The sequence below is a fragment of the Bufo bufo genome, chromosome 2 (assembly GCF_905171765.1).
Source record: "Bufo bufo chromosome 2, aBufBuf1.1, whole genome shotgun sequence".
Classification (NCBI taxonomy): Eukaryota; Metazoa; Chordata; class Amphibia; order Anura; family Bufonidae; genus Bufo; species Bufo bufo.
The window spans coordinates 192,634,715-193,211,430 of record NC_053390.1 but is presented as its reverse complement, the minus strand read 5'-3'; the positions used below and the strand labels follow the sequence as shown (position 1 = coordinate 193,211,430).

General features: G+C 43.0%; 1 protein-coding gene across 1 annotated transcript; it reads right to left on the bottom strand.

Moving 5' to 3' along the window:
• Nucleotides 1-121,940: 121,940 nt before the first annotated feature.
• On the bottom strand, nt 121,941-489,610 carry CHSY3 (chondroitin sulfate synthase 3). The gene is made up of 3 exons (XM_040415986.1): nt 488,815-489,610; nt 442,591-442,874; nt 121,941-124,412 (listed from the first exon to the last, which is right to left on the bottom strand). The coding sequence occupies exons 1-3, from the start codon at nt 489,449-489,451 to the stop codon at nt 122,850-122,852; spliced, it is 2,484 nt and encodes an 827-aa protein (XP_040271920.1). The 5' UTR covers nt 489,452-489,610; the 3' UTR covers nt 121,941-122,849.
• Nucleotides 489,611-576,716: the final 87,106 nt, after the last annotated feature.

Genomic DNA, 576,716 nt, shown 5'->3' with positions numbered 1-576,716 from the left:
TGACGCTGAACTGACCCTCTAAAACATAAGGGGCGAGAGCTTGCTGCTGAGTTGACCCTCTAAAACATTAGGAGCGAGGGCCTGCTGGTGGGCTGATTCTACAGAAAAATAATTTGAGTTGAGGGCCTGCAGTTGAGCTGACTCTATTAAAAAATATTAGAGTGGAGGGAATATATACAATCTGGATGAGGAGGAGGAGGAGAAAACAAGATTCAACCATATACTCTTTTTTGTGGTTGAAAAGGTGCATACACTACCGTAGATTGAGTACATTATAAAAGATAGATTGAATTTGCCTTTATGTTCATCATCAGCTCAGCTGTCCTCTGGTGGAGTTGAGAAGTCAGGGGCAATCCAGGCCTTGTTCATTTTAATCTGAGTCAACCTGTCAGCATTGCCAGTGGACAAGCGGATACACTTAATCTGTTATAATGCCACCAGCAGCACTAAATACACGCTCAGACAAAACTCTGGCGGCAGGGCAGGCCCGCACCTCCAAGGTGTAGAGCGCAAGTTCGTGCCACGTGTCCAGCTTGGACACCCAGTAGTTGTAAGGCACTGAGGGATCATTTAGGAAGCTGACACGGTCTGCGATGTATTCCTTCACCATCTTCCAAAACGTTTCCCTCCTTGGCCTCGCTTCAGGGTGAGGTTGCTGGCGGGGTGTCATGAAAGTGTCTCATGCCTTAGAGAGTGTTGCCCTGCCTTTGTTGGAACTGCTGTGTGTTCCCCTTGTCTCCCTTCCTCGGTTGCCTAAGGAAGCACAGACTCTGCCGCCAGCGTTGTCAGATGGAAAATTTTGGAGCAATCTCTCAACAAGTACCTTCTGGTATTGCACCATTTTACTCATCCTCTCTACCACAGGAATGAGAGATGAGAAGTTCTCTTTGTAGCGGGGGTCGAGAAGGGTGAACACCCAGTAATCCGTGTTATCTAAAATGCGTATAACGCGAGGGTTGCTGGAAAGGTAGCTTAACATGAAGTCAGCCATGCCTGCCAGAGTACCAACAGGCAAGACGTCGATGTCGACATCAGGATGACTCTCCATCTCCTCATCCTCCTCCTTCTCCTCTTCTGCCCATCCACGCTGAACACATGGAATTAAAGTTCCATAGGTACTACCTCTGTAGCAGAGGCAACTGTCTCTAGCTCCTCTTCCTCCTCTTCATGGTCCAATTCACGCTGAGAAGACGAACTGAGGGTGAGCTGACTATCACCCTGTGTAATGTCCTCCCCCATTTCTTTGTCTGCCACATTCAGAGTGTCGTCCTTAATTATGAGCAGCGATCATTTGAGTAGACACAGCAGTGGGATGGTTACGCTGATAATAGCATTATCGCCACTAACCAACTGTGTGGATTCATCAAAGTTTTTTAAAACCTCACAGAGGTCTGACATCAATGCCCACTCCTCGCTTGTGAATAGTGGCAGTTGACTCGAAAGGCGACGACCATGTTGCAGCTGGTATTCCACAACTGCCCTCTGCTGTGGACAAAGCCTGCCCAACATGTGGAACATAGAGTTCCAGCGAGTGCTCACGTCGCACAACAGTCAGTGAGCTGGAAGCCACAAGCGCTGCTGCAGCATTGACAGACCGGTGGACGACTTGCAGAAAAGGTCATACACGCGGTGCGCCTTCACTAGTAGCTCTGGCAAATTGGGGTAGTTTTTGATAAACCGCTGAACCACTTAGTTTAAGACGTGGGCTAGGCATGGGATGTGTGTCAGGATGCCGAGCTCCAAAGCTGCCACCAAGTTACGGCCATTGTCAGACACATCCATGCCTGGTTGTAGGTTGAGTGGCGAGAGCCACAGCTCAGTTTGGTCCCTTATACCCTGCCATAGCTCTGCGGTGGTGTGCTGTTTGTCTCCTAAACACATGAACTTCAGCACGGCCTGTTGACGCTTACCCACAGCAGTGCTACACTACTTCAAGCTAGCGACTGATGGCTGACTGCTGCTGGAAGTGGTAGTGGAGGAGGAGGCGGTGGAGGATGAGTAGTGGGAATTGGAGCCAGAAATATAGCTGCTGGCGGAGACCCTGATGGATGTAGGGCCCGCAATCCTGGGCATCGGTAGCACCTGTGTTATCCCAGGGTACGACTCACTCCCGGCCTCCACAACATTAACCCAGTGTGCGGTCAGGGAAATGTAGCGTCCCTGACCACCAGCACTTGTCCATGTGTCCGTGGTTAAGTGGACCTTCCCAGTAAATGCGTTGGTCAGGGCACGGGTGATGTTCTGGGACACATGCTGGTGTAAGGCGGGCAAGGCACACTGTGAAAAATAGTGGCGGCTGGGGACTGCGTACTGAGGGACGGCGCCCAACATCAGGCTGCGGAAGGCCTCAGTGTCCACAAGCCTAAATGGCAACATTTCAAGGGCCAGTAATTTTGAAAGTTGTGCATTTAGTGCTATGGCCTGTGAGTGGGTGGGTATTTGCGCTTACGCTCAAATGACTGTGTTTTGGACATTTGGACGCTGTGCTGGGACAGGGAAGTGGAAGTTGTTGCTGATGGTTCATGTGAAGGTCCAGGGGCCGGGCAAGGGGCATCCGGGCCTGCGCCTTCGACAGGGCATTGGCCAGCAGTGCGTAACACAGGGAAGAGGAGGCAGTGGTGTGACCCGCAGACCAAGATTGTGGACCCAGGTGTTCAGCCCACTTGCTAGGGTACTTGGATGCCATGTGGCGGATCATGCTGGTGGTGGTGAGGTGCTAGTGTTCATGCCCCTGCTCATTTTGGTACTGCACAGGTTGCAAACTACCACTCTTTTGTCGTCTGCACTTTTCTCAAAAAAGTACCATACTGCGGAACACCTACCCCTTGGAAAGGGAGATTTACGCATGGGGTGCTCGGTGTAATGGTTGCGGGCCTGTTTGGTGTGGGCCGACTTCTCCCTTTTGCAACCCCACTGCCTCTTCCAGCCTGTTGCGGTGCTGCGGATCCCTCCCCCTCTGTACTGCTGTACTCTCTCGGCTTTTCACCTTCCCATATTAGGTCTGTGACCTCATCGTCAACCACTTCCTCTTCCACTTCCTCACTCTGCTCATCCTCTTGACTTTACCTAACCACAACCTCAGTGATTGGTAACTGTGTCTCATCATCATCCACCTCGTGAAGGAATGATTGCCGTTCACCACCTTCATCTTCTTGAGACTGTGAAGGCTCAATAGGTTGGGAATCAGGGCACAATATCTCAGGTCCCTCTTCAAGCATGCTGGGCGCGAGGGCCAAATGTAATAATGGTGCTCGAAAAAGCTCCTCAGAATATCCGAGTGTGGGATCACTCTTTTTGCAAGCCTCTCCATGGTGGGAGGAAGGATGATCAGAGAGAGGATTCGGTTGACCAGACTCTTGGCTACAGAGACTGGACTTGGTGGAAGAAAAGGTGGTGCTTAACCGACTGGAAGCATTATCTTCAGCAATACAACCGACCAACTGTTCTCACTGGTCCGACTTGGACAGTGTTGCCCTATGCCGCCCAGCTAAGTTGGACATGAAGCTGGGTACTGTGTTTTTTTATTTTTTTCTGGTGCACTGGCAGCAGGCACAGTTTCATTGCGCCCAGAGCCACGGCCTCTGCGTGCACCATCAGCATCATGCCCACTTCCCCATCCCTTAGTGCTCGCCTTCTTCATATTAATGGTTTTGTCACTAGATGTGGGGCTTTTTTTTTTTACAGTCCGCTAAAGACACAGTTTTCTGATGTAGGACAGTATATGTCACAGAAACACACAGAATATGGACACTATTTTAGGCCCAGATTATTGGAATCTGCTGTACAGACACTATTTTCTGATGTAGTTTATATTTATATTTTTCCCTATATCTAGGCCTGACAACCACACAATTTATTGAAGTGCAGATCACACAATTCATGGATTACACCGTTGACAGCAAAAATTTGGATAGATTATGGGAGAAAAATTGTTTTCTGTATTTTACATTTTTTCCCTATATATAGGCCTGACAACCACACAAGGTATTGAAGTTCAGATCACATAATTCACGGATTACACCGTTGACAGCAAAAATGTGGATAGATTATGGGAGAAAAATAGTTTTCTGTGTTTTACATTTTTCCCCTACATCTGGGCCTGACAACCACACAAGGTGTTGAAGCGCAGATCACACAATTCACGGATAACACAGTTGACAGCAAAAATGTGGATTATGGGAAAAAATATAATTTTCACTAATATTCTTCCTATCTCTGCCCCTGACACACAGAAGTTATTGCTGCACAGATGTCACAAGTCACTGCAGACACCTTCTATATAGCAAAATAATCGCTATTTCGAAAAATATAAAAAAATATTTGAGTACAACTTTGCACAATTAAATTGCTGCTACCACACACAATAGTCCTTAAAAGGACTTTTGGGTCTTTAAAACGTTATTCACTGAAATATATTGTGATCACACTCTTCCTACACTATCTGTCCCTTCCTAAGCGCAGCTCTCCCTGACTAGCAATGAGCCGAACCCGCGTCATCGGGTGCTATATAGCACCCGATGACGTGTTTCGGCCAGCCAATCACTGTAATGCCAGCAGCCAACATGGTTACTGGCATTACAGTGATGGCAGTACTTACCTGCACGTTTATTGGCTGCCTAGCAGCCACAAAACGTGCGGGGAGGAGACTCGAGCATGGCGCTCGAGCACATGTGGTACTTGTCCGAGTACCACCATGTGCCGAGCAAAGCGATGCTCGAGCCGAACAAGTATTCGGTCGAGCATGCTCGCTCATCACTAATTTCTAGTTTGGCGTAAACAGAATGAGAACATGTATCCATCCTCTGATGGCTACTTCCAGCAGGATAATGCACCATGTCACAAAGCTTGAATCATTTCAAATTGGTTTCTTGAACATGACAATGAGTTCACTGTAGTAAAATGGCCCCCACAGTCACCAGATCTCAACCCAATAGAGCATCTTTGGGATGTGGTGGAACGGGAGCTTCGTGCCCTGGATGTGCATCCCTCAAATCTCCATCAACTGCAAGATGCTATCCTATCAATATGGGCCAACATTTCTAAAGAATGCTATCAGCACCTTGTTGAATCAATGCCACGTAGAATTAAGGCAGTTCTGAAGGCAAAAGGGGGTCCAACACCATTTTAGTATGGTGTTCCTAATAATTCTTTAGGTGAGTGTATATATATATATATATATATGAACTGTGACCTCCACAGAACTCCACTCCCTTAACAGTGTCCTCCACAGCCCCGCTCCTTTAAATCTGACCTACAGCAGTGGAAAAAAATGGCTGGGTTGTTATGGGAAACTGATGTAAAACTGTGTGTATGTGGAGACTAATGGCCTGCAAGCTTCCATTGGCTGATAAGGGTCATGTGACCAGGCTTCTATTGGCTAATGCATTTATTTTTTTATATCTCAGGAACTGTCTGTCTGTCTGTCTGGACGTTCGTTATGAGCGACCAAACGTCTGGACGGATTTTCACCAAATTTGGCACACAGGCACATCAGGTGTCCGGGAAGGTTTTAGACCGGGTCTCAGCTCTCTAGGACGTACCCACATTAGCCAATACAAGCCTGCAAGTCTTTCTCTTCAAATCCCAAATGCCATAAACACAGTTTTACTCCAGGTTTCCATAACAACCCAGCGATTTTTCTTTACTGCTTAAAGCGGCGGGCACTGTGGAGGTCACTGTTTTTAAAGGGGTTGGCACTGTGGAGGTCACTGTTATTAAATGGGTGGGCACTGTGAAGATCACTGTGATTAAAGGGCCGGGCGCTATGGAGGTCCCTGTTAAAGGGGCGGGCACTGTGAAAGTCACTGTTAAAGGGGCGGTCACTGTGAAAGTCACTGTTAAAGGGGCGGTCACTGTGAAAGTCACTGTTAAAGGAGCGGTTACTGTTAAAGGGGCAGTCACCGTGAAAGTCACTGTTAAAGGGGCAGTCATTGTAAAAGTTACTGTTAAAGGGGCGGTCACTGTGAAAGTCACTGTTAAAGGGGCAGTAACTGTTAAAGGGGCGTTCACTGTCAAAGTCACTGTTAAAGGGGCAGTCACTGTGAAAGTCACTTTTAAAGGGGTGGTCACTGTGAAAGTCACTGTTAAAGGGGCGGTCACTGTGAAAGTCTCTGTTAAAGGAGCGGTCACTGTTAAAGGGGCAGTCACTGTGAAAGTCACTGTTAAAGGGGCGGCCACTGTGAAAGTCACTGTTAAAGGGGAGTTCACTGTGAAAGTCACTGTTAAAGGGGAGGTCACTGTGAAAGTCGCTGTTAAAGGGGATGTCACTGTGAAAGTCGCTGTTAAAAGGGGGGTCACTGGGAAAGTCACTGTTAAAGGGGCGGTAACTCTGTGAAAGTCACTGTTAAAGGGGCGGTCACTGTAAACGTCACTGTTAAAGGGGCGGTCACTGTCAAATTCATTGTTAAAGGGGCGGCCACTGTTAAAGTCATTGTTAAAGGGGCGGTCACTATTAAAGTCACTGTTAAAGGGGTGGCCACTCTAAAAGTCACTGTTAAATGGGCGGTCAATGTGAAAGTCACTGTTAAAGGGGAGGTCATTGTGAAAGTCACTGTTAAAGGGGCAGTCACTGTGAAAGTCACTGTTAAAGGGGTGGTCACTGTGAAAGTCACTGTTAAAGGGGTGGCCACTGTGAAAGTCACTGTTAAAGGGGCGGCCACTGTGAAAGTCACTGTTAAAGGGGCGGTCACTGTGAAAGTCACTGTTAAAGGAGCGGTTACTGTTAATGGGGCAGTCACCGTGAAAGTCACTGTTAAAGGGACAGTCATTGTAAAAGTTACTGTTAAAGAGGCGGTCACTGTTAAAGGGGCGGTAAATGTGAAAGTCACTGTTAAAGGGGCGGTCACTGTGAAAGTTACTGTTAAAGGGGTGGTCACTGTCAAAGTCACTGTTAAAGGGGCGGCCACTGTCAAAGTCACTGTTAAAGGGGTGGTCACTGTTAAAGGGGCGGTCAATGTGTAAGTCCCTGTTAAAAGGGAGGTCACTGTGAAAGTCACTGTTAAAGGGGCGGTCACTGTTAAAGGGGCAGTCACTGTGAAGGTCACTGTTAAAGGGGTGGGCACTGTGGAAGTCACTGTTAAAGGGGCAAGCACTGTGAAGTTCACTGTTAAAGGGGAAGCCACTATGAGGGTCACTGTTAAAGGGGCAGGCATTGTGCAGGTCACTGTTAAAGGGATGGCCACTGTGAAGGTCACTGTTAAAGGGGCAGGCCCTGTGGAGGTAATTTTTAAAGGGGCGGGTACTGTAGAGGTCAAGGTTATGGGGAAAACTGTTGATATCTTTTTACCACACAAGGAAACATAAAATTAAATAGATGAAACATACCCGTGCGAAGCCGGGTCCTTCTGCTAGTCTCTCATATATATAAAAATTAGTTTCTGTCTGTCTCTCTAGACGTCTCTCTGGACGTTCTTAAAACCCGACCAAACGACTTAACTGATCTTCACCAAATTTGGCACACAGGTACATCAGGTGTCGTGGAAGGTTTTAGACCGGATCTCAGCTCTCTAGGACAAACCGTTCCTGAGATATTTTCAAAAGATGACCTGCATTAGCCAATAGAAGCCAGCAAGCCTTTCACTTAAATCCGAACTGCCATTTACACGGTCACATGTCCCTTATTAGCCGATAGAAGCTCGCAGGTCCTATTCCAGGTTACCATAACAACTGATCACAGGTTTTAGCAGTTCGCAGGTGCTTAAATATTCAGTCATATGATGTATGACGGCACAACAACACTGCTACATGCATGGGGGGAAGGGACCACTATTAAATGAACGGGCGCTGTGGATTTCACTGTTAAAGGGGCGGGCAATGTGGAGGTCACTGTTAAAGGGGCAGGCCCTGCGGAAGTCACTGTTAAAGGGGCGGCCACTATGAAGGTCACTGTTAAAGCGGTGGTCAATGTTAAAGGGGAGGTCACTGTGGAGGTCACTGTTAAAGGGGCGGGCACTGTGAAGGTCACTGTTAAAGGGGCAGGTATTGTGGAGGTCTCTGTTAAAGGGGAAGACACTGTGGAGGTCATTATTAAAGGGGCAGGCACTGTGGAGGTCACTGTTAAGGGGACGGCCACTATGAAGGTCACTGTTAAAGAGGTGGGCAATGTTAAAGAGGCTGGCACTGTGGAGGTTATTTTTAAAGGGGCAGCACTATGAAGGTCACTGTTAAAAGAGCAGGCACTGTGGAGGTGTCTGTAAAAGGGGCAGACACTGTGGAGGTCACTGTTAAAGAGGCAGGCACTGTGGAGGTCACTGGTAAAGAGGCGTTCACTATTAAAGGGAAGGGCACTGTGGTGGTCACTGTTAAAGGGGCGGGTGCTGTGGAGGTCACTGTTAAAGGGGCAGGCACTGTGGAGTTCACTTTTAAAGGGTTGGGCACTTTGGAGGTCAATGTTAAAGGAGCGGCCACTTTGGAGGTCATTGTTAAAGGGGGCAGCCACTGTGGAAGTCACTGTTTAAGGGGTGGGCACTGTGAAGGTCACTGTTAAAGGGGCGGGCGCTGTGCAGGTCATTGTTAAAGGGGCGGGTACTGTAGAGGTCACTTTTATCGGGGAAACTGTTGATATCCTTTTACGACACCCGGCGAAGCCGGGTCCTTCTGCTAGTATTGTCTATATACTACCAACAGAATATTTGAAAAGTATGTATACTTTGCCAGATTGGTAACAGGCTAATCATCATGATACTGAGTTAAGTCATCATTTTAATAATTGCAAGCCAAAATATGACATTTGACACCACATATTTCACCTTATATTTATATACCAGGTGGATTTACTTGCTTCTTAAAGTTTTGCAAAGTAGTCTTTATTTTTAAATCAAAAGGAAAGATGGGCACTCTAATATCCGGAACCAACAGATAGTATAATATTTTTAAAGGCTGAGAGGAAATGGTGGCTCACCTGTTGTTGCAATATGAAAGGTGCTCTAGGTCTAGGCTGACTCAGCCAGTCAGTAGGAATAAAATGCAAGTGGAAGTATAGACCACTTGCAGAAATAGCAGAAATGTATTAAGGCTAAAATAGCAGAAATGTATCAAAGCTAAAATAGAGCTAAAAACGGTTTACAGCATACAGGTTACAATAAAAGGTAATAAGGTGGCAGTGTAAAACTTGCAGGAACTTATGAGAAAGAGTGGTAGCGCTGTGGCAAAAGTGGCACTGGGCTACATTGTATGGTGGCACTGGGCTACATTGTATGGTGGCACTAGGCTACCTTGTATGGGCCGATTTTGTGTACACAGATTCGGTAAAAAATGCCTTCTGATGGATATCAGTGGGCATACATCAGACCATGGTAGGCCAGAGGATATATAAAGCAAATATTCGCAATGTCGTAGGGTATAGAGGTTCGTCAATAAGCTGATTCTGGCTGTTTGACTGCGATGTCCTGTATTTGCCGAAAATAAGTCCCGGTAAGTTGGTATGCAGTACACAATTATAATTGCTTCAGACTATAGAAGGTGTTTCAGGCTATAGTGAAAAACCACAGTGCGGTAAAAAAAAAAAAATATGTAAAAGTTGCAGGCCAGTGTCTGGTGGCGTCCCACCAGATGTGTACGTACTGGCCTTTATTACCTTACTGGGTCTCCACTCTATGGCTGCTAGATATCCTGATCTTCTTTCTCTGTGTGCGTCCGTAGCGGTCGATGATGGAGTGAAGTTCCCGTGCTTGCTACTGAGTCGGACGGGCCTTCCTCTGGTCGGCGTCCTACGTGTGTAGCGCTGGATGTGCTCCGGTGTTGCGTGGGCTTCTGAAAGTGCGGGAGTGATCCAGAGAGGTCTGTTATTACTGGAAGCGCTTCCAAGACACCAATGTGTCTTTGTGTGTGTGTGCAGATTTCTTTACCCCAAACTCGTTTCGAAGTCTTGGACTGACTTCTTCATCAGTGGTAATCTGCATAGATCTCCCAGGAGTTCTATAGTCGCTCCTGGCACCATCAGTAATCTAGGGTGGATTTTGTTCTAAGTGCGTCTTTTTTTTTTTTTTTTTTAAAAAGACATTAGAATGGATAAAAAAGGACAAAAGGATATAATTTGTAGTGTTGATCTTAGAATGGGCTTATGACATCACTTCCATTCAGAGTGCGTTAGTATTGAGTTTTATTTGTAGTTCATATTTCTTGTAGTTCATTTTTTTTGTGGTTCGGTTTCCTATGGTGATCCTGCAAGAGTTAATAGTCCTGCAAAGTTCATTTTTCTAAGGTATAGTTTAATCCATGGTCTAAAAGATTAATGTCATAAAAAAATCTCATAAAAATATATACTTCATTCATGTAAAAAATAGATTTGAAAGTATGTGCCATAAAAAGTCTCCAAAGGTGTGTATGGAGATATGTGAGATGTAGAGAAAGGGATGCGAATTTCATTAGATATATCAGTGTGGGAATAGGGTTAATGGAGGAGGTGGTGCATCTCCTCATTTGTACTAGAGGTGTATATAGTTGCGTTCTTTTTATAGTTGCCAATTGGTGATTGACAATTATTGATCAAGATGAGGTAGTCCTGTCATACCAATAGGCATATACAGTCAGGTCCATAAATTTTAGGACATTGACACAATTCTAACATTTTTGGCTCTATACACCACCACAATGGATTTGAAATGAAACAAACAAGATGTGCTTTAACTGCAGAATGTCAGCTTTAATTTGAGGGTATTTACATCCAAGTCAAGTGAACGGTGTAGGAATTAGAGCAGTTTGCATATGTGCCTCCCACTTGTTAAGGGGCCAAAAGTAATAGGACAGTTGGCTTCTCAGCTGTTCCATGGCCAGGTGTGTGTTATTCCCTCATTATCCCAATTACAATGAGCATATAAAAGGTCAAGAGTTAATTTAACGTGTGCTTTTTGCATTTGGAATCTGTTGCTGTCAACTCTCAAGATGAGATTCAAAGAGCTGTCACTATCAGTGAAGCAAGCCATCATTAGGCTGAAAAAACAAAACAAACCCATCAGAGAGATAGCAAAAACATTAGGTGTGGCCAAAACAACTGTTTGGAACATTCTTAAAAAGAAGGAACACATCAGTGAGCTCAGCAACACTAAAAGACCCGGAAGACCACAGAAAACATTTGTGGTGGATGACCGAAAAATTATTTCCCTGGTGAAGAAAACACTCTTCACAACAGTTGGCCAGATAAAGAACACTCTCCAGGAGGTAGGTGTATGTGTGTCAAAGTCAACAATCAAGAGAAGACTTCACCAGAGTGAATACAAAGGATATACCACAAGATGTAAACCATTGGTGAGCCTCAAAAACAGGAAGGCCAGATTAGATTTTGCCAAACGACGTCTAAAAAAGCCTTCACAGTTCTGGAACAACATCCTATGGACAGATGAGACCAAGATCAACTTGTACCAGAGTGATGGGAAGAGAAGAGTATGGAGAAGGAAAGGAACTGCTCATGATCCTAAGCATACCACCTCATCAGTGAAGCATGGTGGTGGTAGTGTCATGGCGTGGGCATGTATGGCTGCCAATGGAACTGGTTCTCTTGTATTTATTGATGATGTGACTGTTGACAAAAGAAGCAGGATGAATTATGAAGTGTTTCGGGCAATATTATCTGCTCATATTCAGCCAAATGCTTCAGAACTCATTGGACGGCGCTTCACAGTGCAGATGGACAATGACCCAAAGCATACTGCAAAAGCAACCAAAGAGTTTTTTAAGGGAAAGAAGTGGAATGTTATGCAATGGCCAAGTCAATCACCTGACCTAAATCCGATTGAGCATGCATTTCACTTGCTGAAGACAAAACTGAAGGGAAAATGCCCCAAGAACAAGCAGGAACTGAAGACAGTTGCAGCAGAGGCCTGGCAGAGCATCACCAGGGATGAAACCCAGCATCTGGTGATGTCTATGCGTTCCAGACTTCAGTCTGTAATTGACTGCAAAGGATTTGCAACCAAGTATTAAAAAGTGAAAGTTTGATTTAGGATTATTATTCTGTACCATTACTTTTGGTTCCTTAACAAGTGGGAGGCACATATGCAAACTGTTGTAATTCCTACACTGTTCACCTGATTTGGATGTAAATACCCTCAAATTAAAGCTGACAGTCTGCAGTTAAAGCACATCTTGTTCGTTTAATTTCAAACCCATTGTGGTGGTGTATAGAGCCAAAAATGTTAGAATTGTGTCGATGTCCCAATATTTATGGACCTGACTGTATATGGGAGAAAATGTAGTTGAGTTATATAAATTAGAGACATTCGTCTGTGGGAAGAAGGTCAGAGGTTTCATGATGTAAAGGTATAGAGTAGAAGTTGGATTTCCCCATTGGGGATGTGAGACTGCATTACAGTTGTGTTTTTTTCCTTTCCTAGAGGTGCGTTACCGGTGTGTTTTGTGTGTTATTGGTGATTTATGGCCAATAGATATATTGATTGTGCCATATCTGTATTGAATAGGGTTTGTGTTCACCTATATTATGTATAGATGCAAAAAATATACAGATCTAAGTCTGTGTTGAAGAGATGTCATATACCTTTCTGTTCATAGGCGGACAAGCACTTGATTGCAAGTATATTTAATAAGGGGTCAATTAAGTTATAAAGGCTCTTGATTCGCGTGTAAATGGGGCTGGGGGCCAGAGTCCGAGGGGCTGGTAAACAGCCGGACCTCTATCCGCCATCAGTCAGGGGCACCCATCCCAGAAGGTCTATAAAAAGCCAAAGAGTTCAAATTCCGAGTTGAGGCCTCCTGGTAGAAGTGTGTTAAATTCAAATATGTATTTTGACTCCTCTCCAGTATTCTGTTACTTTTTCTATTGCCATGAATACTAGGCCCTTAGGGTCTTGATTGTGGTGGATCTTAAAGTGTTTGGAAAGTGAATGATTCATAAAACCTGTTTTGATATTGTTAATGTGTTCTGATATTCTTTTCTTTAATGTTCTTTTTGTTCTTCCTATATATTGTTTCCCACATGGGCATTGTATTAGATATACATATATGTGTGAGTATGAGTTAGTTATAGATTGGACATTCTCTGCTTTCTTTTGGAAGGTAGTAATTTTACAATTGCACCTTTGATTGCACCTATAGAAACCCTTGAGGTGCAACCAGTTTTGGACTGTTTTAGCTTGTTTTATGGGGCCTTTGTGTACACTATATGTGGATATTTGGGAATAAGTGGATTAAGTAATTTGTCCTTAAGTATAAAGTGACAATGTTTCCACACTATTTGTTAATTTTTTTTGTATTGTATATTGAATGGTAAAATGATCCAAATGTCTGTCTTTTTATCCTCGTTACTGTTGATGTTCTCTGTATTAAAGAAGGACTCTCTATCCAGGTTCCTAACTTTGGTAAGTGCTTTAACTATCTCTATACTGGGATAATTTTTATCTAGAAACTGAGTTCTCATTGCTTTCGCTTCTAGCTCAAAGTGTTCATCGTTAGTACAATTTATTTTCACCCATCTGAATTGGCCTGCTGGTATGTTCCGAAGCCAATTCGGTAGGTGACAGCTCGAGAAAAGGATGTAACTGTTTCTAGCTGAGGTTTTTTTTGTAGGTGCAGCATGTTAGTCTGTCCTGTGTGAATTTGATTTGTATGTCCAAAAAATCAATGTGGGTTTTACCGTAGTTAGATGTGAAGCATATTTTCATAGCATTCTGATAAATGTCCCATAGGAAAGTTGAAAGATCCTCCTCATTTCCCCTCCAGATGACGATGACGTCATTGATGTAACAGTACCATAGCACCAGGTCCACCCCCAGTCTGGGTGTAATATGGCCATCCTCCCATTCAGACATGAAGAGGTTGGCGTAGCTGGGGGCAAACCTGGTGCCCATGGCCGTCCCCCTGGTCTGGAGGAAAAATTCGGATTCAATGTAGAAGTAGTTGTGTGTTAGAATGTACTTTACCCCTCTAGTTAGATACTCGATTTGTACTGTTGGGTAGGGGCTATATTTTTCTAATTGTAATTTCATTGAGTTTAATCCTGTTTCATGTTCAATGATTGTGTACAATGATTGAACATCCAGCATGCCCAGTATCTACACTGATTTAAATTCAAATCGTCCATGATTTTAATGATTTGTGTGTCGTGTCCTTAATATAGGATCTCGTTTTTCTTACTATGGGTTGGAGTAATCTATCAATATATTGCGACTGGTTAGATGTTATTGAGTCAATGCCTGGGACAATAGGGCGTCCGGGTGGGTTGTGTATGTCCTTGTGATTCTTTGGTAGGCAATAAAATACGGGGAGCCTTTGTTGGGTGTTTAGAATGAATTTGGCTCCTTGTTCTGAAAGAATCTTATTGTCTAACCCTTCATTACAGAATTCTACAAGTTGATGATTGAATTCCTTGGTGGGGTCTTTTATTAATTTTTTGTATGTGGTCTGGTCTGACAGTTGTCTGAGGCATTCCTGGTTGTATTTTTCTGTCTCTAGTATGACTATGCCCCCCCCCCCCCTTATCCGCAGGTCTGATAACTATGTTGTTCTATGTCTGTAGCTGTTTGATAGCCTGTATCTCCTGACTAGAGAGGTTGTTTCTTATGTTTTTGTCTTTCAAGTCGGTTTCTACGCATTTGCGAAATGCAGCCATTTCCTGATGGCTGATCTCTTGCCTCGGAAATTTGATAGATCTTCGTTTTAAGTTCGTATGTGTACACTGCGTGCAGAATTATTAGGCAAATGAGTATTTTGACTACATCATCCTCTTTATGCATGTTGTCTTACTCCAAGCTGTATAGGCTCGAAAGCCTACTACCGATTAAGCATATTAGGTGATGTGCATCTCTGTAATGAGAAGGGGTGTGGTCTAATGACATCAACACCCTATATCAGGTGTGCATAATTATTAGGCAACTTCCTTTCCTTTGGCAAAATGGGTCAAAAGAAGGACTTGACAGGCTCAGAAAAGTCAAAAATAGTGAGATATCTTGCAGAGGGATGCAGCACTCTTAAAATTGCAAAGCTTCTGAAGCGTGATCATCGAACAATCAAGCGTTTCATTCAAAATAGTCAACAGGGTCGCAAGAAGCGTGTGGAAAAACCAAGGCGCAAAATAACTGCCCATGAACTGAGAAAAGTCAAGCGTGCAGCTGCCAAGATGCCACTTGCCACCAGTTTGGCCATATTTCAGAGCTGCAACATCACTGGAGTGCCCAAAAGCACAAGGTGTGCAATACTCAGAGACATGGCCAAGGTAAGAAAGGCTGAAAGACGACCACCACTGAACAAGACACACAAGCTGAAACGTCAAGACTGTGCCAAGAAATATCTCAAGACTGATTTTTCTAAGGTTTTATGGACTGATGAAATGAGAGTGAGTCTTGATGGGCCAGATGGATGGGCCCGTGGCTGGATTGGTAAAGGGCAGAGAGCTCCAGTCCGACTCAGACGCCAGCAAGGTGGAGGTGGAGTACTGGTTTGGGCTGGTATCATCAAAGATGAGCTTGTGGGGCCTTTTCGGGTTGAGGATGGAGTCAAGCTCAACTCCCAGTCCTACTGCCAGTTTCTGGAAGACACCTTCTTCAAGCAGTGGTACAGGAAGAAGTCTGCATCCTTCAAGAAAAACATGATTTTCATGCAGGACAATGCTCCATCACACGCGTCCAAGTACTCCACAGCGTGGCTGGCAAGAAAGGGTATAAAAGAAGAAAATCTAATGACATGGCCTCCTTGTTCACCTGATCTGAACCCCATTGAGAACCTGTGGTCCATCATCAAATGTGAGATTTACAAGGAGGGAAAACAGTACACCTCTCTGAACAGTGTCTGGGAGGCTGTGGTTGCTGCTGCACGCAATGTTGATGGTGAACAGATCAAAACACTGACAGAATCCATGGATGGCAGGCTTTTGAGTGTCCTTGCAAAGAAAGGTGGCTATATTGGTCACTGATTTGTTTTTGTTTTGTTTTTGAATGTCAGAAATGTATATTTGTGAATGTTGAGATGTTATATTGGTTTCACTGGTAAAAATAAATAATTGAAATGGGTATATATTTGTTTTTTGTTAAGTTGCCTAATAATTATGCACAGTAATAGTCACCTGCACACACAGATATCCCCCTAAAATAGCTAAAACTAAAAACAAACTAAAAACTACTTCCAAAAATATTCAGCTTTGATATTAATGAGTTTTTTGGGTTCATTGAGAACATGGTTGTTGTTCAATAATAAAATTAATCCTCAAAAATACAACTTGCCTAATAATTCTGCACTCCCTGTATATTTGTTATTGCTCTCTGTGTTTATAAGTAACGGGATTTTTCAGAAAGTATTTTTTTAGGCATAGATTTCATAGAGAATTTTTCGATCCAAATGAAAGTATCGAATTTGTTCATTTTTACAGTTGGGGCAAATTTAGGAGTTTTTTTCTGGGGTTCTGTCAGGGTGGTTGTACTCAAATTGATCACCAAATCTTCTATAGTATCTGTATATGCCTTATGTTGTAATTTCTTTGTTTTTCTCTGTCCCCTCCAAAGTTTTCTCTTCCTTTTTCTTGGGGTAGTGGTCTGTGTTGTGGTTCTGGTGAAATTTGCCGTGTGTGGTTGGTTCTGTGTTGTGTGTGTAAATTCCATGTTGGTGATCTGTGATAATAGTGATTCCTGTGTTCCCAATTCTGTTGAGTGTATCTGTTCCTCAGGTTGTAGTGATGTGGTGGTGATGGGGGTGAGTGTGATGTTCAGTTTAGTGGTGGGCGAGTTGTCTGATGTATTCGTGATTTGTGATGTGGGGGAGTCCCATCTAAAAAATGTTTCCCTATTAGGGTTTAGAATTTGTTGGATACAGGAACATTGAAATTATCTGCCTGAAGAGACGTATGAGGGAAAAATAATAAATAGTTTATTAAATATAAATTGATAAACGGGAAACTGAATATCACGTCTGTGACTGTCAGGCTTCCAGACTAGAAAACAGTGATGTAGGAGGGGTATAAGATCCTCACCACTGTAAAGGAGTCCGGACTAAAGATCCCATCCAGCTAGCACATCGGTGCTAATATAAGCTGGCAGGGGATCAAAACACGGCTCAAGGGGTTAAACCAGGTATGGGTGTGTTTATTGTGAATCTACTTGGCTGGGTGATATGAGATAGCTGGCAAGTGACTAAAACCCCTACAGGGTAAGGCACCCACCAAGGTGTATGTGGGTGCTCACTCAGCTATCTCAGTCAACCTAATAAGCCTAAGGTATAATATAGATCACAGACCCCATATACTCGAGTCAGCAGTAACGCTGCTCAATCAGAGTAACACCCTGCCTGGAGAGCCGTGTAAGAAAACCAGAGGATCACCGGCTCAACGCGTTTCGCTATGGCCGTATGAGCCACAATTCATCAGGAGCGAAGCGAGAATCTCTGTTATGATAAAATGTGCCTGTACGGCAGAATCACCTCACACTGTTGTGTGTAGAGGTATTCGGCGCTATGGTGGCCGTGCGCGGCCGTTTGAACGCCGAAAAGATATCGAGTAAACCCCGCCTACAAAGGGGGCGTGTGTAAGCGCTCGGTCAAATCAAAGAAAGGCGCGTCATCTGACATGCACCCCCGATCCGCCCAGCGCCCTCATCACATCACACACCTGCATACTAGCATAACAAATGCCCATGTAAATAGGGGGAATCGAAAGTCGCGGCCAGGAATATATCACTTACACGTCTGGCACCAAAGTTGGCTAAATCGAGAGACCGCAAGTTGGTGACATCACGGTAAGTATATGTACATGTACAAAAAAGCGAAAAAGAACTGTATACAGCAGGCATGAATAGAAGGAAACTAGCAGACATAGTGACATGAATCAAGAAGCAAGCCCCGCCTTCCTAAATCCAGTATATACATATGGAGGGCATCAAGAAGATACAGGGGGCAATTAGATGAGCAAACTGGACAAAAATTCCATTGCATATGGTCAAAATTATTTAACCACATAGATGCGCGCAAGCGACACAGCAGAAAGTATCCATATTGTGGTCCCTGAGGCTCAAATGAAGCATGAATATGAAATTGCCTTGTTTAAACCACTAGGGTGCATGGTTTGTAATCTAAAAATCCACATCGCTTCTTTTTGGAGCAGTAGAGTATCTATATCTCCACCGCGTATGGATTTTTTGGGCATCACAATGCCCTGGACCCTCAGCACGTCCGGATTCCCAGCATGTACATCCCGTACATGGCGAGACACCGTAGTGTCTCTCGAGTTCCGGATGTCTGATAGATGTTCTCCTATCCTCCGCCTCAATTCACGCTTTGTCTTTCCCACGTACTGAAGGCCACAGTTACAGGTAATAAGATATATTAGACCCACTGAGGTACATCTAATAAAAGACCGAATCTCATATCTTATTCCACTAGTGGTACTGATAAACGAGTCTCCCTTAGTGATAAATTTGCATATAATGCATGAACCACAAGGGAAATTGCCTTTGGCTGAACTTTTAAGCCAAGTTACAGTAGTGGGCCGAGTGTAGAGGCTATGCACCAATCGGTCACGTAAATTGGAACCACGTCTGTACGTGACCAATGGGCGATCAGAAAGTGACGATCCAATGTCTGGGTCCGATTGTAGAATTGACCAGTGGTTTTGGAGTATTTCCCGAACTTGTCGGTGGGCCTTATCGAAATTAGCCAGGATGCGTGGTGTCAAATCCACATTCTTCCTATTTCTAGGGGTCAATAACTGGCTATGATTGGTGTTCATGGCAACAGACGGTGAACGAGTTACTTTACCACCCCGTGGACGAGCTAACACCAATAGAAGACCTCAGGGATCACGGGGACCTAGACAGGGTGGTAGAGGTGGAAGAGGCTCACGTGGGGGTTTTTTAGACCAGACCCCACCGGTATCCGACTACCTTCTACGTTACAGGAGACCCCCAATAGACCCCAAGTAGATGCACTACAGGTTGTTAATTTGTCCAAACGGGAGTTATCCCCACTACAATTAGAGGTTCTTCAAAAAGGTTTATCGTTTGTACCCCTTCAAAAGTTTAATTTGTTTTATTGGATCAAGGATCTGCAGTTATATGCACGCAAACTTAAGTGGAAAAAATTCTTTTCATTACACAATAGACGACAGTGTCTGGAATTGGGTATCAATATGGAAGATTTGCAGGATGTAAATCTCCTGGTGGGTTTGTCAAAGGAGGGGGATAGGAATATAGGGGATGGTCCTTACACGGACTTGAAAAATCCATCCAAGCTATTTCCACCCCTCAATGACAATTCCCCGATTGATACTTTTATAAATGTGGTGATTCGGGACCTTCAGAAACTTGATAGGTTAAACCTTGGGCATGACAACTTGAAGCCTGAGGAAAGAGTGGCACTGGAATGGCTGGAAAATGACAACAGTGTTGTCATCAAGCCCTCTGATAAGGGCGGCAACATTGTTGTCATGGACCAAGAAAATTACCGTTCCATGTGCCTGAGACTTTTGGAGGACAAAAAAACTTATAACACCTTGAGTTCCGACCCCACATTGACATTCAAGGCCCAATTGGCAGGGATACTGCAGGAGGCCCTGCAAGAGAGATTAATTAGCAGGACAGAATATGAATTTCTATTACCTAAATTCCCTGTTCTTGCTACATTTTATAGCTTACCTAAGCTACATAAACAGGGTCCCTCTCTTAAGGGCAGACCGATTGTCTCGGGCATGGGCAGCCTCACTGCAAATATAAGTACCTATGTGGATACCATCCTGCGTCCATTTGTGGTGAGTCTGCCCTCGTATGCCCGTGACACTATGGACGTACTGCAGAGATTGGATGGGATATACTGTGATTCGGACATATGGTTGGCTAGTCTGGATGTCGAAGCCCTTTACACCTCTATAATACATGAATTGGGGTGTAAAGCGGTAGAGACTTTCCTCCAGCAGAGGGGGGACCAGTGTCGCCGCCTTAATGCCCTTATCATGCAATTGTTGGATTTCATCCTGACACGGAACATCTTCCTCTTCGACCAACGTATCTACCACCAGCTCAGGGGGGTGGCGATGGGTAGTCCCTGTGCCCCCACCTTCGCAAACCTTTTCCTGGGCTGGTGGGAGAAGGAGGTTGTGTTCGGGGAATCTATGGATTCATACACATCTTGTATCCAATTGTGGATTCGATATCTGGATGATATTTTGATTTTGTGGAATGGTACCAGAGAGAGTTTTCTTGAATTTGTGGAGAACCTTAACACTAACGTCATTGGCCTCTTTTTTACATCGGAGATACAGGAGTCCCAGATCACCTTTCTGGACCTCAGTATCTCAATAGGCGCTGATAGACGCATTACCACGAAGTTGTTTAGGAAACAAACTGCGACCAACAGTCTCCTACATTGGGAGAGCGGACACCCCCTAGCCCTGAGAAGAGGTATCCCTAAGGGACAGTACCTCAGGGCTAGGAGAAATTGTTCGGAGCTTGGGGAGTTCAAGGCCGCAGCCTTGGACCTGAAACACAGGTTTACCAACAGGGGATACCCAGAATACACCCTGAAAAAGGCGTACCATCATGCCATGAACACCAATCGTAGCCAGTTATTGACCCCTAGAAATAGGGAGAATGTGGATTTGACACCACGCATCCTGGCTAATTTCGATAAGGCCCACCGACAAGTTCGGGAAATACTCCAAAACCACTGGTCAATTCTACAATCGGACCCGGACATTGGATCGTCACTTTCTGATCGCCCATTGGTCACGTACAGACGTGGTTCCAATTTACGTGACCGATTGGTGCATAGCCTCTACACTCGGCCCACTACTGTAACTTGGCTTAAAAGTTCAGCCAAAGGCAATTTCCCTTGTGGTTCATGCATTATATGCAAATTTATCACTAAGGGAGACTCGTTTATCAGTACCACTAGTGGAATAAGATATGAGATTCGGTCTTTTATTAGATGTACCTCAGTGGGTCTAATATATCTTATTACCTGTAACTGTGGCCTTCAGTACGTGGGAAAGACAAAGCGTGAATTGAGGCGGAGGATAGGAGAACATCTATCAGACATCCGGAACTCGAGAGACACTACGGTGTCTCGCCATGTACGGGATGTACATGCTGGGAATCCGGACGTGCTGAGGGTCCAGGGCATTGTGATGCCCAAAAAATCCATACGCGGTGGAGATATAGATACTCTACTGCTCCAAAAAGAAGCGATGTGGATTTTTAGATTACAAACCATGCACCCTAGTGGGTTAAACGAGGCAATTTCATATTCATGCTTCATTTGAGCCTCAGGGACCACAATATGGATACTTTCTGCTGTGTCGCTTGCGCGCATCTATGTGGTTAAATAATTTTGACCATATGCAATGGAATTTTTGTCCAGTTTGCTCATCTAATTGCCCCCTGTATCTTCTTGATGCCCTCCATATGTATATACTGGATTTAGGAAGGCGAGGCTTGCTTCTTGATTCATGTCACTATGTCTGCTAGTTTCCTTCTATTCATGCCTGCTGTATACGGTTCTTTTTCGCTTTTTTGTACATGTACATATACTTACCGTGATGTCACCAACTTGCGGTCTCTCGATTTAGCCACCTTTGGTGCCAGACGTGTAAGTGATATATTCCTGGCCGCGACTTTCGATTCCCCCTATTTACATGGGCATTTGTTATGCTAGTATGGAGGTGTGTGATGTGATGAGGGCGCTGGGCGGATCGGGGGTGCATGTCAGATGACGCGCCTTTCTTTGATTTGACCGAGCGCTTACACACGCCCCCTTTGTAGGCGGGGTTTACGCGATATCTTTTCGGCGTTCAAACGGCCGCGCACGGCCACCATAGCGCCGAATACCTCTACACACAACAGTGTGAGGTGATTCTGCCGTACAGGCACATTTTATCATAACAGAGATTCTCGCTTCGCTCCTGATGAATTGTGGCTCATACGGCCATAGCGAAACGCGTTGAGCCGGTGATCCTCTGGTTTTCTTACACGGCTCTCCAGGCAGGGTGTTACTCTGATTGAGCAGCGTTACTGCTGACTCGAGTATATGGGGTCTGTGATCTATATTATACCTTAGGCTTATTAGGTTGACTGAGATAGCTGAGTGAGCACCCACATACACCTTGGTGGGTGCCTTACCCTGTAGGGGTTTTAGTCACTTGCCAGCTATCTCATATCACCCAGCCAAGTAGATTCACAATAAACACACCCATACCTGGTTTAACCCCTTGAGCCGTGTTTTGATCCCCTGCCAGCTTATATTAGCACCGATGTGCTAGCTGGATGGGATCTTTAGTCCGGACTCCTTTACAGTGGTGAGGATCTTATACCCCTCCTACATCACTGTTTTCTAGTCTGGAAGCCTGACAGTCACAGACGTGATATTCAGTTTCCCGTTTATCAATTTATATTTAATAAACTATTTATTATTTTTCCCTCATACGTCTCTTCAGGCAGATAATTTTATATATTAGTTAGACGTAAAATTTCCGTTCCAATATCTTTGTGATTTGATACAGGAACATTGAACCTAGTGTGTGTGTTGGTGTGTTCATTGGTGATTTTTTTTCTGTTTGAGACGTGTGTTTGTGTGAAACATGTTGTTTCTTTGTGTTTTTGCCAGTTTGTGTATTTTCCGTATTGTTTTTGTATTTATTATTTCTTGCTAGTCTATCTAGGCTTTTGCATAGTCTATCCTGCCAGGTATTGAACTCCTAATTTTTTGGGAATTTCTCAGTAACTTCCCGCATATGTTTTATTTTTTTTAGTTGTGTCCTCCAGGATTTCAGTGCATCTTTTGATGACCAATTGTGTCAGTCTCAAAGAGTGTGTCATCAGAAGAGATTCCCATTCTTTGTTAAATTCTTCACTCTGGAGGTCTTGTGCTGGGGTTTTTGATAGGCTTAGGCCTTTTGGAACTCTGCCTCTTTCTACATACTGTGTGAGTGATCTGATTTCCCACCTTTGATTTAACTCTTTGTGTAAGAGTGTCTCGACTTCCCGTAATGTTTCTGTCATGGTTTTGTCAGCTATAGTGTTGTCTTCAAATTTGTCAAAAGTGAATGTATCCACCTTTAATCTTTTATTTTCTGCATGATTCAAAATATCCATATTCACAAATGGGAGGGAGCACAACCAATTAGGGTAAAAACAATCAAAAAAGGCTGAGAGGAAATGGTGGCTCACCTGTTGTTGCAATATAAGATGTGCTCTAGGTCTAGGCTGACTCACCCAGTCAGTAGGAATAAAATGCAAGTGGAAGTATAGACCGGCACTCTGATATGAGGAAACAGCAGAAATGTATTAAGGCTAAAATAGCAGAAATGTATTAAAGCTAAAATAGAGCTAAAATAGAGGTAAAAATAGTTTACACCATACAGGTTACAATAAAAGGTAATAAGGTGGCAGTGGAAAACTTGCAGGAACTTATGAGAAAGGATGGTAGTGCTGTGCCAAAAGTGGCACTGGGCTACCTTGTATGGTGGCACTAGGCTGCCTTGTATGGACCGATTTCGTGTGCACAGATTCAGTAAAAAATGCCTTCTGATGGATATCAGTGGTCATACATCAGATCATGGTAGGCTGGCCTTTATTACCTTACTGGGTCTCAACTCTATGGCTGTTAGCAGCGGCGTCGCTACAGTGGGGCAAGGGGGGGCAATTGTTCCCCCAGGTCATTCCTTGCCCCCCCGGGTGCCCCCCCGCTGATTCGCTAATCGCTGCTGCCTGCTGCGCTGCTGCTGCGCCGGCCGCCCGCACCACTGACTGACTGACAGAGAACACACAGATAGATACATACAGTCAGTCCGTCGTCTGAGAGTCACATGACAGATGGGGTGGTGCCGTGGTGGGGGCGGCGTTCGGACCCAGCGGTCTCGTGCAGGGCGCAGGCTGGGAGTGTGGCAGCCGCAGAGACGAGTTGACGACTTGACGTCACGGTCGTCAACACGTAAAGCTGCGCTGCTGCGTGCCTGCCCGACCGCGCAAACGGACTTTGCAAAATTGCTGCCGCCTGCCAGTGAGTGCCTTGCCTTCTTGTTCTGAGTTCTCTCTGCTCCTGCTATTGCTAAAAAGTTTTTAAAGAAGTATGTACCCTTATACCCCCACTACCTAGTACCTCGCCTCATGGCCTGCCCTCCCTCCTGCTTGGTTTGCGCCCAGCCCCTCCTCAACCTGTCCCTGATGATACGGTTACCCCTATAACTTAGGGTATAATTGGTACATTATACAGGGGTAATATAACTAAGGACCCCTGTATAATGTCCCCTGATAGCACTGAGTCCTCCTCAGTTATATTACCCTTGTATAATGTACCCTGATACCCCTTAGTTATAATATTACCCATAATGTCCCCTTATACCCCTCAGTTATATAACTGAGGGTAATCAGGGTACATTATACAGGGGGTAATATTACCCAGGGGTATCAGGGTACATTATACAGGGGGTAATATAACTTATATTACCACCGTATAATGCCTAATAGGCCTCCTGAGTTATATTACCCTTGTATAATGTACCCTGTTACCCCTTAGTTATAATATTACCCATAATGTCCCCTGATACCCCTCAGTTATATAACTGAGGGTAATCAGGGTACAGTATACAGGGGGTAATATAACCAAGGGGTATCAGGGTACATTATACCGGGGGTAATATAACTTATATTACCACCGTATAATGCCTGATAGGCCTCCTGAGTTATATTACCCTTGTATAATTATGTACCCGGATACCCCTTAGTTATATGATCTCGGCGGGGTCATATAACTAAGGGGTATCAGGGTACATTATTATACAGGGGTAATATAACTCAGGAGGTCTCTCAGGCATTATACGGTGTTAATAAAGCTTACATTACCCCTGTATAATGTCCCATGATAGCCCTCCTCAGTTATATTACCCTTGTATAATGTACCCTGATACCCCTCAGTTATATTACCCCTGTGTAATGTACCCTGATATCCCTTAGTTATATAATATAACTAAGGGGTATCAGGGTGCATTATACAGGGGTAACATAACTAAGGAGTTCTATCCTATCAGGGACGTAATACAGGGGTAATGTAAGCTATATTACCCCTTTATAATGTCTGATAGCCCTCCTCAGTTATATTACAACCAAAGTACCCTGATACCCCTTAATTATATTACTCCGGCGCCAGGGGCGTAGCTGCAGGGGAAGCGGCTGCTTTAGTATTTTTGAGTAGTATGATTAGCTGGTGAAAATTATTAGTGCCCCCCCATTTTTGACTGTGTATCTTCTGTGCCCCCCCGTATATATTGATCCTAGAGTCGCCACTGGCTGTTAGGTATCCTGATCTTCTTTCTCTGTGTGGGTCCGTGGTGGTCGATGATGGAGAGAAGTTCCCGTGCTTGCTACTGAGTCGGACGGGCCTTCCTCTGGTCGGCGTCCCACGTGTGTAGCGCTGGATGTGCTCCGGTGTTGTGCAGGCTTCTGAAAGTGCGGGAGTGATCCAGAGAGGTCTGTTATTACTGGAAGCGCTTCCAAGACACCAATGTGTCTTTGTGTGTGTGTGCAGCTTTCTTTCTCCAAAATGCGTTTCAAAGTCTTGGACTGACTTCTTCATCAGTGGTAATCTGCATAGATCTCCCAGGATTTTTATAGTCGCTCCCGTCACCATCAGAAATCCGGGGTGGATTTTGTTCTAAGTGCGTCTTTTTTGTGTTTTTTTTAAAAGACATTAGAATAGAGAAAAGAGGACAAAAGGATACAATGTGTGGTGTTGATAATAGAATGGGCTTATGACATCACTTCCATTCAGAGTGCGTTAGTATTGTGTTTTATTTGTAGTTCATATTTCTTGTAGTTCATATTTTTTGTGGTTAGGTTTCCTATGGTGATCCCGCAAGAGTTAATAGTCCTGCAAAGTTCATTTTTCTAAGGTATAGTTTAATCCATGGTCTAAAAGATTAATGTCATAAAAAATCTCATAAAAATATATACTTCATTCATGTAAAAGATATATTCGAAAGTATGTGCCATAAAAAGTCTCCAAAGGTGTGTATGGAGATATGTGAGATGTAGAGAAAGGGATGCGAATTTCATGAGATATATCAGTGTGGGAATAGGGTTAATGGAGGAGGTGGTGCCTCTCCTCATTTGTACTAGAGGTGTATATAGTTGCGTTCTATCTATAGTTGGCAATTGGTGATTGACAATTATTGATCAAGATGAGGTAGTCCTGTCATACCAATAGGCATATATATGGGAGAAAATGTAGTTGAGTTATATAAATTAGAGACATTCGTCTGTGGGAAGAAGGTGAGAGGTTTCATGATGTAAAGGTATAGAGTAGAAATTGGATCTCCCCATTGGGGCTGAGACTGCATTACAGTTGCATTTTTTTTCTTTCCTAGAGGTGCGTTACAGGTGCTTTTTGTACGTTATTGGTGATTTATGGGCAATAGATATATTGGTTATGCCATATCTGTATGGAATGGGGTTTGTGTTCCCCTATAGTATGTATAGATGCAAAAAATATGTGTTGAAGAGATGTCATATACCTTTCCAGAATCGGCTTGACGAACCTCTATACCCTTCAACATTGCGAATATTTGCCTAATAAATCCTCTGGCCTACCATGGTCTGACATATGCCCACTGATATCCATCAGAAGGCATTTTTTACCGAATCTGTGCGCACGAAATCGGCCCATACAAGGTAGCCTAGTTCCACCATACAAGGTAGCCCAGTGCCACTTTTTCCACAGCGCTACCAGCCTTTCTCATAAGTTCCTGCAAGTTTTCCACTGCCACCTTATTACCTTTTATTGTAACCTGTATGGTGTAAACCATTTTTACCTCTATTTTAGCTTTAATAGATTTTTGCTATTTTAGCCTTAATAAATTTCAGCTGTTTCCTCATATCAGAGTCTTTATTTTTTAACAAAAAATAAAAACGGTGCCAATAAAGCTATTTTTTGTTACCTTGCCTCACAAAAAGCATAATATAGAGCAACAAAAAATCATATGTACCCTAAAATAATACCAACAAAACTGCCACCTTATCCCATAGTTTCCAAAATGGGGTCCTTTTTTGGAGTTTCTACTCTAGGGGTCTTCAAATGTGACATGGCCGTGTGCCTGTACAGCAGTTTACGATCACAAATAGGGTGTTTCTGTTATCTACAGCATCAGGGAAATAAATATAGAGTTTTGTTTGGCTGTTAACCCATGCTTTGCTACTGGAAAAAAATGTATTAAAATGGAAAATCTGGCAAAAAAGTGAAATTCTGAAATTTCATCTCCATTTTCCTTTCATTCTTGTGGAACAATAAAGGGTTCACAAAGTTTGTAAAATCAGTTTTGAATACCTTGAGGGGTGTAGTTTGTAAAATGTCATTTCTGGGTGGTTTCTATTATGTAAGCCTCACAAAGTGACTTCAGACCTGAACTGGTCCTTAAAAAGTGGGTTTTGAAAATTTTCTGAAAAATTTCAAGATTTGCTTCTAAATTCCGAAGCCTTCTAACGTCCCCAAAAAATAAAATCGCATTCGCAAAATGATCCAAACATGAAGTAGACATGAGGGGAATGTAAAGTAATAACTATTTTGGGAGGTATTACTGTCAATTATAAAAGTAGAGAAATTGAAATTTGCAAATTTGCAAATTTTTCAAAATTTTTAGTAAATTTGGGATTTTATATAAATAAAAATGAAATTTTTTTACTCAATTTTGACTTACCACGAAGTACAATATGTGACGAGAAAACAATCTCAGAATGGCCTGGATAAGTAAAAGCGTTTTAAAGTTATTATCACATAAAGTTACACATGTCAGATTTGTTAAAGATGGCCTGGTCCTGTAGGTAAAAACTAGCTTGGTCTTAAAGGGGTTAAGCTCTAGCAAGGGCTCATTCACAAGCATCAATTTGAGAAGTTAATTTGCTTTTGCCTACAAAAAAAATCTGGATAAATTCATGCATGTTCTTCCCATCCAGCATAACATATTGTTTATTGCCCCAACAGTAGGAACATTCCTTCAGACAGAGCTTACAGCTTCAAAAGACATTTTTGTAAGTTGTATCTGATGTCATTTTTAATCCTTATCAACTATATAACTATTAAAAGGGTAACTATTAGTGTTTGGCGAGCATGCTCGGCCGAACACTTTTTTACTCGAGTCTCCTCCCCGCACGCTTGTTAGCTGCTACGGAGTCAATAAACATGCGGGGAAGTACTGGCACTCACTGTAAGGGCTCATTCAGACGGTCGTATGCTGTCCGCAAAAATACTGAATGCTATCCGTTTTTTTGCGGATCCGCAAAAAAACGGATCTGCAAAAAAACGGATAGCATTCAGTATTTTTGCAGACCCATAGACTTCAATGGGGCCATGTCCTGATTTTCACGGACAAGTATAGGACATGTTTCATTTTTTTTGCGGATCCGCAAAAAAACGGATAGCATTCAGTATTTTTGCGGACAGCATACGGCCGTCTGAATGAGCCCTAATGCTGTAGCCATGTTGGTTACTGGCATTACAGTGATTGGCTGGCTGGAACGCGTCATCAGGTGCTATATAGCACCCAATGACACCTGGTTCGGCTCAGTCTTAGTCAGGGAGAGCTGCAGCAGAAGAGACAGATAGTGTAGGGAGAGGAATTGTTTTGTTTTTTTAGGCAGGGTTTACTGGTGAAAGGTGTTAGAGACCCCAAAGTCCTATTAAGGACTATTGTTTTACCTGGCTGCAATATATATTATTAGCGCAACCTACGCTAAATTGCGTACAATTTCTTGGCTGCTGCTGACAGTGACACAACCTCTGCTACATCTGTTGTGTTACATTCGCGCTGTGAAATTCAGCGCAATTGTTTGGCCGCTGGTGACAGCGACATTACCTGCGCTACATCTCCAGTATAACATTAGCGCATCCTAAATATCAGTGATATTCAGTGTCATTTTTTTGCCGCTGGTGACAGCGACATTACCTGTGCTACATCTACTGTATAACCTTTGCCCATCCTAAATATCAGTGACATTCAGTTAAATCTTTTCGCCGCTGGTGACAGTTACATTACCTGTGCTACATCTTCTCTATAATGTTTGCGCGTCCTAAATATCAGTGACATTCAGTTTAATTTTTTCGCTGCTGTTGGCAGCGACATTACCTGCGCTACATCTCCTGTATAACGTTTGCCCATCCTAAATATCACTGACATTTAGTTACATTTTTTCGCCGCTGGTGGCAGCGACATTACCTGCACTACATCTCCTGTATAATGTTTGCGCACCCTAAATATCAGTGACATTCAGTTGAATTTTTTTATACACTTGCGCTACTTTACGTGTGACATACTTTCAAGCATATGTACCATTTAATATACTCAAGGCGAGCAGTGAGAGACGGGGAAGTGGCTGTGCTGCTGATGGTGCACGCAGAGGCCGTGGCCCTGGGTGTGGTGAAACTGTGCCTGCTGCCAGAGCAGAAGAAACACACTCATACACGATATTTAGCTTCATGTCCCAGTTTGCAGGGCGGCACAGGACATCACTCTTGAAGTCACACCAGTGCGACCAGGTGGTCGGTTGGATTGCAGCAGATAATGCTTCCAGTTGGTTAAGCACCACCCTGTCTTCCACAAAGTCCAGTCTCAGTAGCCAAGAGTCTGGTCAACAGAATCCTCACCCTGATCCTTCTCCCCCCTACCATGGAGAGTCTTGGCAAATATGTAATCCCGCACTCGGATATTCCGAGGAGCTCTTTTCATTGCCATTCCTTGATTTGGCCCTCTCGCCAAGCCCGCTTGAAGAGGGACATGAGGAGAACTTGTGCACTGATTCCCAAACTGTTGAGCATCCACAGTCAGAAAAAGATGACAGTGGGGAATGGCAAATAGTGTTTCACGAGGTGGATGATGAGACACAGTTGCAAATAAGTCAACCGCAATTAATGTCTCAAGAGGTTCATCATGAAGATGAAACACAGTTGTCAATAACTGAGGTTCTTGTTAGGTCAACAAGTCAGGAGGATGAGCAGAGTGAGGAAGTGGAAGAGGAGGTGGTGGACGATAAAAACACTGACCCAACCTGGGAAGGTGGCAAGCATAGCGAGGACAGTGGTACAGAGGGGGAGGGATCCGCAGCACCGCAACAGGCTGGAAGAGGCAGTGGGGTGGCAAAAGGGAGAAGGTGGGTCACACCAAACAGGCCCACAACTGTTCCCCGATTCCCCGGAGCACCCCCTTGCGGCAATCTCCCTTGCCAATGGGGTAGGTGTTCCACAGTCTGGCGCTTTTTTGAGGAAAGTGTGGACGATAAAAGAATTATCATTTGCAACCTGTGCCATACCAAAATGAGCAGGGGCGTGAACTCTAGCAACCTCACCATCACCAGCATGATCCGCCACATGGCATCAAAGCACCCTAATAGGTGGGCCGAATGCCTGGGTCCACAATCTGGGTCTGCGGGTCACACCACTGACTATCCCTCTCCCCTGTGTTACATGCTGGCCAATCCCCTGTCCAAGACGCAGGCCCAGATGCCTCCTGCCATGCACCAGGACCTTCGCAAGCACCATCAGCTAGCACATCCATTTCTGTGTCCCAGCGCAGCGTACAGATGTCCATACCCCAGGCCTTTGAACGAAAGAGCAAATACCCAGACACCCCCCCCACAGGCCTTAGCACTAAATGCTCAACTTTCCAAATTGCTGGCCCTGGAAATGTTGCCATTTAGGCTTGTGGATACTGAAGCTTTCCGCAGCCTGATGGCGGCGGCGGTCCCTCGCTACTCAGTCAGCCGCCACTATTTTTCCCGGTGTGCCATCCCCGCCTTACACCAGCATGTGTCCCATTAAATCACCCGTGCCCTGACCAACGCAGTTATTGGGAATGTCCACTTAACAACTGACACATGGACAAGTGCTTTTGGCCAGGGACTCTATATTTCCCTGACACACACGGGGTGAGGTGAACGTTGTGGAGGCTGGGAGCGAGTCGTACCCTGGGATGGCACAGGTGCTACCGACGACAAGGATTGCAGGCCCTACTTACATCAGGATTTCCGCCACCACCTACATTAGTGGCTGCAACCCCCCCTTCTCCACCTCCACCTCCTCCTCCACTTCCACCTCTGAATTCCCATCTTGCAGCACCAGTCAGCCATCAGTCAGTAGCTGGAAGCAGTGTAGCACTGCAGTGGGGAATCGGCAACAGGCTGTTCTGAAACTAATTTGCTTAGGTGACAAACAGCTTACACTGCCGCAGAGCTGTGGTAGGGTATAAGGGACCAGATTGAGCTGTGGCTCTCACCACTCAACCTACAACCAGGCATGGCTGTGTCTGATAATGGCCGTAACTTGGTGACAGCTTTGGAGCTTGGCAAGCTCACACACATACAAAGCCTAGCCCACGTGTTCAACTTAGTAGTTCAGTGCTTTCTCAAAACCTACTCCAATTTACCTGAGCAACTGAGGTGCGCCGCGTGTGTGCCCATTTCTGAAAGTCATCTACAGCTGCTGCCAATCTGGCAATGCTGCAGCAGCGCTTGAATTTGCCAGCTCACCGACTGTTGTGCGACGTGAGCACCTGCTGGAACTCCATGTTCCAAATGTTGGCCAGGCTTTGTGAGCAGCAGACGGCAGTAGTGGAATACCAGCTGCAACATGGTCATGGCCTTTCCATTTAGCTTCTGCTCTTCAAAAGCGACGAGTGGGCATAGATGTCTGACCTCTGTGAGGTTTTACGCAACTTTGAGTGATCAACACAGATGGTGAACGGTGATGCCGCTATTATCCGCATAACCATCCCACTTCTGTGTCTACTGAAACGCTCGCTGCTCACAATAAAGGCGGACACTTTGCATGTGGGTAGTACCCATAGCAGGTTTATTCCATCTGTTCAGCGTGGATGGGCCGAAGAGAAGGAAGAGAATGAGGAGATTGAGAGTCATCCTCCTGATGAGGACAGCAAAGTCTTGTCTGTTGGGACTCTGGCACACATGGCTGACTTTATGTTATGCTGCCTTTCCCGTGACCCTTGCGTTATATGCATTTTGCCCAACACAGATTACTGGTTGTTCACCCTTCTGAACCCCCGCTACAAAGAGAACTTCTCATCTCTCATTCCTGTGGTGGAGAGGACTACCAAAATGGTGCAATACCAGAAGTTCCTTGGGGAAAAATTGCTCCAAAGATTTCCAGCTGACAACGCTGGCGGCAGAGTACATAGTTTCTTGGGCAACCGAGGAGGGGAGACAAGGGGAACACACAGCAGTTCCAACAGATGCATGGCAACACTCTCAAAGGCCTGGGACAGTTTAATTACACCCCACTAGCACCCTCTCCCTGATGCGCAGCCTACTGTCACAAGGAGGGAAACGTTTGGAAGATGGTGAAGGAGTACGCAGCAGACCATGTCAGCATCCTCAGTGATCTCTCTGTGCTTTACAACTTTTGGGTGTTCAAGCTGGACAAGTGGCACGAACTGGTGCTCTACACCTTGGAGGTGCTGGACTGCCCTGCCGCCAGCGTTTTGCTAGAGCGGGTATCAGCAGCAGACCCTAACCCCTAATTTTTTGGAGGATCACCAGCAGCGCCTTGCTCTTAATGTTTATGAGGGTCACCAGCAGGCTATCAATCATAATTTTTCAAGGGTGTGTATGATGCCCTCCTTTATGTGTAATAAAGGGTGTATTGGAGTGCTGGTTCCTTGTAATTTTTGGCAGCCTTTCACTTAGTGCATAGGCTTTATGAGTGTAGGAGTCCCACTACCTGTACAATTGTACCACAATGTGAATGAAGCCCTCCTTTATGTGATATACAGGTTCTATCGGAGTGCCTCTTACTTGTAATTTTTGCCAGCACTTGTACTTTATATACAAGTAAATATACAGGAAAGAATGTTTCCTAGCAATTTTTCCTCTAAAATCAATTTTATCTTCGGTTTGGTGCGTATTATTGTCAGTCTGTAAAAGTGGCGTACTACTCGGACAACATTGTTCCCAGCAGCGACCTGGGAGTCCAAGATGCATTCAGACATCCTCCCCATGCTGTTCCCGAACTATTTCAGTGGTGTTTCCATCAATTTCTGACCTTTTCCTATAAACCAGACACCCTCCCCTCGAGCACCAAAGTGATCGAGCAACAAAGTGCTCGGGTGCTCGAGTAGAACACCTCGGGATGCACAATGGAAGTCAATGGGAGAACCAGAGCAGGGGGTGTCTGGTTTAATGCTCTGGTTCTCCCATTGACTTTTATTGTGCATCCCAAGGTGTTTTGGTGCTCGATCAGCACTAGTAACTATCATTTTCTAAAACATTTGACATATTGACATGGCAGAAGTTTTAAAAATTTAGTGTCTGGGCACTGAGACCCCCATATCGACTGCTAAAAGGAAGAAGCAGAAGCATTCAGCTGATAACTGTAAAACTGTTTACCCTTAGGCATACATTTTCTGGTGTTTTCTTACCACATCTCACTTTTGTATGTATTTTTGTATCGCATTTATGTATGGTAAATGATGGTCTCCACTCTGAATGTGATAATAGTTATTTTAAAGTATGATTACATGTTCTAAAGTTCTATCAGAATCCAACATTTTAGTAGTTGAGGTTCAGCAGTATAATTCTGTACAATTTAGGAGGCTAATAAGCTACATGTCATTTTCCATGCTATAGATGACATATTTCAGATTTTCCACAACAGTACATTCTGATCACATTGTATGAAGGAAAACAATTATATTTCAGATATGGTTGCATAGTTCAGCCTAACAACTGCTTGTTTTTTATATACTACACTTTTGTAGTGTTTAAGCAATTAGGCAGAAGTACATGGTTCTGACATATACTTATAATTCTATTATTTCTTCTCAATGTATCTTCCTAAACACCGTAGGTTGCTGGTTGTTAGCCATAAAGCAGGGGTCATAAACTCTTGTTATAAAAGCAATAAACTTCACAATGGATTTTTCCATTAATTTGTTTCAATTCGTAACAGGTGACTATGCTGATCTCATATTGCCTTGGTCATGTATCATGTACCATTTTTTTTCTTTCTTTGGGATTTGTAGTCTTCTTCTAAATTTTAATCCAGTATTCATTAAAAAGCTTCTGGGGGCAATTGCTGATCATTCCAATCCCTGATAATCTGGTATGGGGATGGGTATTGTTTGATCACATACTGTAGGTCACCTGACCAGATTTTCCACCTGACCAGTAAACCACCAGTCTAGCTGGTATTTGCAGTGGGGTGCAGTGTCAGTATGTCATTTTTACTGGTCCACTGAGGTTCCTGTGAGTTCCCTATGCTGCTTAGGAGTCCCTGTTCTGCTCTTTGGGAAACATGTGCTTTCACTCTGGATAACTCCCTATTAGAGAACGCGAATTTCTGCAAATGTTTGCGAACGGGCGAATCGGGCGAACCGCCATAGACTTCAATAGGCAGGCGAATTTTAAAACCCCCACAGTAGTGATGGAAAAGTTGTTTCAAGGGGACTAACACCTGGACTGTGGCATGTCGGAGATGGATCCATGGCAAAACTTCCATGGAAAATTACATAGTTGACGCAGAGTTGGATTTTAATCCATAAAGGGCATAAATCACCTAACAATCCAATTTTTTTTTTAACAACGTGGTTTAAAACATCCAGTGTGTGTATACGATCAGGTATGATGTTGTATCGATCAGGTAGTGTAAGGGTTACGCCCGCTTCACAGACATTGACAGACCAAACTCCCCTTTTAATGCACCGCAAACAGTCCATTTGCCCAACCGCAAACTTTCCATTTGCACAAGGTTGGATACCAAGCTAGCCATGTCCCGTTGATGTCATTGAAGGTTTCTTCCTCCACCCAGCCACGTACAACACCAAGGGTCCCCGAAAGGAGAATTGAATTGATTTTTCGAACGGGGAGATGGTTAAAAAAACGCTGGCTCCCTCCCCTTTGTTTGAATCCACGCCACGGTCACTGAGTCTGCGCCGTGCAATTTACTGTCACACCCGTGAGTGGTATTTTCTGTAGTACTATTCTCATCAGTTTAATCCAAGTATGGTCCCCAATCTGGGGTCCATTTATTAAATAGATTTTTCGAACGGGGAGATGGTTAAAAAAACGCTGGCTCCCTCCCCTTTGTTTGAATCCACGCCACGGTGACTGCGTCTGCGCCGTGCAATTTACTCTCACACCCGATATGAGTGGTATTTTCTGTAGTTCTCTCTTCTCATCAGTTTAATCCCTGTTACGTCCCCAATCTGGGGTCCATTTATTAAATTGATTTTTCGAACGGGGAGATGGTTAAAAAAACGCTGGCTCCCTCCCCTTTGTTTGAATCCACGCCACGGTCACTGCGTCTGCGCCGTGCAATTTACTGTAATACCCGTGAGTGGTATTTTCTGTAGTACTATTAACATCAGTTTAATCCCTGTATGGTCCCCAATCTGGGATCCATTTATTAAATAGATTTTTCGAACGGGGAGATGGTTAAAAAACGCTGGCTCCCTCCCCTTTGTTTGAATCCATGCCACGGTCACTGCATCTGCGCCGTGCAATTTACTGTCACACCCGATATGAGTGGTATTTTCTGTAGTACTATTCTCATCAGTTTAATCCCTGTTACGTCCCATATCAGGGTGGGATTGCCTTTTGTGAAAAAAATTTAGGCCGGGTACCTTCGACTGCCTTCACAGTGACAGACCAAACTCTGATGCACCAAACTGAATTGATTTATAGGAACCGGGAGATGGAAAAAGCAGCTTGGTCGGTCCTCTTACTCCCAAGTTGGGGCACTGCGGGTGCACGGAGCAATGTGCTGTGACACCCTATATGAGTGGTGTCTTAACTAGTACTATTCCTATCAGTTTAATCCCTGTTACGTCCCCTATCCGGGGACGTGTGTCGAATTGATTAACCATTGTCGAATTAACGAACCATTACGACATCCTGGAATAATTTAGTTCTGAGCTTTGTACTTGCTTTGTATTGGAATTGATGGGGATTTTTGTCTGCATTATTTCTAATAAAGTATTAAGAGACTTTATTATGATATTTTTATTTTATGTATTAAAAACCCACCCATACAACTTTAAAAAAAAATAAAAAATTATGTTTTTTCTATGAAACATTATCCAGCCGATCGCTTTTGGTCTGATCATAATGAAGCAACGGCCTTATCATCTGGGGTGTGGCAACATTGCCAACATACTCATAGAGGTCGGGATCCATGTCTCATTCATCTTAATGAGGTGAGGTAATCAACACTTTTTTGACCGAGGCGACTTCTTTTGTCAGTGACAATGCCTCCTGCTGCACTGAAGGTCCTTTCTGACAGGACACTTGAACCGGAGCAGGCCAGAAGTTCTATCGCAAACTGGGATAGCTCAGGCCACAGGTCAAGCCTGCACACCCAGTTAAGGCGAGGTAGTCTGCTACCTGTCGGTCGAGTCGTTCTCTAAGGCTGGATCCCGAAGGGCTGTGGCGATGTGTAGGACTGAAAAAGCTCTGCATGTCCTCCATCAACAACACATCTGTAAAGCGTCCTGTCCTTGTCACCGTGGTCGTGGTAACAGGAGGATTACTTTCACCTCTTCCCCTGTTAGATTCCCGTTGTGCTGTGACATCACCCTTATAAGCTGTGTAAAGCATATCTTTTAGTTTTGTTTTGAACTGCTGCATCCTTTCTGACTTTCGGTAATTTGGTAACATTTCCGCCACTTTCTGCTTATACCGGGGGTCTAGTAGCGTGGCCACCCAGTACAGGTCAATCTCCTTCATCCTTTTTATACGAGGGTCCCTCAACAGACATGACAGCATGAAAGACCCCATTTGCACAAGGTTGGATGCCGAGCTACTCATTTCCCGTTCCTCGTCCTCACTGATGTCATTGACGGTCTGTTCTTCACCACAGCCACATACAACACCACGGGTCCCAGATAGGTGACAACAACGAGCACCCTGGGATGCCTGCTGTGGTTGGTCTTCCTCCTCCTCAAAGCCACATTTCTCCTCTGACTCCTCTTGCAGCGTTGCGTCAGGTTCTGGTGGTGATGGTGACCACAACTCTTCCTCTTCCTCTTCACGCTCATCTACAACCTGATCCAGCACTCTTCGCAGGGCACGCTCCGGGAAGAAAACAAATGGGATGAGGTCGCTGATGGTGCCTTCGGTGCGACTGACTAGGTTTGTCACTTCCTCAAAAGGACGCATGAGCCTACAGGCATTGCGCATGAGCGTCCAGTTACGTGGCAAAAAAATTCCCAGCTCCGCAGAGGCTGTCCTAGCACCCTGGTCATACAAATACTCGTTGACGGATTTTTCTTGTTGGAGCAGGCGGTCGAACATTAGGACTGTTGAATTCCAACGTGTCGGGCTGTCGCAAATCAAGCGCCTCACTGGCATGTTGTTTCGGCGCTGAATGTCTGAAAAGTGCGCCATGGCCGTGTAGGAACACCTGAAATGTCCACACACCTTACTGGCCTGCTTGAGGACGTCCTGTAAGCCTGGGTACTTAGACACAAAGCATTGTACGATGAGATTCAACACATGTGCCATGCACGGCACATGTGACAACTTGCCCAAATTCAATGCCGCCATTGTCACACACCACTTTGCCGATCTCCAGTTGGTGCGGGGTCAGCCACTGATCCACCTGTGCGTTCAGGGCGGACAGAAAAGCTGGTCCTGTGTGGCTCTCTGCTTTCAGGCAAGTCAACCCCAAGACAGCGTGACACTGTCGTATCCGGGATCTGGAATAGCCCCTGGGGAGCTGGAGGGATTCAGTTGATGTGCAGCCAGACGCCGCAGCAGAAGAGGACTCAGCCGAGGAGGTTATGGAAGAGGATGGAGTAGGAGGAGTACAGGAGGTGGCAGTAGGCCTGCCTGCAAGTCGTGGCGGTGTCACCAACTCCGCTGCAGAGCCACGCATTCCATGCTTGGCAGCCGTCAGCAGGTTGACCCAATGCGCAGTGTAGGTGATATACCTGCCCTGACCGTGCTTTGCAGACCAGGTATCAGTGGTCAGATGGACCCTTGCCCCAACACTGTATGACAGAGATGCCATGACTTCCTTTTCAATCACTGAGTAGAGGTTTGGGATTGCCTTTTTTGAAAAAAAAATTTGTCCGGGTACCTTTCACTGTGGTATCCCAATAGCGATTTTTTTTTTGAAGGCCTCAGACTCCACCAGCTGGTATGGTAAAAGCTGGCGGGCTAAGAGTTCCGTCAAGCCAGCTGTCAGACGCCGGGCAAAGGGGTGACTCTGTGACATTGGCTTCCTACGCTCAAACATTTCCTTTACAGACACCTGACTGTGGGCAGATGAGATGGAATGGCTGAAGGTGAGAGGCGGAGTGGCGGGTGGTTGATAGGGTGCAAGGAGGACAGCAGTGGTTGACGTAGCCGAAGATGCTGGACCAGGAGGAGGATGGTGGCTTTGAGCTTGTGTGCTGCTTCTACTCGTCATCATGTGTTGATCCCATAGGCGTTTGTGATGTGCGATCATGTGCTTTCGCAAAGCAGTTGTACCTAGGTGGGTGTTGGATTTCCCACGACTCAGTTTCTTTTGGCACAGGTGGCAAATGGCATCGCTGTTGTCAGAGGCAGACACACAAAAAAAATGCCACACTGTGAGCTTTGCAATGACGGCATTCTGGTGGTGGCAACAGCATGCGTTGATTGGCGTGCTGTCTGGCTGACCCCGGGTGCCGATACATGCTGTCTGACTGTGCCACTAGCTCCTTGCGACGATCTCTCCCTGCTTCCAACTCGTCTCCTCCTTCTCTCTGTCTCCCCTTCTGAACTTTCCCCCTCTTCTTCTTCTCTTCGAGCAGGCACCCACGTGGTATCCACAGACACATCGTCATCATCAACCACTTCACTTGTATCTGACACCTCAGCAAAGGAAGCAGCAGCGGGTACAACATCATCATCATCACATTGTACATCCATGTGTGTAATGCTGCCTGACTGAGACATATCCCTGTTATCTCCATCCTCTGGCAATAATGGTTGCGCATCACTAATTTTATCCAACTGATGTGTAAATAACTCCTCTGAGGGATCAAGTGAAGCGGCTGTGGTGGTAGTGGGGGTGGTGGCGGCGGGCGGGAGAGTGGTAACTTGAGAGCAGGTGACCAAAGCTGAGCTGGAGGAGGATGGTGCGTCAAGGTTCTTAGCGGAAGCTGTTGAAGATTGGGTGTCCTGTGTAAGCCAGTCAACTATTTTCTCCGAATTTTTTGGGTTCAGGGTACGTGGCCTCTGAACACTGGGCATTATTCCAGGGCCAGTGGAAATCACAGTACCACGACCACGACGGCCCCTGCGGGGTGGCCTGCCTCTGCCTGTCATTTTTTATTAGATAAGTGTTACTATGCGTGCAAGGTACTGTGCCACCCTATATAAATGGTGGGCAGTGGGCACAGTACAGTCTGTGTGGGCCTGACACACACTGGCTTGCAACTGTGATTATATCACAGAAAAAGATTAAATATAATTTTTTTTTATCTGCGAGGTATTTGTGAGTGAGTGACACCCTGTAACGGTATGAGTGGAGGCCTAGCCACTAGCCAGTGGCCACAATACAGTCTGTGTGGGCCTGACACACACGGGCTTGCAAATGTGATTATATCACAGAAAAATATTAAATATAATTTTTTTTATCTGAAAGGTATTTGAGTGAGTGACACCCTGTAACGGTATGAGTGGAGGCCTAGCCAGTGGCCACAATACAGTCTGTGTGGGCCTGACACACACTGGCTTGCAACTGTGATTATATCACAGAAAAATATTAAATAGAATTTTCTTTTATCTGCAAGGTATTTGTGAGTGAGTGACACCCTGTAACGGTATGAGTGGAGGCCTAGCCACTAGCCAGTGGCCACAATACAGTCTGTGTGGGCCTGACACACACGGGCTTGCAAATGTGATTACATCACAGAAAAATATTAAATATAATTATTTTTTATCTGCAAGGTATTTGTGAGTGAGTGACACCATGTAACGGTATGAGTGGTGGGCTAGCCACTAGCCAGTGGCCACAATACAGTCTGTGTGGGCCTGACACACACTGGCTTTTGTATCTGCTTTTTTATCTGCAAGGTATTTTCTGTCACACCCTGTATGAATGGTGTGCACACAGTACTGTCTGTGACTGAGCCTGCAGCCTCTCACACAAGGGTAGGCAACTGCAATATATATATATATATATATATATAGAAAAGAAAATAATGGCGGCACTGGAAAAAACACACAAGGAGGGTGCTATGTCCAGGGATGTAGCAGCTTACCCCGTCAATTAGAGATGAAAAAACGGACAGCACTCCAGGTAAAAGCTAGTGGTGTTAATTCACCCATGTGGATGGCAACGTTTCAGCTCATACAAGAGCTTGAGAAAGGCTCTTGTATGAGCTGAAACGTTGCCATCCACATGGGTGAATAAACACCACTAGCTTTTACCTGGAGTGCTGTCCGTTTTTTCATCTCTATATATATATATATATATATATATATATATATATATATATATATATATATATAAAATAAAAAAAAAGCAGACTGATGTACCAGCCCTGAAAAGGGCTTTTTGGGGTGCTGTCAGGATGCTGTCCTTACAGCAGATGAGTCTGTGGACACAGAACACTGCCCTAGCTAACGCTTTCCCTATTGAATCAGCAGCAGCAGCACTGTCCCTCCTCTCACTGAGAATGCAGCTTCCGAATGAATCTAAAATGGATGCTGTCCAGGAGGTGGGAGGGTCTGGGAGGGAGGGTCTGCTGCTGATTGGCTGGAATGTGTCTGCTGACTGTGAGGTACAGGGTCAAAGTTTACTCAATGATGATGTATAGGGGGTGGACCGAACAAGCTATGTTCGCCGGGAACTATTCGCCGGCGAACTATTCGGGCCATCTCTACTCCCTATATGGCTATGTCCATATATGGAGTCAATGTTTCTGGAAGTCCAATGTTTTCACTCTGGCTAACTCCCAATTTTATCAGCTCCTGATAGGTTCCACTATGGGATGCAATGCAGTGCCTACATTTGCCATCATGTTTATTTAATTCTTTAACCCTTAGGATACCAGTGCTGTACAAGTAGGGCGCAGAAATGCGGGACAGAAATCCCAGTGCAGGAGCTGCGCCCGCCCGATCAGAGGCAGGGCTCCGGCTGTCACTGATAGCCGGACCCCTGCTGTATGCTCTGGCATTGGTGGCACATTAACCCTTGCACGGCCGCAGTCAGCGCTGACCATGGCACGTGCGGTATCCTCACGGGTGACGGTGTCCATGGGGTCCCCACGCTGCTGTGACGGGGACCCCATGGCAGGAAAGGCAGCCCGATGCCTTTCTAAGGCATTGTGGCTGCCTTCCGGGAGAGCCTCTAATATCCAGCCCCCAGGATCTCACAGGCAAGCTCGCAAGTGTATTTTGTTTCAGGAATTAATTGTGTAAAACATACATAAATAAAACAGTATACATATTAGATATTGCCATGTCCGTAACGAACTGCTCTATAAAAATATCACATGACCTAACATCTCAGGTGAACACCATAAAAAAAAAAAAACACTTGTCAAAAAAGCTATTTTTGGTCACCTAACAGCACAAAGAGTGCAATAGCAAGCAATCAGAAAGTCATATGCATGCTAAAATAGTACCAATCAAACCGTCATCTCATCCCGCAAAAAATGAGCCCCTACATAAGACAGTCGCCCAAAAAGTTAAAAAAAATTGCTTTTAGAATTTTTTTCAAAAATGCTTTATTATGTAAAATTGAAACAGACAACCAAAAAAGTTGTCATATTTGGCATTGTCAAGTCCGTAACAACCTGCTCTATAAAAATAGCACATGATCTATCCTGTCAGATGAACACCGTAAATAGCAAAAAAAAATTAAAACAGCTATTTTTTGTTACCTTGCCTCACAAAAAGTGTAATATAGAGCAAGCAAAAATCATATGTACCCTAAAATAGTACCAAAAAAAATGCCACCTTATCCTGTAGTTACCAATATGGGGTAATTTTTTGGGAGTTTCTGTGACATGGCAGCTTTCTGTGACATGGCAGCTTAAAATTATCCCAGTGAAATCTGCTTTCCAAAAACAATATGGCATTCCTTTCCTTCTGCGCAATGTCGTCTGCCTGTACAGCAGTTTACGAATACATAAGGGGTGTTTATGTAAACTACATAATCAGGGCAATAAATATTGAGTTTTGTTTGACTGTTAACCCTTGCATTGTTAGCAGAAAAAAATGATTAAAATGAAAAATCTGCCAAAAAAGTGAAATTCTGAAATTTCATTTACAAAATTTCCCATTAGTTCTTGTGGAACACTTAAAGGGTTAACAAATTTTGTAAAATCTGTTTTAAAATACCTTGAGGGGTGTAGTTTCTAAAATGGGCTAATTTTTGGGAAGTTTCTATTATGTAAGCCTCACAAAGTGATTTCAGAACTGAACTGGTCCTTAGAAAGTGGGTTTTGTAAATTTTCAAGATTTGCTTTTAAACTTCTAAGCCTTCTAACGTCCACAAAAAATAAAATGGCATTCACAAAATTATCCAAACATGAAGTAGACATATGGTGAATGTGAAGTAGTAACTATTTTTGGAGTTATTACTATCTATTATAAAAGTAGAGAAATTGAAATTTTGAAATTTGCTAATTTTTCAAAAATTTTTGGTAAATTCTGTATTTTTTTATAAATAAAAATTATTATTTTTTACTCAATTTTACCACTGTCATGAAGTACAATATGTGATGAGAAAACAATCTCAGAATGGCCTAGATAAGTAAAAGTGTTTTGAAGTTATTACCACAAAAAATGTCAGATTTGCAAAAATCAGCCTGGGATTTAAGGTGAAAAGTGGCCCGGTAGTGAAGGAGTTAAAGTTGAATACAGTATGTCTACAAAACATTCTATTGTCTTACCATGTTAGTGCTTGAAATATTCAGACCATGGTCTTGTTACCAGTGGGGTACCTCAGGGATCTGTTCTGGGACCCATATTGTTTAATATCTTTATATAAATTGCATCAGGCCTCGATGGTAAGGTGTGTCTTTTTGCTGATGACACAAAGATTTGTAACAGGGTTGATGTTCCTGGAGGGATACACCAAATGGAAAAGTATTTAGGAAAACTAGAGGAATGGTCAAAAATCTGGCAACTAAAATTTAATGTTGATAAGTGCAAGATAATGCACCTGGGGCGTAAAAACCCAAGAGCAGAATATAAAATCAGCGATACAGTCCTAACCTCAGTATCTGAAGAAAGGGATTTAGGTGTCACTGGGTTCCGAAGGTGCACTCGGTCCCCCATTGCCCGCAGAGCTGTTGCTTAGCTTTTGGAATGAGGTTCTGTGTTTGACCTCATTCCCAGGGCGGCTTTACTAGCTGGGTGGCTCCCTGCTCCTAGTCTGCCTTGAGCGCCGAGCTGATCACTCGGTGCTCGACTGGTTGGTCTGTCGGTCATGTGACGCTGGCCACGTCACATGACCCTTACTCCCCACTATAAATACAGGCAGCCTGCTGGCTACAGGTTGCCTGTTAATTTCTAGGTTCCTGGCTATTTGTTGGACTGCTGAATACTTACCTGATCCTGTTCCCTGACCATCCTTTTGCCTGCTCCTCCTGTACTGCGCATCCGTCCTGGTATTGTGACCTCGGCTCCCACCTGACTACTCTCTTAGGACTCCTCTTGTACTTCTCTGCTCTCCTGGTATTTATGACCCCGGCTTCTCCTGACAATTCTCTGCTTGCTCCATTTGTACTTTGCAGCTTTCCTGGTATTCACTCGGTCCGTTCACGTCCTGTTGTTTGTCTGTCTGTCATCCCTGCACTTATTCCAAGTTAGGGATTGCCGTCCAGTTGTCCCCTGTCATTAGGACTCGTGAGGCAAGTAGGCAGGGCCAGGGGTAAGGGTCTAGCACAGTGGTCACTTCCCTCCCCCCTGTGTGTGTGTGTGTACGCGACCGTTACAGATTAACAGGCCCAATAACCACTGTATTATGAATCCTCTGGTGACCCTGACTGACCATGTCTCTAATCTGACGCAGAGGGTGCAGGAGTTAGGGGAAAAACTCAGTTCTTTTGAGTTAGGGCAAGGTTCTTCCACTCCTCAGGCCTCCAGTCTGCATTTTGAGCCCCAGATTAAGCTCCCAGAACCCTTTTCTGGAGACCGGAGGAAGTTTCTCTCTTTTAAGGAGAGTTGCAAACTTTACTTCCGTTTGCGCCCCGTGTCCTCTGGCCCCGAGAGTCAACGCGTGGGCATTATCATTTCCCGATTACAGGGTGATCCCCAGGACTGGGCGTTCTCTTTACCTGCTGGCACCAGTTGTTTATATTTTGTGGAGGGGTTCTTTCAGGCCTTGGGTACCCTCTATGATGAACCAGACAGGGCTCTAGTAGCCGAGACGGCTCTAAAGGCACTGGTTCAGGGCAATTTACCAGCGGAGGATTATTGCACCCAATTCAGAAGGTGGTGTGTCCCCCCAGGATGGAATGAACCAGCCCTGAAGAGTTAGTTCAGGTAAGGTCAGTCTGATAAATTAAAGGATCTTCTGGTCAGTTATCAACTTCCAGAGACCTTAGAGGAGATGATAACCCTTGTTGTCCGACTTGACCGACGGGTTAGAGAGAGACGACAGGAACAACAGTTCTCTTCCCAGATGGTGGTCCAGCCAGAGGCCTATCCCAGAGACAATGCTGAGGTCTCCACCGAGGAACCCATGCAGGTTGGCATGACCCGAGGGAATCTTCGACGCAGACGTGGAGAATGCTTTTACTGTGGAGATCCTGACCATTGGATCAACCAGTGTCCTAAGAAGGTCCTCTCTGTCAAGTCTCCTAAAGACCAGGTACACCCTGAATTTTCTAAATGTAAGCTTTCGGTACCCATTACGATTTCTCTGGGAGTAGATAAATGGCCGGGTAAGGCCTTTATTGATTCTGGCTCAGCGGCTAGCTTTATTGACTCTGAGTATGCTGTAAGATTGGGTATTCCTATGTTGGCCTTACCAACTCCTATCCATGTCATGGCTATTGATGCTACTCCTCTTATTGGTGGTACGGTGAGCTTATGTACCTCAGAGATTTCTCTAACCGTGGGTGTGTGCCACTCAGAGAGATGTTCGCTTCTAGTCCTGGAGAACCTACCTGCTGAGGTGGTACTAGGGTTGCCTTGGCTCCGACTACATAACCCCACTATAGATTGGTCCAATGGGGAGTTGGTGAGATGGGGGCCTAAGTGTGACTCGTGCTTGTCCGTGGTACAGGCTGGGGTCTCAGTAAAGTCTAATACTTTACCCTCTGTTGTTAGAGAATATTCTGATGTATTCTCATCACCAACCCCGGAGGTTCTACCCCCCATAGACCTTATGATTGTACCATAGAGCTAGTAGAGGGGGCCAAGTTTCCTAAAGGACGAATTTATAATCTTTCTATGCCCGAACGCAAGGCCATGGAAGATTATATTAAGGAGAGCCTTGGTAAAGGGCATATTAGACCTTCTGTCTCTCCCATGGGGGCGGGGTTTTTCTTTGTTAAGAAAAAAGATGGTGGTCTTAGGCCATGTATCGATTACCAGAGATTAAATAAAATCACTGTCCAGAATAGATACTCCCTCCCATTGATTCCGGATTTATTTAACCAGGTTCTGGGGGCGACCTGGTTTTCCAAAATTGACCTGAAAGGGGCATACAATCTAATCCGAATCAAGGAGGGAGACAAATGGAAGACGGCGTTCAATACTCCGGTAGGACACTTTGAATATCAAGTGATGCCTTTTGGACTCAGCAATGCCCCAGCTGTGTTCCAAAACTTCATGAATGACATTCTTAGGGAGTACTTAGGTAAATTTGTTATTGTCTATCTTGACGACATTTTGATATTCTCTCCTGACTTCGAATCCCATGTGTCTAATGTTAAACAAGTATTAGAGGTGTTGAGGGAGAATCAGCTATCCGCTAAACAAGAGAAATGTGTCTTTGGTGTACAGGAGATTCTGTTTCTAGGGCATGTTCTGACTCCTCATGCCTTCAAGATGGATCCTGGTAAGGTACTAGCAATTAAGGAATGGGTAAGACCTTCATCCTTAAAGGCCTTACAACAGTTCTTAGGTTTCGCCAATTACTATCGTAAATTTATTATGAATTTTTCCGTAATTGCTAAACCGTTGACCGACCTTACTAAGAAAGGGGCGGATTTGGAGAATTGGTCTACTGAGACCATTTCTTCATTTGAAAAATGAAAAAAGGCATTCAGTAGCGCTCCCATTCTGATCCAGCCTGATCAGGAGAAACCTTTTATTGTGGAGGTGGATGCGTCCGAGGACGGCGTAGGAGCAGTCCTTTCACAAGGTCCTGCTAGCCTCACTAATCTGAGACCATGTGCCTTCTTCTCCAGGAAATTCTCTCCCACGGAGAGAAACTACGACATAGGGAATAGGGAGCTGCTGGCCATTAAATGGGCATTTGAGGAGTGGAGGCATTTCCTGGAGGGGGCAAGACATTGTGTAACTGTTGTCACTGACCATAAAAACCTTATGTTTCTCGAGTCTGCTAAGAGGTTGAATCCCCGTCAAGCCAGATGGGCTCTGTTTTTTACTCGTTTTGATTTTTCCATCACGTTCAGGCCGGGAAGTAAAAATGTGAAGGCGGACGCATTATCTCGGAGCTTCCAGGCTTTTCAACCTACTGAGGTACCACCTGAATCCATCCTACCAGCAAAAATCTTCTTAGCAGCTCTTACCCAGGATATCTCGGCTCGCATTAGGTCTGAACAACATCTGGCACCGGTATCCACTCCAACAGATAAGTTGTTTGTTCCCGTACAATTTCGTCTCCAGCTGTTGGGTGAGTGTCACGATTCTGCCTTTTGTGGACATCCGGGTGTTGAGGGCAATAAGGATCTGGTTTCTAGATCTTATTGGTGGCCCACTCTAACTAGGGATGTCAAGTCCTACGTGTCAGCCTGTGAGGTTCCCAGTAGACTCTGGTCCCATATCTCAATGGACTTTATAACTAACCTACAGCTGGCGGAGGGTAAGACTGTGGTTTGGGTAGTGGACGATAGGTTTAGCAAGATGGTTCATTTCATTCCCCTGTCTAAACTTCCGAATGCTAAAACCCTGGCATCTATTTTTGTGAGAGAGATTGTTCGTTTACATGGCATCCCGGAAAATATTGTTCTGACAGGGGTGTGCAGTTTGTGTCCAAATTCTGGAGGGCCTTCTGTCAAAGATGTAAAATCTCATTGTCTTTTTCTTCCGCCTACCATCCTGAGAGTAATGGGCAGACTGAACGCCTTAATCAGTCTGTGGAACAATTCTTGAGGTTGTATGTTGCTGATGACCAGCAATTACGGGTCAAATTCCTTCCGTTGGCTGAATTTGCTTTGAATAACTGTGTCAATTCTTCTGCTGGGGTCTCCCCTTTCTTTGGTAACCATGCTTTTCATCCCCGTTTTCATTCTGGGTCGTCCGTCTCCTCCTCTAACCCTGAAGCAGATAAACTCTCCTCCGAACTGTGCACAGTTTGGGCCCGGGTTCAATCGAACCTAGAAAAGGCTCAATGTTCTCAAAAACTCAAGGCCGATAGGAGACGTTTAAGGGGGGTAAACTTTCAGGTTGGGGATAAAGTATGGTTGTCCTCCAAGAATCTATCTCTCAAGGTAACTTCTAAAAAATTTGCTCCTCGTTTTATCGGACCATATAAGATCACGGAAGTGATTAACCCGGTATCTTTTAGGTTGGAGCTGCCTGAGTCATTCCACATTCATAATGTGTTCCATAAATCTCTGCTTAAAAAATATTTTGAACCGGTAGTACCATCAAAAGCCTCACCTCCGCCAGTTCTTGTTAATGATGCTGTCGAGTATGTGGTGTCTAAAATAGTGGATGTCAGGAAGGTGCGTAATTCCTTGCAGTACCTGATTCACTGGAAGGGGTATGGACCTGAAGAGAGATCTTGGGTACCTGCCAGGGAGGTTCATGCTCCTAGACTTGTTCGTAAATTTCATTTAGAACACCCTGAAAAGCCATCGCCTAAAGTCTTGGGTCCGGTGGCCCCTCGTAAAAGAAGAGGTACTGTCACGGGGTTCCGAAGGTGCACTCGGTCCCCCATTGCCCGCAGACCTTTTGCTTAGCTTTTGGAATGAGGTTCTGTGTTTGACCTCATTCCCAGGGCGGCTTTACTAGCTGGGTGGCTCCCTGCTCCTAGTCTGCCTTGAGCGCCGAGCTGATCACTCGGTGCTCGACTGGTTGGTCTGTCGGTCATGTGATGCTGGCCACGTCACATGACCCTCACTCCCCACTATAAATACAGGCAGCCTGCTGGCTACAGGTTGCCTGTTAATTTTTAGGTTCCTGGCTATTTGTTGGACTGCTGAATACTTACCTGATCCTGTTCCCTGACCATCCTTTTGCCTGCTCCTCCTGTACTGCGCATCCGTCCTGGTATTGTGACCTCGGCTCCCACCTGACTACTCTCTTAGGACTCCTCTTGTACTTCTCTGCTCTCCTGGTATTTATGACCCCGGCTTCTCCTGACAATTCTCTGCTTGCTTCATTTGTACTTTGCAGCTTTCCTGGTATTGACTCGGTCCGTTCACGTCCTGTTGTTTGTCTGTCTGTCATCCCTGCACTTATTCCAAGTTAGGGATTGCCATCCAGTTGTCCCCTGTCATTAGGACTCGCAAGGCAAGTAGGCAGGGCCAGGGGTAAGGGTGGAGCGCACTGGTCACTTCCCTCCCCCCTGTGTGTGTGTGTGTATGCGACCGTTACATTAGGGGTCATTATTTCTGAAGACTTAAAGGTAGGCAGACAATGTCATAGAGCAGCAGGAAATGCTAGCAGAATGCTTGGGTGCATAGGGAGAGGCATTGCCAGTAGAAAGAGGGAGGTGCTCATGCCGCTCTACAGAGCACTAGTGAGACCTAATTTGGAGTATTGTGCTCAGTACTGGAGACCATATCTCCAGAACGATATTGATACTTTGGAGAGAGTTCAGAGAAGAGATACTAAACTAGTACATGGATTGCAGGATAAAACTTACCAGGAAAGATTAAAGGACCTTAACATGTATAGCTTGGAAGAAAGACGAGACAGAGGGGAATCGGGATATGATAGAAACTTTTAAATACATAAAGGGAATCAACAAGGTAAAAGAGGAGAGAATATTTAAAAGAAGAAAAACTGCTACAAGAGGACATAGTTTTAAATTAGAGGGGCAAAGGTTTAAAAGTAATATCAGGAAGTATTACTTTACTGAGACAGTAGTGGATGCATGGAATAGCCTTCCTGCAGAAGTGGTAGCTGCAAATACAGTGAAGGAGTTTAAGTATGCATGGGATAGGCATAAGGCCATCCTTCATATAAGATAGGGCCAGTGGCTATTCATAGTATTCAGTATATTGGGCAGACTAGATGGGCCAAATGGTTCTTATCTGCCGACACATTCTATGTTTTCTATGTTTCTATATTCATGATGCTTTTCTCAACTGGCAGGGTCCCTCCAATTTCCTCATCAAGTTCCATAATTATCTAGGTTCATGCTTTTTCATCCAGTTGCTTTGGACTCCAGTATAACTGAAGTTACATTCATTGATATATGGTACTACCCCATGGGTAATTCAACTTCCATCTTTATACCAAACCAAAAATAGCTTACCTCGGTATGACAGTTGTCATATTCCAGGTCTAAAGAGGTCACTACCCATCTCTCAATATGTGAAATTTAAAGGATAGTATTCAATGGGAATACCTATTTACAGTGACTAGATGATATGGGACAGAAGTCTTTGAATAGGGGATACCTCAGGGAGTTCTTGAGATAAGAACCCAAATAAAACCTGACTAGAACCAGACAAAACATGAAAAAAAAATCAGATGGCATGCAAATCTATGTGAAGATTGAGCATATCCTATATAAACATTTTCGGGCACCTTAAAGAGGACCTTTCACTAGTTTAAAAACTAAAAACTAACTATATCAGTGCGCAGAGCGGCGCCCAGGGGTCCCCCTGCACTTACTAGTATGTCTGGGCGCCGCTCCGTTCGCTCGGTCTAGGCTCCGGTGTCTGCAGCTCCCTCTGTTGTACTGGGCGGAGTTTTTGTATTAGGGTTGTCCCTTGTTGCAGCGCTGGCCAATCGTAGCGCACAGCACATAGCCTGGGACTATGTTTTTCATATATGTTGTTTGAAAACCATATACATATGACATGTTTAGCTCAGATCCATGAGTATCTACTTGGGTAGCTTACTCACACGACTATAGGATGCCAAGTGAACTGGTTGGATAAACCCATGAAAAACTGTATAGCTTAAAGAATAAATATATTATATTCTGTATGTCAGTAAAAGTTGATAAAAATACTACGTAATGGTGCAACTGTTATCTGTTGATGCAAATCACCGTGAGCCAGCTAACTTGGTATTACTTGTGATTAGTAAAATTACTGCAGGGTGGGCATCCCCTATATTATATATATTGGGATTTGAATTATACCACCCTAGGGGGTCAGTCTCCTGGCAATTTGCATCATATTATACTTTAAGTAAAGTAATTTTTATTGATTTAATCAAGATAGATATATGGACACATATGGCAGAAAAAAAGAGAGAGGGCCAAAGCTTTTATATTTATGAAGGACAACAAAAACATTAATCCTTCAAAGGTAAATAAAAGCACTATAATGGTTGATACATTAAAAGTATTAAAGAAATACCTATCCAAACAAATACGCCAACAATGGGAAATTAAATCCCTTAATCAGTATCTAAAATTGGGCATCACCCCACAGGGTCTGACCTTATATAAAATGCCAGCCAGTGACCTATGTGGGGATGAATTTAACTTACAGTGGGAATTTTTCTTTAAGTTACAATCCACAGCTTTGGTACACTTGGTAATTCAAAGGAGGGAACAATTATTGAAGGAGACAGAACTAAAGTGGACGAGATAAAATCAAAAATAGATACATTTGAGAAAGACGAGGAATATATGAGACTACAAAATGGATTGTTGGGGAGATTAGATAGGGTAGAACAGGAAACTATACAAAAGAAAATAAAAAAAAATTCTATTACAGTAGGAAAACAGGATCAGTTGAAAAAAGTCGCAAAAAATGGGGGAAATGAACAAGTAACACACACACAAGATATTACACACACACACTCAAGAGGTGACTCACTATAATATACCCACTAAAAATAGGTATCAAACATTTAGTAGTTCTTTTTTGGGCAAAGGCACCCACACCAAAAATAAAAAAACATACAAATAGGGACAACTCCAAGACACGACACCAGAACATTGTAATAGACACACAAGAAAAAGGGAAAGCATATAGTCCCAAAAATTCCCACACCATAGACGTTTTCCGTCATGAAAGATATGAAATAGGGAGAGAGAAAGTAGCCTTTAGGGGGGCAGTGGAGGCAGACATTAGAAAACTAAACTGTGGACAGAGAGAAGAAAAATATAACAGAGGCAGAGATCAAGGCAATTAAGGAATTACAATCCAATCATGAAATCACAATATGTCCAGCTGACAAAGGTTGTGGTTATGGACACTACAAAATATGAAGAAGAGTGCAAAAAACAACTGGCAGACACTAGGACTTACAGTGGCGGAAATAATTATTTGACCCCTCACTGATTTTGTAAGTTTGTCCAATGACAAAGAAATGAAAAGTCTCAGAACAGTATCATTTCAATGGTAGGTTTATTGTAACAGTGGCAGATAGCACATCAAAAGGAAAATCGAAAAAATAACTTTAAATAAAAGATAGCAACTGATTTGCATTTCATTGAGTGAAATAAGTATTTGAACCCCTACCAACCATTAAGAGTTCTGGCTCCCACAGAGTGGTTAGACACTTCTACTCAATTAGTCACCCTCATTAAGGACACCTGTCTTAACTAGTCACCTGTATAAAAGACACCTGTCCACAGAATCAATCAATCAAGCAGACTCCAAACTCTCCAACATGGGAAAGACCAAAGAGCTGTCCAAGGATGTCAGAGACAAAATTGTAGACCTGCACAAGGCTGGAATGGGCTACAAAACCATTAGCAAGAAGCTGGGAGAGAAGGTGACAACTGTTGGTGCGATTGTTCGAAAATGGAAGGAGCACAAAATGACCATCAATCGACCTCGCTCTGGGGCTCCACGCAAGATCTCACCTCGTGGGGTGTCAATGGTTCTGAGAAAGGTGAAAAAGCATCCTAGAACTACACGGGAGGAGTTAGTTAATGACCTCAAATTAGCAGGGACCACAGTCACCAAGAAAACCATTGGAAACACATTACACCGCAATGGATTAAAATCCTGCAGGGCTCGCAAGGTCCCCCTGCTCAGGAAGGCACATGTGCAGGCCCGTCTGAAGTTTGCCAATGAACACCTGAATGATTCAGAGAGTGACTGGGAGAAGGTGCTGTGGTCTGATGAGACCAAAATATAGCTCTTTGGCATTAACTCAACTCGCTGTGTTTGGAGGAAGAAAAATGCTGCCTATGACCCCCAAAACACCGTCCCCACCGTCAAGCATGGGGGTGGAAACATTTTGCTTTGGGGGTGTTTTTCTGCTAAGGGCACAGGACAACTTATTCGCATAAACGGGAAAATGGACGGAGCCATGTATCGTGAAATCCTGAGCGACAACCTCCTTCCCTCTGCCAGGAAACTGAAAATGGGTCGTGGATGGGTCTTCCAGCACGACAATGACCCAAAACATACAGCAAAGGCAACAAAGGAGTGGCTCAAGAAGAAGCACATTAAGGTCATGGAGTGGCCTAGTCAGTCTCCGGACCTTAATCCAATCGAAAACCTATGGAGGGAGCTCAAGCTCAGAGTTGCACAGAGACAGCCTCGAAACCTTAGGGATTTAGAGATGATCTGCAAAGAGGAGTGGACCAACATTCCTCCTAAAATGTGCGCAAACTTGGTCATCAATTACAAGAAACGTTTGACCTCTGTGCTTGCAAACAAGGGTTTTTCCACCAAGTATTAAGTCTTTTTTTGTTAGAGGGTTCAAATACTTATTTCACTCAATGAAATGCAAATCAGTTGCTTTCTTTTATTTAAAGTTATTTTTTCGATTTTCATTTTGATGTGCTATCTGCCACTGTTCCAATAAACCTACCATTGAAATAATACTGTTCTGAGACTTTTCATTTCTTTGTCATTGGACAAACTTACAAAATCAGTGAGGGGTCAAATAATTATTTCCGCCACTGTATATAAAACTACAGGGTGGGCCATTTATATGGATACACCTTAATAAAATGGGAATGGTTGGTGATATTAACTTCCTGTTTGTGGCACATTAGTATATGTGAGGGGGGAAACTTTTCAAGATGGGTGGTGACTATGGCGGCCATTTTGAATCCAACTTTTGTTTTTTCAATAGGAAGAGGGTCATGTGACACATCAAACTTATTGGGAATTTCACAAGAAAAACAATGGTGTGCTTGGTTTTAACGTAACTTTATTCTTTTATGAGTTATTTACAAGTTTCTGACCACTTATAAAATGTGTTCAATGTTCTGCCCATTAGACTTTTATCTTTGGGGTCATCTGAAGGCAATTGTTCATGCTGTGAAGATACGAGATGTGCAGCACCTGAAACTACGGATACTGGAAGCCTGTGCTAGCCTTTCTCCTGCGGTGTTGCTATCAGTGTGTGAAGAGTGGGAGAAGAGGGTTGCATTGACAATCCAACACAATGGGCAGCACATTGAACACATTTTATAAGTGGTCAGAAACTTGTAAATAACTCATGAAAGAATAACGTTACGAATAAAGTTACGTTAAAACCAAGCACACCATTGTTTTTTATTGTGAAATTCCAAATAAGTTTGATGTGTCACATGACCCTCTTCCTATTGAAAAAACTAAAGTTGGATTCAAAATGGCCGACTTCAAAATGGCCGCCATGGTCACCACCCATCTTGAAAAGTTTCCCCCCTCACATATACTAATGTGCCACAAACAGGAAGTTAATATCACCAACCATTCCCATTTTATTAAGGTGTATCCATATAAATGGCCCACCCTGTAGAAAAGGACCCAATAGTAGAGTACCAGAAAGGTCACTCGTTCAAGCCAGAAGGCTTTTGGAATAATGTTTTGTGATAGATGAAATAAAAACAGAACTTTTTGGTTTTTAATGAGAAACATGGTGGTGGTAGTATCATAGTTTGGGCCTATTTTGCTGCATTTGGGTGAGGATGGCTTGCCATCTTTGATGGAACAATGAATTTATGATTTATGATATATATAAATGTGATGGCACACTCACATCTGGTATAGAATAGAATAAAAATGAATATTTTTGATTATACTTTTTTTTATTAATGACCCATAAACAAGAAAGATCTTCTGTGCTGATAAGAGTTAAAATGTATTAAGAATGTTTTGAACGGTATGCTGTATTGTCACAGTTCAAAACATTCTTAATACATTTTAACTCTTATCAGCACAGAAGATCTTTCTTGTTTATGGGTCATTAATAAAAAAAAATTATAATCAAAAATACAAATTTTTATTCTATTCTATACTAAATGTAATTGTTCCATCACATTTTTATATATCAAATTATTTTTTACCAAACGGTCTTTGGGTGTACCGGTAATAGAGCACCTCTATCCATAATACAAAATTGGTGAGACACTGAACAATTATATTGCAATTTATGATTTATGTCTGCAAATTCTAATATCAGAACACCTGTCCATGAACTAGATCTAAGTAGCACGTGAGTCATGGAGCAAAACAACAGCCTTAAGCACACAAGTCATTTTACCACAGAATAGTTAAAAAATAATAAAATTAAAGTTTTGGAATGTCCAAGTCAAAGTATTCACCTTAATCCAGAAGCAATGTTATGAAGGACCTGAAGCAAAAAGTTTACTGGTGGAAACCCAATAACATAACAGAGATGAAGCTGTTCGATACAATAGAATGGGATAAAATTCCTCCAAGCCAATGTGCAGACCTAATCAATAATTACCAGAAACTTTTAGTTGCAGTTATTACTGCACAAAAAGAATCACATCGGATACTGAAAGCAAAGGTTGACATACTCTTGCCACTCAGAGACATGTGAATTTGGTTCATTTTCCTCAATAAATAAATGAACAAGTCTAAAATTGTGAGTCATTTGATTTGATTATCGTTATCTACTTTTAAGACTTTGCACTTTAGAGTCACATTTATGCAGAAATATAGAAAATTCTGAAGGGGTCACCAACTTTTAAGCACTACTACCGTATTTTTCACCCTAAAAGACGCACTTTTTTCCCCCCAAAAATGGGGGGGGGGGAAAGTTAGTGTGTCTTATGGGGTGAATATAGGTGAAACCTGGGGTAAAAAAAAAGCATATCCGGCGCTTATATTTGACTGTACCTGCGCTCGCAGCGCTCACATGTCCAGCGGGCAGCGGGCGGTGGGCAGTGGTGCGGGTGTCCGTTGCTGCGATCCGCTGCAGATGGTGGTATGGAGGGTCTGTTCCTGGTATGGGCCGGCCGGCCACAGTAAGTGCTGGGTTGTAGGGACCGGCCGGCACGCGCTGTTATGGAGGAGGAAATGGAGCGCAGAAGCAGGAAGACAAGGGGCGGAGCTGGCATGTGTGACAGGGAAATCTGCTCCGCCCCTCGTCTCAGTCGTCACACTGCGCTCAGAGGATCGCTCGGAGGATCCGGTATGAAATGTTCATTCAGGCAGTGTTTTGCACATTTCCTTCCCCCCACTTTTCATTTAAAATGCTGAAAGACATCCCTAAGGAATCCCAGTGTTAATAAAGTGCCACCCATAATAATAAAGTGGTGTGCCATGCCAGAAAGACATCCCTAAGGACCCCACTGTTAATAAAGTGCCCACCTCCTAATAAAGTGGGCACTTTATTAACAGTGGGGTCCTTAGGGATGTCTTTCTGGCAGGGCACACCACTTTATTATTATGGGTGGCACTTTATTAACACTGGGATTCCTTAGGGATGTCTTTCAGCATTTTAAATGTGAAGTGGGGGGAAGGAAATGTGCATAACACCAATCTTGACAGCCCTCCCTCCTAATAAAGTGCCCCCCCTCTTAATAAAGTGCCCCCCTCCTAATAAAGTGAGCTCACTCCTAATAAAGTGAGCTCACTTCTAATAAAGTGACCCCCTTATTAAGGCGTCATGCAGACATCCGTGGAGCACTGTCCATGATATCCCAGCCTGCCGTCCAGCTGAGTGCACGAAGCGCATGGCGTCATTGGTTGCTATGACGCTGTGCCCTTCGTGCACTCAGCAGGACGGGATTTCACGGACCATGCTCCAGGGATGTCTGCATGACGCCTTAAAGTTTCATTGGATCCCCCCCTTTCCCAATAAGTACGGTACCGTATGTCAGCAGCAGATCACCCCCATAACATTGTGTTAGTGGCAGATCCCCCCATAACATTGTCATCCACTGATGTTCTTAGCTACAGTACCCCCATAATTGTAGTGCTAACAGTTCTTCCATTACTGTATTCTATTGCAGAAAATTACCGTAGTCTCCTGCTACATACTCTACATTTCTGAGCGATGTCAAAGCAGAAAAGGCTTTCTTATAAAATTCCTTTTAAACTAGAGGTGATAAAGTACGCCAAAGAGCATGGAAACAGGGCAGCAAAGAGACATTTTGGGCCGCCTCCAACTGAAAAGATGATTCGTGCATGGAGGAAACAAGAGGATCGGTTGGAGAAAGCGGAGAAAAGTAAACACACTTTTCGTGGGTGTGCTGCAAAGTGGCCACAGCTAGACGTGGACATGAAAGAGTGGATCACATGTCACAGGAAAAATGGCTTCTCAGTATCTACAAAAATGATCATCTATGAAGCCAAACGTCTTTTCCTATTTTCACCCTCAAAAACCAGGTGCGTCTTAGGGACAGGTGCGTCTTATAGGGCGAAAAATACGGTATATAGAGTGGCACACAATAATAGACATTTATGTCATAATTGTCAAATAAAAAAATATATATATAAACAATATATAGTGTTCAGAACTAGTGTTGATCGAGCACCAAAGTGCTTGTGTGCTCGAGTACAACACTTTGAGATGCTCGGGTGTTCTACCGAGTATCCGAGCACAATGGAAGTCAATAGGAGAACCCCAGGCACCCCCTGCTCTGAAGAGTGGAGGGTGTCAGGACTCTAGTTCGGCTTAGGAGTCTCTGCTCTGACTCCATATATAGCTATATTCATATATGGAGTGTCACGGAACCATGAACCAGACGTACAACAAGAGATAAGAGAAAATAAGAAGGCTTTATTGAAAATAAAGCTGTAAAGCAAAAGTCCAAACGGATGGTGAAACCGAGCAGAGTCTTAGCGAAGCCAGAGGTCAGGAACCAGAAGGGTAGTCAGACGAAGCCAGGATCAGGAACCAGCAGGGTAGTCAGACGAAGCCAGGATCAGGAACCAGCAGGGTAGTCAGACGAAGCCAGGATCAGGAACCAGCAGGGTAGTCAGACGAAGCCAGGATCAGGAACCAGAAGCAGCAGCAGTCTTAGAAGCATGTGAACACAAGAGGACCAAGCAAGGAACTGAAGCCACAGACCTCCTATATATATGAGCTAGGCATCCAGCTCCTCCCAGTGGGAAGGAGGAGCCGCAGGGTGGAAGGCTACAAGAAACCCAGAAACCAAGATGGCCGCCAGCACATGTCAAACGAAGGAGAACAGCAAGAAGGTAAGACCATGACAGTACCTCCCCCTCAAGGGCCCCTCCTCCGCGGAGCACAAAACGGTTTCTGAGGGAAGCGTGCGTGGAAGGCTCGGAGCAAGGCAGGAGCATGGACATCTGCGGAGGGAACCCAGGAACGCTCCTCAGGACCATAACCACGCCAATGGACCAAAAACTGCAACCGACCGCGGACCAGGCGTGAGTCCAGGATATTGCTCACCTCATATTCCTCACGATTGCCCACTTGGACCGGACGAGGCAGAGGAACCGAGGAAGTGAAACGATTACACACCAGTGGCTTCAACAGGGAGACATGAAACACGTTGGAGATCCGCATGCCAGGAGGAAGCGCAAGGGCATAGGCTACCGGGTTTACCCTGCGAAGCACTCGGAAGGGACCAACAAAGCGAGGCGCCAGCTTGGGAGTGGGCACTCGAAGGTTGAGGTTGCGGGTGTACAACCATACACGGTCTCCGACCTGGTAGGAAGGAGCAGGCGCTCGTCTGCGATCAGCCTGGAGTCTCTGGCGCTGCGCAGAGACCTCAAGGGACTTCTGGATCTGTACCCAAGAAGCACGTAGGACGGAAAGGTGATCCTCCACAGCCGGAATATCCTGGGGAGAGAATACATTTCGGTAACACGGCAGGTTGGAACCCATAATTGGCCATGAAGGGAGACGTCCCAGAGGAAGAGTTCACCGCCGTGTTCCTGGCAAACTCAGCCCAAGGCAGGAGGTCAACCCAATTGTCTTGGTGATCGGAGACATAGCAACGAAGGAATTGCTCCAAGGCCTGATTGGATCGTTCTGCGGCCCCATTGGACTGAGGGTGGTAGGCCGAGGAGAAGGAGAGATGAATCCCCAACTGGGAGCAAAAGGCGCGCCAGAACCTGGACACAAACTGACTCCCCCGATCCGACACAATCTCCTTGGGCAAACCGTGCAACCGGAAGACCTCCCTGGCAAAAATCGTGGCCAACTCTTGTGCAGAGGGTAACTTCTTGAGAGGAACACAGTGGCACATTTTGGAAAACCGATCCACAATCATGAGAATGACCGTATGGCCTCGGGATGCAGGGAGGTCCACAATGAAATCCATCCCCAGGTGTGACCATGGGCGCTCCCCGGTGGCTATGGGTTGCAGAAGGCCCAACGGAAGGTGCCGAGGGGACTTACTCTGGGCACAAACGGAGCATGCCGCTACATATGCGGCGATGTCGGAACGTAGGGAAGGCCACCAGAACAGACGTGAAACAGCCCAGGACAGCTGATTCTTTCCAGGATGCCCCGCGGTCTTGGAGTTATGGTAGGTTCGCAACAACCGAGTGCGCAACTCCTCAGGCACAAAACATCTGCCGTTGGGTCTCCCAGAGGGAGCACCAGATTGAGCCGCCAAAATCTGCTCACCCAGGGGAGAGGTCAGGCTGGTGCGAATGGCGGCCAGGATCTGATTCGGAGGTATGACCGAAGTCGGAATCGACTCCTCCCTGGACAGCTCGGAGTACTGCCGTGATAAGGCATCCGCCCTGATGTTCTTGGAACCGGGTAGGTAGGAGACCACGTAATTAAAACGTGACAAGAACAGAGCCCATCTGGCCTGACGTGGTGTCAATCTCTTGGCCTCAGAAAGGTAGGTCAGATTCTTGTGGTCCGTCAGGATGAGAACCGGAACCACCGAACCCTCGAGCAAGTGCCTCCATTCTTTAAGGGCCTGCACGATGGCCAATAACTCCCTGTCACCAATCTGATAGTTGCACTCCGCGGAAGACAGTTTCCGGGAGTAAAACCCACAAGGAAGCAGAGGACCCTCTGGTGTTCTACGCTGAGACAGAAGGGCGCCTACTCCCGTCTCAGACGCGTCCACCTCGAGGACAAAGGGCAACCCAGGGTTGGGATGCGACAGAATCGGAGCCGACACAAAGGCGGACTTTAGGGCCTCAAAAGCTCGGATGGCCTCGAGCGGCCAGACCTGGGAATTACTGCCCCTCCTGGTCAGATCCGTGAGAGGCTTGGCCAGCATGGAAAAGTCCCTGATGAACTTCCGATAATAATTGGCGAAGCCCAAAAAGCGCTGCAGGGAACGAAGACCACTGGGCTGGGGCCACTGTAAGACAGCCGAAACCTTCTCAGGATCCATGGAGAACCCCTCAGCGGAAATGATGTAACCTAAGAAGGTTACCTGGGATCGGTGAAATTCGCATTTCTCAAGCTTACCGAACAGCTTGTTCTCTCGTAACCGTTGCAACACTCGTCTGACATCCAGAATGTGGGCCTCCATGGATTCAGAATATACCAAGATGTCATCCAAATAGACCACCACACACTGCTGCAACAGGTCACGGAAAACATCGTTGATGAATTCCTGAAAGACTGCGGGCGCATTGCACAACCCAAAGGGCATAACCAAGGATTCATAATGACCGGTCCTGGTGTTAAACGCGGTCTTCCACTCATCGCCCGCCTTGATCCTTACCAGGTTATATGCCGCCCTCAGGTCGAGTTTGGTAAAGACCGTGGCCCCTTTAAGGCGATCGAACAGCTCGGAAATCAAGGGTATCGGGTAAGCGTTCTTGATCGTGATGCGATTGAGACCCCTGTAATCGATGCAAGGCCTCAACTCACCGCCCTTCTTTTTCACAAAGAAAAATCCAGCCCCTGCCGGGGACGAAGATTTGCGAATGTGTCCGCGTGAAAGCGCCTCCCTCACGTACTCCTCCATGGCCTCATTCTCCGCTACCGACAGTGGATAGACTTTGCCACGAGGAGGAACGGCACCAGATTGTAACTCTATGGCACAATCGTATGGGCGGTGCGGAGGTAGGGCAACCGCGCGCACCTTATCGAATACATCCCGGTACTCCTCGTATTCAGGAGGCAACAGAGAGTCCGAGGAAGTACACAGCAACTTGACAGACCCATGGATGCAACTAGCCCCACACTGCGGTGACCACGAGAGGATCTCGACCGATCTCCAATCGAAAGTCGGATTATGCTTCTGGAGCCAGGGGTACCCCAAGACCACCGAGTAGTGTGGAGACGAAATAACCTGGAGGCAGACCGACTCTCTGTGAACGGCCCCAATGGCTATCCCCACTGGAAGGGTCTCATGAGTCACGTGTGGCGGCAGAAGGGGTCTGCCGTCTATCGCCTCAAGAGCCAGTGGGGAACCTCGAGCCTGCAGAGGAATGGAATTGGCGGCAGCGAACACACTATCAATGAACAAACCACCAGCACCAGAGTCCACCAACGCCTGGGTCGTCACCGAGCCCCCGACCCAGGAGAGGACAACAGTGATCAGTGGTTTGTCAACACGGGAAACCGGGGACGAGGAGACTCCACCCAAGATCTGCCCCCGACAGGATCTCAGGTACGAGCGTTTTCCCGGACGGTTCGGACATGCCAACCGAAAATGCCCACCGAGACCACAGTACATGCATCGGCCCTCGCGTCTCCGGAGTGCCCTCTCCCCCTCGGACAGGCGAGCAAACCCCAGCTGCATGGGTTCACCCCCAGACAAGTCATCCCCAGGAGGCGTGGGAGGAGAGGGAGGCACGGGTGGGACAGCAAATGTAGGCACCAATCTGTTAGAAGACCTCCGCAGGTTCTCCTTAAAGGAAGGTCTCTCCCTGAGTCTGGTGTCAATCAAAATCAGGAAAGAAATAAGAGACTCGAGCTCAACTGGTAGGTCCTTAGCTGCAACCTCATCCTTCAAGGCATCCGAGAGACCATGAGAGAAAGCAGCGACCAGAGCCTCATTATTCCAGCCCACCTCTGCTGCCAGGGTACGAAACTCAATGGCGTATTCAGCTACGGATCGTGAACCCTGTCTGATGGACATAAGGAGCTTCGCAGCAGAGGCAGCACGAGCCGGCACATCGAATACCTTCCGAAGAGAAGCAACAAAACCGGAAAACTCGGCAACCACCGGATTGTTGTTCTCCCATAAAGGGCTGGCCCAGGCCAAGGCCTTGTCCGAGAGCAGCGAGATCAAGAAGCCCACCTTTGATCTCTCAGTGGGAAAGGCATGTGGCAGCAACTCGAAATAAATGCCCACCTGGTTAAGGAAACCTCGGCACTGAGTTGGCTCTCCCCCAAAGCGCTGTGGAAGAGGGGCAGAACCGGTCATACCCCGAAACACCGCAGGCGCAACAACAGGTGTCGGGGTAGACTCTGGCGCAACAACCGGAGCGGCAGTAGGAGCGAGCCCAGGAGCGACAACCGACCCATCGGCAACGGGAGCGTAATGAGCCGTGCGTTCAAGCAGGGTTTGCAACGCCACAGCGAACCGACCCAACAGGTGATCCTGCTGATCAAGTCTGGCAACCAGCGTGGGTAGCGAGGATGGCCCTGTACCGTCAGAATTCATGGCTTGGTCCTAATGTCACGGAACCATGAACCAGACGTACAACAAGAGATAAGAGAAAATAAGAAGGCTTTATTGAAAATAAAGCTGTAAAGCAAAAGTCCAAACGGATGGTGAAACCGAGCAGAGTCTTAGCGAAGCCAGAGGTCAGGAACCAGAAGGGTAGTCAGACGAAGCCAGGATCAGGAACCAGCAGGGTAGTCAGACGAAGCCAGGATCAGGAACCAGCAGGGTAGTCAGACGAAGCCAGGATCAGGAACCAGCAGGGTAGTCAGACGAAGCCAGGATCAGGAACCAGAAGCAGCAGCAGTCTTAGAAGCATGTGAACACAAGAGGACCAAGCAAGGAACTGAAGCCACAGACCTCCTATATATATGAGCTAGGCATCCAGCTCCTCCCAGTGGGAAGGAGGAGCCGCAGGGTGGAAGGCTACAAGAAACCCAGAAACCAAGATGGCCGCCAGCACATGTCAAACGAAGGAGAACAGCAAGAAGGTAAGACCATGACATGGAGTCAGTGCTTGGGGACACCCCAGTGTATATAAATCTAATTTTTGAAAAGTTTCTGCCAGGATTTGAACTCCCAACATTGTATATTAGAGGCAAGGACCTTATCCACTCAGCTATAAAGCTGAATGCTATACTGTGTCAGAAAAACCTCATAGAAGTTTGTGATGTAGTAAGTATTCCTATTCAGCAGAAGACTTATTTTATATTTCTGTGCAGGTTAACATGTAGGTGTATAGTGTATGGTTAACGTCCTTACCTCTAATGTACAAGGTTGGGAGTTTGAATCCCTTCAGAAATATTTATATATATTTATATATATATATATATATATATATATATATGTGTGTGTGTTTTTAGCCATAATATATTTACATATATTATTATATATTTAGAATATATAATCTACTATAATATATGTAAATAAATTATGGCTAAAATCATCAGTAGCAGTTTCCCACATATTATGCATTCATATATATCAGAATTATGATTTTATTTATATATATATATATATATATATATATTTAAAAAAAAATCAGTAATCACACATTTATTTTGTGCCATACATTTTTTACAATTATAAAAAAAAAATATAAATATATAAATTTAATCTCTATTTCTGTAATGTTTCTGCCAGGATTCGAAACTTTTCAGAAATAGATACTAAATTACATTTAAATACACTGACTCGAGCATCGCGCTCAAGCACACGTGATGCTCGGCCGAACTACGCGATGTGCCGAGCATAGCGATGCTCGAGCCGAACTGGTGTTCAGCCGAGCATGCTCAATCAACACTATTCAGTACTATTTCTATATAATTGGCATAAATGTTATTTTTTTGTGACACCCTCTACCTTGACCTATATCTATTTGATATAACATAGTTACACTTTTTAATATATTTATTGTATTTTATTTGTGGATTTTTTCACATAATTAGTTCTGAGCTTTTGTATCTGTAAACTGCATCCCTTACTTGCACTGACGTTACTGTACATATTCTCTTACTTCACTTTATTATTTATAAGACACCCACAGTTATATTTAAAGACACCCACAGAAATGGTTTTTAAACATTCTGTACAATTAAAGGTCACTTTAAGCATACATAAACCTTAGCAAGGTGTGTTACTCTTTTTTTCAATTCCCTTTATTGTATTGCAACCCTTAATATTTTTTTGCAAAAAAAAAAGTCACCCCACTGTTTTGGCAGATAGCACTGTTGCCTTGCAGAACTGGGATACTGGGTTTAAATCCAAACAAGTGCAAAATCTGTATGGAGTTTGTATGTTCTCCCTATGTTTGAATTTCCTCCAGGTGCTCTGGTTTCTTTACAAAAACATATGCAGTACCTCAGAATAGGGTCACTGTAAAGGGTTAACTAGTGTAATGATATATTGCTAAGGTAAATGTTGAGATTTGTTATATTTGTGTGCCTAATAGCATTGTTTGGACAATTAACCCCTTCAGGACCCTGCCATTTTTCACCATAAGGACCAGGTCGTTTCTTGGAAATTTGACACTGTGTCACCTTATGTGGCAATAACTTGGAACGCTTTTATTTATCCAAGCCATGCTGAGATTGCTTTCTTGTGACACATTGCACTTCATGATAGTGGTAAATTTCAGTCAATATTTTACATTTCTATTTCTTAAAAATACCAAATTTACAAAAAAAAAAAAAAACAATTCAAAACTTTCCAAATTTCAATTTCTCTGCTTTTAACCGCCTCAGGACCGCCGTACGCAGGATTGCGTCCTGGCGGCGGCCCTGCTCTTCTGGGTGGACGCATATACGAGTCCATATGTTTTTTACGGATCCACGGATACATGGATCGGATCCGCAAAACACATACGGACGTCTGAATGGAGCTTTACAGGGGGGTGATCAATGACGGAGATGATCACCCCATATAGACTCCCTGATCACCCCCCTGTCATTTATCCCCCCCCTGTAAGGTTCCATTCAGACGTCCGTATGATTTTTACTGATCCACGGATACATGGATCGGATCCGCAAAACACATACGGACATCTGAATGGAGCCTTATAGGGGGGTGATCAATGACAGGGGGGTGATCACACCATATAGACTCCCTGATCACCCCCCTGTCATTGATCACCCCCTGTCATTGATCACCCCCCTGTAAGGCTCCATTCAAACGTCCGTAGGTTTTTTACGGATCCACGGATACATGGATTGGATCCGCAAAACACATACAGACTTTTCCCATTTTTTTATACAAAGTTGGCATTTGACCAAGATATTTATCTCACCCAGCATGGGTATATGTAAAATGACACCCCAAAACACATTGCCCAACTTCTCCTGAGTACGGAGATACCACATGTGTGACACTTTTTTGCAGCCTAGGTGGGCAAAGGGGCCCACATTCCAAAGAGCACCTTTCGGATTTCACCGGCCATTTTTTACAGATTTTGATTTCAAACTACTTACCACACATTAGGGCCCCTAGAATACCAGGGCAGTATAACTACCCCACAAGTGACCCCATTTTGGAAAGAAGACACCCCAAGGTATTCGCTGATGGGCATAGTGAGTTCATAGAAGTTTTTATTTTTTGTCACAAGTTAGTGGAATATGAGACTTTGTAAGAAAAAAAAAGAAAAAATCATCATTTTCCGCTAACTTGTGACAAAAAATAAAAACTTCTATGAACTCACTATGCCCATCAGCGAATACCTTAGGGTGTCTACTTTCCGAAATGGGGTCATTTGTGGGGTGTTTGTACTGTCTGGCCATTGTAGAACCTCAGGAAACATGACAGGTGCTCAGAAAGTCAGAGCTGCTTCAAAAAGCGGAAATTAACATTTTTGTACCATAGTTTGTAAACGCTATAACTTTTACCCAAACCATTTTTTTTTTACCCAAACATTTTTTTTTTACCCAAACATTTTTTTTTATTAAAGACATGTAGAACAATAAATTTAGCGAAAAATTTATATATGGATGTCGTTTTTTTTGCAAAATTTTACAACTGAAAGTGAAAAAAGTCATTTTTTTGCAAAAAAAACCGTTAAATTTAGATTAATAACAAAAAAAATAAAAATGTCAGCAGCAATGAAATACCACCAAATGAAAGCTCTATTAGTGAGAAGAAAAGGAGGTAAAATTCATTTTGTAAGTTGCATGACCGAGCAATAAACTGTGAAAGTAGTGTAGGTCAGAAGTGTAAAAAGTGGCCTGGTCATTAAGGGTGTTTAAGGTAGGGGGGCTGAAGTGGTTAAAGCAGATAGTAGTTAATCATATAATAACTAGTACATTCAATTTCCCATATGTCTACTTTTTGTTTGGATCATTTTGTGAATGCCATTTTATTTTTTGGGGATGTTAGAAGGCTTAGAAGTTTAGAAGCAAATTTTTTAATTTTTGAGAAAATTTCCAAAACCAACTTTTTAACCCCTTAAGGACTTAGGGCGTACCAGTACACCTATTTCCCGAGTCCTTAAGGACTCAGGGCGTACCGGTACGTCCTAAGTTTAAATCGTGATTGCGGCGCGGCGGGGGTTAATTGCAAAAGGATGTCCGCTGAAATCATTCAGCGGGCATCCTGTCACAACGCCGGCAGTTGCGGGCGGCGGTGCCATTGGGTCCCCATGCGGCTGTAGGGGGGACCCGATGGCATGGAAGGCAGCGCGATGTCTAAGGAAGGCATCACGCTGCCTTCCGGTGACGAGCCTGTGAGATCCAGCCCCCTGGATCTCACAGGCCGTAAGCTGTATGAGTAATACACACAGTATTACTCATACAGCCAATGCATTCCAATACAGAAGTATTGGAATGCATTGTAAAAGGGATTAGACCCCCAAAAGTTGAAGTCCCAAAGTGGGACAAAAAATAAAGTAAAAAAAGTTTAAAAAATAAAGTTTTCCCCCCCAAAAATTAAAAGTTTCAAGTAAAAATAAACAAAAACGTCATTTTAAACAAATAAAGTAAAAAAAAAAATAGGTAAAAAATAGGTAAAAAAAAAGTATACATATTAGGTATCGCCGCGTCTGTATCGACCGGCTCTATAAACATTTCACATGACCTAACCCCTCAGATGAACACCGTAAAAAATAAAAACTGTGCTAAATAAACCATTTTTTGTCACCTTACATCACAAAAAGTGATCAAAAAGTCATATCCACCCCAAAATAGTGCCAATCAAACCGTCATCTCATCCCGCAAAAAATTAGACCCTACCTAAGATAATCGCCCAAAAACTGTAAAAACTATGGCTCTCAGAATATGGAGACACTAAAACATGATTTCTTTTTTGTTTCAAAAATGATATTATTGTGTAAAACTTACATAAATAAAGAAAAAGTATACATATTAGGTATCACCGCGTCCGTATCGACCGGCTCTATAAAAATATCTTATAACCTAACCCCTCAGATGAACACCGTAAAAAATAAACAATAAAAACTGTGCTAAATAAACCATTTTTTGTCACCTTACATCACAAAAAGTGTAATAGCAAGCGATCAAAAAGTCATATGCACCCCAAAATAGTGCCAATAAAACCGTCATCTCATCCCTCAAAAATCATACCCTACCCGTGGTAATTGCCCAAAAACTGAAAAAAATTATGGCTCTCAGACTATGGAAACACTAAAACATGATTTTTTTTGCTTCAAAAATGAAATTATTGTGTAAAACTTACATATATAAAAAAAAGTATACATATTAGGTATCGCAGCGTCCGTAATAACTTGCTATATAAAAATATTACATGACCTAACCCTTCAGGTGAATACCGTAAAAAAATAAAAACTGTGTAAAAAAAGCAATTTTTTGTCACCTTACATCACAAAAAGTGTAATAGCAAGCGATCAAAAAGTCACACGCACCCCAAAATAGTGCCAATAAAACCGTCATCTCATCCCGCAAAAATCATACCCTACCCAAGGTAATCGCCCAAAAACTGAAAAAATTATGGCTCTCAGACTATGGAAACACTAAAACATGATTTATTTTGCTTAAAAAAAGAAATCATTGTGTAAAACTTACATAAATAAAAAAAAAGTATACATATTAGGTATCGCCGCATCCGTGACAACCTGGTCTATAAAAATATCACATGATCTAACCTGTCAGATGAATGTTGTAAATAACAAAAAATAAAAACGGTGCCAAAACAGCTATTTCTTGTTACCTTGCCTCACAAAAAGTGTAATTTAGAGCAACCAAAAATCATATGTACCCTAAACTAGTACCAAGAAAACTGCCACCCTATCCCGTAGTTTCTAAAATGGGGTCACTTTTTTGGAGTTTCTACTCTAGGGGTGCATCAGGGGGGCTTCAAATGGGACATGGTGTCAAAACACCAGTCCAGCAAAATCTGCCTTCCAAAAACCGTATGGCATTCCTTTCCTTCTGCGCCATGCCGTGTGCCCGTACAGCAGTTTTCCACCACATATGGGGTGTTTCTGTAAACTACAGAATCAGGGCCATAAATATTGAGTTTGGTTTGGCTGTTAACCCTTGCTTTGTAACTGGAAAAAAATTCTTAAAATGGAAAATCTGCCAAAAAAGTGAAATTTTGAAATTGTATCTCTTTTTTCCATTAATTCTTGTGGAACACCTAAAGGGTTAACGACGTTTGTAAAATCATTTTTGAATACCTTGAGGGGTGTAGTTTCTAGAATGCGTTCTTTTTGGGTGGTTTCTATTATGCAAGCCTCGCAAAGTGACTTCAGACCTGAACTAGTCCCTAAAAATTAGGTTTTTGAAAATTTCTGAAAAATTTCAAGATTTGCTTCTAAACTTATAAGCCTTGTAACATCCCCAAAAAATAAAATATCATTCCCAAAATGATCCAAACATGAAGTAGAAATATGGGGAATGTAAAGTAATAACTATTTTTGGAGGTATTACTATGTATTATAAAAGTAGAGAAATTGAAACTTGGAAATTTGCAATTTTTTTAAAATGTTTGGTAAATTTGGTATTTTTTTATAAATAAAAATGGATTTTTTTTACTTCATTTTACCAGTGTCATGAAGTACAATATGTGACGAAAAAACTATCTCAGAATGGCCTGGATAAGTCAAAGCGTTTTAAAGTTATCAGCACTTAAAGTGACACTGGTCAGATTTGCAAAAAATGGCCAAGTCCGTAAGGTGAAATAGGGCTGAGTCCTTAAAGGGGTTAACCGAGTTATGAAAAAAAAATATATAGCACTGAATATCTGCTATATAACTGAGCTAAGCAAGTTTTATGCAAAAAAAATGTCTGCCTGCTGGGAGACACTGCAGCTTGTTGTATGTGTAGGACTACAAGTACAAGCTGTATAATGACACTGCTAAGGGAGTGGATACAAGAGCTGCCCTGAGTGCTGGGAGAAAACAGCAACTTGTAAGTGTAGAACTACAAGTTCCACTTATATAATGACACTGCTAATACACACAGGATCTTCCCCATACCTGTAATGCTTTGCAGAACTTCTCTTTCAGCTCCTGTGCCCAGCATTTGTCTCCTCACTGCCTGCAGCTACACAGTAAACACTTCAGCCCTGAGTCTGTGCAGCTGAAGGGGTTAAGATTCCTAGGATAGAGCACACAGCCGGCAGTGAAGGGGGCGTGGCCAGCACAGTGACGTTTCGTTTACAGGCTTGTAAACGACCTTTATCAGAACAGGGAGAGAAGCTGACATCACAGGTCATGTGACCCTCAGTGAAATCTGAGAAACCAGCCACTGGAGATAAAGTGAGTGAATTTGAAAGCTGTTACATTTGCCCAGTTAGGAACATAGAAAGAACAGAAAAATAACTCAGATAACCCCTTTAAGGGGTTAAGGACCAGTTCAGGTCTGATGTCACTTTGTGGGGCTTACATGATAGAAACCATCCATAAATGACCCCATTTTACAAACTACACCCCTCAAGGTATTAAACACAGATTTTACTAACTTTGTTAACCCTTTAGGTGTTCCACAAAAATTGAAGTAAAATGTAGATGAAATTTCAGAATTTCACTTTTTTGGCAGATTTTCCATTTTATGATTTTTGGTTGCTCTATATTACACTTTTTGTGAGGCAAGGTAACCAAAAATAGCTGTTTTCGCATCGTTTTTTGTTTATCTACAATGTTCAGGTTAGATCAGTGGTGCCCAACCATTTTTCATCTGAGGGCCGCACTAGACTTGGTATAAATTTCGCAGGCCGGAACCAGGTAGCTTTGCCAGAAAGAAATGCAAACGCTGTGAGGGGCATGTGTGAGCTTTACTACTGTGAAGAGGGCACATATCTGGCATAACTACTGTGAGGGGGCACATATCTGGGCATAACTATTGTGAGGGGGCACATATCAGGGTATAACTACTGTGAGGAGGGCACATATCAGGGCATAACTACTGTGAGGGGGCATGTGTGAGCATTACTACTGTGAAGAGGGCACATATCTTGGCATTATTACTGTGAGGGGGCATGTGATGTATACATGTGTGTAATGTATGTAGTGCAGTATGTGATGATCACACACTGCACTACATACATTACGCACATGTATACATCACATACTGTGCTGTCACCTTCTTCTGCAGGTCTACCTTGATGTCTGGTCTTTAGGCTTCAGTCAGATCCTCCACTGCCATGCTTGCGCCGTGTGCCCGGCCCGACACCACCAGGAGCTGGCCCCTTCTCTTTTCATCTCCTGCCGGCTTCTCCTACAGCAGGGCGCTCTATCGCTCCAGTGGCCGCCCAATCTTACCAATCAGGGATGTAGCTAGAAATGACTGGGCCCCATAGCAAAAAAAATTATGGGCCCCCCCTCCCGGATCTCCCACCCCCACATACCTATCGGACCTCCCACCCATTCCAGAGCTCCCACCCAAACACCTCTCCAGGACCTCACACCCCAACATCCCCACACCCCTCCCTAGATCCCCCCGTAAGTGTCATCCACAGATCCCCCCGTAAGTGTCATCCACAGATCCCCCTGTAAGTGTCATCCACAGATCCCCCTGTAAGTGTCATCCACAGATATCCCCCGTAAGTGTCATCCACAGATATCCCCCGTAAGTGTCATCCACAGATCCAAGAAGACGGTGCATGCGCACTTCGATGCCTCTGCCAGCGCGCCTGTGCGAGATTACGGCGATTCTCTTCAATTTCACAGAGGCAAGTGCAGTGAATAAATTAGCTAGGAGGCGGCGCTGGGCGGGGAGATTGCAGGCACAGGCAGCAATGCTTTGCTGCCTGTGCCGTTCGCAGCGCGCCCTGCGCTGATAAAGTCCTGTTACTGCGCGGGCCGCATGACACGGCTTCGTGGGCCGCATTTGGCCCACGGGCTGTAGGTTGGGCATCACTGGGTTAGATCATGTGGCATTTTTATAGAGCAGGTTGTTATGGATGCAACAATACCAAATATTACAACTTTTTCTGGTTGCTTGTTTCAGTTTTACATAATAAAGCATGTTTGAAAAAAAAATAAGATCATTTTGTGTCTCTATATTCTGAAAGCCATAGTTTATTTTTGGGTGATTGTCTTAGGTGAGTCTCATTTTTTGCAGGATGAGATGACGGTTTGATTGGTACTATTTTGGGGTGCATGTGACTTTTTGATCGCTTGGTATTAGACTTTTTGTGCTGTAAGGTGACAAAAAATACCTTTTTTGACACCGTTTTTATTTTATTTATTTTTATAGTGTTCACCTGAAGGGTTAGATCAGACATCCTCAAACTGCGGCTCTCCAGCTGTTGTAAAACTACAACTCCCACAATGCCCTGCTGTAGACTGATAGCTGTAGGCTGTTCGGGCATGCTGGGAGTTGTAGTTTTGCAACAGCTGGAGGGCCGCAGTTTGAGGATGCCTGGGTTAGATCATGTGATATTTTTATACATCAGGTTGTTATGGATGTGTCGATACCTAATATGTCTACTTTTTTTTATTTATTTAAGTTATACACAATAAAAGCATTTTTGAAACCAAAAAATCATGTTTTAGTGTCTATATAGTCTGAGAGCCATAGTTTCTTTATTTTTTGGGCGATTGTTTTAGGTAGGGTCTCAATTTTTGCGGGATGAGATGACGATTTAATGGGTCCTATTTTAGGATGTTTGTCGCTTTTTATTCACTTGGTATTACACATTTTGTGATGTAAGGTGACAAAAAATTTCTTTTTTGACACAGTTTATATTTTTATATTTTTTACGTATTCACCTGAGGGGTTAGATCCTGTGATATTTCAATAGACCTGATTGTTACGGACACAGCGATACCTAATATGTCTACTTATTTTTTTCACTTTTAACACAAAAGCATTAAAAAAATAAAAAATCATGTTTTAGTATCTCCATATTCTGAGAGACATATTTTTTTTTATTTTTTGCCCGATTGTTTTATGTAGGAACTCATTTTTTGCAGGATGAGGTGAAGGTTTGATTGGTCCTATTTGGGGGGGCATATGCCTTTTTGATCGCATGGTGTTGCACTTTTTGTGATATAAGGTGACAAAAAAATGTATGTTTTAGCACAGTTTTTATTACATTTTTTCTACGGTGTTCAGGTGAGGGGGTGGATCATGTGATATTTTTCATAGCCAGTCATTATGGACACGGCAATACCCAATATGTCTGGGTTTTCTTTATTTTTTTTTTGCAATTTAGTGTTTTCTTTTGGGAATAATTTTTTTTTTTACTTTAAACTTTTTTTTTCTTTTTTTTTTACTTTTTCTTTTTGTCCCACTCTGGGACTTCAACTTCTGGGGTCTAATACCCTTTGCAATACATTACAACACCTAAAGGGTTAACAAAGTTTGTAAAATCAGTTTTGAATACCTTAAGGGGTGTAGTTTATAGAATGGGGTCACTTTTGGGTGGTTTCTATTATGTAAGCCTCACAAAGTGACTTCAGAACTGAACTGGTCCCTAAAAAGTGGGTTTTTGAAAATTTCTGAAAATTTTCAAGATTTGCATCTAAACTTCTAAGCCTTGTAACGTCCCCAAAAAATAAAATGGAATTCCCAAAATGATCCAAACATGAAGTAGACATATGGGGAATGTAAACTAATAGCTATTTTTGGAGGTATTACTATGTATTATAGAAGTAGAGAAATTGAAACTTGGAAATTTGCAAATGTTTCAAAAATTTTGGTAAATTTGGTATTTTTTTTATAAATAAAAATTAATTTTTTTTACTCCATTTTACCAGTGTTATGAAGTACAATATGTGACGAAAAAACTGTCTCAGAATGGCATGGATAAGTAAAAGCGTTTTAAAGTTATCACCACATAAAGTGACACTGGTCAGATTTGCAAAAAATGGCGAAGTCCTTAAGGTAAAATAGGGCTGAGTCCTTAAGGGGTTAAGAGTAGGCCTCAGCGGGACGTGACTTGACGCAGAGGGACAGTCTATTACGGACCAACATACACCCTGCAACCAGGCATAAACATTTGTTAACCGGGGTGCAAATGCTGCTCAGCTAAACAGGCAGCCATGTTAACTAAGGGCTGCTATTTTTCAGATTCATTACACATGTGCATTGCAGCTCCGAAGATGCAGGGTGGTGGGGGGATCGTGGGATGCTTTTGAATATGTTATGTATACCAAATTATAGTAATGTGTGCACATATTTACCCTCCCAGTGGGGGGTGTAGACCACCTCTTCCTCCTCTTCTGGAGCTGGGGGGGGCAGAATCTGATGGCTGTGAAGTTTCGATCTCCTCCTCTGTCGCCTCTGTCTCGCAAACATCTGTGGGGGAGTGGCCTTCACATTTTCTCCCTCCTCCTGCTACTTACACTCCTCCTCCTCCATGGGCACCTCCTCTAATTTTTTTTTGTTTTCTTTTGTGGTGGCGGACGGAGGGAACGGGTTGACCTGTAATAATGAAACAATGTTAAGAATTTAGACAAACAACTCAGAAATCATAACAAAAGTAAAGATAAAGAAATTCCTACATGGAGGAATCTGCATGGGATTATGAATTATACCAATAGTGGATTTGACTCATTTTGTTGGTAAAAAAAAAGTATTACAGATGGGTAGAACTAGTCTAAGTTACAAGCTAGGATGAGGTAACAAGGGATTTGGTAGGAAGGTGCCCTATAGGGTATTGAGACGGGGTAATTGAGGTTTAGTGAAAACAAACAACAGTTAGGAAATTAGATAAGGGGTTATTGGATGGTGTTATGTTGGGTATATAATTTTTTGTGGCTGCCAGCATTAGACTGTCTGCCAAGTCGCATTTTGAAGATCTGCTGCCAGCCCGCCCTCCCTCCCTGTTGATTTAGTTGTCACAGTAACTTTATAATTAGAAGGAGGCTTAAAGTCTCCCCTTTAACTGTGACTTTGATGGTGACCGCCCCTTCAACAGTGACTTTCACGGTGACCGGCTGTAACGGTCGCGTACACACACACACAGGGGGGAGGGAAGTGACCACTGCGCTCCACCCTTACCCCTGGCCCTGCCTACTTGCCTCGCGAGTCCTAATGACAGGGGACAACTGGACGGCAATCCCTAACTTGGAGTAAGTGCAGGGATGACAGACAGACAAACAACAGGACGTGAACGGACCGAGTCAATACCAGGAAAGCTGCAAAGTACAAATGGAGCAAGCAGAGAATTGTCAGGAGAAGCCGGGGTCATAAATACCAGGAGAGCAGAGAAGTACCAGAGGAGTCCTAAGAGAGTAGTCAGGTGGGAGCCGAGGTCACAATACCAGGACGGAAGCGCAGTACAGGAGCAGGCAAAAGGATGGTCAGGGAACAGGATCAGGTAAGTATTCAGCAGTCCAACAAATAGCCAGGAACCTAGAAATTAACAGGCAACCTGTAGCCAGCAGGCTGCCTGTATTTATAGTGGGGAGTGAGGGTCATGTGACGTGGCCAGCGTCACATGACCGAAAGACCAACCAGTCGAGCACCGAGTGATCAGCTCGGCGCTCAAGGCAGACTAGGAGCAGGGAGCCACCCAGCTAGTAAAGCCGCCCTGGGAATGAGGTCAAACACAGAACCTCACTCCAAAAGCTAAGCAACAGTTCTGCGGGCAATGGGGGACCGAGTGCACCTTCGGAACCCCGTGACAGTACCCCCCCTTTTACGAGGGGCCACCGGACCCAAGACTTCAGGCGATGGCTTTTCAGGGTGTTCTAAATGAAATTTACGAACAAGTCTAGAAGCATGAACCTCCCTGGCAGGTACCCAAGATCTCTCTTCAGGTCCATACCCCTTCCAGTGAATCAGGTACTGCAAGGAATTACGCACCTTCCTGACATCCACTATTTTAGACACCACATACTCGACAGCATCATTAACAAGAACCGGCGGAGGCGAGGCTTTTGATGGTACTACCGGTTCAAAGTATTTTTTAAGCAGAGATTTATGGAACACATTATGAATGTGGAATGACTCAGGCAGCTCCAACCTAAAAGATACCGGGTTAATCACTTCCGTGATATTATATGGTCCAATAAAACGAGGAGCAAATTTTTTAGAAGTTACCTTGAGAGATAGATTCTTGGAGGACAACCATACTTTATACCCAACCTGAAAGTTTACCCCCCTTGAACGTCTCCTATCGGCCTTGAGTTTTTGAGAACATTGAGCCTTTTCTAGGTTCGATTGAACCCGGGCCCAAACTGTGCACAGTTCGGAGGAGAGTTTATCCGCTTCAGGGTTAGAGGAGGAGACGGACGACCCAGAATGAAAACGGGGATGAAAACCATGGTTACAAAAGAAAGGGGAGACCCCAGCAGAAGAATTGACACGATTATTCAAAGCAAATTCAGCCAACGGAAGGAATTTGACCCATAATTGCTGGTCATCAGCAACATACAACCTCAAGAATTGTTCCACAGACTGATTAAGGCGTTCAGTCTGCCCATTACTCTCAGGATGGTAGGCGGAAGAAAAAGACAATGAAATTTTACATCTTTGACAGAAGGCCCTCCAGAATTTGGACACAAACTGTACACCCCTGTCAGAAACAATATTTTCCGGGATGCCATGTAAACGAACAATCTCTCTCACAAAAATAGACGCCAGGGTTTTAGCATTCGGAAGTTTAGACAGAGGAATGAAATGAACCATCTTGCTAAAACTATCGACCACTACCCAAACCACAGTCTTACCCTCCGCCAGCGGTAGGTCAGTTATAAAGTCCATCGAGATATGGGACCAGGGTCTACTGGGAATGGGTAGGGGTCGTAGGCTACCAGCAGGGCGAGTCCTAGGTGTCTTGGACCTGGCACAAACCTCACAGGCTGACACGTAGGACTTGACATCCCTAGTTAGAGTGGGCCACCAATAAGATCTAGAAATCAGATCCTTAGTGCCCTCAACACCCGGATGTCCACAAAAGGCAGAATCGTGACACTCACCCAACAGCTGGAGACGAAATTGTACGGGAACAAACAACTTATCTGTTGGGGTGGATACCGGTGCCAGATGTTGTTCAGACCTAATGCGAGCCGAGATATCCTGGGTAAGAGCTGCTAAGAAGATTTTTGCTGGTAGGATGGATTCAGGTGGTACCTCAGTAGGTTGAAAAGCCTGGAAGCTCCGAGATAATGCGTCCGCCTTCACATTTTTACTTCCCGGCCTGAACGTGATGGAAAAATCAAAACGAGTAAAAAACAGAGCCCATCTGGCTTGACGGGGATTCAACCTCTTAGCAGACTCGAGAAACATAAGGTTTTTATGGTCAGTGACAACAGTTACACAATGTCTTGCCCCCTCCAGGAAATGCCTCCACTCCTCAAATGCCCATTTAATGGCCAGCAGCTCCCTATTCCCTATGTCGTAGTTTCTCTCCGTGGGAGAGAATTTCCTGGAGAAGAAGGCACATGGTCTCAGATTAGTGAGGCTAGCAGGACCTTGTGAAAGGACTGCTCCTACGCCGTCCTCGGACGCATCCACCTCCACAATAAAAGGTCTCTCCTGATCAGGCTGGATCAGAATGGGAGCGCTACTAAATGCCTCTTTTAATTTTTCAAATGAAGAAATGGCCTCAGTAGACCAATTCTCCAAATCCGCCCCTTTCTTAGTAAGGTCGGTCAACGGTTTAGCAATTACGGAAAAATTCATAATAAATTTACGATAGTAATTGGCGAAACCTAAGAACCGTTGTAAGGCCTTTAAGGATGAAGGTCTTACCCATTCCTTTTAATGCTAGTACCTTACCAGGATCCATCTTGAAGGCGTGAGGAGTCAGAATATGCCCTAGAAAAAGAATCTCCTGTACACCAAAGACACATTTCTCTTGTTTAGCGGATAGCTGATTCTCCCTCAACACCTCTAATACTTGTTTAACATGAGACACATGGGATTCGAAGTCAGGAGAGAATATCAAAATGTCGTCAAGATAGACAATAACAAATTTACCTAAGTACTCCCTAAGAATGTCATTCATGAAGTTTTGGAACACAGCTGGGGCATTGCTGAGTCCAAAAGGCATCACTTGATATTCAAAGTGTCCTACCGGAGTATTGAATGCAGTCTTCCATTCGTCTCCCTCCTTGATTCGGATTAGATTGTATGCCCCTTTCAGGTCAATCTTGGAAAACCAGGTTGCCCCCAGAACCTGGTTAAATAAATCCGGAATCAATGGGAGGGAGTATCTATTCTGGACAGTGATTTTATTTAATCTCCGGTAATCGATACATGGCCTAAGACCACCATCTTTTTTCTTAACAAAGAAAAACCCCGCCCCCATAGGAGAGACAGAAGGTCTAATATGCCCTTTACCAAGGCTCTCCTTAATATAATCTTCCATGGCCTTGCGTTCGGGCATAGAAAGATTATAAATTCGTCATTTAGGAAACTTGGCCCCCTCTACTAGCTCTATGGTACAATCATAAGGTCTATGGGGGGGTAGAACCTCCGGGGTTGGTGATGAGAATACATCAGAATATTCTCTAATAACAGAGGGTAAAGTATCAGACTTTACTGAGACCCCAGCCTGTACCACGGACAATCATGAGTCACACTTAGGCCCCCATCTCACCAACTCCCCATTGGACCAATCTATAGTGGGGTTATGTAGTCGGAGCCAAGGCAACCCTAGTACCACCTCAGCAGGTAGGTTCTCCAGGACTAGAAGCGAACATCTCTCTGAGTGGCACACACCCACGGTTAGAGAAATCTCTGAGGTACATAAGCTCACCGTACCACCAATAAGAGGAGTAGCATCAATAGCCATGACATGGATAGGAGTTGGTAAGGCAAACATAGGAATACCCAATCTTACAGCAAACTCAGAGTCAATAAAGCTAGCCGCTGAGCCAGAATCAATAAAGGCCTTACCCGGCCATTTATCTACTCCCAGAGAAATCGTAATGGGTACCGAAAGCTTACATTTAGAAAATTCAGGGTGTACCTGGTCTTTAGGTTGCCTTGTCTTAGGAGACTTGACAGAGAGGACCTTCTTAGGACACTGGTTGATCCAATGGTCAGGATCTCCACAGTAAAAGCATTCTCCACGTCTGCGGCGAAGATTCCCTCGGGTCATGCCAACCTGCATGGGTTCCTCGGTGGAGACCTCAGCATTGTCTCTGGGATAGGCCTCTGGCTGGACCACCATCTGGGAAGAGAACTGTTGTTCCTGTCGTCTCTCTAAAACCCGTCGGTCAAGTCGGACAACAAGGGTCATCATCTCCTCTAAGGTCTCTGGAAGTTGATAACTGACCAGAAGATCCTTTAATTTATCAGACAGACCTGACCTGAACTGACTCTTCAGGGCTGGTTCGTTTCATCCTGAGGGGACACACCACCTTCTGAATTGGGTGCAATAATCCTCCGCTGGTAAATTGCCCTGAACCAGTGCCTTTAGAGCCGTCTCGGCTACTAGAGCCCTGTCTGGTTCATCATAGAGGGTACCCAAGGCCTGAAAGAACCCCTCCACAAAATATAAACAACTGGTGCCAGCAGGTAAAGAGAACGCCCAGTCCTGGGGATCACCCTGTAATCGGGAAATGATAATGCCCACGCGTTGACTCTCGGGGCCAGAGGACACGGGGCGCAAACGGAAGTAAAGTTTGCAACTCTCCTTAAAAGAGAGAAACTTCCTCCGGTCTCCAGAAAAGGGTTCTGGGAGCTTAATCTGGGGCTCAAAATGCGGACTGGAGGCCTGAGGAGTGGAAGAACCTTGCCCTAACTCAAAAGAACTGAGTTTTTCCCCTAACTCCTGCACCCTCTGCGTCAGATTAGAGACATGGTCAGTCAGGGTCACCAGAGGATTCATAATACAGTGGTTATTGGGCCTGTTAATCTGTAACGGTCGCGTACACACACACACAGGGGGGAGGGAAGTGACCACTGCGCTCCACCCTTACCCCTGGCCCTGCCTACTTGACTCGCGAGTCCTAATGACAGGGGACAACTGGACGGCAATCCCTAACTTGGAGTAAGTGCAGGGATGACAGACAGACAAACAACAGGACGTGAACGGACCGAGTCAATACCAGGAAAGCTGCAAAGTACAAATGGAGCAAGCAGAGAATTGTCAGGAGAAGCCGGGGTCATAAATACCAGGAGAGCAGAGAAGTACCAGAGGAGTTCTAAGAGAGTAGTCAGGTGGGAGCCGAGGTCACAATACCAGGACGGAAGCGCAGTACAGGAGCAGGCAAAAGGATGGTCAGGGAACAGGATCAGGTAAGTATTCAGCAGTCCAACAAATAGCCAGGAACCTAGAAATTAACAGGCAACCTGTAGCCAGCAGGCTGCCTGTATTTATAGTGGGGAGTGAGGGTCATGTGACGTGGCCAGCGTCACATGACCGACAGACCAACCAGTCGAGCACCAAGTGATCAGCTCGGCGCTCAAGGCAGACTAGGAGCAGGGAGCCACCCAGCTAGTAAAGCCGCCCTGGGAATGAGGTCAAACATAGAACCTCACTCCAAAAGCTAAGCAACAGTTCTGCGGGCAATAGGGGACTGAGTGCACCTTCGGAACCCCGTGACACCGGCCCTTTAACAGTGACTTTCGCGGTGACCGGCCTTTTAACAGTGACTTTCACAGTGACCAGCCCTTTAACTGTGAACTCCACAGCGCCCGTCAGTTGGCAGTTAGAATTTAAGTGAAAGGCTGGAAGGCTTGTATTGGATAATACAGGTCATTTTTTGGGAATATCTCGGGAACGGTACGCCGTGGAGAGCTGAGACCCCCGCAAGATTTCTTTCCAGGTAGTAAGGGATGTGAATACCAAGTTTTGTTTAAATCGATGGTTGCGTTTTTGCGGAACATACACACACACATACATCCTTTTTTATATGTATAGACATATATATATATATATATATATATTTTTTTTTTTTTATATATATATATATATATAATCTTGAATCCCATGCAAATTGTGTGGGGGATGTATGTAATGGTCGGGGACTTTGACCGGAATACAGAATGATGTTTGCAGTTTATGTAGATATAAACAAAAATACCTATATATATTTATGTGTGTGTGAAATGTATGAAATCATCCGGTGACATCATACATCTGTGCAGCTCTGTGTGTATAACTATATATACTGTATATACAATCTCAGCAAGGTAGAGCTTTATGATGTAACCGGAAGATTTTGTACATGTCACACCAGGTATTAAGTAATCATTTGACAAGGGATGAAATACGGATGTAGTTAACACACATGCTTTATGAGACGTGTTATGTAAACTTAATGCAATTAAATGCGTTAAGCCATTTTATAAAATGGCTTTTGTTTCAAGATTACGTGACGAGTTAAGAAATTTGAGTTAAGAGGTTGTGTGTTAACCATAGTACATCTGTACGGATTAGCAGCATAACTGAATATATACATTACTGAGTGTTGTAGAGAGAGCTCCAAAATTCATGTAAGCATTGTACCTGGGCATAATTGCTGACTATACTCCTCTACCTGATCTGGGTGTAGGTGCTTCAGGTCGCAAAACTTTTTTTGTATAGCTTTCGGATTGTGCCATATCCCACTTTTTAAGTCGGCCCGGACAGACCGTACGATGGCCTCTTTCTCCACACTTTTCCGGGTCCATGGATATCCCCGCTCCAGAAAAAGCTGAAGGATAAAGATGAAAGCATATAATCACAATTTTTTAATTATACAAATATTCCCAAAAATATCCACTACAAAAAAGCAAAAAGTATTTACGTCTTTAAAGGGGAAATATTAGATTTAATGTTACCATTATAAGATCGGATTGTGTTGCGATTATATGTGTGTGAGGACTGAGCAATCGGATATTGGCCAGCTAAGCTGCGATGTACCTGTGTAGTTAAGTGATTGTACGTTATTGGGTGTACTGCTGGTTCGCATCCCCGTGGTGCACCCTGGGTAACGCTAAATGAACCAGCAAATACCTTTCGTCCGACAAAAAAAGCTCATGGACATAAAATTAAATCTATATATATTGTGTGTATGGTATATAGTGTGTGGTATATATTGCATGGCAGGAAAATGGACGTGCTATGTGCATGTGATAGATACACTGCCTGTCCAAAAAAAATGTCGCCACCTGGATTTAACTAAGCAAATAGTTATGAGCCTCCTATTGGATAATTACTCCATGGGCGATTATCTTTTAGCTGGCAATAAGTTATTTAACCCCAACTGGTGCAATGAGTTGCTTCTCATTTCTTAAACAACCATGTGGAAAAACACATCCCGTAGTCGCGGAAAAGATGTTAGTCTGTTTGAGAAGGGTCAAATCATTGGCATGCATCAAGCAGAGAAAACATCTAAGGAGATTGCATAAACTACTAAAATTGGGTTAAGAACCGTCCAACGCATTATTAAAAACTGGAAGGATAGTGGGGACCCATCGTATTTGAGGAAGAAATGTGACCGAAAAAAAATCCTGAATGATCGTGATCGGCGATCACTTAAATGTTTAGTGAAATCAAATCGAAGAAAAACAACAGTAGAACTCAGGGCTATGTTTAATAGTGAAAGTAAGAGCATTTCCACACGCACAATGCGAAGGGAACTCAAGGGATTGGGACTGAAAAGCTGTGTAACCGTAAGAAAACCACTAATCAGTGAGGCAAACCAGAAACAAAAGGCTTCAATTTGCTAGGGAGCATAAAGATTGGACTCTGGAGCAATGGAAGAAGGTCATGTGGTCTGATGAGTCCAGATTTACCCTGTTCCAGAGTGATGGGCGCATGTCACGACCATGGTCATGGACGCGACTCCTGGACCCGCAAGCAGTTGCCTGCAGTTTGGTCTGTTGTCAACCACATGGTGAGGGCTGCTGGTTGTTAGGCAGCTTGCTGTCAAGTGCATGCGGTTACACCTGGCAACCTGTCTTTGTAGGTGTGCCTTTTGTTTGTATGCACTGTGACACCTCCCTTCACTTGCGGTTGTCCGCGGCAACGTGTGGTGTTGTCTGCATGTGGTGGCAGTGTCTCGGCCTGCTGGCTGTTCCCCAGGACATGGTTGCCACGCATGCCGTTGCCGGCAGTAACAGGTGAGTGTGTTGTTTATGTGCTTTTCCCTTTAAGTGGCTTCACTACCCTGCCTGGTGTAGGAAGGGTTAACTCCCTTCTTAGTGTGTGAACACTGGGTGTGTCTGTGTGTGGGTGTGGCTACTTGGGCTATTTAGCTTCCGCTGGATGCCTGTATCTGAGGGGTACTTCAGCCATGGTTTGCTGGAGTCATCCTCCTGGTATTATACCATCTTCCAGTGTGAGGGCCACCCTTGTGGTCATAAAACCAATGTATGATGTTTAGTTGATGTGTTATCCTTTTCGTGTTTATTACAGGTTCCGGAGTATGAGACCTCCTACCATCAGGGTCGGCTCATACAGCTAGGAGTCAGGGTCAGATTAGGGACGCGATAGGAGGTGACCTGCTCCCTAATTCTGTCGTCCTTGTCGAGCAGCGACCCAAACATCTTCTGGCAACGCACGGCTGAGGGTTTTCCCCATCCTCAGCCGTGACAGTATGACCACAATGGCTCCTTGCTTGGATCCACCTTCGGAAGAGGGTGCAGCATGCATCGCCATCGGTTTGTGGGGTGCATGCGCGTTCTCCGGAGGGAGAGCGTTATGGGGTTCACCGCTAACGGCGCAGTTGGTGGCTATTCCCGGCCACCTTGCCTTCCGTGTCCGTGATCAATTGTCCCTCTCTATGTTCCTATCTCTGATCGTCTGCTGGCAGCATTCCGTTAGTGTTCCGGCTGTGTGCTGGTTAGGAGTGTCTGTTGGCAGCGACTGGAGTGGGAACGTGGGTAGAGAGTGGACGCAGTGTCAGTGCGGTCTCCCCGGGCTGTTTCTTTGCTGGTCTCTGGTTCCTGTGTGTTGCTCCAGAGTCTGGCAGTCGGATCCATGGTTCCTGTGTGTTGCTCCAGGGTCCAGCAGCAGTCCTGCGGAGACTCGCATGTACTGGCGCTGATTCCCCCATTTTTTCCCTTCTCCCATCCCTTTTTGGGTTCCTCACTAGTTTCCCCTTTTTTTTGGTGGGGGGGCTTTGAGGGGTGGAAGTGTCACGACCATGGTCATGACTAGGGATGAGCGAACCCGAACTGTATAGTTCGGGTTCGTACCGAATTTTGGGGTGTCCGTGACACGGACGCGAACCCGAACATTTACGTAAAAGTCCGGGTTCGGGTTCGGTGTTCGGCGCTTTCTTGGCGCTTTTTGAAAGGCTGCAAAGCAGCCAATCAACAAGCGTCATACTACTTGCCCCAAGAGGCCATCACAGCCTTGCCTACTATTGGCATGGCTGTGATTGGCCAGTGCAGCATGTGACCCAGCCTCTATATAAGCTTGGGTCACGTAGCGCTGCACGTCACTCTGCTGATTCAAGCATAGGGAGAGGTTGCAGCTGCGACGTTAGGGCGAGATTAGGCAGATTAACTCCTCCAAAAGACTTCATTCTGTGATCGATCTGCAGCTGTGGATCATTGAAGTGCTAATATCGACTTGCTCACTTTTTTGAGGCTGCCCAGAGCGTTTTTAGATCACTTTTTCTGGGGTGATCGGCGGCTATTTTGTGACTTGTGGTGCGCCAGCACAAGCTATCACCAAGTGTATTTAACCATCAATAGTGTGGTTATTTTGTGCTATATCCTACATCAGCTGCAGGCTGAGCCTGTGTCACCGAAGTGCATTTAACCATCAACAGTCTGGTTATTTTTTGGCCATATACTACATCAGCTGCAGGTTGAGCCTGTGTCACCGAAGTGCATTTAACCATCAACAGTCTGGTTATGTTTTGGCCATATGCTACATCTGGTGCAGGCTGAGCCTGTGTCACCCAAGTGCATTTAACCATCAATAGTGTGGTTATTTTTTGGCCATATACTACATCAGGGGAAAGTTGAGCCTGTCACCCAGCGCCTAAAAAATAGACCTGACATTTCTATTCAACCAAATCTGTACTGTTTTAGCTGGTCAAGTTATTTGTAGTGACCGTAAAAGCACACTTTTTGTTCTGGGTTGAAAAGCTATTCCCAAATTTGCCATTCTCAAAATAACTCGTTTCTGGTATATGAGGCCTACTTGAAATCTATCCCAAAAAGGATATCTTACATTGAAGGTGCTGATAGTGTCATTCATAAAAACCTAAGACACACGCTACCGTGCAGATAGAAGTCTGATTCTGTGATTAAACCTATACCTGTCACACAGCGCAAAAAAAAAACAGGCCTGACATTTCTATTCAACCAAATCTGTACTGTTTTAGCTGGTCAAGTTATTTGTAGTGACCGTAAAAGCACACTTTTTGTTAAGGGTTGAAAAACTATTCCCAAATTTGCCATTCTCAAAATAACTAGTTTCTGGTATATGAGGCCTACTTGAAATCTATCCCAAAAAGGATATCTTACATTGAAGGTGCTGATAGTGTCATTCATAAAAACCTAAGACACACGCTACCGTGCAGATAGAAGTCTAATTCTGTGATTAAACCTATACCTGTCACACAGCGCAAAAAAAACCAGGCCTGACATTTCTATTCAACCAAATCTGTACTGTTTTAGCTGGTCAAGTTATTTGTAGTGACCGTAAAAGCACACTTTTTGTTAAGGGTTGAAAAACTATTCCCAAATTTGCCATTCTCAAAATAACTAGTTTCTGGTATATGAGGCCTACTTGAAATCTATCCCAAAAAGGATATCTTACATTGAAGGTGCTGATAGTGTCATTCATAAAAACCTAAGACACACGCTACCGTGCAGATAGAAGTCTGATTCTGTGATTAAACCTATACCTGTCACACAGCGCAAAAAAAAACCAGGCCTGACATTTCTATTCAACCAAATCTGTACTGTTTTAGCTGGTCAAGTTATTTGTAGTGACCGTAAAAGCACACTTTTTGTTCTGGGTTGAAAAGCTATTCCCAAATTTGCCATTCTGAAAATAACTAGTTTCTGGTATATGAGGCCTACTTGAAATCTATCCCAAAAAGGATATCTTACATTGAAGGTGCTGATAGTGTCATTCATAAAAACCTAAGACACACGCTACCGTGCAGATAGAAGTCTGATTCTGTGATTAAACCTATACCTGTCACACAGCGCAAAAAAAAAACAGGCCTGACATTTCTATTCAACCAAATCTGTACTGGTTTAGCTGGTCAAGTTATTTGTAGTGACCGTAAAAGCACACTTTTTGTTAAGGGTTGAAAAACTATTCCCAAATTTGCCATTCTCAAAATAACTAGTTTCTGGTATATGAGGCCTACTTGAAATCTATCCCAAAAAGGATATCTTACATTGAAGGTGCTGATAGTGTCATTCATAAAAACCTAAGACACACGCTACCGTGCAGATAGAAGTCTAATTCTGTGATTAAACCTATACCTGTCACACAGCGCAAAAAAAAACAGGCCTGACATTTCTATTCAACCAAATCTGTACTGTTTTAGCTGGTCAAGTTATTTGTAGTGACCGTAAAAGCACACTTTTTGTTAAGGGTAGAAAAACTATTCCCAAATTTGCCATTCTCAAAATAACTAGTTTCTGGTATATGAGGCCTACTTGAAATCTATCCCAAAAAGGATATCTTACATTGAAGGTGCTGATAGTGTCATTCATAAAAACCTAAGACACACGCTACCGTGCAGATAGAAGTCTGATTCTGTGATTAAACCTATACCTGTCACACAGCGCAAAAAAAAACAGGCCTGACATTTCTATTCAACCAAATCTGTACTGTTTTAGCTGGTCAAGTTATTTGTAGTGACCGTAAAAGCACACTTTTTGTTAAGGGTTGAAAAACTATTCCCAAATTTGCCATTCTCAAAATAACTAGTTTCTGGTATATGAGGCCTACTTGAAATCTATCCCAAAAAGGATATCTTACATTGAAGGTGCTGATAGTGTCATTCATAAAAACCTAAGACACACGCTACCGTGCAGATAGAAGTCTAATTCTGTGATTAAACCTATACCTGTCACACAGCGAAAAAAAAAAACAGGCCTGACATTTCTATTCAACCAAATCTGTACTGTTTTAGCTGGTCAAGTTATTTGTAGTGACCGTAAAAGCACACTTTTTCTTAAGGGTTGAAAAACTATTCCCAAATTTGCCATTCTCAAAATAACTAGTTTCTGGTATATGAGGCCTACTTGAAATCTATCCCAAAAAGGATATCTTACATTGAAGGTGCTGATAGTGTCATTCATAAAAACCTAAGACACACGCTACCGTGCAGATAGAAGTCTAATTCTGTGAATAAACCTATACCTGTCCCACAGCTTAAAAAAAAACAGGCCTGACATTTCTATTCAACCAAATCTGTACTGTTTTAGCTGGTCAAGTTATTTGTAGTGACCGTAAAAGCACACTTTTTGTTAAGGGTTGAAAAACTATTCCCAAATTTGCCATTCTCAAAATAACTAGTTTCTGGTATATGAGGCCTACTTGAAATCTATCCCAAAAAGGATATCTTACATTGAAGGTGCTGATAGTGTCATTCATAAAAACCTAAGACACACGCTACCGTGCAGATAGAAGTCTAATTCTGTGATTAAACCTATACCTGTCACACAGCGCAAAAAAAAACAGGCCTGACATTTCTATTCAACCAAATCTGTACTGTTTTAGCTGGTCAAGTTATTTGTAGTGACCGTAAAAGCACACTTTTTGTTAAGGGTTGAAAAACTATTCCCAAATTTGCCATTCTCAAAATAACTAGTTTCTGGTATATGAGGCCTACTTGAAATCTATCCCAAAAAGGATATCTTACATTGAAGGTGCTGATAGTGTCATTCATAAAAACCTAAGACACACGCTACCGTGCAGATAGAAGTCTAATTCTGTGATTAAACCTATACCTGTCACACAGCGCAAAAAAAAAAACAGGCCTGACATTTCTATTCAACCAAATCTGTACTGTTTTAGCTGGTCAAGTTATTTGTAGTGACCGTAAAAGCACACTTTTTGTTAAGGGTTGAAAAACTATTCCCAAATTTGCCATTCTCAAAATAACTAGTTTCTGGTATATGAGGCCTACTTGAAATCTATCCCAAAAAGGATATCTTACATTGAAGGTGCTGATAGTGTCATTCATAAAAACCTAAGACACACGCTACCGTGCAGATAGAAGTCTAATTCTGTGATTAAACCTATACTTGTCACACAGCGCAAAAAAAAACAGGCCTGACATTTCTATTCAACCAAATCTGTACTGTTTTAGCTGGTCAAGTTATTTGTAGTGACCGTAAAAGCACACTTTTTGTTAAGGGTTGAAAAAACTATTCCCAAATTTGCCATTCTCAAAATAACTAGTTTCTGGTATATGAGGCCTACTTGAAATCTATCCCAAAAAGGATATCTTACATTGAAGGTGCTGATAGTGTCATTCATAAAAACCTAAGACACACGCTACCGTGCAGATAGAAGTCTAATTCTGTGATTAAACCTATACCTGTCACACAGCGCAAAAAAAAACAGGCCTGACATTTCTATTCAACTAAATCTGTACTGTTTTAGCTGGTCAAGTTATTTGTAGTGACCGTAAAAGCACACTTTTTGTTAAGGGTTGAAAAACTATTCCCAAATTTGCCATTCTCAAAATAACTAGTTTCTGGTATATGAGGCCTACTTGAAATCTATCCCAAAAAGGATATCTTACATTGAAGGTGCTGATAGTGTCATTTATAAAAACCTAAGACACACGCTACCGTGCAGATAGAAGTCTAATTCTGTGAATAAACCTATACCTGTCACACAGCGCAAAAAAAAACAGGCCTGACATTTCTATTCAACCAAATCTGTACTGTTTTAGCTGGTCAAGTTATTTGTAGTGACCGTAAAAGTACACTTTTTGTTAAGGGTTGAAAAACTATTCCCAAATTTGCCATTCTCAAAATAACTAGTTTCTGGTATATGAGGCCTACTTGAAATCTATCCCAAAAAGGATATCTTACATTGAAGGTGCTGATAGTGTCATTCAGAAAAACCTAAGACACACGCTACCGTGCAGATAGAAGTCTGATTCTGTGATTAAACCTATACCTGTCACACAGCGCAAAAAAAAAACAGGCCTGACATTTCTATTCAACCAAATCTGTACTGTTTTAGCTGGTCAAGTTATTTGTAGTGACCGTAAAAGCACACTTTTTGTTCTGGGTTGAAAAACTATTCCCAAATTTGCCATTCTCAAAATTGTGGTGAACGGGAACAATGAGGAAAACATCTAAGGGACGCGGACGTGGACATGGTCGTGGTGGTGTTAGTTGACCCCCTGGTGCTGGGAGAGGACGTGGCCGTTCTGCCACAGCCACACGTCCTAGTGAACCAACTACCTCAGGTCCCAGTAGCCAGCAGAATTTACAGCAATATTTGGTGGGGTCCAATGCCGTTCTAAGGATGGTAAGACCTGAGCAGGTACAGGCATTAGTCAATTGGGTGGCCGACAGTGGATCCAGCACGTTCACATTATCTCCCACCCAGTCTTCTGCAGAAAGCGCACAGATGGCGCATGAAAACCAAGCCCATCGGTCTGTCACATCACCCCCATGCATATCAGGGAAACTGTCTGAGCCTCAAGTTATGCAGCAGTCTCTTATGCTGTTTGAATACTCTGCTGCCAGGGTTTCCCAAGGGCATCCACCTAGCCCTTCCCCAGGGGAGGAAGAGATAGAATGCACTAACGCACAACCACTTATTTTTCCTGATGATGAGGACATGGGAATACCACCTTAGCACGTCTCTGATGATGACGAAACACAGGTGCCAACTGCTGCGTCTTTCTGCAGTGTGCAGACTGAACAGGAGGTCAGGGATCAAGACTGGGTGGAAGACGATGCAGGGGACGATGAGGTCCTAGACCCAACATGGAATGAAGGTCGTGCCACTGACTTTCAGAGTTCGGAGGAAGAGGCAGTGGTGAGACCGAGCCAACAGCGTAGCAAAAGAGGGAGCAGTGGGCAAAATCAGAACACCCGCCGCCAAGAGACTCCGCCTGCTACTGACCGCCGCCATCTGGGACCGAGCACCCCAAAGGCAGCTTCAAGGAGTTCCCTGGCATGGCACTTCTTCAAACAATGTGCTGACGACAAGACCCGAGTGGTTTGCACGCTGTGCCATCAGAGCCTGAAGTGAGGCATTAACGTTCTGAACCTTAGCACAACCTGCATGACCAGGCACCTGCATGCAAAGCATGAACTGCAGTGGAGTAAACACCTTAAAAACAAGGAAGTCACTCAGGCTCCCCCTGCTACCTCTTCTGCTGCTGCCGCCTCGGCCTCTTCTGCTGCTGCCGCTACCTCGGCCTCTTCTGCTGCTGCTGCCGCCGCCTCGGCCTCTTCCTCTGCCTCTGGAGGAACGTTGGCACCTGCCGCCCAGCAAACATGGGATGTACCACCAACACCACCACCTGCGTCACCAAGCATTTCAACCATGTCACACGGCAGCGTTCAGCTCTCCATCTCACAAACATTTGAGAGAAAGCGTAAATTCCCACCTAGCCACCCTCGATCCCTGACCCTGAATTCCAGCATTTCTAAACTACTGGCCTATGAAATGCTGTCATTTAGGCTGGTGGACACACACAGCTTCAAACAGCTCATGTCACTTGCTGTGCCACAGTATGTTGTTCCCAGCCGCCACTACTTCTCCAAGAGAGCCGTGCCTTCCCTGCACAAACAAGTGTCCGATAAAATCAAGTGTGCACTGCGCAACGCCATCTGTGGCAAGGTCCACCTAACCACAGATACGTGGACCAGTAAGCACGGCCAGGGACGCTATATCTCCCTAACTGCACACTGGGTAAATGTAGTGGCGGCTGGGCCCCAGGCGGAGAGCTGTTTGGCGCACGTCCTTCTGCCGCCAAGGATCGCAAGGCAACATTCTTTGCCTCCTGTCTCCTCCTCCTCCTACTCAGCTTCCTCCTCCTCTTCTTCCACCTGCTCATCCAGTCAGCCACACACCTTCACCACCAACTTCAGCACAGCCCGGGGTAAACGTCAGCAGGCCATTCTGAAACTCATATGTTTGGGGGACAGGCCCCACACCGCACAGGAGTTGTGGCGGGGTATAGAACAACAGACCGACGAGTGGTTGCTTCCGGTGAGCCTCAAGCCCGGCCTGGTGGTGTGCGATAATGGGCGAAATCTCGTTGCAGCTCTGGGACTAGCCGGTTTGACGCACATCCCTTGCCTGGCGCATGTGCTGAATTTGGTGGTGCAGAAGGTCAGAGCTGCTGCATAAAGTGCGGGCCGTCTGTTCGCGCTTCCGCCGTTCACACCCTGCCGCTGCTCGCCTGTCTGCGCTACAGCGTAACTTCGGCCTTCCCGCTCACCGCCTCATATGCGACGTACCCAACAGGTGGAACTCCACCTTGCATATGCTGGACAGACTGTGCGAGCAGCAGCAGGCCATAGTGGAGTTTCAGCTGCAGCACGCACGGGTCAGTCGCACTGCGGATCAGACACACTTCACCACCAATGACTGGGCCTCCATGCGAGACCTGTGTGCCCTGTTGCGCTGTTTCGAGTACTCCACCAACATGGCCAGTGGCGATGACGCCGTTATCAGCGTTACAATACCACTTCTATGTCTCCTTGAGAAAACACTTAGGGCGATGATGGAAGAGGAGGTGGCCCAGGAGGAAGAGGGGTCATTTTTAGCACTTTCAGGCCAGTCTCTTCGAAGTGACTCAGAGGGAGGTTTTCTGCAACACCAGAGGCCAGGTACAAATGTGGCCAGACAGGGCCCACTACTGGAGGACGAGGAGGACGAGCAGGAGGTGGAGGAGGATGAGGATGAAGCATGTTCACAGCGGGGTGGCACCCAAAGCAGCTCGGGCCCATCACTGGTGCGTGGCTGGGGGGAAACACAGGACGATGACGATACGCCTCCCACAGAGGGCAGCTTGTCCTTACCTCTGGGCAGCCTGGCACACATGAGCGACTACATGCTGCAGTGCCTGCGCAACGACAGCAGAGTTGCCCACATTTTAACGTGTGCGGACTACTGGGTTGCCACCCTGCTGGATCCCCGGCACAAAGACAATGTGCCCACCTTACTTCCTACACTGGAGCGTGATAGGAAGATGTGCGAGTACAAGCGCACGTTGGTAGATGCGCTACTGAGAGCATTCCCAAATGTCACAGGGGAACCAGTGGAAGCCCAAGGCGAAGGCAGAGGAGGAGCAAGAGGTCGCCAACACAGCTGTGTCACGGCCAGCTCCACTGAGGGCAGGGTTAGCATGGCAGAGATGTGGAAAAGTTTTGTCAACACGCCACAGCTAACTGCACCACCACCTGATACGGAACGTGTTAGCAGGAGGCAACATTTCACTAACATGGTGGAACAGTACGTGTGCACACCCCTCCACGTACTGACTGATGGTTTGGCCCCATTCAACTTCTGGGTCTCCAAATTGTCCACGTGGCCAGAGCTAGCCTTTTATGCCTTGGAGGTGCTGGCCTGCCCGGCGACCAGCATTTTGTCTGAACGTGTATTCAGCACGGCAGGGGGCGTCATTACAGACAAACGCAGCCGCCTGTCTACAGCCAATGTGGACAAGCTGACGTTCATAAAAATGAACCAGGCATGGATCCCACAGGACCTGTCCATCCCTTGTGCAGATTAGATATTAACTACTTCCCCTTAACAATATATTATTCTACTCCAGGGCACTTCCTCATTCAATACTATTTTTAATTTCATTTTACCATTATATTGCGGGTCAATCCAAAGTTGAATGAACCTCTCCTCTGTCTGGGTGTCGGGGCCTAAATGTGTGACAGTGGCCTGTTCCAGTGGTGGGTGACGTGAAGCCTGATTCTCTGCTATGACATGAAGACTTATTCTGTGCTGACATGAAGCCAGATTCTCTGTTACGGGACCTCTCTCCTCTGCCTGGGTGCCTGGGCCTAAATATGTGACAGTGGCCTGTTCCAGTGGTGGGTGACGTGAAGCCTGATTCTCTGCTATGACATGAAGACTGATTCTGCGCTGACATAAGGCCAGATTCTCTGTTACGGGACCTCTCTCCTCTGCCTGGGTGCCTGGGCCTAAATGTGTGACAGTGGCCTGTTCCAGTGGTGGGTGACGTGAAGCCTGATTCTCTGCTATGACATGAAGACAGATTCTGTGCTGACATAAGGCCAGATTCTCTGTTACGGGACCTCTCTCCTCTGCCTGGGTGCCTGGGCCTAAATGTGTGACAGTGGCCTGTTCCAGTGGTGGGTGACGTGAAGCCTGATTCTCTGCTATGACATGAAGACTGATTCTGCGCTGACATAAGGCCAGATTCTCTGTTACGGGACCTCTCTCCTCTGCCTGGGTGCCTGGGCCTAAATGTGTGACAGTGGCCTGTTCCAGTGGTGGGTGACGTGAAGCCTGATTCTCTGCTATGACATGAAGACTGATTCTGCGCTGACATAAGGCCAGATTCTCTGTTACGGGACCTCTCTCCTCTGCCTGGGTGCCTGGGCCTAAATGTGTGACAGTGGCCTGTTCCAGTGGTGGGTGACGTGAAGCCTGATTCTCTGCTATGACATGAAGACAGATTCTGTGCTGACATAAGGCCAGATTCTCTGTTACGGGACCTCTCTCCTCTGACTGGGTGCCTAGGCCTAAATGTGTGACAGTGGCCTGTTCCAGTGGTGGGTGACGTGAAGCCTGATTCTCTGCTATGGCATGAAGAGACTGATTCTCTGCTGACATGAAGCCAGATTCTTTGCTATGGCATGAAGAGACTGATTCTCTGCTGACGTGAAGCCAGCTTCTCTGCTATGGGACCTCTGTCCAATTGATATTGGGTCATTTTTATTTTTTTTATTTTAATTCATTTCCCTATCCACATTTGTTTGCAGGGGATTTGCCTACATGTTGCTGCCTTTTGCAGCCCTCTAGCTCTTTCCTGGGCTGTTTTACAGCCTTTTTAGTGCCCAAAAGTTCGGGTCCCCATTGACTTCAATGGGGTTCGGGTTCGGGACGAAGTTCGGTTCGGGTTCGGATCCCGAACCCGAACATTTCCGGGAAGTTCGGCCGAACTTCTCGAACCCGAACATCCAGGTGTTCGCTCAACTCTAGTCATGACTACTGGACCCGCATGCAGTTGCCTGCGGTTTGGTCTGTTGTCAACCACATGGTGAGGGCTGCTGGTTTGTTGCCTCACATGTGGTTGCCGCTGGCAACATGTTTGTACTTGGCAGTATAGCAGCCTGAGCTGTTGCTAGGCAGCTTGCTGTCAAGTGCATGCGGTTACACCTGGCAACCTGTCTTTGTAGGTGTGCCTTTTGTTTGTATGGTGTGCACTTTCTATGTCTGGTGTGCACAGGGTTTATTATGTTTATATGCACTGTGACACCTCCCTTCACTTGCGGTTGTCCGCGGCAAAGTGTGGTGTTGTCTGCATGTGGTGGCAGTGTCTCGGCCTGCTGGCTGTTCCCCAGGACATGGTTGCCACACATGCCGTTGCCGGCGGTAACAGGTGAGTGTGTTGTTTATGTCCTTTTCCCTTTAAGTGGCTTCACTACCCTGCCTGGTGTAGGAAGGGTTAACTCCCTTCTTAGTGTGTGAACACTGGGTGTGTCTGTGTGTGGGTGTGGCTACTTGGGCTATTTAGCTTCCACTGGATGCCTGTATCTGAGGGGTACTTCAGCCAGGGCCGGTACAAGGCAGGGGCCGAAGGAGCGGGTGCCCTGGGCGCTACAAGGAGGGGGGCGCAGCAGGGCCGGACTGGCCTGCCGGGATACCGGGAAATTTCCCGGTGGGCCGGCAAGCCTGAGTGCCGCAAGGCCGCGGCCCTGGTGACAAGTGGGGGCGGCCGCGGCCGGCGGCAGGGCAGAGCAGGAGATGAGCGCTTCCATTGCGGAAGCGCTCATCTCCATAGTCATCTGTATTGCCGTCCTCAGGACGGCAATACAGATGCCTGCGCTGCGGCAGAGGAGGGAGAGGTGTGTCCCCTCCTGTTCCTCTGATAGGCTGCCGGCCTAGTGCTGGCAGCCTATCAGAGGCCGGTGCAGGCGGCGCGATGACGTCATCGCGTCGCCTGACTGCCGTATAGCGAGGGACACAGACGGAAGAGGCGGCCTGCATCGCATCACATTGCTGGAGGTAAGTATAAGTTTTTTTTATTTTTATTTTTATTTATATAGGTACAATACTGGGCTGGGCTGGGCTGGCACATAAGGGGGGACTACTGGGCTGGCACATGATAAGGGGGGACTACTGGGCTGGGCTGGCACATGATAAGGGGGGCTACTGGGCTGGCACATGATAAGGGGGGACTACTGGGCTGGGCTGGCACATAAGGGGGGCTACTGGGCTGGCACATGATAAGGGGGGACTACTGGGCTGGGCTGGCACATGATAAGGGGGGCTACTGGGCTGGCACATGATAAGGGGGGACTACTGGGCTGGGCTGGCACATAAGGGGGGCTACTGGGCTGGCACATGATAAGGGGGGACTACTGGGCTGGCACATGATAAGGGGGGCTACTGGCACATGATAAGGGGGGCTACTGGCACATGATAAGGGGGGCTACTGGCACATGATAAGGGGGGCTACTGGCCCATAAGGGGGCTACTGGCACATAAGGGGGGCTATTGGCACATAAGGGGGGCTACTGGCCCATAAGGGGGCTATTGGCAATAAGGGGGGCTACTGGCACATGATATGGGGGGCTACTGGCACATGATATGGGGGCACTCTGGCTACTGGCACATGATATGGGGGCACTCTGGCTACTGGCACATGATATGGGGGGGGGGCTCTGGCTACTGGCACATGATATGGGGGCACTCTGGCTACTGGCACATGATATGGGGGCACTCTGGCTACTGGCACATGATATGGGGGCACTCTGGCTACTGGCACATGATATGGGGGGAGGCTCTGGCTACTGGCACATGATATGGGGGCATCTATGGGGGCACATCTTACTGCAGATTATTTAGGGGCATCTACTGAGGCTAAAAAGAAGATATTTTATATGGGGGGCTCTGTATAGGGGCATTTTATACTGGGACACATTATGGTGGGTACTATGGGGAAGGGGGGAGCACTATGGGGGTCATCTACGGGGGCACTGAGAAGGGGTATTTTATGTTGGCACATTATGGGAACATTAGCTCAACTGGGGGCATTACAAAGGGGTATGTTTTGCATATTATAAGGAGAATTATTACTACTGGGGGGGGCATTATGGTGGGCTTTATTACTCCCCCATGGTATGACCCCCTAGTAGCAGCACCAGCCTCTCCCTGCTCTGCTATTCCTCTGCCCCTTCTCCAAATCCTTATTATGAAATCTTTCTCATTAGGATAAAGCACAACATCAGCTCCGCCGAGCCCCCGGCCAAGTGTTGAAGTGGCGTCCGAGATCCCCAAGGGCCAAGTCAAGTAACTGTAAGTTTTTATGGGGGTTCTACAAAAGAGCTATCGTGGGGCAAAGTTCATAGTCCCACAGTCCTTTGTTCTATTGCTTTAAGTATATTCTTGTTTTGAAACAACATTGATTCTTTCTTAAAAACGGGGGGGGGGGGGCGCAGTTTGCCATCTTCGCCCTGGGCACCAAATGGCCTTGTCCCAGCCCTGACTTCAGCCATGGTTTGCTGGAGTCATCCTCCTGGTATTATACCATCTTCCAGTGAGGGCCACCCTTGTGGTCATAAAACCATTGTATTATGTTTAGTTGATGTGTTATCCTTTCCGTGTTTATTACAGCTATGGATGTCCTGGTTTCCTGTGTGTTTTGTGGTGTGCTGTCTCATTGATGTTTGTGTGGACAGCAATACTGGTGCATGGGTTCCAGTCAGCAAGGCTGTGGCAGGTAGGTTTGGAACTAGTGTTGTTCACCTGCCATATCCATATGTCTGTATGTGTTTCCCTCCCTTGCAGCTTGGCCAGTGAGACTCCTGTTCCTCCGTGTCCTGGAGGAACAGGTCGTCTTACCCAGCTCCTAGTTCAGGGCCACCCTGAGGGCAATAGGGACCCCAGGTTCCGGAGTATGAGCCCTCCTACCATCAGGGTCGGCTCATATAGCTAGGAGTCAGGGTCAGATTAGGGACGCGATAGGAGGTGACCTGCTCCCTAATTCTGTCGTCCTGATCAAGCAGCGACCCAAACATCTTTTGGCATCGCACGGCTGAGGGTTTTCCCCATCCTCAGCCGTGACAGCGCATCAGGGTAAGAAGAGAGGCAGATGAAGTGATGCACCCATGATGCCTAGGGCCTACTGTACAAGCCTGTGGGGACAGTGCTACGATCTGGGGTTCTGGGGTTGCTGCAGTTGGTCAGGTCTAGCTTCAGCAACAGTATGTGCTCCAAGAATGAGGTCAGCTGACTACCTGAACATACTGAATGACTAGGTTATTCAATCAATGGATTTGTTTTTCCCTGTTGGCACGGGCATATTCCAAGATGACAATGCCAGGATTCATCGGGCTCAAATTGTGAAAGAGTGGTTCAGGGAGCATGAGACATCATTTCCACATATGGATTGGCCACCACAGAGTCCAGACCTTAAACCCATTGAGAATCATATTTTTTTTGGGTGGCGACTTTTTTTTGGGACAGTCAGTGTATTTATCTGTTGTCCATACATACATGCTACTGACATAGTGCTGCGAAGTAAGGCCGAATGCACACGGCCGTGGAACACGGATGTGAGCAGTCCGTGGTATCCCGGCCTGGCATCCTGCAGACAGCAGGAGCGCATGGCGTCATTGGTTGCTATGACGCCGTGCGCTTCATGTCGCCGCTGCACTACAGTGATACACTCGTTTATATCATAGATAAAACGATTTATAAGTACAGGGAAAGGATAGGGAAGAATCATTTCACAGCAACTTAGTGCAGGGAGAGACTTCAGAAGGCGGGATATTGATAGGAAAGTGATTTACAAGTGCAGGGAAAGATTATTTGGGGATCCAAGTAGCCATTAGACAGCTCTGTCATTCCAGCTATTTGTTATTGGGCTGCAAGTGCTATGTTGAAAGCCTTTAGTATCTTATATCAGTACTGCAAGAAAAATATATACGCATTTCACTTCTGCAGTTATTTCTGGTGAAAGCATACAGTGGTGTGTTTCAGTAAAAAAAGAAAACTATATACGTACTGCACTGTTGCAGTTATTTCTGGTCAAAGCATATAGGGTTGTGTTTTAGTACAACAACAAAAATATATTCCCAGGGCATTTTTGCAGTTAATTCTAGTGAAAGCGTATAGAGGCCTATTTCAGTCCAACAAGAAAAATATATTCTCAGTTCACGTCTGCAGTTATTTCTGTTGAAAGCATATATGGATGTATTTCAGTACTACAAGAAAAATCTATACGCACTTCACTCTTTAGGTTTTTCCTGGTCAATGCATATAGGGTCGTGTTTCAGTGCAACAAGAAAAATATATTCTCTCAGTGCATTTCTGCAGTTAATTCTGGTGAAATCGTTTACTGGCCTATTTTAGTACAAAAAGAAAAAAATATACACAGTTCACGTCGGCGGTTATATGTGTTGAAAGCGTACAGAAAGAAAAAATATACGCACTTCACTGGTGCACCTATTTGTGGCAAAATGGTTTAGTGCCCTATTTCATTATAGAAAGAAAAAAATATACGCTCTTCACTGGTGCACTTATTTGTAGCAAAAGCGTTTAGTGGCCTATTTCATAAAAAAAAGAACAATATATATGCACTGCACTGTTGCAGTTATTTCTGTTAAAAGCGTATAGGGGCGTATTACAGTAAAAAAAGATAAATATATGTACTGCACTGTTGCAGTTATTTCTGTTGAAAGCATATTTCAGTAAAAAAAGTCAAATATATACGCACTGCATTTCTGTTGAAAAAATATAGTGGCAAAAAATAAAAATATATACGCATTTCACTGGTGCACTTATTTGTGGCAAAAAAGTTCAGTGGCCTATTTCAGTACAGAAAGAAAAATATATACGCACTTCACTGGTGCATTTATTTCTGCTGAAAGCGTTTACTGGCCTATTTCAGTACAAAAAGAATAATATATTCTCAGTTCACGTCGGCGGTTATATGTGTTGAAATCATGGCTGGGAGTCAGCAGGGTGGCAGCAGTGGGAGGTCAGGAGCACCTGCTTCACAGCAGCCTACCTGCCCGGGAAGTAGTGGTGCAGGCGTTCACGGAAGTAGCGGCGGTAGCAGTCAGTCAGTGCGGCTGTTATATGTGTTTTGTATTTCTGTACAAAAAGAAAAATATATTCTCAGTTCACTTAGGCAGTTATTTGTGTTGAAAGCGTTTAGTGGCCTATTTCAGTCCAAAAAGGAAGAATATATACGCAGTTCACTTCTGCATTTATTTCTGCTAAAAGCATTTCACTTCTGCAGTTATTATTATTTCAGTACAAAAACAAAATATATTCAGCGTTCACTTTTGCAGTTATATGTGGTAAAACCTTTAGTGACATATTTCAGTCAAAAAACTAAATATATTCAGCGTTCAGCGCTGCAGTAATATTTGTGGTAAAATCTTTATTGATATATTTTGCTGGAAAAACAAATTTTAATCAGCGTTCAGCTTCTACACACTTTCAAAATTATCCTTCACTGGGGCGAATAGATGCCGGATTCCCGGGACGCACCATGACCTTCCCAGGAGACGCTGTTGGGAGCAGCGGTTCATTTCTGAGACCTCCGTATAGTGTGGGGGAATCCGAAGACTCTCTCCATCTCCGTGCTCTGTTATATGCGGTAAAATGTTTTGTGACGTATTTCGGTGGAAAAACAAATCTTATTCAGCGTCCAGCGCTGTAGTAATATGCGGTAAAATCTTTTGCGATGTATTTCGGTGGTAAAACAAATTGTAATCAGCGTTCAGCTCTGCAGTTATATGTGGTAAAATCTTTTGTGATGTATTTCGTAGGAAAAACAAATTTTATTCAGCGTTCAGCGCTGCAGTTATATGCGGTAAAATCTTTTGTGACGTATTTCGGTGGAAAAACAAATTTTATTCAGCGTTCAGTGCTGCAGTTATATGCGGTAAAATCTTTTGTGACTTATTTAGGTGGAAAACCAAATTGTAATCAGCGTTCAGCGCTGCAGTTATATGTGGTAAAATCTTTATTGAAGTATTTCGGTCAAAAAAAATATTTTATTCAGTGTTCAGCACTGTAGTTATATGCGGTTAAATCTCCATGATGTCTCCATGATAAATCTGCAGCGTGGGGGCCCCGTGTGGCTTCTACACACTTTCAAAATAATCCTTCAGCAGAGCGAATAGATGCCGGATGACCGGGAGGCTCCATGCCTTCCCAGGAGCTGCTGTCAGCAGCAGCAGTTCATTTCTGAGATGTCCGTATAGTGCGGGGAAAATCCGCAGACCCTCTCCACCCCCGTGCTCCATTATATGCGGTAAAATCTTTTGTCACTTATTTCGGTAGAAAAGCTAATTTTATTCAGCGTTCAGTCCCGCAGTTATATGCGGTTAATTTGTTTTGTGACTTATTTCGGTGGAAAAACAAATTGTATTCAGCGTTCAGTGCTGCAGTTATATGCAGTAATATCTTTTGTGACATCCCGGCATACAGATTACACTGGTGGTTTAGGTGAGTCTGACCAGGCTTTTCGCATACTATTCAGGTTCTTATTTCACGTCATGGTATTAGGTTATGTTTAAGAGCGATTAGGACTGTGTACATTTCATCCACTAAATGTTTTTTTTTGTGTGAGTATCTATGTACTATTGGCTTTCTTTGCCATTTGTTGGTCCATTTTAGTCCTATCCATGTTACTCTTTTCACTAATGCTGTGGGCTCACCTTATAATTAATGAATATGCTATGTATTTGACATAAGGATCTTTGATTATATGTATTCTACCTTTATCTCAGTGGTCTGTATTACACCGGGATGGTGTTTTTTCTCTGTCCCCTTCCCCCCCCTTTTTTAATGAAAACATATACAATATTTTTTATCATGTAACAATAAAGTATTTTTCTCAATTGGTTGTTCATGAGCTCTAGTTTTTCTAGTTTTTGTTTGTCTTCTCATTGTATGTAGCTACTAGAAGCCCCAGGTTCCCCCAGAAGTATCTTGGTCGACTGACATTGTGCCATTCTGTGGCTTCCTCATGCTGATGCCAACTTCACACTCTGTGATTGTGCCATTCTGTGGCTTCCTCATGCTGCTGCCACTTCCAGACGCTGTCATTGTGCCTCTCTGTGGCCTACTCCTGATGCTGCCGACACCTCCAGACTCGGTCATTGTGCCACTCTTTGGCCTACTTATGCTGCTGCCACCTCCAGACTCTGTTGTTGTGCCACTCTGTGGCCTACTCATGCTGCTTCCACCTCCAGACTCTGTCGTTGTGCCACTCTGTGGCCTACTCATGCTACTTCCACCTCCAGACCCTGACATTGGTCCACTCTGTGGTCTCCTCATACTGCTTCCACCTCACCACTATGTAATGCTGTTCCTACCCTTTCCCACTTCATGACTGGTCCACTATTTTGGCTGTCTGTGTAGCTGCTTTAAGGCCTGTATGATCCCATCAGAATTGGCATATGATTTGGTAGCAAAAAGCAGGAGTGGGTAGAAAACACAGAAGACATGCAAATATTCGGTTTACGTGTCATCTCTGTTCTAGATCCACTACTGTTTTTTTTGGCATTAGCAATACTGATGGATTACTGACCAAAGGCTGACCGAGTGAAGGCAAATGCTTAACAGACAGGATTCGTTTTTTGAGGAGTTATTTTTCTGACGGATCAGAGGAAGGGCAAAATAATCAGTGACGTAAACTCAAACTTACTGCTGACACCCTCTCCACGCTGTCAGGGGGGGCTCTACTTTTATAAGCGTTGGAATAGGTTCATCTATGTGGAATCAGCTGACTAGGGTCTAAAAGGAGTGCGCTTCTTCTTGACGCTAACATCTACCTGTAAGGCTGAGTTAATACTTGAGTTATTTGGTAAGTTTTGGCCCTGTGACTGCCCAAATAAGTGAAGTGTGCAGTGATTCTAAGAGCAACACCTGTCATGTGCTTGTTATATTGACTCACAGTATTGTTTCACTACCACAGCAGACTCCCTATGCATGTCACTGCAAGGCACAGTGTTCTACACCCCTATAAAGGCTCTCTGCAGCCCGGTAATAGTCATTTTTTAACGTGATTCGCCGCAAATAAATTTGGATAGAAGCAAATTTGGCTGACAAATTCGGTGAACTGGCAGAATCGAATTTTAAATAAATCTCTAGTGGTCAGAACCATGGAAAATAGCAGTGTTTAATGTGATGGAAAAATGGATCAATCCAGCAAAGGAAGCCTTGTATTAACTTTCTCTACATACTGTAATACATGATATGTGCTGAAGTGACACAGCCCCTTTAAGGACCAGGTCATTTTGAATTTCTTTGTTTTAAGGCAGATAGTGATACCTCATAAAATAGTTATTACTTTACATTTCCCATATATCTACTTTATGTTGGGATCATTTTGTAAATGTCATTTTATTTTATTTTTTGGACATTAGAAGGCTTAGAATTTTACAAGCAATTCCTAAAATTTTTAAGAAAATCTCCAAAACCCACTTGTTAAGGACCAGTTCAGTTATGAAGTCACTTTGTGGAGCTTACATAATATAAACCACCCATAAATTATCCCATTTTAGAAATTACACCCCTCAAGTTATTCATACTGATGTTACAAGCCTTGTTAACCCTTTAGGTGCTCCACAAAAACGAAAGGAAAATGGAGCTGAAATTTCCTATTTTTTTTGTCAGATTTTCCATTTTAATCCATTTTTACTGTAACACATGAAGGGTTAACAGCCAACTCAATATCTATTTCCTTAAATCTGAAATTTACAAAAACACCCCATCTGTGGTTATAAACTGCTATATGGGCACAACACAGTGCTCAGAAAGGAAAGTGCACCATATGGTTTGTTGGAGGGAGGGTTTCACTAGGATAATTTTAAGTTGCCATGTCGCATTTGAATACCCTCTGAGTCACCCCACAGTAGAAACTCCCAAAAAGTGACCCCATTTTGGAAACTAGGGGATAAGGTGTTCGTAATATTTTGAAGTACATATGATTTTTGATTGCTCTATATTAAGCTTTTTGTGAGGCAAGGTAACACAAAAATGGCTGTTCTGGCACCATTTTTATATTTAGTTTTTTACAATGTTCACCTGACAGGTTAGATCATGTGCTACTAATACAGCAAAATTTTACAGAAGCAATTATATCAAATATATATATTTCTATTTTAGTATTACATAATAAAGTATTTTTGGGGAAAAAAAATCATGTTATCGTGTCTCCATTTTCTGAAAACCATATTTTTCAAAAATTTTTGGGCGATTATATTGTATAGGTGCTCTTTTTTGGGGGCATGAGATGAAGGTTTGATTGGTACTTTTTTGGGGTACAGACAACTTTTAATTGCCTGGTATTACACTTTTTGTGATGTAAGGTGACAGAAAATGGCTTTTTTGGCACAGCTTTTATAATTCTTTTATTTACGGTGTTCACCTGAAGGGGTGGATTATGTGATATTTTTTATAGAGCTGGTCGTTATACACCTAATATGTCTGTTTTTATTTTTGACTGCAATGGGTTAATCCAATGATATTGCTGTTTACAGCAATCCCGGCAGATACAGCAGGGCCCTGATTGTCAGTCAAAGCTGGGCCCCTGCATCTATCACGCGTGTAACACTCCAGAGCCCGCCCGATCACTAATACGTCATGGGTCACCAAGGGATTGAGCAGGCTGTTTGTTAACACTGTCAACTATGCATGTACCAATAGTTACATATTTCAGTGCCATTCTGACATTATTTGCTATCGCTGTTATTGAATTCAAAACCTAAAAGCGGGAAAGGGAGAAAGAGCAAACAGTCACTTAAAATTTCAAAAAAGAGAGAACCACAATATAAAAAAATCCTTGTCCTAGGAGACCTCAGAGTGTCATATACCAATTTTCAGGTCAATTAGAAAACATTACATTTGTGTGGAATTGATTTGGCCTCAAATAAAAATGTTTGAAAAATTTGACGACTTAGAGACTAAATGGATTACAAGAAGTCCGCTCATCTCTACTCATAAGCACCGACTGTGTATAGCGATTCTGCTCCCAGGATGTCCGGCTCTGCACAGGTTCCCTTCACCAGTGGCGGCCAAACAAGCTTTCCATCAGTTTCTCTATTTAAGGACAAGTAAGAGGTCCTTTGGACCGCATCAGTTACCTTTTCTCAAGCCGTCTAACAAATTGATATATACTCCTTGGGGTGTGAACAGGAGTAGTATGCATCTGTGGCATGATTATCAGTGATAATAAGATCTGCAACAGTAATTTCATGCATGGTGATTGGTGGTGCTTGCATTTAAAGTAAGGATCACAGCATATGACATAGTTATTTTCATACATGTGACCCTGGGGAACAAGTGCTTGAGTGACTATTAATTGTGAGATCTGAATAGTGAGTTCCTTTATATACTGTAGGTGGGACCCCTGGATACATTTTATTATTATATATCCGCTATAACTATATGAGCTGGTGTCATAGGCGATTAATTATCTATTCTAGAAGCCCGTGATCAAGAATAATATTTGTACCCGGCGTTGGGTGATCTATCGAATTTTTATCCAAGACTTATATGTTACTGTATGTGTTTATCTGTCTCTTTACCCATTATCTCTCCCCTGATGAACCTTTTCTAGGGGAAACGCGTTGGGAGGTCTTAGGGTCTTTCTAGGGAGAGTTAGGGCAGGTACGGGACCACAGGCCATCTACCATCAGGGTGTTCCTGTGGGTTGAGGTGATAGTGAGGGTCCCCATAGGGATAGTGGGGTCCCTCGCATTTGTCCTCCCCGTCACTCTGTCCCTTCTCCCATTCTTTATACATGTTTGTTTGTATCATTGTTTGTCCTAAGTGAGTGGATCATTGACCATTTAAAAATAATATTAAAAGTGATGTTTTATTCATGCTTACTGTGATCCGTTTACCCTTTAAGTAACTTGCAGTCAACAAGTCACGTGCGGTGAACAAGTCTCAACAACTTATAGCATTTAGCATATTATTAACATTACTGAATGTATCTAAATTAAATATACTAATTTATTATGAGAACAACAAAAAAGAAAATGTTGATATGTCCACTTCTTCAGTGTTAAATGCCCAGATTGACCATGAATTACATTTTTCTGATGCAGTCATATTCCAGTAAAGATAGTCTATATAGGCATTGATGAACACTACCTACAATGGCATTCACATCCATGTAGTCACAAGAAAATTGCTAATGTTGGCTGAAAGACCTGGCTTACAATTACTATTTCAATTTATTTCAAATACTGGTTTCACTGGGGTCGACATAAGTACCTGCTTTCATAAGGTTAACAATTTTCATTCCCTAATATTTGTTGTCTGCACCAAACCATACAAAAGTCTCTGTAGATCATTATTTCTACTCTCCTCAACTCTCAGTTGTCAGAATGCATTCAAGGAACTCAGATTCATCTTCCAGGTTGTGAAACTCGATTAATCACTACAGAGAATTACTGTAAGTACCACGTCTCTTTGATCCAATGGTAGGTTAGTTTATCTGGCATCCAGAGATAACTGTTTAAAATATCATGTTTACAGATAAGTTGAGTGGCCTATCTTTTCATGGATGAGCTCCTTTTGCTTCCACTCTAAAATAATATAGACGGGCCAAAATTTGATACAATGATGTGTTGAAAAGGTTGCATCCTATAACTTTATTAAGGTCTACAGTAGGATCCATGCATGATTTTTTACAACGTATTTTGTTGGTGAAATAGCAGAACACACTGAGGGACATTTATGAAATGTCTTACACCAAGACTGAGGAGTACAAAAGTCACAAATTATGATGCACGGCATATTTACTCCATAATTACCTACTTCTCTCTCCACTTTTCACTTCTCTCTCCACTTTTCAAAAGAAGCTAGAAAAGAGAATGTGGCTTAGCAGGACCTCCCACAACCCAAGAGATTTACTATAATTTAACTAAATGATAGTTCCCATCTTCATTCAGAAACTGGCATAAATGATAGATCAAATCTTCACCCAGCTCATTGCTGGTAGATCTGAATTTCTAGTGCACAGACTGCATGGAGACTGGCCAAATTTATTAAGAGGCCTGTGGCTCCTACTAAACTTGGCGCATTCTGCACTAATGGACTTTATACTAAGACCGGCATTTGTATGGTTACTCTTAGTATATATCCCCCGCTAATTTGAAAGATGTTTTCACCTATTTTTTCCATATAATGTAGATTAAATTAAACAAAGTGGGGTCCCATAGCAGTAGGTTTCGTTTTCACAGTCTAAAGATTGCTTATAGGGGTTATTTTATGGGTGACTTACGCGCAGGTCAGACCTGATACTTTACACAAAATTATGTACAGTTTATGTTAGTTTTTTTACTTGAAAATACTTTGTACAATATTGCATTTATTTTAATGTGACCTGGAATAGGTGCACAGCGCATATGAAAAGGGTTTATAATATAATAGAAAAAAAATGCCCGCGAGGGTTTACAATTTAAGAATGAAGTGCTGGGGTAGCAAGTTCCTTGATTGTGCGAGCAACAGACAACAGCACACCAAAGAAGGAAGTTTTGAGGGGATTGCCTGTGGTGAGGTAGTGGGAGAGTATATCATGAGGTATGGAGGGGACAGGTTGTGGATGACCTTCTATATTGCTGTTAATATTTAATACTGCATTCTTACAAATGAGTAATGCCAGTGATTGGATTGTCAGAGGAGAGACAAGGATTAGAGATGAGCCAATTGAATTGTAAAAATCGGTTTGTCTCATCAAGCAGGACTCTGCACCAGTGACATAGTGTCCTCAAAGCTAAGAATTAACAAGGCCGGAAATCTCAGCCAGGCATGAAAATCTCGCACCTGTGCCACTGTTCCAATAAGCTCTACTACTGCTGGAGTAGTGAATGCTCATGCACGTTTACACTTACAGGTAGTTGTTGCTCCAGTAGTGAAAGCAGAGCTTCTGAGCTTGCACCACTAGTCAAAGCAACATCGCAGGCACAAGATTGTGAGAGCCAAGATGTTCAGCTCTGTCAATCAAGCTCGGGGGGACCATCCTCAACTTTGGGGATATCCTGTCGCAGGTACTGAGCCATACTTGATGAGTCGAATTGATTCTTATGGATAGATTCACTCGTCGCTATTAAGGACAAACTGAAAGTGGCGCAAAAGTGTTCAACAAAAAACTATATGGAAGGATTTTACAACCATTTAGGGTGGAGATGATGAAGGCATGCACTAGAATTTTTTGCTCTCTCAAGGTTGGGGAAAGAGTGGAATTGAGAAATGTTTTTGAGGTGAAGGTAGTAGGAGGATGTGAGGACTTGAACTTGCAGCTTGAAAGATAGGCGGATTCAGTAGTTATCCCAAAGAAAGGGACTTGTGAGAATGGAGAAAGTGTGGTGCCACTAACTGTGAATCATATACATATGATATATAGGATATAGCTGATAATTCTGGATAGCAGAGAAGGGCCAGAGAGGTAAATTGGGTATCATCAATATAGGAGTGGCACTAAAAGCCATGATGCTCTATAAGCTGTTCTGGGCCAAAGGTATAGATGGAGATGACTAGGGTTCAAGGACAGAGCCTTGAGGGACATAGAGAAAGGGCAATATTGTAGTTGAAGACTGTTCAGTTGGTGAGGCATCAGGACATTCAGGTCTGGTGATGCAAAGAAATGAGAGAGTTTGACAGGATGGAGTGGTCAACTGCATCAAAGGCATTACAAAGATTAAGCAGGAGGGGCACAGAGTAAGGTCATTTAAATTAGACAGCAGATTAATAGTGGCTTTAGTTAAGGCAGTTTATAACCATAAATGTTGAGGTTTTGAATATTTGTGCATTTTCAGCAGCAAAACAGTATTTCAAATTAAGATTATTTAGATGCAGTATATGTTATTTATGGTTTGATTTTGTGGGACACTATATGCTGTAGGTTTAATCATTATTTGTTCGATTCTTACACATTTTGGTAGAAATGTGACTCTACTCCTTTTGTAGGTGTACAATAAATTATTCATAGGATGCAATAATGAATTAGAAGACAAGGGGACTGTGTTATATTATAGGGAAATAAAGTAGATGTTAGATAACACTAATACATTCAAAGACTGGGAAAAGACTCAGCTGTCAGTCAGTCCAGCTTTAATTGATGAAAAACCAAATAGTTGCAGAGCAGCCAGCCACAAGTGGCAGGCACTGTATTGTAATCAGTGGGCATGGCCTGTACTGTGTGTTCAGCTGCACCATGGTCAAACCTTTTGGCCTTAACCTAATCTAAATACATCTCATTGGTTATCACAGCTGATTAGTGGTAGAATCACGACTTTAAATCCTTTATGTTCTTCATGCGTTCTTTAGTTTTTTTCGGAAATTAGGTGGTCATTTATCAAGCTGAAATATGCATAAACTAGTAGTACTTCAGGTGCAAATTGTGGCGAAATGGTTAGTTGCGTTGCAATCTGTGACTTCTCCCCACTCACGCCAGGTCTAAAAAAGCTGGGAAGCGGCCCATCCCATTCATCATTTTCTACACCTATTTCAGGCATAGAAAATTGTCTAAATGTAAGACAGCTAGGAAGCTGACTTACATTTAGAAGCGGCCCTGAATACACTGAAGTTATGGAGAGGCCTGCACTTCTTCATAACTCTGGCGATCCACCACCAGCTATGAAGCTTTATTAAGACTGGTGTCTTAATAAATGTGACCCTTTATCTTTAGGGCATGGTAGGGCAAACATGCTGCATCAGAATGAATGATACAATTTTCATTTTTGCAAATTACTGTACATGTATTAGATGATACTTAAAGGGGTTGGCCAGGCCACTATATCTTTAACTAGGCCCTTGTTCTTGCAACAGCACATAGGCGTTAGTAAATCTTATTAAACCATCTGAACCAACATCAAATGGCTTAAATTGCTTACCAAGGAGTTTACTGCATTTATTCTTACTTACAGCCTGTGCCCCGGACCCAAAGTGGCAGCTGATGGAGAGACATGTGACCGGTTTCATCCATCAGCGGCCTCAATTGAAATTTATGCTAGTTTCTAATACTGTGCACAGTGTAAGACAATAGAGACTGCTGATAGACAGTACTGGTTACTTGACCCTCCATCAGTAGTCATATAGGGACAGGAATCAAAGCAGTAAGCAAAGGGTACTCAATTTAAATCATCCAATGTTGGTGCCAATGGTTTACTAAGTACCTTTATGTGCTGTTCACTCCCCCTGCAGAATTAAAGTTATAGTGGACAACCCCTTTAATGCACATCATATTAAACAGGTGATAGAGGAGCAGAAAAATATCAATATAAAGGCAATCATGTACAAGTAGTGCTTAAAGGGCTTATGTCACCCCACTAAACTAATTTTTTTTTTGTGTACTTATAATCCCTATCCTGCGATATTGCTATACCTTATGTTATTAATAATTTTCGTTCAGTAGAATCTACTGAATGAAAATTATTAATAACATAAGGTATAGCAATATCGCAGGATAGGGATTATAAGTAAAAAAAAAATATATATCAGTTTAGTGGGGTGACAGAAGCCCTTTAAGCACTACTTGTACATGATTGCCTTTATATTGATATTTTTCTGCTCCTCTATCACCTGTTTAATATGATGTGCATTAAAGGGGTTGTCCACTATACCTTTAATTCTGCAGGGGAAGTGAACCATTGGCACCAACATTGGATGATTTAAATTGAGTAGCCTTTGCTTACTGCTTTGATTCCTGTCCCTATATATCAGTTTAGTGGGGTGACAGAAGCCCTTTAATATAAATGATAAGCCACCCTTCGCAATTTTCAATTTAGCAAATTTAAGCTGAGCGAATGTCATAGATATGTTTCAATAATGAGTATATGTGTGTATTCACTGTAACATTTTCACATTTTTGCCTATTTAAACATCTGAATCAATTATTTAAAAAATGTGCTCTGTAATCAAGGTATTTCATATTTAGTGCAGTGCAAAGACTCCTATATTTATTCATCATTTTTTTTGTAGCAGAACATAACGATATAATAGACAATGGAAGCTAAGCTACAGACAAATTGTGCAGATAATGCTGCATAATAACTGTAATTTTGCTGCTACTTACACTTGTTCCCTGTGCCATAAAGGAGAGGGAGGTTGTCAAAAGATGTTCTTCTTTTATTTTTAAGAGAAATGAGCTAACTGCTAAAAAAATCTGTAAAATAAAAAATAGATTTTAAATAAAGAAAATATTTTTGTATCTGATCCTCCAAATAAATATTATGCACACATGAAGCCAAATGATAATAATAAATAATTGTTCAGTAAATGCTCAAAATTGATTCCAGAATTTGTATTACTGAAGAACACAGTTCCACATCTATTAATGCTAGTGCAACTACATTTTGGTGTAAACTGCCCCAAAATGTGGCTTAATTTGGCACATCTAAGTTTAGAGAAACATAGATGAAAAAGCAGAAGAAAAAGCGTCACTCACCAAAAATTCACAAATCGCAGCTTTATTGTCGGTTAAAACACAGCTGATGCGGGTCACAGATGCAGCAATCTAACGTTGCCTTACAATGCTGCATCTGTGACCCGCACCCGCTGTGTTTTAACCGACAATAAAGCTGCGATTTGTGAATTTTCGGTGAGTGCTGCTTTTTCATCTATGTTACTTCGGACTGTTTGTTTAGCAGAGCACCACCGGCATCACTGCATGTCTTTTGGAAGGGAGTTCCGCTGATATTGTACTGCGCTGAGTAGTGCCGGCTGTGATTCTTTATATTTTGTGTAAGTTTAGAGAAAGTATCTTTGACTAGCCCGACAAGAAGGCATAGCTTAACAGGGAAAGGACATGGCTTCACGGGAAAGAGGAGTGACCTACTATGCAGTATTTTGCATTAAAATTGCACCGCAATTCTGCCATAACCACTAGTTAGTATGTAGTTAGACAAGTTTCTATTCCTGCACCACATTTACCACTCAGAATCAACCACTGTGATACATTTGGTGCATGTCTAGACAGTCTGACTAGATTTACACTATCTAATGAATTAGTAAATCTGCTAAAGTAATTTAAGGCGATATGTAGGCCCAAATTGGCTAATCGTCAACTGTTTCGCTGGTTTTGGAAAAATATCTTACCTTGGCTATAGGAAGATTTTGCTCTCTCTTTAACTTGATGATTGGCATACATGTCCCATTCTCTCCTATCTTACTCTACTAGTTAAGCATATGTAAAATATGTTGTTTGACACATACTGTATATTTAGAAAAGTGACATTTTTTAATTTCAAACATGCAGTGACCTCCGTGATCAAGGGGATCTCTGAGCTGATTTTTTTTTAGGTTTCAACTGCATTGACTTTTTTAAAATAACTTAAAAAAAAAATTCCTGTCCAAACACCCTTCAATTCAGCACTGCCGCTTTGTCTCATCTGCCAGATAGCAACAGTGACGTATTGTTTTGGATGCAGCTGTATACCACTGCAGCTAATCATTGGCCTAAGTGGTCTCATACAATATAAAATGCATTTGGAAAGACTTCAGACCCTTTCACTTTTTCACTTTTTTAATGTTGGGGCCTTTGTCTACAATAAAGTAAACAAAATAATATTTTCTTCCATCAGTAAGCACTCATTACCCCAAATAAACAAAATGAAAACAGAATTTTAGAAATGTTTGCAAATTTATTAAAAGGCAAAAGCTAAAATTTCACATAGTCATAAGCATTCAGACCCTTTCCTATGCCACTTAATCTTTAGATGTGTCGGCCTCCATTTCACTTGATCATCTTTAAGATATTTTTACACCTTGATTGGAGTCTAACTATAGTAAATTCAGTTGACTGGACATGATTTGTAAAGACACAGCCCTATCTATGTAAGGTCTGACAGATGACCATGCATATCAGAGCAAAAACCAAGCCTGAGGAGGAAAGAACTGCCTGTAGAGCTCAGACACATGATTGTGTAAAAGCATAGATACAGAGAAGGGTAAAAAAACAATTATGCTGCTCTGAAAGTTGTTAAAAGCACAGTAGCCTCCATAATTCTTAAATGGACGGAGTTTGGAGCAACTAAGGCTCTTCCTAGAGCTGTCCATCCGACCAAATAGGGGAGAGGGGCCTTGGTAAAAGAGGTGACCAAAAGACCAATGGTCACTCTGGCTGAGCTCCAGAAATCCTGTGTGCAGATGGGAGAAAAAAACATAAGGTCAATCATCTACCAATCTGGGCTTTATGGTGCAGCTTTTTTGTACCTGATGAAGGGGAGTGATTCCCCGAAACGCGTTGTATCGCTGCAATAAAAGATTTTACATCTGATCCTGGTACCTTGTTGACGGATTTTTGCGCCAAGGGACTTTTTTGCTCTTTTTATGCCAATTGTCTTTTTGGGGACTCCAGGCATCTCCATCAAGAAGATTCTTTGTGATCCCGTGGCTGCAGACCGCAATTTCCAGGCATCCAGGTCCTTCTGATAAGCTGTCAATAGTGTTGTGCCTACAGTTGAAAAACCACGCAAGGTGAGCCTTGTAATTTATTTCCGTTTACTAAATTGTTCTCACAGAATTACCCTATGATGCGCACATCTGTTTTTTTACAGTTTCAACCAAGCCTGCTATATCGAATCTGGGCTTTATGGCAGAGAGGGCAGAAAGAAGCCTCTCCTCAAGAAACAAGATTCCCTGGCCTGATGAAACAAGATTGAACTTTTTGGCCTGAAATCTAAGTGGCATGTTTGGAGGAAGTCAGGTACTGCCCATTAGCATCCTTACAGTGACATTGGAGGTGGCAAAAGCAGGCTGTTGTGGTGTTTTTCAACAGCTGGGACTGGGAGACTGGTCATAGTTGAGGAGAGGCTGAATGGAACAAAGTACCAAGATATTCTTGGTATATCCTCAATGCAAGGTTTTAGTTTTTCCTTTTCAATGAGATTTTGAACATTCTGTTTTCACTTTCTCATTATGGGGTACTGTGTCCAGAATGATAGCATAAAAACCTGAATAACAAAATGTGATGTGTTATGCTCAGAACATCGTGGAGTTCGGCCGAACACCGCGTGTGCTCGGGCGTGATGCTCGAGTCAGTGTATTTAAATCTAATTTAGCCCTATTTCTATGCAGAAGATCACTGTACAGTGTGAGTCCGCGGCTTAAGAGTCCCTGCTCTAAACTCCATATATAGCTATGTCCATATATGGAGTCAGTGCTTGGGGACACCCCAGTGTATTTAAATCTCATTTAGCCTATATTTCAGAAAAATTTCTGTCGGGATTGGAACTCACGACCTTCTGCATTAGAGGCAAGGCACTTAACCACTCAGCTATAATAGTTGCATAGCTGTTTACTTAAAAAAAAAAAATCCAAAATTGAGACTTCTACTGTACTGTACTTCTACTGAGACCTATACAGTAGAAGTCTGATATTTATTTTATTTTTTTTAAAAGGGACTGGCTATGCAGATATATAGTGTAGTGGTTCAAGTTCTGGGCTATGATGCAGAAGCTGTGCGTTCAAATCCCATTGCAAACTTTTTCAGAAATAGAGGTTAAATTAGATTTATACTTTTTTTTTGTGATTATAAAAAATGTATGGCACAAAATAAATAATAATAATAATAATAATAATAATAAAATAATAATAATAATAATAATATATATAAATTAGATTTGAATACACTGGGGTGTCCCCAAGCATTGACTCCATATATGGACATAGCTATATATGGAGTCAGTACAGGGACTCCTAAGCCGAACTAGAGTCAGGACAACCTCCCCTCTTCAGAGCAGGGGGTTCCTTGGGTTCTCCCATTGAGCTCGGGTGCTCGGTAGAACACCCGAGCATCGCAAAGTGTTCTACTTGAGCACTTTGGTGCTCAATCAATACTAGTCTTTAACCCTTAACTTTGTTCCCCTTCACATCTCTAGCCATGATGTGTTGACGTGTTCAGATGACGGTTGAGCATTTTACATAAAGACAAGCGTGGGGACCATGAGGCATAAAATTAGAACCATATAATATATAACTATTATGGAGGCTGGGATAATTTTTCTGGACTGTCCAGAAACTTACAGACAGTTGGTAAACTTGGGTCATATCAGTTTCATACTATTGCAAGAAAAAAATGCAAGAAATGAGCATTAGAACAGTATAATCATGTCCTTAAAGACTTCATTAGTGATGTATTCTGATATCTCTTTTTGAAACAACCGACCATATGAGCTAAAACTTTATTATATAGATTTATTGTGCTGAATAAATACACTAAAAACACAAAAGTGCAATGATGTTAAAGAAATGCAATATTTTATAAAATTAACAGAAAAGAAATGATCATTTTGCATAAGTTACCAGTCCAGCAAGTAACCAATATTACCTTAAATAATACATATTAAAAAAATAACAAGAATGGCTCTACAGAGACAAGCATCATGAGTCTCAATAGACAAGGTAATGAATGAACGTCTGCACATATTAAAAAAAAAAATCTAAAGTACAGTCTAGTACCTGTTCAACAATACCCCATTTTATATAAAGCTGCAGGAAAGATTCATCTATTATAATATGCATTGCTGTTTTAAAGATATTCCTTTGCTCAGCTACCGTTTTCTATCTGTAAATACAGTAAAATTATTTTAGTCTTAGTCTGAAATAGTTGTCTAGCACACATCAAAAATAATGGACAATAGAAATTTGAACGTAAGAACATGACTGTGAAGGTCTTAAAAGGAGGAAAAACAACACTGACTAAAATATGGCAAAAAATTGACGTGTGTGATTCATGTGATTCTTGTGACCAAACAGATATCTTTAAAGGAGCCCATCTGGGACGTTGATGGCATATTTCTAGGATATGCCATCTATGTCAGAGTGCGCTTAGCTTTTTTCATAAGTCCTATAGCAGTGACTGGAGAGCACACCACCCAAGTGCAGCCATCTCTCCATTCACCACTATGGGACTGCCTGAAATAGCCAAGCCAGCACTCAACTATTTTTTGGCTTATTGTCAGATAATACGCTAATTTGGCTTATTGTCAGATATTGTGGGGAAGAGAAAACTGCTTTGTGTTTGATGAAAGTTTCTTTAACATTTCATGATAGTTTTATAATGACATTCTCTGAAAATAAACATAATACATTCAGATAACCTTAAAGGGAATGGGTCATCAGAAAATGACTTATTGTTTAAATCATATTGTTAACATATTTTTTAAATCATTGATGATGTTATTTTTAATTTTCCATGTTACTATCTATATTTGAATAAAAAACCTAAATTCTGCAGTTTTCACACTGGCCACTAAGCCTAGTAATAGGTGCCACTTCTTGGTCTGTACACATCATTCTAATCCTGCCCGTAATGATATCAACTCTTTGTATAGATAAGACAGGATCCACCATTCACAATGGGTGATTGTTAAATCTTATCTCTTCTTTTCTTGTACAATGACCTCTGCACAGGTCACAGAGCATGCCCAGAAAACTCTCCCATAGAAGTCGAGGAAGTCTCCACCATACCATTGTGCCTATGGGGTTGCCGTAAAGCAATTTTTTTATGCTTTGTAAATGCTGTTAAGTACAGTTCAGGCAAGATGGCCGCCCCATAACCATGTTCAGGAAATAGAATAAAAAAAAATTACAATCAGAATATAAATTCAGATTAGAAAAAAAGGATACATATTGCTATCTTGTTTTAACTGGCAGATAAAATTTTGGATGACACATTTCCTTTAAAAATAGCAGCTATTCATTTCTGGAATAGATACATCTCCATTGGCTGAATGTCGCTTAAGTTGACCAGTTATGTGTGGCATCAGATTTAAGATGTCAGATGTTGAGGTTCAGTTACAACAATACTACCACTAGTCTTTCCTGTACAAATAAACTGATTTAAAAAAAAAAAAACATTTAAAAGCTAAATTTGCATTCACCATAACACCTGTACAATACATGTCTGTCATCTGTGGTCACACATTTGCTTGATGATCATGATAAACCTTATTAGACATTTTATCTGCTGATTGTCATTTGAAATGGGTTGTTCTTAGATATTACAGCCTTGGGCATTTTAATACACAACTATACAGTATATAAAAGTATACAGTACATTTAACATATACTAGTCCCATGTTTTTTGCTTTAATCTAATGATTTTTATAATAATTTTCACACATAGTTCTAAATAATGTCTTAAATTCTTACAATTAAGTAGAATCATAATTCTGCAACTACTTTCTTAGGCTTGGCTAACATGTAGTGGTATTGTGCGGCGTGGCAAAACTACACACAGTTTGCATAAAAAGTCATGGTTCTGCTATTTGGTTATCAGCTGTGAGTTTTTTTACTGATAAAACATGGTAAAAAAATAGGCCATGTAGCCCACTACTGCTATGTGTGACCTCAGCCTCGCAGGAACAGTGCCACACCTTTCCATGGGTTGTGTCTGAGTGAGGCTGAACTGAAATGCCACACACAATCAGTCACTGCACTAACAACACCACTTTTGTTCACTGCCTATATCTAATATTGCAGTTCAGACGTATTCAGATAAAGAATGGTGCTGTTTTTGGAAACTATGCACACTTTCATTTTTTTCTAACCAGTTGAATTATCTAAAACCACAAGAAAAAGTTTGTAATTGGATTGAAAACTTGCTGAAGGACTATGTTCAGAGAGCTGAGATCAATGATTACTATTCTAAATAGTTAGAAGTGGTGTCCCCCATGGTTCGGTGTGGGGTCCCCTATTGTTTAATTTAGTAATGATAATTAGGATGGGATTAATATCATTGTTTCTATTTTTGCAGATGACACTAAGCTATTTAGTACTGTGCAGTCTATGGAAGATGTCCATAAACTACAAGCTGACTTGGACACTCTGAGTGTTTTGGCATCAACTTGGCAAATGAGGTTCAATGTGGATAAAAGTAAAGTCATGCATCTGGGTAGTAATAATCTATGTGAAACATAGATCCTACTAAACACACTAGGGGATGGATGCTCAACCTGCGGCCCTCCAGCTGTTGCAAAACTACAACTCCCAGCATGCCCTAATAGCTGCAGGCTGTCCAGGTATGCTGGGAGTTGTAGTTTTGCAACAGCTGGAGGGCCATAGGTTGGACATCCCTGTCCTAGGCAAAGAGTCACTTGTAGAGAAGGAATTGAGTGTACTTGTACATCATAGATTAAATAACAGCATACAATATCTATAGGCTGCTTCTAAGGCTAGCAGGATATTGTCATGTATTAAAGGGCGCATGGACTCACGGGACTAGGATGTAATATTACCACTTGATAAAGCTTTAGTGCAGCATTATCTGGAATATGCAGATCAGTTCTGGGCACAAGACCATAGAAAAGGTACCCAGGAGTTGGAAAGTACAATGAAGAGCAACTAAACTGATAAGGGTCTTAGTTATACGGAAAGATTAAAAAAAAATGTAATTTAGTCTTCAAAAGAGACATCTACTGTATATAAATGGGCCATACAAAAAATATAGTGAAAAGCTGTTCCATGTATCAAAAGACAAGAGGGCACTACCTACAGTATGTCTGGAGAAGAAAAAGTTCAGTTTCCAGAGGCATAAAAGCTTCTTTACTGTAAGAACTGTAAATTTGTGGAATAGTCTACCTTAGGACTTGGTCACAACAAGGAACAGTGGACGTTTTAAAAATGGCTTACACAAAGACAAATTTTTAAAGGTAAATGACATTAATGCTTATGAAAATTTGTTGAAATCTGCGTCTCGCTCACCTTTTCTAAAATTCACCCCCCCCCCACCTATCCCTTGGTTGAATTTGATGGATTTACACTGAACAAAAATATAAACGCAACACTTTCGGTTTTGCTCCCATTTTGCATGAGCTGAACTCAAAGATCTGAAACATTTTCTACATACACAAAAGACCCATTACTCTCAAATATTGTTCACAAATCTGTCTAAATCTGTGTTAGTGAGCACTTCTCCTTTGCCGAGATAATCCATCCCACCTCATAGGTGTGGCATATCAAGGTGCTAATCAGACAGCATGAATATTGCACAGGTGTGCCCTAGACTGCCCACAATAAAAGACCACTTTGAAATTTGCAGTTTGATCAAATAGTACAATGCCACAGATGTTGCAACGTTTGAGGGAGCATGCAATTGGCATGCTGACTGCAGGAATGTCTACCAGAGCTGTTGCCCATGCAATAAATGTTCATTTCTCTACCATAAGCTGTCTCCAAAGGCGTTTCAGAGAATTTGGCAGTAGATCCAACCGGCCTCACAACCGCAGACCACATGTAACCACACCAGCCCAGGACCTCCACATCCAGCATGTTCACCTTCACCTCCATGATCGTCTGAGAGCAGCCACCCGGACAGCTACAGCAACAATCGGTTTGCATAACCAAAGAATTTCTGCACAAACTGTCGAAACCATCTCAGGTAAGCTCATTTGCATGCTCGTCGTCCTCATCGGGGTCTGGACCTGACTGCAGTTTGTCGTCGTAACCGACTTGAGTGGGCAAATGCTCACATTCGATGGCATCTGGCACGTTGGAGAGGCATTCTGTTCATGCATGAGTCCTGGTTTTCACTGTTCAGGGCAGATGGCAGACAGCGTGTGTGGCGTCGTGTGGGTGAACGGTTTGCTGACGTCAATGTTGTGGATCGAGTGGCCCATGGTGGCGGTGGGGTTATGGTATGTGCAGGCGTATGTTATGGACAACGAACACAGGTGCATTTTATTGGTGGCATTTTAAATGCACAGAGATACCGTGACGAAATCCTGAGGCCCATTGTTGTGCCATTCATCTACGACCATCCCCTCATGTTGCAGCATGATAATGCACGGCCTCATATTGCAAGGATCTGTACACAATTACTGGAAGCTGAAAACATCCCAGTTCTTGCATGGCCAGCATACTGACCGGACATGTCACCCATTGAGCATGTTTGGGATGCTCTGGATCGGCATATACGACTTTGTGTTCCAGTTCCTGCCAATATTCTGCAACTTCGCACAGCTGTTGAAGAGGAGTGGACCAACATTTCATAGGCCACAATCAACAACCTGATCAACTCTATGCGACGAGATGTGTTGCACTGCGTGAGGCAAATAATGGCTACACCAGATACTGACTGGTTTTCTGACGCCCCCCCCCTTCTAGTAGGACAAAACTGTGCACATTCCAGAGTGGCCTTTTATTGTGGGCAGTCTAGGGCACACCTGTGCAATATTCATGCTGTCTAATCAGCACCTTGATATGCCACTCCTGTGAGGTGGGATGTATTATCTCGGCAAAGGAGAAGTGCTCACTAGCACAGATTTAGACAGATTTGTGAACAATATTTAAGAGTAATGGGTCTTTTGTGTATGTAGAAAATGTTTCAGATCTTTGAGTTTAGCTTATGCAAAATGGGAGCAAAACCGAAAGTGTTGCGTTTATATTTTTGTTCAGTATAAGTACGTCTTTTTTCAACTGTATTAACTAGGTAAGAATTAATGTCTTGTATCATATGCTAGGGGAATGAGATTACACAATATGCCCATTGTTCAAATCGTTTTTATTTGTCATAATTTTAGACACCTTGTCCAAATAATAGATTAAAATGTCCTCATAGGCTCTCCTTGCCTCGTTCCTCCAGTACACACAATTGTCTTTTTTGCATCTGATATAAGCCACTGGTGCAGTAAATACCCTTCATCTTGTACTCATTCTGGGTGTTGCATGTTCATCAGTTATGGCTCTACTTGTCAAATAAATTGTTGACATAAGGTGCTGCTTTAGCCCTTTATAGCTACACACAGGAAATATGAGAACGTCTATGGAATATGGTAGATAAGTGGACATGTCTTGGATTCTTAAAAATTATATGTTAAGGTCCTTTACATGGGTCTATTTTTGAGTCAGTCATTGGAAATGTTTGCATGAATGCTCATTCTCAATCACTGGCCTGTGTAAAGTTGGTGGCGATCACCCAAAGAATCAGCATTGATGCAGCACCCAAAATCCTAGTTTCTGGAAAGCAGATCACAATGAGTAAACAGGGATCTGCTACCCAAAAACAATTATTGTCTAGGAGGACAAAATCACAGTAGTGATCACCAGTCACCATACAGATAAGAAAATCACCTCTTCTTAAGAGCAGGCAATTAATGGGAATGAGCAGTTCATTCCAGATAATTGCCTGCTCAGTCAGCCTCTGTAAAGGGGTCTTTAGATGTATTTACTAGTATAGATGACATCTTGATTCAGCCAGTGCAAACATTTTAGTCAAATTTTGATAAAATGGAAGAATAGTGGAGAACATTGGAAATAAATGATCTAGATTACGGTATATGCTTTTGAGTCATTCATAAATGGCAGCTTGTATGTTGTGACACCGCTGTCCTTTACAGAAATGGACAAAACTTTACTAAGACATGTCTACTTTACCATGACTAATATAAAAGGCATAGCCATTTACTGATTGTCCACTTAGAAGAGGGGCTATTTACTATGTTGTATACCATTGCAGGCAGACATTGCAATGAGTATGCTGATTGCACCATCCATTAAACTGTTGACAAGATTTGAAATCTGTTCCGAGTGAACTGTTATAAAGCACTAACATATGAAAATTAAATTTTTACATTCAGTCTATAGGGTTGTAGGTATATGAAACTTTACAAGCTTTAGACAGTCTCTAATATTTTCAGAAACATTTGTATATTGATTTGGAGAGCATATTGTAAACTGTTTTGGTAATTGGTAAACAGGGTAATTATATATATATATATATATATATATATATATACAGTATATATATATATATATATATATATATATATACACAGTGCAGACCAAAAGTTTGGACACACCTTCTCATTCAAAGAGTTCTCTTTATTTTCATGACTATGAAGGCATCAAAACTATGAATTAACACATGTGGAATTATATACATAACAAACAAGTGTGAAACAACTGAAAATATGTCATATTCTAGGTTCTTCAAAGTAGCCACCTTTTGCTTTGATTACTGCTTTGCACACTCTTGGCATTCTCTTGATGAGCTTCAAGAGGTAGTCCCCTGAAATGGTCTTCCAACAGTCTTGAAGGAGTTCCCAGAGATGCTTAGCACTTGTTGGCCCTTTTGCCCTCACTCTGCGGTCCAGCTCACCCCAAACCATCTCGATTGGGTTCAGGTCCGGTGACTGTGGAGGCCAGGTCATCTGGCGCAGCACCCCATCACTCTCCTTCATGGTCAAATAGCCCTTACTTTCAAAGTTTTCCCAATTTTTCGGCTGACTGACTGACCTTCATTTCTTAAAGTAATGATGGTCACTCGTTTTTCTTTACTTAGCTGCTTTTTTCTTGCCATAATACAAATTCTAACAGTCTATTCAGTAGGACTATCAGCTGTGTATCCACCTGACTTCTCCTCAACGCAACTGATGGTCCCAACCCCATTTATAAGGCAAGAAATGCCACTTATTAAACCTGACAGGGCACACCTGTGAAGTGAAAACCATTTCAGGGGACTACCTCTTGAAGCTCATCAAGAGAATGCCAAGAGTGTGCAAAGCAGTAATCAAAGTAAAAGGTGGCTACTTTGAAGTACCTAGAATATGACATATTTTCAGTTGTTTCACACTTGTTTGTTATGTATATAATTCCACATGTGTTAATTCATAGTTTTGATGCCTTCAGTGTGAATCTAATATTTTCATAGTCATGAAAATAAAGAAAACTCTTTGAATGAGAAGGTGTGTCCAAACTTGGTCTGTACTGTATATATATATTAAAGACAAAATGGGAGGCAGCATCAATCAAGATTTGAAATGGCCGGGTGCACGCTCTAGGGAATAAAGCTTACCCGAAATATAATGTGCAAAAAAGAGCAGCACTCTAATGCAGGATAAAATGAAATACAAAAAGTTTATTCACCCAAAAAGTTAATTCATTTTATCCTGCGTTGAAGTGCTGCTCTTTTTTGCACTATATATATACACTCACCTAAAGAATTATTAGGAACACCTGTTCTATTTCTCATTAATGCAATTATCTAGTCAACCAATCACATGGCAGTTGCTTCAATGCATTTAGGGGTGTGGCCCTGGTCAAGACAATCTCCTGAACTCCAAACTGAATGTCAGAATGGGAAAGAAAGGTGATTTAAGCAATTTTGAGCGTGGCACGGTTGTTGGTGCCAGACGGGCCGGTCTGAGTATTTCACAATCTGCTCAGTTACTGGGATTTTCACGCACAACCATTTCTAGGGTTTACAAAGAATGGTGTGAAAAGGGAAAAACATCCAGTATGCCGCAGTCCTGTGGGCAAAAATGCCTTGTGGATGCTAGAGGTCAGAGGAGAATGGGCCGACTGATTCAAGCTGATAGAAGAGCAACGTTGACTGAAATAACCACTCGTTACAACCGAGGTATGCAGCAAAGCATTTGTAAAGCCACAATACGCACAACCTTGAGGCGGATGGGCTACAACAGCAGAAGACCCCACCGGGTACCACTCATCTCCACTACAAATAGGAAAAAGAGGCTACAATTTGCACGAGCTCACCAAAATTGGACTGTTGAAGACTGGAAAAATGTTGCCTGGTCTGATGAGTCTCGATTTCTGTTGAGACATTCAAATGGTAGAGTCCGAATTTGGCGTAAACAGAATGAGAACATGTATCCATCCTCTGATGGCTACTTCCAGCAGGATAATGCACCATGTCACAAAGCTCAAATCATTTCAAATTGGTTTCTTGAACATGACAATGAGTTCACTGTACTAAAATGGCCCCCACAGTCACCAGATCTAAACCCAATAGAGCCTCTTTGGGATGTGGTGGAACGGGAGCGTCGTGCCCTGGATATGCATCCCTCAAATCTCCATCAACTGCAAGATGCTATCCTATCAATATGGGCCAACATTTCTAAAGAATGCTATCAGCACCTTGTGGAATCAATGCCACGTAGAATTAAGGCAGTTCTGAAGGCAAAAGGGGGTCCAACACCATATTAGTATGGTGTTCCTAATAATTCTTTAGGTGAGTGTATATATATATATATATATATATATATATATATAAACTCACTGCTCTCCTTCCCAACCCATTCACTGATACAATAATTTTAATATGTCATGGTAAGGGCAATTTTGAAAGATAATTATTATTTTTTTTCATACAATCTAAGCAGCACTGCACCCTTAACTATCCAGCAATTTGTCACATTAGTCTCACAGCACAAGAAAATGAATGGGAATATATTTGTGGTTGGAATCGGATGAAAAGAAATTGCATATTTCTTGAAAAAAAAGAAGGAAATATGGTTAAAAATGTGTTGTTTTAAATACTAATTTTCATACGATTCATCTTCTTGCCAACGTGTAATAGAAAATGATTTCTAGAATTTACAGTATTTGAATTCTGATGCAGTTATATTCCCTAGAGAATAAAGAGTTGATTTATTATAGGAGGAACACATTCAAAAATGGACACATAGTAAGACATTTTGGACCTTGGTAGCCAGTACCAGCTGTTCATGAAAAGACCCTCCTAATGCAGTTTTAAAAAATAAACGTACAATCATAGTTATCTTTTACATTAAAAATTCTAAAGATGAACAAAAGTAGTGTTTATATATTTAAGTCTTGTTATAAATTAGAAAACTCAAGTCTCTTCCCAAAGGGAAGCATAATGCACTTCTGTGGTACCTTTGCCAGCAAATATTTGGGTCACATTAAGAAACAAAATAATGATATCACATCCTATTCCCCATTAAGAGCTGTCTCCTTGGTTGAATGGTGTAGTCTTGATAAGTGTGCTCCTTGAGAATATGTAACTCATTGGCAAATCTTAACTCATTTCCAAACACAAAAATGGGAATAGTAACCTCATCTTCAGCAGGAAATTAAAATAAAGATAATCAATAGAGTTTTCAAAAATCAGTGTCAATGAACAGCAAATATCCTTTGGAAGACACAGAGGAGTTTGTAGACAATGATGACAAATTACAGCATGAGGTAAACTCCTCTTGATGTCAGAGTAAGTAGACATGTCAGGAGTGCGTTCGGTTATATCCAACACCTAAATGTTTCTCTAACCAAATCTCTGCTAATTGAGAAGCAGATGCAAATGTACTTGCTTTAGAACCCAGGCACATTTTATACTGTTTAGGGTTTAAATTGGGGTCACATTGGACAGGATGAAAAACATGAACCACCCCCGTTTCTTGACTTCGAAAAGCTTTGAGTCCAGAAGATATAACTTTATTAAAGAGGTCAACATCTTCTAAGCCCCATCCTTGGATGGAAGTATCAAAGCCACCAATATTCAGTAGGTCATGTTTATAAATACAAGTAATACCATATCCATAGTCTCGCCAAAAGCCTGTTTTCTTTGTAAAGACAAAGTTACTGTCGGCAGGAGGATTTCCCCCGTATATTACTTTTGGGTCATACTGACTGAATACAATTGGGTAATACACTTGTTGTCCTTGAATAGTGTTATCCCGACACCTCTGTAGAAAGTCTGATGTGAACAACAAGTCTACATCACAAAAGAGCAACAAAGTGTCATTATCAAACTGAGCAGATCCCTTGTCAAGACTCAACCCCCTGGAAAACTGTCCTGACATTTTTATTATAGTCATTTCCGCCTGTGGGTATTTATTCTGATATTCTGCCATGAGCTCTATGTGGTTGTTGAAGTCAGAGTTTGTTTCAGAACTGAACAAAATAATGACTAGCTTTACATTCTGCTTCGGGATCAGGCAGACCTTCTCATAATTTTCCATAAACCTTGTGAAGATATCATACCTTCCGGTGAGCGGAACAAGGAAATGTATTTTCTTGTCACTCTTTTCTTTCATTTCCTTAGTCATATGAAGAGCAGAAAACATTTTCAATGAGTTAGAGAGAAATGAGAAAGACTGTGTGTCACTATTAATGCTCTGCAAAAAGCTTTGCACATCTAGTTCTTCATCTTCTTTGAAAAATGGTTTACTAAACGACTGTTGTAAATATGCATGACGTCTTACGGGAACCGTCAGTTTTCTGCCTTTATGCCTTTTGTATAACAGCAACAAATCTAATATATATTCTACTCCATACATAGGATGGATCCTGCGGTAGCCATACTGGATTTCTTTAAAATCAATTAACCTTCCTCTTGATTTGGAGTTCTCATTTATCATTTCCATTAATTGCATCACTGTGTCATCCAAAGACACCTTGAGAAGGTTATTTAGACTCTGAGATGGTGGAGCGTTTGCAGACATTGAATAAATATGCTTTCCTGTAAGAAACTCCCATTCAATTACTTCATTTCTTTCCCGTGGCTGAAATCTATTGAAGGATGGCATCATACCAAGCTGCTGGTCTAGCTTGTTTATCTCTGTGTTACTAAGCTTGCTCATCAAAACACTTTCCCTATGAAGCTGGATAGTGTGAAAGCGTAATTCAGAAATCTTCCGGCTCAGTATATAATTATGCAGCCTGTACTGGTATGCTGGTCTTTTATTAGGGTGCAGTGTTATAGCTGTATGAATTTTGCTGTTGTGCAGATCTTGTATATAGCCTTTTCTGTTGTGTTCATAATTTTCATGGAATAGTTGCTGCATCTGAGAAAAAAAGAGCAAATAAAAATTGTAATATTAATATATCTAAGTTAATGTTTCACAAAATATTCAAGGTTAAAACAGAATAACCAACAAAATAAAGTAATAAGGTCATATATATACAACTTTATATTCACATATTCTATACACTGTATTATATACTGTATATATATACAGTACAGACCCAAAGTTTGGACACACCTTCTCATTCAAAGAGTTCTCTTTATTTTCATGACTATGAAGGCATCAAAACTATGAATTAACACATGTGGAATTATATACATAACAAACAAGTGTGAAACAACTGTAAATATGTCATATTCTAGGTTCTTCAAAGTAGCCACCTTTTGCTTTGATTACTGCTTTGCACACTCTTGGCATTCTCTTGATGAGCTTCAAGAGGTAGTTCCCAGAAATGGTCTTCCAACAGTCTTGAAGGAGTTCCCAGAGATGCTTAGCACTTGTTGGCCCTTTTGCCTTCACTCTGCGGTCCAGCTCACCCCAAACCATCTCGATTGGGTTCAGGTCCGGTGACTGTGGAGGCCAGGTGATCTGGTGCAGCACCCCATCACTCTCCTTCATGGTCAAATAGCCCTTACTTTAAAAGTTTTCCCAATTTTTCGGCTGACTGACTGACCTTCATTTCTTAAAGTAATGATGGCCACTCGTTTTTCTTTACTTAGCTGCTTTTTTCTTGTCATAATACAAATTCTAACAGTCTATTCAGTAGGACTATCAGCTGTGTATCCACCTGACTTCTCCTCAATGCCACTGATGGTCCCAACCCCATTTATAAGGCAAGAAATGCCACTTATTAAACCTGACAGGGCACACCTGTGAAGTGAAAACCATTTCAGGGGACTACCTCTTGAAGCTCATCAAGAGAATGCCAAGAGTGTACAAAGCAGTAATCAAAGCAAAAGGTGGCTACTTTGAAGAACCTAGAATATGACATATTTTCAGTTGTTTCACACTTGTTTGTTATGTATATAATTCCACATGTGTTAATTCATAGTTTTGATGCCTTCAGTGTGAATCTACAATTTTCATAGTAATGAAAATAAAGAAAACTCTTTGAATGAGAAGGTGTGTCCAAACTTTTGGTCTGTACTGTTTATATATATAGTAGTAAAGTTTGGTGGCTCACTCACTAATTACTAATGGAGTAGGTGCACTGCCACTCAGCACTCCCTGTTGCTGATGAAGTGAACAGTATAATAACAAGGTTGGGCGTCACTCAGTATCGGGCATGCCCGATACTGAGTGACGCCCAACCTTGTTATTATACTGTTTATATATATATATGCAAAGTCTCTGGTTAAAAAAGACAATTCAGGGAAAAAATTACATGGTCAGATCTCTGTGCTCCTAAGGATATCTGCTGATATAACTCCCTATAAGACCATGTTCACACAGCAAAATATAGGTCAGCAAATTCCAATATGTATATGTAGCAGAATCCGCAACAGAAATCCAAAACTGACCTTTAGATTTCTGCTGCAAATTTTGTTTATTGACCACAAATTGGCATGGAAACCATGCTAAAAAGAGACATATTCCTTTTTGACATGCACTGCAAATCCATGGTCGGATCATTGGCATTGCAGATTCTCATTGGAAACAATGGGATATGGATTTGCTACAATTTTAACACAGATTTCAGCACAGAATATGCACCTAAATCCATATGAAATTTAAGTGAACACAGACTAATAGAAAAGAGTTTCCTGTGTGGGAACGGAAGATTCTTTTTGGATACTCAGTATTTATTAAAATCTGCACTGGAAGCTCATTTGAAGACTCTATCTCTGATTCAGTTTCAGGCAGCTTTATTCATCACATCAAATTTAAGGGAATCAGAGAGGAAGGCTTCATATAGAGCAGGGATGAAAAACCTGGGGTTTACATGCAGCCCCAACCATCTGGTAACAGACATGGATGTCTATGTCTTGGGAATAGTTACATGTATTTTTCATATATTCTCCCATTAGATTGGAGTCTTGGAAGGGAAACTAGAAATTTATGGTATATACTGTATGTGACAAACATGAAATTTTTGAGTTTCTTATATTCATGCTTAGTGTTTAAACAAGTTAATGGCCGAATTGCAGCGTGCTGGCCAGTTGATAAACTCCTGGCCTCACATTCCTTTTCTGAAACTGGGCAAGTGAATGGAGGATTATGGGATTGTTAGGCTTCATCTTGCCTCTGTTTGAAGAGAATGAAAATGAGTTTGGAATCATCTAGCTCTGGTCACCAAATGGATTGGCTGGAAGGCAGAGGACACATCAGATAACATTATCAGTTAGCCATCTGATTGGTCAAAGGAAATATAAGGTGTGTTTGCCCAGGAAAGTTTTAAAAACCCACCTATATATGTGTGGGTGGAGGTATTCTATAACATCGAACCACAGCTCCCTGGATAAGGGTACAACTACATTGCAACATACTTTGCACAACATTTATTGTAATGATAGTCTACGGCAGGGATGGCCAACATGAGACTCTCCAGCTGTTGCAAAACTACAACTTCCAACATGCGCAGACTGCCTATACCTATCAGCCTGCAGCAGGGCATGGTGGGAATTGTAGTTTTACAACAGCTGGAGAGCCACAGGTTGGCCATCCCTGGTCTATGGTGTCGTGCTGCGACATGCAACATGCTGCTACTGTCACACAGAAGTCCAACTTGGATGGAGACTGTTGTGTTGCAGTCGCAGCATATTGCATGTCGCAGTGCGACACCATCGACTGTCATTACAATAAATGTGTGACATTGGTGTAACAAATGCGGCCATGTAGCCCTAGCCTAAAGGACTACAAGAACTCCATGCAAAGCTCCACTGGCAGGAATACCCAAAGCACATCTTTTAGGGATGTGAGTTTAGTTTTTATTTAACCCTATTTGTTTTACCTCCCTTGCATGCACTGGTGTTAAATCATATTAAACCATTAGGTTTAATGGCTGCTGTGTTGTCCTGTTGATGGAACCTGGTAATAATTTGTATTGCAACCTACTGTGTGTATAACAGTGTATTGGCTTGGCAGTTGCTGCACCGTGAGTGGGAATATTCCTAGCATAGGTAGGAGTCCCAGGAGGAAAGAGTGGGGTCCTATAAAACAGACAATTGTATCTGGCTTTGTATAGCCTCAGGTAGTCTTGGGATAGCCCTCTGTATTGACCCACAAGGAAGCGAGCATAGGCCAAACCAAGAAGGAGTGAGTGAAAGGCGGTGTCTGGCGTAGTGTGCCGTGACACTGTATATTCAATATTCCCTAAATGCAGTATTTGAGATAGTAATACCCCTTCAAGTTTTACATCAGGAGTACACAACCTTTTTCAGGTTGGGAACCCTGACAATGTTGCAACCAACAAGAAAGGATTGTGCACCCCTGATATAGAGCATCCAATGTGAAACCCGAAACCGAACCCAACATGTCAATGGAGCTCATTGGATACCATTGATATTACTGGTACAATGGATCCAGCATTGTGTTGTGGCTTTCCACTATGAGTAAATGAGAGATAAAAATGACAAAGAAACTAAACAGCATATAAGTTTAGGCCTTTTACTGTAAAACTGTTCTAGGGAACGCTTATAATCATACTAAAAAAGAGTTGGAGAAAATGTATCATTCATTCCCTGTATTATCACATGCTTTTCTTACACCATATCTAAAACAAAGGGACACCCTCTGCATCTAGAGGAAAGAAGATTTCACCAGCATGATAGAGGGGGATTCTTTACTGTAACAGCAGTGACTATGGAAATCTCTGCCACAGGATATTTCGATGTGTTGCTTAATTGAACAAGTTCAAGAAGGGCCTGGATGGATTTCTTGAAATATATAATATAACAAGTTACGGGAACTAGATTTCTGGAAATGGGATGTTGATCCATATTTGGAGTTAAGCCAAATTATTGACCTAAAACACATTAAAATATTGACACACTGCCCCATCTCTGTGAATGCACCTTGTGTTGCTGTTTTAGTTATAGCCTTAGTTGCATAAATCTGTTTGAAACAGTAGCTCTTCGAAGAAAACAAGTTCCCTGAATTCATTATTAAAGCACACTTACAAAAAAGAATTGGCTGTGCCATCATAGATGGCAGCCCATTTTCAAGGGAGTGGAGGATTCTTCTAAAACTGTTGCTTAGTTGTTTAATAAAACCTTTAAGAACAGATTTATTAATTAATTAATATAAAACCTTCTAATAGATTTACTTTTATCCACTAGCTATAAGCCTCTAATACCTTTTTTCCTGCCTAGTAAAGGATCCATACTATAAGCAGGGAATCACTTACAAAAGATTAATTTTGAGAGCGTGAACAAATATTTCTGGCACAATATACTTCACACCTGCAATCTGGAAGCTTTTATCCTACAGTAACTCATAGACTTGAAAGCTGAATGAAGTAAATGCAGGGTAATTACAAAATACATTATGCTTCTATAGTTTACACTACTATTATTGTATTTAAAGATAAATATCTTGGTCAAATGCCAACTTTGTATAAAAAAATGGGAAAAGTTGTCTTTTGCCAAGATATTTCTCTCACCCAGCATGGGTATATGTAAAAAGACACCCCAAAACACATTCCCCAACTTCTCCTGAATACGGAGATACCAGATGTGTGACACTTTTTTGCAGCCTAGGTGGGCAAAGGGGCCCATATTCCAAAGAGCACCTTTCGGATTTCACTCGTCATTTTTTACAGAATTTGATTTCAAACTCCTTACCACACATTTGGGCCCCTAGAATGCCAGGGCAGTATAACTACCCCACAAGTGACCCCATTTTGGAAAGAAGAGACCCCAAGGTATTCGCTGATGGGCATAGTGAGTTCATGGAAGTTTTTATTTTTTGTCACAAGTTAGTGGAATATGAGACTTTGTATGAAAAAAAAAAAAATATAAAAAAAATCATCATTTTCCACTAACTTGTGACAAAAAATAAAAAATTCTAGGAACTCGCCATGCCCCTCACGGAATACCTTGGGGTGTCTTCTTTCCAAAATGGGGTCACTTGTGGGGTAGTTATACTGCCCTGGCATTTTCCAGGGGCCCTAATGTGTGGTAAGTAGGTAAATGACCAGTGAAATCCAAAAGGTGCTCTTTGGAATATGGGCCCCTTTGCCCACCTAGGCTGCAAAAAAGTGCCACACATGTGGTATCTCCGTACTCAGGAGAAGTTGGGGAATGTGTTTTGGGGTGTCTTTTTACATATACCCATGCTGGGTGAGAGAAATATCTTGGCAAAAGACAACTTTTCCCATTTTTTTATACAAAGTTGGCATTTGACCAAGATATTTATCTCACCCAGCATGGGTATATGTAAAATGACACCCCAAAACACATTCCCCACATTCTCCTGAGTACGGAGATACCAGATGTGTGACACTTTTTTGCAGCCTAGGTGGGCAAAGGGGCCCATATTCCAAAGAGCACCTTTCGGATTTCACTCGTCATTTTTTACAGAATTTGATTTCAAACTCCTTACCACACATTTGGGCCCCTAAAATACCAGGGCATTATACCTACCCCACAAGTGACCCCATTTTGGAAAGAATAGACCCCAAGGTATTCGCTGATGGGCATAGTGAGTTCATGGAAGTTTTTATTTTTTGTCACAAGTTAGTGGAATATGAGACTTTGTATGAAAAAAAAAAAAAAAAAAAATCATCATTTTCCACTAACTTGTGACAAAAAATAAAAAATTCTAGGAACTCGCCATGCCCCTCACGGAATACCTTGGGGTGTCTTCTTTCCAAAATGGGGTCACTTGTGGGGTAGTTATACTGCCCTGGCATTTTCCAGGGGCCCTAATGTGTGGTAAGTAGGTAAATGACCAGTGAAATCCGAAAGGTGCTCTTTGGAATATGGGCCCCTTTGCCCACCTAGGCTGCAAAAAAGTGTCACACATCTGGTATCTCCGTACTCGGGAGAAGTTGGGGAATGTGTTTTGGGGTGTCTTTTTACATATACCCATGCTGGGTGAGAGAAATATCTTGGCAAAAGACAACTTTTCCCATTTTTTTATACAAAGTTGGCATTTGACCAAGATATTTATCTCACCCAGCATGGGTATATGTAAAATGACACCCCAAAACACATTCCCCAACTTCTCCTGAGTACGGCGATACCAGATGTGTGACACTTTTTTGCAGCCTAGATGCGCAAAGGGGCCCAAATTCCTTTTAGGAGGGCATTTTTAGACATTTGGATACCAGACTTCTTCTCACGCTTTGGGGCCCCTAGAATGCCAGGGCAGTATAAATACCCCACATGTGACCCCATTTTGGAAAGAAGACACCCCAAGGTATTCAATGAGGGGCATGGCGAGTTCATAGAAATTTTTTTTTTTTGGCACAAGTTAGCGGAAATTGATATTTTTTATTTTTTTCTCACAAAGTCTCCCGTTCCGCTAACTTGGGACAAAAATTTCAATCTTTCATGGACTCAATATGCCCCTCACGGAATACCTGGGGGTGTCTTCTTTCCGAAATGGGGTCACATGTGGGGTATTTATACTGCCCTGGCATTCTAGGGGCCCTAAAGCGTGAGAAGAAGTCTGGAATATAAATGTCTAAAAAATTTTACGCATTTGGATTCCGTGAGGGGTATGGTGAGTTCATGTGAGATTTTATTTTTTGTCACAAGTTAGTGGAATATGAGACTTTGTAAGAAAAAAAAATAATAATTCCGCTAACTTGGGCCAAAAAAATGTCTGAATGGAGCCTTACAGGGGGGTGATCAATGACAGGGGGGTGATCAATGACAGGGGGGTTGATCAATGACAGGGGGTTGATCAATGACAGGGGGGTGATCAATGACAGGGGGGTGATCAATGACAGGGGGGTGATCAATGACAGGGGGGTGATCAATGACAGGGGGGGTGATCAATGACAGGGGGGTGATCAGGGAGTCTATATGGGGTGATAACCACAGTCATTGATCACGCCCGTGTAAGGCTTCATTCAGACGTCCGGATGCGTTTTGCGGATCCGATCCATCTATCAGTGGATCCGTAAAAATCATGCGGACGTCTGAATGGAGCTTTACAGGGGGGTGATCAATGACAGGGGGGTAATCAATGACAGGGGGGTGATCAGGGAGTCTATATGGGGTGATCACCACAGTCATTGATCATGCCCCTGTAAGGCTTCATTCAGACGTCCGGATGCGTTTTGCGGATCCGATCCATCTATCAGTGGATCCGTAAAAATCATGCGGACGTCTGAATGGAGCTTTACAGGGGGGTAATCAATGACAGGGGGGTGATCAGGGAGTCTATATGGGGTGATCACCACAGTCATTGATCATGCCCCTGTAAGGCTTCATTCAGACGTCCGGATGCGTTTTGCGGATCCGATCCATCTATCAGTGGATCCGTAAAAATCATGCGGACATCTGAATGGAGCTTTACAGGGGGGTGATCAGGGAGTCTATATGGGGTGATCACCACAGTCATTGATCATGCCCCTGTAAGGCTTCATTCAGACGTCCGGATGCGTTTTGCGGATCCGATCAGTCTATCAGTGGATCCGTAAAAATCATGCGGACGTCTGAATGGAGCTTTACAGGGGGGTAATCAATGACAGGGGGGTGATCAATGACAGGGGGGTGATCAGGGAGTCTATATGGGGTGATAACCACAGTCATTGATCATGCCCCTGTAAGGCTTCATTCAGACGTCCGGATGCGTTTTGCGGATCCGATCCATCTATCAGTGGATCCGTAAAAATCATGCGGACATCTGAATGGAGCTTTACAGGGGGTTGATCAATGACAGGGGGGTAATCAATGACAGGGGGGTGATCAATGACAGGGGGGTGATCAGGGAGTCTATATGGGGTGATCAGGGGCTAATAAGGGGTTAATAAGTGACGGGGGGGGTGTAGTGTAGTGTAGTGGTGCTTGGTGGGACTTTACTGAGCTACCTGTGTCCTCTGGTGGTCGATCCAAACAAAGGGGACCACCAGAGGACCAGGTAGCAGGTATATTAGACGCTGTTATCAAAACAGCGTCTAATATACCTGTTAGGGGTTAAAAAAAACACATCTCCAGCCTGCCAGCGAACGATCGCCGCTGGCAGGCTGGAGATCAACTCTCTTACCTTCCGTTCCTGTGAGCGCGCGCGCCTGTGTGCGCGCGTTCACAGGAAATCTCGCGTCTCGCGAGAGGACGCGCCGGCGCGTCCAGGAGAAATGAATCAACCACCTCCAGGACGCGTCTGTGCGTACAGCAGTCCGGAGGTGGTTAAGTCTCTCCCCCCTAATATGTGATGATTCGATTGCTTCTCCCATAGACAGCATTTATTTAGGAATGCAGCCTATGGGAGATTCAGTATATTCCTTTAGATTTTTTTTCTGTTACGATATTCATCATATGGAATAAATACGTTTACAGTGGGGAACAGAAGTATTTGACCACCCTGCAATTTTGCAAGTTCTCACACTTAGAAATCTTGGAGGGGTCTGAAATTCACATTGTAGGAGCATTCCCACTCTGAGAGACAGAATAAAATAAAAAAATTCAGGTAATCACATTGTATGATTTTTAAAGAATTTATTTGTCTTGCACTACTGAACATAAGTATTTGAACATCTGAGAAACAGCAAGAATTCTGGCTCTCAAAGACCTGTTACTGTGCCTTTAAAAAGTCCACCTCCACTCCACTCATTAATCTAACTTAGTAGCACGTGTCTGAGCTCTTTAAAGACACCTGCCCACCCCACAGTCAGTCAGACGCCAACTACTACCATGGGCAAGACCAAAGAGCTGTCAAAAGACACCAGAGACAAAATTGTGGACCATCCACAAGGCTGGAAAGGGCTACGGGGCAATTGCCAAGCAGCTTGGTGAAAATAGATCAACTGTTGGACAATTGTTAGAAAATGGAAGAGGCTAAAGACGACTGTCAGTCTCCCTTGGACTGGGGCTCCATGCAAGATCTCACGTCGTGTGGTATCACTGATGATAAGAAAGGTGAGGAATCAGCCCAGAACTACAAGGGAGGAGCTGGTCAATGACATGAAGAGAGCTGGGACTACAGTTTTAAAGGTCACTGTCGGTAGAACACTACGCCATCATGGTTTCAAATTATGCATTGCACGGAACGTTCCGCAGCTCAAGTCATCACATGTCCAGGCCCGTCTGAAGTTTGCCAATGACCATCTGGGTGATCCAGAGGAGGCATGGGAGAAAGTCATGTGGTCAGATGAGATCAAAGTAGAACTTTTGGTCTAAACTTCACTCGTGTTTGGAGAAAAAAGAAGGATGAGTTGCATCCCAAAAACACCATCCCTACTGTAAAGCATGGGGGTGGTAACATCATGCTTTGGGGGTGCTTTTCTGCGAAGGGTACAGACGATTGCACTGTATTAAGGAGAGGATGAATGGGGCCATTTATTGTGAGATCTTGAGCAACAACCTCCTTCCCTCAGTCAGAGCACTGAAGATGGGTCGTGGCTGGGTCTTCCAACATGACAATGACCCGAAGCACACAGCCAGGATAACCAAGGAGTGGCTCCGTAAGAAGCATATCAAGGTTCTGGAGTGGCCTAGCCAGTCTCCAGACCTAAATCCAATAGAACCTCTTTGGAGGGAGCTGAAACTCCATGTTGATCAGCGACAGCCCTGAAACCTGACAGATCTAGAGGAGATCTGTGTGGAGGAGTGGGCCAAAATCCCTGTTGCAGTGAGTGCAAACCTGGTCAAGAACTACAGGAAACGTTTGACCTCTGTAATTGCAAACAATGGCTTCTGTACCAAATATTAACACAGATTTTCTCAGGTGTTCAAATACTTATGTTCAGCAGTGCAAGACAAATAAATTCTTTTAAAATCATACAATGCGATTTCCTGAATTTTTTTATTTTATTCTGTCTCTCAGAGTGGGAAAGCACCTACAATGTGAATTTCAGACCCCTCCATGATTTCTAAGTGGGAGAACTTGACAAATCGCCGGGTGTTCAAATAATTCTGTTCCCCACGGTATATTTTAATGGTACAGGTGTTTTGCTATGTGGTGGTTGCCCATATTTTTAATATGGGGAAAGGAAGTGATTAGAATTTTTATCTATTTTTAAAAACTTACTTTCTTACTTTTTTCCCCGCTTTTTTTTAAGTCTCTCCCCCTAATATGTGATCATTCGATTAATTCTCTCATAGTCAGCATTTATTTAGGAATGCAGCCTATGGAAGATTCAGTATATTCCTTTGGAGCACTGCCACCTGCAGGCCTACATAGGAATATTCCAACAGTAGACATAATAGCCTCCAGTAGCCTCTAGAAGGTTCCAGGTCATCACCACTGATCTGAGTGGGACAGCAGTTCAGGCCCCAGGAGTGCCACATTCCCAGGGAAAACCTATTCAGCTGCCATAGTCACTATTGACCACAGCATCTGAGTGGTTAAATGTCTGTTATCGGCATTATCGCAAACGTTAGCCTTGGGTGTCTCCTGTTTAAAGACCGGTTCCCTCTTCCTAAGGACCCAATAAATATTGCATGGGCTTCTTCTATGGTATATATGAACTTGCCTGGGGACAGGGGCTCTCAGAAGAAGCAGCAGCAAGAGCTGTCTCTTTTAGGCTCTGTATATAGAAACAAAAGTTCAACCACTAGAGTAATTAGGGGCTTCAAAGCAAAACTTACAACCTTACGATTTCTGCCAAATATATAATTTTTTATTTATTGGAGGAATTTTTTTTTGTAGCTAAAAAAAAGTTGAGCTCCACCTTACCCACTTTCCCTAACATCTATTTAGGGAAAAGTGGAACAGGTGCTTAATATATATGGTGCTCATTCTGAACACCATATTTATCAGCATATTTACACCAGAGAACTGACATAAATACAGTAAATAAATATCCCTTATACAACCATTTTCCTCATGTCTCCTTCAAGTAGATGATAAACTGGTAGACTAGAGTCATCCCTAGGTGTAGCTCAGCAAATAAGAATTTACACAGTTGCCACTAAACTCAATGAAATCTGTAAAATCTCTTTTAAACAAGCTCCTGTATTGGCGGCTGCAGGTCTCACGGTACCTTATGTGACAGAGGTTAGAAGATCGGAGAGACTGACTGCATGTGAGGTTAACTGACAGTCTTTTGATTCTTAATGTTGTTTGGTAATGACCACACCTCTTGTCAGGTGCAGCTGGCGGTCATTACTGCTTCCCTTTTTAGTTTGGTATCACACTTCATACCCTGCGGTTGATATTCTCTGCTTTGATTTGGAAGAGTTGGTGTGTGGATCTTACCTGTGTTCCTGCTCATACATTTTCTATAAGATATATTGTACTGCTCTTTGTATTTGGTTGTTCCCTTGTGCTTGTTGTTACTAGTCCTCAGGGAGACGCTGGTTCATTCACCTGGGAAAGAACCAGTAGTCTCATTCCCTTTCACTAACTTTAGGGCTTTTCAGGGCTCCTAGGGTTTAGGTTCCGGCGTATGTATTTTACCACCTTCAGGGTCTATGCATACTGACAGGAGTCAGGGCAAGATCTAGGGGTTTCCTAGGAGGTGACCTTTCCCTTCTCCCTAGCCTTGAGGCCTAGTTCTTTGTCTTCTCCCTTCTGTTGTCTTTTTGGTGTCCCTCCCCCCCATTATTCGTGACAGCAGAAAAATACTGTGGTTTATGTCTGGAACAGGAGTAGTTCAGGACGGGTCCTCCTCTCACCATGGGCCCCATAGCAGGCACGTGGTCTACCTCCATGGTGAGTACACCACTGAACTGACATATATTATTACATAGTCCATAGAACTAATTAGTCCATAGAATTAATTAGTAACAGAAAAATAAAAAAGTTTCATAGCAAGTAGTAGTAATGCAGTTCTAACACAGTAATAGCATCACTATATAAAACCAAAGCAGATGCAATACAATATTGAGTTATATTAAATGACCAATTAATCTAACTGCATCTGTCAAACAACCATGGCAATAAATATTGATGTAGTTATATACTGTATAGCGAAATATGTTTCCAGGTAATGACATTTCTTGTTTCCTCGGCATCTGGTGTGGTCACAGTGCCTAAGCCATTTTATTTGTTCTTAAGAAGATGATTTCAGTAGTACATTCTCACGCTTAATGTCATCTTAGGCTGATTTTTTTTCTCCTGATGATTAAATGTAAAGGAGATTAAGTCAAGCTTCCTTCCAACTGACTTTATCAGTATTAAAATGTATCATAATTTTATCCCTTGAGCTAACATCAAATTAAAAGAACATAAGTGTGGTCAAGCTCTTGCTTGTAATATCTTAGTAGGAGAAGGTATAGGAATGTATTAACCCCCTTTTTGAAACTCTGTCAGGGTTATTAAGCCAGGGACCAAAGGTTATCCCCTTAGTGTTACTTCTTGCAATTTTATATGTACAACTTCTCCTAAAGAAAAGGCACGTGTCACGTGACCTAGAAGCAGCTCAGCCCCATTGAAGTGAATGGGTCTGAACTGCGATACCAAGCAAAGCAGCTATACAATGTATGGCACTTTGCTTGGTGAGCTGCGAGAAGGTAGCTGCGCTCACAGGAGTGCCACTGCCTTCTCAAAACAGCTGATCACTGGAGGATCCAGGTGTCGGACCCATATCTATCTATCTATCTATTATGTGCCAAACGGATTGTGAGTGACGATCTACAACTTACCGTGACGCTTAATAGGATGGCGACGTCTTTTCGTGAGAGGGGTTACCCTAAATCATTACTTGAACCACACTTGGCAGCTATACATACATTAAATCGAGCAGATTTACTTGAGCATAAGCAGGCAAATAAATCCCTGATATTTTTTCCCCCTTATGGTGGAGGATGCCGTGTTTATACTTTTTGTATTACTACTACTAGTGTCCGTGAGGACTATTTAACCTCACTTATTCCTACACCTTTGTAACATTAAAACGTAGCTTTTATTTTACTTTACTATTAATAATCAGTCATTAAGAAAGTGAATGTTAAAACTCTAGCTAGTCATTCAGTTTCCTCTATCCAGATAGTGAATGTTCCTACTAATATCTCATAGCTAGGATGGATACTTTGTTTCCCTACTGGCTGCGCGCTGCCAGTGTATCATCGGGTACAAAGTCTCGGGTTCAGCTCATATTATCCATTCTAGTTAGGTATTTGTGTACATAAGTATTCGTAACTGAGTGCTTGCTATATTAAAACTAATAAGCGACGCTGCCCCCCGACATGTTTCGCTGTGTACCGGCGTCTTCAGGGGTTAGGGCAGTGTTTGAGCGCGCTCGTTTATCGGCAGCTTATATAGCCTCTGTTGACCTGTCATCAGTGGGGCCTAACCGTATTTCATCCAATCGGTGACATTTGAGTGTTTTCCCTCTTTCGTCATTTCATTACCTATTCGGTCCTCTTCTATTCGTCAGGAGTCTGTATATGTCATCACTAGTGGCCGCGCATGCGCTAAAATTTAGTCTACTGTGTTACTCTTGCTCTCTATAGCGCATGTCTTGGGACTTAGCCTCCATCTGTTATTAATGTCAATTGCGCATGTCTTGAGACTTGGTCTCATTTCTCACATTTCTTCTCTATAGCGCATGTCTTGCGACTTAGTCCACCGGCTCTTCTTACTTTACATTGCACATGTTTTGGGACTTAGTCTGCAGCTCTTCTTCCTATCAATTGCGCATGTCTTGAGACTTAGTCTCATTTCTCTCAGTTCTTCTTTATAGCGCATATCTTAAGACTTGGTCTCCTGGTCTTATTACTAACTGTTGTGCATATCTTGAGACATAGTTCCATTTCTCATATTTGTGTCTATCTTAGGCATGTCTTGAGACTTAGTCTCCATCTTTCACATATATAATTTACGCATGTCTAGAGACTTAGTCTAATTTTTCTCATTTCCCACATTGCGCATGTCTTGGGACATAATCTCATTTCTCACATTTCTGATCTATAGCGCATGTCTTGAGACTTAGTCTGCTGCTCTTTTTCCTATCAATTGCGCATGTCTTGAGACTCAGTTTCATTTTCTCTCAGTTCTTCTTTATAGCGCATATCTTAGGACTTAGTCTCCAGCTCTTATTACTAACTATTGCGCATGTCTTGAGACTTAGTTCCATTTCTCATATTTATGTCTATCTTGTGCATGTCTTGAGACTTAGTCTCCATCTTTTAAATATATAATTTGCGCATTTCTAGAGACGAGGTCTCATTTTTCACATTTCTCTCTAAAGTGCATGTCTTTGGACTTAGTCTCCAACTTTTGCTCTTATTACCATCACTTTCGCATATCTTGAGACTTGGTCTTCATTTCTTATTAGTGTCGAATTGCGCATTGTCTGGTGGGCTCAGTGTTTTATTACTCTAATTTCTCTATATGCGCCTATTTAGAGACTTAGTCTCCATGTCTTGTTATGGTGACTATCAGGACTCCACTCCATTTTATTCCAATGATAATAAAGTTTTGATGTGTTCCTTTGATATATTGGAGATCTTTTTATATGTATATAATGGGCTCCTTAATGCAGTTATAGTAACATAGTACATAAGGCCGAAAAAAGACATTTGTCCATCCAGTTCGGCCTGTCATCCTACAAGTTGATCCAGAGGAAGGCAAAAAAAACCCTGTGAGGTAGAAGCCAATTGTCCTCACTTTAGGGGAATAAAAAATTCCTTCCCGACTCCAATCAGGCAATCAGAATAACTCCCTGGATCAACGACCCCTCTCTAGTAGCTATAGCCTGTAATATTATTACACTCCAGAAATACATCCAGGCCCCTCTTGAATTCCTTTATTGTACTCACCATCACCACCTCCTCAGGCAGAGAGTTCCATAGTCTCACTGCTCTTACCGTAAAGAACCCTTTTCTATGTTTGTGTACAAACCTTCTTTCCTCCAAACGCAGAGGATGTCCCCTCGTCACAGTCACAGTCCTGGGGATAAATAGATGATGGGATAGATCTCTGTACTGCCCCCTGATATATTTATACATAGTAATTAGATCTCCCCTCAGTCGTCTTTTTTCTAACGTGAATAACCCTAATTTTGATAATCTTTCAGGGTACTGTAGTTGCCCCATTCCAGTTATTACTTTAGTTGCCCTCCTCTGGACCCTCTCCAGCTCTGCTATGTCTGCCTTGTTTACAGGAGCCCAGTTATTATACCTATTGCCGATAATTTTATTTTAGTTATCGATTTTGTCTTATCATTAGAAGTTACTTTTTTGACTGTTATGTTAACGTATTTACTTGGTGTATTTTAGTAAAAAGGGGGGGTGATGTTACAGGAAGGACGAATAGGTGAAGCCTTCATTTAGGCCCCTTGGGGATAAACTATTTAGGCGGTAGATCCATTTAGTTTCCTCTTGTTGAAGCTTCCTATCTATATCACCTTTTCGAGGGCCTGATTTTATTTTGGTCACCCCTCAAAATTTCAAATTGTTGCTATTTCCCTTATGTTTGTCTCTCACGTGTCTGGCTACGCTGGTATCTTCTCCCGTATTGATACTGCACAGATGCCTCGAAAGCAGGCGAATAGATCACGACAGAGAATTCCGTTAGTGACTACCTATACGGAAGACATTCATGCCATCAGAGAAATTGTGAATAAGCATTGGTCATCTTTAGCTAGTGGACATAATATTGATGCTTTTAAGTTGCCCCCCCCCCCCCCCCACTATTATCATATAGGAGACCGAAAAATTTGAAGGACCAATTGGTGAATACTGATATTGGTCCACAGAAAAAAACAGGCCAAAGTTTTCTATGTATCCAGAAGCAGGGTTGTTTTCCTTACCTGCATTGCATTAACTGCCATTATATGCAAAAAGGCAATAAGTTTATACATCCTGTAACCTCCAAACAATACTTTATTAAGCACTATTTGACCTGTGATACGACCTTTGTGGTCTATGTGCTTTGGTGCCCATGTAAGTTGCTTTATATAGGGGAGACCTCTCTTGACTTAAAAAACAGTTTCAATCAACACCGGTACACTGTCCGCAAAAATACGGATGTATCTTCCGGTATTGAAGCATTTTTTGGAATTTAATCACAAAGAGAGTGATCTAAAATGTATGTTGATCGATCATGTTCCTTTGTCTTGCAGGGGTGGCAATAGGATTTTATCCTTAAAAAAATGTGAAATGTATTGGATTGCCACTCTGGATTCTTTGAGTCCTAATGGGTTAAATGTGGATTTCAGACCTGGCATTTTTGCATAGTCCTCCCTTGAGGTTTATTGTTACCTATGGTTTGCCTCTTTCTGTATATGGTGCTTTATGTACTAATTACCTTTTTCTTGTTTTTTGATTTTAGTGTATCTGGATGGTGTGCGGAATTGTGAGCTGCCTGACCAGCATGGATGAACTTCATTCTGGATTGATTCTCAATAGGACAGTGTATACATTTTTTTGGAGCAGTTGAACATTTTGGGCAGTTGATGTCATGCAAAGTTGCTTCACCTATTATCAATATATGTATAATGTTGTTCTTCCTGTGGGGGGGTTTGGAGATTTTCTTGGGCCTCATCAATACATTTTTTTATTTTTTTATATTTTCTTTATTACTTCTTCTACGTGTTATGGTGGTTCTTGTGCTGCACATACAGCATGAACACCTATTAGTGGTTTACAGGTGGTTGCTGACATTTTTCCGCATTACATCAACGGGGAATTGTCGGCTAATTAGACCAATACTGCAGTATTTTATTTTATTTATTTTATTTATTTATTATTCATCGGGCATTATGGATTTACTCTCAGGTTATATATTCCTTGGTGGGGATGTTGACCTTGGGGGGCAATCCTTTACATGGTGGTGTGGTGTTGCGTGAGCCGCATTGTTACCGCCTGTAGGTCTGATATTTGTTGGGCCCTTTGATATTTCCTATCCCTTTCTTTTTATGTGGTAAATTTACCATTCTTTAGAGTGGGAAGTTTTTTTGCATTTGATCGGCTGCACCATTGTTCATTTGCAATTTAGCATTTTTATATATTGCAACTTCGTTCTGCTTGTTAGGATCAATGAGCAGGGGCGTAACTACCATAGCGGCAGACCATGCAACTGCTATGGGGCCCAGGGCAAGAGGGGGCCCAGTTGGGATCCTCTCGTCGTCTACTGGGGGTGAACACTTGGTCAGGACTCTAAAGAAACAACTTTTAGCAAATGAGGCAGTGGAAAAAATGGCCCAAGGGTCACTAAAAGGGGTTTAGGCCGGAAACCCTTCTGTCCTGTGTGGGGGCCTGGTTTGATCCTTGCTATGGGGCCCTTACTTCTCTATGTACGCCACTGTCAATGAGGATCTCTAAATGGTGTGCTGGGGGCGGGGCATCCATTCTGTGTGGTGTGAGTCCTTTCCTCCTTTGCACTTAGTGGGGTCCCAGTTGTTTCTAACGAGGCGATCAGAGCACTGCAGGCGGCGATTCATACTGAATCTCTATGCGCTACTCTTCTTTTGTTTTTGTTTGAATAGTCTCTATGGTGATGGCGATCATGTGCCTTTTCTTGTTCACATGACCGCTCACCTTATTTACCAGGCACTGATGTTTACGGTGTTGCCGGGGAGTTGCCATCATGTGATAAGAGGTGTATCACGTGATCGCTCTCTCCTTGTTAGACTTCCTCACATGCGCAGTCAGGTTGCCAGGACGCCAAGCCACATGTATTACTCCATGCTGGGCAGGTATGGTTCTGATTTCTTCACACCAATCCAGGATTGTTTTTAATTATCACAGACAATTTTACACATATGGATGTTATTTCCTAATTATGTAATATTGGGTCTTAATCATGATTTTGTATTTTTCTTATGGATTTACACTATATATATGATTATGTATCGATTTTTTTATCACTGATGTATTGCAATATGAATTTTCCCCTGTATTTTTATAGTATTTTTTGTACACTGGCAGTATTTATATCTAATGAGTGCACCACTGTATCATTGTTGCTTGAAAAAGGTTCCATTGAGAGGACAGAAATGTTGTACCTGGTGTCATAAACACACAAACAGTTTTTGGAAGTGCCGTGGATTTTCTTTTTTATATCTGATTAGGATGTTGGATCGCTTCCTTGGCCGTTGGCAATCCGTTTTTCTATTTTGTCTGCAGTGCTGCCCAATATCTTATTCATTATCTATCTATCTATCTGTAATTTAGTTAAAGTGTACCGATACTTAAAATAACCTTTGGTATGTCATAGTGACCTAGCAACTGGTTTGATCAGTGGTAGTCTGAGTGCAGAGACCCCCACCAATCGTTAAAAAAACGAGAAGACAGAACTACTCAGAGCACTGTCCCTACTCCCTGCTGAAGACTGACTGGAGAAAAAACTCATACACTTTCTTTTGAGCCTGTTTTCAGAATTGAGAAGAGACAACACTCTGTGTAAGCATTTCTATCTTCTTGTTTTATGGATTGGTCGGGGTCTGGGAACTCCTATCTTTACTAATAAAAAACCTACATCACTACAGTAATGTATCCAAAGTTTTTAGAAAGTATAGTTTCACAAGAACTCCAATTTACATTAAACCAATTCAAAGTAATACTGTGCCATTCTAGGAAAAATCTATCTATCTATCTATCTATCTATCTATCTATCTATCTATCTATCTATCTATCTATCTAATGGATAGATAGATCTATATATCTGTCTAATGTCTATAATCAAAGGGGATTTGTTTTTCAGCTGCAGACTTCCCTCAGTATATTCCAGTATAGAAGATACTGTTTTTGCAAATCAAGGCAAGTTAAAAATAAAGACATATAAGAGATTTTTATGTAGCACAGAAATATGCAAACAAAATGCATTTATCTCCATGGAAACTAGCGAAACAGTTGGTGTCTGCACTGTCTCAGAATCATACTGTGAAAGCTGTAATTCTAGATCCTCTTGCTGTATTGATTATCATTTTATTGGATTAAGGACATCTCAAGGAAAGTAGTTTACTTTACTGCATCCTTCAAGAGAAGAGCTTTGCTTTGTTTTAAATTGTAATCAAATACACAGAAACGTCTTACATTTAACCTATACATCCTGAAACTTCACAAGCAGGTGACACTCTGTATACGTTTTTAACAAGATCAGTTTTTGTAAGCCAAAACCAATAATGGATCCTCTACATAGGGGCGATATAATTGAAACATTCTTCTCTTCTTAGCTCCAAAATACAAAAAAAAAAAGGCTGATTAAACCTGCATAGTGTAAATGAGGTCTTATTCCTGAATTCCATACTGAATATGACCAGACATGTTTTTTATTTTGCACTCATTCTGGTTAAACAACTGTACCTTTGTTATCTTTAATAATAAAGGGATTTTTTTTTACCATTTTAGTCATTGTTTACAGATGAAATCAAAAACAAATGATGCATCACTGTGCACTACGTTGTCCACTAAAATGCCAGATTATCTGATGGAAACCTTCATAATCCTAAAGTTATACTGAAGTGAATGCTTTCTGGTTTATTTTATTATTATTTATTATTACTAGCATCACATTGTCCATATGGTATGAGAACAACAATGAGGATTGTATCTGATGAGTGCATGCATGTATGAATACTATATATGTAAGTTTGTGAAAACGGTCAGACAAGATGTACTTTACAGTTAATGACTGACAATAAAGGAGTTCACTGGTCTACAGAAATTGATGACCTGTCCTCAGGATATCAATATCAGATCAGCGGGGGCCCCACACCCGGCACCCCCTTTGATCAGCTATTTTGGGTTGCCATAGTGCTGGAAACTAACAGTGTACTGAGAGAAGCAGAATGGCCAATACTCTGTGTAGTTTCCAGCACCGGTATACTGAAGTTCAGCTCCTATTTACTTGAATGGAAGCTGAGCTGCAGTACTCTGGTGCAGTCACTGCGCAGTGTACTGAGCGCTGTACCTCTAACTCTGTATACAGTATAGTCTCCGGTGCTGCTGCAGCCTGAAACAGCTGATTAGTGGTGGTGGTGGGTGTTGAATACCCACCAATCTGATACTACCATGGGCGTAGCTATACTGGAAGAAAGTGTAGCAGCTGCTACAGGGCCAAAACTCAGAAGGGGTCCGTCCAGGAGGAGGACTGAAAGATTTTATTGTCAGGACCCCCTCAACAGTATTATACAATGACAGTATATACAGTGACATGACATACGGTATAGACATGTAGGAAAAGGACACAGCGGCTGCCTGGCCTGATACGAGACAGCTATGTTGACTAGCCACAGGAGTGAGGGTTGCATGGGAGAAGGGGGTTGCTGGGGGGAGGAAGGGCATTCAAAACTTTGCTGTGGGTCATCAATATCTGTAGCTCAGAGAAAACCTTTAAGCTTTGAAACAGATCAGCATTAGGAAACAGCAGGCAGCTGAAAGAATTTGTCTATGATATGAAGGAAAAGGTTGTCCTACCCAACCAAAAGAAAATGGACCCCTGCCGTAGGCCTCATGCACGTGACATGTCCATACTGGGGTCCTCAAACCTTGATCCACGAACCACAGACACCTTCCATATGCAATCTGCATTTTTCTTACTCCCATTATTAGAAATTACTATTCTAGTGCACAATATGATAAGAATAGGACATGTTCTATCATTTGCAGAACAGATACACGAATGCGGACAGCATACGAATGAGGTCAGGTGGTAAATCACTTACAAACCAGCAGCAGTCTCTCTGCCCCTGCCTTTCTGCAGCAGTGCCTCCCTTCTCCCCTCTAATTTCTTTTTAGACATCTATGTAATCTGATCCTTCAGTAAGCAGGCAGTTCTCTTCACTGAAGACGGATCTAAGAAGTGAATTGAGAGTTGGTAAAATGAAAGGGAGAGCAGGAGAGGTGTCTGATAAGAGGAGAAGGAAGCATTTCTCTGCGTTCGGTGCGGATCCGTCTTGTATCTGCACAGACGGATACGCACCGATAATGCAAACGCTTGTATCCGTTCAGAACGGATCCTTTTGCAGTATTCTTTAAAAAAAATATCTAAGTCAAAACGGATTTGTCCTGACTTATATTGAAAGTCAATGGAGGACGGATCCGTTTTCAATTGCACCATATTGTGTCAGTGAAAACGGATCTGTCCCCATTGACTTACATTGTAAGTCAGGATGGATCCGCTTGGCTCTGCATCGTCAGGCGGACATAAAAAACGCTGCAAGCAGCGTTTTGGTGTCCGCTTCCAGAGCGGAATGGAGCCAAACTGATGCATTCTGAATGGATTCTTATCCATTCAGAATGCATTGGGGCTGAACTGATCCGTTTTGGGCCGCTTGTGAGATCCGTTTTAGGGCTCTCACAAGCGGCCCAAAACGGATCAGTTCAGCCCCAATGCATTCTGACCCAGAAACGCCAGTGTGAAAGTAGCCTTACTCTTTAAGTGTATAGAACACTCGTAATAAATTTCCCTCATAGAGTAATAAAAATTGCAGATCTTATTATCATAATTAAAGTGCATCTACACCTCCTGCACACACCTACATACGTTATCAGTTTTTCCGATCATGTTCCTTTAAGAAAGCTTGAAGCAGAATGCAGTTTTTACATGAGCTTTGGTGTCTTTTTTGGGAAAGTCTGCTGTTTAAAATGGTATCTATTTGCAGAAGATATTACCCAGTAGAAAGAGAGGAATGATATAGAACAATCACGGGAAACAAAATTATCATGTAAATAACCGGCCATAGTGCAGACGAGAATAGATTTGCTTATACAATGCTCCATCACTGAATCTTTGCTGAAAGACTATGAGAAGAGAATGTAATGTGAAACCAACACTGAACAGATGTTCAAAGAGTAAGAACACATTCAAATTTGGTTGATTTCACACTTTTCGATGCATTTTCATTGAAGCAGCTGTTTTGTTTTTTTTACAGCTTGTAAATAAAGGAATGACTGTATTTTCTGTCTGTGTAGTTTAAATTCTGATTAATCCCCTTTCTTATGTTTTTTCTAAACGTGACATCATATCATTATACATGCTTTGGGAAACATTGTTACCATGTTAATGGTAAGAGACACAGGTCCCTTAAGCCCTTCAAACATGTTTTACGCTAAATCTGACAGCAGATGGCACAGCTGCAGCCAGGACCTCACAAGATAATGACTAGTAACCATGTGTGCGCCAAGGATCAGTTTGAAGGAAACTTGGTAATCCATTAAGACTGCATGCAAATTAGAATTTATGTGCAGTTTTGCATCCTGCATATTTTAACAACTTCATGGCTTAGCAATTTCCAGTTTTTTTGTTTTGTACTTCCTGCCTTCCCAGAGCCATAATCATTTTATTTTTCCATTTACATAGCCATATGAGAGCTTTGTGTGTGTGTGTGACAAGTTGTACTTTCTAATGGCATGGAGTGGAATTGGAAAAAAAGTTAACTGTCATAGTTTATACAGTAGGTTTTTGCAACGTTCTCTATGCGGTAAAATGGACCTGTTCCCTCCATTCTCTGTGTCAGTACAATTACAACACTAGATATATATATATACAGTTGAAATGTTTTTCTCAAAATCTGACATGAAATCTGAATAAACCTTTCCTGTTTTTGGTCAATTAGGATAACCATAATTATTATTATTTGCCAAATGCCAGAATAATGAGAGAGAGAGAGAGAGAGAGAGAATGTTTTAAGGCATTTTTATTACTTTCTGCAAAGTCAAAAGTTTACATACATTACATTAATATTTGGTACCATTGCCCTTAAACTGTATGACTTGGGTCAAACGTTTTGGATATCCTTCCACAAGCTTCTCACAATAGTTGGTCGGAATTTCGGCCCATTTCTCCTGACAAAACTGGTGTAACTGAGCCATATTTGTTGGTCACCTTGCTCGTAACTGCCTTTTCAGCTTTGCCCATAAATTTTCAATAGGATTGAGATCAGGGCTTTGTGATGGCCACTCCAAACACTGACTTTGTTATCCTTAAGCCACTTTGTAACCAGTTTGGCAGTATGCTTCGGGTCATTGTCCAACCCAAGACCTATTTCCGCCCAAGCTTTAACTTCCTGGCTGATGTCTTGAGATGTTGCTTCACTATTTCCACATAATCTTCTTTCCTCATGATGCCATCTATTTTGTGAAGTGCACCAGTCCCCTCTGCAGCAAAAAAAAAACACAACATGATGCTGCCACCCCCGTGTTTCACAGTTGGGATGGTGTTCTTAGGCTCCAAGCTTCTCCCTTTTTTGTCCAAACGTAGTGATGGACATTATGGCCAAAAAGTTTAATTTTAGTTTCGTCAGACCACAGGACATGTCTCCAAAAATGTAGGTATTTGTTCTTGTGTGCATTTGCAAACATTAATCTGGCTTTTTTAGGTTTCTTTTGGAGTAATGGCTTCTTCCTGGCAGAGTGGCCATTCAGCCCATGTTGATACAGTACTCGTTTCACTGTGGATATTGACACAATCTTACCAACTTCAACCATCATCTTCACAAGGTCTTTTGCTTTTGTTCTTGGGTTGATATTCACATGTCGGACCAAAGAACGTTCATCTCTGGGACTTAGAACCCGTCTCCTTCCTGAGCGGTATAATGGCTGGGCATTCCCATCTTGTTTGTACTTGCATATAATTGTTTGTACAGATGAACGAGGCACTTTCAGGTATCTTGAAATTGCACCAAAGGTTCAGCAAGACTTGTGCAAGTCCACAATTCTCTTCCTGATATCCTGGCTGATTTCTTTAGACTTTCCAATGATGCTACACAGAAGCAGTGTGTTTCAGCTGTGCATTTAAATACATCCACAAGTTTGTCTCTAATTTACTGAGATGTTGCCAACAAACCTAACAGAAGCTTCCAAACACATGACATCATCATATGGGCAGTCCAAAATTGTTTAAAGGCATAGCAATCTTAGTGTATGTAAGCTTTTGACTTTGCAGAAAGTAATAAAAATGCCTTAAAACATTATCTCCCTCATTATTCTGGCAAATAATAATTATGGTAATCCTAATTGACCAAAAACAGGAACGGTTTATTTAGATTTCATGTCAGATATTGAGAAAAACATGCATATAGATATAGTAGAGTTAACACACATGCTTTATGAGACGTGTTATCTAAACTAAATGCATTAAGCAAACAACTTCATTTGCTTTTCAATGGCTTTTGTTTCAAGATAACGCAGTTAAGAAATTTGAGTTAAGAGTTTGTGTGTTACCCCTGCTACATTCGTATGTGTCTCTTTATATAGTGTATGTAAACTTCTGGTTTCAACTGTATATTTTCTTTTTTATTAACTTAAATACATTTTTTCTTTGCATCCCATATTCTGACCCCCATAACTTTTTTATATTTATGTCTACAGAGCTGTGTGATGGCTATTGTTTTGTGGGCTGATTGGTGTATATGACTATTACAGGGCTCCAGACAAAAAAAAAATATCAAGGAGCCATTGACTCCTAACCTGAAAAATTTAGGAGCCAAATTTAAATTTTTAGTCGTCAAATTTTAAATACATATAATTACGGTATAATAATAAAAAAAAAACACACGTCTTACCTAGGGTTGTCACGATACCAAAATTTTGACTCGATTTTGATACCATAAAGTATTGAGATACTCGATACCACGTGAAAAAAATAAAACACCAAAAAAGCTGCGTTCATTCCAGATTTTATGGAACGTCTGGACTATAATAGAACAGTCCAAACCTAATTTTTGTCGGGACAAGGTGACAAAAAAATGGCAAATTGCATTTATTTTTTTCTGTTTCAGCGTTCACCACATAGGAGATATTTTTAAATATATTAATAGTTCACACTTTTTCAGGCGTGGCGATATGTAATTTTTTAAAATTGTTTATATATTTTATATGTAAAATTGGGCAAGGGGGTGATTTAAACTTAATATTTTGGTGTTTTTTTTTTTTTACTTTTTATTTAATAACTATTTCCCCCCTTAGGGGCTAGAACCTGGGATCTTTTCATCCCTTGTCCTAGTCACCCTGATAGAGCTCTATTAGGGTGAATAGGACTTCACACTCTCCCTTCTGCCCTGTGCATAGTACACACAGCAGCAGGGAGCCGACTATGGCAGCCAGGGCTTCAATAGCGTCCTGGCTGCCATGGTAACCGATCAGAGCCCCAGGCTTACACTGCTGGGGCTCCGATCACAAGCTGCCACTGCCACCAATGCAATGAGAAGGAGCGGAGGGGACCACTGCCACCAATGATAATAATACTTGGGGGGGGGGGGGGGGGGGTTGGGGGTGCACTGCGCCACCAATGATTTTACTTTATAATACTGGCGTTGGGGGGGAGCAATGTGAGAAGGAGGCAGCACATGTGAGAAGGAGGCAGTCCATCCCCCCTGTACCGCTGCTGCCGCTGCCACCAATGGGCTGATAGCATGGAGGAGGAGGGGAGGGGCTGTGGCCACTGCACCACCAATGAATATAGTTTATGCTTAATACAAACGCAGGCTGCGCTGCTGGTGCTGGACACATCCCATACCCGGCACCCAGCCTCTATGAATGTGCGCTGCGATCCGCCGCTATTAACCCGCCAGGTGCCGCACTTGAGGGGTTAATAGTGGCGGATCGCAGCGCGCAGTCATAGAGGCTGGGTGCCGGGTATTGGATGTGTTCGGCACCAGCAGCGCAGCCTGTGTTTATATTAAGCATAAACTATATTCATTGGTGGTGCAGTGGCCACAGCCCCTCCCCTCCTCCTCCATGCTATCAGCCCATTGGTGGCAGCGGCAGCAGCGGTACAGGGGGGATGGACTGCCTCCTTCTCACATGTGCTGTTGAGAATAACATGGCACGTGCTGACAGCAGCGCGTGCCATGTCAGTTTGTGAAAGCAGAAGAGCAGCGGCGGGTCTAGGCGCAAATGGCGACAAGACTACAAAGTCTTGTTACCATTTACCAATTCTAGGTCGCATTTGCAAGCATTTTGGTTGCCATCTGGAGCCCTGCTATTAGATGCCCTTTTTTCTATTTTTTTGAAAGGTAACGTGATGAAGAAATGGCAAAATGGCCATTTTGATATTTTTTTTAAGTTACCACAATCAACATAGGGGATAAATATGTTTATATTTTAATAGCAATTTTAGGGCATGACTATGCTAATGGTATTTAATTCTATTCTATGAGGAGGTAAGTTCTATACTTGACAGCGGCAAATCAATGGATGTCGTATATCTGGACTTATCCAAAGCATTTGACACTGTACCACATGAAAGGTTAGTATATAAAATGAGAATGCTTGGACTGGGAGAAAATGTCTGTATGGGGGTAAGTAACTGGCTGTGTGATAGAAAACAGAGGGTGGTTATTAATGGTACATACTCAGGGTCACTGTCACTAGGGGAGTACCTCTAGGGTCAGTATTGGGCCCTATTCTTTTCAATTTATTTATTAATAATCTTGTAGAAGGCTTGCACAGTAATATATAAATTTTTGCAGATGACACTAAACTGTGTAAAGTAATTAACACTGAAGAGGACAGTATACTACTACAGAGGGATCTGGATAGATTAGAGGCTTGGGCAGATAAGTGGCAGATGAGGTTTAACACTGACAAATGTAAAGTTATACACATGGGAAGGAATAATGCAAGTCACCCGTACATACTAAATGGTAAAACACTGGGTAACACTGACATGGAAAAGGACCTAGAAACTTTTGTGAACAGCAAACTAAGCTGTAGAAACCAGTGTCAAGCAGCTGCTGCCAAGGCCAATAAGATAATGGGTTGCATCAAAAGGGGCATTGATGCCCGTGATGAGAACATAGTCCTATGTACAAATCACTAGTCAGACCACACATGGAGTACTGTGCACAGTTCTGGGCTCCTGTGAACAAGGCAGACATAGCAGAGCTGTAGAGGGTTCAGAGGAGGGCAACTAAAGTAATAACTGGAATGGGGGGACTACAGTACACTGAAAGATTATGAAAATTAGGGTTATTAGCTTTAGAAAAAAGACAGGGGTCCTTGATCCACGGAGTTATTCTGATTGGCTGATTGGAGTCGGGAAGGAATTTTTTTTCCCCTTAAGTGCGGAAAATTGGCTTCTACCTCACAGGGTTTTTTTTTGGATCAACTTGCAGGATAACAGGCCGAACTGGATGGACAGATGTGTTTTTTCGGCCTTATAAACTAGGTTACTATGTAATGGCAGTTTTGATATATTTTTTGGGGGACAGCCACACAAAGTGGGTCCTCTGTGGATGTCTCACAGCATAAAATCTGCACCTAGCCAAAAAACGCCACTGCAAAGCCGGTCAGCCTAACATAAATGAATGGATACTCACCCCTTTTCTCCCCTGCTTCTTTCTGCGCAGAGCCTGGGTCCTCCCGCGTCTCTTCCTGGCTGCATCGGTGACGTGGCATGCACAGAAGTCACAGTTGCAGCCAATTGTTGGCCTCAGCAGTGCACAGGATTTCTTTGCTGAGGCCAGTGATTAGCTGCAGGGGTGACTTGTGTGCACAGAACGCTTACAGCTGCAGGCAACAAAACGAAGAACAGCAGTGAAGACCAGAACGCAGGGTTAGAAGAAGCAGGGGAGAAAACCGGTGAGTATCCATTGATTTATTTTAAGTCATTTACAGGAGTTGACCGAGTTTTTTCATAGCTTGGACAACCTCTTTAATGCACTACAAGTCCATATTTGTAAGATGATTTGGCATGCCACCAATACTGCTCTGCCACCATTAGGTCCCTGATACAAATTCACCCCATTTTAATGGGGCTTGAGTTCAATATTTACGTAGGCTCCCCCCTACAGTTCCAAAAAAGAAAACTTGATGGCTTAATTAGCCTTGTATCAAGTTGACCCTAGTGTGTTTGCTTGGAATGGGAAATTTAGATTGTGAGCTCCAAAGGAGAGAAAGACTGAAGTGAAATATGACAATACAGTGTCTGTACAGTGGGTGAAATAAGTTAGCACAACGCAAGTACATTTTCACATTGTGTTTTCCTTCCCTGAACATAACACCAAACTGCAGTGAGAACTATATGTGATGCACATTCCTCATCTATCATCTTGTGTTACAGCATATGGATTGTGTTCCCCTCTATGAAAATGGCACATATGCTTCATAAAGCATTAAATATTAGCTCACTCACAAGGAATGTAAAAAAAAAAATTATACACAGAAAACAAGAGAAATGAACGGAAGGATCAGGGTTATAAATTGTATGCTTTGTCAAAGCATAAGTATGTTGGCTTGGCCGAGCTAGACAGAGAGGTTTAGGGTGGATGCAGTTGTGTATGAAGCAGAAAATCAGTACAATTGGCAGTAATGTATTCAAAAATGTATAAGAAGGTGACCCAATAAGGTAAGAGGCTGCACCCAGTCATGTAGGGGTTTATTTGCATAATTTTTACTCTGGTGCCCCATGGGACAAAACTATGAAACCATTTTAGTTCAGCACTGATTTCCTTCACTTAATTTGGAATATTTACATAGAAATCCTATAGGGAGGTTGTCTGACCAGCAAGCACAGTGAAACCTAATTTTACCGATAACATACTGGCAGAGAATATGATCAGGACATTATTTTCCATCCTAGGTAATCTGAGCAGCCTAAGATAAATATTGCCAAATACTGTAAATAGGCATGTAGCATACATGATAAATTATAGCAAAATCCACAGAATTTCTAGGCCCCTAGACAAGATAAAATGTTGCCCCCCTGATGGTCCTCAGGTATAGGTTATTGTAGGTAAGGGGTTCATAACCTGTTGTCTAGTCAAGTAAAGAGGTAGATGCAGGGCAAACTGGAAACTGCCTAGGGCCCCTATCCCTTAAAGGGTCCACATGCTCAGCTACTCCACAGCCACTGCTACTCTGTAGACCAGCCCAGACGTCAGTTGTGAAGAAACAGCTGAGATGAGGACAGGCAGCATAGCAGGGAGTGCGGCTCAAGTTCCCTTCTGTCACCGGCAGACCTGGACTGACCATTTGCCCAACCAGGCAGATTCCTGGTAGGTCATGCCTCCTGGTTTTGCAGTGGGCCCCATTTAGATGTTATAATGTGTTCTACACTGGTCCCTGAAGCGTCTGTAGTTGGAGCACAGTTGGGGATCGTTCCCCTCCATTGGTATCACCACAACATGAGCACGCAGAAAACAGGTTGGAAAACAGGGGCTGTAAGAGATATTAAATGCAACAAGCAGGAGCAGGGAAAGATCTGTCTTCAGAGTTTCAAAAAACCTACCATAGCTGTATAACCTTTTGGACCTGGACTTTTGTCTCCTTTTAAGGATGTAATCAGAGAGTTAAGTTTGTCTAGCATAAAGAGGCAATCGTATCAGTTGAGAGTTACTGTGTCTTTCATATACTGTGAGTTCATAAAGGCTGATTTACCGAGGGCAGGGGAGGAAGGTTGTATGGGGAAGTGTAAGTATGAATTGTTAGCATTTCTTCTGTGAGATGTGTGATATCTCCCTAGGTTTTCTTAATAGAGGGGATGAAGGATGCAGCTTTCTTATCACGTAAGGCACAGGCAAGCATACGCCCAAATTTATTACTGCATTTGTAAAAAGAGCATGCACATTATATTTTTTTATATTTAGTGTCAAGCAGCCTACTTATCTTGTGTCAGACTCCAGTCAGATCTATCAACACAGACTGCTGCAGAGTCAGTTTATTAGACAACTACAGGGAACCTAAAGTGAATAGTTGGCTGACTCTCATTTCAGCCAAGCACCATTTTTAATCAGGACACCTCTGGGCACACTCTTCAGAGCTTCCCATTTCAGAGAAGTAGATGATGTATTCTCTGCATGATCCTTCACAAAGTTTGAGACAGCCAACTTCAAGTCTCACTAGTAGATAGTGCCCAATAAGAGTGACCCGATGAGTTTCCAAGTGAAATCCCGCCTAGTGGCGGATATGAGTGCAGAACACTGGGACATGATCATAGATACAATCTTTACTGCGAAGTAAGGACTCACCCTCTTACTCCCCCAAGGCTACTCTGGAGGTGAAGGCAACCAGTCCTGCTTACATTCTATGACAAACTGCTTGCGGCCATTTTAAATCATTCCCGAGAACCCCTTTAAGGGGATGTAAATGCTCAGACTTCTCCATTGTGCAATAACTATACCTGTCCAAGCAATTAGAAATGTAGGTGCAGCACTTTGCAGAAGAAAAAAAACATCGATGTAGAAGTAATGGAAAAAAATATCAGTCTTATTTTCATCCCATCATCCCTGCTCATAAAAATATCTCACCATTGTTATAAAATACTGATACAACAAACCCATGGTCCTGTTCATCCAAGCCATTAGACATTACATTTAAGGATTCTGTCAGAATTTTGCCATTTTTCGGACGGCAGATGAACCCGAGTCTTTTTAGTGCACGTGTTGGCAGGAAAAAAAGCACTAGGGAGGAGGAAGAAGGGTTCTCACATGACCCTGAGAGGAAGTAGAACCCCCTTCTGATTAGCTCCCAGGCCAACAGACAAACTGAATGAGCCAATCACTGCTGCAAAAGGCAGGGAGGTGCCCTAGCAGAACAAACAGAACGCCGTGACAGAGGGTGGTTTGGTGTTACAGTGTCTGCCAGGAAAAGAACCTAAAGAGTCAGGGAGAGTGAACAATCAATCAGGGACAGTCAGAAATCAATCAAGCTTATTGCTAGGGAAAGTGAAGGGAAAGGCTAGGATTCCAAAGAAGAATTGTTTGTGTTGTGTACAATAGAGAGAAGCAGGACAGCTGACAGACAGGAGAAGAGTAGACAGGACCTGTGGCTGTGCCTGCTATCAGAAGTCCAGGTGTACCTCAAAAGCAGCTACCTGTAAGCAAATACTTTCATGTTTCCCAATTTTCACAGAAATCCTTTTTTGTGGGGGTTTAATATAACTAAGCAGTATATACACTCACCTAAAGAATTATTAGGAACACCATACTAATATGGTGTTGGACCCCCTTTTGCCTTCAGAACTGCCTTAATTCTACATGGCATTGATTCAACAAGGTGCTGATAGCATTCTTTAGAAATGTTGGTCCATACTGATAGGATAGCATCTTGCAGTTGATGGAGATTTGAGGGATGCACATCCAGGGCACGAAGCTCCCGTTCCACCACATCCCAAAGATGCTCTATTAGGTTGAGATCTGGTGACTGTGGGGGCCATTTTAGTACAGTGAACTCATTGTCATGTTCAAGAAACCAATTTGAAATGATTCGAGCTTTGTGACATGGTGCATTATCCTGCTGGAAGTAGCCATCAGAGGATGGATACATGTTCTCATTCTGTTTACGCCAAATTCGGACTCTACCATTTGAATGTCTCAACAGAAATCGAGACTCATCAGACCAGGCAACATTTTTCCAGTCTTCAACAGTCCAATTTTGGTGAGCTCGTGCAAATTGTAGCCTCTTTTTACTATTTATAGTGGAGATGAGTGGTACCCGGTGGGGTCTTCTGCTGTTGTAGCCCATCCGCCTCAAGGTTGTGCGTGTTGTGGCTTCACAAATGCTTTGCTGCATACCTCGATTGTAACGAGTGGTTATTTCAGTCAACGTTGCTCTTCTATCAGCTTGAATCAGTCGGCCCATTCTCCTCTGGCCTCTAGCATCCACAAGGCATTTTTGCCCACAGGACTGCCGCATACTGGATGTTTTTCCCTTTTCACACCATTCTTTGTAAATCCTAGAAATGGTTGTGCGTGAAAATCCCAGTAACTGAGCAGATTGTGAAATACTCAGACCGGCCCGTCTGGCACCAACAACCATGCCACGCTCAAAATTGCTTAAATAACCTTTCTTTCCCATTCTGACATTCAGTTTGGAGTTCAGGAGATTGTCTTAACCAGGACCACACCCCTAAATGCATTGAAGCAACTGCCATGTGATTGGTTGACTAGATAATTGCATTAATGAGAAATAGAACAGGTGTTCCTAATAATTCTTTAGGTGAGTGTATATATATATATATATATATATATATATATATATATATTGAAAAATATAAAAAAAATAGAGCAGCACTCCAGTATAGTGAAAAAAGTAAAAAAAAAATTCACCCAGTGGGTGAATAAACATTTTTCTTTTTTCACTATACTGGAGTGCTGCTCTATTTTTTATTTTTATTATCCTGGGACGCTTTTCCTATTGGAGCTTGCACCCAATCTTCAAATTCAAAGGTTGGTGCTGCCATTCATTGCATTTATATATATATATATATATATATATATATATATATTGCTGCAGCAATAACCACGGTGTGACAACATTCTACCTGTGTATATTAGGTTGAAATTAAGCATCAAGCCTCAATTGTCTGTTTACGTATTTTCAGTTTCCACATGGTTGGAATTGATTTTTTTTTGGGGGTGCTTTAAATCTTATTAAGCAGCATATATATCTGTGTGTTAAGTTGAAATCGAACGTCAAGCCTTAGTCGTCTACGTATTTTCCACATGGTTGGAATTAAACATTTTTGGGGGAATGTTAAATGTAATTAAACCGCATATATATGTGATTACTACAAGGCACAAAGAAGGGCAGCATTCTACCTGTGAGTGACAACGAGTAATTGAGCATCAGGCCTAAATTGTCCATTTCTGTGAATTCTATTTCCACATGGTTGGAATTAAAAAAACATTTTGACAGGCCAGCACACAAAAGTATCTGTCAGGGATAACAATTTTAGGTCTAATTAATTTTCCCTTTTATTTCTGTGTCCACAAACATATTTGCAATCCAATTTTGTTTTATGGGGACTGATTATAGTCAAGTTAGCAGCATAGATACGTGATTACTACACCAATAGACAGGGTAGAACAAAGAAGCATCTGGGAGTGATAATGAATTTAGGCCCAAATCCGTTTCCCTTTTTCACACGTTTTTAATCTTATTTTGGGGGGTTGTTGATTATATTCAAAATAGCAACATATATATGTGATTACTACACCAATAGACAGGGTAGCACACAAGAGTAACTAGGAGTGATAAGGAATTTATTCCCAAATCCATTTCCCTATTTCACATGTTTTAATCAAATTTTTGGGGGGTGAGGTTGTTATTTATATTAAAACTAGCAGCATATATACGTGATTACAACACCAATAGACAGGGTAGCACACAAAAGTATCTGGGAGTGATAACGAATTTAGGCCCAAATCCGTTTCCAATTTCACAATAATTTATTTATTTATTTTGGTGGGTGGGGGTTGTTGATTATATTTAAACTAGCAGCATATATACATGTTTACTACACCAAGACACAGGGTAGAGCACAACATTATCTGAAAGGCCCAAAAATGTCTGGGTTATGGAAGGGTTCCAAATGAAAGACCCAAAGCCAGAATGTGAGTAGACCAGAAGTGGTAGTAGTAGGCCGCATTTGTGGAACAGTGGCTCGAACTGGCACAGCACACTCTCTATCTTCTTTCTTGCCCTGCCTCCAGTGTCATCTCAGGGAAGGTTTTCATCACAGCCGGGAACGTGGTGACAACTAAACAGACCAAGTTGTCTTCCGCCAGTGTCCAAAACATCACCTTTGTTAAAATGAACCAAACCTGGATTCAGGATGATTATCACACTCTTCCGTCTGATTCCGATGTATAGACCTTGACCAGCTTACCTTGCTGGTGGTGCCGCATCTTGTCACTGTTGCTGTCTGTCTGCAGTCGCTGCTGCGGCCTGTATCATGCTACTAATGCTTCTCAATCATCAGTTTACATGTATTCAGATTACACACTGTTGAAATTTAAAAATTCTGTATGGCATTACTTACAGATCAAGAAAAAAATAAATAATCATAGGGGTGCAGGGTGGTTAAATTTCTTTAGGGAGCAGCATAAATGTATGTGATTACTGCCTCAATACCGACATTTTCACACAGTCCAGGCAATGCTGGGACCTGACTCATGCCATTAATGCATGAGGGTCAGTTTCCGTGTACTCACTTTCCACATGGTCGAAAATTTTTTTTTTTGGAGGACGTTTTATTTCTTTAGGGCGCAACATAAATATACATGATTACTGCGTCAATACTGACATTTTCTCACAGTCAAGGCAATGCTGTGTACTCACTTTCCACACCATTGAAATTGAAAACATTTCTTTGTGGGGAGGGGGAATTGAAATGTAAATTTTTGTGGGGAGTGCGGGGGTTAACATGGTTGAAATTTTTACTTTTTTTTTTGGGGGGGGGGGTAAATTTCATGTGGCGGCATATGTATGTGATTACATTATTAATACAGAAATGTTCTCACAGTCCAATGTATTAAATCAATAGATCTTGCTGCCGATGTCCTATCTTGCCACTCTTGCTGTCTGTCTGCCTGCCTACCTACAATCACGTTGTGTATGGCTGTTGCATGCTGCAGCCTGCATCATGCCACTTTCCAACCATCACGTTCTGTACGGCTGCTGCTGCGGCCTGCATAATGCCACTAATGCCACTTGCCAATCATCACGTTCCCCAAATAATTTTTTTTTTATATCTCATAACACCGTGTGTGTTTAAACATCATCTGCTCCCGATAAGGGACAATTTTTGAAAGCTTTGGAATATGAAAAAGCACTAGACATGTGCTGACGAGGTGTCTTTTTCAACATGCAGTATGATAACTCTGTTAAATGTGCCTTTATCCATAGATATGTATGTCACTGTCACTCAGACATAATTTACTATTGCTGTTATGGCGTTCCAGAACTTTGGGAGGGGGGATGTAAGAGGGGAAAAAAAAATCACAAAAAATAAACAAAAAGATAAAATTATGAGTTCTAGAAGTGTAGAGGGGATTAACCTCTTCAGGACACATGACGTACCGGTATCAAATCATTGAGAAGGCACCTTGGCTAAATGCTCTGGGGGATCCCGTGCGGTTTGCGGCGGCGATCGGCAGTGCCATTGGGTCCCCATGCGGCTGTAGGGGGGACCCAATGGCATGGAAGGCAGCGCGATGCCTAAGGAAAGCATTGCGCTGCCTTCCGGTGACAAGCCTGTGAGATCCAGCCCCCTGGATCTCACAGGCCGGAAGCTGTATGAGTAATACTCACTGTATTATTCATACAGCCAATGCATTCCAATACAGAAGTATTAGGGGATTAGACCCCAAAAGTATTAGGGGATTAGACCCCCAAAAGTTCAAGTCCAAAAGTGGGACAAAAAATAAAGTGAAAAAAAAAGTTGAAAAAATAAAGTTTTCCCCCTAAAATTTTCTACGTTTCAAATAAAAATAAACAATAACGCCATTTTCCCCAAATAAAGTAAAAGAAAAATGGTGAAAAATAGGGAGATTAAAAATAAGTATACATATTAGGTATCGGGGGTCCATATCGACCGTCTCTATAAACATATCACATGACCTAACCCCTCAGATGAACACCGTAAAAAAATATATATATAAAAACTGTGCTAAATAAACAATTTTTTTGTCACCTTACATCACAAAAAGTACAACAGCAAGCGATCAAAAAAGGCGTTTGTCCACCAAAATAGTACCAATCTAACCGTCACCTCATCCCGCAAAAAATGAGCCCCTACCTGAAACAATCGCCCAAAAAATAAAAAAACTATGGCTCAGAATATGGAGACACTAAAACATCATTTTTTTTGTTTTAAAAAAGCTGTTATTGTGTAAAACTTACATAAATAAAAAAAAGTATACCTATTAGGTATCGCCGCGTCCGTATCGACCGGCTCTATAAAAATATCACATGTCCTAACCCCTCAGATGAACACCGTAACAAAAATTTTAATAAAAACTGTGCTAAATAAAAAAAAATTGTCACCTTACATCACAAAAAGTGTAATAGCAAGCGATCAAAAAGTCATATGCACACCAAAATAGTGCCAATAAAACCGTCATCTCATCCAGCAAAAATCATACCCTACCCGAGGTAATCACCCAAAAACTGAAAAAATTTTGGCTGTCAGACTATGGAAACACTAAAACATGATTTCTTTTGCTTCAAAAATGAAATCATTGTGTAAAACTTACATAAATAAAAAAAAAAGTATACATATTAGGTAGACATAAATATTGACTTTGGTTTGGCTGTTAACCCTTGCTTTGTAACTGGAAAAAAATTATTAAAATGGAAAATCTGCCAAAAAAGTGAAATTTTGAAATTGTATCTCTATTTTCCATTAATTCTTGTGGAACACCTAAAGGGTTAACAAAGTTTGTAAAATCAGTTTTGAATACCTTGAGGGGTGTAGTTTCTAGAATGGGGTCATTTTTGGGTGATTACTATTATGTAAGCCTCGCAAAGTGACTTCAGACCTGAACTGGTCCCTAAAAATTGGGTTTAGAAGATTTGCTTCTAAACTTCTAAGCCTTGTAACATCCCCAAAAAATAAAATATCATTCCCAAAATGATCCAAACATGAAGTAGACATATGGGTAATGTAAAGTAATACCTATTTTTGGAGGTATTACTATGTATTATAGAAGTAAAGAAATTAAAACTTGGAAATTTGCAATTTTTTACAAATTTTTGGTAAATTTGGTATTTTTTTATAAATAAAAATTTATTTTTTTTACTTCATTTTACCAGTGTCATGAAGTACAATATTTGACGAAAAAACAATCTCAGAATGGCCTGGATAAGTCAAAGCGTTTTAAAGTTATCAGCACTTAAAGTGACACTGGTCAGATTTGCAAAAAATGGCCTGGTCCTAAGGTGAAATAAGGCTGTGTCCTAAAGGGGTTAAACACCAACTTTCAGGACAATTGGAGCAACTGTGGTTCGGTCCGAACCAAACTTTTAAAAAAATTTGGCGAACTGGACTCCAATTGAATCTCGACTGGTTCGCTCATCTCTATTTACATCATACGTAAAGAAAGACTAACGTGTTAGATCTATTCAATGATGCAGTCTTTTATACATGAAGTCACTTTGCTGATGGCTTGGTTCCCACAGTTATTCTGCATCTTATTAGCAGTTATGTCATCTGGCACATGGCGGTTCATAAAAATAAATCAAATGCTCCCTCTCTTCACAGTCACTGTCATCACTTGAAATTGAAAGTTGTAATTTTCAAAGCTGCAGATTTGGTTTCAAATATTATGAAATCTAATGATCTCCAGTTTTCAATGTTAGAGCAAGCAAAAACAAAAAAAAAACCTTAGTGAACTGAGAGAATGTTAGAGCCATACAAATTTAAAATGCCAATTTGAAAACGGTGCACTGTGAAATGGTACATGCTGTGGTCAATGTTATGTTACACGGATACTACAATCAATTCTATCCAATCCATTTACATTAAAAGAATACAATTGGGAGCTGTTAAAATGTTAAAGGGAACCTGTCACCGGGATTGTGTGTATAGAGCTGAGGGTTGAGGGTTGCTAGATGGCCGCTAGTACATCCGCAATACCCAGTCCCCATAGCTCTGTGTGCTTTTATTGTGTAAAAAAACTATTTGATACATATGCAAATTAACCTGAGATGAGTCCTGTCCCTGACTCATCTCACGTACAGGACTCATCTCAGGTTAATTTGCATATGTATCAAATCTTTTTCTTTTACACAATAAAAGCACACAGAGCTATGGGGACTGGTTATTGCAGATGTGCTAGTGGCCATCTAGCAACCCATGTCCTCAGCTCTATGCACAAAATCCCGGTGACAGGTTCCCTTTAAGGGAATGAAGAGAACATTGTGATCCTTAAAGGAACTTTGTAAGCAGTTTTGACTATGCTAAACCGCTGACAGCACTAGTTTGAGGATGAATAGGGCACTATAAACACACATTATGTGGATCTTTTATCAGGAGGAGTGTGAATATGAACTTTTATTCTGTCAAATTCTGCTCCTAAAAGGGGTTATCCCACGAAAAATATTCTACAGTTTTCAAACCAGAACCTGGATCTGAGTACTTTTGTAATTGCATGTTATAAAAAATTTAGCATAGCCACTGAGTTAGTCAGTAAAATGTATCTGTAAAGCGCCACCTGCTGTTTGTTTTTTTCTTTGACCTAATGGCCGCACATGCTCAGTTTCATCCTGTTTTTTTTTTAATTTCTTTGACCTAATGGCCGCACATGCTCAGTTTCAGCCTCCTGAGCTGAGACACGCCCCCTTAGCTGCAGCAGAAAATACACTCCCCTTGAGCTGTCAGCTTGATATAAATGTAGCAGAGCAATGAATGTGGAGATCTCTGGATCCATGTGAGGTACAGGGCTGTTTCTAGCTTTCTTAGAAAGAGATTGGCATGTACTATATGATGTCTCATTTTAGTTTTTTACATTAATCATGGGATAACCCCTTTAAGTCAACCAAAAATATGGAGCCAGTGGAATACACATATCAAGAGTCAATGCCTAAGAGTGATTATGCCTATGGTAAATTATAAAAATACAATCTCCCCAAAAATATTACCAGACCACATATGAAGTACAAATATACTTTATTAATATATCAACGCGTGTTTAGGCGAACCACCAGACGAAGGTTCGCCGAAATGCGCATCGGGGCTGGCATCATCCTGGAGGAAGCACAATATGGGCAATGGTCTGGTCTCATTGTAGATATGGTATTGTCCTTTTGCACTTGCACTTTATATGGTTCTTATGAGTATATTATAATACAATCAATGCCGTTGGGTTTTCCTCCTGTGGATGCCGCCTTTCCTGCACTTATTATTTGTATGAATTAATTTTAATTTGATATATTAATAAAGTATATTTGTACTTCATATGTGGTCTGGTAATATTTTCTGGGGGATTAACCCCTTTAAGTGCAGAATTGTAGGTGGAGATGGAGCCATTCCCCCTTGCTCTGAATGACAGCTGTAGCATCCAACCAAGAGATCACTACAGCTGTCACTCATAGCAGGGGGAAGGGGGCTTTGAAGAAGCTCAATGCAGAGAGCACTTCACAGTGCTCCAGTGAATTTGGAGGAGCTGAATCTGAATGGATAAAATTTCATATTCAAACTACTTCTGATAATAAAAGTACCACAAAAGTATTGTTTGTACTGCATTCCCCAGCCCCTACCTAGTGCTGTTAGTAATATGGTCAAAACTGCGAGATCGACTTCCTTTAATTGAGGTAATTTCCTTCTACATGGTCATACTGGCTCACCAGTACACCAGATGATCCTCCAGTGGGCCAATACTCTCCCACAATAATGGTCCCAATTGGAAATAATTGGAAGCTAATCATTTATAATTAAGGTGTGTTTATAAGGGATCTTTCAAATCAGCATTTTTTTATTTCTGTGGTTTTGCTCCGTTATAGGAGCAGAACAACAAAAATAACATAAGTGCCAGATTCAGCACATAACTCATACGAATGGAGCCAAACATGATGTCTACATTACATTAGTATACTACTCTGGGTTTCTGAGCATTATATATGTGTTGTCTAGGGGTTACTCTTTCAAAAAATGGAGAGCACCTAGTAACATAGTAACATAGTACATAAGGCCGAAAAAAGACATTTGTCCATCCAGTTCGGCCTGTCATCCTACAAGTTGATCCAGAGGAAGGCAAAAAAACCCTGTGAGGTAGAAGGCAATTTTCCTCACTTTAGGGGAATAAAAAATTCTTTCCCGACTCCAATCAGGCAATCAGAATAACTCCCTGGATCAACGACCCCTCTCTAGTAGCTATAGCCTGTAATATTATTACACTCCAGAAATACATCCAGGCCCCTCTTGAATTCCTTTATTGTACTCACCATCACCACCTCCTCAGGCAGAGAGTTCCATAGTCTCACTGCTCTTACCGTAAAGAACCCTTTTCTATGTTTGTGTACAAACCTTCTTTCCTCCAAACGCAGAGGATGTCCCCTCGTCACAGTCACAGTCCTGGGGATAAATAGATGATGGGATAGATCTCTGTACTGCCCCCTGATATATTTATACATAGTAATTAGATCTCCCCTCAGTCGTCTTTTTTCTAACGTGAATAACCCTAATTTTAATAATCTTTCAGGGTACTGTAGTTGCCCCATTCCAGTTATTACTTTAGTTGCCCTCCTCTGGACCCTCTCCAGCTCTGCTATGTCTGCCTTGTTTACAGGAGCCCAGAACTGTACACAGTACTCCATGTGTGGTCTGACCAGTGATTTGTAAAGTAGTAGGAATATGTTCTCATCACGGGCATCTATGCCCCTTTTGATGCAACCCATTATCTTATTGGCCTTGGCAGCCGCTGCCTGACACTGTTTTTTGCAGCTTAGTTTGCTGTTTATTAAAATTCCTAGATCCTTTTCCATGTCAGTGTTACCGAGTGTTTTACCATTTAGTATGTACGGGTGACTTGCATTATTCCTTCCCATGTGCATAACTTTACATTTCTCAGTGTTAAACCTCATCTGCCACTTATCTGCCCAAGCCTCCAATCTATCCAGATCCCTCTGTAGTAGTATACTGTCCTCTTCAGTGTTAATTACTTTACACAGTTTAGTGTCATCTGCGAAAATTGATATTTTACTATGCAAGCCTTCTACAAGATCATTAATAAATATATTGAAGAGAATAGGGCCCAATACTGACCCCTGAGGTACTCCACTAGTGACAGTGACCCAATCTGAGTATGTACCGTTAATAACCACCCTCTGTTTTCTATCATTGAGCCAGTTACTTACCCACTTACAGACGTTTTCTCCGAGTCCGAGCATTCTCATTTTATATACTAACCTTTTATGAGGTACAGTGTCAAATGCTTTGGAGAAGTCCAGATACACGACATCCATTGATTCGCCGCTGTCAAGTCTAGTACTTACCTCCTCATAGAAACTGATTAAATTAGTTTGACATGACAGTACAAATTAGTACACGGAGTATGTATATAGAATATTGTAGGTCAGCTGATATTAAACATGCTAATTTGCACATATTTTCCCAGAAACCAAGAGAAGTGTTGCCTAGCCTACAATAGTCATCATGTATTTTAACTGGACTCCATAATATAGTACCCACCCCAAGGCCTCTGAACTAGAAAAGCTCTTTCTATCAGCTTTTCTCTGATAAAGGGCTTTTGTCCTGAAAGAGATAGCTGCAGATATGAGGCAGGCTTAGCTATCCTCCTAGTTAGGCTACATAAGTCTGTTTAAAAGTCTGAGTAATAACTGTAAGGCTATGCTGTAGTTGTGAAACACAGCTTTTGTAATTCTTTTGAAAACAAATCTGAGTTGTAAATGTTTTTCATGTTCAGATCTTTCTCTTGATTTGCCTGAAATCAACTGCAGAGTATTTGAGTTTGTTAGAAACCACATTTGTTTGAAAAATTCAGGATGAATTTCAAATTGATAGAATTTATTTGCTCATCTCTAATATGTATATTTATACATATCTCCTTGTGCTAAGATACATTTCCCCTTTTGTTTCTATAAAATTATTGGTGGTAGCCTCAAACTGCTCAATCAGTGCTTTTCATAAGATTTCCCCCTGGTAGTAACATCAGGGTTAAATCAGGGTCCGAGCAGGGCTTGTTTTCTTGCTGCACAAATTTCTAATGCCACAATTTAATATTGCAAATGATGTAGTAGGAAGCTGGAAAAAAATCCAAATGCGGTAGAATTGGAAGAAAATGCAATTTTTGGGGTTTGGGTTTTGTTTTTACAGCATTCTATATGTGGTAAAGCTGACCCATTCCCTTCATGCTTGGTGTCAGCACACCACAAATATAGTTTTCTTGTGTTTCAATACTGAAAAAAAAAAAACGTTGCAAAATTTTTTTTTTTCTTTTTATCGCCATAACGTTTTTATATTTATGTCTACGGAGCTGTGTGAGCTCCTTTTTTTCTAGGATAATATGTAGATTTTTTTATACTATTTTGGGGAGTGTATAACTTTTTGATTACTTTTTATTCAATTTTTTGGGTGATTGAAGCAAGGAACAAAAAAGGACAAATTGGCCATATTGATTTTTTTTTCTGCTACGCCATTCACTGTATAGGATTAAAAAAAAATTATTTTAATAGTACAGTGTTTTGAGACACAGCGATTCCTATGAGGTTTATTTTTTATTGATTATTTTTATTAGAATTTATATGCATCTATATATATTTTTTTTTCTTTAAACTTTTTTTAAGCCCCAAGTAGATCCCAACATGCAAACCTTTGATTGTCTTTTCTATAAAGCAATGGAATTTTATCCATTCCAAAAAACAAAGATCAGTATATTCCAATGCAGCGCTGCCACCTGCAGAGCAGTATTGGAACATACCTATAATAGTCCTAGAAGCCTTGTACAGGCTCTGGCTTATTACCTTTATGAAATGCCTTCTCTGATCTCAGCCAGGGGAAGACGTTCCTGCCCGGGAAGTGAGTGCTTCCAGGTTTTCTGCTTTTAAAATGCTGTGGTCACATTTGACCGAGGCATCTGAGGGGTTAAATGTCTGCAATTGTCGCTAACGCCAATAGCAGACATTAGCCCCAGGTGTTTACTGTGTGAAACAGCAGGCACCCAGAAGCATTGTCACTTGTTCTGCTCTGGAGCAGGCACCATGTTTAAAGACCAAACATCCGCTGTACTATTACGGCGATTTCGGGAAAGGGTTAAATGGGTTGTCCCATCACAAACACTTATACTCTATCCTGTCTGAACAGCAGCCCCCATTGATCATATGAAGGGTAGCCTGTGTTCTCCAACTGAATGGAGCAATGGTCACACATGCATGCTACAACTTCATTCAGCTCTATGGGACTGCCAGAGACAGATGAGTACAAGAGCTCTGAATGCTGCAGCCTATCAGATAGATAGGGAAAATCTTTAAGAACAGTATGTTTAAGATTCAGCACCTGTGTTCCTTTAATTCTACATGATAAGTTATAAAGGAGATTTTCTGATTTAAAGCTAACAAAGCTTAATCACTGTATAAATGAAAAGTTCTACAACTTTCTAATAATACATTGGCCCACAGTGAGTGTACCTAGATTTTGGCATAAAGTGCTCGAAAGTGACATCTATATTTAGTGAACGTTTCTGTGACCAGACCAAAAAGGACTGTGATGTTTGTGCCAAAATTTTACCACTAAATTCTCTATCAAAGTAAGCCAATCCATAGTTGGTGTTTTGATGTTGGTCCAAGTCTACCACTTGGGTCACCCTTCCCAATGGGCATGGCTGCTTCTCTGGTCACCCACTGTGTTGCTCCTGGATTCCGACTGACGTCCAATGATATCTTCCTTCTCCTATCAGACAGAATATTGCTGCTCTGTCTACCTCCATGCAGGATAAGACTGTTTCCTGCTGTGCCTATAGAACGCTCTATCTCCTGGTCTTAAAGGGCCAGCACATGTACTGTAATCTTCCCCAGCTATTGGATTACAACTCTGGGGTACTTAGGGCACCTTTGTAGGAAGATCCCTGAGAAATCGTTTCTTTTAATCTAGTGTCTTGACATGGTGTGACATTAACTTGTTTGCCTGTTCCATTTATAAACTTGTGCCTTACTTCTGGATTTGACACTTCACTGTCAGTGCTGACCTCTGCCTGATCTCGGTACTGACCCTAAGCTGCCCATCCTGACCTCGAACTGTTTGTTGGATTGCACAACCTCTGCATCTTGACCTGAGCCTGTCCATGACTATGGTTTTCCCTGATCCTTTGGTGCTCCGTATCTTTGTCTCTTGAACCCCGTGGGTCAGCAATCACTTGAACAGAAACTACTCCAAGAGATAGCGGCCTAGGAGTTCACTTGTAGCAAAGTTCAGATCCCTGTACAGGTGAAGGGTAAAGACCAGGGGGGATACTTATATAACACCCTTTGGGGTAGCACCAACCCAAATCTGTTTAAGTGACATAGCGGTTCCACATGCGCTTTGTAACAGTTGGAATACGGTCAGACAAAAGTGTCTATCCATGCACCAAATTAATCATCCAGCCTGAGCCACTTTGATAAATCTGGTGAAGGTCTAGACCAAGCATGGCCAACCTGTGGCTCTCCAGCTGTTGTAAAACTACAATTCCCACCATGCCCTGCTGTAGGCTGATAGCTGTTGGCAGTCTGGGCATGCTGGGAGTTGTATTTTTGCAACATCTGGAGAGCCTCAGGTTGGCCATCCTTGGTCTAGACAGCCTAGGTTTATGCCTAGGCTTAGGAAATCTGTCCCTATATATTCTACTTCCTCGTCATTTTCAAGATCTTTACAGCTGATATATTTATTCACAAAGCATTGTCTGGATATATTAGTATTCCCATCTCAGCTGACGACAGGACTGGATACATTTCTGCATCTGCAAATGTAAGGTCTCATGCACACGGCCGTTGTTTGGGTCCGCATCCGAGCCGCCATTTTTGCGGCTCGGATGCGGACCCATTCACTTCAATGGGGCCGCAAAAGATGTGGACAGCACTCCGTGTGCTGTCTGCATCCGTTGCTCCGTTCCGCGGCCCCGCTAAAAAATATAACATGTCCTATTCTTGTCCGCGCTTTGCGGACAAGAATAGGCATTTATATTGACGGCCGTTAGGTTCCGCAAATTGCCGAAGGCACACGGGCGTCTTCCGTTTTTTGCGGATCCGCGGTTTGCGGACCACAAAAAAAATGGAATGGTCGTGTGCATGAGGCCTAAGAAGAATGTTTTCATCCACAGACAACAAACACAGAATTTGACAAAAGTGTATAACTTTTCAATTAATCTATGATTAATGAGGCCTGTAACCTCTCCTGACATGTCTGATTTAGTAACTTCTGGGGTTCCCTATGCAATTCAGTTCTAGAGTATATTTTCATACAAATACCTCAGTTATTGTAAGGCATGATTCACAGGACTGTGCATGGCCTGTGTGCGGTCACATGTCCCCGACCGTCAGCGGCTCCCCTGACCCGAATCCATTATACTACACATTATCATGTGAGTATGGTACAATAGCCCGTGATCAAATAAGAACTGACTATATTATAAATCAAAACGATTCATTCAGTTTAGGTCAGGGGAACCTAATTCGGACTTGGAGATGTAGCCGACACACAGGTCATGTTTCCCAGACTGAGCATGGTCCTGTGAATCAGGCCTTTACTAAGAAGGCCTTCTTTATTAAGGAGTTTATTAATTAATCTACCACTGGGTGTTATGAGTTGGGGAGGGGGGGGGGTGTCCCTGCACACTGTGATACTGGCAGCATTGATTAGACAATGCCAAGTTGTACAGGGACACACTCCCAACTGTTCCACAACACTCACATGTACATTTATTCATAAACATCAAGTAGGAATAATAGAGGAATAGGACAAAAATGAGTCACAAAATATATAATTTAACTTAAATCTTGAAAATCCTTCCCCCCGCCTGTCATTTTAGAGGTCATTGGCTCAGAACATGCTTTTTAGCAAGGCTGTATGCATCATTATACTCTTATTTAGTTACCAAAATAATGAATTATGCAAACTAATTAGGAGCATATGTCTTTACCATCTTTCTTTTTGTATTATTCAGTTTTATATAATATTTTTTTCTAGTAAGAAACAGAGCTGTGTGATACATTAATACTGATGAGACTACATCTAAATTGTTCCCATAATAATAGCAATAATTGGGGCAATCTGCATACCCCTTCAGCGATGGCATGCCATTGTAATCAGTAGATGCCGATACCTTCTGTGCTTAATTGGTTTCAGAATGTTACAAATTATGCAAGAGAGACCGTGCTTTAAGCATAATTCAGATGTTTTCTTCTTTTGAGGCAGAATTATTTCATCTGGTTTGCTCTAGTTCGAATGGAAATTCTTAAAATCCAAAACATCACCTCGTCCAACTTTTTTATTATTTCCCTGGAAGCCCAGACTCATTTCAAATAATTTAAGTCTCATCGCAATTAGATTTTTTTCAGTTTGTTACTAAAAACTTACAAATCTATGACTATATTAATTCAGAATATTCAAAGACGTAAGTTCAAAACTGTTTTAGTCCTTTCTATAAAATGAGATGAATGGCAACATGTTTGGCCTTCGAACTTATAGGCAAAAGGGTAGAAATGTATCTTGATAATTTTAAACATTTGCAAAGTAATGAACAGTCTGATTAAGGCCTCTTTTAACCCGTAAAGTTCTGCACATACACAATGTGGCACCCGTAAAATTCTACTATACCTCTGTACTTGTCCTATCTAGACATACTATACACAGTAAATTATCTCACAGCATTCACATTTGTGTCCCCAGGGTGCTTAGCAGCCCAAGAAGCCAAAGTCCATAAATGAAACATGAAAAATGCCCACTTGCGGTCACTGGTCCGTCATTATTCTGTGACTCATATCTATTAAAACACATCTGAAAAAATCCGCTTATACCTTTCAATCACTAGCATGATTGAAACAGGTAAACAAATTTTATCAAGATGTTTGTAATACAAATGGATCACTGAATAAAGATGGACAAGCGAACACATTGATCACGTACAGTGCAGGCATTTTTCACATTTAATATCTAGAATTAGTCTTTATTTCTGTTGAATTTCAACAATGACTGACATTTTACAGAGCTATTCTTCTATAGAAGCATTCCTTAAAACGACACTGCATAGAAGGTCTATGGCTCTATAATATATAGCCATGTGTATAAGGCCTATTACTTTATGCATCAAATCTGTACTAGAAAAAAAGGATAGAGGTTGCTATGAGCAATAAGGATGCAGTTTTGAGTTTTTGCACTACTGTGTAACAAGGTATTTAAATGGTTCCTTCCCTTTAATTCCTTATAATGTATCGTAGTTGGTTAGTGGTACCAGGTACCTGGCCTCATTTCTAAGGTCGGAAACAACTGTGCAGGCATGCATGCGTTTAGGAGAGGCTAGGAGGGGCCAGAAAGCTTCAAAACATCTAGGCATGTCACAAAGAAGTTAGCTCCACTGATAAAATCTATCATGGAAGTCTTGTGACTACCACCTCTGTTTGTATCATATGGGTGTCAGTCAGATGTCATCTTGGGAACTTGTCGAAAGGGAGCCCGCTCATTAGTTCACGGCATAGGTGTTACTTTTTATTCACCTAAGCCACATCAAGCCTATTTATTCCTGGATCTCAGAATTCACAGTGATACTACATCCAAACCCTTAATATTCTGCCCATTGCCCATATCACTGATCCACTAGAACATTCAACTTGTTTTCAGTGGGATTTTTGTTCCTTAAAACATAATATGCCTCCAAAATGTCATGGAATAGGCATATCTAAGTTTGAAGCAACACAACAGGCCCTGAACAAGTGGTCTCCAATCTGTCACTCTCCAGCTGTTGTGAAACTACCAGCATAAAGACTTAAACTATGAGGTCCTCTACTAGGAAAATGTGATGGAAATGAGGTTCTCTACCAGGAAAATGTGATGGAAATTTTCTCAAATACTCATAAAATGAGTTAGTTGTTTGGGATGTGGACATTCAGACATTCAAGTCAGAGAACCAATTGAAATAAAAAAAATGTGTATTTTACTTTCTGAGTTATTTGTCTGCCCTCCATTACAGCTTTCCTACTGCTAAGGACATTGTATACAACATAGTTAAAAGGTAAGTAGATACCCTCAAACTTAACTATAGCTTTCTAGTAAAAAATCCTGTCTTCTAATCTCCAGAAATGCTTCTTTTTATTTTATGCAAATAAGGACATTTTGGTGCATCATGGGTGGGGCTGCTCCGTTTTGGGCACCGCACCATCGCTCCACCATTAAGTAATGCAACCCAGCGGTTTCCCCTCTTGTTTGATTCACAGTTCTGGAGATTTCAGAACTGGTAACAATGACATAGAGGAAGCAAGGTTGTGGCCCCACCCATGGTGCACAGAAGACCTTATTTGCAGAAGAATAAAAAGAAGCATTTCTTAGGGGACCAGATTTTCACAATAAACGTAGGGTTATGTTTTGGGGCACCTAAAATACATGGTGGTATGCTTACCAAATTTTGATGATAGACTCCCTTTCCAGGAGTTGTACCAAGTTAAAAGCTTGTTTCCCATCCACAGGTCAGAACGTCACTGATCATATACTTATCCCCTATCCTGTGGATAGGGAATATGTTTCTAACTTGGCAAAACTCCTTTCCAATGCAACTTTTTAGGAGTAAAAGGTGTACTACCAAAATGTGGAATTACCATAAGCAATAATATACAGAAGACAGGTGACATAATTAATACAGCTTTTTTTCATTCTTATGTAATCATGAGTCATTGCCATTACGGTATTGCTGCAGGTTGTTCCTCGCATATGAATTCTGTTATAAAACAGCAGTGACTGAATATAAACTGTGGAAAACAAACATCAGTCTTGGTTACTAAGCATACACAAGCCGTAATACATACATAAATGACCTACCACAGAAAAGCCATGTAAACACAAAAAGTCATCTGTAGTTAGGACTCCCAACCCCAAAAAAATAATTTACCTTCAAATTTAAACAAATTCCAGTACAGTCTGTATAGAGGTACACTACTTACCTGTAACACTTTATTAACTCTGCAGCCCTATTATGCACTAGCTGTATCACCACAGACTTGATCCTTATGCTGTCCCAGATACTGACTAGATGACCTGCCTTATACAGTGAGGGCCGTCAAAAACTGAACTCTGTTTCCTGTGTGTGGTTTCTACAGGATAATGGAAGAATTATGTCCTTACCCCTTATAGGAGATGCTGGGAGTGGTTTTCAACAGTGCCAAGTTGAGGCCCTCTTACGGTCAGGAACACCTTACACTCCATAATCCCAACATGAATTTCAGTGTGCTGTTTAAAAAGCCTTGCCTTTAGGTAACCCTACAGATGAAAGTTGTACACCATTAGGTCTGGTGAGCATGGAAGTCACAACCCTTTGCTCACCGTAGGATTTTCTCTAAATGCCACATGAACTTGGCACATGGACGTGTGTGACATACCGTATGTAATCCCATCTTGCTGAAAGAAACAATACCCAGACTCGTGATCAGTTACCTGTGACTAAAATTGCCCAGAGATGTCTATGTACACTTCTTTGTTCACTTTTTCATCACAGAATACTGGACCTACAACTGGCGTACTCATGGCCTAGCACCATATAATACACGACGAGCCAGTAAAAGTAGTATCTGGCTATTCCGGATATGATGAGCTTCGGCAGGCTGTCCCACTACCAGAACAGCCTTCTGGAACATTGAAGCTCTAGTGTGAAACTAGCCTAACTCTTGCACAACTGACACGCGGTACGGCTTCAGGTAAAGTGATTCAAGTGCACGCCATGTTGTTTTGCTGACGTCCATTTGCTGGTATAATATTAACGTCGATTTTCTCAGGCCTCTCATGATCCTCTCCTGAATATCTTCAATAGTGACAGGTTTCTGAATACGTGGTTGTCTATTTTTCTGCCATCAGCCACGTATCCTGTGTCATACCGCTTCCACACCAAACCCTTTATACTGCTTCCTTGGTGGAACAGGATAGTCTGGAGCCTGACCAGCACCACAGCCCTGTGTTTCTGTGAATGAGCCTGTGCATACATCGGCCTCCACTATCATAATTCTTTGTTGAATTGCATACAGTATATTGAACACACTGACACACCACTGCCCTCCACGAACAGCACCACAAATGGCAAGGAAGGGTACAGAGGGCCTTATTCATGTCTTACACTGCTGTGGTAAAATGAAATTAGAGCCCTGAGTGGTTGCTATGGGCAAGAAGGCAGTTTTATTGTAGGAGAGTTTTGATGAATAAAGCCCGATAAGCCTTAACCTGTACAAATCACACAAGGGGAAAAAGGGTCCTGTTTTTCGTGGCCCACCATGTTTTTCCACATTGTCATTGACCCACCAAAATAAGATCTGTATTTCATTTACAGTCAGGTCCATAAATATTGGGACATTGACACAATTCTAACATTTTTGGCTCTATACACCATCACAATAGATATAAAATGAAACGAACAAGATGTGATTTAACTGCAGACTGCTTTAATTTGAGGGTATTTACATCCAAATCAGGTGAACGGTGTAGGAATTACAACAGTTTGCATATGTGCCTCCCACTTGTTAAGGAACCCAAAGTAATGGGACAGAATAATAATCATAAATCAAACTTTCACTTTTTAATACTTGGTTGCAAATCCTTTGCAGTCAATTACAGCCTGAATTCTGGAACGCATAGACATCACCAGACGCTGGGTTTCATCCCTGGTGATGCTCTGCCAGGCCTCTACTGCAACTGTCTTCAGTTTCTGCTTGTTCTTGGGGCATTTTCCCTTCAGTTTTGTCTTTAGCAAGTGAAATGCATGCTCAATCGGATTTAGGTCAGGAGATTGACTTGGCCATTGCATAACATTCCACTTCTTTCTCTTAAAAAACTCTTTGGTTGATTTTGCAGTATGCTTTGGGTAATTGTCCATCTGCACTGTGAAGCACCGTCTAATGAGTTCTGAAGCATTTGGCTGAATATGAGCAAATAATATTGCCAGAAACACTACAGAATTCATCCTGCTGCTTTTGTCAGCACTCACATTATCAATAAAGACAAGAGAACCAGTTCCATTGGCAGCCATACATGCCCATGCCATGACACTACCACCACCATGCTTCACTGATGGGGTGGTATGCTTAGGATCATGAGCAGTTCCTTTCCTTCTCCATACTCTTCTCTTCCCATCACTCTGCTACAAGTTGATCATGGTCTCATCTGTCCATAGGATGTTGTTCCAGAACTTTGAAGGCTTTTTTAGATGTCGTTTGACAAACTCTAATCTAGCCTTCCTGTTTTTGAGGCTCACCAATGGTTTACATCTTGTGGTGAACCCTCTGTATTCGCTCTGGTGAAGTCTTCTCTTGATTGTTGACTTTGACACATATACACCTACCTCCTGGAGAGTGTTCTTGACCTAGCCAACTGTTGTGAAGCGTGTTTTCTTCACCAGGGAAATAATTCTTTGGTCATCCACCACAGTTGTTCTGTGGTCTTCCGAGTCTTTTGGTGTTGCTGAGCTCACCGGTGCGTTCCTTCTTTTTAAGAATGTTCCAAACAGTTGTTTTGGCCACGCCTAATGTTTTTACTATCTCTCTGATGGGTTTGTTTTGTTTTTTTCAGCCTAATGATGGCTTGCTTCAATGATAGTGACAGCTCTTTGGATCTCATCTTGAGAGTTGACAGAAACAGATTCCAAATGGAAATAGCACACTTGAAATGAACTCTGCTCATTGTAATTGGGATAATGAGGGAATAACACACACCTGGCCATGGAACAGCTGAGAAGCCAATTGTCCCATTACTTTTGGTTCCTTAACAAGTGGGAGGCACATATGCAAACTGTTGTAATTCCTACACCGTTCACCTGATTTGGATGTAAATACCCTCAAATTAAAGCTGACAGTCTGCAGTTAAAGCACATCATCTTCGTTTCATTTCAAATCCATTGTGGTGGTGTATAGAGCCAAAAGTGTTAAATTGTGTTGATGTCCCAATATTTATGGACCTGACTGTATATGGGCCACGAAAGTTAAATATGGGCTGAGCTGGAATAATACCAGATTAAACACATGGACAAGGGTTGTACTGTTTCTGGAAAAAAAGCAAATGCTTTTTTTTTTTCCTAATCCTAGACAACCACTTTAAGGTTTGTACTGTAATAAGAAAGTTAATATTATACACCTCTACAAAAGTAGATAAAATATACACAAATATACAGAATTGTGCACAAAAACACAGTGATATGTATTAAATAAGAATTGCATTTAGAAATACAGAAACCAGGTCAGTGCTTCAGTCTTACTGTTTGCATGGAATAATGGACATATATTATCTGATCGGTTACTATGAGGGATATATTTACTTTCTCTTTATACTCTTCATTTTTGATATGCCTCAGTGCAGCGTATTTAAAGATCATACGAGGAGACTGAGACACATTAAAAACCGTTCTTTCATATTTTCTATTGCTTGCAAGGTCATATTTTGGCATCTATAAAAAATTCACTCCCCCTGTATCTGCCAGAGCAGAAGAAAAATAGAAAAAAATATGCCAAGGGCATTACTTTTTATCAATGGCACATGAAAAGTTTTAAATGAAAAGCTTTATTTTTTTTTTACTGATTTGACTGGTTAGTTTGGAGATATTCTTTAAGGGTATATTAGAAGACATATTAAACATTTAGGTGCCGGCCTCTCTGGTGGCCGGGACCATAGGGGTGTTTATAGGTTGGCGGTTTTCCTATAGTGTACAAGCACAGCCACCGCTGCTGGATTATAGGATGGGTGTAACCCCTGAATATGAGCAGTGTATGTTTGTGATGGAAAAATTAATCCAGCCAGCAAAGGAGGCAATATTGACAATCACGATACATTAGTAAATGCCTTGTATTAACTTTCTCTACATGATAAATGCAATTTGCTGAAGTGACACAACCCTTTTAATAATCCAATGGACAATTATTATTCTCGATAAACTGCAGCAGATTAGGCGCAGGGGTGAACTAGTCCAACAGAGGACATAAGGATGATCCAGTGGGTCCTGACCCTGACATGATAATGGATCCAAGCCACAACATGGTACATAAAGATGAGTTTGCAATACAATCTAAAATAGGCAATCACTTGTGCTGTATTGTTGCATGGTGGGTCTCATGCAGGGCCCTAGTTAGCCTAGACGGACCCTTGTTAGCCGGGAGCACTACAGGGGTATAAGTAAAGAGTGATTTATTACCAGAAAACCCCATTAAAGGGCATCTGTCAGCAGACCTATGAAACTGGCTGACCTGTTGCATGTGCACTTGGCATCTGTGTTGGTCCCATGTTCATATGTGCCCACATTGATGAGAAAAATAAAGTTGTAATATATGCAAATGAGCCTCTATGAGCAACGGGGCATTGCTGTTACACCTAGAGGCTCTGCTCTCTCTGCAAATGCTGCACCCTCTGCTCTTTTATTGGCAGGCATAATCACATTTACACTGCCTGGCCCTGTCAATCAAAGTGGAGAGGGAGTTGCAGTTGCAAAGAGACCTGAGCCTCTGGGTGTAAAGCAAATGCCCCTGTTGCTCCTAGAGGCTAATTTGCATATATTAAGATATAATTTTTTATCAGCAGTGTGGGCAAATATGACTATGGGACCAACACAGATGCCTTCAGCTGCCAAGCGCACATGCAACCGGTCAGCCAGTTTCATAAGTACAAATCTGCTGACAGATGCCCTTTAAACTAAAAAGTTAGTGAAAGAAATGGAAAGACCCTGAATAGAAGAATCATTCTTTTGTGTTCCCTCATTAAACTTTAGAAAGACAATTTTCTCGAGGTCATAGTGAATCGTAGAATATAATATGACAGTATTAAAAAAATCACATGCCCTTGCTCTGACCTTGGCTTAATCACTATATTTCATTCTTTCCAAAAAAGTAAAACTTGACAGCCTGTTACTGTAAAAGTGATTATATTAATTCATAAGTAGCACTGGAAATATTAATATATAATCTAAGATATTTTCAAGTATATTTTACTCTGAATCTTTTAATATGTGCTTATAAAATGGATGTCACTTGCAATTACAGTACTAAACACTTGAGCTGATTAGGATGGGATTTTCAGTGAAATCAATAAATTGTAAAAAGTCCTAAACCATAAGGTCTGATTAGGATGGGATTTTCAGTGAAATCAATAAATTGTAAAAAGTCCTAAACCATAAGGTCTGTTCGTTTTTGTCTCCAGTGCACCCTATGTTAGTGTCCCAATTTGTGCGACCTTCTTTGTGACGTGAATTCACATGGATACTTGCTCCGATGCTCTATAACAAGTGGGTGGTTTAACTCAGGGCTAGGAGTTCATTTACAATTATTCAATTTCTCACCAATTAAGAAAATAATAAGACCCCTCTGGTTTCCAACAAAACCTTCACACAAGAAAATGTCTGATTACTGCAACTGTCAATTAACAGGAAAGGACATGCAGGATCACATCTCTCCTTCTTTACCTACTTTCCTCGATTAACAAAATTTCCCCTGGAACAATAAAAATTTAAAGCACCTGCCTAAATGACCAAGGATTACAGAGTTTTCACTACTTACAAGTACCACTGGACTACTGAGGATTACAAAACCACTTGACAAGTAGTGATTATAGAATCACTGAAACACAAAGAATCAGCACCTGAATTTTCCATCGACTATCAAGAACCAAGAGAACAAACGTAGAAAAAAAGAAAAGCAAATACCAGTGCTTGGAGATGTTGTACACTAATGTGGGTAAATCGACCTTTGTGAAGTGAGGCATGGCAGGAGTTATATTTGTGGTGCCACATGTTGCGTACCGACATTTTGAGAAATATCTATCTGGAGCAGGATGTTGATGGGAATTGCCAGTGAAACACATTGTGTGGGTGGTGTATCACCATGTACAGTCTGTGTTATACATTGTACAGTTGCAAGAAAAAGTATGTGAACCCTTTAAATTGATATGGATTTCTGCACAAATTGGTCATAAAATGTGATCTGATCTTCATCTAAGTCACAACAATAGACAATTAACAGTCTGCTTAAGCTAATAACACACAAATAATTAAATGTTAACATGTTTTTATTGAACACACCATGTAAACATTCACAGTGCAGGTGGAAAAAGTATGTGAACCCTTGGATTTAATAACTGGTTGAGCCTCCTTTGGCAGCAATAACTTCAACCAAACGTTTCCTGTAGTTGCAGATCAGACGTGCACCACGGTCAGGAGTAATTCTTGACCATTCCTCTTTACAGAACTGTTTCAGTTCAGCAATATTCTTGGGATGTCTGGTGTGAATCGCTTTCTTGAGGTCATGCCACAGCATCTCAATCGGGTTGAGGTCAGGACTCTGACTCGGCCACTCCAGAAAGCGTATTTTCTTCTGTTTAAGCCATTCTGTTGTTGATTTACTTCTTTGCTTTGGGTCGTTGTCCTGTTGCAACACCCATCTTTTGTTGAGCTTCAGCTGGTAGACAGATGGCCTTAAGTTCTCCTGCAAAATGTCTTGATAAACTTGGGAATTCATTTTTCCTTCGATGATAGCAATCCGTCCAGGCCCGGATGCAGCAAAGCAGCCCCAAACCATGATGCCCCCACCACCATACTTCACAGTTGGGATGAGGTATTGATGTTGGTGTGCTGTGCCTCTTTTTCTCCACACATAGTGTTGTGTGTTTCTTCCAAACAACTCAACTTTGGTTTCATCTGTCCACAGAATATTTTGCCAGTACTTTTTTTTGGACCACAGTGGCTTCCTCTGTGGTATCCTCCCATGAAATCCATTCTTGTTTAGTGTTTTACTTATCGTAGAATTGCTAACAGGGATGTTAGCATATGCCAGAGACTTTTGTAAGTCTTTAGCTGACACTTTAGGATTCTTCATCACCTCATTGAGCAGTCTGCGCTGTGCTCTTGCAGTCATCTTTACAGGAAGGCCACTCCTAGGGAGATTAGCATCAGTGCTGAACTTCTCCATTTATAGACAATTTGTCTTACTGTGGACTGATGAACAGCAAGGCTTTTGGAGATAGTTATATAACCCTTTCCAGCTTTATGCAAGTCAACAATTCTTAATCTTAGGTCTTCTGAGAGCTCTATTGTGTGAGGCATCATTCACATCAGGCAATGCTTCTTGTGAAAAGCAAACCCAGAACTGGTGTGTGTTTTTTATAGGGCAGGGCAGCTGTAACCAACACCTCAAATCTCATCTCATTGTTTGGACTCCAGTTGGCTGGCACCTCACTCCAATTAGCTCTTGGAGATGTCATTAGTTTAGGGGTTCACATACTTTTTCCACCTGCACTGTGAATGTTTACATGGTGTGTTCAATAAAAACATGGTAACATTTAATTATTTGTGTGTTATTAGTTAGACTGTGTTAAAGCAGTGTTATAAGCAGACTGTGATTGTCTATTGTGACATAGATGAAGATCAGATCACATTTTATGACCAATTTGGGCAGAAATCCATATAATTCAAAAGGGTTCACATACTTTTTCTTGCAACTGTATATAAACACACACTGGTGGGAATGGAAAGGGATAACTGAAGTCACAGGTCAATGTGAAGATCACACCATCTCCTTGTCACATAGCTAACATGTTCTTAGGGAAGATAAATAGGGCAAGCACACCTTATTGAGAGACACAGTAGAGAACAATAAGTAAGAGTCGGCTGGGAAGATCTGCAGATTCCTGCATGTAGCTAGCTAGCAGTGGAGGGAAGTGGCACTAGCCATAAAGTTGCACCACTTCTGGGCCTAGAAAGGGCAAGTTTGCAGCTTGGTATTGCTGACAAGCTGAGGCTTGAGCTATGGGCAGAAGGTAACCTCCTAGCCCACACTTTCTGGCAGCAGCTATGGTTTATGTACTAGAAAGGGCTGAGACAAAGTCTGAACAATCAGCCTGCTGATTGTAGACAGTACTGTATGAGAAACTGTGTGCCGTGTGGAAGAGATAATCCACCTCAAGTGGTGTTGTGCTGTGTTTAGGGAGAGTAGTCTGTGACCGGTCTAATCATCAGGCCAAGCCGGTCCAGACTAACAGAGATTTTTCCCTGACTTTGGGAAAAAGAACTGTCGTGAAGAGTGCGTCCCTGAGGATAGAACAATTCAGGAGAAGGGAGCACGGCTGCAGTGTAGATGGACCTGGGTCATGCAGAGCAAACATCAGATGTTTTGCTTGTGGTGGCCTAGGTCACATAGCGAGACACTGCAAAACAGATAGGAACATAACACACAGGACAGGAAACCAAGTCACGTGTTTCAGGTGTGGGAACAATGGACACATTGCAAGGAATTGCCCTTGTGCAAGTAATTGCAATGTGTCCAACAGTATCAGCCAGGTAACAAATTGTGCAGTGGGGTCTAGTCAGCTTGGCCATAAAGGGGTTACCTCTCGGCAGCATCACCAGCTGCTGAGGGGTCAGAGTGGCCAAGCTAGGCTAGGCAACATTTGACACCCCTGTAACTATTTGTTACACCGTTTGTTCCCTGTGTATGTCCATGTTGTGTGTTTTTGTTATCTGTTTGTAAGTTCTTCTTGATGTTGATGGTGGTAGTCCTTGTCTACGGATGTGTTCTACCATGCTGATTTATGTAGTGTTGTAAGTCCCGTCTGCTGTCTTTGTTTCATTCTGTGTCCCCTTGGAGTGGAACAGTGTTATACTGTGGATCGAGAACGTATAGGTTTGCGAGCAGATAATATCACACGGGAAATCCTGCTGGTCGGGAGAAGGCATAAGGACCTTCTCCATGCAGCACACAAAGGATGATGTGATATTATTCTGGGCAACCAGGGTCTCAGATTGATACAGATAGCGCTGTTGTGCTCCAGGTTTTCGGTAGGGCTGTGTTGCGCTGGGGACTGGGGCGGACAGACAACATTGGTGTAATGTTGTGCTGCGCACTTAATTCTAGTCCGGTCAGGCAGCACAGCTCTGATAGGGATTGGACGCAGAGTGTTGGGCAGCAGAGTGTGGACCGTGTTCTTGTGTTGTGGGGTCCTGGGGAACCAGGGCATGACTATGCCATTGGTTCTGCGGGCCTCCACAAGACGGGATCACAGGGGGAAATCAGCCTGGGTACACATGAGTGGACAGGGATGCGGTGCCATCAATAACAAGATGGTGCTTTGTCCACAGAACTCCAGTTATCCTAACCTAGTAGGGTGGCCATCCTTATCTGTTGGCGCAGAGGGATGTGCAGCAGTGGACTCAATCCTCTGAAGGTAGGGTGTTCAGACACCAGTGTTGGGATAACGAGGGGTCCTGTGAGATAAAGGGCAGCCCAATACCTTTCTCTACCCATGGGTCAAAGGTATTGGGGCTGGGAATTTTCACATTAATTGCACTGTTAGGGGAGAATCTCCCCTGGGAGCGCCTGGTATTTTCTTCTGCCATAGGTGTGATTTTTATATGGAGCGGAAGAAAAACCTAGGAGATGCCACAGAAGAGGCCAGCTATTCCCCCTGACACTGTTTTGAAGCTCCAGAGGATCCCACTGGATTTTGGCAACTAAGCGACCTCTGCCTAGAGGTGTTCTAGAGAAGACTGTGCCACAATCCAGCGGGAGCATTATTTAAGGCTCTGGAGGAAGACTTGGGAGACGTTCGGGTGGAAGAACTTATTCAATTGTTTCACCCAGTGAAACTTCTTCTGGTTCTGGTCATCGTAATCTGAGGGTCAAGGGACTTACTGACCAAATACACCAGAACCAGACAGAACTTTACAGAACTATCCGGAGGAGGAGGCTCAGGACATAACTCAAACATTGTTCCTGTAGCCAAATATTGTATGGACACACTTTGTTTCCTATGAGGGTTCGGGACGTATAACTTGTACTACCCTGAAACCCCATAGCACATTGTATTTATTGATTGATTGTGTTTATTGTTCGATGGTGTACCCATAGACACTCTAGGTACAAATGTGTGACAGCCTATATTCGGCTGTACACATTTGCATCCTATAGTAGTTTCCCATTGACACAGGGGTCTGCGACCTACCTGTGTCTTTGGAGGTGTAGAGATATGCCAGGTTGCATGAGTCTCTATGGGTACACATACATATAATGATTTTGGTGGTGTTGGGAGGGATGTGACATGTGTTTTGTGTGAATGGGGATAAGATTAGGACACGATAGGGACAGGCATCACTCATTTGCCACCTTGAACCCTGGAACGGTGAGGTTCTTAAGGGAAGGGCTGGATGTGTAGTGTGGCGGAGGTGTTCTCCGCAGTAGAATTTAGGTACTATGACATCACCGCTTAAGAGTTTGACCTGCCTTGTAAAGACCTATTAATCTGTCCACGGGAGAACTGCACCCATCAAGATGGAAACAGACGTTGGATAGAAGAAAGTTGGGACTGAGACTGTGAGGGTGAACCCGCTCCAGATGCCTTGGAGGCGGGCCATACCTGAAGATCGGCAGAACTACCGAGAGACTGTGGGGGTGTGGTCACTCCAAAGTGGGGGTGGCCGACACCAAGAGACTGTTAAAGAAAGGCCAGTTAAAGACTGTAAGGGTGAACCCACTCCAGAATTGGGGGGGGGGACGAAGATACCTGAAGATCGGCAGAATTACCGAGAGACTGTGGGGGTGTGGTCACTCCAAAGTGGGGGTGGCCGACACTAAGACTGTTAAAGAAAGACCAGCTAACCAAGAGACTGTGGGTGTGTGGTATCCTAAAGATGTCAAGAAGAAGACAGAAGGGCAGGTCGGAGGAAGCTGGATTGGGGATGTCTAAGTACCTAAAGATCAGTGTGCACTACAGTTCTTCCTGAACTTCCACCAAAGATGGGGTTGAAGGGGGGCAAACATATCTCAACCCGTTCCCCCATTATATTGTCGTATTATATTCCGACAACAGGGGGATTGTTGAGGAACGGTTGAGATGTATGCATATATATCCATGCATGCCTGCAAACACGTGCGGGCATGTATGGTATATATGTGCATACATTAGACATAGCATCATGGGACGATGTGCACAGATGTGCCCAGCATCTGCGCATGTCTGCCCATGGTGATCCCCAGGGGCTCATGTTGGCCCCTGTGGGAAAGATGTGTCCCCTGATAATGTAGGGGCTTGTGTCCCCTGATAATGTAGGGGCTTGTGCCCCCTGATAATGTAGGGGCTTGTGCCCCCTGATAGTGTAGGGGCTTGTGCCCCTGTACCACCTTATATATCCCCTTATATAATCCCCCTTAGATATGATTAATGTATACATGTGTATGGATGTGCCCCAAGCATCAATACGCATGTATATTATATATATCCCCCCCCTCCTACAACTGAAACCAGGTGCATCAGTGTGAATGTGCCCCAAGCATTCACACCGATGCAATCTGGCTAATTACATCAGAATGACCAGACAAGGGTCCGGTCATCCTGATGGATACAAAGTGCTCAGATTCAACAGAATCTGAGCCCTTTGTTGTAATTATCCCCAGCGCCGCTGGAGATAATTACACATGATAGAAGAAGGGGAGAAGCCTCTCCTCCTTCTATTATGTGCATTCCGACAGTGCGATTACTATCGCACTGTCCGGAATGCGAGGTGCAGCAGGCGGGAGATCAAAGGCTTCTCCCGCCTGTCTGCAGCGCGTCCCCGATGTGCTGGCCGGCGCAGTGACGTCATATCACTGCGCCGGCCCACGTGGATGATGGGGGCGCGCACGCGCCCCCTGGTGGCGCGGGAGTGCGGGCCGCTGGGGGATAAATACCTGGCGGCCCCGGCACTCTGTTAGTTAGATCTGGGCCCCCACCTGGAAGAGGAGCGCGTCCTGCGCTCTGTGAGGAGAGGGCCCCCACCTTGAGAAGCGCATCGGCGCTTAGAACGCGGCCCCCACTCCGGCTCCGGACCCCCCCCCCCCCCACCTGGTGAGCGCATCGGCGCTCAGGACAAACGCGCCCCCCCCCCCCCCCCCCCTTCCACTGACCGGACCCAGCCGCACCTACCCCTGCTGACTTGGAGAGGAGAGAGGATCGGGACAGGGCAGAGAGGAATGCAGGCAGTCCACACTAGCTGCCCTGCATTCTCCACCAGACCAGAGGAGTGGAAGACCGAGCAGTCGATCTGCTCCAGAGGAAGAATCGGGCAGTGTGCTGAGTCCTGCTCCTGCTGGATGGCTAAGTAGCACTGCCCCATTAACCCCTTCCATGCCCTGTTCTCCTGTCCTGCCCAAAACTCCTTCCCTGAGCCCCTGCTAGCATTAACCCCTTCCTGTTCCCTGATCCCCTGCTAGCATTAACCCCTTCCTGTTCCCTGATTTCCCCTGTGTGCTGGTAACCCCTGATGGACCCTGGTCCCTGCCTACTGTACACCCTGGCCCATGATCTGACCCTTGCCCCTAATTAACCCCTGGTGGTTACCCTGGTCCTCTGCAGAGCATGCCTCTGTTCTGCAAACAAATCCTTATAACCCTTCGTCATACCCCGTAGGGACAGTATATAGTCAGGTGGGGTGGATTGTTAATATACTTGTATGTGTGAACTGTCTAGTTAGTTGATGGGTGGAATTGGGAACGTGTAGTGTAGTTGAGTTCTGTATATTTAGTGCTGTATTGTTAGTATTGCGTGCGTAGTGTATTGTTAGTAATAAATACTGTGTTTGGTTTATAACTATCTGTGTGGCGTGTGGTTATTGGCGATAGTTAGTTTAGTAAGGCACATGCAGCTAGCATAGTGATCAGTGTAAAGTATAGCAAAGGTATTGTGTGTTATTATATAAAGGCATAAATGGGCGGAGTTATCACTAGATGGCTCCTCCCATTTATGAATATTAATTATCGATATTTGCATAAATATTGGTGATTAATATTCCCCCTTTACATGTGCATACTGTATGGAACCATGCCATATGTAGGAAGTGCTGTCTCAGGCTACTTTCACACCTGCGTTAGGTGCGGATCCGTCTGGTATCTGCACAGACGGATTCGCACCTATAATGCAAACGCTTAGATCCGTTCAGAACGGATTTGTTTGCATTACCATGAACAAAAAAAAAAAACATATTTTTTTTTTGTTCATGATAATGCAAACGGATCCGTTTTGACTTTACATTGAAAGTCAATGGGGGACGGATCCATTTGAAAATTGAGCCATATTGTGTCAACTTCAAACGGATCCGTCCCCATTGACTTACATTGTAAGTCTGGACGGATCCGTTTGCTTCCGCGCGGCCAGGCGGACACCCGAACGCTGCAAGCTGCGTTCAGGGGTCCGCCTGCTGAGCGGAACGGAGGACAAACGGTGCCAAACTAATGCATTCTGAGCGGATCCGCATCCACTCAGAATGCATTAGGGCTGGACGGATCCGTTCGGGGCCGCTTGTGAGAGCCTTCAAACGGAACCCACAAGCGGAGCCCTGAATGCTAGTGTGAAAGTAGCCTCAGACAGCTGACATCTCCATCTTCTTTGCTGCAAATCAGAGGTGACTCTGAGTGCAGACGCTCATAGGAGCTGGGTGCAGTGCAGCCAAGGGAGACAGTTAGATATTGACTCTTATAGGGACAATAAGATGGCTCTTGCCACTTTAATAGACAGTGTTGTATTAAATCTATTACCTCTTACTAATACTGTGTTCGTATTGAGAGATGGTAAACAAATGATAGTTGTCCCACATGAGACTTTAAACATATAGCCTCTAGTAAGAAAACTGCAGCCGGCAAGCTAATTGCATCTAAGGGGAACAGTCAAATCTATTGTTCCTGTTACACACGTATCTGAAGATTCCTTCCTCCATTCTAGAGTGGCGAGCCAAGCATACTTCAAGGACCAGTAAGATCTTTTCTTTACAGGTTAACCCCCTGATAATTTTTTTATCCAGTCAATGCACTAAAAATAAACTGTACATACAGTACTTTTGTCTACTTCGTTAGTTAGCTGTGACTGTCAAACTGTGTAAATGTGTATGTACTTAGAAAGTACAAAAGTGACTTATCTGGTACTTGATGGCAGCTTGTTATCATAACTACAGTATGCATGTGCATCCATTGTAGAAATATTATTTTGACTTATCTTGAGTTATTTGACATTTTAATATGAAAGCTGCACTATAACTGTTGCCAGCACCATTCCATGTACAAAAATACTGTCGTGAAAAAATGCAAGGGAAAATGTTGCAAATATGATTTATTACATTTAATATAATACAGGATTCATTTTATGTTTATTGAAAATACAATTACATTAGAATAATGGTGACAAAGCAAGTAACTTAAATGTCAGAAGGATCAATAGCACTTACATCAAACAGCAAAGCATTTTAAGATTATTATCTATGATGATTACCAACCACCGTTTTCCTGTGGAGAGGGGAGTTCTACACAGGTTCATAACACCCATAAGGGTACAGTCACATATAGCTGATTTGCTGTAGAAAATTCTGTGACTGAAAATTGGTGCCATTGTTTCTGCTATCATATAAGTATTTATCTTGCAGGTTCTGTTCTGCTGGGTAGTGTCTACCTGTTGTCACTTCTGCCCAATCTCTGACTATCTTTATGCTACCTTTGTGCTACAGCGTCCAATCTGTGACTACTCTAAGCACTGCAACCTGGAAATTCTCTACATTGAAGTCCAGATCCTTGTAGGAAATCCCTTAAGGTGGCCATACACATTAGACAAAAGTTGGTTGTTGGTTGAACAAACATCTGGTGAATGATTGTTTCACATACACATTTTAGTCTATATTGACCTTGACAGTTGTTCAAACAGGCCATACATAGTCAATGAAACCTAGAGATGGGCAAAGATCTTTATGGGAACATTCTTTCAAAGAAAAATCTTTTGTTCATGAACAATCTTTCTTTGAACGAAATATTTTTTGACTGACTAGCAGCTGAAAATATTAGACGACTGACTTCTTATCAGACTAAAACAATTATTGTTGATAAATTTCAACTGACTATTTTGATCAACGTGAGGCTAATGTGTATGGTCACCTTTAGACTCTGCACCTCGGTTTAACCAGTGCAAATCAGACTGCATTTTAATGGGTCGACCAATATCAGCAGGGACCAAGGATGAGTTACTACCACAAAGGAGCCCATATCAGCCCCTTGGTAGCATAATTAATTTTAAGGAGTTTTCCAAGAAACCCCTTTTATGGAAAATTAAACCACGATCAGAGCCAGTTTGGCTATTTCAATTTTTATTGATTCTTGGTGGAGACAATACCATTCATAGTAGAGTGGTTGCAATGTACACAATATCACTCTACTTAAGGGGAATTATGGACACCTTTGTATTTATTCCAGTAGGGACAAGTGATCGGTTAACATCCGAGCAGTCTCTCTCTTAAAGGGGTTGTTCAGCCGTTAGTATTGAAGACCTATCGTCACAATAGGCCATCAATATCAAATTGGTAGGGGTCCAACACCTGGCACCCCTGCCAATCAATTGTTTGACGAGAAGGCGGCACTACTTACGAGCACCACTTCCTGGTCTTTGCACTACACCTCGTCTCCTGTGGAGCGGTGCCATAGTGTAATTACAAGTACTCGCTCCATTCACTAGAATGGAGCAGGTACAGTACTTGTATTACACTGCACTTCTGAGATGAAGTGCAGTGTAATGAAGAGGAAGCAGCGCTCACATGGAGCGCCACCTCCTCTTCAAATAGCTGATCAGCAGGAGTGCCGCGCCCCAGCCGATATCAAATATTGATGACCTAAGTAACGTCTGGACAACCCTTTTAAGAGGGTTGGAAGCAACCAAACAAGTATCACACAAAAGACTAAAGAAAAATCTGACCAAAAATAATTCCCCAGAAAAGGGTGCAGGTCTTTGGAAGTTACCGAAAATGTTTTTTCTAAACCTTGACATAGACATGAGATATTTATCTGCAGACCATTGGCAGATCCAACTTGATTTAGGAGAAACTACTATTAATCTTATGTGTATGACCACCATAGACATTAGATTGTCAGCACGTCCCCACAATACAACACAGAAAACTGTTAACAAACCTATATTCGGCCAACAAATATTCTTCCCAGACCTTTATACACATACACACTCAAACATGCGTTTATAGTGGGGACAGTGAATAAAACATTGACAGACACTCTGGTGGCAGTTTATCTCCGGTGAGTTAAAATCCCAATACAACTGATCTTTTTTTCCTTTCACATCTGCTGGTTTTCCACCCTCATATACATTAGATGGTCATCAAGTCCTACCAAAATCAGTTGGCTTGGCCAATGTTCTGATGGACATCTCTAGCTGGATATGCTAATTGCCCGCAGATAAATGTCTCATGTGACAATACAACTTAGATACTTGTTAGCCATACACTCATTCAGCCTATAGGTATCCCGATCCTCTTATACTCATGCACGTCCAACAAATATATAAAGCTTTGATGGCAGCTTATCTCCTATGAGAACAAATGATCAGGCATGCTGAAATCCAGCATGCCTATCCCATTTTCCTCCAACATTTGACAATGGGGGAGAGTCAGGGAACGTCAATACACATTAGATGGTCAACCTGTCCCAACAAAATCACCAGGTGTAGCCAATGTTCATCTAATATGCATCGGCAATGTTGTCCAATTCTAAACCCATAACAGGGGCCCAATAGGACCTTCAAGCCCCTGAGGAAGCCAACGGCAAAGTCCATTGGATCTGCAGAAGTCATGTGGTCTGTATTTACTTTACTCTTGTGTTCACTTTGACTTATGTGTCTATTTTGGGTTGTTTCACTGCCTTATTCAGTTTGTCTTAAATTTACTAGCACTTTAGATATGGGCTAACTTTAGCTTTTTTGTTTATGGACCATATTGTCTGCTGTGTGTTGTGTGTGTATCAACTCCTCTAGTTTTGTGGAGGCTTTTAATGACATTATTGCTTAAGAAAATGTATAGAACTCTGGGTCTCACTCCCCTTTCTAGAATTCACATCCCCACCTATCATTGGTTGAACTTGATGTATTTTTTCAACTATATTAACTAGATAACTATGTAATTTTTTTGTAGATTTATAATAAATATTGTGTTTTCTATTACTTTTGGTTATGTGTTTTGTTTTTTATAGGTGATCATTTTGTATTGGTAGACACATACCTGATTACTACGCATGTATGCCCACATTATAGGTTATGAACGCAGACTTAAGGAAAACTAACTGCAAATATTTCCCACTATGTGTTACTAACAAACTGGCATTGCTGAAATGGTACTGTTTCACGTTAAGTATGCCTTAAATATATTGGGGGTCATTTACTATCCAGAAATATGACTATATTAGGCATATTTATGGTGCAGATAGCAGCACAAAGGTTGTTTGCGCTGCAATTTGCGACCTTTCCCCGCTCACACCAGGTCTAAAAAAGGGGGTGTGGTGTGGGAGCAGAAGGGGGCAGGACGGCAGGCCAGTCTCATTCATAATTTTATATGCCTCTTTTAGGCCTCTTTTAGGCGTAGAAAATGGTGTAAAAATGTAAGCCTAACATTTAGACCGGCGCTGGATACGCCGAAGTTATGTAGAGGCCGGCAACTTTTCATAATGTCGGCAGATCCACCGCCAGCTAAAGGGGCTATTAAGACTGGCGTCTAAAATACCAGTCTTAATAAATGACCCCCATTGTGCTCCAAAAGACACCTGTCTATAAGAGATGTCCTTCAAAGCAATTATTGAAAAGTCTACACTTCTGAAACTTGTTCTTCTTATTTCTAGACTTAATATACTGGCAATTCGACATTCACAACATTTTCTTGTAGATTTAGCAATGTTCTATTCAGATTTTCAAGAGTTTAACTGATGTCAAAGTGATTATATTAGGAGCTGGGAAAAATCTGATGCTTTCAATTTTTCTTTGACTTCTTGCAAATCAACTAAAGATTTCTCAATTTCTCTTCTCTTGTTCCCGATTCCTGCAAAGTTAATTACATACTTGCCTGTCTTTTTAATTTGCATTTAGCTGCAGTATTAAAAAAATGAAACCAACATGAAAAAGAAGTTATTATATACACAAAAGTAGTTCAATTGGGAGCCTGGGGCGTATATCATAGCTACCAAAAAGACAGATAATTAATGATTTACATTTACAGATTTAAGCAAGCCCTGTATTGTGAAGGAAGAGGGAAACCAATTCCCTCCTACTGCAAAATACACAATCATTATCAAACGGGAGCATGACAAGAAATAGAGTCAGTACAGAGCTGACAGTTTATTATCATTAGGTGGAATGGAAGCTTAACGCCAACACAACTACCGACATCAATCTACATTTAGCGCCATATGCAGATTGAAGATGCTACATGTAACATTTCTCTTTTTAAATAGGATATTACTCATAGAATTAACATAAAACACAGTGGACTTACTTAGCTTTGGGAGATCTGTCATTACATTTCTTTACAAAAGTTCTAAAATTAAAGTTTTATTCCCAAAATCCCATTTAGGATTCCTAATAAATTTTATGGAACACACCCACTGACATTTTCTACTGCTTATTCTGTAAATCAAAATCTGTAAAGGGTTATAAAAAACAACAATGTCATGTTATCAGGGTGCAGGATGCTGTGTTGTCCCGCATAATATATATACTAAAGGCATTGTCCCACAAATCAAGTTTATGTAGGCTACTAACCACTATTTTAAAGTACTTTGATTTTTTTTCAGTTTTTCCTTCTCTGTGCCCCCTCAGCACCAGTGCTAATCTATGCTATTGTGGGTAGGATGCTGGACCATGTCACAAGATCCATATCTCCACATTCTGCCTACAACTCCCAAAAACCCCTGCTCCACATCACCATCAGTCAGTCTTTTCCCCCACTAGGAGCGGGAGATATAGCTACCAATAAGGTCCTACTTAGTCTGCTTCCCTCTATGGCAGCTGTAATTATAATCCCCAGTTAGTTCCCTGGTAAGCTTTCTTCCCCCTCTGGCAGCTGTACATATATTTTTCAGGAACACTTCCCTCTGTCTCCTTCTCCTTAGCATCCATAAAGATAATTTCCAGTATGTTCCTCTGCAGATAGCTAAGAATAGGGATGAGGATTCAGCATTGAAGGAGTGATTAAGTATTCATGTCAGCCAGCACTCAGCTCAGTGGGTGAATGTACACATTGATATACACTCTGAACACCAGGTGGCATCATACTATGTAAGCAAATGTAATAAAACTTTAGTGGTGCATGTAACTGGATAATACTGTCAAGTTGTCATTATCTATATAGTAAATTTAAGATTTGTTCACGGAAGTACCCCTTTAAGGTTTCAGGATCAAACACCTACACAAACTGTGCAGATGCATATGAAATTTGAGGGCAAGGAACACTACTATTTGCAGGAGGGTACATACCATACATAAAGCCCATGTAGCTGCTATAGGGAGTGTACCTCCCAGCCTTCCCGTTCTGCCTGCCCCCTGTATTCGTACTCTGTTAATAAAGAGAACCATTTTATTTTAGAGGTTTCATCCTGCACTGAATTACAAACTTATCATATTTATTATCTATATACAATCTGTCTTGAAAAAAGGTGATTCAGAAACATATAACAAAGGTGGAATATGCAAAAGTCTTAAAATGATTTTCTTGACCTTGTATATTGATAACCTATCCCCTGACTAGGCCACGAATATCTTATTGACAATGGTTCAACACCCCGCACCCTTCCTGATCAGCTGTTCTGCATTAGCTCCACAGCCAGAAGTTGTCTCTGGAACTACAGCGCAGTCCAATGCGTGTAGAGAAGAAAGCTGGTTACTGCAGTGCTGCTCCCATTGAAGTGTAGGAGCAGGAAGCAGTCTGTCCATCTAGTATTGTGAAGATGCAGAATACAGAATATAATATCATGGCAGTTCCTCAATAGTATGATGCGATTTCTATGTGCAGATATTTATATGTTTGGAAAGTTAGGTGTCACACTGTATCTCTAACCAAAATTGTACTGTATAATGTACACTCAGAAGGTTTCTTCAAAGTCTCTTTGGCATCTTAGTTCTGTTATCCATTTCCTCTATGATGCTGTACTTGCCAACATGATTCATCATTTTGGTGATGACATCCATGTCTACATTCCAAGCCACATAATGTGTTATCTAATAGATCCTAGTTTCATGAATTCTTGTAGGTCTTATAAAGTACAATGCTCTAATTTATTATAGACTGTAAAGGGAATTGGGGATTCCATAATCCTCTTCTGTGCACTTAAATTCTTGTAATATTACAAAAATTCACAAATTCAAATATAGAAAAAAATGTGTATTATGTTTCTATAGAAAGCCTAAATTACACAGCCAACCAACCAGACCCTTATTCTGAACTGATGAGGAGATACAACTCTGAAACAGTGTGGTCTGCAGATGTGAGTCTCTGGTTTGATTTATAACCCGGTCATACATTCATGTTTCATCACTTTATAAAGGACCACATACTGACTTACAGGGAACACTACTCATGGGAAGGCTAAAAGCAAAACACATTTCAGGGTTTGGGGTAGTTCGCCATTACTGGGCTTCCAAAAATGTCACAATCTGACTGGTGAGGCTTCAACATTGAGCTTCTATTATTTTACTATTATATACACTCATTGACAAAAAATAACGCACCCAGTTAGAAATGCTGGATTGCTGCAAAACTCAGCATGCAGTTATGTCTAGGGAAGATATGTAAATGATTACGTGTGGTCTGATGAGAGATTGTTAACTTCTAAAAAATCTCTGACTGCCCAGTTGACAGACTTTGAGAGGGGAAACATCATTGGACTGAGAGATGCAGGATGGTTATTTTGACACACTGGCCGCCAACTAAGATATTCTGATCTACCGTAGCTGTTAGGAGGAGTTGGGAGCAGTGGTTATGCTTGGGAAAGCATACACAACAAACAGGCTATGGATTGCCAAGCCAGGTCATTAGTAGAAAAGATAGTTTTATCTCCCAACAAGCACAAGCAGTCCACCATCCAAACACAGGTGGCACAATCATTACACACCCCTGTCTCTTCCTGGACCAATTCAAACAGAAGTAAATTTGGTGCCACGGCATGCATTACATGTCCTGCCATTAACAGCACCATCACCCTCGTTACCAGTGGTGTAGTGGACAAGAAACCTGGACTGCTATGGACTGGAACTATATCATCTTGAGGAATGAGTCCAGGTTTGGTTTGGGATCCCACAATGGTTGGGTTTGAGTATGGAGGCCTTGTGGTGTTTCAATCCTGCCTTTGCTGTGGTGCTACACAGTGCAGCAACTATGTGCAGGACATCCTGCGGCCACATGTGTTACCTCTCATGGTGGGGCGTCCAACTGGAATTTTTCAGCAGAATAATGCTTGCTCACATACATAGCAAGGGTTTCCCAGGAATGTCTCTGCCAGATTGCAACAATTTCTTAGCCGGCCTGGTTGCCAGATTTATCACCAACTGAGCATTCATGGGACCAGCTGGGATGCCAGCTTTGGCAACCTACACGTATGCAGGATCTACATGCCCAGCTGCAATATCTGTAGGCAACTGTACCTTAGGATATCATATGGAACCTGTACGCCTACATGCCCAACCGTATCTCATATTTTATCTAGGCTAGTTCCCTGCCGAAACAGCCTGCAGGACACTAAGTTTTATTTGATTCCAGCAACTCCTTCTTGTTGCCTATTTTTTTAATGTCAATGAGCATATATTTATACTAAACTATGGTACATACTAATCATCATTCACTACTTAATTGAACCCTGAGCACCACCCTTTATGTCTTTTATTGTATGTTTTAATTTATTTTAAGTATATAGTCAGAATGTGTGATTCATTAATAAATGTATTGTATTCATACTATGATGCATATACTGTATGTCTTACACAGTTGTCCCTCAAGCTACAAAATGAATCAGGTACAGTCATTGTAAGTTGAAAACATTGTAAGTAAACTGAATTTTTTGGACTACTGGGTGCACTTTTTCTTCTGGAAACTGTGCTGTCAAGCCATCTTCTAGTGTGTCTAATAGTCCGAATATTGTATTAGAAAAAGGAGACTCTGAGCTCCATTACTAACTGAAAGGTCCAGTGTAACTTATGGGACCATTTCACATATGAGTAGGTATTAAAGTATTGTGTCTTGGCTAATATATTGAGATCTTCTAGAGGTCTTAATAGCATTGCCCTTTAGACTCCCTACTAGCTGGATCTCGGCAAGAAGAATCAATATCTTACAAGAACTGTTAAAAAACTTAGCAGATTTAGTAATGTATTTACACCAGCTACCTGGTGCTAAATGAGTTTTCTGGATTCAGAATAGTGATGGCCTATCCTCACACATTCCCTGGTCACTCCAAGGACATGAAGTTGTAATACCCTGCACTGATGTTACTAAGTAGATGGACTGGAGGTAAATCATGATGAGGCTGCACCAGTCGCACAAGCGCTATGACCCCTTCACATACCTGATCATCAGGAAGGAATGATGAGAGTAAGACCCCCACCGATCTGAAATTGATGACCTATCCTTAAGATATTCCAAATTCACAAAACTCCATTACTGTTATACACTGCTCAAAAAAATTAAGGGAACACTTAAACAACACAATGTAACTCCAAGTCAATCACACTTCTGTGAAATCAAACTGTCCACTTAGGAAGCAACACTGAGTGATGATCAATTTCACATGCTGTTGTGCAAATGGGATAGACAACAGGTGGAAATTATAGGCAATTAGCAAGACACCCCCAATAAAGGAGTGGTTCTGCAGGTGGTAACCACAGACTACTTCTCAGTTCCTATGCTTCCTGGCTGATGTTTTGGTCACTTTTGAATGCTGGCGGTGCTTTCACTCTAGTGGTAGCATGAGACGGAGTCTACAACCCACACAAGTGGCTCAGGTAGTGCAGCTTATCCAGGATGGCACATCAATGCGAGCTGTGGCAAGAAGGTTTGCTGTATCTGTCAGCGTAGTGTCCAGAGCATGAAGGCGCTACCAGGAGACAGGCCGGTACATCAGGAGACGTGGAGGAGGCTGTAGGAGGGCAACAACCCAGCAGCAGGACCGCTACCTCCGCCTTTGTGCAAGGAGGAACAGGAGGAGCACTGCCAGAGCCCTGCAAAATGACCTCCAGCAGGCCACAAATGTGCATGTGTCTGCTCAAACGGTCAGAAACAGACTCCATGAGGGTGATATGAGGGCCCGACATCCACAGGTGGGGGTTGTGCTTACAGCCCAACACCGTGCAGGACGTTTGGCATTTGCCAGAGAACACCAAGATTGGCAAATTCGCCACTGGCTCCCTGTGCTCTTCACAGATGAAAGCAGGTTCACACTGAGCACATGTGACAGACGTGACAGAGTCTGGAGACGCCGTGGAGAACGTTCTGCTGCCTGCAACATCCTCCAGCATGACCGGTTTGGCATTGGGTCAGTAATGGTGTGGGGTGGCATTTCTTTGGAGGGCCGCACAGCCCTCCATGTGCTCGCCAGAGGTAGCCTGACTGCCATTAGGTACCGAGATGAGATCCTCAGACCCCTTGTGAGACCATATGCTGGTGCGGTTGGCCCTGGGTTCCTCCTAATGCAAGACAATGCTAGACCTCATGTGGCTGGAGTATGTCAGCAGTTCCTGCAAGACGAAGGCATTGATCCTATGGACTGGCCCGCCCGTTCCCCAGACCTGAATCCAATTGAGCACATCTGGGACATCATGTCTCGCTCTATCCACAAACGTCACGTTGCACCACAGACTGTCCAGGAGTTGGCAGATGCTTTAGTCCAGGTCTGGGAGGAGATCCCTCAGGAGACCGTCCGCCACCTCATCAGGAGCATGCACAGGCGTTGTAGGGAGGTCATACAGGCACGTGGAGGCCACACACACTACTGAGCCTCATTTTAACTTGTTTTAAGGACATTGCATCAAAGTTGGATCAGCCTGTAGTGTGTTTTTCCACTTTCATTTTGAGTGTGACTCCAAATCCAGACCTCCATGGGTTGAAAAATTTGATTTCCATTTTTAAATTTTTGTGTGATTTTGTTGTCAGCACATTCAACTATGTAAAGAACAAAGTATTTCAGAAGAATATTTAATTAACTCAGATCTAGGATGTGTTATTTTTGTGTTCCCTTTATTTTTTTGAGCAGTGTATTTTCATATCGTCCATGTCTCAAATTTTTTGACACATTATGGTGCTAAGAAAATATGTGCTTGGCTTGGAATGGTATGACTATGTGACTTTTCTACTTAGAAACAATGCCAAGTCCGACTTTGTGTTGTATTTAGTCTATGGCCGATGCATTAACAGACGAGTGCCCTGTTGCTGAATGTCGCACATTATGTTCTGCTACAAGGGGCACCAAAACGAATACATCTCCCACATTGCTTCCTTAGTGAATCACTTAGTCTTCCCTGTTTACAGTACTGTCACTCGTGAACAGGAATTTATCACTTTGCAGCCTAATTTATGAGTCAACCCTTTCCATATTGAGACAGTAAGTAATCAAATAGTCTGACTCTGCTTACCCTCAGGAGAGATTTCTTTCATGGAAGTGCTGAGACATTGCACCTTTTACCCTCTCCATTACAATAAAAAACATATTACACTGCACAGAGGTATCTTGAATGAATTTGTTGCACTCTACAGTGACCCAGACAATAAATACGAATACAGCTGTAACCAAAGATATACTGGCAAAACATTTTGGATGAGAAATGAATCATTTGGCTATGCTGTGCTATCAGTTACAGACATATTCTTTTATTAGTTTGAAGTCCTATTGTGCGGTTTTAATTTTATTTAGTAACTGAATTTGACAGTAATTTCATTACGAGTCAGTATTAATTAATTGCTGGGATGTCAACAGCATTAATTAAATTACAGAAAGCTCACTGTGATTTTTTACATTACAAATGTTTTTGAGATATTCGCAAAATGTTTGCTGAATATATAGAGAATCTGGAGAAACTGCTATTTTTCATCCTTACTTGATATACATGCCTTAAACTTCAGGGACAATTGCAGTTATAGTTAAAGAAGTAGACAATCAAGAATTCAAAGAAAATAATCATGTGGAAGCAGTTTTCTATATTTTCGTACTTGTGGCTAGTGGCATGATGGTCATAGAGCTCAGCAGAACACTGCTATGGGGCCTGAGGGGCCGTACACATGTACTTTCAGCGGACCATATTTTTGGCAGATAGCCTGCTGTTGGCCATTCACATAAAATTTTCAAAGAATGGTCAGCCAATATGGCCTAAAATGGCCATTTTAGCCAACTTTTATATCACATCAGGGCAGCTTTAGTAGTAATTTATTAGTTTTTGCTAGGGGTCATTTATTAACATTGCTATGCCAGTTTTTGGCATAAAAAAGTTACATGAACTCTTTTTGCAACTTTTTAAACACCTGTGTGACAATATATTGTTGCAGGGGCGTTTTTATGCCATCCTTACCATTTGGGAGTGGCAGGGGCTTGGCAAGGGACGGGCAGGGGGCTTATGGCAAATTTACCAACATGGAAACAGGAGTAAAAGAGAAGTGAAAAACTACACCGGTAATGGGATGGCATAGTTTTCACTTCAGGCACCCATACTGCCTGTACCTCGTCATAAATTAGGCATTTTATCTGGCAACGCAGGGCCTATCATAGACCCCTTAGTTCTTGAAAGGACCTCAAAGGATTTTCCAGGACATTGATATTGATAGCCTAGGCTTATGATAGGCCATCAATATAAAATTAGTGAAGGTCCAGCCCTCTTCCCCTTAACCAATTAGCAGATTGAACAGGCCATGGCGTCATGCCTGGTACAGCACAGCTACAGCTCCGTACGGTTGTGTCTGGTGTTGCAGGGCTTTACAGCTCAGTCCCATTCAAGTGAAAGCTGCAATATCAGACAAAGCCACTACAAAGTGTATGGAAATGTGCCTTGTAAACAATAAAGGTTGTCGTGTTACTCGCTGTACTGTAGCACCCTGGTCCCTTCAATCAGCAGATTGGTGGGGTTCCGGTAGTCAGTCCCTCACAAATCTAACAGGATAGGCTCTCAATATCAAATTCCCAAAAATCTGTATACATTTGCAACTTCCCTTTATAGGAACAAAAGTCCACACTAGTTCAACAGTGCAATATTTATTGCTGGGAAGTCAAATGGAAACAGATTTATTTTTATTGATATCCATGGAAAAAATGCTAGGGTCAAATTCCATAACATTTGGCAGGACTTTTACAAGATGCATAGTGTCATTTGATACAATAATGCAAGTCGCGCAGGATGATCCAAATTATGTGAGATTTTGCTTTACAATGATTATTTACAATGGGAAGATGGTAACAAGCTGTTTGCACTGCGCTCTACTTGGTGTACGTTTCAGAGGCTTCCGAAAATATTCCTGCATCATAATCCAGCTTTTTATGCAGAAGACCTCATTTAAATGAAAGTGTGTGAGAGCCAAATCCCAGCGTTACCATCTACACTCATTCAAGGGAGTTTTACATTATAAAGAAGATACAAAAAAAACCCTTGGTGAACAGCACTTGAAGAAGTAGGTTCCGCTTTTATTTTACTCCATGGAATTCACTTCAAATGAATTCTTTAACTCAGGAATCTGGTTTAGAAAACAACTAGGGGGCTACTATACAGCCATAATGTGGTAATTTATTTCATATCGAATTCTAATATACTGGAAGCTTTCTGAGCAGAAACAACTCGCAGATACTGTGTGACCAAGGATAACCATCCCGGTGGGACTCTGAAAGAGCCTAAGGGCATATCATTATCAGGAACTGTTACTGAGATACAATTAATAAATTCTAAGTCACAAATATATGTCAAACTTGTATCAGTAATAAAGAGACTTGAGAAAATGTCCTCACAGAGGAGATACGTTTCTGAAATTTTTCATTTTTTTTCCATGTGTGAAACACTGTTAGGCTACTTTCACATCAGATTTTTCCTTTTCGGTTTTGAGATCAGTCATAGGATCTTAATACTGGAGGAAAGCGCTTCAGTTTTGTCTCCATTCATTGTCAATGGGGACAAAACTGAATTGAACGGAACAGAGTGCACCAGAATGCGTTCCGTTCCGTTTGGTTGTCTTCCCATACCGGAGAGCAAACCACAGCAAGCAGAATTTGTGTACGTCATGGGATACTGATCCGGAGTCGGATCTGGCATGAAACACAATGTCAGTCAATGATGCCGGATCCGTTTTCACCCGTTGACTTACAAAGGTTTTAGTGCTGGATTTCGTCTTCGTTCAGAACGGATGCAGCCAGTTGTATTATCATAATGGAAGCGTTTTTGCTGATCCCTTCCAGATCCAGATGTGAAAGTAGCCTTAGACATGTAGTATGTGGTTCTTTTCATTCATGACACTTGTTAGTATACCATACCTCTTACTTAATGTGCTATTCGATATCCAATATATTGCGGGATGGGAGATAATGACAAGCCTATGTCTCTAAGTGCATAACCCATTATGTACTGTAAAACATAAACACATTAAAAATGGAAGTGATTCGTGTAACCGTATAGAATTGCTGAACTGCATCTGCAATACTGGTTTGAAATGAAAGGGGATGTCCCGGACTAGGAAACAGGGCTTGCTTCTTCCAGGCACACAGCCACTTTGTATCTACGCTGCATCGGTTGGCGTAACCTCTGGATACGAGAAGTGTATAATGTGATGGAAAAATGAGCAGTGGAGGCAATATTGACAGTCACAGTACATTATTAAGTACCTTGTATTAAAGGGGTTATCCAATCCTTAAAATGCCCCCTCTAATGCCCGGGCCCCTCACACAGGTTGTACTTACCTTGCTCCCCGGCACCAGCGTTGCTTCTGATGCCTGCACGGCTGCCGCTGCATTGCCCCATCGGGTGGATCAAAACATCCGTCGACAGGGATATGCAGCGGCGGCCGTGCGGGCATTAAAAGCAACGCAGGTGCCGGGGAGCAAGGTAAGTACAACCTGTGTGAGAGGCCCGGGCATTAGAGGGGGCATTATAGGGTTTGGATAACCCCTTTAACTTTGTCTACATGATAGATGTCATTTGCTAAGTGAGACAGCTCCTTTAATGACCTATCCTCTGGATGGGTCATCAATATCTGATTGGGGGTGGGGTCCGACTCCTGACACCTTTAATATACCAAATACTCCGTACCTTGTATAGTGGTTGTACTTCAATTGAACTTAGCTGCACAAAGACTATGTGACTGACGGCTGTAATATAAAAGGGGTCAGTCCCTTCCAACTGGGAATGGTGCCAGGAGTCGGACCCCCACTGATCACATATTTTGACATCCTGAGGATAGGTCATCAATTTTTAAGTTCCTGAAAACCATTCAGTTCTCTTAAAAGGGGTCACATTGTTTAAAAAGGACACGTCCTAAATCATTTATAGGGTACTGAGAAAAAAATAAAGAAATACAATTGTGAACTGTTAGATAAAGTCATATGAATGGGCACATGACAGTTTTGTGGGGGAAAATTCAATATAACCTGCACTTTACTCAGATTTTTCAATGCTTAGGAGTCATGTGGGTGGTCCTACTTACTGACTGACAGCTATCTCTGTATGCTTAGTGATGCTGAGTTAGCTGTCAATCACTGATTAGGACCACCCACATGACTCCTAAACCCAGAATGATCAAAATGAATATATTTTACACATTTTACGGAATCTTTTCTAAGAAAAGTATACATCAATCTGCTCAGCTCCCTCTGCTCGATTGCATTGCTTTCTTATGGTGAAAGGTTCCCATTGACAGACCTATGTTTCTATCTCATATCTACTGTATCTGTCTATTGTTCTCTATCTCTCTTGTATCATACAAGAGAGAGAGAGAACAATAGACAGATACAGTAGATATGAGATAGAAACATAGATAAGAATAGAGCAAGATAAATAGCTAGACAGACAAACAGACAGATACATAGATATATAATTATGAGATAGAAAGATAGATAGATATATAGCTAGACTATTTGCGCCGCAATCTGCGACTTTTCCCCACTCACGCCAGGTCTAAAAAAGGGTACGTAGCGTGGGCGAGGAAGGGGACGGCTGGCAGGCCCATCTCATTTATCATTTTCTATGCCTGTTTTAGCCGCAGAAAATGGTCTAAATCTACGCCAGCAAGGGATCACCTCCACATAAATTCGGCACATCCAATGCCAGCTAAAAGGGTATTAAGACCGGCATCTAAAACACTGGTCTTAATAAATGACCCCCTATATTTTAATATTTTAACATTTTTCAAAAATGTGTTTTGTGCTATTATTACATCTGACTAAAATAAGACCTGTCTGCAGATTCAGGAACAGAATGCTAAAATGTACGGAAAATAAATAATTCTGCATGTCAAAAACAGATTTTCCTTCAAAGTCAACACGTTGCACATTAGACTCCACTGCTTTATTTAGAAAGCAGCGTACCATTAGCAATTGTAACTACTGTAAGTACACTTTAGGCCTCATGCACACGACCGTGCCGTTTTTTGCGGTCCGCAAGCCGCGGATCCGCAAAAAACGGAAGCTGCCCGTGTGCCCTTCCGCAATTTGCAGAACGGAACGGGCGGCCCATTGTAGAAATGCCTATTCTTGTCCGCAAAACGGACAAGAATAGGACATGCTATATTCTTTTTGCGGGGCCGAGTGCTGTCCGCATCTTTTGCGGCCCATTGAAGTGAATGGGTCCGCACCGGAGCCGCAAAAAAAGCGGCTCGGATGCGGACCACAACAATGCCATTGGCTGAAGTGAGACAACCCCTTTAACGACCTATCTTCTGGATAGGTCACTAATATCTTATTCATGGGGGTCCAACTCATGACACCTCAACCGATCAAGTGTTTAATATACCAAACACAATGCCATATCTTGTATAGTGGCTGTACTTCGTATTGCAACTCAATCCCATTCAATTGAATTGGACTAAGCTGCACAAAGACTATGTGACCAATAGACATAACGTCCAGGCCAATAAATAGGTCTCATAGCTGACAATGCATATCAGAGCAAAAACCAAGTCATGAGAAGGAAAGAACTGCCTGTAGAACTCAGAGACAGGATTGTGTGGAGGTACAGATCTGGAAAGGGGTATAAAAATTCTGCTGCACTGAAAGTTCCCAAGAGCACAGTGACCTCCATAATTCTTAAAAGGAAGAAGTTTGCAACAACCAGGATTCTACCTAGAGCTGGCTGCCCCATCAGACTAAGTTATCAGGGGACAAGGACTTTGGTAAGAGACATGACCAAAAGCCCAATGGACACTCTGACTGACCTCCAATGATTCTGTGTGCAGATGGTAGAAACTTCCAGAAGGTCAACCATCAATGCAGCACCTTTCCAATCTGGGCTTTATGACAGGGTGGCCATAAAGAAGCCTCTCCTCAGTAAAAGGCACATGGAAGCCCAGTTGTCATTTGCAAAAAAGCACTTAAAGGACTCTCAGAGTGTAAGAGACAAGATTCTTTGGTCTGATGAAACCAAGATTTAACTTCTTGGCTTGAAATCTAAGTGTCATGTTTGGAGGAAGCCAGGCACTGCCCAATACCATCCTTACAGTAAAGGTTGGTGGTGGCAGCATCATGCTGTGGGGGGTGTCTTTCAACATCTGGGGCAGGAAGACTGATCAGAGTTGAGGGAAGGCTGAATGGAGCAAAGTACAGAGACATTCTTGATGAAAACCTGATCCATAGTACTCTGGACCTCAGACTGGCCAGAAGGATCACCTTCCAACAAGACAATGACTACAAGCACAAAACCAAGACAATACAGGAGTGTCTTAGGGACAACTCTTTGAATGTCCTTCAGTGACCCAGCCAGAATCCTAATTTGAACCCAATGGAACATTTCTGAAAAAAACTGAATATGGTTGTCCGACGGTCCCCATCCAACCCGGCAGAGCTTAAGAGGATATGCAGAGAAGAATGGCAGAAAATCCCCAATTCCAGGTGTGAAAACCTTGTGGCATCATACCCAGGAAGACTGGAGGCTGTAATTGCTGTCAAAGGGGCTTCAACAAACTACTAAGTAAAGGATCTGAATATTTATGTCTATAAAAGATTTTAGTTTTCCCTTTTCAACAAATTTCAAAGATTTCAAACATTCTGTTTTCCCTTTGTCATTGCAGGGAACGATGTGGAAAACCTGAATTTATTTTTATTTTAGTACAAGGCTGCAATGTAACAAAATGTGAAAAAAGTGAATTCAATATGGAAAAACTAGTTACTTTTATAATTCCAAAAATAATCCTGTTGTGAGATACTCTCTTTAAATCAATATAATGTTGCCCCTGGTGTTTAATCTGTATAGTAATGTACATGTCCACCAACTGAGAAGATAGTGACATGCACTCTGTTCCATTCTTTAACACCCCACCCCCACCCATATCTACTGTGACAGTTACAGTGAGAGAGCTGCAGCAGAAATGACATGTCACCTGAGCTGTCATAGGGAGAGAGCTGCAGCAGAAAGGACACATCCTCTGAGCTGTCATAGGGAGAGAGCTGAAGCAGAACGGAACCCTCCCCCCCCCCCCCCCCCCCCAACAGCAGAGAAATCTGAGCAATGAATGGGGAGATCTCTGGATCCATGTGAGGTACAGGACTGGTTCTAGCTTTGTTAGGAAGAGAATGGAATGTACAATATGATTTCATGTTTTACAACCGTGGAATAACCCCCTTTAAACCCCAATATATACTTGGGTTTAGGGCTGCAGCTATTGATCATTTTTGTAATCAAGTATTCTACCGATTAATCCAACGATTAATCGAGTACTCTAATAAAAAAATAAAAAAAGTTTTCCTTTATAAAAACTCATCAACCCCCCCATGCCATCATCAGACCCCCCTGCCATCAGCTTCCCCCCATGCCATCATACTCCTCCCCAGTGCCATCAGCACCCTCCCCATGCCATAAGCTACCCCACAGTACCACCAGTCCCCCCTCCAGTGCCATCGGCTCTCCCCTAGTGCCATCAGCTTCCCCTCCAGTGCCATCAGCTGCCCCCCAGTGCCACCAGTCCCCCCCCCCCGTGCCATCGGCTCTCCCCCAGGGCCATCAGCTGACCCCCCCAGTGCCATCAGCTGCCCCCCAGTGCCATCAGCTTCTCCCCAGTGCCATCAGGCTCTCCACCCCAGTGCCACCATCTCCCCCTCCTAGCTATAAGTCCACAGCGCCAGTGAAATAAAATACTTACCTTTCCTGTAAGGGCACTGCCGACACCCGCTGCACTGTCCTCCTGACATCACACAGCATCAGGTCATAGTGCACGCTTACATGCACTATGTCCTGACGATGTGTGTACGTCAGGATACAGTGCAGCCGGCGGGAGACCACGGAGCGTGAGTAATAGCAAGCGATTCACTCACGCTCTGTGGTCACATGCCACAAACGAATCCTTGATGCAAAAAATTAGCATATTTTTTTGGGTGTAGAGTTACTCGATTTAACCAAGTAATCGTTTCAGCCCTACTTGGGTTGTGCTGACAAACTGCACATTTATTTTATTTTGCATGACCTGCATTCGGATTTTGTTGTAACTAACTGAGTATTACTTAAAGGCAGATCTGCTGGCAAGTACTTCAGCTGCACACTGTGCAGGTACATCTGACAGGTACTTCTTTACCCCCTCCTGCACACTGTGCAGGTACAGCTGACAGGTCCTTCTTTACCCCCCTGCTGCACACTGTGCAGCTACAGCTGACAGATCCTTCTTTACCCCCTGCTGCACACTGTGCAGGTACAGCTGACAGGTCCTTCTTTACCCCCTGCTGCACACTGTGCAGGTACAGCTGACAGATCCTTCTTTACCCCCTGCTGCACACTGTGCAGGTACAGCTGACAGGTCCTTCTTTACCCCCCTGCTGCACACTGTGCAGGTACAGCTGACAGATCCTTCTTTACCCCCTGCTGCACACTGTGCAGGTACAGCTGACAGGTCCTTCTTTACCCCCCTGCTGCACACTGTGCAGGTACAGCTGACAGATCCTTCTTTACCCCCTGCTGCACACTGTGCAGGTACAGCTGACAGATCCTTCTTTACCCCTTGCTGCACACTGTGCAGGTACAGCTAACAGATCCTTCTTTACCCCCTGCTGCACACTGTGCAGGTACAGCTGACAGGTCCTTCTTTACCCCCCTGCTGCACACTGTGCAGGTACAGCTGACAGATACTTCTTTACCCCCCTGCTGCACACTGTGCAGGTACAGCTGACAGGTCCTTCTTTACCCCCCTGCTGCACACTGTGCAGGTACAGCTGACAGATACTTCTTTACCCCCCTGCTGCACACTGTGCAGGTACAGCTGACAGATCCTTCTTTACCCCCCTGCTGCACACTGTGCAGGTACAGCTGACAGATCCTTCTTTACCCCCCTGCTGCACACTGTGCAGGTACAGCTGACAGGTCCTTCTTTACCCCCTGCTGCACACTGTGCAGGTACAGCTGACAGATCCTTCTTTACCCCCTGCTGCACACTGTGCAGGTACAGCTGACAGGTCCTTCTTTACCCCCCTGCTGCACAGTGTGCAGGTACAGCTGACAGGTCCTTCTTTACCCCCCTGCTGCACACTGTGCAGGTACAGCTGACAGATCCTTCTTTACCCCCCTGCTGCACACTGTGCAGGTACAGCTGACAGATCCTTCTTTACCCCCTGCTGCACACTGTGCAGGTACAGCTGACAGATCCTTCTTTACCCCCTGCTGCACACTGTGCAGGTACAGCTGACAGGTCCTTCTTTACCCCCCTGCTGCACACTTGGCTTACATTCACAAAGTCTTTCCTTGATCCTGTGTTCAGAGTAAATGTCTCTTAAATGTGTGCCATGCATCAAGGTACATTCACAGTAAATATGGACGCTTAGGAAGCACAGAGGGCACTTTACGAAGATTTACAGAACGTGGAGACTAATAATGATGTCACTTGTGTATTTTACTGTATTTAGATGTAACTTTGAATCGATACTGTATCTTTTTGCTTGTGTGCTGTGATATCTATATAGATTTATGCCAATAATAAAACATAGATGAGGTGCTTTAAATCCCTGCAGAAATGGAGTTTAAATAGAGGTGATTAAATCGATTTGGACAAAGATGTTACAGTGGCTACATCTGGAAATTACAAGGATACATCTTAGACTACTTTCCACACTCGCGTTTTTGGTTTCCGTTTGTGAGATCCGTTCAGGGCTCTCACAAGCGGTCCAAAACGGATCAGTTTTGCCCTAATGCATTCTGAATGGAAAAGGATCCCACTCAGAACGCATCAGTTTGCCTCCGTTCAGTCTCTATTCCGCTCTGGAGGCGGACACCAAAACGCTGCCTGCAGCGTTTTGCTGTCCACCTGACGAAGCGGAGCCAAAAGGATCCATCCCGGCGCACAATGTAAGTCAATGGGGATGGATCCGTTTTCTCTGGCACAATAGAAAACTGATCCGTCCCCTATTGACTTTCAATGGTGTTCAAGATGGATCCGTCATGGCTATATAAGACATAATACAACCGGATCCGTCCATGACTGATGCATGCGGTTGTATTATTGCAACGGAAGCGTTTTTGCAGATCCATGACGGTTCCGCAAAAAACGCGATTGAGAAAGTAGCCTTATAATCACATCCATGGACAGTATAGGCAATGTTTTGTGTGCGAGTATATTTCATTCTATGGCCAATTACCAGATGTATCAAATACACCAAAGACTACAACATTATTACACGATTTCATTAGCTACTAAAGCAAGTCCCGCTGACCGGCAGACACATAAATTCCTTATATTTTACTTCAGTAACATCTGGAAAAAATAAAGTCCATGGAAAATGCTTGTTCTGGTTCATGCATTTGCCAGAACAGTTTTGCATAGTCACGCCAGGTAGCCAGGCCAGTTACCAGTTATCTCTATGTCTATAAAAGTCATAATTTTTACCACACATCAATCAATGTCTGCTTCCCAAAAAGGTCCTCCCCCAGACGGCTTCCCAGCTGTGCAGCTGTTTTACATGGAAGTCTTCTGAATTGGATTTAAGTGCCATTATCATTATTTGACCTGAGACGAGAGATACTGTTCTGTTAGGCCTCATGCACACGACCGTTTTTCGGGTCCGCATCCGAGCCGCAGTTTTGGCGGCTCGGATGCGAACCCATTCACTTCAATGGTGCCGCAAAAGATACGGACAGCACTCCGTGTGCTGTCTGCACCCGTTGCACCGTTCCGTGGCTCCGCCCAAAAAATATAGCATGTCCTATTCTTGTCCGTTTTGCAGACAAGAATAGGCATTTCTACAATGGGCCGCCGTTAATTGCGGAAGGCACATGGGCGGCTTCCGTTTTTTGCGGATCCGCGGTTTGCAGACCGCAAAAAACGGCACGGTCGTGTGCATGAGGCCTAAGGGAGAGAAATTCTATATGCTTTTACTATTGAAGATCAGTCAGTAAGTCTTGCTTCCACTTCCAAAATCTGATACATTTTATAGCTGTTTTAGAATTTAATTTTGAATTGATAAAAATGCACAAAATATGAAAGTTTTCCATATGTATGAAACAGAAATAAAATGGGGGTAAACTAAAGAGGAGCTGCATAAAGTATCTCCGCTGCAGTGAAAGAAACATTACAAGGTTTCCTTTGGAATCAAATATTATTTAAGCACCATTAATTCCACAGTGCTGTATATCTAAAAAAATAAATAAAAATGGGTATGCACACATAATATAAAAAAGTACAATAAGCATGACCTTAATAACCGACTGGTACAGAGAGGGAAATGTCTCTGCCCGTGAGGTCTTACAATCTACAAGTAGTAGGTGACGGTAGAAGCTGCTCCTCTGGCTGTGTCGTGGCAGCTGGGTTTTTTGTAGGTTCTAAACGCCCTATAGCACCAGCACCATTAGGCCTTATTCACACGTCCATTGTTTCTTTCCTGATCTGTCCCGTTTTTTGCGGAACAGATCTGGACCAGATCTGGACCGATTCATTTTCAATGGGTTCTGAAAAAAAATCAGACACTGAGCTGTCTGTTTTTTTTCAGGACCCATTGAAAATGAATGGGTCCAGATCTGTTCTGCAAAAAACGGAACAGATCAGGAAAGAAACAACGGACGTGTGAATAAGGCAAACTGTTTTCTGCCCTAGCCTCCGGGCATGTTACCATAAACCTATTAAAGGGTTTGTTTGTCCCATCTGGACATTTATGAGATATCAGTAGCATATGCTACAAATGTCTGATTAGGTCTGGGTCCCACCACTGAAATGCGCTCCTATCTCAAGAATGGGAGCATAGGACTTCTAAAAATAGGCAAGCAAGTATGCCTGGCTATCTTCTGAAGTCCCATGGCAGTTAATGGGGTTGTCCACTTTCTGGCTACAGTACTTGTGACCAGTAGGTAAAATGACTATATGTCACTTACGAATATAGGGGGTAATTTACAATCAGAAATACGCCTATATTAGGAGTATCTCTGGTGCAGATTGTGGCGCAAAGGTTATTTGCGCTGCAGTCTGCGACTTTTCTCCGCTCACTCCAGATCTAAAAAAGTAGACGTGGGCGAGGAAGAGGATGGTCGGGCAGGCCTGTCTCATTCATCATTTTCTATACCTGTTTTAGGCATAGAAAATTGTCTAAATGTAAGACAGCAAGGAAGCAGTCTTACATTTAGACTGGTGCTGGATATGCCGAAGTTATGTAGAGGCCTGCGCTTGTACATCACTTTGGCAGACCCACCGCCAGGACAGGGGCTTATTAAGACCAGCGTCTAAAACGTTGGTCTTAATAAATGACCCCCATAGTCTTCATTGGTATTCTGTGCCATTTGCTAGAATTCATAAGCTATGTCCCCTTGATGAGCAAATTCTCTGTGTCATCCACATAAAGATCTTGTACATAATGGTCACTGATGAAGGGTCATGTCATCAAACACATCACTCAGCCTCCTCCATTCAGATACACTGCACCTGCACTAAATGCACTGAATAGAGGAAACATCACATGGAGAAGATTTGCCTTGTCACATGATCCTCCACCACCCAACATTGTATGGACAGGACCTCCATGTGTATAGCACAGAAGACTTGGGCAACAATGGGGCATACTTATGAAATATAGAAAATGTCACAGAATTTCAACAAAGCCAATATTAGTAAGTGCCATATAGTCATCTTACAAACACCTTCATCAACAGTAACTAGAGAGTGACCAACCCCTTTAATAGAGAGCAAGCTCCACACCTCCATAGCTGTGAACGGAAGGGTGGCCGTGCATGTGCAGCTTGCTCTCCGTTTACAACAAGGTCCCTTTTTGGAGATGGGAGCAAATCCCAGCGGTGGGACCTGCCCTTATTCAACATTTATGGCATATCCTTTCAATATGCCATAAATGTCCAGATGGGAACACCCATTTAACCACCCCATCTAATTATGACAAATTCTTTGCTGCCATGTTGCCTAGTTTTAAGAACACGGTATTACTCAGCTCAATGACCCCCTGCTCACTGGCTACAAAGGCTTAGAGTGAACGTTGCTCTTGGGAAGAAGCCCACCTTCTTGAATATTTTGATTACGCTCGGCCATTCTAAGAGTATTGTAAAATTAGCAATATCGTAAGAATTTGGCATTTAGCTTAAACTGTAGCTACAATCTACAGCGTGATTTTTTATTTTTTTTTATGTACTTTGTGGCAGGTCACGTTCCCTCCTTGCAGAGAAGGTCAGTGCATTCAAAGACTAGTGCTGTTGATGTAGGCATGATCTCATCACTATTATGGACACTCATGGATTTACTCATAATCAAAGGCGCACAGTTTCCATTCACTTAAATCATTCATTGGTATCTATGGATTCTGGTAACACTAGACAAATAAATCAATACCAGCATTTAAATGTTAGGAGCTGACGCGATCTGAATAATGAAAGAAGAGAAGGAGACGGAGCTACTTTGTGAAGCACGGCTCGGTTGATTTCATTTAGCATTTACTTCGATTGCACATGCATGTGGTTCTGTTTCGCAACATTATAGGTCTGGGATTATTTTCACATGTGTTGCATTGGACTGATAAGCACTAGAGCAGATCTGCCAGGAGCTGATGTAAAATATCCTGATTGACTAATGTGTAACGATTTCATAGTAGTTGCCATGCCATGCGGAGATCACATTCATGAATGGGATTAGATTTACAGTTTTGTAGCGGTCAATGCTAGACTTATGTGATGTTACCAATCTGGACAAAAGAGAGCTAATTAAACTAGGGCAGAACCTGAAGTGTCAAGCATCGTTAAATCTGTCTCTCTGTGTATTGGTTTAGAAAATCTCATCCACTTACATCTACAAAGCTCTCAAACTATTTCCTAGTTGAAAGTAATCAAAATATGCTCCAATAAACCTAATATAATATTGCTTTTCTTCAATGGTTCAGTCAATGCTTACCTGCAGGCAGGGGTGCACCTAGCCTTTCTGCTGCCTGAGGCGACAACTGAAACGGCGCCCCCCCCCCCCTTCCCAATTCCAATTTCTTAACCTAACCCCTTCCCTTCAGCCCATGGCCCTTCGTCTGCCCCCCTCTTGCCCCTACCTGGTGCTGCTCACCTGGCCTCATTGGTGGTGCTTCCATTCCTGCAACTCAACAGATTAGTAGACGCTTTGTGTGGAAGTGACAGCCCATAAATATGTCCCTCTTTACCAGTGATTATTGACATCTTTACCATAAGGGATCTTGAGAAACTCCTACTCTCTTGGATGAGTCTCTTTTATTACACTGATAAGATAATAAAAAGAATACTGCTCATAGTCCTTACTATACTCCTGCATACATGGGTAGACTGGGAACTTAAGGTGGCCCTGGAAAAAAACTAAGTGTGGCCCCAAGTTGTAGATGGGTCCAACTTGACAGAAGGTGGGGCAACATAAGTAAGCAGGGACAACAGAAGTAAGTGGGGCCTGCAATACTGTATGCCTCAGCGCGAATACTATAGTGCAGCCCAAAATACCACAGTGCAGCACAAAATATTGCCGCCCTCACCACAGGTATTTAACTGAATCACTAGGATGCTGATACAGTTGAGTTTAGGAGGGTGCCTGCGGCTGCCTGCCAGGTGCATATATACCTGATGCTCCTAGCATTAAATAATGCTGTGAGCATCAGATCATTATGTGTCTGGCCAACAGCCATGAGGAGTGCTCATCAGCCCACCAGGAAATACAATCTGGTAAGGGTACCTACACACAGGTGCGGGTTTCAAAAACTGAAATTTTTGTGCGGATTTCTTGCTGTTTCACACCAAATCTGCATGTGTTACTTGTGATTTGTGTTGCAGATTTTGATGCGGTTTTTTCCAACTCATGCCGAGCCTCCCACATCAATACACCAGGCAACCCTGACTGGTTTTAAGGGAACACCAAGGTTCCAGGAAATCCTGGTTGGGAATCACTGCCCTACACTCTAGTTACACTATTAGCAGTCAGCTCTCACAAAATGTCTGTTTTAGCAAATATACAGTATATTCTCCAAAATATGAAAATTTGGCAGCATCTTTTCACAGAACTCTGCATTGTGTCATTCCTCTGTTATTTCTCTTTGAAAATGCATACATACATTGACAACTGGGTGTTTCTCTCTTCTTTGTCAACGGGGAGTGACCCTACACAATTTAGCACTGATTGCACACTGTCAGACCATGTAGGGACATACTCTCAGCTGCTTGCTCCCAGTATTGAATGTATTCATAGACTTAGGAGGAATAATAGAGGGACCACAATATGCAGAAACAATGCTTCTTTCAGAATTCTTATTTCTTGAAAAACACAAACATTTAGTAAAACAGCAATGTCTGGAAATCTCAACAGGTCTTCCTCAATTGAACACTCCAATACAAAATGTTTTTCACTTAAATATTCTGAAGGAGTGTATTATTTTATGCTTTAAACAAATGTATTTTGTTTAAAGCATAACAAATTTGCAAAATTTTACAATTTACAAATTGTACAAAATTTTCACAATGGTCACCAAAAGTTGAAAAAGTAGGCATGGTTTACTTGTGAAGAGGCATGGTTTAAAATTTTAGACAGAGGTATTTGTACTATAGCTAGGAAATAGAATATGTTTTAGTGCAACTCTATGACTGCTAATAGCGGGAGTACAGTAGATTTAAATTTCAGACATTAGGACAATCCAACATGGGTGAAATGTGTTAAGTTATGGGTGAAATGTAATAAATTTGCTACAGTTAGTTCAAACTATCTTTTATTAGACTGGCATATGAAATGCCATTCGTAATAAATGTGGGCCAATGTTTATGTTCTGCCCAGCAGGGTTAGGGAAAATCATTACAGATCACATCTGCCTCAGTTTTGGTATTTCTGCAGTGATTAGTCTGGTTATAGCACCTTCTAGCGGTGTTAAGTTGTATTACACTTTGTTTTTCTGTTACAAAGACTACTGCATTGTGAGTAGTGCAAAGCATTGTGGGAGTGCAAAGCATCCTGGGAAAGAGAAGCCTCCAGTCTCCAGGACACATCAGCAGAGCTGTGCTTCTGCATATCTCCTTCTCAAACTCCACCATCCTTGTAAAAGCATATCTGGTGAGAGATCTACCTTTGTTTCAGGGACATTTGTTCTGCAAAGCTGTTCAGTTAGTTGTATTGTTGTTATTACCGTTAGCTAGCCATGTAATCCTATGTACAGGCAGCCATTTTACCATGTGCCTTCACTGATGACTGTTAATGTTATAGTACATGTTATCTATACTTTATACTTATACATGTTATTGTATTCTTGTAGTTTTACCAAATACTACTGTTTTACCAATTAATCAAAAATTCTGTTTTGCCAATCAAATAAACATGTTGACCAATAAACAAGTTAGACTACAAAGAACAGTCCTATTAATTGGAAGACAGGAATGGTTTATGCTGAATGTAAGACTGCACACTGTGAACGTGTAAGAAGACAGAACAGTTTACTTGACACATTGGGACTGCTGTAAAACAAGAGATGCCAGCACCAGATTGATTCTACACCCTCCACACACTACAATCTTCATTATATTCTTAGACTTGTAGTCCACCAGATATAACTTAGGTGGTGCTCTATACTGCTTCAGATTGGCACATATACATAGGATTCCAAATGAGGAAAGGAATAGCCGTATGGCACTGAACATTAAAATCACAAAAAATAGAATCCCAGCACTGTCATTCTCTGTCCCGGTCTGTATTATAGAAATGAAAATCTCATAACTGCTCACTTGCACTTTTTAGTAACATAATGCCCTAATACAAAGGAAATGAAATTAAAGTGAATGCAAATTCACATATATAATGTAATCTGCTTACAAATGCATTTTCTAAGGTCATATATCAACAACCTTCTCTATCATTCCAGAAATGTTGGTGTAGAACAACTTTAACATGAAGTGTTTATGCATAATTCACATACATAATACATTTAGCCATGCTGACTTTGAACAATAAAAGCATTTCAATAAAGTGGGTTTCAAAGATTCTGAAATTCATGGCCCATCCTCAGGAAAGGTCAACATCAGATCAGTGGGGGTCTGACACCAAGGTCCACTGATGATCAGCTGTTCAAGAAGGCCGTGGAGCTCCGGTGAGAGCCGTGGCCACTTTGCAGCTTACCAAGCACAGTGCCATCCACTGGATAGTGGTCGTGCTTGATATTGCTGCTCAGCCCCTTTCACATGAATGGGATTGAGCTGCACCCAGATCATGAGACAAATAAACATGGCGTCACTTGGCCAAGGAAGAGACCACAATGCTCACCAGAGCATTGCAGCTTCTTCAAACTGACTGGCAGGGGTCCTGGATGTCGGACCCTGCCGATCTGAAAACCTTTTAAAATACTGTATAATCTACTCCACATTTGCATTTTCACTTTTCTCCTGTTAAAGAACATGTGAGGCTGAAGGACAATGGGCATATTTATCAATGATATAAGACTGGTGTAGCTGCATCGAGAAGAATGGTGTTCATTCTGAGCGCTATTATTATAAAGCGTTTGTGAGAAAAAAGGGCCGTGGTTTTCAAACCATACTTTACAATAGTTTCCATAAATTTTCAGTGTATGGTGAACTATGGTGATGAACTATGCATGGCACTACTTTGTCCTCATCATCTCCAATGACATAGTGCAGTACGGTAGAATTAGTAAATGTGGTCTAATGTTTCTCCTGTCAGTTTTCTCTAACCATCTTTATCTGCAAAATGCAAAGATCAGGAATGTTGATGGTGCTGGTTACTTCTGAATGTGTGACTAGTCATACATAAATATGAGAAATGATACTGTTACATAAAGTCACACCAGTCTTATCTGACACATGGCTAGATGTGTATTGACAGATGCTGTGATACCTGCTTTGAGAAATGACCCTACTGAATAACTGATCCAATGTGATGGGGTGTCCAAATTAGCTCTATACCAAGGATCTTCAACCTTCGGCACTCCAGCTGTTGCGAAACTAGAACTCCCAGCATACATTCTTTTTCTTATGTTCTTGTAACTCCTATAGAAGTGAAAGGAGGATTCTGGGAGTTGTAGTTTCAGAACTGGAGTGGCAGAGATTGCTGATCCCTGTTCTACATGGATGAGGGCAAGAACCCCAAAACAGCTGTGTACATGCCTTCCCCCTCCAATCTGCATCTGAGGCGTTTCATCCAGCCCACCAGTACCCTGCTCTATCACAATGAGGACAAGAACTCCAAAACAGCTGTCTACAAATGGGTGCTTCTGGTTTGTTTACTGTATAATCTAAATTGTATACTTTTTGTATGAGTTGTATACTTTTTCCCATGGACCATAGTCTGAAAACTAAGTCTCCATATGTTGTGTCTTTTCAATAAGGCTCCTTTCACATCACCGATGTGAAAGGAGCCTTAGAAGCAGTAACCTCCACTGTTCCTAAATCCAAATTCATAACATGAATTGTCAAACTATGTTGGGCTCCAAGAATGGGTTAAATTATCTGTTTAAATATCTGAATATCTGAAATGTATATAATCCTGCAGTTTTCACACTGGCCACTAAGCCTAAAATATGTTAAGACTTCCTGTCTTCTCAAAGCAGCTACATGGGCCATAGACATAATGGACAGGTCTTCTATGGAAGAGTTCTCTAGGCATGTTCTGTGACCTGTGCAGAGGTCAGGAGGGAGCAGATAAGCTGTAATATCACTTATTGCTAATGGTGGATCCTGTGTTATCTGTACAGAGGTGTTACTTGTCATTGCAATTCTGCCTGTGGTGATAATTTTAACGACTACTGAATAGTTACCTGTACAGAACAGGAGATTATGACTTATTATTCGACCTGGTGGGCAGTGTGAAAATGAAAAAGAAAACAATAAAAAAAATAAAAATATGCTTAACAAAAAAATGTGGTTCAAGCAGATAGGGGGTCATTTACTAAACAAAAATACACCTATATTAGGCTTATTTCTGGTGCAGATTGCGATGCAAAGGTCCTCAATCTGTGACTTTTTCCCGCTTATGCCAGGTCTAAACAAGTGGGCGTAGCGTGGGCAGGAATGGGCTGGGAGGCGGGTCTCATTTACCCTTTTCTACTCCTGGTTTAGGCGTAGAAAATGGTCTAAATGTAAGAAAGTTGGAAGCTGGATTACAAATTTAGAGGCGGCGGTGTATCTGCCGAAGTTATGTAGAGGCCGGTGCCCCTACATAACTTTAGCGGATCCACCACCAGCTATAGGGGATATTAAGACCAGCGTCTCAAATACCGGTAATAATAAATGACCCCCATAGAAAATAGATTATTTTTTGATAATACATTCCCTTTGAAGAACATGCCAATATATTTTATATACAAAAAACTAATGTACTGTATGAGATTTAGGACATGGTTTAGGGAGCTTGTATACACTGCAGTATGCTCTTCACCGAAAGGATACTATAGGCTGTTTCTACTGCCCAATGAAGCACAAAATGATTTCACATAATTCAGGTTTACAGTTACAAAGTGCAATGAAGCATGTATATAACCCATCCAACCTATTAGTGAGGTCTTCATGAACTAGCAAAGTAGACAGTGGGGGAATGGAAAGGAGCATTAGTGCTATTGATCAAGCAAAGCCCAGACCATATTTTAGCTTGTGATTTCTCTAACGGGTAGGCTGCTTTATCATAACTGATATTTCACCAGTGGATAAATGATCTAAGAACACAATTCTCATTAACCACTTCACATCTGGGCCATTTACCCTCTTCCTGACAGAGCCTAATTTTGCAAATCTGACATGTGTCACTTTATGTGGTAATAACTTTGGAACACTTTTACTTATCCAAGCCATTCTGAGACTGTTTTCTCGTGCCACATTGTACTTCAGTGGTAAATTTTTTTCGATATATTTCACCTTTATTTATAAAATGATCCAAAAATTACCAAAAATTTAGAAAAATTCGCAATTTTCAAAATTTCTATTTCTCTGCTTTTAAAACAGAAAGTGATACCTCATAAAATATTTATTACTTAACAATCCCGATATGTCTACTTTATTTGGGCATTATTTTGTAAATGTTGTTTTTTTTTTTTTTTAGGACGTTAGAAAGCTTAGAATTTTAGAAGCAATTCTTAAAATTTTTAAGAAAATTTCCAAAACCCACTTCTTAATGACCAGTTCAGGTCTGAAGTCACTTTGTGGGGCTTACATAGTGGAAACCCCCCATAAATGACCCCATTGTAGAAACTACATCCCTCAAAATACTCAAAACTGATTTTATTAACTTTGTTAACCCTTTAGGTGTTACACAAGAATTAAAGAAAAATGGATATGACATTTCTAAATTTCACTTTTTTGGCAGATTTTCCATTTTAATCCATTTTTTTCTTTAACACATCGAGGGTTAAAAGCCAAACAAAACTCAAAATTTATTACCCTGATTCTGCGGTTTACAGAAACACCCCAGATGTGGTCGTAAACTAAAGAAAGGGCAAACGGCAGGGCGCAGAAGGAAAGGAGCGCCATATGGTTTTTGGAAGGTGGATTTTGCTGAACTGGTTTTTAGATGCCATGTCCCATTTGAAGCCCCCCTGATGCACCCTTACAGTAGAAACTCCCAAAAAGTGACCCCATTTTTGAAACCAGGGGATAAGGTGCGAGTTTTATTGGTACTATTTTGGGGTACATATGATTTTTAATTGCACTATATTTTAAGTTTGTTGTGAGGCAAGGTAACCAAAAAATGACTGTTTTGTAACTGTTTTTATTTTTTATTTTTTACAACATTCATCTGACAGGGTAGATCATGTGCTATTTTTATAGAGCAGGTTGTTACGGACGCAATGATATCAAATATGTTTACTATGTTTGTTTGTTTCAGTTTTACATAATAAAGCATTTAAAAAAAAATTATGTTTTTGTGTCTCCATTTTCTGAACACCATATTTTTTTATTTTTTGCCAATCATCTTGTGCAGGGGCTCATTTTTTGCAGGAAGAGTTGATGTTTTTATTGGTACCATTTTTGGGTAGATATGATTTTTTGATCATTAATTATTACACTTTATGGCGCAAGGTGACCAAAAAATTGGTTGTTTTAGCACAGTTTTTATTAATTTTTTTGACAGCGTTCACCTGAGGGGTTAGGTCATGTGACATTTTTGTAGAGAAGATCGTTACAGATGTGGCAATACCTAATAAGTATACTTTTTATATATATTTAGGTTTTACACAATAATAGCATTCTGGAAACAAAAAAAAATTATGTTTCAGTGTCTCCATAGTCTGAGAGCCATAGCTTTTAAATTTTTTGACCGATTGTCTTAGTTAAGTTCTCATTTTTTGGAGGACGAGGTAACCGTTTGATTGGCACTATGTTGAGGGGCATACACCTTTTTGATTGCTTGGTGTTGCTCTTAATGTGATGTTAGGTGATAAAAAATTTCTTTTTTGGCACTGTTTCTATTTATTTTTTTTATTGTGTTCAGCTGAAGGGTTAGGTCATGTGATATTTTTATAGAGCTGGTTGTTACGGATGTGGCAATACCTAATATGTCTACTTTTTTATTTATTTCACTTAAACACAATAATAGCATTTTTGAAACAAAAAAATCATGTTTTAATGTCTCCATGAGAGCTATATCTTTTTTTTCTTTTTTTTAGCAATTTTCTTATCATGGGGCTCATTTTTTGCGGGATGAGGCGGATCATGTGATATATTTATAGAGCCGGTCGTTACGGACGCAGCAATAGCAAATATGTCTATTTATTTTATTTTTTTTAATTTTAACTTTTTTTTATTACTTCATTGCTTTTTTTATTTTTTTTATTTTACACTTTATGTCCCCCATAAGGTCATACAAGACCTCTGGTAAACATTTAACTTCACTTTTTTTTTTTCTTCCCACTACTGATTTCTCCTGTAACTGGGGCTGACATTGTAGCCCCAGTTACAGTGGAAATACACCCCCCCAGAGAGGCTGTACAGCAGAATACAACACTGTACAGCCTCAGTGCAGGGCTGATCGAGGTCTGTGGATAGCATAGCGCTTCCTGCTCTGTATACACAGCGCTGTATACACAGCGCTCGGCAGCAACACGATGAGCGTGCAGCTGCCATCTCTGAATGGACGTTCCAGAACGTCCATTCAGAAATAAACATCCACCCATAGGACGTTTATAGTCAATGGGCAGTTGTGAAGTGGTTTAAGGTGCTGTCTGTTTTGGGTAAACACTTTTAGTTAGAAGCATCACGGCACAATAAACTCATTGTGGGGCATTGCCGTGTCCTTCAGCCATCAGCTGTCACCTGCAGGAGAGTATGGGAGCAATTGCTCTTTGTAGCTTTGTAGCCTAACTCCACTCAATCTCAGGTCTTATATGGAGTCCTACATTCTCTCTATTAACGCCTATCAAATAGGATGTTGGAATAGTTCAGTGTAAAATGAACCTTTAAAGCGGAAGTTTTCTGGGACTACCATTATTCATGGTCCATCCTTATGATAGGCTATCAATAACAAGTCACTGACACGCCCTTCAATCAGATGATTGTTCACCAGGCACAGCTTCATACATTTGGTAGTGACTGTGCAGGTGACTATACTTTTCTAATTTTCTCTTATCTACATTAAAGTGCATCTGTCAGCATATTTGCTTTAAAAAATTCTGAAATCTCACAGCATCTTTCATACCAGTCACTGAGCCTCATAGTAGGCTGACACTTTCTGTTCTGTAGACATCACTTTTCAGCAGTCATCTTACTATCATCAGTGGCAGGATTACAATACATGTTAACAGTTCTATTTTAAAGATGGAATACTCTAATACAGGATCTACCACAACTCACCTCCTCCTCCTGCCTGCACAATGACCTCTGCACATCACAGAGCATGCCCACAACACAATCAATGTCACGGCCCAGACTAGTTTCCTGTGCCCATATGGCTGTTGTAAAGAATATCATATAGTAACTGCATCTCTGACGAGATGGCTGCCCACATAATAAGGTACAGAAAATAGGATTTAAAAAAATCTTCAACCAAAATAAAAAAGGTTAGAAAATTTTTATATTTTTCATTATCTGGTTTTAACAAGTAAACAAATCCAGTTGATACATCCCCTTTAAGGAATTGCGTTAGAAGAAATTTCTTACTATACTCCTATTGTTGTAAAGATGGGGGTTATTGTATATATTGTATATAGTAAGTTTCCAGCTGGGCTGTGGAGAATCCCTTCCACGAACTTAGAGCCTGCAATGGCAGAATGAATATAAGGAGGAATTCAATTGATTCAGATTTTTAAATTATGTTATGGAAAATAAAGACATCCCTAATAATAGTGTTGAGCGAATAAGTGGACTTCGATCCGAATTTCAGGGAAGATTCTATTTGCCGCAAAGCCGAATTTCCTCGTGCTTTGTGGTAGTGAATAGATTTTTCCTGAATGGAGGAAAAAAAAAAAAAAAAAATCATACTTACCTTATCCATTTGCTCGAGACGGGCCAGCCGCCGCCATCTTGATTGAAGATCTCACACGAAATCCTGTGCACGGTGACGTATGATGTCACCATGCTGGCTGACGTGATGACGTCATCACAGGCAGCACAGGATTTCGCACTAGATCTTCAATCAAGATGGCGGCGGCCGGCTCTTCGCCAGCAAATAGATGAAGTAAGTATGATTTAATTAATACATTTTTTTAATTTTACACTATATTATCAGCTATGAACGCGGCATCTGAGGGGTTCAATGACGGGGGACGGCGCAATCGCCGCTCCCTGTAATTGCACTCACTACTTGCAAAGAAATGAAAAATGATTAAATTTGGCGAAGCATCCGAACCTTATTTTTGAATATTCCACAGCAGAGCCTCGCTAATATCTTCAAATGTATCATATTACTTCCATGTTCTTTATGGATTCCTGATGCTAATCGTTTCTCTATCCAGGGGTGGATTTTTTTTCGGATTCTGAAGTCATGGTTAATGAGGTATGAGGCATGTTTAATAGCTTTCTTTGTTTAACCTAAAAATGAAATACTTTCTAAAAAGAAGGACGTTATTAGGATGCATTCTGTGGTTGAGTATTGATACTTTGGCCAAATATCTACATGGGAAAGTGACAATTCCATTTAGTTTGGCTGCATTGTGCCTGTCAGAGACCACACTCTGCGAACCAGTCAGTGGCCATGATCAGCTGTCCAAGTTTAACATGAGACCGGCCATTAGTTTGTCAAAAGCAGACCACAATGTGTACAGTTATTCATTTTTCACCCTTTCATTATAGCCAACCACTATGTAATAAGGAGCAAATACCAGAAGATCAACATCATGGACAACAGACCATGATCAGTTATAAATTATACTGTGGACTCCACTCAAACATGTTTGTCAAAAACCCCATGAGGGTAATATCTGAAGTCAGTTTTCCTTGTGTCTGCATTAGTGTACATTGTGCTAAATTTATCAAATGTCAAGTTCTTTGTTGAATTTGACACATCTTTTGGCCAATTTTTTACACCACCCTCTACTGGAATAGTTTGCAAAATTTGCAGTGACAAAGCTGGCGTGAAACTAAGGCTACTTTCACACTCGCGTTTGGTGCGGACCCATTCTGGATCTGCACAGACGGATCCGTTCAGATAATACAACCGCATGCATCCGTTCAGAACGGATCCGTTTGTATTATATTTAACATAGCCAAAACGGATCCGTCTTGAACACCATTGAAAGTCCATGTGGACAGATCCGTTTTCTATTGTGCCAGATTGTGTCAGTGAAAATGGATCCGTCCCCATTGACTTACATTGTGTGCCAGGACAGATCCGTTTGGCTCAGTTTCGTCAGACGGACACCAAAACGCTACAAGCAGCGTTTTGGTGTCCGCCTCCAAAGCGGAATGGAGACGGAACGGAGCCAAACTGATGCATTCTGAGCGGATCCTTTTCCATTCAGAATGCATTAGGGCATTTTGTGCAAACAAGCCCCAAAGGTCACAAATAAACTATTAGGTGACTTTTTAAAGACAGTATTATGGAGTGCTGGCATAATAAAATCCACCCAAAATCTCTAATACATAGGGGGTCATTTACCAAAGGGTGAAATCTACAGCAGAGGTAAATGGTAAAAAAAACTTTGGACAAGCCCTTTAAATTGATTAAATGAGAATGAAATTACAGGATGGCAACACTGTAAACATATCTTAGATATTACTATTATGCCCTTTAAGCCCTTTATTAAGACCACGAAAAATTGGCATGTGTACCCATGTTTATTGCTGGCAGAAACAAACCTTTATTAATGTGATCTACAAGTTCACAAGTCAATGAATAATTAGAGGGTATCTTTCATTTAGCTGCTTTTTATGTAATGATTTAAAGATTTGATTTCTTATAAGATGTTCAAGCCATCAGGGCTGGTTTCCAATGTCCTGAAATGCTGCGGTGCTTATTAAAGATAGTTATCCTTCTCATCTCTGCATCTTTAGATAGAGGAATATTTCTACATTAGATGTTCGTGCGGGAGGTTAAACTTGGTAGCATGGCACGATGTTTGCATAATGCATTAAAATCATTTCCATTCCTGGCAGAGTAAAATTACAGGATCTTCAGACTGCAATGCTACATCCATACACATTTACTAGTATTTTATCTTTGCCTATCCATACATCCGGGCAAGATGAATAAACAGGTTCAGAGAAGTCTGAATATGATATATCACAGATGCTATACAATAGAGTCATCTTTTTCTCCAAAGTTATCAGAAATAATTCTCCATATTATCAATATGACTTTCTGACCAATTACTGTATCAGAAGCCCCACTTATCCCCAGACTGAAGGAAGCTCCTTCACATTTTTGTCCTTCACATTTGAGCTCTTGGCCATCCCCTATGCAGAGGCATATTCTGGTAAAATACCACCTTACATAGGAAAACCCATTTAACAAATGCTAGGTGACCCCTGTTAGGATTTAACAACCATTATTTTTCTTTAAAGATTCTCGAAGAATCTGGTAGAAAATGTGGCGCACCCTTGTATAAAGTCATCATAGGTACAGTAAAAGGGACATGAACATTCAAAAACTTCCTGGTAGTTACAGTTTTAGTGCAAATGTATTTTGACAAGAAAAAATAATTAAGAAATTGCACTGAAATCCAATGTGCCATCTAGGCCTTTTGCTGACCTACCCAAAAATCAAAAGACCCCCACAATCACTTTATCCTCCAATGTTATCAATGTTATTTTTTTTAACTGAGCAGGAACAGGCTCTGATTTACCATGCCTTGAGTCCAGAAAACTTTTTGAACTCGGACAAAAATATTGCGACTTTTTGCTTTTTTTACACTAGTCACCCATGTTTTGAAATATGGGTGAAAAATTTGGTGTGGTTAGCTATGTTAATGAGCTTCACTTTAAAAGTCACAAAAAAAGTTCTCATTCCAGTAGGAGGGAGGAGTAGGAAAACTGGAGGAGCTTTTCTAGACAATTGTGGCATAAAGTATGCCAATGCTATACAAAAGATGCTGTATATGAGAGTTAGGTGAACAGTGTGAGGAGATGACTCTTGACAATGGTTGATGAAGTTAGGATATGGACTGGAATGCATTCTGTAAGGCACCATCATTAAAGGGGTTTTCCTAGATTCTGATTTGGATGAGCTATCCTTAGGGGTCCCTGCTGATCAGGAACTGCTGTAAGCACCGCAGCCTCCTTGCGCTTACCAAGCACAGTGGCGTCCATTGGATAACGTCTGTGTTTGGTACTGCTGCTAAGCACCATTCCCTTGAATGGGACTGACTTGAGCCTAGGCCTTGCGACCATCTAGGAAGAAGCAGAATCACTCACCAGAGCACTGCGGCCCTTTCAATCAGCTGATCGTCAGGCGTACCAGGAGTCAGTCCAGATACTGATGACCTATAATGAGGATAACTCATCATTTTTTAACACTTTGAAACCCCTTTAAAATAATTTTGTGAATTTGTCTCTTGTAAGGTCATATGAAGGCACTTACTGCCATTCAGATAGAGCTGCGGAAAGCAAGCAGTAAGCAGCTGCATCTATGAACAATTTGGATATAAAGAGTATACATATGGGCAAAACCGCAAAATTCAGCTAGATGCCATAGGGCATAATGACTGTGCACATACCAGCACACACTCTATAGAGACACAGAGGTCATCATCTCATGTCATTATCTGTTAACTGCAAAAACATACCAACTGGTTAATTTGGAAGTTAGACTTTGAGCCCCAATAGGGTCAGGGACCGATATGATTAGCATATAAAAGAATAAAAATGTTATTTCCATACCAACAACAAACTATGAATTATGTGCTCTCTTAAACAACAATTTCCACAAAGCTAAAAATGTTATTAAACTCAGCTATCGAAGGATAGCTGTGCTGTGACCTGCGCACAGCGTGAGGATGTAGGCACGTTTTGCAATCTCACGAGCGCTAGATCTCAGGAAGGGCAGCAGCATCTAGAACAGGAGAGGTGAGTTGATTATTTTTATTTTTTTACCTGATATAAGGTCTGATTAACATTGGGGGTAAATCTGAGGTTTGATTGGGGGTATTATTAACATTGGAGGTCTGATCTGAGGTCTTTTTGGACATTTGAGTTGAGGTCTAGCTAACATCTGATCTGAGGTTTGATTCACATTGGGGGTCTATATATACAGTGTTCATTTTAGGACATGGTCAGATATCATAGTCAAGTATCAGAATAATGTCAGTGTGATACCTGACTCTGATACCTGACCCCGACTCTGACACAGACTCTGACACCTGGCCCTGACCCAGACAACTGACCCTGAGATCTGACCCTGACTTTGATATTTGACTCTGACACCTGACCTTGACATTTTACTCTTCACAGATCTTCATAGGTCAGGGTCAAAGTCAGAATGAGTTAAAGATATGCTGTGTATTTGCATGCTAACTCACACAGCTTCTAGCTCTGTGTCTGAAATGCTGTTAGCTAATATATTACAAGGGCAGCTGAAATAATAACTCAGTAGTTAGGTTGTTGGTTTATAGACTGGAGTTTTGGGGTTCAAGACCCAATAGAAACCTTAAAACAACAATTTAATGTGTTTAAACATGAGATAAGAGATATATTGAATGATGACTTCCTTCACTCGTCTGTGTCAGCGTCGCAATGACTTTAGGCTTAACTATGTATTTGTATGTATGCTGTATCACATAGATGAAGAATATCCCAAGCTATACACTAGGCAAGCCAATAGATCAGTGGTAAGGTACTTTTTATGTTGATTATATCTGTAAACTGTAAAATGGTGTTCATAGGTAGAGACACATTACCCCTTAAGTGTCACACCCTCTCAGCTAGTCATATGTGGGAACACCAGTATAAATAATTGAGCTCAGGTACAGACTCCGGATACAGAGTGAGGGCTGTCCACTCACCCTGACATTTACTTTATATTAAAGGGGTTGTCTCATCATGGACAATGGGGGTATATCGCTAGGATATTCTCCCATTGTCTTATAGGTGTGGGTCCCAAAACTAAGACCCACACCTACACTGCATGCAGAATTATTAGGCAAATGAGTATTTTGACCACATCATCCTCTTTATGCATGTTGTCTTACTCCAAGCTGTATAGGCTCGAAAGCCTACTACCAATTAAGCATATTAGGTGATGTGCATCTCTGTAATGAGAAGGGGTGTGGTCTAATGACATCAACACCCTATATTAGGTGTGCATAATTATTAGGCAACTTCCTTTCCTTTGGCAAAAGGACTTGACAGGCTCAGAAAAGTCAAAAATAGTGAGATATCTTGCAGAGGGATGCAGCACTCTTAAAATTGCAAAGCTTCTGAAGCGTGATCATCATTTTGCGGGGCTTCGTTCTCGATATAGGTGCGGGTCCCAGCCGTGGGAATCGCACCTATAAGACAAAGGGGGCATATCCTAGCGATATGCCCCCATTGTCCATGATGAGACAACCCCTTTAAGATATTGTTCATGACTATGGATAGAGCAAACGAAAAAATTCCCACCATGCCATCATGGGTCTTCATTTACACAAAATAAGATATAACTTAGCCACATATTGAGATCTGTTATTGCCTGGGACAAATCCTATGGGTGGCACCTGTCTTACTGTCCAGGTGATCACATGAGATTTGCTTATGTGTGGCTTTGTTGAAACAAGTCAAGAGTGAATGACAGACTGATAATGAGACAATCTGAATCACAGCCTCTTACAGTTCTTATTGCTGCAACACAATCAAAATAGTAGTTCTTGGCAAACAGGGAAACAGAGAAGAACGCTAAGGGTGAATTTTCGTGTGGACTACATCCCCTGTAGAAATTAATGGAGACACTCAGCTTCTGAAAATGCCCAACAAACCATTATTTATGATGCAGAATGTTATTTACTATGCACAGTAATTGACAGTTTTCAGCCACACATAGCATAAGGGAAGTCTTTTTGTTGCGGCCAGGCAATGCTTCTCTCAAAATGATTAGTCCCTGTGCTGTCCTTTGCTGCAAAATTAACATTCTGCAGTGTAAATAATGGTCTATTGCATATTTTCTGAAGCTGAATGTCTCCATTTTAGTGGGGGATGTAGTCTACACAGAATTTAATCCTTAGCTTTCTTCTCCTTTAGGAAGGAAAGCTCATTTGCATATCCTTTTTCCCACAAAGCCAGAGAAGTGTTGCCTGGCCTATACGACTCCTCAAGCCTATCATGTAGATTGTAAGCCCTCACGGGCAGGGCCCTCTCTCCTTCTGTACCAGTTTGTAACTTGTCTTGTTTATGATTAGTGCAATTGTCTGTATTATGTATGTGCACCGCTTATCATATGTACAGCGGTATGGAATGAATGCCGCTTTAATAATAAATAATAATAATAATAATTAGGTACTCAGGTGCTCACTATAAAGCAAAAAAGTCCCCCCCCCCCCGATCCTGAACAAGGCCCTTCGCTTAGCTAAGCCAGTCCTCCCTGCTATGCACTGATGAAAGGCAATTGTAAATTTTGCTTCAAAGCCTGTTTGAAAACTAAACATTGACTTATTGAATTGATACCTCTCAGAATTGATTCATACCCAAACTGAATTTCTTTACAGCTTTGGAATTTTGAGAAATTCGCTCCTCCTTTGTTACAACCATTGCACTCTGCATATGAACAATGTCTTATTGCTACTCTTAGGTAGAGAACACCTTTTACTGAAATATGATCCAAAATATAGGAATACATGACAGAGACAGATTCATTTGCACACTGATCAATATACCTTTCATCTGGAGATTGGGGGGGCTGAACTGTACAGTATATTACAAAATTAGATCATATTGGATTGTATTACTTTAAAATTCTATATGAGAAGCACAAGACGTCTCCAGTCGCTGTGAATTGTGGACCCTTTGTTGTTGATGCCTGATTCGATAAAATATTTAGCAATAAGTCACTTTTTCCATTCACTGCTTATTACTAAGCAGAGAATAATTTAACTGGAAACATTCCTGGAATAGGATATGTCACAAAGCTGCTTATGAGCGTCACCTAATGACTCTTAGCTATAACTCTAGGAGATTTCCTTCCAGAACTGAATTTCACAAAGCCTGGAGCCTTTAGCAAGACCAGATGTTGCTTATGTAGTAAGGACAACTATCAGGGATCCAGAAATGTAGGAGTGCTGAACCAGTGACTCAAGAGGTCATACTGGAAACGAACCCCGGATCTATGACAAGATTCTCTTCCTTTGTGTGCATTATAAAGCTTTATGCATGTCTTTTAAAAATTCAAGGCAGATCAGTAATTGAGCTATCAACATTTGTCATATCTATTTCTTGCATCTTTTCATTTAAAGCAGAATGTTATGAATTTTATGCTAATATATATTTTTTCACAAACGTTATATCTCTTTGTGATGCTGCATTTTTCATGATTTGATGAGTACACATTTATATCGCTGTTGGTTTGTTAATATTGGGGCTGTAATTTCCTTTCCCTGCTGCATGATGTTACATCCTATTGTATACTGCGCTTCCATTTTGCTATTAGAGCATTTTACTTCACATATGGGAGGTCATAACTATATATAGCAGAATAAGCAATGTACAGTGTGGTACAGGTTTTGCAACATTCTCAAATGTAGAAATGTAGGCTATTTTTTATCTAATTGTATGTAGGGCTAAAATCATTTCTGTAATACGTTTTTATTAAAACATTTTGAACCATTTGGCTTCTACAACCTACATATATTTGTCTTCTGAACGATCTTCTGAGCTGAGTTATGGCCAAATCAGAGTTCAACATTAATTTGGTCATAAATCAGCTCAGGCTGGATTCACATCACGTTTTTTGCCTCTGTTTGATTTATACATTAGAAAAAAAGGATAGAAAAACGCAGTATCCGGTAAACGTATATGTTTTTTTACAATGGAACTCTATGGTGAACGGATGCCACTGTATGGCATCAGTCTGAGGCATCCATTTAAGTTATACGTTTTTTTTGTATATGTTAATCGGATGGGAAAATCATGACGTGAACCCAGCCTTTGAAGATTGTACAGGAGAGGTGAGAGAGGGGCTGGAGAAAATTAGGCAGCAAGGTAACTAATGATCTGTCAAATGAAGGTTGATATAAATGTTTGTCCTCGGCCATTGCCTTTGGAAGCACGGCCAGTGATCAGCCAACAAATTACCAAACGCTTCTTTTTCGTTGATCATGTCTCTTGTGTGGTCAGAAAAATTATTGTTTGTTGCAAACACATCTGCCCATTTAGACAGGGGATGTCCTGCCCGAAAAACTCTATGAGAGGAAGGTTTTTTTTGTGAATGATCGCAAGAGTGATCGTTTATTCTACAGCCTCCCAACAATTGGCAAAAATGGAAGTCAAATGTTCCTCATCACTACTTGTTTTGGCAATTAATCTGCCCTAGTGTAAGGACCCTAACTTTAGAAGTTAATCAAATTAAAGTTGTCACTTCTAGCAGGTCCTAATGAGTACAGTAATACATGCGCAGAACCCCTGCCACTGACTCCAGATCAGTAATATGTATGTCTATATGCACCACCATTCCCCTGCTGTGCTCCCACAAACCAGCATTGAGAGGACTTCTGTGCACCAGTACATAAGGCAACAATCACACGACCGTATGAAAGAGTCCGCATCCGTTCGGATGCAAACCCATTCATTTCTATCGGGCCACACCGTGTGCTGTCCGAATCCGTTGTCCCGTGCCACGGCCCCGCCAAAAAAAATAGAACATGTCCTATTCTTGTCCGCAATTGTGGACAAGAATAGGCATTTTCAGTTGCGAACAAGAATAGGCATTTTCTATGATAGCCGCAGCAATGTGCAGTCCGCAACTTGCGGAAAGCACACAGGCCGGTATTCATGTTTTGCAGATCCGCAATTTGCACATAGTGGGGGAATGGGGTGAGTGTGAACATACAAATGACTGATCTGCAGTCAGTGGCAGGTGTTCTATATATGTTTTATTGTACTTAATAGGGCTTGTCACAGGTGACTCCCTTCAATGTAACTATGGTAAAACTAGCGCAGTCTGAACTGGCGTATCCACATACTGTATGGAAATGGCTAATGTTTCTTTCTGCCCTTCTGATCTATAATTCCTTATTTTGCATGGGCTTTCAGATATTCTCCATTACTGAAAACAACTGAAATTTAAGCAGAATGTAGAGTCGGGAGACTGATATTACAAACAAGAACATTTGCTCAGAGCCTCTAACAGCTGTTCCCTTGACCAGACTAATGAATTGCAGAATTTAAGTTTTGCTCAAATCACATGTAGGAGAAAGGCAATTTAATTTACAATTTTAAAAAAAGGTAAGTAAATATCAAACAATGTAATAAAATAAATTATAACACTAGTGCAAAGTGGATGATACACAGCTTCTCACTAGGAAATTAGGTAACACCTTTAATCCACAATCCCATTCTTCCACAAACCATATATACCGTGAGCATAGAAATGAGACAAAACATATTTCTGCTCAATGCAGAATACAGCACATTTGCACAGGACGTATCTTCGGCTGACAGTTTAAGTAAATGCTACAATACCGCACCTCATCACGATGCAGGTTTTTTTCGGGTGTAATTTGTAGCTGAATTGGTTCTCCTTTGATCTCTGTATACTGCTGCAGTCAACAATCGTCCTCCAAAGAGAGAGAATTCAATCTGGATATTTGTTCAGTGCTGGGAGGAAGGCTGAGAATAGTGTAAGGGAACTTTCACACTAGCGTTATTCTTTTCCGGCACTGAGTTCCATCCTAGAGGCTCTATAACGGAAAAGAACTGATCAGTTTTATCCCCATGCATTCTGAATGGAGAGCAATCCGTTCAGAATGCATCAGGATGTCTTCAGTTCAGTCATTTTGACTTTTCAGGACAAAGATAATATCGCAGCATGCTGCGGTTTTATCTCCGTCCAAAATTCTGCAACACTTGCCGAAATGCCGGCATTTTTTCCCATTGAAATGCATTGATGCCAGATCCGGCCCTGAGTGTTCAGGCAAAACGGATCTGGCATTGCGGTCTGCGCATGCTCAGATCGCAAAAATTTGAAAAAAATAAATGCCGGATCCGTTTTTACGGATGACACCGGAGAGACGGATCCGGCATTTCAATGCATTTGTCATACGGATCAGGATCCTGATCCTTCTGAAAAATGCCACCAGTTTGCATGCGTTTTGACGGATCCGGCAGGCAGTATGCCATGCAGGGCATGCAGCCAGTTACAAATTCTATGTTTCTAAGTTTATTTCTTTAAAAAAGGAAATTTCCTCCATACAAATAAACCAAATATTTACAAAGGAATATTCATCAGGTACATATATATACATATATATATATATATATATATATAAAGAAAAAAGGGGGATGGCAGCACCGTCACAATAGAACTTGGAAGAGAAGGGTGCACAGGCCCAAATGTGGATATAAGCCAATCCAACAAATATAAAAAAGAAAAAAGGGCAGCACTCCACTGGATTAAAATAAAATAAACTTTATTTACCCAAAGGCTGTAGCGACGTTTCGGCTCTTACACAGGAGCCTTCCTCAAGCAGTCTCTGCTTGAGGAAGGCTCCTGTGTAAGAGCCGAAACGTCGCTACAGCCTTTGGGTAAATAAAGTTTATTTTATTTTAATCCAGTGGAGTGCTGCCCTTTTTTCTTTTCTTTTTTATATATATATATATATATTTATTTTATGCACTTATATAGTGCTAATATATTCCGCAGCACTTTAAAGACATTAGCATCAAGCTTTCCCCGATGAGGTTCACAATCTAAGTCCCCTATCAGTATGTCTCTGGAGCGTAGGAGGAAACCCATGCAAAGACGGGGAGAATATATAAACTCTATGCAGATGTTGTCCTTGGTCAGATTCAAACCCAGGACCCCAGCGCTAACCACTGAGCCACCATGCTGCTATAATATATACACACACTCACACTCCATACCAGCTTCATTAAAAAAATGTTTTGGGTGGAATAGGTAGTTGTATGCGATTAAAGGGGTTGTGCAGGCAGTATATATTGGTGCCTATATTTGGACCCCCACCAATCAGCTATTTGAAGAAAAGTTTAACATCACTCTAGAAGTGAATAGTAGTATTATACAACTTCCAAATATATTCCTAAAGTTATGCAAAGTTTTATCTTGTAAAAGCACCAGATCTCCCTGATTCAGTGCCTATGTTACTGACAAAGACACACAGTGGTATGAAGGGGGTAGGGAATATTTTAGACTTCTATTGGTAAAGGATGACAGTGTTAGAGAAAGCCATGTGTTATCTTTACTGTATTCGTGTTTAGTAGCTGCTAGGAGCGTTAGGCTACTTTCACACTTGCGGCAGAGTGATCCGGCAAGCAGTTCTGATCCGGCAAAACGTATGCCGACTGATGGCATTTGTAAGACTGATCAGGATCCTGATCAGTCTTAAAAATACCTGATCAGTCAGAAAAATGCATCGAAATGCCGGATCCGTCTTTAAGGTGTCATAAGGCAAAATGGATCCAGCATTTATTTTTTTCACCTTTTTTTCGGTCTGCACAGCACTTTTTATGTACATTACTATGGAAAAAACCGGCATTCAGGCAAAACTTCACTTTTTTGGGCCGGGGATAAAACCGTAGCATGCTGCGGTTTTATATTTTGCCTGATCAGTCAAAATGACTGAACTGAAGACATCCTGAACGGAATTCTCTCCATTCAGAATGCATGGGGATATACCTGATCAGTTCTTTTCCGGCATTGAGCCCTTTTGACGGAACTCAGTGCCGGAAAAGAAAAACGCTAGTGTGAAAGTACCTATACTGATTAAATAAAATATCACGGATAGATTTAAAGTCTACTTGTTGTTTCAGGTGACTTTATAGAATAATATGACATGTATACATAAAGAATAACAGTATTTCCAGCCAATCCATGACTTGTCTTTCCTCATTCTGCAACAGCTCCCTCTCTGCAGGCTTCATATCTAATTGTCAGTTTTCTCTGAGCTAGCAATGGAGATTAGCTGCTATGATGTCTCCCATACACTGCACACACACTGAGAAGATGAGATCCTGTTCTCGCTCTGCAACACTGTAAGCACTATTGAGCAGTGTAGCTGTACTTTAGTACTATAGTCTTCTGCAGCATCTCTGTCTCTGCCTATTTCTCTCTTGCTGCTGCTTCCTCCTCACCTTTCCCAATCTCCAGACTTCTATGGACAACATGTAACCTGACCCCTCAGCAAGCTGACAATCCATTTTGTCTCTCAGTACAGATTTTACCAGTAAATTAAGTGGGAATGATCTGTGAAGGAGGCAGGGAGAAGGACAAGAAATGGCAGATAAGTGGAGAAAGAGGTATTTTCTCTAATATAAGGTTTCTTATATTCACTTACACTAATGATTTATGCAAACTTTGTTCAAACAGTGCCTTTTTAACTATTCGGCCTTGGCCTTTTATTTAATGTGACCCCTTCTCCCCAACTACTGAGTCACTTTATCTGCTGGTTCAATCTGAAGGTGAAAGATCCTGCAAAATTATGAATAATATTCTGCTTGTTCAGCAAATTGCCAAACCCTTCATACTGCAGCCATATCAGATTATATAAAATCAATGACCTAGTAATAATTACTGAGCTCTATGAACCCACAGCATATTTAACAGCTATACTTCAAAATGTTTAAATAGCAGGGATCTCAATTTACAGAAAGTCACAATTTGCTTAAAAGAATTATAGTTTATCATTGAAATTATTTATACAGAGGTAAACACGAGGGTCAGTTTGCTGGAGATGACAAATGTCTCATGCAGCACTGACTGCACGGTGCAATCTATCACATCAGCCATGCGCATGAAATTACATATGCAAAATAAATATAATAAATTAAGGCATTGCTTACAGGTAATAAAAGACCAAGCAAACAGGGGCAATTGCTGAAAAAGTCATGAAGAAACATACATGGCCTTGTATATGCAACAGGGTGAATTCAAATGTTCAGTGTCTATATCATTATTTCTAAACCGCCATGATGTATTCTTCTTTACCACGCAGTAATGACATATAATGTGAATTAATCTGAAATGTTAGTTGGTATGCAGGGAAGTAGATCAATGCAGCAATGTAAAAATGTGTTCACTGAATCAATTTTTTTCACTTTTAGATAAAAAATGTTGAAAAATACAATCATAAAGTTATCTTGAATTAATAATGACTGTAATAACTGAATTTTATTCATATATTGGGGCGTATCGTTACGCTATCTCTAAAACAAAGCCTTAGTGTACTTTCACACTAGCGTTTAAGTTTTCCGGTATTGAGATCCGTCATAAGGGCTCAATACCGGAAAAAAATGCTTCAGTTTTGTCCCTATTCATTGTCAATGGGGACAAAACTGAACAGAACGGAATTCTCCAAAATGCATTCCGTTCCGTTTAGTTGCATTCCCAGACCGGAGAGCAAACCGCAACATGTTGCATTTTGCTTTCCGTCCTGGTAAACTGATCAAGACGGATCATGACCCCCAATGCAAGTCAATGGGGACGGATCCATTTTCTGTAACACAATCTGCCACAATAGAAAACGGATCCGTCCCCCATTGACTTTCAATGGAGTTAATGATGGATCCATCTTAGCGATGTTAAAGATATGTTAAAGATAATACAACCGGATCCATTCATAACGGATGCAGTCGGTTGTATTATCAGTAACGGAACCGTTTTTTCCTGGCCCCTGCCGGATCCAGCTAAAACTCTAGTGTGAAAGTAGCCTAACACAAAGCCGGTAAAGTGGTGGCTGGTGGTGCCGAGTCTGGCCACCATCAAGACTTTCTATTGGCCCGCCAAAAAAAGCCGAGCTCCATGTTCGGCTATTTTTGGAATGCCCATAGAAATTAATGGGAACGCACCGCACTTGCGTGGCCACCGCTCCCATTCCTTTCTATGGGGCCGCTGGAAATAGCCGAGCCAGGGCTTATATCCTAGCAATATGCCCCCAATGTCTGAGATGACACAACCCCTTTACAGCGGATGTCTGGGATTATATATATATATATATATATATATATATGTCCACATGTGATATTGTAGCTCAGCTTTATTTACTCCAATGGAGGTCAGCTTCCATACCAGACTCAATCCATGGACAGGATGGAGCTGCATCTAACATAAAAAAATATATAAATAAATAAAAAAAATAAAAAGGAGTGTTGGTTTTCTAGTCCCAAACAACCGTTTTTATGACACATGTTGGCACTTTAAACTGGAGTGAAGCACATGTCCCACACATGGTAGGAATATATCAATCAGAGGAATAGCAATAGAGATGCAAAGATAGCAGTCACAACCAGGCACTGGCCAAAAGCCCCTCTGACACATGAGAAGACACAAGTATTATAAAGGGCACATGGTAGCAGCAGCAGGGCCTTCTAGTTATGGTTATTTGCAAAACCTCAGAACTGAACCCTACATCCTTAAAATAATCAATGAAAGCAAAACACACTATATATACAGTATATATATATATATATATATATATATACACTAAAAACAAAGCAGCGCTAGTTTTCATATACAGCGCAAGCTTTGACTCCCTTTAATATTGACTGAAAAGCATTACAAGGAGTCTGTCACCTCGATTTTGCCTGACAATGGAGTGTAGCACGCTTAAAAATCATTTAAAACATACAATTTTTTCCCTTATTTCGGTGTTTCCATCCCAAAGAAAAATAAATTTGCGTCATAAGCAAATGAGGAAACAAGTGCCCAAATGGGCATTATACTTCTTTCAAAGTGCCCAGGCCTGCTGCACCTAACTCGTTACCATCTCCTCCCTCTTGCACTGAAATGTCCTAAAACATCCATGTAACTTCACCACCCCTCAGAAAGGGGAGTCAAAATCCAATTTAAAAGGGGAGAGTATTTAGTAAGTTACTTGTCTTATAAGGAGAGTTTTAAAGGGACACTGACAGGCCAAAGCAGCATATATAGTTAGATATATCACATTACAGGTCTTATACAGTCTTTTAAAAGCATATAAGTATCCCCCCTGTCCACCTTATAAAGAGCGAAATATAAAGTTTTATAACCTGCTTCTCCTGTCAGCAATCTGCCCAAGGGGCGGCGTTTTATGTGAAAATGCGCCCAGCCAGCCTTCCCAACTGCCGTTTGAAGCCCCGCCCAGCTCATCAATATTCACTTCGCTGGGCGGCGGCTAGAACTCTCCCCAGTCCCGATCCTGCGCCTGCGCAATTCAATCCTCCGGGCATCGTTCATGCCCAATCTTCTGCGCCTGCGCCCCGCCGTGCCCTTAGATCGCGCCTGCGTCTTCGAGGCAGCTGCAGCCTCAGCCATGCACTGTTCAGAGCAGCCCGGAGGATTGAATTGCGCAGGCGCAGGATCGGGACTGGGGAGAGTTCTAGCCGCCGCCCAGCGAAGTGAATATTGATGAGCTGGGCGGGGCTTCAAACGGCAGTTGGGAAGGCTGGCTGGGCGCATTTTCACATGAAACGCCGCCCCTTGGGCAGATTGCTGACAGGAGAAGCAGGTTATAAAACTTTATATTTCGCTCTTTATAAGGTGGACGGGGGGATACTTATATGCTTTTAAAAGACTGTATAAGACCTGTAATGTGATATATCTAACTATATATGCTGTTTTGGCCTGTCAGTGTCCCTTTAAAGTTGTATTTTTATTGGCTGTTCATCCCCTTTAACCAATATCTTCTCAAGCTCCCTCTAGTGGTGACTGCAGGTAGCAAAAATGCTAGAAATCTATACTGATTCAGGGGATTTAAAACCTTGTATCAAACCTCCAACCTTTAGAAAGACATACTAAGAGCTTAATCAATACAGAATTTTGGATCTGTAAATAACATGGTCTAAAAAGTAGAGATTTACTTTAAGAGGCTACACATCACATTTACATCAGTGCCCCTAGAAGAATGGGGCTGCATAACCTTCATTTACCAGTGATATCATTTAAAGGGCATCTGTCAGCAGATTTGTACCTATGAAACTGGCTGACCTGCTGTATGTGCACTTGACAGCTGAAGGCATCTGTGTTGGTCCCATGTTCATATGTGACCGCATTGCTGAGAAAAATTATATTTGAATATATGCAAATTTTAGGAGCAATGGAGGTGTTGGTGTTACACCTAGAGGCTCAGCTCTCTGCAACTGACGCACCCTCTGCACTTTGACAGGGCCAGGCAGTGTAAACATGATAAAACATTTGCATATACAGTACAACAGGTACAAGTCTGCTGACAGATGCCCTTTAACCAGCAACACATATGGCACAGTGGTACTGATAAAGCATGGCACAGGTTAGAAGAACCGTCTCTATAGATGAGAATAACATGCCATTCAGGAGTATGGGAAAGCAGCGGGTGGAAATCACGTGACATCTGTTCAATCACGAGACACCAGTTCCAGTTTACTTCAAGCAAGAGTGTGAATGTTGCAAAAACACAAGCTGCCGTTAGGCTCGTACATCCGTCATAATGTCTCTAAAAGGATCTAATCTTCTGTAGCGGGTGGTCTGCCATTAGCATTAATTGTATAATGCTTAAAGCCTTTGTGGAAGAATATCTCAGCGGTGTCTCGTCAGCACCTGTGCGGGTCTACGCCATTCAAACTGCAGAATGTGTCTGAAATCAAGAAAACAAGATCATTCCCGGCGTCCTCTCTTCTATAAAGTCCCCCATTTCAGCAAAGCGTGAAAAGAATGCCTTTTGACATGATTTCATTAAAACAAAGCAAGTGTGCTTAGCGCCATAAGTGCTGTAATAAGTCACCTAGGAGAATAGTCTGCGCGGATCTGCAAACTCTCATGACGAATTATTAGGTTAAACAATGTAAGATACCCCAGGAGGCCACTAGACCGAGGCCAAGAGAAGCCATGGTAAATGAGCAACCACCATGGAGAATACTCAGGAAGGTCTCAGGGGCTTAGAAGAAAATTGAGCTGTCTTGTCTTCCGTCTCCAGTGCTTGGATTTGCTAATACAACGCGGGCTAATTTGTAGGGAAAAAGGAACATGCCGGTAGATTAAATGACTGATGCATTGCATCATATTTCAGTTAGGAGGACATATTAAATATTAATTGTATTATTCATTTCAGATTATCTTTACTATAATATACTCTTTTTCTGCAGTTACATTCATGGTCGGGACGAGGAGGCAGCAAGCTAAGGCATCATTTATCAAACAGATCAACAGGGGCCAAATAAATGAATGACTGCCTGTCCGATAGCAATTATGCTTTACTCCAGGGAACGAGGGTGTAGGGGTACAGTCTAAAACCCGTGCCTTAGGTACCAGGAGAGTTTGACTTGCCCCTAGTTACACTCAATTTCATTGGCCTGGCAGCCATGGGACATTACATTTGCCAGATAGATAATTTTAGATTATCAGTCCGAAAAACATGAAAACATGAACAACCCCCATAATAAATTATATATGAAAATGATTTTTAAAATAGTAAACCATAATTGATTCTGTCTTAGATATATTAATAAACAGTTCTAATCTATTATAAAAAAAGACTTTAATAAAGGGCACATTTGACAGATTGCAGATATGAGATGATGCTCTGATGTGAATGGATGTTTGAGGGGAATTCCAGCACAATGAAAAATATGTCCATTGGTCTGCAAATGGGTAAAAAAATAACAAGCTTATACTCACCTCAATGCACATCTGCTGCCGTTCTGACAGAATCCAGTCTCTGCTGCATTCCACTTCCTGTTCCTGCCCTGACACAGCAGGAAATGGCTGTGTATGCCTCTCAGCCAATGACTGGCTGAGGTGGTCATCTCTGCAGCCAATGACTGGCTGAGCAGCATTCCCAGCCATTTTCTGCTTTTTCGGGACATTAGTGGGAAGTGAAGTGCAGCAGGGACCTGTGGAAAGGCAGCAGTGGGGTAAGCTTTTTAACCATTTGCAGACCAGCAGAATTTTTTTTGAATACCCCTTTACTATGTAATCTATTTATCTGTATATAGATGTGGCCGAGAGAAACTTGATGGTTAACGCGTTAAGTAAACAATGGCAAGAATATGTTAATTGACTTTCTCAATGGATTTCAATGGATTTTGGCACGAGATAACACTGTATATAAGGAAATCTATGGCACACCACTTTTTCAAGGGATCTGTGGCCGAGAGTAGACTGGCATGCTCTGGACGGGAGCATAACACTGACATGTGTTAGAGTCAATTTTTTAGCTCGGCTACATCTGTATCTATCCTGTCTGTCTATATAGCCATTCCTTCCTTCCTATATATCAATTTTATTTTTGTTTGCACTTGTCATAGCTGAATTGAGATACCTCTGTAAGTTCAAAATGTGTTTTCCCATTGACAAGCTCAGTTTTGCTACACCTGTATAAATAAAACATAATAGGGGAAGTTTCTCAATTGTGTTATTAGATGCATTCATTTAGAAGTCTGAGGAAATTTAGCCAATTTTGTCAAAAAAGCAGATGTAGCATGAAATATCTAAAATAATGGCAGACACTTCTCACTTTCTTACACAAACTCATGCCCAGCATAGTTTGGTGCTACATCACTGAGAGCAATGTATGATTCCACTTCTTCACTGGCTTCCTTTAGACACTAAAGGGGTGGTTCACCCCTGGGGACCTTTTCTGCAGGCCTCCTATCTTGGGCAGACCCGCAGTGGGAATCACACTTACCTAATACCTACCGCTGGGTTCCGGTTCAACCATTCAACCACTCCCCCTTGGGCACAGCAGGTCTTGGTTCTCCTTGCGTCAACATTCGGTTTGTCTAGGGTCATGTGGGCACTGCAGCCAATGACTGGCTACAGCTATGACATGTGATTCATGTATCAGGTGCCTGGGTCAGTTGACCCACATCAAACCAGATGTTGATATGGAAAGACCAGAGACTTGCGGCATCCAAGGAGGAACGAAGGAACTGAAACTCAGTGACCGGGATCAGGTAAGTATAATTCCCCCCATGGTTCTGGCCACACTGGGGTGCCTGTAGAAAAGGTCCTCAGGGTGTTAAAAAAAAATAAGTGTTCAAATGCACAATAAAATAGAATCCTGCTGTTTGCTTAGTAAATCTCCCCTAAAACACTACACTTGATCGCCCTGTTCTAGAGGAGAACATTACCGCCCAAGATAATTAGCAATTTTATTTATTCAAAGGGTCTGTCTCATCAAAGTCTACTTCACAACCAGGGTTCCTCTGTATAAGCTAGAATTGGGAGCTGCTCTATACAAGTGGCTCCCATCAAACTGCCTGTGTATTACATAGAGGCCATTCGTCTGAACAGCTGCCATGTTATACTATGTATTCACTGCAAGAATTGACAGGCTGGCTGTGGCTTCTCCTGTCAAAACCAGCTGTTTGCCAGGTGACCATATTTTGAAGAGGTCTGTCTTATGAAACAAAACCTTAAATTATCCAGAAGAGCTAGGTTTTTGAAAATGGATGGATGGAGACAAATGTGAATACCCCATAAAATACTAATATGTGTCCTTCTCCAAACTTTATTTTTATTTTTTTATTTTGCGCTGAACTTCAAGATATGAATTGTGTTAAAGCAAGAGAGGAACTAGTTAAGTAAAGTGGAGGAGGTCTATCTGGTCCTGGGAAAATAACCCTGCTTAAACCATGAATGATGGAGATTATGATTTACCCCTTTCGTAAGAAGCAACTGTGCAACAAAAATCCGCTAGAACCATTGCTAATGTGTTCATTTCCTGCCTATAGCATAGTATGTCTTTGTAACACAACTCTCCAGGGATCCATCACAAGCATTCCTAATAACCCGACAGAGCAAATCTAACAGGATTCACAGGGTGTAAAACATATTATCCACAATCTAAAGATCTAAGGGCATTCCTGTTACCAGATTATCTTTGACAGATCACTAAACTTACAGTAATTGTACTACAGTATATGTAAAGGTGACAGGTCTAGTTATTTTTTTCTATATATTTTTTATGTTGAGAGTTTTTTAAATAATACAAAAATGAATGTGGCATTGATAGCAGTGCATGCAGTAAATATCTAACAAAGAGATAAAATAAAAATATACAGTCCTGGGAAGATTGGGGGGTTATTTTAAATCAGAACTGAATACAGTTGGTTGGATACGTATTGGTTGGACACATATTGTGGAGCTGCTAAATAATTGAGTTGAGAATGATACAAAAATATTAAAGGCTATTTTTTGTTATCACTGCATTGCTCTTATTTTGAGCTAGAAATATTTTTTTCAATAGGTCTTAATTGAAAATATGGACCCCTTTTTTCTACACATAGCTAAGATGCTCTAGAAGCAGCCTCTGAATTTTCTCTCTGCTCCGTCAGACAGGGAGCTGACGGGGTCCTTATTTCTACTCTCTGACAACACTTATCATTGCTCAGTTCTTATCTTAAATAAGTGTTTATGTCCTCTTAGTAGTTTATAGATAAGGTTTTTTAAGATGACTGGCACAAAGTGAACGTGAAAGTACCAGTTACACAGTTAGAAAAAAAATTAACACTTTGTGACAGAACAGCTCAATATTTTTAATAAAGGCCAATAGAAAATATGATTTTTAGCCAAAAATTTGTAAAATGCAAGCATAAACAAAAATTGCCTTTGAAGTTATACATAGCTTTTAAAGGAGATGTCTGCTATATAAAACCCTTGTTCTGTAAGCAGGTCTCCTGATTACAAGTGATCATACTAATGGGACCCCAATATCAATTATTTTGCCAGGCGAACCATTTGGTAAATGTTTTCTGCTCTGCCTACTATCAGGGGCACCCCTCTATCATCTCCATATGCTCTAATATGGTATTTAATAAAGGACTGGTCAAAGAAGACAAACCTAGAAGTCTAAGGCAAACCATACACTTTGGATCCCCCGTGCACATGCATGGTCAACCAAGCCAAGCATACGTGTTTTGGCAGTGGGTAGAGGGGAGAAAGCTCTTTGAGAACAAAATGACTGGGCAGATGAAATCCAACATGCTCAATCCTTATCTTCTCCAACTCCTAGGGAGAATCAGGAGTCCCAATAAACATAAGATGATCAGCCAGCCCCACCGAAATTAGTGGATTCGGCTGACATATATATAAACATCTACTGTGTCCTTCCGCCATACCTTGTAGATTGTAAGCCCTCGCGGGCAGGGCCCTCTCTCCTTCTGTACCAGTTTGTAACTCGTTTTGTTCATGTTTATTACAATTACAATCTGTATTATGTATGTGTACCCCTTTTCATATGTACAGCTCCATGAAATGAATGGCTCTTTAATAATAAATAATAATAATAATAATAATAATAATAAAGTATATGGCTAGTTTAAGGGTCAGCATTGTAATGTTTTACCATGTTTGTAACACCATCCTCAGCAGACAAAAACTGTAAGTGTAGTATATTGCCTATGAGAAGGTGTGAGGGACCTTTCTGTTGCCTAAAGGAGACGGGTGCAGGGCAGTGCATTTTGTGTAGGCCATATGAATGGCCGTGGAGCAGCCTACTGGTACCAGGATCATGCAAGATTACAAATGACTAATATGGGACGCTCCACAAAACTGTAAAAGTATTACAATAACATGGCATATTGTGACCTATGTACAGGTACACAAGGATTAATATACTACAATATGAAGGGGGTGATGCTATTTAGATGGAGTTACTGATATGATCTGTTTAGTAATGAGGCCACAAATGATTCAAATATAAGAAATGTTTTTAAAAGCACCATGTACAGTCCATCACACAAGTCATTTATCAAGCTTCTGGAGCTCACTGTGCTGTCATTGCTTTCTATTCCTGCATCTCTGGTGGGACACAGTTTAACATGTGGAGCCAGACAGTTTGCTTCCAGAGCCCAATAACTGCCATCAGATACTTTCTGGGTCAATGAATTGCTGCCACCTCAGAGATGTCAGATGTGCGGAGGAGAAATCACAATAAGGGGCTTTTATATTACTGAAAGCCTTCACTGTGTGAGCAAACTGTCAGCTCTTCATAAAGCAGGATATCAGGGTAGAACTAAGGTGTGAGCTATGATTGTGCAATTTACAACAGCTAAATTCAACCTTCTTAGCATCGCTTGTATTTTATCTAAAACTAAGGTAAAACTATGCTGCAATCTGAACCAGTCACAAGTAAATTACTCTGCAATATTGCAGAAATTTTACTTTTAGAAATCTACAGTTTAGAACAAAGCGGAAAAAAATCTTGTACTATTAGTGTTTTCATTGGCACCTTCTTACCAGTATCCAAGTATTCAATTTGTGAAATTTATTTAACTTTTACTTTGAAAACGGTAAAGCAAAAGATTTCAGGTAGATAACTGGAGCCATTAGTACTGTATTTTGATTGATTTTATCAGGTGCCATGAACTAATATTATACACATAGTAATAATAGATATTTGCTGGAAAAAAGAAACTTGACTATATTTCTGCAGCTGGTAAACTTCTCCATCCCAAGCATTAAATGCAATTTAATAGAATTATCTAATTTACCTATTCAATGTAAGACACTCTCCTGTTCCGCGATCCACTGGGGCCCCCAGGAATCCTTGTGGGGCTCGGCCTGCGGGGGACCCCGTTGGAGTAGCGAGACAGGTGCCTGGAAAGACTTCGGTACCGACTCCTTTGCGGGCAGACGCGGTAGTGTGTCCACATGGTCGCCGGAGGGGAAGACTACCAGGGTCTCGGAGGCAGATTGACCGGACTGGTGGCGGCACGCAGAGGCTGGTCCTGTCTCCGGTATCACCTGCGGTTCCGTTCCAGCGTCTGTGCCGTGCGATCGTGTATTCATGCTGCACACTCGAGAGGAGGTTCGCACGCACGAGCATCTTATTCTCTACAGGGAAAATACCTGCACATAAATTCTAGTACATTAGAGGGCAGGCATGGGTTAAGTGACTAAGGACCAGCCTAAGCCGCACAAGTGTCAGGGATTAGGATCATTATATGACCTATGAGGAATAGACACATGGCACTTTGTGATTGGCTAGCATGTACTTAAAAGGTGATCTCCCTGGCTGGTCAGTTCCCACTTTTGTTTTGCCAACCCAGGTGTATGTTGCAGTTCATATCCTCCCAGACTTACCTGTGCATGACCTCTGTCTTCCTCGATTTATCTCTAGAGACTGCCTCTGGATTCCTCATCTATGCTGAACAGTTTGTCTCATGTATGACCTTGGATCAGACTCTGGAAATCCTGACGTCTCGTTCCTAGGTTCCACGTTACACGGATTAATACTGCGCATAAGAACTTTGGCCTGGTCACTGGCCGACCCCTTGGTGTGTCCCTGCACAGGTTATTATTCGGGTTGGTTACCTGTATATGCTTACTGGTTTGGACTGTACTGCCGTTTATTTAATAAATCAACTATTGTTTAACCTCTGTCTGGTTGCTTGGGGTTCTGCACTATTACATTCAACAAGTTATTTGTGTTATAATATGCAGTTATATTCTACAATATGCAACACTGCTTCCGTTTCAAGATTACCTGTGTGTCGTCTCGTTTGTAGAGGCGGCGCAATCGAATTACAACTGTTAGAACCGTTCAAGTGAAGTTCGATTAGGGTACGAATTGATTCTACCCAAATCAAATATGAGCCAATTGCCCTGAAAGTTGGTATATACTGTAGCATTCTCTGGTCTTCTAAGACTTTTTTCCTGGAAAGACTTTGAGAACAGTAGAGAGAGAGTGACAAAGAGAGAAAATCTTATTTGGCCACAAACCCAAAGCAACATACTCTCTCTCTCTCATTTGCCTGAAACAAATCACAAAAAATCTGATTTGTTAAAATCATAACTTTTTGCGAACCTTGGGACAAATTCCGAACCTGTGAAATTGATTTGCTCATACTTAGGTCACACATTAAAGGCAAAACAGATTCAAACTGCAATATCAGAAAAAAGCTGAGTCAAAACCACGAGAGACAAAAGGTACAGGCATGAAAGTCTGACAATCACAGTAAGGCCTCATGCACACGACCGTATTTTTTTGCGGTCCGCAAAAACGGGTTCTGTTTTTCCGGGATCCGTGACCGTTTTTTCGTCCGTGGGTCTTCCTTGATTTTTGGAGGATCCACGGACATGAAAAAAAAGTCGTTTTGGTGTCCGCCTGGCCGTGCGGAGCCAAACGGATCCGTCCTGAATTACAATGCAAGTCAATGGGAACGGATCCATTTGACGTTGACACAATATGGTGCAATTTCAAACGGATCCGTCCCCTATTGACTTTCAATGTAAAGTCAGGAGTTAATATACCATAGGATCGGAGTTTTCTCCAATCCGATGGTATATTTTAACTTGAAGCGTCCCCATCACCATGGGAACGCCTCTATGTTAGAATATACTGTCGGATATGAGTTAGATCGTGAAACTCAAATCCGACAGTATATTCTAACACAGAGGCGTTCCCATGGTGATGGGGACGCTTCAGGTTAGAATATACTAAAAGAACTGTGTACATGACTGCCCCCAGCTGCCTGGCAGGTGCTGCCAGGCAGCAGGGGGCAGACCCCCCCCCCCCCCCCCCCGTTTTTAACTCATTGGTGGCCAGTGGGCCCCCCTCCCTCCCCTGTAGTTAACTCGTTGGTGGCCAGTGGGCCCTCCCTCCCCCTCCTTAAAATCTCCCCCCCTATCATTGGTGGCAGCGGAAAGTACCGATCGGAGTCCCAGTTTAATCGCTGGGGCTCCGATCGGTAACCATGGCAACCAGGACGCTACTGCAGTCCCGGTTGCCATGGTTACTTAGCAATTTGTAGAAGCATTATACTTACCTGCGAGCTGCGATGTCTGTGTCCGGCCGGGAGCTCCTCCTACTGGTAAGTGACAGGTCTGTGTGGCGCATTGCTTAATTGCTTCGGATCCGTCTGTATGAAAGTAACCTACGGCCATGGATCATGGACACGGATGCCACTCTTGTGTGCATTCGTGTTCTTTCACGGACCTATTGACTCGAATGGGTCCGTGAACCGTTGTCCATCAAGAAAATAGGACAGGTCATATTTTTTTGACGGACAGGATACACGGATCACGGTCTCGGCTGCAAAACGGTGCATTTTCCGATTTTTCCACGGACCCATTGAAAGTCAATGGGTCCGCGAAAAAAAACGGAAAACGGCACAACGGCCACGGATGCACACAACGGTCGTGTGCATGAGGCCTAACAAGCAAGTAGAGGAAAAAGTGTAGTAGGGTAGGCATAAAAAAACTAATAAAAAATAAAAAACAAACCAGGGATACTAACTATATACACAGAGAAATAGCAAAGGCACATAAACCAGGTAGTATATGCAAAAACTGCAAACAGCAGTCACAGAGCAGGATTTAAATAGAGCAGAAATCTCACTGATTGGCTCTCAAGCCATGTCTTCTTCTGCTTCTCTGCGCTCGAACATCTGAAATCTGGATACAATCTCTCCTGCCTGTTTGCCTGAATTCTGGAGCAGAGACTGTTAGTCTATGTACACATATGTTTCATAGTCCCAATAAGGGCACAGTCACATGAAAACCATAATTGTTTATTGGAAAAATAACAGAGATCAAAACAATACACTACTTGGAGAATCTGTTGGAATCCGTTATCTGTCATGTGAAGCATCTAGCATTGTGTGATGGCTTCCTAACTGAAACCACAACTTATAAATAGACACACCCTAATCTATACCTGTATACTTTCCTTTTAACTATATGTAAAACCCATGGTACCAGTATAGAATCCAGAACTGACAATTTACAAAACATTAAAAATAACCGCTCTGGTAGACAGGATTAGCGGACGCAGTATAGAGGCAACAACAAGTCCTTTGGATCAAACAGTTCAGTGTTTTATTCCCACTTTAGGCAAGTGACAAAACAAATAGTAATTCACACCATGCGGCAATTCTGCCTCAAAGAGTCCTTGCTAATAGCAGCACCACCCTGTTTTTATGCCAAAAAGTATTGTAGGGAGAGAAACCATCGGGTGACCCGGGCATTTCTGTTCTTGGCCTGGCTCATCCACTTGAGAGGGGAGTGGTCAGTCACCAGCCGGAATTTTCTCACCAATAAATAATAGCAGAGAGATTTTAGTGCCCACTTGATAGCCAGGCACTCTATTTCCACTATACTATACCGGGTCTCGGCTGGGTTGAGCTTACGGCTGAGGAAGACAACGGGATGCTCCTCCCCATTGACTTCCTGGGACAGTACAGCATCGAGGCCTACTTCGGAGCATCGGTCTGTACTACGAACTCCCTATTGAAGTCAGATGTCACCAAAACTGGTGACCTGCACAGAGCCGACTTCAAAGTGGAAAAAGCCTCTTCCGCCCGCTCATCCCAGCGAACCATCACTGACTTGTGTCCATTCAAGAGTCCTGTCAAGGGCACAGCTAGAGTAGCAAAGTGGGGAAAAAACCTTATGTAATAGCCCACCATTCCCAGGAATTACTTTATTTGCCTAGTGGTGACAGGTCGGGGCCAATTCCGTATCACCTCTAGTTTGTTCACTTGAGGTTTGATGACTCCACACTCAATGACATACCCCAGGTACTTAGTCTCTTCTAGCCCTATCAAACATTTTTTTGGGTTAGCGGTTAGGCCAGCTTTCCGAAGAGAGTCCACTACAGCCTGCACTTTGGGCAGGTGACTTTCCCAGTCGGTACTGTGGATGACAATATTGTCCAGGTAAGTCAAAGCATACCGACATTGTGGACGAAGCACAATGTCCATTAGTCGCTGAAAAGTGGCGGGAGCGCAATGCAGACCAAAGAGTAAGATCTTATATTGATACAGCCCCTCAGGCATGATGAAAGCAGTTTTCTCTTTGGCAGCCTCCGTTAAGGGCACCTGCCAGTACCCTGTAATGAGGTCCAAAACAGAAAAATACCGGGCTTGTCCTAACCTCTCGATGAGCTCTTCCACCCGAGGCATTGGATACGCATTGAATTTGGAAACCTTGTTAAGTTTTTGAAAGTCGTTACAAAACCGCAACGTCCTGTCCAGCTTGGGTATCAATACTATAGGACTGGCCCACTCACTTTTTGACTCCTCAATGACGTCCATCTGCAACATTAGCTGCACCTCCTCCAATATGGCTTGTTGCCGACCCTCGGGCACCCGGTAATGTTTTAATCAGACTTTTGCCAGTGACAATGTCATGCTGGATTATAGATGTGCGTCGAGGGAGGTCGGAGAACACATCCATGTTTCGACTAACGAACTCCCTGGCCTCCTGAGTCTGTTTAGAGAAGAGGCTGTCAGCAATTTTTTCGGTGGCAGCCGCCTCTGTTGCATCAGACAGAGGGGCCGGAACCTCTTCGAGAAAATCCGGCCACGGGTTGTCTTCTGTACAGGTTTCCCTATCTTTCCACGGTTTGAGTAAATTCACATGGTAAACCTGCTCCAGCTTTTCGCCGCCCTGGCTGGTGTATTTTGTAGTTTACATCTCCAATTTTCAAGAGTAGCTCGTATGGCCGCTGCCACCTAGCCAAGAACTTACTGTCCACAGTCGGCACCAGAACCAAAACCCAATCACCGGGGTCAAAGATCTGGACCCGGGCCTGCCGATTATAGACCCGACTCTGGACTCGCTGAGCTGCCTCCATATGCTCCCTATCTTGCATCTGGGTACTCAATGACACTTTTATGTAAAGTGGGTTGTTGTTCCTACGCCTCTTTGGTCACATCCAAGAGATCGCGAGGGTGTCTGCCATATAGCAGTTCGAAGGGCGAGAACCCAGTAGAGGCCTGGGATACCTTTCGCACTGCCAACATGAGATAGGGCAGAAGGAGGTCCCAGTCCTTCCCATCTTTAGACACTACCTTTTTCAACATATTTTTTAATGTTTAGTTAAACCGTTCTACCAGACCGTCCGTTTGCGGATGGTAAACGGACGTCCGTAATTGTTTTATGTGCAGCAACTTACAGAGTTCCCTCATCACCTTGGACATAAAAGGGGTCCCTTGGTTGGTCAGAACCTCTTTAGGTAGTCCTACTCTGGAAAACATCTCCATTAACTCCTTAGCTATTAGTTTGGCCGAGGTATGTCGCAGTGGCACCGCCTCTGGGTACCGAGTGGCGTAGTCTAGAATGACTAAGATGTGTTAATGCCCTCTGGCGGACTTCGGTACTGGGCCTATGAGGTCTATAACTATTCGGTCAAACGGTACTTTGATAATCGGGAGAGGTACTACGCGACTACGGAAATATGGCTGGGGGCTAGTTAATTGGCAGGTCGGGCAAGATTTACAAAATTCTTCCACTTTTTTGAATATGCTGTGCCAGTAAAACCACTGTAGAATATGATCTTGAGTTTTCTGCAGCCCCAGGTGACGATAAGCCTTGGGGACCACCAACTGTTCAATAGGTTCACCCCGTAGTTGGTTTACCCAATACAACATATCTTGATGAACCACAAAAGGGGGAAACACTGACTCTGCCCCAGGTTGTTGTGGTTCGCCATCTACTATTAACACATTTTCCCAGGCGTGGAATAGGGTTAGGTCCCGATGTTGAACGGTACCAAAATTTTCCCTGGAGACATTGAGGTCTGCCAATTCAGGACCCGGCGGAGGGGGTACGGCAAAGCCCTCCAGAATACATCAGCCAACAGACGGTCCAGCATAGCAGTGGAACTCAGCACGTCAGGCTGCAGCCATTTTTGAAACCGGTGTAACAGATCATAATACTGAGGTCTCATAGGTTCAGCCGGGTTAAACTCCCACTGATGCACCTGCTGGGCCCGGACCAACACATTCACCCCCAGTCTTGCCAGAATCTCACCCTTTTCTGTCGTGTAATCGGCCGCTTGATCATCTAATTAGTCTAAAAACACCTGCTGGGGTCCAGCTGCCAGGAACGAAGCGACGACCTCAGCCCACTGATCTCGGGGTAGTCTCTCCCTCATGGCCACCTTCTCGAACACCACCAGATAGGTCTTAACGTCATCCGAGGGGGTCATCTTAGGTTTCGCCGCAAGGACCGCTTTTCGGGCATCGTGGATGCTCTGGTGCTCCTGCCGCTTGTAAAGCCATCACATGTTGCAATAGCAGCTGGTTGGTTTCCTGCTGCTGATTAGTGTCACGCTGTTGCAAGTTAGCCTCCACGAGGGCTTTCACAGCTTCCATTTTGTCGAGAGACACGGGTTGTAATTTCGCTGGTTTGATGTAAGACATACAACCGTGCCCGGAAAAACTAAATATTTCGGCCTTCACACCAGCCTCACTGCACTTGCCCGCATCCTCCACCAATTGTGGTGACTCGCCCTGATAGACAGGATTAGAGGACGCAGTATAGAGGTAACAAGTTCTTTGGATCAAACAGTTCAGTGTTTTATTCCCATTTTAGGCAAGTGACAAAACAAACAATCATATTTAAACAAAAAGTCACCTTGCGGTGTTGGTGGTAATTCACACCATGCTGCAATTCTGCCTCAAAGAGTCCTTGCTGATAGCAGCACCAACCTGTTTTTACACCAAAGAGGTAGCAAGCCTTCATCCAGACACAAGGCTCCCAGATCCAAAACACAGAGACCTGGCTTCTGAGCCCAGCTGCCTATTTAAGGACAGCCAGGTGCTGCCAAAAACCACACCGGCATTTAAAATCTGGTCCGGTATTTGACCTCATCTGGCTGTAAATCAGCCCAGCAGAACATGCTGGCAGGAAAATACCTGTTTTCCCAGACCAAACCTCTCACTGTGACTGTACCTGCACTGCCTATATTAATGGCACCCACAATCTTATCAGCCATTTCAATCCTAGTGATGAGCGGATGGGCTTTACTTTATTAGGTGAGCTAACAGTCACTTTATTTAGGAATATACCAACTAAATCTGACTGTGAATTCTTACAAGTCCCATAAAGAGGCATGGAACCACTGTGAAGACTGGAAGTGTGCTTTACATGTCTTGCTAATGATGATATTACCAAACAAAGACAATTCTCTATTAAGGGTATGTACAAGCTTGTTGAATACAGTATTACCACACAGTCTATGGGGCAGATTTATCATTTAAATTTGTCACTTAGGTGGCGTAAAAAAGTCACAAACTGCAAGTGTGCAACTTTTTAAACACCACTTGCACAAACATTTTTGCCATTTGTGCCATTTCTTCACCGGCCTCGTCACTTTCCCAAAAAAGGGTCATGGCAAACAAAGAGACACCACATTGATCATATTTTCCAGCAATTTTCTGGAATAAAAAAACACTAAGGGGCTGGCATAGATATCGGTGTAGAAGCACAAACTGACGAATGCTGCGCCTAATTTATGACGAGCCATAAGCCTAATCATCAATTAGATGCAGAATTCCTGCTGCGTAACTGGTTATCATGGCGTGTGCCACCGGTCTATGATAAATCTGGCCCTATGTTCTCTTGTGTGCGGCAGTCATGGTTTTGTGACCGGCTGACCGGGTCTAGGGTTGGTAAGAACATGTATTATCACCATACTCACTAACAGAGGTTGAGAACTGTTATTCAGACTTCCGTTCTCTCGCCTGGCTGAAAGCCTAGAGGACTGATTTTTTTTTAATCAAGATTTGCCAGCTGAAATTGCAATCGTCTTGTAGTGTACCAGAAGGCTCTGCATACATTTTTTTAATCTATATCCCTCCTGAAAAAAAAAAAAAAAAAAGAAAACCACAGAACAAAACTCATAATTCAATGGAAAAGTTGCCAGAGATATCCTTTGGGCCATTTAATGTTGCAGAAATTAAAGAGAGCATTAACATTAAAAGATGATATATTTGTGATGTATAACCATACGCAAATAAAGTAAATAAAAGTCACTTTTATAGTATTATGAACACAATGTGAAATAGTCATGTAAGACTGCACTGCTGTCTACTAAGAGAGGATTAAACGCCTTAAATTCAGGAGAATGGTTGGAGATTCAACAGACTCAATAGAAATTGTTCAAGAATTTACAGAATGGCACAGTGGTCTGATAGATAGCCTCAACAGGAGTGTGCGTGCCCCACATGTAAAAACACAGTGTTAGGCCTCATGCACACGACCGTTGTGTGCATCCGTGGCCGTTGTGCCGTTTTCAGTTTTTTTTCACGGACCCATTGACTTTCAATGGGTCCGTGGAAAAATCGGAAAATGCACCGTTTTGCAGCCGAGACCGTGATCCGTGTATCCTGTCCGTCAAAAAAATATGACCTGTCCTATTTTTTTGACGGACAACGGTTCACGGACCCATTCAATTCAATGGGTCCGTGAAAGAACACGAATGCACACAAGATTGGCATCCGTGTCCGTGATCCGTAGGTTAGTTTTTATACAGACGGATCCGAAGATCCGTCTGCATAAAAGCTTTTTCATAGCTGAGTTTTCACTTCGTGAAAACTCAGAACCGACAGTATATTCTAACACAGAGGCGTTCCCATAGTGATGGGGACACTTCAGGTTAGAATATACTAAAAGAACTGTGTACATGACTGCCCCCTGCTGCCTGGCAGGTGCTGCCAGGCAGCAGGGGGCAGCCCCCCCCCCACATTGGTGTCCAGTGCGGCCGCCCCCCCCCTCCCTCCCCTGTAGTTAACTCATTGGTGGCCAGTGCGGCCGCCCCCCCCTCCCTCCCCTGTAGTTAACTCATTGGTGGCCAGTGCGGCCGGCCCCCTCCCTCCCCTGTAGTTAACTCGTTGGTGGCCAGTGGGCCCCCCCTCCCTCCCCTGTAGTTAACTCGTTGGTGGCCAGTGGGCCTTCTCCCCTCCCTCCCCCTCCTAATTAAAATCTCCCCCCTATCATTGGTGGCAGCGGAGTGTACCGATCGGAGTCCCAGTTTAATCGCTGGGGCTCCGATCGGTAACCGTGGCAACCAGGACGCTACTGCAGTCCCGGTTGCCATGGTTACTTAGCAATTTGTAGAACCATTATACTTACCTGTGAGCTGCAATGTCTGCATCCGGCCGGGAGCTCCTCCTACTGGTAAGTGACAGGTGATGTCACTTACCAGTAGGAGGAGCTCCCGGCCGGACGTCACTTACCAGTAGGAGGAGCTCCCGGCCGGACGCAGACATCGCAGCTCACAGGTAAGTATAATGGTTCTACAAATTGCTAAGTAACCATGGCAACCGGGACTGCAGTAGCGTCCTGGTTGCCATGGTTACCGATCGGAGCCCCAGCGATTAAACTGGGACTCCGATCGGTACACTCCGCTGCCACCAATGATAGGGGGGAGATTTTAATTAGGAGGGGGAGGGAAGGGAGAAGGCCCACTGGCCACCAACGAGTTAACTACAGGGGAGGGAGGGGGGCCGGCCACACTGGCCACCAATGAGTTAACTACAGGGGAGGGAGGGGGGCCCACTGGCCACCAACGAGTTAACTACAGGGGAGGGAGGGGGGCCGGCCGCACTGGCCACCAATGAGTTAACTACAGGGAAGGGAGGGGGGCCCACTGGCCACCAATGAGTTAACTACAGGGGAGGGAGGGGGGTGGGCGGCCGCACTGGCCACCAATGTGTTAACTGCAGGGGGCAGTCATGTACACAGTTCTTTTAGTATATTCTAACCTGAAGCGTCCCCATCACCATGGGAACGCCTCTGTGTTAGAATATACTGTCGGATTTGAGTTTCACGATGTAACTCAAATCCGATGGTATATTCTAACACAGAGGCGTTCCCATGGTGATGGGGACGCTTCAAGTTAAAATATACCATCGGATTCGATAAAACTCCGATCCTATGGTATATTAACTCCTGACTTTACATTGAAAGTCAATGGGGGACGGATCCGTTTGAAATTGCACCATATTGTGTCAACGTCAAACGGATCCGTCCCCATTGACTTGCATTGTAATTCAGGACGGATCCGTTGGGCTCCGCACGGCCAGGCGGACACCAAAACGACTTTTTTTTTCATGTCCGTGGATCCTCCAAAAATCAAGGAAGACCCACGGACGAAAAAACGGACGAAAAAACGGTCACGGATCACGGCAAAACGGAACCCGTTTTTTCATGCAGTCAATGATCTTATGTTTTGGCTACTCAAGTAGAGAAGCTTAAAAGGGATTTCTAGGATCTTTTTAACTGATGACCTATCAGTATCTGATCGGTGGAAGTCCGATCAGATACTGGACCCCTTTCGATCAGCTGTTTGAGATAGCAATGGCACTAGTAGTAAGCACTGTGGCCTTCTTGCAGCTTAGCCTAGGCCATGGGATATCACGGGCTAGGCGCAGCTCAGCCTCATGGAAGTGAATGAGGCTGAGTGCGATACCAAGCACAGCCGCTATACAATCTCACATGTTGAACCCTCACCGATCAGATACTAATGACCTATCCAGAGGATAAGTCATCAGTTAAAAAATCCTGGAAAACCCCTTTAATTATGTGCCCCACAAACTAATGCTTACAGCACTGTACAATATACACTGCGTGCAGAATTATTAGGCAAATGAGTATTTTGACCACATCATCCTCTTTATGCATGTTGTCTTACTCCAAGCTGTATAGGCTCGAAAGCCTACTACCAATTAAGCATATTAGGTGATGTGCATCTCTGTAATGAGAAGGGGTGTGGTCTAATGACATCAACACCCTATATTAGGTGTGCATAATTATTAGGCAACTTCCTTTCCTTTGGCAAAATGGGTCAAAAGAAGGACTTGACAGGCTCAGAAAAGTCAAAAATAGTGAGATATCTTGCAGAGGGATGCAGCACTCTTAAAATTGCAAAGCTTCTGAAGCGTGATCATCGAACAATCAAGCGTTTCATTCAAAATAGTCAACAGGGTCGCAAGAAGCGTGTGGAAAAACCAAGGCGCAAAATAACTGCCCATGAAATGAGAAAAGTCAAGCGTGCAGCTGCCAAGATGCCACTTGCCACCAGTTTGGCCATATTTCAGAGCTGCAACATCACTGGAGTGCCCAAAAGCACAAGGTGTGCAATACTCAGAGACATGGCCAAGGTAAGAAAGGCTGAAAGACGACCACCACTGAACAAGACACACAAGCTCAAATGTCAAGACTGGGCCAAGAAATATCTCAAGACTGATTTTTCTAAGGTTTTATGGACTGATGAAATGAGAGCAAGTCTTGATGGGCCAGATGGATGGGCCCGTGGCTGGATTGGTAAAGGGCAGAGAGCTCCAGTCCGACTCAGACGCCAGCAAGGTGGAGGTGGAGTACTGGTTTGGGCTGGTATCATCAAAGATGAGCTTGTGGGGCCTTTTCGGGTTGAGGATGGAGTTAAGCTCAACTCCCAGTCCTACTGCCAAATTCTGGAAGACACCTTCTTCAAGCAGTGGTACAGGAAGAAGTCTGCATCCTTCAAGAAAAACATGATTTTCATGCAGGACAATGCTCCATCACACGCGTCCAAGTACTCCACAGCGTGGCTGGCAAGAAAGGGTATAAAAGAAGAAAATCTAATGACATGGCCTCCTTGTTCACCTGATCTGAACCCCATTGAGAACCTGTGGTCCATCATCAAATGTGAGATTTACAAGGAGGGAAAACAGTACACCTCTCTGAACAGTGTCTGGGAGGCTGTGGTTGCTGCTGCACGCAATGTTGATGGTGAACAGATCAAAACACTGACAGAATCCATGGATGGCAGGCTTTTGAGTGTCCTTGCAAAGAAAGGTGGCTATATTGGTCACTGATTTGTTTTTGTTTTGTTTTTGAATGTCAGAAATGTATATTTGTGAATGTTGAGATGTTATATTGGTTTCACTGGTAAAAATAAATAATTGAAATGGGTATATATTTGTTTTTTGTTAAGTTGCCTAATAATTATGCACAGTAATAGTCACCTGCACACACAGATATCCCCCTAAAATAGCTAAAACTAAAAACAAACTAAAAACTACTTCCAAAAATATTCAGCTTTGATATTAATGAGTTTTTGGGGTTCATTGAGAACATGGTTGTTGTTCAATAATAAAATTAATCCTCAAAAATACAACTTGCCTAATAATTCTGCACTCCCTGTATTGCAGGTATTAAAATAGATGGTAACTGTACAAATGCTGCTGACAGTGATCTTATGTGTCACATAAAAAACTGGATCACCCGATGAATGACGAGCATTTTGCTCATTTGTTGGGTGATTGGTGGCACATTTACACAGGGCAACAATCAGAAATGAGCGCTCATACTAATATATGTTCCCAATATTTGGCCCAATGATCTGCCCATGTAAATGGTACCCTATTATGGAAACTTTGAATTTGAAGTTCTTGCCCGGAGATTTATTTGTATGTATCAGAATACATTATAGAGTTACCAGCATAAGTTCTATGATGGTTCGCCAATTCCAGAAACATAGTAAAATCATTTTCAAATGTTGACAGAATATCTCATCTATGATCCCTGCCATCTAAGGCTTTAGAAAAGAAAAACAGCCATACAAACGTCAAATACATTTTCTGCTTTTCGAATTGAATCCACCCACGGCGTTCTCTTTAGATTTCAGTGATGTGGATGTTTCATTGTATATTTTTGTCTCCAAAAGAAGTGGAAATTGTGTCTTTAACACAAGTTCCAATTCTTCCCTGAACCCCATACCCTGGCCTAGTTTACTTTAGAAAAGGCTGGCGTAAAAATGGGAACTTAAAAAATGTGACTATATCAGTCTATGGAAGAGAATAAACCAAAAAGGGAATATGTTATTAGATCTGTCAGCGAATGCAGCTGTCACCTTTGTCATTCTGGTGACTATACCTGGTGCGGTCTCTCATCAACGCTGAAGTTCAGAATTGTTATTGGAGAAATGGCAAATCTATAAATGGAATGCACTGCACTGAATGAATTATCTAGATGGTAAGGAAACAGTATTTAAGTATAGTAATTTGTGTCAGGGACTGAAGCAGTAATTAAGGCAGAATAGTACCATTAGTTGCCTGATTTGGCCACGTCGTGTTCTTCTGCTGAAACGATGAGAATATAAAGGGGCAGTCATTTAACACATAAATAAGGCACCTGAAACAGTCTTCTCCTTCATGGCCATTTTCGCGACTCATTTTTACATACATGAATCAATTTAGAGTACAATAAATTACACAAATACAAAATTGTCCAAATGCTCACAAAATAAACATCTACAAAGAAAGCACTTGCATTTTCTTTTCACATGTCAGTAAGCAGTTCATAAAAGCACGCTTTACACTGGGTTTATATGGAGAATGCTGAAGTCTCATAATACTGAATGATACGCTGACGTCAGGGAGCAACAGCCGACCGTGCCTGGAATACAGGTTCAATAGGAAAATGCATTCTGCAGGATGACTTGTAAATAAAATTCTGTCCTGTAACCCTGCAACGTGACTTTATGTGTTTTCCTGGTATGACATTTATGTGTTGATTTGACCTGGTTTGCTTCTGTTAATGTTTTCATATAAGTATCCAAACTTAATGCTGTTAACCGTTTCCCTGAATGTGGGGGGAATCTATTAAGACACCAGTCTCGATAAGAAACCTTGCTGGCATCGTTAGTCAATCTGGCGTATCCTTGGGAGGTCCTTGCGCCAGAAAGTGAAATTTTAAGCAGCTGAAGTAGATTTCAGGAGTAACTTGCACCAGTTTTCTGGTGCACATATTGTAAAATATGTTGGACCATGGGGCCCCTGACCCTCTTCTCCACTTTTTGTACAAGCGGTGATGGTTTCAGAAAAGGGGCAAAATCTCAAATCTGGATTTGCAGCAAAATTTGTGACTTTGCTATGCTAGAAAACTGTTATATTACAATGCTACATGACTCCCAATGAATAGTCTTACTATAAAGTAAGGCCTCATGCACATGGCTCTAACTGTTTTGAGGTCCGCAAATAGAGGATCCGTAAAACACAGACTTACTGTTGTGCTGTCCCCATATTATGCAGCCCCATTGAGATAAAATGACGGCTGTGTGCACAAACCCTAATTTTGTTATCTTGTGCCAATCTGGAAAAGCCACTATTGTTTTTGGGCTGTAGATCCAGGTAGAATGCTGGCTATAGACAGAAGACTGGTCAGTAGCCTGACGGCTGTTCTTTCATCGAACTTCAACACTGGTCAACACCATGCAGAGTTGAATGCCATCTGATACTATATTTTCTTCCGCAGGAAGCAGAGGAAAAAAAGAGGCTAGAAAACTATGGATTGTAGACAAATATGATGCCATGGTGTTCAACTACTGGGGCAACCATGATCATCCGAGATAGAGGTAGGTGGAGCGTCCTTAAGAATTATTTTAGGGATTTAGGTCAAAAGCTTAGGGCAAGGACGTCAAAGGTAGTATTTTCCGAAATACTACCTGTACCACGAGCCACACAAGAAAGGCATCGGGAGATTAGGGAGGTTAACAAGTGTCTCACGAACTGGTGTAGGAAGTAGGGGTTTGGGTTCCTGGAGACCTGGGCCGACTTCTCTCTTGGCTACAGGCTCTATCGTAGGGATGGGCTGCACCTCAATGGAGAAGGGGCAGCTGTGTTGGGGGATAAGATGGCTAGAAGGTTGGAGGAGTGCTTAAACTAGGGACTGGGGGGAGGGTAATTACGTTATAAAATGGGAAGATAGTGCAGATAGAGACCGGGGGCAAGGTAATGGGACTGGGGGAGAAATGGAAGGAGGGACTAGAACAGCTCAGAAGGAAAAGTTTAGGGTAAAAAATATACATAAGCCTCTTAAATTTATGTATACTAATGGAACTGGAGTTAGTGATGTGTGAGGAGGACTATGACATAGTGGGAATAACTGAGACATGGCTGGATGATAGCTATGAATGGGCAGTTAATGAACAGGGTTACATTCTGTTTAGGAAGGATCACCAAAACCAGAAAGGGGGAGGGGTCTGCCTTTATTTAAAGTCCTGTCTAAAGCCCACAGTCCGAGAAGATATAAGTGAGGGACATGAACATGTGGAGTCACTGTGGGTAGAAATACATGGAGGCAAAAACAATAATAAATTACTAATAGGAGTCTATTATAAACCCCCTAATATACCAGAGTCCACAGAAAATCTACTACTAAACGAGATAGACGAGGCGGCAAATTACAATGAGGTTCAACTACCCAGATATAGACTGGGAAACCGAAACTTGTATATCTCATAAAGGAAACAGTTAGTTTTAACTAATAGACCTGACAGAACAACAGATGTGCAGGTCGGGGGACACCTGGGAAATAGTGACCATAAAGTAATAACCTATAAGGGAAAAAATAGAATATGTAAAAAACAAATAAAAGCAGCCAAACTAGAGACCGAGAGATTAATTGCCAAAGAGAGCAAAACTAGCCCTAAAATGTTCTTCAATTATATAAATGGTAAAAAGTATAAAGATAAAGGTGTTAGCCCTATACAGAGTAATGAGGGGGGAGTTGCAGAGAGCGACGAGGAGAAAGCAAAGCTATTAAATATTTTTTTCTCCACTGTATTCACTAAAGAAAATAAACTGTCAGATGACATGCAGAATGTAAAAGTTAATTCCCCATTAAAAGTGTCCTGTCTGACCCAGGAAGAAGTACATCAGCGACTTAAAAAGATTAAAATAAACAAATCGGGGACCGGATGGCATACACCCCCGTATCCGAAGAGAATTAAGTAATGTTATAGCCAGACCCTCATTTCTGATATTTAAGGACTCTTTACTGACAGGGAATGTCCCACAGGATTGGCGCATAGAAAATGTGTGGTCAATATTCAAAAAGGGTCCAAAACAGAGCCCGGAAACTATAGGCCGGTAAGTTTAACATCTGTTATGGGTAAACTGTTTGAAGGTTTTCTAAGCGATGCTATCTTGGAGTACCTCCAGTACCTGAAAATAAGCAAATAACGTCATATCAGCATGGCTTCATGAGGGATCAGTCATGTCAAACTAATTTAATCAGTTTCTATGAGGAGGTAAGTTCTAGACTTGACAGCAGCAAATCAATGGATGTCATTTATCTGGACTTCTCCAATGCATTTGACACCGTACCACATAAAAGGATAGTATATAAAATGAGAATGCTCGGACTGGGAGAAAACGTCTGTATGTGGGTAAGTAACTGGCTCAGTGATAGAAAACAGAGGGTGGTTATTAATGGTACACATTCAGATTGGGTCACTGTCACTAGTGGAGTACCTCAGGGGTCAGTATTGGGACCTATTCTCTTCAATATATTTATTAAAGATCTTGTAGAAGGCTTGCACAGTAAAATATCCATTTTCGCAGATGACACTAAACTGTGTAAAGTAATTAACACTGAAGAGGACAGTATACTACTACAGAGGGATCTGGATAGATTAGAGGCTTGGGCAGAGAAGTGGCAGATGAGGTTTAACACTGACAAATGTAAGGTTATGCACATTGGAAGGAATAATGCAAGTCACCAGTACATACTAAATGGTAAAACACTGGGTAACACTGACATGAAAAAGGACATAGGAACAACAAACTAAGCTCTAAAAACCAGTGTCAGGAAGCTGCTGCTAAGGCCAATAAGATAATGGGTTGCATCAAAAGGGGCATAGATGCCCGTGATGAGAACATAGTCCTGCCACTTTACAAATCGCTAGTCAGACCACACATGGAGTACTGTGTACAGATCTGGACGCCTATGAACAAGGCAGACATAGCAGAGCTGGAGAGGGTCCAGAGGAGGGCAACTGAAGTAATAACTGGAATGGGGCAACTACAATACCCTGAAAGATTATCAAAATTAGGGTTATTCACTTTAGAATGAAGACGAATGAAAGGAGATCAAATTACTATGTATAATTATATATCAGGGAACAGTACAGAGATCTCTCCCATCATCTATTTATCCCCAGGACGAGGGGACATCCTCTGCGCCTAGAGGAAAGAAGGTTTGTACACAAACATAGAAGAGGATTCTTTACGGTAAGAGCAGTGAGACTATGGAACTCTCTGCCTGAGGAGGTGGTGATGGTGAGTACAATAAAGGAATTCAAGAGGGGCCTGGATGTATTTCTGGAGCTTAATAATATTACAGGCTATAGCTACTAGAGAGGGGTTGTTGATCCAGGGAGTTATTCTGATTGCCTGATTGGAGTCGGGAAGGAATTTTTCCCCCCTTAAGTGGGAAAAATTGGCTTCTACCTCACAGTTTTTTTTTTTTGCCTTCCTCTGGATAAACTTCAGGATAACAGGCCGAACTGGATGGATAAATGTCTTTTTTCGGCCTTATATACTATATTACTATCAGAATAACAGTTCCCCTGTCCATCCAGTGATGAAGAGTTGTTTCGTACGAGGACCTACCCATTGGTGTTTTTGTACCTCCCACAGAATTACATGACAGAATGTTTTGCATTAAAATTTAAACTTATCCTGACCCCCCCCCCCCCCCAAAACAATGATAATAAAAATAAAAATAAACTAGTTATTTTAATTTTGATGTCAATTTTCTTTATTAATATTATTTAACTGCATTTTACTTTACCGGTAAAAATATAAAAGGTGAAGAAAAGTACTCTATCCTTTTGAGGACAGTATAAATTTGTACTCTGGGCTCTATATTTATAGCTCAAAGGTACAGCGTATTTTTTTTTTCTATGAAAGTGAAATAATTCTAGCTGCAACATGGAAAGGACATCAAAGTTACAGCTGTGAGTTTATCTCTGGCACTGGACAGAGTGGAGTCTTAGAAACCATGTGACATGTTCCATCTCCCGTACTTTGTTCACATGTCACATCCTGCATTTCCAGCACTGAAAACTGACATCTTTGGAATATAAAAATCGGCTATGGCTTATTTCCATAAGTATTATGGGATCAAAGGGGAGCATCAAGCAAGAGATTTTTTTTTTTGCTAGTGTGCTCAATCACAAGACTTTAATCAAGTCTGTATTTTTTTTATCAGATTAAATAATACCGCTGCTCCAGAGATTTCAAGCAGACAGCTTATTTGCAGTGAGAAGTTACCATTGGCTGTATATTTCCCCTGCGGTGGCCACTGCAGAGAAAATGTAGAATGACAATATACACTCACCTAAAGAATCATTAGGAACACCATACTAATACGGTGTTAGACCCCCTTTTGCCTTCAGAACTGCCTTAATTCTACGTGGCATTGATTCAACAAGGTGCTGATGGCATTCTTTAGAAATGTTGGCCCATATTGATAGGATAGCATCTTGCAGTTGATGGAGATTTGAGGGATGCACATCCAGGGCACGAAGCTCCCGTTCCACCACATCCCAAAGATACTCTATTGGGTTGAGATCTGGTGACTGTGGGGGCCATTTTAGTACAGTGAACTCATTGTCATGTTCAAGAAACCAATTTGAAATGATTCGAGCTTTGTGACATGGTGCATTATCCTGCTGGAAGTAGCCATCAGAGGATGGATACATGTTCTCATTCTGTTTACGCCAAATTCGGACTCTACCATTTGAATGTCTCAACAGAAATCGAGACTCATCAGACCAAGCAACATTTTTCCAGTCTTCAACAGTCCAATTTTGGTGAGCTCGTGCAAATTGTAGCCTCTTTTTCCTATTTGTAGTGGAGATGAGTGGTACCCTGTGGGGTCTTCTGCTGTTGTAGCCCATCCGCCTCAAGGTTGTGCGTGTTGTGGCTTCACAAATGCTTTGCTGCATACCTCGGTTGTAACGAGTGGTTATTTCAGTCAACGTTGCTCTTCTATCAGCTTGAATCAGTCGGCCCATTCTCCTCTGACCTCTAGCATCCACAAGGCATTTTTGCCCACAGGACTGCCGCATACTGGATGTTTTTCCCTTTTCACACCATTCTTTGTAAACCCTAGAAATGGTTGTGCGTGAAAATCCCAGTAACTGAGCAGATTGTGAAATACTCAGACCGGCCCGTCTGGCACCAACAACCATGCCACGCTCAAAATTGCTTAAATCGCCTTTCTTTCCCATTCTGACATTCAGCTTGGAGTTCAGGAGATTGTCTTGACCAGGACCACCCCCCTAAATGCATTGAAGCAAATGCCATGTGATTGGTTGACTAGATAATTGCATTAATGAGAAATAGAACAGGTGTTCCTAATAATTCTTTAGGTGAGTGTATGTGGACATTTAAATAAATGTCTATGTAATAGGATGGACTGGCTCCACCAGAGTGACAACTATTGCTTGATACATATTTAACTCAGGCTTAAAGAGGCATCAATGGTTCAGGATGTGTGTGCTTTATAGCAAATAAAAGTTCAACTTTAATTTAATGAGGTCATAGATTAGCGTAGAAGATCATTCAGGAGAGGAGAGAGAGGGACTGAAGAACGAACCGTGAACATCATTGTGAAGCTTGCTAGGTACTGTGACACAGAGAAGCTGGCAAACAAAGGAAGAAAGAGATGTAAATTACTCTTTAAATAGGCCTTGGGACAAGACTCGGACATTAAATAAGCCAGCATCTCATCTGCAGACAGCTGTTTCAGGGTGATTGCCCCTCATCAGTGTAAGGCTACATGCACACGACCGTATGTGTTTTGCGGATCGTTCCGTATGGCATCCGTTTTTTTTGCGGATCAGTTTTTTTTTGCGGATCCATTGTAATAATGCCTATCCTTGTCCGCAAACTAGAAAAAAATAGGATATGCACTATTTTTTTTGCGGAGCAACGGAACGGACATATTGATGCGGACAGCACACGGTGTGCTGTCCACGTTTTTTGAGGACCCATTGAAATGAAAGGGTCCACATCCTATTCGCAAAAAAAAACGGATCGGACACGGAAACAAAATACGGTCGTGTGCATGAGGCCTAAAGCAGAGATTACAGGCTTAGGCTACTTTTACACTAGCGTTTTTTCTGGATCCGGCAGGGATCAGCAAAAACGCTGCTGTTACTGATAATACAACCGGCTGCATCCGTTACGAACGGATCCGGTTGTATTATCTGTAACATAGCCAAGACGGATCCGTCATGAAATCTATTGAAAGTCAATGGGGGGTGGATCCGTTTTTCTATTGTGTCAGAGAAAACGGATCCATCCCTATTGACTTGCAATGTGGGTCATGCTAGATCCATTTTGCTCCGCATCCCAAGATGGAAAGAAAACCGCAGCTTGCTGTGGTTTGCTCCCCGGCATGGGAATGCAACCAAAGGAACGGAACGCATTTTGGAGCATTCCCTTCTGTTCGGTTATGTTTTGTCCCCATTGACAATGAATGGGGACAAAACGGAAGCCTTTTTCTCCAGTAATGAGACCCTATGACAGATCTCAATACTGGAAAATAAAAATGCCAGTGTGAAACTAGCTTTAACTGGGTGAGAGGCCTAGGTCACAATTTGGGGGGGGGGTACTATTTCTCCATGGAGAGAGCGCCGTAATCGGCGTGATAAAATAACGCAAACAAAGCAAATGTTTAAAAAAAAAACTGTTACAAAAAAGAAAAGGCATTGTAAACAATTATTTAACAAATGTACAGATGACTGAATCAATTCTTGAATCAATAAGTCAACTTCTTCACTGAGAGGGGCTGTCCTCAGTGCCGCTTGACATTTGCTCCAGCACTGACAATCTCGTGCCACTTACAGGTAGCGGCGTATGAACAGTAAGGAAGTGGTAGCAGAGCCTTCGAGCTTGCGCCACTATTAGAGATTGTTAGGACCGGGTACACATTGATACACCCACCTCTATTCCAAAGGCGTTCATACCTTTTAATAAAACACTTGATTAAAGGAATAAGAATAAAATGAAAAGTTGCTAATCTTATTTTCTTGAATAAATACCGCAACCCCCTCCAGAATCACTCCTCATGCACTGGTGCCGGAAAGCCTTCAAGCTGCACAAGCCGTTTGAGAAGCATCTGTACATAACCGTCACAAACTGTATTTCTTTTCCCTGCGTGTCTGGCATTCACAGATGGTAGGTTGGCGTTTCAGCGCATAAACTATTTCTTCAGTAGCTGTGCTGTCCGCTATAGTTCTGAGTGATGAATGTAAAGTGACAGACGCTGCGGATCAGGGTCCTTCTCTCTCCACTGTGGTCCAGTATAAGCGAATGTGGGATTCTGGTCTCTGATGATGTCCCGCACAGTGAAGAAGGAACGATGGGTGGTGACAAGTGACAAGCATTATATATATTTGGGAAAGAGTCATTATAAACGTGGCATGATGCAAGAAATGGAAGTGCTGCTGCAGCTGAGACACAAGATGAAAAACCCAGGCTGCTCACTTCACAACGGATTACCTTTAAAGAGGAGCTGTCACCTCTCCTGACATGTCTGTTTTAGTAACTACTGTACTTGCATTTTTGGATCACCTATTCTTTTCTTATCACTCTATGTTGTGCTATTCCTCTGTTATGCCTACTTGAAGCTTACGAACGTACCGCTAACAGTCTACCATAAAGGCTCATCTGGAGTGTGTCCCTGCACAGTCTGGAACTATCCCATCAGTAATGCCAGGATCAGACTGTACCCCCCCAACTGGTAAAATCTAGATGGACCTTTACTGCAGAATGCTGGAAACTCATTCAAAAGCTCCTAGTAGGAATAATAGAGGAATGGTGCAACAAAGAGTCATAAGAATAGATGATTCAGAATTGTTATTGCATGGGGAATGCAAGTGGTTATTCAGGAGAGACAACGTCCTTTTTAATAAATTCAGTGTGGTTTAGTGTGAGAAACATGCTTTGAATACCGTATTTTTCGCGTTATAAGACGCACTTTTTCCCCATAAAATGGGGGGAAATGGATGTGCGTCTTATAAAGCGAATACTAGTGAGTGTTTCTATTATGGAAGCGCTCACTAGTATGCATTGGGTGCCGGGAGCAGGAAGCGAAGCACAGCAAGTCCTTCCTGGGGCCAGCGCTTCACTGTCCTGACCGCGTACAGCGTCAGGACGTAGTGCACGCATGTCAGGTGACAGAGCAGCGCAGGCTGGGAAGACAGGGGAGCGCAACTTCTGCTGGAGCTGGAGAGGAGCCGCGGCGCAGGACAGGTAAGAGGAGTTTTTTTTTTTAATCTGATCTGAGGTCTACTGGGTCTAACATTGAGTGCTGATCTGAGGTCTGATGGGGGTCTGACAATGTGGGCTGATCTGAGGTCTGATGGGGTTCCGACATGGAGGGCGGATGTGATGTCCTGATAAGGGGGTGAGATGTGATGTCCTGATATGGGGGCCTGATCTGATGTCCTGATATTTATGGGGGTCTGATCTGAGGATCTGATATGTCTTATGAAAAATATTTTTTTCTTATTGTCCTCCTCTTAAACCTGGGGTGCGTCTTATCATCGGGAGCGTCTTATAAAGCGAAAAATACGGTATATAATTAGAAAATAGTAATAAATAAGCTATTAAATGGTCATCCTTATTGGAAGAACCACATTCACTGCATAAAGGTGAAAAGATTATTAATAAGGAAGAGCTTTAGAAACGCACGTGGCTCTCCTTTGTACGTACCCGCTTTACATATCATGGTAGATAAATTCTTTCATAACCTTGTATCTGAGTATTTGCTTACTCATAGCTGTATTTCTCACAGTATCCTAATTTGACTCCTTGATTCCCTAAGGCTTTATTCACACAGTCAGTGTTTGGTCAGTGATTTCCATCAGTGATTTTAAGCTAAAACCAGGTGCGGCTCTAAACACAGAACAGGAGCAGACCTTTACCTTATACCTTATCTCTGTGGAGGCTCCACTCCTGGTTTTGGCTCACAATCACTGATGGAAATAACTGAACAAAACACTGAAGTGTGAATAAAGCCTTAGGCCTCTTGCACACGACCGTATGGCTTTTTCAGTATTTTGCGGTCTGAAAAAACGGATCCGTAAAAAATACGGATGACGTCTGTGTGCATTCCGTTTTTTTGCGGAATGGAATAGCTGACCCCTGATAGAACAGTACTATCCCTGTCCGTTATAATAGGACATGTTCCATCTTTGAAAGGAACGTAAAAACAAAAATACGGACATTTTTTGCGGATCCATTGAAATGAATGGTTCCGTACACGGTCCGTATACGGAACACAAAAACATAACGTAAACGGAAAAAAAAGTTGGTGTGCAAGAGGCCTTAGAAAGATGTTTATTTTTTGGGGTTTTTTTCCATTCAAATGTCCGCAAGTGTTTTGCGGTCCGCAAATTGTGGATCCGCAAAACACAGACACCGACCATGGGCGTTCCGCATTTTGCGGACCGCACATGGTCGGCACTATAATGGAAATGCCTTTTTTTTGTATGTGTCTGCGGACAAGAATAGGACATGTTCTATTTTTTTGCGCGGCCGCGGAACGGAAGTACGGATGCAGACAGCACACTGTGTGGTGTCCGCATCTATTGCGGCCCCATTGCAAAATTGCAGAACGGATGCAGACCCATTTTGTGGACATGTGAATGGACCCTTATTCACAGGCACAATGTATGATTATACAGACAATGGTGATATGTGGTAGCTTCTGAGCGTAGAAAAAACAGACATCTCTATGTGGTAATGCGATAGCTTAGTGGTATAGTGGTCTACCTTAGGCCTCCTGCACACGACCGTTTCTTTTCCCCGTTTACTGGCCGTTTTTTGCGCTCGGTATACAGTCCGTATACGGAACCATTCATTTCAATGGTTCCGCAAAAAAAAACGGAATATACTCCGTATGCATTCCGTTTCCATATTTCTGTTTTTCCGTTCTGTTTAAAGATAGAACATGTCCTATTATTGCCCGCAAATCACATTCCGTGGCTCCATTCAAGTCAATGGGTCCGCAAAAAAACGGAACACATACGGAAATGCATCCGTTCCGTTTTTTGCGGAACCATCTATTGAAAATGTTATGTCCAGCCCAATTTTATATATGTAATTACTGTATACTGTATATGCCATACGGAAAAACGGAACGGAAAAACGGAACAGAAACGGAAACACAATGGAAACAAAAAACGGAACAACGGATCCGTGAAAAACGCACCGCAAAACACTGAAAAAGCCATACGGTTGTGTGCAGGAGGCCTTATATGTAGACGTCCCAGGTGCGATATTTATATTGTTTCTTTAAAACCTTATTAAAAGGTTATACTTTAACAAATAATATATAATCATATAATAATAATGCCGTACTATATTGAGAATAGTGTTTTTTTTTCTAAAACCTGTTGCTTTATTTACAGACACACTATATGATTGTATAGAAGCTAGTAATATTTATAAGCTTTCTAAAAAACATTATTCTCAATATGATAAGGACATATACTTTTCTTATGGGATAAATGTGAAAGAAAAAAATATCAGAAGAAAAAAAGCTTCAAAGTCTCTCCTAAGATTCAGACCTGGGATCTCTATATGCAAAACCAATAACCAATAACCTCTAAGCTATAACACCACCACGTAGATATGCATGGTGTTTCTATACTTATGAGCTAACACACATTACCAGTGTCTGTATGATCATACATTCTGCCTGTGAATACAGCGGTATTATGTACAGCAGATCTCAGTGTAGTGATACAAAAGTACAGAATGTGTATAATACACATATAAGCCAGGACACAGCTCTGGCCTCAGCCTGATGTCCTGTCAATCAAGGGGAGGGGGCGTGTTCAGAGCACAGGGGGTGTTACATGACAGTGCTCAGAATATTCAGTCCCGCCCCTGAGTGCTCTAATTGCTCATTTGCATATGGATCAAAACGCAGATATCTCTGCAGCCGTTTAACATACAAACAAAAGAAAGGTATTGTTTTAATCAGCATGATGAGCCCTACTAGCCAGTATGTCTGGTTTAATTGGGTTGATCCTGGTGACAGAGCCGCTTTAAGACAGACCAATGTGTGGCAAACAAATTTTGTCAACCACTAGGTGGTGAAACGTTAGACAAATCTTTATAAAAATGTACTAAATTCATCATCCACCCTGAACCACTGTGGTAAAATTGGTGCATCTTTTGACTGCCTGGTTTAAAGGTAAGCCTGAATATTAGACAGAATTAGTGCATCTGCCCCATTGTCACCAATTTACTAGTACAGCCTAGTGTTTAAACGCTAAAGGATGAAGAAGTCCCATACTCTGTACATCAGATTCGTACACAAACTGAGGCAATAGAAATATACTGAACATTAAAACATCTGCTTTTCTGCACTTGATGGATGAACCTATAAGTATAATGCTGTTAGTAAATCTATTCCCTCAGTAAACAATGCCTATATACTTCAGGCGAAATCAATCTTCCACCCTCTATAAAATGTTGTGCTATATATTAACATTGACATGAAAGCAGTGAAGGTCAATGGAGGGATGGTAGCAGTAATGCTATGAAACACACAACAGAACATACAAAGGTCCTTTGAACATGAAGGCTGGCATGGGCGGATTGGCCATAGACCTTACAGGGAGATTTTCCGGTGTGCCGATGCCCAGGGGGCCAACTAGTGGAAGTTTTTGGGGATGTATTTTGTGCTGCTGGCATTATTTTGTGATGGACTGTGGTATTTGGCTCTGTTGGGGTGGTATAATGTGCCACAATATGGTATTGCTGGCCCTCCCCTCAATCAATTTAGACCCAACTACAATACAGGGCCACTTTTAGTATTTTTTCCAGCGCCACTTTAAATTCCCAGTCCGCCCCTGAAGGCTGGGTTTGCATGTATCAGTTGTATCGAGCCAGTTGTTTTATGCCTGAACCGGACAAGACTGATGTTTTTTTTTTGCACTTTATACACCGGTCCAGCGTCTATAGCTGAAAATAGCTGGACAAATATACATTGCATGATGTGTTTTCTGTCTGGCTGAGGAAGGCAGAAAGGTTTGCAACTGATGCCAAAACGGGGCCCACAGGAAAACATGGCATCTGTTCTGACACCAGTTTCCCTTCAGCATTTCTGTAGCATGTCAGAGGGAAACTATATCGGATCCCTGGAGGTATGTTAGCCCAACCTAAGGAGTACATCAGCAAAAGCAACTTGGTTTACTTTAAAGGGCAGATATGTACCTATGAAATAGGCTGACCTGTTGTATGTGCTCTTGGCAGTTGAAGGCATCTGTGTTAGTCCCATGTTCATATGTGACCGCATAGCTGAGAAAATAAAGTTTTAATACATGAAAATGAGCCTTTAGGAGCAATGTGGGTGTTACCATTACACCTAGAGGCTGCGCTCTCTCTGGAACTGCAGCACCCTCTCCCTTTAGATTGTCAGGGCCAGGCAGTGTAAACGTGATCATGCCTGGTCCTGTCAATAAAAGCGCAGGGGGTGCAGCAGTTGCAAAGAGAAGCAGAGCCTCTAGGTGTAACAGCAATACCCCTGTTGCTCCTACAGGCTCATTTGCATATATTAAGCCATCATTTTTCTCAGCAATGCGGGCACATATGACTATGGGGCCAACACAGATGCCTTCAGCTGCCAAGAACACATGCAACAGGTCAGCCAGTTTCATAGGTACAAATCTACTGACAGATGCCCTTTAAAGCTCTCTCACTCTATATATGTGTGTATATATATATATATATATATATATATATATATAATATCTACGCAGAACAGGGGACCATAGTGACTTCCAAATGGGGTCTCCACCTGGTGTTGGTTGGCACCCTCATCTATGCCAGAATCAGCATTACTGCCCCTAGCAGCCATAGTTACAAAAGCAATAAGGTTGATAAAAGACAAAGGTCCATAAAGTCCAAGTTATAATCCCATATAAGTATCGAAGAAGATGGGTCAGCACTGTGGTTTGCAGGTGGTGCACACGTTCGGGGAAGGCGCACCACTAGGTTTAATACAGTCAGGACAAAAAAGGACTCACCATTCATGGAGGGTCGTTTTAGCTAACTCTAACTCTTCATTCGACCATCAAGCGCCACATAGAAATAGCAGAGGATGCTTACATAGCATATTCACCACCAATGACAATTGTTATAGAAAAACATGGAAGTCTAAACCATTATTTGTGCTTTTTACAATGGCCAACTAGTTTCTCAGAACTTACTCTCATGATCAGTGGATGTTTTTTCTTGAATGCATATATGAAATGTCTTCAGTAGCTTTTTCATTGAACCAAAACAATTGTAAGGAGCAAACATGGAAAGATTTGGGTAAAACTTCAGCCCGTCATATATATAACATAGCTGTTGGCTGAAGACTCTTTTGGCTGAACGCTATCCCTTTACCCTCATATACATGCTCACTTCACTCAGCTGAATAGGGAGAGAGGAAACTGTTATGACCAGCGAGTGGGAACCCGCTGCCCTACGTGACCAACTCCCTCTGAGGGTCTTCACACGATACCTCTGATGGTGAGGAGAGACTTTCCCGAGGGGTGTACCAGGTGCTTCCTCAGAAGGGAATTGGAACACGAGGGAAACGGGACCAGAGTGTGAACCCACTGGACTGACCTCCAGGTGACACAATACACTCAGTGGATGCTGGCAGGCCAGAGGCTGATCAGACGGAGGCGTAGTCAGGGTACGAAGGCAGAAGTCAGGGCAGGTGGCAGTCAGGCAAAGTCCATAAACGTAGATCAGGCTCAGGGCAGGCGGCAATCATGCAAAGTTCGTAATACGTAATTCAAAGTCCGGTACACAGAATGACAAGAACTAACAGAACACCTTAGCTCAAAAAGGAGACTAATCTAGCTAGGAACCTAAGTTGCTCAGGCGCCTTCCTGTAGAAGGAGGCGCTTTTAAATACCTCCTGCAGACCAGCCATAGGCAGGGGAAGATAGAGGACGTCCACAAGCTGTCTCACAAAGGGAGAAGAGACACGCCCGCACACACCCTAAATACACACAAGGAACTCTGAGCTAGAGTGCAAACTCTGCTCAGAGCCAGGAGGGAAATGTTGGTGGCAGGAGTGCAGACCACAGCTAAGAACCCCGCTGCCCACGCCTGGATGTGATTCTGACTCTCTTATTGCATCCTTAAAGATTAAAGCATGACACTGTATATCCACCATTTACACATGAGTAATGTGTGTATGATTAAATCATAGATAAATGGACTGCACTAATTATAATAAAATTTTAGTATGTGGGCTACCTCATAAAAGCAAATTTGTTTATTGTGTCTTGGAAACAATGGAGGAAAGTAAGGAGTGCACGGGCAGTACATTTTCCAATTTCCCTGCTTATATACTGTATGTCAATACAACTTTTCAGCTGTCTATATCCAAAACTTCAGGTAAAAATGTCAAAGATTTTCCATCTGATTTTCCTTTACAAAATATTACACTGCATCAAAGAGAGCAAATCATTTATTTTTGTGGACATTTTTCATTCAGTTTTTTGAGTCAAGGACAGAAGCGGGGAAAAAAGGAAACTAAAGGAAGGACATACACTTCTCCTTTCTGTTGGCTTTGGCTCAAAAAACTGTATGAAGAATTGCAGTGGTGTTTTTCTAACAAATGCTGTGTGCGAAAGAACAAAACAAAGGGGTCTTTACTGTTTTTTCCCTACATATAGGTCCCTGGTCACAAGCGTTTCTCAGGATTTGTGGGGGTCCCAGAGGTTAGACCTGTGCTGATCAGAGTGTTATGGCATATCCTAGTGATATGTTGGATATATGCAATTAGGCCAGGATCCCACATACAGTTTTTTAGGGCCATACGAAGGAGTACATACAGAATAGAGGAGAGGCTTTATTTTTAGATACAAATTTGTGTTGGGTAAAATTGGGTTAAAAAATAAAATAAAATATGGTTGAGGTGCTGAAAGGATTAAAACTTTTTCGTCATTCAACCTGTATGACCATCAAATGAAGTACGTTTGGCTTGTTTTTCCCAGCATCTACATGTTTCTGCCATCAATATGCAAATGAATGAAGGAATAAAGATTGCAGCCCTAGGGTACTTTCACACTAGCGTTTTTCTCTTCCGGTGTTGAGTTCCGTCTTAGGGGCTCAATACCGGAAAACAAAACTGATCAGTTTTATCCTAATGCATTCTGAATGGAGAGCAATCCATTATTCATTATGCATCAGGATGCATCATTTCAGCCTCTCTTACGTTTTTTGGCCAGAGAAAATACTGCATGCTGCAGTTTTCTCTCCGGCCAAAAATCCTGAACACTTGCCGGAATGCCGGATACAGAATTAATTTCCATTGAAATGTATTAGTGCCGGAACCGGCATGCGCAGACCTTTAATAATGCAAAAATAAATACCAGATCTGTTTTTCCGGATGACACTGTAGAGACGGATCCGGTATTTCAATGCATTTGTTAGACGGATCCGCATCCGTCTGACTAATGCCATCCGTTTGCGTCAGGATTGCCGAATCCGGCAGGCAGTTCCAGCGACGGAACTGCCTGCCGGAATCCTCTACCGCAAGTGTGAAAGTACCCTTAAACTTAGTGCAACCTTTTTATTTAAATTTATGTAAAATTGGCACTTTCACACGAGCAAATGCCGTGCGTGGCATCCGCTCCGTGAAAGAGTTCCAAGACCCGATGCAGACTGCAGAAGCACGGAGTATTAACATGATTGATAATGCTCTTTGCCTCTCTGTAATCTCTTTACTACGAAATCACAGTGACAACTTTATCTCACTGTAATTTCGTAGTAAAGAGATCACAGAGAGGCACGGAGCATTATCAATCATGTTACTGCTCCGTGCCTCTGCAGTCCGCATCGGGTCTTGGCTGTCATTCACGGAGCGGATGTCACGCACAGCATCCGCTCGTGTGAAACAGCCCTAACACAGGGGCATTTTGGTTGTTATTATTGTGGGGGAACTATGGAAGCAGCCACTCTAATGAAGGTCTCTCTGTGGCCAGGACAGTCATATGGATTGGGAAACATCAGTTTTTACCTTTATAATGAAACTGCAGCCGTTTGTGATATGTTTCTGTCTATTTTATCGGGCACTGTGACTGACATTATTATGGGAGCCCTATGGTTGTTCAGATAATCGAAAAACGGTAGCTGGCTCTGTTATAGGGGATTTGTGACATCTGAAAGAGGGTCAAGCAAAAATATTTGCCAAGGAGCTAATCATATGTTTTTTTTTCAGCTCCAAAACCTGGGGGGTATGTGCGTACAGTAGGTTGTTTAAATGAAAAAAGGGTGTTATACTATGAAAGGCATTTACAATAATTTCTTTATTTTTCTATCAGCTCCTGAAAGTCTAGACTTAGGATCCCAATGGATTTAGATAGAACACTGCACAGTATGAAACCGAACGGCAGCATAGCAGGCACTCACCACTGGGCAACATCTACCAGCTGAACAATGATACCTCTGTTAAAAGCTAAACCAGATGCAGTTTTCTAGCTTTATGTATAGTTTACAATCGTAACCTTTAAGGAAATGTGCAGTGCCCACCGCTAAAGGCAGAATAGTTCAAGAAGATGAATACATCATATAAAGACTCTTGCAGCACATACTTCCTTTATGTCTCCAAAAACAACGTTGGAAATGATTAAGGTGAGTTCAGGCGGGGAAACAGATGCCGAGGGCTTACAAAGTGAATTCTTTTTATTTCCTCTTTGCTTTTCCATTCAATATACATATAGGCCCGCGTTTATTAATACTGTCCAAATATAGGACAGTGTAAACTTAAACTACTCAAGATTTATCATGGTGGCTGATGCTGGATAATAAATTTGACGCACTTATACAGCAGACTGTGCAATCTGAGGTGACACCATATTTTTGGGCTTAGTTTACTCAAAAAAGTGCATCACATTTTTGTTGCTTTTTTGGTGCATTTGCCCTTTCAACTAAGCCATGCCCCCCTTGTCGGATGAAGTGTCTGGAACTCCGTAAAGCTCTTAATAAATGTGTTACAAAGCATGTACATCAGTTTGTTGGTGTAACACGTGCCAGAATTATGGCTCTTGTTAATTAGTAAATCTTTGCTTTACAACGATAAAAGTAATAATAATATAATAATAATATTTATTATTAGAATTATAATATTCCAAGCAAAGTGAATCAGATATAGGCCTCATGCACACGGCCGTTGTTTGGGTCCGCATCCGAGCCGCCGTTTTGTGTGTGCATTGCGGGAAAACTACGCGAGTAGGCACGCAATTACAGTCAGTTTTGACTGCGATTGTGTTCTGATGTTTAGTTTTTTCCGCGCGAGTGCAATGCGTTTTGCACGTGCATGAGAAAAAACTGAATGTGGTACCCAGACCCGGACTTCTTCACTGAAGTTCGGGTTTGGGTTAGGTGTTCTATTAATTTTATCATTTTCCCTTATATCATGGTTATAAAGGAAAGTAATAGCATTCATAATACAGAATGCTTAGTAAAATGTTGCTTGTGGGGTTAAAAAAAAAATATATAAATCACCTCATCCTCTTGTTCGTGCAGCCGGCATCGTCTTCTTTCTTCATCTTTCAGGACCCGCAAAAGGACCTTTTATGACGTAAGATTCTATCTTCATTCATCAGGACCTGCACTGACGTCACAGCGCTCATCACGTGGTGGGCGCGATTACATCATCAAAGGTCCTTTGGCAGGTCCTGAAAGAAGAAGAAAGAAGATGACGGCTGCACGAACAAGAGGATTAGGGGAGTTAATATATTATTATTTTTTTTATTCTGTATTAAGAATGCTATTATTTTCCTTTATAACCAAGTTATAAGGGAAAATAATACAGTAAATTGACTTTTATCAATTTACTAACATCATCTCCTAGCAACCATGCGTGAAAATCGCATTTCATCCGCATTTGCTTGCGGATGCTATGCGATTTTCACACATCCCCATTCATTTCTATAGGGCCTGTGTTGCGTGAAAAATGCAGAATATAGAACATGCTGCGATTTTCACGCAACACACAAGTTGAAGTGAATGGGTCCGGATTCAGTGCGGGTGCAATGCGTTCACCTCATGCATTGCACCCGTGCGGAATTCTTGCCCGTGTTAAAAGGGGCCTAAGTGTTTTGCGGTCCGCAAAACACGGATACCAGCTGTGTGCGTTCTGCATTTTGCGGACTGCATATGGCCGGCCCTATGATAGAAATGGCTATTCTTGTCCGCGAACAAGATTAGGACATGGTCTATATTTTTGTAGGGCCGCAAAATTGCGGAACGGATACGGATCCAGAAGTACAGTCGTGTGAATGCACCCTAGAGCACATCCGCTGGAACTGTGCCCAATGTGAAAGACATACAATTCAAATAATAAGTATAAAATCATTAAGACAATCAAATAAAATACACTTAGGCACTCCTTAAGATTTGTTTGAAGTATTGTGTTGATTTTTATTTGGTTTTCATATGCAAAGAAACGTATTTGTGTACATGTGATGTTTCGGTCCTACATGGACCTGGAAACACTAGTTGCCATGAGAAGAGAAAGAGAGAAGATAGTGGTTTGAGGAAGGTGAAATCTCACCATGTGGTCTCCAGGAGGATCCTCTCTCTTTCTCTTCTCATGGCAACTAGTGTTTGAAAAAGGTCCATGTAGGACTGAAACGGCTCATGTACACAATTAAGTTGCCTTGCATAGGAAACCCAAATAAAAATTAACACAATACTTCAAACAAATCTTAAGGAGTGCCTAAGTATATTTTATTTGATTGTCTTCTACGGGGTTGGGACCCCACGACTAGAGCACCCGAATAATAGGACATGAGTGCCACATTCTACCTAAAATAAAATCATAAAGACCACACCGTCCTTGTCAGAAGTGATCTAAATGTGCTGCAGGGCCTTTGAAGTTGCACAACTGAAGAAGTCACATTAGTCACATTAATCGTCCGATGGGATCCATACAAGTCATATCCCAAAAACGTCCATAGAATGGTTAATATTATATCTTATAAAGGAGGGTCCTTGTAAAATAAACCTCTAAGTGGATACTTGTAACGTTAGTGTTATACAGACTCCCGATAGCTTCTTGGAAACATAACTAAATTCCGAATACTCTAGCGCCAAAGCGCTTCTCACCACTCCAGCTGACTTTGCTAATACTCCAATTTCTATGCACATTATCTGCATATCTGTCCCGTTCCTTTTTCCTATCGGGGTCGGCGGTTGTTTGTACCTTTGCCTGGCGTCTTATTGCTCACCCTGCGCATGTTGGAACAGAAGTCTTTTATTGTACAGCGTACTGCCAAATATCACTGTGAATAGGCTGAAGTGGTGTTCTCCTCACATGGCCTCAATTACTGTGGTTCAAATTACTTAACTACTGTTCCCATGGGTATCATGTATAATACTGCATAAGGGACTGTATAATGTCCCTTCCAAGCGAGTTCCTGAGCAGCTTAAGGTCTTTCCTCAATGCAGACCTCCAAAGTCCCCTTTTGGAGGGACAGTCCCTACATTTGACCCAAGTCCCTCTTGGCTCCTAAAAGTGTAACTGCCGTTTCTTTTTTTATACTCTAATGGTATAGTTCACCCTGCTGTATAAATGCTTTTGTGCTTTACAATTTAATCTTTTTCAGTTTCACTTCATAATAACTTCCAGAAATGTGTGTCACTTTCACATTGAGCAGGCCTCTTCTCACAGCGTTGTCATGTGCAGGCAGTCTCCTTTCTGAGATAAACAAAAGACGGGAGAGCAGAGAAAAAATGTATATAGAAATGTGACATTATCATCAGTGTAGTGGCCCACATAATAAAATTACATTATTTTTACCACACAGTGAACGTCGTAAAGAAATTCCACAAAATAATGTAAAAATTGCTGCTTTTTTTATCTTTTCCACAAAAAATAAAATAATGAAAATTATTTAATATACTATATATACCCAAAAATGGTACCTAAAAAAACTTTTAAGGTGAATAAAAAGAGGCAAAAACAAATGCTTACTGATTTTATGTAATTGAAGGGCTTGTCTCTGGTTAGCTGTATGTGAGAGAATACACACTGCTCTGGGGTAGTGGGGGAGGTTATCTGCATTCTGATTGGTCTTGTCTGTCTCTGGTTAGCTGTATGTGAGAGGATACACACTGCTCTGGGGTAGTGCGGGAAGTTATCTGCATTCTGATTGGTCTTGTCTGTCTCTAGTTAGCTGTATTTGAGAGGATACACACTGCTCTGGGGTAGTGGGGAAGTTATCTGCATTCAAATTGGTCCTGCTAGTTGACAGGATGGCCTTAAGGACGGGGCAAAAATCATCACAGGAAGTGCAGCAGAGGCCATCTTAGGAAGATGCTGAAATAGAGGCACAGAGAAATAAGGTTGCTAAGGGCTAAATACAGACATCAGAAAGGTAATATTAACTGAAAAATAAAGCGTCATGAATATCTTCCCTTCAGCATCACATATGTTAGGAATTTCATTTTTGGTAGTGCAATGGCAGTTACACTTTAAATGTACCTCTTTCTCATCTGAGGTATGGATTTGCATTATCACACTTAGAATATTGATCAAGAAAGTGTTTGTCTGGTTCCTCTCTGTATATTTGAGCCCACCTTGTATATTATTTCATTATTTGATGCAATTCTGATTTTAGAAATGCCTATATTCAGATAATGTTTGTGCTAATGTGCATAATAAATATAAATCTGCAGGAAAATGGATCTTTCACACAATGGACCATAAGTGTCCCTCTTTGCCTATTCAAATAGTTGGGAGATATGCTAATGAATCCAGTATTATCATTATCAATATATAGATCAGGATGAACTAAAACCAGGACTGGACTGAGCTTAACATAACATAATGTCTAATGAGTATAAAAATTAAATACAACATCTATTGTGCCTGAATGTTACTTCTTTCCTGATACTCATACAGGTGAAACTCCAAAAATTAGAATATCGTGCAAGTTCCTTTATTTCAGTAATGCAACTTAAAAGGTGAAACTAATATATGAGATAGACTCATTACATGCAAAGCGAGATATTTCAAGCCTTTATTTGTTATAATTTGGATGATTATGGCTTACAGCTTATAAAACCCCAAAGTCTCAATTTTAAGGTATCCTTTGCTCAGGGGATATGGATTAATTAGCTGACTAGAGTGTGACACTTTGAGCCTAGAATACTGAACCTTTTCAAAAAATTCTAATTTAATTCCTTTTAATTTGCATTACTGAAATAAATGGACTTTTGCACGATATTCTAATTTTACGAGTTTCACCTGTATATAATACTCCCCATATCTAGTTCAAGATCTGTTATCTATTTCTCAGTGTAAAGGCAAGGTTTGAGCCAGAGTTTAGTGTCAAAGTTATGAGAAACGTGACTGCATCTGCTGCTTCTACCCATCACGCTTGATGTCTTACCCGGTCAATCAAGGGGAGGGCAGCACAGGGGCATTACAAAAGCAAAGCTCCTAAAGACTCAGTCCAGCCCTCTGGTACATTTACAAAATGATGCCAACATAAAGTAGACATATGGGGAATGTTAAGTAATAAATATTTTATGAGGTATCACTTTTTGTTTTAAAAGCAGAGAAATTAACGTTTTGAAAATTTTGGGGTAAATTTAGGATTTTTTCATAAATAAAGGTGAAATACATTGACTCAACTTTATGACTATCATGAAGTACAATGTGTCACGAGAAAACAATCTCAGAATGGCTTGGATAAATAAAAGTGTCCCAAAGTTATTACCACATAAAGGGACACTTGTCAGATTTGCAAAAAATGGCCTGGGCAGGAAGGTGAAAACTGGCCCGGGTTAGAAAGGGTTAAAATGAGAAGAAAAGCCTACAGCACACTGAAACTAAGAAGACATTAAGAGTTTCTGTTTGTCTGTTTGACAAATTCCCACATTAGTGCTCTGAAAAGGTCTAGTACCATAGTCTTGCTAATGTGCACAAATTTTCACATTAATTTTGCTACTGCGTCCAAATGGCCTTATCCTATTCCCAGTTTATGTGATTCTCTGTAAACCTGAATGATACATATGACAAACTAAAATGTCTTAGCAACACATAGGCATAAAGCAAAATGGCAAAACAACGACCATTCCAATGATATATTGCATACATTAAAGGAAAGTTTCAACTATATTTTTCAGCTAAATAATAGCAGTGGAATCACTGCGGGTCCAGCAGTAGAGCACTTAGTGTATAGTCAGACCCCCAAATATTTTCAAGATAAATCTGTGACTAAGCATAGACAACACTTGTTTCTGACAATAAGGCAGCTGGCTCTAGCACGTGCCCTACTGCACTTCTCAGTCTTTTGCAAAGTCACATCCTAAAATTTGTTGCAAGTGGGTTTAAAAAGTCACAAACACAAGGTTTGTAACATTGTTTCAGCTAAAAAAATGAGGCACAGGGAGATAATAAATCTCCCCCTATACATCTTGATGACTGTATCCACTTGGAATATAATAGTTTTCTGCTGATAACAGTAACAATTAACATTAAGGTAAATACACTGCCTGTCCCAAAAAAAAGTCGCCACAAAAAAAAAAAAAGATTCTCAATGGGGTTAAGGTCTGGACTCTGTGGTGGCCAATCCATGTGTGAAAATGATGTTCCATGCTCCCTGAACCACTCTTTCACAATTTCAGCCCGATGAATCCTGGCATTGTAATCTTGGAATATGCCCGTGCCAACACGGAAGAACAAAGCCATTAATGGAAAAACCTGGTCAGAGACCTCATTCTTAGAGCGCATACTGTTGCTGAACCTAGACCTGACCAACTGCAGCAACCCCAGATCATAGCACTGCCCCCACAGGCTTGTACAGTAGGCACTAGGCAAGATAGTTGCATCCCTTCATCTGCCTCTCTTCTTACCCTGATGCGCCCATCACTCTGGAACAGGGTAAATCTGAACTCATCAGACCACATGACCTTCTTCCATTGCTCCAGAGTCCAAGCTTTATGCTCCCTAGCTAAATGAAGCCTTTTTTTCTGGTTTGCCTCACTGATTAGTGGTTTTCTTACGGCTACACAGCTGTTCAGTCCCAATCCCTTGAGTTCCCTTCTCATTGTGCGTGTGGAAATGCTCTTACTTTCACTATTAAACATAGCCCTGAGTTCTGCTGTTGTTTTTCTTCGATTTGATTTCACTAAACGTTTAAGTGATCGCCGATCACGATCATTCAGGATTTTTTTCCCACCACATTTCTTCCTCGAATACGATGGGTCCCCACTATCCTTCCAGTTTTTAATAATGCGTTGGACAGTTCTTAACCCAATTTTAGTAGTTTCTGCAATCTCCTTAGATGTTTTCTCTGCTTGATGCATGCCAATGATTTGACCCTTCTCAAACCGACTAACATCTTTTCCACGACCACGAGATGTGTCTTTCGACATGGTTGTTTAAGAAATGAGAAGCAACTCATTGCACCAGTTGGGGTTAAATAACTTGTTGCCAGATGAAAGATAATCGCCCATGCAGTAATTATCCAATAGGAGGCTCAGAACTATTTGCTTAGTTAAATCCAGGTGAAGACTTTTTTTTTTTTGGGACAGGCAGTATATATACTGTAGATGCGTCCTTCCTTACCTTTCCTCTTGGCTGGACATGTCCTGATAAGCGTGTCATCAGATCAGCACCACATGATTTTGAAAAGTTGTGTGATAAGGGTGTCTACCCTATATGTGTCTACTGTATGTGTGGCCACCCAATGGTTGTGTTGTGAACTGTGACCTGTCAAGGGTTTTGTTAGCATGTGTATGGAATTGGTTTTATGAGAAATTAGTCCGTATGCTGATAAGTGGAACTTAAATTCAAACATTTAACCTCTCTGTTATAAAAATGTATGTAATTGTGTATGTGTTCTTAATTTCAATATCAGAATTTCTTTTATCTCAATACAACCGCTATGGAATATAGAATACTGTGTTCGGCAGCAGGACTCAAAATACACAAAATTCTATTTGTTTAATATTTTTCCATCTGTTCCCTGATCTAAACAGCAGCTTAAATTCATATCTTCCATATTGCTCCTATTTTGCAGCAAGTCCTACCAAGAGAAGATATTGCTTAGGCTACTTTCACACAAGCGTTTTTTGTGGATCCGTCATTGATGTGCAAAAACACTTCCGTTACAATAATACAACCGCGTGCATCGGATCCGGTTGTATTATGTCTTCCATAGCCATGACGGATCAGTCATGAACACCATTGAAAGTCAAGTCAATGGGGGACGGATCAGTTTTCTATTGTGTCAGAGAAAACGGATCCGTCCTCATTGACTTACATTGTGTGTCCGTCTTGCTCCGCACCACATCGCAGACAGAAAAACGCTGCTTGCAGCGTTATTCTGTCCGCGATGGGAGCGCAATCATTCTGGTGCATTCAGTGTTGTTCAGTTCAGTTTAGCTCCCAGTGCTAATTACCGTTGATTGCATTAATTATGTACCTGGCCAGCGGCAGTGAGGAGGGCTCAGACAGCCCCTCTTGGTCATCGGCCCACGCAAAATTTCTCTTTAGGGTCTATGGCCAGTCCGCACCTGGTACTAACCAATGCACAATGGGAACACTCTACCAGATCTGCCATTTTAGAAATGGTCTGACCAAATCATTTTGGTCCTTGTCAAAGTCAGTTGGACAAATACTCCTTTTACAGTTTTTTTCTTTGTTATTCTGTAGTTTATATATATATATATATATTTTTTCAATTTCTTTTTTTTTTTGTATTTTTTTTTAGTATGGGCACAAAAGTAGCTACTTATTTTGGTTTGCTAACGACTGAAGCTTTGAATGCAAACTAAAAATGTAGCTGCATTAAGTTATGTATCAACTGAATTTTAGTGACATGGAGATATGGAATATTAAGCATAGTGACATAGATAGTGTGGGGATTCACTCTGGTAGGACTAGCGGATGCAGTATAGAGGCAAAGTACACAGTTCTTGAATCAAACAGCAGTGTTTATTCACACATTGGTGTATAACAAAATGCATATAAGGTGTATCACAAAACGTAGGTGGCTTGGTGTTTGTTCACACACAAGGAAAGTCCATAAACAATAAAAGTCACCTTTTCTCCTGGGTGTTAATTCACGCCATGTTAGCAGTTCAGCCTCATGAAGTCCATAGGCGGCCTGTTCGCCTTTAGAGGGGCCTGAGTCCTCCAGCCTGGCTCAAACCTCAAATCCCAGCACAGCCCTCAGTTCACAGCACACAGACTCCTGAGCTCCACTTTCAGAGGGAGGTAAATCAACCCACCTGGCAGTGCTGGCTGGTTTTTATGCCTTTCAAAACCCGGCATGGAACATGGGGAGTAGTCACCCACCCAGCACTTTGACTACTCCCAGTAAGTGCCGTCCCGGATCAGCTATGACAGCCATGATAAATCTCAAGATGTCAATTAGCAATAGCTGCACATAAAATACTGGCTCTTATTTCACCGACGACAGGAACCTTGGTGACACATTCCTTCCATCCACGATGATTCCAGGTACCTTCTTAGGCTACTTTCACACTCGCATTTTGGGTGGATCCATCATGGATCTGCAAAAACGGATCTGTTACAATAATACAACTGTATGCATCCATCATGAATGGATCCGTTTGTATTATCTGTAACATAGCCAAGATGGATCCGTCATGAACTCCATTGAAAGTTAATGGGAGACGGATCCGTTTTCTATTGTGCCAGAGAAAACGTATCCATTCCAATTGACTTACATTCGTGTTCAAGGACGGATCCGTTTGGCACAGTTTCATCAAGCAGACAGCAAAACGCTGCAGGCAGTGTTTTGGTTTCCGCCTCCAGAGCCGAATGGCGGCTGAACGGAGGCAAACCGATGCATTCTGAGTCGATCCTTTTCCATTCAGAATGAATTAGGGCAAAACTGATCAGTTTTGGACCGCTTGTGAGAGCCCATGATGGATCTCAAGTAGCCTTACGATAGATACATAGATAGATAGATACATAGATAGATAGATAGATAGATAGATAGATAGATAGATAGATTGAGAGATAGATACATAGATAGATAGATACAATTGCAAAGAGAACAGCAGCACAGTTAGAAAATTTGAAGATGGGTACAAATCCTCATGGGAGATAGGTATTACTTCCACTAATTTTTTCTTATTAGATAGATAGATAGATAGATAGATAGATATTGTAGATACTGATAGATAGATAGATAGATAGATAGATAGATAGATAGATAGATAGATAGATACAAATTGTAGATACTGATAGATAGATCGATAGATCGATAGATAGATAGATAGATAGATAGATAGATAGATAGATAGATAGATAGATAGATAGACAGATAGATATTGTAGATACTGATAGATAGATAGATAGATAGATAGATAGATAGATAGATAGATAGATAGATAGATGTTCTAGCAAAATATTTCAAGAGGTTTTCAGAGACTTAAAAATCAGGGGCGTCCGGCCTCAGGAATCTCAGCCAATTGGCACAATGAAAGGACCACAACATTTCTGAGTGAGTTGGGTTCCCTTTAATGTTTATACAAACTCAGTGACTCATCCATATGGGTGGCTGTGCCTAGTTTTGCAGCTCGTCCCATTTACTTGAATGGCCTCAAATGTGACAAACTGCTGAGCATGTGTGGAGCATGTATGGCCACGCCAATTAAGGCACTCTCTCCCCAAGGAGAGACAGTACCCCCAAATCCTGACTTAGGCCTCTCAGCGAGTTACGCCAGTACTCTCTGCTCTGCACTGATGAGGGGCAATCACCCCGAAACAGCTGTCTGCCGATGAGGTGCTGGTTTATTTAATCAGAGTCATGTCTCAAGGCCTGTTTAAGGGATCGAACATTGACTTATAGGATAGCTGCCTTACATTTGGTGGCATTAGAGGCAGAGTTTGTTAAGAGCTCATTTGCATCCCTTTCTTCCCAGAATTCCATAGGAGCATGTATGGCCTTTAAGTCTCCTCACACTGATTAAGGCGCCCTCCTCAAGGAGAGTACCCCCCCCCCCCCCCAAATCCTGTGTTAACAATTGCTTACTTAAGCACAGTGGCTCCATCATTCTGATGATAAATAAACATTGATGGTCTGTCCTAAGTATTTATTAGCCCATATACAATAAAGAAACTATAAATGCCTGACTGTGACAAGCCATACATTTCTGCACTGAGGCAGGTATATGTCTTAGAGTATGTTTACACAATTTTATTAACACACTTAAAATTTAGGCACAGAATTTGCATCAAAATATGTGTTTTCTGACTTTTTTCTGTGATTTTGCATTTAAAGCAGTTTTTATTGCATATTTTGATGTGGTTTTAAGGTCTCCCACTCATGTCAGAGGGAATTTACATGTGTATTCTGCACCAAGAATGAACTAAAATGTGCTTAAAAAATCTGCTTTGTGGACATAATTTTAGGACAGATTTTCTGCATGGAATCCTCCTTCCCATGATTGGCAGTTCATGTGCATAGTTTTTTTTTTTTTTTTTTTTCTGCATGTGGATTGATGATTAGCATTGCAGAAAAAAATATGTATATACAGTCAGGTCCAGTGGCGTAGGGATCGCCATAGCAACCATAGCAGTGGCTATGGGGCCCTACGCCACTAGGGGGCCCGTCCGACCGCATTCAATTTATTTATTTATTTATTTATTTTTTTTATTAACACACACAGACACTTCACACAGGCAGCCAGGAGGTGGCGTAACTACCGGGGAAGCAGCTGCTTCGGGGCCCGACAGTTTATTTTCAAGTTAGTTAAATATCGATGTCTTACTGTTCAGGGCCCCTTCACAGCAGCGGTCTTAATGTTCCCTCGCTAATGTTCTCTAATCTTACTGTATATACTAAAGTCTCCTGATGTGTCTGGGATTCGAACCCACAACCTCCAATGTATCAGTGTATCAGAGGCAAAGCATTAACCCTCACAGCCATAAAGAAGGCATTGCAACTGACTGAAAAAATTTGACACTTCTACTGTTATAGCTGGCTAAGTGTACATCTATACACATGACAGCTGCCCCAACACACCGAGCACTGCTATATCTCTATATGACAGCTATCCCAGCACACTCAGCTATGCTATATCTCTATATATGAGCAGCTATGTGTATAGCTGTACACTTAGCCAGCTATAACAGTAGAAGTCTCATAATTTTTCAGTCAGCAGCAAGGCAGCTGTTATGGTCTTGAGGGTAGGTGCTCTGCCTCTGATACAGAAGGTCGTGGGTTCGAATCCCAGCAGAAACCTTTTCTGAAATACAAGCAGTGACTCCATATATGGACATACAGGAAGAGGCTGCATCGCATCGCTGACATGGAGGTAAGTAGAAGTGTTTATTTTTTTTTTTTTAATACCCGACTGTTACTGCCATGGGGGGAGCGGGGGGGCACTTGATACTGGCACATGGGGGGAGGGGGGTTGGCACCTGACCTGATACTGGCACCTGGGGGGGGGGGGGGGTTGGCACCTGATACTGGCACATGGGGGGGGGGAGAGAGAGGCACCTGATACTGTGGATGGCACTGTTCAGGGGAGGGGGATCTGTGTATGGCACTATTTAGGGGAGTGTGGATGGCACTGTGGATGGCACTATTTAGGGGAGGGGGGATCTGTGGATGGCACTATTTAGGGGAGAGGGATCTGTGGATGGCACTATTTAGGGGAGAGGGATCTGTGGATGGCACTATTTAGGGGAGAGGGATCTGTGGATGGCACTATTTAGGGGAGGGGGGATCTGTTGATGGCACTATTTAGGGGAGGGGGGGATCTGTGGATGGCACTATTTAGGGGAGGGGGGATCTGTTGATGGCACTATTTAGGGGAGGGGGATCTGTGTATGGCACTATTTAGGGGAGGGGGATCTGTGGATGGCACCATTTAGGGGAGAGGGATCTGTGGATGGCACTATTTAGGGGAGAGGGATCTGTGGATGGCACTATTTAGGGGAGAGGGATCTGTGTATGGCACTGTTTAGGGGAGGGGGATCTGTGGATGGCACTATTTAGGGGAGAGGGATCTGTGGATGGCACTATTTAGGGGAGGGGGATCTGTGTATGGCACTGTTTAGGGGAGGGGGATCTGTGGATGGCACTATTTAGGGGAGGGGTGATCTGTTGATGGCACTATTTAGGGGAGGGGGATCTGTGTATGGCACTATTTAGGGGAGGGGGAACTGTGGATGGCACTATTTAGGGGAGGGGGGATCTGTGGATGGCACTATTTAGGGGAGGGGGATCTGTGGATGGCACTATTTAGGGGAGGGGGGATCTGTGGATGGCACTATTTAGGGGAGGGGGGATCTGTGGATGGCACTATTTAGGGGAGGGGGGATCTGTGGATGGCACTATTTAGGGGAGGGGGGATCTGTGGATGGCACTATTTAGGGGAGGGGGATCTGTTGATGGCACTATTTAGGGGAGGGGGATCTGTGGATGGCACTATTTAGGGGAGGGGGGATCTGTGGATGGCACTATTTAGGGGAGGGGGATCTGTGGATGGCACTATTTAGGGGAGGGGGGATCTGTGGATGGCACTATTTAGGGGAGGGGGGATCTGTGGATGGCACTATTTAGGGGAGGGGGGATCTGTGGATGGCACTATTTAGGGGAGGGGGGATCTGTGTATGGCACTATTTAGGGGAGGGGGATCTGTTGATGGCACTATTTAGGGGAGGGGGATCTGTGGATGGCACTATTTAGGGGAGGGGGATCTGTGGATGGCACAGAGGGGGGGGGGCCCATAATTTTTTTTTGCTATGGGGCCCATGCATTTCTAGCTACGCCCCTGGTCAGGTCCATAAATATTGGGACATTGACACATTCTAACATTTTTGGCTCTATACACCACCACAATGGATTTGAAATGAAACGAACAAGATGTGCTTTAACTGCAGACTGCCCGCTTTAATTTGAGGGTATTCACATCCAAATAAGGTGAACGGTGTAGGAATTACAACAGTTTGCATATCTGCCTCCCACTTGTTAAGGGACCAAAAGTAATGTGACAATTGGCTTCTCGGCTGTTCCATGACCAGGATTACACATAGAAATTCTCATTGAAATCAATGGGATGCCTAAAAACCACATCAAAACTGGTGTAAAAATCGGAACCAAAAACTGCTTCAAAAAGAAAACTGCCTCATAGAAAACAGAATATGTATAAATGCGTATCACTTTGATGCAGATTCCTCAGGCTAAATTGTCAGCGTGTTTTTAACGACCCATGGTTTTATAGTATATGACCATAGATGGCATAAATGCTGTGGATTTTCTGCAATATACGGTAATTCTGCAGCGTTTACAGTACTAGTTAAGTGGATGAGATTTAAAAAAAAAAAATCACACCCAAATGCCTCGTGCACATGGCCGTTGTTTTTGTCCGCATCCAAGCCGCAGTTTTGGCGGCTCGGATGCGGACCCATTCACTTCAATGTGTGCTGTCCGCATTCCGTGGTCCCGCCCCAAAAAAATATAACATGTCCTATTCTTGTCCGCGCTTTGCGGACAAGAATAGGCAGTTATATTAAAGGCTGTCCGTGCCGATCTGCACGGACGCCATCCATGTTTTGCGGATCCGCGGTTTGCGGACCGCAAAACACACCACGATCGTGTGCATGCAGTCAAACACTGTGGAAAATGTCTGCATCGGAATCTTCAACTTGATATACCTATCATGTATATGTACAGCGAATATCACCTTTTGCAAAGCAGAAAATGTAATCTGATGCGGATTTCGGTCCCCAGGGGCGGACTGGGAACTTAAAATGGTCCTGGAAAAAATACAAAAAGTGATCAAGTTTTGTAGTCAGGTTTGATGGAAGGCAGGGCCAGCCATATTGTGGCACATTATACCACCCCAACAGAGACAAATACCACAGTCCATGACAAAATACCGCCACCAGCCGCACAAAATACCCCTAAAAACTTCCACTGGCTAGGCCAAGAGGAGGGATCAGGCCAATCCACCCCTGCCGGTCCCCTACACTGCGGATGCGCTATGTGTGGTCGTATCCTTAGTGAATAATTCGGAATTGATGTTTGTCTTTACCACAGGGAGTTTGGATGACATTTGGAAAATGCGAAAAGTTGATGCTTTCAAAAGTCTAATAATCTGGAAAACTTTCTCCAAGAAACTAGCGCCAGCTCGATCTTCTAGAGAGCAGAGGAAATGGAATTAACACAATTATCTACTCGAGCAGTAGAATCCTTTCCCAGGATATTAAAGACATGCAGATGTGTTAAAATGAAAAGTTCTCACCAGCTAAACGCATCTGAAAACGGCCAATAATTAGCCGACTTATTACACACTGTCGCCAGGAGATATGATCTTTTACTCGCGTACCATGCTTACATGATGAATGTCTGGGAGCCGAGTCATGACCGCCTTACAGGAGCCTGTGTGCTGCATTAATCCAGCTGAAACACAATAATTACTTGTTGGAGAGGTCCATTGGATAAATGGAGATTTTCTCTTAGTCTGCAGCTGTAATCCCTGCAGCAGCAGTTACAATCCACTACTTTGGGGATAATACGCGAAGAGTGGAATGGTACTGTAGCTGCAGGACAGCAGCTTAACATAAGCGGCCTTTTCCGGGATGCTACTAGCTCGATCATTGACGAAAGCAAAATGTTTCCTATAAGAGATTCAGAATGTGAAGCAGATGTGCAGGGGAGAGATAGAAGTCCTTCTGTTCACAGTTTAACCCTAGTGTTTTAGATGAAGCCCTGCTATCATTTCTATTTCTATGAGATTGGGTTATTATGACATAGAAAAGGACCATTCATTGTCAGGAGTAGGGTCAATTCTTACATGGAGATATTAACCCTGGAAATTTAGACACTTTAATGTCAAAGTTAAAAGTGGGGTTTAAATTCCAGAACTCTCTAAGGCTACTTTCACATTTGCGTTTTGCATCTGCGTTTTTCCTTTTCCGGTTTTAATATTCGGCAGAGGATCTCAAAACCAGAGGAAAATGCATCCGCTTGAATTAATACAACCGGCTACATCTGTTCAGAAAGGATCTGGTTGTATTTTATAGAAAATGAGCATACCACTGTAGGTCAATGGGCACCGGATCAATTTTTCTTGTGTCTGAAAAAAATCCCGGATCCGGCACCATTAACTTACATGGTTTTTGATGCCAGATGCGGCATCAGTTTCCCATGCCGCATACAACAACGCTGCTTGTAGCAGTTTTGTGTCCGGCATGGAAACGCAGCAAAACGGAACGGAATGCATTCTGGCACACTCCGTTTTGACAATGAATGGGGACAAAACTGAAGTGTTTTCCTCCGGGTTTGAAATCCTTTGCTGGATCCCAAAACCGGAAAGGAAAACGCACATGTGAAAGTAGTCTAATTATTTAGGGTTCAAAGTGCCGGAACTGTCACCTATTCTGTGGTGCTGTTGCATTTTTTTGGCCTGCACTGTAGGTCCCGATCATCCGCTGTCAGGGAACTGAAGCAGTGCTCCACTGAAGTGAAAGGGACTGTGCTGCCGACAGTTGCTGAAAGCTGTGCATGAGAAAACTTTGCAAAGGACTGCTGCCCCTTGATTCTCAGGACAGGATGGGACCCTGCCCAAATAACCCTCCACCACATTATAGGACTACGGTGCTACAAACTGCATGTCAAAGTTGGGTGTCTTGTTACCAATTTTGCATCAGTGCGTAGAAGCTGCAAGCTATGTCTCATAGATAAAAAGGACATCATGCAGAGCACTAGAGCTGGAAGAAATCAAAATCCCTCATAGCTTAGGCTAGGTTCACACGTGTATTACAGCATTCCTGTAGTCTGTTCCAGCAGAGGAGTGGACTACCAGAATTGCTGTATCCAACATATTGACCGGACACTGCTGGGGCCCACCGGATCCCTATTCAATATAATGGGATCCGTTAGGTTCTGAATGCCGGGAACCTGATGGATTAACACTGTTGCATGCAGTGGACCCAGGCGGTGTCCGACTATGCTGGATACAGAAATTTTGGTAGTCTTCTCCTCTGATGGAACAGACTACTAGAATACCTACAGATGTGGATGTCGCCTTAGGATACTTTCACACTCGCGTTCGGTGCGGATCCGTCATGGATCTGCACAAACGCATCCGTTCAGATAATACAACCGCATGCATCCGTTCAGAACGGATCAGTTTGTATTATCTTTAACATAGCCAAAACGGATCCGTCTTGAACACCATTGAAAGTCAATGGGGGATGGATCCGTTTTGTATTGTGCCAGTGAAAACGGATCCGTCCCCATTGACTTACATTGTGGGTCAGGACGAATCCTTTTTGCTCAGTTTCGTCAGCTTCCAGCTTGCAGCGTTTTGGTGTCCACCTCCGAAAGTGGAATGGAGACGGAACAGAGCCAAACTGATGCATTTTGAGCGGATCCTTATCCATTCAGAATGCATTTGTCACGCCCTGCCCTGTGGGTGTTCTCAGGAGATCTGTCAGAGTTACTGCACATGACTCGATCTGACAGTTTGTTTTGTTGTGGGTTTGAACTGAATCCCACCGCCTCCCAGGTGTTGTTCTTTAGGTAATTGGTGAGGCTATTTATTCCTCCCTCTCCCTATAGCCTTTGCGGGTTATAGTTCTGCCTTGTGTAAGCTCTGGAAGTTTGGTGGATTGTCTGCTCTAGATAAGTCCTTTTCCCTTTTTTACTTCTGTGTCTGTTTTTACTAGGCCTCTAGAGTGATGCTAGCTCCTTCGGTTGTTGAAGGAGCTGGGTGTCTTTTTCCCTCTTCCCTACAGCTGAGGGTTTGGTTCGGTGTGTTATAGCCTTAGGTACATGGGCATGTGCATAACTACCATCGAGATACGCACATGGGCATAGCAGCTTAGGGAAAGTGTTTTAGGGATTGCTAGGAGGTTAACCCTTTGTTCCCTAGCATTTGGGGCCTAGTCAGTTGTTTTGTTTGCCTTGTCGTGTTCTGTTTCCTTCCCTTATCTTACCTACCGTGACAGCATTAAGGGTAAAACTGATCAGTTTTGGACCGCTTGTGAGATCCCTGAACGGATCTCACAAACGGAAACCAAAACGCCAGTGTGAAAGTAGCCTTACAGAGGTGTCATCCATCCTTATCTTTTTGTGAATTCTGTTAAATACTCCAACTTCTCTTGAAACAAACTCAATATGGTGATAGGCGAACAAAAGGCTACTAAGGATGTAAAGCACATCACAACCACAGGGCTGCCATACACATATATATATATATATATATATTAAAGACATATCGTGACAGAATATTATGTAAATTATATATTTTTAAAGCTGTTAATCTCACACCACACATCTCTAGATATGCTGAGACAACAGCAAAGGTAAGAAAGGCCTGTCAGCAGACATGGGCTATTTTATGGCAGACTGTTTCTGCCAGTACAAAAGTGAGGAATTTAATACCCATACATGGTCTACTATCTGAGTGCTTTCATGCATAAAGAGACCTATTCAGTTCCTAGATGTATATGAGGGAGTTGTTGTACATGCAGTTCTCTAAACTATAACCACCGGCTCACCCTTCAGTTCACCAAACTGAACCGTCATGCTGGTGCACAATATCTTTAACAGTTTTCCATTTCTTCCAATGCAGCAGAGTACATGCCTTTCTTTCCAAAACAAAAAAAGAGATTTTTTATTTTTTTTGCTTTATTGCAAGAAGAGAAACCCAAGCCAGCCGTACAACAATATCCTCTTATCTTATTTTGGGAACTTTCCACATAAAATGAGAATCAAAAATGAATTTCTCGCATTACAAAGCCATTCGAATCATTCCGATTTTCCATAATCTCACCATGTTATTTGTGGGCCATTTAAGCTGCCTTTAAGTGCAGCAATATCATTGCTGGGGAAGGATGAATATACTATTTTATGTATTCATTCTCTTTTCTGTAATAGGCCATCATTCAAGAAAAGCAATAATGTTTCAATTTCAGTTTTAAGGAAAAGTCAAAACGACTGCCTCCTGGTAATACTGTAATTCCATTGTATACGGGTGACTTGGCAATGTATAAGACAGCTCTTAACGTTAAGGGACACGCACTGTGCCCTAATGGATAACTGATCCTTTTTTTTTTTTGAGCATTAGTTATGATCAGCTTGTGCCATGTCCGTCAGCGATCAGTTATTTTTAAAATAGGGGCAGCATAGTGGCTCAGTGGTTAACACTGGTGCCTTGGAGCGATGGGGTCCTAGGTTTGAATACGACCAAGGACAACATCTGCATGGAGTTTGTATGTTCTCCCCGTGTTTTTGTGGGTTTCCTACAGGTACTCCGGTTTCCTCCCACACTCCAAAGACATACTGATAGCAACCTTAGATTGCGAGCCCCAATGGAGACAGTTGGTTGCTGGTGTCTGTAAAGTGCTGTGGAATATAGTGGCGCTATATAAGTCCATACAATAAATAAAAATAAATAAATGGTAGAAAAAGTCCTGCGAGGAGGACTTTATCTCCTGTCTAAGGCTGAATTCACATCAGCAAGCTTTTCCAGCGTATATTGTATACGTATAATTTGTAACACGCAAGGGCCCTTACAGACATTAGTATATTGCCATCCGAACCCACCATTTTCACCAGAACCGTCTGTCAATCTAATATCCATGGGGAGCTACTGACCCTCCCCGACAGATCATGTCGGGAGATAAAAGAATTGGGCAAATTACATTTTATTGCCCGATTGGTTCGTTCTCAAGGTAGATAAGCCCCCCTATAAATATCTGGCAGTGACTATCTCCTCGCTACCCATTGAAAAACACATATACGCTTTGCTGGACGGAAAGTAAATGTTTATGGGGGAGTCGGGAGGGAGTCATTCAAACGATCATTTGGCTGACAGCTATTGAAGGTGGCTGGCCATCTTAAGGGTAGGTTCACACTAAGGATTTTGTCCACGACAAAATCTTCTGCGTATCTCACAGCAGGAAACTCAGTGCTGCAGTGGGTTTTCATGTGGACCTGCTCTAGGTTTAGCTCTATTGAAAGGAACTAAACCGCCAGCAGGTTTGAGTAACCACGCCAAGAATTGACCTGTTCATTCTTGGCGTGGTTTTCAACACGAAATAAAAAATGCCAACTGTGGAGCGGCCTCCCATTGAACACAAGCAGCTTTTAGGCAGTGAATCTGCCCCGAAACCTGCACCCAGAATCCTCCGTCTGGACCTACCCTAAGAGTTTTTTCCCTTGGAGTGGTCTCACAATCACTGACTGCAGCCGGTCACATATTACAGTACATACAATTGAGCGTTTGTATATATATATATATATATATATATATACACATCTATATCTGAACACAGGGGTTCTACTCAGTCCATAAGAGAAATATATATTTTTAGTCCACAAAAAAATCCCATTAGTATAACATCTAATGATCGACGCATCGGAACAATAAAAAAAGCAGCACAAGCAGGTGACAGGTTCACTTGCAGCATACGGCATATTACCGTCTAAGGACATGTTTAGAGCTCTAATTTAGTGTTATTTCTGGAAATAAGAGCATGGGATGCCTTGAAGGCTCCATTAGCACTGAGTACATGTTCGCTATAACATGTAGTTTCGTTGCCACTGCACGTTATCTGCAAATTGGTATTACTGCACATGGCAATAAGCAGAGCGGGACCAAGGGCTTCAAAAGACATTGAAATCGAATAAAAATTATACCGCCTGGTTCTCAAAAGACTAGTTTTCGAGCCCTGTGGTAGTAATGCTGAATGAAGAGTACAGAATTGCTCCTGACAGTATTATATGCTGTATGGATTACAGAACCATCTGGAGAGATACAGAACCCACTGTGACTGGATTTATTACCCATGTAATAGGCCGACCGGCAGATGTAATAGCGTTTTATTATTATTATCCAGGGCCTAAACCTCAGCAGCACGTTACTGCTCCCCACATTCAGGTTATAACTATGCCCCATGCTGCATTATCACTGGCTAGGCCCAGCATCCATTACTGCAAAGTATATTTCATAATTAAGGGAATTTACATCCAGGTTACACAATCCTGTCTCCCAGAGGTTGGTGTACATACACAGGTATTTCAGGCTTTAGGCCTACTTGAAGACCTGAAGGAGGAACATTTTCTTTAAGGATAACTTCCTCTGCCACATACTCACTAACCTGGCACTGTCTGTCCAGTTCCAACCGACGCCATGCGCACGAAATGTTAATTAACAATTCTAGGGCATCTTTTCCTAAAACTTTGCAATATTCGGTTTCTTATTATTCCTCCTAGAAGTGTATTAATAAATTGACAACCGGATGCAACCATTCTCTTTGTCAAAGGAGTCTGTCCCCACACTGTCTGTCACTGTCAGTACTGACTGGAAAGTGTGAGAGTGTCTAGGGGCATAGCCAACCCCATTCCCCCCCCCCCCCCTCCCGTCCAATAGTAACACCAAGTTGTCAATTTATTCATACATTTCTAGTAGGAATAACAGAGGAAGAGTACAACCCTGAAGTACAACCCTGCAGAATTATTATTTCATGGGGAATACGAGTATTCAATAAAACAGACAAGCCGGGAGAGGTGACAGCTCCTCTGTCAAGAGAAACTCTTCCTGTACAATAGATTACTTTGGTCACTTACCCTCTTAACATGGTCTCATTCCTTCACCCCTTCATCTCTGAGATCTTATTAATACCAGTCAATGTAATATACTGGTCCCAGCTAGTAGCTTGTCGGTTCCATACGGCTTGCAGGTCATATCAGTGTGGCTCACAAGCAGGATAATGTATTTCTTTATTTGCCTACATGATAAAGGCAGTGCCTGGCTGAGATTCGGCACAGTAGACAGTCCAGCCAGTGCTGTCCTAGGTCTGCTCATTGTAAGCTGTGCCTCTCTGACCTCCATACTCGGGCACAATGCATAGGAAAGAGACAAGGCGACTGTACTGCAGGAGGTTCCTAGACCTCTATGTCCTCCTGCTCACTGAGATGGCCGCACATGCTCAGTTTCATCCTTCAACTGCCTTCTGAGCTGTGATAGGTAGAACATGGACACGCCCCCTTAGCTTCAGCAGAAAAGACACTCCCCCTGAGCTGTCAGCTTGATATAAATCTAGCAGAGCAATGGATGCGTCTCTGGATCCATGTGAGGTACAGGGCTGGTTCTAGCTTTGTTAGAAAGAGATTGTCATGTACTGTATGATGTCTGATTTCCATTTTTTACATTAACCATTGGATAACCCCTTTAAGTGTTAATATAAAGTTTGCTGCATCGGTGTATTTTACATAAAATGGTTTGTCCACCTTTTTTTTTTTTACTTTTTAAAATTCAACCCCAGCCTGCTGTACCAATAGGGTAAAAATACACACTCACCTGTGTCCTGCCGCTTCATTCCAGCCACAAGGCTCCCTTCACTGGTCTTCCAGTCCCTGTCTATAAACTTCTGGATGGATGGGGTCATGTCCGGCACTGCAGCCAATAAATGGTCTCAGCCATGATCTGTCCCAAAGTGGCATGACACTATTGGGTCACGGGTCACGTGCCACTTGGGGATGCAGTGCTGCATCTGACCCCTTCCATCTAGCAGTTTACAGACGGGGAGTGGACAACTAGTGAAGGGAGCCACGGAGCTGGAACAGAGTATCGGGGAGCAAATGAGTATGTATTTTTCAGCAGGTTCAACAGGCTGGGGATGAAATTTTAAAGAAGTAACAAAATGCTGGAATAATTAACATTAAGATAATGTTTGCTACATCGGCTACGTGTATTCAGTCCAGACATGTGCAGAATATTTTCCCTGTTGATCAGTACTTAAAGGAAAGCTGTCACGTTGAAGGCAGTGTGTTATAGAGCAGGAGGAGCTGAGCAGATTGATATATAATTTTAGGAGAAAAAAATTCAGTAAAACTTGTAATTTATTCATTTCAATTCCTGCTCATTCTGAGCTTTGAAGTCAAGGAGACGGTCCTATCAGAGACTGACAGCCTTCCCCCTATGATGCATATACAGAGATAGCTGTCAATCACTGATAGGACCGCCTCCGTGACTTCAAAGTCCAAAATGAGCTGAAATCTAAAAGAATAAATTACACGATATACTGAATCTTTTCTTATAAAACTATTTATCAATCTGCTCAGCTTCTCCCGCTCTATAACATGCTGCCTGCCGGTTAATTAACATTTTCATAGTGACAGGTTTGCTTTAAGGTTTAAGGGCAATAACCCTTTCAGCCCCATACATAACGGATGCAGGCAAAATGCTGGTAAAATGCACAATCATTTCTGTATCGTGGGTGTTCATTGTAGCCTTAATATGTGATTACTGCTCATTATTTTCAATAGAAGTGAGCTAGAGACACACAAATCATGAAGTGACTGCCATAGGGTTCTGGGAGGGGTACAACACATGGTTATTACTGACAAGCTCAATGAGGCTTGTCGTTTGCCTTTCATTATTCTTGTAGCAAATATCTCCAGAAACTGGAAAAAAACAAAAAAAAAACAATGTTGTACCTTGCCGCAACACACTGCCACACGCTTGAAGCATGCAATTTCATTGTGACCACTTCCAACAAATTTGTAGCTAAATATCTCAGTAGGTAGAATAGGCCAGGCTTCTGCAGATAAGAGTCCTGGTGTTCTCCCTCAGGAACACGTTGATACGCCAGTATTCCTTTTCCATCTGGAACTGTTTGCTTAATTTTCGAGTAATACGCACATGCTGTTTCTCCCTCGTACTCCCACAGATGGGCAACATGTCTATCAGTAAATACGTTCATTAAGCTATCAATTTGCAATATACATTAATTGTATATTATTGTATGCCACCTCGTGCCAGTTATTTTTGGTCCCCTCATATCATAAACTGTCACGTCCAGATGGCAGAGATGAGAAATATGTAGAAGCGTAAGACACTGTTGTGTTGTAAATCCTCCGGCGTGAAGAAACCCTAACTGCAGGGAAATATTCGGTGATTTATGATTCCTATTTCCTGACATGTCAATACTAAAGATAATTCCATATATCAAGCCTTCATACTTCCTAGGGCCCCAACAGATGCATTATGTATCATATCACAGAAAGGCTGCCCTGGCCTTATACTTCAATTCGGGAAAAGGACAAAGGCTGCCACAAAAAATGACTCATATAATTAGAAAAGTCTTCTTTGAAAAAAAAAAAAAAAAAAAAAAAAAAATTTCTAAATTGATGCTGTAAAACTCTGAGGAAAAAGTGTTTCTTGGCTTCCTGGAACACATCAAGACTTTCCTGGAAAGTAGCCCTATAAATAAGGATAATGAGAATAGCCTATACTCATACAGTAGATGCGACTAGAGAGGAGTTATTTCCTACACAATGCAATTTCAGTTCACCTGGAAAGTAAGCTATCGTAGGAAATTACCAGTAAAACCCGGAGGGCATTTTAATTAATAGGAGAGGAAACTGTATTAAGGAAATGTTGATGAGGGAAGTTTCATTCATAATAATTAAAACTGCTGATTGCAGTCTGGACAAAGAGATATATTTGTCTGTTGTACAGATTACGGCACATCTGATGGCACAAAAAACATGACCATTGCCCTCATAATATAAAAGTCAAGCACTTAAGGGCGTTGTCCTGGTGGTCCCCTGGTAATCACCATTTAACAGGGATCTAGACTTCACTGCATGAAACCAACCAGGCTGCTACCTTTTGCAACTGACCCAAAGGGATCAGAGACACCAATGCAAGGCACAGAGGAGTTAGGAGAAAGGCTGAGGTTGGGGCAGGCAGTGTACTAGCATATACAAGAAAGCAATCCGAGGTCAGGGCAGGCAGCGTTCATCCAAGAAAGCAATCTAAAGTCAGAGCAGACAGCGAAGAATCAGAGTCAAGAAACAGGCAGGGTTCATACACAGTCTGACAGACAGAATAAGCATACCTTCACTAGGGCTAGCAAACAGTAGAATACACAAAGCTAAGGCAATGAGGTGGAGCAACCAGCCCAGCTAAATAGGAAAGCTGATCAGCACCTTTGTCAGCAGCTGAACAGAGAGCAAGAGGGAAGGATTAACTCTAGCAGTGCAGAAGAGAAGTTCACTGAGTACTAGTCCCAATACACACAGAGAGAGTGCAGTGACGACAGTGCCATCACTGGAAAATAGTGCCAGCGCTGGAAATAGGTGCCAGAACTACTGATTACTGCAGCGCTGCTGTCACTGAAGTGAATGGGAGCAACGCTGCAGTAACTAGGCATGGCTCTCCTGTACTGGAGCTAACTCCAACCGCTGATTGGCAGAGGAGCAGGGTGTCAGACTCCCGCTGATTTACTACTGATTACCTATTCTTGGGTTAGGTCATTAATCGTTAAATCCTGGAGAACTCCTTTAATGTCACTAATACACAATAGTATTTACAGCTATCGTACCACACGTAGCACCAAAAGCCACTTGGGCCTCCCGAGCCACTGGCCAGAGAACACTGTGGTAAAGTATAAAATCATTAAATAATAATATCTCCAATTTTTGCTTTAGCAATGATAAATATTAGAAGCATAAAATTTAAGGCATTAATTGTCTATCTAATTTGAACAATTGTTAATGAAAATAAATAATGAAAATGATAATGAAAAAAAGAATGAAAAATGATGTGCACCAAACTGATTCCACCTCACCCCACAAAAAATTTACTATGTATTGTCACTTCTAGGGGTCGTCAAGAAATGGACAACCATTTGAAAAGTATGGGTAAATGAAAAACAGAATAGAACTTTGAATAGTCTAGTTTTCACATTTAGTATACAATATAAGTCCATAATTTGCAAGTGACCTATTTTAAGAGAATTAAGAAGAAAAACTAGTCACATTTTTGACTCGGCATTTGCTGATTACCACGCATTAGTTAGTTCAGTATTAAGGAGCATATTCCAAGGCAGTCTTGGCACAAGCTTTATGTTTCACATGATGGATCCTTAAGTATGAAAAAGTCAAACTGAGCTTGAGTGATCTTATGCCAGTTTCGGTCTTTTACATTTAAGTTGTCTTTAAGGATTTTCACGTCTATGTTTCCAGCTTAGTGTAAGCTCAGATCTAAAACATTTTGTGATAAAATAAATCAAAGCTGCTCTACCTAAAAATATCTTCTAATATAGTCCATACACTGCAATGGGAGTGTAAAAGAAACAAAGCGGATGTTGATCCACTTTATCACTTCAACAGATCTGGCTTGCGGCTTTCCCCTAAGGGATCTGGACTCTGCTTCAAGGGAGCTACCAGGCCACTACCTTCTGGAGTTGCCTCTATTCAAGGGACTGCTGACCTAAGGTGGTGAAGAGACACCAATGTAGAGCACCAAGGGATCAGGCAAAACTGTAATCTGGGACAGGCTGAGATCAAGGCAGGGAGAATTTGTGCAATCCGATTATCTAAGTCTCCCCCTCTCCCCCACAGTTTTTACCTTTTAAACCCTATACAAGGATCTGGACTCTGCTTCAAGGGAACTACCAGGCCACTACCTTTTGGAGTTGCCTCTATTCAAGGGACTGCAGACCTACGGTGGTGAAGAAACACCGATGTAGAGCACCAAGAGATCAGGCAAAACTGTAATCAGGGACAGGCCAAGATTAAGGCAGGGATAGTTTGTGCTATCTGATAACAGTTGATAACAACTACACTGGTGAGCAGTGTAATTACAACTGTTTCCAATCACTTCAATGGGACGGCTCCTATCTGTTCAAATGAATAGGAGGGAGCTGTCCCAAAGTAGTGAATGGGGACGCCATAGTTATAATTACACTGCTTGCCACTGCAGTTGCGACGGCGTACAGTTAAACAGAGAAGAGAAGGCATCACTCGTATGAGTCAACCCCCCAACCATCTGATATTGATGACGTTGATGATCTTGAAGATATGCCATCAATATAAAACAGAAGAAAACCCTTTAAGTACCCCAGGGTAGCCACCCATGCCCTACAGGAAGTTAATGGCATTGTCAACAGGAAGCAGGCCTCAGTCTGCGTGGGAGTACTGTGTTACTCTGGCGGCTTGGACCACAGGGAAGGGATAGAATGATGCCAGTCAGACTATATCACCGGAGCCTTGGGGCTATGGAGCCAGTGAGCAAGATTGCCAGCATGCCCACCAGCAGGAGAGGAGAGGCGGTGGGTATAGACCACTGCCATAATAGCAGGCAGATGGTTTACATGTTAAAGAGAGAAATTTGATGTAGAATCTCCGTGTGTCAGTTTCCTCTTCTCTGGAGAGGTCTCCTTCCTTACCTTTCCTCTCGGCTCGACATACTGCACCCTGAGATCAGTGGTGTGAAATGACAGCTTTGGAATAAAAAAACATGATTTCACAATATTCTGTCAAGTTGTTTATACTACATGAGAGGATTTATCATCATGGGTGTCTTTGAAGTTTTAAAATTGGAGTTGCTATGCTAACTTGTGCCAAATTTATGAACGTGGCACTTTTTTATTTTTTATTTATTCGGCAGAAGTGTAATGTTGATGTGCCTATTTCAGAAAAAGTAAGCCTAGGGGTAACGTGGCATGGAGTTGGGACTGGCTGTGACCTTTTTTGCAACATTTCAAAAAGTTGCACTTCATAAATGTGGCATTAACCTGTGGCATTACCTACTGGCAAAACCTGACCAACCTCTCACTCCACTTTTGAAAGTGGCATGGGAGGGAGCAGGTCACTAAAAGTCACACATTCTTGCATCAAAATGTTGCATGTGACATGGCTTGCAACATTTTTATGCCACAAAACTGGCATCACAGATTTCACAAATGCCCCCTATGTGTCTGCATGTGGCCGACCAGTGGTTGTGATGTGAACTGCAGCCTGTTGATGGTTTTGTTAAAGAGTAACTAAACTTTTGAATACATTTTTGTTAACATGTCTCTAATGCCCTATTAACAGTTTTTGTAATGTACTTTATTAATGTATTTTGTATTTTTAATACAGATATCCCACCCCTAAAGCGCACCTTTTCCTGTGCACTTAAAATTGACTTTCCAGTTCACCGCTGACTTCTCATTTTCTCAATGGGGCTGCAGCGCACGGTGTACTGGCAGGAGCGCACACTGCTGCTCCTTTCCGTACCCCCCGGAGGTTCACTAAATGCTGGCATAGCACATGGGTACCCTGTAACCATGTGCTATACCAGGAGTTAGTAATCCTCTGGAGGGCACGTGCAGGAGCAGCAATATGCGCTCCTGCCAGTACTCTGTGCGCTGTGGCCCCATTGAGAAAATGTGTACTCCGTACACCGCGGAGAAGTCAGCGGTGTACTAAAAAGTAAATTTTAAGTGCACAGTAAAATGTGATCTTTTGGGGGGGTCTATCAAAAATACAAAATACATTAATAAAGTATATTACAAAAACTGTTGTTAGGGCATTAGGGACAGGTTAACGACAATTTATTCAAAAGTTTAGTTACTCTTTAAGATGTAGCGATAACATCAAATCTGTAATTTTTTTTATGTTAACGAAGTTTGGTGGTAATCTCACCAGTAGCTCTCAATATCATGACATCTCAACTTTTTTTTGTACTGGGGCCACATCAATAGTAGCCTATGCAAAACCATAACATGTATTGCAGTTTAGTATTTTATATTCTTCTGAACACAATGCAACAAATTAGGACAAAATAAGACAATTCTGTAGCTAAATAACAGATCAGTGGAGCCAGAGAATTGTCTGTGCAGCCTAGGATCACTTCTGTGAAATACATGCATCACTATCAACCGGGGTGTGCCTCGCTAGTGAAGCCTGAGTCACTCTTTCAGAGGCACTGCTTTAAACCACTACTACTTGTTGTTCCCTTAGGCTAGTTTCACACTAGCGGCAAGGAACTCTGGCAGGCTGTTCCGGCGGGTAAACAGCCTGTCAGATCCGTGCTGCCGCTAGTGCACGCTTGCCCCCGGACTACCACTCCGGCCCCATTGACTATAATGACTGTTCACCTGCCGGAACAGCCTGCCGGAGTTCCTTGCTGCTAATGTGAAACTAGCCTTAGATAACATTTAAAACAGCACCTGTCAGCATGATCAACCCTATTTAAGCAGGCATACTTAATAGTAGAGTTGATCATGCTGATTACAACTATTCCTTTTCTTTGTTGTTAGCTTAAATGGCTGCTTTTATTTTTCCGCGCATTAGTTCCTGCTCTGTCTCTGAAACTGCTGGCGCCTCCATTTTTAGGCGGAATAACATTGTCAGCCACTGTGCACTGTGAATCTGTGTTGCTAGGAAAGCAGCAGCAGATCTAGAGCAGAGGCACCGAGTTTGTGAGCCACAGCACAGGCGTGAGAACAGGGCAGTCGAAATGTCTTCCCCTGTCAATCAAATGGGAAGGGTAAGCATACTGAATAGGGATGAGCGAATCGACTTCGGATAAAATATCCGAAGTCAATTCGCATAAAACTTTGTTTCAATACTGTACGGAGAGAGCGCTCCGTACAGTATTAGAATATATTAGCTCCGATGAGCCGAAGTTATTACTTTGCGAAGTCTCGCGAGACTTCACATAATAACTTCAGAAATTGATTATACTGTAAAAAACAAATTCACGAACTCAGGTTTAGTTCCAAGGTACCACGAATTACCTTGTTTCATCCAAAGTCAATTCGCTCATCCTAGTACTGAACATCAGGGTGTAGCTGTAGTGGTGCTCCAAGCGCTACAGCCAGACCCTCGGTGCGCAAACTATTCTGCGTAAAAATAAAAGTAATTATTTCTTCACAGCTGTTCAAGCTAAAAACAAAGGAAAGCTATTGTTTTAATCAGCATGATCAACCCTACAAAGCAGTATGCCTGGTTTAATATGGTTGATCATGAAGATAACTGCTCTTTAAAAGGAAAATGGCACATTGTTTAAGGCTACTTTCACACTCGTATTTGTTGCAGATCCGTCATGGATCTGCACAGACGGATCCGTTCAGATAATACAACCATCTGCATCCGTTCAGAATGGATCCGTTTGTATTATCTTTAACATAGCCGAGACGGATCCGTCTTGAACACCATTGAAAGTCAATGGAGGACGGATCCGTTTTCTATTGTGCCAGACTGTGCCATAGAAAACGGATTCGTCGCCATTGACTTACATTGTGTTTGGCTCAGTTTCGTCAAATAGACATATTTGGTATTACCACAATAACCGGCTCTATAATAATATCACCGCTGTAAAAAAATAAAAAATAAACATTGCGCCAAAACAGATTTTTTTGTTAGCTCACCTCCCAAAAAACATAATGTTAATCAATGAAAAAGTAGTATATACCCCAAAATGATAGCAATAAAAACGTCACCTCATAACACAAAAAATGAGCCCCCACAGAAGACCATAGCCAGAAAAAATAAAAATAAATGGTTCTGAGAAAATTGCAACACAAAAACATGATTATTTTTTTCTAAAAATATTCTTATTATACAAACGTAAAAATAAAATAAAATATAGACATAATTGGTATTGTCGCATCCATAACAATTGGCTCTACAAAAATATCACATGATCTACCCCATCAAGTGAATGGTGTAAAAATAAAAACAAAAAATAAATTATGCCAAAACAGTTTTTTTTTTGTCACCTCATAAAAAAAAATAATATTAATCAATCAAAAAGTCGTATGTATCCCAAAATGGTAGCAATAAAAACGTCACCTCATCCCACAAAAAACATGCCCTCACACAAGACTATAGTAAACTGTACAAAAAAATAAATAAATACAGACATATTTGGTATATTTGGTACGAATCTCTAAAAATATCATATGATATACCCCATCAAGTGAATGGTGTAAAAATAGAAAAATGATACCAAACAGCTTTTTTTGTGACCACCTCCTATAAAATAAGATAAAAAGCAACCAGAAAGCCAAATGTAGCCCAAAATGGTGCCAATAAAAACTATAGCTTGTCCCGCACAAAACATGCCCTCACGCAGCTCATTCAACAAAAAATAAAAAAAGTTATTGTTCTTAAAAACCATGACAGAAAATTCCATGTTAGAAAATCCAGATGCCGCTCCTTCCCTTCTGAGCCCTGGTGTATCCCCAAATAACAGTTTACGACCACAATTAGGGTCTTATTGAATTTGAGAAAGTGGGTAGTGACTTGTGGGGTGATATTCTCCTGTTATCTTTTGTGAAAAATAAAGTTTGGGCCTAAAGCACCATTTTCTTGTAAAAATAAAATATATAATTTTTCATTTTCACACCCATGTATTAAAAATTCACCAAAGTGCTCGCTACACCACTTAAAAATTCAGTGGGTGGTGTAGTTTACAAAATGTGGTCACTTTTTGGGGTTTTTCACTGTGGGGATACCTCAGAGTCTCTTCAAATGCAACATGGTGCCCAAAGACCACTCCAGCAAAATCTGCCCTCCAAAAACCATATGGCCCTCGTTGCCTTCTGTGCCCTGTCGTGTGCCAAACAGCGGTATAACGTACGACCACATATGGGGGGTTTCTGCAAGCCGCAGAATCAGGGCAATAAATATTGAGGTTTGTTTTGTTGTTAACCCTTGATGTGTTCCAAGGAAAAATTGATTAAAATGGAAAATCTGCAAAAAAAGTAAAATTTTTAAATTTCATCATTATTTTGCTTTAATTCCAACATTTCCAAAACCAGTTTTAAATATTTTGAGGGGTGTCATTTCTTAAATGGGGTCATGTATGGGATGGTTCTATTATGTAAGCTCAGAAAGTGACTTCAGAACTGAACTGGTCCTTAAAAAAGTTGACTTTGGAAATTTTCTTAAAAATTTTAAAAATTGCTTCTATAATTCTAAACCTTCTAACGTCCTAAAAAAATGAAATTGCATTACCAAAATGATGCCAACATAAAGTAGACATATGGGGAATGTTAATTAATGAATACTTTATGAGGCATCACTATCTGTCTTAACCACTTCCCATCTGGGCCCTTTGCCCCCTTCCTGACCAGGACAAATTTTGCAAAACTGACATATCTCACTTTATGTGGTAATAACTTTGGAACGCCTTTATTTATCCAAGTCATTCAGAGATTGTTTTCTCGTGACACATTGTACTTCATGATAGTCATAAATTTGAGTCAAAATATTTCACCTTTATTTATGAAAAAATCCCAAATTTACCCAAAAATTTGAAAAATTCGCAATTTTCTAAATTTCAATTTCTCTGCTTTTAAAACAGAAAGTGATACCTCATAAAATATTTATTATTTAACATTCCCCATATGTCTACTTTATGTTGGCATCATTTTGGAAATGTCATTTTATTTTTTTAGGACGTTAGAAGGCTTAGAAGTTTAGAAGCAATTCTTCAAATTTTTAAGAAAATTGCCAAAACTTACTTTATAAGGACCAGTTCAGGTCTGAAGTCACTTTGTGGGGCCTACATAGTGGATACCCCCATAAATGACCCCATTGTAGAAACTACACCCCTCAAGGTATTCAAAACCGATTTTACAAACTTTGTTAACCCTTTAGGCGTTCCACAAGAATTAAAGGAAAATGGAGATCAAATTTTTAAATTTTACTTTTTTGGCAGATTTTCCATTTTAATCAATTTTTTTCTTTAACACATCGATGGTTAACAGCCAAACAAAACTCAATATTTATTACCCAGATTCTGCGGTTTACAGAAACACCCCACATGTGGTTGTAAACTGCTGTATGGGCACACGGCAGAGCACAGAAGGAAAGGAACTCCACATGGTTTTTAGATGCCATGTCCCATTTGAAGCCCCCTGCAGTAGAAACTCCCAAGAAGTGACCCCATTTTGGAAACTAGGGGATAAGGTGCCAGTTTTATTAGTACTATTTTTGGGTACATATGATTTTTTGATCATTCATTATAACACTTTATGGGGCAAGGTGACCAAAAAATTGGTTGTTTTAGCACAGTTTCAATTTATTTATTTTTACAGCGTTCACCTGAGGGGTTCAGTCAAGTGACATTTTTATAGAGCAGATTGTTACGGACGTGGCGATACCTAATAGGTATACTTTTTCTCATTTATTAAAGTTTTACACAATAATAGCATTTTTGAAACCAAAAAAATATGTTTTAATGTGTCCATGTTCTGAGAGCTATAGTTTTTTTTATTTTTTGAGAGATTTTCTTATGTAGGGGCTCATTTTTTGCGGGATGAGGTGACGGTTTTATTGGTACCATTTTGTGGGACATACGCGTTTTTGATCACTTGGTGTTGCACCTTTTGTGATGCAAGGTGACAAAAATTGCTTGTTTTGACACAGTTTTTTTTTATTTTTTTTTACGGTGTTCACCCGAGGGGTTAGGTCATGTGATATTTTTATAGAGCTGGTTTTTACGGACGCGGCAATACCTAATATGTATACTTTTTTTTATTTGTTTCAGTTTAACACAATAATAGCATTTTTGAAACCCAAAAAAATGATGTTTTAGTGTCTCCATGTTCTAAGAGCTATAGTTTTTTTATTTTTTGAGAGATTTTCTTATGTAGGGGCTCATTTTTTGCGGGATGAGGTGACGGTTTTATTGGTACCATTTTGTGGGACATACGCGTTTTTGATCACTTGGTGTTGCACCTTTTGTGATGCAAGGTGACAAAAATTGCTTGTTTTGACACATTTTTTTTAATTTATTTTTTACGGTGTTCACCCGAGGGGTTAGGTCATGTGATATTTTTATAGAGCTGGTTTTTACGGACGCGGCAATACTAAATATGTCTATTTTATTTTATTTTTTTTATTTTTAATTTTTTTTTTTATTCCTTACTTGGGATTTTTTTTTTTTTTACATGTGAAACTTTTTTTTATTTTATTTTTTCAACCCTTTATTTTATTTTTATTTTATTTTACACTTTTCGTCCCCCATAAGGTCATACAAGACCTCTGGGGGACATTTACTTCACTTTTTATTTTTTTTTCACTGTTGATTTTTCCTGTAACTGGGGCTGACATAGTAGCCCCAGTTACAGGACAAATGCACCCCTAGAGAGGCTGTACAGCAGCAATCCTGCGCTGTACAGCCTCACAGCAGGGCTGATCGAGGTCTCTGAGAGACCTCACACAGCCCCTGCACACTCCGGTCACGGCGGTCACATGACCGCCGGGCCGGAACAGGAAGCGCACAGCGCTTCCTGCTCTGCAGACACAGCGCTCGGCGAGCGCTGTGTCTGCAGCGATCGTGAAGGCAGGGACACCTGGGCACTGTCCCTGCCTTGTCTTAGGGTTGCCCTGCTGTCACTGACAGCGGGGAACCCGATCAGCAGCTGCACGATTAGCATGCAGCTGCTATTTCTGACAGAACGTTTTAAAACGTGCTGTCAGAAATAGACGTCCACCCATAGGACGTTTATATCCTATGGGCGGACGTGAGGCGGTTAAAAGCAGAGAGATTCAAAGTTCGAAAACTGTTTTTTTTTTAACATTTTCGTTAACTTTTAGATTTTTTTTATAAATAAAGGTAAAACATATTGACTCAAATCTACCATTAACATGAAGTACAATGTGTCACGAGAAAACAATCTCTGAATGGCTTGGATAAGTAAAAGCGTTCCAAAGCTATTATGGTACCACATAAAGTGACATGTGTCAGATTTTCAAAATTAGGCCTGGTCCGGAAGTGGTTAAACATATTTTTTAGAACAGTTCTTTTTTTTTTTATTGTACATGTTTCTATCTATTGTTACCTGTGCAGAACAGTCTCAACATATTATTAAGCCTAGTGGCCAGTGTGACGACGATACATTTATTATTATTTTTTAAACAGAAGTGGACAGACAGAGAAAATTAAAACAAAAATTCTAAAAAAAAATATGATTAACATAAAAACACGATTTCAAAAATAGGCCCTTTTCTGATGACACATAGTATTTAAAGGGTTTCTATCACTTCGTATCACATATTTAGGTGTCAGACACTAGCGATCCGCTAGTGTCTGCTCTAACAAACCACCCTAATATGATAGGTTTTGGGGCAGCCGTTTTGCTAAAATATGAACTTATATCTATATGCTAATGAGCCTCTAGGTGCTATGGGGGCGTCATTAGCACTTGGAGGCTCTGTCTACCTTCATAAACTGCCGCCGCCCAGCGCGTCCCTCCAGCCCGCCCATCTCCTGCTGAATGCGATCCTCTCCGTGCGCGTCTCTGTTCTGCGCATGAATGTCTGACCGCTTCCCTGCTCAGACATCTCCACTGCGCCTGCACCGATGACATCATAGTGCTCCGAGGAACAGGCGCAGTGGAGATGTCTGAGCAGGGAAGCGGTCAGACATTCACTGCGCATGCGCAGAACAGAGACGCGCACGGAGAGGATCACATTCAGCAGGAGATGGGCGGGCTGGAGGGACGCGCTGGGCGGCGGCAGTTTATGAAGGTAGACGGAGCCTCTAGGTGCTAATGACGCCCCCATAGCACCTAGAGGCTCATTAGCATATAGATATAAGTTCTTATTTTAGCAAAACGGCTGCCCCAAAACCTATCATATTAGGATGGTTTGTTAGAGCAGACACTAGCGGATCGCTAGTGTATGACACCTAAATATGTGAAACGAAGTGATAGAAACCTTTTAAAAGGTCCTATTTCATGGTTGAATGAATATTATCACAATGGCTCGTCAGCCATTCACTGTTCATATTCTCGGCAGCACATCCCCTTGTGCTGGGGAGTTCACCTGACAAGCGAATGTTTGCCCTTTGGTCAGGTGATCAGCGGCACCTTTACTCAAGCCACTTACTGGCAACGTGCACTTGTACGAACATTACTACCCTAACTACCCTAAAGGGCCCTACCATAGACATTTGTGGTCAGTTGTACTTTACACTGCATGTCAAATTTTATGTCCTCTTGCGTTGTTCAAGCTTGTGTTAAACGGACCTAGCAGGCTGTACTGGCAGAGAAGAGCTTGCCGGTGTGCGTAGGATCCGCACTAGCCAGACGCGCCAGACCCCCTTGACTATAATGGAATCCCGCGGGGATCTGGCTGATTTCCGGTGAAATGCTGGCTTTCGGCTGGATAAAAAATGTTGCACACAACAGTTTTTGTGTGGCCTAAAACTAGCATACAACTAGAAATAGGATCCTGGAAATGTCATGGCAGCTGAGAAATGCAAAGTATAATAGACAACAAATGTTACCCAATGAGCTCCATCCAGAAGGAAGCTCTATAAAATGTATTACGCTTGTTTAAACACACATTATATGCATATACAGGAGTAACTCAATGAGAGCAAATACATTTATTAATTGCCCCTTTATGTCACAATCTAATGTACTGCAGCCAAGCTCTGACACCACTCAGATAAAGTGAGATCACTTTGGTACACCGTAATACTACATACTGTTATTTACTGTTCCACTGGATCTGTACGATACTACTGCAGCTTAGCAGGATACATAAAATATAATAGCTGCCATATATCTAGCCTAGCTACACATGAGGACAGCCGGGATTACATACTGGAGATAGAAAAACATAAACTAAATTTAGCAATGTTACCCCGTGACAGCAACGATGCATAATCTTTACTTCCAGAATAGCATTTATGTAATACTTACGATGAGAATGCGCCTGGACAGAACACTATGGGGGCAATTCTCCATGAGGGGACTATTTGAAGTCAGTCTGCGCTGGAGTCATTGGTGCTAAATGTATCAAATGTCCCACTGTCTGATACATTTGGTGCATCTTTAAACATAAGAAAGATGTTACTACATTTTTTGTACGCCACTCACACATAGGTGTTTAGCGCTGTTTTTAGCGATCTTTTTATTCATTTATTTTTTGGGTGTTGCGTTTTTGTTTTTTTTAGAATAAATTTCTTTATTAAGTAGTCACTAAAATAAAGTGGCCTAAATGGGAGGAAATGCTCAAAACCCCCAAACCCTGTAGCGTGTTTATAACCGGGGGAGCAATGCCTTTGTGGTGCATGTGGTCCGCTGCCGACATCCTCCATTGTATGCATTTTTTGCCGCTAGCAACGGATCACATGCGGAGGCATTGCTCCCCCGGTTATAAACACGCTACAGTGTTTGGGGTTTTTGAGCATTTCCTCCCATTTAGGCCACTTTATTTTAGTGATTTTTCTTTATATGTATGGAATGTGCCATTGCGTATTGCTGGTAACAATCGAGTGCACCGGGTAGCCTGTGTCACATGGCCTGTCATAGGTGGGGCTTGCAGCCCTATCCCTTCTCCCACTGCATGAGTGATCTCACTATGGAGGTGTGTGGGAGCTTGGCTGTGAGTTCGATCTAAGCACCATTCAGACCGTGTTCACACACCATAGGTAGTCTAGTGGTAGGACCCATGCCACACTGAGATACCTTGACGATGGCGCAAAAGGGCTCCGATATGTTCCTGACTGAAATACATTGGGTAAAGTCTCAGTTTTTAACATCAGCTTGAGGGATTAGCCATTGTCAGTTGCAGATCATTGTGGTGCTTATGCAGTGATTTATAACGTAGTCGTCACAAATACAGATATAATAAGATCCCAGATATATAAGGGATTAACATGGTGAACAAGGAGAACAGACACTGCTCTCTTCATATTACAACAATACAATTTATCAGCAGGTATACAGACATGCATACAATCAGACTTATCAGACAAGTACAGATGTAGCAGGGGTAACACACACACTCTGAACTCAAATTTCTTAACTCATTGCGTTATCTTAAAACAAAAGCCATTGAAAAGCAATTGCTTAACGCATTTAGTTGCAGTTAGTTTAGATAACATGTCTCATAAAGCATGTGTGTTAACCCTGCTACATCCGTATTTCATATCTACAGTTGATCTGTCAGCGAAGCCAAAGCTGTAGTATCCATAAATGATACCCGCGTGACAGGATAAAAAAGTCCCTATAGAGGATTGTTTGGTGTTGCGTTTTTGGTCCTTTTTTGTGGAAACCTACTAACTCCAGATGTTAGAGGAAAGTCTATGGGAAATCTGAGATACCAGACACATAAGCATTTTTCGGTCACTGGCATTCTTTTTAATATAGTGCTGTTTTCTTTGTTTCTGTCATTATTATTTTTTTTGTTTTAAAAAAGCAGCATGTTGAAGCAATGCCAATTCATTCAGCCTAAGGCTTCATGCACATGGCCCTTAAACCACGCATCTGCAGAATATGGCTACCTTCCCTGTCCATTCCACATTCTTCTCACTTCCATCAATAGAAATAACTAATCTCATGTGCAATACAGACCAGGATAGGCCATAGTCCATAATCTGCGTAACAGCCGCATGGATCCACAAAAGTGCAAATGTGTGCATGGCCCCATAAAAAATGGCTAGGCCGAAAAACTGCAGGATCTTGAGTCATGTGGGTTTAAATGTATCAATGTCCCCAGGCCGGTACTGCGTTTCTGTAACTCCCATTATAGTGAATCGCAGCTACGGGAGTTCTGGAAGCAGCATAGCTTGTTTGCGTAGTTTCCATTTACTAACTACAATGGGAGTTATGGAAGCAGCGCCGTGCCGGCCCGGTTGGTTGTTTCCGTGAGCCCAGCCTCCTGGGGCTGGAGCTTAGTCCCATCTCGCCATGGAATCAGCGAGATGGGACAACCTCTTTCAGCTGCATTAGAAGACAGGCATTACGTGATTACATCTGAGTGCCAATTGGAGTCACAGATATAAACAACATGGGTGTTGTGCGGGTGCAATAGGCCCTGATGATATTCCCAAGAACGAATTAGTTCCAGCGCTGATTTTAAAGTGGACCTGTCCTCTCTCTTGACATGTCTGCTTGTAATCCACATACAATATCAATTCTGGAGCATCTTTTCTTAGAACTGTGTGCTGTTCCTTTGTTATCCCTCCTGGAAATGTGGAAATAGATGGACAATTGGGTGTTACCAGTTAGGGAGTGTCCTATCAGTGTTGTCTATGTAAGTACACACTTCTTCTCAAGGGAATAGCAACATCCAGTTTTCAATGTATTCAAAAATCTCCAAGAGCATTTTATGGCAAAAACCAAAAATTGACCACAACAGAAGAGTCATGAATGGTGACAGGTCCTCTTTAATAGAAAGCTGACACACGGTTTGTCATAGCGCCATGAAATTAGCATTTATTCTCTGGGCTGGAAGCGATCCCAGGTGCTGGACCCCAACCAATATGTCTCACATGATATCTCTGCAACCAGAAATCCCTTTTTATCTCCTAAAAATGTACACAGTACGGAATGCAGTGCTTCACCGCCACTTCGGTAACATGTTTACAATGTGCCCATGTGTCTATGGGCATGGAGGAGCGCGTTGTTTGCTTTTACCTTACAGCCATGGTAGCTTGCACCTGAACCCCGCTTTTTTATACATAGTCTGGAGGTGCTGGTCTTCTGGAGTCTGTCAGCAGGTTTTCACTAAGGGCTCATGCACACGAGCTTATTTTCTTTCGGGGTCCGTTCCGTTTTTTTGCAGACCGTATGCGGAACCATTAATTTCATTGGGCCCACAAAAAAAAACTGAAGTTACTCCGTGTGCATTCCGTTAATAAAAAAATAGAACATGTCCTATTATTGTCTGCATAACGGACAAGGATAGGACTGTTCTATTAGGGGACAGCTGTTCCGTTCAGCAAAATACAGAATGCACACGGACGACATCTGTATTTTTTGCAGATCCGTTTTTTGCGGTCCGCAAAATACATACGTTCATGTGCATGAGCGCTAATAGTAGTACCGGCAGTGCCCAACAATACATGTTAACAGAACTGCAAACCTGTATGTCCTTTGTACAATTTGTAGGTGTGCAGAAAACAAACTTTTATTCTTATTGTAAACAGGTTCCCAAGATCTCACCAATCTCACAGGGATGCTTCTACAACTCTTGCGCGGACACCCTCTGTTGCACTTCCGGCACCTACGTAGTACATTCTCTTCGCATTAGGAAGCTATTCTGCGCAGAAGCCAGGAGCACAACAGGGGGTGTCTGCGTGAGAGTTGTAGAAGCATCCCCGTGATGTCAGGGAGAGGGCAGGAAGCCTAGAGAGAAGCACTTGGGCACTTTAAAAAATCAAAGGCCGCCACCCAGCTGGGCATTGGCAGCCATTTACAATAAAAATAAAAGTTTGTTCTTTGCACATGTACAAATATCACAAAGGACATACAGGTGTGCAGTGCTCTTATGTAATGTTAGGCATTGCTGGTACTACTATTAGTGAAAATGCCTTTACTCAGAGTATCCCATAGCTGGATTTTACATTGCTCTGAATTTTGAATGTCAAAAACCCAAGAGAGGAAAGTCTGAAAGTGTAGGTACTAGGTCCTGTCTGTTGGAAGCCACCTTGTCGCTGGAAGATGGGCCCGACACAATTTTGATAAAAAATGTACACAAAGGGCTTCATATAGTAAGTATAGCAGTAATGCAATCTACTTTTATTTTGCATGTGTCTTTGTGCATAGAGGAGTGTGCTGCTACTTGTAGTCCTCCTTTGCTTTTTACATTGCAGCCATGGTAGCGTGCACCCGAATCCCTCCTTTGGAGGTGCCATGGCTGACCTCGTGGCAACCTGTCGATTTCAGTGGACCTTCCCATGACGTCACAGCCAACAGGCATACGGGCCACTGTATACAGTCATAATTAGACAGTCTCCCTCCATATCATTTGATAAATGCCTTCAATTACACGATGTTAATTTGCAGGAGACCGCACACAATAATAATATATTCCTGGTGTGGATACATTGCATTAGTTACACTTATTAGGATCATTTGCAGACTCTTCCTATGAGTGGAAATCATTTGCATAACGCTAACGTTACTACTGATTACACGGGCTAATTAAGTTAGATGTTCTGGATCTTGTGGATGTTCTGGATCTGCAAGCATTGTTGACCCCTGACAGGATAATCAGAAGCCTGTTAATTGTTAAACGTGTGCAATCTGTATTTTCGGCGAATGTGTTATTTACCTATCATTTCGGAGACGATGTGAAAAGACTGCTTCTGAAGCGGCAGATGGAAGCTGAATTTTCAAAGCGATGGGATGGCTTAATTAGCCTATACCACTCCTACTGCTGTTCTTTGCAAGCGGTTCGCTCTTGCCAAGTAGTGACAAGGGCATATTTTCAATTTCTTCTTATTAGCTTTAACCACTTAGGCACGAGTACATTCTAGGCATTCAAGTCGGATATTACGAAGGCAGCCGTTTACTATATATTGAGGGAAAGACGGTTTTCAGGAGAAACATCATCATCTCAACATGTAAAGCAAATGTTATCAAAAGTGGGTTGACCGTGCCATCTGGCCCTAATGTAGAAAAGATGGAGATGCAGTAAAATGTAAAGGGAATGTGTCACCAATAGTTGTTCCTGCTTATTAAAACCAGATAGTGAAACATCATTTTTGTCTAATCTGTTTTTATTTTCTGGTTGCAGATTTTTGTATTCTGTTTCCTGAACATGATTATGGGGGGCGGCCATTCTGACTGAGTGTCACATCTGTGACAGGTCCCAGAAGGTCTGAAAGATTATCTACGCATTAGTGATCTGACAGCCTCTTTTGGTTTCACTTTGTCTGTGTGTTGCTGGTATGTCCACACCTCCTGTTCAGGTGTGGATCATGTGACCTTTACCTCCCCCTATTTAGTCTGACTTTTCCTATCACTCCTTGCTTGGGATAGCTTAATTTGGTCTTGGAAGAGCTGAAGTGTGGTTCGTGTTGAAGTCCTGTTCATCCTTCATCCTCTGAAGTTAAGTGTTCCGCTTGTCGTGTTTTGTATCCCCTTCCCCCCGGTTGTTTACTAGGCCTCAGTGAGACGCTAGTTCCTTCACCAGGGAAGGAACAGGTGGTCTCTGCCCTGTCATTATCTTTAGGGCATCTGAGGGTCACCAGGGTTTTCTAGGTTCTCGTGTATGGGTATCTCTACCATCGAGAGGTGCCCATACAGATAGGAGTTAGGGCCAGGAGCAGGGTTTTATAGGTGGTGACCCTTTTGCTTCCCTAGCGGTGAGGCCTAGTGTCTTTCCCCTTCCTTCTTGATTGTCTTTTGGTGTTCTCCCCTACTACATCCGTGACACTGAGCTGTTGTTACCATAGACAGGAGGGGACTTATTGACTTCTATGGGAGAATGTTGTGGTCATGCTCTGTACAAGGAGGGAATAGACAAGCTTTGAAATTACATATTATGAATGGAGGATCTTATATTAGTTATATAGAAGCAATACCCTTCCTTGCATTCTTGGCTGTGATGATAATGAGAAAATTGATCTGTAGAGACCAAGAAGTTGAGCCTATTATTAGCCTCAGTGGTCAGTGAAAAAAGCGCGGGACTTTTTTTTTTTTTAATATGGCAACATGGCAAATTATATAAATTTGAAGAGACTATCCCATGACTAATGTAAAAAATAAATATCAGACATCATACAGTACATGACAATCTCTCTCTAATAAAACTAGAACCAGCCCTGTACCTCACATGGATCCAGAGATCTCCCCAATCATTGCTCCAATTGTTCTGCTAGATTCACATCAAGCTGGAAGCTCTGGGAAGTGGGGAGGGGGGGGGGGGGGGGTTGGGGGTGTCCTTTCTGCTGCCTCTCTCTCCCTATTACAGCTCACGACAGAACTGAGCATCTGTTCCTACCTCAGTGGGGTGGACAAAGAAATAACAAAAGAAAACAAACTGCAGGTGGCATTATACAGATATATTTTAATGAATGACTCAGTGGATATACAAAATTTTTAATTACATGCAATTATAAAATTATTCACATCCAGGTACTGGTTTAAAAACAGAATATTTTTTTTCATGAGTCAATCCCTTAAAACAACAGGTCATTCTCTAATGACACTTTCCCTTAAGGGCTCATTCAGACAGCCGTATGCTGTCTGCAAAAATGCTGATCCGTTTTTTTTTGCGGACAGTTCAGAATGTCCTAAAAAAATGGATTGCATTCCGGATTTTTGCAGACCCATAGACATGAATGGGGCCACTTCCTGATTTTTCACTGACAAGCATAGGACATGTTTCATTTGTTTTGCGCAGAGGTGCAATGAAAGAAAAGGGGCCCATAGAAGTGAATGGGTCAGCATCTAATCCGCAAAAAAAAACGGATCCACATTTTCGTGGACAGCAGACGTCAGTCTGAATGAGCCCTAAAGCAAATGCCATAACCTGTGCATTTAACCAAGCAGAAGTATGAACACTATTTCCTGTATACAATTTGTCATCATGGTTTTTCATGGTCTGAATGGTATTAAAACACAAAAATAATCAGTGTCTGTAGTGGATATTAGGGTTGAGTAGCAAGTCTGTATTACAGTTGGCCATTGTCTAGATGCTATATTAGGAGGAGCGCATGCACTGGCGCTGGCATCTAGAGGCTTTATGTCATGTACTGTAAGCTACAGAAGCCGGGGGAATACTGAAGTGGATTTGATGGGCACTGTCAGCTCAAGAAGCTTCTTCTTCCTGAGCAATGTTGCTAAATGACAATGCTAGCATTACGGGTCAAATCTCACTCCGGGAAACCGTGAAGTCAGGAATGTCATCTACTTAGCAGCAGGTGTCCCAAGGTGGGAGTGAGATATTAAACTTGCAATATGTCAAAAAATATCATGTGAAGCCTCGCTGTCAGTCAAGCGACTGGCACGAATAGCATTCAGCAGCTATGGTGTGAGCGATGCCCCAGTGGCATATGTATCATCTGCCTATATCCAATAGTATAAAATCATTGATAGCTCATCACAGGACGACTGACCCACATCTGCAGTACCAGATGGTCCAAGGAAGGGGGAAAGACTCTGGGCAGACTACAGTTCCAAGTAAAAACATGTTGTTCTCCAGCACACGTCAATTACATTTTGTAATTCTATTCCATAGTGTGAAAATACGGTGACAGTCCAAAGGGATCCAAGGAGACGCTTACATGTTTCAAACAAAGCATATTGTTCTTAGCAATAGCTGCTATGACTAAGAGCAATGCGCTTTCTTCGAAGTGTAGAGTGTCAGCGTCTTCCAAGATCACGTTTGATTCTGACTGTATTTTAACACTATGGAATAATCTGCCAAGGTATAATTTCCATAAAGGATGGAATTAGTGTGAAATATCAATAGTCAGTTGGGTCAATAAATCAAACATACCTCCTCACCTCAAACGACGCATGAAACAAAGGTTAACTAGACAGTACACCTTCGGGGGCATTTTTTTAATGATTGCATTTTACTCATTTTGGACAAAAAATTATCTTTTAATTAGTGTTTATTAAAAAACGTTCAGCTATTTTTGGGTAACAAGGTTAAAAAAATCAGTCTGTTTGCAAGCTGTCACAGTCTGTTTTCTTTTAATTCTCTCACCAGCCCTGTAGAGCTCTTATCACTGACCTCCTGATCTTACAAATACTCATTAGAGCTCAATTCTTATCAAGCTGATGAGATTATGGCTTAAATAAGTGTCAGGTCAGAGATGAGAGGTACAAATGACAAGGAAAACAAAGCCACAGCTTGCAAACGGACTGATTTTTTAACACCAAAAGACCAACTGAAAAAAATAAATTTTTAGGCCAAAATGAGTAAAATGCCCCCGAAGGTGTCCATACCCTTTAGGCCACATGCACACGACCGCTTTTTCCGTGGGTCTTCCTTGATTTTTGGAGGCTCCACGGACAAGAAGGAAAAAGTCGTTTTGGTGTCCGCCTGGCCGTGCGGAGCCAAACGGATCCATCCTGACTTACAATGCAAGTCAATGGGGACGGATCCGTTTGACGTTGACACAATATGGTGCAATTGCAAACGGATCCGTCCCCCATTGACTTTCAATGTAAAGTCAGGAGTCCCAATTATACCATCGGATCGGAGTTTTCTCCAATCCGATGGTATATTTTAACTTGAAGCGTCCCCATCACCATGGGAACGCCTCTATGTTAAAATATACCATTGGATTTGTATCGTGAAAACTCAGATCCGACAGCATATTCTAACACAGAGGCATTCCCATAGTGATGGGGATGCTTCAAGTTAGAATATACTAAGAACTGTGTACATGACTGCCCCCTGCTGCCTGGCAGCACCCGATCTCTTACAGGGGGCTGTGATCCGCACAATTAACCCCTCAGGTGCGGCACCCCCCTCCCTCCCCAGTTGCGGCACCCCCCTCCCTCCCCAGTTTTAAATTCATTGGTGGCCAGTGCGGCCCCCCTCCCTCCCTCCCCTGTATTACATTCATTGGTGGCCAGTGCGGCCCCCCCTCCCTCCCTCCCCTGTATTACATTCATTAGTGGCCAGTGCGGCCCCCCCCTCCCTCCCTCCCCTGTATTACATTCATTGGTGGCCAGTGCGGCCCCCCCCCCCTCCCTCCTCTGTATTACATTCATTGGTGGCCAGTGCGGCCCCCCTCCCCCCCTCCTAATTAAAATCCCCCCCCCCCCTGAGAACTGTGTACATGACTGCCCCCTGCTGCCTGGCAGCACCCGATCTCTTACAGGGGGCTGAGATCAACACAATTAACCCCTCAGGTGCCGCACCTGAGAGGTTAAATGTGCGTATCATAGCCCCCTGTAAGACATCAGGTGCTGCCAGGCACCCCCCCCCCCATCATTGGTGGCAGCAGAGAGTTCCAATAGGAGTCCCAGTTTAATCGCTGGGGCTCCGATCGATAACCATGGCAACCAGGACGCTACTGCAGTCCTGGCTGCCATGGTTACTTAGCAATTTTAGAAGCATTATACTTGCCTTCGCTGTCTGTGGCCGGCCGGGCGCTCCTCCTACTGGTAAGTGACAGGTCTGTGCGGCGCATAGCTTATAGCACAGACCTTTCACTTACCAGTAGGAGGAGCACCCGGCCGGTCACAGACAGCGCAGGTAAGTATAAAGCTTCTAAAATTGCTAAGTAACCATGGTTGCCATGGTTACCGATCGGAGTCCCAGCGATTAAACTGGGACTCCGATCGGAACTCTCTGCTGCCACCAATGATGGGGGGGGGAAGGATTTTAATTAGGAGGGGGGGAGAGGGGGGCCGCACTGGCCACCAATGAATGTAATACAAGGGAGGGAGGGGGGGCCGCACAGGCCACCAATGAATGTAATACAGGGGAGGAAGGGAGTGAGGGGGGGCCGCACTGGCCACCAATGAATGTAATACAGGGGAGGGAGGGGGGGCCGCACTGACCACCAATGAATGTAATACAGGGGAGGGAGGGAGGGGGGTATCATTGGCCACCAATGAATTAAAAACTGGGGAGGGAGGGGGGTCTGCCCCCTCCTGCCTGGCAGCACCTGATGTCTTACAAGGGGCTATGATATGCACATTTAACCCCTCAGGTGCGGCACCTGAGGGGTTAATTGTGTTGATCTCAGCCCCCTGTAAGAGATCGGGTGCTGCCAGGCAGCAGGGGGCAGTCATGTACACAGTTCTCAGTATATTCTAACTTGAAGCGTCCCCATCACTATGGGAACGCCTCTGTGTTAGAATATACTGTCGGATCTGAGTTTTCACGAAGTGAAAACTCAGATCTAAAAAGCTTTTATGCAGACGGATCTGCGGATCCGTCTGTGTGAAAGTAGCCTATGGACACGGATCACGGACGCATATGACAATCATGTGTGCATCCGTGTTTTTTCACGGACCCATTGACTTGAATGGGTCCGTGAACCGTTGTCCGTCAAAAAAATAGGACAGGTCTTATTTTTTTGACGGACAGGAAACACAGATCACGGACGCGGATGAAAAACTGTGCATTTTTTGAGTTTTTAACGGACCCATTGAAAGTCAATGGGTCCGCAGAAAATCACGGAAAACGGAACAACGGACACGGATGCACACAACGGTCGTGTGTATGAGGCCTTAAAGCGTTAAAAGCACAATTGCAGCAAACTGTATATAGACATTAACAATACAAAGGTCTTTGAAAAGGTTACACTGACATTTGCTGCAACAGTGTATGTAAGGGTACTTTCACACTAGCTTTTTTCTTTTCCGGCACTGAGTTCCGTCACAGGGGCTCTATACCGCAAAATAACTGATCAGTTTTATCCTCATGCATTCTGAATGGAGAGAAATCCGTTCAGAATGCATCAGGATGTCTTCAGTTCAGTCACTGAACGGCGGATCCGGCATTGCAATATTTTTAATGCCGGATCCGGCACTAATACATTTCAATGTAAAAATTCTAAATTAATGCCGGATCCGGCATTAAAAATATTGCAATGCCGGATCCGTCCTTCCGGTTTGCGCACACGTGCAGACCAGTAAAATTGTAAAAAAAATAAAATAGAAACGGATCCGTTATTGCAATGCATTTGTGAGATGGATCCGTCTACAAATGCTGTCCATTTGCATGCAGATTGATTGCCTGATCCGGCAGACGTAACTGCTTGCCTGATCACTCTGCCGCAAGTGTCAAAGTAGCCTAACGTGATAAGTGTTGAGTTAACAACTGCTATGTCTGTATTCATGGACAGGCTAATATTACTGAAGAATGGTAATGTCGCTATGGTGCAGGAAGCAAAGTGAGCATGATAGGGTAATAATGGGCATAATTTGGAGACACACTATGGTTGTCGCCCAATTGAAATCAGTTGGATAAGGCTATGTCTACACGACGACATTTGTCGCGCGACTTATACAGATAGGGCACAACTACACTGCAACATTTGTAGCGCAACATTTTGTTGCACTAATGTCGCGCGACAATTTTTATAATGGCAGTCTAGGGTGTCGCACTGCAACATGCAACATGCTGCGACTGCGACGCAACAGTCGCTGAAAAATCCATCTCAAATGGATTTTCTGCGACTGTTGCGTCGCAGTCGCAGCATGTTGCAGTGCGACACCATAGACTGCCATCATAAAAATTGTCGCGCGCCTTAGGCTACTTTCACACCTGCGTTAGGTGCAGATCCGTCTGGTATCTGCACAGACGGATCCGCACCTATAATGCAAACGATTGTATCCGTTCAGAACAGATCCACTTGCATTATGAAGAACAAAGTCAAAACGGATCCGTCCTGACTTACATTAAAAGTCAATGGGGGACGGATCCGTTTTCAATTGCACCATATTGTGTCAGTGAAAACAGATCCGCCCCCATTCACTTACATTGTAAGTCAGGACGGATCCATTTCGCTCCGCATCGTCAGGCGGACACCAAAACGTTGCAAGCAGTGTTTTGGTGTCCGCATCCAGAGCGGAATGGAGACGGAACGGAGGCAAACTGATCCTTATCCATTCAGAATGCATTGGGGCTGAACTGATCCGTTTTGAACCGTTTGTGAGATCCCTGAAATGGATCTCACAAACGGAATTCAAAACGCCAGTGTGAAAGTAGCCTTACCTGTAACTGCACTACCATCACCAAGATTTGTTTTTGACGAAATGTACTACACAATCGTTGCCCATGATCCAATGGCCCCTTTCAGATGAGCAAGTGTCACGCTCCGGACTTGCAGCGTAGCACCCGTCCTGAACTTCCAACACTGCCGGGGTCGCTTAGCATTATAGTGATTTATGATGCTATGTAATCTTTACAGTTCTGGAATGTAATGGATACCACTGACATAATACACTCATAAAAAATTCCAGAAAACCCCTATAATAGAGAATGGTGTAACTAGCAAATTTCTAAATCACTTCATTAAAAAAATCTGCCTGCATCTACCTGAAAAAAGCTGTAAAGTCATGGCCACTACGGGTCTGCCTTCCAAGCTAATTTGCAGTCCACTGGGTCTGTTGTCAGGCAAGATCCGTCCCTGGTTACAGAGACCCGGAACATGGCTGAAAGGAACTGGGTGTGTGTCAGAGCTGTCAGAGGACTCCTGCATATCGGAAACCAGAAGGATCCGTTATACGGCCCCTAGACTTCTATTATGACGGAATGCCTCTTAAGGCCTTATGTCATGCATTCCGTCATAGAATTCTGTTATGGCTGGTGGTAACAGAATTGAAATAAAACCCGAACCCCAAACTCGAACTTGTAAAATACTTGTGGGTCTATTTGCGACTGCTGTAGCCCCTATTACGCCACTGAGGATATGCAGGCAGATAACAAACTTGGCAGGTCTGAATTAGGCCTAGTTCAGACGACCGTATGTCTTTTTCTGTGTTCTGCGGTCCGTTTTTCACTGATCCGTTCCGTTTTTGAATTCCGTTGTGTTTTCGTTTCTGTTCTGTTTTTCCGTTCCGTTTTTCCGTATGACATACATTATACAGTAATTACATAGAAAAAATTGGGCTGGGCATAACATTTTCAATAGATGGTTCCGCAAAAAACGGAACTGATACGTAAGACATACGGATGCATTTCCGTATGTGTTCCGTTTTTTTTGCGGACCCATTGACTTGAATGGAGCCACGGAACGTGATTTGCGGGCGATAATAGGACTTGTTCTATCTTTCAACAGAACGGAAAAACGGAAACGGAATGCATACGAAACACATTCCGTTTTTAATGCAGAACCATGCAAATGAATGGATCCGTATACGGACCGTATACGGAACACAAAAAAACGGCCCGTACACTCGCAAAAAAACGTTCGTGTGAACTAGGCCTTACTCTCTGAAAAGTTGCATGTTGAATTTCTGGCCTCTGGAAGTAACTACATATTAATAAGTGAAAGACAGATGTCTGATGCATAAAACCAAATCACTGTTGAATTTATATTTTAAATGACTGCTGCTGCAGAGGACACATTGAAGGAATTATCATGTAGATCATGTCAACGTTTCAACAAATTGCATTAACCGCACAAAGCAGCCTAAAATAATAGATTATATATTTTTAGGCCAAAGTCCTTAAAGGGACTGTCTGAAAATGTAAGAAAATACAGTATCTGCAGGAAATGTAAAAATAAATAAATGAAATCCTCTTCTTCAGAGCCGGTGCTCCAGTGGTTCCGATGTGCTGTACATCCACATGCCTGCTGCAGCCAATCACTCGCCTCAGCAGTAACACTAGCATGCAAGGTATATGAGTCTAGTGATTCATACCGACGTATGGCACGTAATAGCTCCAGGAAAATAAACAGAGACCAGAAGGGACCACGAAGCCTCAAAACTGGAACAGGGGGGATTTGAGAGAGTAATTTTTTCTATTTATTTTTTTGCACTTTAAGATCTTTTTCAGCTATTTTAATTTTCTTAAACTTCAAGATATGCCCTTAACCATAAAATCAAAGTAGGATACCCATGGTGTATCTATTAATAGAACATTGGCATTGCTTAGTATAGCTGTCACGGTCTCTACTGGGACATGGGTCAGAAGATCTAGGAGACTGGCTGCACGTGATGTGAGCTGACAGCCTCTCTGGTTTCACTCTTCTGTGTTGTTGCTGGGTATGACCACACCTCTGGTCTCAGGTGTAGCTTAAGTGGTAATTGCTACTCCTCTATTTAGTCTGACCTCACCCATCATACTATGCGGTTGAGAGCTCCTTTTGCTGTGGAAGTGCTGGTGTTGTTTCTCCTCTGAGTTCCTGCTCGTCCGCATACTTTGGAGTTAAGTGTCTTTTTCCTATTGCTTGTTTGTGTTTTTTTCCCTCCCTTTTGGTATTAGGCCTGAGGGGGTCTCCTGCTCCTTCAGCTTGGAAGGAACAGGCCATCCGTTGTCCTGACACTATCTCCAGGGCCCTGTTAGGGTGAGATAGGGCTTAGCTTTCGACTGTTAGTAGTCAGGGCATGGATTAGGGACTCACTAGGTGGTGACCATCCACCTATCCCTAGTGTTCAGGCCTAGTACCTTTCCCCCCCTCCCTCCTGTGTTCGGTTTGAAGTGTTTTCCCCACACCGCGCCGTGACAATAGCTTTTTTCCACCACCTGTCCCAGAAATGACCATAGAAACGTGGCCCCCAGAGCCCATCACCTACATGAAGTGTATCTTCTTAGCTCACTTGGCACTCACCCAGTAGAACAATACTTGGAATGAATGGTCAGGGACAGAGAGATGTGAGCAGATGTGTCACGAGTTTGAAACCTCCCTCCTTTACATGTCCCAAAGCAGTGATGCGGTCCCCTTTGTCAGTTAGGGCAGGTTCACATCAGGACAGGACTTTCTTTTCCGTCCTTCATAACGGAAACCAGACAGATCCATTATGTTTTACCATAGACCTTTATTATGAGGAATCAAAAATGAATGCCTCTAAAGGTTTCCGTTTTGAATTCCATCTTATGAATTCCTTATATAGTCATTTTATAACGAAAAGTAATAACGGAATTCATAACGCTGATGTGAACCCGTCCTTACACCCAGTGGCGGATTAACCATAGACCTTACAGGGAAATTTCCAGGTGGGCCGATGCCCAGGGGGTCGCCTGAGCCCTCCTTACAGCCAGCCAGTGGAAGTTTTTTGGGATGTATTTTGTGCTGCTGGCTGCAGTATTTTGTGATGGACTGTGGCATTTTGCTCTGTTGGGGTAGTATAAAGTGACCCAATATGGTTGGCCCTGCCTTCCTTTAAACCTGACTACAAAACGGGGACACTTTTTGCATTTTTTTTCAGGGCCACTTTAAGTTCCCAGTCCGCCCCTGCTTACACCGAATACAAGATCTGACCAATACACACATCCTTTAAGTGTTAAAGGAACCAAATTGATCTCTGCTTATACAGTAGATGTTGGCCTCAGACTAATAAGGAGTCACTCCCCTTGGTAAACTGTGAACGAGTTTTAACAGCCATGTACTTCCTATTCATAAATAAGCCAATAATGCAAGCAGCGATGGGCCGTTTTCATTAGACTACTAATTGGCCATTCAGGTCTTTTCTGGTCTAAAGGGATGATTGAAGTCAATGGGATGTATCTGCTGAATACAGTCAGAACAGCTGCTTAACAGCTTAATGAAATTATCTGTGAACTGCTATACAGTATTAACACTTTCAAGACAATTGCTCCTTTTTCTACTCTGTATACGTTCAGCTGGTGTACAATATCTACATTAAATGACACGTAGGGTATTGTGCAATATATACAGAAAGCATGTTGAATACATTAGTTGATTCTATAATCTACCGATCCAACTCGTGAATTTTATACAATTTTAAATTAAGAAAAAAACAATCTTGCTTTTATTTAATGCACTGGGCAGGATAGTCACAAAAAGTCTAATTATTGCAGAGACGGGGTCCATGTCAAGAACTAACGTAAAGGTATTGTAGCTCTGTTTTTGTGATAAAAAAAAACATGCTTCTACACTGAGTTATGCATTGAAGTTAAAAACTGCACCTCAAAAACACATAAAAGTTTTGTATAAAAAGTTCATATTTTTTTTTTTTATAAGCATTTATTGGCCAGCCAGATTATATACCTGGTAATTTTAAAGAGCAGGTAAAAAATATATGGCCAAATAACCAGATAAAAAAAAAAAAAGCTAAATTTTTCATAAAAACTTCAGTGTGGTTTATTGGCAGTGTGGGTTTTGTCTGGATAGCATTTTGCTGCAGCAAATATAATACTAAAATCCTCCCCAATAAAGGCGCAAAAAAAATAAATAAAACAACGGTGCAGCACAATTTCACAATAGCCCAAAGACAAAGTTACAAAAAAAAAAAAAAGCTGCATTCAACCAGTGTTCACATTGGCATAACAGGAGATAGGTTCCACTCTAGGAATAAGTGGCAAAAGTACTAATGCTTAAAGGGTTTGTCCGGCCATACATATTGATGACCTATCCTCTGGCCACATCTGCTGTTAAGACTGGTGAACGTATTCCCTTTGTTTCTACATTTGGTACACATAGTGGGGCTATATCTAACATTCTCAGGAGAGAGTGGCACATACTACAGAGAGGTTTACCTTCAATACGCCAGTTCAATGATCCCCCATCAATGTCATATAAAAGAAGTGCCAGTTTAGGTGATAGACTGGTGAAATCTGATGTGGGTGAAATACGTGGGGATGGACAGCGGTATCTAGCACCTAGGAAATTGGGAAATTTTCCATGCCTGGGTTGCTGCAACTGTGGTAACCTTATTAAGGGTGATACCTTTGCCCATCCTTATAGTGGGAAGACTTATAAAATCAAACAGTATTATACCTGCAGATCGAGAGATGTTATTTATATGCTACAGTGTCCGTGCAGCTTGATATACGTGGGAGAGACCACGATGGAGATTAGGGAACGTAGTAATAAACATAAGAGTACGATCAGAAAACAGACAATGGACAAGCCAGTAGCTGAACACTTTATGGAATGGGGTCACTCTGTCAACCAGCTCAGGTTCAGGGTGATAGACTCGGTAGGTGCCCTTAGAAGAGGTGGGCACAGAGGGCGTATCCTCAGGAAAAAAGAGTTACACTGGATTTTCACGCTGAACTCTATGCAGCCCTATGGACTCAACATTGAGTTCAATGTGAATAACATTGGATAGGTTTAGTGCATTAAGTGGATATAATATGGATCTGTGTTGTATATCTTCAGTATAGGTGGATGCATTTGTTTGTAATGGTATTTTATTGTTTATTTGGATATATTTATGTCACAATAGTAATTTGGTATATTTTACATTCCTTTACAGTATTTTATTGAAGCATCTCAGTCTGTCTCCGGATATCGGAACTCCAGTTGCGGTCTCCAGGTGTGGTAGGAGTGGATATAAAAGCCTGTTTGGCCTATTAAACTGTGCCTTTTTGGCCCTAGTCCAGTGTGGTTTATATTCCATTAGTGTATACTAGGGGTGGGTGTGCTGTAGCTCTCCGGCTGCTATGGAGCTGCAGCTCCCGGCATGCCCAGTCTGCTTATAGCTGTTTGCTTGCGGCGAGGCATGTTGGGATTTGTGGTGCTGCGGTGGCTGGAGATCCGCAGTTTGTACTTTACTGATTTATATAGTCTCCAATAACTTATGTATCCTCCACTAGTGTTGGGATATGGTAATAGCAGGCACTGTACTGTGCTTAAAGGGAACCTGTCATGTGGATATTTGAATATAATCTAACTAATTATATACAATCATTAACGACTAAAAAGTACCTTAGATGTATTCACTTACTGGTGTGACAGATGGTTACCTCATAATATACACACAAAGATGCCACATGCCACATGCTAATGAGCTGATTTGAGTCCAGCGTGATGTCATTGAGTCCAGCGTATATTTAATTCAGAGCTATAGCCACTCCCTTGCCCACCTGCTTCTGATTCATATGGAAAAAAACTGTCATTCAGCAGCAGGTAGGCGGGGAGAGTCAGGAGCTCATGAATATTCAGGACTCATCATTATCAGCTGGAGCTTTTCAATACAAGATGTTGGCAGATTGACTGGGTCAATTAAAGAAAGTGACCCAGCATTGTGCTAAGAGAATCAATCACTTATTTATGTTGTCCTTAGGGCTCTTACACACTTGCGTTGTTCTGTTCCGGCATAGAGTTCCGTCGTCGGGGCTCTATGCCGGAAGAATCCTGATTAGGATTATCCCCATGCATTCTGAATGGAGAGAAATTCGTTCAGGATGCATCAGGATGTCTTCAATTCCGGACCGGAACGTTTTTTGGCCAGAGAAAATACCGCAGCATGCTGCGCTTTTTGCTCCGGTCAAAAATCCTGAACACTTGCCGCAAGACCGGATCCGGAATTAATGCCCATTGAAAGGCATTAATCCGGATCCGGCCTTAAGCTAAACGTCGTTTCGGCGCATTACCGTATCCGACGTTTAGCTTTTTCTGAATGGTTACCATGGCTGCCAGGACGCTAAAGTCCTGTTTGCCATGGTAAAGTGTAGTGGGGAGCGGGGGAGCAGTATACTTACCGTCCGTGCAGCTCCCGGGGCGTTTCAGAGTAACGTCAGGGCGCCCCACGCGCATGGATGATGTGATCGCATGGATCACGTCATCCATGCGCATGGGGCGCTCTGACGTCATTCTGGAGCGCCTCGGGAGCCGCACGGACGGTAAGTATACTGCTCCCCCGCTCCCCACTACTACTATGGCAACCAGGACTTTAATAGCGTCCTGGCTGCCATAGTAACACTGAACACATTTTGAAGACGGATCAGTCTTCAAATGCTTTCAGTTCACTTGCGGTGTTACGGATCCGGCGGGCACTTCCGGCAAATGGAGTACACGACGGATCCGGACAACGCAAGTGTGAAAGAGGCCTTAGTTAGGACACCATAAAACTGGTGACAGGTTCCCTTTAAATAGGGCAGTAGATCATTATGGTATTTATACGCATCCATTTTTACCCCTGGTTACTTTGGGATATGGCTGTATATATAAATATTGGCTGGGTATATTAAGACTTACATGTATACGCCCGGATTCTACATATATCCATTACATATTTAAGTATGGAGGAGACTAGGGGAAGATTGTGCGATCAGGTGATGTTCACATGACCATCATGTGACTAGGGTCATGTGACTGGTGAGCTCCCCAGGTCCTGAACACCTATGGGTAATCACATTGACATGCGCAATGCGCCTCTGGAGACGCGCGATGTGAGTCCCGCTGACCGTGATGAACGGACAATACTGTGGTGCACTGTGTAAGGTAAGCACATGTCATGCACCTGCGGGTGGATGTATTTTAGTTTGATTATAAGACACCATTCATTGGGTGTGATGTTAGTTGTAAAAGGCTGCTATATATTGTATTGGTTCCCCCCTCTTGTGGGTGGATCTGCATGCACTTTTAAAGGGTAGAGAATATCACTCTGTATTAGGCTTGACAAAGGCTGGGATACAGCCGAAACATTGCTGCTTAATTTTATGGCACACTTTCTGTAAAGTCCGTCCAATAAAGGATTCACCAGAGTTTCTCACTCTACCTCTTTTCATTTGCTATCCTCTGGATACATCATCAATATCTGATCGATGGGGGTACGACACCTGGCACCCCAGCCGGTTAGTTGTTCAACTAGGAGGGGGCGCTCCATGTGAGCGCTGTTTCCTCGTCATTACACAGTGCCTCGTCATCTGTGAAGCAGTGGCATGGTGTAATTACAAGTACTCGCTCCATACAGCGTAACAAACAAAAAAGCAGTGCGCGCAAGGAGCGCCGCCTACTCTTCAATTAGCTGATCGGTGGGGGTCCCGGGTGTCAGACCCCCACTGATCAGATATTGAGGCCTTATCCTGAGGTTGGGTCATCAATATATATTGCTTAAGAACCCTTTTAGCTACGGCTCCACATTGTTGCACACTCGGAACAGATTTTATAAGCAAAATGCTACATGTATGGCCAGCCTTTGGAATACTCTGTTAAACCAGTAATGGAAGCTAACACAGCATACTACCATGAAGTGAAGAATGGGAATCCAGAAAACAATATAAAAAGTCAGAAATGCCCTGTATGATATCTAGCCGTATTTACCTCTGTGCCAAAGACAACTCTTGGCATAAGCTGATAAATGCATTTAATCAAAGTGAAAAAGTATTGATCGGGCTAGTGGAAATATAACATTGTCTGATGTGTGATAATTAGTTATCCTGTCACTTAATCTCTGACAGATATTATAGCTGCTTTCCAGATTTGATAGCATCCTCAATTAATATGAGTAAGGAAGAATGGGCAGACTAGTCAGGAGATGTATGGGTTTTTACAGACACAACCAGAAGCCACTGTCCCTCCCTCTGTATATTTTATTTCTAATGGAACAACTATTCCAACAATCACTTCCACTGGTTAAGTCATTTTTTACTAAGATTCGTTTGCTACAGTTTAATAACGTACCAGACCTCAGCATCTGGCGGAATCAGATGGAATTCCAGAGTCTGAAGAAGAATAAGGGTGGGGTGGACTGAACAAAGAGACTTTTCAGATGACAAAAAGGAAGCTATTAATGGATATATTACAAGGAAAGGAAGTTGGTGAATAATTCTTCTTACTTTCTTTAAAATCTTTAACATAAAAGATTGGACTGACGTTCCATTAACTTCTGGATTCAAATCAATCAAACAAGGCACTAAGAAAAAAAATCTAAATGTATTTCTGAAGTTTTACAGAATGTACGAAGCTTAAGACAAAAGTGTTTAAAAGTTTATTTTAAACTAAAGTGAACATTTTATCCTATTGAAATTTCTAATGCTTCACTACTATACAATTATTCACCATAGGAACAATGTTCATTGTTACTGTACAATGTGTGTTTTCTAAGTGATTAGAAGATAGATGAAAAGAAGCAGAAAAGAAAATTATATTTTTGAGGACTGCTTTAGACAACGCCTTGCCATACGCATATAAAGGCATGATGGGTCAACAAATAAGGCACTCCTAGGAGAGATTTCCCCCTAACCTCCCGCTAGCCCCACTACTAGGCTAGAGCCAAAATCCAGTTTAGTGAACTCTACAACTCTTGCCAACTACCACTGAAAATATTGGATACTCACCGACTTTAAGTGGCGCCATGTAATATTTGTCTCTGGAGGGAAAGTAAGCAATAAAGTAGATAACAGTTGATTGTGGTGGCTCCTAGCAGGTTTCATTTGGGACCTTACTAACACTTAAACATTTTTTAACAGGATAGAGAACTTTTTGTCATAAAACAAGTATTGACTGAGATAGATATTTTAAACATAAGCTTCGTATCATTTTGATAACTACTTTAAATTATATATTGAAATAAATGTCTGAAGGAAAGACAGGCCATTATTAGAAACAGGACATATCAGTCTGGGGTTCTAAAGATGCATTAAATGAGTTATCCAATCCTGTAAACACCCCCTGGAATGTCCAGGTCCTTCTTACAGAACATACCTGGTTCCTGACGCTTGTGTCCCTCAAGATCCCTGCAAGGCAGCCGCGGAATCTTCCTGTCGTGAAGATCGCAACATTCGGTGACAGAGGGTTCGGCCAATAGCAGGCCCTTGACACCACCCGTGAAGCTAGGAGAGCAAGTCACTGTCGCAGCCTACTATTGGCTGCACCCTCCGTCGACAGATTTTGTGATCTGCATTCTGCACAATGGGAAGACGCAGCGGTGGCCATGCAGGGATCCATAGGGACGCAAATATCGGGGACCAGGTAAGTATGTTCTGTATTAGGGACCCGGGCATTTCTGGGGGTGTTTACAGGATTGGATAACCCCTTTAAAAGGATATGGACACATTTATTACATTCTACTTATCTTTGACTACAAATCATTTAAAAATTGGTCTTTATTTAACATTTTCACCTTTCAGTTTTCACTGCTCTGCAGACTGCTCTTTTGTCCTCTCAGTTAATCCGTCAAAAAGCTGCTCTGTTAGTTTAACATCCAGAGTTGTGTTACGACAATCTTCTACCCCGCAACAATCTGTTAAGAGCCTTTACCTTGTTATCTGATATGATTTTACATTATGTCATTCACAAATGTGCATAAACCATGTTAAATACCATTATTGTTGTAATTTTCTATGTTCACCAGCAGGTGGCAGCAATGTGTTGGTGAGGAGCTAGCTACAGTTTAGTATTTCTAAGCTGGAATGGTTCATTCCAGCTTAGCTCCCCCTATGTGGAGGTGTGGACTATTCCCACAGCCTACACCCTGGGTGGAGAAGGAAGTTAGAAAGGAGTGCAGCCCACCCCCTGCTAGCGGTATGGTGTGTGTGTTAGGAGCTCCAGATATAGAGAACAAAGCCAGGACCAAGTCTTATGCTGAGACATTGATCACAATCCCCAGCCTGAGCCCTGCAGCCTCGGCTGGATGAAGCAAGCAGACAACCTCCATTTCCAGAAAGAAAGCATTCCCTGAGAATATAACTGTGAGTAAAGTCCAGAGACCCAGGAGAAGCCATATTCCTCCTAAGCTAGTTTGTCCCCATAAAGCAGAAGATAGAAAGAAGTGCAGAAGCCAAATTCCTGCCACAGTTTTAGAGCTACTAAGCAGACATCCTTTACTGCAAGCTCCAGGTTTATAGAGCAGAAGATTTATTCCTGCCAACCATTGCTGAAAGCCTGCTGGGACCTAAGACAAAAAGCTGTACCTTGCTTGGATGAAAGTTACACTCAGTAAAGACGAGCTTGAAATTTACCAAAAGTCTGGATATCAGTTTCTGCTTCAAAATCCCTCTATTACTCCTCCTATCACTACACTCCATTTTATTGCAAGTCAGCAGGAGCCAGGAGTCCAGCCGTACCCAGATAGGAGACACAGTTGACAACACTATCATCACCATACAGAGACATTATAGGCAACCACACCACTCTGGCATTCCTAACCTGGGACGTAGGGGTGGGCGATATAGACGATATAGGCGATATGCGATATAAATTTGTGCCACAATATGGATTTTGAGCATATCGCCTATATCGCCGGACCGCGATATGATCGCGCTCTCTGCGCGCACCATATTCTCATGAGCCGGCACTGGGCACAGTGGAGAAGGAGAGAGTCCCTCCCTTCCCACTGTGCGCGGCTGCCGCTGACCACCACCACCAATGACAAAAGAGGAGGAGGGGAGGGACTGACAGTAAATCATTGAGTTTTCACGATCTCAGTGAGCGCGTGAAAACTCAAATCCGATGGTATATTCTAACCCCCAGGCGTTCCCATGGTGACAGGGACGCTTGCCTGGGGGTTAGAATATACAGGGCCACGCCGCTGACAGTAGAACATTTAAAAACGAATCAGTAACTTTAACTTTATTAACTGGTGATCTCTTTACTGTGTATACCTTACTAGGTCTTAGCTCCGGTAACAGCAGGCAGTGCGGGCGGGCGGCGCTCACTCGCTGACGTCACGCGCCTGCTCCTCCCACTAGGCGGCGCAGGCGCGTCGTCAGCGAGTGAGCCCCGCCCCCCGCACTGCCTGCTGTTACCGGAGCTAAGACCTAGTAAGGTATACACAGTAAAGAGATCACCAGTTAATAAAGTTAAAGTTACTGATTAGTTTTTAAATGTATTCCTGTGAGCGTCGGGGGGGGGGGGGGGGGTGATCTGTGGATGGCACCATTTAGGGGAGGGGGGTGTCTGTGGATGGCACCGTTTAGGGGAGGGGGGGATCTGTGGATGTCACCGTTTAGGGGAGGGGGGGGATCTGTGGATGGCACCGTTTAGGGGAGGGGGGGTGTCTGTGGATGGCACCGTTTAGGGGAGGGGGGGATCTGTGGATGGCACTGTTTAGGGGAGGGGGGGATCTGTGGATGGCACCGTTTAGGGGAGGGGGAGGATCTGTGGATGGCACCGTTTAGGGGAGGGGGGGGGATCTGTGGATGTCACCGTTTAGGGGAGGGGGGGGATCTGTGGATGGCACCGTTTAGGGGAGGGGGGGGAATCTGTGGATGGCACTGTTTAGGGGAGGGGGGGATCTGTGGATGGCACCGTTTAGGGGAGGGGGGGGATCTGTGGATGGCACCGTTTAGGGGAGGGGGGGATCTGTGGATGGCACCGTTTAGGGGAGGGGGGATCTGTGGATGGCACCGTTTAGGGGAGGGGGGGATCTGGGGATGGCACCATTTAGGGGAGGGGGGGATCTGGGGATGGCACCATTTAGGGGAGGGGGGATCTGGGGATGGCACCATTTAGGGGAGGGGGGGATCTGGGGATGGCACCATTTAGGGGAGGGGGGGATCTGGGGATGGCACCATTTAGGGGAGGGGGGGAATCTGGGGATGGCACCATTTAGGGGAGGGGGGGATCTGGGGATGGCACCATTTAGGGGAGGGGGGGATCTGGGGATGGCACCATTTAGGGGAGGGAATCAGCTTGCAACTTGTTTATGCCAGAAAACTGTCTGGGGATGAAGGATGCAGAGGACAAACTGCCCACTACTTTAAAGAACTTTTCCCACTAACAACACTTATCCCCTATCAATTTTCTGAAATACTTTTTGTATCAAATCCTCACATTTTTCATGTTCTCTGCTTGCTGTTATTTAATAGGAACATTTGTTAATTACTTCTGAAGATAACAAACTTTTCTGGTCATGGACATACAATACAGGTCCATGGTTTGCTTTAGTTACAGTACCGTTATCAGTTACTCATGTGTTCATCACAAGACCAGGACAGATTTCTACCCTTTGGAGGCATCCAATAAAAGATCTCCTAATTGACTGTGAAGGAATTGGAACATTTTATATTACATTATGCATTGAATAAGCTTTATTTGCTGTTACGGTAACATCAATTTATTATTCATTTGAATAAGAACCAACTCAAAACATTTTTACCAAAGCTCTTGTTCAGTCATTTGTCCTTTTCTCATCCCCTGTCCAAAAATGAGAACAAAATTCAAACTGACAAGTACAGTATCCATAGTATATCCATCTATACCCACCATCCATGGCACCATATACTTATACTATAAATGTGTCTAAAGGGTTATTCCCATCTGAGCCATTAATAGCATATTGCTACTATGTGCCATCAATGTCATATAGGTGCAGGACCCACAGTTGGTCCTTGCACGGCATGCTCTCCAATCACTGCTGTAGGAGTTCCAGAAATAGTCAAGCAAGGGTGCTCAGCTACTTCTGGAAGTCCCATAGCGGTGAATTGAGAGCGCACTGCACTTTCATTGTCGCCTTTTCATTTACCGCTGTGGGACGGCTGGATATAGCTGCGGCAGTGCAGCGTGCTCTACTTCACTTCGAGGGGGCCAGTTGATAGGATTGGGTCACCAGAGGTGGGACACACACCCTTCTGACATTGATGGCCTGTCCTATGCCATCAATATCTCAGATGGGAATACCTTTTTAAATTAAATTCCCTGTATTTTGTAAAAAAAAGTTGACAAAAAGAAAAGCTTCACTTTGCAGCAGATAAGAGGACCGACATCCACTTTGAATGAATGCAGTTGTGTCTTCATTGCTGTAGACAGCACTAAAGCACCTATGTAAAAGTGCTACAAACCTGGCAAGATGTCATTTTCCATTCTAGCATGTATCAGACAGCCATAAAGCTGAATTCCACAGCGGTCTTTTATGTACTTGGCAGGCACACTTCAATTTCTACTCCTCAGCTAAATCTGGTTTGTGTCTAAGATGGCAAAAGCAAACAATTGCCACTTAAGAAACATCTTTAGCTTTCCAGCTGATCCGACTTTTGGTGTTTGGCAGCACGGAGGCAGCGGCTGCAAATTCTAAACACATGATGTCACTGACATACTGTACAACAAAGGTAATGTGAACATCTGAAAAAGTCTTCCTTGCCGGTGATGAAGTATGCAGTCTTTGAAAGATATCTGACAAGAATCAGCAGCATCAAAGAGGACAGTATTAAGAATTCGGCCTGTATTTACCACTCAACAACATTATGGGCCCACAGACCCTTTCCAAACCATGAAAATGTTATACAGTCAATCCAAGAGACTATACAAACTTTGTGTAGATGTTGCCCAGGTTAGATTTAAACATGTTGCAATCAAGTAGTGCTAACCCCTGAGTTAGCATAGTAGTATAGGGCTACTGTTGTCGTCAAACTCAAAGTGACAGGTGACCACGCCCCATTTTCTGTCCTGGCCCCCTGTCCCTTTTCCAGCCAGTCCTATTCAGGCTGCGACTCAATTAAGTTTTAAAAATAGCTTGACTTTCTGTGATCTTCACAGACATGACCGGACACATACCTATCTATCTTCTAATATCTATCTATCTATCTATGCCCTTATTTTTGCCCGCGGCGTCCATTTTGTGAAATACGGACAACCCATTTTGCGAAGAGCGTCAGAGTATGTCCGAGCATGTTAAAGCCATGTTTGGGCATGTCCTAAGACTCTATTTAAGAGACACAGCCGCAGAACCCAACTTTCCAGGGCGTTGATTCCGGCTTCTGTTTTTACCAGATGTTCTTGGGATACCTCCAAGGACTTCTCCGAGCGTGACATCTTGCCTTTCTTCTTTCTGCGCTACTTCAACAGCTGCGGTTTTTAAGTACCCAGCTTTCCCGAGTATGGATGCTTTACAGCGCCAACGGGTCCTTCCTGGATTGAATCCACTTACTAACTATAGCTGAATAAATATTATCGACATATAGCGACTACATATTACTAACAACATATATTGAATAAAAATTACAGCCATCTATATTAGGCTGAATGGGATTTCGATTTGTTTAATTAAAGTAAGCCCTTCAGAAGTCCTGGGACATCTGTTATGGGATCTCAAAAGGCCGCAGCTATAGCCAGAAGACTGTATAAACAGACCACCCCACGCTGTTTGTACACTTGTTACGATTTGTCAAAAAACCCTCAAAGAGCCAGAATAACACAGTTAAATCAAGCTACTTCATATCTATCTATCTATCTATCTATCTACACAGCTATCCATCTATTAATTGTCTATATCTTTCAAAAATATACAAATATAAAAATATAAATAAAACTATAAATCTACCAGACCATAGGAAATTTGCTTCGTTACTAGTGTTGATTGAGCACCAAATTGCTCGTGTCCTCGAGTAGAACACATCGCAATGTTTAGCACAATAGAAGTCAATAGGAGAACCCGAGCATTAAACCAGGCACCCCCTGATCTGAAGAGGGGAGGGTGTCGGGACTCTAGTTCGGCTTAGGAGTCCCTGCTCTGACTCCATATATAGCTATGTCAATATATGGAGTCAGAGCTTTGGGACACCCAGTGTATTAAAATCTAATTTAGCCTCTTTTTCTGAAAAGTTTCTGACGGAAATTGAACTCACAATCTTCTACATTACAGCCAAGAACCTGAAACACTACAATATAGAACTGCATGGCCAGTTATTAACAAAAAAATAAAATATGAGACTTCTGCTGTATAGGAATACTCACTAGTATCAAATATAGGTTTAGATTTGGATACATACTCTTGATACTCATCAGTTGTTACCAGAGAAGTCAGGGTAGTCTCCAATTCATTCCTTTTACCCATCATATCAGATAAACCCTTCTGTAGAAATTCAATGTTAAGCAAAATAGGATCAAGAGAGGTTTTGTTGGCAATTAATTCATATCTAGAGCGAAAATCATTGTCATTCATATACATGGTAGGTTGAGAATGTGTTTGCATACCCCTAGGGATAACGTTGTGCTCTGTAGTACTCACTCAAGGTGGTTAGATTAAGTTCCACAGATATAATACGTTTAGTGAGCCTTTCCAAATTTTTTGGGTATCCAGAACTGTAGGAGTGGATAAAAAACCAGAGTACCCTTTAGAGGCATTAAGAATCCTATCTGCCTCTTCCTGAGAATATGAAAACATAACTGGTGTAGCCGTCGGAACTCCGCCCCCGCCCCCCGGGGGGCACACGTGAACTAGCGGCAGGAGGGATCCGACAGGCTGTTCACCCGCCAGAACAGCCTGCCGGAGTCCCCTGCCGCTAGTGTGAAACTAGCCTTAGAACTCTATATTGTTCCTCTATTATTTCTTCCTAGAAATTAAGATATATATGAATAACTGACAGATGGATATTTATGTCAGCTGTTTGTCCCTACAATTACATATTTATAAATAACTAGACATTATGCCTGTTACAATAACAGGAGCTAGAATTAGCCGGAGCGCAGAATAATCATCACACTGCGCTCCATGGACGGCGCGGGCGGCGTTAATCGGGCGGAGCACGGGGTGTGGTTGGTGCGGACGGTGGGCGGTGCGGCCGGCGTTGATCGGTCGGAGCGCGGTGTGATGATTGCTCTGTGCGCCGGCCAATTCTAGTGCCCATTATTGTAACAGGCATAATGTCTAGTTATTTATAAATATGTAATTGTAGGGACAAACAGCTGACATAAATATCCATGTGTTAGTAAGTGGATTCAATCCAGGAAGGACCTGTTGGCGCTGTAAAGCATCCATACTCGGGAAAGCTGGGTACTTAAAAACCGCCACTGTTGAAGTAGCGCAGAAAGAAGAAAGGCAAGACGTCGCGCTTGGAGAAGTCCTTGGAGGTATTCCAAGAAGATCTGGTAAAAACAAAAGCTGGAATCATCGCCCTGGAAAGTTGGGTTCCACGGCTGTCATTCTTAAATAGCGTTTTAAGACATACCCGAACATGTCCGTATTTCACAAAATGGACGCCGTGGGCAAAAATAAGGGTGTAGATAGATAGATATTAGAAGATAGATAAATAGGTACTTTTTCAGGTCATGTCTGTAAAGGTCGCAGAAAGTCAAGCAATTTTTAAAACATAATTGAGTCGCAGCCTGAATAGGACTGGCTGGAAAAGTGACAGGGGGCCAGGGCAGAAAAAGGTGCGTGGTCACCTGTCACTTTGAGTTTGAGGAGAACAGTAGCCCTATACTACTTATCATATGTAGATTTTGTCAAAGAAGAAAAGAGACCTAGTGAGCAAGTCAATATTGTCACAGGCAATATGTGTGTTATACCAACGTACCAACTGGTTTCACTTTGGGTGACATCTAAGGGCATTATCCTGGCAGTCCCTTTAATCCCTATACAGTGATCTGGACTTCACTGTAAGGGGGCCACTAGGCCACTACTTCTTAGAATAGTTCCAGTGTGGTGGGCACAAGACCCACTCGATCAGAGACACCGATGCGAAGTAGCAAGGGATCAAGCAATCCTCAGGAAACACACAGAGGTCAAGGCAGGCAGAGTATGTGCGAAACTGTGAAACTAGTGTGAGATCAGGGCAGACGGCATAGGGTCTATATAAAAAGGCAATGGTTAGGTCAGGCTGCAGAGGGTCAGAGTTGGTAAACGGGCAGAGTTTGAAGAAGGGCAGACAAACAGAACAGCACACCTTCTTAGGGAACTAGCTAGAAACTAGACAACCTAAAGCTCAGGCACCTTCCCCAAGTTGAAGGTACCCTAAGTACATAGAAGTAGGGAAGGCTAGGGGGAACGCTTGCTTAAAGGGCCAGGTTGTGTGCCTTGAGACAGACTTAAGGAACCTGGAAGAGAAGCACAGGCTGCGGCCTGTGCCAGAAAAGCACGTGGAAAACGGGCGGTCGGGCCTGCTGCTGACAGCCAGGGGAGGACAAGTGGGTCCAGACTGCCAGGAAGAAGAGGGGCCGGCTGGGTGAGTAATGCGGTGCTTGAGCCTGCTAGGAGCAGCAGGGCAGCAGTGGGCACAGGCGGCAGCATAACAAATATTCTACTTTTTTGCTGTTGTGATAATTGACTGAAAGATTTTGTCTGTATTAATATATAAAGATATTAATGTGCAGAATGCAAACATGAAAATAAATCTTAAAATTCTTCATCACTTTAATGAAAAAAAATGCTGGTAATGAGCCAGCTCATAAAACCAACATCATTAATGCTACTTTGGCAACGGACCGCTGTGGGCAATTTGTATTAAGTTATAATGTTAGCCACTACCTAATGGTTCATAAACATAGATCCCACTGTAAAACAGGCACTGTGCATTTAAAGTGTTAAAAATAAAAGCTACGTCTTTGAGAACACCACCTCCTTATCCAGACCAGATTTCTTTGGCAGATTTTCAGCTCCACCATATGTTATGCAAACTGACCATCTACTTTGAGATGGCCACCTCCAAAGAAGAACACTTTTTAATGCAATTTGTGGTGCTTGTCAATCTAGCGCCTGTGCTGTTTCTCCGAGTACCAGCACAAGCGTAGAGGATCTGCTGCTGCTACCTGACAAGCGCAGATACTGCATGCGCTGCTGACATCTGGGTACACCTAGAAGTGGAGGCAGCGCTCCTCCGTCTGAAGCCAGCGCTCCTCCGTCTGAAGCTGCCCATTCACTACTTGGTCTACCCAAATATCAGCGGTGCATGTGCAGTCAACGCCAGACTGATAGGACCAGCTGGGGTGACAGGCCTTGTCAATCAAGAGGGAGGGGGAATTCTTTACAGTGGATCCAGTCCGTCAATGATCCAGTAGGCAGATTTTTAATGAATTTGAGTAGTTAGAATTGATTGGATCATCTCTAGTGCTGATCTTTGAAGCCAAGCATTGACAGGGTGGTTTCTATCTTTTCTTCAGGACAGAAGAGAAAGTTGATGCTGATTTTCCTCGAATGAGTAATAAAATGGTTTCCTGTATTCACTGAAATAGCTTTTTTTTCCCCTTAGAGTAGGTTTACATTTGCAGAGATTCTATTTGTAGCCTCTGTGGCAGATTCTGGCAAAAATGCAGGACAACACACAATTCTAACAACTCCCCATGTTTCAGATTCTGGGAGCCTTATAAGAAAGACCGGGGAGTCAGATATTATGGCTTCTCAAGCTCATGCAAATGTACGGTCTGACCCTTAAATATGGTTTGAAGAATGACTGAAACAATGCCGTAGTCTAGGTGTCATTTACTCGTGAAATGTATGGAAAGTACAGTGGACATTCCTGTAACATGTAACTGAATTCCTCCTGGTGATTGATAGTAAAGTCATTATTTAGTTTTATTACAATTTAGAATGCATTTTATTAGATTATGCTCCATTCTCCATTGCATCACATTAAGGTAAATATTTGACCAAAATGATTACAAAAAAATAAAATTAATTGGATCTCCTGCCTGTATTTATAAACCATTATCTCAACCTTCACAGCTTAGACTGAAAATGTCATCCATGATATGCATGTTTTTACATAGGAGAAGATATGTTCCTCCACTAGTCTGTAACTGGAGTACACGATAACTGAAAGGATTAATGATTATCCAAATATGACGGTCACAATAAATAACGTAAATCACTGCAATTAAGCTACTTTCACACTAGTGTTTTTGCTGGTTCCGGCAGGGTTCAGCAAAAAACGCTTCTGTAAGGCCTCCTGCACACGACCGTTGTGTGCATCCGCGTCCGTGGTTCCGTTTTCCGTTTTTTTTTTTTTTTCGCGGACCCATTGACTTTCAATGGGTCCGTGGAAAAATCAGAAGCTGCACCGTTTGGCAGCCGCATCCGTGATCCGTGTTTCCTGGCCGTGAAAAAAATATGACCTGTTCTATTTTTTTCACGGTCAACGGTTTGCGGACCCATTCAAGTCAATGGGTCCGTGAAAAATCACGGATGCACACAAGATTGTCACCCGCGTCCGTGATCCGCGTCCGTGATCCGTGTCCGTTTTTTCCTATCATTTCAATGGCAAAGTTGACTTAGATTTTTTTTTCATTTTCCATGTCCGTGGATCCTCCAAAAATCAAGGAAGACCCACGGACGAAAAAACGGTCACGGATCACGGACCAACGGAACCCCGTTTTGCGGACCGTGAAAAAATACTGTCGTGTGCAGGAGGCCTTACTGATAATACAACCGTCTGCATCGGATCTGGTTGTATTATCTGTAACATAGCCAAGACATGTCCGTCATGAACTGTATTGAAAGTCAATGGGGGACGGATCCGTTTTCGATGGTGTCAGAGAAAATTGATCCGTCCCCATTGACTTGCATGGTGGGTCATGACGGATCCGTCTTGCTCCGCATCCCAGGACGGATGCTGCGGTTTGCTCTCTGGTATGAGAACGGAACGGACTGCATTTTGGAGCATTCCGTTCTATTTTACTTTTTGTCCCCATTGACAATGAATGGGGACAAAACAGAAGCGTTTTTTTTCCCAGTATTGAGCCCCTATGACGGATCTCAATACCGGAAAATATTAACTCTAGTGTGAAAGTAGCCTTAACTGTGTGGGTTCCAGATATTACAAGGCTGTAAATGGGCAGAGAACTATGCTATAAGTGAGCCAATATAATTACTGAGTAGCCCGACGGAGTGACACCTAGGTCATGATGTACTGTAAGTAGCCACCATGGAAAACCCGAATACTTAGTCGTCTGGTACAGTTATTATATAGTGACAGAGAGAAGAGGAGAAATGTTACAAATCTCCTAGCACAGATCTAGTTTATCGGTGGGTAAAGTGGCCTGTAGTATAAGACAAAAGGAACTGTCCCAACTCGAGTTGCCCAAAACATTCCAATATATACCGGTATAAGTACAGTGTGTATACAGTATATATATATATATATATATATAAATATATAATCCTTCTAAAGTACAATATACCAGCATACGACAAGCTGTCTGACCAGGAACACTGAGTCAGCATGAACACGAGTCTTTGGGGGGCACTGAAGGTAAATCTAGTTTTAAACATGTCACTGAGCACCAGTGACCTCCATATTTATTCTGCCCGCTGTGCCACATGAATCTCCCAGTGGATCTGTGGCTGGAAAGAGTTACTGTGTTACACACTGTGCTGACCAAAGGAAATATACCCAGGTCTTTTCCATGTAGTAACTGTCCTTCACACTGACTGCAGCAGAGACCTTAAAGGCTTCTCTGAATCTCATTTGCTCTATTCTGATTTTGTTGAGTGGCTATTAATTATACAGCAGAGGAACAGAAAGGATAATTCAAAGACAAAATGTGCTTAAAATCTGGCAGGGCCTGATGTTATACTACAGGCTGGAGACTGCATAAACATGCTTGCTGCTAGGCAGGGTGGCAGGACTGCTAAAGATGATGAGGGAGATGCTGGTTTTCATTATCTATCAGTAATAACGATGATGATGATGATGGTGGTGATGAAACAAAGTAGCAACACAATATCTTGCGCTGTATTCTGGGAGTTTCATATAACTATGCTACATCTGCTAATATATTAAAACAAATAATGCTCACAGCTAATGTGGTGGACTGCAGTAACACTGCATAGAATATTTATAATGCGCTGGTATGTATGTGAGGGTCTGTATAAGTGATGGGATCTGCAGGACACTGTATCCCCAGAAGGCTTTGTAGATACCCAAGATAGATAGATAGATAGATACATGTACAGTAGATATACAGTACTCTGCATACGTTTTAAGGAGTCCTAGAAGTGATGATACGATCCCCACAGAGGCCTGATCCTAACATCATCAAGTCTGTCTGGGATTACATGAAAGACAGAAGGATTTGAGCAAGCCTACATCCAGAGAAGATCTGTGGTTAGTTCTCCAAGATGTTTGGAACAACCTTCCTGCCAAGTTCCTTTAAAAATTGTGTGCAAGTGCACCTAGAAGAATTGGTGCTGTTTTGAAGGCAGAGGACGGTGACACCAAATATTGCTTTTTATTTAGATTCAGTTCATTCAATTTGTTAACTGATAAAAATAAACCATCAACACTATTTTGAAGGCATTCTTACTTTGCAACATTTTTTCATACCTGCCTAAAGCTTTTGCACAATAGCAGGAGGACTGTAGATGGGATGCAAGCCCTATTTCTATACAGTATGACCAAAGGACCAGGTCCTGTCTACCTTCAATAAACAAGCCCTGTGATTATGGGCACTGTACAATGAGAGAAACATTTACAACGTGCCCTATTTATTATATGTTTGTTGTGGTGGCATGGTCCCCTGAGGAATCCTTCAACGGGGGAAACGCATTGGGACACCTGGGGGCGGGGGAGTACTTTACTCTCTGGCTGCATGATTCTCAAAGGATGTTATCTTGCAGGCTAGTATGGAGTCCCCTTATAAAAAACCTTTTGAATTATAAGTCTACACTTTGTGTTGGGGATTTTGGGTTTTCTTTATATCCTGTTTTTGTGTATGGTCATGAATCAGTAAAATAATTTTTTGATACTACAATTGTGGTATCTATTGCAGGTGACCTTTACCCCTTACCTGTTATTAATTATCTTCGAGACTATCGTATGTATCAATGGCCTAAAGGGTGCGACATTTCCAGTGACTTCCTGCACCATAATGAGACCTTTGCTAATTGTCATTAACCACTCGCTGAGAAAGGGCTTCCTACATAATCAATAGAATTACTGTCAAGGTGCCTCAGAAAACATCTCCACCCATGACTGTAACTTTATCTAAATGATCTGCTGTTTTGGAAAGCTTCTTTATTTTAATAGCTGCTTTTTACATTTTTGCTTTAGTGATTACTTTAGGAGTACACAGTTTTATAATGACAATAGCATAAGGACCCGGCTTCACACGGGAATATTTTATCTATTTCATTTCATGTTTGTGTGTCATTAAGATATAGACAGTATCCACTATAACAGTGACATCTACAGTACCCCACCCCTTTAACAGTAACATCCACAGCGGCCTGCCCCCCTTAACAGTAACATCCACAGCATCCTCCCCTTTAACAGTGACCTCCACAGCGGCCATCCCTTTATTAGTGACCTCCATAGTACCCCGTCTTGTTAACAGTGATTTGCAAAATAACCCGCCCCCTTAACAGTGACCTCCACAGAGCTCCGTTCCCTTAAAATGTGACCTCCATAACACCCCGCCCCCTTAACAGTGACCTCTACAGCACCCCACCCCTTAACACTGACCTCCATAGCGGACCGTCCCCTTAACTATGACCTCCACTGTTCCCTGCCCCCTTAACAGAGACCTCCACAGCGCCCTCCCCATCACGCCCCCTTAAAAGTGACCTACACAGCAGCCAGCCCCTTTAACAGTGACCTCCACAGCGTGTCCTCTGTCCGACGCAGGGCCTGGATGGACACAGGGATGTCCTTTTGAACAACTCACTCTCAGACAGCAGCACTGTCTGAGAGTGAGTGCTGTGTGAGCATGAGCTGCAGGGAGAAAGTCACCCTCCCTCCCACCCCTGCAGCTGACAGAAGTTGATTTTTGCCTTTATTTTTTCAATCCCCATTGGCTGTGGAGTGAGAGGGGGCATGACTTAGCGGGACCTGGGGGCAGGGTTTTTAAGTCCATCTTTTCACCCTTTACTGTGACCTCCACAGCACTCCGCTCCCTTAACAGTGTCATCCACAGTGCCCTGCCCCTTTAAAGCGGACCTACAGCAGTGAAGAAAAATGTCCGGGTTGTTTTGAAAACCTGGTGTAAAACTGTGTGTATGTGGAGACTAAGGGCCTGTGAGCTTCTATTGGCTGATAAGGGTCATGTGACCAGGCTTCTATTGGCTAATGCATTTTTTTGGGAATATCTCAGGAACGATACGTGCTAGAGAGCTGAGACCGGTCTAAAAAATTCCCAGACACCTGATGTACCTGTGTGCCAAATTTTGTGATTGTAAAGACAGTGCGGATTCCTTTAGCGTACACACATACACTTAGCTTTATATTTATATATTAGATTGGTGGCTTTTAAGTGATCTTTAAACATGATAACATCATGTTAGGTAATGGCCAGTGGAGTCTAACAGAACTGTCTGTGCTCTGGGGACACTACAGTGGATCAACCACTGGTCACAAAGGGTAAAAATTTCTGGAACGCAAAAAAAACATATTATTTTATATCTACTGGGAACATAAAGTGCAGCAATCCACTATTAACAGGTATCAGTGTGAAGAATTTCAGTTTACATGGGCTAGCAGATTAGGAAAACCACACATGCAGGTCATCCTAATCTGCTAGTTAGCACTGTATTGAGATCATACATGGAAGGTGAAGGTCCCTGCACTTCTGCAGTTCACTGTAAACCATTTCCTATTATATTGTTTAAAGGAAATCTGTTAGAATGAAAATCAGTAGCAAACTAAGTGCAATGCCTGGTAGGGTTGCCTCAGCAAATAACATAATACTTCCCTCTAACAGGGACAGGTGTCTGAATCATACCATCATCTGAACTTGGCAAGCAAAGGAGTGTGGAGGGGCTACATGACAAAGTGGTTCAGGTCCGCACTTAAAGAGGTTGTTCACTTTTTTAGAGCTTTTCTACAGACCCCACTGCGGTGGTAATCTTACTTACTTGTTTCTCGCCTGTGGGTTTCAGCCCCATTGCTACCCTGCCAGCTCTGCAGGTCCTGGGTCTCCCCACGTCAACATTTAGTTTGATGCAGCTCATGTATGCGGTCATGTGTCACACATGCAGCACATCACTGTGCATGGGTGACACGTGTCGCATGGGTGACATATCATCGCTGCGGCCAATGAGCTGCAGTGATCATCTGACTCACGTCATACCAGATGTTGACGTGGGGAGAGCCAGGACCTTTAGAGCTGGTAGAGCAGCAATGTTGTCAGAACCTAGTGACAGGGATCAGGTAAGGATGATTACCAACAAGGGTCCGGCCATGCTGTGGAGTTTCTAGAAAAGCTCTGCCACATGGATGTCAAACTAGCAATAACAGCCATAGTGATAAAAACCTTTGAAGGCTAGTACTATGCAGTGTGATTCCCGTGGGGGGAAAAAAAACGAAAGTTCAGAAATAATTTCACACTACATCTTTTGGTGTCTGAACATCTGTACACAAAACTACTCCTAGCAAGCTAGTGTAGATTTCTGTTATAATTGACAACAGTTTTTTGGCGTAAATTATAGTAAATGTGTTGGACTGCAACAACCTAACCCCTTCCACTAAGCGCCACTCACTTTTTAAGAAAGTGCTATTTGAGCAAAAATTTGCAACTGCTGCACACCAGAAAACCGGCATACACATTTAGTAATTGACCTACTTTTTCGTTAAATCCAGCCCAATATTATAAACATGTTTTGCATTAACACTTGCAGGAATAATGTTCGAATAGCGCCACCTCCTGTTTACATTGAGCAGCCTTTCTGGGTCCACCTCAGCAACTACAGTAACATAGTCTCACTCTCATCACTTGCTCAACATTTGTTTCGACATCAAAAGGCTTACCACATTAGCGATCTCTCTGCATACCTGAAGAAGCAAGACTGAGCATGTGCGTCCACCTTGGCACATTTACTGAAGTGGACACAAAAAGGCTGTCTAATAGAAACAGCAGGTGGTGCTATTCTAACATTATTCCTGGAACATCTGGGGATATATGTAAATATAAAAATGCTTATAATGTTGGGCTGGATTTCACTACAGACAATATTTTTCACAGAAAACCTTTTAGTGTAAAGAAGAGCAGCATCATTGGAATTATTTACCGAGGCTTACACCTTCACTACTGTACAGACCTGTGTTTCTTTCCTCCGGAAAGGTCATTTATTGTGGAAATAAAATGCAGTGAAGCAAGAAAATTGCATCTATTTTAGTTTGCCTTGCAAAAATAAGCTCATACGCCAAATAGCTTTTCTTCTTTCTAACGGCTGTTCATTCTTTATTCGGAGTTAAATACACATGTTTTGTAGACACGCTCAGCTAAAAACACTAACCGCAATCCATTTGCCATTATTGTCATCCAAATATTGTTAGCTTCACCCTTATTTATGTATTATGTTACCTATGGAAGTAACTAGAACGCCATCAAGGCAGCCTTCATGTATTATACATCTAGCCCAGATGAAACATACACTTTTTATTGGATAATTTTTGCATGTCTAATAAAATCCAGGGAAATAACTTGGGTAAAATATCTTCTTTTTGATTGTACAATGAAGCAGTTGTCTCAATTACACAGTTCCTTCTCAAAAGCATCATCCCAACCACCAGCTGATAGCTAGGACTCTAGTTATGGACATCCAGTTGATATAACCATGTGGAGGTTGAAAATATACCTTCATTGCTAAAATAAAAGTGTACTTAAGGAGGTTGTCTCATATCACCAGGCTACGCAAGATGAGACACTGCAATGGGAGGTAATGAAATACCGGAGCACCGACCCACTCCGCTATTTGGCCGGAGCTTAGTCTCATCTTGCCTTAATAACAGTGAGATGAGACAACCCCTTTGAGAGATTGGAATAACATTTGCAAGCTCTGACCTAGGGGTAGTAGGAGTTATGGAACCATCTCCACTCCAGTAACTGCCATAGTAGGGAATAAGACCTACACAATTAGTGCAGCACAGCATGCTACCAATTAAGGGACTGTCCCAGGAAAAGCATACACCACCTATCCATATAGGTTACGTGATAACTGTGTGATAAATATATGATGCATGACTACTGGGACCCCCACTAATCATGAGAATAGGAGTCTATGTTGCTGTGTATTACCACTCCAGTCAAAGTGTATGGGACTGATATAGATAGCCGAATGCAGTATCTGTCAGTCCCATTTAGACTGAAATGTGCACCTGTGTGACCACTGCTGAACTGAAGTGGGTGGATTAACAAAAAAATGTGGTTCTTGAAAAAATGTATTCAAGAGAATTAATATTTTGTTTGAAAAATAGAAACAGTTCCAGACCGAATAGGATGTCAGCTACAGTACCACAAGCCCTATGAGCATGATATGTAAGGGGATGTGGTAGATAGTGAGTGACCTCACGCAAAGTTAGTGAGTGACCTCTGCTGGATTATTACAGTCGAAGTTGGTTCTTTAAAGATGGCTACCATTCTTGAGCCCTGTGGGCGCCATAGCCACCAGGTGCCTGCTGATTTAAAAGATATATTGTAATGGACTGCAGAGTGGATCAGACCCCCCAAAAGTTGAAGTCCCACAGTGGAACAAAAAAAAGTTAACAAAAAAGTGTTTTTAAAAAAAATATATATTTAAACTATGAAGTAAAAAAAAAAAAAAAGAACTTTTCCCATAATAATGACATACAAGTGGAAAAAATAGAAAAAAGAAAAACAGATATGTTAGGTATCGCCAAGTCCATAACGACCAGCTCTGAAATCTATAACATGATCCACCTGTCAGATTAACGCAGTAAAAAAAAACTGTACAAAAAAAGCAATTTTTTTTGTCACCTTGCCTCCCAAACAGTGTAATACTAAGCAATCAAAAAGTTGTATGTACCCCAAAATGGTACCGATCAAACCGTCACCTCATCCCGCAAAAAACGAGCCCCTGCATTTTCCTTTCATCCTTGTGGAACACTTAAAGGCTTAACAAAGTTTGTAAAATCATATTTGAATAACTAGAGGGATTTAGCTTCTAAAATGGGGTCATTTATGGGTGGTTTCTACTATGTAAGCCCCACAAAGTGACTTTATAACTGAACTAGTCCTTAAAAAAGGGGGTTTGGGAAATTTTCTTAAAAATTTTAAGAATTGCTAGGCCTTCTAATCTCCTAAAAAAATAAAATGACATTTACAAAATGATGCCAACATAAAGTGGACATATGGGTAATGTAAAATAATAACTATTTTATGTGGTATTACTATCTTCCTTAATAAATTTTGAAAATTGCAAATTTTTCCAAATGTTCTGTAATTTTTAGGATTTCTTTTAATAAATAAAGATAAAACATATCGAGTCAAATTTATCACTAACATGAAGTATAATGTGTCATGAGAAAACATCTCAGAATGGCCTGGGTAAATAAAAGCGTTCCAGCTGTTACCACATAAAGTGACAGATGTCAGATTTGCAAAACTTGGACTGGGCAGGAAGGTGAAAAGGGGCTCGGTACTAAAGGGGTTAAATAGGTGGTGTGTACAGTTTGGCAAAAACATAGTTAACCTCATTGAGAAAGCACCTTTCAAAAAGTACTATTAGATCATGCTGGTTAGTTATATACCCACAGCAGCCCACATCTCAATTGTCCCTATTATCTTTGCCATTGGTGTCATCAATGTAAAATGTTGTGTCTTTTAAGAACTTTCTTTTAATTTTACTTAGATTTCTTCAACTAGTTGAAGACTGCTGTCTATGTGATCTAAGGGATGAGGATATGATAGCTTGATAGAAGATATTAACATAGTTTAATTTACAAATTGCTCACAATAAAATTATAAGAGACAATCCATTAAACATGGCTGATGGCTGTAGGAAATATTTGAACAGTAACTAATACATCATCAAACCATTCTTCATTCCACCAAACAGCCCCTAAGTCTAGTTACTATTTTATGAGGTCAAAAAGGGCTCCGGGCATTGAAGATAAATTCTGATCAAAGTCACAAAATGTGTTCCTTCCACCATCTGCATATGAATATGATCATTAGTGGAGCTATACATTATTTCTAAAACTTAAATGTACAGAATAAAAAAAAAAAATCCTATCCATTCAGCAGCATGTACTCAGTTGTGCTGTTCAGCTGGGGGTGGTTTATAAACTGACAAAATAAAAAAGCATAATATAATCCTAAAAGACTAAGACAACTTTGGAGAACTATTGAAGTAATTCTAAGCCATGTCCTAGTCACATAGTTATATACTTCCTAAATAAATAGACAATAGAAAACAGGATATCAGAAGTGTTGATCGAGCACGGTTGGCCAAACACCAGTTCGACTCGCGCATCTCGATGCTCGGCACATAGCGGTATTCGGCCGGCAGTGCGACCAGGTGGTCGGTTGGATTGCAGCAGATAATGCTTCCAGTAGGTTAAGCACCACCCTGTCTTCCACCAAGTCCAGTCTCAGTAGCCAAGAGTCTGGTCAACACAATCCTCACCCTGATCCTTCTTCCTCCGACCATGGAGAGTCTTGCAAAACAAGTGATCCCACACTCAGAAAATTTCTGAGGAGCTTTTTTCAGCACCATTCTTTCATTTGGGCCTGTCGACAAGCCCGTTTGAAGAGGGACATTAGATCTTGTGCCCTGATTCCCAAACTCTTAAGAATCCACAGTCACAAGAAGATGACCGTGGGTAAAGGCAATTAGCGTTTCACGAGGTGGATGATGATGATGAGACATAGTTGCCAATAAGTCAACAGCAATTAGTGTCTCAAAAGGTTGATGATGAGACACAGTTGTCAATAACTGAGGATGTTGTTAGGTCAACAAGTCAGGAAGATGAGCAGAGTGAGGAGGTGGTGGATGATGAAGTAACTGGCCCAACCTGGGAAGGTGGCAACCCAAGCGAGGACATCAGTACAGAGGGGGAGATATCTGCAGCACCGCAACAGGCTGGAAGAGGCAGTGGGGTGGCAAAAGGGAGAATGCGGGCCACACCAAACAGGCCTGCAACTGTTCCCCGGAGCACACCCTTGCAGAAATCTCCCTTGCCAAGAGGTAGGTGTTCTGCAGTCTTGTGCTTTTTTGAGGAAAATGCAGACGAGAAAAAAATTGTAAGTTGCAATCTGAGCCATACAAAAATGAGCAGGGGCGTGAACACTAGCAACCTCACCACCACCAGCATGATCCGTCACATGGCATCAAAGCACCGTAATAGGTGGGCCGAATGCCTGGGTCCGCAATGTGTGTCTGAGTCACACCACTGCCTCCTCTTCCCCTGTGTTACGAGCAGGCCAAACCCCTGTCGAAGGCGCAGGCCCGGATGCCTCCCGCCCTGCACCTGGAACTTCGCAAGCACCATCAGCAACCACATCCACTTGCGTCGCCCAGCGCAGCATACAAATGTCCTTACTCCAGGCATTTGAACACAAGCGCAAATACCCAGCCACCCACACACAGGCCATAGCACTAAATGCGCAAGTTTCAAAATAAGTGGCCCTGGAAATGTTGCCTTTTAGGCTTGTGGACACAGTCCCCAGCCACCACTATTTTTCCCGGTGAGCCATGCCCACCATACACCAGCATGTGTCCCGTAACATCACCCGTGCCCTGGGAAGGTCCACTTAACAACTAACACATGGACAAGTGCTTTTGGCCAGGGACGCTACATTTCCCTGACGGCACACTGAGTGAACGTTGTGGAGGCTGGGAACGAGTCGTACCATGGGATGGCACAGGTGCTACCGACGCCAAGGATTGCGGGCCCTACTTCCATCAGGGTTTACGCCGCCACCTACATTAGTGGCTGCAACCCCCCTTCTCCTCCTCTGCCTCCTTCTCCACTTCCACCTCTGAATTATCATCTTGCAGCACCAGTCAGCCATCATTCAGTAGCTGGAAGCAGTGTAGCACTGCAGTGGGGAAGCGGCAACAGGTCGTGCTTAAACTGATCTGCTTAGGTGACAAACAGCACACCGCCGCAGAGCTGTGGCAGGGGATAAGAGACCAGACTGAGCTGTGGCTCTCGCCACGCAACCTAGAACCAGGCATGGTTGTGTCTGAAAAATGGCCGTAACTTGGTGGCGGCTTTGGAGCTCGGCAAGCTTACACACATCCCATGCCTAGCCCACGTGTTCAACTTAGTGGTTCAGCAGTTTCTCAAAACCTACCTCAATCTGCCTGAGCTACTGGTGAAGGTGCGCCGCGTGTGTGCCCATTTCTGCAAGTCATAGATAGCTTTACAATTGCCAGCTCACGACTGTTGTGCGAGGTGGGCACACGCTGGAACTCGACGTTCCACATATTGGCCAGGCTTTGTGAGCAGCAGAGGGCAGTAGTGGAATACCAGCTGCAACTTGGTCGTCACCTTTCCAGTCAGCGTCCACTCTTCACAAGCGAGGAGTGGGCATTGATGTCTGACCTCTGTGAGGTTTTAAGAAATTTTGAGGAATCAACACAGATGGTGAGCCGCGATAACGCTATTATCAGCATCACCATCCCACTTTTGTGTCTACTCAAATGCTCGCTGCTCACAATTAAGGTGTGACGGTAACGCACTCGATACACAGGGGGGAGGATAGTGACCACTGCGCTCCACGCTCACCCTTGGCCCTGGCTACTTGCCTCGCAAGTCCTAATGACAGGGGACAACTAGATAGCAGTCCCTAACTTAGGATACGTGCTGGGAAGACAGACAAGACAATAATGGAACGTGAACGGACCGGGTCAATACCTAGAGAGCTACGCAGTACTAAGGAATGAGCAGAGAATAGTCAGGAAAAGCCGAGGTCAAATACCAGGAGAGAAACTAAGTACAACAGGAGTCCGCAAAGAATCGTCAGGTGGAAGCCGGCGTCAGGATACCAGGAGAGATGCGCAGAACAGGAGGAGCAGGCAGAGAATTGTCAGGGAACACAGGATCAAGTAAGTATGCAGAAACAAAACAATCACCAGATACCTAAAATTAACAGGCAAACTGTGGCCAGCAGGCTGCCTGTATTTATAGTGGGGAGTGAGGGTCATGTGATGTGGCCAGCGTCACATGACCGACAGACAGACAAATCGAGCACCGAGTGATCAGCTCGGCGTTCAAGGCAGACCTAGGAGCAGGGAGCCTCCCAGCTAGCAAAGCCGCACTGGGAACAAGGTCAAACACAGATCCTTGCTCCCGAAGCTAAGCAGCAGGTCTGCGGCTGATGGGAGACCTTTGGCGCCCCATGACATAAGGCTGACGCTTTGCATGTGGAAGAGATGGATACAGGGGAATACATTACATATTGGGGAATACATTACACAGTTCGTCTTCTCAGGGCAAATTGTGATGATGATGAGGAGGAGGAGAGGGGACGGTTGCCTCCGCTACAGAGGGTAGTGCCCATGGAAGTTTCATTCCATCTTTTCAGCGTGGGTGGGCAGAAGAGGAGGAAGAGGATGGGGAGATTAAGAGTCATCCTCCTGATGACGACAGCGAAGTTTTGCCTGTTGGGACTCTGGAACACATGGCTGACTTTATGTTAGGCTGCCTTTCCCGTGATCCACGCGTTTTACGCATTTTGGAAAACACTGATTACTGGTTGCTCACCCTTCTCGACCCCCGCTACAAAGAGAACTTCTCATCTCTCATTCCTGTGATGGAGAGGACGAGCAAAATGGTTCTCAGATGTTTTGGGTGCTCGGGTCGAGCACAGTGGAAGTCAATGGGAGAACCCAAGCATTAAACCAGCCACCCCATGCTCTGAAGAGAGGAGGGTGTCTAGTTCATAGGAAAAGGTCAGAAATTGATGGAAACACCACCAAAATGGATCGGGAACAGCATGGGGAGGATGTCTGGATGCATCTTGGACTCCCAGGTCGCTGCTGGGAACGATGTTGTCCGAGTAGTACGCCACTTTTACAGACTGACAATAATACGCACAAAACAGAAAATAAAATTGATTTTAGAGGAAAAATTGTTAGGAAACATTCTTTCCTGTAGATTTACAAGGAAGAGGCACTCCGATACAACCTGTATATCACATAACGGAGGGCCTCATTTACATTATGGTACAATTCAACCCAAGCACCCAAACATCCGAGCACTTTGGTGCTCTATCAACACTAGATATCAGCCAATAAGACTTTTCTGCTCTGATCTTAACAGAGCAGAAATTAAAAAAAAGTTTAAAACTTCTGATCTTCTGTTAATATAAAGTTTTGCTTAAAGGGAGTCTGTCGCCAAAATTTTACAATATAAACTGCTTACATGGCGTTCTAGCACAACTACACAAGATAATTTTGATAATTTCGTTGTATTCTTCTGACTTTCACCAGCTGAAAAAAAAGATGCTTAATCCATTTGCAAATGAGGGCTCGCAAGTTCCCAGGGGCAGGGTACTTGTTGTAGGTGCCAAGGCTGCTCTGCCTTCTTTTCATATTACCCCTCCCCAGCCTCTTGCTGGTCCCAACCTGTAAGGCCGTTTAATCATCCCAAGTATCGGCCGAGATCCGGCGCGTGCTCAGTTCACCGCCGGCTCGGGCATGCGCACTGTGATGGGGATATACTTACCTCTCTCTCGCTCGACTTGCCTCCAGTCTTCCTGCTTGCTTCCAGTCCGCCCCCTCGCCGCTGGTTTTGCACCATTCGCCGGCGCATGCACACAACATGAAGTGATCCAGCTGTCCACAATGGGCATTGCAGTGCACATGCACGGCCGGTGAACTGCGCACGCGCCGGATCTCGCTGGTACTTGGGAGGATGAAACGGCCTTACAGGGCGGGACCAGCAAGAGGCTGGGGAGGGGTAATATGAAAAGAAGGCAGAGCAGCCTGGGCACCTACAACAATAACCCTGCCAATGGGCACTTGCGAGCCCTCATTTGCACATCGTTGTTTTAGCTGGTGAAAGTCAGAAGAATACCAGAAAGGTACAATTGGAATCTTGTGGAGTTGTGCTAGGGCGCCATGTAAGCAGTTTATATTGTCAAATTGTGGTGACAAACTCCCTTTAAAAGATTTGTTTAAAAGACAACAAACCCTGTTCATATACTCATCCAGACCTCCCACTAAAGAATGGACAGCTGCTAAATAGAAGGACTTAGGGTCCATTCACACGTCCGTTGTTTCTTTCCTGATCTGTTCCGTTTTTTGCTGAACAGATCTGGACCAGATCTGGACCCATTCATTTTCAATGGGTCCTGGAAAAAAACGGACAGCTCAATGTCTGATTTTTTTCAGGACCTATTGAAAACGAATGGGTCCAGATCTGGTCCAGATCTGTTCAGCAAAAAACGGAACAGATCAGGAAAGAAACAACGGACGTGTGAATGGACCCTTATTCTGTTTTTATCCTTAAAGAGGTTGTCCAGGATTTTTTTTTTTTAAATGTCCCTCCTTCCACCAGTAGGAGCAGTGAGAAGGGCAATACTTACTTGCTCCCTCCTGCTCAGTTCAGCCTCGGTGGTTCCCAAGCTATCTTCAACACAATCACGGTCTATACATGTAAACTTCCTGCACGGATGAGGCCACGTGTGCTGCTGCAGCCAATGATGGACTCAGCAGTGATGTTTCTCCAAGAAAGCCATGGAGCCCAAGCCGAGCAACAAGGAGCAGGAAAAAAGTATTGCTCTCTTCACAGGTCCCGCTGTGGGAAGGGGTGGGGGCATTTAAAAAAAAAAAAAAACACTTTGGACAATCCTTTTACAGGTGGGGATCAGTGTAATAATAATGGAGGAGTCCTGCTGAATCCGGTTGTCTAACAGTCAAAGACAAGTAGGAGTGTGAGAATTAGGAAGGAGGACACATATGGTACACATATCAAATAATTTTTTATTTATGTCTATTTATATTTGATTGCAACCATGGGTGTAGCTAAAGGATTATGGGCCCTGGTGCAAAAGTTCAGCTTCGCCATCCCCTTGCATCAATGCTTTGTGGCCAGGGAAGCACATAGCTGTCGTGCTGCCTGAGGCAAAAATTGAAACGGCACCTCCTTCCCAATGCCAAATTCTTGACCTAACCCCTTCCCTCCAGCCAGAAGTGTAACTTGACCAGCATGCACTTTTTATAATACCAGTCTCTTCTTATGTGGCCCAAGGGTCTTTGGGCCCCCTCAGACTCCCAAGCCCGGAAGCGACTGCTACCTCTGCACCCCCTATAGCTACGTCCTTGCAACGTGATCCAGTATATTATAGGAGGGGAGGAAGAGATTAAGGAGGAAATGGTTAGATATGTTCAGTGTTTTACCTTTAGTTTAACTTTAAACTTAACACATTTTTGGAGCAGCTTTTAATGTAAATGTGGATCTTAAAGGGGTGATGCAGTATGATTTAAAGCATCTTCTCTTGTTACTTGTTCCGAATTTTGGGACTTTGCAATAAAACTATATAAAACCTGCGCCACAATGCAAACTATGAATGACAACCTAAATAAGGACCATCTAGAACCCACCTATTAACACACAGAATTCCTCTTGTTAGTTTTGATTAATTAATGTGGAGTTTAGTTGAATGATCTCATCATCCAATTTGTGGTATCTCTACCATCCTTCCCCCCCCCCCCCAAAAAAAAAAGAACCTGACAGTAAATGTAGGTAGTACTTTCCAATTACACTAATGTTATATCTTATGCGAGATGTGGGATTAGATACAATAACAAGCAGCATGAAAGCTAAAAAGAAAGAAGAGAAGCACTTTCACTGTCAAGGAAAAAAAGGACCTGCATGATGTTCTCCACTGGAATCCAAATCTTTCTAAATGTTATTGTAATCCTGTTTCCTAAAAGGAAAAAATATAGGCAGACAAAATGGTTTTGAATATGCAATCAGTATATGTAAATTTAGAAACCATTTCAACTGGAGTTTTCCAAATGAAAGTGCGTAGCACATTATCAGCCAGACCAAGAAAGTGGATTTCATGAAAATAGTAAAAGATAAATATTAAAATCCTAGTTCTGAATCCTGCGGAACTATCAATAATTAAAAGCTACAGATGATCTGTCATCATAATATTGCCTTATTAAAAGAGTTTTTCTGGTCAGGATAGTTCATTAATATCAGATCGGTGATGGTTCGACACCTGGCAACCCTACCGATCAGCTGTTTTCGTCAGTCACTGTTCCTAGAAATTACACAGTGGATGGAGACATAGGCAGAAAGTTCCACCAATTATGTGGCGGCCATGCTAGCTTACTGCAGCTCAGCTCCCCAAACAGCTACCAAAAACAGATGATTGGTGGGAGTGCAAAGTGTTGGACCTCCACTGATCTGATATTAATTGACTATTCTAAGGATAGGTCATCAATATTTAATGATAGGAAAAAAAACTTTTAAAGGTATCATACTATAGGGATAAGTACTATCACCTCCTTTCCCTGTACCTACTAACTAGAATGGGAAGGGTAACATGCATTTCTGTGCTTGTTATCAATCCCCCTCCCCAACAATCAGAGGACATCCTTGATGTATTTCTGTCACATATGAGGGGTATTTTATTTTCCAGAAAAGGAGTGAGAAGGTGAGCTTTTGATCATCCAATCAAAGATATGCTCCTAATATCATGATGACCGAGGTGTTTATCAGCGTCCAGATCAAAGCATCAAATAAGTGGCACTAAGCATATACACCACACACAAACATAAATAAAATTTACATTTTACAGGGTCGCGATCTTGTCCATGCCGGATATATACAGCAAAATACACAGACTGCTTCACTAGCAATACATTTTGCACACTACAGTAACAGTGATGGCAAACATCACTAGAAAGGAATATAAAATATATTTCTAAGAAATGAAAGAGACTTCCTTCAGTCAGAAAATATATGTTTTCCCTCTGACTGCCGTCATTACCAATCATGTTTAATTAATTTAACAGAAAAAAAAAAGTATGGCTGTTTTTGCGATGGATGTAATACGGTGCCACACCTGAACATCCCACAGTTTATCTGAACCAGACTCATGGCACTCTAAGGCAAGTTACACATATGCACTAAAATTATCCAGCAGGCTGTTCCTGCAGAGTTCACCGACATAGCTGGGTACGGCCTTTCACCACCAGACCCCACTGACTATAATGGGACCCGGCGGGCATCTGCTTTCTGGCATGAGTGTTGGGCTTAAGCTGGAGAAAAACGAGAGCAAGCACCGTTTTTTGTCCGTCTGAATCCTGGCACTCATGCCGGAAACAAGCCGGGTACCCACCGGATCCCATTATGGTCAATGTGGTCTGGCAGCACTCTGGCCCTATCCAGCTATGCCAGATACGATGAACTCTCGCAGGCTGTTCCTCTGTTGGATAGTTCCTCTTGCCGGATAGTTTTGATGCGCTCATTTTCTGAGGAACCACAGGAGATTCATGTGTTGTGTCCACGATACAGGACCAAGAAGCCATTTGCTTGTAAATGAGGATGGGAAGTATATGTCTATAATTCCCAATATTTGCATGCAAAAGTGGGTTGGCGCATGTTTGCATTTGTTTAACATGTAGAATTGAGTGTAGACACGTGTGGTATGTATGAACTCCTTTTTTTGCTCAGTTGAAATTAGAATTTTTGTGCATTTTTAATTCAAATCACTCTTTGCTACAAGATTACATGAAGTTGGTTGTGTGTGTCAATTATTATTTTGTATTTTTTTCCACAGTATTCTGTGAGCTCTGGGAAAATGTAGATTTTGGTAACATAGAAGCTGAGCGAGAAGCACCTAATTTGTTAAGAGGTAGATGCCTCTTAAATAATTAGGTGTATCTCTGCCCTGCCATGTGCCAGAAACTGAAGTCTATGTCAACCAGACAGCTGCCACAGACTTTAGCTATAACTTATGCAAGTTTCTGGCGTAAGTTATAGTAAATTCAGTGGGTAACGCTAAGGCCTGTGGCCTCTGCTAGGCCCCTCCCCTTTTCACATCACTTGAAAAGATTGATGAGAAGCTTAAAATGTCGCAAATTATATTAGTAACTGCTACAATTAGTTACCATACATTCCTGCCTTCTTCATACATGATCATGCTGCTACTCCTGAAAAGCATATATTAATCATCACAGACTGAGACACACAACGGCTAATGGCACTGACTGTGACATGTCTCCATATGGTTCACCAGTAAGTCTTTCACTACAAGAAAGATGGTGACCAGCACAATGAGACACAAAACTACAAAGAGGCAATGTTCCTGCTTCTGTGTGGTGGCTAGGAGGAGAAAAGTCTGATGACCTCAAGCAGAGGTCTACTGGTAGATCACAATCTACTATTTAGCCAGCAGTTGTATAGAAGACTGATGAATAATCAGGGTAATGGTCTTTATTCACTGATGTAAAAAAAATATAATAATATTATACTGTGTTGTTGAAAAATTTTTCTTAAAGAAGACCTATCATTACTTTTCAAAAATGATTTCTCACATGATTAGGTAAATCTCACCAGAAAGCGTTCTATGGCAATTGGTCAAGTCAATGCCCACTGAAAGAGAGGTAAAAAAAAAAAAAACGGCACTGGAAAAGTGATAACAGGTCCTCTTTAAAACTGGAAGATATGTTGGTAAAATTAGTACTGTTATTACATGTTTTGGATTATCAAAATTTCCAGAACTTAAATCGTAGTAATGGAGAATCAATTAGTAGTTTAAGCCTTAAAGGGGTTTCCGAGACTTAAATACTGAAAACTATACTCTAAATAGGGCATCAGTAACTGATAAGTGAGGGTCTAAAACCCAGGACCTCCGCCAATCAGGTGTTTGAGAAGGCACAGGTGTTTGCAGTAGTGTCGTAGACTTCTCTTAGCTTTCCTTAGGCTAGTGACATCAAGTTCATCAGTCACATGGCCTAGGCACAGCTCAGCCCCACAGAAGTGAATTGGGGCTGAGCTGTGATACTAATCATAACCGCTATACAATGTATGGTGCTGTGCTTGCTGAGTCAAGAGAAGGCCGTGGGGTTCACAGAAGCGCTGGTGCCTTCTCAAACAGCTGATCGGTGGGGGTCCCAGGTACTGATACTGGTCCAGAGGAAAACCCTTTTAAATCTACAATTCAACTTTATTAAGAAATGTTAAATTCAAGCTGTCTGCATTTGTTAGAATTTCATGTATCATTTGTGATTGATTTAGCATTTATCTATAAGTCTCTATGACTATGTGTGCGGTGTATGATGCAGCCTTGTGTGAACCACCCTGTTTGTAATCCTATTGGACTCCTGCCAGAAGTTTAAGTCAACCTGTAGGACATGTGCTGAGTAAGAAAGTGGATCAGTTCAAAATGTGCCAGCAGTCATGTTTTTTACATAATAAAGCTGACGCCCCAGATGAAGCAGGAGCGAAACCTGGGCCGGGCATTGTTTTACATGTGATGTTGAACTCAAGACTGCAATCTTATAAGTAAAATAAAGTGTATTGTGAACTTTTAAAATGGGTCTATGCTATGTCAGTACTTCTTTGAAGGTTGTGGCAAGACCGATCCTGAACAGCCCATGGGTTTACAGACACAGATGCTGCAGCAGTTGAAGGTGGAGGAGGAGAGCTGCGGAGCAGAGCATTAATAATGAACCACATTTGTGTTACCTCGAAGACGTGCTGTCAATAGCGCGGACCCTATGCTTGTTTTTTTTATAACAAAGCTGGACTACTCCTTTCGATATTATTGCATATTACGCTGGATCGAGGCAAAGCCCTTGCCACTAGACTATAAGACCATTATGTCGGTGATAATTTATCTTACTGTGTATTATCTAAAAATAATGGATCAAAGGGATTTTCTTGTAAACAGTAGAGATGAGTAAACTAAACCCAAAACGATTTTTGACCAATTTGGCTGAATTAGTTGACTGATTCAGTTCAGGTCCAAATTGATTCTACCCGAATGGAAAATGCTCCAATTGGCCTCAAAATTTGTGTAAGAAACTCGGATGTCTCTTAGGACTTATTTCCTAGTATTCCCACTTTTGAAATGTTATTTTTAATTTTATTTTGTTTTACTTTTCTCTCTCTCTCTCTCTCTCTCTCTTTTTCTCTCCCTCTCACCAAAAATCGCCCAAATTGAATTACCAAAAATATGTATTTAGATGTAACTAACATTTTTATAACATTTCGGTTAAATTCAATTCATTTAGATTATTAATTTGCTCGTCTCTAGTAAACATACATCTCTCTCTATTGAAATTTTATCAGTCTAAGCAGCTGCTAAAGAAATGGTTAGCTGGGGTCAAATACTGTACTTCCCATAATTATCCTGCGGAAAATGAAGAGCGAGGAATAAATGCTTGTTACAGAGCAATCTTCTGTGCAGGTTTTGTGGGGGAAAACATCATTATTAACATGGAGAAAGAAAGAGCCTAGAAGAATTATTGCCCCAAAGACATTGATGCTAGGTCAGTCTGGCAGTCAATGTAGTAGCACATACTCTGTCAATAAAACTATTTCTGTAGCTTTTTTTCTTCACTCTAAATTACAAGAACTTTTTATTTCTTTTTTAAAACTTTTTTTTAAAGAATACAGAATATTCTCCATTCCCTAATGAAATGGAAACAGGAAAGCCTGTCTCCCAAACCACACTTTCCTTCCAGCCTCCCTCACGCCTAGCACACTGTACCTCACACTCCATCTATCCACCTCCTGAGATTTAACTGCTGAGTTACCAATGAATGGCACACATAGGGACAGATGTTAACTAGCTAAACATGTTGGTATGTAATAAGTGAAGTCTGCAGCTGAAGACTACAGGATGTGTTTGGATGGTGGTAGTGCAGAACCACATACAGCAAGGGGATGTAGCCTTCTCCAAGAACTATGCAGATGGAGCAAAACCACCAGACATAATAAAGTTGTGTTTTCGCAGCAAGTAAAATGACATAATTTTGAGCAGGATTTCAATGCACAAAATCCTATATACGAAATGAGATAGTCAGCTTTACTACACCTATGACTACTCAAAATTACATTGAAAAGTGGTCTTCTAGATGGGTGTTCCTCTCAAAGATAAAACCAAAAATCTGTTACAGCAAAGCTTCACAAAGTAATGGTCTTTTTGAGAAGTTTTACTAAATAATAAAGGAAAGATTAACCTATGTATTATGAAGTGGCACAATTTCATTTCATTGTGCAGGCAGAGAAAGCCAATCTTAATAAAGCCCCATAGCTGGCAGAGGATCCACCGTAGTTATGAAGAGGCGCAGGCCTCTCCATAACTTTGGCGCATCCAGCGACAGTTCTAAATGTAAGACAGCTTCCTAGCTGTCTTATATTTAGGCCTTTTTTATGCCTAAACCAGGCATAGAAAATGATGAATGAGATGGGCCTGCAGGCCCATCCCCTGCCCCACTCAAACCTAACATTTTAGAACTGGCGTGAGCGGGAAGAAGCCGCAGATGGCGGCGCAACGAGTTGTTGGGCGTATTTTAGATTGATAAATGACCCCCCCATGGTCTCCAAATGTTCTTGTACTGTATGGACAGTATGAGAAAAACCTGGTAGAAACTGCAGAAGAGTTGGTCATTAAAGCCCAGTTCACACTTTGGTATCTGCTACACAAAATTGGCACTATGTAAATGAATCTAAGAACCATACATTGTTCTATTCCTCAAGTGTATGTGGTAGTTCTCAACTGCACTTCTCCTTATAGGATCCACTCACTGCTACTCCCTGAGAGGGGTCTCCTCCACCCTATGTGGACTGCAGGAGCAGTGATCAGCACCCCCACATCTGGTTCCGAGGTCTTTACTGGATGTTAATGGATGCACTTAGTTAACGCTGGTTATTATAGCAAAAACACATTTTGATCAAAAGATTAGATCTTCTTTCAGAGTGGATGGCCGACATCATGTTCTGGAACAATACATAAGCAAATTCTGGAAAAAATGTCTGCCTTGAAAAGATATTTCTTGCAGCTTCTAACACATTTCGATTTGGACTGAGAGGTGCAATTTCGTTCAAAAGCTGCAAAAATGATATTGAATAACAGGTACAAAATAAAGCTCTAGCTTGCATGTGTTCCTAGGTAGCCCGAGCAGCTGGCTACAACAGGAAGCAATGTTCTACTAAGCTTTGGCCGCCAGGTAAACACAATAAATCTTTTAAATAGGAAAAATATGAAGTTGAAACCATAAGTTAAAAAAGCCTGCAGTAAACTAGAAATGAAAAATAAATGCAGCAGCGATGTATTGTAGTAGACTGACAGTTATGGATCACAAAACTATATATATATATATATATATATATATATATATATATATATATATATATACACAGTGGATATAAAAAGTCTACACACCCCTGTTAAAATTTAAGGTTTCTGTGATGTAAAAAAAATGAGACAAAGATAAATCATCTTCACACCATGTTGAAGCACCTTTTGATTTTATTACAGCACTCAGTCTTTTTGGGTATGAGTATCAGCATGGCACATTTTGACTTGGCAAGATTTGCCCACTCTTCTTTGCAAAAATACTCCAAATCTGTCAGATTGCAAGGGCATCTCATGTGCACAGCCCTCTTCAGATCACCCCACAGATTTTCAATCGGATTCAGGTCTGGGCTCTGGCTGGGCCATTCTAAAACTTTAATATTCTTCTGGTGAAGCCAGAGGGTGGGTGGCTGTTCCCCACGTTCCAGGCCGGGTTTTGGTTTGGGATAAAAACCCAGCCAGCAGTCAGTCTGGGTGTTGGAGCCTGAGAGTTTGGGCCTACTATATTGTTTGGGAAAAAGCACGTGGACTAGGGGTGGGTGATATGGCCTAAAATCTATATTGCGATATAATTTTAAGCATGTGCGATATGCGATATATATCGGGATATATTGTTTTCTATATTTGGGGGGGGGGTTAAACTTTTTTTTTTTACTTTTTATTTAATAACTATTAGCCTCCTTAAGGGCTAGAACCCTTGTCATATTCACCCTAATAGAGCTCTATTAGGGTGACTAGGACTTTACACTCTCCCTGCCTGCCCTGTGCCTCTCATGTGCCCCCCAGCCACTCATGTGCCCCCCAGTCTCTGATCCGCCCCCCAGCCTCCGATCAGCCCCCCAGCCTCTCATGTGCCCCCCAGCCTCTGATCAGCCCCCCAGCCTCTGATCCGCCCTCCAGCCTCTCCTGTGCCCCCCGCCCCTGATCCGCCCCCCAGCCTCTCATGTGCCCCCCAGCCTCTGATCAGCCCCCCAGCCTCTCGTGCCCCCCAGCCTCTCATGTGGTAACTCAAACCCACCCGCCTCTCCAGTATTAATCATTGATGGCAGTGGCCACAGGGTCCCCCTCCTCCCCCCCATCATTGGTGGCAGTGGGCAGTTCCGATCAGAGTCCCAGCAGTGTAATGCTGGGGCTCCGATCGGTTACCATGGCAGCCAGGACGCTACTGAAGTCCTGGCTGCCATGGTATGTTAGTGAGCAGCATTATACTCACGTGCGCCGTGGCCGCCGGACGCTCCTTCTTCTCATAGGTCTGTGTGGCGCATTGCTAATGCTATAAGCATTAGCAATGCGCCGCACAGACAGAAGAAGGAGCGACCGGCGGCCACAGCGAACGTGAGTATAATGATGCTCACTAACATACCATGACAGCCAGGACTTCAGTAGCGTGACTCCTGGCTGCCATGGTAACCGATCGGAGCCCCAGCATTACACTGCTGGGATTCCGATCGGAACTGCCCACTGCAGAGACTGAAGAACATTCCCAGCACCCGACCTCTGACTGGACACTGTGATCCGCGTGATTAACCCCTCAACTGAGGGGTTAATTGCGGCGGATCGCAGCGTGCAGTCTTAGGGGCTGGGATATGGCCGGCACATGAACACTACGTTGGTATTCAGGCATTCATTGGTGGCGCAGTGGCCACAGTCCCTCCCCTCCTCCTCCTACTCTGTTCTTATTAGTGGCCAGCGGCAGCCGCGCACAGTGGGGAGGGAGGGGCTCCCTCCTTCTCCACTGTGCCGGCTCAGGAGAACATGGTGCGTGCCGAGAGCGCGATCATTCACTACCGCTCCGTGGTCATATCGCGGTCCGGCAATTTAGGCGATATGCACAAAATCCATATCGTGGCACAAATTTATATCGCATATCGCATATATATCGCCCACCCCTAACGTGGACTTCCCCACAATTGGTGGAGGATGCGGGCAAACGCAGTGAGGCAGGCCTGAAGGCGATTCTGAAGATGGCCCCCTCGGATGACGTCGAGACCTATTTGGGGGTCTTCGAAAATGTGGCCATGAGGGAAAAGTTACCCCAAGACCAGTGGGCTGAGGTCGTTGCTTCGTTCCTGGCGTCTGGTCCCCAGCAAGTATTGTTTGATCTCCCTGATAATCATGCGGCCGACAACCCGACAGTAAAAGGTAAGATCCTGGCGAGACACGGGGTGAATGTTTTGGTCCGGGCACAGAGGGTGCATCAGTGGGAATTTATCCCGGCTGAACCCGCCAGACCACAATATTATGACCTGCTGCGCCGATTGCAAAAATGGCTGCAGCCTGACATATTGACTCCCACTGCTATGTTGGATCGGCTGTTGGCGGATGTGTTTTGGAGGGCTTTGCCGTACCCTCTGCAGCACTGGATCGGCCAGGTGTCTCCGAATAATGCCTTGGAGATGGTCGACCTGGTGGAGCACTATGAGGCCACCAGAAATCTGCAGGGGGGTTCTTTTGGGAGGGGGCCAGCTAAACCCCGGAAATTTCTACTCCAAACCCGGCCGCTGGTGCCAGCCAAACCCGCCCCGGTGGTCTACTGGCGGTGTCACGAACCTGGACTGTCCCCATCTGGGTGAACCCATGGATACCAACTATGGCTACCGCCACTCATTGTATGCCGGGAAGCTATGTGCCACAGGTACCTCCGAGACTGTAGACAATAGTCACATGTGTCAGGTGGAAGTGGGGGACACTCTAGCAGTGGCACTGCTGAAATCTGGGAGCTGCCCTGGTGCGACCCGCTGAGTATACTGGCCGAAAAGTCGGCGTTGTCTGCATTCATAGGGACTTAAAGTATCCCACCGCCCTGGTCTCTCTGTCAACGGTGGCCGGCAGGTGGATCCATGAGGTGGCCATCGGCACAAAGTTACCGTATGAGTTTTAATTTGGAGAGACTTCCCTGGTTTCCCGGCACTCTGGCCGGAAACGATAGTTCCCGATACCCGGGAGACAGATGTAACCCTAGTAGAGTGGCCTGGCTCAGAGGGGAAGCCAGAACCTTGGGAACCTGAGTCAGAAGGGCCAGCAGTAGGGGTGACCGCCACTTCAGTGGAAGAGGGGGAGACAACCCCGCTACGTGTGATGGTGGGAGAAGTGGAGTACTTGCCGTCGGGTCCTGAGCTGGCAGACCTCAATGTCTCTGGGGATAATTTTGGTACAGCACAGCACCAGGACCCGACTCTATCCCGAGCCTGGGAGAATGTGGTAGTAGTTGAGGGTGAGCCGCAACAACCAGGGCCGAGTCTATGATCCCCCATTTTGTGGTTCAACAAGAGATGCTGTACCGGGTAAATAAACTGCGGGGTGAGCATATTGAACAGCTGGTGGTGCCCACGGTGTATCACAAGCTCGTGTTGGAGTTAACCCACCAACATGTTCTTGGGGGACACCTGGGCCAGCAGAAAACGCAGGAACGGATTCTACAGCGGTTCTACTGGCCCAATGTGTTCAGAGAGGCGGAAGAGTATTGCAAGTCTTGCCCAACCTGCCAGATAACCAACCCCCAGCCACATTTCCATAGTCCTCTGGTCCCTCTCCCAATTATTGAGGTTCCATTCGAGCGGATCGCTATGGATCTCGTAGGCACAATACCAAAGTCCGCTAGAGGGCACCAACACAAGATTCATTCTCGACTACACCACTCGGTACCCGGAGGCGGTGCCACTGCATCATACATCAGCTAAACTCCTAGCTAAGGAGTTAATGGAGATGTTTTCTCGAGTAGGTCTGCCTAAGTAGGTTCTGACTGACCAAGGAACCCCGTTTATGTCCAAGGTCATGAGGGAACTCTGTAAGTTGCTCCACCTAAAACGGTTACGATCGTCCGTGTATCATCCACAAACGGATGGCCTGGTAGAAAGGTTTAATCAAACATTAAAAAATATGTAAAAAGAGTGGTGTCTAAGGATGGGAGGGACTGGGACCTCATGTTCGCAGTGCGAGAAGTGCCCCAGGCCTCTACTGGGTTCTCGCTCAGACACCCTCGCGGTCTGTTGGATGTCACCAAAGAGGCGTGGGAACAACAACCCACACCGCACAAAAGTGTTGTTGAGTATGTCACCCAGATGCACGGACAGATGGAAACAGTGTTACCTCTGGTTAGGGAGCATATTGAGGCAGCACAGCAAGCCCAGAGTAGGATCTATAATCGGCAGGCTCGGGTCCGGAACTTTAACCCGGGTGATCGGGTATTGGTGCTGGTACCAACCATAAACAGTAAGTTCCTAGCTAGGTGGCAGGGGCCCTACGAGGTACTTGAAAAAATTGGAGAGGTAGATTACAAGGTACATCAGCTGGGGAGGCGAAAGCCGGAGCAGGTGTACCATGTGAATCTGCTCGAACCCTGGAAAGATCGGGAAACCAGTATAGAAAAAAAATGCCCACATCCAGGGTTTCTAGGGGAAGCGAATTCGGTCCCTCTGTCTGAAGCAAGGGAAGTGGCTGCCACAGTGAAAATTGCTGACAGCCTCTAAACAGGCTCAGGAGCCCAGGAAGTTTGTTAGTCGGAACACGGATGTGTTCTCGGACCTTCCTGGATGCACTTCCATAATCCAACATGACATTATCACTGAGCCTCAGGCAAAAGTCTGGTTAAAATCTTACCGGGTACCCGAGGCTTGGCGACAAGCCATCGCAGAGGAAGTGCAGCTGATGCTGCAGCTAGGTGTCATTGAGGAGTCAAAAAGTGAATGGACCAGTCCAATAATCTTAATACCCAAGCCAGACGGGACATTGCGCTTCTGTAACGACTTCCGCAAACTTAATGAGGTGTCCAAATTTGACGCATATCCCATGCCCCGAGTAGATGAGCTTATTGGGAAGTTAGGCCAAGCCCGGCATTTTTCTGTGTTGGATCTCACCAAAGGGTACTGGCAGTTACCCTTGACGGAGGCTGCCAAGGAAAAAACGGGTTTCATCATGCCAGAGGGGTTGTATCAGTACAAGGTATTATCCTTTGGTCTACATGGCGCTCCCACCACGTTTCAAAGGCTAATGGACATTGTACTCCGTCCACATCGTCGGTACGCTTCAACGTACTTGGACTATATCGTTATCCACAGCACCGACTGGCAAAGTCACCTACCTAAAGTACAGGCTGTAGTGGACTCCCTTAGAAAGGCTGGCTTAACCTCTAATCCAAAAAAGTGTGCAATAGGGTTAGAAGAGACCAAGTACCTGGGGTATGTAATTGGGCGCAGAATTATTAAATCTCAAGTAAACAAAATTGACGCAATTCGGAATTAGCCACGACTGGTCACTACTCGGCAAGTAAAGTCGTTCCTGGGAATGGTGGGATACTATATGAGGTTTGTCCCCCACTTTGCTATAGTCGCTGCACCATTGACAGGCCTTTTGAAGGGATGCAAGTCAGTGACGGTTCAGTGGAATGAGCAGGCGGAAAAGGCTTTCTCCGCTCTGAAGTCGGCTCTGTCTGGGTCCCCGGTGTTGGTTATGCCCGACTTCAAGAGGGAGTTTGTGGTATAGACAGATGCCTCTGAAGTAGGCCTTGGAGCTGTACTCTCTCAGGACATCAATGGGGAGGAGTGTTGTTTTCCTGAGCCGAAAACTTACCCCAGCCGAGACTAGGTAGAGTATAGTGGAGAGAGAGTGCCTGGCCATCAAGGGGGCACTCGAGTCTCTCCGCTATTACCTGTTGGGAAGAAAGCTCAGTCTTGTAACCGACCACTCCCCTCTCAGGTGGATAAGCCAAGCAAGAGAGAGGAATGCTCGGGTCACCAGGTGGTTTTTGTCTGTAGAGAACTTTAAGATTTCCGTGGAACATAGGGCAGGCAGGTCACAGGGTAATGCAGATGCCCTGTCCTGGGTACACTGTCTGGCAGGTGTTCACCCCCTCAGGGTTGAACAAAGGGGGGAAGTATGTAGGAAAGCGCAAGGGGCCGTTATTGACGGAAGATATGTGTCACCGAGGTTCCTGGCCTCGGTGAGGTAAGAGACGGTAATTTTAAGTGTCAGTGGCAGCTAGTGCTGACTGACACTATTGATTATTTAGTGTGGCTGTAAAGCCGATCCAGGCCGGCTCTTACTGGGAGCAGCCAAAGTGCAGGGTGAGTGGCTGTTCCCCACGTTCCAGGCCGGGTTTCTGTTTGGGATAAAAACCCATCCAGCAGTCTCAGCTGGATGGATTATCCTCCATCTGATACTGGAGCTTTGTCAGTCTGGGTGTTGGAGCCTGAGAGTTTAGGCCGGGACTAAGGCCTGATATATTGTTTGGGAAAAAGCACGTGGACTTCTGCTTCACCCAAGGACTTATGTGATGCAGCCTGACTCAACCAGACTCAAGGTGACTGTTTTTCCTTGAAACTGCTTTTTTGTTGTCACTTTACTTATGTGTGAATAAAACACTGCACTGTTTAAGTTAAAGACGTTGTCATTGCCTCTGTACTGCCTCCACAAGCCTGCCTACCAGAGCAAATCCCCACTATATATATATATATATATATATATATATATATATAGCTGCTGAGTTGTTATATTTTATCCCAGGAATGTATAAATGCTCACCCCCACCTCGTCTGTACAGGAGACACCAAACTGGACTGAAGTTAAAGGTTATATTATATGAGAGATGGTGTATCACTGGACAGGAGGGGGGTAAAGGAAAAAATGGAGTGTGAGAGAGAATGGGTGAAAGAGGAGACAGAGCTGCAATCTGTCAACCGTGACTGTAATGTCCACTAATCTGAAGTGTAGAGGGTGTTTAAAAGGTTAACCCTCTTCAGCAGCAGGGTCTGGAACACTTTATGCTGGGTTACCTTGCTGATTCTCATGCTGTAAACATGCAAATCCTTCTTCAGATCTTCTTCTATGTCATCCCCTGAAGCTTTTGGAGGTACTGAAGGCTCCTCTGGTGGAGAGGAGCACAAGGAGACTGCTACCTTTCTCCTCCCTCTCTACAGCTAAACTAACTATAAACTCTGAATCAAAGGGGTGGGGCCAGCTCACACCCTAAGCTCCAGAGAGGTCTGGGTCAGCTGGGAAATCCTGGTCACGCCCAGCTTATGCCAGCCCAATACTGAGTGCACATTACATCACATTAGCATTACAAAAAGTACAAAGCAAATTGCACATAAAATATCTGGAGTAACTTTGCTGAGAACTCCATGTTGTGCCACTCCTCTGTTATTTCTTCTGGAAATGTATGAATACATTAACTGGGCGTTACCATTCCCTTTGTCAAAAGGGGTATCTCGCTGCACAGTCAGAACTGATTGGACAGTTTCAGACTGTATAAGACACACCCTCAACTGGTAACACTCAGTTGTCAACGTATTCACAACAGCAAAGTGTAGGGTTCTCAAAGTGACTCCAGAACTGTTATTTTACGGGAAACAAAATTATTTACTCAAGCAGACATGTCAGGAGAGCTGACAGATCCTCTTTTACTCAGCTCATCTAGTCTAGCCAAGTACACTTTAAGGCCATATCGGAAACACGTTCTTGAAGGCACAGAGGCATGCCTTATTCAAATTGCATAAAGCGTCCAATGTTCTGTGCTTAGATACTTTAACCCTTTACTCTGTCTCTAAATGTTTCAGTGCTGGGCACTCTTTGATCTAGAGTTCTGCACTAGCCGGATGAACGCAGACAGAATGAGGGCTCACTGACACCCAAAACACACCATATGGTGACACTTAACATAATTGTTAACTGACATTTTCAAGTTGATCCACAGATACAAGCGTGCTATACCAAGAGAAAAGAAGTGAAGCTATAGAAACCAACAGAGACAGTAAATAACTGAGCCCCACGCTGTGGAATAAAGCCAGTGTATAAGCTGCCATTAACCCTTTATACCGCCATGCCAGGCTGGCAGATGGCAGAATCTTTTAGAATTCATTTAACGTCCACTTCTCTTTTTCAAGAATTTCTCAAGAACAGAAGGGTTAAGTTCCTGTCCTAATGTTTTGTTGCCAGCAGATATGCTTCAAATGCACTTCAGCTCTCAGCAGGTTGCAACAAAAACAATTTCAAACAATTTTCTGTACCCTAATATGACTCAGTCAGTCAATTACCTTTTCTACCTCCTTCGGTACTGGGAAGAAATACATGAAACTGAGCATTTTGTGTCAGGAACAAATCAATAGAAAGACAAAAGGCCCTTTTGTTTGAAAAATACTAATGTGACCAGATCAAAATAAACCCTGGTTTATAGAGTGATAAATGATCAAATATATCGATAGGTGGGCAGCAAAGGGAAGTCTGGACTTCAAATGACACAAAGCCCACTGTCAATCTGTGCACATGAATTCGCAGCAGGCACCGAAACTAAACAAGAGAGAAGCAGCAGTCAGATCCCAAAAATCCTTTAGCTCTTCAGGTCTATGGTGCAATGTTTTGTCAGGCTAGGGGGGCCGGACTAGGGCGAGAGCTAAGGGGAGGCCAGCATGACGCTGGTTTGGTTAAGTGAGGGGCGGTAATTAAAGGGTTAATTGGCCAGAGGCAGCCTGGAGGGAGGAGGTTACTAGGGCAATGGGGGAGTGGTAAGGAGGGCTTTATAAGGGGAGAGTTGTGGGGAAAGAGGAGCCATTTTGAGTAATTAGGTGAACTATCAGCTCACCTGCCATGTCTGTGGAGGAGCTTCTGGCGCAGTTCAGGATGAAGGCGGAGGCGCGGGGTCCAGGATGGCTGAGGGAGCTCATCCAGGGCCTGCTGCAGGGGGCCATTAGTGGAGTGGCTGCCCAGTATGAGAGGGCTTAAGCCCTGATATCACCCGCACGAGGAGCCCCTGCTTGTAGGTACACGCTCCCACCGTGGGAGGAACCCTGATCAGCGGCAGGACCCAGAGCAGAGCGGGGACTGCTCACTCCCCCCCCCCCCATGGTCTCTACTGCACGTGCTTGGGACCCGGACCAGGGTCTGTGGACCTTCCCAGGTTTCCCCTACCTGGGAGGTCCACTCGGTGAGAAAATTCCATCATCACAGGCTGTGCAGGAGGCAGCAGGTGAGCGGCACAGGCCCAACTATGCAGAGGGATTTCAGGAAGAAGGACACGCCCCCCAGGTGGCAGGAGCCATGGTGGAATGCAGACGGATGGCTTCCAGAAGAGAAGATTCGGGGATGATGGACTACAGGGACAATGCGGCAACAGGATCCAGGACCATTGAGGACGAGGACCAGGAGCGGTAGGATACAGGACCTGTGGCAGGTTTCACAGCACCCATGCAGCCTGGTGAGATGTCATGGGAGCCTCTGCTATCTCTCTCTTCTTAGCTATCTGGGTGGCGTCGGGGGGGGGGGGGGGGCGCATTCAGGGGAGCTGGGAGGTGGTCTCGGGAAATTATTGGGGTGTCTGGCAGGGTGGTTGATGGGTTCAGGGGCTGAGGGGGGTCGCCGCTGCCGGCTTGGGGAGCGGGTCCTGTGACCGGAGTGTCAGTCGGTGGAAAAGGTAATAGGTCAGGGGCATTGGTGTCTGTGCAGACTCAGGCTGGGGGGGTGAGGATAGGCTACGGGTGGACGATGCGGCAAAGAGTGACGTATGTGTGTGTTTTGAGGGGCCGTTAGGGGCACATTTGAAGCAAGAGGTTAGGGAGCGAATTTGGAAAGGGGAATATGTGGAAATTTTTTCCCTACTTCCTCTGAAGAGATTTAATTTGGACAGGTGGAAAAAAAAGATGATGGAAAAAAAGGAGGAGGAGGAATAGCGACGATATCGATTGATGACGCGCACTTTTTCAAATTTGCTTCAGGCATTTGCAATTTTAGCAAGTATAATTGGAGACAAAACGCCGGAATGTTGCTCGGCGTTATTTTGTTATCTGGAAGCGATATGGGAGGTGTATCGGGTGTGTGGCGGTACGGGTTAGCTCCGCTATGACGAGCAATTCAGACAGAGAAAGGAAGTGCGGCCCAATATTTGTTAGGATCAAAAGGATATTGGGCTTTGGTTAAAGGTGACGGCGCCAGTGCGATCTGGGCAGCCCTTTCCGGGACAGGGTAATTTCGCGACGGCATCAGCGAAAGGGTTGTGTTTCCTATTTAATGAATGTAACTGTAAATTTGGGGCGAAGTGCAAATTTGAGCACGAGTGCTCCACATGCGGCGGTTCCCATGGAGCCAATAGGTGCTTCAAGGGGGAAGACAAAAAGGGTGGGACAACGCTGGAAAAGGGTCAAACACCAGTGCGGGTGGAAAGGATGGGGCGGTTTCTAAATAGGTACCCAAACCGGGAGGCAGCGGCGTTGTTGGAAAAGAGTTTTAAGTGGGGTTTTCTCATTCCCTCAGTGCCGTCGTCAGGGGCCCTAGTGCATAAGAATTTGAGGTCGGCATTAGAGCACCCTGAGGTAGTTTCTAAAAAATTGGCTAAGGAAGTTACATTGGGGAGGATGGCGGGGCCGTTTCAAGAGCCGCCTTTGGCTAATTTCAGTTAACTCTCTAGGGGTAGTGCCCAAGAAAGAGCCGAATGAATTTCAGCTCATTCACCATATTTCCTTCCCAATATGGTCAATGATGGCATAGATCCTGAACTATGTTCAGTGGTGTATATGTCATTTGATGAGGCTGTGGTTTGTGTAAGAAAGCTGGGCTCAGGGGCATTGTTGGCAAAAACCGACATTGAAGCGGTGTTTCGCTTGTTACCGGTTCATGCGGATAGTTTGTATTTGTTAGGTTGTTTTTGGGATGGGGGTATTTTGTGGACAGATGTTTACCTATTGGGTGCTCGTTGTCTTGTGCTTATTTAGAGACTTTTAGTTTGTTCCGTGAATGGGTAGTGGTGGATGTCTCGGGTTGCTCGTCCATTATTCATTACTTGGCCGATTTTTTTATGCCTTAGGCTGGCAGATTCAAGGGTTTGTTCATGGTGTTACATACCGTGCAGTCAGTTTTTCAAGAGTTTGGGGTACCTTTGGCAGCAAAAAAGACGGTAGGGCCTACGACTGAGTTATGTTTTTTGGGGATTGTGATTGACACGGTGAGAATGGAATGTAGGTTGCCGGATGAGAAGTTATTGAATTTGCGGCAGGAAATTGGTAGGGGGAGGAGATCGGCAAAGATTCGATTGCGGGATTTACAGTCATTGTTGGGTAAACTTAATTTTGCTTGCAGGATCATGCCGATGGGGCATATTTTTTGTAGGCAAAAGAATTAAAGGGGGATTTAGAAGTTTGGGAGAAATTTTTAGAGGACTATAATGGTAGAACGCTGGTGATGGGTGCATTCTGCCATGGTCAGTGATGTGCGGGTAGTTGGCCAGAGTTTTCGGTTGTCGGGGGTTGGGTGAGAAATTGGGCGCTTCTGGAGCTTTTTCCAATTGTCATGGCAATAGTGTTGTGGGAGAATCGATTTGCGAATAAGAAAATCCGCTTCCATTGCGACAATTTGGGGGTAGTGCAGGCTATCAATAGTTTGACGGCATCTTCCCCCCCGGTGGTTAAGCTGTTGCAATACTTGGTGCTTAGATGTTTATCTATCAATGCTTGGATAGTTGCGTTCATGTGCCGGGTGCCCTTTCTCGTTCACAGTGGGAGCGTTTTCAACTGGCACTAGAAGCGGAGGGAGAGGTCCTGGTGTGTCCAGCTTGGCTGTGGGAAATCTTGGAGGAACGGTAATGGGGCACGTGGGCAGTGTATGAAAAAGGCTTGAGAAACTTGGGAACGGTGGTGTCCGCAATTAGGCATGGGGGGGATAACGGGGAAATAGCTTTATTGCTACTTTTAGGGCCTCTGAGGGAGGAGGGGTGGTCAGTATCGCAGTTAAACAAGTGTGCGGTGGGTTTGGCATTCAGATTTCATTTACGTAGTATTCCGCACTAATTCAAAGACTTTTTTGGTTGGGTAGGTGTTGAAAGGTTGGCGACGGGACAAGGAGGCTGTAGATCGGAGAAGGCCGGTCTCATTTAAGTTATTATTGGAAATCGTCTCAAGGTTAGGATCGGTTTGTAGGTCATCATGGGAGGTTAGTTTGTTTGAGGTGGCTTTTTCACTGGCATTTTTGGGGGCTTTTAGGGTAGGGGAACTGGTGAGTAGTAGTGTTAATAGGGCTGGGGGGTTGAGGTCTGAAGATGTAGACCTGTATTCAGACAGGGTGGTGGTACGCATCAGGAAGTCGAAAACTGATCAGGAAGAGAAGGGTAGACAGTTGATTTTGTTTGAAGTCCCGAGTTGCTCACTTTGTCCGGTTAGGTGCTTGCAGGGCTATGGGGGGTTATTGGGAAAGGCACAGAGCCTCTTCTTCAGCATGAGGATGGCTCATTTCTGTCGCGGTTTCAATTTCTTGCCATTTTCAAGAGAAGCTTGAAAGTCTTGGGGGTTAATGTGGAGGGTTATACGGGGCATTCATTTAGAATTAGGGCAGCGACAGAAGCAGCGCGTTTAGGTTTGAGCGAGGATATGATAAAAATGATAGGTCGATGGGAATCAATTCGATTTTTTCATATGTGGGATTGGGTAGATTGTAAGCTACGGTGATATTATGGTTAATGTTTCTTGATTTACTGTTCTTAGGTTTGCAGGTGGCGTTGGTTTGGATCCTTGGTCATTCGTGTTCTCGGGGGGGGGTGAAAACAGCAAACGTGAGACCGAATGGGAGACAACTGGGTTTCAGGCAGGATGTGGCCATGTTGCGGTGGCTGGGGACCAGAGGTATGTTATGGGGTGCGGTGTAATGTCTGAGCATATCGCTGTGTAAGAAGAAAAGCGAGGTAAAGTAGAAAGACGTGATCTAAAGCAATAACAAAACATTAGGTGCAGCTAGACACCTAAGGCCCCTTTAACCACTTCCCATCTGGGCCCTTTGCCCCCTTCCTGACCAGGCCAAATTTTGCAAAACTGACATATCTCACTTTATGTGGTAATAACTTTGGAACGCCTTTATTTATCCAAGTCATTCAGAGATTGTTTTCTCGTGACACATTGTACTTCATGATAGTCATAAATTTGAGTCAAAATATTTCACCTTTATTTATGAAAAAATCCCAAATTTACCCAAAAATTTGAAAAATTCACAATTTTCTAAATTTCAATTTCTCTGCTTTTAAAACAGAAAGTGATACCTCATAAAATATTTATTATTTAACATTCCCCATATGTCTACTTTATGTTGGCATCATTTTGGAAATGTCGTTTTATTTTTTTAGGACGTTAGAAGGATTAGAAGTTTAGAAGCAATTCTTCAAATTTTTAAGAAAATTGCCAAAACCCACTTTATAAGGACCAGTTCAGGTCTGAAGTCACTCTGTGGGGCCTACATAGTGGATACCCCCATAAATGACCCCATTGTAGAAACTACATCCCTCAATGTATTCAAAACCGATTTTACAAACTTTGTTAACCCTTTAGGCGTTCCACAAGAATTAAAGGAAAATGGAGATCAAATTTTTAAATTTCACTTTTTGGGCAGATTTTCCATTTTAATAAATTTTTTTCTTTAACACATCGATGGTTAACAGCCAAACAAAACTCAATATTTATTACCCAGATTCTGCGGTTTACAGAAACACCCCACATGTGGTCGTAAACTGCTGTATGGGCACACGGCAGGGCGCAGAAGCAAAGGAACTCCACATGGTTTTTAGATGCCATGTCCCATTTGAAGCCCCCTGATGCACCCTTACAGTAGAAACTCCCAAGAAGTGACCCCATTTTGGAAACTAGGGGATAAGGTGCCAGTTTTATTAGTACTATTTTTGGGTACATATGATTTTTTGATCATTCATTATAACACTTTATGGGGCAAGGTGACCAAAAAATTGGTTGTTTTAGCACAGTTTCTATTTATTTATTTTTACAGCGTTCAACTGAGGGGTTCAGTCAAGTGACATTTTTATAGAGCAAATTGTTACGGACGTGGCGATACCTAATATGTATACTTTTTCTCATTTATTAAAGTTTTACACAATAATAGCATTTTTTAAACCAAAAAATTATGTTTTAATGTGTCCATGTTCTGAGAGCTATAGTTTTTTTATTTTTTGAGATATTTTCTTATGTAGGGGCTCATTTTTTGCGGGATGAGGTGACGGTTTTATTGGTACTATTTTGTGGGACATACGCGTTTTTGATCACTTGGTGTTGCACCTTTTGTGATGCAAGGTGACAAAAATTGCTTGTTTTGACACAGTTTTTTTTGGTTTTTTTTTTACGGTGTTCACCCGAGGGGTTAGGTCATGTGATATTTTTATAGAGCTGGTTTTTACGGACGCGGCAATACCTAATATGTATACTTTTTTTTATTTGTTTCACTTTAACACAATAATAGCATTTTTGAAACCAAAAAAATGATGTTTTAGTGTCTCCATGTTCTAAGAGCTATAGTTTTTTTATTTTTTGAGAGATTTTCTTATGTAGGGGCTCATTTTTTGCGGGATGAGGTGACGGTTTTATTGGTACCATTTTGTGGGACATACGCGTTTTTGATCACTTGCTGTTGCACCTTTTGTGATGCAAGGTGACAAAAATTGCTTGTTTTGACACAGTTTTTTAGTTTTTTTTTTACGGTGTTCACCCGAGGGGTTAGGTCATGTGATATTTTTATAGAGCTGGTTTTTACGGACGCGGCAATACTAAATATGTCTATTTTTTATTTTTTTTCTATTTTTTTATTTTTTTTTTTATTCCTTACTTGGGATTTTTTTTTTTTTACATGTGAAACTTTTTTTTATTTTATTTTTTCAACCCTTTATTTTATTTTTATTTTATTTTACACTTTTCGTCCCCCATAAGGTCATACAAGACCTCTGGGGGACATTTACTTCACTTTTTATTTTCTTTTACACTGTTGATTTCTCCTGTAACTGGGGCTGACATAGTAGCCCCAGTTACAGGACAAATGCACCCCTATAGAGGCTGTACAGCAGCAATCCTGCGCTGTACAGCCTCACAGCAGGGCTGATCGAGGTCTCTGAGAGACCTCACACAGCCCCTGCACACTCCGGTCACGGCGGTCACATGACCGCCGGGCCGGAACAGGAAGCGCACAGCGCTTCCTTCTCTGCAGACACAGCGCTCGGTGAGCGCTGTGTCTGCAGCGATCGTGAAGGCAGGGACACCTGGGAACTGTCCCTGCCTTGTCTTAGGGTTGCCCTGCTGTTACTGACAGCGGGCAACCCGATCAGCAGCTGCACGATTAGCGTGCAGCTGCTATTTCTGACAGGACGTTTTAAAACGTGCTGTCAGAAATAGACGTCCACCCATAGGACGTTTATATCCTATGGGCGGACGTGAGGCGGTTAACATGGGTGAGAATTCCGCGCAGGTGCAATGCGTGAGGTGAACGCATTGCACCCGCACTGAATCCGGATCCATTCACTTCAATGGAGCTGTGCGTGATTTTTTAACGCATCACTTGTGCGTGGCGTGAAAATCGCAGCATGTTCTATATTCTGCATTTTTCACGCAACGCAGGCCCCATAGAAATTAATGGGGCTACGTAAAAATTGCATTGCATCCGCAAGCAAGTGCGGATGCAATGCGATTTTCATGCATGGTTGCTAGGAGATGTTGTTAGTAAATTGATTAAAGTCAATTTACTGTATTATTTTCCATTATAACATGGTTATAAAGGAAAATAATAGCATTCTTAATACAGAACGCTTAGTAAAGTGTTGCTTGAGGGGTTAAAAAATTAACTCACCTCATCCACTTGATCACACAGCCGGCATAGTCTTCTTTCTTCTTCTTTGAGGACCTGCAAAAGGACCTTTGATGACGTAATCCTTCTATCTTCATTCAGCAGGACCTGCGCGGACGTCACCACGCTCACCACGTGGTGAGCGCGGTGACGTTAGCGCAGGTCCTGCTGAATGAAGATAGAAGGATTACGTCATCAAAGGTCCATCTCCGTACAACATTTAAAAGTATGGGCTTCGCAGAGGTGAAATTCGTTATGTCCGAAGTGTTGCGAGACTATGTTGAATAACTTCGGACTTCCACTATTCAACTTGAAAACGGCTCAGGTACTAACAGATACCTCGGCACTGAAGCCAACTTCAGATTGCAGTTTTAAAATGTTTTTAAAGTTGTAGAATTGAATGCCGAAGTTCTTCACCGAAGTCTCGGGAGACTCTGGACTTAACGAATTTCAAGCCCAAACATTTGAATGCTGTAAGGAGACAGGTCTCCGTACAGCATTCAAACAAAGTTTTGAAAGAAGCGACTTCGGATCTATGATCCGGAACGCTCTTCGCGGAACATTAGAGATAACATTAAGAAAAGTTTTCCGGGAGTATAATATGGATGACCTATCCTCAGGACACGTCATTAATATCTGATTGGTAGGGGTCCGACACCTGGGACCACCACAGATCAATTGTTTGAAAAGGCTGCAGCGCTGTAGCCTCCTCACTGCCTAACAAGAACAGTGCCATACATTGTATAGTGGCTGTACATGAATTCACTTGAATGAGAGTAGAGGCGCCTAGACCATGTGACTGAACGTGGCGTTACTGGTCTAACAAGAGGCCACGGCGTTCACCGAAGCACCAAGCCCTCTTCAAACAGGTCATCAACGGGGGTCCTGGGAGTCAGACTCCCACCTATAAGATACAGTTGCAAGAAAAGGTATGTGAACCCTTTGAAAATATATGGATTTCTGAACTTTCTCCATTTATAGACAATTTGTCTTACTGTGGACTGATGAACAGCACGCCTTTTGGAGATACTTTTATAACCCTTTCCAGCTTTATGCAATTCTTAATCGTAGGTCTTCTGAGAGCTCTTTTGTGCGAGGCATCATTCACATCAGGCAGTGCTTCTTGTGAAAAGCAAACCCAGAACTGGTGTGTGTTTTTTATAGGGCAGGGCAGCTGTAACCAACACCTCCAATCTCATCTCATTGATTGGACTCCAGTTGGCTGACACCTCACTCTAATTAGCTCTTGGAAATGTCCTGAGGATAGGTCATCAAAATTAGACAACAAAATTAGAAAACTTTATGCCGTTATTCAGGATACATGAAGTGCATTAACCTGTATGTAAACCTTCAGCAATGTAATATATTTGAATGGTTCCCTATATTTCCAGCCTCTGGCATTTAAATACTTTTCATCAGGCAATGACCGAGCCACGTTTGCTTGTCAAAAACCATGCCTCTTCTTATTTCTAATTACACATTGCCCTCGGAGACTCATGCCTTTCACAGCCGGACGCTAGTATAATATTGAGCCCCCATCAGCTCATGTAGGCAGACAGATTGGAGCTTCTAGATTTTGGCAGTAAGGTTACATTAAAGTGATATATTTATTTTTAGCGCATACATCTGCTCCAAATGTGCAGTAAACGGTGGAATCGGAGCTCCACGGTCCCAAAATTAAACCATTCCAATATAGAATAAAACATAAGCTATGATCATCAGCAGAAGGTATTACAGTACAACACGTATCACTGACATTTACAAATGGCGTAAGTGTCTCCGCCGTACATTTAATAATGCCTTTTACTCAGACGGCTTCTCCCAAAACCTTTAGGTTATTTATTTACATGCAGGAAAACAAGATTACCTTTCCTGCACTGGGAGAAATATATATTAATCTCTCATCTAAGCGCCAAAACCAATGGAAGAAATCCTCCTGGCTTTCTTGCAGTCTGTGAAATATCCTTGGGGAATCAGTTAGTGTGGCTGGATATTACAGGTACTAATAAGTACTTATTAAATGATGCTATACGGTGCCATTATGTCATTTCTCATTCATTTTTAATTACCGCTGAGGACATAATAAAAGGATTTTACTGGACTTTTATTATTAAAGGGAATATGTCGCCTGTGACTTCCCTATCTAACTATTTGCACAGAGACGTAGCTGTGGTTCACCTTTATTAAGATACTGTTTTTCTTTTGTTGATCTGAGTCTCCGTTCCTGAGTTATGATCCTTTTTTTTTTTACAATATGCAAATTAGGTTTATGGTGCAAAGAGGGTGTAACCTTTGCTTTTGTGGCACCCGAGCTCCACTCATTTCTGTGCTCAGCCCCTTACTGTCTGCTTTAGTTGACAGGGCCAGGCAGTGGGAAGGCACAAAGAGAGGGGCTGACCACAAAAAGGAGCAGAGCTTGGGAGCAACAAGGGCAATGGTGACTCCCTCATTGCACCAAATACCTAATTTGCATATTAACAAAAAGTATTATAACTCGGGAACACAGCCTCAAATCAACAAAAGAAAAAAGAGCATTTTAATTAACTAATGAAAGTTCATCTACTATGTATCTATGCAAACAGTTTTATAGGTAGGTTGCTAATAACAGATTCCCTTTAATGGTCTATGGTATCCCCAGGATAGGCCATAAATATCAGAATGGGGGAGGGGTCGGACAACTGTTTCGGGATGGCTCTGCTGCCCAAACTACACAGCTCCATGCTTTGTGTAGTGGAAGGAGCTGGTTAAGGCAGCACTGCTCCCATTCACTTCAGTGGGAGAAGCGGTGCAGTACCCAGCAATCGATGTAGCTGTGTAGTTACAATGCCAAAGCTACTGCAGAACATATGATTGTTGGGGTGCATGGTGACGGACCCTTGCAGATCAGTCTAGTTAAATCCTAAAATATGCCTTTATTGGAACTACATTCATGATCATTATACAAAAAAAAAAAAAAAAGTGATATTTAGAAATTCATTATCTTAAAGGCTATGAACACTTTGGGGGCAATTTTTTTATGATTGCATTTACTCATTTTGGGCTAAAAGCATTTTTTCAGTTGGTCTTTATTAAAAAATTTCAGCATTTCAGTATTTTATGATAGAGGGCTTATGTAAAACCTAACCTCTGATCTCCTGACCTCATAGGGTTTGTGTCACAAAACATATTCTAAATTTTTCAAGCCAGCACCTGGATCTGAATACATTTGTAATTGCATGTAATTAAAAATGTAGTATAGCCACTGAGCTAGTCAATAAAATTCATCTGTATAGCGCCACCTGCAGTTTTTTTTCTTTTCCTCATTTTTTGTCCGTCTCACTGAGAAGGCTGCACATGCTCAGTTTAACTCTTCACTTGCCACCAACCATATGTTCTGTTAGAAGCTGTGACAGTTAAAGGTTAAAGAGCTGTGGCAGGAAGGAAATGCAGGGGGCATGTCCTTTCTGACCCCTGGGCCCCCTGAGCTGCCAGGCTGAAAAGAATCTAGCAGAGCAACTGGAGGAGTAAATGTGGAGATTTCTGGACCAATGTGAGGTACAGGGCTGGTTCTAGCTTTGTTAGAAAGAGATTGTCATGTACTATATGATGGCTTATTTTAATTTTTTACATTAATCATGACCCAACCCCTTTAAGCCATATTCTTAAGCAATTTTATAAGAGTTTAGTTATAATGTGTTTATGAGGTCAGGATATCAGAGATAAGGCTTCAAATGAGCCCTCAGCTGATGGAGGAACAGTCTACAAATAGACAGATTTTTAACCGCATGTATCACAGCTGCTGAACTTTTTTAATAAAGACCTATTGAAAAAATAAATATTTGTAGCCCAAAATGAGTAACATGCAATCATAATAAATTGCCCCGAAGGTGCCCCTAGCCTTTAAAGCTCTAAGGCCAGTTTTAAAGGCTATGCACACCTTTGGGGGCATTTATTTTATTATTGCATTGTACCCATTATGAGGTAAAAATCATTTTTTCAATTGGTCTTTATTCAAAATATGGAGTCCTTTTCTCTGTACAGAGCTGAGATGCTCTATTAGCAGGATCTGAATTTTCTCCATCTTCCATCAGGCAGCTAGCTGGTGGGCTCCTTATCTCTGACCTTATTTACACTCATTATAGCTCAGTTCTTATCTTACTGATAAGAATGTGGCTTAAATAAGAGTTTATGACCTATTAGTAATTTAGAGATAAGGTTATTAGATGATCGGCACAAAGTGAAAGTAGGATGCACACAGCTAGAAAAACAGTTAACCCTTTGTGAGAGTGGCAATTTTTTTTTAATGAAGACCAATTGAAAAAAATGATTTCTAGCCCAAAATGAGTAAAATCCAATCATAAAAACAAAAATTGCCCCCGAAGGTGTACATAGCCTTTAAATCAATCTAGCAGAGCAATTGGAACAATGAATAGGGAGTTCTCTGGATCTATTTGAGGTACAGGCATGGTTCGAATTTTCATTTTTTACATGAATCATGGGATAACCCCTTTAAATATAAGTTATTAAATATTAGTTTTAAAGCACCCTAATACGATTACATATTACTATGAGCTACGTTTACCATACAATACCATTTGTCGTAATGCTAATGCCCCGATATACATGTGCTGTCATTATTCAGGCATCCTGGAATAAAAAATATCCACTATTCATGTGAAGGTGACGGCACTAAATGGGTGTTCATGATGCCTTTCCCAAGATGCAGGTTCCTCCTTATCTGCTTACAACAGATTGTCATTTTTTTTATTAGAATTTGAACAACTGAAAAGACGATCAGACTCTGAGGTCATTTACACCACTCTAAGGAAACATTCCATAAAAGTCAAACGCTCCTTTGAAGAAACAACATACAGACTGCTTAATCTATTTTTTCAGCCTGTGTTGAGTCAAGCTATTGATGTTAAGTGCCAAATCTAAAATGTAACATCTGACAGTGAAGAGCTTTTTTTTTTTTTCCTTTAATGTGTTTCTCGCTACTTACAATATACCGTATGCACTATGTTATCATAGCAAGAATCCTATATGCTTCCTCATATATCTCCAGCAATGTACACAATGAATATTTCACTCCTACTTGAATCACATTTTTTGGAAATGTCAGATATTGAAATGTAAGAATGTTAAAGGATTCTTAGACTTCTAAAAGAAACAGCAGAAAATATGCATAGCTACTGTATAATATGTAAAAAACAACAGCTAGATTTTAAAACTTGTTTTTTATTAAAGGGAGCCTGTCACCAGGAAATTCACTATTAAAACAGGCACAATGGCTTGTTCTGGAGAAAAAGTACCAATAATCCATATGCAAACGAGCAGTTAAGTGCACGGGCCCAAGACACTCTGCGCATCCTTACTTCTCTACCTTCCTCTGCCGAGATCCTCCCTCTCCTCCTTGATTTACAGAGCCAGTTGAGATGACTATGCAAGAACCTGACCCTGTCAGTCGAGAAGGAGGGGGATAAGGCTGCCAGGGGAAGAAGGGGGAGCAAGGGTGCACATAATTTACATATGGAAAAAAAAGTAAATTTTTTCTCCAGAATAAAAAGCAACAGATTTTTAAGTGAACGGTATCATTACACTCAGCTGACCTAGTAATACAAGACATCATGCCTGGTTTAACAGTGAATTTTCTGGTGACCGACTCTCTTTAGGCCTGTGCACACTTCAAAATTTTCCTGCTAAAGTTAGAGGACGTGGACAACTTGAACTTTGAGCCCTCTTCCATAAAGACCATAGTAGCCACAATAGATTTCTCCATGTTACCCAAACCCTTGAGTTTTGAACATGATGGATCTTAACATTGACTACTATTCCATAATTAAGAGCTCGTGGAAGCTTGAAACGCGTCAGAATTTTTTCTGCCTCTGTCTATATGCAATTTTAAGAGGATTACAAAAAATGACTTCATTTGAACCAGAAAGAAGCTGTGTTGGATTTGCTATTACATGGTCTGCTGTTTGTGTGATCGACACGTGTCCGTGGCAAGCTTCTGCCTGAGGTATGGTGCTTTGCAGCTGATAATATCTGTGTTTTTGCTTATGTAAACTACAGTTACAAAACATGACAAACCTGCACAGCTATTGTATTGTTGAATATGCATACTTTATGGATGGCAGTTCTTCCTTGTGTAACACAACATGACATAAACAAGTTTCTCCTAAGAGTTCCACTGGTGAAGACAGAGCCACCATTGATCTTGGAAAGAACTAAATCCCTCATCCCGGTGGGGTGGTAGTAGTTGAAAATAACTTCCTTTAAAAGGGTTGGCCCATCTTGGACATTGGGGGGCATATCCTAGCGATGTCAATGTCTGATAGGTGGGGGTCCTACCTGTGAGACCTGCACCTATACTTAAAATGGAGCCCACAAGGCATCGGAGGGCTCATGCAAGCACGGACACCGCTTCTTTCCTTTCTTTGGGGCTTATGGAAATAGTCGAGCCAGCACTTAGCTATATTAGGCACTCCCATACAAATGAATGGAAGGTGGCCACTTATAAGCGGTGCACCCTCTGGGACTTTGTGGACTACATTCTAATTATGGGTGCAGGACCCAGAGGTGGGACCCGTTTCTATGAGACACTGCGGCCATATCCTAGCAATATGCCCCCAATGTCCAAGATGGGAATACCCCTTTAAGGGGTTGTCCCATCTTGGCTATCCATGGTCGAGATGGGAATAAGTTGAACAGGCAGCGGCCAGGAGAGGTGAAGCTATAGAAATGGCCGAGCAACTCTGCTGTTTCTATAACTCCCATAGCTTTGCATGTGAGATACGCAAACAGCATAGAACAACAAGCTACACTACTTCTGTAACTTCTGAGCCGGCATAGCTTGTTGTGCTACACTGCTTGCTTAACTCCTATTCATTGCTGTCGGAGTTATGGAAGCAGCAGAGCACCTGCTACTCAGCCAATTCCATAATTCCTCCCTGGCCAGCGCCTATTGTGGTTATTCCCTATTGTGGTAACCCCTTTAACTCTCATTCATTTCAATGAGGAATCACCCATGACCATAGGCTTGTGACCATCCAATAAAAACAGATTTAAGTTTCTTCAAGGTAAAGACCAGCCTGGGGGGCTCCCTGCAAGACCTAAACTCATTTGACTTACAGTATATAAAATTTGTATTAATGGGGGATAACTATTAGATGGGTGGTTATCATAGCGCTGGGACCTCGACTGATAATAAGAACAAGGAACCCTTAGGGTCCATTCACATGTCCGCAAGATGGGTCCGCATCCGTTCCGCAATTTTGCGGAACAGGTGCGTACTTCCTCATTTTCAATGTGGCCGCAAAAAATGCGGACAGCACACTGTGTGCTGTCCGCATCCGCACTTCCGTTCCGCGGCCATTTCTATCATAGTGTCGGCCATGTGCAGTCCGCAAAATGTGGAAGGCACATGGCCGGTGTCCGTTTATTTGAGGATCTGCAAATTGCAGACCACAAAACAGTTGCGGACATGTGAATGGACCCTTCCTCTGCAGGGCCCCCTGAAATGAAAGAGCGGCAGGCTGAGCATGCAGCTCAATTCATCTCTATGGGAGTTCCGGAAATAGCTGAGCACTGTACTCACCTATCTTGTGACTGGTGGGGTCTTCTGCCAATCTAATAATCATGCCCTTTGGATAGGGGACAATGTGCTACAATTGTTCAATTGTAGGAAACCCTTCTTATTTTATCCACAAAAAAATATTTTGTGTTCGAACAGCAGGATACTGATTATGTGAGGGTCCTACAAAAGAAAAACCCTGATGCATCTCATCTGCAAGCTCGGCATCTCCTTTCAAAATGTTATCTGGCTAAAAGCTCCTATAACCAGCACTGTAATAAAAAATAAAATGTGTCGCCCCAACGAACATGACGTCAATTGCTGTAAAGCAATATGTTTACATTCAGCAGCCAAGAATGGTTTTATGACTGTTTATCATATTCATAATCCCACTTTTTCCTAATATTGACAGGTTTACTGGTAGCTAGACATTTACTCTTGATATTCTGCAGCTAATTACTAAAGCTTCTTTTCTTGAGAGAAATGATGTTTTAATGTTTCTGTCCTTCATGTCACTTCAGTTTTAATGTAAACCAGATGCTAGGCATTGTTCTCTCTGCATCAGCTCCAACGATCCATATGTTCACTTTTACCATAAAATATCAATTTATATTTCGACGTGTTAACGGAGACAGAGAAAAGGCTGGATCTGGATTACTTTACTGACACTCTATACGGACCAATAAATGGTGTTTAAAGGGGAAAGTATCATTTTATTACAGGGATAGTAAAGTTGACCACAGCACCTAATTATCTCGGAAAATAGTGAGGCCTCATGCAGGCAACAATATGTATTTGGCGGATCCCTAAAATACATCTACTGTCCATGTTGCATCCGCATTTTATGTAGACCCACTGACTTCAATAGGCCCATGATCCACATTTTGTGGATGTTCTATCTTCTTGCAAAACAGACATACAGAGGCTGAAAGCACACAGGTCATCCGCAAAATGTGGACCACGGACTTGAAGTCAATGTGTCCACAAAAATTTAAAAACGCATAAAAAACTGTATTTTGCGGATCTGCGGACCACAAAATGGACACGGTCGTGTGCATGAGGCCTCAGAGAGGACCTGTCACCATTCCACCACTAATAGTATAACAATTCTCGGATTGTCGCTTGATGTGGAAGACATGATCGATCCTCTATAAAGGGGTTGTGTGCATACCACGCAGTACGCAGCTCTATGACCTGGGAGCCACTACTTCCTCTGAGAATTGGAGCCACTGACATTTTCACATGATGTATGCAAATGATGGCCTCTGTAAATCTGTCATCATACCTAATGCAGGAAACTTGAGTAAAGACAATGACAAAGACAAAATGAGTCAGGGATGAAAAATGTGGACCAACCTGTAGATGCAGGCAAAAAGTGACAACTGCACACACGCCTACGTTAGACTTACCAGAACAGACCTGTAGGTCACAGATGAAGCCTGTGTTGGCCATGACATTTTGACAACTAAGCGGTATTGTCAAGAGCTAAATGGTAGTTTACATGCCACATACTACGATTGCCAACCACTGTATTTCTTCTGCTGACCCATTGTGTGATGATCAGTTGTCATATTGTCATGGTCAACTCAGGCCTCAGAAGCAGCCTGGTGAAAGACAGAGTTGCCCCAGTCAGCTGTATAACACTTTGATGGCTAGCAACACTCAATAAAATAGCCAAAAGAGGTAAATTTAAAGGGAACCTTTCACAATGAAAATGCTAAGTATTCCGCCAGAAGCATGTTATAGAGCAGGAGGAGCTGAGCAGATCGATATATAGTTCTATGGGAAAAAAAATCTGTAAAATGTATTCATTTAAATTCCTGCACATTCTGGGCTTTGAAGTCATGGAGGCGGTCCTATCGGTGACTGACAGCTATCTCTGTATACACAGTCATGGAGGCGGTCCTATCGGTGACTGACAGCTATCCCTGTATACACAGTCATAGAGGGAAGGCTGTCAGTCACTGATAGGATCGCCTCCTGGACTTCAAAGGCCAGAGTGAGAAGTAATTTAAATGTATAAATGACAAGTTTTACTGAATCTTTTTCTACAAAACTTATATATCAGTCTACTCAGCTCCTCCTGCTCTGTCACATGCCACCTTCAGCTCAGACACCATTTTCAACGTGACAGGTCCCCTTTAATCTTTTTGGCATTGTAGCATGTCACATTGTTACTTGGTAGCATTGAGAGCCTTTAAACCTATAAATGGCGTAAGATTACCCAGGCCGTCTAGATCTGCACCGGATTTATCTCAGTGGCTCAGGCTGGATGATAAATGTGGCGCAAGGATTAATACTTTTGACTAACTCCACACCAACTATTGATTGGCTTATTTTGAGACTGAATTTCATGCAGAATTGTGGCACAATTTTGGTGCAAAATTTAGCATCTTAGGCCCCACCCCCTTTCCCACAAAGCCATGCCCCTTTTTCAGGTAAGCCATACCTCTCTTGTTGAGCAAGGTGCAGAATCCAATTTGTTGCAAATCTTGGCACCGTTAATGACAGTGTCTAGGTGCACTTACATTTATTAAATGTTGATCCATGTCTATTATTTATAAATTTTTTTACCTTTTTATAACGTTATACTTTACTTCAAGTAGATTTATATAATACACTGGAAGCGATCTAGAAAGCTAAGAGTTCAAATAATATTCTCTTCACAGGATCTGTGGACGTAAAGCGCGACTATCAGTCTAATTTAGTGCAGCTCCTCTTTCCCGAGCCTGAAGTACTACTTAACATATAAAGTTGTTTTATCCCTCACATATCACATTGGCATTTAATGAAAACTTCCCAAAAGCCGCAACACTTCTTCAGCTTGATCATCCAGTATGATCATTTTTCGCACTCCCACGATATGAGCGGGCAGACTATGGATCCCTGTTGTATATTAGTTTTTCTACCTGATACAATCAGAGAACCGCAGTAATCTTCCGGAGAGCCAGATGATTTCCCCAAGCACGCTGACCTAAAAATGATTTTATTCCGCAGTTAGAATGAAATAAGCATAACATGATTAATGAATCTAATACATTTCGACATTCTAACACAGAGGTTTCACCTGAGCTACAAATCTGAGCGTGCTGTGTAATAAAGCTGTCTACATAGCAGACAGTACCCGCTTGTTAAAGTAGATGCCAACTTATGACTTGAACCCTTAGGGCTCATTCACAGGGCCGTAAGTTTTTTGCAGTCCTCAAATCACGGATCCTCAAAACACGCCATGGGCAGGCCAGCATTTTTTTTTTAACTTCTGTATAAATGTCCTATCCTTGGCCACAAAGCGGACAACAACAGGACATGTTCTCTCTTTTTGATGGGTGGCGCGTAATGGACATGTGGATGCCTTTGAAATGAATGGTTCCGCCTCTAAACCATGAATAATGCAGATCGGATGCAGACTAAAACATATGGTCGTGTTCATGAGCCCTTAAGATACAAGACGATACACTGGAGATACGGTGAGCAGGATCGAATACTTCCACAGCTCCTTCTGACGTTGATATAGAATCAGTGTCGGACTCGGACTCAGAATTTTAATAAACAGCAAACTAAGCTGCAAAAACCAGTGTCAGGCAGCTGCTGCTAAGGCCAATAAGATAATGGGTTGCATCAAAAGGGGCATAGATTCCCGTGATGAGAACATATTCCTACCACTTTACAAATCGCTAGTCAGACCACACATGGAGTACTGTGTACAGTTCTGGGCTCCAGTAAACAAGGCAGACATAGCAGAGCTGGAGAGGGTCCAGAGGAGGGCAACTAAAGTAATAACTGGAATGGGGCAACTACAGTACCCTGAAAGATTATCAAAATTAGGGTTATTCACTTTAGAAAAAAGACGACTGAGGGGAGATCTAATTAATATGTATAAATATATCAGGGGTCAGATAGAAATCTAGATGACAGATAGAAGATAGATAGATATGTGATAGATAGATAGATAGATAGATAGATAGATAGATAGATAGATAGATAGATAGATAGATATAAATAAATAGATAGATACATATCTAGATGACAGATAGAAGATAGATAGATAGATAGATAGATAGATAGATAGATAGATAGATAGATAGATAGATAGATAGATAGATAGATAGATAGATAGATAGCCAGTGATGGTGGACAATCTAATCATGAAGTGAGATGAGAAGAAAGCTGCAGACAGAAGCACTTTGAGAAATTGATTATATAGGGTGGGCGGCTTGTGGGCAGACTAATGTTAGTCGCGGGACGCCCCCTTTGTGAAACAATACAAGAAATGGAAAGTGTCTGGTGCGTTGTCGGGGGGGCTGATATGTGCAGAATGCACTTCTGATGGACAGGCCGGCACTTTCCATATGCTCTCACTCACAAAGAGACGGCGCCTTTAATTAAACATTAGAAACACAATCTTCCACAGGCTGTAATTAAATGTCCTCGCTTGTGATCAATTTCGGGTCTATGTGCTCCTCGAGATCCTCTCCTGGATAACTGTGTGCAGCTGTGACTGAAGAGCTGCTGCCAAAGGAAGATGTCGACAGAACACACATTATTGCACACTCTTTTCTATGGCCTCGGATAATATACGTTATATGAGGCTCTCTGCATGTTACATTATAAGAAACCAGCGGTGTGTCAATACGTTTTCTGGGGAAAGAGAATTACAGGAGACAAAGGAAGCCATTAGTCAACAGAGCAAAATGGGTGCCAGCAAGAAAAGTCAAATAATTATCTGGAAATTTTGCTTGACTCTGTCAAGAGCAATTCACTAATGGCATTCCTGTTGTATTTCACACAGGGTCAGGCTCAGAGTCTGACTGTACTGGCTGCATTTCATGTGCATGAGAAAAGGAAAGGAAGAGAACTGGGCGGCTGAACAGTCCAAGAAGTAAAGAAAATACAAATCTACTGTATTACCGAATGCGGTGTCCTTCTTTAAATAGGACCTGTCACTTCTCCTGACGTGTCTGTTTCAGCAAATACTTGAGTTCCCATGTAATAAAAAAAAATATTCAAGAAACTATTATTATTAGGGATCGACCGATATTGATTTTTTAGGGCCGATACCAATAATTTGTGAACTTTCAGGCTGATAGCCGATAATTTATACCGATATTCTGGGAATTTTCATTTTTGAGAAAAAAAAATTTCCTACACAAATCTGCTGAAAATTAATGTTTATTGTTAATGTGTATTTTTTTGTTTATTGTTAATGTGTATTTATTTTTATTTTTTTAAAATCTTTTTCATTTATACTTAATCTTTTTGTGGGTTTTTTTTTTACTAACTTTTAGCCCCCTTAGGGACTAGAACCCTTGTCCTATTCCCCCTGATAGATCTCTATCAGGGTGAATAGGATCTCACTCTGTCCCTGCTGCTCTGTGCTTTGTGCACACAGCAGCATGGAGCTTATCATGGCAGCCAGGGCTTCAATAGCGTCCTGGCTGCCATGGTAACCGATCGGAGCCCCAGGCTTACACAGCTGGGGCTTCGATCGGAGGAGAAGGGGAGAGGGGATCCTGTGGCCACTGCCACCAATGAGTAATACTGGGTGGGGGGGGCGGGCGCACTGCGCCACCAATGTTTTTACTATTGGGATGGGGGTGGGGGGCGCACTGCGCCACCAATGATTAATACTGGGGGGCTTGGGGGGGGGGCGCACTGCGCCACCAATGATTAATACTGGGGGGCTTGGGGGGGGGGCGCACTGCGCCACCAATGATTCATACTGGGGGGCCACCAATGAAGATAAGTCTCTCAATCATATACAGGAGGCGGGAGCTGGCTGCAGAATCACATAGCCGGCTCCCGACCTCTATGAGCGGTAGCTGCGATCCGCGGCACCTGAGGAGTTAACTACCGCGGACCGCAGCTACAGCTCATAGAGGTCGGGAGCCGGCTATGTGATTCTGCAGCCAGCTCCCAGCTCCTGTATATGAATAAATGAAAGGCTTATCTTCATTGGTGGAGCGCTGGCTACAGCCCCGCCCCTCCTCTTATGTTCTCTCCTGTCATTGGCGGCAGCAGCAGCACAGGGGGAGGGAGAGACTGCTTCCTTCTCCCCTGTGCTGCGGAGGGAACACAGAGAGCGCTGAGAGCAGCGCGTTCTGTGTTCCCAATACGTTATCGGTATATCGGCAAAATAGATGCCGATACCGATAACGTTCAAAATCCTCAATATCGGCCGATAATATCGGCCAAACCGATAATCGGTCGATCCCTAATTATTATGATTCTGTGATGTACCATTCCTTTATTATTCCTGCTAGAATTTTATTAATGAATTAAGGACCAGATAGGTGTTAGCAGTTGGGAGTATGACACTGGCAGCACTGATTGGCTAGTATCAGAATGTGCAGGGACACACCCCAACTGGTAACACCCATCTGGACCTTTAAGACCCCTTTCAGGTGAGAGATTCTCACTCAACGGACCGGCAGCGTGAGTATGGAGCAGCACCCGGACTGCCCTCCCAGCACTGACAGGGTCGCATAGCATTATATTGATTTATGATGCTATGTAACCCTTACAGTTCTGGAATGTATTGGATAACACTGACATAATGCTGTCAGTATTATCCAATACATTCCAGAACTGTAAGGGTTGCATAGCATCATAAATTAATATAATGCAATTCGACCCCGTCAGTGCTGGGAGGTCAGAATGGGAGCTTTCCCTGACACATGCTGTGAGTCCAATGCATGGGACTCGCTCGTGTGAAAGGGGCCTTATACAGGCTGCTAGTAATTCATTCATAACTTCTAGCAGGAATAATAAAAGAACGGAACAACATAGAGCCATAAGAATAGATGCTTAAAAATAGTTATTACATGGGGAATGCAAATACTTACTAAAACAGAAGTGTCACGAGAGGCGACAGTTCCTCTTTAAGGAAGGAAAAACACTTTTTTTTTTCATGGAAGAGTCAATCCGTGTTTATTTTATTTTGGCTTTCTTGAGACTTTGGATGAATATGGATGGAATTCCATGATCAAAAGCTATAATAACGACTGGAGGTGCATTCTCTAAATGTTTCTAAGAAGTCAGGGTTGCAGTGAAAAGTATTATAGAAACGTTCTTAGCTCTGCTGCATGCTGATAAGGGCTCTTCTTGTTTCTAAGATGTCAGAGAAGCTAGTCTCCCATCTGTCTCTCAATGTGGGGAAGTTCATAAAGATACCCTGATGTAAGCTGATCTGTCCGTACTAATGAATTTCCTTTAACGCATACCTGAGATTTCAAAAAAGAAAAAGTTTGCATAATGGCTGTGCTTCACTGTAAAATCATAACTGTAAAGGAATAGTTATGTTTCGGTTTCCCTAATGTTTTTTTTTCCAGCCATATTATTTCCAGTTTCAGCTGCATAGCTAGATTCATTTCACTCAGAAGCAGGTGGCGTCTCCCTTCTGCCAGCACTGCACTGCTCAGACATTCTTTCCCTTACTTCCCACCATCCTTGTTTTCAGCTCCAAAGCTCACAGAACAGATAAGGAGGGATGAATCACACTTACACAAAGGCAGAAGGCTCCTGTGTTGTTCAGAAGCTATGCCAAAGCTGTTGTTTTATCAGGTTCACAGTCTCATATAGCTCTGACACGACCCCCACTTCCTCTCAGCCGTCTTCTGAGTCTCTGTTACCAGGGAAAGATCTTGCCTGACAACAGGCAGTGGACTGCAACGTAGGTGGAAGTGAGACCCCTAGTGGCCATGACTTTACAGCGTTTTTCAGGTAGATGCAGGCAGATTTTTTAAATGAAGTGACTTAGAAATCTGTTAGTTATACCATTCTCTATTAAATGAAATGAAACTGTGTGAAAGCCAAAACCAAAAAATGCAGTGCAATCTGCAGGCAGCATCTTATAGAGCAGGAGAAGCTGAGCAGATTGATATATAGTTTTGTGAGAAAATATTCAGTAAATCATGCAATTTATCCAATTAATGCTTTTTTCTGACTTCATTGTACATTGGGAGGTGATTGATAGCAGACAACTGTACAAGGGGTTGGTGTTATCAGTGATAGCCTTTGGTATATGTACCTGTATACAGAGTGACTGACAGCTGTACATGGGGGTGGTCTTAAGTTCAAAAAGCAGAGATATAAATATTTAAATTACAAGTTAAACTTAATCTTTCTCCACACATATATAGTTCCTCCTGCTCTATAACATGCTACCTGCTGATTGCGGTGCATTTTTTGGTGACAAGTCCTCTTTACAGGGGTTGTCCTGGAATTTGAAAAATATGTCTAACAGCTGGAAAGATAATATATATATAAAATACAATGGGGCAGATATACTAACTCTGGAGTTTCTTTATGAGTCTTGCTATTAGACTGCTGTCCTTTTTCTTCTTTCTGGACAACTTATGCGAAAGTCATGTACAGCCAAGATTTTTTAATGGACAAGATCCATAATAAAGCGATATCTGTCTATAGCTCCATTTGCTGCTATGAAATCATTATCAGCCTTTAATGAGAGCTGTAAAATGATGATAATAACACTCGTAACGACCTGCGAAAACTCTACCAGCCTCAGACAAATCACAGACACATTTCATTTTCTTCTGGAAACCATAAAAACGTGTGCTCTATTTACGGACGGTTCAGGAATGTATGGACAGGCCTGCTTGAATAGTTATAGAAAAGCCAATATGATGAAGTTATATCTACCCCAGAAGATGACGCTCGAACCAACTTCTAAACCACATCAGGACACAGCTAAGATTCCCACGTGCCAGCTGCTACGACTGTTCTCATCGTCGCCTCATGCTAAAACATTTGCTGGCCTCCAGTATGTCCAAGACGTTAATTTACTGTCCCAAAGGAGAAATCTATAGCATTTCTGCCCACAGAGTCAAATTACTGTTTGTCCTACATGAGGCCTTATCACTGGAATATTAGATTCTCTGTATATAAATGACAGTGTGTAACATAAGAAGAAAATAACCTTCCTCACGGCCAAAATCAGCTATATCTTTGCTCTCAGTTTTAAGTCCATAACCCGAAACCCACAGCACTAAAACAAAAGGGTCCCACATTCGATACACAATATAGCTGTTAAAAGAAGTTGTGCCACAAATAATATTCTACCCTTTTCAAACCAGCTCCTGGATCTGAATACTTTTGTAATTGCTCGTAATTAAAAATTTTGTATAGCCACTAAGCTATTCAATAAAATGTATTTGTATAGCGCCACCTGCTGTTTGTTCTTTTCCTTATTCCTTATCCACCTCATTTTGGTGGACGCACATGCTCAGTTTAAAGGGTTTTTCCGAGATTATCGTCTGGATAGGTCATCAGTATCTGATTGGTGGGGGTCTACCACCTGGGACCCCTGCCGATCAGTTGTTTGAGAAGGCATCGGCACGGTGAGCGGCGCTTCCTTCTCCGTAATCACTAAGCACAGCGCCGCACATTGTATAGCGGCTATGCTTGGTATCACGCTCAGCCCCATTCACGTCAATGGGGCTGAGCTGCGCCTAGCCGATGTGACCAATGAACGCGCCGTCACTGGCCTAGGAAAAGCTAAGAGCAAACAACTAATTGACGGGGGTCCCCGGTCTCAGACCCCCACTGATCAGATACTGATGACCTATCGAAAGGATAGGACATCAGTATTAAAATCCAGAAAACCCTTTTAAATCATCAGGTGTCAACAGTAGTGTTGAGCGAACTTGTGTTTTAAGTTCGGCGTCTAAAGTTCGGGTTCCGGTTATCGAAGAATCGCGTTATGGATTCCGCTACCACGGACCATAACGGAATTTAGAATCCATAACGCGATTCTTCGATAACCCGAACTTTAGACGCCAAACTTAAAAGACAAGTTCGCTCAACACTAGTCAACAGCCATATCTTCTGTTACAAGCTGTGGCAGTTACAGGGAAGGAGCTACAGCAGAAAGGAAATACCCCCAGAGAAAGGACATGCCCCCTGAGCTGCCAGCTTGCAATAAATCTAGCAAAGCCACTGGAGCAATGAATGAGATGATCTCTGGATCCATGTGAGGTACAGGGCTGGTTCTAGCTGTGTTACAAAGGTATTGTCATGTACTATATGATGTCTGATTTTAATTTTTTACATTATTGATGGCATAACCCCTTTAAGCAGAATCCCTTAATAGGTAAAGCTATATGCAGTGTAAAAGTATAATACCGCTCATTATGCTAACTAACAACACTTACCGATGGCCTTGATACGTTAATAAAGTAACCAGTACTAACATTCTGCATACATTGTGCATCTACTCTACACACTTCATTACATTTAATGATAATGGAGCATTTTATATTTGTGGAGATTGGTGGGAGTAGCACAGATATGTTAAGCATTTACTTATAATATTCAGACTAAACACTACAGGGTCATTTAATAAATTATATACGGCAGTTTTCCGGCGTATAACTGTCACAGTTTGCGGTTATATGTGCCTCAATCTGTCACTTTTCCCCGCTCACGCCAGTTCTAAAAAAGGGTACGCCTCTACATAACATCAGCGGATCCACTGGCAGTGCAGGGGTTATTAAGACCAGCGTCTTAATAAATGACCCCCTATATGTTGTATTTTAGATAAATGTAATACAAGCGCAAAACGGTACAGCTGCAACACAAGGGTTCATACGACGGCTGCAACCACTGGACCCTGTCTACTTAAAGGGGTTATGTCATGATTAACAAAAATGAAAATCAGACATCATACAGTACATGACAACCTCTTTCTAACAAAGCTAGAACCAGCCCTGTACCTCACATGGATCCAGAGATCTCCCCATTCATTGCTCTGATAGATTTACAGTGTATCAAGTGTGCAGCTCAAGGGGAGTGTTTTTTCTGCTGCAGCTCAGGGGAGTGTTTTTTCTGCTGCAGCTCAGGGGAATGTCTTTTCTGCTGCAGCTCAGGGGAGTGTCTTTTTTGCTGCATCTCAGGGGGCGTGTCTCTTCTGCTGCAGCTCAGGGGAGTGTCTTTTTTGCTGCAGCTCAGGGGGCGTGTGTTTCTACTGCAGCTCAGGGGAGTGTCTTTTCTGCTGCAGCTCAGGGGGCGTGTCTCTTCTGCTGCAGCTCAGGGGAGTGTCTTTTTTGCTGCAGCTCAGGGGGCGTCTGTTTCTACTGCAGCTCAGGGGAGTGTCTTTTCTGCTGCAGCTCAGGGGGCGTGTCTCTTCTGCTGCAGCTCAGGGGAGTGTCTTTTTTGCTGCATCTCAGGGGGCGTGTGTTTCTACTGCAGCTCAGGGGAGTGTCTTTTCTGCTGCAGCTCAGGGGAGTGTCTTTTCTGCTGCAACTCAGGGGCGTGTATTTTCTGCTGTAGCACTCTCCCTATCACAAGTCAGGAGGCAGTTGAAGGATGAAACTGAGCATGTGCGGCCCTCTCAGTGAGCAGGGCAAAGAAATAGGAAAAATAAACAAACAGCAGGTGGCGCTATACAGATACATTTTATTGAATGACTCAGTGGCTATGTTAAATTTTTAATTACATGCCAATTACAAAAGGTATTCAGATCTAGGTGCTGGTTTGAAAACCGTAGAATATTTTTCGTGGGACAACCCCTTTAACCAAACAGACCATGGCATCCTATGGTAAACTCTGTAATATAGAGTATGGAGGCCACAAAGTTGAAAATGTCATTTGGTTCAAACATAAAATATCGTGATATGATGAGACTCAAGTTAAATGTACTGAGCTACCTGACAAAGAGGTTGTGTCACTTCAGAAAATGGCATTTACTATATAGAGAAAGTTAATAGAAGGCACTTACTAATGTATTGTGATTATCCATATTGCTTCCTTCGCTAGCTGGATAAATTTTTCCATCACATTATACACTGCTCCTTTCAATGGTTACGACCACCCTGCAATCCATCAGCAGTAGCCGTGCTTGTACATTATAGGAAAAAGCACCAGCCTATGTGCGTGTCCACGGTCCCAGCCACCAGAGAGGCACTTTTTCCTACAGTGTGCAAGCACGACCACTGCTGCTGGGATTACAGGGTGGTTGTAACCATGGAAACGAGCAGTGTATAATGTGAGGGACAAATGAATCCAGCCAGGAAAGGAGGCAATATGGACAATCACAATACATTAGTGTCTTGTATTAACTTTATCTACATGATAAATGACACTTGCTGAAGTGACATAAACTCTTTAAGTGGAATCTGTCACCAGTTTTAGGCTGCCCTAACAGCTCTGGCGCGCGACGGTGAGTCCTCAATATTCAAGAGCTCCCTGCTCTCCCCTCCCTCCTGCCACCGATTGACAATTGTCTCCTACAGCAGACTGGCCGGGCGCTCACCAGGACTTATCAGCATGCACTGCAGTTGTTTAGTACAAGATTTTAGGAAAACAGCTGGGGCAATTCATGAAAGTGACCCAGCATTTTACTAATGGGGTCTGACACTAGTTTTTTCCGCCCTGAGATCTCGTGAGATACACATTTCCATTGCAGTATAAGACAAAACGGAATCAAAGGAATACGTGTATTCTAACCAAGTATGTTAATGTTCAAGGGGCATATTCTTTGTTGGCTGTAACTATGATTCTGTACCTCAATTTTTTTTGTGAAATATAAACTAGTTCATGGCAATTCTAGAAACATATAACAAGGAATGAGAACCAAAATGTAATTTATACGAAGCAATCAATTGCCCAGCAATATTTTTGGTCCATTTGCAGACATCTGGTCCACCTGTGCCTCTTTATGGTCCAAATAAAATAAATTGCGGCAAAGTAAAATATCATCAATTACCACAATGATAAACGCGTCAGACCAAAGACCATTTGCTTCAATAAACCACACACAAAAGCCTTGTTCAGAGCCATTCATGCTCCATTGCATCAGCTGAGCCTAAAGTCTAAAACTGAGACAACCGAGGCAGATTCCGAATTGTGCTTGCAGTACGTTGGCTTACAAATTCTCCCTTTTTTGTTTTTATAGTCATCCCTGGCTTAACCCAGACTTGCATCATTCAGACTGGCACTATGCCAGTTTATGTTAAAAGCGCCAAGAATAGCAGGAAAAATATCGAAATCACAGAACGGGCTCACTGTGCTACTAAGCAAAATCGGTAAGTAACAGCACATCACACACATCTCTCCCAGGTGACCCGGTCTGAACTCATGGACGACGGACTCTCAAAGTCACCTCTAATAGTACTGCCGTCTCCAATCTCAGGAAAGTAAACCAAGCCGTCCCTTGCAGCGTTTATGATGTATCTCATCTGGGTTATTTTATTACGGGCAGCAGGCTGTCATGGAAGACCGACTGACACAAAATGGGCAAGGTTAAAAGTGATGGTTTTCGAGCGTTACTGTGTGTCATTTTTACAGCGGAGACTGGATAACAAAGTTGTCCACCGCTAATTGAGGCCATCCGCGCTGACCTCTGTCAGTTTTATAGCGTTACAGAACTGCCATGATCAAAAACAATGTGGTCATTTCACGGCTGTTATCTTGCTAGCGTTCTGGACACAAATGACACATTATTTTCTATTAGAGAAGAAAAAAATATAATCAGTTTAATCAAAAAGAAAATATTCTGCTAGCCTATGCTCCAGATACACAGGACATGGCATGTTACATTGTCACATTGTGTGGCACATTGTGAACTCTGCTTATGATCACTGCACACGGAGACCGTCCTACGAATAAGGACTGATAAAATAACTCTCGGGGTACGTCCACCGGGGAGGTCATTTGTGGTGGAAATCTACAGCATAATTTGACATGCTGCGGGCCAATTTACGCCTTGGATTTTTTTTCCGCATTGTGTGGATGACAGTTTCTTAAAATCTCATCCACTTTTCTGGAACTGTAATACACTGCAGGTTTGCTGCATGCAAATGCACAAGGGCAAATCTGCAGCACATGCATTCCAAGTAGATTTAACATAGTAAGACCTCCTGCACACGAACGTGTGCGCCCCGTGGTCGTGCTGCGGCCCGCAAAATGCAGGTCGCAATGCACGAACAGTCCGTGGGGCAGCCACAGTGGATCGCGGACCCATTCACTTTAAAGGGTCAGCGATCCGGCCGTTCCGCAAAAAGATAGGACATGTTCTATCTTTTTGCGGAACGGAAGTACGGGACGAATCCCCACAGAAGCATTCCGTAGTGCTCCCGTAAGGTTCCGTTCCGTGCTTCCCTTCCGCACCGTTCCGCATCTCCACATTTGCTGACCCATTGAAAAGAATGGGTCTGCATCCTTAATGCGGAATGCACACGAAACGGTGCCCGTGTGTTGCGGATCCGCAAATGTGGTCCGCAATACGGCCATGGAGCACACACGTTCGTGTGCAATAGGCCTAACATAGTTTGTAAGGATGAAAAAAGACATTTGTCCATATAGTTCGGTCTGTTATCCTGCAAGTTTATCCAGAGGAAGGCAAAAAAAAAAAAACCTGTGAGGTAGAAGCCAATTTTCTCCCGACTCCAATCATGCAATCAGAATAACTCCCTGGATCAACGACCCCTCTCTAGTAGCTATAGCCTGTAATATTATTACACTCCAGAAATACATCCAGGCCCCTCTTGAACTCTTTTAGTAAACTCACCATCACCACCTCCTCAGGCAGAGAGTTCCATAGTCTCACTGCTCTTACCGTAAAGAACCCTTTTCTATGTTTGTGTACAAACCTTCTTTCCTCCAGACGCAGAGGATGTCCCCTCGTCACAGTCCTGGGGATGAATAGATGATGGGATAGATCTCTGTACTGACCCCTGATATATTTATACATAGTATTTAAATAACCTACATAGAAAATGCCAGACCGCTGGTACTAAATTATTCTTTATTACAAAATCACATTAAACAACATACATGATTAAAAGAATCAGTGCAGGAGATAAAAAGCAACATCACTGGAGGAGACATACAATGAACGGAGTCCCTATCCTAGAACATTGTTCAAAAGACATGATTATGCATATAAAGAATCATACATAATGAGGAAAAGGGACATTTACCCATACAAAGTCTCCTCCAGGATGGCGCCAACCCCAACGCGCGTTTCGGCGTACCTTTCGGCGTACCAGACGAAGGTACTCCGAAACGCGCGTGGGCCTTCTCCCCTCCCTCCCCCTCCTGATCTGTCATTTAAGCTCAACCAAGCTGAAAAAAAAGCTAGTGATATAAGTGTATTATATAACGCTATATTATAACAATTATAACCCGGCCTCCATGTGATGTATGCTGCCAGTTAATTGGAATGCTTAAATAATATGAAGTGCTGTCTATGGAAAAGTGTTCCAAATGGGAACATTTTCCAATCCAGCCACCCCACCTCATAAACCCTTGTACTTTTATGCGTATTTGCCGTATCACAGCAGCTTTGTTTCTTAGGTGCTTGACGACATTCCAAATGTCCATGGCCCATTTCTCTTTATTTCGCCCTCTCAATAATGCAAGACTCAAATCATTCATACTGTATGGACTCCCAATGTGAGCTGAAGGTAAAGTGCTCACTAATACATTCATCATTTCCATTTTGATGGCTGCTGACGGTAGCATCCCTTTTTCCTTTAGCGTTAAAAAAATGTGTCCATTGAGCTACTAAAAAGGTAAAATGAAACTTCTGTAAATTCCAGTTCCCATGTCTCTCCTTTTAGCCGCGACATCCAAGAAGAAGGAGACAATGCATAGTTATACAGGTAACATGGAATTTACATCACAGGTGGCTTGGTTTGGGGTGGCCCCAACGCTACGCTGGGTCCCCTGGACAACGTCGAGTTGACACCATGTGTTGCTGCTCTCTGAAAGGGGTGGTAAGGCGTGGTGCACCATAATGGGAAATAAGTCCAGAGCGTCATGGTCTGCAGTAAACCAGGGTGATTCTTAGGGCTGGCTTCTCCAGTCTCCTCCCTGGCAGAAGAAGGGTTTGATGCTGAGGAAAGGCCTGAGGTAGCTGTCCCTCTCTCTCTCAGAAGACTGGTACCCTGGTCAAAGGCTGGAGGCCCACGGTCTATAGGTCAGTAGTCCGGGTGGCTCCCTGGTCACAGGGCTAGTAACCCATGGTCTGTGGCTCAGAGTCCCCATCTCAGTGTCTTCTTCTGGTCACTTATGAAGACTGGCATGAGTCTCCCCTCCAAGCACTGGCCCCTATTTGGAGAACACTAGGGGCTCTGACTAGCTATACACTTTCTAGCTAGACTGGAACCTTCTAGTGGGTGGGGTCTGTCTGGTTTTAGTGGTAAACAAGTCAGTTTTTTTCCCTCCAAAACATGCTCTTCTTTAAGCCCTATGGCAGCTGTGAAAAAATGACCAGCTTCTTTAAGTCCCAAAAGTCTCTTTGTATTCATTAACCCTTTCCACAGTGCTGTGCAAATACAGTGCAAATGAACAGGATATATATCACAACATACATAGAAATGCAGTAACACAGTAATAAACGGTAGAAGTTAACCCTTTCAAGAAAAATAAAGTAAGAAGTTTTAACGTTGCTTAGGGGAAATAGGGGGAAATGTCCACTAATGTCCAGACTTCCCAGTACCTCTACTCCAGGGCACTACATATGTAAAACAATGTCCACCATGATGGAACAGGATGATCCCACTATAAATCAATGGGTGCTGGGTGTCGTTGGCATCAGTCATTTGACAGATCTAGCACTGTCCATTATAAGCTGAAACCATGACACGGATGAAATGAGAACTTTACCCAATAACTCTCTTTGGCTAAAGCGAGAGCGGGCTGTGTCGGCCACAGATTGGCTGACCATGAAATACATGGGCCACACAGTATTCTGCTACCAATACATAAAAACAGCATAAAAACTGTGTTTGGACAGCTGCTGACAACAGGTACAACTGCCAAACGTGACCAAGTTGGATTTTCATATTGTGGTGGAGACTGGTATAATATCCAGAGTGGCCCACTGCTTTTTGCAGGAAAAGATACCCTGTCCCCGATGCTAGATGATGGGGCATGTGGGTCACTGCTATGTACTTCTGTTACTGGACCACATGAATCCACTATAATGCGGCCATATAGGGATAATTATCAAATACTGTAGAGTGTTTTTCCATACAATAGTGCAGTCACCTATCCAAAGAGGAAACCTTGTGGATAATGTGGTTCTAGTTGTAATATAAAGGGGAGATCTTCAGCCTAAATAATGTTTGAGATGATTTATACTGCAGCACAGTCTTTTTTTCTGACCATGCTCCGACAGCAGAACGTTCTATAGACGGGGAATCTATACACTGCAGACATCCAGCTCTCAGTTTCAGGCTAAATTAGCGATATACCATATGCTGCTGGCAGCTACCGTATGGCCCTTGACTTCCTCATCTTAGGGGTCACTTTTTGTAGATAGGGCAAATAATGCAATGCTGTGTTATATCGGGGGAATGCTTACACTGTATATCCTGGGTACAGTATTGGATGCATACGTGTAACAAGGCCACTGAACTATTTGTACGGTAATCCTTTTTTTGATACTGTGCCTAGAGGTTTTATTTCAACATAATGAATAAAATCAGCAGAAAATGGAAGGCATTGAGACAGGTCGGCATTTAAGTTTATGTAAGCTTTGTCGGTGCCTACGAACTGATGTGTCTAAGCAGAGCTGAAAATCCTTCTGTTGCTTTTCCAAATGAATGTTGCGAACCGCTTCACAGACACATACATATAGATGAAACGATTTTTGACAGCTAGGAGAGGAAGGCGCTGCATGTCATTTATGTGTCTGATCTGTCACTTGTAATTTTTTAATGACTCGCTATCCTTTGTCCACGTCTGTTGTGCAGAGAACTTTGTTGATGCCTCCAGCCACACACAGATTGTCCATGAAACTCCTAGAGAACACCTAGTCCTGACTTCCCTAGATCCAAAATCCAGACGGGGACAGTGCTGCTGCAAACTGTCTCTGAAGCATTATGACAAAAAAGCCATGCTTAATGTGCAATAATTAGAATGGGTCTAGTGTCTAACGTTATATACTAGGAGAATCACTAATGTGGTTAACATGAACGTCATTGCAGGCCGTCTACATTGGACGATTCCTTCTTAAATCACAAGCAATCATCTGTATGGCTCTGTATTCCTGGTTTCCGTCAGAGGTATAGACTCAGGAAATATATATACATACTGTTACATCTGTCACTCACAGGGCTCCTCTGTAAAAAAAAAAAAAAAAAAGTCCAATGGTGTAGAAAGGGCCTCCATTTTGCCTGATGGAGGCCAAAAGGATACTCTTTTGGTCTTGTGTGAACAGGAGCCTATAGGAATGTTAACGTATACGCTGAAAGCTTTTTCCAGTGAAATGGTTGAAGTGTTAAATCACTGGTTTTCAGCTGTCCTGCCTGAGCAAAACACTGGGTCACTTTCTTGAACTGATACGGCCATTTTGCCGAAATCAGTATGGAGCAAATACAGCATGAGCCGCGTGCTAGAATGTAGACAGAACAGAGACAGTGAAGTCCCACCCTGGGCACTTGCTAGAGCAAAATCTGGCAGATAAAAACTTCATATTCACACTACTCCTGATTAGAAAAGCTCCATAAAAAGTGTGTTTGTACTGCTCTCCCCCGCCCCTACCTAGTGCTGTCAATAGCTCAGAATGGTCAGAATTGCTGACAGACTCCCTTTAAGTAAACGCAATGACACATCTAGTGTTTCTAAGCTGTGAAATGGCAACTCTCAGTAAACATCCCCATGTAACTGTTTAAAGATAAAGGAACAATCTGTACAACGACCTGGTATAACAAGACAATGTCCTTTAGTTCTTTGATATGTGAATGTTCCAGCAATGTGGCAGATTGCAGTTGGATATCACATTTGTAAAAACATGTTTCCATCCTAGCTAGAACATTTTGGTTTGCTTGTCACAGAAATATACAATAAAGGCAACACTACAAAACAAAGCATCTCAGTAGAAACATGAGCACGAAGACAAGAGGAAAAACACTGGCAGGCTGATGTATCCTCATGTGCCTCCACTTTGATATTGGAATCCATATGGATTCAAGCCGTCAGGGACTGTGTGGGAACTTGTACAGGTCCCTTGCACACGGCCATGACCATAAATGTGATCTCATCTTCATTCAAATGAGTTTTCCAAACCTGGGAACTTTTTTTTGACGGTTGACAATAGAATAAAATAACACAAGGAGTAATACTCACTTTAGCAATCTCCTACTGTTCCTATGCAGACAGTTCAATGACCCCCCCCCCCCCAGCCCTCGGTCTTTATATACCCGACGCCAGCAATTCCATCATATGACCACTGCAGACAGTAATTGGCTGCAGCAGTCACGTGATATCATGACATGTCATTTCTGGAACACAGTAAACAAAGACCAGGGGGGACTAAAGAAGCACTAGAATGGAAGCGTTAAGGGGATCGGTAGGGTAGAGTATTATTCCTTTTGTTATTTTATACCATGGTGAGCTGTTTGTGAAAGATCACACGGGCTCAAAAAGTCCTTTATGTCACTCAGTTCAAAACAAAACTGTCCGTAAGGCTACTTTCACACTAGCGTCTTTGCCTGATTCGGCAGTGATCTGCAAAAACGCTTCCGTTACTGATAATACAACCGTCTGCATCCATTATGAACGGATCCGGTTATATTATCTTTAACATGGCCAAGACGGGTCCGTCATGAACACCATTGAAAGTCAATGGGGGACGGATCAGTTTTTTATTGTGTCAGAGAAAACGGATCTGTCCCTATTGACTTACATTATGGGTCATGCCGGATCCGTTTTGCTCCGCAACCCATGACGGAACGAAAACCAGCTTGCTGCAGTTTGCTCTCCGGTATGGGAACGCAAACCAAACGGAACGGAATGCATTTTGGAGCATTCCTTTCTGTGCAGTTAAGTTTTGTCCCCATGGACAAAGAATGGGGACAAAATAGAATGGGTTTTTCTATGATGGCTCTCAATACCGGAAAAGAGAAACGCCGGTGTGAAAGTAGCCTAACCCGTTTACATTCTAAATCTCTGACCAAACCTCCTTCTTTGCTCTCTTTTTGTGTACTCTCCAAACACCAAGATTTCTACACTGCATCCCCCATAGTCCAGAACTCATTATCCCAACACATCAAAGTCTCCCCACCTTCAAAAACACCCCAAAAGCCAATTGATCAACTTCCATGTAGATTGTAAAGGCGGATTTAGGAGGGCTGACTATCTGTTTGTTCAGTGAAGAAGACCAGGCATTTACATGCAGCGATCTCCTTCACTGTATATGGACGAGGGTTCACTATTTAGACAGCACGATCTGCTGCTCAGAAACCATGATCGGTGGTGCCTGCACGAGCGACAGGATCACCCGATGAACGAGCGATTTGCTCGTTCATCGAGTGATCGGCGGAACATTCGGACAGCCAGATGATCAGGAACAACGGTCGTTCCTGATAATCTGGACGATTATTGGTGCATCTAAATGCACCTTAAGTCTTTTCATTTATTTTGTCATTTAGTTCTGCTTATTGTACCTGTTTTCATGTTATGTATTTGAATATATTTATATTATACATATATATATTTATATAATACATCTATATTATACATGAACCCTGTTTATTAGTGCCGCTCCCAGGAATTAATATTGCTTTCAAATAAATAATGATGATTATAAGGGGGTCTGTCAGGTTTTTCTTGGCTTTCCAATCTGAGAGTAGCTTATGATAAAAAAAAGAAGATTCAAACTTTCAAACAGCTTGTTCCATAAAAATCGTGATTAAAACTAGTGCAGTCTCTGGAACTATTCGCTAACAACAGGCAAAGGTATTAAAAATGGTGAGGAACTGAAATAAAAAAATACAAAAATAAAAAAAGCTTTGTATAAAATTATAATATATTCATTTACTGTGTCCCAATAAAGTTCAAAATTTGGGGGGCATTATTCTAGTTCTTTCTTCTTACATGTTACATACTTACATACATGATGGGCCTCCCAGAAAACAAACTGGCTTGCTATAAAGGCTACTTTAGGAACAATTGGCTTTAAACTATTTTTTTATTTCAAGATTTTTTCTTTGTAATAAACTAAAAGACAACAACAATTTACAAAACTATCAATATAAAGATCACAAGACAATACATGAATGTCCTAAACATTTGCTTCCATAATAAGCTGTTGTATCACAAGCACAAACTGTAAATTTGGTGGAAAATGGTGATTAATTATTTACTCCAGTCTTCTACTTCAGTCATTTCTGTCTTAGGAAATGACCATGCTAAAAAGACATCCTGTAATAATGGAAGATGTATATAATTACACTGACGATAAGGGAAGATGAGGGCTACATGATACTGGGTTTTCATTTTCACCCCGGCTAAATCACTGCCATGATGATGACTCCATTGAGCTTGGCCACTCCAAGGACTTCGTAGACTTTCTTCTATAGCTCATCTTCTGAATATTTTCAATTCAACATACGGTACCATAATCTTCACATTGTGTTACTAATTTTAACCACGTTTAATAAAACATCAGCATATAAAATATTAAAGTCTTCTACTAGAGCATTAAGATGAAGAGTTATTGGAGAATGGTCTTACCCGGAGTGAATGTTCTTAGATATTTTATATAGTAATGCCCTAAATGGTTAGCTACTAGTAGTGCCCTTTTATAGGACAAATCTAAAATAAACGAAAGCCCTCATACAGTATATACAGTATACAAAGTCTCCAGATAAGTCTGCTGCTGAGCAGGTGGATCTGAACACGTTGCTTCAGAACGCTGATAGATTCACATAACTCCTGATGAATATGTAGATGTTTTCTTATCTGTTTGCTTGTCTTGTTCCCCAATGTTCTTGCAGGCAGAATGTTGTTTCTGAGCATCGTGCTGTTTGTTGAAGATAACATATACAATGCGAGACCAGCATGTGATGGTGGGCACAGGTAGACGCTGTCAGCATAGGACTGAGTACAAAAAGCTGCAGAAGTTCTTCATGAACTACATAGATGTCCCTGATATGACCACTTTTTGAAAACAAAATGATTTTGTGATATTGTGTCACAAGATCTCTATATGTGTCCATGCATGGCCACCCAGTAGGTGTGAACGGCAGTCTATCAGTAAGTTTGCTAGCACATCACAATATTGTATTGGGTTCATGATAAACTGGAGTCCTCAACCAAACTAGATATAACTTATTCCGGTAAAGTAAGGGCTCTTTCACACCTGCGTTATTGTCTTCCGGCATAGAGTTCCGTCGTCGGGGCTCTATGCCGGAAGAATCCTGATCAGGATTATCCTAATGCATTCTGAATGGAGAGTAATCCGTTCAGGATGCATCAGGATGTCTTCAGTTCCGGTACGGAACGTTTGTTGGCCGGAGAAAATACCGCAGCATGCTGCGCTTTTTGCTCCGGCCAAAAATCCGGAACACTTGCCGCAAGGCCGGATCCGGAATTAATGCCCATTGGAAGGCATTGATCCGGATCCGGCCTTAAGCTAAACGTCGTTTCGGCGCATTGCCGGAGCCGACATTTAGCTTTTTCAGAGTGGTTACCATGGCTGCCGGGACGCTAAAGTCCTGACAGCCATGGTAAGTGTAGCGGGGAGCGGGGGAGCAGTGTACTTACCGTCCGTGCGGCTCCCCGGGCGCTCCAGAGTGACGTCAGGGCGCCCCAAGCGCATGGATCACGTGATCGCATGGATCACGTCATCCATGCGCATGGGGCGCTCTGACGTCACTCTGGAGCGCCCGGGGAGCCGCACGGACTGTAAGTATACCGCTCCCCCGCTCCCCGCTCCTACTATGGCAACCAGGACTTTAATAGCGTCCTGGGTGCCATAGTAACACTGAAAGCATTTGGAAGACGGTTCCGTCTTCAAATGCTTTCAGTACACTTGCGTTTTTCCGGATCCGGAGTGTAATTCCGGCAAGTGGAGTACACGCCGGATCCGGACAACGCAAGTGTGAAAGAGGCCTAACTTAATTTTTGAAAAACTGCATTAAGGCTGCAAGCTGTGACCCAGCTAGAACCCATACCTATACATATGACCAGACCTTCAATTTACCTTGCAATCCATTTATTTAGCTCCTTTGTGAGCCCTCACAAAACATTAAAGACTACAATCCCCTTAATCCCTAGCTTACCCCTACTCAGTTATCAGGAGCACACTAAAAGATATTTAGCTACAGAATTGATAGCAACGCACTGAGCATGCTCGACCTGACAAAGGCTCAGAACTACAGGTCAATGCCGTGGTAATTTATGAGAAAACACAGTGGGTAGCAGAGGAAGAAACTTTCTTTATAACTACTGAACGGTAAATATGTGAAATTTACATTATATTAGGTCATTATTGATTATGAATTAGTCTAAAACACAAGTTATATTTATGGTCACCGGAATACCCCTTTAAGCACAGACACATCTGTATATGAGTAAGGCAGGGCTTGACAAATTTCCTTGGAATCTAGGAGCCAGCTAAAAAAGTTAGGAGCCAGGCGGAGCCGCGTCATAAAGCCCCCAGTAGGTGCCCGCATAGTGCCCCCCCCCCCACTTCTCCATAGAGCCCCCCCAATAATGCTGTATACCATGTTACATATACCGCCGCTTCGTCCCCGGACCCTATTGACTATAATGGGGACGGGGGTAGAGCTCCGGCGCAGCATGGCAGTTTGCGGTGAGAGGCCGCCGGACTAAAAAGTTGGACATGCAGTACTTTTACCATGCACTGCCGTGCTGCGCCAGAGCTCTGCCCCCATTATAGTCAATGGGGACAGAGCTGCGGTCCGGCGAAACAGCGGAAGGACGAATCCGACAGGGTGAACAGCCTGCCGGATCCATCCTGCCGCAAGTGTGAAAGTACCCTTAGTTCTATAGCTACTGAATGAGACAGAAGAAGGGATGCCTTTAACATATAGATCTCCTTGAGAAGCCAATTTGATCCTAAAGGGTTAATTCACACTGTAATCTGAACTGTGTCCTGTCACTGTCACATCACTGCTGCAAAAGCATCAGCACAGCCTCAGTGTAAACTGTTCTAGAGTCTGACTGACTGTTCTTTCAACTCAATGAATCGAATGAGTCTCTATAAGTCGGATCTTTAGATTCTTTTAACCTGAGACTCATTCGATTCGATTCTTACTTAGATTCCCTCCTGTACTTGTGTCAGTGACTCAGAGCTGCTAGTGCTTGCCTCGCCTCAGCTCTGATTGGTTGGTGGGCGGGGAGGGGCTGGCAGAAGCAGCTTCCACTCTAGGATCAGATTACACTCCTCCCGAGCCCCTCCCCTCCCTGCTGCCAGCGTCTCTGCTATTGTGTGCTGTGACGGAGCTGTTTCACACGGTGCTGCCTCCAGCCAGAACGGCAGCTCCGCACCCATCGCCCGGGCACCTTTGAAAACGGGCTGACAAATACCCAAGCGCCAGGACTAAATTCCTGGTCGCCATGGCGACCTGGCGCCTGGGATTTGTCGAGCCCTGGAGTAAGTGATTTTCTATTCTCTCCCAGTCCAAGTCCTTGTTTCTGACCTGATCTGGAAGACCCATGTAAAGTAATTAATGGCCCTTATTAGGCTACAGTGAGATGTGTCATCCATCCATGGGTCACACATCATTAGATGTGAAATATATATCAACTATATATGAAATATATATCAACATATAGGGGCAGATATACAAAGGCTGTCTAGTGTAAACTTACAGTATATGCTTTGAAAATGTGGCAAATGTATCACAGTGCCAGATGCCGGATGATAAATCTGATATATCTTTAGAGATTTTTGTCTAACATTACACCATCTATTGGTTGGCTTAGTTTCGGCGCACGTTTGGGGCCCAGTGTTGTATTTAAAGTCACTTCCCATTAGTGAAGCCATGCCTCTTCTGCCGTAAGTCACAATCCTTCTCCAGCAAAGTGCAAAAAGTCTCTGAAACACCTAATGTGATGTACAGCAAGGGAATCTGTCACCACATACCTGTTGTGCCTAAATTCAGAGAAAAAAAACTCTTTGGTTTATGCAAATGAGCCCCTTGGTGCAACGAGGGCGTTGCCGCTGCTCCTGGAGCTCAGCTCACTTCCTGTGCCACTGTCCTGTCCTGACAGGACAAGGGGCTGAGTACTTTATGCAAATGAGCCCCCTATTGTAAGGGGGGGGGGGCGGTGTCGTTGCATCGGGAGCTCTGCTCACTTTCTCTGCCAACCGTCTACACTACCTGGCTCTGTCACTCAGAATGGGGGAAGGGAGGCACAAAGGGAGCAAAGCTACAGGTACAAAAAGGTGTAACAGCAACGCCCTCGTTGCACCAAGGGTGTCATTTGCACATATCTACACAGATAACCAAAGAAAAAGAGCCATGGAGCAAACAATCATGTGTGGAAGCATGTCTACAAAACCAAACTACGGACTCCACACATGCAGTACAAATAGCATATATATATATGAATTAATAAAAAAGAGTCAATGCAGAAGGAACTGTGATAGTAGAAACGCCCCCAGAGGAAGCGCGGCGAAACGTACGTCGGGGTTTGTTCTGTTCTCCCCGGGTCCTGGTCTGCCGTTTAAGTCTTGTATCTTCTGTTATGCCATAGTATCTAGCCCTCCACATCCATAGTTGATGTATTGTTATGACTAATGACTCTATTTCAGAACATTTACAAGTGCAATGAGGTGATTTAAAAGTGGAATACGGTTTAAAAGCTTATAGATTTGCGTAACAAGGCACTAGATACGGTGGGAGTTTATTTTTTATTGTTGAAGGAGGGATTTTCTACCTCATATTAATCATGATACAACCATTACTGTGACATACATTGGACCAAGGTACTGGGTGGTTTGTATGATCACAGTTCCTTCTGCATTGACTCTTTTTTACTAATTCATATTTGTGTAAGGGGCTTACGGTAGTACAGTGAAGAGCCCTGGGAAAGCAGGGAATGAGTGCAGTCGGTTGTGGTGTCCCGAAACCGAGGATGAGGTAGGCCTGAGAAAGAAGAGGGCCTACCCAAGGAAAAGATATGGAAGAAATGAGTCGTAAATGAGTGGAGTGGTGGGAGGGTCAAAAGCTCAGACCTCAAATGATGCAGGAGCCAGGTAAGGGAGTGCCCTAAATAGGCTGGAGGCGGACCTCAGCCCCTCCCACAAATCCAGGCAAATTGCCTTAATACATATGTATTGTATGTCCTTTTTTATGAGACACAATGAAGATGCTTTTTGTACTGCGTGTGTGGAGCCCGTAGTTTGGTTCTGTGCACATCTACATAGGTAGAAGGTTTCATTTGCAGGTATGCGGTGAAAGATTCCCTTTAGATCAGTGAATCTCCCTCATTGTTGCTGGCATGTGATTGAATTGGAAAGATTTACAGGATGACAATCCGGAGGCAGATAGTTATAGATGATACTGCGATGTTAACACCAGTAGGTCTATCATAAGATCTGTACAAGAAAATGCAGTCCTTAAAAATAGAATACACAGAGAAGATATTTTACTTAAAAGACATTCACATTTTATTGCTAAACCATAATAACCATTCTCTGCCAACTGTTTAGTGATAAAAACCACGGGGCTCCCCAAGAATGCAGCCTCCTCTATTACCACCGGCCTCCATAATCTATATACTAAATGATATCTTGTCATTCCAGCTGTCATCGTAACGTTATAGTATAGTGTTTCTACAGACACCAAGTGCCTCCCGTAAATCAGGCGTCTAGTTTTTAAGGTTGTAAGACGAAAACAGACAAAGCTTTTTATTTTATTTTTATTCTTTTAAATAAATGAGACTTAAAGAAATCAGTGTTCTCACCCAAGATTCACAGCATAACTATAAACCACACTGACATGTATGCAAATTCTGTGATGACACCTTTAACATCTCCGTCGCCTCTCAAGCCGTAAAACATCCTTACAGGTAAGCAATATTTACACACCAGGAAACTACAATGCCTAACTTTGTTTTCTTAAAGGGGTTGTGAAAGAATGGGAGGACTTTTGGAAAACCACGCCCCACTCGGCCGGACCTGTAAAGGAAAGATGGCTTACCAGACTGCCGGCCTTAGCACCCCGCACCTTCTCCTCCAGGCCTGCGATGCTCCGCTGGGCTCCCTCGCTGTAAACATCAGGTTTGACATTGCTGCAGCCAATCAGTGACTAGCTCCCTGTACGTCATGACAAATGGTTACATCATGCAAGGGGTTCCAGTCATCACCCCGCCCAGTGATTGGCTGAGGGGATGTTAAACAGGATGTTGACATACAGGGATCCCAGCAGAGCATCGCAGGACTGGAGAAGAAGCAGGGAGCCAGAGCTTGGAAGCAGATAAACCATCTTTCCTTTACAGGTCTGGCCGAGGTGGGGGAAGGGGGTTGCCAAACTCCTCCCCCCGATTCTTGCACAACCTCTTTAAAGGAGTATTCTCACCTCAGCCATTCATAGCTGAAAATAGTATATCCGCATTTATGTGGCGCAAAGAGTGGCCAGACTTATGGAAACAGTCAAGGGCGCTGCACTATACTGTTTCCTTAACTCCTATAGAAATGAATGGGCGATATCGAAACAATGTAGCACAGCGAATTACACTGTTCATGTAGCTCAGGAGTTTGTTCTGAGCTTAGGAGGGCAGTGGATGGTCTTTCTGAACTATTGAGTGTGCTTATAGGGAAGGCAGTCAAACACTGAGTAGGACCATCCCCTGGACTCCTAATCTTAGAATGAGCAGGGGTTTAGACCAATATCATTAATATAAAACGTTATATCAATCTGCTCAGCTCCTCCTGCTTCATAACAAGATGCCTGCACATCGGACTGCATTTTCAATAGAACAGGTTCTCTTTAACCAATAGAAAATTTCATGGGTCAATGTAGAAAATACTGGAACACCAGGTTTTGGTACTTTGTCCACTAGAGATGGTGAAAGAGTTAACTGAAGCATAAATTATTCTTCAACATAGTCTGCAGGTGGCTTAATGAAGTCTCTTGGGTGGACTGCATTTAGGAATGTCACATATGCTTATTATACTTTGTACCCATTGCTGTATTTCCCTCCGATTTTCCAACTGCTCTTACAGATAACATTAGGACTTACATATATCAATAAAAAATGACCAGTTCTGTTTAGAAGGAGCCGAACACAGTTGATGACACGTGCATCCATAGCCAAATAGTGAAACTTTGCATGTAACTGTCTATCTTGGGGTAATATCCGGTAGCACAACTGTGGGATAGGTTTCGTCATCAGTTTCCATCTGTCATTTTCACACAACTCTACACTGACGGAACGAAAGACTGAATGGATGAACATAAGTGAATGCGTCCTTTGATATTGGATTGGCCATCACTGTTCTTGTGAGCAAGGACAGCAGGAAGCGTCTTGGGCTACCAAAAGGCACAATATGCATCAGGCAGTCTAAGAAGTGGTGCCGCCACCGTGGATGGAAGAAGAGGAGCCCTGGTATTGGTGGATTTGCAACTAAAAAGATGAAAAAGTGGGCACCAGGTAAATGTTCTGTTCGTTCCCCAGTTAATGTGTTTTTTTCCTTGAGGGTCGCTTTAATAATGACATAATATCCAACACAAAATTTTAATTTTAATTTAAATCACTCCTGCTTCTAATAACACTAAGCCCCTATTCACAGAATACGGGATACGTTTTTGATCCCCTGGGGGTCTGACTGCGAGCGCTGTACTCGGCAGCCCCATAGAAGGGAATAGAGAGAAGGACACTCAGGTGCTACATTCTCATGGGGCAGCTCACTGTCACTTCCAGGCCCCTATTCTCATGATCGCTGGGCACATCAGCGGTCAGATCCCTAGCGATCAAACACTTATCACCTATACTGTGTATAAGTAATGAACTCCTTTAACAGGAAAATTATAGGGATTATCCCCTGTAATAATTCTCAGAGGCAATGCAATTAATAATTTGTGTATTATATATCTCTTGAGGTTCCCAAATCTAAAGATCGGCGCCTATAAAGTAACAACTTATTTTTTTTCAAAATTGGACAATAGATCACCAAGATACAGTAATTCACAGATGTAATCTAGGTTCTTGCCAATAAATGAAATACTGATATTTAATGCTTTTGTATGGAGGCCAAAGTCAATGCGTATTAGTGAAGTTAAGACTGTTCCATCTAGATTATTAGTTCCGAAAGGTAGAAGAAGCTATAAAGGTCAAAAAGGACATTGTGTCAAAAAACTAGTAGCAACAGCAGACATAAGGAAAACATTAATATCTTAAGCAATACAAAAGAGAAGCTGATTATAATAAACTTTCTATATTATGTTTTTGTATATTATTATATATAATTATTATATATCTGGATTAGTGTTGAGCGAGCATGCGCGGCAGAACTGCTGTTCGGCTCGAGCATCGCTATGCTCAGGACATCCGAGTGCTTGGCTGAATACTGCGGGTGCTCGAGTAAAATTTAATACAATGAAAGTCAATGGGAGACCCGAGCATCAAACCAGGCACCCCCTGCTCTGAAGAAGACAGGGTGTCTGGTTCACAAAAATAGGTTAGAAATTGATTGAAACGCCATCAAAATAGTTTGGAAACAGCATTAAGAGGATAGCTGGATGCGTCTTGGACTCCTATTATCTACGACATACAATAGACAACCACAAAAAGGCTATATGCCAAAAGCTAGGTATATGCAAGCCATCAATCTAGTCATGAGACAGATGACAATGGCAGCCTTGTGCACTATGAGATATTCCAAACCAGCTCTCATCTGACTGAGAGCCAGTAAGCCTCAAAGTTACTTCAGATCTGTTTGATGGCTTGGGTGGCTCTACGCACCTAGATCAATATCATTAGGGACACAAAAAGTTTTATAACATAATATTCAATAACCTTTCTATACAGTTTTGTCATGTAAAAACTTTTTTCCATAAACATGGGCATATGGGAAAGACATGCAAATGAGCAGAATCTGCCTTTCTTTTCAGCTGAAAAACCATTTGCATGGAAAATTCGGGATCTACACTACTCATGAACAGCGCCATCTATTGGTTTCATAGTCTTATGACAAGACTATGAAATTCAGTCATAAGACTATGAAACCAATAGATGGCGCTGTTCATGAGTCATTACAAGCAGGGCAATAGTCCTCAGATACACCCTAGCAAGATTATATTACCACAGATAAAGTGCTAGAAGATGTGTGAATGATAGCAGCAATCCCATATACATCTCAGTGTTAGTGCAGGCTATTATAGGCTGAGTGTTAAACGGTGTGTGGACTCTGTTGAGCAGTGTGCCCCACTTACTAGCGCCCCAACAAGATGAACAGCACCATATATTGGTTTCATCGTTTTATGACAAGACTATTAGTGTAGCCTTTTGCATGGAAAATTCGCAATCAAAATTTGCGATTAGAATATTCGCGATCTACACTACTCATAAGACTATGAAACCAATAGATATAGAAACCAACTTTCCTAATGATCAACGTTTGGTACAATACTTGTAATTTGTACAAAACCTGCTGAATTATGGGTACAATTGACCATCTTTAAACCTTAGGCTACTTTCACACTGGCGTTTTGGCTTTCCGTTTGTGAGATCGTTCAGGGCTCTCACAAGCGGTCCAAAACTGATCAGGTTTGCCCTAATGCATTCTGAATAGAAAAGGATCCACTCAGAATGCATCAGTTTGCCTCCGTTCAGTCTCCATTCCGCTTTGGAGGCGGATACCAAAACGCTGCTTGCAGCAATTTGGTGTCCGTCTGACGAAACTGAGCCAAACAGATCCGTCCTGGCACACAATGTAAGTCAATGGGGACGGATCCGTTTTCTATGACACAATCTGGCACAACAGAAAACAAATCCGTCCTCCATTGACTTTCAATGGTGTTCAAGACGGATCCGTCTTGGCTATGTTACAGATAATACAAATGGATCCGTCTTGGCTATGTTAAAGATAATCTTAACGGATGCAGACGTTTCTATTATCTGAACGGATCAGTCTGTGCAGATCCATGACGGATCCACACCAAACGCGAGTGTGAAAGTAGCCTTAGATGTCTTTGGACTACCTGCGAGACAGGGATATTAAACATCCTGATTGTGTCCGGTTTATAACAAAAAATATATTTCACATTGTACCATTGACTCTAATTCTAGTTTACCGTTCTGCAAAAATGGAGGAAATAGCCGTCATGGAGGCTTTGTAGTAGTATTCATTTAGATCCAAGTGCCAAGAAGGACAAGGGACAACAAATGCCATAGGTTTCTCTACTGACGTCTTTCTGTGTCACTTTCTCACTGTTTTAATCTTCTTTGTCGCCATGAGGACAGGACTCATTTGTTTTATTCTTTGAAAACTTCTTAATATTAAAAATCATATTGTTTCCGAAAGGTCAAGATGATTAAAATGCCATTTAAAAGTGCAAAAAATTAGCAGGCATATGGCATGTGTTTTATATATTATCACATGTCCATAGGAATATTAATGAGAGAGTGTACAGTCATAGACTGGCAATGGCAGGACCCCAGTTGGCTTTGAATGTCCACACGCGATCAGGCCCAGATGATCTTCAGCCCTCACCAATAGCTTTTGTAAATTCTGTTTAGAGGCCGGTTTACACAGATGGATTATTAATCCAATGCAAACAATGCCAAGCATTCGTAACAAGAGTTGGCCTCGTTCTGACAGATTAAAACTAGATAGAAAATAATGTTTAATTTCATCCCAAAGAAATAAAAATGCGATGTGAAATCCCTGGAATTAGCATCACCGTATTTAAAAAGAGAAGCATTTTGATGGTAATCTTATCACAAGTGCAGTCATTTCCTACTACCAGTCATAGAACTGCTGGATGTGCAGTGACTGACCAGTGGGAGAGGCAGTAGTTATGGCTCTGAGGGTGGTCTCTCTGGGGTTGAGCAATGACTTAAGGATGCACCCTTTCTTCCTCCGGAGCAGTCTCTAGCTTCTGACTGGTCGTAGTTGGGGGTGCCCTTGATGGTAGATGTCTGGCAGGGGGCACGGCAGGAGTGCTGTGCAGGGACATCGAATGGTGGACTCAATAACCAGGCCTGTTACTTGCAATAATCAAAGACTCTTTACTGAAGTTGATGATAGGGATTGTAGTACAAATAGCAGTAAGGCACAGTTTCTCTCAGTAGCAGTGTATGGACAGCAACAATAATGGAGGTTGTAGTACTCCTTCTCTCTTGTCACCCAGCAGAACTACAGGAATGGAATGAGGTTCTTGTTAAGTCCTTTTGCAGTCCCCAGACTGAGAGGTGCAGAAACTTTAGATACAGGAGGCCAATCCATCCCAAAGTATGGTGGATGCGTTAGCAATATTCCATTCCACAGCAGTAAGCTCTTTCTGCAGTAAACATGCACAATACGGTACCTTGCTGTCTGAGTCTAATACATGGTCTTGTGGGTTCTAGACCTTCTAATCTCCCTCTCCCTGCAGTACTCTGGTAGAAAATGTGCTTCCTTGGATATTCTCTGAACTTGGGCTTTGCTCTGAGTAGCTTGCCCGTGTACTGCAGGTCTTCACTGTTCCCCAGTTAGACTAAGACTACTCACTAATCTGGGGATGGACCCAGGTCCATCACCCTGGAAACCTGACACAGTGAGCTAAGGTGGTAACTATTAGTTGTCTATACAGTGCTATTAAACACACAAACATAATAAATCAATTAATAAATTGACCTCAATAACATAACATTACAGCAATTTAACCATCTTTAGTAGTTCCTCTGTGGTAATGCAGATGCGAATGTGCATTACATATTTTCTTATACGGTTTTAAGCTCCATGTTATGCATTTTTTTCATCTGTGATTTTATCTGTACTGTTCCATGTCTATTGCCTTTTATACTAGAGATACAAATAAGAACTACATTTACAGTTCCACACAATCCAAACTATGGCCCTGCATTTTAGGCTCTATCAAATTGGCAGCTCAGGGGGCCTTCCCTTTCTCAGGTGGTGTGTCCTTTCTGTCATAGCTCTCTCCCTATCACATTTCAGGGGGAGTGTCCTTTCTGTTGCACTTCTCTCCCTGAAACTCTCACAGCTTTTAACAGTAGATCCAGGAAACAGTTGAAGAATGGAACTGAGCATGTGCGACCACCTCAGTGATGTTACTGAGATGGATGGAGAATAGGGAAACAGTAGGCACTATACAGAAACATTTTATTGAATAACTCAGTGACTAGACATATTGTTTAATTACATGCAGGTGAAAAAGTATTCAGATCCAGGTGCTGATTTGAAAAATGTAGACAGCTCCTTTATGGAATTTGCTCTCACTTCTGTTTTTCTTGACTAAAGTGGGGAATAAATCACATAGGAGGAAACACTGTTCCATGTGGGTTTTTTGTTAAAGAGGTAATCTGCCTAAATGTATGGTGACAAAAGAAGGGTTCTTGCTATTGTCATGTTGTAGACAGATAATAACCGCTCCACCCCGGCAAACAGATGATTTTTTTGGGGGGGAAGCCATGTCTATCCAGACATTTCCCATTCAGTTTCTGTAAATGTATTACATGGTGACCATACAGCTGAACATGGATGTGGGTAACAGCGGGAAGTGGTCTTACAAAGCGTCTCTCCATTCTGGATGGTTGAGCTATGTTCACACAAATAAATCTGCCATGAAATCCTCCACCAAAACACCACCAATAGCTTTTCATTGACTTCAATGGAGAAACGTCATCATGTGCACATGGTGGCATTTTACTAATTTGAGAAGCACATCTGAAGTGGCATGTTACTCCTTAGAAACAGATTGACAGACGATTTAGTTTTGAAGTCAATGGGAGAGCAGAAAAAAATGCTAGCGGTTTTAGAAGCATTTTTTGTAGAGTTTCCGCCACCAAAAACATTTCTGAATTATATCCAAATCAAGGGCTGGATAAGAAAAATTCTGGCAAAACATCTTCTTAATCCAGTTCAATGCAAGACACATGCTTTCAAAGCCCTTGACAGTCTGCAGTTCCCAACGCAACCACTGGGTGGCAGCGTAAAGAAACATACCTGAATAAGGTAGATATCTCATACCACAATATCGCAATATCATATTGTTTTGAAAAACTGGTCATCTCATGACACACATCTCAGGACATGAGAAACAGTAAGGAAGGACACATCCATAAGCTTCTTGGCCACTACTATGCCACCAATTCAATGTCATATCTGCCTTAAAGGGGTTATCCCATGACTAATGTAAAATATGAAAATCAGACATCATACAGTACATGACAATATCTTTCTAACAAAGCTAGAACCAGCCCTGTACCTCACATGGATCCAGAGATCTCCACATTCATTGCTCTGATAGATTTATATCAAGCTGGAAGCTCAAGGGGAGTGTCTTTTCTGCTGCAGCTAAGGGGGCGTGTCTCAGCTCTCCCTATCACAGCTCAGGGGGCAGTTGAAGGATGAAACTGAGCATGTGCGGCCTTCTCAGTGAGTAGGACTAAGAAGTAAGGAAAAAAAACAGCAGGTGGCGCTATACAGATACAATTTATGGAATAACTCAGTACCTATGCTAAATTTTTAATGAAATGTAATTACAAAACTATTCAGATTCAGGTGCTGATTTGAAAACTGTAGAATATTTTTTGTGGGACAACCCCTTTAAGGTGATCTGATAAATCCAACTAGATGCTAAGGAATCACCATTTAAAAGACTCGGTAAGGAAACAAGAGTGAGAGAAGAATGGTAAATGTGCTAACTGTGAAAACAGCCTTATAAATATTGGGGTCACTTATTCTTTTTAATTTTATGCACTTATATAGCGCTACTATATTCCGCAGCGATTTACAGACATTAGCGTCACAAAAAAGCTTCATCTACAGTATATATATATATATATATATATATATATATATATGACATGTAGAGCAATAGAGAATCTGCCACTTAACCCTTTGTTTTTCATTGTATTCAACCAATTCCATCGCCTTCAACGTATTAGTGAAAAATTGATGTTTAACTCCAGCAAGGTCGTCCATATTGTCATGCTGAGAAGTCAGATTTCTATCATTAAACCAGACAGATGGGGCGCAGACAAGGGCCTCTTCCCACTGTTAGTTTGACACTAAAAATTAGCTTCCTGTTTTATAACGCTCTCTAGACAACAGTAAGTAGCCGTCTTAAGGTTGTGTCTCGCTCAGCATTGCAGTTTTGTAACTTCTTTCTGTTTTGAACAGATTTACCAGATGGTATCATTGGGAGAACTCATTTGGGGTTTTCTTAATTCCTGACATAAAACAAGCTCTGATCATTAGGCAATGCAAGTCTAATACGCTGCACATGTGTTTTATAGGATCGCGATGAATACAGATGCAGCAGTGCTGAATTTGCACTTTAACGGCTTGATATACTGAATACAGATCGCGAGGAGTTTTGCCTAATGACAGTCTCAGCTATGAGTTACCGCACACACCCTCAGCTCTACTAAAGCAGACACACAAACTACAAGGGCAAATGTGTCTGCTTTATGAGTTCCCGTAATTAGAATTAAAGGGGTTCCTAAGATTTAAAGAAAAATGGACTCAGAACGGGAGGGGTGGAGGTATAACATAAGGAAAAACCCTTTTCACTTATCAAATATGCCGCCATGTGATTCATTGTTCACACGACTGCTGCAGACAATGAATGACCTAAGCAGTCATGTGGGCGTGAACGACAAGAGATGTGGTCATCGCCCGACTCAATATGCGCCGTCACGGGAAGGAGGAAGCTCCAGCAAATATAGTGTAACGAACTCCAAGAAGACACTCAATTTATTCAGTTTATATGCCCATTTATTTCCATCCGTCAACTGCCACCAGCCATATCTGCTGTTAGAAGCTGTGACGGTTAGGCCTCTTGCACACGAAAAAATGAGCATATAAACTGAATACATTGAGCCTCAGCTGGGAGTTCGTTACACTGTGTTTTATGAATGACAGACATGACATCATCGCTGCAGGACCAGGAGCAACTTAGATTAGAGCAGCAATACTGGAATGTCAGTACATTAAGGATGTGATGAAGATGTTTTGTGTATTTTACACTCCCCCTGCTCTGTACCCATTTTTTTTTAATATAGAAAAATCGAGGAAACAAGCTCAAACTATGGCTAACAACCCAACCCTATCTGTACTAGACAACCCAAATCCCCAAAGAAAAGGAGTGTAATCCAACCAAAATTGAAAGCAATGACTGGGGAGATCCAGAGATCCCCCCCGTCATTGCTTTAATTGCTCTGCTAGATTTTCTTCAGGCATGTCCTTTCTCAGGTCCTTTCTGCTGCAGCTCTCTCCCTATTACAGCTTGGGCGGCCGCCCATTGTAATCTATGATGCTGTGTGCTCCTGTGCGCACGATCAATGCCGCTCCAGGACATATGGCCCACTCACTGACCGTATGTCTCGGAGGGCATACGGTCGTGTGCAAGAGGCCTAACTGTCACAGCTTCTAACAGCAGATATAGCTGGTGGCAGTTGACGGATGGAACTAAGCATGTGCAGCCAGACTCATCCAGAGTAGGTGGATGAGCACATTACTAAACAGCTGGAGCATTACACAGCTAATTAGTTTTCATGTCGATTTATATTAAAATAACATTTAAAGGCAGAACAACCCTTTTGATCTACCTGACTACTTGATGGTCAGATGTGATTCCCCTCTCTAGCAAACATGTCTTCACTGTTATAGGCCACATTCACATGGTCAGTATTTGGTCAGTTTTTTTCAGTACTGTATTTGTAAGGCAAAACCAGGAGTGGGTCCAAAACATCAAGAGGTGAAAATCTATCCATCCATCTAGCTATCTATTTATCTATCTATCTCTTCACAATAGCTAGAAAATCTCATTTTATGACAGGTAGAGAAATACCATATTTTTTGCTTTATAAGACGCACCTGATGATAAGACGCACCTCAGGTTTCAGAGGAGGAAAATAAGATTTTTTTTTTCATCAGACCTCAAACCAGACCCCCATATCAGATCTTCAGATCAAACCCCTGTATTAGATGCTCAGATTAGATCCCCATATCAGATCCTTAGATCAAACTCGCGTATCAGAAGCTCAGATTAGACCCTTATATCAGATCCTCACATCAGACCCCCATGTGAGGACCTCAGATCCATCTGTCCACTTTTTATTCTCAGCTTTACATTAATATTTCAAAATAACTTACATTGAAATTATGCTCATTTCATTCAGAACTGCAGCTTAGCATTTTCCTTTCACTCATCTGTTCTTTCTTCCCTGTTTCAGCAGATTTCTCCCCTAATGATGATGACTTTCCCAGATAAGTGTGTCTTGCATTATAAGAAATGAGTAATAATCTTTCTTATATACATACAGCGAGGAATGTCTATAATCCTACCCATAGCTGACAATCCAGCCCTTGTATTATAGTCATCATGTAAGAATTATTTTTCCCTCAGAACCAATGCGTCCCGGACCTTGCAGGACCCTGACGCATGTAAAGGTCTACAGCAGGAGCCTCTCTACTTACACTTCTGGCTTGTTTCCATGAAGGCTTTGACTTCACCTACAGATGTTCCACTGTGACATTCCCCTGATATTGATGGAAACATTCCAGGAGAGTATGGAGATGGAGAACGCTGCTGTGGACATCTACAAAAATGGGCGCAGTCTCTAAGAAAATGATACTGCCCTTTTGTAGTAAAATTGACTGAATGGTTGGGCAAACAGTCAGTCACTTACATCTCCTCTGGTGAATCTCTGTGTCTGAAATATCTTTGATGACTTCACTGGTTCATTTCTAGTGGACCAGATCATTGTCAGTATTCTCTTTTGGTCTATGGAATCACAGCATGCAATGTGTTTTGCACAGTGTGATATACATACTCATATCTCAAATTAACATCTGGCTTTAAGGGGATTGCTCACTCCTTTTATATTGATGGCCTATCCTCAAAAATTGTGTCTAATATTTTATTACAGAAAGCACAGTTGATGTTTAAGGCTATGTACACCTTTGAGGGCAATTTTGTTTCTTATTGCATTGTACTCATTTTGCGCTAAAAATTGTTTTCTGCATTAGTCTTTACAAAAAAAATTAAAAAAAGCCGCTTTCTCTGTACAGCACTGAGATTCTCTAGCTGCAGGCTCTATATTTTTACACTTTCCATGAGGCAGCTCAGCTGACAGCTCCTTATCTCTGATCTCTGACCTCTAAAACACTTATTATAGCTCAATTGGTATCTTAGGCTGAGTTCACATTTCAGTTATTTGGCCAGTTATTTCCATCAGTTATTGTTAGCCAAAACCAGATGCTGGTCAAAAACACTTAACTGGTGCAAATCTTTCCAATATACCTTATCTCTCTGTAGGCTTCACTACTGATTTTGACTCACAATAACTGATGGAAATACCTGACCAAATGACTGAAGTGTGAACTCTGCCTAACTGATAACAATGTGGCCTAAATAAGTGTTTCTGACCTCTTAGGCTACTTTCACACTAGCGTTTTTGCTGGATCTGGCAGGGATCAGCAAAAACACTTCCGTTACTGATAATACAACCATCTGCATCTGTTATGAACAGATCCAGTTGTATTATCTGTAACATAGCCAAGACGGATCCGTCATGAACGCCATTGAAAGCCAATGGGGAACGGATCAGTTTTCTATTGTGTGAGATTGTGTCAGAGAAAACGGGTCTGTCCCCATTGACTTGCATTGTGGGTCATGACGGATCCGTCTTGCTCCGCATCTCAGGACTAAAAGCAAACCGCGGCTTCCTGCAGTTTGGTCTCCGGTATGGGAACGCAGCCAAACGGAACGGAATGCATTTTGGAGCATTCCATTCTGTTCAGTTACGTTTTGTCCCCATTGACAATGAATGGGGACAAAACGGAAGTGTTTTTTTTCCGGTATTGAGACCCTATGACGGAAGTCAATACAGGAAAATAGAAATACTAGTGTGAAAGTAGCCTTGGTAATTTAGAGACAAAGATCATTAAATGCCCGGCACAAAATGAACTTAAGTACAATTCACACAGTTAATCCTTTTTGACAGAGCAGCTGAATATTCTTAATGGCCAATTGAAAAAAATATTTTTAGCCCAAAATGAGTAAAATGCTATCATTTTAAGGATTTACAGGATATTCCTGGGAGTTCCATATTAATGGCCCTTCCTCAAGATTGGTAATCAATATATGGTTTGTGGAGGTCCAATACCAGGAACCCTGTCCGATCAGCTGTTTGAAGAGGCCACGGCGAGTGCCATGGCCTCTTCCCAGCATACCAAGCACAGTGCCGTACATCATTTAAATGGGGCTGAGCTGCAAATACGCCAAGTGATCAATGAACATGACGTCACTGGAGCGGCACTGCCTCTTCTAACTGATCGGCTGGGAGTCAGTTAGCAATCATCTGGCAGTGTATACTGCTGCCGATTACCCGTTGGACGAGCAAACGCTTGATTATTGGGCAATCCAAATCCCTTGACGTTTAAAAATGATAATTTGCAGGTGGCAGATCGTGGTGTTTAATCACAATCTGCTGCCGGCAAAGAATGATTCAGTATAGCGAAGAGCAATGGTAGAACGATCTTTCCTCCCTATACTGAGGAGGAGATTGCTGCATGTAATAGCAGTGGTCTCCACCGGTAGCGAGCAGACGTTTGCCAGGAAGGAAGGCTTCCATCCCGACAATCGCCGGCAGAATTAGGCTGTCTAATACAGGCTTTAGACAAAATCGTACTATTTCCTAGGGGAGTTTTGGATTTATTGTCACACTTTGCCAGGCTATGGAAGCTCCACTACACAATGTGACATATTATATTGAAGAAATCAGTGAACGCCCGGCTCAGACAGAACACACAGATCTTATCTCCATGTTTCTGAAGGGAGGCTTTACATCAGAGTAATTGCTGAGCATCTGACGATACACAACCTTTTATTAGGCTCTCCACATGACCCCAGACTTGCTGCATTTATCGTCTACCATGAATATGTTTGCTATCTCGAGCAGCAAAAAGGAGATTATAACATCCAGTACATGTAGCTCTCCCAGGCCGCAGCTTGTGAACGCTACGAGTTTTGTGGACGGGGTGTCAGTTATTCAACCTGGCAATTTTCAAGACTGACGAGGGTGTTCGCTGTAACATTAGTCATTTGTACATGACACTGCAAAACCTCTAAACCTACCAAAGCTATGGCATAAGACGCATAGATCACCGCAATGGTCATTACATTTTATTCATCTATATAGTCACTTGTTTCAGTGCCATGAAATCATCTACAACTCTTCTCCCCAGAAGAGACCAACAGTACTGTTCATCCAGGGCTTTCTGGTTCAGGGAACAGAACATACAAACTCTATGCAGAGGTTGTCCTTGGTCAGTTTCAAACCTCGGACCCCAGCAAGGCACCAGTGCTAACCACCAAGCCACCATGTAATATAGTCCTCTCTGGCTCAGGTCATACTGTGTGACAATCCCTATGGGTACTGCAATGGCAGCTTGTCACAAATCCAGTAACTGATGAACCATAGGACTGTGACTCAGCGACAGCTACGGTCAAACCACTACTATTTAGGCCCTATTCACACAACCGTATTTTTGCTTCGCATCTGTTCCGCATTTTTGGCGGATCGGATGCGAACCCATTCATTTCAATGGGGCCTCAGAAATCTGTACGTCCGTTCCGCAGCGCCTCAAAAAAGATAGAACATGTCTTATTCTTGCCCATTGTTACAATGGGTCCGCAAAAAAAAAAAAAAAAGGATCCAACATGGACATCACACAGACTTCATCCGCGTTTTGCGTCATGTGAATACACTCTTAGGTTGGGGCTACATGGTGATCCCGTTTTTTGGAGATTCTGGGGTCGCAGCCATTTGCAACCTCATTCAGTTTGATTGCTGCACAACAATCTATGGTTTCGTGACAGGTTTTGGCCGTGTAGCCCGAGGCTTATCATGGATGTGACCAACGAAGAATTGCTGTACCCATGTACCCAACTAAACCTGAGCTGCAATCAGTAATCAATATGCAAGGGCATAGAAATTCAAGGATGACCAGAGAGTATTAGTGTCTGGAGAAATTCTAGTAGTAATACAATACATGGATGACATTGCCTTATCATTGCAGAATATTATAAAAGAGAAAGGAGGTGGTGGTTGTGATATTGTATGAGGTGTCATTTCTGAGCAAAGCACATGCTCCATGCATCTACCTGTCATGCGAAATATAATTATTAATGTAATATACAGTATATAATAACCAAGCCTATAATAAAAGCAGTCCACCCCTTTCTTGCAAGTAATTACATACCTCTTCACATGACAGAAACAAAAAACATTTCTGTCATGAGAAGTTGAACAGCGCCCGATGAGCGAGCATAATACAAAAAAGTAAGAACATGGCCAACATCTTGTGCATATTTTAAGGGAAAGTTCATGAGATGCCGAAGCTACACAGGAGAGGAGGACTTGTATTCCAGACACCGAAGCGATTCTGGATCATCTTTTCATAGAACTCTGCGCTTTTCCTCTGCAGTGCCTCCTAGAAATTCAGGAACAAATTGACAACTTGTTGTTACCAGTTGACAACGAGAATTCGATTTAGGCCGAATGCACACGGCCGTGGAACACGGACGTGAGCAGTCCGTGGTATCCCGGCCTGGCATCCTGCTGACAGCAACATTGGTTGCTATGACGCCATGCGGTTCATGCCGCCGCTGCACTACAGTAATACACTCGTATAGATCATACCAGTGTATTACTGTAGTGCAGCGGCGGCATGAAGCGCACGGCGTCATAGAAACCAATGTTGCTGTCAGCAGGATGCCAGGCCGGGATACCACGGACTGCTCACGTCCGTGTTCCACAGCCGTGTGCATTCGGCCTTATTCATTGATTTCTAGCAGGAATATCATGGAAATGGCACAACGTAACAAAGATGTTCCACAATTGTTATTTTATAGGGGATACCGAAATATACTAAAATCAGTCCAATAAAGAAACTAAAATGGTATAAAGTAAAAAATGAGGATTACCTACCCTTAATTCCCCTCCGCTCCTACAGCAATGACATCAAGTACATCATTCACTTATCATTCACTGGGCCCAGCATGCATGTGGGACCTACACTCCCTAAATGTTATGGTAGCCGTCATGACACATAACAGGTAGAATTTAGTGTTATGTTCCCGTCTTACAGAGAACGCCTTGGCGTGTGGCAGACGGCCCAAATAATTTTGTACAAAATGTATTTGCCAAGAATCTCAAATTTACTTAATAAGCGTAGCATTAGCATTACACTACTTTTTGGGTTTGTAGAGTGCTGTTGCATTGTATTTTTTTCTTTGTGTTTTCAGCCATAGCAACGTGCACCTGCGCATTGGGATGTGCTGACTGACCCCATTTTTTCTTTCCTGTTCACACAGTAGGCAGTTGCCTTAAAATCCTGGAACCCCCTTTAATATTACATTGCCTTCACTGCACAGAGATCATCAAGTGCTCAGGTGCATTAAGTTTTTGCAGTGGAAAGTCCATAACAAGAATGCCATTAAGGTCAACTGGCATCCATACCTCTGAAAAGGCTAACGCTCTAGATAACACGGACAAGACATGCAGTAATAAGACCAAATGCTGATCCTTTAAGTAAACCAGCGTATGAGTCAATCATTTGGCCTTGTATGAGTGTGACTATATCTCCGCAGCAGAAGTAGTGGGCTCCTTGTGATGCATTTCATTGATTTGTGGCAAATTCCAACAGTCAGTGATTGTCTCGTATGTATCCACCGGATAAGTTATTGACGCATTCTTTCAAATGTATTACACTTCACATGAAGGAACCTTGTGCTTTTGTACATCTTTGTGAAGGTCTGTAACATTGTAACAACCAAAAATTCTTGAAAGCCCTAAGTGCATTTGAAGGATGGATGGTTAAACTACTTTCTTAATACACAAGGCGGTTATTATTTTTGGGCTCAAGCATGTTTACCTCCCCACCACTTAGTTCTGACCCTTTTCAGTCAAACGTACCGTTCGCTGTGCTTGGATGGGGGGCCATGTGCAATGCTGCAACCAATGCCTGGCTGCAGAGGTGACATGATGAGGCAGCAGAATTTGAAAATTTATAAAACGTTGATCAACCCCTTTAAAAGGATTCTCCAGGAATGTATCAAATGGGTTGCCAACACTTCTAGAGCTGCTTGGGGAGAGGCTCACTATACTGTGCTCCATCACTGCATAGTGATGAGATGCGCTGTCAGGCTGCTCAGCCTGACTGCATATCTCATGTATGATCAACACCAGGGCTACCTACTGTAGCGCAGGAACTCTGTTCTACAATAGTAATGATGGGATCCTCTGTCATGGCTGAGCAGCCTGAAATGAACGGGGAGGAGGAATGTGCTCCTCACCCCCCTCTAGAAGTGGAGGCAACCCATCCTAGTCGCATTCTAGGACGGGCTGCTAGAAGCCATTTCAATATATTATTTAAGCATCTGTCTGGGCAGAGGTGCTGCTGTAGCAAGGAAAGGGAGTACAAAGTACTTGTCCACTGCTGCAGAGATTGAAGGAAGAAGCAGCTACCTGCAGGTGCAGAATAATGTTGGATTTCAGGAAGAAGCAGATGAAGGTGGAGAAGGGGGAACATTGCTGTGACCACCCGGGAATCTGTGAGGCCAGGTCTACACATACTGGTTAGACCACCCTGTAATGTGTAGCCACTCAAGGTTTTATTAGGAAGGTACAAAGATTTTCTGCATAGCTTTCTACCATGACGTTCCCCAATTTGACCCTGTCAGAAGATGCTTAATAGTATTTCCTAGAATGCCTAACTAATGCGCAGCCAAGAGGGGAAGAAATGCCATCATAAAATAAAAGATAACTCATTACTGAACACATACATCCACTATGATTCCAGGTGAGTAATGGTGTGTCTTATTATTTTATGGCATAAAATGCCTTTAAGGCTATAGCTCATCTCGTTTTGCAAGGCATGCCATGAAGGGGGGGGGGACATCTCATTCAGGTCGAAACGCGCGCCAGGGTTGGTGCCATCCTGGAGGAGGCACATTATGGGTAATTGATTCTGCCTTTTGTATTATGTACAATGCACATGCACTTTAGTTCTTAGGCTACTTTCACACTCGCGTTTGGTGCGGATCCGTCATGGATCTGCACAGACGGATCCGTTCAGATAATACAACCGTCTGCATCCGTTTGTATTATCTTTAACATAGCCAAGACGGCTCCGTCTTGAACACCATTGAAAGTCAATGGAGGACGGATCCGTTTTCTACTGTGCCAGATTGTGTCATAGAAAACACATCTGTCCCCATTGACTTACACTGTGTGTCAGAACGGATCCGTTTGGCTCAGTTTCATCAGACGGACACCAAAACGCTAAAACTAGCGTTTTGGTGTCCGCTTCCAGAGCGGAATGGAGGCGGAACGGAGGCAAACTGATGCATTCTGAGCGGATCCTTTTCCATTCAGAATGCATTGGGGCTAAACTGATCCGTTTTGGACCGCAGGTGAGAGCTCTGAACGGATGTCGCAAATGGAAAGCCAAAACGCCAGTGTGAAAGTAGCCTAAATTATATGTTGGAGCAGTATGAATTAGTACCATTGTGCCTCCCACTAGTTGATATCGCCTTTTCCCTGCCCTTGTATATTATTGACTTCATGCGGTCTGGTAGTCCTTTATAGGTATTTGTTCTTAAGCTAAGATAACATACAGCATTTTAGTACAATTTCCCCAAGCTATTTTCCTACATGCAGTTATTAACAGTGTACAGTATGTTCCAGAAGGCTCTATCTTTCATAACTGGTCAGCAGATGAAAATCACCAGCAAAGAAAAAAAGAATAGTACTCTGTGTACTGGGAGAAGCATCATTTATGGATAAAAAATTTAACTTTTTACGCAAAGACCAGGGGCGGACAGGCAACAGACCCTACAGAGAAATTTCCTGGTGGGACGATGCCTAGATGGCCGCCCGAGCTCATGGCTGCCAGCTGGGTACAAAATGATCTGATGCTCTCAACATTAATAAATGTTAGGCGCATCAGGTACTCGTGTACCTGGCCAGCTACCGGAGGTGCCTTCCTTCAGGACAGTGATACAGTTGCTGCACAGTGTGGTATTTGGTTCTGCTGAGGCAGTATGATGTGCTGCACTGTAGTATTTGGTTCTGCTGAGGCAGTATGATGTGCTGCACTGTGGTATTTGGTTCTGCTGAGGAAGTATGATGTGCTGCACTGTGGTATTTGGTTCTGCTGAGGCAGTATAATGTGCTGCACTGTAGTATTTGGTTCTGCTGAGGCAGTATGATGTGCTGCACTGTAGTATTTGGTTCTGCTGAGGCAGTATGATGTGCTGCACTGTGGTATTTGGTTCTGCTGAGGCAGTATAATGTGCTGCACTGTGGTATTTGGTTCTGCTGAGGCAGTATAATGTGCTGCACTGTGGTATTTGTTTCTGCTGAGGCAGTATGATGTGCTGCACTGTAGTATTTGGTTCTGCTGAGGCAGTATAATGTGCTGCACTGTGGTATTTGGTTCTGCTGAGGAAGTATGATGTGCTGCACTGTGGTATTTGGTTCTGCTGAGGCAGTATAATGTGCTGCACTGTGGTATTTGGTTCTGCTGAGGCAGTATGATGTGCTGCACTGTAGTATTTGGTTCTGCTGAGGCAGTATGATGTGCTGCACTGTGGTATTTGGTTCTGCTGAGGCAGTATGATGTGCTGCACTGTGGTATTTGGTTCTGCTGAGGCAGTATGATGTGCTACACTGTGGTATTTGGTTCTGCTGAGGCAGTATGATGTGCTGCACTGTAGTATTTGGTTCTGCTGAGGAAGTATGATGTGCTGCACTGTGGTATTTGGTTCTGCTGAGGCAGTATGATGTGCTGCACTGTGGTATTTGGTTCTGCTGAGGCAGTATGATGTGCTGCACTGTGGTATTTGGTTCTGCTGAGGCAGTATAATGTGCTGCACTGTGGTATTTGGTTCTGCTGAGGCGGTATTTTATACTAGACTATGGATCTGCTAGCTCATCTTCTGTTGTCCCTACCTACTTGTGTTGCCTTGCCTTCTATCAGTTTGGATCCATCTACAACATGGGGACACTTTTAACCTCTTGCCGCCACGCTAACGCCGAAAGGCGTCATTTCTGCGGCGCTCCCAGGTCACACTAACGCCAATAGGCGTCATCTCGCGTGAGCCGAGATTTCCTGTGAACGCGCGCACACAGGCGCGCGCTTACAGGAACGGAAGGTAAGAGAGTTGATCTCCAGCCTGCCAGCGGCGATCGTTCGCTGGCAGGCTGGAGATGTGTTTTTTTTAACCCCTAACAGGTATATTAGACGCTGTTTTGATAACAGCGTCTAATATACCTGCTACCTGGTCCTCTGGTGGTCCCCTTTGTTTGGATCGACCACCAGAGGACACAGGTAGCTCAGTAAAGTAGCACCAAGCACCACTACACTACACTACACCCCCCCCCGTCACTTATTAACCCCTTATTAGCCCCTGATCACCCCATATAGACTCCCTGACCACCCCCCTGTCATTGATTACCCCCCTGTCATTGATTACCCCCCTGTAAAGCTCCATTCAGACGTCCGCATGATTTTTACGGATCCACTGATAGATGGATCGGATCCGCAAAACGCATCCGGACGTCTGAATGAAGCCTTACAGGGGCATGATCAATGACTGTGGTGATCACCCCATATAGACTCCCTGATCACCCCCCTGTCATTGATTACCCCCCTGTCATTGATTACTCCCCTGTAAAGCTCCATTCAGACGTCCGCATGATTTTTACGGATCCACTGATAGATGGATCGGATCCGCAAAACGCATCCGGACGTCTGAATGAAGCCTTACAGGGGCATGATCAATGACTGTGGTGATCACCCCATATAGACTCCCTGATCACCTCCCTGTAAAGCTCCATTCAGATGTCTGCATGATTTTTACGGTTGCACTGATAGATGGATCGGATCCGCAAAACGCATCCGGACGTCTGAATGAAGCCTTACAGGGGCGTGATCAATGACTGTGGTGATCACCCCATATAGACTCCCTGATCACCCCCCTGTCAGTGATTACCCCCCTGTCATTGATTACCCCCCCTGTAAAGCTCCATTCAGACGTCCGCATGATTTTTACGGATCCACTGATAGATGGATCGGATCCGCAAAACGCATCCGGACGTCTGAATGAAGCCTTACAGGGGCATGATCAATGACTGTGGTGATCACCCCATATAGACTCCCTGATCACCCCCCTGTCATTGATTACCCCCCTGTAAAGCTCCATTCAGATGTCCGCATGATTTTTACGGATGCACTGATAGATGGATCGGATCCGCAAAACGCATCCGGACGTCTGAATGAAGCCTTACAGGGGCGTGATCAATGACTGTGGTTATCACCCCATATAGACTCCCTGATCACCCCCCTGTCATTGATCACCCCCCTGTAAAGCTCCATTCAGATGTCCGCATGATTTTTACGGATCCACTGATAGATGGATCGGATCCGCAAAACGCATCCGGACGTCTGAATGAAGCCTTACAGGGGCGTGATCAATGACTGTGGTGATCACCCCATATAGACTCCCTGATCACCCCCCTGTCATTGATTACCCCCCTGTCATTGATTACCCCCCTGTAAAGCTCCATTCAGATGTCCGCATGATTTTTACGGATGCACTGATAGATGGATCGGATCCGCAAAACGCATCCGGACGTCTGAATGAAGCCTTACAGGGGCATGATCAATGACTGTGGTTATCACCCCATATAGACTCCCTGATCACCCCCCTGTCATTGATCACCCCCCTGTCATTGATCAACCCCCCTGTCATTGATCACCCCCCCTGTCATTGATCACCCCCCCTGTCATTGATCACCCTCTGTAAGGCTCCATTCAGACATTTTTTTGGCCCAAGTTAGCGGAATTATTATTATTTTTTTCTTACAAAGTCTCATATTCCACTAACTTGTGTCAAAAAATAAAATCTCACATGAACTCACCATACCCCTCACGGAAACCAAATGCGTAAAATTTTTTAGACATTTATATTCCAGACTTCTTCTCACGCTTTAGGGCCCCTAGAATGCCAGGGCAGTATAAATACCCCACATGTGACCCCATTTCGGAAAGAAGACACCCCCAGGTATTCCGTGAGGGGCATATTGAGTCCATGAAAGATTGAAATTTTTGTCCCAAGTTAGCGGAACGGGAGACTTTGTGAGAAAAAAATTAAAAATATCAATTTCCGCTAACTTGTGCCAAAAAAAAAAAATTTCTATGAACTCGCCATGCCCCTCATTGAATACCTTGGGGTGTCTTCTTTCCAAAATGGGGTCACATGTGGGGTATTTATACTGCCCTGGCATTCTAGGGGCCCCAAAGCGTGAGAAGAAGTCTGGTATCCAAATGTCTAAAAATGCCCTCCTAAAAGGAATTTGGGCACCTTTGCGCATCTAGGCTGCAAAAAAGTGTCACACATCTGGTATCGCCGTACTCAGGAGAAGTTGGGGAATGTGTTTTGGGGTGTCATTTTACATATACCCATGCTGGGTGAGAGAAATATCTTGGTCAAATGCCAACTTTGTATAAAAAAATGGGAAAAGTTGTCTTTTGCCGAAATATTACTCTCACCCAGCATGGGTATATGTAAAATGACACCCCAAAACACATTCCCCAACTTCTCCTGAATACGGCGATACCACATGTGTGACACTTTTTTGCAGCCTAGGTGGGCAAAGGGGCCCATGTTCCAAAGAGCACCTTTAGGATTTCACAGGTCATTTACCTACTTACCACACATTAGGGCCCCTGGAAAATGCCAGGGCAGTATAACTACCCCACAAGTGACCCCATTTTGGAAAGAAGACACCCCAAGGTATTCCGTGAGGGGCATGGCAAGTTCCTAGAATTTTTTATTTTTTGTCACAAGTTAGTGGAAAATGCTGATTTTTTTTTTTTTTTTTTTTTTCATACAAAGTCTTATATTCCACTAACTTGTGACAAAAAATAAAAACTTCCATGAACTCACTATGCCCATCAGCGAATACCTTGGGGTCTCCTCTTTCCAAAATGGGGTCACTTGTGGGGTAGTTATACTGCCCTGGCATTCTAGGGGCCCAAATGTGTGGTAAGGAGTTTGAAATCAAATTCTGTAAAAAATGACCTGTGAAATCCGAAAGGTGCTCTTTGGAATATGGGCCCCTTTGCCCACCTAGGCTGCAAAAAAGTGTCACACATCTGGTATCCCCGTACTCAGGAGAAGGTGGGGAATGTGTTTTGGGGTGTCATTTTACATATACCCCTGCTGGGTGAGAGAAATATCTTGGCAAAAGACAACTTTTCCCATTTTTTTATACAAAGTTGGCATTTGACCAAGATATTTATCTCACCCAGCATGGGTATATGTAAAAAGACACCCCAAAACACATTCCTCAACTTCTCCTGAATACAGAGATACCAGATGTGTGACACTTTTTTGCAGCCTAGGTGGGCAAAGGGGCCCATATTCCAAAGAGCACCTTTCGGATTTCACAGGTCATTTTTTACAGAATTTGATTTCAAACTCCTTACCACACATTCGGGCCCCTAGAATGCCAGGGCAGTATAACTACCCCACAAGTGACCCCATTTTGGAAAGAAGAGACCCCAAGGTATTCGCTGATGGGCATAGTGAGTTCATGGAAGTTTTTATTTTTTGTCACAAGTTAGTGGAATATGAGACTTTGTATGAAAAAAAAATCATCATTTTCCACTAACTTGTGACAAAAAATAAAAAATTCTAGGAACTTGCCATGCCCCTCACGGAATACCTTGGGGTGTCTTCTTTCCAAAATGGGGTCACTTGTGGGGTAGTTATACTGCCCTGGCATTCTAGGGGCCCGAATGTGTGGTAAGGAGTTTGAAATCAAATTCTGTAAAAAATGACCTGTGAAATCCGAAAGGTGCTCTTTGGAATATGGGCCCCTTTGCCCACCTAGGCTGCAAAAAAGTGTCACACATCTGGTATTGCCGTACTCAGGAGAAGGTGGGGAATGTGTTTTGGGGTGTCATTTTACATATACCCATGCTGGGTGAGAGAAATATCTTGGCAAAAGACAACTTTTCCCATTTTTTTATACAAAGTTGGCATTTGACCAAGATATTTATCTCACCCAGCATGGGTATATGTAAAATGACACCCCAAAACACATTCCTCAACTTCTCCTGAGTACGGAGATACCAGATGTGTGACACTTTTTTGCAGCCTAGGTGGGCAAAGGGGCCCATATTCCAAAGAGCACCTTTCGGATTTCACTGGTCATTTTTTACAGAATTTGATTTCAAACTCCTTACCACACATTTGGGCCCCTAGAATGCCAGGGCAGTATAACTACCCCACAAGTGACCCCATTTTGAAAAGAAGAGACCCCAAGGTATTTCGTGATGGGCATAGTGAGTTCATAGAAGTTTTTATTTTTTGTCACAAGTTAGTGGAATATGAGACTTTGTAAGAAAAAAAAAAAAAAAATCATCATTTTCCGCTAACTTGTGACAAAAAATAAAAAGTTCTATGAACTCACTATGCCCATCAGCGAATACCTTAGGGTGTGTACTTTCCGAAATGGGGTCATTTGTGGGGTGTTTGTACTGTCTGGGCATTGTAGAACCTCAGGAAACATGACAGGTGCTCAGAAAGTCAGAGCTGCTTCAAAAAGCGGAAATTCACATTTTTGTACCATAGTTTGTAAACGCTATAACTTTTACCCAAACCATTTTTTTTTTTTACCCAAACATTTTTTTTTTATCAAAGACATGTAGAACTATAAATTTAGAGCAAAATTTCTATATGGATCTCGTTTTTTTTGCAAAATTTTACAACTGAAAGTGAAAAATGTCATTTTTTTGCAAAAAAATCATTAAATTTCGATTAATAGCAAAAAAAGTAAAAATGTCAGCAGCAATGAAATACCACCAAATGAAAGCTCTATTAGTGAGAAGAAAAGGAGGTAAAATTCATTTGGGTGGTAAGTTGCATGACCGAGCAATAAACGGTGAAAGTAGTGTAGTGCCGATTTGTAAAAAAGGGCCTGGTCTTTAGGGGGGTATAAACCTGTGGTCCTTAAGTGGTTAAGTTCCCAATCCGTCCCTGGAATAGATCCAAAGCTCTTGTCTTCAAATAACCGTGTAGGACATTTATTTTCCTCTCCGCGCCATAAAACTGGTGCCTAAAATTGCAAAGTTTGGCTTACGTTGTACCTGCACAAAATGTTGCAACTTTGTAGTGGTTTTACACACCGCTCGCCACCGCCTGCGAACTTCATTCCCCATTATGGGCGGAGGCACAAGACCGGCTAGATCGGGATGTACGGGCCGGCACATACGCATTAAACGCTCTTGTTCCTCTGCCCATAATGGGGAATGAAGTGCGCAGGCGCGGCGAATCTGTTGAACGGCGCTAGCGCTGGATTTCTCACTAAGAGGAGGACGTAATCAGAAGAACCTAGGGCGGCTAGAGTGGTGGAAGGGGAGGGGTTTCGTATGAAAAGCACCGAGGGGCCTGGGCATCGGCCGCATGAACGCGGCCCCTGGGCACCTATAGAAACTAATTAACATATTGAAGAAAAGTGTTTTTCTGAGAAAATCGTCGATGGACAGCAATATGGAAGGTAGCATTCCAATATGGGGAATGTAATGGAGATCCTGATGTTAGTGTTCTAGAATGGTGATTTTAGGTGAAAGACTCCCTTTAACATTACAGTCTATATGGACTTTCTTATACAAATACTAGATTATGTGCTTTATTGGACGCCTTTACTGAGTTTACAAATAAAATGTCTTTACTGGGCTATAAAGACAACATAAAAGTACAGATTGCTTCGATTTGTGCCTTCTAATACAGGGTTCTATGAAGAAGAAACAACAGTTAATCCTTTAGTAAGCAAAAATGTGCTTCTCTAGATTACCTTGGAAATAAATCAGGAGATGATTAAGCAAATAACATACATATTACATGCTGGATGGCTTTAAAGCGGATAATATTTCGAGAAGAATGTCACTGGTGTATAATCAACTCGTTTATTGATTTTGATCTGGGTGAATTTCTACTTTGTGCTTTTCTTTCCTTTTTCTTTTGTTCCTATGTTTTTTATTCAACCTTTATCTTACTTTTTTCCATATGGCAATGAGACTTTATGTTTTATCACTCCTTTGTGTGTTTATGATGCGTGTTAGGCTTCGTCTGGAGCCTCCATCGCAGATTTCATCATATTTGAAAAAACTGGACATCATGATTGATCCCAAGTCAATGGGGTCACCGATGATAAGGGGCTGCACCATATACAGTATAGTCATCTAGGTTATTACTACAAAGGTTCTGCCAGTTTGTACACCACCAGAGGACCACAGTAAACTTGTGATTTTTTTCTGCAAAAGTTTGCAATGATAAATCTGTCTAAAAATATAGTCCCGTCCACAAAACATCTGGCTATCACTTAGTAAATGTAAACAGCAGGGCATGGAGCAAACCACACTAAAAATGGTGCAAATATGTCCTAAATTTGACACAAATGCCTACTGTACCAACAAAACAGACAAAATCTTTCCACTTTTCTGGTGCAGCGCATATGATACATTACCCCGCTACACAGGCAAGATGTGCCAGGTTCTTTGCAGTGGCTCAGGCTGGATAGTTTACACCAACTATTGGCAGGTTTTCTTTGCACTAAAATTTTGGTGCAATTTTGGGGCAAGTTATTGCATCTTAAACCACACCCTTTCTCATTAAGCCATAACCACTTGTCAATAACCATATGCACCAGAAATGTGCTTGACAAAATCTAGGTGCAATCCGATTAGTAAAAGCGAACAATAGTTTTTTCTATGAGATACACTGTATATTCTGGGATTCTGCATCTTCAATATATTCTACAATATATGAAACTTGCACTGAGAATGGAGTTGTCCATTAAAACCCATTACTAAAGCTTTCTGTAGATCCAGATAGTAGACGCATCCTTAAAGAGGCTCTCCAGGGCTGCTCTACAATAGATGGTAATGATGTGATCCTGCCTATGATATTCCATTGTGACCGAGCAGCCTGACAGGAACACTCACCAATATGTAGTATATGCAAGTGCCAGAGATTAGTGTTTAGTGAGGCCCTGCCCTCTCACCCCCCCCCCCCCTAGGCAGGGGGGGTTAGGGGGTGTGGCCTCACTACACTGCTCTACAATAGATGGTAATGATGTCATCCTGCCTATGATATGCCATCATGACTGAGCAGCCTGACAGGAACGCTCACAATATGTAGTATATGAAAGTGACAGACTGTATTGTGTAGTGAGGCCCTGCCCCTTCATCCCCCTAAGCAGCTCTGCACGTGGAGGCAACCAGTTCTGCTCACATTCTAGGCCAAGATGCTGGTGACCATTTTAAATCATTCCTGGAGAAGCCCTTTAAAAGGGTTGTCCGGTTTCAGAGCTGAACTCGGACATATCCCCATTTTCACCCAGGCAGCCCCCCTGACTTGAGCATCGGAGCATGAACTGTGCCAGGAGGAGGTTTCCGCCCAGCAGTGAGCCTGGTGACGTCGCCGAACACACTGCTGGGCAGAAGCCTCCACCCGTCAGTGTGTTATAGTAAAAAAAAGAGCCCTTGCACTGCGCGAACCAGTGCAGGGCAAAGGAGAGCATCGGAGCATGAAATGCTCCGATGCTAACATCGGGGCGCTGCCTGGGTGAAATTATGGGTATGTCCGGGTTCAGCTCTGAATGCGGACAACCCCTTTAACAACTTCTAGAACTGTATAATCAGGGACATAATATCAAAGCTGTTTTCAGATACATTTTATATCACACAGCTCTGATATTTAATCTTATCCTATAACTATAGATGCTGGAATTGTGTTTGTTGTGTAATGGCTGGAGAAACACATTTATGGCTCTTTTGCCCTTTTCAAATTATCCTTCTTTGTAAATGAACAAGCTCAAGTACAAAATAAAACCGTACAGCAACCACCAGGGAGGACATACTATTCCGCTACTAGGTGACTCCCCACAAATAGAGAAAAATTTAATTGCATTTTAAAGTCTAATGAATGCGATATCATAGAATCATGATGCTATCATTAGCACTGCAGATGCATTACAATAATTATACTGCATTTCAGTGGCTTCTCATATTAGGCAATGTTGTATGTCGTACTGTATTCAGCATGATCTAATCCGATATTGCTGTAGTGATGTTTACAGATTAATTTCCTTTATGAAAATTACACATATAACTTAATATGTAAAAACCCCAGCGTGGGCTGGATATGTTTTATTGAGAGCCATATATATTACAGTGCAAGAAACCCTCTGTTACTTTATGAGGTGATATAATAAAAGAAGCCCCTTATGACTCGTTTATATTTTAATGGCTGCATGTGTAACTTACATTAGTGCAATTCGCTTATCCGCTCCTCTCTGGTCCCCTCCTGTGTGACTGACACTCTAATTTCCCAACCCGCACTTATGATTGGATGTCAGAATCTCATGCCCACTAATGCCCTGCTATTTCAGGCGGGCACAGGAGCCGCTCCTCTCACCCTGTGTCTCTTCATTGAACCTCACTTCACTCTGCAGTACTGCAAGGGTTAATAGCCTCCTGGGCTCTGTGTGCTGCTGCCGGACTGTTTCCAATTTCCTAATTAGTATGCTGTAGTGTTTCTTTCACTCTTTGGCCCCAATCACATGTCTGCGTGATGGCTGCGTCCATTTTTGCGGACCGCAGATCCGTGAAACATGGACACTGGCCTGCATCGCAAACCCACTGACTTCAATGTGGCCAAAGCTGTAGGATTCCGTCTGGCGTCTCTGATAGAAGAAAGACGACAGTCGAAATCCTCCGGGAGGGCTGCAAAGGTTAATGCAACCCTCTAGTTAAAAAAAAAAATCTTACTTTCATGGTGCCCTCCTTACATCCTTTTAGTTGCAGATCCGTTAATTGTCTGCTCTTTTCTCTCAGCACATCCTCTGCGCCTTGATTGACAGGACCAGGCAGTGTAAGGGCTCATGCACAGGACTGTATGTATTTTGCGGTCTGCAAAACACGGATCTGCAAAAAAAACGGATGACATCTGTGTGATATCCGTGTTTCATTTTTTTTTTTTGTTTTGTTTTGTTCTTTGTGGATCCATTGTAACAATGCCTGTCCTTGTCCGCAAAACGGATAAGAATAGGGCATGTTCCATCTATTTGCAGAATGGACATGCACACGGAGTCATTTCATTTTTTTTTGCACACCCATTAAAATGAATGGTTCCTTATACGGACCTGTAAGAAAACGGAACAGAAAAATAATACAAATACGTTCGTGTGCATGAGCCCTAAACGAGATCACGCCTGGCTCTGACTTCTCCTAAAGTCAAAGTGCTGAGGGCGCCGCGGCAGTTGCAGAGAGAGCAGAACCTCTAGGTGTAACAGCAACGCCCCCGTTGCTCCTACAGGCTCATTTGCATATAATAAAATATCATTTTTCTCAGCAATGCGGACACATTCAGCTGCCAAGTGCACATACAAAAGGTCAGCCTATTTCATAGGTACAAATCTGCTAACACAGTCATGCTCAACCTGCGGCCCTCCAGCTGTTGCAAAACTACAACTCTCAGCATGCCCGAACAGCCTACAGCTATCAGCCTACAGCAGGGCATTGTGGGAGTTGTAGTTTTACAACAGCTGGAGGGCCGCAGGTTGAGCATGCCTGTGCTAACAGATGCCCTTTGCAACGATCTTCTGAATATCTCACTACTGAAATACCCACTGGCAGTCACATATTAAATATGATTTGCAGACCATGCTTTGTAACTAGGGAGATCCTCCAAATAGATTTATTTCATGAACATCTGCAGAATTTAGTTAAAAGGTCACATCTATGTTATGCTTTGTTAGCTCCTTGAGACCCTTAAAACCACAGGTCATGACTAAACACTACAGTATGGGGGAGATTTATTTAAAGTGGTGGAAAGGAAAACTGGCCACAGCAACCCATCAGATTCCACCTTTCACTTTTTAGACCTGTTGGAAAATGAAAGGTGGAATCTGATTGGTTGCAATGGGCAACTAAGCCAGTTCTACTTTACACCAGCTTTGATAAATCTCCTCCCTTGAGAGAAAAACACACACAGTACAACACAGTCCAGACGTTAATATTTTAAGAAATCTTTCACCCATGATACATAATAAATACTGGCAAGTCAACACATTTGTGCAAATCTGTGATTTTTTTTACACCTAATGGAAACCAGGAGATTAAATTCAGCCATCTTATCAGTACTGCACTATCCAAAACTAATTTCATTTCATCAAGTCTTTCTCATAGCCTGAAGTATTAATCAGAAAACTGAAGACATTTCACGACTTTGCATCTACAGGTCATTTTCTGCACAGCTTAACATTTCAGTAAATTTGTTAAAACATATATAGCAATCATCTTTCCTCTGCTTAAGTGTCCCTTCAAATAAGGACCAGTAATACAAGAAGACTGATAACACAGCCTGGCATCAATGTAGATGACGACGCTGCACTGTAATGAAATGTCATAAAATGTCATAAAAGAAACAGAAGAATCTCTTTAAGAACTTCCATAAGTCCTTCCAGCTTTTAAAACAAACCTGTCAGCAAGGGACCTACAATATCTGGACCTACCGAGAGAAAGAGCAATTCCCAAGACAGTGGGTAAACAGGAATGGAAATAATGATAATTGCTACCATCAACTAAGATCTAAAGTTCTTGTGTTCCTGGGATAAAATGAGGGACCTTGACAGTGGTTGAGAGCTGTGGGTCCATACTTTGGTCCCAGATGCTACATCAATCTTATCGAATGAATCCATTTATTCAAAATAATGTGAATACATTACATATTAAGAATTAGTGTGATGCAGACTTACCTCATAGGACCAAACACACTGAGTTCCACCAAATCGCCGCACACATCTACCCACTTCCACATCTTCATGAGTTGTATACATTTCACGGAGACATTCACCAATGTGTGGCACCATCCTTCGCAATACCTCTCTGCTAAAGATCATCCCTGGTCCTCCCATGCAGAAATTTTCTCCAGGTTCAAGTCCAAGTTTTCCAAGTTCTTCAATATTACCAAGGCCTGTTTGACCCAAATAAAGTGGTTTGCTGCTGTTCAGAGATCTCAGAAATTGTTCGAGTTTGTCACCTGTTGGATGAGAATAATAAACCACCGTTACTTACATATACCGTATATCTACGCAATCAATACAGAAAAACATTGTCTAAATATATCCTTTAAAATAGGTTTTACCCAGACAGTAAGTGATGGGGTCACTAGGATATACCACTACCTATTGATGGGATATTACTGCCATGACTGCTGACTGATCTTACAATGAAGGGGCTCATGATGGCTAGGATCATCAGTGTCAGGAAGAAAAGCCAAAAAGTCTTTGGTTCCTTCTTTCTCTAGGTTAGCAGAAGTCTAACATAAGATGACAAGTATAATTCTTGAAGGCATCACTAGTGGTATGTCCAGTAAATACAGAGATTTTATTTTTCTTTTGTAAATGTACAGCATGTTAAAGAGCATCTGTTAGCATGATGAACTCATCCCTGTAGGAATCCACTCTGTCATTTTGGAGACAATACTACTTATATTTTTATGCTAATGAGGAGGTTGGGGCACAGAAGGGAAGGTCTATCCCCTCGAGCACCACTTCACCTCAGCATTTCAGCCTTAGTTCCTTCCCACCCTCCATCCAATCTATAGGGCCAGGCATCATGTGTTCTGATGCCTGGCCCTGAAATCTCCCACATGATGTGAAGCAATACTCTAGAGGCTAGGTCCCTCCTTTGGTGCTCCAATCTCTTTATTAGCATAAAAATAAAACTAGTATTTTCTCTAAAACGACAGATCAGATTGCTACAAGACAGGCACTTAGCATAATCCACCTTACCAGGCAGTGTGTCTGGCTTACAAGGACTGATCATGATGACAGATGCTCTTTAAGTCAAACAGGCCATATTGTGTTTGGTTCTGAAGACCACCTACTGGACAAAAATACCGTATATACAAAGGTAATATTTTCGAAAGAGAATGAGCTTAAGTACAAGGAGTACAGCCTGAAACTGAACAAAAGGACAACAATCAAGAGTGAAATCGGGAGTAGTTTTAGAAAACATTATTTTACCAATAATAGTACTCAGAGTATACATAGCTGGTGGAATAAAATCAACTGTGGGCTTCAGTTTCAAGTTTTTCAAGTCTTGTTTGATATTACCATCATTGCTTCTGCATCTACTGCTCAGGCAAGGGGCGGAACAAAATAGCCCAGCATATATAAGAGAGATGATGAGCTCTTTAGTAAAAAACGCTGAATACAGAGCAAAAAGGGAATTAATCCTTGCAGTGCTGCAGTAATACACACACAGAAAGAGACCTTGCAGCCTGGTTGCAGGTTACAGCATGGGACACAGGAGTGGAAGCTAGGCGCCCATGCCCTCCTCGGATAGAGGGGTGGCGGCATGCACAGAGTGTATCCATGACACGTATAGATTTATAATGAGGTTCATCCGATGTTCAGTGCAAAACTAGCACTGCAGGGTCTGCTATTCCTGCTGTGAACACTGAATCACTAATGAGACAGAAGAAAACTGAGATGGAAAAAAAATCAATTCTACAACAAAGCCTATTATAGCTCCAAAAAACCCAAAAGAAAACATTAGAACAGTTTTTTACCACCATCCCGTTTGGGACTACAAATTCAACATATTCACCAGTAAATTCTCCTTTTACTGTATAAACTGCTATTATTTGTTTTAAAATGACAGGGATCTGAGACCCTGAAAAATATACTATGATACTACAACGTGTCTACTAATGCTATTATATGTTTTGGTCACATTTTCCATTTAGACCTCCCTTGAGCTTCACGTATCTCCTTCTCATACTCAGTTTTCATATGTCTGTGAACCTTATGCATATATATTTGAATGTGAGTAGCAGCTATGTTATAATATAGAGAAAAGACTTGTATTTAGAAGAATAAAACGCAGCTAAAAAAAAAACTGCACCAGGGAAGCCTTGGTGTAACCCGTAAATGAGCATTTATTCTGGAAGTACATGCATATACTAATATTTACCGGCAAGGCTACTTTTTATTTGTGGAGCTATTCCTACTGGACTATGAATCTAGCTGCCTTAGTATTAACCAATGTTCCCAGCTTAAATATAACTGCAGGCAAACTGTTCTGTATTTCTTTGTGTTCTTTTACTTTATTATTCTTAGTGCTCTTTCTTTCAAATATCTTGTCCAGTCAACAGATCTCCACTAATATTGTTGTGACCTACAGTGACTCCAAGCAACACAAAGCATCTACAAGATGCTTCTATTGCACTCCTGTTTAAAGAGGACCTTTCACCGATTATTACACTATGAACTAACTATACAGACATGTAGAGCGGCGCCCGGGGATCTCACTGCACTTACTATTATCCCCGGGCGCCGCTCCGTTCTCCCGCTATGCCCTCCGGTATCTCCGTTCATTAAGTTATGGTAGGCGGAGTCTGCCCTTGTTCTGCTGCAGCGCTGGCCAATCGCATTGCAGAGCACACAGCCTGGGAGAAAATAACCTCCCAGGCTGTGAGCTCTGCGCTGCGATTGGCCAGCGCTAGAGCAGAACTCCGCCTACCATAACTTAGTGACTGGAATCTCCGCCTACTATAACTTAGTGAGCGGAGATACCGGAGGGCATAGCGGGAGAACGGAGCGGCGCCCGGGGATAATAGTAAGTGCAGTGAGATCCCCGGGCGCCGCTCTCCATGTCTGTATAGTTAGTTCATAGTATGAAGAAAATAACATGAATAATCGTCATGAGTAAGGGCTAAGATTGTATTGTGCCCGAAACATGTAGACCTGCATTCCTGTACCTGGATTTTATTGAATATTGAATAAAGCCTTTGGATTACCACGAATACAAGCTGGACCAACCAATTTATTTTCTTCATACTTATATTTCTCCTATTTCGGGTGAAGGAGCCGGTCCGTGCTATACCAGTGGAATCCCTGGCAGGTGAGAGCTGCTCAAACCTCTGATTTTTACAGTTAGTTCATAGTGTAATAATCGGTGAAAGGTCCTCTTTAAGAAGCCATTCACTCAGGAGGAGCTGAGTAGATTGATATATAGTTCTGAAGAAAAAGGTTCCGTAAAACTTGCCGGATAATTTCCAAGGTGCTGTCAATTTCAGTCATTATTTATGCCAGTTTGTGGTGTAAATACTGATAAATGTGCTGGGGCCACTGGCCCCACTCACATCCACCCCTCACCACACCACCTTTTGGAAACCTGGTGAGGACGGCGTAAAAATGGCAGTTGCGACTAAAAAAGTCACAATGGCATTTAAAAAGTTGCAAAACTGGGATACCACCATTAAGGGGGGGGGGGGGGGGAGGATAAATTCCCTCATAGTATTTTCCTCACTCAACATTGTGCCAGTCTCAGACTCTGAAGATGCTTCCATCCTTCTAGAAAGTGATTCACTATGTTCTAGCAGCTTCTCCTGACTGCTATATGTTAGGACTTGCTTAGTGTGTATTAGTTCTGTGCTTAATTTTCTTTAATCTTCACTTTTTTTTTGTGGAAGGTTGACATTTTAAGGGCTACAGGACAATTACTGGTTTTATATAGAGTCCTGGGGTCAATACAATATTTTCGGCATACAATGCTGCCCTGGAATTAGTTGGTATTGTATTCTAAACAATTGCAATGAGCAGCAGATTGTAGAGAAGAAAGCATTCCTTCCTGACAGTCGGCTGCTCGCTCAGTGGAGGTGAAGCTCTGCATTTACATGCAGTGATCACCTCCACAGTATGAGAACGAGGGATCCCTATTGCAATCACTCGTCCTCATACAGCTGCATTGTTTCTGGGCAGCAGATAGCTCTTTAGAAACCTTTACACAGGCAGATTGTCGGGAACGAGCGTTAGCAGGAACATTTTTCCCGATAATCTGCCCGATAACTGTAATGTCTAAATCCAACCTAAGGGATGACTGTTTAAAGATTGGTGCAATAATTGGTACAAACCGCTAGCCATTGGACCAATCTGGCCTACACACTGTCATGGACAGAAGGTCATTGGGCCAACCTGGTGACTTCCAATTGAAGCTAGGCAGGGCTGCTTTCGAACCCCAATTGTCACACATTTATGGCGTACCCCAATGTCAATATTCCATAAATGTATTAAGGTGTTCAATACACTTCATAGAAGCCCAATCTATACAATACAGTATGCCATGCTGAAATGAATGATGACAAAGTCTTTCAAGATATCAATCTTATCATCCTTGGCTACATGAACATTCTACAAGAGAATTTTCGACATCACTTCTGTGATGTGTTTAGTGCATTATGTCTGATCGCCTAATGCATATTTCTCTTTGAATTATATTTTACAGGTTTGGCTGCCTAAGGCTAGTTCTCACTTTTGATTGGGAAGTTGTGTCACTTAGCACTTGCCTATAGAAATGAAAAATATATAAACCTTTATCTTTGACTTAACCCCTTTTTTCCGCTTTTGGGCAAACAAGCAATTGAAATGCAAAAGGTACTGCCACTGCTAGAATATAAAATGGCAAATAAATATCTTTTCTACTTTGAACATGAAAGTGCATGTTATTCTGATAGAAATGGTAAAATCAAAGTACAGGCATAGTGAGCGTCTCATAGTTCAACCAAACATATCCATAAACATAAAGCAATGATGAAAACTCAAGAACTGTGCTAATATATTAATAAGAATTACATATGTAGGTCAGATTGACTGCTCCCCCTATTTGTGTATAGGGAGAGGCCTGTCAATTAAGCTGAGCAGAGTGAGGAGAAGATCGGTTTTACGGTATGTTTTACCGGTAGGTTTCAGAGTAAAATGACCAAAGCCTGTATTAGACCAGGCGATTGCCGAGCCAATCACCACTAACAAGTGTTTGTATGAACGCTCATTAGCAATGATCTGGCAGTGTAATACTGTCGCCGATTTCCGGATGAACGAGCTCGTTCTTCGGGCAATCCAAATTCTGTACACAGGTTTACAAATTATCGATTGCCAATAGCATATCACGATCTGCTGCCGGCAAACTACTGGACAGCATGGGGACGAACAATTGTATAACGATCGCTCCTCCCCATGCTGGGAAGGAGATCGCTGCATGTAATAGCAGAGGTCTCCTCCGCTAGCAAGCAGGCAATTGCCGGGAGGAATGATCAGATTGTCTAATACAGCCATAAGTTTCTTTCATTTCTTTCTAGAGCTATTCTTGTAGCAGAGCTGACTTTGTCTTTTTTGCACTACATTTCTCAGAAGGCATTTTTTCTTAGAACTGCAGATAAACTGACTATATAATCTACTGGTGTCCACTGAGCTACATCAGACATTTAAAAGGACACTCATCAGAAAGAGATATTTAATAAAAAACAAAAAACTCAATATTCATGGAAAACTATTTTATTTGGAATTATTGGCAGTTTTTTTTATATTGTGGCAGACAACACAATTGATAAGACCCCCTATATAGGCAATATATTGAAAGTTTACTGTTGCTGTGAGAGGAAAATGTTATCTAAAGGGTTATCTTCATCATTAAAGGGGTATGCCCATCTCAAACAATGGGGACATATTGCTATTATATACCCCCATTGTCTAATAGGTGCACATCCTGCAGTGGCCGGGTTTGGGGTGGCCTCAAAGCTACGCTGGGTCCCCGGACACCGTTGATGTATCACCACGTGTTGCTGCTCTCCGGAAGGGATGGTAAGGCGTGGTGCATCCTAATGAGAAATAAGTCCAGAGAGTCAGGGTCTGCAGTAACCAGGGTGCTTCTTTATGGAAGGTATTCAGGTACAAAACAATGCATACGAGGCATTGGGCTGACTTCTCTAGTCTCCTCCCTGGCAGAAGGGTTTGATGCTGAGGAAAGGCCTGAGCTAGCTCTCCCTCTTTTTCTTCAGAAGGCTGGTACCCTGATCCAAGGCTGGTGATCCATGGTCTGTGCCAGCCTATCCCCATCGCAAGAGTCTTCTTCTGGTCACTCAGTAGTCTGACAGAGTCTCCTCCCTGGCAGAAGAAGGGTTTGATGCTGAGGAAAGGCCTGAGCTAGCTGTCCTTCTCTCTATCAGAAGGCTGGCATCCTGGTCAAGGGCCCACGGTCTGTGGCTCCTTGGTCACAGGGCTAGTGACCCATGGTCTGTGGCTCAGCGTCCCCATCTCAGCGTCTTCTTTTGGTCACTCATGCAGGCTCAGCACAAACAGATACACTCTTTCAGCTCCCGTCTGGTATAGACTTACATTAGAGCTTCAATGATACTCAATGACAATGACACAGCAGATTTTCCAGACAAAAAAAAGTTTCCAGACATAACAACATAGCTAAAAACAAACATTTAAAAGGTCAGGCTGTCTGCTTTTTGATGGTAAACAAACCTGGGTTCTTCCCTCCAAAACATGGTGGTAAACAAGTCTAGGTGTTCCCTCCAAAACATGGCATTCTTTAAACCCTATGGCAGCTGTGGAAAATAACCAGCTTCTCAATCAAAGCCCTAACAGTCTTTCAGTATTCATTAACCCTTTCCACAGAGCCATATAAATACAGTGATAATGAACAGAATATATATCACAACATATAAAATGCAGTTACACAGTATTAAACAGTATAAGTTAACCCTTTCAAGAGAAATAAAGTAAGAAGTTTTAACTTTGCATAGTGGATATAAGCAAATATCCACAAATGTCAAAATGTCAAAGTACTCCCTGCTCTAGGGCACTACAGTCCCATCTCTGGTGCCCACAGACAGTCACGGAGGGCGCACCGTGCATGCGTGGCTGCCCTCCATTCATTTCTATGGGGCCGCCGAAAATACTGTAGCCGAGCGCTGGCTAGGCTATTTTCATTGGCCCCATAGAAATAAATAGGAGCAGTGGCCATGCAAGCATGGTGCGCCCTCCGTGACTTTCAAGGCTCAGTCATTATACAAGGCGCTCACCTTTTCAAAAGTATTGTGCCAATGACAAAAAATACTTTCAAGTGATACTCTTTGCTTACTGTATATTTTGCATGGATATATTCTAAAAGACATTGCAAATCTGCAGTTGACGGTAATAAAAGCTGGTTTTGCAAAAAACCTAGGTCATCTGTGCAGGCAGAATCCCAGGTCATCAATTTGTCTTTTTTTATCTCTACTGTATGGCCAACATAAGGGGGTCATTCATCCTACGGGGTCTTCCAGTAAACCCCTCTCATGGCCCTGCGGAGGGAAGCATACTTACATACGCCTGGCCACTGGGTCCCGACTTCTGCACCCCCCTGCCACCGCTGCAGCGCTTGGATCCCCTCCTCTGAACATCCAGTTTGATGACACTGTAGCCAATTTTTGGCCACATCGGTGACGGTTCCCTTGCGTCATAATTTAAGACACTGATCTACTTAGGACCTGTCAGAGCTCTACCTGTGGATTCCAATCTACTGGTTTCTTACCTAAGGTATATATATGTATTATTGACCATAATAAAACATAAATAGTTACTCCTTCATGGCTGAAGGTTTTCTATACATGTCGGGGAATTACATAAGGTCTAGACCGACTGTAAAATGAATGTTTTTAGATGAAAGGGCAGTTTTTTTATGATCATGCTCTAAGATTAAAGCAAGCTTTGATCATTTCAACCACATGAAATACACTCTTGACTTGAGTTCCTACTAAAGGAATACATAGAATTAACTGGCCTATTTAGTCACTTAAGTGATCATAGAAATTTACAGCAGATAGCTATTGGGAACACTGACTTTTCTAGACAACTCTTTTTAATCTGACACTGTTGAAAAGGACTGGGTATCATAATGAACAAGTATTCTGTATATCTGATATTGATGTAACTCCTACTCAGGAAAATGAAAAATGTGCTAAAATGTCAATGAAGGAGACTTCATGCAAAAGGAGTTCATGATGTGGGTTTCATTTTAAATGTTGGTCTAAATAGCGGCAATTCTGATTTACCCAATCTGGTGGCGCTTTGGTACAACTTGCAAAATGATCTTTTACAATTTTTTTCCTTTGGAAGTGAAGATATATGAGAAGGTCTCCCATCATACAGCTTAAATACAAAGTAAAGTAATATCAGATTTATATATAGAGAGAAAAAAATTGGGAATCAGCACAAGAAATATGAACTAAAATCTGAACGTTGTCTATGTGAGATGGTACAGTATAAGGAGAGGAGATATAGGACACTGGAGACAGGGATCTTCTGTGTGGTGATAACTGTTCTCTACGGCTACTTTCACATATGCGGTTTTCTTTAAGGTTTTGCGATCCGGCAGAGCTTCTCAAAACCGGAGGAAAATGCTTCAATTCGATTTAATATAACTGGCTGCATCCGTTCTGTAGTATTAAATCGAAAATGAACATACCGGATACGGCACTAACACCATTGTAAGCCAATGGGCTTTGCATCAGTCCAAAATAAAACGGATCAAGCACGATTGATTTAAACAGTTTTTAGTGTTGGACCAGGCTTGTTCAGTTTCGCTAATTGGACACAAAACCGCAGTTTGCAGCAGTTTTGTGTCCAGTCACAGAACGCAACAAACCGGAACTATACACTCTGATCCGGTTTATCCAGTTTTGTCCCCATTGACAATTTCCTCCACTTTTGAGGTCCTTTGCCGGATCTCAAAACCTGAAAGAAAAACTCATATGTGAAAGTAGCCTAACCCAGAAGAGCCCAATTGGTAGCTCATAAATATTCTTCTTTATTTCTTCTCTCCATTGTAATAATGAGAAACCTGTTTCATTAAGAACACAGTCTCCTTAATGTGGACGTCCACCTTTCAACACAATTTTCATAACTGTAATTGAAACTCTGTGCAAATCAATTGAATATATTATCTTTAGGGTATGATTACCAAATAGCAGATATGCTGTGGATTTTCCACCATAGAATTGTTTAGAAATCACAGTAGCAGCAACGTGGATAAGATTTAAGTAAAATTAAAATTGCATCATTTTCACTAATGATTGCACCCTTTGTAATGTAAGATCCAGATTTTGGCAAGGACTTTGTGCAGAAATGTGCAACTTTTTACACTTTACACCACTCTGGATTCATTTGGTTGCATTGCCTTCCATGGCCTGACAAATTTACTAAAGTCTGAACCAGAGACTGCTATAAATGATGGAGTAAATATACAGTCAGGTCCATAAATATTGAGACATCGACACAATTCTAAGACTTTTTGCTCTATACACAACCACAATGGATTTGAAATGAAACGAACAAGATGTGCTTTAACGGCAGACTGTCAGCTTTAATTTGAGGGTATTTACATCCTAATCAGGTGAACGATGTAGGAATTACAACAGTTTGCATATGTGCCTCCCACTTGTTAAGAGGCCAAAAGTAATGGGACAATTGGCTTCTCAGCTGTTCCATGGCCAGGTGTGTGTTATTCCCTCATTATCCCAATTACAATGAGCAGATAAAAGGTCCAGAGTTCATTTCAAGTCTGCTATTTGCATTTGGAATCTGTTGCTGTCAACTCTCAAGATGAGATCCAAAGACAAGCAAGCCATCATTAGGCTGAAAAAAAAAAAAAAAAACATCAGAGAGATAGCAAAAACATTAGGCGTCGCCAAAACAACTGTTTGGAACATTCCTAAAAAGAAGGAACGCACTGGTGAGCTCAGCAACAACAAAAGACCCGGAAGACCACGGAAAACAACTGTGGTGGATGACCGAAGAATTCTTTCCCTGGTGAAGAAAACACCTTTCACAACAGTTGGCCAGATCAAGTACACTCTCCAGGAGGTAGGTGTATGTGTTTCAAAGTCAACAATCAAGAGAAGACTTCACCAGAGTGAATACAGAGGGTTCACCACAAGATGTAAACCATTGGTGAGCCTCAAAAACAGGAAGGCCAGATTAGAGTTTGCCAAACGACATCTAAAAAAGCCTTCACAGTTCTGGAACAACATCCTATGGACAGATGGGTCCACTATCAACTTGTACCAGAGTGATGGGAAGAGAAGAGTATGGAGAAGGAAAGGAACTGCTCATGATCCTTAGCATACCACCTCATCAGTGAAGCATGGTGGTGGTAGTGTCATGGCGTGGGCATGTATGGCTGCCAATGGAACTGGTTCTCTTGCAGGGCCGGACTGGGGATAAAAACCAGCCCTGGAAAAAGTTGCATACCAGCCCCACAGCATTGCGTCATTATTTACTTGTTTATAATAGGAGAAAGCATTCATTTTAAAACACGTGTGTAAACACGAATATAAACTTTGCCCCACGATAGCTCTTTTGTAGAACCCCCATTGTTCATCTTATCACAGTGCTTTCCCAACCAGGATGCCTCCAACTGTTGCAAAACTACAACTCTCAGCATGCTCAGACAGTGTTTTACCACGCCCTTTGACCCGCCCCTTTTTTGTTGGCCACCTATTTAATGATTGTTGCATGCAACATTTTACTTGACCAGCTATTTTAGATATTCTACGGCAGTCCTGTTACAATCCCCCCCCCAATGAGCCTTTCGACCAAATAATAAAAATATTTATAAAATCTCACCCATATGCTGCAAAAAATCAAGTACAAAAAAAATCTGCAATGTAAGATCGATAATAAAGATCAACTACAAACATAAACATATTTCACATAAAAACTTACAATTACTTGGCTTGGCCCTTGGGGATCTCGGACACCACTTCAACACTTTGGCCGGGGGCTCGGCAGAGCTGATGTTGTGCTTTATCCTAATGAGAAAGATTTCATAATAAGGATTTGGAGAAGGGGCAGAGGGATAGCAGACCAGGGAGAGGCTGGTGCTGCTACTAGGGGGTCATACCATGGGGGAGTAATAAAGGCCACCATAATGCCCCCCCAGTAGTAATAATTCTCCTTATAATGTGCAAAACATACCCCTTTGTAATGCCCCCAGTTGAGCTAATGTTCCCATAATGTGCCAATATAAAATACCCCTTCTCAGTGCCCCCGTAGATGACCCCCATAGTGCTCCTCCCCCCTTCCCCATAGTATTCACTATAATGTGTCCCAGTAAAAAAAATGCCCCAATACAGAACACCCAATATAAAATACACCTTCTTTTTAGCCTCAGTAGATGCCCCTATAGTGCCACCCAATAATCTGCCAGTAATAAGTGCCCCAATAGATGCCCCCAATCATGTGCCAGGAAGATGTGCCCCCATAGATGCCCCCAATCATGTGCCAGTAATAAGAGCCCCCCCACCATCATGCGCCAGTAGCCAGAGCCCCCCCATATCATGTGCCAGTAGCCAGAGTGCCCCCCCTATCGTGTGCTAGTAGTCCCCCCCTTATGTGCCAGTAGCCGCTCCTTATCATGTGCCAGTAGCCAGAGTGCCCCCCCTATCATGTGCCAGTAGCCCCCCCTTATGTGCCAGTAGCCGCCCCTTATGTGCCAGTAGCCCCCCTTATGTGCTAGTAGCCCCCTTATCATGTGCCAGCCCAGTAGTCCCCCCTTATCATGTGCCAGCCCAGTAGTCCCCCCTTATCATGTGCCAGCCCAGTAGTCCCCCCTTATCATGTGCCAGCCCAGTAGTCCCCCTCTGTCATGTGCCAGCCCAGTAGTCCCCCCTTGTCATGTGCCAGAATTGTACATATATATAAAATAAAAATAAAAACACTTATACTTACCTCCAGCGATGCGATGCAGGCCTCTTCCGGCCTGTGTCCCTCGCTATACAGCTCAGGCGGCGCGATGATGTCTTCGCGCCGCCTGCACCGGCCTCTGATAGGCTGCCAGCACTAGGCCGGCAGCCTATCAGAAGAACAGGAGGGGACACACCTCTCCCTCCCCTGCCGCAGCATAGACATCTGTATCGCCGTCCTGAGGACGGCGATACAGATGACTATGGAGATGAGCGCTTCCACAATGGAAGCGCTCATCTCATGCTGCTGTGCCCTGCCGCCGGCCGCCCCCACTTGTCACCAGGGCCACGGCCTTGCGGCACTCAGGCCTGCCGGCCTAGCGGGAAATTTCCCGGTATCCCGGCAGGCCAGTCCGGCCCTGTTCTCTTGTATTTATTGATGATGTGACTGCTGACAAAAGCAGCAGGATGAATTCTGAAGTGTTTCGGGCAATATTATTTGCTCATATTCAGCCAAATGCTTCAGAACTCATTGGACGGCGCTTCACAGTGCAGATGGACAATGACCCAAAGCATACTGCAAAAGCAACCAACGAGTTTTTTAAGGGAAAGAAGTGGAATGTTATGCAATGGCCAAGTCAATCACCTGACCTTAATCTGATTGAGCATGCATTTCACTTGCTGAAGACAAAACTGAAGGGAAAATGCCCCAAGAATTAGCAGGAACTGAAGACAGTTGCAGTAGAGGCCTGGCAGAGCATCACCAGGGATGAAACCCAGCATCTGGTGATGTCTATGCGTTCCAGACTTCAGGCTGCAATTGACTGCAAAGGATTTGCAACCAAGTATTAAAAAGTGAAAGTTTGATTTATGATTATTATTCTGTCCCATTACTTTTGGTCCCTTAAAAAGTGGGAGGCACATATGCAAACTGTTGTAATTCCTACACCGTTCACCTGATTTGGATGTAAATACCTTCAAATTAAAGCTGACAGTCTGCAGTTAAAGCACATCTTGTTCGTTTCTTTTCAAATCCATTGTGGTGGTGTATAGAGCCAAAAATTTTAGAATTGTGTCGATGTCCCAATATTTATGGACCTGACTGTATACCAGCTATAGCGTAAATCTATGCTTTCTGGTGTGTGGACTGCCAGAAGATGCACCAAATTTATTAACAGGCCTGTACATCTTACTCCTGCATACATATTACTAATTATTGGCCTCAATATTTTTAAAGGGCATCTGTCAGCAGATTTGTACCTATGTTTTAATATATGCAAATGAGCCTTTAGGAGCAATGGGGGAGTTACCGTTACACGAAGATGCTCAGCTAATTTGCATATAATAAAACATAGGTACAAATCTGCTGATAGATGCCCTTTAAGGATCCCTCCAGTGGGGAATATAAGTTTTTGAGCTCTGTTTCATATAAATGTAGCTCCGTTGCTGGATTGCAGGGTGGCAAAGGAAGCAATATGGACAATCACAATACATTAGGAAGTGTCTTGTATTAACTTTCTCTACATGATAAATGTCATTTGCTGAAGTGAGAGAAACCCTTTAATAGGTTATCTTTTACTCATATGTAAAAGACATCACATTGTGCCACTGTCATGAATGTAGAAATAAATAATATGGCTAAATGAAACTGGTATCTGTTTGCTACAAGTACCAAAATGTGACAAAGCGGTAAATCTGTCTGTGGTTCCCTGTTAATAGAGATGAGCAAAGTATTGAAAAATGTGATTTGGCTGCTTCACCAAATTTTACCCAAAAATTTTGTTTTGTGACAAATTATTTTGTCACAAAGCGCATTTCTTTGTAAGTACTAGGTGCAATGACAGGGAGCTCCCCATCATTGTACCCCTAAGATGCCCCGTTCATAGCTGATCGCGGCATTTGACAGCAATATAACATTGTAACATTTTTTTAAAGTTAATAAAATCATACTTACCTAATCCATTTGATCTTAAAGAGCCAGCCACCACTATCTTGATTGAAAATGTAGTGTGAAATCACGTGCGTCCCATGATGTAATCACGCCAGCCGGAATGGTGACATCATACGTCACCGCGCACAGGATTTTTTGCGAGATCTTTAATCAAGATGGCGGTGGCCAGTTCGTCACACTCAAAAGGATGAGGTAAGTATAAATTTAAAAAAATGTATTACCGCCATTCTAGGAAAATCAAATCGCTACCACGAAGCATGAGAAAATTCGGCTTTGCGGCGAATCTTCTTCGATTTGCTCAACACTACCTAATAACATTCTGGACCAGGGCCTCCCACTGTTAATGGCATTATACAATATTTCAAAATACACTGAACAAAAATATAAAACACAACACTTTTGGTTTTGTTCCCATTTTGCATGAGCTGAACTCAAAGATCTGAAACATTTATTACATACACAAAAGACCCATTACTCTCAAATATTGTTCACAAATCTGTCTAAATCTGTGTTAATGAGCACTTCTCCTATGCCGAGATAATCCATCCCACCTCACAGGTGTGGCATATCAAGGTGCTTATTAGACAGCATGAATATTGCACAGGTGTGCCCTAGACTGCCCACAATAAAATGCCACTCTGAAATGTGCAGTTTGATCACACAGCACAATGCCACAGATGTCGCAACATTTGAGGGATCGTGCAATTGGCATGCTGACTGCAGGAATGTCTACTAGAGCTGTTGCCCGTGCAATGAATGTTCATTTCTCTAGCATAAGCCGTCTCCAAAGGTGTTTCAGAGAATTTGGCAGTACATCCAACCGGCCTCACAACCGCAGACCACGTGTAACCACACCAGCCCAGGACCTCCACATCCAGCATGTTCACCTTCACCTCCATGATCGTCTGAGACCAGCCACCCGGACAGCTGCAGCAACAATCGGTTTGCATAACCAAAGAATTTCTGCACAAACTGTCATAAACCGTCTCAGGGAAGCTCATCTGCATGCTTGTCGTCCTCATCGGGGTCTGGACCTGACTGCAGTTCGTCGTTGTAACCGACTTGAGTGGGCAAATGCTCACATTCGATGGCGTCTGGCACATTGGAGAGGCGTTCTTTTCACGGATGAGTCCCGGTTTTCATTGTTCAGGGTTCAGAGCAGATGGCAGACAGCGTGTGTGGCGTCGTGTGGGTGAGTGGCTTGCTGACGTCAACATTGTGGATCGAGAGGCCCATGGTGCCGGTGGGGTTATAGTATGGGCAGGCGTATGTTATGGACAATGAACACAGATGCATTTTATTGATGGCCTTTTTGAATGCACAGAGATACCGTGACGAGATCCTGAGGCCCATTGTTGTGCCATTCATCCACGACCATCACCTCATGTTGCAGCATGAACATGCACGGCCCCATATTGCAAGGATCTATACACAATTCCTGAAATCTGAAAACATCCCAGTTCTTGCATGGCCGGCATACTGACCGGACATGTCACCCATTGAGCATGTTTGGGATGCTCTGGATCGGCGTATATAACAGAGTGTTCCAGTTCCTGCCAATATTCTGCAACTTCGCACAGCTATTGAAGAGGAGTGGACCAACATTCCATAGGCCACAATCAACAACCTGATTTGATAAGATTGGGTGTATTCAATAAATACAAAGATTGGGTGTATTAAAAAAAAAACGTTCCGTTTATCTGGTGGAACGGCCTCTCGGGAACCTGGTCATGTTACACTCTTCTTTTAGGAGTCCAGCTTCCACCGACATCATAGACTTTACCAGGTTTCTGGCCTGGGCTATGGACAGACATCAAAATTTATTATGCGACGGAGATGTGTTGCAGTGCGTGAGGCAAATGGTGGCCACACCAGATACTGACTGGTTTTCTGACCCCTCCCCCCCAGTGCACATTTCAGAGTGGACTTTTATTGTGGGCAGTCTAAGGCACACCTGTGCAATATTCATGCTGTCTAATCAGCATCTTGATATGCCACTCCTGTGAGGTGGGATGGATTATCTCGGCAAAGGAGAAGTGCTCACTAACACAGATTTAGACAGATTTGTGAACAATATTAGAGAGTAATGGGTCTTTTGTGTATGTAGAAAATGTTTCAGATCTTTGAGTTCAGCTCATGCAAAATGGGAGCAAAACCGAAAGTGTTGTGTTTATATTTTTGCCTAGTGTACATAATGTTCCTAATCATTACACCAGAGTGAAGAAGAACAGGCCATGCTAGCCTCAGTAGACCAGGGTGTATGGATTTCCCATGACTACTGAAAAGTGCTGAATTCATATAAAAAAGTAACTAATTACTACTGAAAGGGACTCATTCAACTTAATTCCTGCTCTGCTGGAAGATGTGTGGGTGCATGGTAATAAGTATCAAACATGTTTTACCATTGCTGCAAAATCCAGTTGGTTCATAATAAGTAAAAATAATATGATCTGAAATAAAAAGCTGAAACATCAATTAATATGTCCCGTCCCTTCAGTTCGTTCACATAAACATCAACACTCCAAAAAATCTTCATGACTGTAGAGGCTCTTGTAAGCAGTCCAATTTAACGCTATTTCTTCTCAATCTGCCTCTCAGCGGGATGAATTAAACTTAGATGAAATCCGTTAAAAATCAAGAAGCGGTACACAGAGCACTACTACTTCATTAAATGGAATATCTCTCTGCATCATAGAGAGCAACACCAAATCTTTATCAATACCCAGACACAAATAATATATTACATTTAGGATGATAGTGGTAAACCAACAATGCGCCATTTCCACCATATACCTCAATTTCAGCCATATTGGACTAAAGATTCATACAGTATCACGTCATTCTAAATTGAAGACGGTGAAATGCATAGGGATTGCACATTAGAAATGTCATTTATAAAGCAGAATTATGAATAATGATGACTATTCCTTGGCAGCATTTCTGTATTGCAGGTCAATGTCACTTGAATGGGTCTGAGCAGCAAAATTTTGACTGGCTTTAGCAGTGACATGTCCCCAAGTGGCACGTCACCACTGAAGCCATATCCACCTGGAAGAAACAAGCTGGGGACTGGAAGATGGATGAGAGGAAGCCAGTACGCTGGACCAGAGTGGAGGACAGCAGGTACGCATGGTGATTCATGCTTCAGAACAAGTAAAAAAGTGATTTATTACCAGAAAACCGATTTACACCTACATGTAGTTCTATTGAACTATTGAAAAATGTTAAAACACCCCCTTTCCCCAGAATTAAATTAATTTTTAAAAAAATAAGGTCACAGGCATTGCTGCATCCCAAAATGCCTGAACTATTAAAATGAATATAAAAATATTTATTCCATACAGCGAATGGAGTAAAAGAAGAAAAAAAAATCACACTGGCCAATTCGCCATTTTTTCATTGCTTCACTCACCCCAAATTTTTTTAAATAAAATGATCAAGAAGACACACACACGCCAAAATGGTATCAATAAAAACTACAAACTATCATGCAGGAAAAAATGAGCCCCTACACAGCTCTGTAGACGTAACTAAAAAGAAATTATTGGGGTCAGAATATGGCGATGAAAATAAAAAAATAAAAATTTGCCAAAGTTTTTGAAGGTAACGGGTTAGTTTTACCACATAGAGAACGCCGTAGTGTCAAATGTCCTGAAACTGTGGCACAATTCCATATTTTTTCCCAATTGCACCCTTATTTGGAATTTTCTTTCAACTTCATACTACATCGTATGTCATAATAACTTGTCCTGCAAAAGATAAGACTATGTGAAAGGAAAAATAAAAAGGTTATGGCTCTGGGACACAAAAATAACCTAGAGAGTAGGTGTTACACTGGCTAAAGCTATAATCACTGGGGATATACGGTATGTGGAGGAGTCTAGGCATGTTTCATAAGAACTTAGCGTTTGGTTTATTATTCAGCCAATTCTGTGCATCTCAATATACAATTATATGTCCTTACCAATAAATAACTATTCCACATTACAGCAATAACTCCAATTACATTTCTGCTCTTAATACATTCATTTATTAGGATCCTTATTTGCAGACATGTCTTGCTTATGTGAAGCTGCCAAGTCACGTGGATGGAAATTGTTATTTGTTCAAGGATTCATTGTGCACATGGGATTCTGCCAGTTTTGTGCCGTTCCAATTTTATAAAAGAACGCATTGATTTACTTTCACATGAATCGATCGCATCCTTATCTGATATGGTGCAGATGGTTTCATTTTGCGATTTTTCAACAAGAAAACATTTGTTTTCTGCATGTTACCAGTATGTAGAGGTTCCTCTAGACAAGAAAGGAAGAAAGGTTGAATTCATGATAAAAAATGTGCCTTTAGAGCCATTTTGTTCAGCATTTGAATGACTTTTGGAATATAAATTTCCTCATTATTAAACTACTACTGTTGAAGGATAATGGTGAATCTACTCTGCGCCTCGGTAATATATTATTTAATTACTTGCATAGCAATTCTTTAGTATACGCTTATTATCAGAACCACTACCATGGCTGAAATAACTAAGGTTGGTGGTGCAAAGGGACCCAAGTCACATACATCCATCGACATACAGGTCGTACATATAAAATAACCAATCTCTTGATGTATGTTAAACTACTGATAATGAGGAAAAACATTAGCTTTTTAAAAAATGTCCCTACTGTTGAAGTTGTAGACTTTCTCCAGCCTTTACTTCACCATATGTGTACAGCTCTTATGCAAATACAAGTCCCCATGGTAACAGACTACAAACAAACCCTGTGTAGTCTGATCCTTCAGCCTTCTGTTCACTTCTTCCTAATATTCAGTGAGATGTAGGGAACAGATTGAAAGCCATATAACTGCAGGATCAGACTAAATAGGCTTTCTTTGCAGTCTGTTAACATTCAAAAAAAATATAGATCTGGAGCTATAAACCAAAAATGGTGAATACTCAGTTACTTAGATTTTTAATAGAAACATGGAAGCAAGAAAAATGAAATATGAAAGTCTATTTACAAAAGGCTTCATGGCCCATATTTCCTATATCCATATTCCATATTCTAATAAATAATGTTACTGATCAATAATTTATGAAAATGTATTACTGGGGTTTCCCTCCTAGTGACTCTTTTGACATGTCATGAAATTGATACGTGCAGGGTCACGTTACTGGGACCTCCACTGAAGCTTGGGAAAAAGTATACCACTTTTACAATATTCTGAAAACTGTGACATATCTTATATTAGGTTCATTATTAACTCCTATATGACGCTGCGTTTTTCCAGTTTTTCGCTCCCTGCGTTCTCGGAGCCATAACTTTTTTTATTTTTCCGTTCACATAACGGTATGAGGGCTTGTTTTTTTGCGGGGCAAGTTGTACTTGCTAATGGCAACTTTTAATATGGCATACAATGTAGAGAGGGCAGCTGGAAACAAAATCCAAATGGGGTGGAATTGGAAAAAAATGCAATTCTGCCACAGTTTTATGCTGCAAAAAAATTTAAACTTTGGGGAATTTTTTTTTTTTTTTCTTGCCATCATTTGAATTTTCATATTTAAATGTTATTTTATTTTTTTAACTTTTTTTATGTCCCCAAATGGACTCCAACTTGCAATCATCAGATTGCAATTTGTATAGAATGATGAAATTTGCTCCATTATTCTATGTACAAATAGGTATATTACAGTTCAGTGCTGACCCCTGCTGGCCTGAACTGTAATATACAGGTAATAAGCCTAAAAGCATAATACAGGCTCAGACTTATTACCAACATAGACCGCTTTACCCGGTCTCTGCCAGGAGAAAGCGTTCTTGCTTTTGGGTTTTAGCCCTGTCAGAGGCCGTGGTCACATTTGACCACGGCATCTGAGGGGTTAATTGTTTGCGGTTGGCATTACTGCCGAATGCAGACATTAGTCACAGCACCCGGAGGCTATGGCACCCGCTCCGCTCCAGAGCGGGCGCTGTCTTTAAAGATCAGACATCCGCTGAACATGTATAGCAGATGTAGGGAAGGGGTTAAAGGGATTTTCTGTAAAGCCAGTCTGTGTATAGTTTAGGAGGCAGGAAAATATTAAACATACTATACTAATATATGTCCTTAAACAGATCACCCAGGTTTTCTTATTATGTGAATCTAGAGCTCCCTCGGGCCAGAAAACACCTATGTAGGAGAGTATGAAAAAGTCTGTAATATACTTCTGTTTTGAAATTGAGTGGAACGGCCTCTCGGGAACCTGGTCATGTTACACTCTTCTTTTAGGAGTCCAGCTTCCACCGACATCATAGACTTTACCAGGTTTCTGGCCTGGGCTATGGACAGACATCAAATCCACTGTAGACAGGGTCAGACCTATTCCTCGGAACTTGCCTGCGCATGCATCAGGGTGATGAATAGTTCTTGCACTCGCCCTGATAAGAGAGCCACTGTTCCTGTTAAAGGGGGTCTCCGGGAATTAAGAAAATGAAAATACTTGAATATTACTATTTTATAAATATATTCCCAAATACCTTCCATTAGTTATAATGGCTAAATTTGTCTAGGGAGCAATCATTAGTAGAAATAAAATGGCCGCCCTCCTATTAGTACACACAAAACCTGTCCTAATCACACAGGAGGGCAAGTTATTTCAGAGCACTGAGCTAAAGAGCTGCCTCATCCTCTCTGCTCTGCCTGTCAGGGATTATGATCATGTCTCCTCATGAACTCCATTCCTACAGAGATTCAGATGATCATATATTCAGGATCATAATCCCTGACAAGTAGAGCAGGGAGGAGGATGAGGCAGATCTTTAGCTCAGTGTTGTGAAGTAAATTGTTTTGCTGTGTGATTAGGACAGGTTTTGTGTGTGCTAAAAGGACCATTGGCCATTTTATTTCCACTGATGATTGCTCCCCAGGCAAAACAAGTCATTATAACTAATGAAAGGTATTTGGGAATATATTTATAATAAAGTAATATTTAAGCATTTTTATTAATTTTATTTTTTTAATTCCCAGAGAACCCCTTTAACCCCTTAACGTCCAGCGCCGTACATGTACGCACAAGGTCCGCGGGACACTGGGGAACGATCGGGGGGGGGGGAGCCATGCCAGGTAAGGGCAGCATGGTGCTGCACCGCCCCCCTGCAACTCCAAGCGCTACGATTGGCCGATCAATGAGACCGGAACATCGCAGCGCAGGAAGCTGTCAGAGGCATCAGGGAGGGTCGGGAGGAGGTGGCAGGTGCTGAACAAGTCAGCACCGGACACCTCCGAGGTGAGGCAGGGGACACCAGTGTTTTGGGTCCCCTGCCAGCGCTGCTATTGGCTGGAACAATGGTAGAGCTGGAACAATGGTAGAGCTGTAGCTGCACAGGAAGAGGCAGAACTTCCCTGCATGCAGCCATTCTAGCTGGTGACTGCATGCAGAAAGGTTCTGTGCCTTTCTGTGCTGCTTGTGGCTTGCTGGGACTTGTGGTGCACACCACAGCAATTTAACCTTTTTCCTGCTGAAAAGAAGAAAGAAGAACATCTGGAATAGCTGCACAGATTTTTTTATTTTCATTTGCAGCTGTTCCAGATCCCTAAACCACCCTCCGTCCCTTTTTTTATGTGAAAAAAGACCTGCAGTTAGGCCTCCTGCACACAAACTTATTTTTTTGCGGTCCGCAAAAACGGGTCCCGTTTTTCCGTGATCCGTGACCGTTTTTTCGTCCGTGGGTCTTCCTTGATTTTTGGAGGATCCACGGACATGAAAAAAAAGACGCCTGGCCGTGCGGAGCCAAACGGGTCCGTCCTGAATTACAATGCAAGTCAATGGGGACGGATCCGTTTTAAGGTTGACACAATATGGTGCAATTTCAAACGGATCCGTCCCCCATTGACTTTCAATGTAAAGTCAGGAGTTAATATACCATCGGATCGGAGTTTTCTCCAATCCGATGGTATATTTTAACTTGAAGCGTCCCCATCACCATGGAAACGCCTCTATGTTAGAATATACCGTCGGATTTGAGTTACATCGTGAAACTCAAATTCGACAGTATATTCTAACACAGAGGCGTTCCCATGGTAATGGGGACGCTTCAGGTTAGAATATACTAAAAGAACTGTGTACATGACTGCCCGCTGCTGCCTGGAAGGTGCTGCCAGGCAGCAGGGGGCAGCCCCCCCCCCCCTGTAGTTAACACATTGGTGGCCAGTGTGGCCGGCCCCCCCCTCCCTCCCCTGTAGTTAACTCATTGGTGGCCAGTGGACCCCCCCCTCCCCTGTAGTTAACTCATTGGTGGCCAGTGGCCCCCCCCTCCCCTGTAGTTAACTCATTGGTGGCCAGTGTGGCCGGCCCCCCTCCCTCCCTCCCCTGTAGTTAACTCGTTGGTGGCCAGTGGGCCCCCCCCCTCCCTCCCCCTCCTAATTAAAATCTCCCCCCTATCATTGGTGGCAGCGGAGTGTACCGATCGGAGTCCCAGTTTAATCGCTGGGGCTCCGATCGGTAACCATGGCAACCAGGACGCTACTGCAGTCCCAGTTGCCATGGTTACTTAGCAATTTGTAGAACCATTATACTTACCTGCGAGCTGCGATGGTCTGCGTCCGGTCGGGAGCTCCTCCTACTGGTAAGTGACAGGTCCGGCCGGGAGCTCCTCCTACTGGTAAGTGACATGCCCTGTCACTTACCAGTAGGAGGAGCTCCCGGCCGGACGCAGACCATCGCAGCTCGCAGGTAAGTATAATGGTTCTACAAATTGCTAAGTAACCATGGCAACCGGGACTGCAGTAGCGTCCTGGTTGCCATGGTTACCAATCGGAGCCCCAGCGATTAAACTGGGACTCCGATCGGTACACTCCGCTGCCACCAATGATAGGGGGGAGATTTTAATTAGGAGGGGGAGGGAGGGGAGAAGGCCCACTGGCCACCAACGAGTTAACTACAGGGGAGGGAGGGGGGGGCCCACTGGCCACCAACGAGTTAACTACAGGGGAGGGAGGGGGGCCGGCCGCACTGGCCACCAATGAGTTAACTACAGGGGAGGGGGGGCCCACTGGCCACCAATGAGTTAACTACAGGGGAGGGGGGGCCGCACCTTCCAGGCAGCAGGGGGCAGTCATGTACACAGTTCTGTTAGTATATTCTAACCTGGGGGACGCCTCTGTGTTAGAATATATTGTCGGTTCTGAGTTTTCACGAAGTGAAAACTCAGCTATGAAAAAGCTTTTATGCAGACGGATCTTCGGATCCGTCTGTATAAAAACTAACCTACGGCCACGGATCATGGACACGGATGCCAATCTTGTGTGCATCCGTGTTCTTTCACGGACCCATTGACTTGAATGGGTCCGTGAACCGTTGGCCGTGAAAAAAATAGGACAGGTCATATTTTTTTCACGGCCAGGAAACACGGATCACGGATGCGGCTGCAAAACGGTGCATTTTACGTTTTTTCCACTGACCCATTGAAAGTCAATGGGTCCGCGAAAAAAGACGGAAAACGGCACAACGGCCACGGGTGCACACAACGGTCGTGTGCAGGAGGCCTTAGTGGTAGTTATATATATATAAAGAGAGAGAGAGAAATTTCAGTTAGTGTGAGTTTAGGTTTTCGCATGAACGCACCATCTGCGTACGTGCATTTTGCAACCACTGAGCACCAATCAGTAGTGTCCATTACTGATTGCGTCTGCTCAGTTTGCACTGCAAGTTTTTTATTTGTTGCAGAAAATACTTTTTTTTGTGCAGCAAAGACTGTTTTGGTGTAGAAAATACTTTTCTTTTAAATTTAATTTCAAATTTATTACAAGCCCCTTCACATGTGAAAACACTACATACACACCCCACATTAAATAAAGGTTTACACATTTCACACATCACACCCCAATAAAATAAAAAAATGACCCGTCAATCCCAACGTGTATAATCAGCTGAAGAGGCATACGCCATGCTTGCCTCCAATACTGAGTCTGCCAGTGAGGGAGAAGAGGATGCCACTTTCCTCTATTCCTCTACCCCCTCATCATTATCATCATCCGCTGATGAGGGACCCTCTAGAAGGCGTAGTGTCCAGGGTAGCAGAGGAGGCAGCGCCCGCAGAGTGCAGCGCCCACATGGACATTTTCAAAATCTTTTTATCAGAAGATTTTATAAATTTGATGGTGACCCAAACAAATTTATACGCCCAGCAATTTATTTCCCAGAACCCTACTTCGCCATATGCTAGACCCCTAGGTTGGACCCCAGTAAGTGCAGCAGAGATGATGAAGTTTTGGGGACTCATGCTGCATATGGACATTGTAAAAAAATCAACCATTAAACAATATTGGAGTTCGGACATTTTCTACCAGACTCCAATTTACAGTAAGACCATGACCCAGAACCGATTTGATTCAATTCGGAAATTCCTACACTACAACAACAATGCACAGTGCCCACCCCAAAACAACCCAACATTTGACCGTCTGTTCAAAATTAGGCCTGTCATTGAACACTTCAGCAGAAAGTTTGGTGAGGTGTACAACCCCGATAAAAATGTATGTCTAGATGAGTCCCTATTACTGTTCAAAGGGAGGATTAGATTCCGCCAGTACCTGCCTAGCAAACGGGCAATGTATGGCATAAAAATATACAAAATTTGTGAGAGTAGCTTCTGGGTACACCCACAAGTTCCACGTTAATGAAGGGAGAGATTCCCAGATAGAACCCCCAAAAGCCCCCCCCCCCCCCCCCATCCTAGGAGTTAGTGGGAAGATTGTGTGGAACTTACTGCACCCACTGCTGGATAAGGCTTACCACCTCTATGTGGATAACTATTATTCCAGCATACCCCTATTTAGGTCCCTAACTGCCAGAGGTACTGTGGCTTGTGGCACAGTGTGCAGAAATGAAAGAGGCATCCCTAGATCCCTGGTAGGGCAACCACTGAGAATGGGTGAAAGTAGGGCTCTTCTCCATGATAACATGCTGGTGGTTAAGTACAAGGACAAGAGGGATGTCCTTGTACTGATCAACATTCACACTAACGCCAGCTCCCCTGCCCCTGTACATGGTACCACAACCACTACCCCCAAATCAGTTTGTATCCTGGACTACAACAGGCACATGGGAGGGGTGGATCTTGCAGATCAACTTATGAAGCCCTACAGTGCCACACGAAAAACAAAAGTGTGGTACAAAAAGCTGGCCGTACACATTGTACAGATAGCAATGTGCAATGCGTACGTGCTATTTCATTCTGCAGGCCACAGAGGAACTTTCCTTCAGTTCCAAGAGGTTGTAATCAAGGCCCTAATTTTTCAAACCCAGGCCGGGGAGGGTCCCAGTACTTCAGGAAGTTACGGTGCCCATGTTGTACGAGGTCAACATTTTCCAGGTCAAGCCCCCCAGACAGCAAGGAAGGGAAGGACCCAAAAAAGATGTAGGGTGTGTTCCAAAAGGGGGATAAGGAAAGACACCATTTACCACTGTGAAACCTGCCCTGAAAAACCTGGCCTGTGCATGCAGGATTGTTTCAGAATCTACCACTCATCCATGTTGTATTAATTTAATTTCATCGATGATGTACTCTGTAGTTTTACCACCTTATATCTCTGATTGAGTCCGCATAGCTTACAGATCCACTTTTCACCAACCACTACATATTCATTTCTGTGAAACACCTGTTAGTTCAAAAGTGCCCTTTCCACCCCTTAAAATGTTCGTACGGGGGTGCTCTTTCCGAAATTGGGTCAATTGTTGGGCTTTTTCATTTCTGGGGACCTCAGGAATTAATTTAATGCGACATGGCAGCTAAAATCCATGTCTGTTTATTCAGGACTGCAAAAGCCATATTCTGCAGTTTGCCTCTAGAGCCCTGCTGTGCGCCCGTACAGCAGGCTACAATCACATATAGGGTGTTTTCAAAAAGGGGAGAAAATCAGGAACATATACTGGGGTGCAATTTCTCCTTTAATTCCATGTGAAAGTGAAAAATTGGGGTCTGCTAGTAATTATTCATTTTTACAAATGTGTGCTTTGAAATTCTTTCACCAGTATTTCTGTCTTCTGTGAGACACCTGTTTGCTGAAAAGTACCCTTTCCACCACTTAAAATGTTTGTACGGGGGTGCTTCTTCTGAAATGGGGTCACTTGTTGGGGTTTTTCATTTCAGGGGACCTCAGGAATTTATTTAATGCGACATGGCAGCTAAAATCCATGTCTGTTAATTCAGGCCTGCAAAAGCCATATTCTGCAGTTTGCCTCTAGAGCCCTACTGTGCGCCCGTACAGCGGACTACAAGCACATATGTAGTGTTTGCAAAAAGGGGAGAAAATGGGGAACATATACTGGTGTGCATTTTCTCCTTTAACCCCTTGGGAAAGTGAAAGTGAAAAATTGGGGTCTGCTAGTAATTTTTCATTTTTACAAATGTGTGCTTTGAAATTCTTTCACCAGTATTTCTGTCTTCTGAGACACACCTGTTTGCTAAAAAGTACCTTTTCTACCACTTAAAATGTTCGTACGGGGGTGTTCTTTCCAAAATGGGGTCACTTGTTTTTTGCTTTTTCATTTCTGGGGACCTCAGGAATTTATTTAATGCGACATGGCACCTAAAATACATGTCAGGTCAGCAAAATCCATATTTAGCTGTTTGACTCTAGAGCCCTGCCATACATCATTTTTTGAGCACATGGGGTGTTGGTGTATTCGGGGGAAATGGGGAACAAAATGTAGGGTGCAGTTTGTCCTGTTACCCCTTGTGAAAGTGAAAAATGTGGGTGTAAAGCAACTTTTTCTGGAAAAAAATTTAATTGTTCATTTTCACAGCCAAGCGTTTCCTAATTCTGTGAAACGTCTGGTGAGTCAAAGTGCTCACTACACACTTTGAAATATTCCTTGAGGGGTGTAGTTTCTGGAATTGAGTCACTTTTTGGGGGTTTCCACTGTAGGGCCACCTCACGGTGTCTTCATATGCGACAAAGCTCCCAATTACCATTCCAGCTAAATTTGCTCTCCAAAAGCCATATGGTGCTCCTTCCACTCTGAAGCATGCTGTGCGCCCATACATCAGTTTTTGAGAACAAATGGGGTGTTTCTGTAAACTCCAGATTCAGAGTAATAGATTTTGAGCTTTGTTTGGCTGTTAACCCTTGATGTGTTGCAGAAAAAATATATTAAAATTTAAAATCTGCAAAAAAAAAGTGCAATTTTGAAATTTCATTCCCATTTTCATTTAATTCTTGTGGGGCACCTAAAGGGTTAACAAAGTTTGTAAAATCACTTTTGAATAGCTTGAGGGGTGTAGATTCTAAAATGGGGTGATTTATGGGTGGTTTCTAATATGTGAGCCCCAGAAAGTGATTTCATAACTGAACTGGTCCTGAAAAACGTGGGGTTTGGAAATGTTCTTAAAAATTTAAAGATTTGCCTCTAAACTTCTAAGCCATCTAACGTCCCAAAAAAATAAAATGTCATTTCAAAATGATCCAAACATGAAGGAAACATATGGGGAATGTAAATTAATAACTATTTTTGGAGGTATTACTATCTATTATAAAAGTAGAGACATTTTTTATAAATAAAAATGAAATTTTTTTACTCAATTTTATCACTGTCAGGAAGTACAATATATGACGAGAAAACAGTCGCAGAATGGCCTGGATAAGTAAAAGCGTTTTAAAGTTATTACCACATAAAGTGACACGTGTCAGATTTGCTAAAAATGGCCTGGGCAGAAAGGTGAAAAATGGCCCGATCCTGAAAGGGTTAAACTCTTAAAGGGAATCAAGTCGCCCTAAGTTTGGACTTTTTTCTGCTAGTACTGTAGATAAGGAATCCAGATGACTATTTTTTAGTTTCCTACTGCCCCCTATTCCCCCGCTGTTAGTGCTCAGAGATGCGATTAAATACATTGTCAGGACTGCCATGCATGCACTCACAAGTCTTCTCCATTATGTTAGAACAACACAGCAGTTGAGACCATGTATTTCAGTGCAGAGTGCCGACAGCAGAGTACCCTGGGGCAGTAGGAAAATAAAAACGAGTGATCTGGACTTCGTATATTCAACGCTACTCATGTACTCCAAAATCGGGGTGACAGTATCACGGTCGGCGTGACTATCACATACGTGACACAGAGGGAGGGAACGAGGAAGGCCCTGCCCAAGTGAGAGGGAAGGTGGTGACCCCTGACTCACCTTGCGGCTGGCACCTGGCTGCCCTGACGTCCCTAGACGGGTTCCTCACCCGTACGCCGATCACGTGCCTAAAGCCCTGGCTTTCCCTAAGCTGAGCCCTAGATAGTGAACAGGGCGGTGGGAACACTAGTCCGCACCACTAGCTCTAAAGGAAAACACCAAGGGGAGGACAGACAATACAGACTCAACATATAATCCCAGGTGGGCGACAACAGGAGACAACAAGAAGCCCAACAGGGATCCGGAGGGTAGCACTCTGGAACGACAACCAGGATTCACAACTCCAGTGGGTCAGTATAGATGTCCAGGCAGGAAGCTCTATAACTGGCAACTAGAGAAGTGTGAGGGGAGAATATAAGGAGGTTGGGAGTGGCAGACAAGAAACAGCTGAGGAGGAGAAGCTACGGATCCCTGAGTGAGACAAAAAGGATAGCAAGGCAAACACAGAACACAATCACTAAGAAACAACGTGATCTTTAGATATAGAGCGCGCAGCCACCCGCTGCGACTTCCTGACCCCGGGTATAACAGAGTCAGACGTGGCTCTTGATACCCTCGTGACAGACAGATTCCTTTTAAAAACAGCATCTGATGTATTCATCAAGGTACTTTCCACAATACGCAAGTTAGATGACAAGTGGTCTGATGAGCATTGAAACTGCAGGAATAGCTTTAAAAAAGGCTTACTGTATTTTTCGCTTTATAAGACACACCTGACCATAAGACGCACATAGGTTTTAGAGGAGAAAAAAAAAGAAAAAAAAAGAAAAAAAAAGAAATTATTTTTTTTTCATCAGACCTCAGATCAGACCCCCAATCTTCACAGGACCTCAGATCAGACACTCCTTCATCAAAACTTAGATCAGACCCCCAATCTTTATCAGACCCTTAATCTTCACCAGATCTCAGATCAGACCTACAACCTTCATCAGATGCCAATCAGATGCCAATCTTTGTCAGACTTAAGGTAAGGCAAAAAATAAATAAAAGAACGTACCTCTACTGTTCCAGACAGCGCCACTCGATAACCAGCAAGCTCTTCCTGCTGTGCTGCACTTTGATCTGACATCGCACAGCATCAAGTCGTCCTGACGCTGTACGCTGTCAGGACACAGCATGGAGCCTGGAGAAGACCAGGGAATAGTAAGTAATACTAGCACTAGCAGCGCGACACTCACCGCTCCCTGGTCCTACTGTACTAATGAGCGTTTCCATAATGGAAGTGCTCATTAGTAATCTCTTTATAAGATGCACGATAGTTTTTCCCCACTTTACAGTAGTTGAACTCTTAGAATTAAATATCATGAAGGGCTCATGCACACGAACGTATTTTCTTTCCGTGTCTGTTCCTTTTTTTTTTTTTGGCGGAACATATGCGGAACCATTCGTTTCAATGGGGCCGCAAAAAAATAAATGAAGCTACTCTGTGTGCATTCCGTTTCCGTATGTCCGTCCTGCAAAAAAATAGATCATGTCCTATTATTGTCCGCATTACGGACAAGGATAGGACTGTTCTATTAGGGGCCAGCTGTTCCATTCCGCAAAATACGGAATGCACACGGATGGCATACGTATTTTTTGCAGACCACAAAATACATATGGCCGTGTGCATGAGCCCTAATGCTTTTGTAAATCTGTGGAATTCTGGTTTCTCACTCCCCTTCCACCCTTCCTATGTATCTATGAGCCATATGTCTGGGACACAGCATACTCAGTACTATTTATATGCAGTATTTCAATGTGAAATGTAACTGTTTTCTAACAACCTCTACAACGGCAGTACTGTAGTGCCATGTTTCCCTCCATTAGCCACATTTAGTGATTTATCTTGGGCCAGGTACCATACAATAAGGCATTGTTAGCTCCTCGACAGGATAATCAATTTCAATCAACTTATCACTAAAGTTTGGCAAAGTAGGATGAAAACATGTCATGCCCTACTCACGACAAGATGGATCAATTTAGAGTCTTACGCCTTTACAGCCAATACACAATTATCACTAAAATATCACTGCACATCAAAACGTAATTCTAAAAAAGGGATACAGTTGAACAATTCAATGTGGAATACTGAATGAAACCAAAAAACATGTATATCGCTCTAGCGTATCCTATATATAGGTTATGAGGGTTTTTTAAAAGGGGTGAGGGTGAACTACAGGAGGCCTCAGCCAACTGGTTTGGAAAGAAGTGGGTGTTTCATTTAAAGGAATTGTTCTATTTTGTCATTTCCATGGCCAAGATGGGACTAAGCACCAGACGTGGCTGCCGAAGTTACGGACATTCCCGAGTTATGGCGTAATTTGCTGTGTCCATAGTTCTCATGCACTGCTATGGTAGTTACAGAGACAGCAGAGCATCAGCCGCTCATCCTTTTCTGTAACTCCGCCACCCCTGGCCAGTGCTTAATCTCGTCTAAGCTGATTGAGGTTGGTGCCATCTCTGGACTTGGAGACCTCAATGGGTAATACATTTATGTTTATTTTGTACTTGGTATGTGGAACTTGGGCAACATTGGAAAAGTAGCGGTGAGGAACTAGTGAGGGTGAATATGATTTATTTTAGGGCCACTGTACCAATCAAGGGCAGCAAGGAAAGTCCATGTAATACAATAATAGCTCTAATCCGCTAGAATAGAGGAAGCTTTTATAGATCAGCTCACAGAAAATCATCCTGAGCGGGGAACTCCCCTCTATGACATCCGTATACCCATACAGAGCTTATAGGCACAAGTTGTTTCATGAGACAACCCCTTTAACAGCCTTCCCTACAATTCATAGAGTAGGACTACCTACTAGACTCATGAACCCAGAATGATAAGGGACCTAAATGAATAAAATAGAAGTCCTCTGGGATTTACATATTAATGATCGATCCTCAGGATAGGTCATCATTATAAGCAGCATCCAACTGAATTTTCTTTGGCCCACCGAGGAAATGATTCTGGAGGCCTACCCTCTGCTTGACATTAATGGCCATGTTTTATAAGGGGCCCTGTTTTATAAAGGACCCATTATTGTATCAAAGTTTTGGCGCACCGGTGGATCCCTGGTACTGGTGAGCCAGTCCAAGCCTGAATATAAGATCAGCGGGGGTCCGATTCCCGGCATCCCTCCAATCAGCTGTTTGAGGAGGAGCGCCGTGGTCTCCTACAGTTTACTAAGCACAGTGCTGGACACAGTATAGTGGCTGTGCTTGGTATTGCAGCTCATCTCCATTCACTTGAACGTGGCTAAGCTGCGCTTAGGCCATGTGACCGATGAATGTGATGTCACATGGCGTAGGAAGAGGCCTAAGCGCTCATTGAGTGCCCCAGTCTCTTTATACAACTGTTCGATGGAGGTGCCGGGAGTCAGACCCCTGCCGATATCATATTTGATGACCTCCTGCTCCATAGTGGGCCACCAAAACATTGGACACTATAATCAACGTGACATGTTCCCTTTAACCTCGCCATCTACAATTAAAACATAGGCAAATGTTTCAGGTATCAGATAAAAATGAAATGATTTTAAACCTTTTCCCTTTTTCTAGTAGCAATATCATCTGTAGTCTTGGGTAGTACAGTATATTTAATTCATAACTGCTAATGATGTCTGCCTAATGATGCTATAATAATTATTTCTGCAAACTAAAAAGAAGAGGAAAAGAAGAAAATGTCTTTTAAGACTAACAGTTCTGTCACGCATAAAAGCATTACTGTATAAAGCAAATTAGAAGCATGATTTACCTTTGACGTAGATGCTATGACTGCCTATTTTGTTCTTGAGACTTTTTATCTAGCTTTAGAAACCAGGGCGCCTCTGTCCTTATATAACGGCTTCTGGCTCTCACCCATGATCGCAGAAGCTTCTGATAAACAAAATGCAGCTATGACCATGTCTGAAGACAAAGACGACCACTAAGTTTCTTCCATGTTCTGAGAACGTACTGAACGTGCTGGATGATACTAGAAGATAATAAAGGTAATACTCTACTAATGACATAATAGCTCCAAAAAATTAGTATCAAACCGACACACAGCATCACACACATGAGAACCACTGACGGACAAGGCATATTAGAACATAGGGCAGAATTCTGCATTATACACTGATGTAGAATTATTTGTATGAACCCTTAAAACCCCTTTGAGCGAGCTTATGGACTAGTATTGAGCGTACTCACAAGTGTATTCATCATCAAGTACAGCAACACATCTATGGGTAGGATTATATATATATATATATATATATATACATACAGTATATCAGTAGCTGAACAAATACATGGGAGAAAATTCCGCACCTAACGGTGCATTCACACGACCGTATAAATGGAACTGCGGAACGGGTGCGGACCCATTCATTTCAATGGGTCCGCAAAAGATGCGGACAGCACACCATGTGCTGTCCGCATCCGTTGTTCCGTTCCGTGGCGCCGCAAAAAAGATAGAGCATGTCCTAAGCTTAGGCATTCTCTATATAGCGCTGGCCATGTGCGGTACGCAAATTGCGGAACGCACACGGACGGTGTCCGTGTTTTGCAAAACACTTACGGTCGTGTGAATGCACCCTAAGGGGGATTAAAGGGAATTTGGCAGACGATCATTTATTGTTTAAATCAAGTTTTTATATTTTGATGATTTATTCTATTTAAAGGGATTATCCCATGAATAATGTAGAAAATGAAAATCACACATAACCTAGTACATGACAAACTCATTCTAACACAGCTAGAACCAGCCCTGTACCTCACATGGATCCAGATATCTACCCATTCGCTGTTCCGCTAGATTTCAAGCTGGCAGCTAGGGGATGTGTCCTTCCCCAGGGGTAAGTCCTTTCTGCTGCAGCTGAAGGATGGAGACGTGCTTTTTCCGTCTCAGCGAGCAGGACAGGAACATTACAAAAAGAGCAAACAGCAGGTGGCGCTATACAGATTCCATTGAATAACTCTGTGCTTATAATACATTTTTAATTAGATGAAGTTACATAAGTATTCAGATCAAGGTGCTGGTTTGTAAACTGTAGAATATTTTTTGTGGGACAACCCCTTTAATTTTCCATGTCACTATCTACATTTAAAAAAAAATCCTAAAATCCTACTGTTTTCACACTGTCCACTAAGCCTAAGGCTCCATTCAGACGTCCGTATGAATGGTCTGGATCCGTTCTGCATTCATTTTCAATGTGGCCGGGAAATATGCGGACAGCACACAGCGTGCTGTCCGCATCCGCACCTCCATGGGATTATAGATTATACTGACCCCAACCGCCCAACCTGAAACTTAGTACCCATAAAATAAAAGAGACACATGGACACATTATATAATGGATAAAATTAGGCCACGGCCAACTTTAATAAAGAACAGCTCAATATTAAATAACCATATAAATTCCATTAATAATAACCACTGGTTAGGCCAGCCATAAGCTCGGCCTAAATACCTTAATCAACTCGTCCGCTTGCCACTAATTCGCGAGCGACCTTACCCCTCCTTCTAATAAAGTGACCGTGACAAAGCAACAAATAAAGGGAGGGCAGGCGGGGCAGCTGTATCCTAAACACAACTTGGCAGACAGCCTAATACCGGCCACCTCGTCTTATATACAAAATCTACCCCACCACCCCAAACCTATCCTCCAATGCCCTACTTGTTGCTGGGGACCTAAAACTTCCAAGCCCCAGCAACCATTCCCCTATAGGATCCCTACCTTAGCCAATCACCCGCAATCTTCCCTTTACCCAGCATCCAAGCTAAATTTAGCCAACTTGGCCACTGAGTTTTGGCGGGAAACACTAACCTGGCGGGAAAATTCCCGCCAAAAAACTCAATACCAGCCCTAGGGATAATCATAATCCCATGAAAATCCCTACAAATGGGATTTTCGAGATCCTAGCATTCCGCAGCCATTCCTCCATTCCGCAGCCCCGAACTTCAGGTCCGCGGCTCCGCACAAAAATAGAACATGTCCTATTCTTGTCTGCAATAGCGGACACGAATAGGTATTTTCTATTATAGTGCCGGCCATGTGCACATGGCCGGTGTCAGTGTTTTGTGGAGTCATCTCATTATCATTTCAGACAGGATTCAATGACAGATGACACGTTTGTATATTTATAGATAAGACAGGATCCACCATTGACAATAGGTGATATCACATCTTATCTATTCCTTACTTGTACAATGACCTCTGCACAGGTCACGGAGCATGCCCAGAAAACTCTCTTATAGAAGTCAATCAGTGCCCTCCAGTCTACTCTGTCTATGGTCCATGTGACTGTTGTAAAGCAAATCTCTAAAAGCTGTTAAGGACAGCTCAGGCAAGATGGCTATAACCACGTTCAGGAAATAGAATAAAAAATTATATAATCATTAAATAAAAACAGATAAGGGGAAAAGGATATGTGTTTTAACTAGCAAAAAATTATAGGTGACACAATCCCTTTAAGGGGGCCCCAGACCCTTGCTAACGACAGTACCAATTCTGTGAAGACTTGAAGTGTACCTGCTGACGTGAATGTGCACATGGAGAATAAGAGTCTATCGGGACATTATATGACTAGCAGTGATCGCCAGTTCGCCGTGTTCGCCCGCGAACATATGCGGGTTGCCATCTTAAATCATAAGTCCGGCGATGCACAGGTAAGTCCTTGCCTGCGCCGCGAGCCGGTCTGAAACAAATGCGGTCATCGGGAGCAGGCAGTTCCGAGAACAGCCTGATGAAGGCCCCCGGTGGCTGTTCTCGGAACTGCCTGCTCGCGGTGACCGCATTTGTTTCAGACCGGCTCGCGGCGCAGGCACAGGTAAGGGCTTACCTGTGCATCGCCGGACTTGTGATTTAAGATGACAGCCCGCATGTGTTCGCGGGCGAACACTGCGAACTGGCCATCACTGATGACTAGTATCCTACATCAGCATGTAGAGATTGCCAGCATGAAGATAAAATACATCAGTTTGTAAACACAGAGGGGTCATTTATCAAAATGGCATAAAGTAGAACTGGTGTAAAAATGATATATAGAAGTGGGGCACTCTCTATAAGTAAAGGGATCCTTTATTAAACATAACAAAATTCACAGTAAAATTAACAATGTATATCGCAGTAATAATAAATCAGCAACAGTATAAAAATCAGCAACAGTATAAAAATCAGCAACAGTATAAAAATCGGCAACAGTATAAAAATCGGCAGAGAATGATCGGTCAATATAATGATAAAAATTCAATAAGGTATTAAAACCTAAAATGATAAAATCGACAAGAAATGGATCCCAGTATACAAATAATTTAAAAGACAATGCTTAGAATATTCGATAAATAATCGAGGGAAGATGGTCATAAGAGTCACTGGTAATTATTCAATGCGTATTTCCTATGCGAAATATTATGAATAATTGCTTTCTGCCGAATAGTTAGAATAATCGGCTCATGGCCAGTCTTTTAACACACATGTATAGTAATAGCCAAAATTCAGCGCGTATGTAGCAAATAAGTAATTGATGTAGACAATGTTTCAATTGCTCATATTTATATAGAGAGCGATCGCTTAGTTGCAAAGTGGGATATGCGCAGTCTTACCAGGAGGTCTTGCTACTGGACTGTAAGCCCTCGACTCGGCGTGTTTTCCTTTGGGATTCCGGTCTCAAGGGCTGCTTATTTAAATTCGAATTTGGTGCCAAAGGGGGTTGTTGAATACACGTGGTCTTGGTATCTTTCGTGTAGTGGTAATTTCTCACTTTGGCGATTCGTTTTTCATGCAATGGTGTCCAGGTCTCCTCAGTCTGGCAATATCCTTTCTCCAGATGGGGGGATTAATAACAGACGCGTTTTGGGGTTTTAAGACAGTGACCCCTTCCTCAGTGGTTGAAGGGTCTCAGCGCTAGACACGCCAACAGGAGACCAGCAGCAAGCAACACCAACCTCAGACTAGGGTCTGACCGCCAGCTGCAAGACAGCGAGGACACGGGAAGGAGACCCTCAGGGCAGGTCATTCTATTGTCCCATAGCCATAAAAATACAGGAGGAGCAGCTTAAAGGTGCAGCAGACTTTGATGTGCCTGTGTACCCGGTGCGGGGCCCAGCACATGCCTCCTAGCTGATACACAGATGTCACAGCATGACCGATTTACAGATACCCCTACTCTCATTGCCAATGCAAGTCCTGGAGATAACAGGGGAGAAGAGAGGAGGCTGCAAGCACCATGAGTGTTAGGGTCGGGTTCACACACAGACAGTAGTGGCCAAGGAAAAGCATCACTGTCCCACTATATACCGTACACTATTGTCCTGGACACTATCACACTATATACCGTATACTGTATCACTATGTACACTATAACAGTATATACACTACATTATCACACTATGTACAGTCGTGGCCAAAAGTTTTGAGAATGACACAAATATTAGTTTTCACAAAGTTTGCTGCTAAACTGCTTTTAGATCTTTGTTTCAGTTGTTTCTGTGATGTAGTGAAATATAATTACACACACTTCATACATTTCAAAGTTTTTTTATCGACAATTACATGACATTTATGCAAAGAGTCAGTATTTGCAGTGTTGGCCCTTCTTTTTCAGGACCTCTGCAATTCGACTGGGCATGCTCTCAATCAACTTCTGGGCCAATTCCTGACTGATAGCAACCCATTCTTTTATAATCACTTCTTGGAGTTTGTCAGAATTAGTGGGTTTTTGTTTGTCCACCCGCCTCTTGAGGATTGACCACAAGTTCTCAATGGGATTAAGATCTGGGGAGTTTCCAGGCCATGGACCCAAAATGTCAACGTTTTGGTCCCCGAGCCACTTAGGGCTCTTTCACACTTGCGTTCTTGTCTTCCGGCATAGAGTTCCGTCGTCGGGGCTCTATGCCGGAAGAATCCTGATCAGGATTATCCTAATGCATTCTGAATGGAGAGAAATCCGTTCAGGATGCATCAGGATGTCTTCAGTTCCGGAACGGAACGTTTTTTGGCCGGAGAAAATACCGCAGCATGCTGCGCTTTTTGCTCCGGCCAAAAATCCGGAACACTTGCCGCAAGGCCGGATCCGGAATTAATGCCCATTGGAAGGCATTGATCCGGATCCGGCCTTAAGCTAAACGTCGTTTCGGTGCATTGCCGGAGCCGACATTTAGCTTTTTCTGAATGGTTACCATGGCTGCCGGGACGCTAAAGTCCTGACAGCCATGGTAAAGTGGAGCGGGGAGCAGTATATTTACCGTCCGTGCGGCTCCCGGGGCGCTTCAGAGTGACGTCAGGGCGCCCCAAGCGCATGGATCATGTGATCGCATGGATCACGTCATCCATGCGCATGGGGCGCTCTGACGTCATTCTGGAGCGCCCCGGGAGCCGCACGGACTGTAAGTATACCGCTCCCCCGCTCCCCGCTCCTACTATGGCAACCAGGACTTTAATAGCGTCCTGGGTGCCATAGTAACACTGAAAGCATTTGGAAGACGGTTCCGTCTTCAAATGCTTTCAGTACACTTGCGTTTTTCCGGATCCGGCGGGCACCTCCGGCAACGGAAGTGCACGCCGGATCCCAACAACGCAAGTGTGAAAGAGGCCTAAGTTATCACTTTTGCCTTATGGCACGGTGCTCCATCGTGCTGGAAAATGCATTGTTCTTCACCAAACTGTTGTTGGATTGTTGGAAGAAGTTGCTGTTGGAGGGTGTTTTGGTACCATTCTTTATTCATGGCTGTGTTTTTAGGCAAAATTGTGAGTGAGCCCACTCCCTTGGATGAGAAGCAACCCCACACATGAATGGTCTCAGGATGCTTTACTGTTGGCATGACACAGGACTGATGGTAGCGCTCACCTTTTCTTCTCCGGACAAGCCTTTTTCCTGATGCCCCAAACAATCGGAAAGAGGCTTCATCGGAGAATATGACTTTGCCCCAGTCCTCAGCAATCTATTCACCATACTTTCTGCAGAAGATCAATCTGTCCCTGATGTTTTTTTTGGAGAGAAGTGGCTTCTTTGCTGCCCTTCTTGACACCAGGCCATCTTCCAAAAGTCTTCGCCTCACTGTGCGTGCAGATGCGCTCACACCTGCCTGCTGCCATTCCTGAGCAAGCTCTGCACTGGTGGCACTCCGATCCCGCAGCTGAATCCTCTTTAGGAGACGATCCTGGCGCTTGCTGGACTTTCTTGGACGCCCTGAAGCCTTCTTAACAAGAATTGAACCTCTTTCCTTGAAGTTCTTGATGATCCTATAAATTGTTGATTGAGGTGCAATCTTAGTAGCTACAATATTCTTGCCTGTGAAGCCATTTTTATGCAACGCAATGATGGCTGCACGTGTTTCTTTGCAGGTCACCATGGTTAACAATGGAAGAACAATGATTTCAAGCATCACCCTCCTTTTAACATGTCAAGTCTGCCATTTTAACCCAATCAGCCTGACATAATGATCTCCAGCCTTGTGCTCGTCAACATTCTCACCTGAGTTAACAAGACGATTACTGAAATGATCTCAGCAGGTCCTTTAATGACAGCAATGAAATGTAGTGGAAAGGTTTTTTTGGGATTAAGTTAATTTTCATGGCAAAGAAGGACTATGCAATTCATCTGATCACTCTTCATAACATTCTGGAGTATATGCAAATTGCTATTATAAAAACTTAAGCAGCAACTTTTCCAATTTCCAATATTTTTTGTCATTCTCAAAACTTTTGGCCACGACTTGTACACTATAATAGTATAACAGTACACAATCACACTACATCCCACTATGTGCACTACATACAGTACATTATCACACTGTGCTACCCTAAGCCTACCACCCTGACCCTGCAGAGCCCTGTGCTACCCTAAGCCTACATAGCCTCATACTGAGCCAACCTGACCCTGCAGAGCTCTCTGTGCCACACTAAGCCTACATAGCCTCATACTGTGCCAACCTGACCCTGCAGAGCTCTCTGTGCCACACTAAGCCTAAATAGCCTCATACTGTGCCAACCTGACCCTGCAGAGCTCTCTGTGCCACACTAAGCCTAAATAGCCTCATACTGTGCCAACCTGACCCTGCAGAGCTCTCTGTGCCACACTAAGCCTAAGCCTACATAGCCTCATACTGTGCCAACCTGACTCTGCAGAGCTCTCTGTGCCACCCTAAGACTACGTAGCATTAGCATCCAATCTGAGACCACTATTAACTGCTTGAATAAGGTACGTTAAAAACAACTTTATTGTGTTCTTTTATTTAAAAAAATCGGTTCTCCACCAAATCTGGCGATCAGGCTAGTAGTGTGAACTGGTGTATAAAGGATATTTATAAATACTTCCTCCTCAACTCACTCTGGATTTTTTTATAAAAGAACACAATAAAGTTATTTTTAACGTACCTTATTCAGGCAGTTAATAGTTTTCAATAGCAGTACGTCCATTTTATATCAAAAAGCAGTTAACTACAATCTGAGACCACTGCAGAGGGGGAAGCTCTCATGTAACAGTGTCCCCAGCTTTAGGCGTTGGAGGAATGACTGTAATAAGGAGTCTACTGTTCGCGTCTATACCATATAAAAACTGGTGGCACTGTTTAGGTGGCAGTGGTCTTATGTTTAGTATATGATGTCAGCTAAATTTAAAATTGTCTAAATTTGCTATTTATGCATGGACGACAGTTCTAGAATACTAGTAATGGTTTCCCTGCATAAATAGCAAACCCTTAATGTTACGTAGGCCTTCATATTAACTATTTGAATTACTGTAACTTTCGTACTCCTCATCGGCTAAAAATACTCCTCAAAAATGGTAAGAGGAGTATTTTTACTCTTCCAGAAAAAATGTAGCGTGACCTCTGGCGACTCATAGCACACCAGGACACCACCTTTCCCTGACTCTTTGGCTAGGCCTATGCTGCCCTCCCCATGGGTCGATACAGAGGGCTATCCCCTATACCAATAGTCTACTCTATGGGGCCCCAACCTTACCAAGCATATGCTATGACATCCCTTCTATATTGCCGAGCAAGCATATACTATGACATTCCTTCTATACGGCAGAGCATACACTATGATATTCTTTCTACACGTCAGAGCATACACTATAGTACTCATTCTATACGGCAAAGCATACGCTATGATATTCCTTCTATATGGCAGAGCATACGCTATGATATTCCTTCTATACGACAGAGCATACACTATGATATTCTTTCTACACGTCAGAGCATACACTATAACATTCCTTCTATACGGCAGAGCATACACTATAGTACTCATTCTATACAGCAGAGCATACACTATAGTACTCATTCTATACGGCAGAGCATACACTATAACATTCTTTCTACACGTCAGAGCATAGACTATAGTACTCAATCTACACGGCAGACTGAATACACTATGATATTCCTTCTATACGGCAGATCATACACTATAGTACTCATTCTATACGGCAGAGCATACACTATGATATTCCTTCTATACGGCAGAGCATACACTATGATATTCCTTCTAGACGGCAGAGCATACACTATGACATTCCTTCTATACGGCAGAGCATACACTATAGAATTCCTTCTACACGGCAGATCATACACTATAGCATTCCTTCTATACGGCAGAGAATACACTATAACATTCCTACTATACGGCAGAGCATACACTATGACATTCCATCTATACGGCAGATCCTACACTATGACATTCCTTCTATACGGCAGAGCATACACTATAGCATTCCTTCTATACGGCAGGGTATACACTGTGACATTCCTTCTATATGGCAAAGCATACACTATGACATTCCCTCTATATGGCAGAGCATACGCTAGGACATTCCCTCTATATGGCAGAGCATACGCTATGACATTCCCTCTATACGGCAGGTATACACTATGACATTCCCTCTTTACGGCAGGTATACACTATGACATTCCCTCTTTATGGCAGGTATACACTATACATTCCTTCTATAAGGCAGAGCATACGCTATAACATTCCTTCTATACGGCAGAGCATACGCTATGATATTCCCTCTATACGGCAGAGCATACACTATGACATTCCTTCTATACGGCAGAGCATACACTATGACATTCCCTCTACACGGCAGAGCATACACTATGATATTTCTTCTATACAGCAGAGCATACTCTATGACATTCCCTCTATACGGCAGGGTATACACTATGACATTCCTTATATACGGCAGAGCATACGTTATGACATTCCCGCTATACGGCAGAGCATACGTTATGATATTCCTTTTATACGGCAGAGCATACACTATGACAATCCCTCTATACGGCAGACCATACGCTATGATATTCCTTCTATACGGCAGGGCATACGCTATGATATTCCTTCTATACGGCAGAGCATACGTTATGATATTCCTTCTATACGGCAAAGCATACACTATGACATTCCCCCTATACGGTAGATCATACACTATATAGTACTCATTCTATACGGCAGAGCATACACTATGACATTCCCTCTATACGGCAGAGTATACACTGTGACATTCCCTCTATACGGCAGATCATACACTATAGTACTCATTCTATACGGCAGAGCATACACTATGATATTTCTTCTATACGGCAGGGTATACACTATAACATTCCTTCTATACGGCAGAGCATACACTATGATATTCCTTCTATATGGCAGAGCATACTCTAGATCATTCCCTCTATACGGCAGAGCATACACTATGACATTCCCTCTATACGGCAGGGCATACGCTATGATATTCCTTCTATACGGCAGAGCATACGTTATGATATTCCTTCTATACGGCAGAGCATACGTTATATTCCTTTTATACGGCAAAGCATACACTATGATATTCCCCCTATACGGCAGATCAAACACTATAGTACTCATTCTATACGGCAGAGCATACACTATGACATTCCCTCTATACGGCAGGGTATACACTATGATATTCCTTCTATACGGCAGGGTATACACTGTGACATTCCTTATATATGGCAGAGCATACACTCTAGTACTCATTCTATACGGCAGGGTATACACTATGATATTCCTTCTATACGGCAGAGCATACACTGTGATATTCCCGCTATACGGCAGAGCATACGCTATGATATTCCCTCTATACGGCAGAGAATACGATATAGTACTCATTCTATACGGCAGAGCATACGCTATGATATTCCTTCTATACGGCAGAGCATACACTATAACATTCCTTCTATACGGCAGAGCATACGCTATGACATTCCCGCTATACGGCAGGGTATACACTATGACATTCCTTCTATACGGCAGAGCATACGCTAGGATAATCCCTCTATACGGCAGAGCATACACTATGACATTCCTTCTATACGGCAGAGCATACACTATAACATTCCTTCTATACGGCAGAGCATACGCTATAACATTCCTTCTATACGGCAGAGCATACGCTATGATATTCCCTCTATACGGCAGAGCATACACTATGACATTCCCGCTATACGGCAGAGCATACGCTATGATATTCCCTCTATACGGCAGAGCATACACTATGACATTCCCGCTATACAGCAGTGCATACACTATGACATTCCCGCTATACGGCAGAGCATACACTATGACATTCCCGCGATACGGTAGAGCATACACTATGACATTCCTGCTATACGGCAGAGCATACACTATGACATTCCCGCTATACGGCAGAGCATACACTATGACATTCCCGCTATACGGCAGAGCATACACTATGACATTCCCGCGATACGGCAGAGCATACACTATGACATTCCCGCTATACGGCAGAGCATACACTATGACATTCCCGCTATACGGCAGGGTATACACTATGACATTCCCGCTATACGACAGAGCATACGCTATGATATTCCCTCTATACGGCAGAGCATATGATATTCCCTCTATACGGCAGAGCATATGATATTCCCTCTATACGTTCACACAACTGTTTACATAAGAGCCGTCCTGCTCAATCCCCTCAGTGAACTGCCAGCATGGTGCTAATGAGATCTCGCAAAGGACGCCAGGGTTGGTCTTTTTTAAGCCACTGCATCAGTAATTGAATAGTAATAATTGGTTTACGTATAATAAAAATCTGCATCTAAATGGCACGTGAACAGCAGGATTTAAGAAGGACAAAGCCCATACGCTTACACGAAGCATGCAGGTAGTCAGTAAATTTACTGATGCCCATAAAACATTGTAAAGGATTACACAATATCTGCAGTTTGTATGTTCCGTGTTTTACTGCAGAAGTTTCCTCCAAAAACATGTTAAAGGGGTTGTCTGGGATTTTCTGAAATGTATGCCTTAAGGCTCATGAACATGGCCAATGCCGTTTTTGAGGATCCGCGAAACACATATACCTGCCGTGTGCGTTCCGCATTTGGAAGAACTGCACATCCAACCCTCTATAGAACTGTCCTATCCTTGTCCGCAATACAGACAACACTAGGACATGTTCTAATTTTTTGCAGAACGGAAAAACGGATGCGTACAGGGCACGGTGTTCTGTCCGCATCTTTTGCAGCCCCATTGAAGTGAATGGGTCCACATCCGACCCGCAAAAAATGCGGATCGGCTGTGGACAAAAAACAAGGTTGTGTGTATAAGCTCTAAGAGTCCGTCCTGAGGCCAGTTACGTGAACGATGTGCAGGACATGACTTCATCACGGCAGGATCGGTGGAGACCCAAGCAGCAGATGACATAGTATTTCCTATTTGTATGAAAATTTCTGAAAATCCTGGCCATCCCCTTTAAGGCATCACACATAAAGCCTCATGCAGACGTCCGTGGAACACTGTCCGTGAGATACCGGACTGGCATCCTGCTTAGTGCAGGAGCGCACGGCGTCATTGGTTGCTATGACACCATGCGCTTCGTGCCGCCGCTGCTTTACAGTAATACACTCATATGATCTATACGAGTGTATTACTGTAGTGCAGCGGCGGCATGAAGCGCATGGTGTCATAGCAACCAATGACGCCGTGCGCTCCTGCACTAAGCAGGATGCCAGTCCAGTATCTCACGGACCGTTTTCCAGGGACGTCTGCATGAGGCTTAAAGCGAGCTGGGCAGCACAGTGGCTCAGCGGTTAGTGCCACCTGCATGGACTTTGTACGTTCTCCCCATGTTTGCGCGGGTTTCCTCCCACACTCCAAAGACATACTGATAGGGAGCTTAGATTGCGAGACATTGGCGGAATATGACAGCACTATATGGGTGCCTCCATACTCTGCGGATTTTGTTGCAGAATTTTCCGCAACTGACAATCAGTTCCATTCAAATGAATGAGGAGGAAAGAACATGGATTTCTGCAAGCCCCATTCAGGTGGATGGAACAGATTTGTGCGAAGTGATAAATAAATATAGGGGGTCATTTACTGTAAGCTGTCTTACATTTAGGCCATCGCTGGATACGCCCGCGCCTCTACATAACTTTGGAGGATCCACCACCAGCGCAGTGTCCTTATAAATGACCCCCATAGAGTTTTGAGCCTAGAATTGTATGGTCCACACTATGGAGCTATAGGCACTCCATGTCTTCCTATGGCACTGGGGAGAATATACAGTATCTGCAATGAGACACTTGCTATGACACTATCTGCACTAGATAACCTTGCTACGATACCATCTATTCTGTCTACGCCTTCACATGAAATCAGTGCCATAGGGCGGCGGATGCCCCATTATAGCATCATGCCACGCAGAACTTGCGGTGGAATATAGCCATATAACGGAGCCCATGGGTTAATTGGCTGTCTATGAAATTCGCCCAGGTGTGTGAGTGCATCAGGAACCACGTCCAGCCCTTCTGTGTCTGCAGTGAGATATGTCATCGCTGAAGACCTGACTTCCACCTCCTCTTATTAACAGTCTTCATTATGTTCTGCTACTTTTAGACACTATTTAAACAATATAGCACGTGTTAGTAAATCATTGCAGCCGCCAGTAAATGGGATGCAGTTTGGCATTGAAGGCGTTCCAGTGCCTGATGACCCTGCCAGACAAGGCGAGAAGTTGCTCAATTAAAAGTCGCACTGAAGTGCTGCTCTGAGTGATGGTGGCAACAATGAATCAAGACTTTCTTTCCCTTGACTCGGCCACCGTCCGTGCACAGCCTCTCGGTGTGACCTCAGGCATCACTTGTTCTTGTCACCGCTACACCAGGCTGCTTTTAACATTACTCCTGATGCTGGAAAATTCCTTCTTCATACATTTTTAACTATGGCTTGGCCTACAAAAGGCAGTTATAGATGGTGCTGCATATTTGTAAGTTGATGCCTGGATTATTTTACACAGACATTTTCTACATTTTTCCAGTAAAATGTAAGAGCCTGGACAGCAAGACAGGTACGGTATTTAGGATTGGGGTCATGTGATACCCTATGGGTCCTCACAGAGATTTCTATGATAAGCCCTTGTTATGTCAGCTTATGGGGTCACCGTGTAGGTTCTCCTGGATGGAACAAGCTTACATTCTGTGGTCAGGACAAAATGGTTAGAAGAACATATCTAAGGGTACGGTCACAACGCCAGGCTTCTTGATGCAGTTTTGAAAACCAAAACCAGGAGTGAACTGAAAAATAAAAAGAGGATAAATTGTATCTGTCCTTTATACTTTCTCTCATTTAATGATCTGTTTCTGATTTTGGCTTCCAAAACTCCATGATGAAACCTGACCTGACCATGTAGGAGTATCCCAAGTGTCCCAAAAACAAGAAGACTTCTGAGAATGACTGTGATTGTCTGACTGGTAAAGGGGTACTCTGGTTGTTAAAAGTTATCCTCTATCCACAGTATGGGTAGTAACTATTAGATTGGTGGGGGTACTACCACTGGGACCCCCACTGATCATGAGAATTAGCTCCCCTAGGTGGCCACTCCGTTCACCTCTATGGGTATGCCGGAGATAACCGAGCGTTGTACCTGGAAATCTCCAGAACTCCCGTAGAGATGAATGGAGCAGCAGTAAGCAGGCTTCACCTGCTGCTCAGTTCATTTCAGGGCACTCCAAGTGATACGGGGTAACGGTTCTCATGATCAATGAGGTGGTTCCCAGCAGTAGGACCCCCACCGATCTAATAGTTAACCTCTATCAAGGGATAACTTTTAAAAACCAAAACACCCCTCTTAAAGTGTTAAATGTGTGTCTCAATGAATGAATGAACCCCACCCTCCTCAAACAAAAATGTATGATACATGTTCAATACATTTTCCTTGGTTTTGAATGGTCCTGGTCCTATTCTAATGCTATAGGCTGGTATGTAAGTGTCCTCTTCAGGAACCTCAGACGTTCTCACCCTAGGTGCACCTTCAGACTGGACATCAACTCTTGAACTAATGGTGACTCCTTTGCACATACATATTAGCCATGAAGGGTCTCCCTATGGAAGAGTGGCATGTGCCAGGCTCCCATGTACTTGCCTTTGATGTACACATCGTCATCTGCCCTCATGAACCACTCATATTTATCCAGGTACTTGTCATGCATGTGCTTGATCATCATGAAGGACTTCTTCTGAGGAGGGTACGAGTCGTCCACCCCAGGTAAGGAGATGACTGGCACTGGTTCCGGCAGCTGGATCTCCTCTGAGCCCTGGCTGGAGAAGAACTCCACTTTGCCCGGGATGTAGGGTGCCCAGGTCCTGTAAGCTGCCACTGCCCGGGTGTCCAGGTATTTCTTAGCTGTCATAACCCCGACATAGAGGAAATGTCTCTGGCTGTCCTCTGGTGGACCCCAGTCCCCACTTCCATTGTGGTTAACCCTGTGCCTGCTGCTACTGCTGTTGTTGTCCTTCTTGGGGTCCTCGTCCTCAGGTCCAGGGGTGCTGTGTGCCACCACTTCTTTCCCCTGCCAGGGGCCATCCCTGGAGGGGCTCCTCATGCCTCCCTGCTGCCCTGCCTGGACCCTCTCCGGGGTGTAGAAGGAGCAGACATTGGACCTTCTCTTCTTCTCGCTCATCTCAGCTACTTTGGGGGCGATGAGCCAGGAGGCAGCGGTAAATCCCAGGATTAGTCCCACCACCACACTCATCCAGGGTCTCCTGGACCTCACAGCCATTCTCTTAGTATACTGCTGGGCTAATCTCCCGGGGTGGCAGGGTGCTGGGGGCGCCCCCGGCTGGAGTGAAAGTTGGCGGGCAGGAGAGCAGGAGCAGCCCGTGGAGGAGCAGCAGTGTCTGGGCTGCCAGCCTGTCACTGCCGCTCGCACCTCCTCCAGCCCCACGCTGCAGCTGCCTCTCCTCCTCCTCCTCCTCCTGCTGCTCCACCTTCTCCCTCTGCTCCCAGCCGCCAGCTCCTCCACACCCCCGGCTGCTGATCAGTGCCCGTGCCCACCCAGCCTGGAGGAAGATGCTGCAGCTTCCAGGTGGGAGGGGAGCAGCCCATGTGCTTCCTGGAGGGTGCCACCCCAATCCTCTGCTGCCTTCAAGTCCACATGGCACATGCCCACACCCAGCTGTCCCCAGAACTGCACCACCCATACATCTCACAAAGCATATACTGTATCAGGGGGGCTAACTATAATTCATAGGGTCCCATGGTGAAAAAAAAATGGGGGCCACCAAAACCTAATGTGAGAAAATGAAAACAGCAGTAAAAGGGCTCATGCACAGGAACGTATAAGCTTTACGTGTCCGTTCTTTTTTTTTTTTTTTTGCAGACCGTATACGGAACCATTCATTTTAATGGGTCCGCAAAAAAATAAACTGAAGTCACTCCGTGTGCATTCCGTTTCCGTATGTCCGTATTTTCGTTCCGCAATAAAATAAGAACATGTCCTAATGCTGTTCTATTAGGGGCCAGCTGTTCCATTTCACAAAATACGGAATGCACACGGACGTCATCCGTATTTTTTGCGGATCGCAAAATACACACAGTCGTGTGCATGCGCCCTAAGTAGAAATAAATTAAAGGTATGCATAATAGCACGATGTATCAGAAAGCCCACATCATAGCAAAAAAAAGCCGCCATATTGTTGTTCACCACTGAAAGGTACAATGTTCTTGCACCTGAGTGGGCCCCACAGCAAGTGCTATGGCTATAGTCACGCCTATGGCTGTAGTATTCCTATAGGTTCCCATGTGTTTTGTGCTACTGAAATGACCCTTGCCTGCTACACTGTTCCAAATATCTGCAGTAGTAGTCAATAAGGAGCCAGATCCAAGCATATAGCATCTACGGTATTTACATCTGTCCGAGTCATAAAAAAGGTACCCCAGGAACTGACTAATATAATAATGGATTCACTATAGCCATGATGTCATGTTCTTGGTTTTGGCTCAGAATAAGAGCTCATGCACAGGACTGAATGTATTTTGCGGTCCGCAAAACACGGATCCGCAAAAAATACGGATGACATCCGTGTGCATTCCGTATTTTGCGGAACAGAACAGCTGACCCCTAATAGAACAGTACTATCCTTGTCCATAATGCGGACAATAATAGGACATGTTATATTTTTTTGCGGAACGGACATATGTAAACGGACATACGTAAACGGAATACACATGGAGTAACTTCCGTATTTTTTTGAGGACCCAATGAAATGAATGGTTCCGCATGTGGTCCGCAAAAAATGAACGGACACAGAAAGAAAATATTCATTTCAATGGGGCCGCAAAAGATGCAGATGACACACCGCGTGCTGTCCGCATCCGTACCATTCCATCAGTTCCATTACGTGGCCCCGTAAAAAAGATAGAACGTGTCCTATTCTTGTCTGCAATAACCTTCTTTAACCCCTTCACGCATTTGGACTTAACTGTACGTCCAAATCGCAAGTGATTTACTGTACAGTCACATCCAAACTGCTTACTATAAAGTGTCACAGCCCCGGAGTGTCCGCTCTCCTGGAGAGCAGACACACCGGGGAGGCCGGCAAGGGACCAATCAGAGTGGTCCCTTGCTGGCAAGCTTTCTGATTGGTTAGTCTCTGCAGACTAACCAATCGGAGCGCTTTAGTGTGAAAATGACGGTTTCAGGCTGTGATCTCCACGCTGGAGATCACAGCATGAAATCGGGTAAGACCACCAATGTGCTCCCAGTGCCCCTGATATTTATATTGTCCCCAGTAATTTAGTGGCCCCCATAATGCCCCCATTGCCTCCCGATGCCACCCTACAGCCTGATCCTCTCTGCCGTCTATGATGACAACGTCTCAGGAACGGAGCTGCTGCCATCAGCAGAGAGTGCCAGCTGTAACTTACAGCTGACACTCTGCTGCTACGGCCAAAATCAGTGCTGACACCGATCTTGGCCGTTTAACCCCATAGATGCCGCGGTCAGTAGCTTCCTTGCGGCATCCATGTAGTTGAGAGGAAGCGAGCTCCCTCTCTCTTCCATCGGGCCGCCGCTGCTGTGATGGCAGCGGGCCGATCGTTGCCATGGCAACCAGACGCCTTACAAAGGCGTCCAAGCTGCCATGTACCTAAGGCTGATCAGACTGTGAGGGTCTGATCAGCCTTAGTGTAACTGTAATACAGACTGTACAGTGCATTGCAAAATATTACTATTGCAATGCACTGTATAGCCATCAGGCCCACTGGATCTTCAAGATAACTAAAATAAATAAATAAATAAAAAGTGTAAAAAGTTTTTTAAAAAAGTGTAAAAAAAAAAGTTAAAAATAAAACATAAATTTAAATAAAAATTAAATTAAAATTGGCTTTTTTCATATCTTTTCATTTGTCGTTAAAAATATTAAATAAAAATAAAATCTACACATAATTGGTAGCGTCCGTGGCAGTGTCCGTAACGACCTGATCTATAAAAGTATCATTTTCCTAATCCCGCGAGGTGAACGCCTTAAAAAAGAATGTAGAAAACAATGATGGAATTGCTGTTTTTGTCACCTCACCTCCACAAAAAAAAATAACAAGTGATCAAAAAGTCATATGTACCCCAAAATGATACCAACAAAAACTACAGCCTGTGCCGCAAAAAAAACAGGCCCTAGCACAGCTACATTGGTGAAAAAATAAAAGAGTTATGGACTTTAGTATATGACTATGCAAAATATAATTTATTTTTAACACAAAAGTAATTTTATGTTGAAAAAGTAGTAAAACATAAAAAACTATATCAATTTGGTATCGCCATAACTGTATCAACCCACAGAATAAAATTATCATATCATATTTACCACAAGAGGAACCCCATAAAAAATAAAAATAAAAAACACTGACACAATTGCCATTTTTACATAATTCACCTCCACAAAATATGTTATAAAAAGTGATCAAAAAGACTTATGTACCCCAAAATGATACCAACAAACACTGCACCCCATCCCATAAAAAACAAGCCCCCACACAGCTACATTGGTGAACATTTTAAAAAGTTATGGACTTTAGTATATGACTATGTGCAAAATATTATTTATTTTTAACACAAAAGTGATTTTATGCTGAAAAAGTAGTAAAACATAAAAAAAACTATATAAATTTGGTATCGCTATAACTGTATCAACCCACAGAATAAAATTATCATAGCATATTTACTGCAAGAGGAACCCCATAAAAAATAAAAAACACTGACACAATTGCCATTTTTACCCAATTCACCTCCACAAAAAATGCTATAAAAAGTGATAAAAGACTTATCTACCCCAAAATTATAGCAATAAAAACTAGAGACTGTCTTGCAAAAAACAAGCCCCCACACATCTACATTGGTGAAAAAGTAAAAATGTTATGGCCCCTAAAACAATTTCAGCAAAATACATGTTAGTGAATCCTGATGCCGCTCCTTCCCTTCTGAATGCTGCCGTGTCCCCAAACAGTGGTTTACGACCACGTACAAGGTGTTGCCTTATTCAGGAAAAAATGCATAGCAATTTGTGGGGTGCATTTTCTTCTGTTAGCCCTTGTGAAAATAAAAAATATAGGACTAAAGCAGCATTATATTGGAAGTAAAAGTTAATTTTTCATTTTCACATCCATGCATTTCTAAATTCTATGAAACGCTTGTTGGGTCAAAGCATTCACTTCACCACTATATTTATTCCTTGAGGGGTGCAGTTTCCAAAATGGGGTCAATTTTGGGAGTTTTTCTTTCTAGGGGTATCTCAGGGTCTCTTCAAATGTGACATGGCACCTGAAAACATTCCAGCAAAATCTGCCCTCCGATAACAATATAGCGCTCCTTTCCTTCTGAGCACTGCCGTGTGCCCATACAGCAGATTACAACCACATACAACCTTACTGTGTAACAGGAAAGATTGATTAAAATGGAAGATCTGAACAAAAAAATTAAATTTAAAAATTTCCCCTCCATTTTCCTTTAAGTCTTGTGGAACACCTAAAGGGTTAACAAAGTTTGTATAATCAGTTTTGAGTAACTTGAGGGGTGTAGTTTCTAAAATGCGGTCATTCATGGGTGGTTTCTACTAATTAAGTCCCACAAAGCGACTCAATAACTGAACTGGTCCTTAGGCCTCATGCACACGACCGTTCCGTTTTTTGCGGTCCATAAATTGCGGATCTGCAAAAAACAGATGCCGCCCTTGTGCCTTCCGCAATTTGCGGAACGGAACAGGAGGCCCAATATAGAAATGCCTATTCTTGTCCGCAAAACGGACAAGAATAGGACATGCCTCATAATTTTTGCGGGGCCATGGAACAGAGCAACAGATGCGGACCCATTGAAATGAATGGTTCCGTATACGGACCGTATACAGAATCAAAATACGGCCCGTATACGGAATGCAAAAAAAAACATTCCTGTGCATGAGCCCTTAAAGTGGGTTTTGGCAATTTTCTTAAAAATTTTAAAATTTGCTTCTAAACTTCCTAAAAAAATAAATTTACAAAATGATGCAAACATAAAGTAGACATATGGGAAATGTAAAGTAATTACTAGTTAACGAAGTCTCACTATCTGTCTTAAAAGCGGAGAAATTCTAATTTTGAAAATAGCTAATTTTTTAAAAATTTCTACAGATTTTATTTATTTTTATGCATAAAGGTAAAACGTATCAACTCCAATTCACCACTAACATGAAGTATGATGTGTCACAAAAAAAACAATCTCAGAATGGCTTGGATAAGTATAATTGTTCCAAAGTTATTACCACATAAAGTGACACATGTCAGATTTAAAAAATGGGGCTCTGGCATTTGGTCCAAACTGGCTGTCGCTTGAAAGGGTTAAGGTGGTTTCGTTCTAAGGATTTTTTTTTTTGTAAACGCACCACTGCAGTTTTTTATGTGGTTCTTCGAGCCAAAGCCAGAAGTGGATCCAGCAGGAGAAGCATCATCCTTCCTTTACTTTTCTCATTCCTTTTGAACGCGCATCTGGCTTGGCTCAAAAGAACTGCCACAAAAACTATATCAGTTTTCTGAAAAATTCTGTGTGTGTGTGATCCACCTTTAAAGCCACGGCACATGGTCATCATCCGGTTAAACGGATCATGTATCTTTTTTAAGGATCTCTAACCATGTACCGTATAGCTCTTCTCTATTCTTTAGACTCCACATGAACATAGCATCCATGGGCGTCCGCAGGGGGGGGCAAGGGGGGGCAAATGCCCCCCCCCTGGAATCTGTGAACTGAGCTCTGCCTCTGCTCTGCAGCACTGGCAGATCCAGGGGGGGGGCAGAAGTGGGAGGGCGGCAGCGGGGCACTGGGACATGAACGCTTCTATTGTGGAAGCGTTCATCTCCATAGTCATCTGTATCGCCGTCCTCAGGACAGCGATACAGATAACTGTGCTGAGGCAGGGGAGGGAGAGGCGTGTCCCTTTCCCTTCCTCTGAAAGGCTGCAGGCACTAGGCCGGCGCAGGCGGCGCAATGACGTCATTGCGCCGCCTGAGCCATACAGCGCGGGACACAGGCCGGAAGAGGCCTGCATCGCACCGCTGCCAAAGAGGTAAGTATAAGTGTTTATTTTTTTTTTGTGTACAATACTGGTGGCTACTGGCACATAATGGGGGTCTCTGGCTACTGGCACATAATGGGGGGTTCTGGCTACTGGCACATAATGGGGGTCTCTGGCTACTGGCACATAATGGGGGCTGTCATTATGGGCACATAATGGGGGGCTGTCATTATGGGCACATAATGGGGGGCTGTAATTACTGGCACATAATGGGGGCTGTCATTACTGGCACATAATGGGGGCTGTCATTACTGGCACAAGGGGGGGGCTGTCATTACTGGCACATGATGGGGGGCTGTTAATACTGGCACATGATTGGGGGGCTGTTATTACTGGCACATGATGGGGGGGCTGTTATTACTGGCACATTATTGGGGGCACTATAGGGGCATCTACTGAGGCCACAAAGAAGGGGTGTTTTATATGGGGGACTCTGTACAGAAGAATTTTATACTGGGACAAATTATGGTGGGTACTAGGAGGAAGGGGGGAGAGGAGTACTATGGGGTCATCTACGGGGGGCAGTAAGAAGGGGTATTTTATACTTGCAAATTATAGGGGACACTGGGGGCATCTACTGGGGCATTTTATACTGGTACATTATGGGGGGCACTAGGAGGAAGGGGGGAGAGGAGCACTATGGAGGCATTTACTGGGGGCACTATATAGGGGTATTTTATACTGGCACATTATGGGGGCACTATGGGGACATTAGCTCAACTGGGGGCATTACAAGGGGGTATTTTTTGCACTGTCACATTATAAGGAGAATTATTTCTACTGGGGGGGCATTATGGTGGGCTTTATTACTCCCCCATGGTATGACCCCCTAGTAGCAGCACCAGCCTCTCCCTGCTCTGCTATCCCTCCGCCCCTTCTCTAAATCCTTATTATGAAATCTTTCTCATTAGGATAAAACACAACATCAGCTCCGCCGAGCCCCCGGCCGAAGTTTGGAAGTGGCGTCCGAGATCCCCAAGGGTCAAGTAACTGTAAGTTTTCATGTGAAATATGTTTATGTTATACACATATAGCCTACACTATGCCACACAATATACAGTATACCTATACACTGTGTAGTCTGTTCTATAAGCACCATTGTTTTGTGGCGGCGGACAGAAAATAATCTGGAAGTGCCCCTCCCGAGACCAGGCTCTGGATCCGCCACTGGACAGCTCATGCGTTATTATACTTTGTGATAATAAATATGCCCCTCCCCTTCATTACATTCTCAGAAACAAGCAGAGCATGGATGTCAATAAAATTATGCCCCCCCGGAAAAATTTCTGCGGACGCACATGATAGCATCATGTCAATTTGCACCACTTCAATCTATTGTTCCCTGTCAGCAGCCATTTCATCCCATGGAGACGCTGACTGGGATATTTCTACCATGATTCTGACTGTTCTGATTCTGTTCCTGTCCCACACTGTACTGTCTCATAACTTTAATTTTTTTTATTTTTTCAATTATTTTTTTTATTAAAGTTTCCAGCAATCTCTTTCATGACAAGCCATTAGATATAAGACAATAAACAGTTTACAAATAAAGATCACATGGCAGTCAACATCGAACGAGAGAACAAATACTTGGTGAGGTAGATGTAAGCATGTTGTTGATAGTAGATTATCAATATAACCAAAATGATACATTAACATTGGATCATACACTCTTAGGCCTCTTGCAGACGAACGTAAGGGCACAGACCCTGGGCCAGCCGCATGCGGATCGCGATCCCATTCACTTGAATGGGGTCCGCGATCCGTCGATAAAGCACGGAACAGAACACCACAGAAGCACTCCGTAGTGTTTCCGAGGGGTTCCATTCCGTGCTTCCATTCCGCACTGTTCCACATCTCCGGATTTGCGGACCCATTCAAGTCAATGGGTCCGCATCCGTGATGCGGAATGCACACGGAAGGGTGCCTGTGTATTGTGGATCCGCATATGCGGTCCTCAATACTGCAACGGAGCCCTTACATTCGTCTGCAAGAGGCCTTAGGGTCCATTAACACGTCCGCAAAATGGGTCCGCATCCGTTCCGCAATTTTACAGAACGGGTGTGGACCCATTAATTTTGAAAGGGGGCGGAAAAGATGCTGACAGCACACAGTGTGCTATCTGCATCCGCACTTCTGTTCCGCGGCCCCACAAAAAAATAAAACATGTTCTATTCTTGTCTGCAGACACGGACAAGAAAAGGCATTCATAATATAGTGCCGGCCATGTGCGGTCCGCAAAATGCGGTATGCAAATAGCCGGTGTCCGTGTTTTGCGGATCCGCAATTTGTGGACCACAAAACACGTGCAGGCGTCTGAATGGACCATTAGGGTCCATTCACACGTCCGTAGAATGGGTCCGGATCCGTTCCGCAACGTTGCGGAACGAATCCGGACCCATTCATTCTCTATGCTGTCCGCATCCGTATACGGAACCATTCATTTCAATGGATCCGCAAAAAAAAAAACGGAAGGTACTCCGTATGCCTTCTGTTTCCATATTTACGTTTTTATGTTCCATTCAAAAATAGAACATGTCCTATTATTGTCCGCATAAAGGACAAGGATAGTACTGTTCTATCAGGGGCCAGCTGTTCCGTTCAGCAAAAAACGGAATGCACAAGGACGTCATCCGTATTTTTTGTGAATCCGTTTTTTGCGGACCACAAAATACTGAAAAAGACATACGGTCATGTGCAAGAGGGTCCAGTCACATGTCCGCATTTTTCCTTTCCAGATTTCCGTTCCGTTTATTGCGGATCCGTGTCTCTGCAAAAACCTTCCGTTTTTTACAAATGTGCATCTGTATCCGTTCCGTGTTTCCGCAAAAAAAACGGAAGGAGGAATAGATGTTGCTAGGGTACAAAAAAAAAGATGTGTAAAACAGAGGACAAGTGGCAGCACAGGGGCCATTTTAATGTGCTTTTAGACTCGTTCAGAGCTGTGTGAGAAACCTTTGCTTGGCTGGCATAGTTTTCTTCCTATTTCTCAGTGATAATCATGGCAGAAGACCTTATGGATAAAGTACTATTTCACAGGAGTCTTTCTCGGTGATTCAGACGGCAATCAACGATGCTGGATGAAGAATCGGGGAGAAAGAGGAGACGGCAGTGGGTCCATCCCATTGTTGCTCAGCGCCTTCACAAAGGACAATTTCATACCTTGTATAACGAGCTGCGACGTGACCCCATCAAATTCAAAACCTATTGCTGGATGCCCATGGAAGCATTTGATCACCTGCTGGTCTGTCTTCATCCTGACCTGACTTTCATGGACACCAGTAATAGGTGCAGCATCGCAGCAGAGCAAAGGTTGATAGTCACCTTGAAGTAAGTGAATTTTATCATTTTAATTAATACTATATATTGAATATTAACTTATGTAAATTAATATTAAAACATTTTTTTTTTTTATTCCTTGCAACCGGAAACTCATTTGCATCTTTGCATTTCGAGTTTCTCCTTGGGATCTCAACAATCTCTGGGATCATCTGTCATACCTGCCAAGTCATCTGGCAGCGACTCAGAGAAGCGGTGATGTCCACCCCCAAGGCAGAAGATTGGCTTCGTATCGCCGAGGGATTTCACCAATCTGCGCAGTTTCCTAACTGCATTTTGGCACTGGACAGCAAACACATCCATGCAAAGAAGCAGCCTCACTCAGGGTCCCGGTACTTCAATTACAAATAATAATTTTCTGTATCGCTGATGGCCTTGGATGACAGTAATTACAGGTTTGTAATTGTTCAATATTTGGTTTGAGACAGCACACCAGATGATCTTCAAGAAAGATTTAAACTTTTATTGATTTTTCAACATCAGTGGTACATATTATAGCAACGTTTCGGGCCCAAATTTGGTGCCCTTTATCAGGCTGTATAGGACAGATGTCGGATTTCACGGTGTGAAATCCGACATCTGTCCTATACAGCCTGATGAAGGGCACCAAATTTGGGCCCAAAAGTATACATTTTTCTTGAAGATCATCTGGTGTGCTGTCTCAAACCAAATATTGAGTATTTATATAGAGCTCTGGGGTGGAAGAGATCAACCTGGGACATGCACCCATATAAGCCCACTGGATAAGTGCTGTAGTCGTACCTCTGTTTACAGGTTTGTAATTGTTGATATCGGGGCCTACTGGAGCACTTCAGACGCCCGCATCTTTAGTGCTTCCAGAATGGGTCAATGGCTTCAGACAAACCAGCTTGCCCTGCCAGAGCCCAGTAGACTACCCGGATCTGCAGTTCCGCTGGCTCCATTTTTTATTGTGGCAGATGAAGGACTCACATTGTCACCCCTCCTGATGCGGCCCTTCCCTAGATGCGATATGGATGACTGGAAGCGCATCTTCAACTATCGATTGACTCGCGCCTGTTGGTATGTGGAGTGCTCTTTCGAAATACTGTCCACAAAGTGGAGAGTTTTCATGTCAAACATACAGATGAATCCGGACAATGCCACCCTGGTGATACAGGCCTATGTACTGCTACACAACTTAACCAGGATTAACGATGCCTCCACAGATGCAGAATTGGGCCTAAATATGACATCTTCTGTCATTTGAGACCTGAGCCAGCCTGGACGCCCTGGAACGGCTGGACTAGCTGTTCGGAAACTCTATGCCGACTACTTCTGCAGTCCTGAGGGGGCATTGTGGTGGCAGTTGGACGCCATCCATGGAAGTCGTTGAATTTAGCTAGAATCTGGTTTTAAATTTAATTTACATTTTTATTTTCTTAGTTTAATTAGATCTCCTGTTGTTAGTTTAGATTAGGGACTCGCAAGAGAATGAGGACCCTTGATGTGGGCTTGTATTTTGTAAAATCCCAAACTTTAGAAAAATTTGGTGTAAATACCTTCTAATACCTCATTTTTTATAACATCTTAAAAAAATGATTTAATCATTTTATTATGAATTTAAATTTGTGTATGGCTTCACAGCTAAACACAAAGATGTCCCATTTTTATAATAAAAAATGGGATATGTCTGCGTTCAGCTTTGAACAAGGACAACACCAGACATAATCAGGCCTGCAATCCACAAAGAATAAACTTCTAGGCAGAAAAGGTAAGTATATAACATCATCATTTTAACCCAGGCAGCCCCCCCTGATCGTGCAGGGAAAGGGCTCTTTTTGTTACAACACACTGCCAGGCAGATGCTTCTGGCAAGCAGTGTGTTTGGTGACGTCACCGGCTCTGATGGGCCGGCTTTAGCACTGCCCTAGCCTTTTTACAGGCTAGGTCAGAGTAGAAGCCCGCACATTAGTACCGGTGACATCACCCGCACTAATGTCAAAATATGGTTAATACCTTAAAAGGGGAGGGGACATGATAACTTCTACTGTTTACTCAAGCTCAATGCTGCTCAAGCATTGGTGTGATTAAAAAAAATAGAAGTCATTATGTACCGTATCATCAAAAAGATTATTCTCCGTTGTGCGGCTGTTCCGTGTATTGGGGACCGCAATCTGCGGTCCCTACTGCACGGGCAACGTCCATGCGGCGACCGGGACGGATCAAAACCCATTCAACTTAAATGGTTCCGTAATCCGTCTGCACCGCAAATAAATAGAACATTTTCTAGAAACGCGTGCTTCCATGGGCTTCCGATCCGTGCTTCCGTTCTGCACAGCACCACATCTTCCTCATAGCGGACCCATTCAAGTGAACGGGTCCGCATCCGTGATGCGGGGTGCACACGTCCTGTGCCTGCATATTGCATACCCACTGTTTTCGGCCTGGCAACGGCCGTGTGCATGAGGCCTTATTATAATTGTAAAAATATTTTTTTCTAAAATATTATTTAATAATAATGACTGTAATGGAACGCCTAGCACCCCGACCGGGTACCTCAGTTGATAGATGCTCCTAGTGCTTCCAGAGGACTCCAAGCACTCCACTTGACACCGTCAGCACTGCAGACCCCACGAACCGCCGAAGCTTGGTGGAGGTCTCGCCGTCTCCTACCCACCCTGGACTTACGACAAGGCTCCAGGCTCCAGTGGGTGAACCTCTCCTAAATGCAGAGGCAGGAACCAGGAACAAGCTCTTACAAGAGCTTATACTCAGGGGAGTATTGTGATAAAGCAATCCCCAAGAGTGTAGTTATCCCATTCCCCAAACATGAGCCAAAACTTCATGAAGGTATAAAAACAGGAACTCTCTTTATTTGAACACACAAGCATTGATTTATACACATCTTCCAACAAGGTTACCACCCACAGAGTTTTGTAAAAACAGCCAATCACATGCATTTACAGAACCAAACCTTCCCAGCAATTGTACACAAAATCCCCTTCCCTCTGTCTGTAACGCAATCAACAAAATACAATGAGCATTGTCTGTAACGCAATAAACAAAATACAATGAGCATTCTCTGAGACGCAATCCACAAAATACAATTACCAAACGTAACGGGCTAACTTAATCACTACCAGACAGAAAACACACATTTTTCCCAACACACAGAAAACACCTCAAAACCCCACACATCCCCATAATGTATACATCCATGGATAGCTCTGATCTGGGTGAACAACATATCCAAAAATCACCCAGATCCGAGCAGGGGTTCCCGAATTCCATGGAAGTCACATTTGGCCGGCCGCAAGCATGGCTTTCCTGCCCAAAACAGTTCCACAGATTTAAGCTGTGTGGCCGGTCTGTCTTCTCCTTCAAAGTTAGTATGGGCCATAATCCTGGGGCAGGAGGCTGGCAAACAGCCCCCTCCAAAACACCGTGTCGAGGTTGGTTTCGCCACAATGACCTAAACAGATAATAGGTCATCAATATTAAAAACAAATATACTTTTTTTAAATATTACATTTTTAAAGATAAAATATATACACAATAGTAACAATATAATTTTTTTAAATAAAAATAAATAAATTACAAATCAAAAAATTCGCGAGAAAAAGGGTCGGGTGTGAATAGGGGGATCTGGTCTGTTCAGACGTGATGGAGGCGTTTGAATGTTCAACATTTTGTCTCTTGAATGTTCTAGAAAATTAACATAGTGCGGCTCTTGAGGCCCAGCAAATTAATCGATTAACAGCGCAACCGCAGAAATGCACCGCGTTTGCCGTTCAGCTGCCACACGACGCAAGGAAGGAGCAAGGCCTTTTAAAGCTACTTCTTCCCTGCTGTCTGATCGATTTAGATATTTGAGAATCAGAGTATCAATCTGGCCTCAAACATCTACATCAAAATCAATCAGAGGACGTCGCCTTCGTCTGCCAGATGAACGGCAAACTGGTGCTGCACCAACTGGGGTCCTTTCTGTGTTGGCCTCTATGATGTTTTCTGCAATCGGTAAATCTTCAATTTGCTCAGAAGGCTGGAGTGGTTCAGTTGCAGACGCCTCTCCTGTTATATCCTCCTGTGTATCTGCCTCTGTAGAGTGAAGTCGTGAGCCAGAATCTTCTTGAGCCAGATTGTCTACAGTTCTGTAAAAAAATATATATAATTAATTTTTAATATATAAAAATTTATATAAACTATAAATATATAATATAAAATGTACTTACGTTCGTAATTCCATGATAGGTTTCAAAAATAGCAGATATTTGGTATACATGTAAGTTTTTTTTTAATCCACTGCGCTGTTTAGCGTTAATTTGCTTTGCTAAATTGGTCTCTGCATGTATTCCCTCTTTTTTTGATCTGTTTTACTGGAACGAAAATAATAATATTTAAAAAAATAAAAATGATTACCGTATTTTTCGCCCCATAAGACGCACTTTTTCCTCCCCAAAAAAAGGAGGAAAATGCCCCTGCGTCTTATGGGGCGGATGCTGGCAGTTTTACATCGCTGGATGCGATGTACAGAGCGGGGACTCGGGGAGGGACTGGGAGGAGGAGCTGGGGGCCGGCAATAGCGGTGGGGCGGTGCGGTCACTGTACTATAGCCCCGCCCCACCGCTCCGGTATACTAATATAAAATGTATTATTGAATTAAAAGTTATTAAACATGCCCCGATCACTCCTAATAGTACCGTATATCCTAATTTCTTCTGTATAATGCCGGCAGGCAGGACGGGCGGGCGGCAGCGTAACTCCCTGATGTCACGTGCCTGCGCCGCCTCCTTTATGAATGAATCAGGCGGCGCAGACAAGTGACGTCACTGAGGGACGCGCCGGCCGCCCGGCCCGACTGCCGGCATTATACAGAAGAAATTCGGATATACGGTATTATTAGGAGTGAGGGGGGCATGTTTAATAACTTTTAATTCAATAATACTTTTTATATTTGTATACTGGGGGGGGGGGCGGCGGCGGTGGGGGGGGGCACACGGAATCTGTGGATGGCACAGTTAAGGGGTGGGGGTCTGTGGATGGCACTGTTATGGGCTGGGGGGGCACTGTGGATGGCACTGTTATGGGGTGGGGGGTCTGTGGATGGCACATATATAACAGTGCCATCCACATATCCCCCCCTGTAACAGTGTCCGCCATCCACAGATCCCCCCATAAGTGTCCGTCATCCACAGATCCCCCCATAAGTGTCCGTCATCCACAGATCCCACCATAAGTGTCCGTCATCCACAGATCCCCCCATAAGTGTCCGTCATCCACAGATCCCCCCATAAGTGTCCGTCATCCACAGATCCCCCCATAACAGTGTCCGTCATCCACAGATCCCCCCATAACAGTGTCTGTCATCCACAGATCCCCCCATAACAGTGTCCGTCATCCACAGATCCCCCCATAACAGTGTCCGTCATCCACAGATCCCCCCCATAACAGTGTCCGTCATCCACAGATCCCCTCCATAACAGTGTCCGTCATCCACAGACCACCATTAGTTCCAAACCCACCAAAAGCACACCTTTTGGTTAAAAAAAAATTTTTGCTTATTTCCCCCCCCCCCCCCTAAAAACCTAGGTGCCTCTTATGGGCCGGTGCGTCTTATAGGGCGAAAAATACGGTAATTTATAATTATTAATTAAAAATGACAAAAGAAAATTAGAATTATAGCTCAAAGTGTGATTTTGCTCCTGTGCACACTGTGGGAGTTAGCTTTACAAATGGTATGCAGTCGGCAGGATGGGATGCAACATAAGGGTTTTATTTGAAACAAAACAACAACAAAAAATTGTTCCAACAGGATGGCTTGGCTTCAGCCCATCAAAGTTCAGTCATATAAAGCACTTATCTTTAGCCCTCATGTGTCATATAACAGCTCATTTTTAAACAGGCAGAAATACAGGAGTCACCTTTGTGCAGTGTCTTGTCTTTTCCCTTCTCAGGAACACTGTCCCCTCCAGCCCAACACCAAACACATACTGACAGTGTGTCTTTTAAATTAGCTTCCAGCTGGGTGAGGTGGTAACACGCGAGTTGGAGTATGGGAGTTACCTTCCCACCCAAACTCTTCAGTCACTCCTAAATCCCGGGCCCAAATTCCAGCTACCACAAACTCAGCAATCTAACATCACTGGTTGCCATTTACCTCCGGGATTTACATCACTGAGAGCAGCAACCTCAGTGACGCATACTTGCCATCAATAACCTCACCCCTTGGATGCTTACAACACGATCAATGCTGTTCTGGGACATATGGCCCGCTCACGGACCATATGTCTTGGAGGGCATACGGTCTTGTGTATGAGGCTGATACAAACATCCTTCTAGTTTTAGGGCTCATGCACATGGTCGTTACCCAGCCATGGCCATATTGCGGGCCGCATATGGCAGTCCCCAATGCACGGAACGGCTGCACAACGGCCGTGTGCATGAGCCCTAATAATCAAATTTGTGAAAGAGGCCTATTATCAATTCATATCAAAGACAATTGGAAATATAGAATAAAATTTGGATATTAAATTATAAAAATATATTTTTTTACATGTAAGACATTGGTTGCTATGCAATAAGATAGGCATTGCAGAAAGGGAATTTTAAATGTATGCAATGCAAGACATTTTCAGACTAGGCCTCTTGCACAAGAAAAATATAATTGACAATTAGTGATGAGCAGCATACGCAATATTCGTTTTCACGATATTTCACTAATATTTGGCCTAATATTCGCCATAAATTCGCAAGTTCTAGAATTTGTGATCTCCAGTAGAGTTGAGCGGACACCTGGATGCTCGGGTTCGACGGGTTTGGCTGAACTTGAGAAAAAAGTTTGAGTTCGGGACCCGAACTTGACCCCGAACCCCATTGAAGTAAATGGGGACCCGAACTTTTGAGCACTAAAATGGCTGTAAAAATGTCATGGAAAGGGCTAGAGGGCTGCAAATGGCATCAAAATGTGGTTAAGAGCATGGCAAGTGCTCTGCAAACAAATGTAGATAGGGAAATAACTTTAAATAACATAAAATACAAGGTCCATATGGAGTAGGAGGTTGAGGAGGCGGTGGATGTGGCGGTGTAGGTGGAAGCGGCGGTGGAGGAGGAGGAGGTAGCGTACACTGCTTTTTGGTTGAAATTATTTTAATTTTTTTTAAAATTAGGGTACACCCCAAAACATTGGGAAATATAACTCTCTAGTCGTGCTAAACACACGTTCAGACAATACAATGGCTGAAGGGCAGGCCAGCACGTCCAAGGGGTAAAGGGCAAGCTTAGGCCATGTGACCAATTTTGAGACCCAGAACTTGCAGTCAGTTCGTGTAGGCGTGTGCAAACTTACTGCCCCAACATGTCGCATGTCCAATTTGATATCTGCTCTATCAACTTTCGATGTTCTTTTCTGCGCCTACCATGGTGATCACGGGTGTCGGGGAATCAGGGTTCCACGCCAGAGAGGGAGTGTGAGAAAGAGAGACCACATCCAAGGGAGGATGAATTTTTTCAAATTTAAAATTATAGAGTTGAATTATGGGAGAAATTTTTAAAGCATAAAAGTGTGACAACTTTTTAAAGTTTGAGCATTGAATGAAAGGATGTGTCGCGCATCAATTAATGAAGAATGTCTTAAATTTTATTCCCTGTCAACTATGCAGAGCAGGGGTTTCTATCCGGAAAAATTTGAAAAATGTCACCTGACAATGTAATTGACAATTTTTTTAAATTGATGCTCCTGTCACCTATGTAGAGGATATCTTCTCTATCAACTTTCGATGTTCTTTTCTGAGCCTACCATGTTGATCACGGTTATCGGCGAATCAGGGTTCCACACCGGAGAGGGAGCGTGAGAAAAAGAGACCAAATTTAAGGGAGATAAATTTATTTAAAAAAATTGGGATAGAGCAGAAATGTGGGAAAGGCTATTGAGGCGCAAATGTGGGACAAATTACAGAAGCCCAAATGTGGGCCAAAAGAGTCAAGCGGAAATGTGGGAAAGCTATTAAGGCGCAAATGTTGTACAAATTACAGAAGCCCAAATGTGGGCCAAAAGAGTCAAGCGGAAATGTGGGAAAAGCTATTGAGGCGCAAATGTTGGCCAAAAGAGTATAGCGGAAATGTGGAACAAATTATTGAAGTGCAAATGTGGTACAACTTGTTTAAATTTAAGCATTGAATCAAATGAGGTGGCGCACATCAATTAAAGAAGCATTTCAGAAATGTTATTCCCTGTCACCTATGCACAGCAGGGGGTAATTCACATCTAAAATTGTATAATGTCAACCCAGGAATGTAACAGAAAAATTACAGAAATTTATTAACCTGTCTACTTGGTAGAGCAAGGGTCTATGACAGAATTCTTTTTTTATTGTCACCCGAAAATGTAAAATAAAAATTATTGAAATTTATTAAGCTGTCAACTAGGTAGAGGAGGGGTATATATTACACCCAAAAATTAGTGAATTTGACCCTAAAATGTAACTGACAAATGTTTTTGTTTTTTTACCGGTCTAATAGGTATACCAGTGGTACATCACACCAAAAAATTGCTGAATTTCACCAGAAAATGTAACTGCCATTTTTATTTTTATTTTTTTACCTGTCTACTAGGTATAGCAGTGGTACATCACACCCAAAAATTAGTGAATTTCACCACAAAATGTAACAGACAATTTTTTTTTATTGTTTAACCTGTCTACTAGGTATAGCAGTGGTACTTCAGACCCAAAAATTGTTGAATTTCAACAGAAAATGTAAATGACGTCATCGCCTTCGCCTTGTGCTTCCACTGTGCCCCCGCTGTCAGGTGGGAATGCCACCAGCATCGTGTCTACCAGCGTGCGCTTGTACTCGCGCATCTTACGATCACGCGCCAGTGACGGAATTAAGGACGGTACGTTGTCCTTGTAACGGGGATCCAGCAGCATGGCCACCCAGTAATCAGCACAAGTTAGAATGTGGGCAACTCGGCGGTCGTTGCGGAGACACTGCAGTATGTAATCACTCATGTGTGCCAGGCTACCCAGAGGCAACGAAAAGCTGTCCTCTGTGGGAGGTGTATCGTCTGTGTCCTCTGTATACCCCCAGCCACGCACCAGTGATGGCCATGAGCTGGTCTGGGTGCCACCCTGCTGTGAACATGGTTCCTCCTTCTCCATCTCCTCCTCATCCTCCACCTTGTCATCCTCCAGAACTGTGCCCTGGCTGGACAATAGTGTACCTGGTGTTTGTGGGTGCAGGAACCCACCCTCGGAGCCACTTGGGAATGACTGGCCGGAAACCCTACGAAATGATCCCTCTTCCTCCTCCTCCTGTGCCACATCCTCTTCCATCATCGCCAGGAGTGTTTTTTCAAGGAAGCATAGAAGTGGGATAGTAACGCTGAGAACGGCGTTATCGGCACTGGCCATGTTGGTGGAGTACTCGAAACAGCGCAACAAGGAATACAGGTCTCTCATGGAGGCCCAGTCATTGGTGGTGAAGTGGTGCTGTTCCGCAGAGCGACTCACCCGTGCGTGCTGCAGCTGAAACTCCACTATCGCCTGCTGCTGCTCGCACAGTCTGGCCAGCATGTGCAAGGTGGAGTTCCACCTTGTGGGCACTTCGCATATGAGGCGGTGAGCGGGAAGGAAATTCAGCACATGCACCAGGCAAGGGATGTGCGTCAAACCGGCTAGTCCCAGAGCTGCTACGAGATTTCGCCCATTATCGCACACCACCAGGCCGGGCTTGAGGCTGACTGGCACAAACCACTCATTGGTCTGTTGTTCAATGCCCTTCCATAGCTCCTGCGCGGTGTGGGGTTTGTCCCCCAAACAGATAAGTTTTAAAACTGCCTGCTGTCGTTTACCCCTGACTGTGCTGAAGTTTGTGGTGAAGGTGTTACACTGATTGGATGAGTAGCTGGTAGAGGATAAGGAAGCAGAGTAGGAGGAGGAAGCAACAGGAGGCAAACTGAAGCGCCGTGCAATCCTCAGTGGTGGAAGAACATGCGCCAAACTGCTATCCGCCTCAGGCCCAGCCGCCACTGCATTTACCCAGTGTGCTGTTATGGAGATATAATGTCCCTGACCGTGCTTACTGGTCCACGTATCCGTAGTGAGGTGTACCTTGCCACAGATGGTGTTGCGCAGTGCACACCTGATTTTGTCCCCTACTTGGTTGTGCAGGGAAGGGATGGCACGCTTGGAAAAGTAGTGGTGGCTGGGCACGACGTACTGTGGGACAGCCACCGCCATAAGGCCTTTAAAACTATCCGTCTCCACCAGACGGATTGACAGCATTTCAAAGGCCAGAAATTTAGAAATGCTGGCACTCAGGGCTAGGGATCGCGGGTGGGTAAGGGGGTACTTCCTCTTCCTCTCCAGCGTTTGGGAGATGGAGAGATGAACGCTTCCATGGGACATTGTGGAGATGCTTGGTGACCCAGGTGTTGGTGTTGCTGGCAGATCCTCTGTTTGCGGGGTGGCAGGTGGCACTGTCACTCCAGAGGTGGATGAAGAGGCCGAGACTGCAGCAGAAGAGGAAGCAGGAGGAGCCAGAGACCTTTGAGGTGTCTACTCCACTGCAGCTCGTGCTTTGCACTTAAATGCCTGGTCATGCAGGTTGTGCTCAGGTTGAGAACGTTTATGCCTCGCTTCAGGCTCTGATTGCACAGCATGCAATCCACTAGTGTCTTGCTGTCAGCACATTGTCTGAAGAACTGCCACGCCAGGGAACTCCTTGGGACTGGCTTTGGTGTGCTCGTTTCCTTGCTGCGGTGGGCAGTAGCAGACGTACTGTCTAGAGGATGGCCGCTCCGCTTTTGCACCCTGCTCCCTCTTCTGCTGTGCTGGTGGCACTGTGCGACCACCGCCTCTTCCTCCGAACTACATAGGTCACTCGCATGACCTTGATTCCATGTGGGGTCCAGGACCTCATCGTCCTCCACATCATCTTCCACCCAGTCTTTACCCCTGCCTTCCTTGTCGGTCTGCACACTTTCGAAAGCCCCATCTGAGACGTGCTGCAATGGTCCTCCCATGTACTCATCTTGAAAGATAAGTGGTTGGGCATCGGTGTAGGGCTAGGTGGATGGCCCTGCGAAACCCTGCTAACAGAGTCATCAAAAAGCAGAAGAGACTGCTGCATGACTTGGGGATCAGACTGCTTGGCTGAGATGCAAGGGGGTGAGGTGAAAGACTGATGGACATCGGCTGCAGGTGCCAACTGTGGTCTTTCAGCAGGAGACTGGGTGGGAGACAATGTGAAGGAACTGGATCCACTGTCAGCAACCCAATCTACTATCGCCTGTACTTGTTCAGGCCTCACCATTCGTAGAGCCGCATTAGGCCCGACCAAATACCGCTGCAGGTTCTGTCACCTACTCGCACCTGAGGAAGGGTTTTCACTTGTGCGTGTAGCTGGCACAGATCGACCACGTCCTCTCCCTGCAACAGGAGCTCCACCAGCAGCACCATGACCTGGGCCAAGTCCCTTATTTGACGCTCTCCTCATATTTCTTGAATTTAGGATCTTGCCCTAAATGGGTGTTTAATAATAGTAAAATAGAACGACAGTATGTAAAGGGTGTATCTCACACGGCCTGAACCAGACTAGGCCTCAATTAAAGATTTGTTTGCCCAAAATGGCTGTATTTCGAATGCCTGAATCAAACCCTTGTATTTAAAGGGTGTATCTCACACGGCCTGAACCAGACTAGGCCTCAATTAAAGATTTGTTTGCCCAAAATGGTTGTATTTCAAATACCTGAATCAAACCCCTGCATTTAAAGGGTGTATCTCACACGGCCTGAACCAGCCTAGTCCTCAATTAAAGATTTGTGCACCAAATGGCGGCATTTCAAATATATGAATATAATCCAAATGTATAAAGGGTGTATCTCACAATGACATATGCAGCAAAGGCTGGCAAATAAACTTTTTTTGCCCAAACGGGTGTTTGTTTAATAACTGAATATGGCAGCAGTATATAACCCTGGAATTTCAAACGTCAAGGTACTGCAAGGCCTGAAATATTGTGTATTTTGCCCCAAAAAGTGTGTTTTATTAATAGAAGAATATAAGCCCTGTATATACAGGGTGTATCTCACACGGCCTGACCCACACTAGGCCTCAATTAAAGATTTGTGCACCAAATGGTGGTATTTCAAATATAGGAATATAACCCAAATGTATAAAGGGTGTATCTCACAATAACATATGCAGCAAAGGCTGCCAAATAAACTTTTTTTGCCCAAACGGGTGTTTGTTTAATAACTGAATATGGCAGCAGTATATAACCCTGGAATTTCAAACGTCAAGATGCTGCAAGGCCTGAAATATTGTGTATTTTGCCCCAAAAAGGGTGTTTTATTAATAGAAGAATATAAGCCCTGTATATACAGGGTGTATCTCACATGGCCTGACCCACACTAGGCCTCAATTAAACATTTGTGCACCAAATGGCGGTATTTCAAACATATATCAATATAATCCAAATGTATAAAGGGTGTATCTCACAATGCCATATGCAGCAAAGGCTGCCAAATAAACTTTTTTTGCCCAAACGGGTGTTTGTTTAATAACTGAATATGGCAGCAGTATATAACCCTGGAATTTCAAACGTCAAGGTACTGCAAGGCCTGAAATATTGTGTATTTTGCCCCAAAAAGGGTGTTTTATAAATAGAAGAATATAAGCCCTGTATATACAGGGTGTATCTCACACGGCCTGACCTACACTAGGTCTCAATTAAAGATTTGTGCACCAAATGGAGGTATTTCAAATATCTGAAAATAACCCCTGTATATACAGGGTGTATCTCACACGCCCTGATCCACACTAGGCCGCAATTAAATTTGTTGGCCCAAAATGGCTGTATTTCAAGTACCTGAATAGAACCCCTGTATTTAAAGAGTGTATCTCACACGTCCTGATCCACACTAGGATGCTATCAAAGAATTGTGCCCAAAATGGCTTTATTTCAAATAACTGAATAGAAAGACAGTATTTAAAGGCGGTATCTCACAATGACATCTGCAGCAAAGGCTGCCAACTAATTTTTTTTTGCCCAAACGGGTGTTTGTTTAATAACTGAATTTGACAGCAGTATATAACCCTCACACGTGCTGATGCTGCAAGGCCAGAAAAATTGTGGAATCTGGCAAAAATATGTGCTTTTAAAAATTAAGAAGATGATGGCTGTATTTCTAGCTTAACCGCGTCCGGACCGCCTAACGCAGGATCACGTTCCGGAGGCGGCTCACTCAGGGAGAGTCACGCATATACGCGTCATCTCGCGAGACGCGAGACTTCCTGTGAACGCGCGCACACAGGCGCGCACGTTCACAGGAACTGCAGGTAAGCGAGTGGATCTACAGCCTGCCAGCGGCGATCGTTTGCTGGCAGGCTGTAGATGCAATTTTTTTAACCCCTAACAGGTATATTAGATGCTGTTTTGATAACAGCGTCTAATATACCTGCTACTTGGTCCTCTGGTGGTCCCTTTTGCTTGGATAGACCACCAGAGGACACAGGCAGCTCTGTAATAAGTAGCACCAAGCACCACACTACACTACACCCCCCCGTCACTTATTAACCCCTTATTTACCCCTGATCACCCCATATAGACTCCCTGATCTCTCCCTGTCATTGATCACCCCCATGTCATTGATCACCCCCCTGTAAGGCTCCATTAAGATGTCCGTAGGTGTTTTACGGATCCAAAGATCCATGGATCGGATCCACAAAACACATACGGACGTCTGAATGGAGCCTTACAGGGGGGGTGATCAATGACAGGGGGGTGATCACCCCATATAGACTCCCTGATCACCCCCGTCATTTATCACCCCCCTGTTATTGATTTCCCCCCTGTAAGGCTCCATCCAGACGTCCATATGTGTTTTACTGATCTATGGATCGGATCCGCAAAACACATACGGACGTCTGAATGGGGCCTTACAGGGGGGTGATCAATGACAGGGGGGTGATCACCCCATATAGACTCCCTGATCACCCCCCTGTCATTGATCACCCCCCTGTAAGGCTCCATTCAGAGGTACGTATGTGTTTTGCGGATCCGATCCATGGATCTGTGGATCCGCAAAACACATACGGACCTCTGAATGGAGTCTTACAGGGCGGTGATCAATGACAGGGGGGTGATCACCCCATATAGACTCCCTGATCACTCCCCTGTAAGGCTCCATTCAGAGGTCCGTATGTGTTTTGCGGAACCACGGATCCATGGAACGGATCCGCAAAACACATACAGACGTCTGAATGGAGCCTTACAGGGGGGGTGATCACCCCATATAGACTCCCTGATCACCCCCCTGTAATTGATCACCCCCCTGTAAGGCTCCATTCAGACGTGCGTATGTGTTCTGCGGATCCGATCCATGGATCCGTGGATCCGCAAAACACATACGGACCTCTGAATGGAGCCTTACAGGGGGGTGATCAATGACAGGGGGGTGATCGGGGAGTCTATATGGGGTGATCATCCCCCGTCATTGATCACCCCCCTGTAAGGCTTCATTCAGACAGGGTGGTGATCACCCCATATAGACTCCCTGATCACCCCCCGGTCATTGATCACCCCCCTGTAAGGCTCCATTCAGACATTTTTTTGTCACAAGTTAGTGGAAATTGATTTTTATTTTTTATTTTTTTCTTACAAAGTCTCATATTCCACTAACTTGTGACAAAAAATAAAATCTCACATGAACTCACCATACCCCTCACAGAATCCAAATGCGTAAAATTTTTTAGACATTTATATTCCAGACTTCTTCTCACGCTTTAGGGCCCCTAAAGCGTGAGAAGAAGTCTGGAATATAAATGTCTAAAAATTTTTACGCATTTGGATTCTGTGAGGGGTATGGTGAGTTCATGTGAGATTTTATTTTTTGTCACAAGTTAGTGGAATATGAGACTTTGTAAGAAAAAAATAAAAAATAAAAATCAATTTCCACTAACTTGTGCCAAAAAAATGTCTGAATGGAGCCTTACAGGGGGGTGATCAATGACCGGGGGGTGATCAGGGAGTCTATATGGGGTGATCACCACCCTGTCTGAATGAAGCCTTACAGGGGGGTGATCAATGACGGGGGATGATCACCCCATATAGACTCCCCGATCACCCCCCTGTCATTGATCACCCCCCTGTAAGGCTCCATTCAGAGGTCCGTATGTGTTTTGCGGATCCACGGATCCATGGATCGGATCCGCAGAACACATACGCACGTCTGAATGGAGCCTTACAGGGGGGTGATCAATTACAGGGGGGTGATCAGGGAGTCTATATGGGGTGATCACCCCCCCTGTAAGGCTCCATTCAGACGTCTGTATGTGTTTTGCGGATCCGTTCCATGGATCCGTGGTTCCGCAAAACACATACGGACCTCTGAATGGAGCCTTACAGGGGAGTGATCAGGGAGTCTATATGGGGTGATCACCCCCCTGTCATTGATCACCGCCCTGTAAGACTCCATTCAGAGGTCCGTATGTGTTTTGCGGATCCACAGATCCATGGATCGGATCCGCAAAACACATACGTACCTCTGAATGGAGCCTTACAGGGGGGTGATCAATGACAGGGGGGTGATCAGGGAGTCTATATGGGGTGATCACCCCCCTGTCATTGATCACCCCCCTGTAAGGCCCCATTCAGACGTCCGTATGTGTTTTGCGGATCCGATCCATGGATCCGTAAAACACATATGGACGTCTGGATGGAGCCTTACAGGGGGGAAATCAATAACAGGGGGGTGATAAATGACGGGGGTGATCAGGGAGTCTATATGGGGTGATCACCCCCCTGTCATTGATCACCCCCCTGTAAGGCTCCATTCAGACGTCCGTATGTGTTTTGTGGATCCGATCCATGGATCTTTGGATCCGTAAAACACCTACGGACATCTTAATGGAGCCTTACAGGGGGGTGATCAATGACATGGGGGTGATCAATGACAGGGAGAGATCAGGGAGTCTATATGGGGTGATCAGGGGTAAATAAGGGGTTAATAAGTGACGGGGGGGGTGTAGTGTAGTGTGGTGCTTGGTGCTACTTATTACAGAGCTGCCTGTGTCCTCTGGTGGTCTATCCAAGCAAAAGGGACCACCAGAGGACCAAGTAGCAGGTATATTAGACGCTGTTATCAAAACAGCATCTAATATACCTGTTAGGGGTTAAAAAAATTGCATCTACAGCCTGCCAGCAAACGATCGCCGCTGGCAGGCTGTAGATCCACTCGCTTACCTGCAGTTCCTGTGAACGTGCGCGCCTGTGTGCGCGCGTTCACAGGAAGTCTCGCGTCTCGCGAGATGACGCGTATATGCGTGACTCTCCCTGAGTGAGCCGCCTCCGGAACGTGATCCTGCGTTAGGCGGTCCGGACGCGGTTAAGCTAGAAATACAGCCATCATCTTCTTAATTTTTAAAAGCACATTTTTTTGCCAGATTCCACAATTTTTCTGGCCTTGCAGCATCAGCACGTGTGAGGGTTATATACTGCTGTCAAATTCAGTTATTAAACAAACACCCGTTTGGGCAAAAAAAAATTAGTTGGCAGCCTTTGCTGCAGATGTCATTGTGAGATACCGCCTTTAAATACTGTCTTTCTATTCAGTTATTTGAAATAAAGCCATTTTGGGCACAATTCTTTGATAGCATCCTAGTGTGGATCAGGACGTGTGAGATACACTCTTTAAATACAGGGGTTCTATTCAGGTACTTGAAATACAGCCATTTTGGGCCAACAAATTTAATTGCGGCCTAGTGTGGATCAGGGCGTGTGAGATACACCCTGTATATACAGGGGTTATTTTCAGATATTTGAAATACCTCCATTTGGTGCACAAATCTTTAATTGAGACCTAGTGTAGGTCAGGCCGTGTGAGATACACCCTGTATATACAGGGCTTATATTCTTCTATTTATAAAACACCCTTTTTGGGGCAAAATACACAATATTTCAGGCCTTGCAGTACCTTGACGTTTGAAATTCCAGGGTTATATACTGCTGCCATATTCAGTTATTAAACAAACACCCGTTTGGGCAAAAAAAGTTTATTTGGCAGCCTTTGCTGCATATGGCATTGTGAGATACACCCTTTATACATTTGGATTATATTGATATATGTTTGAAATACCGCCATTTGGTGCACAAATGTTTAATTGAGGCCTAGTGTGGGTCAGGCCATGTGAGATACACCCTGTATATACAGGGCTTATATTCTTGAAATTTTTGCAAAAAAATGACATTTATTACTTTCAGTTGTAAAAAATGTAAAAAAAAAATACATTTCTATACAAATTTTTCTCTAAATTTATTGTTCTACATTTCTTTGATAAAAAAAAAATGTTTGGGTAAAAAAAAAATGGTTTGGGTAAAAGTTATAGCGTTTACAAACTATGGTACAAAAATGTGAATTTCCGCTTTTTGAAGCAGCTCTGACTTTCTGAGCACCTGTCATGTTTCCTGAGGTTCTACAATGCCCAGACAGTAAAAACACCCCACAAATGACCCCATTTCGGAAAGTAGGCACCCTAAGGTATTCGCTGATGGGCATAGGGAGTTCATAGAACTTTTTATTTTTTGTCACAAGTTAGCAGAAAATGATGATTTTTTTTTCTTACAAAGTCTCATATTACACTAACTTGTGACAAAAAATAAAAACTTCCATGAACTCACTATGCCCATCACGAAATACCTTAGGGTGTCTTCTTTCCATAGTGATGGGGACGCTTCTAGTTAGAATATACTACGAACTGTGTACAGTCGTGGCCAAAAGTTTTGAGAATGACACAAATATTAGTTTTCACAAAGTTTGCTGCTAAACTGCTTTTAGATCTTTGTTTCAGTTGTTTCTGTGATGTAGTGAAATATAATTACATGCACTTCATACGTTTCAAAGGCTTTTATCAACAATTACATGACATTTATGCAAAGAGTCCGTATTTGCAGTGTTGGCCCTTCTTTTTTAGGACCTCTGCAATTCGACTGGGCATGCTCTCAATCAACTTCTGGGCCAATTCCTGACTGATAGCAACCCATTCTTTCATAATCACTTCTTGGAGTTTGTCAGAATTAGTGGGTTTTTGTTTGTCCACCCGCCTCTTGAGGATTGACCACAAGTTCTCAATGGGATTAAGATCTGGGGAGTTTCCAGGCCATTGACCCAAAATGTCAATGTTTTGGTCCCCGAGCCACTCAGTTATCACTTTGCCTTATGGCACGGTGCTCCATCGTGCTGGAAAATGCATTGTTCTTCACCAAACTGTTGTTGGATTGTTGGAAGAAGTTGCTGTTGGAGGGTGTTTTGGTACCATTCTTTATTCATGGCTGTGTTTTTGGGCAAAATTGTGAGTGAGCCCACTCCCTTGGATGAGAAGCAACCCCACACATGAATGGTCTCAGGATGCTTTACTGTTGGCATGACACAGGACTGATGGTAGCGCTCACCTTTTCTTCTCCGGACAAGCCTTTTTCCAGATGCCCCAAACAATCGGAAAGTGGCTTCATCGGAGAATATGACTTTGCCCCAGTCCTCAGCAGTCCATTCACCATACTTTCTGCAGAAGATCAATCTGTTCCTCATGTTTTTTTTGGAGAGAAGTGGCTTTTTTGCTGCCCTTCTTGACACCAGGCCATCTTCCAAAAGTCTTTGCCTCACTGTGCGTGCAGATGCGCTCACACCTGCCTGCTGCCATTCCTGAGCAAGCTCTGCACTGGTGGCACTCCAATCCCGCAGCTGAATTCTCTTTAGGAGACGATCCTTGCGCTTGCTGGACTTTCTTGGACGCCCTGAAGCCTTCTTAACAAGAATTGAACCTCTTTCCTTGAAGTTCTTGATGATCCTATAAATTGTTGATTGAGGTGCAATCTTAGTAGCCACAATATCCTTGCCTGTGAAGACATTTTTATGCAACGCAATGATGGCTGCACGCGTTTCTTTGCAGGTCACCATGGTTAACAATGGAAGAACAATGATTTCAAGCATCGCCCTCCTTTTAACATGTCAAGTCTGCCATTTTAACCCAATCAGCCTGACATAATGATCTCCAGCCTTGTGCTCGTCAACATTCTCACCTGAGTTAACAAGACGATTACTGAAATGATCTCAGCAGGTCCTTTAATGACAGCAATGAAATGCAGTGGAAAGGTTTTTTTGGGATTAAGTTAATTTTCTGGGCAAAGAAGGACTATGCAATTCATCTGATCACTCTTCATAACATTCTGGAGTATATGCAAATTGCTATTATAAAAACTTAAGCAGCAACTTTTCCAATTTCCAATATTTATGTAATTCTCAAAACCTTTGGCCACGACTGTACATGACTGCCCCCTGCTGCCTGGCAGCACCCGATCTCTTACAGGGGGCTGTGATCCGCACAATTAACCCCTCAGGTGCTGCACCTGAGGTGTTAATTGTGCCTATCATAGCCCCCTGTAAGAGATCAGGGGCTGCCAGGCAGCGGGGCCGACCCCCCTCCCTCCCCAGTTTGAATATCATTGGTGGCCAGTGTGCGCCCCCCCCGGCCCGCCCTCCCTCTATTGTATTATCATTGGTGGCCAGTGTGCGGCCTCCCCCGGCCCCCCCTCCCTCCCTTTATTGTATTATCATTGGTGGCCAGTGTGCGGCCTCCCCCGGCCCCCCTCCCTCCCTTTATTGTATTATCATTGGTGGCCAGTGTGCGGCCCCCCCGGCCCCCCCTCCCTCCCTCTATTGTAATATCATTGGTGGCCAGTGTGCGGCCTCCCCTCCCCCCCCGATCATTGGTGGCAGCGGAGAGTTCCGATCGGAGTCCCAGTTTAATCGCTGGGGCTCCGATCGGTAACCATGGCAACCAGGACGCTACTGCAGGCCTGGTTGCCATGGTTACTTAGCAATATTACAATATTAGAAGCATCATACTTACCTGCTGCGCTGTCTGTGACCGGCCGGGAGCTCCTCCTACTGGTAAGTGACAGGTCTGTGCGGCGCATTGCTTAATGATCTGTCACTTACCAGTAGGAGGAGCTCCCGGCCGGTCACAGACAGCGCAGCAGGTAAGTATGATGCTGTAGGTGAGGGCCTGCTGGTGAGCTGACCCTCTAAAACATTATATGCGAGGGCCTGCTGGTGAGCTGACCCTCTAAAAGATTGTAGGTTAGGGCCTGCTGGTGAGCTGACCGTCTAAAACATTATATGCGGGGGCCTGCAGGTGAGCTGACCCTCTAAAAGATTGTAGGTTAGGGCCTGCTGGTGAGCTGACCATCTAAAATATTACATGCGAGGGCCTGCAGGTGAGCTGGCCCTCTAAAAGATTGTAGGTGAGGGCCTGCTGGTGAGCTGACCCTCTAAAACATTATATGCGAGGGCCTGCAGGTGAGCTGACCCTCTAAAACATTATATGCGAGGGCCTGCAGGTGAGCTGACCCTCTACAACATTAGGAGCGACGGCAGACTAATATGCATGTTGATATGATGGAAGAGGAGGAGGAGGAGAACGAGAAAAGGAAGATTGAACATATACCCTTTTTTGTGGTGGAAGGAGTGCATGGGAATACAGTGTATTCAGTACATTATAAAAAACACATTTAAAGTGCCTTTATGTTTAGCCGCTTTCCTCTGCTGGAGTCGAGAAGTCAGGGGCATTCCAGGCCTTGTTCATTTCTATAAGAGTCAACCTGTCAGCATTTTCAGTTGACAGGCGGATGCGCTTATCAGTTATTATGCCCCCAGCAGCACTAAATACCCGCTGTGACAAAACGCTGGCAGCAGGGCAGGCCAGCACCAAGGCGTAGAGCGCCAGTTCGTGCCACGTGTCCAGCTTGGACACCCAGTAGTTGTAAGGCACAGAGGGATCATTGAGGACGCTGACACAATCTGCTACGTACTCCTTCACCATCTTCCAAAATTTTTCCTTCCTTGTGACACTAGGCCGCGCATCAGGGTGAAGGTACTGGTAGGGTGTCATGAAACTGTCCCAGGCTTTGGAGAGTGTTGCCCTGCCTCTGTTGGAACTACTGTGTGTTCCCCTCGTCTCCCCTCCTCGGTTGCCCACGAAACTACATACTCTGCCGCCAGCGTTGTCAGCTGGAAATTTTTGGAACACTTTTTCCACAAGGACCTTCTGGTATTGCACCATTTGGCTCGATCTCTCCACCACAGAAATGAGAGATGAGAAGTTCTCTTTGTAGCGAAGGTGAACAATCAGTAATCGGTGTTGTCCAAAATGCGTAAAACGCGTGGGTCACAGAAAAGGCAGCCTAACATAAAGTCAGCCATTTGTGCCAGAGTCCCAACAGGCAAGACTTCGCTGTCGTCATCAGGAGGATGACTCTCAATCTCCTCATACTCTTCCTCCTCTTCTGCCCATCCACGCTGAACAGATGGAATTAAACTTCCATGGGTACTACCCTCTGTAGCAGAGGCAACCGTCTCCTGCTCCTCCGCCTCCTCCTCTTCATCATCATCCAATTTGCGCTGAGAAGACGAACTGAGGGTGGTCTTGCTATCACCCTGTGTAATGTCATCCCCCATTTCCACCTCTTCCACATGCAAAGCGTCGGCCTTAATTGTGAACAGCGAGCGTTTGAGTAGACACAGTAGCCCATTATCAGACACAACCATGCCTGGTTCTAGGTTGAGTAACGAGAGCCACAGTTCAGTCTGGTCTCTTATCCCCTGCCACAGCTCTGCGGTGGTGTGCTTTTTGTCACCTAAGCAGATCAGCTTAAGCACAGCCTGTTGACGCTTCCCCACTGCAGTGCTACACTGCTTCCAGCTGCCGACTGATGGCTGACTGGTGCTGCAAAAGGATAATTCTGAGGTGGAGGTGGAGGAGGAGAAGTGGGGGTTGGAGCCTCTAATGTAGGTGGCGGCGAAAACCATGATGGAATTAGGACCCGCAATCCTTGGCGTCGGTAGTACCTGTGCCATCCCATGGTACGACTCGCTCCCGGCCTCCACAACGTTCACCCAGTGTGTCATCAGAAGGCCCCAGTGTGCCATGTGGAAGGCCTCAGTGTCCACAAGCCTGAATGGCAACATTTCCAGGGCCAGTCATTTGGAAAGTTGTGCATTTAGTGCTATGGCCTATGGGTGGGTATTTGCGCTTGCGTTCAAATGCCTGGGGAAAGGACACTTGTACGCTGCGCTGGGACACGGAGGTGGATGTGGTCGCTGATGGTGCTTGCAAAGGTCCAGGTGCAGGGCGGGAGGCATCTGGGCCTACGCATTCGACAGGGGATTGGCCAGCACGTAACATAAGGGAATTGGAGGCAGTGATGTGACCCGCAGACACAGATTGTGGACCCAGGCATTCGGCCCACCTATTACAGTGCTTTGATGCCATATGGCGGATCATGCTGGTGGTGGTGAGGTTGCTAGTGTTCACGCCCCTGCTCATTTTTGTATGGCACAGTGCAAATTACAATTCTTTTGTTATCCGCAATTTTCTCAAAAAAGCGCCAGACTGTGGAACACCTACCCCTTGGCAAGGGAGATTTCCGCAAGGGTGTGCTCTGGGGAACAGTTGCGGGCCTGTTTGGTGTGGCCCGTGTTCTCCCTTTTGCCATCCCACTGCATCTTCCAGCCTGTTGCTGTGCTGCTGATCCCTCCCCCACTGTACTGCTGACCTCGCTCGGCTTCCCACCTTCCCAGGTTGGTTCAGTGACTTCATCGTCCACCACCTCCTCTTCCACTTCCTCACTCTGCTCATCCTCCTGACCTAACAACAACCTCAGTTATTGACAACTGTGTCTCATCCTCATCATCAACCTCTTGAGACACAAATTTCCGTTGACTTATTGGCAACTGTGTCTCATCATCATCATCCACCTCGTGAAACACTAATTGCCGTTCCCCACGGTCATCTTCTTGTGACTGTGGATGCTCAAGAGTTTGGGAATCAGGGCAAAAGATCTCATGTTCCTCTTTAAGTGGGCTTGTCGAGAGGCCCAAATGAAGGAGTGTCGCTGAAAAGAGCTCTTCGGCTAAGGGATCACTTGTTTGGCAAGACTCTCCATGGTGAGAGGAAGGAGGATCAGGGTAAGGATTGTGTTGACCAGACTTGGCTACTGAGACTGGACTTGGTGGAAGACAGGGTGGTGCTTAACCGACTGGAAGCATTATCTGCTGCAATCCAACCGACCACCTGGTCGCACTGGTCTGACTTCGAGAGTGTTGTCCTGCGCCGCCCTGCAAACTGGTACATGAAGCTAGGTATCGTGGATGATTGTTTTTCTTGTGCTCTGGCAGCAGGCACAGTTTCAACGCGCCCCAGGGCCATGGCCTCTGCGTGCACCATCAGCATCACGGCCACTTCCCTGTCCCTTACTGCTCGCCTTCTTCATATTAAATGTTATATATGCTTGAAAGTATGTCACACGTACAGTAATGTAGGATTTGTAAGTGTATGAGCAAAAAAATAAAAAAAGGTATTTGGGATGTGGAAACGTCACACAGGCGATATACCGCAGATAATGTCGCTGATGTAAGCAGCGGCTAATAAAAAATTACAGGGAATGTCACAGGTATTTGGGATATGGAAACTTTACACAGGAGAAATACCGCAGATAATGTCGCTGATGTCACCAGCGTCTAATATAAAATTGCAGGGAATGTCACAGGTATTTGGGGTGTGGAAACGTCACACAGGCGATATACCACAGATAATGTCAATGCTGTCACCAGCGGCTAATAAAAAATTACAGGGAATGTCACAGGTATTTGGGATGTGGAAACGTTACACAGGAGAAATACTGCAGATAATGTCGCTGATGTCATCAGCGGCTAATATACAATTACATTGAATGTCACAGGTATTTGGGATGTGGAAACGTTACACAGGAGAAATACCGCAGATAATGTCGCTGTTGTCAGCAGCGGCTAATATAAAATTACAGGGAATGTCACAGGTATTTGGGATGTGGAAACGTTATAAGGAGATGTACCCCTGGTAATGTCACTGTCCGCAGCGGACACCGTCTACGGAAAAAGTACATTGGACGTCACAGAAATTTTTTGGATGCGCACACATTACACAGGAGATGTAGCGCAGTTAATGTCACTGTCCGCAGCGGACACCGTCTACGGAAAAAGTACACTGTATGTCACAGATATTTTTGGGATGCGCACATGTTACACAGGAGATATAGCACAGATAATGTCGCTGTCTGCAGCGGCCTAACTATTGCACGCTATTTAGCGCAGGATGCTCTAAAAATACATATTGCTGCCACACACAATAGTCCTTAAAAGGACATTTGGGTCTGTAAAGTTTTAGCAATTTAGCGCAAGTTGCGCTAAAAATATATATTGCTGCTGCCACACACAACAATAGTCCTTAAAAGGACTTTTGGGTCTCTGACAAGTTTTTCAACTTAAAAAAAAATAAAAATTCACTCCCAACACTATCTTTCCCTTCTTCAGCACAGCTCTCCCTGACAAACACTGAGCCAAACACGTGTCATTGGGTGCTATATAGCACCCGATGACGCGTCTCGGCCAGCCAATCACTGTGATGGCAGTAACCAACATGGCTATGGCATTACAGTGAAGGGAAGTACTTATCTGCACGTTTCTTGGCTGCATAGCAGCCAACAAACGTCCGGGGAGGAGACTCGAGCATTGCGCTCTAGCACATGCGGTATTCGGCCGAATACCGCTATGTGCCGAGCATCAAGATTCTCGAGCCGAACTGGTGTTCGGCCGAGCATGCTCGATCAACACTACTAACCATAAAATTGGCCCGATTTTTGTCCCCATTATCAGGAACGAAAATTACTACAAACACCTATTCCTGATAATCGGACCATGTAAATGTGCCATAGATCACCCGATGAACAAACTCACATTCATCCTATGAAATGATGTTTATGCGGACACCTAAATGATCATTTCTGGGTATCGGATTATTCTTTGTAAATTGCGATCTGCTGCCCACAAACAATTAATCTATATGAGGACGAGCAATGGCATTAGCGATTGTTCGTCTCCATACAGTGGAGGAGATCGCGGTATGTAAATGCAAATAATTTCTCCACTGATGAGCAGATAAATATTGGGAAGGAAATATTCCTTCCTGATAACTGCCGGCTCAGTCGGTGCGTGTAAATCTGACTTTACTGTTCTTTGCAGATGTCTTTTAGGAACCTTGGAAGAAGGGTAACTGATGTAGGATTTCGTAGACCATAGGCAATACCGTTACTCCTAAAGTATCAGCTTTCTCTGCAACTGCTGCACTCTCTGCAGTTTAATTGACTTTACAAAATGTCAGAGCCAGGAGTAAATGAAGTACAGAGAGGATGGACAGGGCTGACTGTAGTAATGTGAGGCTGTGGTAATGGAGACTGCATACAAGTGCTGCTGTTTATCAGCCACACCCTCCTCTCTGTACTTCATGTCTCCTCATGAGCTCCATAACTACAGAAATTCAGCTGAAGATCTTATCATCTGTATTCAGGATCATAATCCCTGACAAGAAGAGCAGAAAGGAGGATGAGGCAGCTCTTTAGCTCAGTGTTGTGAAGTAACTTGTCCTCCAGTGTGATTAGGACAGGTTTTGTGTGAACTAATGGGACAGCTGCCATTTTATTTCCCCTGATAGACAAAACAAGCCATTATAACTAATGAAAGGTATTTGGGAATATATTTATAATAAATTTATATTTTTTAAGTATTTTTGTTTTCTTAATTCCAGGAGAACCCCTTGAACCATCAAGTTTAGCTGAGCTACATCTGTAATTACAGATCCAGGACTAAATATAGACCCCAACTACACAAATATAGACCCACAAACTATTACATTCCCCAGATGAGAGCCTTATAACATATTGCAAAATAATCTTCAAAGGATTATAGATATGCTGAGTATTTTTAAATCCATAGCATGTCTTATCTGTTGCAATGAGTAAAATCTTCGCTAAATCTACATTGTGATGAAGTCTGGATGTAACACATATGTGCTTTGGTATGGACGTGTGAATAAGGACTTAAAGTAAAACATTTAACCCCTGCCTTATGCAGATGATGTTAAAGCCTCTTTGCCTTCTTCCTCTGCTGAGCTTTAGTTAAACTTTTTGGTCGTCCTGATTGAGTTTGATGTATAAGCAAACTGAGCCAAGTGTCTAGCACCTAAGTACAGGCCAAGTTGTCACTATGTATTGCTGTTTTCCAGTACAGAAAAGATAGAATATTGAAATGACAAGATACTGAACCAGCAGTGAGTAAATGAAGATTGTTATGTAACTGCCACACATCCTAGGCCAAATGTGCTCCAGAAAGGAGGCATTTGGAAGTGAAAGTGAAGTGAGAGTGCAATATAAAGTATAGCTAGTCCTTAGAAAACATGCGATATACTGTATGTGTATTATCCTCAGCTATCACCCAAACTTCCATAGAAATGAATGAAGCGGCAGTGCGTATGCTTAGGAGGCCTTATGGGGTACAGGGTTCTAATAATTGGGTGGAGAGCACCACCAATCTAATAGTCTTTAATCTCTTTAATGCCTTCTTACAGTATGTGACAAAGGGACATTAGGGCCATCTCAGACACCAGGTCCTGGGTGTGTCCTCCTCACCACCTGTAGCTTCTCCCCTGGGAATGACATGCTGTTTATATAGTGAGAGTGGATTCCTATAAGGCTTCATGCACACGACCGTATGTATTTTGTGGTCTGCAAAAAACGAATCCGCAAAAAATACAGTTGACATAATTTGTGGAATGTAACCCTAATAGAACAGTTCTATCCTTGTCCGTAATGCGGACAATAATAGGACATGTTCTATTTTAACGGAAATACGGACATACAGAAATGAAATGCACACTGAGTAACTTCAGTTTTTTTTGCGGACCCTTGAAGTGAACGGTTCCGGACACGGTCCACAAAAAAAACGGAACGAACACGGAAAGAAAAAAAGTTTATGTGCATGAGACCTAAGAAGTAGAATGCTGGGAACTTTTATAAAAGTTTGACAGGAGAATAATCTCGAGTTGATCTCTTGACAAGCTTGCTTCCTGATAAATAAAGGATAACTTGTGCCAGATGTACAGTACAGTTGTTAGATATTGCCTGTGAAACAAATATATTGTGGATTATGTCTAAATTCTGATGAAAAAAGGAAAGGCAACCCTTGCACACCTGCAGCAAAGTAAAAAAAAAGGTGCATAATTGTTTTCAATTTCACTTAATCAGGAAAAGCACTGTAAAGACCGAGCAAATCGGTGTCAATACAGTGTTCTATATAGACATAAAAAAAGGCCAGGGTGAACCTTGTGGTAGCAGAATTTATAGGAGGAAGATATAATATACAGAGGAATACTCAATTTAAAGGGAATGTTGTGTGTTTTATTTTTATTTCATTCACCTAAATATTTAAGTATAGAGAACAGAAATATTGAGACAAATGTACTAACCTTGTATTATATTTGGACAGCGTAAACTTGGGGGTTAATTATATATGCGTGTTTAACTTTCTTCTTACTGGTATCAGCACTCCTCCCATTCGGCACAGGTGGTTTTAATTTAGCAGGAGTCTGCATATAAGTGTTAATGGACCAGCAGTCTCTGATAGCAATGGATATGTTGTGTTAGTCTACTGTTCAGATGGTGCAGTACTGCGTGGTGGCCTTTGTTTTTGTGGCGCTGTGCTGGTGGGTCGGTGGGACCCAGTGCCAGGGGTGGCATTGTCAGACAGCAGGGTTGCTGTTTGGCTCCTCGGTCCTGCCACCTACTAGGGCAGTGCCGCTTTGTCACCGCGATATGCTGCACCTTTTTGTCAGAGTAGGTCCCACTCTTAGAGGCAACCTTGGCGTGGTGAGTGGGCTTATGCCTTTTGATCAAAATGTACACTAATGCCTCTGGTACAGCATGCAGTATAGGGGGTTGTACACTTAACCCCTTAAGGACACATGACGTACCGGTACGGCATGTTTCCGGAGTCCTTAAGGACATATGACGTATCGGTACGTCATGTGTTGTTCCGATCACTGCCGCCCGGCTGGCAGTGATCGGAACAAGGTGCCTGCTCAAATCATTGAGCAGGCACCTGGGCTAAATGCGCGGGGGGGTCCCGTGACCCCCCCGTGTCCCTGACCGCGGGGATCAGAAACTTTAACATGGCCAAAATATAGATTTTCACCCCCCCTGCACCCCTGAGTGATTTTATGACGGCGGGTGGTGCAGGGGATGCGGGAGTCGGGCGGTGCGGCAGGCGGGATCGCGATCCCCCGCCCGCCTCCTCTTGAATAATCATTGGTGGCCAGTGGTTATACCCGAGTGTCAGCACATTGCTGACACTCTGGTATAAACGGCTGACATCTGTGCTGTGATGTCAGCCGTTTAACCCTTTCCATACCGCGGTCCGTACGGACCACAGTATGGAAGAGCAGAGGTTAACAGTTGGGAGCTCCCTCCCTCTCCCATCGGGGGGCTGCTGTGCCTTTGCAGCCCCCAGACAGGATGGGGTCACAGAGGGAGGGAGCCCCCCTCCTTACCCTTCCCCGTCTGTGCAGTTGTGGCCACAACTGAGCAGACGGGGAAGGTTCCCATGGCAACAGGACGCCTTCTCAGGCATCCTGCTGTCCATGGTGCTGAACAGATCTGTGCTAAAGGCATAGATCTGTTCAGACAAAGTGTAGGTAAAATACAGTACAATACACTATATAGTGTACTGTACTGTATTATTCAGACATCAGACCACCTGGATCTTCAAGAACCAAGTGGGTCTGGGTAAAAAAACAAGTAAAAAAATAAAAAATAAAAATTTAAAAAATAAAATACACTACACATATTAGGTATCGGCGCGTCCGTAACGACCTGATTTATAAAACGATCATGTTACTTTACCCGCACGGTGAACGCCATAAAAAATAAAAATAAAAAAATATGAGAAAATTGAAATTTTGCCCACCTTACTTCCCAAAAAAGGTAATAAAAGTGATAAAAAAAGTCGCATGTACACCAAAATAGTACCAATCAAACCGTAATCTCATCCTGCAAAAATCATACCATACCCAAGATAATCACCCAAAAACTGAAAAAACTATGGCTCTTAGACTATGGAAACACTAAAACATGATTTTTTTTGTTTCAAAAATGAAATCATTGTGTAAAACTTACATAAATAAATAAAAAGTATACATATTAGGTATCACCGCGTCCGTATCGACCGGCTCTATAAAAATATCACATGACCTAACCCCTCAGGTGACCACCGTATAAAAATAAAAATGGTGTAAAAAAAGCCATTTTTTGTCATCTTATGTCACAAAAAGTGTAATATTTTGTGTAGATAAGACGCGGCACTCGTGTCTATTTAGACTATGGTGCTGGTTGTGCTGGCTTCCCAGCCAGAATCATACATTGAAAGAAAAAAAGGTCTTATGACCGAAACGTCACAAATTGGTGAAGTTGCCACAAAAATAAACCGGAACAATAGTTCTTGGATTGAGTGCGGTTGTTTTTTCTTTCAACAAAAAGTGTAATATCAAGCGATAAAAAGTCATATGCACCCCAAAATAGTGCCAATCAAACCGTCATCTCATCCCACAAAAAATGAGACCCTACTTAAGATAATCGCCCAAAAACTGAAAAAACTATGTCTCTTTGTTTCAAAAATGAAATCATTGTGTAAAACTTACATAAATAAAAAAATTGTATACATATTAGGTATCGCCGCATCCGTGACAACATGCTCTATAAAATTACCACATGATCTAACGTGTCAGATGAATGTTGTAAATAACAAAAAAAAACTGTGCCAAAAAAGCTATTTCTTGTTACCTTGCCGCACAAAAAGTGTAATATAGAGCAACCAAAAATCATATGTACCCTAAACTAGTACCAACAAAACTGCCACCCTATCCCGTAGTTTCTAAAATGGGGTCACTTTTTTGGAGTTTCTACTCTAGGGGTGCATCAGGGGGGCTTCAAATGGGACATGGTGTCAAAAAAACAGTCCAGCAAAATCTGCCTTCCAAAAACCGTATGGCATTCCTTTCCTTCTGCGCCCTGCCGTGTGCCCGTACACAATCAGGGCCATAAATAATGAGTTTTGTTTGGCTGTTAACCCTTGCTTTGTAACTGGAAAAAAAATATTAAAATGGAAAATCTGCCAAAAAAGTGAAATTTTTAAATTGTATCTCTATTTTCCATTAAATCTTGTGCAACACCTAAAAGGTTAACAAAATTAGTAAAAATCTGTTTTGAATACCTTGAGGGGTGTAGTTTCTTAGATGGGGTCACTTTTATGGAGTTTCTACTCTAGGGGTGCATCAAGGGGGCTTCAAATGGGACATGGTGTCAAAAAAACAGTCCAGCAAAATCTGGTTTCCAAAAACCATACGGCGCACCTTGCCCTACTGTGTGCCCGTACAGCAGTTTACGGCCACATATGGGGTGTTTCTGCAAACTACAGAATCGGGGCAATAAATATAGCAAACCCTTGCTTTGTTACTGGAAAAAATGGATTAAAATGGAAAAATCGAAATTCTGAAATGTTATCACCATTTGCCATTAACTCTTGTGGAACACCTAAAGGGTTAACGACGTTTGTAAAATCAGTTTTGAATACCTTGAGGGGTGTAGTTTCTAGAATGGGGTCATTTTTGGGTGGTTTCTATTATGTGAGCCTCACAAAGTGACTTCAGACCTGAACTGGTCGCTAAAAAGTGGTTTTTTTCTAAGCCTTGTAACATACCCAAAAAATAAAATATCATTCCCAAATTGACTTAAACATGAAGTAGACATATGGGGGATGTAAAGTGATAACTATTTTTGTAGGTATTACTATGTATTATAGAAGTAGAGAAATTGAAACTTGGAAATTTGCATTTTTAAAAATTTTTGGGGTAAATTTGGTATTTTTTTATAAATGAAAATGATTTTTTTTACTTCATTTTACCAGTGTCATGAAGTACAATATGTGACGAAAAAACTATCTCAGAATGGCCTGCATAAGTCAAAGTGTTTTAAAGTTATCACCACTTAAAGTGACACTTGTCAGATTTGCAAAAAATTGCCTGGTCCTTAAGGTGAAATAAGGCTGTGTCCTTAAGGGGTTAATATTGCGCTGAGAAGTGAGTTTAATTAAATCAAAGCATAGCATGTGGATGTGCAATCCAGTTCTTTTTCTCCCCTTGATACATCATAAATTTGGAGCAAGTGTCTACTCCACTGACAAAACAGGCAAAATCACTCCACTTTTCTGGTACAACTAGACTAGACAGTCTAAAGATGCACCAAATTTATCAAGGGTGCTCAGGATGAATGCTAAACTTGCAGCATGTTTAGATACTTTACCTATTGGCTGGCTTACTTTGCACTAAACTTTGGTGCAATTTAAGCGCACTTTCCACTTGTTGAGCCACAGGTATTTCAGCCTATTTGCTAATCCAGTCTTTTTGCTAAACCTACCAAAAATGTTGCGCTGCATCACTGATAGCCAGCGTAACATGTCTGGAGCATCCAGACATTTTCGTGAATGCCATGCAGGTAAACTAGCAGCGTTCCGGACAAGTGGCATTGAAAAGGTTAAATTACCTAAAGCGACCCGTATTGGAGTGTGAGGCATTTTGGATGTTATGCCTAAACACTTATTTCCATGTGGGTTTGAATTACTGCAGAGACATGATGACGTTTTATTAGTTGATATTTTTTTATTTTATTTATGTAAAGAACACGGAATATGATGGTTTAGGTTTTTCACTATTTTCCTGCTTCTAGTCATTTTTAATAGGTTTGCATTGTTATAACCTGTGATGTGTGTATGGGGTTGCCCAGCCAATATCTGTGCTGATTTTGTGAAAACTATGGTGGGCTGGCATACACAATATATAACCAGGGTATGTGTATGTATATTTTGTCTATGGGGCCGCCAAAAAAAATAGAACATGACTTATTCTTGTACCTGGGAGTGCTGCTGCAATTCCGGGGCTGGAACAACTTTGTTGCGTTGAGATCGGGGAAGCTGTTCCTTGGGAGTGATGGGCCTATCAAAGGTATATTCCAAAGTAGACCTGCAGGTGGCAGCACTGCATTAGAATATACAGAATTTTATATGCAGTAAAGTATTACATTTCATTAGTGTGTAAGAAAAGCAATCTGATGATTGCACGTTGAGGTCCCTAGGGGGCTTAAAAAGTAAAAGAAAAAGTTTTAAAAATATATATATACTGTATACAGGTGAAACTCTAAAAATTTGAATATCGTGCAAAAGTCCATTTATTTCAGTAATGCAAATTAAAAGGAATTGCATTAATGCAGCTTAAAATTAGAATATTGTGAAAAGGTTTAATATTCTAGGCTCAAAGTGTCACACTGTAGTCCAGTGGCGTAGCGTGGGTTGCCAGCACTTGGGGCAAGCCAAGTATTGCCCCCCCCAACCTGTGACAGCGCCCCTTTTTACAAATAATGCAGTAGATGTCATCTGCAGTCCTATGTAACACCACAGATAATACAGTGATAATTCTCTGAGTACAGATAATGTAGTAGATGAGTGTGAGGCCCCAGAATTCAGAACACCCAGGGTCCAGGCTTTGGCAGTGTGGCCCAAATTCTATATCCACCCCCTCCCCCAAAAAAACAGATATTTGGATGGACATAACATACATTGCTATGAAATATCCAGGAGAATACCGCACCATACCTGTGACATCTCCTGTGATGTAGACTTTCCTAAGCATCTTCATTCGGAGATAGGACCGTCATAATAACTTCTTTCAGGCGCGTCTTGTCTCTGCAGAGATTCACAGAAATTTTTGGGGATTTCTCACTTTACTATCATCCTCAGATAACAGACCTCCCCTCCCCCGTAGTGCCCATAACTATAATGCCCTCTGTATAATTATAATATATACTGGCCCCTCTGTATTATTATTATTTCCTCCTCTGTATTATTATTATTAATATTCTAATGGCCCCCCCTGTAGTATTATAGTAATAATTATGCCCCCCTTTAGCCCCTCCAGCATACAGTCCCATGTAAGATACATCCTTCCCCCTGCCTTCAGCCCCTCCAGCATACAGTCCCATGTAAGACACATCACTTCCCTGCCTTCAGCCCCTCCAGATCACAGTCCCATGTAAGGTAGATCACTCTCCTACCTTCAGCCCCTCTAGCATACAGTCCCATGTAAGGTACATCACTCTCCTGCCTTGAGCCCCTCAAGCATACAGTCTCATGTAAAATACATCACACCCCTGCCTTCCAGCCCTTCTTGCACAGTCTCATGTAAAATGCATCACTCGTCCTGTCTTCAGTCCCCCCAGCATACAGTCCTATGTAAAATACATCACTCCCCCTGCCTTCAGCCCCTCCAGCATACAGTCCAATGTAAAATACATCACTCCCCCTGCCTTCAGCTCCTCCAGCATACAGTCCCACGTAAGATACAACCCCCCCTGCCTTCAGCCCCTCCAGCATACAGTCCCATGTAAGACACATCACTTCCCTGCCTTAGCCCCTCCAGCATACAGTCCCATGTAAAATAATATCACCCCCTTGCCTTCAGCCTCTCCAGCATACAGTCCCATGTAAAATAATATCACCCCCACTACCCTCTCTTCAGACCCCTCTAACATACAGTCTCCAGTACAAAGATGATTCCTTCTCCCTTCAGCCCCTGCAAAAAAAATAACAAAACAAGTAAAAATAACAGTCACTATTCTCCCCCACATACTTACCTGCAGACTCTGCTCCTGCTCTGTAGAATCTCCCACACATCTTTAGGCCCCGCTCCCTGGATGCTGAGACTCTGCATCTTCCCCTGACATCATACCTCCCAGGATCAACTACATTCTAGACACTACGCTCGCTCTACTGCCTCATAGGCTTCAGGCCACTAGCCTGAAGCCTATGAGGAAGAACGGAGGGGACGGGAGCCATAGGCTCCCGTGACCCTCATTGAAGTGTTTGCTGCCTGGTGCCCCTGGAGATTTTGCGCCCGGCGCAACGCCCCCCCCCTCCCCCCCACACGCTACGCCCCTGCTCTAGTCAGCAAATTAATCCATACCCCCTGAGCAAAGGGTACCTGAGATTGTGACTTTGAGGTTTTTGTAAGCTATAAGCCATAATCATTCAAATTATAACAAATAAAGGCTTGAAATATCTCACTTTGCATGTAATGAGTCTCTCTCATATGTTAGTTTCACCTTTTAAGTTGCATTACTGAAATAAATTAACTTTGCACGATATTCAAATTTTTCGAGTTTCACCTGTAGATAAATTATATCCCCATTTACGCAGAATTAAACTAAAAATAAACAATAAAAAATAAACATCATAGGCATTGCTGTGTTTGAAAATGACCAAACTATTAAAATATAAACGTAATTATCCAGTACAATGAACGCTGTACCAAAAAGAAAAAATCTAAATGTCTAATTTGCCTTTTTTTGTCACTTTTTTCTGGAACAAAAAGTGATCAAAAGGTCATACACACTTCAACAATGCTATCAATAAAACCTACAGATTGTTGCAAAAAATAACTTATGGGGTCAGAATGCTGATGAAAAGAAAAAATATAGTGAAAAAACGAAAAAAAAAAAAAAATGAAAAAAGTATATAATTGTGGTATGAAGGTAACAGATCAGTTTTACTTTCATAGGGAATGTCGTAAAAACAAAACCCATAAAACTATGGTGGAATTGCCTTCTTCTTTTCAAAATATGAAATTCGCTCATCTCTAGTAGCAATGTTTCCCATAGACTACATTACAATAAATAATTGATCTGTCTGGTCAGATTGTTCATTTCCTTGACTAGTGGATAATTCACCATATGGTTCGGGGTCAATAACTACTGTGCGTAATATAGAGTCTCAGAGTGATTACAATATCTAACCCAATGTCTTTGGACCGTGTACAGTGTTTTGCAATGGTTCTTAATGTACATTTTAGAAAGCATAACCTACATAAATATTTCCTATAAGGAAGAGATCACGCATGTGACTACCTGGATGCCAGTCTGATGACCATAATAAGTGCCCAATATGCATTAGTACATTACTCAGTTGTGTTCTTTATGCCTAGTATACTTTTTAAAGGGTTTGTGGCAATTACAGTTGCAAGAAAAAGTATGTGAACCCATTGGAATGATATGGATTTCTGCACAAATTGGTCATAAAATGTGATCTGATCTTCATCTAAGTCACAACAATAGACAATCACAGTCTGCTTAAACTAATAAATAAGATATATAACCGCGGCACTCAATTTTAGTAAACAGTTGTATTTATTAACTATTCCATCCAGAAATAGACGACATAGGCTAAGGCCAACGTTTTGGTCTCATCCCGAGACCTTGATCACGGCCTAAAATAATACAATATTTGTGATATACATATCAGTATAGTTATAAAAAATTGTATCGTATTCTGGATATCATAGGAATTAAATTATACTAATATATACAGATCCATACAATGTATGGCAATAAAGCATTGCCAGAGATTGTAGAGACAGAGATCTTAAAAAGGTGCAAAAATATATACAGTTTTAGATGAACACCATAGAAAAACATTGCAAACAGGAGTGGATTGCAGAGTAATGTAGCGGTCAGAAGAATCCTATTTTGTAGCGAAAAGCCTGTAAAAAGGTCGATCTGTATAGACAACGATCTATAAGCTTCATACCTGAATATAGAATACGTCTGGTGCGGTGGATGGTCAGTGTTGTCTGGGCCGTAACAGGTAAAATATTAGTGCGGTGTCCGGCGTGGATCGCCGTCCGCCTGACGTCATCGCGACTGTGCGTGTGACGTCACAAGAAGCGTGCCGCTTCGCCGCGCATGCACAGTAGCGCTGATGTGGCGATTCAGGGCATGGGCAAGCGGAGCTAATGACTGAAGGGCGGTATCGATGGGAAAAATGTCAGACAATATATCAAATTGATGTGCCGTCTCAAGAATAAGCAATTGTGGGACTAATATATGATGATTATGCACTGTTGAAGCAAAAATTACTTATGGGCAATATAGGGCAATGTATAAAGGTTGAATATGGATACATCTATGCACAGTTAGTAGGATATGTAGGGGTATATAGATACTAGAGGATACTATATCTATGTGAGGACACATACCACCTGAAGATGTGCTGTGAGGATCATTTTGTCAGAAAAAAGTGGAGGAGAAAAGAAAATTAATATTAATCAATGACACTTAGTTAGAACAACGTATAACGTTACTAATGATGAACATGTGTTAAAAAACCTTATGGCAATGGATCCTCAACAATTACAGTAATCCTATTACGGTCCATATCCATGAGATATACAGAGGAACATTAATTGAACGGAAAGAAAAACAAAAAAACAAAAAAACTATTATTCGTTTGGGGAAGGAACTGTGAGTCAAGTTCATAGAACACAAAAATCAAAGTCTCTGTTTAACCCGTGTGGCGACAGGGTATTTAGTTCGAAAATCCAAAAAAGATTTGCGCTGTTTTAAGTGCGCAATCCTATTTCCTCCTCTCCTTGCTAACGGTACATGTTCCAAAACTTGATATTGTAGTTGGCTGATATGATGTTTCGCAGAAATGAAGGGATATGGGTTTGGAAGTTCAATTTTATGGCATCGGATGTCAGATTTATGTTTTGAAATACGGTCCCGAACGTTTTGGGTGGTCTCGCCTACGTAGGCTAATCCGCATGGACACTTAATGAGATAGACAACAAACGAGGAGCTGCAAGTAAAGAAGTCCCTAGCATGGTACACTTTTCCAGAGTGTGGATGTATGATTCTGTTGCCTCTTATTACATTGGTGCATTGGGCACAGCTGAGGCAGGGATATGTACCTGTTTTTTTGGGGGCTAAAGTGGTTTGACGTAGTCTCGGTGTAAGTGGCCTATATCAGCACGTACTAATTTATCTTTTAGATTGGTCGGTCTCTTATAGCACATGCGGACGGGATGCTGGAACTCGGTAACAGTTGGGTATGATTGATGTAAGATGGACCAATGTTTTTTGACTATGGACTGGATTTTAGGTGCAAATGGATGGTAAGTCAAAATCAAGGGTACACGAGGCAAGGTTTGTGATTTGGGTGGAACGGGGGAGCTGGATTGGATTTGGGAAAGTTCCTGTTGTAGAAGTGTATTAGGGTATCCTCTCTCATGAAATTTTTGTGCCATTTCATTCAGGCGTCGATTTTGGAGCACAGGATCTTCAACTATTTTTACTACTCGTTTGAACTGGGAACGGGGAAGTGAGTGTTTGGTATTTTTCGGGTGGCAACTAGAATAGTGAAGTAAAGTGTTGCGATCTGTCGGCTTTCTATATAAGTCAGTTGTCAGTTTGCCCTTCTCTGTTTTGATGACTACCGTGTCCAGAAAACTGATGGATTGTGAGTCAAAGTGAGAGGTAAAAGTCAAGTCTGGGTCCTGTTCATTGATATGGTTCAAGAAATCAGAGAATGATGCAGTGTCTCCTTTCCAAATACAGAAAATGTCATCTATATAATGGTACCATATGTTGACGTGTGTTTGAAAAAGTGGGTGGGGATAGACAAAATCCTCTTCAAACTTGGCCATAAAGGTATTTGCATACGGTGGCGCTACATTAGCCCCCATAGCGGTACCCCGCTTTTGGAGATAGTAGGCGTCCCCAAACATGAAATAGTTGTTATGTAATATAAAATTCAATAGCGTCACACAGAAACATTGTGCTTCTGGAGAATAGTTAGATGTTGTTAGAAGTGATGAGACGGCCTGGACCCCCCTATCGTGGGAGATAGAGGTGTACAGGCTGTTAACATCAAGGGTAACTAAAAGGGACTCAGGAGTGATATCCACCAAATTAGAGATAATTGACAAGAAATGGCTTGTATCTAGTAGAAACGACCGTGTTTGTTTCACTAGAGGGGTGAGTATTTTTTCCAAGAAGATCGAAATTGGAGACAGGATAGAGTCAGTAGAAGCTACGATTGGTCTACCAGGGGGACTGGTGAGATTCTTGTGTATTTTAGGTAATATGTAAAATACAGGAGTGACTGCGTTATCATTGGTGAGAAAGGTATATGTGTCCTTATCGAGGATGCCTAAGGAAAGGTGGTGATCAAGCAGAGTACTTAATTCCTTTTAAATACGGAAAATGGGATTACAAACCACTTTTTCGTAAGTCGATGTGTCAGCTAACTGTCTGTTGATTTCGGATATATAGGCTGAAGTGTCCATGACCACAATTGCCCCACCTTTATCGGCTGATTTGATGGTAATTGTATTGTCTTCTCTTAGTGTGTTGAGTGCTATATGTTCCTTGCTCTTCAAATTGCGGGGGATGTGCATGGTCTTATTCTTCAGTTGTTTAATATTTTTATTTATGTCTTGTTGTACCAAGTTAATAAAAGCTTCTGCCGCATGGTAATGTTTTGGGGGCATGAAATTACTTTTATTTGTCAGGTTAAGTGAACTAATGGAAAGTTCTGTGACTGTATTTGTAATGGGCGGTGGCGCAGAAACAGCTAGTTGAGAGAAGTGAGGTTTGAGGCGGATAGACCTATAAAATCTTTGTAGCTCTTGTTCTAAGAGAAATAGCGGAGAGTACCGTATGGACAAAATGACAAACCTTTTGAAAGTACGTCAAGCTCAGCAGGTGATAATGTTCGTGATGAGATGTTCACAACGGTATTCATACCTGTGAGCGCATCTGTATTCCCGTCTGTATTTGATCGGCGGTGGCCCCTTCCTCGGCGTGTGCGGCGGGTCATCGTCTCCCTGGTCTGTATCCGCGTCTTTGAAAAAAACACTGGTTTCGATATCCAGTAGATCGGTCGCTTCCTGAAGAGGAGGATGCGTAGCCCGTGTATGAGGTGAAGTCGTTGCCCTTCAAGGTATTTTGCCATTGCCAGCGATATACTCTTTGCAGTTGGTAATCCTCGGAATCGCGAAGGAATTTGTTGCGCTTGGTATTCTCTAGATATTTCCGATGTTCGTCCAGGATTCTCTCTGTTTTCGATTTAAGCTCGGTCCATTCTTCTAGTGGGACAGTGGATACCAATTGGGTTTCTCTAGCCGTCAGCTTCTCCTTTGATTTAATGATTGATTTCTGAAGGAACTCAATGCTCAATACGATAATATCGAAAGAACATTTATTAATGATGGATTCGAATTTGGTGCTGTAGTCGTTGTTTGAAGAGAAGAGGGTCGGACGAAGATGAACCCGAAGGCCTCTAGGAATCTTCTTCGATCTATGATACTCTGCAAGCGTTATACAGTGTAGTTCCGCCGAGATGAGTTTTTTTGATTCTCGTTCCCAATCTCGGCTTCGGAACTCGCTAGGCGGTATATTTAGAAAGTTGCTTGCTGTGTTCACTTGGGAAACGATCTCTTCTGCTGCTAAGTTATCGTAAGAGAATGTTGTCGAAGACATTGGGAGGGTGCTCAGTCCCCAAAAAAATAATGCAATTTTCAGGTTGTTTTGGACGGCACTCCGTAGCTGGGTTCCGGTGCTCAGCAGTAATGGCAATCAATATATAAGATATATAAACGCGGCACTCGATTTTAGTAAACAGTTGTATTTATTAACTATTCCATCCAGAAATAGACGACATAGGCTAAGGCCAACGTTTCGGTCTCATCCCGAGACCTTGATCACGGCCTAAAATAATACAATATTTGTCATATACATATCAGTATAGTTATAAAAAATTGTATCGTATTCTGGATATCATAGGAATTAAATTATACTAATATATACAGATCCATACAATGTATAGCAATAAAGCATTGCCAGAGATTGTAGAGACAGAGATCTTACAAAGGTGCAAAAATATATACAGCTTTAGATGAACACCAGAGAATAACATTGCAAACAGGAGTGGATTGCAGAGTAACGTAGCGAGACCACCCAAAACGCTCGGGACCGTATTTCAAAACATAAATCTGACATCCGATGCCATAAAATTGAACTTCCAATCCCATATCACTTCATTTCTGCGAAACATCATATCAACCAACTACAATATCAAGTTTTGGAACATGTACCGTTAGCAAGGAGAGGAGGAAATAGGATTGCACACTTAAAACAGCGCAAATCTTTTTGGATTTTCGAACTAAATACCCTGTCGCCACACGGGTTAAACAGAGACTTAGATTTTTGTGTTCTATGAACTTGACTCACAGTTCCTTCCCCAAACGAATAATTGTTTTTTTGTTTTTCTTTCCGTTCAATTAATGTTCCTCTGTATATCTCATGGATATGGACCGTAATAGGATTACTGTAATTGTTGAGGATCCATTGCCATAAGGTTTTTTAACACATGTTCATCATTAGTAACGTTATACGTTGTTCTAACTAAGTGTCATTGATTAATATTAATTTTCTTTTCTCCTCCACTTTTTTCAGACAAAATGATCCTCACAGCACATCTTCAGGTGGTATGTGTCCTCACATAGATATAGTATCCTCTAGTATCTATACAGGGAGTGCAGAATTATTAGGCAAATGAGTATTTTGACCACATCATCCTCTTTATGCATGTTGTCTTACTCCAAGCTGTATAGGCTCGAAAGCCTACTACCAATTAAGCATATTATGTGATGTGCATCTCTGTAATGAGAAGGGGTGTGGTCTAATGACATCAACACCCTATATTAGGTGTGCATAATTATTAGGCAACTTCCTTTCCTTTGGCAAAATGGGTCAAAAGAAGGACTTGACAGGCTCAGAAAAGTCAAAAATAGTGAGATATCTTGCAGAGGGATGCAGCACTCTTAAAATTGCAAAGCTTCTGAAGCGTGATCATCGAACAATCAAGCGTTTCATTCAAAATAGTCAACAGGGTCGCAAGAAGCGTGTGGAAAAACCAAGGCGCAAAATAACTGCCCATGAACTGAGAAAAGTCAAGCGTGCAGCTGCCAAGATGCCACTTGCCACCAGTTTGGCCATATTTCAGAGCTGCAACATCACTGGAGTGCCCAAAAGCACAATACTCAGAGACATGGCCAAGGTAAGAAAGGCTGAAAGACGACCACCACTGAACAAGACTTATATTATATTATATACTTATTTATCACCATGTGAATATTAATACATCTATGCTATTACACTTAGAGACAGTATTCCCTTAAGACTATCTTATATAAAACTCATAGTTATATAAAGCATAAAACATAAATTCTTTTTACAGGCTTTTTTCTACAAAATAGGATTCTTCTGACCGCTACGTTACTCTGCAATCCACTCCTGTTTGCAATGTTTTTCTATGGTGTTCACCTAAAACTGTATATATTTTTGCACCTTTTTAAGATCTCTGTCTCTACAATCTCTGGCAATGCTTTATTGCCATACATTGTATGGATCTGTATATATTAGTATAATTTAATTCCTATGATATCCAGAATACGATACAATTTTTTATAACTATACTGATATGTATATCACAAATATTGTATTATTTTAGGCCGTGATCAAGGTCTCGGGATGAGACCGAAACGTTGGCCTTAGCCTATGTCGTCTATTTCTGGATGGAATAGTTAATAAATACAACTGTTTACTAAAATCGAGTGCCGCGTTTATATATCTTATATATTGATTGCCATTACCGCTGAGCACCGGAACCCAGCTACGGAGTGCCGTCCAAAACAACCTGAAAATTGCTTAAACTAATAACACACAAAGAATTAAATGTTACCATGTTTTATTGAACACACCATTTAAACATTCACAGTGCAGGTGGAAAAAGTATGTGAACCCCTAGACTAATGACATCTCCAAGAGCTAATTGGAGTGAGTTGTCAGACAACTGGAGTCCAATCAATGAGATAAGATTGGAGGTGTTGGTTACAGCTGCCCTGCCCGATAAAAAACAGACATCAGTTCTGGGTTTGCTTTTCATAATAAGCATTGCCTGATGTGAATGATGCCTCGCACAAAAGAGCTCTCAGAAGACCTACAATTAAGAATTGTTGACTTGCATAAAGCTGGAAAGGGTTATAAAAGTATCTCCAAAAGCCTTGCTGTTCATCAGTCCACGGTAAGACAAATTGTCTATAAATGGAGAAAGTTCAGCACTGTTGCTACTCTCCCTAGGAGTGGCCGTCCTGTAAAGATGACTGCAAGAGCACAGCACAGACTGCTCAATGAGGTGAAGAAGAATCCTAGAGTGTCATCTAGAGACTTACAAAAGTCTCTGGCATATGCTAACATCCCTTTTAGCGAAAATATACGATACGTAAAACACTAGACAAGAATGGATTTCATGGAAGGATACCACAGAGGAAGCTACTGCTGTACAAAAAAACATTGCTGCATGTTTACAGTTTGCACAAGAGCACCTGGATGTTCCACAGCAGTACTGGCAAAATATTCTGTGGACAGATGAAACCAAACTTGAGTTGTTTGGAACAAACACACAACACTATGTGTGGAGAAAAAGAGGCACATCACACCAACATCAAAACCTCATCCCAACTGTGAAGTATGGTGGTGGGGGTATCATGGTTTGGGGCTGCTTTGCTGCGTAAGGCCCTGGACAGATTGCTATCATCGAAGATAAAATTTATTCCCAAGTTTATCAAGACATTTTGTAGGAGAAATTAAGGCCATCTGTCCACCAGCTGAAGCTCAACAGAAGATGGGTGTTGCAACAGGACAACGACCCAAAGCATAGAAGTAAATCAACAACAGAATGGCTTAAACAGAAGAAAATACACCTTCTGGAGTGGCCCAGTCAGAGTCCTGACCTCAACCCGATTGAGATGCTGTTGCATGACCTCAATAAACCGATTCACAACAGACATACCAAGAATATTGCTGAACTGAAACAGTTCTGTAAAGAGGAATGGTTAAGAATTACTACTGACCGTTGTGCATGTCTGATCTGCAACTACAAGAAACGTTTGGTTGAAGTTATTGCTGCCAAAGGAGGTTCAACCAGTTTTAAATCCAAGGGTTCACATACTTTTTCCACCGGCACTGTGAATGTTTACATGGTGTGTTCAATAAAAACATGGTAACATTTAATTCTTTGTGTGTTATTAGTTTAAGCAGACTGTGATTGTCTATTGTTGTGACTTAGATGAAGATCAGATCACATTTTATGACCAATTTGTGCAGAAATCCATATCATTCCAATGGGTTCACATACTTTTTCTTGCAACTGTATATAGTAAAGTTGAAACCAGAAGTTTACATACACTATATAAAAAGACACATATGCATGTTTTTCTTAATATCTGACAGGAAATCAGAATAAACCTTTCCAGTTTTCGTCAATTAGGATTACCATTATTATTATTTGTCAAATACCAGAATAATGAGCGAGAGAATTTTTTAAGGCATTTTTAGTATTTTCTGGAAAGTCAAACGTTTACATACATTTCATTAATATTTGGTACCATTGCCCTTAAACTGTATCACTTGGGTCAAACGTTTTGGATATCCTTCCACAAGCTTCTCACAATAGTTGGCCGGAATTTGGGCCCATTACTCCTGACAAAACTGGTGTAACCGAGCCATATTTGTTGGTCGCCTTGCTCGCAACTGCCTTTTCAGCTTTGCCCATAAATTTTCAATAGGATTGAGATCAAGACTTTGTGATGGCCACTCCAAAACATTGACTTTGTTATCCTTAAAGAGGACCTTTCACTAGAATAAAACATCTAAACTAACTATACAGACATGGAGAGCAGCACCCAGGGATCCCCCTGCACTTACTGTTATCCCCGGGCGCCGCTCCGTTCTCCCGTTATAGCCTCCGGTATCTTCATAGTTAGGCTCCACCCAGGGGAACCTGCCGGCGTCTCATTCTCCCATGCTGTAGCGCTGGCCAATCGCAGCGCTCAGCTCATAGCCTGAGAGGCTTTTTTTTCTTTCAGGCTATGAGCTGAGCGCTGCGATTGGCCAGCGCTACAGCATGGGAGAAGGAGACCCCGACAGGTTCCCCTGGGTGGAGCCTAAGTATGAAGATACCGGAGGCTATAACGGGAGAACGGAGCGGCGCCCGGGGATAACAGTAAGTGCAGGGGGATCCCTGGGCGCCGCTCTCCATGTCTGTATAGTTAGTTTAGATGTTTTATTCTAGTGAAAGGTTCTCTTTAAGCCACTTTGTAACCAGTTTGGCAGTATACTTCGGGTCATTGTCCATTTGGAATACCCATTTCCGCCTAAGCTTTAACTTCCTGACTGATGTTTTCAGTATTTACACATAATCTTCTTTCCTCATGATGCCACCTATTTTGTGAAGTGCACCAGTCTCTCCTGCAGCAAAACAACCCCACAACATGATGCTGCCACCCCCGTGTTTCACAGTTGGGATGGTGTTCTTAGGCTTTTAAGCGTCTCCCTTTTTTCCACCAAACGTAACAATGGTCATTATGGCCAAAAAGTTCAATTTTAGTTTCGTCAGACCACAGGACATGTCTCCAAAAATGTAGGTCTTTGTTCCTGTGTGCATTTGCAAACATTAATCTGGCTTTTTTATGTTTCTTTTGGAGAAATGGCTTCTTCCTGGCAGAGTGGCCTTTCAGCCCATGTTGATACAGTACTCGTTTCACTGTGGATATTGACACAATCTTACCAGCTTCCGCCATCATCTTCACAACGTCTTTTGCTTTTGTTCTTGGGTTGATATGCACATATCGGACCAAAGCACGTTCATCTCTGGGACTTAGAACCCGTCTCCTTCTTGAACGGTATGATGGCTGGACATTCCCATCTTGTTTGTAGTTGCGTATAATTGTTTGTACAGATTAACAAGGCACCTTCAGGTATCTTGAAATTGCACCCAAGGTTGAGCCAGACTTGTGCAAGTCCACAATTCTCTTCATGATATCTTGGCTGATTTCTTTAGACTTTCCCATGATGCTACACAAATAAGCAGTGTGTTTCAGCTGTGCATTTAAATACATCCACAGGTGTGTCTCTAATTAACTCAGATGTTGGCAACAAACCTAACAGAAGCTTCCAAGCACATGACATCATCATATGGGCAGTTCAGAATTGTTTAAAGGCATAGTAATCTTAGTGTATGTAAACTTTTGACATTGCAAAAAGTAATAAAAATGCATTAAAACATTACATCTCTCATTATTCTGGCATTTGGTAAATATTAATAATTATGGTAATCCTAATTGACCAAAAACAGAAAAGGTTTATTCTGATTTCATGTCAAATATTGAGGAAAACATGCATATGTGTATTTTTATATAGTGTGTGTAAACTTCTGGTTTCAACTGTAGATACCAGACTGTTAATGACCACAATAACCTTATAATAACCATTCATAATGACTAGTGGTTAAACTCTATAAGTCCATCAGCAGTTCTTAAAAGAGTTTTCCAGTTTGCATCAACATCCATGAACGCGGTAAAAAAATAAAATAAAAACTGTGCCAAAACAACGATTTTTTGATCACCTTGCTCCTAAAAAGTGTAATATTGAAAGATCAAAAAATCTTACGCACTCAAAAAATTGATGAAAACATCAACTCTTCCCGCAAAAAATGGCAGAAAAATTAAAAAAATATGGCTTTCAGAAAATGGAGACACAAAAACATGATTTTTTTTTCAAAAATGCTTTATTTTGTAAAACTGATACAAAAACAAAAAAATATTTGGTATCATTGCATCCATAACAAACTGCTCTTTAAAAATAACACAGGATCTATCCTCTCCATCTTCTTTTTTGTTTTGGATTACTCCATCGAATACGGGAAAGCTTACCACTTTTCCGGAGATGTGCACCCACCACTGGCTACTAGGTGTGCTGTCCAGCCCTCCTTATGTTAGACAGGATATATCCTGTCAGGTAAACACTGTTAAAAGCAAAAAATAAAAATGGTGATAGAACAGCCATTTTTTTGGTTACCTTGCCTCACAAAAATTTTTATATCGAGCAATCAAAAATCATATGTAACCCCAAATAGTACCAATAAAATTGTTACCTTATTCTGTAGTTTCCAAAATGGGTTCACTTTTTGGGAGTTTCTACTGTGGGTGCATCAGGTGGTCTTCAAATGCAATATGGAAAAACAGCTTTGTGCTGTCCACAGCTTTGTGCTGGAGACGATCTCTGCAGGCTCTGTGTATATCCGGATTTTCGCCTGCTCGGCAGCTTAGATATGTGGCTTAGATATGTACTTTACCAATCGCTGCTTGCAACACTGTGTTTGAATCGATCCCTGCAATCTCTGTGTATGCCGAGGTTTTCGCATGCTCGGCGTCCCACGAGGAGTCCTATGTGTCACGGGACCGCCTATGCTTCCTGGTTGGATCAGCTGGTTGCCGGCTCCGGAGCGCTCCTATTTGTTGTAATGTGGATAGAAAGCTATTATTCAATATTCGGTAGGAACACCAAAAACACTGTCACCAAAAACATACACGTTTCGGGGCACACTTGCTCCTTCATCAGTGGTAGGTGCTAAATTACTAACATCTATCAGCTTGATAAGACCAAACGGACTCCATATATAAGATAAATCGAATTGAACAACTATACATGAACTGAATTGGATAAAATATATTATCTTTATGCACATAGCAACAAACATAAGATCATTGGGTACATGATTCCACTGAAGTAGTTTGTATATTTATATGGACTAACTAATGTACTTTTATTATTACTCCCCTATGCAGGACATTTATTCATAAGGAGTTTAACATAACCATTGATTGCATCTTGTGGACCATCTACTAATACAATACCATATACCGTATGTCATGCATATAGGATCTGACACGATTATCCTTTGTTCAATACTGTGTAATCATATGTTGTAACTTATGAGCTTATAGTATTATTTTATATTATCTTAAAATGTTGTATCCTTGATTGTATAAGTTGGATTAACATGTTTTATTAGTGGCCTGTCGGAATAGCAGAGACGACAGGCTGTATGAACAATATTTTATTACTATCATAATCAAGAAGCAATATTATTCTACATTTGTAATATTTATGCATTTTAATATATCTTAGGTTGGTTATTTTCTTTTCTTTTTGTATATAAATAAACATTTTATTATTTACTCATACCATTCTACCAGATAATTGAGGGCCCTCTTTCCATTCATTCCTTTTTACCATTTTCAATCGGCATTGGGTGTTGCCATAGGAGAGAGCACCTATCTTATGTTTTAGTGACAGTTGAGCCACTGTAACCCAACAATATTTGTTAAAATTATCCCAGTAAAATCTGCCTTCCAAAATCCATATATTGCTCCTTCCCTTCTGTGCCCTGCCATGTGCCCATGCAGCAGTTTACAATCACATATGGGATGTTTCTGTAAACTGCCGAATCAGGGTAATAAATATTGAGTTTTGTTTTGCTGTTAACCCTTGCTGCCTTACAGGGAAAATGGATTAAAATTTAAAATCTACAAAAAGAAGTGAAATATTGTAGAACATCTAAAGGGTTAACAGAGTTTGTAAAATTATATTTGAATAACTTGAAGGGTGTAGTTTCTAAAATAAATTGATCCTTTAAAAAGCGGGTTTATGGAATTTTAAAAATTGCATCTAAAATTGTACTCCATCTAACAACAGCAACAACAAAAAAACATTTACAAAATGATGCCGACATAAAGTAGACATATGAAAAATGTAAAGTAATAACTATTTTATGAGGTATCACTATTTGTCTTACAAACTGAGAAATAGAAATTTTGAAAATTTGGGATTTATAAAAATAAAGGTGAAATATGTCGACTCACATTTACCACTGTCATGAAGTACAATGTGTCATGAGAAAAAAACTGGCCTGGGGTACAAGGGGTTATACCATGAATGTAAAACTTTTCTGGAAAACTTTCTTCCTTTTTTGTGGCTGGGCAACAGCTCACATATGATAGTTAAGTACCTGTATCTCCCAGGATGCACTTCAATTAGCTCTTGTTAACCCCTTCCTCCACTACATTGAAAATAGTCCCTCACAATTACCTCCCTATTACAGTATCTACTGCCCCCACAATTTTGTTCTCCACTGCCCAGAGAGATTTAGCTTTACATTTCTATGAATTCAGAAGTTGGAATGAATAAAGGAAAGATGTCTGGGCCGCTTCACCTGCTTCTCTTTGAGATCACCATGCCAGCACTAAGGGGAGGGAGCAGGAAAGTTGGACCAGTAGGATAAACTACCAGAGAGGAAAATGTGATTTGCCTAAAAAAAAAAATATATATTTCTATTGCATGCTCATATATTGCAATAATCCTTCATTTGAAATATTCTTTTCATAATAATGTTTGGTGAGATAACCCCTTTAAAGCTGCTGTCAGTCAATATTATGTACTATATCAGTGATGGCGAACCTTTTAGAGACCAGTTGCTCAAACCCCACTTATTTATCGCAAAATGCCAACACGGCAAGTTATCCTGAATACCACAGTCCAATATAGTGTATCTTCCATGTCCTTTATTATTTAGCTATAATAGCCTGCCTACATTCAGTTCGCTACCGGCGCTGTTCATAGTGTGCCCTGTGCTGATGAATGGCAGGAAAAGTCTAAGGCATATTGGTACAACATAGACTTTTTCCAGGGTGTGGGTGCCATAGGTTCGCCACCACTGTTCTACATAATGAGTGTTGCCCAGTGGTGTAGCTAGAAATGACTGGGCCCCACAGCAAATTTTTGAATGGGGCCCCCCCCTCCAGTAATTTTTTCGCAACCCCTTCCTTTCACGACGCCCCCATTCCTGTGGTTAGAGATCGCTCTCTCAGACCAGGCCCGGCAGCTATTCCATGCGTTTTCTACACTGTCTATACTGCCACTGTATATAATTTCATTCTGTAATACTGTTCAGAGGGCCCTGACAAAATCTTTTAGTCCTCCACCTCCTGGATGGGCCCTTTTTGGGTCGGGGCCCCAAAGAAGCCACTTCCCCTGCTTCCCCTTTAGCTACACCTCTGGTGTTGCCCATTTGCTCCTCAGATACATTTCCCTTTCGCCTTAGTCTTCGATCTGGCAGCTTGATATGCTTCCCTATTGCAGACAGAGCAGTGGGAAACCCTCCTCCTGCAGCCACTTATCTGGGCAATCTCCTGGGATACAGAGGAATTATATATAGATTTACTATAGATTTCAATAGCAGAAGAAAATACCATTAGTTGAGGACAGAATTAGTGGGATTTTCAGTGGACTTTTCACATTCCTTCTCAAACACATGGGGTCAGAGTTGCATTCAGCTATTGACTGTTCAACGTAACCTTCACTTGTGCTCCTCAATTACAGAAGTCATAAAAGGTGGAGACCTCAAGTGTTTTACCGTCTGAAGAGCAGATGCAGATATGGTCTCATGTGCAGTTCTTTAGAGAGCAGATCCCTTATTACGAGGTGAGCCTACACTTACTGCCTATTGATAAAATGCACATTTAGCATATTGACTGGCTATTCCTTGTACAGTATGTGATCATTAGTGCAGGAACCGTGGCAAGTAATTTATTTGTAGCAGGTTGTATTTTGTTTTTTCATATTCTGGTTTTTGCGTTAAAGGGGTATTTCACTTTTAGCAAATTAAAGTTATTCTGTTTGTAATGAAAAGTTAAACAATTTTCCAGTAATCACTCTGTATCAACACCTTAAGGCCTCATGCACACAACTGTTGCCCGGCGGTGGCCGTATTGCGGCCCGCATACGGCGAGTCCGCAATACACGGGCACCGGCTGTATGCACCCCACATCACAGATGCAGACCCATTCACTTGAATGGGTCCGCAATCCAGGAGATGCGGTGCGGAATGGAAGCACGGATCGGAAGCACTACAGAGTGCTTCCGTGGTGTTTCTGTCCGTGCCTCCGCACCGCAAAAAAAATAGAACATGTTCTATTTTTTTGCGGTACGGACAGGTCGCGGACCGATTCAAGTTCAATGGGTCTCAATTCGTCCCAGCGGCCTCATGGATGTTGTCCGTGCATTGCGGTCCTGTCACGGCTGCGGATGGGGGAAACCCTCAGCCGTGCGATGTCTCTCTGAGATATAGCTGTTAGGCCAGGACAGGAATCAGGGAGCGGGTCACCTCCTATCACATCCCTAATTCTGACCCTGTCTCCTAGCCGTATAAGCCGACCCTGATGGTGGGAGGGCTCATACACCGTAACCTGTAATTCCTACTAGCCCTCAGGGTGGCCCTGGACTAGGAGCAGGGTAAGACGACGTGTTCCTCCTAGACACGGAGCAACAGGAGTCTCACTGCCAAGCTATAAAGGAGAAGGGAAACATATACAGACATATGGCAATGGCAGGTAGTTGAAACTAGTATCACACCTACGTGCCACAGACACACAGCCTGGAACCCGTGCACAAGTGCTGCAGTCCACAACAACATAGACGGACACAGCACACACCAAACATCACACAGGAACCCAGGAACCATATGCTGCAATAAACATAAAGAGACACCACTAGACATAACATAACATAACATAACATAAGAAGATCAATGTCTAAACATAAGTTTATGACCACAAGGGTGGCCCTCACTGGCAGATAGTATAAGGAACCAGGAGGGTGCCTCCAGCTTACAAACAAGACTGGAGTACCCCTCAGACCTCAGGTCTCAACTAAGGATATATAGCCCAAAGTAGCCACACCCATACTCAGACACACCCAGTGTTCACACACAGAAGGGAATTAACCCTTCTCACACCAGGGAAGGGAAGACAGCCACTTAAAGGAGAAAGTGCACATATAACAAAAACCCTGTGCACACCAGACAAACACAAGGCACACCTAAAAGACAGGTTGCCAGGTGCAACCGCATGCAAATGACAGCGAGCAGCCTAGCAACCAGCTCCAGCTGCTCGACTGCCACATAACTACATGTTGCCAGTGGCAACCACAAGTGAGGCAACATACTAGCGGCCCTCACCTGTGGTTGAACAACCAAACCAGACCGCAGGCAACAGCATGCGGATACAGGAGTCACGACCATGACCATGGCCGTGACAGGTCCCCAATGCACGGAACGGCCGCACAATGGCCATGTGCCTGGGCCCTAAGGGCTCATGCACACGACTGGATGTATTTTGTGGTCCACAAAACACGGAACAGCAAAAAAAAGGATGACATCCGTGTGATGTTTGTGTTACATCAGGTTTTTTTTTGCAGATCTATTGTAACAACGCCTGTTCTTGTTCACAAAACGGACAAGAATAGGACATGTTCTATTTTTTAGCAGAAATGTCATGTGGACATGGAATGCACACTGAGTAGTTTCCGTGTTTTTTTGCAGCCCAATTGAAATGAATGGTTCTGCATATGGGCCGCAAAAAAACACAGAATGGACACTGACAAAAAATACGTTTCTGTGCATGAGCCCTAAGGCTTTCAAGATCTCTGCTTGCTGTCATTGCTTCATTGTTCTATTTATGAAGGACCTGTAACCTCTCCTGACATGTCTTTTTTAGTAACTACCTACATCCCCTTGTAATAGCCGTTCTGGAGCATCTATTCTTATGGCTCTATGTTGTGCCATTCCCTTATTATTCCTGATAGAAGTTATGAATGAATTGCTGTCAGTTGGTGTTACCAGTTGAAGAAGTGCCGCCAGTGTCTGCAGGAACACCCCCTTCCCCAACTGGTAACACCCATCTGTACCGTAATTTCTAGCAGGAATAATAAAGGAGTAACACAGCACAGAGTCTTAAAAATAGATGATCCATAATTGTTATTACATGGGAAATGCCAGGAGTTACTAAGAATGACATGTCAGAAGAGGTGACAGCTCCTCTTTAAGTGAATAAAATCTGTTCATAGTCTACTGGACACATCCGATAGATGGATATGTTTATAGTTATTCCCTATGCAGTGTAAGGCAATGGCGGTGATTTAGGGACAGAAAATGTGTTGATGGGGTTTGCCAACTCTGACAGTACAGTAGATGCTAAGGCTGTGTTCATATGAAGCCATGTTACCTGTTTATTGCATGTGAGAGGAAATCCAATGCAAACATTAGGAGAACAAACAAACTCCAGGCAGATGTCCCCACTGATTTGGATTTGACCCAAGTGCTAGAGGCAACAGCACTAACCACTGAGTCACCATTCTGAGGGCAACAGCACTAACACCAGTCTGACAGCAACAGCACTAACCACTGAGTCACTATTCTGAGGGCAACAGTACTAACTACTGAGTCAGCATTCTGAGGGCAACAGCTCTAACCACTGAGTCACCATTCTGAGGGCAACAGCACTAACCACTGAGTCACCATTCTAAGGGCAACAGCACTAACATCTGAGTCATCAGTCTGACGGCAACAGCACTAACCACTGAGTCACCATTCTGAGGGCAAAAGTACTAACCACTGAGCCAGCATTCTGAGGGCAACAGCACTAACATCTGAGTCACCATTCTGAGGGCAACAGCACTAACATCTGAGTCACCATTCTGAGGGCAACAGCACTAACATCTGAGTCACCATTCTGAGGGCAACAGCACTAACATCTGAGTCACCAGTCTGACGACAACAGCACTAACCACTGAGTCACCATTCTGAGGGCAACAACACTAACCACTGAGTCATCATTCTGAGGGCAACAGCACTAACCACTGGGTCACCATTCTGAGGGCAACAACACTAACCACTGAGTCACCATTCTGAGGGCAACAGCACTAACCACTGAGTCACCATTCTGAGGGCAACAACACTAACCACTGAGTCACCATTCTGAGGGAAACAGCACTAACACCAGTCTGACAGCAACAGCACTAACCACTGAGTCACTATTCTGAGGGCAACAGTACTAACTACTGAGTCAGCATTCTGAGGGCAACAGCTCTAACCACTGAGTCACCATTGTGAGGGCAACAGCACTAACCACTGAGTCACCATTCTGAGGGCAACAGCACTAACATCTGAGTCATCAGTCTGACGGCAACAGCACTAACCACTGAGTCACCATTCTGAGGGCAAAAGTACTAACATCTGAGTCACCAGTCTGATGACAACAGCACTAACCACTGAGTCACCATTCTGAGGGCAACAACAGTAACCACTGAGTCACCATTCTGAGGGCAACAGCACTAACCACTGAGTCACCATTCTGAGGGCAACAACACTAACCACTGAGTCACCATTCTGAGGGCAACAGCACTAACACCAGTCTGACAGCAACATCACTAACCACTGAGTCACCATTCTGAGGGCAAAAGTACTAACCACTGAGTCAGCATTCTGAGGGCAACAGCACTAACATCTGAGTCACCATTCTGAGGGCAACAGCACTAACATCTGAGTCACCATTCTGAGGGCAACAGCACTAACATCTGAGTCACCATTCTGAGGGCAACAGCACTAACATCTGAGTCACCAGTCTGATGACAACAGCACTAACCACTGAGTCACCATTCTGAGGGCAACAACAGTAACCACTGAGTCACCATTCTGAGGGCAACAGCACTAACCACTGAGTCACCATTCTGAGGGCAACAACACTAACCACTGAGTCACCATTCTGAGGGCAACAGCACTAACACCAGTCTGACAGCAACATCACTAACCACTGAGTCACCATTCTGAGGGCAAAAGTACTAACCACTGAGTCAGCATTCTGAGGGCAACAGCACTAACATCTGAGTCACCATTCTGAGGGCAACAGCACTAACATCTGAGTCACCATTCTGAGGGCAACAGCACTAACATCTGAGTCACCATTCTGAGGGCAACAGCACTAACATCTGAGTCACCAGTCTGATGACAACAGCACTAACCACTGAGTCACCATTCTGAGGGCAACAACACTAACCACTGAGTCACCATTCTGAGGGCAACAGCACTAACCACTGAGTCACCATTCTGATGGCAACAACACTAACCACTGAGTCACCATTCTGAGGGCAACAGCACTAACTATTGAGTCAGCATTCTGAGGGCAACAGCACTAACATCTGAGTCACCATTCTGAGGGCAACAACACTAACCACTGAGTCACCATTCTGAGGGCAACAGCACTAACCACTGAGTCACCATTCTGAGGGCAACAACACTAACTACTGAGTCACCATTCTGAGGGCAACAGCACTGACATTTAAGTCACCAGTCTGACGGCAACAGCACTAACCATTGAGTCACCATTCTGAGGGCAACAGTACTAACCACTGAGTCACCATTCTGAAGGCAACAGCACTAACCACTGAGTCAGCATTCTGAGGGCAACAGCACTAACCACTGAGTCACCATTCTGAAAAACACACTAGTGCTGACCACAGATTCACCATGCTGAGACACATACTATAGACTAGTAATAACTACACAGAGCAACTATGTTGATGCACACTCCAGTGCTAACTACAGGGCCACCATGCGGACACACTCCAGTGCTAACCGCAGGGCCACTTTGCTGACAAACACACCAGTACTAACCACATCTACCATGCCTATATACTGACATCTGTCAGAGGCATACTTTGGGAAATCCTCCTGACAGGGGCAGACTGGCTATACAGACCCTACAGGTAAATTTCCATAGGCTGCCCAAGCTCTCCTCATGACTGCTGGCCAGGTACATAATGATATGATGCTCTCAGCATTAATTAATGATAGGAGCATCAGGCACTTATGCCCCTGGCCGGATCCCCAGGTACCCTCCTGAATTTAATTGTATCACTGTCCTCAGGACAGTGATACAGTTGAATACTGCGAACCTGGAAGAAATATTTTATGCTACACTGTTGTGTTTGTTTCTGCTGGGGCAGTATTTTATGCTGCACTGTTGTGTTTGTTTCTGCTGGGGCAGTATTTTGTGCTGCACTGTGGTATTTGGTTCTGCTGGGCCAGTATTTTGTGCCGCACTAAGGTACTGCTGACCCCGCCTACTTCTGTTGTCCCTGCCTACTTGTGTTGCTCCGCCTTCTGTCAATCTGGATCCACCTACGACATGGGGCCACTTTTTTTTTTTCCAGGACCACTTTACGTTCCCAGTCCGCCCCCATCTTCTGATACCTACATAGCACACACAGTGTCAAAGCCGCTTTACATCACAATGGACCAGAGCCCAGTGATCACCTAAACACATTTTTGTGACCTCATCACATTAGAGCACACGCTTTGAAAACCACTGTCACACAGCCTATTATTATAAATACACAGAATTGTGACATCTTCACAGCAGAACATGGCAATAGCACTTTATTAATATAATAATTATTTTTTGAATTGAGCCTCCAGTTACTACTTATGTTTTTTCTTTCTGGAATATATCCCCTTATCTTTGGTCCGCAACACGTTTTAAATAAAAGTAGATTTACTAATGCGAAAGCTTTCACTAAAATTAAGGGATCATTTTTATTTCATTCCATGTTAAGCCATTGTGATTCTACTTAAGAATTATACTTTTTCCATGGGCAGATTTTTTCCAGCTATTTCATGTTTGGTTTTACTGGATAATGAATTGTCATTAACCTTGTTTAACATCAGCTCTGGAGAGAAAAAAATAATAGTAACAATACTTTCATTGTAGCTTTTCGCCCTCTTGTGGCTGCATTATATTACTACAATTTGATGTAGTTACATTTTATTTACAGCAATGTAGTAAAATGAATTATTCAGCATGGCAAATATTCTAAAACCATTTGCGAATTTCTCATTTCATTTAATCATGCGGAAAGTGTACTTTGTTAAAAGCTTTATAAATTTTTGTAGTGGAGTTTTCTAAATAATGTTGTATGTTTTAGTTATACTCCCTTTTAATTATATTGTACTTATAGCTAATCTAATCTGTTGTATTCGGGATCTGTGTATTTTCCTTCTAATTCTAATTCTATTTTATTTCCCCAGTAAGTTTTGCAATATATATACATATATACAGGTGAAACTCGAAATATTAGAATATCGTGCAAAAGTCCATTTATTTCAGTAATGCAAATTAAAAGGAATTGCATTAATACAGCTTAATATTAGAGTTTTGTGAAAACGTTCAATATTCTAGGCTTAAAGTGTCACACTCTAGTCAGCTAATTAATCCATATCCCCTGAGCAAAGGGTACCTCAAAATTGTGACTTTGGGGTTTCATAAGCTATAACCCATAATCATCCACATTATAACAAATAAAGGCTGGAAATATCTTGCTTTGCATGTAATGAGTCTATCTCATATGTTAGTTTCACCTTTTAAGTTGCATTACTGAAATAAATGAACTTTGCACAATATTCTAATTGTTTGAGTTTCACCTGTATATTGTGAGGCAGTGACAGGCCTCATAGCTGCTAGGGGAGATTCATGGCAGGAGTTTCTGTGTCTTCCCGGTCAGTCATCAGGTCTGAGGCAGCACCAGGTGCCACAATCAGTCTGGGATAAGAGCCCAGCCCAGACTCTCAGTCAAGGGGAGAGAGTCTGTGTGCAACAGAGTCCTGCTGGAGGCTCTGAAAGAGTGGTCTCAGCCGGGCTGGCAGGTGCTGGTGGTGATAATCGGGACTTTTTTTTCTGTGGTGCAAACTGTGTGGGGATTTAAAGGGCCAGTGGCCCTAATTTACAGAGACTGACCTATGGAAATTTTTTGTCAAAAAGGCGACCTGGGTGAAAGATGGTCCGGTGTGACGGAAACCACTCCTACCGAAGGTGATGTCATATGTGGGAAGTGGACCGGTTTGGCAGAAAACCAAGGCCACAGAGGAAGTAATGGAGCAGCTAATTCCTTGATGAGGAAGCCGAGTGCTGCACTTGGAGAGGCTGCTCTGAACTTGGCTAAGGTTGGAGTTCCGGTGGAAAAGCGGATGTATGCCGTTGCCAAGGGCAACCATCGGAAAGAAAAGAAGATGGAGAGCAGTGCGGTTTTCCGGAGTTCCTATATTACCTGCGACTGTGCACAGAGTCCTAAAGGGTGCGGCTGGAGTGACTGTCCAGGAAAAGTCGGGACTCCAGGCCATGCTGTTTCCAGTGGCAACGGTTGCAGTAAGGAGTCTGCCGGTGTTCGGGATACCAGGAACCAAGAGAAGGGTGGTGATCTTGGTAGAGATGTCCTGGGAATATCTTCATCTCCCGAGACTACCGAATCCACGACGTCAGGCGGTAAGACTGTTCCTGTTGATAATTTTGTGGCAGTTGCAGTGATAGTGAGCCGGCACCAGTGGAAATCGGCTGGGCTGGTGAGTGATAAATCACCGAAGCGAGAAACAGTCTCGGAAGCGTGTGATATTGGGAAAAACACAGTGTCTGAACAGGCGGGTAAGCCTGTTGTTGTTGCTCCCTCGCAGGAACCTGCAGGGGAGAAGGTTTCTGGGTCGCCCAAAGAGACTGTGATCAAAGCTAGATTTGGGGTGGTGAAAATCAGAGATCCCATGCTAGCCCAGGTAAGAGGTAGCATGATAGCCGCCCCAGAGACTAATAGATAGAGTGTTACATTTTTGGGACAATTATGCGGATAATACAGACTATCAGGTGGTTCTCACTGAGGGGGAGTCTACAGTGCGATCTGGGACTTGTGAACTTCGTGATGCAGTTTCACGTATACATTATGTGTTATTGGGCTGTGATATAGTTTTGTTGCTGTAGGGTAAGGTAGACACTTCTGCAGATAGTGACGAAACTCCTGCAGAACCTGTACCTGTCCCTTTAAGTGAAGGTCTAAGGGAGCTGCACACTGACCTCCATGGGGAAAGAATATTGACCATTGAAAACAATGGTGCTGGTAAAATTCAAAGTGATGGTGCCAAGATTGTGGAAATGCCAATTAAAAGTATGATGTCATGTGAAATATTTGGTGACAGTGATATGCCTTTTCCGTTGCAGGATGTGGTCAGGGGAATAGCGATCCCTGGAGGAAAAATTATAAAAAAGGCAGAAGGGTTGATAAATGGGCATTAATACAGCTAAATATTAGAGTTTTGTGAAAACGTTCAATATTCTAGGCTCAAAGTGTCACACTCTAGTCCGCTAATTAATCCATTTCCGCTGAGCAAAAGGTACCTGAGATTGTGACTTTGTGGTTTCATAAGCTGTAAGCCATAACCATCCAAATTATAACAAATAAAGGCTTGAAATATCTCGCTTTGCATGTAATGAGTCTATCTCATATGTTAGTTTCACCTTTTAAGTTGCATTACTGAAATAAATGAACTTTTCACGATATTCTAATTTTTCGAGTTTCACCTGTATATTGTGAGGCAGTGACAGGCCTCATAGCTGCTAGGGGAGATTCATGGCAGGAGTTTCTGTGTCTTCCCGGTCAGTCATCAGGTCTGAGGCAGCACCAGGTGCCACAATCAGTCTGGGATAAGAGCCCAGCCCAGACTCTCAGTCAAGGGGAGAGGGGCCACAGGGCTAGGTGTTAGCCTGAACTTTGGGGGACTCCGCAATGTCTGGGAAACGACGGTTGCAAGGTCAGAGTCGGCAGGACTGCTAGACCCATACCCCCAAAGGTACTGGACTTGATACTACCTGAGAGGCTGGAAAAGCAGCATGTTGTTACCGTGTGTGAACGGCACTTTAAGTGAGGAAGGGATATTTCCTGTTTAGTTAGGGCACAGACGCGCTAGGTGTTATTTTATGTTTTGTTGCTATGAAAATAAACCCCACGTTTGGACCTGCAATCCGGCTGTTGTGGAGATAATTGTGAGAATGACCCCCGAAATATAGCTAATCCCTCACAATATATATATATATATAATATATATATATTTAGAGATGGCCTTGTGGTTTGACCGGCGGTTGTTTCACAGCGAACTTTGTTCGTTCGCGATTCGCAGAACATGCGAACATATGGTGATGTTCGCATGCGCCATATTCTTTTGCATTTCGCCGAACTTTGACCCATGACACATCCTTCAGGTGGGACAGGACAGCCAATTGAGGCGTTTCAGCACATGGACACACCTCCAGCCTATAAAAGAACCCGATCTGGCAGCCATTTTACATTCTGTGTTTTGCCAGTGTAGGGAGAGGTTAATTTGTGGAGCAGGGACAGGCTGTTAGGGACACCAAATGCTAGCTTAGGTCCACAAAAATCCTTTTAAGGACTGGTATAGGTGTGCTATCGATGGGTGTGACATACTGAGGGGTGTGATATACTTATAATATACTTTATAACATAGAAAGTATATTATAGTGCATTTGTATTGTGCAGCAGTTGTGTGCGGTTCTGCTGCGATACTGCAGCTATATAGAGGGACAAGCGCTATTGGAATAACTAATTGCAACTGGTGTAATATACCTGTTGCCCCAAAAAAAACTGATTGAGGGGTGTGATATACCTATAATATACTTTCTAACATAGAAAGTATATTATAGTACATTTGTATTGTGCAGCAGTTGTGTGCGGTTCTGCTGGGATACCGCAGGTATATAGAGGAACAAGCGTTATTGGAACAACTATTTGCAACCTGTTGCCCCCCAAAAAACTGATTGAGGGGTGCGTTATACCTGCTTCCACAAAATACTGATTAAGGGGTTTGATGTACCTGCTTCCACAAAATACTTAACGATCAAGTGATGGAGGTATATTAGACGGTCATTGGATATCAATTTTACTGCAGGCCAGTGGAGTACAGGCCCCAAACATTAGGCATTCACCACACAGAAAAGATCAAGTGATTATGTGGCTGGAGGTATATTAGACGGTCATTGGATATCAATTTTACTGCAGGCCAGTACAAATACATGTCAAATACATACAGTCAGGTCTATAAATATTGGGACATGGATACAATTGTAACATTTTTGGCTCTATACTCCACCACAATGGATTTGAAATAAAATGAACAAGATGTTCTTTAACTGCAGACTGTCAGCTTTAATTTGAGGGTATTTACATCCAAATCAGGTGAACGGTGTCTGAATTACAACAGTTTGCATATGTGCCTCCCACTTGTTAAGGAACCAAAAGTAATGGGACAATTGGCTTCTCAGCTGTTCCATGGCCAGGTGTGTGTTATTCCCTCATTATCCCAATTACAATGAGCAGAAAAAAGGTACAGAGTTCATTTCAAGTGTGCTATTTGCATTTGGAATCTGTTGCTGTCAACTCTCAAGATGAGATCTAAAGAGCTGTCACTATCAGTGAAGCAAGCCATCATTAGGCTTAAAAAACCAAAACAAAACCATCAGAGAGATAGCTAAAACATTAGGCGTGGCCAAAACAACTGTTTTGAACATTCTTAAAAAGAAGGAACGCATCGGTGAGCTCAGCATCACCAAAAGACCTGGAAGACCACGGAAAACAACTGTGGTGGATGACCAAAGAACGGGGAATAATTCTTTCCATGGTGAAGAAAACACCCTTCACAACAGTTGGTAAGATCAAGAACACTCTCCAGGAGGTAAGTGTATGTGTGTCAAAGTCAACAATCAAGAGAAGACTTCACCAGAGTGAATACAGAGGGTTCACCACAAGATGTAAACCATTGGTGAGCCTCAAAAACAGGAAGGCCAGATTAGAGTTTGCCAAACGACATCTAAAAAAGCCTTCACAGTTCTGGAACATCCTATGGACAGATAAGACCAAGAACAATTGTACCAGAGTGATGGGAAGAGAAGAGTATGGAGAAGGAAAGGAACTGCTCATGATCCTAAGCATACCACCTCATCAGTGAAGCATGGTGGTGGTAGTGTCATGGCATGGGCATGTATGGCTGCCAATGGAACTAGTTCTCTTGTATTTATTGATGATGTGACTGCTGACAAAAGCAGCAGGATGAATTCTGAAGATTTTCGGGCAATATTATCTGCTCATATTCAGCCAAATGCTTCAGAACTCATTGGACGGTGCTTCACAGTGCAGATAGACAATGACCCAAAGCATACTGCAAAAGCAACCAACGAGTTTTTTAAGGGAAAGAAGTGGAATGTTATGCAATGGCCAAGTCAATCACCTGACCCGAATCCGATTGAGCATGCATTTCACTTACTGAAGACAAAACTGAAGGGAAAATGTCCCAAGAACAAGCAGGAGCTGAAGACAGTTGCAGTAGAGGCCTGGCAGAGCATCACCAGGGATGAAACCCAGCGTCTGATGATGTCTATGCGTTCCAGACTTCAGACCTATACCAGTCCTTAAAAGGACTTTTGTGCCCCTATTAGCTAGCGTTTGGTGTCCCTAACAGCCTGGGCCTGCTCATATTTGCAGCCAGCAAAGACTTACTAGAAGTACACAAATAGTCCCACAACATGGACAGTGATATACCAGAGGGGAATCATTGGCAAAAATTCCCACAAAAATTATGTATTTTAATCAGGGGCCATTTCTATGCGTATTAAAGGGAAACTCTCAAAAATGTGCCCTGCTAGAGCCTAGAAATTTTTTATTTCCTATCGGTTTGATGTAAACAAATGTGCAGCTCTCCACGCTTTTGAATACTGCAGAGTCTATTAAAAAAATGCATACGTTAACGTAATTTTTTTTTCTACCATGGAACTGTATGGTGAACGGATGCCACTGTACGGCATCAGTCTGAGTCATCTGTTAACACATACATTTTTGGTATGCATTAAATGGATGGCAAAAATAGGATGTGAACCCAGCCCTATTTTCAGAATAAGCACCAGTACATTTTGGAGCAGCGTGGCGGATAGGGGAGGCTGCCATGTACTGACAGAGCGCTACCTGGTTCTGGTGGTCAGGGAGGAGGACTGTGTTTCCCAAGGATCATTTTCTACTGGGAAATACAGGGCACAGTTTATTACACTAGAATCTATATAATATATATTAGATATTAGCCCTACCCCCGAATTATAATACAATTAGGTGATCATTTATTATATAAAAATACATCTATGTTAGGCGTATTTCTGACACAGATTGTGGCGCAAAGGTCCTTAGCACCGCAATATGCATAATTTCCCGCTTATGCCAGGTCTAAAAAAGGATGGCGTGGGCAAGAAAGGGATACAGTTATGGCCATCCAGATATTGGATACCACCGCCATACATTGACCGTATAACACCTCTGCATAGTGACAGGATAACACCGCCATACCGTGACAAGATAAAAGAGGATAAGAGGGCACAGTACAGGGAATGACTAGGAGCACTGCACAGGGTGTGGTAAGAGGGCACAGTATGGGGCATTCACCTGACAGCAAAGAACTTTGGATTCTGTGGCTGGAGGTACATTAGGCGGTGACAGGATAAATATGTAACTGTCGGCCAGTACAGGCCCAAAAAATTAGCCAATAGGCATTCACCTGAGAGGAAAGAACTTTGGATTCTGTGGCTGGAGGTACATTAGGCGGTCACAGGATAAAAATGTAACTGTCGGCCATTACAAGCCCTAAAAATTAGGCATTCAACGGACATAAAAGGCCTTTTTTGCCGCCGTATTTACCTAAGAAAGGGACCATGATTTGTTCTGGGTGGTGGCGGATATTTGTGGGCTGTCATGAGGAAATTCAATCAAACGTGGTCGACTCTTCACATGTGTTGAATTCCTCCGAGATCCATGCCTCATTAATTTTTAGAAATGTGAGATAGTCCACACTGTCGTGAGCTAGGCGAGTGCGCTTATCAGTCACAATCCCCCCTGCTACGCTGACCGTCCTTTCGGACAGTACACTGGACGAGCGGCAAGCCAACAGTTCCATGAGAAATTGTGCCAGCTCTGGCCACAGGTCAAGCCTGCACACCCAGTAGTCCAGGGGTTCATCGCTTCTCAGAGTGTCCACATGGGCCGTTAACCCCATGTAGTCGGACTCCTGTCGGTCTAGGCGTTCCCTGAGGCTGGATCCGGAGGACGGCTGTCGATGGGTTTGCTGCAAGAATGATCTCATATCCAAAGTCACCAACACATCTTCAAACCGTCCTCTTCTTGCATGTGCTGTTGGATTGGTACCCAAAACTGTTTCTCTGTGAGTGGAAATTCCTCTGCCAGCGCCCGAAAAAGCAGAATGCAGCATTTATCGAAGCAAGGCCTGGAAGTGCTGCATTCTGACAGCCCTCTGTGATGCTGGTAACATTTCCGTCATTTTGTGTTTGTACTGGGGGTCTAAGTACGTTGCCACCCAGTACTGGTCCTTGCCCTTTATGCTTTTTAAACGGGGGGTCCCTCTTAAAACACTGGAGCATGAAGGCCCCCATTTGCACTAAACTGGAAGCGGTGGAGTGGCCTGGCTCCTGCTCATCATCCAGAATAATGTCGTCCTCGTTCTCCTCCCCCCAGCCACGGACAACACCAGGGATCCCAGAAAAGTTTAAAGCATGCTCTTCTCGCTCCTCCTCAGCCCCGGCACCATCCTCCTCTGACTTCTCTTCAGACTCCTGTTGTTGACTTGTCTCAGATGGAGTAGCCCCCCTGGGAATTCATCCAGCATTGCGACTTCCTCATCTTCCTGCTCCTCGACGGCTTGATCAATGACACAATGCAATGCATGCTCCAGAAAGAAGGCGTAAGGTACAATGTCACAGATGGCGCCCTGGCTGTGACTGACCAGTTTGGTGATCTCATCAAATAGCTGCAGAAGTCTGCATGCGTCGCGCATGAGCAGCCACTGGCGCAGGAAAAAAAAAAAAGCTCACCAGGACCTGTCCTGCCGCAGAGTTCGTACAGGTAGTCTTTAACTGCACGTTTCTGCTGGAGCAGCCTATCAAGCATATACAAGGTGGAGTTCCATCGCATTGGGCAGTCACAAATCAGACGTCTGACGGGCAGGTTGTGTCGCTGATGAATGTCAGCAAGGCGAGCCATGGCCGTGTAAGATCTTCTAAAATGGCCAGAGATTTTCCTGCCCTGCCGCAAGACATCCTGGACCCCGGGGTATTTGGCAACGAATCGCTGCACGACTAAGTTCAGGACGTGTGCTATGCACGGCACGTGTGTCATTTTGCCCTGTTTCAGCACTCTCAGCAGATTGGCAACGTTGTTGCACACCACTTTACCAACTGTCAAATTGAGTGGGGTTAGCCACTGATCAGCCTGTGACCGCAAAGCTGAAAGGAGTGCAGGATCGGTGTGTCTTTTGGCTTCCAGGCACAACATACGCAGCACAGTATGGCAACGTCTCATCTGGCACGTCAAATAGGTTCTGGGGATCTTGGGGGGTGCAGCGGAAGAGACGATAGCAGTGGAAGAGGAGGAGTCAGCAGAGGAGGAGACGGAGGATGGAGTAGGCGGAAAAGAAGAGGCAGGCCAGCATGCAATCCGTGGCGGTAACACCAAGTATACACGGGTGCCATGGGTTGCATTCTTGACTGCCGTCAGAAGGTTCACCTAGTTATGTACCTTCCCTGCCCGTGTTTGCTAGACCATGTGTCTGTGGTCAGATGTATCTTGGCACTGACACTGTGTGCCAGAGATACATTCACTTGCCGCTGAACGTGGCCATATAGTTCAGGGATGCCCTTCTAGAAGAAATATTTCCTTCTGGGGACCTTCCATTGCGGTGTTACAATGGCCACAAATTTTCTAAAGGCCTCCGAGTCCACCAGTTTATATGGCAGTAGTTGGCAGGCTAGCAGTTCCGACAAGCCATCGGTCAGCCATTGGGCAAGAGGGTTATCCTGCCTCATCATCTTTTTTCACTTGAACATTTGGGGCAAGGAAGCCTGCCCTTTTGGCAGATGAACGCGACGACGGCACAGTGGAAGGTGGAGTGGAGGACAACTGGGAGGAGAGTGGAGAAGGAGAAGTAGAAGAGGCAGGACGGGGAGCGACGGGAGTGTTGCTTTGTGGGTTCTGACGGTGTTGCTCCCACTGGGCGTTTGTCCCTAGATGAGTGTTGGGTTTACCGCGACTTATGCGTTGACAGCACAGGCTGCAGATGACAACACTATTGTCGGCAGCGGACACGTTAAAAAAAGCCCACACTGCGGAGCCATGTGCTGGGGTCCTGGGAGCGCCAGATGTGACCGTGCATGGGGGATGGCTCGTTCCAGATACATTAGCAGTCTCCTTTTTGCTTCCTGTGCACTGTAAGTTCTGCCTGCTTCTCTTCCTTCTCCTCCCTATCTGCTGCTCCGTCTCTCCCTCTAAACTCCCCTCCTCTTCCTCTGTTGCGGGCACCCATGTGATGTCAATCGACACATCATCATCGTCACCTTCACCACCACTGACATTAGAAATCTAGGAGTAGGCAGCAACAGCGGGGATCACCCTCCTTGGACTGATCTGGGTTCTGTCGTCAGACCGCTGGGTGGCGGCCGTTGCTACCTCCTTTTCCTCATCTGATGCCAAGAATGGCTGCGCATCGGTAAGGACCGGGCATTGATGGGAAAATAATTCCTCTGACTCGAGTGGAGGGGCTATGGTGGTGGTGGTGGTGGTGTCTTTGGGGGTGCACACAGCAGACAGTGAGGAGGGTGCAGATACAGAGGATGAGGAGGGTGCAGAAGAGGAAGGCTGAGTGAGCCACTCAACCAACTCTGGTGCGTCCTCTGACATAATCGCACGCACCTTCTCCAACTTCACCTTTTAGGCTCCGGCCTGGTGCACCTGCCCGACCCCTACCAACCCTGCGGAACGGCCTGCCTCTTCCTCTGCCTGTCATTTTCAAAATGACCCTTTGCCAAAGTCCCTAGAAAAGAGCAGTATTTGTGTAAACTGATATATGGTAGGCCTCAATCAGTTGTTAGTTGAAGCAGATATATCAAAACTCGCAATCTGTATTTTGTGGAAGTAGGTATATGGAAAACCTCTATCACTATTTTGTGGAAGCTGATATATGGCAGGCCTCAATCAGTTGTTAGTTGAAGCTGGTATATCACCCTCAAGCAGTAATTTTGTGGACGCAGGTATATGGAAAACCTCAATCACTATTTTGTGGAAGCTGATAGATCTCAGCCCTCAATAAGTATTTTCTGGAAGCATACAAATGCACTGTAATATACTTTCTATGTTAGAAAGTATATTATAAATATATCACACCCCTCTGTGTATCACACCTATCGATAGCACAACGGTACCAGTCCTTAAAAGGACTTTTGTGGCCCTATTAGCTAACATTTGGTGTCCCTAAGTTCCTAACAGTCTGTCCCTGCTCCAAAATGCAACCTCTCCCTACACTGGCAAAACACATAATGTAAAATGGCTGCCAGATCAGGTTCTGTTATAGGGTTGAGGTGTCCGTGTGCTGATTGGGTTCTGTTATAGGGTTGGTGTGTCCATGTGCTGAAATGTCTCAATTGGCTGTCCTGTCCCACCTGATGGATGTGTCATGGGTCAAAGTTCGGCACAATGAAAAAGAATATGGCGCGTGCGGACATCGCCATATGTTCGCATATTTGGTGAATCGTGAATGAGCAAAGTACGCCGCGTACCATCGGGCGAACCGCAAGGCCATCTTTAGTAATAAACATCGAGGTTTATTTTGCTGTTTTAGTTTATAATGAAATTTGCAACAAAAATTTCAGCTCCATTTTGTTTTAATTCCTATGGAACACCTGAAGGATTAAAGGGAACCTGTCATGTGGATATTTGATTATAATCTAACTAATTATATACAATCATTAACTACTAAAAAGTACCTTAGATGTATTCACTTACTGGTGTGACAGATGGTTACCTCATAATATACACACAAAGATGCCGCATGCCGCATGCTAATGAGCTGATTGGAGTCCGGCGTGATGTCATTGAGTCCAGCGTATCTTTAATTCAGAGCTATAGCCACTCCCCTGCCCACCTGCTGCTGATTCATATGGAAACAAACTGTCATTCAGCAGCAGGTAGGCAGGGAGAGTCAGGAGCTCATGAATATTCATGACTCATCAATTATTATCAGCTGGAGCTTTTCAATACAAGATGTTGGCAGATTGACTGGGTCAATAAAAGAAAGTGACCCAGCATTGTGCTAAAAGAATCAATCACTTATTTATGTTGCCCTTAGTTAGGACACCATAAAACTGGTGACAGGTTCCCTTTAAGTTTGTAAAATCAGTTTTGAACAATTTAAGGGGTGTAATATATAAAATGAGGTCATTTATGGGTGGTTTCTACTGTATTAGGTAAGCCCACAAAATGAAAAATAGTTTCTAAAATTAACTAAGCCTCCTAATGTCCTAAAACTATGAAATTTGAAAAATAATGCCAACATAAAGTAAAAATATGGTGAATTTTACTAAATATTGTGTAAGGTATCAATAATTAAAAACAGAGAAATTCCATTTTAAAAAATTGCTAATTCTTCCAAATTTTCGATAAATTTTTAATTTTTTTAATAAAAAAGGTAAAACATTTCAACCCAAATAGACCACCAACATTAGTACGATGAGTCCAGAGAAAACATTCTCAGAATGTCTTGAATAAGTAAAAGAACATTTCAACTTTTTTCACATTTTGCTATGTTGCATGTTTGTGCGAAAATATAAGAAAGTTCATCATTCTGCACTCAATACCACATAATGAAAAATTGAAAACAGAAAAGCTAAATTATTGTATTGACATAAGTATTCAGACCCTTTACTGAGGACTTAGTTTAATCACCTTTGGCAATAATTACAGCCTTCAGTTTTTCTTGGGTATGCTGCCACAAGGTTTATACACCTGAATTTGGCAATTTTCTGCCATTCTTTTCTGCAGATCCTCTCAAGCTCTATCAGTTTGGATAGGGACCGACGATGGACAGCCATTTTCATGTGTCTCCAGAGATGTTCCATTGGGTTTATGTCACAGCTCTGGCTGGGCCACTCAAAGACTTTAACAGATTCCTAAGGGTAAATATCTTGTTGGAAGATGAACCTACAGCCTAGTTTGAGGTCCAGAGCACACTGGAGCAGGTTTTCATAAAAAATATCTCTGTACTTTGCTGCACTCAGCTTTCCCTCAATCCTGATCAGTCTCCATGTCCCAGCTGCAAAAAAGCACCCCCAAAGCATGATACTGCCACCATCATGCTTGACCATTAGGATGGTATTGGGCAGTAGTTTTCCTCCAAGAATGACTCTTAGAATTGAGGCCAAAAAGTTCAGTCTTGGTTTCATCAGACCAGGTGAAAATGGGAGGCCACCAGGGCTAAATTTTAAGTGTCTTAGCAAAGAGTCTGAATACTTATGTCCATGGAAAATTTTAGTTTTTCTTTTTTAATAAATTTGCAAACATCTCTAAAATTCTGTTTTCACTTTCTCATTATGCGGTATTGAGTACAGACTGAAGGGCAAAAACTTGAATCTTTTTTTATTTTAGCACAAGAACGGAACATAACAAAATGTGAAAAAGGTGAAACGGTCTAACGACTTTTCAAATGCACTGTATTACCACATACAGTGTAATGACGTATGTCAGATTTGCTAAATTTTGCTCTTGTCCCAGAATACAGATCCAGCAGAGCTAAACTTGATGGTTAACACGTGTTACGTAAAGAATGGCAAGAAAATGTTAACTGACTTTTCAATGAATTTCAATGGCATTTGTCATGAGATAACCAAAATAACACTGTGACATGTGTTCTCAGAGTCAGTTTTAGCTTGGCTACATGTGTACATAATTTTCTAGCTTAATAGTTGAAAAATAAGTGAAAAGTAACTAATGTGTTATCCAGGGGTGTTGCTAGGTTAAAACAACTGGGACTTGGGCCTCAGATATTTTGTCTAGGGCCCCAAACATAGTGGCCCCCAATCATATAACTGTATAGCTACCTTCAGGAACATTTTACCTGCTGGGGCACTACAAAGGGACTACTGGATGAATGATAGGGGGGCATTATAACTACTGTGAGTAACAGAAAGTGCATTATAACTAGTGGGGGCACTATAGAGGAATTATAACTACTGGGGATACTACAGGGGGCATTATAACTACTATGAGCACTATAACTGCTAGGGGAACCATGGAGCATTATAATTACTGGGACACCACAGGTGGAACTGTAACTACTGGGGCACTACAAAGGGCAATTATACTTATCTAGAGCACCATAGGCGCAGCATTATATCTACTGGGGTACTAAAGGGGTTATTGTAACTACTGGGCACACTATAGGGGTGTTATAACTAGGGATGAGCGAACCCGAACATTTTCGTAAAAGTCCGGGTTCGGGTTCAGTGTTCGGCGCTTTCTTGGCGCTTTTTGAAAGGCCAATCAACAAGCATCATACTACTTGCCCCAAGAGGCCATCACAGCCATGCCTACTATTGGCATGGCTGTGATTGGCCAGTGCAGCATGTGACCCAGCCTCTATTTAAGCTGGAGTCACGTAGCGCCGCACGTCACTCTGCTCTGATCAGTGTAGGGATAGGATGCAGCTGCTGCTGTTAGGGCCAGATTAGGCAGTGATTTAGTCTTCAAAAACAATTACTGAAGTGATCGATGTACAGCTGTGTATCATTCAACCTCTGCTATTTAATTGCCCACTGTTTTAAGGCTGCCCAGAGCGTTTTTCTGTCATTTTTTTCTGGGGTGATCGGCGGCCATTTTGTGTCTTGTGGTGCGCCAGCGTCAAGCTGCCACCAAGTACATTTAACCATCAATAGTGTGTTTTTTTTGTTGCTATATCCTATATCAGGGGCTTGGCTGTGCTTGCTATTTTATTGAGGGGTGAAATACAATTGACAAAATAGCAGTACCCTAAATCTGGTGTTTCAGCTGTGGCTAGCCAATTGTAATACTGTCTGCTGTCTGGCAAAGGATATATATTTTTTCTGGGTTGAAATACAATTCCCAAATTAGCAATTCCCTAAATCAGTGGTTTCTGCTGTTGCAGGCCAAGTTTAAATCTATCCATAAAAGGGTATATTACATTGAAGGTGCTGATAGGGTCATTCTCAATAACTTCAAACGCTACCGTGCATCTCCAAGTCTAATTCTGTCCGTAAACGTATACCTGTCATCCAGCGCCTAAATACTAGGCCTACAATTTATATTCAGCTAAATCTGTGGTTACTGCTGTGGCTGGTCAATTTATTTAGTGTCCGCCAAAGCACCGTTTTTGTTCTGGGTTGAAATACAATTCCCAACTTAGCAATTCCCTAAATCAGTGGTTTCTGCTGTATCAGGCCAAGTTTAAATCTATCCATAAAAGGGTATATTAGATTGAAGGTGCGGATAGGGTGATTCTCAATAACTTCAAACGCTACCGTGCATCTCCAAGTCTAATTCTGTCCGTAAACGTATACCTGTCATCCAGCGCCTAAATAATAGGCCTACAATTTATATTCAGCTAAATCTGTGTTTACTGCTGTGGCTGGTAAAGTTATTTAGTGTCCGTCAAAGCACAGTTTTTGTTCTGGGTTGAAATACAATTCCCAACTTAGCAATTCCCTAAATCAGTGGTTTCTGCTGTATCAGGCCAAGTTTAAATCTATCCATAAAAGGGTATATTAGATTGAAGGTGCGGATAGGGTCATTCTCAATAACTTCAAACGCTACCGTGCATCTCTAAGTCTAATTCTGTCCGTAAACGTATAACTGTCATCCACTGCCTAAATACTAGGCCTACAATTTATATTCACCTAAATCTGTGGTTACTCCTGTGCCTGTATTAGTGTAATATGGTACCTAAGTAGATAGCCAGATAGTGTTAGGTGCCTGTAAAAAAAGGCCTGAATTTGAATTCAATACATTGGGCCAAATAATTTTTTTCTTATTGTGGTGAACGGTAACAATGAGGAAAACATCTAGTAAGGGACGCGGATGCGGACATGGTCGTGGTGGTGTTAGTGGACCCTCTGGTGCTGGGAGAGGACGTGGCCACAGCCACACGTCCTAGTGTACCAACTACCTCAGGTCCCAGTAGACGCCAGAATTTACAGCGATATTTGGTGGGGCCCAATGCCGTTCTAAGGATGGTAAGGCCTGAGCAGGTACAGGCATTAGTCAATTGGGTGTCGACAGTGGATCCAGCACGTTCACATTATCTCCCACTTAGTCTTCTGCAGAAAGTGCACAGATGGCGTCTGAAAACCAAGCCCATCAGTCTGTCACATCACCCCCATGCATATCAGGGAAACTGTCTGAGCCTCAACTTATGCAGCAGTCTCTTATGCTGTTTGAAGACTCTGCTGGCAGGGTTTCCCAAGGGCATACACTTAGCCCTTCCCCAGCGGTGGAAGACATAGAATGTACTGGCGCACAACCACTTATGTTTCCTGATGATGAGGACATGGGAATACCACCTCAGCACGTCTCTGATGATGAAACACAGGTGCCAACTGCTGCGTCTTTCTGCAGTGTGCAAACTGAACAGGAGGTCAGGGAGGAAGACTGGGTGGAAGACGATGCAGGGGACGATGAGGTCCTAGACCCCACATGGAATGAAGGTCGTGCCACTGACTTTCACAGTTCGGAGGAAGAGGCAGTGGTGAGACCGAGCCAACAGCGTAGGAAAAGAGGGAGCAGTGGGCAAAAGCAGAACACCCGCCGCCAAGAGAGTCCGCCTGCTACTGGCCACCGCCATCTGGGACCGAGCACCCCAAAGGCAGCTTCAAGGAGTTCCCTGGCGTGGCAGTTCTTCAAACAATGTGCTGACAAAAAGACCAGAGTGGTTTGCACGCTGTGCCATCAGAGCCTGAAGCGAGGCATTAACGTTCTGAACCTTAGCACAACCTGCATGACCAGGCACCTGCATGCAAAGCATGAACTGCAGTGGAGTAAACACCTTAAAAACAAGGAACTCACTCAGGCTCCCCCTGCTATCTCTTCTGCTGCTGCCTCGGCCTCTTCCTCCGCCTCTGGAGGAACGTTGGCACCTGCCGCCCAGCAAACAGAGGATGTACCACCAAAACAACCACCTCCGTCACCAAGCATCTCAAGCATGTCACACGGCAGCATTCAGCTCTCCATCTCACAAACATTTGAGAGAAAGCGTAAATTCCCACCTAGCCACCCTCGATCCCTGGCCCTGAATGCCAGCATTTCTAAACTACTGGCCTATGAAATGCTGTCATTCAGGCTGGTGGACACAGACAGCTTCAAACAGCTCATGTTGCTTGCTGTCCCACAGTATGTTGTTCCCAGCCGCCACTACTTCTCCAAGAGAGCCGTGCCTTCCCTGCACAACCAAGTATCCGATAAAATCAAGTGTGCACTGCGGAACGCCATCTGTGGCAAGGTCCACCTAACCACAGATACGTGGACCAGTAAGCACGGCCAGGGATGCTATATCTCCCTAACTGCACACTGGGTAAATGTAGTGGCGGCTGGGCCCCAGACGGAGAGCTATTTGGTGCACGTCCTTCCGTCGCCAAGGATCGCAGGGCAACATTCTTTGCCTCCTGTAGCCTCCTCCTCCTACTCGGCTTCCTCCTCCTCTTCTTCCACCTGCTCATCCAGTCAGCCACACACCTTCACCACCAACTTCAGCACAGCCCGGGGGAAAACGTCAGCAGGCCATTCTGAAATTCATATGTTTGGGGGACAGGCCCCACACCGTGCAGGAGTTGTGGAGGGGTATTGAACAACAGACCGACGAGTGGTTGCTGCCGGTGAGCCTCAAGCCCGGCCTGGTGGTGTGCGATAATGGGCGAAATCTCGTCGCAGCTCTGGGACTAGCCGGTTTGACGCACATCCCTTGCCTGGAGCATGTGCTGAATTTGGTGGTGCAGAAGTTCATTCACAACTACCCCGACATGTCAGAGCTGCTGCATAAAGTGCGGTCCATCTGTGCGCGCTTCCGGCGTTCACCTCCTGCCGCTGCTCGCCTGTCTGCGCTACAGCGTAACTTCGGCCTTCCCGCTCACCGCCTCATATGCGACGTGCCCACCAGGTGGAACTCCACCTTGCACATGCTGGACAGACTGTGCGAGCAGCAGCAGGCCATAGTGGAGTTTCAGCTGCAGCACGCACGGGTCAGTCGCACTGCGGAACAGCACCACTTCACCACCAATGACTGGGCCTCCATGCGAGACCTGTGTGCCCTGTTGCGCTGTTTCGAGTACTCCACCAACATGGCCAGTGGCGATGACGCCGTTATCAGCGTTACAATACCACTTCTATGTCTCCTTGAGAAAACACTTAGGGCGATGATGGAAGAGGAGGTGGCCCAGGAGGAGGAGGAAGAGGGGTCATTTTTAGCACTTTCAGGCCAGTCTCTTAGAAGTGACTCAGAGGGAGGTTTTTTGCAACAGCAGAGGCCTGGTACAAATGTGGCCAGCCAGGGCCCACTACTGGAGGACGAGGAGGACGAGGATGAGGAGGAGGTGGAGGAGGATGAGGATGAAGCATGTTCACAGCGGGGTGGCACCCAAAGCAGCTCGGGCCCATCACTGGTGCGTGGCTGGGGGGAAACGCAGGACGATGACGATACGCCTCCCACAGAGGACAGCTTGTCCTTACCTCTGGGCAGCCTGGCACACATGAGCGACTACATGCTGCAGTGCCTGCGCAACGACAGCAGAGTTGCCCACATTTTAACGTGTGCGGACTACTGGGTTGTCACTCTGCTGGATCCCCGGTACAAAGACAATGTGCCCACCTTACTTCCTGCACTGGAAGATGCGCGAGTACAAGTGCACATTGGTAGACGCGCTACTGAGAGCATTCCCAAATGTCACAGGGGAACAAGTAGAAGCCCAAGGCGAAGGCAGAGGAGGAGCAAGAGGTTGCCAACGCAGCTGTGTCACGGCCAGCTCCTCTGAGGGCAGGGTTAGCATGGCAGAGATGTGGAAAAGTTTTGTCACAACGCCACAGCTAACTGCACCACCACCTGATACGGAATGTGTTAGCAGGAGGCAGCATTTCACTAACATGGTGGAACAGTACGTGTGCACACCCCTCCACGTACTGACTGATGGTTCGGCCCCATTCAACTTCTGGGTCTCCAAATTGTCCACGTGGCCAGAGCTAGCCTTTTATGCCTTGGAGGTGCTGGCCTGCCCGGCGGCCAGCGTTTTGTCTAAACGTGTATTCAGCACGGCAGGGGGCGTCATTACAGACAAACGCAGCCGTCTGTCCACAGCCAATGTGGACAAGCTGACGTTCATAAAAATGAACCAGGCATGGATCCCACAGGACCTGTCCATCCCTTGTGCAGATTAGACATTTATAACTACATCCCCTTAACAATATATTCTCGTACTCCAGGGCACTTCATTCAATCCTCTTTTTTTAATTTTACCATTATATTGCGGGGCAACCCAAAGTTGAATGAACCTCTCCTCCGTCTGGGTGCCGGGGCCTAAATATCTGACAGTGGCCTGTTCCAGTGGTGGGTGACATGAAGCCTGATTCTCTCCAATGGGACCATTCTCCTCTGTCTGGGTGCCGGGGCCTAAATATCTGACAGTGGCCTGTTCCAGTGGTGGGTCACATGAAGCCTGATTCTCTGCAATGGGACCTCTCTATCTTTCTGGGTGCCGGGGCCTAAATATCTGACAGTGGCCTGTTACAGTGGTGGGTGACATGAAGCCTGATTCTCTGCTATGGGACCTTTCTCCTCTGTTTAGGTGCCGGGGCCTAAACATATCTGACAGTGGCCTGTTCCAGTGTTGGGTGACATGAAGCATGATTCTCTGCTATGACATGAAGCCTGATTCTCTGCTATGGGACCTCTCTCCTCTGTCTGGGTGCCGGGGCCTAGAAATATCTGACAGTTGCCTGTTCCAGTGTTGGGTGACATGAAGCATGATTCTCTGCTATGACATGAAGCCTGATTCTCTGCTATGGGACCTCTCTCCTCTGTCTGGGTGCCGGGGCCTAAACATATCTGACAGTGGCCTGTTCCAGTGTTGGGTGACATGAAGCCTGATTCTCTGCTATGACATGAAGCCTGATTCTCTGCTATGGGACCTCTCTAATTTTTATTTATTTTATTTTTACTTTAATTCATTTCCCTAAACACATTTGTTTGCAGGGGATTTGCCTACATTTTGCTGCCTTTTGCAGCCCTCTAGCCCTTTCCTGGGCTGTTTTACAGCCTTTTTAGTGCCGGAAAGTTCGGGTTCGGGGGGAAGTTCGGGTCGAGTTCGGATCCCGAACCCGAACATTTCCGGGAAGTTCGGCCGAACTTCTCGAACCCGAACATCCAGGTGTTCGCTCAACTCTAGTTATAACTACTTTATGCACTTTAAGTGCATTATAACTATTGCATTATAACTATATTGCTGTGGGCTCTACAATGGAGCCTTATTGAGGGTTCTTATTATTACTGAGGCACTTTAGGTACCTTATTATTACTGGGGCACAATTGGGGCATTATTACTACTACTGGGGGTTCTGTGGTAGCATTATTATTTTTGGGAACAGAATGGAGGGCACTAGTACTAACAATGTCACTCTCTATCACTTTACCACTGCAGGGAGCCCTATTGCTAATGCGAGCATTCTGAGAGATAATTATTAGTGATGAGCGGCAGGGGCAATATTCAAATTCGCGATATTTTGCAAATATTTGGTAGAATATTCGTCATATATTCGCAAATTCGAGATTATTTTCTTGAACGCGAAAAATTGGCAATGTAATATTCGCATAATGCGTGCAATACAGGCGTGGATCACTATAGCTAAATTTTTCAAGTTGCTACAAGTTTCCTGAGACTGGAGAAAATGGTTGGTACGGCAGAACATTACAATATCTTTATTTGCAGATAGAGTGCTTCAATATATTCGCAATTGCACTAAGTATTGTTGTTAACTTGTGACATCACAGCACTATGTATGTAGCATGTATGTATGGACAGTAGAATCTATCAGCTACACTATATCACTATCTAACCTACACTGACTATCTCCCACTAACTATCTGTATTATATATATAAGCTAACTAACTAACCAAGGACGTACATACAGGGGTCGCAGTTGCGACCGGGTCCGGCACTCCAGGGGGCCCGTCCGCATGTAGACCCCCGGCCCCGCCCTGCAGTAGTGCTGTGCTGTGTTTGTGTAGCTCCATAAACAGTATAACCCGGGCGGCCGGCCCGGGGCCCGCCGCCCAGTGTTCCGTTTCCGATACCCATATCAGCCCAAAGACCCCCATGATGAGACCCCCACTCAGCCACCATATCAGCCCAAAGATCCCTATGATGAGACCCCTACTCAGCCCCCAGATCAGACCTCAGATCAGCCCAAAGACCCCCAAAATGAGACCCCACTCAGCCCCCATCAGACCTCAGATCACCAACCTCTGAACTCACCATAAATCTGTTAGCAATCAAGACCTTTTTCCTCTTCTTCCGTCTTCTTCTGGCTTCTTCGCGCTCTCCGCTCCTCTCCCTGTCTTCCTGCGCCTTCTCCCCGCTGGAGTGAAATTTCCCTACCCCCGTCTCGGCGTCGTTGTGCGCCTGCGCAGGGAAACGTAATGTCAGGTGCGGCCTCCCAACAGGAAGTGATGAGGCACGCCGCATGACTCAATTTGTGAGAACATCGGCTGGGGAGGGGACTCCAGTGTCACGGATGGTGTACAGGAAACAAGACAATGCAAAATAATCTATGACTCACTGGATCCACAACTAAGGAACAAAAGGGAGACCCCTGCATGAGACCTGGCACACTCTCCCTGACTGCTCAGCCTATGCGAACACCCCAAAGGTGGATGGTCGCATATCTACGTACCTCGACTATCTAACGCCTGAAGACCCTACAATAGTGAGGGGACACGACCACCGGCTCCCTACACTAGACACGGAGGGAGTCAGGGTCTCCTAAGATCCAGCAAACAGAAAATCACAAATAAATATACAGCACTTATCTTGCAGAAGACTGGGATATAGGAACAGCATGCACACACACTCCAGGAAGTTGTATAAGCCGCACACTACTGCATTATGGGGAGGAATTTAAAGTGAAGCAATCAGTCCAACTGCATGACAGCTGAGAGAGGCTAACGAGATGAGGAACTGAAACCAAAACAAAGAAAACTCAAGGAGGAGGTTCTGAAAGGCTTCTATCAGAGCTTCTCAGCTGTCTGGTTGTGACATCCAGGGGGCCAGGGTAGGGTAAGGGGCGGGCCGCGCGGAAACGGAACACTGGGGGCTGAGTGGGGGTCTCATCATGGGGGTCTTTGAGCTGATCTGAGGTCTGATGGGGGCTGAGTGGGGGTCTCATTATGGGGGTCTTTGGGCTGATCTGAGGTCTGATGGGGCTGAGTGGGGGTCTCATCATGGGGGTCTTTGGGCTGATCTGAGGTCTGATGGGGCTGAGTGGGGGTCTCATCATAGGGGTCTTTGGGCTGATCTGAGGTCTGATGGGGGCTGAGTGGGGGTCTCATCATGAGGGTCTTTGGGCTGATCTGAGGTCTGATGGGGCTGAATGGGGTTCTTTGGGCTGATCTGAGGTCTGATGGGGGCTGAGTTGGCTGATATGAGGTCTCTCTGCTGTGGCAGAGAGACTCATTGAGGCCAGCAGCAGCCATTTTAGTCAGATTACAGCCACTCTGCAGCTTTGGCTCTAATCTGACTGAAATGGCTGCTGCTGGCCTCAGTCTCTCTGCCACTGCTGCTCTTAGGGTTACCAGACGTCCAGTTATTAGACTCCTGGTCCGGCGCAAGGCCAGGACGGACGGCCAGAAGTCCCCCTTTTTCGTTGTTATGGGTCAGGCTCAGGCATGGTCACTTAAAGTACCAATGGCAGGGGGCAGGGCCTGGCATCATGTCCAGATCACACTGCACGCTTACGTGATGTCACAAAGTTATCAGCGCTGCAGGTCCGGCAGGAAGTTGGGAACAGAAGAGCGTGGGAGCCACTGCTAGTCTGCCACTGCCCACTTGCCCAGTAGTCTGACTATACTACAGTCACTCACCCCACCCTGCCTCATTCTCTCTCTGTCAGAAATTTCTGCCAGCCTGAGCCAGGCCCAGGAGCAGCACTCATTCAGCCATCCAGTGCCCACACTGAGCCCAGCCAGCCTCCAGCATTCAGCCTTGCCAGTTGCCACTGACTTTCAGCAGGTTGATTCAGCAGCTTTCAGCCAGAGCCAGCTCAGGTAAGAGTTACTATATGGCCTTGGTATGTTCTGTATATTATTATATGTGAGCAGGTGTAATATGTATCTCTCGTTATGCAGACTTCACTTCTCTAATGTGTATAGACATTTGAAGGGAAGAAGCCCAGTGCATTGCACTTAGTGCTCACAAACCGGCAAACGTCCCCCCTACACACTGAGAACACGTCTCCAAGCCCATGAGAAGGTTTTCATACTGACGGTTTTACCATGGTCCTGATTCAACCCAAGTACCCTCTGCTAGAGCGTTCTTCGGTTAAATCCGACACAGGGAGACAGATGACAATCTATAAAAACGCACACACATCCTAAGATAAAATGTCCGCATAATAAAATTTCCACAACACCAGGTTATACCAGCATGCTCCATATCACTATATACAAGATGTATAACTTATACCAGCTGTACAAACATAATTATATACAGGAGATACCCAGGTTATATCATCAGCGTGGTCCACTATATCACTATATACAAGAAGATGTTATACCGTATGTCATCCTCTTGTAT

Coding starts and splice junctions, on each gene's coding strand:
- CHSY3 (XM_040415986.1), bottom strand. CDS start 489,451: ATGGCTGTGAGGTCCAGGAGACCCTGGATGAGTGTGGTGGTGGGACTA. Junction 442,875..488,814: donor TGACGATGTGTACATCAAAG/GCAAGTACATGG, acceptor CTCATCCAACAG/GTGACAAACTCGAACAATTT. Junction 124,413..442,590: donor AGTGTGTTTGGTCCTATGAG/GTAAGTCTGCAT, acceptor TTTTTTTCTCAG/ATGCAGCAACTATTCCATGA.